The 439,499-nt window shown below is 43.4% G+C and overlaps 2 protein-coding genes across 5 annotated transcripts; one reads left to right on the top strand and one right to left on the bottom strand.

The window, feature by feature from the left end:
* Positions 1-75,814: 75,814 nt before the first annotated feature.
* FHIP1A (FHF complex subunit HOOK interacting protein 1A) lies at positions 75,815-348,218 on the top strand. Of its 3 annotated transcripts, none has more exons than XM_047798353.1 (14): positions 75,815-76,161; positions 149,753-149,879; positions 249,013-249,245; positions 261,454-262,080; positions 276,189-276,347; positions 278,869-278,955; positions 311,715-311,882; positions 317,269-317,348; positions 327,427-327,617; positions 331,194-332,339; positions 340,916-341,094; positions 341,432-341,570; positions 347,011-347,259; positions 348,008-348,218. In XM_047798353.1, coding segments are annotated over exons 3-14 (3,132 nt in total). In that variant the 5' UTR covers positions 75,815-76,161; positions 149,753-149,879; positions 249,013-249,140; the 3' UTR covers positions 348,010-348,218. The 3 variants fall into 3 exon arrangements, with proteins under 3 accessions (XP_047654309.1, XP_047654308.1, XP_047654307.1); XM_047798352.1 differs by adding an exon at positions 151,691-151,803 and having other exon boundaries at positions 347,011-348,218; XM_047798351.1 differs by having other exon boundaries at positions 347,011-348,218.
* A 6,373-nt stretch (positions 348,219-354,591) lies between these two features.
* Positions 354,592-438,498, bottom strand: GATB (glutamyl-tRNA amidotransferase subunit B). Of its 2 annotated transcripts, XM_047798470.1 has the most exons (13): positions 438,275-438,497; positions 436,177-436,327; positions 408,788-408,901; positions 406,183-406,381; positions 405,654-405,776; positions 396,171-396,284; positions 393,841-393,925; positions 393,107-393,151; positions 390,613-390,802; positions 380,814-380,947; positions 374,698-374,776; positions 356,529-356,663; positions 354,592-355,289 (listed from the first exon to the last, which is right to left on the bottom strand). In XM_047798470.1, the coding sequence occupies exons 1-13, from the start codon at positions 438,448-438,450 to the stop codon at positions 355,161-355,163; spliced, it is 1,674 nt and encodes a 557-aa protein (XP_047654426.1). In that variant the 5' UTR covers positions 438,451-438,497; the 3' UTR covers positions 354,592-355,160. The 2 variants fall into 2 exon arrangements, with proteins under 2 accessions (XP_047654426.1, XP_047654427.1); XM_047798471.1 differs by lacking the exon at positions 408,788-408,901 and having other exon boundaries at positions 438,275-438,498.
* Between the last annotated feature and the right edge of the window lie 1,001 nt (positions 438,499-439,499).

Below are 439,499 nucleotides of genomic sequence, written 5' to 3'. Positions count from 1 at the left end.
AAATATATCATTTAGCCTTTCTAACAACCTCAGGAGATAGTTCTTACTATTTCACTTATTATCCCCAATTTGCAGAGAGGGAAACTGAGACACAGAGAGGTCAAGTAGCCCTCTTAATATCACAGATTCTGCAAATGGTGAAGTCAGGATTGAAACAGACAATTTGATTCCAAAGAATGTATTTTTCACATCACCCCATTGTGAAATCTTCTCTGGGGAAAGAGGTGAGTCTAGAATCTTTGAGTGGAATGCACGAGATGGCAGCAAAATGGAGGCACCTTTCCAATGTCCAGAAGAGCTTGCTGTGATAATGGCAGGGCACTGTGTCCCATTGTCCAATATGGTAGATATGGGTAACACTGGCTATTGGACACTTGAAATGCGGCTGATGCAACGGAGAAAGTAAATTTTAAATATCGTGTAGTTTTACCTAATTAAAATTAATTTTTTTTTTGTTTTTGTCTTTTTGCTATTTCTTTGGGCCGCTCCCATGGCATATGGAGGGTCCCAGGCTAGGGGTCTAATCGGAGCTGTAGCCACTGGCCTACGCCAGAGCCACAGCAACGCAGGATCTGAGCCGCGTCTGCGACCTACACCACAGCTCACGGCAACGCCGGATCCTTAACCCACTGAGCAAGGGCAGGGACCGAACCCGCAACCTCATGGTCCCTAGTCGGATTCGTTAACCACTGCACCACGACGGGAACTCCGATTAAAATTAAAATTTAAACCCCCACCTGTGGCTAATGATTTCTATATTGCACAAATTAGGTTCAGAGATAATGAGAGATCCAACCTGAAGACAGGATAACTCATTAAACCTCAGCCAGAAATGACTGGGTGACTCGACTTTAGCTGAGAAGGTAGTGAAGTTGTTTCATGAACAAGAGATAGTCAAAATTACTCTTGAAGGAGTTCCCATCGCAGCTCAGCAGAAATGAACCTAACTAGTATTCATGAGGACACAGGTTCGATCCCTGGCCTCACTCAGTGGGTTAAGGATCTGGCTTTGCTGTGAGCTGTGGTGTAGGTCACAGAAGCAGTTTGGACCTGGCGTTGTGGCTGTGGTGTAGGTGGGCAGCTGTAACTCTGCTTTGACCTGGGAACTTCCATATGCTGTGGGTGCAGCCCTAAAAAGATTAAAATAAAATAAAATAAAATAAAATGATAGTTAAAATTACCCTTGAATAGCTTTTAACTCTCTATAAAAAGCTGTATATATGTTTTGTTTATACCCCCTGTACGGTAGGACAATATGTCTGTGTAATGTATTATGGAATATTTACAGTTAAGGAAGATGGAGAGAAACCTGCAAAAGGCCAAAAAGAGTTGTCTAGTAAACTGGGTGGAAAACCAAAAGGAAGATTGTCCAATAGGTTACAAGAAAGATGTGCTGCAAGAGTGCAACTCTATCAGATGTTGACAGCTGATCGCTCTAGTACCTACAGTGGAAAACATACAAGGTAAATGCACATATTTTGTAAATATACTATAAAAATGTATATGTATGTGTGAATATACATTGCAAACTTCTTTGACAAATAAAATGTTTCATAGCTGCATAACGAATTACCACCAATCAGCTAAATACAACATCTATTTAATAGCTCTCAGTTCTTTATGTTAGATCCCCAGGCAGGCTCTCCTGGGTTTTGTGGTTGGGGTCTTTCAAGGCCAAAATCAAGGGGTGGGCTAGGCAGGGCTCTTATCTGAAGGCTCTGGAGAAGAATATGCTTCTAAGCTCATTCAAGTTGTTGGCAGAGTTTATTTCCTTATTGGTCATAGGACTGAAGTTGCCACTTATTGTCTTTTTTTGGGGGGGGGGTTGCACCCTCAGTATATGGAAGTTCCCAGGCCAGGGCTTGAATCAGAGCTGTAGCTACCAGCCTATACCATAGCCACAGCAACATGGGATCCAAGCCATGTCTGTGACCTACACCACGCTCAGAACAACGCTGGATCCTTAACCAACTGAGAGAGGCCAGGGATCGAACCCACATCCTCATGGATACTAGTCGGCTTCATTACCACCGAGCCACAATGGGAACTCCCTGAAGTCACCACTTTCTTGCTGGTTCTCAGCCCCTGGAAGCTACCATCAGGTCCTTTCCACATGACATCCTCCATCTTCAAGCCAGTAATGGGACATCAAGTCCTTCTTCTGCTTTGACTCTCTAGTTTCCTCTTCTGCAACCAGCCAAAGAAAATGCTCTGCTTTTAAAGGATTCATGTAACAATATTAGATCCATCGAGAAAAATCTCCTTTTTTCCATACAGCATAGCATAATCATAAAAGTGATATCTCACTATATTCAGTTTCCACCCACATTCAAAGGATGAGGGTCATTAGAATTCTGTCTCCCATAAGTATTATCTTATCTACCTTTAAAATGATATAAGATAGAAAATAATTGTGGGGTGAGAAGCCTAAAAATTTCCTAAATAGAATACTTTTTGAATCCATAATGTCTTGGAAATTAGACAGCTGAGATATGATTATACAGTATCTGTATTTATTTGTCTTTTTAGGGCCACACCCATGACATATGGAGGTTCCCAGGCTCGGGGTCAAATGGAAGCTGTATCTGCTGGCTTATGCCACAGCAATGCAGGATCTGAATGGCATCTGCAACATAGACCACAGCTCATAGCAACTCCAGATCATTAACCCACTGAGCGAGGTCAGGGATCAAACTCGTGTCCTCATGGATACTAGTCAGGTTCATTAACCAATGAGCCATGATGGGGACTCCCAAAATCTATATTTAAAATTCAGCCAACATATGTTGAGCCTCATATGTATGGATTAGGATACAGAAGTAATTAAGGTGGACACAGCTCCTCATGCCTCCTCTTCACTATTCACTGCCCCCACTCCTTTGCCTTCATCCCTCATATTTAATCAGGCTGCAGCTTCAGATGCCTTCCAAAGATCAAGTAGGCAATATAAGTGAGGAAGACAATAGGGGCTGGGAAGATGGAGGTGATTGGGAAACTTCATGTCCATCCAACAGGGACAGCAGGAACCCAGCTCCAGCAGGAAAGTGGGACTAGTCTTGCCACGTGTTCTGGTTATGAGAACAGAACCCATCCAAGTACCCAATGTAACAGTTCATGAAAAGGGACCTTAGGGCCAAGGCAAAGAAGTCTATTAATGGATATCCTCCTAAAAAACAGAGCCCAGAGCCATGTTGGAATTCCCTTGTGGTGCAGTGGGTTAAGGATCTGGTGTTGTCACTGCTATGGTGCGGGTTCAGTACCTGGCCAAGGAATTTCCACATGCCATGGGCATGGCTTAAAAAAGAAAAGCAGAGCCATGCATAAAGAATAAAAAGCACTAAACTGGGAAATCATATGGACAGGGAATGTATAGTCAGTGGCCAGAGAAGCTAAAACACAGGGATACCCAAATTAGACACCAGAAAAACCCTAAGCAATCCAGGTATTGTGTGCTATGTACACAGAGAAAATGAAGTAAAAAGAAAGGCCAGGTCTTTGGGATCAGTCTTAGAAAAGCTGGGGTTGGCCTTGTTGGGGGTGGTTTTCATCAGACCAGACTTCCTATGGACCTCATTTCTAGCTTTATCCTTCCTGCTTCCCTGCATAGAAAAGCTAACAAACAGGACCACCAGCTGGTCTCTGAAAAGAGCTCTGATCTGACCCTCAAAATCATCAAAGCCAACGCTCAGCCTGGGGCACCATGCTGCCCTCTCCACCAGCAGACATGCTCCACATCTTCCTGCCTCCATTAGAGATGCTACTTTTCTCACAAAGCATCCCCTGAACCCCCCTCTCTCTAGTCTTCATGCTGTTTCTCCTTTACTTGTCTCCCAGGCAACTTTCTACTTCCCCTCAGAAACATTTCATATTTGTCTATAGATGCAGCTCATTCACCTGTATAGTCTTACCAAGTTCTCTATGCCCCAAGAAAAGAAAAAAATTTAGTATCACTCTATGTCTTATATTTTAATATTACATCTTTTTTTTTTTAGGGCTGCACCCAAGGCATATGGAACTTCCCAAGTCTAATCGGAGCTACAGCTGCTGACCTACACCACAGCCACAGCAAGGCCAGATCCCCAACCCACTGAGCAAGGCCAGGGATCGAACTCGCATCCTCATGGATACTAGTCGGATTTGTTTCCACTGTGCCACAACGGGAACTCACTATCTTACATCTCAACAGTCTATGCCCTTGCTATGAAGTGTGTTCCATGGGCTAGTGGCATCATTATTATCTGACAGCACGTTTAAATACAGAATATCAGCTTTACCCTAGACCTACTGACCCAGAATCCATATTTCAATAAGTTCCCTGGATGATTCACATGTAAAGTTTGAGAAGCCCTGTTCTATGTACTCACAAGCCCAATCCTCTTGCAATATAGTCACATATATGTCTAACTGGAACCCTTTGATACGATTGCTTATAGTTTTTGGTATTATTAATTAGACCGTAAACTCCACAAGAGCAGGGTTTATGTCCGCCTTGGTTATGACTATGTTCTTAGTACCTGACACCAAGCTGGGTCCTTAGTAGACCCTTAATAACCAGTGTGGTTAAATAAGTCAACATGTATTGGCAGAAAATAGTTGTTTTTTTTTTAATGAGAACAAGAAATTATAGTAAAAGGACCTCCGTTGGTTTGCTTTCATCTAAGTCATACTTTAAAAATATATCAGATTTGGAGTTCCTGTCATGGCAGAGCAGAAAAGAATCTGACTAGGAACCACGAAGTTGCAGGTTCAGTCCCTGGCCTCACTCAGTGGGTTAAGGATCTGGCGTTGCTGTAGCTGTGGCGTAGTCCGGCAAATGTAGCTCTGATTTGACCCCTAGCCTGGGAACCTCTATATACACACTTTTTAGTGTGGCCCTAAAAAGCAAAATAAATAAATAAATAAAAATATATCAGATTAGCAGGTATTGATAATGTTCTTTAATTGTTCTGAATTGAAGTTCAATGCTAATGCCTTTTTCTATTTTATTAAAATTAATGTCAAATATATTATTAAAAATAACTAGGCAGAAGTTAATTTTCATTTTTTTCCCCCTGAAGAGTACAAACAGCATTTAGCTCTTTCAGTTTAAAGCATAGGCTGCTTTCAAGGGTATAGTAGAGATCAAAGGCAAATTTTCTACTTATTTCTATTTCTCAAATAAATAAGCCATCAGATGATAAAAGGAAATGCCCCCACAGGTAAGCGTTCCAGCCATCAAGGGGGAAAGCAGATGGGTTGTCTGAAAGACTTGTACTCAGTCCATTTTAATTCTATTTCCTGAAGTTTCTCTTCAAATTGGTGTTTATTTGCAAAACTTGTAGTGTATGAAATCTTGATTTACTGTGCTTCCCTCTAATTTTGCTTTCGGAAGACAAACATTTTTGCTTACCTTTGCTTGTGCGCTGTCTCAATAGCAATTGTCAGAACTCTCCCTCAGCAACAAACCCACCACACTGACCTCAGCAAGACCAAAAATGTCTCACACAGAGCTTGTCTTATTCCGTGCACGCCAACGGGAATGTTCAACTTCAGCAGTTCTCAGAGCTAAATATCATGAACAAATGAGCTAGACTGATGCATTTTATGAACTTTGGCACTTGGGAGCCCTTCGTAGCCTGACTGCCCAGCCTCCACTGCCCACCGCTCCTGTCCCTACCCTCTGTGCTCCAGTCATGCTTGTCAGTGTTCCCGACACACCATTCTCTTTTAATGTCTCTACCTTGGACTATGATGCCACTTCTGCCAGGATCACCAAGATAGCAAGAATGAAGAGAGAATATTGTGTTGGGGCAAACCCAGATTCACTCCTTGATCTGTGATTTTGAGCAAGTTCATTACTCCAAACTATTTACTGATCAGAAAAATAAAGAGATTGCAATATGTAGGGGTTGGAGCTGTTGTAAGGACCAAGTGAAATCGTAGTAGTTAACATTTAATGAGAACGTTTTCCTTTTCTTTTGGCCATGCCTGAGGCGTGCAGAACTTCCAGGGCCAGGGATTGAACCAGCACCACAAGAGTGACCCAAGCCATAGCAGTGACAAAAACCAGATCCTTAACCTGCTATGCCACGAGGGAACTCTGAACAAGCACTTATTACATGGCATCATGGTGACAAGTGCATACATTATCTGAATTAACACTTTTATCCATTTTACCCTTTTTTTACCCTATTTTGGTAGCACTCTGCATACTGAGAAGTGACTAGTTTTCTCAGATAACTTTCTTATGCATTAAACTATTAGTTCCTTGAGGACTAGGGAATTATTTTCTTATTGCACTTTGAATCAAGCAAACATCATGCCCAACACAAAGAAGGGGCTCAGTGAGTTTATTTAACGGCATTACTGATATTTTGGCTATCTCTGCTCTCTCACCTTCCATCTTCAAGTGTCAGGTGTTCATCTACTGAAACAATCCTTACCTTGCAAAGTTTTTTTGAAAATTAAAAATAATAATATGGAGTTCCTGCCATGGCACAGTGGGTTAAGAATCCAATTGCAGCAGCTTGGATCACTGCAGAGGCACAGTGGGCTAAAGGATAAGGCATTGCCGCAGCAGCAGCTTGAATCAACTATTTTTCAATAAAGCTTAACAAAAACTATAGGCTATACAACATGCAGTGTGATCCCTGATATAAACTGTAGGCTCTAGCTAATGATAATATATCAATACTGGCTCATCAATTGTAACGAAGATACCACATTAATGCAAGATATTAATTAGGGGATAGACTAGGCTGGGAGAGTAAGGGAAAAATGTAGGAACACTATACTTTCCACTTAATTTTCCTATAAACCTAAAAATAGTTCTAGTAAATCAAGTATATTACTTTTAGGGAAAAATAAAAATAATAATGTGAACATAATATTTTAACATCTGTTTGACTTTATAAGACTTAATATTACAAGTCATCAAATATTTATTTATTTTTAAAGTTTTATTGAAGTATAGTTGATTTACAAGCTTGTGATAATTTCTGCTGTATGACAAAGTGATTCAATTATACATATACACACATCCATTCTTTTTCAGCTTCTTTTCCCACATAGATTATCACAGAATATTGGGTGGAGTTCCCTGTGCTGTACAGCAGGTTGCCATTGGCCAATCATTCCATATACTGCAGTGTGCATATGCCAATCCCAAGCTCCAGTCCATCCCTCCCCCAGCCTGTCCTCTTTAATAACCGTATGTTTATTTTCAAAGTCTATGAGTTTGTTTCTATTCTAAAAATGAGTTCATTTGTATCCTTTTTTAAGATTCCACATTTAAGTGGTATTCTATGGGGTTTGTCTTTCTCTGTTTGACTTGCTAAGTATAATAATCTCCAGCTCTATCCATGTTGCTGCAGATGGCATTATTTCATTCTTTTTACGGCTAATATATTGTATATATGTACCATATCTTCTTTATCCATTCCTCTGTCGACAGACATGTAGGTTGCTTCCATGCCTTGGCCGCTGTAAATAGCAGTAAATATTTGTTGAGCGCTTCTTCTATACTAGACACAGTGGTGGGCATTGGACTGCAGATGTAGAAGATCTCATCCCTATCTTCAAAGGACTTGATGTAATGAAAGACATAGAGAACAGGCACATGAAAAAATCTCAACATCACTAATTATTAGAGAAATGCAAATCAAAACTACTACGAGGTACCACCTCACACCAGTAAGAATGGCCATCATTAATAAGATCACAAATAACAAATGATGGAGAGGGTATGGAGAAAAGGGAACTCTCCTACATTGTTGGTGGGAATGTAAATTGGTACAACCACTATGGAGAATAGTATGGGGGTACCTCAGAAACCTAAATATAGAACTACCATATGACCCAGCAATCCCACTCTAGCGCATATATCCAAAAAAAAGTCCTTGAAAAAGACACATGTACCTGCATGTTCATTGCAGCGCTATTCACGATAGCCAAGACGTGAAAACAACCTATATGTCCATCGACAGATGAATGGATTAAGAAGATGTGGTATATGTACACAATGGAATACCACTCATCCATTAAAAAGAACAAAATAATGTCATTTGCAGCCACATGGATGGAACTAGAGACTCTCATACTAAGTGAAGTAAGTCAGAAAGAGAAAGACAAATACCATATGATATCATTTATATCTGGAATCTGATATGTGGCACAAATGAACCTATCTACAGAAAAGAAACAAACTCAGACTTGTGTTTGCCAAGGCGAGGGCGGGGGGATGGATTGGGAATTTGGTGTTTGTAGATGGAAACTATTGCATTTAGAGTAGATAAGCAATGAGATCCTGCTGTATAGCACTGGGAACTACATCTAGTCACTTATGATGGAGCATGATAATGTGAGAAAGAGAATGTATGTATGCACGTGTGACTGGATCACCTTGCTGTACAGTAGAAAATTGACAGAACACTGTAAACCAGCTATAATGGGGGGAAAAAACCTATAAAAATACAAAAGAAAAGAAAGACAGAGAGAGATAAACAGACAATTTTCAGGACAGTGTGAGATGTACAGGTATGCACAGAGAAAGCCCAGCCCACTCAATCTGGGGAAGAGTTCTTTCCCAGGGTGTGGGAGTTTTACTGCAGGAAGTTATGTCTGAACTGAGTCCTGAAAATAAGCAGGTAGAAGCAAGGCATGAGGGGAGGGGGTAAGAAGAGACTGCCAGGCATGATAAAAATAGTTGTGGAAACGGTATTCTGAGAATTAGCAGTAGTTTATTTCTGCAGACAAGAGAAAAAAATGCTCTAAGGGACCAGAGGTGAAGCTGGCAAGGTAGGGAGAGGTGATATTATGAAAAGTCTTTGCATGCCCTGCTGCGGGATCCATTGATGAGCAGTCAGGATCCATGGAAGGAGTTTAAGCAGCGGAGGGAAATGGTGGCCAGGAATGGCCTTGAGAATGGCTGGTATTTGGGGCACAGTTTCTTCTCTTTATTAAACCCTTAGTCTCTCTACAACATTGCTGCTACTGCTTAGGTGTTTTATTTTGTTTTCCTGGCAAAGGTCTAGGTGCTGGCAGCAGGGGAAGATTTGGAATTGGAGATTTTAGCAGCCAAATGGAGATGACAAGGGGTGTGAAATGGAAATAGAGAAGATGGGTGTTTTTCAGCTTCTCAGGGCCCTTAGAGGCTGCTTCTCTATACCATGAACTCTTTCCATTTCAATCCACTCTTCACTGTCTCAATCTTCAGGAAGGAAGTCATTGAACTATGTAAGGAATGATACAATCAAACATCCTTTTTTCCTTCAAATATTTTTCTTTTTCTTTTTTTTTATCATGTTAGAAGCATGTTTTATTTTTAAGATGATGAATCTTAAACCAAGTGGGTTTTAAGATTTATTTTTTATTTTTTATTTATTTTTTTAATTTTCCCACTGTACAGCAAGGGGATCAAGTTATCCTTACAAGTATACATTACATTTTTTTTCCCCACCCTTTGTTCTGTTACAACATGAGTATCTAGACGTAGTTCTCAATGCAACTCAGCAGGATCTCCTTGTAAATCTATTCTAAGTTGTGTCTGATAACCCCAAGCTCCTGATCCCTCCTACTCCCTCCCTCTCCCATCAGGCAGCCACAAGTCTATTTTCCAAGTCCATGATTTTCTTTTCTGTGGAGATGTTCACTTGTGCTGGATATTAGATTCCAGTTATAAATGATATCATATGGTATTTGTCTTTGTCTTTCTGGCTCATTTCACTCAGTATGAGACTCTCTAGTTCCATCCATGTTGCTGCAAATGGCATTCATGTCATTCTTTTTTATGGCTGAGTAGTATTCCATTGTGTGTATATACTACATCTTCCGAATCCAATCATCTGTTGATGGACATTTGGGTTTTTTCCATGTCCTGGCTATTGTGAATAGTGCTGCAATGAACATGCGGGTGCATGTGTCTCTTTTAAGTAGAGTTTTGTCTGGATATATGCCCCAAAGTGCGATTGTGGGGTCATATGGAAGTTCTATGTATAAATTTCTAAGGTATCTCCAAACTGTTCTCCATAGTGGCTATACCTGTTTACATTCCCACCAACAGTGCAGGAGCGTTCCCTTTTCTCCACAACCCCTCCAACATTTGTTATTTGTGGACTTATTAATGATGCAAATATTTTTTCAACCTCTGTATGTGGTTAATATAAAACCAAGCAGCAAGCAGGGACCCAAGTGTGTAAGTTTTTCTTACACACAGACCCTGTTAGCTGAAAATCTCAAAAAAGAGAAGCCGAACAGAATCTCTAGCCCATAATCTGACTGCGGCTTCCTCAAAAGTGTTTAACAGCCTTTTCTGGAGAATTGAGTGGACAAGGTCATGAGTGAGACCTGGGAAAACCTAGGTCTTATTAGAGCTGGGACCATTGGCAGGTGGTCTGAGCGTAAGACATCCAGCAAGACTCTGGTTGGGGAGATGCTTTAAGTTCACTAAAACCCATCTCCATTTCTGGAGTAGGTCAAACCAGAAAACTTCCATGGGGTTTAATGAGCTTCCTCAGCTTCTCCAGGCTGGAGGTCATGGGGAGTGGAGGGGGGGCCCACAGGTGGGCAGGAGAGCAGAAACTCCATGACAATATGGGTAAGGAAATACAAATAACCTGGAACAGGCTTATCTATGCATTCCATCCTGGGGTATAACAAAAGTATAATGATAGTCGACATCTTAGTGATAACCTGCATCAATTGTGCCTTCCTTCCTGAGTCACGTAGCTCCTCTGTGTACTTGTAAGCCTTGGTATCTGGTACACAACTCATACATCATCATCTTGAGGACGCACTTCACCTATCTTCTTACTTGCATTTTCTGTTTCCCTACAATCAGTATTGCACACCTGCTTATTTCTTAGTTTATTCTCCCTCCCTCTCCCTCTCTCTCCTTCTCTCTTTCCTTGCTTCCCTCCCTCTCTTCGATTTAGCATGCCATCCCTTAACTTCTTTAGAAAGAATGTGTGGAAGGTAAGCTTTTTGAGAATTTATGTGTATTTTGCCTTTATTATGGATGGACAGTTTGTCTGAGTATAGAATTTTCAGTAGGAGATAATCTTCCTTCATTATTTTGGAGGCATTTCTCTACTGTCCTCAGGGTTCAGGGTTATCCTTGAGAGGTCTGATGCCATTCAGATTCCTCTTCCTTTCTATATGCTTCTTCTATTTAGAAGTTTGGAGCATTTTGTCTTTGTGTCTGGCGTTCTAAAATGTCTTGATAACATGCTTGGAATGGATCTGTTTCCATTCATTAAACTGGGTACTTGGGGGGGGCCCTTTCAATCTGAAAAGGTGGGTCCTTCAGTTATTTTTCCTGTTAGGAGCTCATCTGATGTTTTGTAACTTTAGTTGCCTATTCATATTTAAAGGGAAGATAGCAAAAAAGGTGATGAGCAGCTCTGTGCTTTGGGGAGGGCTTGTTGAGCATAAACTTTACTGAAAGGTGATGTGAGTAAGCTCTTAGGGAATTCCACTCCTCACCCCATCCCACTTCATGTCACTATCTTTAGGAATTTTTTTTTTAACTTGGGCTAGATATATTCCTTAGAGAAGTCTTCTCCAACCTTTTGTCTGGAGGGTAAGGCTTGATTTCTAGCCTATCAGGAATTGGGAGAAGATCTGAGTGTTTGGTGTGCCTACATTAATTAATCTCCATTTTCTCACTAGAGTCCCTAAGCTCCTTCAGCTTTAGAAAAAACACTGGGGGAGTTCCCGTCGTGGCGCAGTGGTTAACGAATCCGACTAGGAACCATGAGGTTGCGGGTTCGATCCCTGGCCTTGCTCAGTGGGTCAAGGTTCCGGCGTTGCCGTGAGCTGTGGTGTAGGTCGCAGACACGGCTCGGATCCTGCGTTGCTGTGGCTCTGGCATAGGCTGGCAGCTACAGCTCCGATTCGACCCCTAGCCTGGGAACCTCCATATGCCACGGGAGCGGCCCAAGAAATGGCAAAAAGACCAAAAAAAAAAAAACCAAAAAAAAAAAAAAACCACACTGGGTATACCTCCACTTCTGTTAGGATGAGGGTAGGGCAGGCACCTAGGGAAAAGAGTGGGGAAGAGGGAATAAATGAGCTACTGCTCAAGTAGTTTCCAACATCCAACCAGTTCTCTTATTTCAGCTTTTGTGTAATTTCACTTCACTTCTAGAGGATTTTGCAATACCACTAACTTAGTGTTTGCTTTGATACTTGATACTCAGGTATCAAGTCCTTTATTGCTTCTTTCCAGCCTCCCAAATTCTGTTGGTATTTCTTCTTCTCCCCCTTTCCCTATCCTTTTGAGTCTTAGTAGGATTTTAGAGGGAGTCAAATTAGGAACACATGCTTTAATCCATCATTTCTACCTGAAACCAACTGTCGAACATTCTAAAAAACTGAGATTCATTTGTCTAATAAATATTGAATGCCTATGATATTTTGGGCACTTTGATAAATGCTGGAGATGAGCAATGATTTATCTGCCATCAGGATGACTGATGCTCTAAGGTAATGGTTTGAAAGGAAAAGGTCTCTTTCCTTGCTACCTTCCTAAAGTCAGAAATTTATTTTATAGAGGTTACTGTATGCTGGGGTTTCTTGGGCAGATTCATAACTGATCGTAATTTGAAACCACATAGTGAAGCCTTGTGATCATGTCTGATGTCACCCACCCATCTGCCTGACCCTGGTTGTGTTTCTGAGTGTCTCCAGGTTAATTGGCCTAATACCTAATTCTCAAACTGTGTGTGGTGTCAGGGCTGATTTGCCTTAAATAGCATTCGTTCTAAACACTGTAGAAGCAAAGATCAGGCGTCTCAGGCACTGGCTGAAGGATGAGTGTGCAGTTGTCTTAACAGAATCCTGACATGTCCCTGATTGTGTCTCTTCCTAGAGGCACTTTACTCTAGATTTTTGTCTTCAAAACTTTGCAGTAAACTTCAATGATTACAATGGTTAAAAAGAGGCTAGGAGGGAGGCATGGCATTCATTTATTCATTCATTACTATTATTTTATGGAACAATAGTTGATGTACAATATTATATTAGTTTCGGCTGTACTACATAGTGATTTGACATTTGCATATGTTATGAAATAATCACTATGGTAAGTCTAGTAAGCATCTGTCCCCATGCAAAGTTACAGTATTATAACCTGTATTCCTGATGCTGTATATAACATCCCTGCAGCTTGTTTTGTTTTATAAGAAAGGTTTGTACCTCTAAATCCCCTTCACCTCTTTTGCCAGCCCATCCCCCCTCCTCTCTGGCAACCACCCTTTTTTCCTCTGTGTCTCAGTCTATTTTCATTTTTGATTTGTTGGTTTATTTTGTTTTTATAGATTCCATATATGAGAGAGATCCATATGGAATTTATTTTTCTCTGACATATCTCACTTAGCATAATATCCTCTACATCTATCCATGTTGTTGTAAATGGCAAGATATCATTTTTTAGGGCTAAGTAATAGTCCATTGTGAATATATACCACACTTATTTAGTTAGAATTTTAGAATAGCTTTATTTATTTATGTTATAATTGATTTACAATGTTCTGTCAATTTCTGCTATACAGCAAAGTGACCCAGCTATATATATATGTGTGTGTATATATATATACATACATATATACATTCTTTTTCTCACATTATCCTCCATCATGTTGCATCACAAGTGATTGGATATAGTTCCCTGTGCTATACAGGAGGGTCTCATTGCTTATTTCCTCCAAATGCAATAATTTGCATCTAATATCCCCAAATTCCCAGTCTATCCCACTTCCTCTTCCTCCCCCTTGGCAACCACAAGTCTTTTCTCCATGAGTTTGCTTCTTTTCTGTAGATAGGTTCATTTGTGCCATATGTTAGATTCCAGGTATGTGATATCTTATGGTATTTATCTTTCTCTTTCTGACTTCACTTAGTATAAGAGTCTCTAGTTCCATCCATGTGGCTGCAAATGGCATTATTTTGTTCGTTTTTATAGCTGAGTAGTATTCCATTGTGTATGTATACCACATCTTCTTAATCCATTCATCTGTTGATGGACATGTAGGTTGTTTTCATGTCTTGGCTATTGTGAATAGCGCTGCAATGAACATGGGGTGCATGTATATTTTGACTGAAAGTTTTGTCTGGATATATGCCCAGGAGTGAGATTGCTGGGTCATATGGTAGTTCTATATTTAGGTTTCTGAGGTACCCCTGTATTGTTCTCCATAGTGGTTGTACCAATTTACATTCCCACCAACAGTGTAGGAGGTTTCCCTTTTCTCCACACCCTCTCCAGTATTTGTTATTTGTAGACTTGTTAATGATGACCATTCTGACTGGTGTGAGGTGGTACCTCGTAGTAGTTTTGATTTGCATTTCTCTAATAATTAGTGATGTTGAGCATTTTTTCCTGTGCCTGTTGGCCACCTGTATATCTTCTTTGGAGAAATGTCTATTCAGGTCTTCTACCCATCTTTCAATTGGGTTGTTTGGTTTTTTTGCTTGTTGAGTTGTATGAGTTGTTCGTATATTTTGGAGATTATGCCCTTGTTGGTTGCATCATTTGCAACTATTTTCCCCCATTCTGTAGGTTGTCTTTTTGTTTTTCCTTTTAATGATTTCCTTTACTGTGCAAAAGCTTGTAAGCACATCCTCTTTCCCATTCATTTGTTGTTGGACACTCAGGTTGTTTCCATATCTTGGCTATTGTAAATAATGCTGCAATGAACATAGGAGTGTAGATATCTTTTCGAATTAGTGCTTTTACATTCTTTAGATAAGTACCCAGAAGTGCGTTAATTGGATAATGTCTTAAATTTTTGAGGAATTTCCATACTATTTTCCAAGGTGGCTGCATCAATTTACATTCCCATCAACAGCAATCAAGTGTTTACTTTTCTCCACATCCTTGCCAACACTTGTTATTTCTTCTCTTTTTGATGATTGCCATTCTGACAGGTGTGAAGTAATAGCTCATTGTGCTCTTGATTTGCATTTCCCCGGTGATTAGCAATGTTGACTATGTTTTCATGTACCTGTTGGCCATCTGTATGTCCTCTTTGGAAAAATGTCTATTGAGATCCTCTGCCTAGTTTTAAAATCAGGGTAGTTTTTTGTTTGTTTGTTTTGTTTTGTTTTGATGTATGAGTTATTTGTATATTTTGAATATTAACCCCTTATCTGATATATCATTTGCAAATATCCTCTCATATTTCATAGGTCACCTTTTTGTTGATAATTTCCTTTGCTGTGGAAAAACTTTTTAATTTTGTTATCCCATATGTTTATTTTTGTTTTTGTTTCTCTTGCCTGAGGAGATATATACCTAAAAAAAAAATTGCTAAGATTGATATCCAAGAGCATACTGCCTATGTTTTCTTTGAGAAGTTTTATGGTTTTAGGTCTAACACTTAAGTCTTTAAACCATTTTGAATGTATTTTTGTACATGGTGTAAGAAAGTAATCTAGTTTGATTCTTTTGCATGAAGCTGTTGTTTTCCCAGCTCCATTTATTGAAGAGGCTGTATTTTCCCCACTGTATATTCTTCTTTCCTTTATCATAGATTAATTGCCCATACAAGTGTGGGTTCATTTCTGGGCTCTCGTTTCTGTTCCATTGATCTATGTGCCTGTTTTTGTGCAGGAGTATCACACTCTTTTGATTACTATAAATTTGTAATATAGTTTGAAATTAGGAAGCTTAATACCTCCAGGTTTGTTGTTGTTTCTTAAGATTGCTTGGCCTATTAGGGATCTTTTATGTTTCCATACCAATTTATTTATTTATTTATTTATTTATTTATTTATTTATTTATTTATAGTTGTATAATGATCATCACAATCCAATTCCATACCAATATAATAATTATTTGTTCTACTTCTGTGAAAAGTGTCTTTGGTGATAGGGATTACACTGAAATCTGTAGACTGCCTTGGGTTGTATGGTTATTTTAACAATATTAATTCTTACAATCCATGAGCTAGGAATATCTTTCCATTTGTTTGGGTCCTTCATCAATGTCTTACAGTTTTCAGAGTAAAAGTCTTTTACTTCTTTAGTTAGATTTATTCCTATGTATTTTATTCTTTATAATGCACTTGCAAATGGGATTGTTTTCTTTCTCTTTCTGATAGTTCATTATTAGTATATAGAAATGCAACAAATTTCTGCAAATTAATTTTGAATCCAGTAACCTTATTGAATTTATTTGCTAGTTCTAATAGCTTTTTTTTTTTTTTTTGGTGATGTCTTTAGGATTTCTATATATAATACCATCTCATCTGCAAACAGTAACGGTCTTACTCCTTTCTTTCAAATTTAGATGCTTTTTTTTCTTTTTCTTGTCTGATTTCTGTGGCTAGGACTTCCAATGCTATGTTGAATAAAAGTAGTCAGAGTTGGCATTCTTGTCGTGTTCCTGATCTTAGAGAAAATGCTGTCAGTTTTTTTGCCATTGAGTATGATGATTGCTGTACATTTGTCTTATTTGGCATTTATTATGTTGAGGTTTGTTCCCTCTATACTCTCTTTGTCGAGAGTTTTTAATCACAAATGAAGGCTGAATTTTGTCCAAGGCTTTTTCTGCATCTATGATCATATGAGTTTTACTCTTCCATTTGTTAAAGTAGTACATCATGTTGACCAATTTGCAGATAGTGAAGAATCCTTGCATCCACGTGATAAATTCCACTTGCTCATTATGTATGATATTTTTAGTGTATTTTTAAATTTGGCTTGCTGATAATTTGTTGAGAATTTTTACATCTATGTTCAGTGATACTGGTATATAATTTTATCTTTTTTTTTGTAGTATCTTTGTATGCTTTCTGTATCAGGATAATGCTGGCCTTGTAGAGTAGGAGTGGGTTTAGAAGCATCCCTTCCCCTGCCACTTTTTGGATTAGTTTGAGAAGTGCAGGGGTTAAGCCTTCTTTAAGTGTTTTGTAGAATTCACCTGTGAAGATGTCTAGTCCTGGACTTCTGTTTGTTTGGAGTTTTAAAAAACTTATTACCAGTTGAATTTCATTAATTGGTCTGTTCATACTTTGTATTTCTTCTTCATCTGATCTAATGTGTCCAGCATTTTCCAGGAGTTCCCATCATGGCACAGTGGAGGTGAATCTGACTAGGAGCCATGAGATTGCAGATTCAATCCCTGGCCTCACTCAGTGGGTTAAGGATCTGGCGTGGCTGTGGCTGTGGCATAGGCTGGAAGCTGTAGCTCTGATTTGACTCCTAGCCTGGGAACCTCCTTATGCCATGGGTGTGGCCCTAAAAAAAAGACAAAAAATAAAAATAAAAATAAAGCCAGCATTTTCATATTGATTTTCTGCCTGGATGATCTGCCCATTAATATAAGGGGGATGTTAATATTTCCTAATATTATTATATTATTGTCCCTTTATTTTTGTTGATATTTACTTATGTATTTAGGTGCTCCTATGTTGGGTGTATTTGTAGCTACAATTATTATATTTTCTTGTTGGACTGATCCTTTATCATTATGTACAATTTTTCTTTGTCTATTGTTACATTCTTTGTTTTAAAGTCTATTATTTCTGACGTAAGTATTGCTACCTCAGCTTTCTTTTGATTCCCATTTACATGGAATACATTTTCCATCGCCCTCACTTTCAGCCTGTGTGCGTCTTTATATCTGAAGTGAATCTCTTATAGGAAACATATATATGGTTGTTAAAAATGCATTTAGCCACTCTAAATATTTTGATTGGAGATTTTAGTCCATTTACTCTTAAAGTAGTTATTGATAGGTGTGAACTTATTGCCATTTTGTTCGTTGTTTTCTGTGTTTTGTTTTGTTTTTGTTTTTGTTTTCCTTGTTTCAGTCGTGGCTCTTTTCCCTATAATTTGATGGCTATATGGATAACATTTATTGTCTTTTTTTTTTTTTTTTTTGGCCACACCCATGGCACATGGAGGTTCCCAGGCTAGGGGTTGAACCAGAGCTGCAGCTGCCAGCTACAGCCACAGCAACACCAGATCCAAGCCACGTCTGCCACCTACACCACAGCTCACAGCAATACCAGATCCTCAACCCACTGAGCGAGGCAAGGGATTGAACCCACATCCTCGTGGATGCTAGTCAGATTCATTTCTACTGAGCCACAATGGGAACTCCTGTATAACATTTATTGAGTGCTTACTCTGTGCAAGGCCTTAGCATGTCACATTTAAGCTCATTTGATTTAATGTAATTCCATAAGAAATTTATTACCATGGCAAAATTCTCTCAGAACAAAGCAAGTTATTCAAGTACTTGTCATTCTCTCTCTCTCTCTTTTTTTTTTTTTTTGTCTTTTTGCTACCACGGTGTATGGAGGTTCCCAGGCTAGGGGTCTAATTGGAGCTATAGCTGCCAGCCTATGCCACAGCCACAGCCACACCAACACGGGATCCAAGCCACGTCTGCGACCTACATCACAGCTCACAGCAACACCGGATCCTTAACCGAATGAGCAAGGCCAGGAATTGAACCTGCAACCTCATGGTTCCTAGTCAGATTTGTTAACCACTGTGCCACAATGGGAACTCCGTCATTCTCTTTTTGATCTCCTACTCATTCAGACTTTATACTCCTATTCTGCATTTCTGTGTTCTATTGTACAAAATCTCCAATCACATGTTTATGAGTGTGTGTTCTCAGGATGTATTGATTACCTTAATCCCTCTTGTTTTTATATTTCCAAGAGGGGAACTTCATACATCTAGCAGCCCAAAACATCTCAGCCACTTTGATGCAGGTGTGAGGTACCTGTGGAACAGGAAGAGGCCAGGCAGGATCGCATCAGGACCAGCTTCCGTTTTTGCCTGAAAGGCCAGTGTCCACCAGCGATAACATTTTACTTGGAGAAAACTCTTTTGGCCACCAAATTTTGTTCTGACATTAAAAGAATGCACAGTCTCATTTGAAAGAATTGTGTCACTTGAAATTTCTGACCCTGACTATTGATCAGAGTCTAGGATGAACTGGGAAAAAGAGAAAGTTATTTTTGCTTATTATTGGTATCTTATATTAACAAGAAACAGAAAGACCTCTGGAGTGTTTTTTTTTTAATATATATTGTGCATACATTAATTTAAGAAAACTACACATTTATAACAACTACAAGCAATAATGATAATAATAACACCACCTTATTTTCCCATGGTACTCAGAGGTTACAAAGCATTGTTACTCACACTTTTGCCTCTAGATAGCTCTGAATTTGGTTTTCTTTGAGTTATTCCTGTATGACTCAAAGGCTACCTATGCATTTATTAATGACTAACACAATAAGCTTGCCCTATCAGCTAGCAATTTCCTAACCTCAATGGTTAAACATAAGGTTTATATGGAAAATCCCCCCCTCCTGCCCCACACCTTGTAATAATAGCACCTGAAAAAAATCGGTAGCACAAGAAAGTGTGGCAAACAAGCTGCTTGAACCTTAGAAGCTGTACCTTAAGACAGAATCATAAAATTTCAGTGAGGGAAGAAATGCTAATGATGGACTAGTTCAAAACTCTGTTTAATCTTGTTCTACATTCCAATATTCTTCCTCATGGGGAGGCACTCTACTCTCCTGAAAACATTGCATTTCCTAGATAGCTGATTGCTCCCCAGGGCCAGAGGGAACTTCCTGTAGGAGAAAGGAAAAAAAGGGTTGATGGAAAAGGAGTTGGAGGAAGAGAGGAGAGGAGAGATATGGGAACTGCCTTAGGGAGAGAAGAGAAAATAAAGTTTATTTTTTCAAGAGACGCTGACCCCTCACCATGAGTCTGGTGTAGTTAGTGCTGTGCTAGAGGAAGAAACCCACCATCATGGAGCTTATAGTCTCGTGAAAGAGGAGGAATTTTCATAGAAAGAAATTAAATGTGGGGTGTACCACTGAAGTCACTGCTTGAACTCTAGAATTTTATTAATAAAATAACGACAGGGAGTTCCTGTTGTGGCTCAATGGGTTACAAACCCAACCAGTATCCATGAGGATGCAAGTTCAATCCCTGACCTTGCTCAGTGCGTTAAGGATGCAACATTGCCTGAGCGGCAGTGTAGGTTGCAGATATGGCTCAGTTCTGGCATTGCTATGCCTTTGGTGCAGGCTGGCAGCTGCAGCTCTGATTTGACCTCTGGAAACTTCCATATGCTATACCTTCGGTCCCAAAAAGCAAAAATAAATAAATAAATTAATTAATTAATTAATTAAAGACCAATCAGATAACTCTGGACACAGGCACTAAACAGAAGCCTACTGGTTAGCTTTGTGATTTGTCTAGGAAAGGACCGGCAATTTCACTTACGTGAACACATAATTTATTAACTGTTTGGAGGGAGTTGAAAATTAGGACCCCAAAAAAGTAAATCAGAGTGAGTCTTGAACTCCTGATCCCATTCTGAGAAAAGACCCAAACTCAGCCTCCAGAGTCCTCAGTTGAGAAGAAAGCCTCAAAGGGTCCTGGAAGTGCCAGACTCAGACCTGCCTTTCACCATTTGCTGTGTGTCCACTCTTAACAACCTTCTAGGTGATACTTGGTTTTGAAGGCACATTTCCTCTGTGAAGTTTCCCTGAACACAGCCCCCCACCTTCTAGGTAGAGTCACCCACTCCCCCCTCGTCTCCACATTTACTGTGTACACACCTCTCTTATGTACCAAACATACACACAGTGTTTGTAAGTGCTCCATTTATACCTTCTCAGAGTTCCCATTGTGGTTCAATGGTAACAAACCCAACTAGCATCCGTGAGGTGACATGTTTGACCCTTGGCCTCACTCAGTGGGTTAAGGATCCAGCGTTGCTGTGAGCTATGGTGTAGCCAATTTGACCTCTAGCCCATATGCTATGAGTGTGGCCCTGAAAAAAAAAAGCCCCCCCCCCCAAATTTATACATTCCCTCTCCCCTACCATACTGGAAGACATGGAGCCAGCCCTTGACCATTTTTGCATTCTTGGTGCCTCTGCACAGCAGCTAGCAGTCAATAGATGCTCAGGCAATTTTTGAGTGACAGGATGAATGATTGAGTGAATGAGTGAATAAACAAATGAATGGATACATGATTGAGTAAATGAAAAGTTGCATAAAGTGGTAATATGAGCAAAAACTTCAAGTCAACAGAGTATAGCTGGGGAACAATGGCAAGAATGATGTGCTTGAAGCACATTTGGAAAGAGCCAAAAGCAAAAGGATTAGTGGAGTTAGGTTAATAACGGAGAGACTTGAGTGTCAGGAAACATGCCTTTATTTATTCATCTGGTCAACAAATATTTTTTGCAAAATTTTGCCAAATGGAGTTCCTGTTGTGGCTCTGTGGTAATGAACCCTACTAGGATCCATGAGGATGAGGGTTCAATCCCTGGCCTCACTCAGTGGGTTAAGGATCCTGCTTTTCCATGAGCTGTGGTGTAGGTTGCAGACGCAGCTTGAATCCCGCGTTGCTGTGGCTGAGGTGTAGGCGGGCAGCTGTAGTTCTGATTAGACCCTAGCCTGGGAACCTCCATATGCTATGGGTGTGGTCCTAAAAGGCAAAAAAAAAAATTTTTCTTTTCCAAAAAATGTGGTGTGGATCATATAAAGTTACAGTCTCTAGCCCAAGAGGGCACCCAGTCAAGGACAAAAAGTTGCCCTCACCAGAGCTAAGTGAAAAGCAAGACAGGCACAACCGAAGGGCACTCAGAGTTCAAAAATCAGTAAGTCACTTCTGGCTGTGCCCATAGTAAAGCACCCGAGCAGTCCTCCAAAGATAAGGAAACCAGCAGAAGGCTTGATATCAGCAAGGAAGCGGAGATGGGACCACACGAGGCATGGAAGGGGTATGGAGACTAGTTCCCCAAGGCTGAAGCAAGTCAGAAAACAGTGGGGTGAGGTCAGAGTTAAGATGTAAGAAGAGGTTGGGTGAGACTGTGCAGGGTATTTGTCAGACAAAGGCAGTTGCACTCTATTCGAGAGGAATTAGAGAACGTGTGGTGACTCGCTGCCTGGGAGGGAAGGGCTAATTACTGTGAGCCCACAGAACTGTCAGCCCAACCCTGGATAAAAAGGTGAGGTAAATTTTTCTGACAGGCCTACCTGAGGTTTTGAAAATCTTGACTCTGTAATTAAGCGTCCGATGCTGAGATTGTTTCTGAGGTTTTTACATGGTAACTTGGTCTTTGCATGCTGCTCTTTCATTGCACCACGGATCCTGTCATTAGCATTGCTTGGTGTCCTAAGGCAGACTTCGGCTGAGACAGATAACCACTGACTGGAACGTGGTGGGTTACCTCCTCCTAGTTAGGACAGACTTGATCATGGGGTCAGCAAAGGGCTACAGTGAACGGACTACAGGAACTTTCAGTTCGAGTTCACGGTGCCTGGTGATGATTGCTGTTACTGTGAATAGCCATGGAGAGCTGTATTCAAATGTGGGAAAAACATTTCATTTTCCATAGTCTTGGAACAGAATCCAAGTATTTTTCAGGACTCTGTTGCTTGTAAGTGACAGAAGGTCCAAACCAGCTTAGTCTATACATTAAATTTATTGGGTAGATACTAGGGGAGCTAGTGGAACTGAAAGAAAAGCCAGAACCAACTGAAGAGTCTGGGAAGATGGCCGAGTGGGGGGGCACCAGGAATCTGTCTCCTGACCTAGGCCATAATTGCACTGGTAGAATATATTTTCTTCTTCTTCTTCTTTTTTTTTTTTTTTTTGTCTTTTTAGGGTCGTACCCACAGCATATGGAATTTCCCAGGCTAAGCGTCACATCGGAACTGCAGCTGCCAGCCTATACCACAGCCACAGCAACGTGGGGTCTGATGTGCTTTTGTGACTTACACCACAGTTCACAGCAACACTGGGTTCTTAACCCACTGAGCAAGACTAGGGATTGAACCTGAGTCCTCATAGTTACTTGTCAGGTTCGTTACCAATGAGCCAGACAGGAACTCCTTGTAAAACATACCTGATGGAGCTATTTTGGAACTCTGGAGTCTTTTGAAGGCTAGCAACTTTCAGGGGAAGTTTGGAAGGTAAATTGTGGCCACCTTTGGAGTTCCCGTCGTGGCGCAGTGGTTAATGAATCCGACTAGGAACCATGAGGTTTCGGGTTTGATCCCTGGCCTTGCTCAGTGGGTTAAGAATCTGGTGTTGCCGTGAGCTGTGGTGTAGGTGGCAGATGCTGCTTGGATCCAGTGTTGCTGTGGCTCTGGTGTAGGCCGGCAGCTAACAGCTCTGATTAGACCCCCAGCCTGGGAACCTCCATGTGCCGCAGGAGCGGTCCTAGAAAAGGAAAGGAAAAAAAATGTATATATATATATATATATATATATATATATATATATATATACACACACATATATATAGTGGCCAATTTCAGCTCCCAGCACACTGGTAGCTGCCCATCCCCCATTCCCAGTCCGGGGCAGGCAGCTGTGTATGTGTTCTTGGAGCAGTTTGCACACAGCTTTGGGAACCGGGATGGGCAAAAAGGACCTTGTCCTCCAAATAGCAAGGATCTGTTCCCTGACTTTTGATGCACCCTCTCATCACAAAGTGGTGGCAGCCATTGTTGTTGCACCTCCCCCATTGTTGCAAGACCCTCTCCCTCCAACCAAACTAACTTCTAGGCACTAGCCCTTTCCTTTCCCCTGTTTTTTTGTTTGTTTGTTTTTTGCCGTGCCTGTAACTCGTAGAAGTTCCCAGGCCAGGGTTTGAACTGGCACCACAGCAGCAACCCAAGCCACTTCAGTGACAACGTCAGATCCTAACCTGCTGCACCTTAAGAGCACTCCTCCAGGCTTATTTTAACCTTTACCCCTTTTTAGGAGCCAGTTACTAAAGGCTAGGGCATTTAAAATCACCTACGTAGAAGAGTCGCCGCACATGCCCAGGGAAAGGTTTCGGCTCAGAAATGTCCTGAGAAGATCTTACATTTACACCTCAGGCTGATCCTTAGCACAGAGATAGCCTATGACAATTTACAAATCAAAAATAATTAGAAACAAAACAAGACAAAACAGCAAACCCCAGAGAAGGAGAAGAATCTTATTTCCAGAGTTAGCACACTATTAGGTTCTTATGTCCAATTTTCAACAAAAAAATTATGAGACCTACAAAGAAACAGGTGAGTATGGCCCATTTAAAGGCAAAAATAATTTTTTTCTTTTAAATTACAAAAAGGAAAGCCAGAATGAGGCAACTCTGGATTCTAGGAGATTACAACTAGGTTCAAGGCCACAGGGCTCTCTATTTATCCTTTCTTCATTCCTCCCACTGGTGGGGAGCACAGCTTCTAACAGCCACTGCTGCATTTCTGCCCAGCAGGAAAACATGAGCTTCCTTCCCTTAGCGCCACCGCAAAATTCTGGATAAGAGCTTGAAATGACTTGGTTTGATTCATGTGTGCATCCTGGGCCAAATACTGCAATGGAGCCAGGATAGAGGAATTCAGCATGGGTTACCCAGACTCACTCCCCTGGGGGAAGGGGGCTGGGAATGTCACCAGAAGCATTGGGGAAGAGGACGAGACAAAGACAACAGTTGCTTTGCAAAAGCAAAATGTCTTCTATAGATGCTCAGTTGATTTTAGCTCAAACCCTGAGAATTTCCTGATTCAAGATCCAAGGGCTCCAGTTTACGACTGGGTTCTACTCTACCCAGTATGGATTAACCCTGTCCCTACACTTCAGTGTGCCTTAATTATGTCTTAGTTACTTCTGGGTCACTGACACATTGTCCTTAAACTGTTTGGTTTAAAAAGTTGTTCCTTTTTGGAGTTCTCTTGAGGCACAGAAAGTTAAGTATCCAGTGTTGTCACTGCTGTGGCTTGGGTTGCTGCTATGGTGTGGATTTGATCCCTGGCCTGGGAACTTTGACATGCTGCAGGCATGGCCAAAATGTTAAAAAAAAAAAATTATATCTATACATATAAAGGTATTCCTGTTTCTTTTTACCTCTAATACATTTTATCTTGAAAGACATCTATTTTTTAACTTTCTTAGCACAGAATAGAAACTTCAATATCTAAGAGCTAGGCTTAGGCTTTCAAAGACACCCCCAGTAGCTTTTATGAGGTTTTCCTGGGAATTGAGGCAGTAGCTTGGTTAGGATTCACTATCTGCTGGTCTGTAGCAGTTCCCCAGTGTCTGAACCTGGAGTGGGAGCATTGGGACCACTGCTGCTGGATCAGGGCTGAAGAGGGAACAGGGAGGAGGGTTTCATTGATCATTCTTAAGCATCCAATGTTACTTGGCTCCTGTTATGGGTTGAATTGTGTTTCTCCAAAAGTCATATGTTGAAGTCTTAACACCCAGTACATCACAATGTGGCTTTTATTTGGAGAGAGGGTTTGTATAGAGGTAATCAAGTTAAAATGAGATCTTTAAGGTAGACGCAAAACCAATAGGACTAGTGTCCTTGTAAAAGGAAATTTTGGGAGTTCCAGTCATGGCTCAGAGGAAACAAATCTGACTAGTATCCATGAGGACACAGGTTCGATCCCTGGCCTTGCTCAGTGGATTAAGGATCCAGCATTGCCATGAGCTGTGGCATAGGTCACATATGCAGCTTGGATCCCACTTTGCTGTGGCTGTGGTGTAGGCTGGCAGCTATAGCTCCAATTTGACCCCTAGCCTGGGAATCTCCATATGCTGCAGGTGCAGCCCTAAAAAGACAGAAAGAAAAAAAGAAAGAAATTTGGACACAGATGTACACACAGGGAGAACACGCTGTGAAGATGAAGGCAGAGATCAGGATGATGGTTCTATAAGCCAATGATCACCAAAGATTCGCAACGAACTACCAGAAGCTAGGGGACAGGAATGGAACAGATTCTTCCTCATTGGTCCTGAGAAAGAACCAACTCTGCCAACACCTTGATCTCAGACTTCTTATCTCCAAAGTTGTAGGAAAATAAATTTCTGTTGTTTAAGCCCCCCTGGTCTATGGTACTGTATTATGGCAGCCCTAGCAAACTAATAGAGATCCTTTGAAGCAACAGTATAAACCTAACACCCTGCCCCTCCTCCCACTGTTGGAGAGCACACCCTCTCCTTGGCCTCTTGCCCTATAAGCATGCCTCTCCCTGCCTTGTTTGGGCCTCCTCCATCCTTATTTTACTCCTACCTCACCTTCCAAGTCTTTATCTTCCCTTGCTAACCCTGTGATCCCACCATCCCCAGCCTCTCTGACATCTGCTCTGGGAACCTGCCTCCACCTACCACTCCCTATCAGTCGCCATCCTGTAATCAGACCTGGAAGCTATCTGGTTCCCAGTGTGGGCTCAATCCCAGGTGTCTTTTTTTTCTTTTCTGTTTGCTTTTTAGGGCTGCACCTGTGGCACATGGAAGTTCTTAGGCTGGGCGTCAAATCAGAGCTGCAGCTGCCGGCCTACACCACAGCCACAGCCACAACCACACACCATCCGAGCCGCATCTGTGACCTACACCACAGCTCATGGCAATGTCATATCCTTAAACCAGTGAGCAAGGCCAGGGATCAAAGTCACATCCTCACAGAGTGTGTGGTTCTTAACCTGCTGAGCCACAATGGGAACTCCTGAACCCAGGTGTATTATGCACTTTCAATAGGCACTGAGAGGCAGAGCTCCTCGAAGGAGCAGTGATGGGGAGATAGTCCCATGGCCACAGTGGGTAAGGGTCCACCTGAGTGAAACAGGACTTTACATCACAGCATCATCATTCCTTGGCAACAACCACACTGGGATCACCAAAGCAATCCCTCTGGGATTTTGGGTAATTTATGTCTTCTCCTGGCTTTGGTCCCCTTAATATGGGAGGGAGTGAAAAAAAAATTATTAAAACAGGATTCAAGGCAGAAAGTTCTGGGATCTAGAGGTAGCTCGGACACATAGTGGCTGTGTGACCTTGCAGAAATCCTTCACTTCTTTGAACCTCATTTGTAAGAGAAGAGTAATAAGTTTTTACCTCAAATGTTGTTATGAAGATTAAATAATATGATAATTATTCAAAGCTATTGAAAGCTGACATTTATGTACCAGATACTATGTTGCACAAATCGCTTCATTAAAAAGTGTTTTTTAGGAGTTACCATTGTGGCTCAGTAGTTAACGAATCTGACTAGGAACCATGAGGTTGTGGGTAGAATCCCTGGCCTTGCTCAGTGGGTTAAGGATCTGCCATTGCCGTGAGCTGTAGTGTAGGTTGCAGATTCAACTCGGATCCTGTGTTGCTGTGGCTCTGGCGTAGGCCGGCAGCTACAGCTCCGATTCGACCCCTAGCCTGGGAACCTCCATATGCCGTGGGAGCGGCCCAGGAAATGGCAAAAAGACCAAAAAAAAAAAAAAAAACACTGTTTTTTAAGCACTTAGAATAGGATCTGGGTATGGTGGAGGCAAGAGATGGGCCACCTACGGAAACAGTTTTCTTCCTTATTCAGGTGTTTTGAATAAAACCCTAGTATATCAAATGTACTTGATTAAGAGCAACAAATTGCAACAAAATTTAAGGGTCCATTCAATTTTTCAATACTCTAACTATGCTGTATTTTATATTTCTTGAAATACAAATGACTCAGTTGGAAATATTTCAGAGCTAATGAATTTTCATATGATTTTACTTTGTTGTGGATTAAGCATATACTTGTAGAGTCCATCAAGACCTTAATTCAAATAATTCACTCAACATTATTCTATATCAGTGCTTCTCAATCAGGGACAATTTTCCCCACCAGGGAACATTTGGCAAAAGCTGGATACATTTGGGTTGTCATGATAGGACTGTCTCCCAAACAGAGAATTATCCAGCCCAAAATGTTAGCAGAGCCTGAGGCTGAGAAACCCTTGCTCTTTCTCTGTCTTTCATGTATGTATATAAAATAATATATTAATTATATAGTATTTATTATCATGTACAATAATGTATTATTATATTAATAATTTATAGAATATTATATAAGTAATCTATTGTATCATATTATACAATTAATATTATATAGTATTATACAGTATTATATTGTATAATATTAATATAATTAATATTATAATATATAATATACTAACATTAAATACATAATTATTTACATTATATATACATCTTTTAAATATTATTTGTAATATTATATATGAATCTTTACTATATAAGATTTATATTATATATAATCTTTTAAAATGTGTTATAGACAACAAAAATACATGTATATTTATAAAGTATGTATTATGTACCATATATAAAACATGTTATATATACATATATTTAGATATTTATATATTGTTATGTATAACATAATTTAAAAGTTTATAATAATATGTAACATATATATTACATATTAATATAGGACATACAGTCATCCTAGAAACAGAAAGCAAGCCAGTTATAGAGTAAAACAACTTTTCCAAGGAAATCACTGAATGGGAGAGGAGGCGAGGAGACTGAGATTCAGTTCTGTGTCAGGAGAGTCTGAGTTGGGGCTGGAGACGACCAGGATGTCAGGTTTCTGAGCCAGTCGGCCAATTTTCCAGTGCATCTGCCAAGAGCACAGCCCAGTGCGGCCTCAGCCGGGTGACCCATCTGCGAGCCTCGGCTGCTGAAGACAACAGAGTGCTCTCTCCTCGGAGAACTGGGCTCGATTTGCACACTAGCATTTTTGTTCGGAGTTGGCAAGTTCACAATTAGCGGGATTGTTTCAGAAAGCGTGCAAGTGCATGGTTGCTTCGTGTGGTTAATGTCTGCAGTGTGCTGAGAATAAAAGGATGGCTGGGGGAGGGGGCACAGAAGTTTGAATTATTCAAATCCATGCAGAGTTTTACAGCCTGAAAGACTCCATTTCTGAGGCTCCTTCCTGCAGTGACACAATGTGTTAGATTCCACCAAGGACTCAAAAAATAACTCCCTTGCTTGGAGTTAGGAACTGAAAAGAGGTCTGTTACAGCTTGCAGGCTACTAGGTCATCATTTTTGTGATGGGCAAAAGGAAAAAATATCAGCAACGACACAGGATTGGACTCAAAAACATCCCTTGATCACTCCTCCACTTTCTTTTTTTTAAACATTGCATCCATCTTTCATTGTTAGTCCCACTTTTTATACAGTGTGTTTATCAGCAGTTGTTATCATTGCTTTTTCTTCTAATATTTTTAGCTAAAATAAATATTGGGGTCCTGTCACGCCAGTATCAAAAGACTCACTCTGACAAGTTAAATTCTTTTTTTTTTTTTCTTTTTAGGGCTGCGCTTGCAGCATATGAAAGTTCCCAGGCTAGGGGTCAAATTGGAGAGGCATCTGCTGGCCTACACCACAGCCACAGCAACACCAGATCCAAGCACCAGCTTCAACCTGCAACACAGCTCACGGCAATGCCAGATCCTTCACCCGCTGAGCAAGGCCAGGGATTGAACTTGCATCCTTATGGATGCTAGTCAGGTTTGTTACCATTAACACACAACAGGAACTCTGACACATTATATTCTTGTATCTCCAGAGAATGGTATCAAGGTCAGGCCACCAAGAGGCTGTTTTGTGTTGGGCTTCCAGGTAGAGGGGGTGAATTGGAGTAAGATGCTTCTGGGTCCATGTACTTGATCAACAAATATTTGATTGACCGTGCTTCCCACCTGGGACTCAGCCCAGAGCTAGGTGCTATGAAATGTATGGATATATAAGTAAAAAGCTAAGTATAAATATATAAAGGGAAATATCTGATATTTTTACTTTAGTGGGTTCAGAGGCAGTATTTATGGTGAAAGGGTGTTTGGCAGGAAGTGGATCACAAAAGTGTTCTATAGCAACCAGGAAACACGTTTCAGGCTTTCAGTTAATCAAGTTAGGAAGACAAATTACATTGATAGCAGAAAATTAAGGACTGCTAAATAGTTTGGTCTTAATTATCACTGCAATGAAAATATATGAAAGGAAAAACCAGATTGGCTTGGGTAAAGGGGTACTCTGTGAAGCAGTTGAAAATAAGACAGGATGAATAATTTATATTATGGAGACCTAGACAAGCTAAGAAGTCTGAAACTGATATCACTCTCTCTCTCTCTCTCTCTCTCCATCACACACACACACACACACACACACACACACACACACACACACGCTGAAGCAACTCCTCTGAGCAAGGAAAGGACCGTCAATAAAGACCTGTAATTGTGCTGGGCACCATGCCAGGTGCTGGGGCCATGAGATGCCCGGTGTGTGGTACTTGCTCTGATGGAGCTCACAAAGAGGCATTTTAGGAGCCCGATTCAGCTGCCATTCACAGGATGGATGGGAGGCCAGAAAGAAAGAGACCAACTATGAGGATGGCCAGGAGGAAGATGAGGACCTCGGCTGATGTGTTGGACTCAGGAGAGCAGAGGAAAAAGTGAGCCTGAGGTATCGAACTGGCCGGAGCCTGGAAAAAGGGATCAAAAGAGAGGAAAGCAGTAAGGAAGGCGGGGATGTGGGGACAATGGCAGTGCCACCAACTGAAATGGGACACTTGGAAAGGCAGCCCATTGGAATGGAGGAGATTATGAGGTTTTGGAAGATATTGGAAGTGAGATTGTAGCAAGATGCACACTTTGAAATAAATAGTAGGAAGGTGAAATTATGAACTGATGCAAGATAGGTGAGAATGGATGACTTGTACAGGAACTGAGGGGGGAGGGGGGAGAGAGAGTTGGTGGAGGAGAGACAGGCAGAAAAACAGAGAGACAGATCAGATTTATGGGAGCATCATCTCTGGAGATAGGAGTTGAGAGGGGAGAGGAGAATCAAAAGTCAGAAAAAAAGTCAAAAAGAAACAGGGAAATAAAGTGTTGCTGGATCTAAGGGAGAAGAGAATTTGAAGGAGTGGGTTGTCAGGGTGGTTAAATGCCAGAGAGGCTGAAAAGAATGAAAACTGAGATAAAGCCATTCATTGTGTAAGGCTGCATTCTATAAAACAGTATGTGGGGGGGTTTTGTTTTAAAATTAAATGACAAGTATCAGATATTAACAAGCTCTGAAAGAAAACATACATGCAAATGAACAACATTGAAGTCTCAGTGACCTGCAGTATCTTGTTTGGTAACAGTATCTTGTAATCACGTAGCATTTTTTGTTTCCAATGCCTCTTTGAATACATCATTTCATCTGATCTTTTACAACATTCCTGGGATGATTGTAGCCTAAAAGGAGTCAAATTTCCTTTTCCCTCCCATCATTTACTTGCTCAGTTACAGTTTGCATTTGCACAGCTAACAATAATACTAACAGTAAATTAACTCTCCAGCAACTTTGCTGAGAAAAAAATAGGATGATAATGAGCATGAAACTCATAGTAATAATACCCAGCATTTATAGAGCATAAGGTGATTTCACAAATGTTATTTCATTTTACCTTCAGCAGTTCTGTAAGTCTCATTATCTCCATTCATTCATGTGGGCAGCTTTGAAAAGCCCATGCCAACACCAAAGACATTAAACAGGGCTAAACTAGACCAAATAAATGGGCTTTTCATGTTTAACAAACTTACATTCTGCTAAGAACAGTGAAGGAAATCTTATCAGAGAACAAGAAAAAAATCTAAACACAGCAGGACGCAGCAATTAACATATCCTCCTCTATAAGCAGACAGAATATAAAGGTGCTTATCTCATTGGAAAGCCTCATTTGTGTTGGAAATTTTGTGGTCGCAAATGACAAAACGCACCTTAAACTCATTTAAGGATAAAAAAGTGGCAGGCAATTTATTGGCTCAGTAATTGAAATTTTTAAGGGTAGAATTTCAGTATAAAGGCAGAATCCACATGTGGTTCACTTGAGAAAACAGCACATTCAGGACTTGGATGGGCTGTTTGTGCACCTACCACCTGTGTCTGTGCATGCATGTGTGTGCTGGGGAGTGGTGAGGGGCAATAATAAGAATAGCCCTACCTCAACTGCAAGGACTTATTAGAGCAGGGAAGGGCTGGTTCTCCAGAGGAAAAGCCAAGGGCCCCCTAGCGGAAGAGAGAGGAATGGATACCAGGCAGACCACACCAACAGATCTCCAAATCACTCCTGACTCCAAATAGCATTCCACCACCCTCCTTGAAATTTTGCTGTTTCTTTTTTTTTTCTCTTTTTTTTTCTCACTGTTGAAGACTTTGGGACCCAGGAGTTTCTTACAATGATACGGATACTCAAAGGTTAACAGCTATGCATTAGCATAGTAGGGTGGCCAAAAAACACCTGCCTGAGCCTAACCTCTCTAGTGAGGTTCAGACGTTGGACCGCAACACCTCAAGCTTTGTTCACGAGGTGAGTGTTTGAAAGGAATAGCAAATGGTGCAGAGTTAATAGCAGGAAATATCAGTTCCTCACTTCGAAGCTTTTCTCTCCAGTCTTCTCTCCCCCCGCCCCCAGGCTGTCAGTCAGGACTCTTGGACAGAGTAGGTGTCCCGTCCATGTTAGCAGAATTGCATGCAGAACCGAATGGAGAGAATATACTGTACTATCCATGTTTGTGTGCTTTCCTCCTCTAAATATACGAGATTCCTTCTCCCTGTGATTAATCGTCTCCAAGGCGAGAAGAGTGGTGAGTCACGTGTGTACTCAAGGGCTCTGCAATCCAGTTGTGAAGAGAGAGATGAGTTTATGGGAATGACTGATCCAAGCTGGGGGGAGCTCCTAGCACCACTCAACAGTCAATTCCAAAAAGGAGCCTAAGTCTTAGGGAGATTTAGCAGTCAGGCAGAGAGGGGTTACGTAGCAGGTGTAAGATCTGATAAGTAAAAAGAAGCGTGACCCATTAGGTGATTTGCACGTAGTTCTTCAGGGCTAGAGAATAGTGCCTAAGGGCAGAGTGACCCAACTGAGGCTGGAGAAGAGAACAGGGGACAGGAGAGCTAAGCTTGTTTTTATTCAAGAGCTTTAAAGAAATGTTCTAAAGAACTTTTAAAGGGCTCTAGAGAAATGTTTATTACAGACCGAATTCCCAAGAATTCTAGCATTTTGAGCTTGTGCATTTTCTGTTTGTGAGCTGAGAAAAAAATTACAATTTTAAATTGGATTTTAAAAATCTGTCGGAAAACTAATGCAAATGCCTCCCTGAAACCATTGCGCTCTGGTGCTCCTGGGCTGGCTGCAGTGTCGCGGCTTGGCCACAGGGGTGCAGTGCAGCTCAGCAGACAGTGGGCACCGGCGCTGACCGAGGAATGGTCTGGGGAGCAAGGTCCCAGGAAATCCGTCCGCAAAGGAGCGATTGCGGTTCCTCTTGAACTAGATGGAGGGCATTACACCCGCTTGCACCGCTCCAGGCTCCCTGCCTCCGCCATCCAACGCCCTTCCCCGCCAAAAAGAAAAACAAACAAAAAAAAGCTCCATTGTAAATAGTGTGTGTGTAGTACAAAAATGTTTGTAAATTGATGGCCCATTGCTTGCATGTTTTTCTGTAAACAGTAGCCTTGGCTTGTAAAAAACAAAACAAAACAAAAACCAAAAAACAAAAACCCCTGAAAATAACCAAAATGTCCAGTGGTTAAGGGCTGACAATATTTGCGGTATGTTTACACAGAGAAATATAATGCGCTTAAAAATTTTTATTGGAGTATAGTTAATTCACCATGCTCTACTGGTTTCAGGTTTACAGTAAATTGAATCAGCTATACATATACATATATCCATTTTTTTCCCATATAGTTTATTACGGAACCTTGAGTAGACTCCCTGTACTATACAACAGGTCCTTGTTAGTACCTATTTTTTTTTTAAGTGAAGTTTTTCCCATTATTTTTTAAATTTTGAAGTTGAGTATTTATAGTAGTGTTCTCTAACTTGCGGATAGACTGATTTGAGGGTTTTTTTTTTGTCTTTCTGCCATTTCTAGGGCCGCTCCGGCGGCATGTGGAGGTTCCCAGGCTAGGGGTCCAATCGGAGCTGTAGGTGCCAGCCTACGGCAGAGCCACAGCAACGCAGGGTCCAAGCAGCATCTGCAACCTACATCACAGCTCACGGCAACGCCTGACCCTTAAACCACTGAGCAAGGCCAGGGCTTGAACCTGCAACCTCATGGTTACTAGTCGGATTCGTTAACCACTGCGCCACGGGCAGAAACTCCTGTTAGTACCTATTTTATATACAGTCGCATGTAGGTGTTAATCCCATCCTTCCAATTTATCCCTCCACTCCCCCTAGAATGCACTTTTAACAGGTAGGAGAAATGATAATGAGAAAATGTTACATGAAAAAAAGCAAATTCCAAACATTATCTAGTGAATCCTAGTTTTATTCAAGTGTTTATATCATACATATTTGTGTAGAATTAAAACCCTCGAAGTTGATGGTAGAATCTCTGTTGATTTTTGTTTTCTTTTTTATATTGTTTGATGTTTTATAAAATAGCAAATATGGATACTTTTATACTTAGAAGACAATATGGGAACTCCCCAAACCAGTAAGTAAATATTCATCTCACCATATGCAAAAGAAGAACAATTATTATATTATATTGTAAAATTATTATAAAACATATGTATTCTAAAATTATTATAAAATAATTTTATCAGTTACATGAGGCGATGTTGCCTCATGGGTCTGATTCCATGTTTGCTTATTAACATTAAAGGATCTTTCACTGACACAGGCTAGGGACTGAGAAGTACACTCACAAGTCCTTAAAGCATAATGAGACCCAAAAACATACTAGTGGTGATCGTAGATAATTGTTTCTTTTCTTGAGAATGCTTTTCTGTATTTTCCAAATTTTCTGTAGAAAGTATGTAAGATTTTATTTTAAACTATAAAAAGTAGAGACTGACTATAAGATGAAAATAAACAGTTAAATGAATAGGAAGGGAGAAATACATCAGTTAGTCATTTAGAGAGACATTGTCCTTCTCCAGCATGAAAGAGATTTTACCTTGTCAGGTATAATTTGAGATATCCTTCATGCAAAAAAGGACGATTTTGATAAATGCGTTTTTCCAATCATAAAACTTCAAAAATTCTAAACTTTGAAACCTTATTTTTGTCTTTTTAGGGCCACACCCACGGCATACGGAGGTTCCCAGGCTAGGGGTGGAATAGGAGCTGTAGCTGCCGGCCCAGGCAGACCCACAGCAACACCAGATCCAAGCCGCATTTTCGATCTACACCACAGCTCATGGCAACACCGGATCCTTAACCCACTGGGCGAGACCAGGGATCCAACCTGCATCCTCACGAATAGTTGTTGGATTCATTTCCCTTGAGCCACAATGGGAACTCCTATAATGGTAAATATTTGGTTATAAATTCTTCCATATAGATAAACAAAGTAGGAAACTATTGTTTTGTGACATGCTAAATTCATATAACTATATTACTGAACTCTCCCCCATGTCATTAAATACATGATTTTTGATGCCTGGGCTACGTACTTCTTTTAACATAAATGTACATCATAATTTATTTAACCAATTACCTTTTGTTAATAAGAGTAATGATGATTTTGGAGTTCCCATTGTGGCTTCGTGGGTTAAGAATCCAACATACTGTCTCTGAGAATGCGGGTTGATTCCTGGCCTTGCTCAGTGGGTTAAGGATCTGGCATTGCCACAAGCTGCGGTGTAGGTCACAGATGTGGCTTGGATCTGGTGTTACAGTGGCTGTGGCACAGGTCTGCAGCTACAGCTCTGACTCAACCCCTAGCCCAGGAACTTACATATGCTGCAAATGCAGCTTTAAAAAAAAAAAAAAGAATGAATATTTTAATATCTTTGTTCTTGTGTGTATTTGATTATTTTTCAGTAAATTTGCTAGAATTGACTTGCTGGGTCAAAGACTTTTAAGCTATATGCCAAATGATACAGATAAAATGTGTTCTAGAGGACCCGTCGTGGCTCAGTGGTAACGAGCCCAACTAGTATCCATGAGGATGAGGGTTTGATTCCTGGCCTCCCTCAGTGGGTTAAGGATCAGTGTTGCTGTGAGCTATGGTACAGATAGCAGATTCAGCTCAGATCTGGTGTTGCTGTGGCTGTGGCGTAGGCTGGTAGCTGCAGCTCCGATTTGAGCCCTAGCCTAGAAACTTCAATGTGCTGCGGGTGCAGCCCTAAAAAGACCAAAAAAAGAAAAGAAAAGAAAATGTTTTCCAGTGTACACTTCCCTCAGTAGTATCTATGTTGAATATATAGTACCATTATGTCTTAAGCTAAAGTAGGGTTAGTTAAACTTTGTTCTTTTTTTCAAAGTTCTTTTCTTTTTTTTTTTTTTTGCAATTTCTTGGGCCGCTCCTGTGGCATATGGAGGTTCCCAGGCTAGGGGTCCAATCAGAGCTGTAGCCACCAGCCTATGCCAGAGCCACAGCAACACTAGATCCGAGCCACGTCTGCGACCTACACCACAGCTCATGGCAATGCCAGATCCTTAACCCACTGAATGAGGCCAGGGATCGAACCCACAACCTCATGGTTCCTAGTCGGATTCGTTAACCACTGAGCCATGATGAGAACTCCCTCAAAGTTCTTTTGACTCTTCTAGGTCTTCTGCATTTCCATATGAATTTTATTTTATTTATTTATTTTCTTTTATTTTGTATTTTTTTATCTTTTCACGGCCGTGGGATCCACGCTGCATCTGTGACCTACACCACAACTCACAGCAACACCAATCCTTAACCCACTACATGAGGCCAAGAATCAAACCCACATCCTCATGAATGCTAGTTGGGTTCGCTAACTGTTGAGCCACAACGGGAACTCCTCCATATGTATTTTAGAATCACCTGTCAATTTCTACCAAAAAAAAAAAAAAAAAAAGACCTGCCATGTTTTTGATTGGGATGCCATTGACTCCAGAAATCAATTTGTGAAGAATTGACATATTATTTAATTGTAAAGTTGTATAAGTTAGTTTTTAAAAATTAACAGTTTTTTTTAGAGCTGTGTTAGTTTTACAGGAAAATTAATAAGACAGTGTAGAGAGTTTCCATATACTCTCTCTACTCCTGTTTCTATATTATAATATAGTGTAATATATGACATGATATATTATAATTATAATTATATACTACATGATATTATTAATGATAGTAATTATATTATTTACATTATGAATTATTGTGGTACATTTGTTAGCATTGATGAATCATTATTGATACATTATTATTAATTGAAGTTTATAGTTACATAGGATTCACTCTTTGTGTTGTAAATATATCCACCATTACAGTATCATACAGATTAGTTTCACACTATTGATTTTTGTGTATTGATCTTATATCCTACAACCTTGGTAAAATCGCTTGTTAGTTATAGTAACTTTTTGGTAGATTCTATCGGGTTTTCTACACCGATGATCATATTGTCTGATAATAAGAGCCGTTTTACTTCTTCCTTTCCAGAACCTGCAGTAGAATGTTAAAAAGAAATGTTGATCCATGCCTGCCTCCTGTTCTTAGGGGTTAATGCATTCAGTCTGTCACAGTTAAGAATGATGTTCGCTGTAGGTTTTTCATGGATGCCCTTTATGAGGCTGAGAAAGTTCCCTAGTTTGCTGAGAAAATGGATGTTGGATTTTGTCCAATGTCTTTCTGCATCTATTTGGATGATCTTACGATTTTTCTTTTTCACTTTAAGATGGTGAATTACACTGGTTAAATTTCTGACATTAAGCTAGTTCTGTGTTTCTAGGGTAAACCCCTCTTGGTCATGATGATGTATTATCCTTTTTATTGCTGAATTTAGTTTAGAATTTTTTCGCTTCTTTATTAATGGGTGATGTTCACCTATAGTGTTCTTGTAATGTGTTTATCTTGTTTTGCTGTTAAGGGAATGCTGGCTTCATGGAATGAATCAGTAATTAAATTTAAGTTTTCTGGAAAGTTTGTTGACAGTTGGTACTATTTCTTCCTTAAATGTTTGGTAGTTTTCAACCCGTAGAGCCGCCTGAGCCTGGAGTTGTCTTTGGGAGAGGATTCTTAACTCCATATTCAATTTTGGAAATAGATATGTAAGGCAATCTAAGTTGCTTAGTTCTTCTTGGGTGAACTTTGACAGTGTGTGCCTTTCAAATAATTTTTCCTCTCGAGTTCCTGTTGTGGCTCAGCGATAACGATCCTAACTAGTATCCATGAGGATATAGGTTTGATCCCTGGCCTCACTCAGTGGGTTAAGGATTTGGCATTGCTGTGGCTGTGGTGTAGGCTGGCAGCTGCAGCTCCAATTTGATCCCTAGCCTGGGAACTTTCACATGCCACAGCGGCAGCCCTAAAAAAACAAAAAAGAAAAAAAATTAATAAAAAATAATTTTTCCTCTTACTCACGTAGTTTCCTCACGTGCATATGCTAATCAATACTCGGTCCTCCCTCCCTGCAGCTCTCTCTTCTCTGCTACCCTGGCCTGGGAACTCCAATAACCATCTTGGTTTTCTTGGACTGTCAGCTCCATCTCAGTTCCAGGAGGTCCACTGGGCTATGCCCAGACCGTCTCCCTGCACAGCAGTCTGGAACCTGCTCCCAAAGCAGCCAGCTGCAGCGAGCATGGGCCTCCCTTTCCTTGTTTTCCATCCTCTAGGGATCAATTTCTTCATTGCCTGATGTCCATTGCCTTGGAAACTCTTGTCAAATTTTACCTTTTTTCTTTCTTTTGGGGGGTTTCAGGCTGAAGAATAAATCATGTCCCTCTTGCTCCATCTTGTATGGAAACAGAAACCCCTTATGTGTATTTATATATCTTCATGGCAAAACTTTTCCTTTTAACAGTCTAAAAATTCCTTCTTTTTTTTTTTTGGTCTTTTTAGGGCTGCACGCCGGATCCTTAACCCAATGAGTGAGGCCAGGGATCAAACTCTCAACCTCATAGTTACTAGTCAGATTCGTTTCCCCTGCACCACACTGGGAGCTTCTAAAAATTCTTAATTTACATTTGGTAGAGGGGATGTATCTTTGAACAGCAATGAATTCTTTAAGAACTGCTTTCTTCTTCTTCTTCTTTTTTTTTTAAAACTGTTTGAGGGGTTCCCATTGTGGCTTAGCGGGTTAAGGACCCAACGTTGTCTCTGTGAGGATGTGGGTTCAATCCCTGGCCTTGCTCGGTGGGTTAAGGATCCAATGTTGCTACAAGCTGTGGTGTGCTATACCTGCAGCCAGGATTTGACCACTGGCCTGGGAACTTCCATATGCCCCAGGTGTGGCCCTAAAAAGAACAAAAACTATTTGAGAATTTCTGATAAGTTCTTATTACTTAATCTATGAAAGCGCTACAAACTGTAGGGCTCTGTACAGTTATTAACTATTATTATTGTCATATATTCTATGTTATTTGAAACTTTATATTTTAGGCTTATATTGTTCTGCTTTCACACAAGATTTAGAGGCAAATGAATAATGAAATTCAGGAAAACAGTATTATGAAATGCTTAATTTTGGTAACTTAACCAATTATGTTTAATGAGTTAAAATTTCTAGCTTAATGGTGAATCATTACACATGAGCGTCCTGGTGAGGCCTATTTTAAAAGTTTATATTGAGGAAGATTTCTCTTAATATCTTGCCTTTACAAGTTCTAGAACTTTTGGAAATATTTAAATGAAAGGAAAGTTAGCAAAAATTATAGTAATTAGTGAACATTAAGGACAAAAATTAAAATACCCGTTCAGAGCTGCAAATGTAAAGCTGTATCTCTTATCGTGGTTTAAATTAAATATGCTCCAGTGAACACCAAAATCTATCAAGTTCAATTATTTTATAAATGGATGAAAAAATTACAAGTTTCCAAAAATGATGGCAGGAATCTCAGTAAGTGCTTTTGGAGTGTTGAACTCTATTCAGTTTTTTTTTTTTTTTTAATTGGTAATATCTCAGTGAATAGTTTAGCAAACTCTCAAAACTTTTTTCACCCATGGTAGATATTTTAAATGTGTCACATGAATGGGAAAAACAAACATGTTCATTCCTGAAGATAAAGTTAAGCCAGTGGGAAGAATTTCCCTTTCTAGAGAAATTCATTCACCCATTCTGCCACCCTTGGGCAGAATAGTGACAGCCAACCAGCCAATCCGCCAAAAAAAAAAAAAAGAAAAAAAGAAAAAAAATTAACAACCAACTCTTTCAAGATCACCTCATTAGTATTCACAGGTAACTGTCTCCAAGGCTTTCAAGATAAATGAATTGACTGTGACTCCTTACTTGAGAAAAATCCTATTCCTTTCATGATGAAAGAGGAAATAAAACTAGCCCTTTGATAGGTGAAAATTAATGCAATGCGTATTTTAAAAAAGTAAGTTTGCAAGTTGTCATAAACAAAATCAATCAAACGTAGTAAAGGAACCAAGATTCTGAATCCAACCTCATTCTGTGTTTTGAGTCACAACCTAATACAGTTCCCACGTCCTATCAAATGCTATCAAATGCGGAAACCAGCAAGCAGGATCAATTGGACACCTGACAGCTTTCTGGTTAAGCAGTTGCAGACTCTCACACTGAAGCTATCAGGAAATTTCTACTTGACTTGAATAGACCTACAAGACTGACGTTTCTTCTAAGCAAAAATGATTACCGACCATTGTATCAATTTGGAGACTTCTGGGTTCAATGGAAACAAGCACAGTGTATTTCCTCCATGGGAAATGCATCACATCAGGCATAGAGTTTGTTCTAATCTTCTGCTTTTTCCAGACCCACATGTCTTACCGCCACCGTGAGGGTGCTGGGCTCCATGAATTATTTTTTAGGAGGGAAACTTTATTCCTTTCCTTTAAAAAATTCAGTCATGATGATTATATCACATGCTATGGCATGGATGAATCCGGAAGACATTATCCTAAGTGAAATAAGCCAGACACGAAAGGACAGATATTGTAGGATTCCACTTATATGAAGTTCCTAGAGAAGTAAAATTCGTAGAGACAGAAAGCAGAATAGAAGTTACCATGGGCTGTGGGGAGGTGGGGAACGTTGTTTAACAGAAAGTTTAATTTTGCAAGATGAAAAGAATTCTGGTGACTGATCGCTGAATAGTGTGAACATACTTAACCCTACTGAGCTGTGCATGTAAAAATGGTTAAGGTGGAAAATGTTGTCATGTGTATTTCACCCCAGTTTAGAATAAAAAAGTAAACATCAGTGGTTTCCTATTGCTCATAGCAATAATTCCCATTATTATTATTTAAATTCGCATTATTTTTTCATCAAGGCACACATAGAAATGATCACTAGCTCACTAAGGTAAATAAGCCAAGAAGTTCAAGGTCAGCGGTGACCAGCTGCGGTCTCTGTCCATCTCAGGCTTTATGTGTTTGCCCCAAAGGCTGAAAGGATCAATTGCTTGGCAACTCAATAACCTATTCACAGACCCCAGAAAATATTCACAGAATATTTTAATAGTCAAATATTAGAAATATTTTTATTTTTTTCTTTTTATAGCCACACTTGTAGCATAGGAATTTCCCAGGCTAGGGGTCATATTGGAGCTGCAGCTGCCAGCCTACACCACAGCCATAGCAACAATGGAGCCCAGCTGTATCTGTGACCTACACCATAGCTTGTGGCAATGTCAGATCCTTAACCCACTGAGCAAGACCAGGGATCGAACCTGCATTCTCACAGAGACTACATCAGGTCCTTAGCCCGCTGAGCCACAGTGGGACCTCCAGGAATATTTTAAACAAAAAAGTAGTATATTGACTTATACATCTAGACATTAACTTATCTATCCTATGGGCAAGTATGCTTTGAGAGGTGCAAACAATTTTGCTGGACTTGCACTCTTTTTTTTTTTTTGTCTTTTTGCCATTTCTTGGGCCGCTCCCACGGCATATGGAGGTTCCCAGGCTAGGGGTCGAATCGGAGCTGTAGCTGCCAGCCTACGGCCTACGCCAGAGCCACAGCAACTCAGGATCCGAGCTGCGTCTGCGACCTACACCACAGCTCACGGCAACGCCGGATCCTTAACCCACTGAGCAAGGGCAGGGACCGAACCCGCAACCTCATTGTTCCTAGTCGGATTCGTTAACCACTGCTCCACGACGGGAACTCCCTGGACTTTCACTCTTGTACCATTTGACATTGCATCTCACTAGACGTCAGCTCCATGTTCCAGAAATTCTCTCTCAGCTACTCATGTTCAATGTGAAGTAGAACTGCTTTGCAGAATGTCTAGCATTTCTAGTCCGAGCATTTTTGTCGTGTACACATAGGAAGAGTTCTTCTAGGGAAGTGGTTCCCAGCAGGTGGTCTCATGCTGCTTCTCAAGCTCTAATGTGTTTATGAAGCACTGGAGATCTTGTTCAAATGAGGTTTCAGTTTCCCTAGGTTTGGGTGGGCCCTACCTTTTGCGTCTTTAACAGTCTCTCTAACGTAGATGCTCTTAGTCAAAGACCGTACTTTGAGTACCCAGGCATTAGGGGATGTTCAGAAGTGTGCAGAATCATTCCCCCTACCCCATTTTTTGGTCACACCCACAGCATATGGAAGTTCCCTGAGCCAAATCTGCAACCTACACCACAGCTGATGCCACCACGCTGGATCCTTAACCCACTGAGCTGGCCTGGGGATAGAAGTCATGCCCCCACAGTGACCTGAGCCATGGCAGTTGGATCCTTAACCTGTTACACCACAGCAGGAACTATTGCAGGAGTATGTTTTGGTTGTCATGTGATCAGGAACATGCCTAGCAACTCCCTCTGACAGGGAGCAGAGATGGAAACTTCTTGCAATGTGCGGGAGAGTTCTTCATAAGGAAGAGTTATTCCACCCAAAATATCAGTAGCTCCGCCTCCCGGTTCTCTAAATGAAGAAGCAGTGCTCTCAGGCCTGAGAGGATGAAAGCCTAATGTCAACCTAAATATTTTAGTTTTGGCTGCACCTATGGCATGCAGAAGTTCCAGGGGCAGGGATTGAACCAGTGCCACAGCAGCGACCCAAGCTGTGGCAGTGACCGTGCCAAATCCTTAACCCGCTGAGCCACCAAGGAACTCGAAAAGTCACTAACATTTTCATAACACATCAGAATAGATTGTGACACAAGAAAAATTAAAACTACAGAAAAGGTTTAAAGATTATTATTTAGTTTTTCTCTTTCTTTTGGGAAGGTGAAAAATTACCGTTAATGTTTTTGCATCTATTTTTCATGTGCTTAGACCAGAAGACAACCTGATCGCAAATCCTGGGTTTAATCTTCAGAAAAGAGTTCAGAAGCCAGATTCTTCCTCCAAATTTTCTGGGGTGGTTCACGCTTCAGTGATACAAGTTTAAATGCTTGCGTATATGGCTGGAGCAGGTGCTCTGAGGTACTGTAGATAAATGTGAGTTCTCTGCTTGGTGGAAGCATGCCAAATGTAGATCAGATTCCATCTTCACTGAACCCTTTTCTCTCATTCTCACATCGATTTTTGTTAGATGTTGGGATGCAGCAGTCATTATACTGGGCTCTGAACCTTAAGCCCAAATGGCATGGTCTGTGTTTCTGGGAGTATGTGTAACATTAAGGACGTGGGATATAGTCCCAGCCAGACTGGGTTCAAAACCTGGCTTAGACACACTCTTCATTGTGTGACCCTGAACACGCTGCTTAACCACTTAGATTCTCAGCTGTGAAATTGGATAACACTGGCTCCTTCTTCCTGGGTTTTATAAGTAATTAACAGGTGAAAAACATTTAGAATAATGTCAAGCACACAACCTGCATTCAATAGGTGTTTATCGCTCCTGAAATACTCTTTAGTGTTTGTTAAGGGCTAAGTTTTATATTGCAGAATAGGACGACAAAGGAGTGTCATAGTGCAGAGAACACCGTTTCATAATACACGTGAAATGGCTTCAGGATAAATTAATTGGGGGACTTCTACATAAGTGAATGCTGGCCAATAGTCTAGGTCAGCAGTTCGTACTTTGGTGTGCATTAAAATCACTTGGAGGGTTTGTTAAATCATAAATGCTGGGCTCCACCCCCTAAGTTTCTTTTTTTCTTTTTCCTTTTTTTTTTCTTTTTAGGGCTGCACCTGCAGCGTACGGAGGTTCCCAAGCTAGGGGGTGGAATCGGAGCTGCAGCTGCTGTCCTACACAACAGCCACAGCAACGCAGGATCCGAGCTGCATCTGTGACCTACACTACTTATTGGAATGTAAATTCTAGGACTCTGCCCCTCACCCAGTGAATCAGAAACTTAGCGGGTGGGGGGATGGAGTCCCTCCCCCTTGTGGCTCAGCAGGTTAAGAACCCGACAAGTATCCATGAGGATGTGGGTTCAATCTGATCTACATTTGGCATGCTTCCACCAAGCAGAGAACTCATATTATCTACAATACCTCAGAGCACCTGTTCTAGCCGTATACACAAGCATTTAAACCCAGGATTTGTGATCAGGTTGTCTTCTGGTCTAAGTACATGAAAAATAGATGCAAAAACCTTAATGGTATTCTTTTGTTTGTTTGTTTGTTTTTTAGGGCCACACCCGTGGCATATAGATGTTTCCAAGCTAGGGGTCAAGTAGGAGCTACAGCTGCCGGCTTACGCCACAGCCTCAGCAACGCAGGATCCAAGCCATGTTTTTGACCTACCCCACAGCTCAAGGCAACGCAGGATCCTTAACTCACTGAGCGAGGCCAGGGATCCAACCTGCATCCACATGGATACTACTTGGATTCTTAACCCGCTGAGCCACAATGGGGACTCCATCTACTCCCTCTGATTCACTGGGTGAGGGGCAGAGTCCTAGAATTTGCATTCCAACAAGTTCCCAGGTGATGCTGATGCTGCTGGTCAGGGACCACACTTTGAGAGTCACTGGTTTAGATTAGTCCTCAACCTTGGCACGGCTGACATTTTAGACCAGATAGTTCTTTGCTATGGGGCTGTCCTGTGCATTACTGGACATCTCACAGCATCCTGGCCTCCACCTACTTGTTGCCAGTTTTACCTCCTCCTCCTCCCCCATTTTGACAGCCAAAAACATCTCCCCAAATGTCCCTTGGAGGCAAAATTGCCTTCTCTTGAGAACCACTGGTTTAGAAGAATGAATTAGTAACATAGACCAATTTTTAAAATAGTTTAAAAAGTGAGCTGCAAAAAAGAATACAGACAGTAGGCATCCATGAATGCAAAATTTGGAAACACAAAATAATATATTTTTATAAATACAGAAAAGTATATATTAAAAGTATCAAAAACAGGAGTTCCCATCGTAGCTCAGTGGTTAACATATCCAACCAGGAGCCATGAGGTTGTGGGTTCGATCCCTGGCCTTGATCAGTGGGTTGAGGATCCAGCATTGTCATGAGCTGAGGTGTATGTTGCAGACTTGGCTTGGATCTGGGGTTGCTGTGGCTCTGGCTAGGCTGGCAGCTACAGCTCTGATTAGACTCCTAGCCTGGGAACCTCCATATGCTGCAGGTGCGGCCCTGGAAAAAGACCAAAAAAAAAAAAAAACAGAGAGAAAAAAAGTATCACAAACATGGCATAGACACAGCAAAATCATGAAAATGGTTTCTTTGGGTAGAGAGGAAAGGAGATAGGCCTGGGGGCTGGATGCTCTGTCTGTACTGGTTGAGTGTGCTGTTTTATTGCTTAAACATTTAAAAAATTAAGAGCTCAGGGAGTTCCCGTTGTGGCTTAGCAGGTTACGGACCTGACTAGTATCCATGAGGATGCAGGTTTGATCCTTGGCCTTGCTCAGTGGGTTAAGGATCTGGTGTTGCTGTGAGCTGTGGTGTAGGTCACAGATGTGGCTCGGGTCCCACATTGTTGTGGCTGTGGCATAGGCTGGCAGCTGCAGCTCCAATTTGACCCCTAGCCTGGGAACTTCCACGTGCTGCGGGTGCGGCCCTAAAAAAGAAAAAAAAAACCAAAAAACAAAAACCAGGAGCTCATGTGAGAACCTGATCAGTTTTGTTAATTGTGAGCCATAGGTATGTGGATATTTATTATACAATTCCCTGTATTTTCCTATATTTAGAACATTTTTTCCAAAGAAATACATACACACATTTGTAAGTTGAGGAACCACCTCCATTACTATTTGTGTTTCTCATGTACTAATTGAAGTGCTAGATTTAGAGTCAGAAAGACCAGAGCTCAAATCCTAATTCCACCACTGATGAGTCCCTGACATGTCTAAACGTCAGTTTCCCTACAGCGGAGATGATGCGAGGACGATTGCTGTTTGAAGTCCTTGTTGACTGAAATTATGCCCTTCTTGTGTTAGGTCCTGAGAGAAGCAGGATTAAAGACACAAGTGGTATGTTTTGGATTCTGCCTTGTGAGAGGAGATAGAGGGGGAGCTGGGAAGGGTGGGGAGCCCATCAGACCACAATGTCCCGTCTGACGGTGAATGAGCAAAGGAGGGCAGGTGGATGGAAGCATCCTAGACTGCTGTGTAGGCTGCGTAAGCTTTGGCAAGGCTGCTGGGGAGGCCTCCAGCCAGTTCCCTGCCTGCCTGAGGAGCCAGGTGTCTCTAGGAGTGGGCCTGCCTTTCTATCTCTACCACTCCCAGGCAGCCCAGGGATGCTTGGCCCAAACCATCGTCTCAGAGCTCGGGGGCCAAGTCCCAGATCAATGTGGTAGAGATCTGGGAGGAGCCCCGACCACGTGAATGCATCACATCATACTGACCACACAGCAAACCCTCAGTGAATAGGTACTACTAATGGCAGTACCTGAGTATACGGTAGTATACTAGTAGCATACTAATTAGTAATACAACGGTATATTAGTATATTACTAATAATGATATGCTTTTGAGTTTGCCTTGTACTCAGAACAAACATGAGTACCTTTTCAGATTGGTACTTTTTCCATTCATCCATTGGTGGATATTTGGGTTTCTTCTACATTTTGGCTACTTTGAATAATGCTTCTTAGACCGTGCATGCTAAGACCATACAAATATCTTTTTAGGATACTGCTTTAAATTCTTTGGGGTCTACACCCAGATGTGGAATTGGCAGATTATAGCGTAACTATTTTTAATGTTTAAAATAATATTTTAACGTGTTTTCCATAGCAGCCGCACCATTTTACATTCTCACCACCAGTGTACAACGGCTCCAGTTTCTCCACATCCTCGCCAACACGTGTTATTTTCTGTTTTTGCATTTTTTATGATAGCGGTCCTAATGAGGGTGAGGTGGTATTCCATTGTGGTTTTGATTTGTATTTCCCTAATGAATAGTGATGTTGAGCATCTTTTCATCTGCTTCATCTACTTTTACATCTTTTTTTTAGAGAAATGTCTAGTTGAGGTCTTGGCCCATTTTTAAATCAGGTTGCATTTCCACTGTTGCTTAGTGCAATTCTTTTTATAGTCTGGATATTAAGCCTTTATCAGATACACAATTTGCAAATATTTTCTCCCTTTCTATAGGTTGCCTTTCACTCTGTTGATTGTGCCCTTTGACACAATTTTAAATTTTGATGTAGTTCCATTTATCTATCTTCACATTTGTTCCCTGTCCTTTTGGTGTCATAGCCAAGAAATCATTGCCAAATCCAATGTCATGAAGTTTTGTCCTGTTTTTTATGAGAGTCTTTTTTTTTTTTTTTTTTGCCATGCCCACAGCATTGAGAAGTTCCCAGTCCAGGGACAGAACTCAAGACACAACAGTGACCTGAGCCACAGCAGTGACAATGCTGGGCCTGTAACAACTAGAACACCAGGGAACTCCTAAAATAGTTTTATACTTAGCTCCTATGTTTAGGTGTTGATCAGTTTTTGTTTTTGTTTTTTTAAGACAGTAAAATAAATCCAAATATATTGGTTACCATGATAAATGAAACCAGAGGAAACACACGTTTGATCATTTTTAATTAATTTTTTATAGTCATTGAAGATGTTTGAATAAATGAAGTGATGTGAAGTTTTTATGAGCGAAGGATTTAGTAACCAATAATAATCAGCAATAGGGGGCCTCATATCTGTCACATTCTATGTTGAGTGTTAGTCGTACTGAGTACAATCCTTTCTGTAAAAGGGCCTTGGTCAGCTTGAACAGTGGTTCTCATCTTTGATTGCCCTGGAATTAGGTGGAGAAGCTTTAGAAAATAGTGGTATCTGGTTTCTACCCCAGAGATTTTTATGTAATTGTTCTGGGATACAGCCTAAGCATTCACTGTTCGTTTTAAAAGCTCCCCGGGTGATTCTAATATGTAACACAGGATGAGAAGCACTGTGCTAGAGAGATTTCCACTGTTACAAAACGAAGCAACAGCTCATTGTGCGATGATCACTGTTTATTTGCTTTATAGTAAAAGACAGCTTGTAGATTTAAGAAAAGGGGAAAAAAAGCATGTATCCCAATGTTTCTAATTCAATGTATTGCCTGCCCCAGTATTCAGTGATATTAGAGAGACTTCAAGGATTTATACATTTTTAAAGAACTCTTAAATGATTAACTGCCTATGCAATTATTTTTATAACTGTATCACGCGCCTCTTTGATTCTGGTGATTACTTTTTCTTAAAGGCGTCATATTCTGTCTCCATGAAACACATTCGAAAGGAACAATACATGTAAACGAAATATGCTAAAGAACTGTAAACAAACCTAGAATAAAAAATGCAACTCTTTAGGGGCTCCTGTTGTGGCTCAGCAGGTTGACATAGTGCCCATGAAGATACGAGTTCTATCCCTGGCCTCACTCAGTGGGTTAAGGATCCACAAGCTGCAGTGTAAGTTGCAGATGCAGCTCCCAACCAATGCTGCTGTGGCTGTGGTATAGGCTGGCAGCTGCAGCTCTGATTCGACCCCTCGCCGGAGAACATCCATGTGCTGCAGGTGAGGCCCTTAAAGAAAAAGAAAAAAAAATGGAACTCTTTAGACTGCTGAGCTGAATATCCAGACTACAGATAACACCCCCTTTTTTTGGGCATGTGAAAGTTCCCAGGCCAGGGATCAAAGCCTTGCCACAGCAGTGACAGAGCTGTGTCCTTAACCCACTAATCCACCAGGGAACTCAACACCTCTTATGATTAATTTTTAATTAGCTTTGGAAATGTCATCAATTATATTTTCATGAATTCTGTGAAACAGAAAGTGAAATTCATTGTCAAAGACCATGGACACAGAGAAGCCTGAGGGAGGCAAGGGGAAGTCGAGGATAAAGGGAGGAATAAGAAGGGTTGCGTGTTTTTATGTCCTGTAAGTAAGCCCTAATGACTGAGATACAGAGCAGTGAACAGAACAGGCTTAGAGCAGGAAGTATTTTGATAACAGGACATCATACATGGCTTTACTTATGCTAGATCATTTAGTTTTCACTTTGCAAAATCATAGTGAACTGCAGGTGGCAAAATCCCACGACTATTGAGAATTAAAAGAATGTAAATTAGATATGAGGAGGAGGTGCCCTTTAAATATTTGCCCCTGTATTTCACACCATTAGTCCGCAAACCTTACAATACAGCAGAATCACCTGGCAGGCTTGTTAAAACACAAATTGCTGGGGCCTAACAGCCAAAGTTTCTGATTTGGTAGGTCTAGGGCAGGACCCAAGTATTTTCATTTCTGACAAGTTCACAATGAAGCTGCTGCTGCTCTGGGGACGGGGGAGGGGGGATGCACAATTTGTGAACCTCTATACTATCGGCTTCCTGGGAACCGTGTCTTCTACTCAACCTCATTCTTGAGATTTCAGCATATCTTTTAAACCGATTTTTGTGTTTGGCAGAAGGATTGCTTTAAAAAAAAATGCATTCCTTTGAACATGGTTTCAATCTGCTGCCTACTTTTATTTTTCAACAGAATAAAAATTCCTCCTGAATACGTCCCAGGACTCACACACTTGGATACATGGCCAGGGTCTAATATGAGTTCCTGTAGTTCTTCGTATGGATGCATTTGATTTACAGTGATCCCTTTTCCAACTACAACAATGAGTTTTACAGGTTCTGCCACCTTTCCAAAATTTGGATGGTCAGAGCTGCAAATTACAGAAGTAGGAATTAAGGTGAAACAAAGGTGAACTGCAAAGAAGATGCTAGAGTCTGAATGCATCCCTCCAAATGTTGCAACCTAATGAATGCCCTGGGTGATGGCGTTAGGGGGTGGAGCCTTTGAGAGGTGATTATGTCATGAGGGTAGAGCCCACATGAATGGGATTAGTGCCCTTATAAAAAGCCTGGGAGCACTCTTCTCCTCCATCCTGTGAAGCTGTGATGAGGTGTCTGCAACCCAGAAGAGGGCCTTCCCCAACCCTGCCGGCACCTTGATCTCAGATGCTCGGACTCCAGAACGGTGAGAAACAGATCTGTTCTTTTCAGCCACCCTATCTGTGGTTATTTTGCGGTAGAGTCCAAAAGGACTAAGAGGAAAGCAGATTTTATTAGGATAACCTCTCAATTTCAATTATTCATGCACTTGTATCCTGTGAATAATTAAGAGTTCATGGTGGCTATAATTTTCTGTTGAAATTTTCTTTTTAAAAGCTCCACAGAGCAGCTTAATTATAATTTCTCTCTGCCTACTCAGAGAAAACTCTTGAAATTGGCTGTAGGTTTCCTAAGAATCTGAGTTTAATGTGTCATTTGGTTGCCTAGAACTGAGGATGAAGCATCCAGCGTCAAATTATGTACTGGGGCATGAAGAGAACCCAATTTGTGAGAAATCTGAAAGATAAACGGCAAGCGTTTTTAAGGCTATAGCCATAGACAAAGTAAGGAACAGAGGGAGTAGATGGCTTGGAAAATGCTAGTTTTTCCCCTTTATTTTTCAGAAAAAGGTTATTACCAACCAATTAGAATGGTAGCTCCTGGGAAGAGAAGAGAATAAAAACACCCTCAGATGTCATGAGAGCTTGAAGAATATGTTCAATGAAAGACTGAACTATTTCAGATTAGGAGGGGCTAGGAGCAGGGAACTTTTAACAAATATGCATGGACCCTCAACTAGAAAGAGAAAACAGGGTTTTGTGGCTGTCACGTGAAAACTGTGACCACATGGAAACAATCAGATATTTCACAAATCACACATAAAAAGCAATCTTATCAGTTTAGCTATTTACATCTGTACAGTCTAGATATGGTGATGTTGCCGGATCTGTGGCTTGGTGTTCCAAGCCTATGGGAATTCTTGCAAAGCTGTTTTTTTTTGTTTGTTTGTTTGTTTTGTTTTTTTAAAAAACTCTTTTTGTCCAGCTAGACTAATTCCCATCCCTTGACTATAGCTAGCTAGCTCCATGTCATTGGTGATATCCTTTTTCATAGGAGATGTTTTCTTTTCCAATTTTGACCTACCGAATATCTACAAACTCTATCAAGGTTTTGGTTAAATATTGTTCTTTGAAAAAATTTTAAATTGAGTATAACTGACATGTAACATTATATTAGTTTCAGGTGTACCGCATAATGATTCAATATTTGCATACATCATGAAATGATCACAGTATGTGTACTTAACATCTATCCCCATAGGTAGTTACACATTTTTTTTTCTTGTGAAGAGATCTTTTAAGACCTACTATCTGGAGTTTCTGGTGTGGCTCAGCAGAAATGAACCCGACTAGTGTCTATGAGGATGTGGGTTCGATCCCTGGCCTCACTCACTGGGTTAAGGATCCAGCGTTGCTGTGAGCTGTGGTGTAGGCTGGCAGCCGTAGCTCTGATTGGATCCCTAGCCTGGGAACTTCCATATGCCACAGGTGCAGACCTAAAAAGCAAAAACCAAAACCAAACAAAAAAAAAAAACTACTTTCTCAGCAACTTTCAAATATGCAATACAGGTACTGTAAAACATAGTCACCATGCAGTATATTACATGCCCAGGATGTATTAATTTCATAAGTGGGAGTTTATACTTTTCAACCCCTTTTCACCCATTTCTCCCACCCCCAGCCCTTACTTCTGGCAACTCCTAATCTGTTCTCCATGAGCTCAGAATTTTTTTTTTTAATATATTCTACATGTAAGTGAGAATCATGTGATATTTGACTTTCACTGACTCTTTTCATTTAGCTTAGTGCCCTTGCTACATTCGTGTTGTTGCAAATAGCAAGATTTCCTTTTTAATATATTCCATTGTGTGTGTGTGTGTGTGTGTGTGTGTATACACATATACATATGTATCATTTATATCATATTTTCTGTATCCATTAATCCTTTGATGGACACTTAGGCTGTTTTCATGTCTTTTCTACTGTAGATAATGCTGCAATAAATGTGGAAGGGCGTATATCTTTTTCGAGTTATTGTTTTCATTTTCTTCGGCTAAATACCTAGAAGTAGAATTGCTGAATCATGTGGTCATTCTATTTTTAATTTTTTGAGGATGTTCCATACTGTTTTCCATATTGACTCAGCCAATTTGCATTCCCACCAATATTGCACAAACGTTTACTTTTCTCCATATGCTCTCCAGTACTTATTATTCCTTGTCTTTTTGATAGCTATCCTAATAGGCGGGAGGTGATAACTCATTGTGGTTTTGATTTGTATTTCTCTGATTAGTGATGTTGAGCACCTTTTTATGTGATGGCCATTTGTAGGTCTTCTTTGGAAAAAAGTCTATTCAAGTCTTTTACTCATTTAAATTTCCTTAATTTTAATTTTTTTAGTACTTTATTATTATTTTTAATTTTTTGACCTGTGGCACAGCTGTGGCAATGCTGGATCTTTAACCTGCTGTGCCACACAGGAACTTCCTCCTTTATCAGTTTAAAGTCAAATTGTTTCTTTTCATGCTATTGAGTCGTATGAGTTCTTTATATATTTTGGATATTAACCCCTTATCAGATATATGATTTGCAACTATTTTCTCCCATTTTGTTGGTTGCCATTTCATTTTGTTGATGGTATCCTTTGCTGCGCAGAAGCTTTTTAGTTGATATACTCCCACTTGTTTATTTTTGCTTTTGTAGCCTTCAATTTTGTTGTCAAATCTACAGAATCATTGCCAAGACTACTCTCAAAGAGCTTACTGTTCATGTGTTATTCTAGGAGTTTTATGACTTCAGGCTTAAATTCAAGTCTTTGATCCATTTTTAGTTAATCCATTTTCATGCATGGTGTAAGATAGTGGTCCAGTTTCATTCTTTTGTGTATGGCTGTCCAGTTTTTCTCAATGTAATTTATTGACAAGACTGTCATTTTCCCCACTGTATGTTCTTGGCTCATTTGTCATAATTAACTGAAGATAAGTGTGTGGGTTTTTCTCTGGGCTCTCTGTTCTGTTCATTGATCTATGCATCTGTTTTAATGCTAATACCATACTGTTTTGATTACCATAGCTCTGTAATGTATTTTGAAATCAGGAAACATGATGTCTCCTGCTTTGTTCTTTTTTTCTCAAGATTGCTTTGGCTATACAGGGTCTTCTGTTGTGAGCCACAAGGGAAGTCCTATACAGGGTCTTTTGTGATTTCATTTAAATTTTGGGATTATTCTATTTTTCTAAAAAAATGCCATTGGAATTTTGATAAGAATTGTACTGAATCTGTAGATTGTTCTGATAGTATGAACATTTTAATGATATTAATTCTTCCAACACTTGATTACAGAATGTTTCCATTTGTTTTTGTTTTCAATTACTTTCATCAATATCATATAGATTTCAGATTCCTTTCACCTCCTTACATAAATTTATTTCTAGGTATTTTGTTCTTTTTGATGCAATTGTAAATGGGATTGTTTCTTAATTTCTCTTCTGCTTGTTTTTCATTAGCGTATAGAAATGCAACAAATGTTTATGTATTGATTTTATATCCTTCAACTTTACTGAATTTATTAGTTCTAATGGTTTTCTTGTGGAGTCTTTAGGATTTTCTACATATAATATTATGTCATCTGTGGATAGTGACAGTTTTACTACTTCCTTTCCAATTTGGAGGCTTTTTATTTATTTTTCTTGCCTTACTGCTCTGACTAGGACTTCCAATGTGTAGTTGAATAAAAGTGGAGAGAGTGAGCATCCTTGTCTTATTCCTGATCCTAGAGAAAAGCTTTCAGCTTTTCACCATCAAGTGTGATGTTTGAGCTTCATTTTTGGTCACATATGACCTTTATTATGTTGAAGTACATTCCCTCTGTACCCACTTTGTTGAGAGTTTTTATCAAAAATGGATGTTGAATTTTGTCAAATACCTTTTCTGCATATATTATATCTATTATTTATTATGTAATAGTTATATCTATTATATAACATCTGTTATATAACTTGAATTCTTCACTGTGTTCATGCCATGTACCACATTGATTTTTGTAAGTGTTGAACCATTCTTTAATCCCTGGAATAAATCCTACTTTATCATGGTGTTCAATTTGAGTTGGCTAATATTGTTGAGGTTTTTTGCATCAATGTTCATCAGGATTAATGGCCTGTAATTTTCTTTTCTTGTGACATCTTTGGTTTTGGTATCAGGGTAATGTTAGTTTCACAAAATGAGTTTTGGTGTGTTCTCTCTTCTTCAATTTTTTTTTTTTGGAAAGATTTGAGAAGGATTGGCATTAATTCCTTTTTAAATGTTGTGGTAGAATTCACCAGTGAAGCCGTCTGCTCCTGGACTTATCCTGTTGGGAGGTTTTTGATTCCTGATTCAATCTCCTTACTGGCAGTCTGTCCTTACAGTCTGCAGATTTTCTGTTCATCGTGATTCCATTAAGTAGGTTGTATATTCCTAGAAATTTGTCATTTCTTCTAGGTTGTCCAGTTTGTTGGTGTATAATTGTTCATTGGAGTCTCTTATGATAGTTTGCATTTCTCTGGTGTCAGTTGTAATTCTCCCCTTTCATTTCTAATTTTTTCTAATTTTTTAATTTGTATCCTTTCTTTTTCTTTTGATGAATTTAGCTAAAGGTTTGTCAATTTTGTTTTATTTTTCAAAGAACTAGCTCTTAGTTTCGTTGATCTTTCCTGTTGTCTTTTTAGTCTCTATTTCATTTATACACTGTCTGATCTTTATTATTGCCTTCTAAGTTTGAGCTTCATTCATTTTTCTTTTTCTGGCTCTTTGAGGTATAAAGTTGGGTTGTTTGAGATTTTTCTTCTTTCTTGTTGTAAGCATTTATTTGCTATGATCTTCCTTCTTAGAACTGTTTTTGTTGCATGTCATAAATTTTGATATGTTTTATTTCCATTTTCATTTGTATTGAGGTATTTTTTTATTTCTCTTTTCACTTCTTTGTTGACCCATTGGTGGTTCAGCACTGTGTTGTTTAATCTCCACATATGTGTGAATTTTTTAGTTTTTCTGTAATTTATGTCCAATTTCATACCATTGTGGTCAGAAAAGATGCTTTATATGGTTTCAATTTTCTTAAGTTTATTAAAACTTAATATTTGTAGCCTAATTTATGATCTATTCTGGAGAATGTACCATGTGGATTTGAAAAGTATTTGTATCTATTTTCTATGGAATGCTCTGTATGTATCTGTTAAGTCTATCTGGACTAATACATTTTTTATGGTTGATGTTTCCTTATTTATATTCTATTGAATGATCATCTATATCCACTGATAAAGTGGGATATTAAAGTTTCCTACTATTACTGTATTGTTATCTGTTTCTCCCTTTAGGTCTGTTTATATTTACCTTCTATATTTAGGTGCTCCTATCTTGGTTGCATAAATATTTACAAATAACATTTTCTTTTGGATTCATCCTTTTATCATGATGTAATGCCTCACTTTGTCTCTTATTGCTGTCTTTGTTTTAAGGTCTATTTTATTTAATATAAATATAGCTATCACACTTTCTTTTTGTTTTTATTTCATGGACTATCTTTTTCTATTCCTTTACTTTCAGTCTGTATGTGTTCTTATATCTGAAGTGAATATCATATAGGGAATGTATAGATGGATCTTGTTTTTCCTTATCACTTCAGACAGCTGTGTCTTTTGATTGGAGAATTTAGTCCATTTACCTTAAAAGTAACTATGGATAGGTGCACACTTATTGGCATTTTGATGACTGTTTCTAGCTGTTTTGTAGAGCCTTTTTTCCTTTTTCCCTTGCCCTCTTCAGTGATTTGATGATTTTCCATGGTGGTACACTTAAATTTCTTTCTCTTTACCTTTTGTGTGTCAACTATAGGTTTTTGCTTTTTGGTTACCATAAGGCTTACAAATAACTTTTATTTATGATAGTCTATTTTAAGTTGATAACAACTTAAGTTTGGATACATTCTAAAATCCTATATTTTAACTCTCCCTCCACCCATACTTTATTCCATTTCATTGATCTCATATTTTATGGCTGCACCCATGGCATGTGGAAGTTCCCAGACCTATGCTGCAGCTGTGGCAATGCTGGATTCTTACCCACTGCCCTAGGCTGGAGATCAAACCCACATTGCAGTTAGATTCTTTTTTTTTTTTCTTTTTGTCTTTTAAGGGCTGCACCCATGGCATATGGAGGTTCCCAGGCTAGGAGTTGAATCAGGAGCTGTAGTCGCCAGCCTAAGCCACAGTTTACAGCAATGCCAGATCTGAGCCGCATCTGCAACGTACACCAAGCTCATGGCAATGCCAGATCCTTAACCCTCTCAGTGAGGCCAGGGGTCAAAACTGCATCCTCTTGGATGCAGGTCAGATTCATTTCCACTGAGCTAGGATGAGAACTCCTATAGCTGGATTCTTAACCCATTGCACCAGAGGGGGAACACCACACTTTTTATGTTTTTTTATTTTTTTTCTCTTTTGTCTATTTAGGGCCACACTAGCGGCATATGGAAGTTCCCAGACTAGGGGTCGAATAGAAGCTGTAGCTGATGGCCTATGCCACAGCCACAGCCACAGCAACTCAGGATCTGAGCCACGTCTGCAACCTACACCGCAGCTCACGGCAATGCTAGATCCTTAACCCACTGAGCAAGGCCAGGGATGGAACCTGTATCCTCATGGATACTAGTCGGGTTCGATAACCACTGAGCCATGACAGGAACTCCTTTTTATGTTTTTAACATCACAGTTTACATCTTGTTATCTTTACCCCTTAACTGATTATTTTAGTTATAATTCTTACTACTTCTGTGTTTTGACTTACATACTAGCTTATAAATGATTGATCCAGGAACTTTACAACATGACATGATTTTGAATCATAATATATATTCACCTCAACAGTGAAATTTATACTTTCATGTGTTGTCTTAAACATTTAAGCATTCTTTCATTTTAGCATAAAGACATCTTTTTATCATTTCTTATGAGTCTAGTCTTATGGTAATGAACTCCTTTAACTTTTTCTGCCTGGAAAACTTTATCTCTTCAGGTTTTTGGTTTTTTTTTTAAATTTTATTGAAGTATGGTTGATTTACAATGTTATAATTTCTCCTGTACAGCAAAGTGATTCAGTTATACATGTACACACATCCATTCCCTTTCAGATTCTTTTCCCACATAGATTATCACAGAATATTGGGTAGAGTTCCCTGTGCCAAACAGCAGGTCCCCACTGGCCATTCATTCCATATATCACAGTGTGCACATGCCAATCCCAAATATCCAGTCCGTCCCTCCCCCCAACCTGTCCTCTTTGGTAACCATAAGTTTGTTGTCAAAGTCTGTGAATCTGTTTCTGTTCTGAAAGTAAGTTCATTTGTATCCTATTTTTAAGATTCCACATATAAGTGATGTCATATGATGTTTTAACTTTCACTGTCTGACTAAATTCACTTAGTGTGATCATCTCTAGGTCTGTCCGTGTTGCTGCAAATGGCATTATTTCCTTCTTCGTGGCTGAGTTATATTCCATTGTTTATCACTTCTTCTTTATCCTATGTCAGTGGACATTTAGATTGCTTCCATGTCTTGGCTGCAATGAATTCTGAGGTGGACGTATCTTTGCAAATTACAGTTTTCTCCAGATAGATGCCCAAAAGTGGGGCTGCTGGATCATATGGTACTTTTATTTTTAGTTTTTTGAGGAAACTCCACACTGTTTTCTATAGTGATTGTACCAATTTCCATTTCCACCAACAGTGTAAGAAGGTTTCCTTTCCTCTGCACCCTCTCCAGCATTTATTGTTGGTAGACATTTAGGTTCATGTAAGGTGGTACCTCGTAGTAGTTTTGATTTGCATTTCTCTAATAATTAGTGATGAGCATCTTTTCATGTGGTTTTTGGCCATTTGTGTGTCTTCTTTGGAGAAACGTCTATTTAGATCCACCCATTTTTTTGCTTGAGTTGTTTGTTTTTTTTTGATATCGAGCTGCAGGAGGTGTTGGTATATTTTGAAGATTAAACCCTTGTCAGTTGCTTCACTCGCAAATATATTCTCCAGCTTTGTATGTTGTCTTTTCAGTTTGTTTATAATTTCCTTTGCTACGCAAAAATTTATAAGATTAATTAGTCCCATTTGTTTATTTTTGTTTTTATTTTCATTGCTCTAGGAGATGGATCTGAGAAGATACTGCTGCAGTTTAGGTCAGACAATATTTGGCCTCTTTTTCTCTAAGAATTTTATAGTGTCCAATATTATATTTAGGTCCTTGATCCATTTTGAGTTTTGTGTGTGTGTGTGTGTGTGTGTGGTGTGTGTATGGCATTAGAGAGTGTTCTTTTATGTATAGTTGTCCAGTTTTCCCAGCACCACTTACTGAAGAAACTTTCTTTTCTCCATTGTATAGTTGCCTCCTTTGTTGTAGGTTAATTGGCGATAGGTGTGTGGGTTTATTTTCTCTTACCTTGATCTGTTTTTGTACCAGTACCTACTGTTTTGATGACTATAGCTTTGTGGTATAATCTGAAGCCAGGGAACCTGATTCCTCCAACTCCATGTTTCTTTCTTAGGATGGCTTTGGCTGTTTGGGGTCTTTTCATGTTTCCCTACAAATTTTTTGTTTTTTGGTCTTTTTGCCATTTCTTGGGCTGCTCCCACAGCATATGGAGGTTCCCAGGCTAGGGGTGGAATCGGAGCTGTAGCTGCTGGCCTGCACCAGAGCCACAGCAATGCAGGATCTGAGCCGCACCTGCAACCTACACCACAGCTCACGGCAACGCTGGATCCTCAACCCACTGAGCAAGGCCAGGGATCGAACCCGCAACCTCATGGTTCCTAGTCGGATTCATTAACCACTGAGCCATGATGGGAACTCCTTCCCTACAAATTTTATTTTTTGTTCTAGTTCTGTGACAAATGTCCTTGATAATTTGTTAGGGATTGCATTGAATCTATAAACTGCCATGGGTAGTATAGTTGACAATATTGATTCTTCTAATCCAAGAGCACAGTGTATCATTCCATTCGTTTGTGTCATCTTCAGTTTTTTTCATCAGCATCTTTAGTTTTCAATGAACAGTTCTTCTCTTTAAGAAGGTTTGTTCCTAGGTATTTTATTCTTTTTGATGTGATGATAAATGGGAATGTTTCCCTAATTTCTCTTTCTGATTTTTCATTGTTAAGTATATAGAAATGCATTTGATTTCTGTGCATTAATTTTGTATCCTGCAGTTTTACTAAATTCATTGATGAGCTCTAACAGTTTTCTGGTAGTGTCTTTAGGATTTTCTATGTATAGTACCATGTCATCTTCAAACAGTAATAGTTTTAAGTTCTTCCTTTCCAATTTGGATTCCTTTTATTTCTTTTTCTTCTCTGATTGCTGTGGCTGGGACTTCCAAAACTATGTTGAATGAAAGGGACACAGAGTGGACATCCTTGTCTTGTTCCTGATCATAGCTGGACTTGATAAATTTGAATAGTTTTTGTGTGGAGTCCTTAGGGTTTTCTATATATAGTATCATGTTATCTGCATACTGTGACAATTTTATCTCTTCTCTTTCAATTTGGATACCCTCCCCCATTTGGATACCTTTTATTTCTGTTGTTTGATTGCTGTGGTTAGGACATCCAATACCATGTTGAATAAAAGTGGTGAGAGAGGGCATCCTTGTCTTGTTCCATATTGAAGCAGAGAGGCTTTCACCTTTCCTCTGTTGAGTATTACATTGGCTGTGGGTTAATCATAAATGACTTTGATTATGTTAAAATATGTTCTCTTTATACCCACTTTGGCAAGAGTTTTTATCATGGATGTTGGATTTTGTCAAATGCTTTTTCTGTATCTGTTGAAATGATCATGTGGTTTTAGACTATTCTTTTGTTAATGTGTTGTATTACATGGATTGACTTGCATATGTTGAACTGTCCTTTTGAACATGGATTAAATCCCACTTGGTCATGATGTATCATCTTTTTCATATGTTGTTGAATTCAGCTGGCTAAAATTTTGTTGAGAATTTTTGCATCTGTATTCATCAGATATTGGCCTATAATTTTCTTTATTGGTAGTATCTTTGTCTGGTTTTGGTATTAGAGTGATGGTGACTTCATAGAATGTCCTCAGGAGTATTCCTTTTTCAATCTTTTGGAAAAGTTTAAGAAGGATGTATATAAATTCTTCTTTATATGTTTGGCAGCATTCTCGTGTGAAGTCATCTGATCCTGGACGTTTGTTTGCAGGGAGTGTTTTCATTACATATTCAATTTCATTTCTATTGATTGCCTCTGTTCAATTGATCTATTTTTCTTGATTCAGTTTTGGTGGGCTGTATGTTTGTTTCTAGAAAGTTGTCCATTTCTTCCAGGTTTTCAAATTTGTTGACATATAATTGTTCATAGTATTCGCTTACGTTTTTTTAATTTCTGCATTATCCATTGAGATTTCACCTTTTTCATTTCTTATTTTGTTTATTTGAATTCTTTCTCTCCTCTTCTTGGTGGGTTTATCTAGAGGTTTGTCATTTTTGTTTTCCCTTTCAAATAACCAGTTCTTGGTTTTATTGATTTTTTTTTTCCTATTGTTTTTTGATTCTCTATTTTATTGATTTCCTCTCTGATCTTATATGATTTTCTTCCTTCTGTGAACTTTAGCTTTTGTTTGTTCTTTTTCTATTTCATTTAGGTGGTAGATTAGGTTGTTGATCTGAGATTTTACTTCTTTTCTGAGGAAGGCCTGTATCACTATAAACTGCCCTCTGAGAACTGCTTTTGTGGCATCCCATAGATTTTGAATGTTGTGTTTTCATTATCATTTGTCTTGAGGTATTTTTAAATTTCCCTTTTGATTTCCTCACTGACCCATTGATTTCTTAGTAGCATGTTGTTTAGTCTCCATGTAGTCAATTCTTTCCCTGTGGTTGATAGCTAGTTGCATGCCATTGTGGTCAGAGAATACTTGAAATAATTTCTGTCTTCTTAAATTCGTTGAGATTAGTTTTTTGCTCCAATATCTTGTCAGTCCTTGAGAATGTTCCATGCGTACTTGAAAAGAATGTATATTCTGGAGTTCCCGTCGTGGCGCAGTGGTTAACGAATCCGACTAGGAACCATGAGGTTGCGGGTTCGGTCCCTGCCCTTGCTCAGTGGGTTAACGATCTGGCGTTGCCGTGAGCTGTGGTGTAGGTTGCAGACGCGGCTCGCGTTGCTGTGGCTCTGGCGTAGGCCGGAGACTACAGCTTGGATTAGACTCCTAGCCTGGGAACCTCCATATGCCGTGGGAGCGGCCCAAGAAATAGCAACAACAACAACAACAACAACAACAAAAGGGACTCAGAGGAAGCAATAAACCATTTATTTAAAAAAAAAAAAAGAAAAGAATGTATATTCTGATTTTTTTTAATGCAATGTCCTAAAAATGTAAATTAAGTCTAACTTTTCTATTCCATCATTTAGGATCTTTGTTGAATTATCAATTTTCTGTTAAAGGATCTGTCCATTGATGTTAGTGGGGTGTTAAAGTTGCCTACTATGATTGCATTTCCATCAACTTCTCATTTTATGTCTGTTAGTATTTGTTGTATGTATTTGGATGCTCCTATGTTAGGGGCATATATATTGATGATTGTAATATCCTCTTCTTGAATGGATCCTTTTATCATAAAATAGCGTCCTTCTTTGTCTCTTTTTTATGGCCTCCATTTTAAAGTCTTTTTTGTCTGATATGAGTATTGCATATCCTGGTTTCCCGTCTTTTCCATTGGCATGAAATATCTTTTCCCATTCCCTTACTTTCAATTTATATGTGTCCTTTGCCCTAAGATGAGTCTCTTGTAGACAGCATATTGTAGGCTCTTGCTTTTTTTTTTTTTTTTTTTTTTAATCCAATCCCCACTCTACCTCTTTTGATTGGGGCATTCAGTCCACAGACATTCAAGGTAATTATTGATAAATATGTATGTTTTACCATTTTAAACCTTGTTTTCCAGTTGATTCCATGTTTCTCCTTTTTTTTTTTTTGGTTGGATGTTTTCCTTTTAATGTTGTGTCCTTTTTCTTTTTAGTTTTTGTGGATATAATCTTTGGTTTAGATTTGTGGTTGCCCTATTTTTCAATTATATTAACTTCTTCCTATATCTACTTGCTTTAGTCTGATAATCATATAGATTCAAACACATTCTAAAAAAAAAAAAAGAACTAGATTTTGCTTTCCTTCTCCACATTTTATGATTTTGAAGTCCCTTTTTAGCATCTTCATGTTTGTCTTTTACTGTTCCTTGTGTTTATTGTTGCTTTTACGATATGCCTTTTTTTCTTTTAGATCTGTATACTGGCTTATTTAAGTGACTGCTTTCCAATGTTACTTCTTCCATCCTATATCTTCTTACTTTTTTATTTAGAGGAGCACTTTTAGTACTTCTTTTAGAATGAGTTTAGTATTGCTCTGCTCTTTTAGTCTTTGTTTGTAGGAGAAATTATTTCTTGTTCTATTTTAAATGATATCCTTGCTGGGTAGAGTATTTTAGGCTGCAATTTTTTCCCTTTTAGAACTTTGAACATATCTTGCCACTCTCATCTGGCCTGTAGTGTTTCTGTAGAGAAATCAATCATAGCCTTACAGGGATTCCCTTATAATTAACACTTTGTTTTTGTCTTGATACCTTTAGAATCCTCTTTTCCCCCTTTTTTTATTATAATATGTCTTGGTTCAACATGTTATATGGTTCAACATATTATATGGTTCAACATATTATGTCTTGGCTTGTTTGGGTTCAACTTGTTTGGGGCCCTCTGTGCTTCCTGTATCTTGATAACTGTTTTCAGCCATAATTTCCTCAAATATATTTTCAATCCCTGTCTCTTTTTCTTCTCCTTCTGGAATCCCTATAATGCATAGGTTGACCTGTTTTATATTATCCCATAGCTCTCTTATATTGCTTTCATATTTTTTCACTGGTTTTCTGTTGCTGTCCTGATTGGGTGATTTCCATTATTTTATCTTCCAAGTCACTAATTCATTTCCCTGCATTATTCATTCTGCTCTTCAGTGCCCTTAACTCAGCCTACATCTCTGCAAGTGAATTTTTAAATTTTTCTTGGCTTTTCCTTATATTTTCTAGTTCCTTTTAAAGTAACCTGCATTACTGTCATAGCTGTTCTTAATTCATTCATATTTGCTCTTAATTCCTTTAGCATTTTGACTATCTTCTTTTTGAACTTGGTGTCTGTTACAATGCAGAGGTCTGTTTCATTGTTTGCTCCTCCAGGTAAATTCTCCTGTTGTTTTATTAACTGGGAATGGTTCCTGAGCTTCTTCATTTTGCTTATATTTTCCTCATTCTGTGAGTTTAGGAAAAACAACTACTGTAGTCTTGGAGGGCTCTTTATATTTATGAGTACCCCTGGGTATTTTGTGAGTACTTACTGTCTATATTTAGGGTGCTATTTGTACTTGCAGGGAGATGGAGGCAGTGGGCAGGGCTAGTAGCCAGTGCCTGGTTGCTGGTCTCCTAACAGTGGCAATGAGCCATGGGAAGGTGGTGCAGGCTGCTCCTAGTTGCTGGGCTCTGGGAAGTGACAGTTATTTGTAGGTGACACCTGGAGCGTTTGGCAGTGGCAGCAGCAGTGTGTGTGTGTGTGTCTGTGTGTCTGTGTGTGTGTGCGCGCGCGCGTGCACATTCCCAGGGAAGTGAGAACAGCAACAGGTGGTGCTTGGTTGCATTGCCTTCCTGTGTGCTGACCTCTGAGGTAACTGGGGCTGCGGGTGTTACCTGTTCACAGACAGGTGGTGTCTGTGGTGTTCACCACAGTTAGTGGTGGTGAGCCACGCCCACCTCTGGTGTCTGACATGACTGCCATGGTTTGCCTCTGTGGCCTATAGACCAGGCAAGAGACACCACTTTGTGCTTAGCCCCCACTGCCCTTAGCCTTTGCAAGAGGTGCCCGGCCACCTGTAGCCCATACAAGAGGCATCCTGTTGCCAGTAGCCTGTGCCAGAGGCACTCTGCCCTCTGAGAGTCTGCGTGCACAGGGAAAGGTATTCCTATGGCAGTCTGCCCCTCATCCTCTCACCCTCCCCAGTTATGGTGCCTTGCTTCTCCTGTGGGCCCAGACCTCCTCCTGGGTTCCCTTGGCTGTGGTGCTCTGCTCCCCAGCCCATGGTGTACAGCCTATGGCCGTACACCATGGGCTGTCTCCCTAGCCTCTCAGGCTGTCTCTACCCAGAGAACCCCAGTCCCCTTCCCTGGAACTGACCTCCAGAGCCTGAGTCTCAGCACTCAACCCCCCACCACTGTGGTGTTCAGGCTGTGGTGTCCAAAGAGGTGGTTCTGATGGTCTCTATGGCTCTCTCTCTACTTTGTCTTCCTCAGTCCAGCTGCTGTGCTTTTCTCTGAGGCTTTGAGGTCCCTCTGGCTCAGCTGATCTCCCCATCAGTTAGGTGGCTTCCCAGGGTATGGGTTCCTTTCCTCTTTCACAGCTCCCTCTCAGGAGTGCTAGTTCCATCCTGATTCCTTCTTCTTCTCTCTCTCTCTCTCCCCCCCCTCTTTTGTTTTATCCAGTTATGTGGAGGATTTCTTGCCCTTTTTGGAATTTTAAGGTGTTCTGCCAGTGTTCAGTAGATGTGCTTTGCAAATTGTTCTACATGTAGTTTTGTTCTTTTCTTTTTTTTTTGATGTGTTTGTGGGAGACAGTGAGCGCCACGTCTTACTTCTCCACCATCTTTATCCCTCCCTTCATTGGTTTTTAAAGGTAGTGTTTGGGGGGCTTGTGTGTGTCTCAAAAGCAGGAGTTAAACATTGAAGTGCCTGATTTGGGATTCAAGCCCTTAGCTCCGTAGGGAGAAGCTCTGGTTTCAAGTCCCTTTCTGGTTGTGGGTTACCACACCAGGGTTGGTTTTAACTCTCTTCTACCCACTTCAATCTGGGTTTTTTCCTCATTTGCCTGGTGTGTGGCATTTGCTTGCTAGTCTCCCCCTCCCCTGAGGAAATTATTCATGTATGGCTATAGATTTAGTGTGTCTGAGGGAGGAGGTGAGTTCAGAATCTTCCTAAGTCACTATTTGGCACTGAAATTTTCAAATACCAGTCTTTGAGACCTTCCCAGATATTCCTAGCTAAAATTACAACCCTTTAAGAAAGTGCTATAGCTCTAATCATGTTATACCTTGTTTATAGTGATTCGGTCAGACAGTGTATTTTCTTTACTGAATTATGGTGGTGAAGAGGGTGGTTCTATGTTTATTTTTATGACTCCCTCAAGGATTAGAGGAATGTTTGGAATTTGGTGGGCTCTTGAGATGTGTGTAAAACATTGAAAGGAAGGCAGAAGAGGAAAATAAATGTATCTGTACACCCATGGTATCTTCCTTACCCTTAAAGAATGTATTTATACTTAGAGATGTGTATTTACATTAATGTGTCATGCATTAAACTGGGGACATCTGGTGCTAGATAAGATGGTGAGCAAAGAATGGCTGCTGGCTCTTTCTCATGCACAACAATTCTGGAGACACCAGACAGGAGAACTTCACAACCTGGAATATGTGGGAAAATTTTCAACCTAATGAAAGACAACGGCCAAAAATCAACAGCAAATATCACTTTTAACAAAAACTTTAGATGTGGTATTATCTAGGCCTATGTTTGCTGCATGTCAATGAAACCCAAACAACAGTGTTTTAAACACCCAGGGCCTGGCTTTTCCACATAACAAGCAGGAAGTCAGAGGTGGCTGGTACAGCCCTGTGCATGGCCTCACAAAACTTCAGCGTTCTCGGCCCCTTCTCGCTCTCCACTCCACCATCTCACATCTTCACCTTTTCTTCTTATATTCCTAAGATGGTTTCTGCCTTTCCAGGTACCATAGTCCAGGCAGGAAGAAGTGGGTGGAGAGAAGGGTAAAGAGATATGGACCAAGCCAGCTGGGCTTTCTGGGCAGATTTGTCTTCCTAACATTTCATTGGCTTGGACTGTGTTACACGACTGCTTTCAGTTGGTTCAAAGGCAGCTACATTTCATTTATATAAACAACATTGGTTTCTGTGAGAAAGGGAAAAATAAGAGACTTGAAAAGGAATGAATAACTAGTAGTGTCTGCTTTGTATTCACTTTGGGTTTGAGAAAAACGCAGTGATCCCAACCATGACCACTGCCTACTAAATTAGTACTTGATGTCTTGACTATTGCAAAAAAGTCAGAAATAAACTGGAGTTCCCGTCGTGGCTCAGTGGTTAACGAATCCGACTAAGAACCACGAGGTTGTGGGTCCGATCCCTGGCCTTGCTCAGTGGGTTAAGGACCCGGCGTTGCCGTGAGCTGTGGTGTAGGTTGCAGATGCGGCTCGGATCCCGTGTTGCTGTGGCTCTGGCGTAGGCCGGTGGCTACAGCTCCGATTCGACTCCTGGCCTGGGAACTTCCGTATGCCGCGGGAGCGGCCCAAGAAATGGCAAAAAGACAAAAAAAAAACCAAAAAAAACAAAACATGATATAACTTCGTCAAACTTCTATGCCAGCCTGCAGAAACCATATCTCATTGGTTTAAAAGAACGTAACTTCGGAGTTCCTGCTGTGGTGCAATAGGATCGATGGCGTCTTGGGAGCACAGGGATGCAGGTTTGATCCCCAGCCTAGTACAGTGGGTTAAGGATCTGGCGTTGCTGCAGCTGTGGCTTAGGTCACATCTGCGGCTTGAATCTGATGATCCCTGGCCCAAAAACTCCATATGCTATGGGGTGGCCAAAAGAAAAAAAAAAACTTATTAAGCAATATTAGGTATGGAGTCTATGAAGCTGACCACATACAAATTTGGAATCTATGTATCTGGGAATAACACCCACAGGACACACCAGACACGTCTCCTGTGGAGAGGCCATGAGTGTCACCATTTGGTAGATGCTGTGTGGAAACTGACAATTCTACCAATCCAGGCACTGGGGATTATGGCCAGAATCTCTGCCACAGCCCAATCTCTGCCTTCTCTCTCCCTTTCAGAATGATTCTTCATGATGCTTTACCCTTCATTTCATTAATCTTCTTTTCAAAAGTCTGTGATCTAGCTGCACAGGAGTCTGGAAAAAGCAAGTTTCTATCTTTTATCATGGGAGCTGGTGACTTAAAAGGAGAGAAACCTCTTTGAATATCTTGGAAGGATGTTTAAAGATGCTAGGTAGCCAGAAAGGGTGATACATGTCTGTTATAACAGAGAAGGATGGGCAAGAACGGGACAAAATTCTCCTTTTTAGATGTTCATCATTTATATAGATACCTCTTCAAATTCAACCAGTTTTTAGAACTAAAAAGAGAGTTCTGCAAGACAGCCAGATGTGTGATCAATGTATAAAAATTCATTCTTCCTTACCGAAAATAACCTATTAGAAATTTGTATAGAAAATATTTTAATAGCAACACAACATATAATATATTGAAATTAAGCTAATAAAGAATATAAAAATTATTATAGAAAATTTGAAGGACTATGAAAGAATTTTTTAAAAACCTGAATAAATGAAACAAAATATCATGCTAATGAATGAGATAATTTAACATTATAAAAGTTTAATTCTCCCAAAATTAGTCTGTAAATTCAGTGCAATTTATTAAACAACTCCAAAAGGATTTTTTGAGGTAAATCAACAAAATGATTCTCAAATATATTTGGTGAATTTCTAAAGACAATTTTGAAAAATAAGCCAGAGCAATTGAAATGGTGTCACAGGATCAAATCTTTAAACCACAAGGGCAGGTTAGAAAGTCAAGAAACAGACCTGTGTGTATATGAGAATGTGTTATATGAGAGAGAAAACTGGAGGAGAAATGGATTATTTAGTAAATGGAACTAGGAAAATTCTCACTGTGGGGAGAAAAATACAATCAGATCCCTATGTTATATAAAAGGAAATTCCAAATTTATTTTAAAAACCTAAAGATCAAATATAAGACAGAAGAAGAAAACAGAGGAGACTGTAGGACAAGGAAAGATTTCTTTAATAAGAATTACAGGTTGGGAGTTCCCGCTGTGGCTCTGTGGAAATGAATCTGTATCCATGAGGAAGCAGGTTCGATCCCTGACCTTGCTCGGTGAATTGGGGATCCGGCATTGCCATGAGCTGTGGTGGAGGTTGCAGACTTGGCTTGGATCCCACATGGCTGTGGCTACGGCATAGGCCGGCATCTGCAGCTCTGATTCAACCCCTAACCTGGGAACCTCCATATTCTGTGGGTGTGGCCCTAACCAAGCAAAAGAAAAAGTATTGCAGGTTGGGTCCTTTGAAACAAACTTAAGATAGAGATTTGTATGCCAGAAGTTTATTGGAGTATGCTCTCAGGCTAGACACACATGGAGAAGTGAAGGAAGCAGGATCCTGTTGATGGGGAAGTTGAACTGAGGCAGTCTCAGCCCTTCTCATCTGGCCTGAGTAGACTCAACCTCTATTTTTTTGCACAGGCCAGTCATTGGGTGCAGGCTGTTCCCCAAAAGTGGGCATGACCTAGGTTGAGGCAGCTAGTCAAGGGCAATGCCAGAATTTCCCACTTGCTCATCTTGGCTTATTGGATATAATGTGTAAATATCTCTTCTAGATTCTGTTTTCAATTCTTCTGGGTGTGTAAAGATCTTTTCCAGATTCTGCTTTCAGTTCTTTTGGATATATACTCAGAAGTGGAATTGCTGGATCATATGATAATTCTATTTTTAATTTTTTGAGGAACTGTCTTATTCTTTTCCATCATGGCTTTACCATTTTACATTCCTACCAACAGTGCACAAGGATTCCAATTTTTCCACACACTCCTCAACATGCCTTATTTTGTTTTTTTTTGAGAGCAGTCATCTAATGAGTACAAGGTAATACCCGATAGTTCTGATTCATGTTTTCTAAATTTATTTTTTAATTAAAGTGTAGTTGATTAACAGTGTTGTGCCAGTTTCTGCTGTACAGCTTGATTTGCATTTTTAAATAGAACTTGTTTTTTATGTCAAATTTTTATAATTGTAAAAGCAACCCATATTCATTACAAAAAAGTGGGAAAATAGGGAAAATCATAGCGAAAAAAATCTCATGCTGTAGAGCAGAAATTCTCACAACATTGTCCATCAACTATACTTTAATAAAAACATTTAAACAAAACCTCAGAATCCTGATAACTTTAAAATAATCAGTGTTGATACTTTGGTTTGTGTCTTTCCAGGTTTTTTCCTATCTGTATTTCCAGATGGCTGGTGCTAAGCTCTTCTGCCCCTTTGAGCAATTTAGAAAAAAATTATCTTCTTCTCTAGGTGAATATAGCCCTGTGCCAGGGTATGTGGCTTGGCAAGCAGAGCACAGCTAGATTTCAGATCTCACCTGTCCTTAGGGCAGGTACCTGATGCAGTGAAGAACTTGAAAAACTCTATGCTGTAGTACTTATTGTACCAAGGGATTTATTTCATATTTTTTATAAAGCTGAGATCATAGTATTAAACAATATTTGGATAGAATCTAACTTATTTATATTCATTCCTATTTATCAGTTAAATTGTTTCCAGTGTTTTGATATTATAAACACTAGCTGAGATGACAATATTTGTAAAATATTCGCATTTAGAATTATTTCTTTATGATAATATTTGTAGAAATTGCCTTGAAAACTAAATTCACTGAGTGTTTATTATGTGCCTGAGACTGTGCTCAGAAATATATGGAGAGACAGAAATATACAATCCTTATTCCAAACCAATGATGTAGGTACTATGGTTGCTATTTTTAGAGAGAAAGTAGAGGCACACTTAGAAATGTATAAGAATACTTGGTTATTCCATCCAGGTCACAAAGCTGGAGAGCAGTAGAGCTGGGTTTTGAACACATGTCTATCAGCTGCACCTGCTCCAGAACCTGGGTCCTTAACATGCTATGATGACTCACTTTAAAAGAGAAGAGAGATGGATTTGAGAGGAGTTCTAATATTAGGGAAGCCTTACATCATCAGTGGAGTAGACCCTGACCACTTGACAATTTCCATAGGAGTAAGAGACCACTCAAAAGCAGGAAGTTTTATGGAGTTCCCACTGTGGCTCAGTGGTAATGAACCCCACTAGTATCCATGAGGATGCAGGTTCGATCCCTGATCCTGCTCAGTGGGTTAAGGATCTGACATTGCAGTGAGAGTGACGTTGGTTGCAGATGCGGCTCTGATCCTGTGTTGCTGTGGCTGTGGTGTAGGCCAGCAGCGGTACCTCTGATTCGACCCCTTGCCTAGGAACTTCCAGGATAATATTCTAACAGACTATATACATTATTTATTTCTGAGATCTTTTTTAAGAAAAGCAACTTAAGAAGATAATTTAAATTTAGTTTTAATTGGACTACAAATGATAATTTTTTCATGATTTTTTTTTTTTATAATTTAGATTCCAAGCTATCTGGGTCAACAAAGAGATGTTTTGATGTTCCCATCTCAGACCATTCACTTTGCTATGCTATAGCTTAACTTCCGTTTTCGTTAAGCAGAGGGTGATACTTTTTGTCCATTTTCTCAAAGAGATGTTAGGATATGGATTATAGTTTTATGAGCTGTGTGAAAGAAGACTGTAAATATGTGTGTGTTAACAAACTTCTCTTTTCATGGGTTTTGGGTCTTTTAAATATTGAATATTTGGAGAAATATATAATACAATTTAAGACATAATTACATTTCAAGTGGGATTATAGGAAGTAAAAAAAAAGGAAATCTTGTCTGGCTTCTGCACTAAAGAAATCTAATTTTTAAAAAAAACAAATCTAATTTTAATTCTTCAACATGCAAATAACACACCTAAAGAGGGTACAAATAAATGAATGAGATAAATTAATGAAAAGTACAAGTTAGAAATGGTTGATATTATGTTATTAACATATGCATTCAAAACCAATGTACTTATTTCTAACTTCTTGATTAACTATTGTAACTTCTTAATTATTATAACTTCTAAAGTAGTAGGATTCAAATCAATGTTTACTGGATGTGTGCTGTTAAAAATGCACACATCTCCAAACCAGAACTCACATATTGCCAGTGGGAGTGTAAATGGTATAGCTACTTTGGAAAACTATTTGGCAGTATTAACTGAGTCCTATTGATGTATACAACCTTGATTCTAGCAATTCCACTCCTAAGAGAATGGGATCCTGGTTATGCCAGAAATAGAGAAAAGCACCAAGAAGAGAATAAAAATACAGGGTCATTCTAGTATGGGTAACAATTATTAACATTTAAAAAAATTATTAGTATTTTTAAAGTGAACCATATTTTTATGTACTGTTTTACAGCAAGCTTATTTTATACAATAATGAAAACATTTCCATTTAATAGATAGTCATCAATATTTTAAAAAAATCTGCCTATATTCTAACATGGCTAAACCATAACATATATTGCCTAATGCTTACCATAATTCTGTCTTGTTGGGTACTTAGGATATTTCTAACATTTTACTACATTTATTTATTTTTTTATTTATTTTGGTCTTTTTAGAGCCGCTGCTGAGGCATGTAGAGGTTCCCAGGCTAGGGGTCCAATCAGAGCTGTAGCTACCCACCTATGCCACAGCTACAGCCCCTTGGGATCCAAGCTGTGTCTGCAGGCAACACCATAGCTTACAGCAACACCGGATCCTTAACCCACTGAGTGAGGCCAGGGATTGAACCCACAACCTCTTGGATGCTAGTCAGGTTCACTAACCACTGAGCCATGATGGGAACTCCCACATTTTACTGCATCTAAATAACATTGCTCGTAATGGACATTCTATATATAAACTTACAGTAAATATTTGAATATTAAATTCTTAGAAGTGAAATGTCTGGTTTAAAAAGTATGTACATTTTAATTATTTGACATAAATTGCTAAAATTATTGTAATTTATTTTATTTATATATTTTTAATAACAGTCTTTTTTAATTTTTAATTAATTAATTTATTTTTATTTTTTAATTTTTTTGTCTTTTTGCCATTTCTTGGGCCGCTCCTGCGGCATATGGAGGTTCCCAGGCTACGGGGTCGAATTGGAGCTGTGGCTGCCAGCCTACGCCAGAGCCACAGCAACGTGGGATCCGAGCCGCATCTGCGACCTACACCACAGCTCACGGCAATGCTGGATCGTTAACCCACTGAGCAAGAGCAGGGATTGAACCTGCAACCTCATGGTTACTAGTCAGATTCGTTAACCACTGCGCCACGACGGGAACTCCTAAAATTATTGTAATTTATACTCCTTTCAGCATGTCGTGATATTGTCCCAACATCCACAACAGGCAAAATTATTTTTTCTAATCCTTGCTAAATTTATTTAGTTGTTACTGTTAGTTAGTTTTACTTAATATGGTTTGATTTTTTAAAAATACTGGCTTTTTAAAAAGAGACCTCTCTGGAGTTCCCCTCGTGGCTCAGTGGTTAACGAATCTGACTAGGAACCATGAGGTTGCAGTTCGATCCCTGCCCTTGCTCAGGGGGTTAAGGATCTGGCGTTGCTGTGAGCTGTGGTGTAGGTTGCAGATGCGGCTTGGATCCCGCGCTGCTGTGGCTGTGGCGTAGGCCGGTGGCTACAGCTCCAATTAGACCCCTAGCCTGGGAAGCTCCATATGCCTCGGGAGTGGCCCAAGAAATGGCAAAAAGATGAAAAAAATAAAAAAGTAAAAAAAGACCTCTCTGTTCATCTCCTTTCAACTATTTTTTATTCTTATGTCTTATTCACTTATAAGAAGTAGCAACCAAAATTCTTTTATTATATATGTTGTAGATATTATTTTTCTGCTTTATTACAAATTTTTCCTGTTTCAAACTCCTTTACCAAACTAGCAAAGTCTGATCATTTAGTTTGTTACCTTGAGGAAGCAGAACTTAGGAGGAGAAACTGTTATCACAGACAGATGGCATTAGGCACTTTTGTTGAACTTTCTTATGTTTTCATTTCATGTTCTTTCTCTCCTTCTTTTCCCTCTCCTTTACTTTTAGTAAGACTTACTTCCTCTAAAACTATGACTCTGTTTCACTCCCAGAGGGCACAGTGGATGTATATGAAATTCATATTTGCAGAGAGGGAACTAACATTCTTAAGTGTCTGCCAGGCACTGTTCTAGACACTTCACTACATTAATTAACTTTGTGTGTAAAACAACCCAAATCAGAGTTCCTGTTATCGTTCAGCAGTAAGGAGCCTGACTAATATCCATGAGGATACAGGTTTGATCCCTGGCCTCACTCAGTGGGTCAAGGATCTGGCATTGCCGTGAGCTGCAGTGTAGGTCACAGGTGTAGCTCGGATCCTTCATTGCTGTGGTGTAGGCCAGTAGCTGCAGCTCCAATTCCACCTCAGCCTGGGAACTTCCTTATGCTACAGGTATGGCCCTAAAAAGCAAAGAAAACAAACAAATCAAGTCAGTATTATTTTCTTCATTTTATAAACTGAGGAATTTGAAGATCATTTAAATAAATCACATGTCCTTTCTTTACTGTCTTGAGCTTCTGGATTTCCCCCCAACCTGCTCCCTTTTTTTTTTTTTTTTCCTTTTGGCCTCACCCTTGGCATATGGAAATTTCCTGGCCAGGGATCCAATCTGAGCTGCAGCTGTGACCTATGCCATAGTTGCAGCAACACTGGATCCTTAACCTATTGTGCCACAGCAGGAACTCCCCAACCTGCTCCTTTTGAACTCTTCTCCATCTTTATTACAGTGAGATTCCATTCTTCCAGCAGCTCAGGCCAAAAACCTCACCGTCATCCTTGTTTCCTTTCCTTTAGGCTCCTTATCCACAGAGGAATCCCTGTTAGCTCCTCACCACCACCCCTGTCTTCCTGGTCCAATCACTACCCTCTTGCTCCTGGATTATTTCAATAGCCTTCTCCTTGGTCTGTGCTTCAGCCCTAACCCTTACCATGTATTCTCAACCCCATAGTGGAAGTGATCCATTTACAGTGTCATAAGATGCCACTTTTCTACACATTGGGTTTTCTCCAATGGCTTCCAACTTGCTTAGAGTAAAAGCCTTGTTGATCTGTGTCACTCCTACCTCTTACTTCTCTGATTTCATCTCCACTCTCCTACCCTGGCCTCTTTGTTGCTCCCAGCACACACTCAGGCATATTCCTGCCACTGGGCTTTTGTACTTTCTGTGCTTTCTGCCTCAAAAATTGTCTGCCCAGATATCTTGTTTCCTAACCTCCTTCTGGCCTTTGCTGAAATGTCACCTCCAGAGGTTTGCTTTGATCACCTATCTAAAAGAGCACTCCTCATACTCCTTATGTCCTGTCCCTGCCTACTTTTTCTCCATAGCATTTCTAACTATACATCAGTCCACATATTTTTCTTCATCATCTGGAAGGTAAGCTCCATGAGAGCTAGGATTTTTATGTTTTTGTTCTCTGCTGTGTCTGGAACTCCTAGAAGAATGCCTAGCATGTAAAAAGGACTCAATAGTGACCGAATAAATGATACTCCTAAATTCCATTTGTTACAACAGGCCAAGGTGGCCTGCTGGGCAGAACTTCCCAGTTTCTACTCATCTCTCTATCTCCCCGTCCTTTCCCAGCTTTTACTTAGGAGCCACTTTTCCACACTTGTTATAGGTGGAAGGCTGGTGAATCCTGAGAGGTATTTGCCGCAAGTGCATTCCTGCTGCATCACCAAGTATTGCTGGTAGATAGATACGAAGAAGTGTGAAGCTTGCATCCTCTGATCACTGCAGTTGCAGAGAGAATCCGAAACTACATATACTTGATTTTGGTTGTCTCCTGAAGCACTGAGAATTGAAGGAAGAAGTTACTTCCTCTAAAGGAGAATTTGGTGAGGCGCCAGCAGGATGCTGCTGCAGTGGGGGAAGCTCCATGTCCGCCTTTGTAAGCCGTGGTGTGGCCCAATGGGATCAGACTGAGGCTCACCTCAAGTTTCAGCCACACCAACCACAGGCCTCTGAAACTGCCAAGAGAGCCTCTAAGAATTTGTTTCCTGGATTTAACATTCAGAAAACAGAGTGCCACCCAAACACGCAGGGGGTGTGGGAGGCCAAGGAATGGGAGGGGGAGGCGGTGATGCCAGCTTGGCGTTGTTCAAGGTCTCTGAAGAAGAGCAGTAGGCAAATGTGGGGCTAGGACTTCCGAGGTCGGAGCTCTGGGAAGGATGGTGAGAGGACATGGGACAGTGCCAGAGGCTTTACCACCACACCCGGGCAGATTCCTAATCGGCTCTCCTCTTTTCTAGGAGTCCTGAGTTGGGGAAAATTCTTTTTGCTGTAGAACTCTCCAAATTAAAGAGCCCTTATTTTTAGGGGGAAAATTGCCAGTGAACTGTGACACGTATGCATATACTCCAGGGTCCGTGTTGCGTGAAGTTGTTTGACTTTCTTCTCTCAGCAGAACCCCAAAAATGAACGTTTTTTGGTTAGACTGTAAACTGTGTGTGTGTGTGTGTTCGTGAAGGGGTGACATTCTGAAACTGTAAACCGTGTGTGTGTGTGTGTGTGTGTGTGTGTGTGTTCGTGAAGGGGTGACATTCTGAAACTAAACCGTGTGTGTGTGTGTGTTCGTGAAGGGGTGACATTCTGAAACTGTAAAACGTGTGTGTGTGTGTGTGTGTGTGTGTGTGTGTGTGTGTGTGTGTGTGTGTTCATGTATGTGAAAGGGCGAAGCTCCGAAGGGCGAGGTGCCCTCCATTCCTGGGCGGTTAAGTTTCGGTGGAAACTCTCCCTCCGAGGCTCCGCCTCCTTCACCTTGGCAACTACCTGGCGGACGCGTGCCCCGGGGGCAGGGGCGGGGCTTGAGGGGCGGGACTTGAGGGGGGGCGGGGTCTGGCGCAGGCTCCCCTGGGCCACCCTGCAGGTTGGGCCCCGCCCCAGCTTGGCCCGCCGGGTGCTGCCCAGGGCGTGGGGTTGGGGGGGGGGTGGAGGAGCCCTGAACAGCGAGGCTCCAGCACAGGGTGACGCGCCGGCGGAAAGTTGCGTTGAGACCTCCCGCCTGGCACTTTCTTCCCGGGACCTCGCTCCTGAGTTGGATCGGACAGGAAGGAACCGGGCCAAGAGCTGTGAACCACCACTGCCCCGGTGCCGACGACTGTCCAGGACCGGGCAAGGTGTCCGCTCCCCCTTCCTCGTGGTATCCAGCGCTGTTGGTGGCTTGGGGCCCCGCGTCCCCAGGACGTCGGCACAAACTTTCTGTCCCCGGACAGTTCTGGCGAGTCCCTGTCAGGTACCTGGCGTGCGGATCTGAGATTTGCGCTGGAGGGATTCTTTTGTTTTCGGGATTATGAGAAGGGGGAGAGCAAAGGCGTCCTTCCCTGCATTCTTCAAATGGGCGGGAGGAGCCGGAATTGGCATGGGGCCCTGCTGGGAATATCCCAAACAAGATCAGTGTATCGGCAAGGCGCTGCGACCCTCGAAGGTGGCTCCCAGAGCTTCGGACCGGGCGTTACTCGGTGACTAATGGGGGGAGGGAAAGCTAGCTTGTTTTGACTGAGAAGGATAGCATCAGAGCTCTCCACCCCTTTCCTTGGTCCCTGGGGCCAGAGAGCTGGGTCCTACGGGAGAAACTGGCAAAGGCGAAGAGATCTGGGGCTCAATTTTCCTCTCCCAACCTCCTTGCTTTTCCACAAAAGGCAGAGGCGGTGCAAGCCTGAGGTTTGCAGCACTTTTCTGGTGTGAGGACTTACTTGTTGGGTGGCTCTTGCTCAATTTCATCCAGGTCTCTAATGAAACTGCGTTCAAGTTGTGGTTATTGATGATGTGTGCGTGTGTGCGTGTGTTTGTGTCCGGCTCTGACCTTAACAAAGGTCCCTTGTTAATTCCACTTCTGCTAGGGAGTAGAGCTAGCTGCTGTCCTACTTCAAGCCCAGCCAGAGGAAGGTGTTGGTGGTAGCGGTAGCCTTGTTTGTTGGGGACTTTGCGAATCACGTGGACAGATTCGATGAAATAGCCCAGCTCTGTCCCACCCACTTGGACCCATCCATTCTTAGTAGACCCGTCTTCCACCATTCAGCAGGAGGCCCAGCCTTAGCCTTCCAGGATGGGGGATGTTCCCAGTGGGGGAAGGAGCCCCAAACAGGAGAGACAGCCCTGAGGAGTAAACAGTGCTCACCAGTTGTTGCTTCCTTGTAGATTGGGTCCACTATCTGCCTTTTCTGGAAGGGTCCTGCTGTCACAATCATCTCTTTAGGAAGTCAGCTGTGCTGTGCTAATAGCTACAGCAGCCCTGATGAAATTATGTAGGTCATTGAAAAATAATTCCTGCCTAATCACCTTTATCCTGTTGATTAGCACGAGAAAAGATTTCCTCTCCTTAATGTACCATGCCTGGTTGGCAGGGTCACCTGCTTGACCTCAAGTTCACTCGTACCCTTGGCATCAGACAGGAAGTTTCCCCTGAAACTGTCCAAATGTAGCATCCCACAGTCCAGGTCCACATTTGGAGAACTTAACTGGTCTTTTCTGGACAGCGATTAAGCAGAAGAGGCCATACATTTCCTCTTCAGTGCAGCATGCTTATTGGCTTTAGATAACTTTGCAGCTAGTTAAAGTCTGGTGTCTTTTAGTTCCAGTTAATCCCTTTCTGCAGAGCTCCTAAGAATTGTGTCCATGCTTGTCTTGAAATAAATTAAGTTTAGCTTCCCAACTGTCATTTGTCCTGTAGCCTTGGGGACAGGATTAAACTGTGTGGGGCAGGTGGAGAGAGCAAGAGAAGCCGAGTGTCACTAAACAAAATTCAGCGAGAGATTTAGAGTGGTCTGATAATCTAGGCCTAACTACCCAGTTAGCTTCCTCTTTGCCTCTAAATAGAGACACTAATGGTTATGTCACTTTTAATATAGGACTTTGAAGACCAGGAATGAAAGGACTGTTTTACTATAGTGTCAGTAATGCATTGCTGGACAGTTCTTCACGATAAGTCCCAAATTTGATTTAAAACGCTTTCTTTGTAAAGTTTTTTTTTTTGCCATAATAGGAAGTCAGTAGATTATGTCTTCATGTCAAAGAGCAGATGTAAAAGTATGCAGAAATATAGAGGTACACCTTGGCAGAAGCCTGAGGAGTAACTTTTGAAATTACGTTCTTGTATTACTTTTAAAAAGAAAATTGGATAATGAAGCCCCTTCTCTCTGCAAATATAAAGCAGAATGGCTTTTTATGACTCCAGCTTAGATGTTCCATCTTTGTTCTATGTGCCTTTGTCTTGTAGGGCAATTTATAGGCCCTTTAAAGAGCTGGACCCTCAGAGTCTGGCCTTGGAACATGATTTACATCTGCTTCACTCTTATTCTGTCACTTCCAACTTTTCATTTTTAGCCTGTGTAAGGAAAACAGCACTCAAGAGTGACCAGTAACTTCAAGGACTTCATTTATGAGGATCTCTTAGTGAAGAGAGTCACAGAAAGTAACATTTAAAAAAATAAAAAAAATTTTTTTTTTAGGGCTGCATCTGAGGCATATGGAGGTTCCTGGGCTAGGGGTTGAAACAGAGCTGCAGCTGCTGGGCAACACCATAGCCACAGCAATGTGGGATTCGAGCCTCGTCTGCGACCCACGCCACAGCTCAAGGCAACGCTGGATCCTTAACGCACTGAGCAAGGCCAGAGATTGAACCCGCATCCTCGTGGGTCCTGGTCAGGTTCATTTCCACTGAGCTACAACAGGAATTCCTTTTTCATTTTATTTTATTTTTCATTTTTAGAAAGTAGCATTTTTATGGGAGTTCCCATCATAGCACAGCGGAAGCGAATCTGACTAGGAACCCTGAGGTTGTAGGTTTGATCCCTGGCCTTGCTCAGTGGGTTAAGGAAAGGTGTTGCCTTGCGCTGTGGTGTAGGTGACAGATGTGGTTTAGATCTGGCGTTGCTGTGACTGTGGTGTAGGCCAGCACCTGTAGCTCTGATTAGACCCCTAGCCTGGAAACTTCCATATGCCTCGGGTGCGGCCCTAAAAAGCAAAAAAAAAAAAAAAAAAAGGCGGAAAAAAGAAAAGTATAGTGCTTTATGAGTAACGAAAGTGCTTTCACAGGTACCATATTTGTGCTTTGTGATGTTAACTGCCATTTTGTAGTTGGAGCTATTATATTCAGATTACACAGGATGAAAACAGCTGAGATTATTCAGAGAAAATAAGGAATTTTAGGTGCGTTATGTTGTTTCTACATGTGGTGGACTCACACCTGAATTCAGGATTTCTGATTTAGAGGCCAGGCTTTTAATTTTTCTGTTGCATTTTGTGAAGTATTTGGATGTGAAATGGGATCTTATTTCTCATAAATTAAAATGTGTGCTCACTGAAAACGGGACTGTATAGAAACACATGCTGATACATATGTGTGTGTGTATGTAGTGTTTATATCCTTCACATCTCAACAATATAGCTGCTGCCTGGGGGGTGGGATGGGGGAATAAATGCCCCAATCGTTGGAATAAGGAACTTTTGATAGGGTCTAAAATTGAAAAAAAAAATCAGAAAATGGTAATTTAAACATGTGCTTTACAAATATGGAAGTAATCATTAGATGAAACATCTCCAGGCATTGAAAGCGCTTCTCTGGGGGAATGGAAATTAAGGGTGAAGAAGAGCCAGGCAGGAACCTGCTGTTTTTGCCCACGTACCTTATAACCAATTACCTTAAGCTTTATACTCTGTACATGTATATTATTTTTTTTAGATATCCTTTGGCAAGGAGAGAGTAAAGTTTTGTTCTCCAAATTTTAGAGCCGAAAGGGACCACAGAGATTCTTTATTCCCAGTTCTTTCATTTTGCAAGAGGACATTGAGGTAGAGGAGTTGGATTGTTTTGCCAAGGTCATGGGACTGTGGAGAACAGACCTCTCCCGGCACAGGTTCACACTCTTCCCCAGGCAGGTGGAAATTTCCCCCCATCCTTGCTTGCGATTCCTCAGTATCTTTCCAGGCACTTCTCCCTTCCCCTTTCTCTCTAGTTTTTACCAAGTTTGAATAGGTTACAGAACTGTGGATTCAAGAGTAGGTAGTTATCTCTGATTCCTCATATTTCCATTATGAAAATGCTTCAAATAGTGTCCACATCTGCAGAATCTCTTGCTTTTTTAGGGGTGGTGGTGGTGTTCATTCTCTAATAGCTTTTAATTAGAGACAGAGACACTTGTGCAGTTTGTCTGCAACTCTTCATGAGTGGAGAGTGTTGCTCAGTTGAATCTGATGAATATAGGAGTTTGGGCTAAACTTTTATCCCTAGAAGCTATTACTAACTGGAGATGCTGAGGGGGCCCTTCCAATATCTATGTGTTGCTTGATTTTGAAGTTTTGAGAATAAGGAAACAGTTTTCTTTCAAAGGATCAGTAGAGGCAGGTGATATTTTAGAACTATAATAGAAAAAATTTTACCACCCCGGGATTTCCCTTTTTATAAGTAAGGTTTTCTCCTACTTCCCTTCCGATTATAACAGTAACTTAAAACTTTATTTAAAAAATTTTTTGGTCTTTTTTAGGGCCATACCAGTGGCATATGGAGATTCCCAGACTAGGGGTCGAATCGGAGCTTGAGCTACTGGCCTACACCACAGCCATAGCAACACCAGGATCCAAGCCGCATTTGTGACCTACACCACAGCTTACGGCAATAGCAACGGCAACGCTGGATCCTTAACCCACTGAGCAAGGCCAGGGATCAAATCCACATCCTCATGGATCCTAATTTGGTACATTAACCACTGAGCCATAGTGAGAACTCCTAAACTTTATTTTTTCTGATTATGCACACAGTACATGTTATTCAACACTCGAACATTCCAGAGATACGTAATGTTGACAGTTAAAGTGCGCTGTTATCTTGTATTCTAGAGAATCTTCCCCCAACTTTCCCTATGTTAAAATATATTTACTATTGCCATTGTTAGTTATGGGTGGGGTAATACGAAACACCTTTCCCCTTGGATTTTCTTTCTTTCTTTCTTTTTTTTTTTTTTTGTCTTTTTGCCTTATTTGAGCCACTCCCATGGCATATGGAGGTTCCCAGGCTAGGGGTCCAATCAGAGCCGTAGCCACCGGCCTACGCCAGAGCCACAGCAACACGGGATCCAAGCCGCATCTGTGACCTACACTACAGTTCACGGCAATGCTGGACCCTTAACCCACTGAGCAAGGCCAGGGATTGAACCCACAACCTCATGGTTCCTAGTTGGATTCGTTAACCACCACCACGACGGGAACTCCGGATTTTCTTTTTAACTTGATATATCTTGAAAATGTTTCCAAGACCAAACATACAGAGCCTTCCGGCTGTCCAGTATTGCATCACAGGTTATGCAAACAATTTACTCTTGTTGGAAATTTGGATTGTTTCCCATTTTTCTTTAATAGGAACGGTGCTTTACAGAGCATCCTTAAAGAATAACTTTGTGCACTTGTGTACATCTTTTGTGTTGGAAAGGTTTGGGAACGTGTCAGAGGTATGAAAGTGTTAAACTTCTCTAATTTACATGTCTTCCAGTCATGTCTGTGCATTTTAAACTATATGAATAGCTTTTTTCTTTTTGAACGGATCAGACCGAAGATAGAAATTATCAATACATGGCAAGACTCTGAAACAAGAGGTCATGGTCACAAAAGGCCCTGAGCTTTTAGCTAAGGCTCACCCCATTTCTTCACATTTCAGGTTCTTTTTGGTTTTAATGGCTTCCCCAAGAGAAGATAGTAATTGATAACAGCTATAAAAATACTCTGCAGTTGTTGGATGAGCTGCTAATTACTTTTTATAGAACATAGTTTTAAAAAATTTTTTTCTTAGCATTATTCTAGGGCATGTCATTAAGGAATTCAGAGAATCAACTAGGTTTTGCCAAGTGAGTATATTTTAGTTCCTCTTCTTGTGTTAATACTTATCTCTGTTGAAATATTGGTCATGGGTCAATTTTAGGATCTTTAGGCCTGTAGGAAGCCCCAGGAACCGATTTCACTCATCTGTGTGTGGAAAATGTGAAATAAGATACCTTGGCTAAATTTCATAACTTGGGCTCCTTGAAAGCAGGAAAATTGCAGGAATTCCTGTGGCTAAGTTCTTATTGACCATCGTAGAGAGTTGATTAATATTTTCATGGAGTCTAAGCTCTGTTCATAACCATCCAATTAGATTATGCTTCGTTCTTCAAGATGAGTATCTTCTATTTTGTCTGTTTTCACGGAACTTGTACTTGGAGTTCATGATTTTCTTTGTAATATATAAAAATGAATATAAAAATATATTAACAAATATAAGTGTGCACACATACACAACCCTACCTGTACGTATTTGTATGTGTTTATATATATGTACATACACACACACATGAGTGTGTATGTGTTCATGCATAAGTGATATAAGCTACACTTTAAAAATATCATCATTAGGTCATTTGGCATGAATACTTTGTACATCCTCGAAAAGAGGATGATGTTTGCTGGTATTTATTAAGAAAAATGTTTCTTGGTATCTTTTTTTTTGGCTGCACCCATGGCATGCAGAAGTTCCCGGGCAAGGAATTGAACCCAAGCCCCAGCAGTTGACAACACTGAATCCTTAACCACTACGCCACCAGGAAACTCCTCTTGATACTTTTTGTATGAAAAAGTCCTTAATAAAATAAGAACTTGTTAGGATACAGGGGAAGCTTCATAGTTTGCATACAGTTCTTGAATATTTTTTTTTTTTTTGTGGGAAGGTGCAGTGTATCTATTGTATTAGTTTTGACTATTGCCTATTCTCTAACATGGTCATTTTTTGGATAAGCTGAATATTTACAATCTCTCTTGTTTGTGTATGTTGTATAGTGGTTACACTTTTGCTTACTTTAAGCAAGCTGCAGTAATTTAAATGCTTATGAAAAATGTGACAACAGGACTTTTTTTTAACTTTTTATTTATTTATTTATTTATTTTTGTCTTTTTTTGGCAATTTCTGGCCACTCCCGCGGCATATGGATGTTCCCAGGCTGGGGGTCTAATCGGAGCTGTAGCCATTGGCCTATGCCAGAGCCACAGCAACGTGGGATCCGAGCCACATCTGCGACCTGCACTACAGCTCACAGCAACGCCGGATCCTCAACCCACCGAGCAAGGCCAGGGATTGAACCCGCAACCTCATGGTCCCTAGTCGGATTTGTTAACCACTGCGCCACTATAGGAACTACGACAACGGGACTTTTATTGACCTTGATTTGCTTCAGGAAACACTGAACAATCTCTTTACTTGAGTTGTATTAAAAGCTTGATTGTTAGGAGTTTCCATTGTGGCTCAGTAATTAATGAACCTGACTAGTATCTTTAAGCACGTGGGTTTGATCCCTGACCTTGCTCAGTGGGTTAAGGATCTGGCATGGCTGTGGTATAGGCCAGCAGCTACAGCTCTAGCCTGGAAACTTCCATATGCTGCAGGTGCGGCCCTAAAAGACAAAAGACCAAAAGACAAAACGAAACAAAACAAACAAAACAAACCATAATGGTTAAGGCTAATTTCTTATCAGCTTGATTAAGTCAAACCTTCTGAGTTTCTTCCTTGTACTTCACTTCTCACTGTTGAGGACTTAGTATGTTTGATTTGGAAAGTGGACCCCACAGTTGCTCTTGATGAATCAGCTCGTAACTTGTTTAGGTGTCTGGGGGCTGGTTGTGTTGCCCCCTCCCTCTTTTTCCCCCATAAAGTAATTCTACCTCTTTGTCATGTTTTAGGAGTGGTCATTCCTCCACAGTGAATCAGAAAGCGAGTCAGTTTGATGAGGCTTTTTGACTCAAGTCTGGCTGACTCAACCGGCTGTGCTGCCAGCTTCTGTCAGGATGGGCATGCCAGGAACAAACTCTCAGCTTGGCTCCCTTCCTTACATGGGGAGTCCTCACATCTGCATCCTCGTTGCTCACCTTGGCAATCCTAGGCTTGCCCCTCCAGTTTGGATCCTGATGTCAAGTTAAACTGTAGGGTGACCAGAGTAACTCATCTTAATCACCTAGCCTGGTACCTTATTTTGAAGAGAATCCTGTACATGTGTTTCGTTGATGGTCTGCCTCTTACTATCACGTGAGCAGTTATAATGTTCTTCACCTTGTTTTTGTTTCCAGCTTTTCTTTCTGCAATGCGTTTTCATGCCATTATCAGTTTGGTTTTATCCAGTACAGCCTTGCCACCTTCACTAGTTGTGGGCCTTGGTGCCTCCTAGGGTGAATCAGCTTAACGTGTGATGGTTGAATTTAGGTGCCAACCTGATGGGCCTAGAGGTGCCCAGAGGTTTGGCAAGACATTCCTCTGGGTGTGCCTGTGAAGGTGTTTCTGGATGAGGTTAACATTTGAGTTGCTAAACTGAGGAAAGCAGATTGCCTTTCCATTTGGGTGGGCCTCATTCAGTCCATTGTAGACCGAAATTGAAAAGGCTGAGGAAGGGAGAATTTGTCCTCTCTGCCTGCCTGTCTTAGAGCTGGGGCATCCATCTCTCTGCCTTTGGCCTCAGACTTGGACTTGAACTTGAACTATATAGTCATCTGTCCCACTTCTCCAGCGGCTGACTCCAAGTCTTGGGTCTTTTCAGCCTTCATAATCGCTTGCTCCAATTCCTTATAATAAACCTTCTATATGTTTCTCTGCCTCTGTCTCTGTAAATACACACAGCCCTCCTTTATATATCTCTTTCCTGTTGGTTCTGTTTCTCTGGAGATCCTTGACTAATATGCAAGGCATCTAGCATCTGGTGCCCCGTGCACATCCTTTGCTCTGGCTGCTGTGCTGATCTGTTCTCCTTCTTAAGCACACTGCCCATTCTTTCTCCATTTCTTCTGGGCTCCTTCTCTTTCCAATTGCTTAAGTGAGTTCTTCAAAGCCCAGGTCAGAGCCTTTGGCCTCCATTAAGCCTTTCTTGGCTATCTTTTCTTGTAGAAATTTCCTGGCATCTGAATAATCTATACTGAAATTTTAGGAATTGAGTCATTTGCTGCCTTCTAGTGTTCTCTTTTATATGGTTGTTCATCCTCCCAGTTATAAACTCCATTAGGCCTTGGACCAAGCACTTCCAATTCTCCATAGTTCTTGCATTGGCTTCACGTTGCAGGTGGCCAGTGAGTGTTTACAGATTCTTTGTAAAAGCGCTAGACTCTACCAGGGAAGGAAAGGCATGTGTGGGCCTTGTGTCTCAGCCCCCTGTCTTGAGCCCATGGCAGAAATGTCCAGTTCACTTCCCACTGGACCCAGAGCTCTTTATCAGTGCAGTGCTCCAGGGAGACACTGCCAGTTGTTTGGAGTTGTTACCAGAAATGAAACATATATTATCCTTGACCTAGAACCAACTTTTCCTAAGAAAAAAAAAAGAGTCATATTTAAAGTCCTTTTGAATTAGCCCTTTCCTGAGGTACAGGTTTGTAACAGTTTTTGCTCTCATCTGCTTTGAGAGAGAGCGTATAATTCCCTTTGCCCTGCGTCTGGCTGAGTCGTTTCATGTCTTCCTCTGTAAATATGTTACATAGCATATTTGCGTCAATAATTTTGAACAAGGGTGAAGGGGATGAAATATGGAAAGTAAGCTGTATGTCCCTAGGCAGCTTGGATTTGTCGAATTTTATGCACATTTCCTTCAAGCTCTGTGCGATTTTCCTCATTTCTCCTGCAATCGATTGTAGTTTTTGAAGAACATCATTGGAAATCTGAGCTCATTTTGCTCTTTGGTCCTCCTTTTTTTTTTTTTTTTTTTCCTTTTTAAAGGGCCTCACGTGTGGCATACAGAAGTTCCCAGGCTAGAGGTTGAATCAGAGCTGTAGCTGCTGGCCTCCATCACAGCCACAGCAACTTGGAATATGAGCTGCATGTGCAACCCACACCACAGCCCATGGCAATGCCAGATCCTTAACCTACTGAGTGAGGTCAGGGATTGAACCTGCATCCTCAGTGGATACTAGTTGGGCTCGTGGCTCAACTCCCTCTTTGGCGTGTCTTTCAGTCTCAGAGTAGTGCCAGCCCTCTGCGCTTTCCATCCCCCCACTCTGTTCTCCTGCACTTACCTTCTAACAGATTACAGTTTACTTATTTATTATGTGTGTTGTTGATCAACTGTCTCCCCAAATAAGGACATAAAGCTCCATGAGGGGGTAGGGATCTTGGCTGTATTAGTTTGGACTGTCTTTGGCTCTTTGTCGCAAGACGTAGTATCTGCTGTGCAGCGTTTGTTGAATTGAATAGGAATGTGCTAACCTGAAACCCTTCACCCCCACGTCCTCTTTGTTGTCTAGGCTTTCTCATGAATCCTCTAGGCCCTCTCTTTCTTTTTTTCTCCTTGTTTCTGACGGTCCCTTCTATCCGGACCTACTTCCTAATGGCACAGCTACCTGTTCCCTAGGTCTGTGCCTTTGTAACCGCCACGTCAGTAGCAGGAGCACTTTATGTATTTATTTACAGCTACAGCTGCTGGTCTACACCACAGCCACAGCAACGTGGGATCCGAGCTGCATCTGCAACTTACCCCCAGATCCTTAATCCACTGAGTGATGCCGGGGATCAAACCTACATCCTCATGGGTGCTAGTCAGATTGGTTTCTGCCAAGCCACGGCGGGAACTCCAATAGGAGTGCTTTAGTATTCCTTGGCTGTTGGAATACGCACATCCATCGCTGTCCCATATCTGATCTCATCTGAAGTGCTTGTGAGTGTGTGATGGCAATGAATTCTTTAGGGCCGGTCTGTCACCAGGGACTTCATGTTAGCAAAGTCTTGTCCCATCAGCGGAAGGTCTGGTCCTGTCAGTGGCCACAGTCCTTCTTCAATGTGCGCTGGGCCTGCTCCCCCCCCCGCCGCACCCCCCCTCCCCCGCCTTTGTGCTGCTGCCAAATTATAAATAAGGAGCATGCGTCATTGACAGTGGTTTCTGGCCATCTAGGAACAACCATATTTTCCAGAAAAGAGTGTGTATATGGTATCAGGTCCTCAAGTAATGTGGTAAAAATGAGAAAGGAAGAAAAAACAAAGAAACAGCCACCAGCCCCATCTATGGGACTTTTTAACGGAAAGTTCTTGGCTAGATGCCAAAACACTCTTGTCGCCTGAGCATTCATTGGGCAGCCGGGGTTCCATGTGGACCTGTTCAGCAGGAAGTGGAGACACAAGCGTGGAATTGGAAAAGTTGGCCAGAAGGATGTAGACCAGGTAGAGATGAGAGCTGGTGACTTTCAGGTTCTCTGCCAGTAAACTGCCGTTACTGTCCTCCTGGCCCTTCTCGAGGAGCTAAGACGACAGAGCCATTTTCTTCCCAAAGGCCTCCTGTTCTTACCTCCAAGCCATGGGAGTGCTCAATAACCATTAGTGTCTAATGATGACACGGGAGTATTCCTCTGAGCACATGGAGAGCTGAAGATGTGTCACCCGTTGACAGGTGCTCACAAATCTCCTTTTGCTGTTTTGAATTATCCCCACCAGGGGAGATGTATACATCTTGTTCTGGCAGAGTGGTCTTAAATATTCATTCCTTTTACCCCTTACTCTAAGAGAAATGCCAGCATTTAGCCCTCAGGCTGCCAGGAGCAATTAGGGAGAAATTGTAGTATAACTTTTTAAAAGAAATTTTTTATTACAGTTGATTTACAATGTTCTGTCAATTTCTGCTGTACAGCAAAGTAACCCAGAGAGTGCAACTTTGTAAAGACACTCATTTTCTGATAGCTCATGTATTTATGCATTAATTTATGACTTTTTTTTTAATGGTAGACGGACATGTACTTTAAACATTTTATTTTTATTTTTCAATTTTTAATTTTATTCTTTTTATGGCCACACCTGTGGCATGAGGAGGTTCCCAGGCTAGGGGTCAAATTGGAGCTACAGCTGCCGGCCTACACCACAGCCACAGCAACTCCAGAGCCAAGTTATGTCTGCAACCTACATGCAGCTAGAGGCAATGCTGGATCCTTAACCCACTGAGCGAGGCCAGGGATGGAACCTGCATCCTCACAGATGCTCCGTTGGGTTCTTTACCTGCTGAGCCACAATTGGAACTCCCCATGTACATTGAGGTTAGTGGAAAGTTAGGGGTTAAATGGAGGTCTTTGATCAGTTATACTCTCTGGGAAGTTAATTAGTAGTAAGTAGTTATTGTTGTAAGAGGCAACATGAGCATGGTGGAAAGAGGATGCAATGTGGATGCAAATCTGGTTCAAACGCCTGCTTTTCTATTTAGTAAATGGGTGTCTTTGGACTACTTACTTTCCTACGATGAACCTTAGCTTCTTTAAGCGGAGATAATAGTGCCCATCCCAGGAAGTTGCCATGAGGGTTAAATAAGGTAAATAAGGTAACATGTATGAAATGTTTAACACAGATGTAATAATCCACACATGGTGGTTATTATTTATGTACTGATAGAGATTAGCACTGTGCTAGGGGTTGTTTAGGGAAGAGTCTTTCAAAAGGTGTGTAAGATATTTGTCTGCAAGGCCTCAAAAGATGGTGACCTATTTGTGTTTGGCGTGCAAAAAATCCAGGACATGCAATGAAGTGTTATTTGTATTGAATGTAAGCACGAAAACCAGAAAGGTACAGGGCACGGTGGTCATGGTCTTTAAGAATCACGGTGGGGATTATATTAGGAGTCCTTTGGTTGTAAATTATAGAAATTGGAACTGTATGGCAGAAAGGGAATTCTTTGGTTGACAGGGCCATAGTGTGGGAGAAATGAGAAACTCTTGGAAGCCCAAACTAGCAACTCCTGTACCACCCAGACTCCCTGTCTCTTATCCTGACTTCTCTCTGAGTCCGTTTCCCCTACGTGGCCAGGGCTGCCAGCAAGCCAAGGATCACCCAGAGAGAGAGCCTGACCTTCTTTTTAGTCTCCATCTCGAAATCCCAAAAATGCCTCTGGCTGACCTTGCTTAGGTGGCACCCTGGTCCCTCTGGTCAGGGGCGCAAATGATTTGGTAAAAATTGACAGCCCCACATAGAAATACATAGATAGGATAGGGAAAAGGAACAGTCTCCTGAAAGAAAGACTATGCCCTTCCCACAAGAAAGGAGGGTGCTGCACGCAGGAGCGGGAGGTGTGTTTACTTTTGAGGGGCAGAGGACAGCATAAACTGGTTTGAGGGTGAGAAGCAGGTGTGCAGAGCACTGAACCAAAGGCTCAGAGTCCAGAATGAGAAGGTGGGGGTGTATTAGGATCAGGAAGACTCACAGTGAGTGGTTTGAAGGGCTTGGTTGAGGAGTGTGCATTGATCAGATAGGGCATAAATCCTATGAAGGACATCAAATTGATACAGCCTTGTTGGATCCTGGCTCTTATTCTTCAAAAATAGGTTTCATATTGTAGGCTGAGTATTTATTTATTTTTTAGATTTAAACTTTTTTTTCATTTTTTTTATTACTCAAATGAATTTATCACATCTGTAGTTGTATAATGATCATAACAATCCGATTTCACAGGATTTCCATCCCACAGCCCAAGCACATCCCCCCAACCCCCAAACTGTCTCCTCCGGAGACCATAAGTTTTTCAATGTCTGTGAGTCAGCATCTGTTCTGCAAAGAAGTTATGTCTGTCCTTTTTTCAGATTCCACATGTCAGTGAAAGCATTTGATGTTGGTGTCTCATTGTATGGCTGACTTCACTTAGCATGATAGTTTCTAGGTCCATCCATGTTGCTAAAAATGCTGGTTATTTCGTTCTTTTTGATGGCTGAGTAATATTCCATTGTGTATATGTACCATATCTTCTGGATCCACTCCTCTGTCAATGGACATTTAGGTTGTTTCCATGTCTTGGCTATTGTAAATAGTGCTGCAGTGAACATTGGAGTGCATGTGTCTTTGCGAGTCGTGGTTTTCTCTGGATAGATGCCCAGGAGTGGGATTGCTGGAACAAATGGTAGTTCTATGTTTAGTTTTCTGAGGAATCTCCATACTACTTTCCACAGTGGTTGCACCAATTGACAATCCCATCCACAGTGTACTAGGGTTCCTTTTTCTCCACACCCTCTCCAGCACTTCTTGTTTGTAGACTTTTGGATGATGGCCATTCTGGCTGGTGTAAGGTGGTACCTCATCGTGGTTTTGATTTGCATTTCTCTAATAATGAGTGATGCTGAACATCTTTTCATGTGTTTCTCGGCCATCTGTATGTCTTCTTTGGAGAATTATCTGTTTAGATCTTCTGCCCATTTTTGGATGGGGTTGTTTGCTTTTTTTGGTATGGAGCTGCAGAAGTTGTTTATAATAGGCTGAGTATTTAAATTGGTAACTTGAGGACTGAATTGAGTCCACTTGAGAAGTTATACTCATTTGAGCACAGACAAAGTATTTTTTGTAGACAAGAGGTGGATGCCTATCCTGGCCCTACCTTAAAAATGAGATGTTATCAAGAATTACCTTACTTTTCTTGTATATATTAAAAAACAAAACAAAACTGGGGAGTTCCTGTTGTGGATCAGCAAGTTAAGACCTGGACCAGTATCCTTGAGGATTCGGGTTTGGTCCCTGGCCTTACTCAGTGGGTTAAGGATCTGGCGTTGCTGTGAGCTGTGATATAGGTCGCAGAAGCAGTTCAGAGCTGGCATTGCTGTGGCTTGTGGTGTAGGCTAGCAGCTGCAACTCGGATTTGACCCCCAGCCTGGGAACTTGCATATGCTGCAGGTGGGGCCCTAAAAAATCCACATAAACAAACAAAAAAACCAACTCTGTATTTCAGAGTAACCTGATAGATGGTTGGGACAAAAATCTCATTTTTAAGAAGATTTCCAGCTAATAATTACAGATGGAATGATCTGAAGAAAATATTATCATTTTGTTACCCCTGATGAAATAATCTAGTGAATGATTATCAGTGACTCCTAAAACTATTAGGTCAAAGGCTGATGGAGAACGTGATAGTTGATGGGTCAGGCTAATACCCTGAACCCACTGAGCGATCTTAGCGTTATAAAAAGAGAAGTAAAAACATGCCCCCTAATTTGATGCTGTAGAGAAAATATAGAACTATCTCTGACATTTCTTGCCAAAAAAAACCTGAATGTGATTCTAATCAAGACGTTAGATCTAACTACTAGTTTATAGGAAACACAGGAAAAAGACATGTCCAGCAATACCATAGAGATGCAATCAGCCAAATCCAGAATGTGGAAGTTTCTATAGGACGAGTTATTCAATTTGTTCAGTAAATGCAAGAAAATCAAAGAAGGCAGAGGCACTATTATTTTCCCCCCAAAGTCAGTGTCAGATAAATGTTTTTATTTATTTATTATATTTTTATTTAGTATTTTTTTAAAGTGGCATTGAGACTTAAGTGACCTAACAATGTTTGAATCTTGGTTTGGCTAAATCATCATAAAGTTATGAATTATAAAATTATGAAACAATTTGGGAAATTTAAACTCTGGCTGTTAGGAGTTCCCGTCGTGGCTCAGCGGAAATGAATCTGACTGGCATCCTTGACATAGGTTTGATCCCTGGCCTTGCTCAGTGGATTAAGGATCCGGTGTTGCCATGAGCCGTGGTGTAGGTCGCAGACGTGGCTCGGATCCCGTATATGCTGTGGCTATGGCGTAAGCCAGCGGCTACAGCTCCAATTCTACCCCTAGCCTGGAACCTCCATGTGCCGTGGGTTCAGCCCTAAAAAGACAAAACAAAAACAAACAAACAAAATCTGGCTATTAGACAAATTAGAGGACTTTAAAAAAAGGGAATGATAATGGTATTATTTTAAAAAGAGTCATTCTTAAAGATACATACTAAAATGTTTTGCAGATTGCATGATAACGTATCAGTTTCCTATGACTATGGTAACAAAATTACTGTAGACTGGGTGGATTAAACAACATAAATTGATTCTCTCATGGTTCTGGAGGCTAGAAGTAGAAAATCAAGCTGTAGGCAAGACCTTGTGGCCCCTCTGAGATGCGAGGGGAGAATTCTTGCCTCTTCCAGATTCTGGAAGCCGTCCTTGGCTTGTGGCTGCATCTCTGTGCCTCTCACACGGCCTTCTCCTCCTGGTAGGTCTGTGTCCCATCTCCCTCTGCTCTCTCCTACACATGTGAGGGCTTACTTGGATAATCCAAGATAAATTCCTCCTTAAAAGTCCAAAGGTATTGTCACATTTTTTTGGCCCTCTAAAGTAATATTCACAGCTTCTGGGAATTAGAAAGTGATACATCTTTGCAAGCCATTTTTTGTCCTGCTCGTCTTAGCTGTGATAGATGAAATTTTCTTGAAAATAATCCAGCAGAGGCAAGGAGTGGGAATGGAAGATTATGAATGGCTATACATTGTTCATTCTTGAGCTGAGCGATGACAGTTCATCATTTTACCCTCTCCACTTTGTGTTGAAAATTTCTGTAATAAAAAGCGAAAACCAACAAACAAAGGTGAACCAAAATGCCGTAGTAATCAGTACCTTGCAGAATTGGAACATACCATATTAACCCCTGATAAATACGAACCTTAATTTTGTTCTGTTTATTAAATTTAGATATGAGGCATCTGATATTCATCCTGCAAGCTTTCACCACTTTTTCAGACATACTTCTTTGTGCTTCTCAAGAAAAGTAAAGGGTGGAGTTCTTGCTGTGGCACAGTGGGTTAAGAATCCCACTGCAGCAGCTTGGGTTGCTGCAGAGGGGCAGGTTCAATCCTGAATGGGTGCAGTGGGTTAAAGGATCCTGGGTTAAAGGATCCTGCGTTAAAGGATCAGGCATTGATGCAGCTGTGGTGTAAGTCACAGCTGTGGCTCTGATTCATTTCCTGGCCAGGGAACTTCCATGTGCCACGGGTGTGGCCATAAAACAAACAAACAAACAAAAAGTAAAGTGCGAATGAATGTCCCTTCACTTGGAATTTAGAGACTGAAGATGACCTGAGGCTGGGATAAGAACCCCCTTTTCTCTTCCTCACTAAGATACTGGTGAGCGGGTGAAGAAGTGTGGTTGACTTTGGAGACTCGCGGGCTGAATAACTTATTACTGCATCTTTGTCAAGCAGATGAAATCATTTAAGGGTCAACATTTTTACTAGGGAGCCCCTCTTTCAACTGTGTTTTCATGGGATCATAAACCGTCCAAATGAGCTGGAGCCTGGCACGTAGGTACACTCCCGGGTTCAGTAGTAATGAATATCTTCCTGTGAATTACTATTTTTCGTTTTATAAGGCTTGAGATTTTAATTCCTAGTTTTAATCTGTTTTTATTCTCTGTTTCCTTAAAAAGCTCCCAATAATGAGATTTTTTTCATGATTTCTCTTTCTCCCCTCTGTGCTGGAAAGATTTCAAGGCCCACATTTGAAAATAACCACCCAAGGCAGAGCACAGCATTTCTTAAAGAGCTATTGCCACCTATCAGAAGTATATTTCTTTTTTTTTTTTTTCTTAAGTAAAGGTGGGAACCGGGGGACTCAAGGTCTCAGGGACCAAGAGCCCTGCCTCAAGAAACCACACTGCTTTTATTGTGCCCTTGAGGATTATATCAAGCGAAAAGGGGGTTGTAGGTGCAGGATATAGGTTTTTTTTTTATTATTATTTTAAAAGTCACTTAGCTGGTAAATGATTAAACTTTTTACTCTAAACTATAGGCATTTAAGAATCATTAGCATTTGAGTTAGCTATCTATGCATAGCATTTCAGAGAATCCTCACTGTGCTTCTGCAAATGGCATGCCTATTTGTGGCAACCCTGTGTGCCTAGGTTTGCACCATGGTTCTCTTTTCTAATGCATATTCTGTTAACAACCACTCATAAACCACTTGGTCATGAGGTTCCTCTTTCTCTTACTCTTTAGAGGACATATCATGCTTGTGCAAATGGCGTGCCAATCTGCACAGGTCCAGTGCACCTAGACCATTGTATTATGTCCTCATTCAGCTGACCCCCCACGAATAACCCATGCCTTTAGGTCTTTGTTCTTAAGCTCAAGTCATTTACCATCACCGTGACTGTTTCTCAAGCAGGAAGATGGGAAAAAGTAAGGAAGGACGAGATGGAGTTTTCAGCAAAGAGGCTAAGAAAATGTTATAAAAACATGTCTTGCAACAGAGACTCACCTGCAGGAGTGAGAGTTCTGAGCCTCACATCAAACTCCCACCTGTGGGGATCTGGCACTAGGTGAAAGAGCCCTTGGAGCATCTGGCATTGAAGGCCAGTGGGGCTTCTGCGCAGGAGCTCCATGGGAATGGGGGAAATGGAGACCCCATTCTTAAAAGGCACACACAGACTTTCATGAGCACTGGGTCCCAGGGCAAAGAAAAGTCTCCTTAGGAATCTGGGTCAAACCTGACAGCAGTACTTGGAGGACATCCTGGGAAAACAGGGGTGAATGTGGTGAGTTGTGAGGGAAGGACATTGAAAGCAAAGCACTCTGGAATATGCAGCAGCCTTGCCTTTCTCTGGAGGTCAGAAGTATATTTCTTAAAATACCACCTTCTGGGTGTTCCCGTCGTGGCTCGGTGGTTGATGAATCCAACTGGGAACCATGAGGTTGTAGGTTCAATCCCTGGCCTTGCTCAGTGGGTTGGGGATCTGGCGTTGCTGTGAGCTATGGCGTGGATTGTGGACGCAGCTTGGATCTTGAATTGCTGTGGCTGTGGCGCAGGCCGGCCGCGACAGCTTCGATTCGACCCCTAGCCTGGGAACTTCCATATGCCTTGGGAGCGGCCCAAGAAATGGCAAAAAGACAAAACAAACAAACAAACAAACCCCCCCCCAAAAAAACCCCTACCTTCTGCCCAAGTCAGGCTTAAGTATATATGTTATAAAGGGTGATGACTGCCAAGACACTGGTTTAGGTGATTCACGTTACTTCACAGATACTTTAGTTCCTTAATGATTTTTGCTTTAAGGAAGGAAAACAAATTCATGTGCAGTCTCCGATAAAATACTATCTTAAGTCACCAAAAGCAGCATGTTGAAATGTGCATTTAGCCTTTAAAGTCAATTTATTAACATGTTGTGGTTTTATAGTCTTTCCTCAGTGATTTTCATACTGAATTTGTTTCCTAGTTAAAAGCTGCATTTTGAAGGGGTGGTATACATTCTTTTTGCAAAATCTCAGAGTTAGACTGTCTTTTTTTAGCTCCTGGCATTAGAATTGAGCCGGTACATTTGTTGTTGATATCTGAGCCTCCTAAAACCTGGTTCCCTCCTTTGTGTTTGTTCTGAGTGTGATGCAGAATTGTCCTGGCTACATCAGACATGAGAACACTTGGCCAATTCATTTTAGAATTCCACTTTTTGTGGTATATGGGTGTTCACAGAGTTTACAAGGCTGACTGTGTTTTGAGCTTCTCACTACATTGTTCTGACATCGTGACCTAGGCCTCCTGGAGAGCTGTATTTTTGGAAGGTATGGATTAGCGTGGTGCATTTTAGTAATATAGATATAAAAATGACTTTTCCAAGTGGGCAGAGTCATTGGTGAAGTATAGATGTAAATCTGAGCCAGCCTCTTGGGCATTCTCGTTGCTTACTAAATGGCTTATTATAAAACTTGATGGAGATTATTAAATCTCTCAGCCATTCCCTCCTTTTAGAGTTGTAAAAATCACCTGATTTATGTACCTTGTAATAAAGGAGAAATAGGTCTGAAATAATTGAGAAAATTGTTTACATTTCACTTGATCTAGCATCATGAGAATCTGTTCTGCATTTTTTAGTGTGTTTCTGTGCAAGAAAGAAATATTTACTCAGTAATCATCTTTAAGATACAGGTTCTTTTATTACCTAGGTATCGCTCAATTTTTTCAGGAATATACCTTTTTACATAAAAGGAGATACTTCTCCAGTTTTGTTTTTCTCTTTGTTACCTTTTCTTCTTCATCTGCCCGAAGATAAAATATGATGCAGAAATCCAACTGAAAAAGAAGTCTGACTTTCGTGTGATGTTTTTTATGTGTGCAAGTAATTAACCAATAAGGCATTCTTAGGCAAAACCAAAGCATTTCTTTGAGTAAATAACGAAGATAGGATACCATCCAGACCTTCACTGCTTTTACATCCTTAGTGCCTCTGAAAACCATGCATTTCTCTCATCTGGGTTAGCTCCCTCCTCTCTTGTAGATAATAGCTTCTTAACCATTGGTCTTCTTGCATCTACCCCGTCCACTCTCCTATGTTGAGTGACATGTTGATTTCATGGTGCCCCTTTGCTTCTCCATCCTGTCTCCCATTGCTCTTAAAAAGTAAGTCAAGATCTTTAATGTGTACCAGCCTCTGTGAAGTCCTGCCTCTGACCTCAGCGACCTCATCTCTGACCATGCTCTCACCAGCTCTCAGGACCTCAGCTCCATGGTCTTCCTTTCATTTCTTACCACACCCATATTCTTTTAAAACGCCGCAGGGCCTTAGCATGTGCTATTTGCTCTCCTTGGAACGTCATTCTCCTCCACCCCCACCATCTTCATACCTCTCCCCCTCTAGTCCCCTTTGCTTATTGAGTCAACTCCTTTTATCTCATATTCAGGGAAGCCTCTTGACACCAGCTGGGTCTCACTCTTACAGGCTTGTTGAAATTAACTTTCTAGGCCCAAGACAGAACCTCTCTTGTCCCGGAGGGGTCCCCACTAGCAACTGACATGTGGATGATGCAGGGGTCCCCAAAACTGCTTTACTTGACTAGAGACACAGTAAGTATATCCAATCAGCCAGTCCGCAAAGGCCAAGCCAGCTCCGGTCTGCTCACTCCAAACACGGTTGCCTGTGTGGCCCAGCCAATCAGATATGTTCTGTCTTTCTCCTCTTTGTTCTTTATTCTTTATTCCATCAAAGTTTTCTGCCTTCCGACCTGTTCTGCGGTTCTCTGAAAGGAGACTGTCCACTTCATGAAGTGTTAAATAAGCTTTATTTGTATCACCTACTTGTCTTCTTTAATCATTTAAAAAAATTTTTTTTTTGCCTTTTTTAGGGCTGTTCTTGCGGCATATTGAGGTTCCCAGGCTGGGGGTTGAATCAGAGCTACAGCTGCCGGCCTACACAGCCACAGCAACACCAGATCTGAGCCAAATCTTCGACCTACACCACGGCTCACAGCAACACCAGATCCTTAACCCACTGAGCAAGGCCAAGGATCGAATCTGCAACCTCATGGTTCCTAGTCAGATTCGTTAACCACTGAACCACGACGGAACTCCCTTCTTTAATCATTTTTAATAGGCTTTTGCATCACCATATGTCTTTTCTTCCCATTGGACTGACTTATTGGCTATAATTTATGTGCTTACGTAAATCGTCTTCATGAGGGCAGGCAGTGGACCTGTTTTGCTCACCGTTATCTCTCTAGGACTTAGCACAGTACCTAGCACATATCAAATGCCCCATAAAAATTTGCTGAATGAATGAATAACATGAAAAAATGGAATCAGATAGAGCTGTTCCCTAATTAACGCATAGTGCCTGCACCAAAGGCGGCATACGTGAAACGCTGAATGTGCCCTTCTGAGAGATCATGTATGGAGGTGGCCTGCTTGTTCCATAGCTGCTGCTGTTAGAGAGAGAGTTTGGAATAGTTTCAAAGAATTGTCTTTGGAAGTCATTTGCAAGCCACACAAGAAAAGCATTTGTCCTTTCGATTAAAAATAATACCCATCTTTCTGTTTCTCTTTATTTCCCAAATGGAGTTCCAACTCACAGATATCAAATTCCACTTTCAAAGAACCAAATTTGTCACAGTTGAACATTTCAAAAGAATGTTATGTACACGAAGGCAGCCTTGAAAGAGTTGCTCTAAGACATTGTGGGCATTGGCGGGCTTTTGGCTATGAGCAGGTAGTCTTTGAAGGGGCCAGTACTCACTCCTGTGGACGTGTGGGCTCTGCAGTTTCTGTGAAAATCTTGTACAAAGTCACTCTTGACACTGTAAGGATGTCTCATGTTTACTTCTGGCCATGAGGCAGAGGGATGCATATTACTTTGTGAAGTCATTCACTTCATCTCGGTGCTTTCTGTCCTCCATGGGCAAAATTCATCTTGCAATTTTTTTTTTTTTAACCAGGAAAGAATGTAATAGGGACTTGAATAAACTATTATCAAGTGTTTAAAATCCCTTAGATGCCGAGTTCTGTGTTCAGGAAAAGTCCCTGTTAGTGTGAAAGATCACAGAACAGGGACCGTGTCTGTCCACTGAAAATTATTAAGGATTCTTGCCAAGTTCTGCCATTCAAGATTATGTATTCAGTATTTTTGTTGATATATATATATATATATATATATTTTTTTTTTAGCCACTACTGCTTCACCTCTTTGTAGTCTTTATTTCCCCTTTACCTCCTAATTTTGGAAGAAAGTTGCTTTGTGGACTCCCTCTCTCCTATACCTTAAATCAGCATTGATTTTAAGAGGGAATAACTGAATTTAAAATAACACATAGGAGTTTCTGTTGTGGCTCAGTGGGTTAGGAATCCCACTGGTGTCCCTGAAAATGTGGGTTCGATCCCTGGCCTCGCTCAGTGGGTTAAGGATCTGGCATTGCTGTGAGCTGTGGTGTAGGCCGGCAGCTTTAGCTCCAATTCAACCCCTAGCCTGCGAACTTCATATATGCTGCAGTGAGGCGCTAAAAAGAAACACAAACACACATAAACGTCTGTGCCTTTTAATCTATGGGAATGCCTTTGGAGATGCAGAACTGATAGCTGAACCGATGGCTGCAGCTATTGAGCAGCTCTTGAAGACTATGTTCAAGCAGGACGTTTGTCACAGATCCTTTCAGATCACCATGAGCACTGTGCTTTCCTCTCTCTCTCTCTTTTTGGTTTTCTTTTCAAGGTCACACCCACGGCTTATGGAAATTCCAGGCTAGGGGTGGAATTGGAGCTGCAGTTGCCAGCCTACACCACAGCCACAGCAACATCAGCCCCTCAACCCAATGAGTGAGGCTACATCCTCAAAGAGACAATGTCGAGTCCTTAACCCACACGGGTTCTTAACCTGCTGAACCACAACGGGAACTCCAAGCACCGTGCTTCTCTCTTGTTCACCTCTAGAAACCTGTATTCAACTCAGCAGGGTGTAGGTGCTCTGAGAATAGTAGGCAGCTCTGTAAGCTAATGAGGTGGGAAGCCTTAGCTAGGCAGCCGGGAACTTTCGAGTTCTCTTGACCTTTTATTCTCAAGTGTTCTTTTTCACCTGAGCAGCAGAGCTTTGGCTTTCATTGGCTTTTTGTTTGGTTTACTCCCTGCCAGTAAAGACTTCCATTTTCATATTGCTTCCATGCAGACAGTTCTTACTTATGCAGATATATTTTCCTGCTCCCTTATGCAAATTTTTTTTTTATGCCTAGCAATAATATCAAGATTTGGGAGAGAAGGGTCTTTTGAATTTGGTCTTTTTAAGAGTGGTTCCATGCTAAATATCTTCTTTGTCAGGTCCCTGCTTTTTGTTGAATGAGGCTCTTAGAAAAAGATCTTGCCAAGTTTGTAGTGAAGCCTCATTGTGTCTTCTGCCTGTCTGTTGAACCTCTGTGACTCCTGTTGGTGACTGAGTCATAACCTCCTACCTGTTCAGTGACATTTTATCCGTGTGAGTCCTGGCCAGACACTCCCTACCTCCCAGAATTGTCCCCCAGAGGGATTTGAATGTGTTTTGAGTGACTCGCACTTACATGAGCACTGAGCCCTTGATTATTATTATTTTTAAATCATCCCGTCTTGAGCTGGGGTCATGTTATTATATAATGCATTTAATGGCTACAGTTCTTGTACTCATCACGTATCCAATGGTTGTGCTGTTTCCTGTGTGGGAAAGAGAATTGCCCTTCTGCTTGAGATAGTGCCATCTCGGGACATACTGCTCTGGCCCCAGGAAGTCTTAGGGATGGTGGCAGTCATATGCTCACGTCACCTGTGCTCGCTGGATGAGTGCTTAAGGGCTGTAAGGTCATGAAAAGTTAGCGGAGAATTAATACCATGTAAATGTAATCCCCTACAGTTTTAAATAATGACCCTCTCGAGTTCAGGCAACATATATTAAAGCATTCTAACGTGAGTGGGAACAATTTCAGACTGGTAAAGAAGGGGTAATAAGGGTTTAGGACTGGCTCTTCACTTGGCTATGAAGTAAACAGGCTGCTTTGCGTGAGAGGAGGTTGAAGGGAGGAGAGGTTAACTAGCTGGCTCAAGAGTCACGTAGGTGGGCAGTGACAGAGCTAGCACTTGAACTGAGGCTCTGGGACAGCACCACTTCATGCCACATGCTGCCTGTCCCTGAGCAGGGGGCATCGTGTGTCCTAAGACATGATACACATTCCTCTTTATTGACAAGATGAGACATAGTCAGATTTAGAAGATAAAAGCTCAAGTGCTTTATTCATTTATTGACCCACCAGTTTAACCTAATAGAAATTTGTCGAGGCCCCCACATGTCCAGCACTATGCCGGGTGCCAGAGTGGGATGTCAAGATCACCAGGTATCAGGGCTTATAAAATACGTGTAAAAATACCTTCTCTACAAGATGGAATTCAATTTCCTGTTTATCAATTTATCCTAAGCTTTTGATCACCCATGTGCCAGGCACTGTTCTAGATGCTGGAGTATAGTTGAGATCAAAGCATGCAAAGCCTGTGTTCTCACTGAGTGGACATTTAGTGGGAGGGAGACAATAAATAATTCCCCCGTTCCCAGGGGAATTAAGCGAGGGTGGGATGGGAGAGTTGGCTGCGTTAGATTGCAGAGGTGAAGAAGGTTTGCTCCTCGCCCTGGAGGAGGCAGACGTGTCAACAGCGAAGCACAGCAGGTGACCTCTGTGCAGTGACTCCCGTGAACAAAATGACTGTGAACCTGAGGGCTGGCGGGAGCCATGTGCTGCCAGGACCAGGTGTGTGTAGGATCAGGGCCCTGGAGCACAGGCTGCACAGGGAGAGACTGATGGTAGGACTGTCTGGGGTTGCAGCCCCTTGGCAAGTGGGGGGGGGGGCAAGGCTGGAGGAGGAAGGAAGTGTTACTGCTCACAGCGAGAGCTGGGGAAGGCCTCCCAAGTGAGGTGACACTTAAACTTGGTCTTGAAATGGGCAGAGATGGAGAGGGCGTCTCCTGGCTCTACTCCCATGAACAAAAGGGGAAAGATCCAGCTCATTTCAGGAGTGGCTAGACCTACGGGCTTGCGCCCTGGCTAGAGGACTGGGTGTGCGACAGAAGAAGCTGTGGGTTGGGGGATGGGGGTGGGGTGGGGGGCAGTTGGGTAGACCGGTTTGCTTCAGGTAAGCAGAGAGCACCTGCTAGAGGTTTTATGGTAGTAGAGCCTTAGAAATATTTTTCTTGCAGCAGGGTGTATAAGAAATTGGGGTGGGGAGAGAGGTGGTTGAGAGGGCACGCAGGAGACTTGTTTGGCTGGCCCTGAAGTATTGGGGAGCTGATCCAGGAAGGTGGCCTTGGGGCTGGATTCAAGGACAAGGGGCAGTTGTGCAGGTAGAGATAGCCGGGCAGGTATAGGATGTTAAGATCTGGTATGGGAGTGACGGAGGGGAAGGATGTCTGACCGAAAAAGGAAAAATGTGTTTGAGGAGTTCCTGTTGTGGCTCAGTAGTACCAAACCCGACTAGTATCCATGAGGATGCAGGTTCAATCCCTGGCCTTGCTCAGTGGGTCAGGGATCCAGTACTGCCATGAGCTGGGGTGTAGGTTGCAGATGAGGCTCAGATCTGGCATTGCTGTGGCTGGGGTGTAGGCTGGCAGCTGTAGCTCCGATCCCACCCCTAGCCTGGGAACCTCCAAATGCCACAGGTGCAGCCCTAAAAAGACAAAAAAAAAATGTGTTTGAGAGGACAGATTGCTTAGATTAGTTTAGGACTTGTGGGGTTTACGGTGCTGGTGGAACCTTGAGGTAAAAGTCAAGGTGCTCTGGGTGGGAAGATGGAGATTGGGGTGATAAGTAAGTGGTTCCAGTAGTGGGATAGATGACATTGGCCAGGGACCGACTTGGTCAAAGAGAGAAAGGAGGGGAGGGTGGAAGCTTAGAAGCATCGTGACTGTGGCTCTTTAATTTTTGTTCTTGCATTTGAGTGCCAGTAATTTCTTAGTCAAACCGCACTGTTGGACTTCCAGCTCTTCACTCTCAGTTCCATCCACTGTGATGCTCAAAAAATTGGGCTCCCAGGCTATATTATCTTGATTTCATTGTAGAATTTAGTTTTAATCTGGGGCAACATTAAAAAAAAAAAAAAGCCAGCTTTGTGACCTTCTGTGCTGTTGGGAGATTTTTTTCCATTACATTTGTGGCATACTCTTTCACAGTGAGTGATAGGAATCAGCTTGGCTTCCCTGGAGGTGTGCACATGTTTGTTCCTCATAGAAAATCATATAACTCATTGGAGTTCCCATCATGGCTCAGTGGTTAACTAATCCGACTAGGAACCCTGAGGTTGCAGGTTCGATCCCTGGCCTTGCTCAGTGGGTTACGGATCTGGCGTTGCCGTGAGCTGTGGTGTGGGTCACAGAGGTGGCTTGGATTCCCCATTGCTGTGGCTCTGGCGTAGGCCAGCAGCTACAGCTCTGACTAGACCCCTAGCCTGGGAACCTCCATATGCCGCAGGCGGCCCAAGAAATGGCAAAAAAAGACCAAAAAAAAAAAAAGACCAAAAAAAAAAGAAAATCATATAACTCATCACATTTACTTTTTTCACCTTGGCTTCTGGGAAGTCCAGTCTCAAATTCTCTGCTTAACTGTCGTAACTGTGTTGGACTCAAATAGGTCTCCATATTTGAGTGCTATTCTAATATCTTTTATGCCAGCCACAGTCTTTGTTTTCTTCTCTAATTTATGCTTTCATTTGTCATGATTTAAAAATATGCAGCGGTTCACAAATTTGCATGTCATCCTGTGCAGGGGCCATCTGATTGTCTCAGTATCGACTTAGTGTATGTGCTGCCCAAGTGAACCCTCCTTGGTCACGATTTTTACTTTTCTTCCCTAATAGACGCATTTCTCATAAGCTGTCTCAGATTCTTTGTAGAATGAGATGAGGGCTAAATAAATAATGCCTCTATATTGTCCGCCGTATGAATGAGATATACCTAGACTGTTATATAGATCGGTACATAAATACAGGGATGCATCATATTTTAAATTCATATGTTCTTCATTCTCTATGAACTTTGTCTTCATTGACAGTTTTTAGGCAAATGGTACCTATGATCGCAGACTGTAAAACTAAATGAAAAATGATGCAACAGTAGGAACCAAGTTCCTGAGTAAATATTTGCACACTGACCCTGTCCACTCTGCCTCTTGATGAGTTATTCTTTTCCAGGTGTATGAATCTTTACAAAAGAATTAGAATTTTTTTTTTTTTTGTCATTCATACTAGCTGGTCCATTTGGAAACTTGGAGTTGATGTTATTAATGGCCTGGGACTAATCACTGGAATTTGAATTAATGTGATCTCAAAATGCTTTTGTTTCCAATCAGTGTGTACAAATCCTTCTTCGGAAGACTGTCTAGTGTTCATTCTTGAGCAATGAGTAGGCTGCTGGTTAGGTAAAAAGAATTGATCGCTTACTGCCAATCATTCCTAGATTCCGTCGTCTAAAGAAAGATCTTTTCAGACTTCCCTTAATGGTTCAGTGGTTAATGAATCCAACTAGGAACCATGAGGTTACGTGTTTGATCCCTGGCCTCGCTCAGTGGGTTAAGGATCCGTTGTTGCTGTGAGTTGTGTAGGTTGCAGACGCAGCTCAGATCTGGCATTGCTGTGGCTGTGGCGTAGGCCAGCAGCTACATCTCAGATTAGACCTCTAGCCTGGGAACCCCAATATGCAGCGGGTGTGGCCCTAAAAAGACAAAGACCAAAAAAAAGAATGATCTTTTCTTTTTTTTAGAAGGAAACTTTAGCTTTCAGCGATCAAGTGAAAACTAGACTCCTTTATAACAAAAGTCTTTTAAATTAAAATAGCCCAGAATTAATCTGTGATATCCCTGATTATTGGATTTGCTCTGTGTAGCCTCCAGTAGAAATCCCCTCCCCCTCAAGTTTAAATTTGACAAATTGTCAGCCTTTCTTCAGATGATCCTTTTGATTCTTATAAAGCCAGAGGACTGTGAACCTAAGCTGATATAAATTTAAGTGGTACAAAAACTTTGGCTATCAAATGAGATATTTTTAGGGACTTTGTTTTAAAAATAGTAATTCTTAGAAGTCACTTTTGTCTGTTTCAGACCAGTGACCTACTTTCTGTTTATGTGAAGTGTTAAATGTTGACATCAAAATACCTTTGTGTGGAGTTCCCTTTGTGGCTCAGCAGTAACGAACCTGACTAGTATCCATGAGGATGTGGGTTCGATCCCTGGCCTCGCTCAGTGGGTTAAGGATTCGGCGTTGCTGTGGCTGTGAAAAGAAGAGGTCACAGAAGAGGCTCATATCCTATGTTGCTGTGTTTGTGGCATAGGCTGCCAGCTGTAGCTCCCATTGGACCACTAGCCTGGGAACTTCCATATGTTGCAGAGCAGCCCTAAAACAACAACAAAACACCCAAAAAACAAAATACCTTTGTGATTCTGTTTGTGTAAGGATAAGTGAATTCAGTTAAATACCACAGAGGCATTTACTTATTTGGACCTCATCACTTTTGCCTGAAGAAATGCAGTTTTGCTAAATGTGTCCCTCATGCTTCAGGATCTTCTTTGTGAGCATTGCAGGTGTGGAGTTGGCAGTCAGGGTGGAGCTGAGGCCTGCTTTTCTGCCTCGTATCCATGTTAGATGTATTGGTTTTCATTAGAGCTCCTCAGCCCTCCTCAAATTCACCATTGTTTACTGTTAAAAAAAAAAAATCCTTAGGGTTTTTATTACATTTAACAGAATCTTCTCTTAGGAACTATAGGTTAAATTGCTTTCTGATCTCAGTATCAAAAATAGTTGTTCTTTCTCTGAGTCACTGGTTTATTTTTACCCCAGAGACACTGACTCTTATAACAGATCATGTTTCCCTCCACACGGTGGCTGCAGCAAAGCCTAGAGTTCCTGCCCCACCCCTTTTTTTCTCCCTCCTCCCCCTTAAATGTCTACAGCACCTCACTTCTGGCTCTCACTCTACCTTGTGGCTACAGTTTTTCGTACATTTTTATCTAATCCTACTAGTTTTAAAACCAGTCACAGTATCTTGTACCCATTTGGTGCTCAAGTAATAGCTGAATTGAGAATTGCTCGACCATTCAAAAATAGCTCCATGTTGGGCTCTCCATGGTGATAAGGAGACAGGAATATGTAGCATGCCAGTGGACATTTTGAAATGTGCTGACAGTCAGAGGGATTGTATGTCTGAAACTATGACACAATGAAACAGGATGCTCCCGAGGATGAGAAAGGGACTTTGATTAAGGGAGCCAACATGTGCCATTTTCCTCTGTGTGTCTTATCTGAACATACTGCTGTATCAAAGTTGGGAGCCTGGCATCTCCTAATTTTACTCCAGTAAGAAAGATCAATTCTCCTCGTCTCTGATAGGAAAAATGATAAGGAGTGTGTTAGGAGAGGGACAACTTAATCAGTAAAGGTTTGGAGGTTGCTTTGAGTTCTATGCATACAAATAGTGTAGACCCACCTACTGTGTCATGCAGGTTGTATCACCTCCAGAATGGCTGTGAGCTGTGGCCAGTGATGCATGCACTCAGCTATTATTCTATATGATTAAATCCCACCCAGCACAACTAAAGACTGTGGACAGATCCATGTGGTGCATTGTGATAATATGTGACATACAGTCAAAACTCTTTAATAGGAAAGTCCACTGAAATGAAATTGAACCTGGTTAACTGAAGGCAAAAGGATCATCAACTTTGGATACATAGGAACATTTTATAACTGAATTTACAAAATCCGTATCTGGTATGTTGAGAAAGGGAAGCTTTTTTTTTTTTTTTTTTTGTCTTTTTAGGGCCACACCCATGGCAAATGGAAGTTACCAGGCTAGGGGTCCAATTGGAGCTGCTGGCCTACACCACAGCCACAGCAATGCTAGACCCTTAACCCACTGAGCAATGCCAAGGATTGAACCCGCGTCCTCATGGGTACTAGTTGGATTCGTCAACCAGTGATCCATGAGAGGAACTCCAAGCTTTGTTTTTTAAAAATTAAAAATTTTCTATTTTATTATATTATATGTTACTGGTAAGCATCATGATTCTAATTTTTCTAAAATCTAATGTAAATTTTTAAGTATCAGATGCTTAGAAAAAACTAAAGGAAGGAACTTTTTTTCATTGTATTTCCCTCTTCCTTCCCCTTCTCTGAAAACCAAAGCATAAAGTTTAAGTAAAATGAAAACAAACAAAAAAAACCCCTGCCTTACCAGAATTTCATTTTTTAAAAACTTTGCCTAGGGTCTTGAAATAGTGTCTTTGAAGTAGTATTTAGTTGAGAACATACCTTTAAGGACTCTTCATTGAATTACTGAAATACCAATTACTCAGCATAATACTGATTATATAATTATAATAATTATACTATGTAGTTTCAAGTTTTCTTCTAAGGCACTTCAGTGAAGCTTAAATAGTTGCATTTTTTTTACATACAAATATGATACGATTCTCCTAGACCTAAGCAAAAAACCTAGACCTTAGCGTCCTAATTAGCATAAGGATTATGCTCTGTGGAGGTATGTATACTTACTGGAAGGGGGGTGAGAGGCTGTAAAACCACTCACTCTGGAGCCTGACTGCCTCACAGGGTTGCTGTGAGGCTTAAATGAACTTACTATTCATGACAAGGATTTAGAAGAGTGTCTGGCTCAAGTAAGTACTATAGTGAGTGTTTGCTCTTTTCATTATTGCCATATATGGCGAAGCTATTTATTGATGTAATAAAACTTTTTTTCATTGCCTCCAGTAGGGTTTGAAGTACTTTTGAAGTGACTAAAAGGGCTTCTGCTATTAAAAGTTACAAAAAGGAGTTCCTGCTGTGGTGCAGTGGGTTAAGAATGCGACTGGAGCAGCCTCTGTTGCTACAGAGGCGTGGGTTAGACTCCTCGCCCGGTTCGGGTTAAAGGATCAAGCATTGCTGCAGCTGCGACACAGGTCAAGGCTGTGGCTTGGAGTCCATCCCTGGCCGCTGACTTCCATGTGACGAGGGTTCAACTATTAAAAAGAAAAAGTTGCAAAAAGCTGGACAGTTCTGGAATTTCTGCCTTCAGTCCTGTTTTGCTCTGAAATGAGCTTACTTAAATTCTGTGGGCCTCTGTTTCTTTATCTGTAAGAGGACAGTCCCCTGGTGATGGGTTATTTCTTTAAGCCACAAGAATTCTGGGATGCTTTGATCTTACCTTCTGCTTAAACAAGGAAATTGAGGTTATATGTGTCAAATTCCTTGACTTGGAGTGGTAGAATTTTAGAAGTAGAAGCAGCATTAGCCAGATAGTTTACTCTCTGGAATTCATACATTGTCTTAGCTTTAAGTAGTAGTTTTGTTTTTTTTTTTGTTTTTTTTTTTAGATTTCTGTTTTATAACTTACATCTTTTTTTTTTTTCAAAAGCACTTTTTGCATACTTGTAGATGCTGTGTTTATTATGTTTACTGTTTGTGTCTGTATCCCTCCTTGAATGTAAATTTCACAAAGGCAGAGACCTTTATCCTTTTTTGTTCGAGTGTCTGGCACACAGTAACCAGCCAGGTAAGGCCTTGATAAATATTGTTGGATCGATGAAGGAATCTTCAGTTGCCTAGTGGACGTTTCTATTATTATGATTTTCTTATTTCCACCAATGAATACTTTTCATGTTACCAAGAGCAAAATCCTAGAGAAGTTGACAGCTCTACTGGAGACAGCAAATTAGATGATTTTTCAGGCTATCCCCCTAATCCCCCAAGGCTTTCGGTGCAGAAGCAGTGCTGGAACATTTTCATACAAGGCAGGTGGGCCTGAATCTTCTCAAAAAGAACCTTTTGAGCCAGAGATAGAGGTAACTGCTCCCTGCCCAGGAAATGACTAAAGTTACCAAACCTTACTGCTAAAAGCATAGCTTCTGCTGGGTTAACATTGCTGATGTGCTTCCTTTGTCATGAGAGTTCTGTTGGAGATTTCTTGTTGCTTCTAAACAAAAGTCCCAGCTCTTCAGCCTGGCATTTGGTGGGCCTCCAATAACTTTGCATTTCTAGGTCACACCAGTACACCTTGTCATGTGTCTTCTCAGCTGAGGCCTCTTCCTGAGCATCTCCTAAGGCATTCCGGTTCCTGCTCTCATGTCCCTCTGTTGATGCTGCACAGTGTTCATCATTCACCAGGTTTTCCTCCTCCTTTATCTGTCCAAATCAGTCTTCCTTAATCAACTAGGGGAGTGTTTCAGCCCTTACTTCTGTGAAGCCATCTTTATCATACTCGGGGTGCCTAAATGTTGCATCATTCTTTGAACGTTCCATTTGCGTACTGATTGCTTTCCCTCCTTTATGATATAACCATTTGAAGGAAGGGATTGATGGAGTAGTGGAGTTGGCAGTGAAGGTACGAGTCACTGATCATAGCTAAGGCAACACCTGCTAAACTGGAACAGAGTTGACTTTGTCTAAGTGTATTTTCTTGCCTGTGATGATGTTTTCAAGGCCTTAGAAGATTGCCAAGATCAAGACCTTCTTACTTTTTTTTGACACTAAAGTGTCCTTTTATTTTTATTTTTTATCTTTTTAGGGCCACCCCCGTGGCATGTGGAGGTTCCTAGGCTAGGGGTCGAATCGGAGCTATAGTCACTGGCCTACACCACAGCCACAGCAATGCGAGATCTGAGCCATGTTTGTGACTTACACCACAGCTCACGGCAATGCTGGATCCTTAATCCACTGAGCAAGGCCAGGGATTGAACCCACAACCTCATGGTTCCTAGTCATGATTGGAACTCTCAAGAATTTCCTTCTATTTCTTGAACCATCAAAGAACATTTTTTTTTTCTTGCTCAGTTCAGATTAATCTAGATAATGGCATTCTGTGCCCTAAGTAAATCAGCTTTATTCATGCCATCAAAAGGGAATTTTTTGCATGGCTTTCTAATTTTTCAGACTGATTGAAAAACTCAGCGGGGATACAAAGGACATTAATTTGTTCTTTTTCTTTCAAATCTTGCACCATTTGTTCTCTTGTTCCACATTGTAAGGCAAGTTAACATTCTCCTCCTCTTCCCCTTGTTCTGCAGTTTCGAGTTTACATTGAATACACTGTATGTTTACTTCTGGATTTTGACGTTTTAATTATTAGGAGCCCTTGATCACATGGAAGTGTAAGGGGGTTCAGCGGTACCACACCGCCCCCATTTGTGTGGAATGTTGATGACAAGCCCTGGGAGCCCATTGTGTTCTGACAGACGATGGGTGATGGGAGAGGCAGGGTGTTCCCATGGCACAGCGGGCGCAGCGTGGTGGTGTCGCCTGGTTACCAGTTACGGTGCTGCTCCAGACAGCAGATAGCTGCTGTTTCAGTCAAGTCTACTGCCTGCAAAGAACAGAGGCCCTCTCAAATTCACTTAAATAAAATAGAAAAAACCTTAAAGATGTAGGACTTAAGACTCCATCTCCATGACCCCAGTGGACCCATTAGGGACTGTGAATAGCCTAAAAAGTCAGCAGTCCCGGTCACTTATCCTCCTCCCTCCTGCCTTTCCTGCTTCTGGTTTCCTTCTCTTTCACATGGGCCAGCGTACTGATACCTGCCATCATGGATGTGACCTTTTGGGTTTAGGCCTGTGTTAGCTACCTGTATTTCTCCTACATCAGATTCTTAAGAAAGACCGTTTGATCGGTTTCATTCAGCTTGTGGATCTGTTCCCCCTGGACCAGGCAGCTACCTTGGTTCTATGATTGTTGGACTTGGGGTGGGAAGCATATAACACAGTACCAGTCAGGCAGCGTTTAGTGAGGTAGCACACCTCCTGCACTGGTTCTTTGTTTCTGATCTGTTCTTGCTGCTCTTCTATCCTTTTGTCTTTTGGTTATACATTTTGAGAGAGTTCCTCACTGTTACAGTACTTCTACTGAATTCTTATTTTGGTAATCATATTTTCAAAAATATTTTACGAAGTATTTTTCTCCATTTGTTTTATTTTCATGTGTCTCGTTCTTGTTTAATGGTTGTACTATCTTTTTTTTTTTTTTCTTTTTTAGGGCTGCATCTGTGGCACATAGAAGTTCCCAGGTTAGGGGTCAAATTGGAGCTGTAGCTACGCCACAGCCACAGCAATGCCAGATTCTTAACCCACTGATTGAGGCAAGGGATCTAACCTGTGTCCTCATGGATACTAGTTGAGTTTGTTACCGTTGAGCCATGACAGGAACTCCTTTCTTTCTTTTTTTTTTGCCGCATTTGGGACATGTGGAAGTTCCCAGGCCAGGGATGGAACCCATACTGCAGTTGTGACCTGTGCCACAACTGTGGCAATGCTGGATCCTTAACCCACCACACCACACAGGAACTTGGTTGTACTATCTTTTTGAATCTGTTTGAGTTGTAAAGCATTAACTTTTAAAAGTGCTCTTCTGTTTCCTGTATTGACTCTTTCTTCAGTGTCAGTTCTTCTCCCTCTAATGTTACTGATTTTCCTTGTAGGCCTAGTTGCCTCTAACTGATTAAGGATAAAGGACAGGGAAGAGTTTTCTCTACTGTCTTGAAAAGATCTTTATTTCAAGTCTTCCCCATCCCCTTGCTCCAGCCTCTCCCTCGAGCAGGAGTTAGTGAGTGGCCTTCTGGCCAGCTTTGCTTCACCCCAAAAATGCCCTAAGGGGGTTTACTCCGAGGAACCAAAATTCACATTAAAGATCTCCGTAAGCCATCCCTCATTCCCTGCTGCCACAGTTGGTTCCATTCCTTTAGAGATGAACACCCAGATGTTTGTCTGTCCCTCCAGCTGGCCATGCGGCCTGCGGGCTGTGTTAGAGGGAAGGGGAGGGGAAGTGCTGACCGTCATCACTTCACCTTCCTGCTCGCTACCTGGCATCATCCTGTGGACTCTGAGCCTGGAGCCTCCCTGGGACTTTCTGAATCAGGTGGTCTCCTTGGTGGCCTGTGAGTAGCAGCTCTGCCCTCACTGTTTCATCTGTCAGTACATTCCCCCCTCCTGTTTTGCTTTCCAGAATTTTGTTGAAATCTCTTGTCCATTTAAGGTTCTCTTGGAGTTCCCTTGTGCCTCAGTGGGTTAAGAACCTGACTAGTATCCATGAGGATGCTGGTTCTATATCTGGTCTCGCTCAGTGGGTTAAGGATCCGTTATTGCCTCAGGCTGTGGTGTAGGTCACAGATGTGGCTCAGATCTGGCATTGCTGTGGCTGTGGTGTAGACTGGCAGCTGCAGCTCCAATTCGACCCCTAGCCTGGGAACCTCCATATGCCACAGGTGCATAAGAAAGGAAAAAAAGTTCTCTCCCAGCAAACTCTTCAATCTTAGAGAATTCTTCTGTTTTATCTTCTGTTGCTTTTCCTTCATTAGGGATTTAGGTGGGACAACCCAGCTATCAACCATCTTGAAATGGAAACCTCAAGGTTATTCTTTTAAAAAATTGTATTTGGCTTTTATTTTACTTTTTAAATGAGAGATATGTTATACATATACACATATATATATGAAAGAATATAGATCAGTATATGTATAATTTAGAGAAAATGGAAAAAATGAACACTGGTACCTACTACATACTTAAGAAATGGAGCATCCCATTTTCAGTCCCTTAGAAACCCTTGTGTCCTTCCTTGATTGCATATCCTTTATCCCCTCTTCCTCCTTTATTCATTATCCTTCATTTTTAAAGTTATTTCCTTGCCTTAAACAATGAATTTGGGAGTTCTGTGGTAGCACAGCTGGAGAAGAAGGGTCTGGTGTTGTCACTGCTGTGGCTTGGGTTGCTGCTGCTGTGTGGGTGTGATCCCTGGCCTGGGGACTTGTGTATTCAGAGGTGTGGCCAAAAAAAGAAACAATATAAAGTGTTTAAAAACTGGATTTGGGAGTTCACGTTGTGGCTCAGTGGGTTAAGAATCTGACTAGATCCATGAAGATGTGGGTTTGATCCCTGGCCTCACTCAGTGGGTTAAGGATTTGGCATTGTCGTGAACTGCAGTGCAGGCAGCAGATGCTGCTCAGATCCCGTGTTGTTGTGGCTGTGGTGAAGGGCAGCAGCTGCAGCTCCAATTTGACCCCTAGCCTGGAAACTTTTACATGCCATAGATGTGGTCCTAAAAAGAAAAAAAATGGATTAGTCTTATATATTTATCTCTAAACAATATGTTGTTTAATTTTAGCTTCTTTTACTCTTTGTATGAGTGGAATCATATAACTTGTACTTTTCTGTACCTTGCTGTTTTACTCAGTATTGTTTTTGAAATTCATCCATGTTTATTCATGAAGCTTTTTAAAATTTTACTGCTGTATAGCATTGCTCTTGCACGAATATACCATATTTTAATTAAAAAGAATATACCACATTTAATTCTCTTTTCTGCTACTAATGGATGTTTGTATTGTTTGTGTCATTTTTTGCAATCATGAGAAAGATTGATATGAACATAGTTCCTGTTGTGTATATGTTGAGTTTCTGTCTCTAAATGTATAATCCTGGGGTAGAATTGATGGGTCATAGAGTATATGCATGTTTAATTTTTAAAAAATTTTATTGAAGTATAGTTGATTTACAATGTTGTGTTAATTACTCTCGTACAGCAAAGTGACTCAGTTATCCATGTATATATATTCTTTTTCATATTCTGTTCCATTATGATTTATCACAGGATATTGAATATAGTTCCCTTGTGCTATGTAGTAGGACCGTGTTGCTTATCCATCCTATATATACCAGTTTGCCTCTGCTAATCTCAAACTCCAATCCTTCTCTCCCCCATCCCCCTACCCCCTTGGCAATCACAAGCCTGTTCTCTATGTCTGTGAGTCTGTTTTTGTTTCATAGATTTGTTGGTTTGTGTTGTATTTTATTTTATTTTATTTTTTTAAATTTATTTATTTTTTGTCCCTTTAGGGCTGCACCCATAGCACATGGAGGTTCCCAGGCTAGGGGTCGAATTGGAGCTGCAGCTGCTGGCCTATACCACAGCCACAGCAACTTGGGATCCGAGCCGCGTCTGTGACCCACACCATAGCTCATGGCAATGCTGGATCCTCAACCCACTGAGCAAGGCCAGGGATCGAACCCACAACCCCGTGGTTCCTAGTAGGATTCGTTAACCACTGAGCCACGATGGGGACTCCGGTTTGTGTTGTATTTTAGATTCCACAGATAAGTGATGTCATATGGTATTTCTTTTTGACTTACCTCACCTAGTATGATAATCTGTAGGTCCATCTATGTTGCTGCAAATGGCATTATTTCATTCTTTTTAATGGCTGAGTAATATTCCATTGTGTGTATGTTGCATATATCATCTGTGAATCATCTGTATTTGTCCATCTGTTGATGAACATTTTGGTTGTTTCCATGTCTTGGCTATTGTTACATGTTTCTTTTCGAATTACAGTTTTGTCTGGGTAAAGGCCCAGGAATACAATTGCTGGATTATATGGCAACTCCATTTTTAAGGAACATCCATACTGTTTTCCAGAGTGGCTGCACCAATTTACATTCCCACCAACAGTGTAGGAGGGTTCCCTTTTCTCCACACCCTCTCCAGCATTTATTATTTGTAGACTTGTTAATTATGGCCATTCTGACTGGTGTAGGTAGTACCTCATTGTAGTTTTAATTTTAATTTCTCTAGTATTAGCCATATTGAGCATCTTTTCATGTGCTTTTTGACCATCTGTATGTCTTCTTTGGAGAAATGTCTGATTAGATCTTCTGCCCATTTTTTAATTGGGTTCTTTTTTTTTCTGAGTTGTATGAGCTGTTTATATATTTTGGAAATTAAGCCCTCATGTTTAATTTCACTAGATGATGACAACTCTTGGCCAGAGTGGTTGTACCAAAATAGACTACACTGGTGTATGAAATTGCCTGTGGCTCATGATCTTAGTGTCATCAGATTTTAAATATTTTGGCCTATTTGGTGGGTATAGAATCATGTCTTATTGTGTATAATTTATGTGTATTCTAATTTACCTTATTTTTATTTTCATTTTCCTGGTTATTAATGAGTTTAAAGATATGTTATCATGGCCCTTAACCTTTCAGGCTTTCTCTTCTATGAAAGTTTGCTATGTTTTCCCTGTTTTCTCATATTGATGGTGGATGTTCCTTGTTTATCCTGAATATATGAGAGCATGTGTGTGTGTATCTATAATATGTGATGAAATTTATTTATTTTTGTGTGTGGGGGCAGGGTCCATTGCACCAGGAGGAGAATGCAATGCTTATGTCCAGTAGTCAATTTTCTTGCAAATAAGATTTTGGCATTCTCTCTTTTTTTCCTGTTTTTGGTTGTGATTCATCTTTAACAAAATTGAGAAGTACGTTTTGGCACTTTAAAAATTTTGGAGTCTTTCTTTCATCCCTCCTCCTAATCTACCCCTATTGTGAAACAATTTTGGTTGGAAAAATATCCTTGATATTCAGTAACTCATAATGTCTCCTATGGAGTGCATACTATTCAAGTGGGAGTCTAGCACTTAAGATGCTTGATGCCTACAGATCCACTGGTTTCAGTGGCATCAAATGCAGGCTGGTAGTACCTGGCTAATAGAGGAGTTGGGTTGTAGATGCTGATACAGATCTCTGGTGCATTTTTTTTTCTTTTCTTTTTAAGGCTGAACTGCAGCATATGGAATTTCCTGGACCAGGTCACAGATGCAGCTTGGATCCCAAGTTGCTGTGGCTGTGGTGTAAGCTGGCAGCTGCGGCTCCAATTTGACCCCTAGGCTGGGAACCTCCATATGTCACGGGGCTGGGGGGGGGGTGTGGCCCTAAAAAGTTAAAAAAAAAAAAAAAAGCTGTGGCCCTACACCACAGCTCACGGCAACACCCGATCCTTAACCTACTTATCGGGGCCAGGGATCGAACCTGAATCCTCATGGATTCGGTTCATTACTGCTAAGCCACGAAGAGAACTCCTGCTTTCAGTTCTTCAGGGTATATGTCCAGAAGTTGAATTGCTGGATCATGATTCTATTAACAAATTTTTTGAAGAACCACCATCCTGTTCTCCATAGTGGCTGCACCATTTTTCATTCCTAGCAGCAGTGCATAAGGGCTCTAGTTTCTCCATAGCCTCACCAACACTTGTTATTTTCTTTTATATATATATATTTATATATAGTAGAAATGGTGTTACTGGTATCAAAGCTTTCAGGTATAATGCAGTGACCTTCTTCTGTTGTTGGGAGGAGGTGATAAAATACGGCTTTTTGATTATCACTGGCTTAAGTCAAAGAGAGCTGAATCTCAAACGGTTGTGATGTGGCATTCTTTTTTTTTTTTTTTTTTTGGCTTTGTAGGGCCACGCCCTTGGTATATGGACGTTCCCAGGCTAGGAGTTGAATGGAAGCCACAGCTGCAGGCCTACACCACAGCCACAGCAACTTGGGATCCAAGCCACGTCTGTAACCTACACCGCAGCTCACGGCAACGCCAGATCCCCAACCCACTGAGCTGTGGATACTAGTCAGATTTGTTTCAGATGTGCCACGATGGGAGCTCCTCTTGATTCAGGTGTGACATCCTGGAGGAAGCAATGGAGTTACTGGTATGAAAGACTGGCCGCTGTTTTTTTTTCCTATTTGGTCCAGAAACTTTGCTCCTGTAGTAACTTTGGGTTGGCTTGTGTGACAAAGGACCAGATACGCAAAAAGCAGGCGTTTCTCACTACAGAGACTGTGAAATAGCTCTTTAACCGAACCAGAGAGGCCAGCAAGTTTGTTACTTTTTCCTCCAGGGCAGGGTTTCATTTTCCTAAGTGTTTACAGCTGTGTTTATTTAAAACACTCCTGTACCTAACAATTACAGCCCTGTGAAGAAAACAGAGCAAGTTAGGCAAATTAGGCCTGAAAAATCTCAAGCAGAGGTTGTAGTAAAACACAGGAGGCCAGAGAGAAGCACAGAGACTTCCTCGGGGCATTTTTGAGATCATGAGGGTTGTGTTTGACTGCAGATGGTGCATTGCCCCCACCTGAAAGGTTATACTCAAAGAGGTGATGAATATTTACAAATACAGGCCTGAACTCGTGAAAAATGTGTGAAAAATGGAAAATTTTTGTGGGTTGATTTTTTTTTTCTTTCTTTTTTTTTCTTTTCTCGCCCACTTGTGTGGATATCTCAACTCCAGCAGCGTTTGTTGGCTTATAGTGGCAAAACAAAAAATCATTCTTTGCTGTGGTTTGGGACAGACAGAGCCAGCCAGTCTCTTTGGGAGGTCAGGTCTCAGTCACCGCTCCTGCTCCACTTTGCCATTCTAAACTCCAGTTTGCGGAGGTGATCATTTGACTCGGAAGCAGCCCAGTTTAATAATCACCAAGTTAACCCAGCATTAAGGGTTAGCAGTAGCATCACAGAACCCAGTAAATCAATTTTACACACACAACGCATATTTTTCTTTGCACAGTTTGTACACCCACTGGTTTGAGAATTCGCACTAAATATAATTAGAGCTATTGAAGCTAAAGAATAAAATGATGTTTCCTCTCCCATTAGCCAGTCGTATGCGTCACTGCAATAATAAGCACTTTGTCTAAGAACCCTGAAAACTCTGGCAGTGCCTGATAGGCTGTGTAAACTGAGATAACCGCTGCTGTCATTAAAGGCGGCAGGTCACCCGACAGCAGGGATCAGCCCCTGGTGCTGGAATAGTAAAGCTGGATCAGGAGCCCACAGCTGATGTCACGTGCCCTGGCCTGGGGACGATGCCAGGAGCAGGCGTTGATTGCATTGCTTTCTTGAGATGTGCTCCCCACCCCCAGATCTGTTCCCTTTACTCTGGAAGTTCAGGGCCGACCTAGGGAGAAGCCATTTCTTCCTTCAGTGCTGTGGGCGTTTCCTGAAAGTCTTCTCAGTCATCCTGATCTGGGTCAGTGGGACTGCTGCTCCGTCTTTGTTACTGCACATAACAGCGCGCTGCCTCCGAAGGCCAAGAAGCTGAGGCCTGGGTCAGCTTTACTGTTAATTAATGGATTGAGGAGTTATTTCATTTATGTTTAGCAAATAGATAGGTGAATGCCTCTGTGTGTTGAGAGATCTGTGCTAGGCTCTGTTGAGGTCCACTGAACAAATGTGAAACTCAGTTGCTATTGCAAGGAGTCTGGGGTGTAAACACCATTGAGCCCTGGAGAGCTGGCCCAGGGCCGCCGGGAGGTGGGCATGTTGGGCTCAGAGGTCCATGCTCAGGAACCCTGGGGGAGCTGGTCGCTCAGCCTCCGGGGAGGTCAGATGAAGGCAGAGCAGCTGAGCAAGCCTGAGGGAGATGCCTTGTGCACGTGACACCGCCGCCTCCTTTAGGGAATATACCCTGGCCCTCTAATCGTCGTCAGGTACAGCATTGTTAAAATAACTGGGTCACTTTGCTGTACAGCAGAAATTGACAGAATATTGTAAATCCACTATAATAAAAATTTTTTTTTTAAAAGAAGGGGAGTGTATATATGTATGACTGGGTCACTTTGCTGTACAGGAGAATTTTGGCACAGCATTGTAAACCAGTTATATACTTCAATAAAACTTTAAAAAGTGAAAATAAATAAATAAGTAAATAAATAAAGGCCTCCGTTGAAGAATGAGAGGCACAAAAGAGAAAAAGAGAAACCACACCTGGATCAAGATTCACCAAAGGAAATTAGCTTCTTTTTTTTTTTTTTCATAATGATTTTTATTTTTTCCGTTATAGGTGGTTTACAGTGTTCTGTCCATTTTCTACTGTAGAGCAAGATGACCTAGTTACACATACATGTATACATTCTTTTTTTCCCACATTATGCAATTAGCTTCTAAAATGCTTAAATACATGTGTTAATAAATTCAATTTTGCTTAAACTAAAATATGTGTATATATATGACATTTTCCATCTGATAATGAACATAACACCTTTTTTTTTGTACAGCCAAAGACTTGGAAAACACACATTATAGACTACACAAAAGAAAAATGAATCGCCTATAATCCAGCTCCCTAGAAATAGTCACTGTTAACATTATGACATCTGGGACCTTTTTTCCCTGTCATTGACTTTATATTTATTTGGATTCTCAGCCCAGAGGATGGACAGATTCCATAAAGGACAAATAGGAGGTGGATTCATACATGAGCAGTGTGTTGGTTACTGTGATGATGATTTTGACCTTGCCCATCTTTTATTTTACAATATTTTGTAAATTTTATATGAGCCTTGAAAGAAAGCCCATGTGACTTCATTTTAAAGTATTTTAAAGCAAATGACCTTGTTTCTGGAGAGAAGAAAAGACAGTTAACTAGAGCTGTGAGGCCCCCAGCAAGTTTTATTGACCAGAGAAATGGCCAGGAGCACTGAGAAAGAACTCAGACCCCCCACCATTTAGGGAGAGTTCAGTTTTATAGGGCAGGGGTCGTGTGTTGAGTCACGTAGTCATGGGATAGTGATTGGGGTCTGGTCCAGGTGGGAGTTTTCATTTTTTAGCTGGCCAAAATTTAAATAGACAGAAATGTCCAATAATGTGCTGAGGTGCTGGCAAGTACGGGCTGGAGCAGACCTGTAGCTCAGGATGACACTTTTATGGCTGGTTTGTTGTTGAGTTTCCACCTAAGAGACCTTATATTAAAGGGAACAATTTTCAGTGGACACACTTGTGGGAATGATAGATAGAAGGAGTTGGAGATTTTCTAATGAAGAGATTTATGGTTGTTTAACTTTATGGTAGTAATACATCTCTGACGTGGATAAATATTTTTATATTCTTATTTTTTTTTAATGCTTTATTTATTTATTTAATTATTATTTTTTTTGGTCTTTTTGCCATGTCTAGGGCCGCTCCTGCGGCAGATGGAGGTTCCCAGGCTAGGGGTCTAATCAGAGCTGTAGCTGCTGGCCTACACCACAGCCACAGCAACATGGGATCCAAGCCTCGTCTGCAACCTACACCACAGCTCACGGCAACGCCTGATCCTCAACCCACTGAGGAAGGCCAGGGATCAAACCTGCAACCTCATGGTTCCTAGTTGGATTTGTTAACCACTGCGCCACGATGGGAACTCCCATAAATATTTTTATATTCTTATAATGTTTAGTTTTCTTTGTCTTTTTATTTATTTTTTTAAATTTTTTGTTTATTTATTTTTTCTTTTTTGGCCATCCTGCGGTGTATGGAGTTCCTGGGCCAGGGATTAAATCTGAGCTGTACTTGAGATTCGTGCCGGATCTATGCTAGCAGTGCCGGATCCTTAACCCACTGTGCCAGGCTGGGGATTGAACCTGCAGAGACGTGGCCAATCCTGTTGTGCCACAGCAGGAACTCTTTTTTGTCCTTTTTATAATAGTATTTTTTTTCCAAAACTGATGTATATTATTAATAAGCTGTGTATCTCTTAATTATTAGCTGTATCTTTTTATCATTCGTGTAAACTTTATGTGGGCTAAGTTAGTAAGAAAAGTAAAATATCAAAGGCCAGGCAGCTTAATTTTTTAATATGTGCAAAGCAGTTGATGAATTTAAGACTCGATATCTGACAGGAACATTTGGAACAAGAAATTGCCTGGGCAGTGCCCTTCACACTGGGAGGAGCCTGGCTTTTGAGGTCTGTTGTCCAATCTGCCATTATTATCTTTTTTCTGTCCATTTTGTGCCAGACCAGGAAAGCTAACAGTGGGATTCCATGTTTTGTAAGAAGCTTGTGAATTCTCCATGTTTTGGGGGTTGTTACTGACTATAATACTTTGCAGAGTAGAGTTGATTCCTTTGTTTCTCCCACCTGGCCTGTATGTGTCTTTGACTGCTTGAGAAGTCTTGATCTTCTTGGAAATGGGTGACTGACTCCTTGCTCTGGTTTTTAAAAAGGCATTGTTTTTAGTATAGTGTCTGCTCTGGTTCTCTAATGTCTTTACTAGAAAAATCCCTTATAGTTCTGAGACCTTTTGTTTGAGGTAGAAAGGGTGTCACAAACTCAGGGTATATAATGAAAATATAAGTATACAATATATAATGAGAATATAAGTGTATTATATATAGTAGTATATATGATATACAAGTATATATAATATATATACTATATATAAGTATACTATGTAATTATAATATACAAGTATATAAGTATATATAATATAAATAGTATATATAAGTATATAATATACATAATATAGTATATATAGTATATATATACTATATATAGGTATATAAGTATAATATACAAGTAAATATCAGTATATTATATATAGCATTTATATTATATATAGCATATAATATGTAGACTATATATGTGTAATATATAAGTACATAATATACAAGTATATATAAGTATATAATATGTAGTATATATACTATGTGATATATAATACTACATAATATATATAAGTATATACAAGTATAATATAAAGTATACAAGTATATTACATATAAGTATATTATATATAAGTATATAATATACAAGTATGTTATGCAAGTATAAGTAAGTAAGTATATATGAATATATTATACAAGTATGTTATATAAGTATATAATACACAAGTATATAATAAGTATATACAAGTATTTAATGAGAATATAAGATTCCAAGGAGTATGAGGACGGTGACAGGCTGGAGGATGCTCATCTCTTCAAAGGCAATAAGACAAAAAACAGCCCAACAGAAAGTCCAGATTTGGCTCGAAGTTTATGCCTGGTTATGCCAGTTGCCCCTGTAGTAATAATAGTGGTCGAGTAATAGTATAATGATAACAGAAATAGCCAACATTTTTTGAGAGCTTACTCTGTGCTGGGCATGTGTCATCTTATCCTGTCCTCAGAGGAAAGGTAAGTACTATTATTATCCCCATCTTAGAGATAAAAGTGAGGTTTGGAGAGATCTTTAGCTCATGCCCCAGAGGTAGTAAGTAGCAGAGTCCAAACCAGCTTTGTCTGACTCTGGGTCTGAGTTCTGTGATGGGTTCTGATTTCAGGCCAGAGAACTATGACTTGTAGTCACTGGGTAGGGAAAATGGTGGCCGTCAGGTGGCTGAGCTACCTAAGGTGTTGGCAGTGGCCAGCTTTGTGGCCTTGGAGGAAGCAGCCAGGCCTGGGAGAAAGGGCAGTGTTCCTGGTCTCAGAGGAGGAGGAAACAGCAGGATTAGGGGTGCCAGGTGGAGGCTGTGCCAGGTGAAGCCTTCCCCAGGTGCCCAGGGAGCCGAGGCCTTGGGCTTAGGCTCTGGCAGCTGTGAGTAGGCTCTACCCGCTGGGGTGTATATTTCGTAGCATCGGCTTCCTAACTGTGAAGGAGGGAATAGCTCAAGCTGGGAAGGAAGAGCTGAAATGTAGAGGTTGAGATGGAACCCAGGGCTTCCTGGCACAATACACCTTAAAACTAAGTGAGCTTTTCCTAGGGTGGAGCGGGCTGATTTCTCTCACTGCCTTTTGTCCGACATCTCAGCAGCTCCTACTCATACCTACAGCTGGCTTTTCTGGGACAGGGTGGGTCTCTACCTCGACCACGGCCTTTCCCATGGTTCTTAGTGGAAAGAACACATCCTCGCAAACCTCTGGCTGTTGCGTGAACCACAAATGAAAGGTGTGTTAACACAGCACCCTGAAACAAACAAGTCACTGACCTGTCGCATGTTGTAACTCTCAAAGCCTCTCTATGTGCCCAAGTGCCTGCAGCTCAAGGAAGTGAAAAGTAGAGCCCAGCTATTCCTAACCGGCCTCATGTGAACATGAACCAGAGGCAACAGATCGGCCTCTGTGGGTAAACCTCACAGAGCCCTAAGGAGAAATGAAAAAAAAAGTACGTACACACACACACACACACACACACACACACACACACACACACACACACACACACACACACACACACACACACACACGGAAAAGTTAAAGGGCTGTATCTTGACATTTTTTTTTTTCCCTAAGCAATGTGAATATACTACAGAAATGAGTATGTGAGAAGGTAGGATTAATGAATGGAGTTTGCTTTCTGTAGCCTAAGACTTTTAAATAGACACTGAAGGAGGAGGAAGCAAACTGAGAGGCAAGAAACCTGATAGGGCTGAAAGAAGGGGGGCAGGGGTAGCACCAAAAATAGAGCATGAGCAGGTCTTAGGGAGGCCTTCCTGTCGAATTGTTTGATTGGTTTAAAGAGATGGCTTTCCTAGAAGCAACAGGAAAAACTGGTCCAGTTTGTTTTCAGAGTTGGAAGAAAACACTTTCGTAAGCAGCTCCCAGCTTTGCAGCGTTTCCATCGGGATATCATTTAAGAATTTGGCCAGATCTCAAGTGATTTATGTTTAGTACATAAGATTATCTTTCTGCTTCCTATGGTGAACGAGCAAATGGTTTGGGGTTTAGTTGCTGCTTTTCAGCCTCTTTTAATTGCTTGTTCAAGGTAATACTACATTAATCATTGTTATTTATTTCTAGAGTTTTGGTTTTGTGGTAGTGGTTGCTTTTTTTGCCTTTTGTCTTTATAGGGCCGCACCTGCAGCATATGGAGGTTCCCGGACTAGGGGTCTAATTGGAGCTGTCGCTGCCAGTCTACATCATAGCCACAGCAATACCAGATCTGAGCCGCGTCTGCAATCTACACCACAGCTCATGGCAATGCCGGATCCTTAACCCAGTGAGCGAGGCCAGGGATCGAACCTGAAACCTCATGGCTCCTAGTTGGATTCTTTTCTACTGTGCCACGACGGGAACACTTGTGGCAGTGGTTTCTGAAGCAAGAAACCAGGACAGTGGTTGAAGCAAGAGTGGCTTAAGATGTTAGTCCCCTTGTTGTAGCTATACCCAAACTGTAGCTTTCTTAATGTTGTTGTTGGTAGGATGTGTGTTTGGGGGTTGGGGGAGAAGGGGGGATGAGAAAATTCAGCTTTTGATGTTTTTCCATATTACAGGACACATGCTCAATTAATTATGGGACAAATGAAATAAAGGGAATCTTGTATCAGCTACTTGGAATGCTTAGGATTTTTCACGTTTTCAGAGTTTGCTACTCCCCTCCCCCTTCCTAATATGTAAAGATAATTCTTTTTGAAATTGTGGATATCTAGTGAAAAATGACATTTCTTTCTTTTTCTTTTTTTCTTTTATAGCTGCACCTATGGCACATGGAAGTTCCTGGGCAAGGGATTGAATCCAAGCCACAGCTGTGCCCTAGGTTGTCCCTGCAGCACTGCTGGACCTTTAACCCACTGTGCTGGGCAGGGAATCAAGCTTGCACCTCTGCAGCAACCCCAGCCACTACAGTCGGGTTCTTAACCCAGTGCACCACAGTGGGAATGCCTGACATTTCTTTTTGGTGTTTGAGAATACGTTTTTATGAAAATGTGAATGCTGACATACTGTTATTTCAAATGTGGATATGATTTTAATGTTTTAAATTTAAATAGTTTCTATAGGTCCCATGTTAAAGTCTTGTAAATATTAGGTGTCAGTATTTGTGTAAGAGAGGCAAGCATTTTAGAAATGATTGTTTCATTCTGCAGGACAGAAAAAAAATGTTAAAGTAATTCTGAGCCGAACATTTAGGAAAACAGTACATTATATATTTCATATTCACTGTGGATAAAAATAGTTACATCTAGTTAGAAAGTATTCTGCTGTAGTAAGCTACCCCCATCCAGCACCTCTTCCTAAATTTTGAATTGAGGGTCTCTTCTTAAACTGATATCTTAATATTTTGAGTTTTGTATCTTGCAAGCAGTGCAAACCAAGCAAAAGATAAAATATATGGGGGTCACTCTGTCTTTCAGATTCTATCAGCTATTTTGACTCTAATTCTTAGACTGCTCGTGATACATTGGCAGCAAGCCATGCACTTGTCATTTTATCTCATTACCATTAAGCCTAGTCCTGTCAAGAACAGGTTTACTAGTCTTTTTTTAATTGCCTGCTTAGAATTTTTCATTTCCAAAATCAGCCAAAGAATTTAAAATGGTGCTAAGTGTGGACCGAGGGTCAATTTAAAGTTCTGAGCAGACTAGGAACTCACTGAAGGAGGGAAGTGCAGAGACGGATGGTTTAAGGCTATTGTGGACTGTTTGCATCCCAAAGAATGGACCAAGGCTTAGAATGATGGGATATTGACTAGTACACAGTTTTCTTTTATGCATTTTTGCATTTAAATGTGCCACCAGGAGTTCCTGTTGTGGCTCTGTGGGTTAAGGATTTGGTGTTGCCGCAAGCTGTGGTGTAGGACACAGATGTGGCTTAGATCTGGCGTTGCTGTGGCTGTGGTGTAGGCAGGAAGCTGCAGCTCCAATTTGACCCCTAGCCTGGGAACCTCCATAGGCTGCAGGTGCAGCCCTAAAAAGAAAAAAAAATGTGCCCCCTATTCTTCTGGGGAACTGAGGGCTGAGGGTTAGAGAATCAGAAGGTGGAGGAAGACCACCTCAAGATGAGTTGTCATCTGGAGAGGGCAGAAGGCAGAGAGATGTCCACCCAGAAAGCTAGAGAGAATGGAAGCTTCGGGGAGGGGGGACCGTGGTCAGCGTGCATCTGCAGAATCAGAAGTGACCCAGTGAGGAAAGAAGGTGAGGAACAGGGCAAGTGGAGAGACGTTTCAGAAGAAGTGGGAAGACTGAGAAAACAGGGCCGGTGACTGGAACAGCGTTGGGGTCTTTGGCGGTGGGAGTGTCCTGATTTCCAGCACGTGGTCAGGAGCGTGGAGGCGCGGCAGTGGGCCACTTGTTCTGGGCACTGTGTGAGGACAGAACTGGAAAAGCCCATGGGGACTGGGTTGTCCTCGGCGATGTATGGAGCCGCCAGCAGTGTGTGGGGCCTTGACGGGGGGTGGCAGACAGTGGCTGTGGAGACTCGTGTAACCCACCCGGCCGGTAGCTAGTGAGTCAGGTCGGTCTCTCTCTCTCTCTCTCTCTCTGTGTCTCTTCACCCCTCACCCAGGGAACGCTGGGAGTGGGGCTTACCTTGTAGTGCCTTGGGGAGGGGACTGATTCAGTGTTGTTCGACTCCCCCTCTTGCTGCCCTGGTCCTCTTGGGGGGAGGGGCAGCATGGGGTCATGCTGTTCCTTGGCAGGGCCCAATTTGCTGGGCATGCATTTCATGTTCTGGATCTTTCTTGATTTTCTTTCCAGCTACCAAACGTTATGCTCACACTCTCAGGTCTCTAGTCTCTCCAGATAACTGGGGCTACTTTAATGAAAACATCCCTCTTTCTCTGTTAATAATAGCATTCCTTCCCTGTTGGATGTTTGCATTCAAAAGAAGGCCTCACAGGATGTTGACTCAAAGAAATGGTGGCTTTTGGGGCGAGTCTTTGGGTAAATATTCAGTGGAGCCATATGCATGTTTTACTCGTGGGAAGTAAACTTGAAGAAAAAAGGGCAAGAAATGACCATTGAAATGTGACGAGGGTAGTCCTAGAGTGAACCAGGGCCCAGAGATGGGAGCCTGCAATTTGTTGGGAGCTTTCATTTCTGGTCAAGCCGTGAGCATTTGGGTTTAACAGCCTGGCTCACCAAGCATAAGCCAAAGGCTTCTTCTGATGTTTACCCAAAGGGATAATAGCCTTTCCCAAAGGGCAGGAAAAACTGGTCAGCTTGGGCTTTGTGAGAAGCAACATGGGATTGTATTTTATGAGGAATTTCAGGGAATTTTCAAGGGTAGTTTTGGTATTTGTAACTGCTGCCTTGAGTTTGACTTTGAACTCACTCAGTTCCCTGTGCCATTAGGTATGACTTAACAGCATTAACTGGCTGAGGGTAGGTCTTTCAGGGCCCCCCATGAGGTTCTTGAGGTTTGAGACTGTGTCACTCATCATTGGTAAAGGAACTCAGAAAACTTTTTTTTTTAAATAGCCACACCCATGACATATAGAAGTTCCTAGGCCAGGACTTGAATCCGAGCTATGCTGCAGCTGTGGCAACACCAGATCCTTTAACTCACTGTGCCGGGCTGGGGATTGAACTCACGCCTCCACAGTGACCCGAGCCACTGCAGTTTGATTCTTAACCCACTGTGCCACAGCAGGAACTCCGCTCAGAAAACATTTTTTTGTTGAATGAAATAATGAACATAGAACATCTCTGCCTGCTGCCTTCTCCACCTGCCCCCCTCCTCTGTTGTCCCTAAAACAATAGTGATTGGTTGAAAGTAGGAAGGCAGTGGGCGTACGAGAACCTGATGGCTTTGAAGATGCTCTCACTGCCTTTTTTTTTTTTTTTTAAATACCAAATTGATATTTTCCGTTCCCTGACAGGGCACCCCAGTCATCGAGGATAGTCCTGGCACCCCAGGAATTGACGGCCCCCCCACTTAGAAGCTTCCATTTCCTTGTCTGCCCATTGAGGATGGTTTTGAACACCAGAATTATGGGTGACTTACAAGTTAAAGCACAGTAAAAGATATCTCCTCCCCAGAACCCCCCCCCCCCCACTTCATTCTGTCTTGCCAGCTGTGGTCCAGTTGCAGGCTGCAGCAATGAGCCTGTACTTTGTGCACAACTTGCCTGGAAGTTTACAAGTATGGGTCGGAAAGAAAAGTGTAGCAGGAGTTCCTGTCGCGGCTCAGTGGTAATGAACCCAGCTAGTATCAGTGAGGACTTGGGTTTGATCCCTGGCCTCGCTCAGTGAAAGGATCTGGTGTTGCTGTGAGCTGTGGTGTAGGCCGACAGTTACAGCTCCGATTCGGCTCCTAGCCTGGGAACTTCCATGTGCTACAGGTGTGGTCCTAAAAAGACAAAAAAAGGAAAAGTGCGGCCAGTTTAGCAGGTGGCCGTGTGGCTAACAGTCCTGAGCATGTGGCTTCTTGCTGTGTCTCTCACAGCATCACTGTGGACTCACTGAAAAGACCATGCTTTCTGCAGGGTGTCTGCTGGACAGGGCAAGTTTTCAGTGGAGATAATCACCACTGGAGTTGGTCTGTGTTTTATAGTCCATGTACAGAAGCTCATTTGCTGCCCACACTGAGCTGGGAAACTCCTGTGTATGACATCGAGACCTTCATACCAGACATAGATGTGATCTGACTGCTAAGCACTCATTCGGATCCTAATTTTAGGCTTTGGCCTGCCTCCTGGGCCTGCTTGATATTTTTATTTGTGTGATGTGCCTCTCAGTCTTTGTGATCGCAGACTCACAAAATGGAGGGACTCTGTGAGGTGATCAAATCTCGTGTACTTTAACCTTTTCCTTCCTTCCAAGGGACAGTAAAACCACTAATTTATGCCTCTCTGTAAATGAGAGAAAAGCTGAACTTCTATTTCAGAGAAGGATGAAAATGAGAGGCCAAAAGCCTCTGTCATTTCTCTGCTCCTTGCCCTCCCCAGCCCTTGAGGTATTTGGTTTTAACATCTGGGCTCTGTGGAGCTCAATTTGAAAACCACAGCTTCCCCCAGCCCGGGAACCTCCATGTGCCACGAGTGAGGCCCTAAAAAGACCAAAAGAAAAAAAAAGAGAGCGAGAAAAGAAAACCATAGCTCTGGAACCATGGGTGTTTTGCTGAGTGTTAAGTGAATCTTCCTGGCACCAATTTGCTGTTTATTGCTTCCTGAAGGTAAAAATTTTAACACGTTACAGGTCCAAGTTCCTCTGCAATTACCTGTAGTGCGAGTTCCCTGTAGACACTGGGTCATCAGGAAGCTTATTGTGTGTTGTGAACCTTCAGTCCAGCAACGTGCACCACTAAGTACCACAGATAAGAAGCTGGCCTGAGTGGTACTGTTTTAATTTATTTATTTTTAATTAACTTTTTCCCTTTTGATGCTGAGGATGGCATCTGCTTGAGACTATGCCTATGCCTAAGAAGTTGGGAGTGTCCTTCATGGGAGGGGCTCTAAGTTATAGATCAGTCGCTCTCAAAGTGTGGTCCCCTGACCAGCGGCCCTAGGATCCCTAAAACTTGTTAGGATGGAAATTCTTGGCTGCTACCCAGCCCTGCTGAGTCAGGAACTTTTGAGGGTGCAGGGCAGAAATTTGTATTTAACAAGCTTTTCAGGTGATTCTCCTGGTCATTAAAGTCTGCGAGCCCCTCGTGTTGGAGAAGGCAGAGGTGCCCAGGGTTGGTTTGGGGGTGTTATAAGGCTGCTTCTCCCCCACCTATCCCTCATTCCTGTAAGCACTCTTCTTCCTTAGCTATGGAAATTTGCTATTTTCTCAATCTTGTGTGAAATCCTGAATAACTATCTTCCTAACAAACACCCTAGCTCTGACTTCCAGTTAGAGTAGGTTACCACCCCTTGGTCCCTTTACGTGGACATTCTGAAGCAGCCGTTGGATGTGTGTGAACAGGGTTTTCTAGGTGTTAGCTGGAAGCTTGCTTGTTTATGAAAGGAAGTGATTTTCTGCTTGACAGGCCAGGGTCTGGTTTGTCTGAATGCCACTGAGAGGACTTGCAGCCCTTTCAGCTTCGTGTCTCCAGCGAGGCTCTGATGGAGGATTTCCTAAGTGCAGCACGCAGGTGGCTGCGGTTGTCTCGTCCACACTAGCAGCATCAACCTGCTCTTCTTCTCTCCTGTCTTTCTGATTAACTGGGCAGTCAGTCATTCCAGCCTGGAGCTCATCTCATTCCTAATCAGAGGCCAAGAACCAACTCCGATGTCAGAAAAATAAGCTTTTCTTGTGTGTATGGATATAACTTTTTGTGGATAGAGGGGCCATCATTTCTATCACATTCTGGAGAGGATCTGTGTGCGCCCCCGCAACGGCCCCCACCCAAAAAAGGAGAGCTGATTAACTATTGCTTTAGCTGCCTTGAGATAAAAGTTTTAAGAAATCCTGGTAAGATTTGCAGCTGTTTGAGGTAAAAGACCTTTCATGGGATGGGTCCTACATCAGCCTGCCTGTGGGCTCCTCACATGTCCTCTGTGCAGAAGCAGAGGAAGCCTGGTTCCTTACCTGGTGGTGAGGGGAAGATTCACACTTGCTGCTGTCAACCACATGCTTGTCCAGGAGTTTCTTGTATAGTTTCTTGTAAAAATTCGATTCCGTGAGGTACGCAGAGCAGGAGGGCTATTGTGAATGACACTCAGGCTGAGAGAAAAGCATGACACAGCATCACTGGGTTTAACTGTCATCTGAAGCATCAGACCCCAGCAGGCTTGTGCTCTGGTAACTTGTAAATACACCTGGGGGGTGCCTAGAGACATCTCCAGAGGGCCTTGTGGATAAAAGGTGGATCATTCATCTCACACCTGATGTCATCATGCCTTTTTTCTAAAGGGGATGGATCGTGTTAAAATTGTGGGTTTCTTTTTGGCAGTTCCTCATTTTGAAACAAGATCTTACGGATATAATCTCTCCACTTCACAGTCAAATAAAAGCTGGCCCCAGCCCCTCTTCTTTTCTCCTCCCTGAGGATCATAGAAAACCCCACCCGGTTGTATTTTTCAGCATGTTGGGTCAGGAGAGGGTGAGTACTTGGCAGCTGGTAGCATCACCTCATTTTCATTAGATTATTCTTGGGGTTTTAAAGACTAGTGCCCTTGTAGCTTATATTACATAGCCTTAAAATTGCACATAAAAGTTTGCTGTGGAAGGGTAGCAAATGTAAGATAAATTGGGAAGGTTAAGGGGAAAACTGTGCTAAGAGCTTCTCATAAATGAATTCCCATCATAAAAGCACAGCGATTTCTCCAAGTGACAAATTAACTTGAGATTATGCTCTGCATTGTTAAGCAATGTGTGGTCGGGTAATTCCATTTGTGTTTAAGCCAGAGGTCGGTGCCTCACTTATTCCACTTGTGCTTTTTGTCTAATAGGGTAGAAAAGAGAGCTATATATATGTGGGTATTTAATTTACTCTTCCTTTGTAAATGCATTGTGTCATGATTCAGTCAGCACAGAGATTGTCGAGGTTAAGGCAGCCTGGCAGATGAAAGGTGCCGAGGGCTGGGGGCCAGCACATTTTCTGAAAGAAATATCTGTGCTTAGACCACTTCTTATAAAGATGCTTGTTGTGACTTGAATTATGCTTTCAATTCAGTTGGGGTCACTGAAAAGGACACCACGGTGTCAGTCATTCCTTTCACTTCCTGGGCACAGGGTGGGGATGAAAGGCATTAGCGAGTGGAGTGGTGGTTCTTTGTGTCAACAGGTCAGAGGTTCGATTATGAAAATTAACTTTGAGCAAGTGACTCTGTATTCCTGTCAAGAATATGCATATTAATGTCATTTAGACTCTTGGGGGGAAATAGAAGAGATCTGTATTCATTTTAGGGTTTGTACATCTGTGATTTGTTGAGCAGGAATGGGAATAAAGAGAAAGGGTTCCTGCCCTGCCTTCTTACAGTCTCTCTTGTGAAACCTGACAGATCATGTGAAAGCTCTTCACTTTTCAAGCCACTGGTATCAGAATTAGGAGTTCATTTTATTCCCCCCCGTCAAGATTCCTTGTATGTTATTTCTTCTTTTAGTGATTTTAATTCTTCTCCATTATAGCTGGTTTACAGTGTTCTGTCAATTTTCCACTGTACAGCAAGGTGACCCAGTCACACATACACATACACATCCTTGTATGTTATTTACTCTTCTTCTTCTTCTTCTTCTTTTTTTTTTTCTTTTTGGGGCCGCACCTGCAGCATGTGGAAATTCCCAGGATAGGGTCGAATCAGAGCTGCAGCTGCAGGCCTACCCCCCAGCTACAGCCACAGCGGATCTGAGCTGCATTTGCGACCTACGCTGCTGCTTTGCGGCAAAGCGGAATCCCCAACCCGCTGAGCAAGGCCAGGGATCAAACCCACATCCTCACGGATACTACTTGGGTTCTTAAACCACTAAGCCACGATGGAAACTCCTCCTTTTTTTTTTTTTTTATTGAAGGATGGTTGATTTACAATATTAAATTACTTTCAGGTGTATAATATAGTGGTATGATATTTTTATAAATTACACACCATTCAAAAAAAAGGCATAATTTCCAAATCAGAAAAAATGCACTCCAGAGTGACCTTAATACAAGGAGGTCCATTGGTACTTAGCATTATTTAAGCAAGATGGAATGTGGCTGCTGTATGTGCACTAAAAATAACAATTGGCATTTGAAGAGCGGTTTATAGCTGCAAAGAGCTTCTGCAAGCACCATACAGTTTCTAAATAATTGAGGTAGGTTCAGCCATCCCCATTTTATAGATGAGAAACAGCAAGATTAGGTATATCTTCCAGGGTTTTTCAACAGAGCCAGGACTCAAAAGCAAACTGAGATATACAAAATCCAGTGCTACTTTTGTTTTTATTTATTTGTATTTTATTGTTTATTTTTTATTGAAGTTTAGTTGATTTACAATGTTTGAGGTGTACAGCAAAGGACCTTCTTGTTTATTTTATATATAGTAGTGTGTATCTCCCTAATTTATCCTTCCCCCTCTTTCCCATTTGGTAACCATAAATTTCTTTTCTATGTCTGAGTTTATTTCTGTTTCATAAGTAAGTTCATTTGTATGATTTTTTTAGATTCCACACATAAGTGTTATCATATGGCATTTGCCTTTCTTTGTCTGACTTACTTCACTCAGTATGAGAATCTCCAGATCTATCCATCTTGCTGCAAATAGCATTATTTCATTCTTTTTAAAGGCTGAGTAGTATTCCTTTGTGTGTGTGTGTGTGTGTGTGTGTGTGTGTGTGTGTGTGTGTATTACATCTTTTTTTAAATTTTATTTTTATTTATTTATTTTTTTTCTTTTTGCTGTTTCGGGCGGCTCCCGTGGCATATGGAGGTTCTCAGGCTAGGGGTCGAATCGGAGCTGTAGCTGCCAGCCTACGCCAGAGCCACAGCAATGCGGGATCCGAGCTGCGTCTGCGACCTACGCCACAGTTCACGGCAATGCCAGATCATTAACCCACTGAGCAAGGTCAGGGATCGAACCCGCAACCTCATGGTTCCTAGTTGGATTCGTTAACCACTGCACCACGACAGGAACTGCTGTATCACATCTTTATCCATTAATCTGTTAATGGACATTTAGGTTGCTTCCATGTCTTGACTGTTGCAAATAGTGCTGCTATGAACACTGCGGTGCATATATATTTTTGAATTATAGTTTTGTTTGGATATATGCTGAGAAGTGGAATTGCTGAATCATAGGGTAACTCTAATTTTAGTTTTTTAAGGAACTGTCATACTATTTTCCATAGTGGTTGCACCAATTTACATTCCCACCAACAGTGTAGGAGGGTTCCTCTTTCTCCACACCCTTTTCAGCATTTGTTATTTGTAGACCTTTTGATGATGGCTATTCTGACTGGTGTGAGGTGATATCTCATTATAGTTTTGATTTGCATTTCTCTAACAATTAGCAATGTTGAGCATCTTTTTATGTACCTGTTGGCCATCTGTATGTCTTCTTTGGAGAAATGTCTGTTTAGGTCTCCTGCCCATTTTTTGATTGGGTTTTTTGATTTTTTGATATTGAGCTGTATGAGCTATTATATATTTTAGAAATTAATCCCTCATAAGTAGCATTATTCGCAATTTTTTTCTCTGATTTCCTAGGTTGTCTTTTCGTTTTGCTCACAGTTTCCTTTGCTGTGCAAAAGCTTTTAAATTTATTTATTTATTTATTGCTTTTTAGGGCCACGGCTGAGGCATATGGAAGTTTCTAAGTTAGGAGTCAAATCGGAGCTACAGCTATTGGCCTACACCACTGCAACAACAGTACCAGATTTGAGCCACATCTGCAACCTATGCTGCAGTTTTCTGCAATGCTGGTTCCTTAACCTACTGAACAAGGCCAGGGATTGAACCTGCATGTTCTTGGTTACTAGTCAGGTTTGTAACCCACTGAACCACAGTGAGAACTCCCCCATTTGTTTACTTTTGTTTTTATTGTTATTACTCCAGGAGATGGATCCAAAAAAATATTGCTGTGATTTATGTCTAAGAATGTTCTGTGTTTTCCTCTAAGAGTTTTATAGTATCTGGTCTTACATTTAGGTCTTTAATCCATTTTGAGTTTATTTTTGTATATGGTATGAGGATGTCTTCTAATTTCATGCTTTTACATGTGCCTCTTCCATTTTCCCAGCATCGCTTATGCAAGAGATTGTCTTTTATCCATTGTATATTCTTGCCTCCTTTGTTATAGATTAATTGACCATAAGAGCATGTGTTTATTTCTGGGATTTCTATTCTGTTCCATTGATCTTTGTGTCTTTTTTGGTACCACTGCCACACCGTTTTGATGACTATAGCTTTGTAATATAGTCTGAAGCCAGGGATTGTTATTCCTGCAGCTCCGTTTTTCTTTCTCAAGATTGTTTTGGCTATCTGGGGGTCTTTTTATTTTATTTTTATTTTTATTTTTGACTTTTTAGGGACACATCTGCAGCATATGGAAGTTCCCAGGCCAGGAGTTGAATTGGAGCTACAGCTGCCAACCTGCATCACAGCCACAGCAATGTAGGATCCGAGCCGAATCTGCGACCTACACCACAGCTCATGGCAGTGCTGGATCCTTAACCCATGAGTGAGGCCAGGGATCGAATGCACATCCCTATGGATACTAGTCAGGTTCATTATGACTGAGCCACAATGGGAACTCCACAAATTTTAAAATTATTTTAGTTCTGTGAAAAATGCCATTGGTAATTTAATAGGGACTTCACTGAATCTGTAGATTGCCTTAAAACAGTGCGGTCATTTTAACAATATTGATTCTTCCAATACAAGAACATGGTATATCTTTCCAAATATTTTTAAAATTTTCGATTCAATTCAAATTTCTTTTATCAAAATCTTTTCTTTTTTTTTTCTTTTTTTTTTTGGCTTTTCTAGGGCTGCTCCCACGGCATATGGAGGTTCCCAGGCTAGGGGTCTAATTGGAGCTGTAGCTACCAGCCTGCGCCAGAGCCACAGCAATCCCAGATCCGAGCCACGTCTGTGACCTACACCACAGTTCATGGCAATGCTGGATCCTTAACCCACTGAGCGAGGCCAGGGATTGAACCTGCAACCTCATGGTTCCTAGTCGGATTCCTTAACCACTGAGCCACGACAGGAACTCCTCTTTTATCAAAATCTTATAGTTTTCAGAGTACAGGTCTTTTGCCTCCTTAGGTAGGTTTATTCCTATGTATTTTATTATTTTTGGTGCAATGGTAATTGGGATTGTTTTCTTAATTTCAGTTTCTGATAGTTCATTATTACTGCATAGAAATGCAACAGATTTCTCTGCATTAATTTTGTATTTTGAAACTGCTGAATTCATTGATGAGCTCTGGTAGTTTTCTGGTGGCACCTTTAGGATTTTCTATGTATGGTATCATGTCATCTGCAAACAGTGGTGATTTTACTCCCTCCTTTCCAATTTGGACTCCTTTTATTTCCTTTTCTCTGTTGTCATGGCTAGGACTTCCAGAACTATGTTAAATAAAAGTGGCAAGAGTGGGAGTCCTTGTCTTGTTCCTGATCTTAGCGGAAATGCTTTTAGCTTTTCACTGTTGAGTATGATGTTAGTTGTGGGTTTGTCATATATGGTCTTTATTATGTTGAAGTATGATTCCTCTGTGCCCACTTTCTGGAGAGGTTTTTATTTTTAATTCAGAAATGGGTGTTGGATTTTATCAAAAGCTTTTTGTGCATCTGTTGAGATGATCATCTGGGTTCTATTCTTCAATTTGTTAATGTGGTATATCACACTGATTGATTTGCAGATAGTGAAAAAATCCTTACATCTCTGGGATAAACCCCACTTGATCATGGTGTATGATCCTTTTAATGTATTCTTGAATTCAATTTGCTATTTTGTTGAGGATTTTTACATCTCTGTTCATCAGTGACACTGGCCCGTGATTTTCTTTGTTTTGTGATGTCTTTGTCTGATTTTGGTGTCAAGGTGATTGTGGCCTCATGGAATGCATTTGGAAGTGTTCCTTCCTCTGTTTCTTTTGGAATAATTTCAGAAGGATAGGTATTATTTCTTATCTTCATGTTTGGTAGAATTCACCTGTGAAGCCATCTGGTCCTGGACTGTTGTTTGTTGGGAATTTTTAAATCACACATTCAATTTCAGTTCTGGTAATTGGTCTGTTCATCTTTTCTATTTCATCCTTGTTCAGTCTTGGGATTTCGTACCTTTCTAAGAATTTGTACCTTTCCATTTCTTCTAGGTTGTCCATTTTACTGGCATATAGTCTGTTATGATCCTTTGTATTTCTATGGTGGTGTTTGTAACTTCCCCTTTTTCATTTCTGATTTTATTGATTTGGGCCCTCTCACCTTTTTTCCTTGATAAGTCTGGCTAAAAGTTTATCAATTCTATTTATCTTTTCAAAGAACCAGATTTTATTTTCATTGATCTTTTCTATTGTTTTTTAAGTCTTTATTTATTTCTGCTCTGACTTCTTCTACTAACTTTGGAGTCTGTTTGTTCTTTCTCTAGTTGCTTTAAGTGTAAAGTTAGGTTGTTTATTTAAGGTTTTTCTTGTTTCCTGAGGTACACTTGTATCGCTATTAACTTCCCTCTTAAAACTGCTTATGGAGTTCCCTGGTGGTGCAGTGAGTTAAGGATCTGGTGTTGTCACTGAAACAGCTTGGGTTGCTGCTGTGGCACAGGGTCTATCCCTGACCAGGTGTGGACAAAACAAACAAACAAATAAACAACCCCCCCCAAACCCCCCACTTTTGTTAGATAGAATTAGGAGTTTAGACTGGGTAATACAACAATTTCTTTGTTATGAATGCCTTCTGCCTTCTTCTACTGAAGTTTTCATTGTCTTCTTTGGTCTGTGGCCACATTGCATTTTTGCTCCAGAATTTTAATTTGTGGGGCACAGACAGTGGGCATCTTGTTAGCTAATTGCCTCATAGACTGGCTGGTGTGGACTTGACCATTCAAAGTCAGAGCACAAGGCCAAAGATCCCAATTTCACTTGTGTGTGTTTTTTTTTTTTTTAAATTGTTTTGATCCCAAGGGAATCAAAGGGTGCAGGTACAGAGGAGAATAAGCAGATGGAAGCATCTTGATTAAAGGTGCTTGATCAGGATCTCTGGGACCACATGCTAGTCAGTCCCCCAACTCATGGTGGTGGTCTTTACATTTCTTGGAAGAAGCAGTCTAGATTCAAATACTTGAGGCTAGGATAAGCCAGAAGCAAAGTAGGCCACTGCATTTTCCTAAAGCTAAAGTTCCTTTTATCTATGGGTCTCTGCTATCATTCTTTAAAAAACAGAAAACACTTCAGTGTGTTTTTTTCCCATAAGGAAAAAAAAGCCAGCCCTCTGAATCCATGCTTTCTATGATGGTACCCAGTGTTATAGAATCTGTTTGGCTCTAAATAAAGAAGGTAAATTAGTTTCCACAGAGTGTCAATCAGCTGTCCCAGTAAACACATATAAGTTAATGGGTGTTTTGAGGTGGTGTATTCACCTGTCTGGACAGTTGAGGACTGTGGACATATGTTGGGTTAGGAAATACCTGAGTGATTATACGGCTTTTTCTTTATTGTAAAACATATTACCCTTATGTTAGAGTCCAGTGACCCATGATCTGACTTTAAAATACTTTTGCCTCAATAATTTTAAAAAGCCCTTTCCCTGCCATTTGGCTTTTAACATGTGTTCTAGGCCATGATTTTTTTTTTGGTGTCTTTTTAATTGAAATAAAATTTCCATAACACAAATGCCATGAATATTACTTGTCAAGAGAATTTAAGAAAGGTTAATTGACTCAACACTTGGTTCATTTATTTGAATTCAGTGACTGATAGGCCAGGATGATATAAAGCCAGGTCTGTGCCTTGAAGGAGATCACAGCCTCCTAGGGGGATAAAAACGTAAACAGATATTAATAGAGACATGGACGAGGTGTCCTGTGAACGCAGAGGGCCTTGCCTGCCCTTTTCCTTTTTGAACCCACCTCTGAAAAGGGTGGATCTTTTCCTCTTGCTCTCTCTCTTTTTTTTTTTTTGTAGTAACTTGTCTCAGTTCCCTATCTGAATATTATCTGTTAGAGGTTTCATATGAAAGTTTTAGCATTTTATCAGTGACTTTTATGCTTCTCCATATTTCTTGCTTCTAAGATTCAAAGATGGAAATATAAGCAGTGATGCTCAATGTTAGTCTATTTGTTAGAATTCTAAAACATGTGCTTGATATGAAATTTGATATAGAAAAGGTAATTTCAAATGTTGGAGGATAAACTGGGTTTCTGCCATGTGTGTTTTTTCCTGCAAGTCTGTGGCAAGACTATTGGCCAGTAAACTCCAGTTCTGTTTGCTTCCTTAAGTCAGCCCTATATTGCACATATTTTTGTTGTTATTGTCTGTTTCACCCCCACCTTCTTAACCCAAGCCCCCCAAAGTGTGATTCCTCTATTCTTTGCTTTGAAGTATCCTGACACTTCTTGTAAAATCTCTTGTGTGTTTGCAAATGATAATAGCAGTGCCTTTTCCTTTTATACTGGTAAATGAAGGATTAAATGGGCAATATTTGTAGAGGGCTCTAGAATTCTTAGAAAAGGACTAAATAAAATGAAGCAGTATTATGCAACATTATTATATTTTCTTTTTCTTTATTTCTTTCTTTTTGTCTTTTTAGGGCCGCACCTATGGCACGTGGAAGTTCTGGGGCTAGGGGTTGCATAGGAGCTCCAGCTGCCAGCTTACACCACACCCACAGCTATGTGGGATCCCTAACCCACTGACTGAGGCCAGGGATCGAACCCATGTCCTCCTGGATACTAGTCAGGTTTTTTACCACTGAGCCACGATGGGAACTCCAATAAGTTATTTTCTTGTATTAAGCTCAGTTTATTAAGGTGAATTTTTTGAAATACTAATCTTTTTTTTTTTAATTTAAGACATTAGCCTCCTTTTTAAATAATTAATGCTCTTTAGGTGCCCTAACTTCCCTATTTTAAGGCATTTCTGAATTGCCATTTTCTTCTCAATTTTGTAAAGTATGGTATCTTTTAAATGTTACTTCAAAAAACTCTCCTCTGAAGCCTCTTCCCTGGTTTATGAAATGTAAGAATTGACTTCAGTTGACTTCACTTTAATAATCTTGTTTTATTAAAATCTTACAAAATGTTGGTCCAGTGCTAGAATATAATTTTTATAGCTAAATTTTAAACCGAGACAGAGTTCTATTTTGCCTTTCTCCATGTGAACTGCTTAAAGGGCAAACCTACCTGGTTACACTTTACTGTTTTACAGAAAGGTCCTCTTTCCCCCTTTCACTATCTCGACAGCCAAGAAAGCCAAGGGAACAATCACAGACTGGCCTCGGAGAGTGGGAATTTGTTCAGTGCACTGGAATTTGCTTCCTGCCTGGTGTGAAAGCTTGTATTTGTTGCAGACAAAGTGATGTTGTGTAGAGAGGTGGAGAACAGGTGTTCACTCTGCCTTTGACCAAGGTGAGGGTTTGAGACAGGAGAGCTGGGCTCTGTAGGAGGTAACTGGGCACTTGACCAGTTTGGCAGTTTTGTTACCTGTCATTGAAACTAAGGGAGGGAGATAATACTTTCACAACTCATAATAGAGCTTTAAAATCTTTTTTTCTTTGGGTGGACGTATTTTAAGCCATTGAATACATTTTCCATACATTTTATTGCCTTCCATTTACCTTTGAAGAGAAGCCAGCAGAGAAATATTTAGAAGGTTATGAGCAACAATAAAAGGAACTGTTAGTAAAGTCCTTTTGTGGCATTCCTCAAGTGTGTGCTGGGAGAAAAATGACTGTAGTTTGATAGTAAAATGTTGGAAAATGATTTTATTTGCTGTTTAGAAATAACCTAAATGAGCCTTGCTTTTTCAATTCACAGGTTCAAAACATTTAGTTCTGCCTCACTAGCTCACATCTTTGCTCATTACTCTTTACACTGATGGAACTAAATGTGACACATTGCAGTGTTGGATCAGCCCCACAGTTTTAAAATACAGGATTTGATTGAATTCTGGGAAAAAAAAGACACTCTTCTTTAATGTCAGGAATGATTTGTGAAATTTTGTTTTTAGCCTGAAGTTGGTTCAAGAAAGTATCCCAATGATAGAAGAGGGAAAGATCATGAAGAATGTATAATTGTAAATTGCCCTACTGAAACCCCAAAAAGGAGTCTTAGTCTCTGAAGGAGCAAATAATTTTTCAAAGCCAAGTCCCTGGTGTCTGTCCTGGCCATAATTTGTCTAGTCCCTAGGGGAGTGTATTTCTGCTGCCTGTGTCTGCCAGCCCTGGTAGTAAACACATGTTTAATGGCCAGTCAGCCTTGCATCCAGTTTTATCCTCTGGTTTTCCAAGGACATGTGTGGATGAAGGTCAAAACTTTGTGATGCTTGCTGTGAGGCCCTTGGGTGTTGAGAGAAGAGAGCTGCCTTTACCTCATGCTCATATTTTCCAAGAAATTCTTTGAAGACCAGCTTTTTTATTTAAAACTTTTTAAAAAATAAATTATTTTAATTTTATTTTATTTATTTTACATTTTCACTTTTTAAGGTTTACAATATTTGTTAGTTTCTGATATACAGTAGAGTGATTCACTTATCTATCCTTTTTCAGATTCTTTTCCATTATAGTTTAAATTATTTTTACTTTGTTTTTATTAGAGGATAGTTGATTTCCACTGTTGTGTCCATTTGTGCTGTACAGCATAGTGACCCAGTCATACCTATATATACATTCTTTTTCTCGTATTATCTTCCATTCTGTTCTATCCCAAGAGCTTGGATATAGTTCCCTGTGCTTACAGTAGGATTCAGATTCTTTTTTGAAATTTAAATTTTAATAATGTATTTCATTTAACCAATCTATCCAAAATGTTATTTTTCCAACATAATATGTCATAAAGTATCATTAATGAGATATTTGGTATTCTTCTTTTGTACTCAGTGTTTGAACCCTGATGAGGATTTTATATTTACGGTGCCTTTCAATTTGGATGACCACTTTTTTTTTTTTTCCTTTGCTTTTTAGGGCCACACCTTTGGCACATGGAAGTTCCAAGGCTAGGGGTTGAATCGGAGCTGCAGCTGCTGGCCTACACCACAGCCACAGCAATGTAGGATCTGAGCCTTGTCTGTGACCTACACCACAGCTTATGCCAATGCCAGATCCTTAACCCACTGAGCGAGGCCAGGGATTGAACCCGCAACCTCATGGTTCCTAGTCAGATTCTTTAACTGCTGAGCCACGACGGGAATTCCTTTATCTTCATAAGCTGTAATAATATACTTTAACAAGTGAGAATTGTTTTAGGAATGCCAGAAGGGCTTAGTAGTGTGAAATTTATTAAAGACATTCTTCATCATGTTAAATATAAGTAGAAAAAAATCATATGGTCATTTTATAGAAAAGGTATCTGATAAAATTCAGTATTGATTATTGATTTAAAAAAACTTTCAAAATATAGTGGGAAATATCCTTAGTAAACTATGTCCTTCTTAATCTAAAAACCATCTTGGGCTCAGTAGGAAATCTTAGACCATTGTCATTATTAAAGTCAGGAACAAAATAAAGATGTCTACAGTTTTCATTATTTATGGTGTTTTAGAATCACAAGTTAATATAGGTGAACAGAGAGAAAAAAAGTTATAAGGTATCATTTACAAGTAAATGATAAGAATATATAATGAGAATACCAATGAAAATCAAGTGAAAAACTGAATTGTAAAGAATAAGATGATTTAGGAGTTCCCTGGTGGCTCAGAGGGTTAAGGATTGTTGCTGCTGTGTCTCAGTCGCTGCTGTGGTGCTGGTTTGATCCCTGATCCAGGAACTTCCATATGCTGTGAGTGTGGCCAAAGCAAAACAAACAAAAAAGAATAAGGTAATTTATAAATGTGTCTGGATACCAAAATAACATGTTAACATTCATAGCTTTCATATGTCAACATAAAAAAAAAAAAGCACAACCTGAAAGTTGAGAGTTAGGTTTTACTTGGGGGCAAAATAGGACTTAAGCCAGGGAACCAGCATCTCAGGTAGCCTGAGAAACTGCTCCAAGGCAGTGAGGTGGGAGCTAGGATATATAGGAGTTTTTGCAGCAAAGGGCAGGGAGCAGGAGCAAAAGAGGCCTTGGCTCCCTGAAATCATTGCTTTGATCTGCACCTCCCATATCAGGGCCCTGGGTCCTGTGTTTTCACAGCCTGCAGGACTCATTGGCTTTCGCCCTTGGAGGTGACTGCATTCACAGATGACCGTGACATTCTTTATCCTTGGCTACGGACCAGGCTGAAATACCACCCAGGAGGAAAAGGGGGAATGTCAGGATATGATAAAGGTGCGGGGGGGAGGGGTGCATGCAGCTTACACACGTTTTATAAGAGTTTGTTGCTGGTCTCGTGAAGGTCACTACCAGTCACAAGGAGCAGACATCACCATGAAGGATTATAGTGTTTTTCGAGATAGGAGGAGGTGCAAGAATGGGGCACATAACATCTTTTCCTAAAATTATCTGACTCTCTGAAGGCCGGTTCTTTCAGTTTTCCCAGAGCACAGAGTGCCTCACTCCTGATGTTTACCCTGAGCTCTGCCCAGGGGGTGTTGTGGGTTGGCAGCTACAGTGGATCATAATTTAATCCATGTAGAGGCTGATGGCAAGTGCCAAACTTCAGTTCACACATATATACCAACAACTAGTTTGAATATAGTAGAAGAAAAAAAGTTACGGTAAAAAAAAAGTAATATACTTAAGAATAAACTTAAATATGTATGATGTGTGAGAAGGCATTTAAAAATGCTCCCCAGGAATACCAGAAAGATATTGAAAAGACCTGTCATATTCTTGGATATAGAGATGCCAGTTCTCTTTAAATTAATATTTATGTTTAATGTAATTCCAGTAAAAATAACAACAGGAATTTTGGGGACTAACCAAGCTTATTCTGTGTTCATATGGAAGAATAAGCATGAATGTTATTTTTTTTGATTCTGCAAAAGAGAGTAAAACATATTACGAGGCTACAATAACTGAAACATTTGTGTTACCGCATATCGTATTGAGTGTATGATAAAGATGGCATTTCAAGTTAGTTGGAGAAAGATGCTCTGTTCAGTACATTGTAGTGGGATAACCAGGTGGCCAGCTGGGGGAAAAGAAAAAGCTATTTAGAGCAGTATCTCAAGTGTTAAGCCAAAATTGATCTATAATACACACAAATTTCGGAAATAAAATAAATTATAGATGAAAGCATGGGAAAGTTATTTTATAATCTTGGAGTACATATGGCCTTTTTAAGTAAGACAGAAAAGAGAGAAGCCATAAAAGAGACTGATAAACTTGATTACATAAAAAAAAAACTAACTGAAAAAAAATCCTGCATAAGGAAAGACAAAGAACAAGAGAATTGGGGGAAAAAAATTGCTTCTCATGTCACAAAGGGACTAATTTCCCTAATAAAGAGCCTTTATACAAATCCACAAGAAAACACTGAGCAACCCAGTAGAAAGATGGGCAAAGGATGTAAATAGTCTTCAGAAGGAGAAGAAGAGGTGTGGTGTCTTTAAACATGAAGGCCATGCTTAATTCTGCTCCTTTTAGGAGATGTGCACATTACAAGTAAACCGAGGTACCATTTATCACTATTAAATTGGCAGAGATTAAAGAGTCGTATAACCTACCCTGTAAAGAGGATGAACGCATAACAATAGTCTCTTTAGCAGGCAATTTGGCAAAATCTATAGTATGAAAAATCTTACATCCTTTGACTAAGAACTCCAGTTTTAGAAATTTATCCTAGATACCAATATATTCCTCTAGATGTACATACATTCATTTATACTGTGTGTCCTAAATATATATACATATTACATGCATGAGGAAATGATTTATGTACAAAGATACTTAATGCAGTAGTGTTTATAAAATGGCTGAAGATTGGAAACAACCAAAATATTCATCTGCGGGGAGACTGAATTAATAGATTGTGTTATAGCTGCTGTATATTAAAAAACTGTGCAGTCATTAAAAAACCCGAGTGAATCTCTTTATCATTTTGGAAACATTGCCAGTCTATGTTGATTGGTGAAAAATGGAAAGTACAGAACAGTGTATATGATATGCTTATTTATCTGTTAAAAGATATTTGGCTAGTTTTAGAATAGATATAAGCTCTGGGGAGTATAATTGAAATTTGAAGATGCCCCACCCTTTCTCAAAAAAATCGTACTTAGCACAGTGTCTTGGACTTAGGACTTAACGCTTGGTGGGAGTGGTTGTTATTTTCATTTAAGCATAGGGTTCCTTTATCTCACAAGTTGATTTTTCTTTTGTGAGTTGATTTTTTAAAATTTAATTTTATTGGAGTAGAGTCGATTTACAATGTTATATTAAGTTTCAGGTGTACAGCAAAGTGAATCAGCCATACATATAAATATATCTGTTCTTTCTTCCCATATAGGGTATTACAAACTATTGAGTAGATTTTCCTATGCTATACAGTAGGTTTTTGTTAATCATCTGTTTTATGCAATAGTGTGCATATATTATTCTCATCCAGTTCTTACCTCCCCCCAGTGGTTTCACCTATGGTAACCATAAAAGTAGTTTTGTGACTTTGTTTCTGTTTTATAAATAAGTTCTTTTGGGAGTTCCCATCGTGGCGCAGTAGAAACAAATCACACTAGGAACCCTGAGGTTGCAGGTTTGATCCTGGCCTCGCTCAGTGAGTTAAGGTTCTGGCATTACCATGAATTGCTGTGTAGGTCGAAGAGGCAGCTTGGAACCCATGTGGCTGTGGCTGTGGCTGTGGCATAGGCTGACTGGACCCCTAGCCTGGGAATCTCCACATGCCACAAGTGTGGCCCTAAAGAGCAAAAAAAAAGATTCTTTTGAATCCTTTTTTTTTTTTTTTTTGTCTTTTTGCCATTTCTTGGGTCGCTCCTGTGGCATATGGGAGGTTCCCAGGCTAGGGGTCTAATCACAGCTGTAGCCGCCAGCCTACGCCAGAGCCACAGCAACGCGGGATCCGAGCCGCGTCTGCGACCTACGCCACAGCTCACGGCAACGCTGGATCGTTAACCCACTGAGCAAGGGCAGGGATCGAACCCGCAACCTCATGGTTCCTAGTTGGATTCATTAACCACTGCGCCATGACGGGAACTCCCTCTTTTGTATCATTTTTTATTAGATTCCACATATAAGTGGTATCGTATGGTATCTGTCTTTGACTTACTTCACTCAGTATGATAATCTCTAGGTCCATCCATGTTTCTACAAATGACATTATTTCATTAATTTTTTTGGCTGAATAATATTCTATTGTATATATACTGCATATTCTTTATCCATTCCTCTGTTGATGGACATTTAGGTTGCTTCCATGTCTTGGCTATTGTACCTAAGGCCACAGTGAGCATTAGGGTGCATGTATCTTTTCGAATTATTGTTTCCTCTGTATATCTGGTCAGGAGTGGGATTGCTTTTTAACAAGTCCGGTAGAGGAAGCGTCTTGCTATAAATGCTGTTCAGTGAGTGTTGTACTGACGTTATTCATCAAAAATGCTATTTGTGTTTCCTGGAAGATGATTCCCCCCCTCCCTGCTCCTTTTTTGGCTGCACCCATGGCCTGTGGAAGTTTCCAAGGGGGCTTGGGATCGAATCCGAGGCACATCTGTGGCCCATGTCACAGCTGCTGCAATACCAGATCTTTAACCCTCTGCACCAGGCTGGAATTGAGCCAGCAATGACATTAAGACGAGCTGGATCATCAACCCACCATGCCACAGCAGGAACTCCTAAAGGATGCTTTTGGAGAAGGTCCGTATAGGCTCTGCAAACCAAAGATGTTAAGTAAGATTGGGAAACAGATTGAACAATGCTAAGCAGGCTTCTTTCCTCCAAGCATTCTTAGAGCCTTAATCCACATAATGCGCTTTGTGAATATTCAAGAAAGATATTTTATTATTTTCTTCTTTTTATGGCTGTACCTGCTGCATATGGAAATTCCCAGGCTAGGGGCCGAATTGGAGCTGGGGCTGCCAGCTACACCAAAGCCATGGCATTGTGTGACCTGAGCAAACTATACCGTAGCTTGCTGCAATGCCAGATCCTTGACCCACTGAGTAAGGCCAGGGATCTAACATATATCCTCAAGGATACTAGTTGGGTTCTTAACCCGCTGGGCCACAATGGGAACCCCAAGAGGGTAATTTAGAATGGAACATTTTGCAGATCTATTTGAATGTAGAACCTTAAACAACAATGACTACTTTGTTTCTTTAAGAAACATCTTATGAGTAGTTGTTGCATTAGGAAACATCACTTTAATACATAGACTTTGATTTTGTTAACCCTCAATATTTGTTTTAATCAGTCATTCTTCTGGGGTTTTTTTGGTTTGTTTGTTTGTTTTTGTTTTTTTTTTTTTGCTTTTTAGAGCTGCACTCACAGCATATGAAAGTTCCCATACTAGGCGTCTAGAGGAAGCTATAGCTCCCGGGTTACACTGTAGCCACAGCAACATGGGATCTGAGCCGCATCTGCAGCCTACACCCCAGCTCACGGCAATGCCAAATCCTTAGCCTACTGAGTGAGGCCACGGATCGAACATGCATCCTCATGGATACAAGTTGGATTTGTTTCCGCTGTGCCACAACAAGAACTTCAATCCGTCATTATTCTTGATTCACTTCTAAGATGCCTGTAGTCTCTGCTGCCTGCTCTTCCTCCTCTGTCATATGCTGCAGCCCACTCATCTGTTTCCCAAAGTCATTCACATCACACTGGGTTTCTTGGGTGAAGAAGAGAATCTGTATAATTAATGTAAAATCTCAGGGATTGGTTGGATGGAAATTGAAGATTGAAGCTTCATCTGATTCCACTTTTCCCAGAGCTTTAAAAAGTTTTGCTATTCAAGAGAACGAATGAAATCAACTTAATGGGTAGATAGATGAGGATTTGTGAATTGAAGGTGAGAATTTAAGGAGAATGTTGCATCATCGTGCATTAGAAGGTAAGGGTTCTATCTCTGTCCTTCCTCCTCCTCCTCCTCCCCTCCACCTCTTCCTCCTTCTCTTCCTTTGCTGCACTTGCAGCATGCAGATGCAGCATACAGAAGTTCCCGAGCCAGGGATTGAACCTGTGCCACAGCAGTGACCTGAGCCACAGCAGGGACAACGCTGGATCCTTAACCCGCTGAGCCGCCAGGGAACGCCATCCCGGTGTTTTCATTTTTGTCATCTGTAGAAGTCAGGGATTGGTTTATTAGGTCCATCCATTTTAAGACTCTGGAGTTATTATGAATGTGCTTAACTGGAATCAGTGAACGTCACGGGCCCAGGTAGAATATTTTGTTCTACTCTGTAAGTTTCCACGTATGAATATAACCTGTCTCAGTTCAGCTCTTTTGGAGAACGAAATTATTCAATAATTAGCTCCTATTCAACTCCATATATTTGAAAACTTGCTGAATTGTTCAAGACTTGTACTTGATTGATTGATTTGTTAATTACCCTCCAGGAAAGCACTTGATTATATCACGGGTCAATTAATACAGTGCTGTGGATAAATCTGCATCTCCTGTGTAAACGCCCCTCTGCATTCATTTCACCGATCCAGGGAGAAAACTGTGATGTGGTTATTAATTATCCCCCATACCCCACCGCCCACAACACATAGTGTTCATTTGGTGGTTTGCTCTGCTGTTGGTACACTGCCTGCCTATTAGCAGATTTCTGAACTCAGCACAGTAGAGGTCTGAATTCACTGAATTTATGCCATCTGGAAGTGAGGTTTAGATTTTGTTCCTCTGCTGAAATTAACAACGTGACATGGCTATTGCAGAGAAGGATTGTGAGCCTGAATTTGATTCTCTTTCGTGGAGGGAGCATGTTCTGTTAGAAGGAAGGCATTTGCCTAGGCGGAGATTTGGGTGTGACTGAATTGTTAACTGCCTGCTTCCCCAACCCTGCTGCTTTTTAGCTGGTGACGTTATTTTGTTTTTAAATGAGATGATGAGGTGGATTTTAAGAGAATCCTTTCTATTTACTTGGGTTCTGTTTCACCTTGCCCTCTCTCGATGTCAGTCTGAATTGCTGTCAAGGGACTCAGCTTCCTTTAAAGTCCCAAAGTATAGCTACTGGTGGAATTATGATGGTAAAATAAGAGTGGTTCTCAGTAAAGCCCTTCCTGAGACACAGGAATGTCCTACTGCCTAAGTAAAAGCATATGTGTGTGGGTGCCTCTGATGCAGTGTTAAGAGGAGAATGTATGCTAATGGACGCTAAAGTGGGAGAAATATTTCTCATGAATTAGAGATGCCCTTTCATAATTCAAGAGTCACAGGATGAGAAAAGGCTTGAAATCACCTGAAAAGCATCTGGAAGCAATCTGTAATTCTTAAGAGGCAGTAGGAGAGCCTGTCTTTCTCCAGTACATGATGATAAAACTGTTCATGGGGGATTATGGAAGAAGCAAAATTCTGTTCTTTGTAAAACTGCTTGTGAGTTAATGCCCAGAGATTTGATTATGAATTATAACCTGCAAGGTCCCAAATGCTTGGTAATGGACTGGAGTGAAGAAGGCAGATTTGAAGTTACTGATGAAATTTTGATATGAAGAATTTGTTTATTTCCATATGAAATGTTACCCTTTGCTTTTCATGTCCCGTGTGCACACTTGCTGTGTCCAGGCTTTACCACCACTGTTGCCCAGTTTTGAAGGTTTAGATATGCTGAGGTCCCTCCCTCCATTTTTTCCCTTTTCATGAAATAGTTGTAATACCTTTAAGAAAAGGTATTAACCCCAGCCTCCCAGTCTATCCCTCCCCTCCCCTTGGCAACCACAGGTATATTCACTTTGTCTTTTGAGTCTGTTTAAGAAAAGGTATTACATTCTAAGTCTTTGAGGCATCTATAGGTCAAACACACACATACAAAACCCTCTTACAGTGATTTCTGGGGAACCATCTTTTTGTAAATTGAAGTATAGTTGACTTATAATGTTGCATTAATTTCTGCTATATAGCAAAGTGATTCAGTTGTGTATATATGTATATATATATACACACAGTATATATATGTATATGCATTCTTTTTCATAACTATTTACCTCAGGATATTAAATATAGTTTCCTGTGCTGTGCAGTATGTAGGACCTTGTTGTTTTTCCATCCCATATATACTAGTTTGCATCTGCTAACCCCAGCCTCCCAGAATATCCCTCCCCTCCCCTTAGCAACCATGTATATTCTCTACATCTTTTGAGTCTGTTTCCATTTTGCAGATAGCTTCATTTATGTCATATTTTAGATTCCGGAGTTCCCATTGTGGCTCAGTGGTTAACGAATCTGACTAGGAACCATGAGGCTGCGGGTTCGATCCCTGGCCTTGCTCAGTGGGTTAAGGATCTGGCGTTGCTGTGCCTGTGGTGTACGCTGGCGGCTACAGCTCCCATTAGACCCCTAGCCTGGGAATCTCCATATGCCGCAGGTGTGGCCCTAGAAAAGACAAAAAAAAAAAATTTAGATTCCACATATAAGTGACATCATATGGTATTTGTCTTTCTGACTTCACTTAGTATGATAATCTCTCTTTCCATCCATCTTGTTGCAAATGGCATTATTTTGGTTTTTTTAATGACTGAGTAGGAACCATCTTTTAATATACCAGACTATTGCAGAAAAATTATTAATGAGTGGTACCTCCTTGTTCAGCGATTTTGAAAACACCTATTTGTTGTACTAGACTCTGAATTGCTCACCTTAACCCATCTAAAGTTGGGGAAGTACTTATAACTAATACTCATCACTATATCAGAACAAATTTCTTCTTGCTTTGCATAAGTGGTTGTGATCATATGGAATTACAGCATTTTGCTCTGGTCTTTCTTCTTTATATGACAAATGACATTTTCCCATTTTATTAAAGCAGAGAATTTTCTGATGGCTGACAAAACTGTGGTTAAGTAAATGATGTAATTTTGTCGGATTCACTTCACTCTTCTTCTCCATTGGGCATTTAAATGGCTCCTATGCTTTAAATTTAAGTACAGTATTTACGTTTTCTTTAAAGATGTTTTTCCTTGGACATTTTCTCTAGCTTGTATCTGTTCCCATCTGGAATAGGGCTTCTCGTGGTGTGTTTAGGGTTTGCATTGGCTTCTGCCTCTGTGCTCTAAGTGCTTGGGGTGGTGAGTCCCTTTCCTCTGCTCTCTGGGACACCTCTGGGTGGTGTTCTCTGTACTGTTTCTCTCAGATGGGATAGCTCCTCAGCCTCTTCAAGCTCTTGTTTTTCTGATTGGACAGTAGGGATTAGCCATGCATTTGTGTGGTGAAACTTCTCTTCCCAGTTAGGCCTAATGATATGCGATGTGAGTCTAAGACCAAAGTAAACTTTGCCCATGGGACGGCAAAAAAAACTGAATTTCCAGAATTCTCATTATGTCACAGAAGGTTAAGGATCCGGGGTAGCTGCAACTCTGGGATAGGTTGCATCTGTGGCTAGGATTCAGTCTCTAGCCCAAGAACTTATGCCATGGGTGTGGCCACAAAACCCCAAGCAAAACAAGTGAAAAAACCTCTGAACTTTCAACTTCTGATATCTAGATGAGTCAGAGGTACCAGGGAATGTTTTGGGAGTTGCGTATTTTAAAACAGTAGGTGATGAAAGTTATTGGCGGTCCTTTCTTTGCCATTTTCTATTTTGTTGTCCTTATAATATGATGCAGCTGATGCATGGACATGAATTTATTTAGTTTCACATTTTTTTTCTAAAAGAAGTATATAATTACTTACCGTCTCTGCGAGGGTGGAAGAGTCCTTCTCTACTTTCTACTACCCAGCGGGAATCTCTCATTTTGGGCTAGCATTCAGATTACTAAATAAAGATTCATTTTTTGCTTATAACTTTTTTTAAAATGAAAAGTGCAACCCAAGGAGAACCCACTAAAATGCACAACAAATGGTTATAAACAGAAGGGGAGACAAACTAGAGAAACTTAGATTAGGTTTTTGTGGTTTATTAATGATTGTCAGACTTTTTTTCTTTTTTTAATTCCTTTCTACAGATTCTGGAAGCCTTTTTCTGGAAATTGCCAGCAGTGCCAAATGTTGGAGAAGTCTCTTCTGCTCCTCTGAGAGAGTGAAGTGAACAAAAGCAACTCAGCAGAAGGCTGTGGAAGAGACTGATCACAGGTAAGGTCTTCTTTTCTTATTACTGTTGTTGACTTTAAAAAAAAAAAAGCACAACCTGAAAGTTGAGACCTAAGTTTTATTTGGGGCAAAATTGGGACTTAAGCCCGGGAGACGCATCTCAGGTAGCCCTGAGAAACCGCTCTGAGGAGGAGGCAAGGGGGAGCCAGGGTATATAGGGGTTTTTGCAACAAAGGGGAGGGAGCAGGAGCAAAAGAGGCCTGGACTCCCTGAAATCATTCCTTTGATCTGCTTCTCAGCTATGGAGCCAGTGTCCTGAGTTTTCACAGCCCTCAGGTCATACCCTTTGGAGATGACTGTATTCACAAATGACTGTGAAACACCGCCCCCAAGAGGCAGGGGTAATGGTGTCAGTATGTCTGATAAAGGTGAGGGGGAGGAGGTGTGTGCAGCCTTGCACACACTTTACAAAAGTTGTTGCTGGTCTCGTGAAGTTCACTCCCAGTCACAAGGTGCAGACATCACCATAAAGTATTGTAGTGTTTTTTCTAGATATGAGGAGATGCAAGACGTGGGCACATAAAATCTTCTCCTAAAAATATCTGACTTTCTGAAGACCTGTTCTTCCAGTTTTCCCAGAACACAGAGCACCTCACTCCTGATTTTCACCCTAAGCTCTGCTCAGGGGGTGCTGCGGGGCCAGCAGCTGCAGTGGCTCCTGATTAAATGCATGTAGAGGCTGATGGCACTATTGATATGTGTTCAGTAATGATCAGTAATAAACTTTAAAAAAGAAACCTTCATGAATTTCCACATCCAAGTGTTGACAGAGAAAAAACACACAACCCGAAAGTTTCGGGGGAAGTTTTATTTGGGGACTTTACCAAGGATTATGGCCTGGGAGGTGGCCTCTCAGTTTGATGGACTGCTCCAAAGAGGTGGGGGCGGAGCCTGGATGTAAACATGTGTTTGGCTGGAAAACAAAACAAAACATGTAGTTGAACATCAAAAGATGACTTCTAGCCACAAAAAAGACATCGCAAGTTGATGATTTTAGTGCTTTTCCATGTATGGGAAGAGGTAAGAATCTGGGCTCAGTGAATTTATTCCTTATGTATGCATCTTAACTGCACATATATTCAAACAAATAATGCTTCCTGCTTTTCTCTGTCTTGAATTCCCCTCATGGGGTGGGGGGTGGGGGGGGGTGGGCTTTGGGAGGGGGTGATGCCTCAGTAGCTCTTGGCTTGACCCGTGCTTGCTGGAATGGCATGCAACATTCTCTCATCGCACAAGTGAACATTGTCTTGTTCAGAGTGAAACTGACAGCACTAATGGCCTGAACCTAGCCAAAACCCAGACTGGGACTTGAACCTACAGTTCTAAAGCAAGAAGGCTCTGCCCCCAGGATTTGGTGGGCTACAGTTTTATCACCCAAGGGGGTGGGGGTGGGAAAAGACTGCCTCTTCCTTTCTGGGAGTAGTAGCTCCTCCTCAGGTATCTGGTACTCAAACTCCTGCCCTTAGTCTGAACCTGAATGCAGGCCTCACCCCATCCCCCACCCAATGACCTGAGGCATCTCTCATGCCTCCACTAGTCAAACAAGCCTGCCTTGTTCTGATGGCTTTCTTGAGCAATTATTAATGTACAGTGGTCTCCCAAAGCTCCCTAGGTTTCCCTCTCTATCTAAGGTCCCTTATTGGGACTCCTACAACTACCTGTGCCTACTCCATCCCTATCAAAAGCAGTCTTTCTGAAAGGCTGAACTCTCCTACTCAAAACAGTAAAACATTTTTCTTTGGGAACCATTTCTTGATGCTCTGGTAACATTCTTTTAAACACCCTATTTTCAGTGATGGCAAATCTCAGTCCTGTGAGGGTGGATTTGGCAAGTCCTCTTAACTTGTTCAAAGCTATAGGATCTGGGGAGTTCTGATTTTGATCAAAACCCGGACGGAACAGTAAGGTAATGAAACTGGTTTCTCTTTTTGTAACTTGTATATATGTTTGAAGGCTTATACACTGTATTGAAAGTTAATTCTAAGGAGAGGTGACTCCAAGTCTCAAACAGTATTCTAAAATGGATAAGCAATGAGATCCTGCTGCATAGCGCAGCAAACTATCCAGTCACTTGTGATGGAGCCTGATGGAGGATAATGTGAGAAAAAGAATGTATGTATGTGTGACTGTATGTGTGACTGTATGTATGTATGTATGTGTGTGTGTGTGACTGGTTCACTTTGCTGCACAGTAGAAATTGATTGTAAATCAACTGTAATGGAAAAAATAGTCATAAAAAAAGAAAAAGGAAAAAATAAGTGACTAGACTTGTAGCTTATAGAGAAGCATATGCTATTTATTTGTATGTATACTTTCTTATTAAAATCAATCAATCCGTCAGTATTTCAGAAAGGATTCCTGGGTTTATCAGGTTGAATAGGATGAGATTTAACTTTTTGTAAGGTATACCTCTGAGGCAGTGTAATTTGCATCTTATTGGAGGTGTATTTTGCATTGTTTCTTAAAGTGTTATTAGAGTGCTTGTTAAAAAATTCAAATGACTAGGCCCCAATCTCATAAGTCAGAATCTAAATCAGAGTGTTAAGGGAAGGGTTTGGGAATCTGCATTTTACAACTGAATACCACCAAAGATTGGCATCCCCAGTGCAATAAAAACACACTGCTACCTAATCTTTGTGGATTTTGATTTAAAGGTGTTGCGATCACCTTGCTTTTTGCTTTGAATAAAACAGTGTCAGTATTTTTAGTATACTGTCTTAAAAAAATGTTATTGGGGAGTTCCTGTCTTGGCACAGTAGAAATGAATCTGACTAGGAACCATGAGGTTATGGGTTTGATCCCTGGCCTTGTTCAGTGGGTTAAGAATTTGGCATTGCTGTGAGCTGTGGTGTAGGTCGAAGACATGCTTGGATTTGGCGTTGCTGTGGCTGTGGCATAGGCTGGCAGCAACAGCTCTGATTTGACCCCTAGCCTGGGAACCTCCATATGCCTCAGGTTCAGCCCTAAAAAAGACAAAAAAAATGTTATTGGAATATAGTTGACTTACAAAGTTGTGTTAATTTCATGTGTATAGCAAAGTAAATCAGTTATACACATATCTATTCCTTTTCAGCTTCTTTTCTCATAGAGGTCATTACATAGTATTGAGTAGATTTCCCTTTTCTAGACAGTAGGTCCTTGTTACCCATCTATTTTATATACAGTAATGTGTATATTTTAATCCCAAACCCCTAATTTATTTCCTTCCACCATGTTTCCTCTTTGGTAAACATGAGTTTGATTTTTGAAATCTTTGAGTATGTTTCTGTTTTGTAAATTCTATTGTATTATCCTATGATACTTGTCTTTCTCTGATTTACTTCACTTAGTGTGATAATTTCTAGGTCCATCCATGTTGCTGCAAATGGCATTATTTCATGCTTTTTATGGCTGAGTAATATTCCATTGAATATACTCACGAGATCTTTATCCAGTTCTCTGTCTATGGACATACATTTATGTTGCTTCCATGTCTTGGCTATTGTTAATAGTGCTTCAGTGAACATTGGGGTGCATGTATCTTTTTGGATTAAGGTTTTCTTTGGATATATGCCCAGGAGTGGGATTTCTGGGTCATATATGGTAGTTCTATATTTAGTTTTGTAAGGAACCTTTGTACTGTTTTCCATAGTGGCTGTACCAATTTAATTCCCACCAGCAGTGTAGGAGGGTTCCCTTTTCTTGTGGAACCTCTCTGGCATTTATTGTTTGTAGACTTTTTGATGATGGTCATTCCGACTGGTCTGAGGTGATACTTATTGTAGTTTTGATTTGCATTTCTCTAATAATTACTGACGTTGAGCATCTTTTCATGTGCTTTTTTGGCCATCTCTCTTTGTCATATACTGTTTTGACACAGGGCTATGTCTCAAGTAGCTTATTATCAGATCAAATTGATAATATAACTGAATAAAATTGTACTTTGAACTCTATATCTAAGTTCAGAACGGATATATTTTTCCTTGGATGCAAATGGATAAATCTGTCTTTAACATCTAGATGCGAAATACTAAGTTTTATGAAATATCTGCTCTACACATTTGCTATTTTTTTTTTGTCTTTTGTTTTTGTTGTTGTTGTTGTTGTTGTTGTTGTTGTTGTTGCTATTTCTTGAGCCGCTCCCGCGGCATTATGGAGGTTCCCAGGCTGGGGGTTGAATCGGAGCTGTAGCCCCCGGCCTACGCCAGAGCCACAGCGACGAGGGATCCGAGCCGCGTCTGCAACCTACACCACAGCTCACGGCAACGCTGGATCATTAACCCACTGAGCAAGGGCAGGGACTGAACCCGCAACCTCATGGTTCCTAGTCGGATTCGTTAACCACTGCGCCACGACGGGAACTCCACATTTGCTATTGTTATATCTCAGGTATCTTATTCAGATCAAGAGTAAGGAGTAACAGGGTAGATGTTGGAGGCCACTGGAGTCCGTGATATGCTGCACTAGCATCCAGTCCAGCATTTTTCAGTAAACGCTGTGATGCAAGATTTGCTGTGTAATTCATGGCTTAAACAGACAAAAATCCTTTCATTGTAATGCTCTAAGATTTTATGAAGCTCTTTTAACTCACCAAAGGAGAGTATGAACATTATGTACTAGACTTTTTTTTTTTGTCTTTTGAGGGCCACACCCATGGCATATGGAGGTTCCCAGGCTAGGGGTTGAATCAGAGCTGTAGCTGTCAACCTACACCACAGCCACAGCAACTCAGGATCCATGCCGTGTCTGCGACCTACACCACAGCTCACGGCAACGCCAGATCCTTAACCCACTGAGCAAGGCCAGGGATTGAACCTGTGTCCTCGTGGATACTAGTCAGATTCATTTCCACTGCACCATGACAGGAACTCCTGTACTAGACTTTGATAGGACATCGTTTTCTTGACCACGTCCATTCTTTAGTAATCCTTCCTATAAGATTATTAATTTTACACCATGTAAGCTTTGTGTATAAGGTATGTTACTTTTCAGATATTTTCAATTCTACAAACAGATTATGCCTGTACTTTAAAACATATACACAATGGTATAGCATTCTGTGCGTGTTACTGCTAAGAGATAACGTACTTTATGTAAAATAAAAATGTAACTATAGATTTATGTTAAGGCTATTACAGTAAAATATTTCATTAAGGAGTTCCCACTGTGGCTCAGTGGAAACAAATCCAACTAGTATTCATGAGGCTGCAGGTTTGATTCCTGGCCTCGCTCAGTGGGTTAAGGATCTGGAGTTGCTGCGAGCTGTAGTGTAGGTGGCAGATGTGGCTCGGATCCTGAGTTGCTGTGGCTGTGGTGTAGGCCGGCAGCTGTAGCTCTGATTCAACCCCTGGCTGGGGACTTTCCATATGATGCAGGTGTGGCCCTATAAAAGAAAAAAAAAAATTCAGTAAGCTTATACTTAAACATTGTGTTAAAGTACACCACACAAAATTTACCATTTTAACCATTTTTAAGTGTATAGTTTAGTATTAAGTATATTCACATTGTTGTGCAACTCATTTCCAGAATAGTTTCATCTTGCATGCCTGAAACTCTCTACCCATTAAACAACTCTCCATTCTCCCCTCCCCGCCAGCCCCTGGAAACCACCATTCTACTTTCTGTCTCCATGAATTTAACTGTTCTACATACCTTATGGAAATGGAATCAAACAGTATTTGTTTTTTTGTGACTGGTTTATTTCACTTAGAGTAGTGTCCTCAAGGTTTATCCATGTTGTGGCATGTGTTAGAATTTCCTTCCCTTTAAAGCTGAATCATAATTCCACCCCACCCCCAACCACATTGTATCCATTCGTCCACTGATGAACATTTGGGTTGCTTCAGCTTTTTGACTATTATGAATAATGCTGCTTATACATATAAATATGTTTGGATTCCTGCTTTCACTTTGGGGTTATATCTAGAAGTAAAATAGCTGGGCCATATGGTAATTCGGTTTTTAATTTTTTGAAGAACCACCATCCTGTTTTCTACAGCAGCTACACCATGTTATATACCTGCCAATAGTACACAAACATTCTAGTTTCTCCATTTCCTCACCAACACTTTTTTTTGGTAATATCCTTCCTGATGTGTGTGAGGTACTATCCCATAGTTTTGATTTGCATTTCCATGATGATTAGTGATGTTAAACATCTTTCATAGTCAAACTCTTTGCCCATGTTTTAATTAGATCCTTTGTCTTTTTGTTGTTGAGTTGTAGGCATTCTTTGTATATTCTAGATAGTGACCCTTTATCAGCTATATGGTTTACAAATATTTCTTCCTGTTCTGTAGGCTACCTTTTCACTCTACTGATGATGTTCTTTGATGCATACAAGTTTTCAATTTGGACATAGTCTAATTTATCTGTTTTCACTTTTGTTGCCTATGCTTTTGGTGTCATATCCAAGAAATCGTAACCAAATCTAATGTTTTAGAGCATTTCTGTTACCAAAGGCAGGTCCCACTGCTCACTGCTCAAAAGCCAACACTTGAGAGAGGCAAATGTTGGTAGAAGGGAAAGTTGCTTTTAATCAGTATACTAGCAATCTGGGGAGATGGTGGAGTCAGTTTCTCCAAAAAACCATCTCTGAAGATCCCGCTCAGTCTTGAAAGTTTTTAAAGGGAAAAAGGGAAGTAATCCTAGGTCATAATTGAGATGGGGGTCAGAGTCTTCACCAGCCCCCACAGCATGCAGTCTTGTGTGCAGGCTTGTCAACTTCTTGTGATGTTTTCCTGGGTGCTGTCTTGTTTTACATGGTTTGTTCACGAGAAGGGGAAGCTAGGGAAGAAACTGGTCATCTGTTAATCACTTATTCTTTATTTTTACTTCTTTGATCTATGGAAAGAACCGACAGATTAGGCAAAGTATTGTGTGAGCAAAAGAACTGAAATGTGTGCTACGGCCGGAGATGAGTAGAACATGGGGTGTCTGGTTTAAGGTTAACGACCAGGCAAAAGGGTGCCTTCTGCAGAGAGCTCTTTCCTGCCAGAAGCTGCTTCCAAATCCTCACTTGGCAGAACATCACTCCATTTCTATGGGATTGTGGGCAAATGTCAGGGAAACAAATCCAACTGGTATTCATGAGGATGCGGGTTCGATCCCTGGCCTCGCTCAGTTAAGGGTTAAGGATCTGGCCTTGCTGTGAACTGTAGTGTAGGTGGCAGATGCCTCTCAGATCCTGCGTTGCTGTGGCTGTGGCATAGGCCGGCAGCTGGTGTAAAGTAAAAGTTCAAATTCATCAAAGGTTCCAATTCATTCCTTTACATATGGATGCCTGGTTTTCTCAGCACTATTTGTTGAAGTGAAGATTGTATTTTTGAAGACCGTTTAGGACAAGGAAAGGACAAGCAGACAATCATAAATATCTCTGTTGCACCTGTGGAGCAGCTCCAGAGTCTCTTGCTTCTAACTAAGAATATAGGTCAGAAACGAAAAGGGATCGCACAGATTTGAAGCTCATCTTAGACTAAGATTTAATAATTGAAGTAGGTGTAGAGCCTGGGGTTAAGTTTTATGTCAGTTATTCTGTGGGCAGTGACTTCTTGTAATTGGGATTTGATAATGGTAACCTCTGAGTTTAGGCTTCAGGTAGCAGGTGTGTGTGTCTGTGTGTCGTTATAGGGCTTTGCCCAAGGAACTCCAGCCAGTGGGAGAGCCTCTTATGTCTTAGGAAGCTTTAGTTTCAAGGCCATGAGTGGAATCGACATTCTCATGGTAAAGAATAGCCAGTAATGAAGGAATCCTGGGAAAAACCTACCGCCAGCTCGAAGCATTCACCTGTCTGTGTCGGGGAAGTTACTTGGATCCTGTTTTTGCCTCTTAGCTCTAAAAAGCAGTATGTGTGTCAGCAGCCTGATATTTACACTTTCTGTGAAAAGGTCAGACAGTAGATATTGTGCCTTTGGAAGTGAGGTTACGTTGGGGAAGATGGGAGGGTGTTGGGTGGGGAGAGTTGAAGAGCCAATGGATGGAACAAAGAGGAAACCCTGGGCAAAGACACTTAGAAGGTGGAGGGGGCAGCTTAGTGGCAGGTCGAGAGAGAGTAGCTTGAATAGTGAAAGGATCTACCCCTGAGGTGTGTTACTTTCTTCGGAGGAAATGACAGTGGGAATAGAGGGAGCGCAGCAAGAACCACAAGTGGAAAATGGGTTTGAAAAAGGTGGAAGGCAGTGCCATCCATGCTCCACGTGTGTGATGGTCCTGAGAAGGTGCCCTCAGTGGAATTCATCCGCTATGGATTTGGGATGTGTTCTCAGAACATGAGACAAAGAGCAGGCAGACCGAGGCCATTTATTCTGAGCTGTTGAGAGAACTAGATATTTGAATGTGGGGTTCAGGGCTGAGAACTTGCCTACATGAGAGAAGAGGGGCAGGCAGAGCAGCATTAGACGGTAACGTGCAAGTGTGTGAATTGGGCAGAAACTGGGTGGTGAGTGAGGAGCATTCCAATGCGGCTTCTTCCCTGGCTTCGTGCAGAACCAGTGGGAAACCCTTTCCAAAAGTTGTTTTAAATAAAAATTTAGCCTCCAGACCACTTGGGGATTCGATTTTCCTGAGTAAATATAACCCAAAAGGTACCTAAAAATGACCATTTACCGTCCGATACTCAACCAGCTGCCTAATGCTAATTCTAAAATATGATCATTGTGTATCTTTTCATAATTTTATAGATTTTAAAATCGTGACCTGTCTCTACCTTGTTTTGTGATTTAGTTTTTTTATTTATTCAGTCATTTTGGTCTCTTGTCTTGTTCCCTGAGCCGTTATAATTTTATTCTAGCTTAGTCTTTTTTTTTTTTTTTTGTCTTTTTGCTATTTCTTTGTGCCGCTCCCACGGCATATGGAGGTTCCCAGGCTAGGGGTTGAATCGGAGCTGTAGCCACTGGCCAACACCAGAGCCACAGCAACGTGGGATCCGAGCCGCATCTGCAACCTACACCACAGCTCATGGCAATGCCGGATCGTCAACCCACTGAGCAAGGGCAGGGACTGAACCCGAAACCTCATGGTTCCTAGTCGGATTCGTTAACCACTGTGCCACGATAGGAACTCCTAGCTTAGTCTTTTCCAGCTTTCTGTGTCTCTTCCACTTGACCAGAATGGCTTAGAATACATATATGAAATTTATATATTGTCATTTTTTTTCTTTTGACAGCTGTACCCGTGGCACATGGAAGTTCCTAGGCTAGGGGTTGAATCGGAGCTGCGGCTGCCGGCCTACACCACAGCCACAGAAAGGCCCCATTGAGCTGTTATCTGTGACCTATACCAGAGCTTGTGACGATGCCGGATCCTTAACCCACTGAGGGAGGCCAGGGATTAAACCCACATCCTTATGGATATTAGTTGGGTTCTTAACCTACTGAGCCACAATGGAAACTCCAAAAACAAGTCTTTTGTTAAGTCTTATATTTTCAGAAATAGCCTCATTGTTGACCCAGCTTACATCTTGGCTAACAGGTAACACAGTAACAGGTCAAATTGCTATGTCATGTTTTCTATTTCATTTTAAGAAGGATCCCTGAAATACCCAGCCTTTTAAAAAGGATACAGGCTGCACTGAGTTGCTGTGCTCAGAGAAAAGTCTGTAATTGACTAGTCCTGACCAGAGGTTCTCAAATTGTGGTCCCCAGGTGAGCAGCAGAGGCCTCACCTGGACACTTGTTAGAAATGTGAATTCTTGGGCTGAATAAGAAACTCTGAGAGTAGAGCGCAAAAAATTTGTTTTTAACAAGTCCTCTGGGGGTTTCCGATGCATGTTAAAGTTTGAAAACTGCTCTAGACATTCTTGTTAGCTGTGTGCTAGTGACCAAGTCATTCATTTTGTCCAGCCCTTGGCCCCTGATCAAACAGACCAGGGGTTCTCAAACATTGGCGCACACACAGATGTACCTGGTGAGTTTGTTTACATTTTTCCTAACCTCGTACCCTGAGATTCTGATTCAGTGGTCTTGGATGACTCAGTTATCTGCTGTTCAGCAAGCTTTCCAGAATAGTTCTCATAGCTAAGATCTGGACAAATGGATGTCTTTGTTTCTGCCAAGCCCAGAAGTAATGGGATTTAAAATGGCTTTTGGGGGTTTGGTAACTGAAAGCTTGGTGGACAGAACCTTCTTTTCTTTTCTTCTTTGTTTTATTTATTTATTTATTTCCCGCTGTACAGCATGGGGATCAAATTACTCTTACATGTATACCTTTTTTTTCCCACCCTTTGTTCTGTTGCTATATAAGTATCTAGACATAGTTCTCAATGCTACTCAGCAGAATCTCCTTGTAAAACTATTCTAAGTTGTATCTGATAACCCCAAACTCCTGATCCCTCCCACTCCCTCCCTCTCCTGTTGGGCAGCCACAAGTCTATTCTCTAAGTCCATGATTTTCTTTTCTGTGGAGTTGTTCACTTATGCTGTATATTAGATTCCAGTTATAGGTGATATCATATGGTATTTGTCTTTGTCTTTCTGACTCATTTCCCTCGGTATGAGAGTCTCTAGTTCCATCCATGTTGCTATAAATGGTATTATGTCGTTCTTTTTTATGGCTGAGTGGTATTCCATTGTGTATATATACCACATCTTCCTAATCCAATCATCTGTTGATGGACATTTGGGTTGTTTCCATGTCCTGGCTATTGTGAATAGGGCTGCAATGAACGTGCAGGTGCATGTGTCTCTTTCAAGTAGAGTTTTGTCTGGATATATGCCCAAGAGTGGGATTGTGGGGTCGTATGGAAGTTCTATATATAGATTTCTAAGGTATCTCCAAACTGTTCTCCATAGTGGCTGTACCAGTTTACATTCCCACCAACAGTGCAGGAGCGTTCCCTTTTCTCCACACCCCCTCCAGCACTTGTTATTTGTGGACTTATTAATGATGGCCATTCTGACTGGTGTGAGGTGGTTCGTTTTTTTGTTTTGTTTTTTTTTTTTTTTTTTACCTGTGGCATATGGAAGTTCCCAGGCTAGGGGTTGAATCAGAGCTGTAGCCACCGGCCTACACCACAGCCACAGCAACTTGGGATCCGAGCTGCATCTGTGACCTACATCACAGCTCACAGAAACGCCGGATCCTTAACCCACTGAGTGAGGCCAGGGATCGAACCTGTGTCCTCATGGATGTTAGTCACATTCGTTTCAACTGAGCCACGATGGGAACTGCCAGAACCTTATTTTCAAAATGTCCTTTGGGTCATTTTCCAGTGAAGCCATTATGTTTCTTATTTCTTTCCTTGAAAAAGGTGATTCTTTCTTGCCTTCTCAGATTACTGTATGAGATTTTTCTGAGGCTTATCCTCATTGGTAAGACAGTCTCCTCATAAAAAGAGCCCTCTGATTCTTAGAAACTTAGAGATTTCACTATGTTGTTCTTCTAGGTAATTTATTAAAAAAAAAAAACTTTAAATGCTGGTTCTTAGAGAATACTGTTTTTTCGTTGAGATCTTTTCGTCCCTACCCTTGGTTTCCGGTCTGTAAGCTGGCTCTCCATGCGCAATGGTAGGTTTCCCTTGACTTGGTGTCATTTGTGTTTCTGTTTCTTTAATTTTCATGGTCCAGCCTTATTAGAATAATTTTTTGTGAGTCTCCCTCTTGTCTCAGTGGCCGCTTATTCCCGGTCTTTTCCCCCTCTGTCTATCCCTGCAATGTCAGTGCCCCTAGGAATTGCCAGATTCTTTACATCTTCCCACACGCTGGCTCCCCCTGTCTGCCAGGTCTTTGCTTGTGTGTCATCCTAGGACTATCCTTTATAATGAAGTATCTAGGGGGTTCCAGGGTGGTGCAGTAGGTTAAGGATCCAGTGTTGCTGCAGCTATAGCATAGGTTGCAGCTCTGGCTTGGATTTGATCCCTGGCCCAGAAGTTTCCATATGCCCTGGGTACAGCTGAAAAAGGAAAAAAGCAAAAAGGGGGCATCTGACCTTCATGACTGTCCTCTAGGCTTTAGCCCCCCATAATTGGGCTGCCTCTTAGATGTCCCCTTGGCAGATCAGGTTGGCATACCTGACATTGAACTCATCATTCTTCTCCCCTGGCGTTTGCATTTCCTCTCATGTCCTCATCTTGGTGGCTGGCATCACCGTCACCCTTAAAGTGGCCGACATTTACCCAGCCTCTTTGACGTGCCAGGCCCACTTCTGAGAACTTCCCTGGAACTCCTCATAAAATCCTTTGAGATAGATTTTTTTTTTGTCTTTTGTCTTGTTGTTGTTGTTGTTGTTGTTGTTGTTGTTGTTGCTATTTCTTGGGCCGCTCCCGAGGCATATGGAGGTTCCCAGGCTAGGGGTTGAATTGGAGCTGTAGCCACCGGCCTACGCCAGAGCCACAGCAACGCGGGATCCGAGCTGAGTCTGCAACCTACACCACAGCTCACGGCAACGCCGGATCGTTAACCCACTGAGCAAGGGCAGGGACCGAACCCGCAACCTCATGGTTCCTAGTTGGATTCGTTAACCACTGCGCCACGACGGGAACTCCCTGAGATAGATTTTTACTACTATTCCCATAATACAGATGTGGAAACTGAAGCATGGGGAGTTTAAGTAGCTTTCCCAAGGTCACAAAGCCATTCATTGGTGGAGACGGAATGAGTCTCAGAGCGAGATGTCTTAATCGCTGTGCTCTGCTGCCTCCCTTTCTCTGGAGCCCAAGTAGACACCTAGGATCATCCCTCACCTCGTTCTCTTGCCCGTGCACCTGCTCCATCGCTCTTGAAAGCAATTCTATTTCCCTCCATTCTGTTGAAAGTATCCTAGTCCTGACCTCCTTCATCTCTGGCCCCCATGATTATAACGGTGTCCCCTTTCCATCCATTTCTTCTTATGGCCAGAGTGTTAATCTGTCCTTCCCAGCACTAAATCTCATCACGACGCTTGCTTTCATCAGCTCACCCCTCCTTGATTGGTCAGCACGGGTTGGGCAAACCTTCTATTACCCACTTCATTGTCGAGCAAGCCCTACCAATTTTGATGAATAGGAAAACGCCAACATTTGAAGAATCTCATCATATGGCAGAGAGCTGGAAGAGTCCTTGCCTCTTTTGGTCCTTAATTTCTGTTTATTTTAATAAAAGAACACTTGAAGAAAGTCCAGAGTCTAGTCTGGCCAGAGAGGGGTGGTGTTTGTAACTCTGGCGTTCCCTAGGAAGAGTGCCATCCCTCTCTGACCCCAGTTCCATGCTCCAGCCATGGTAAAGTGCCTGTGCTCCCTTTAGCATGGCCCGTTCTCACTCCTTCACTGAGCTCTTCTCTCTTCCTGGAGTGCTCTTCCCTCACTGCCCCATTTGCGTGGCTAACACTTCCATCTCCATTTTCAGGTCTCAACTGAGATTTCATTTCACCTGGAAGGCCTTCTCTGATCCCATTTGCCTTCCACCCAACAGGTTGGGTTAAATGCTTCTTATTCTTCTTCGTTTGTTTTTTCTTTTTCTTTTTTTGCTTTTTTAAGGCTGCACCTGCAACATATGGAGGTTTTCAGGCTAGGAGTTGAATTGGAGCTACAGATGCTGGCCTACACCACAGCCACAGCAGCACCAGATCCGAGCTGCATCTGCGACCTACACCACGGCTCACGGCAAAGCGGGATCCTTAACCCACTGAGCGAGGCCAGGGATCAAACCTGCAGCCTCATGGTTCCTAGTTGGATTTGTTTCCGCTGTGCCGCAACAGCGACTCCAAATGCTTCTTCTTGAGTGATATCACAGCATGCCGTTCTTTTCCTACTATGTCATTCAGTGAACTTTGTTGGGTTACTTCTTTTAGACTGTAAGCTACGTCTTATTTATTTCTGTGTTTCTACCACCCAGCATGAATGTTATAGATATTGATCTGCATGGAAGAATAAATGAGTATTGGTGTTTCCTGGTGGCTCAGTGGGTTAAGGATGTTTTTTACTGCTGTGATGTGGGCTTGACCCCTGGCCCAGGAACTTACACATGCCATCAGCATAGCCAAAAAAAAAAAAAAAAAAAAGAATGCTAATTGAGCTGATTGATTTTAGCCAATCAATTAAATGAGCTAATTGATTTGATTTTAGCCAATTCCATCTGCTTCTTACCTTTGTAAAATAACTCTAGCAGGCAATAGATCAGTTACGGTTAGGTTTACCCATAAGTAACTAGCAGAATCAGTGGCTTAAGCAAATTAGGGGATTATTATTTTCCACGTAAACTAAGTCTGGGACTAGGCCATCCAGGCTTAATAGACTGGTTTCTTGATTATCAGGGACCCAGCTCCCCTCTGTCTTTCTGCCCCACTCTCCTGTGTGTGATCCCTGCCCCTGGGTTCTCTTCTCAGGTGGCTGCCAGGAATCTGGCATCTCCAAGTCCTCATTCTAGGAAAGAGGGAACGGTCAAAAAGGCAAAAGGGGGCTCGCTGGCAGTCTGCTTGTGGCCCCCATGCCTTTTAGGGGCCTTCCTGAAAGGCCTTCCAGGGATTTAACCTTAAACCCTTTGATGAGACCCTGTCAGAATATTACCTCTGGCTGCAAGGAAGGCTAGGAGATTTTGGTTTATGCCTTAGTTTTTTGCTGCTTGCTGCAAAATTGTGGTTCAGTCTCTGTCCTGGCACAGTGGGTTAAGGATCCAGCCTTGCCATAGCTGCAGCGTATGTATCATATGCCATGGGTGTGGCCATTAAAAAAAAAAAAAGAATAGGCACATGGCAGTATAACCTATAGGGTTATACATGTTTTCCTGCATTGGTTTAGCGATAATGTCTCCATTTTTCCTAGTAATTTAGACCTTGCCTACTGGAATCTAATAATTTGAAGTAGGCAAAAATTGCTGGGTCTTTTTTTTCTTTTTCTGTGTCATTTGTGGTAACTGCTAAAAACAAGAGCCCCACAATGCTTAAATTCTCACCTTCAGTAGCTGGATTGTAGCATAACCTCTAGACCTTCCCGGGGTCATTTTTAGCATGTCACCATCATTTCCAGGGTAATCCTCTTAATGTATGAGTCCGTATTTGTTTCTAGAGGCAAAAGCTGAGAAGACTGCATGTAGCATATGGGTTCACGTAACTGACCCTTAAGCAAGATAACGTACAGCTGTGACCTATTTCATATTCATAGACTCTGGAGCCAGGAATAGATTAATTTTAGAGATGCATTCCAGAATGTTAGAAAGGAGAGAGAGTGTGAAAAACATGTTAAATATAAACCAAAATAATGTCAGTTAAACAGCAAAAACAAACCCCTAAATCAACAATATATAATTAGGGATTTAAAGACTTGAGGGATGGGATTGCAAGGTTTGGGTCATGTTTAGAGGGAAAAGGGCAAATTAGTCAGAGCATTCTGAGCAGATTTCCCCAGGCTATGGAGAATTAGCATACCTTTCCTATGTGAAGACATGTGGACTGCCCCAAGATTCCACCTAGTTCTCTTCTCCCTCATTTGAGAAAATAATATTGATAGAATGTTACTAAGACCCAAATCATAGTTTTCAGTAAATCTGTATTTTGTTAAATACAATGTGATCTATAGCTGCTTGAAAAGTGGTATTGAGTCTAAAGTAGGGTTTGGCAAACAAGGACCAGATCTGGCCTGCTGCCTTTTTTTTTTTTTTTTTAATTTAATTAATTAATTAATTAATTTATTTAGTGATCTACCAGCTAAGAATAGTTTATACATTTTAAAATGGTTGAAAAAAGGCAAAGAAGAATATGTATGTGTATACTTTAAAGCTGAAAATACTTACTTACTGGCCCTTTACAGAAAAAGTTTGCCAACTCTTGGTCTCAGGGAGTGGTTTCAGGAGTTCCCGTGTGGCTCAGTGGGTTAAGGACCAGCGTTGTCACTGCAGTGGTTCGGGTCAGTGGTGTGGCACAGGTTTGATCCTGGCCTGGGAACTTCTGTGTGCTGCAGGTGTGGTCAACCTCCCCCACCACCAAAAAAAAAAAAAACAAAACCAAAACCACAGTGGTTTCTGTGTCTGAAGACATTTTTGATTGTCACAACTGGGCAACATGGGGGGTTGGGGTGGGGAATGGAGGTGCTACTGACAGTCAGTAAGTAGAAGCCAGAGATGCTGCTAAACATCCTAAAATGCGCAGAATAGCCTCTCAGGACAGAGCCTTAACTGACCAGGATGTTGACAAAGACTCTTTCCTTGCCAAACTTTAGTTGGGCGCCTCTGAGCCTTCTTGACTAGGCCTCAGTCTTGGCCACATTCTGTCTTTGGCCTGCTGAGCCCAGTTTTAGCATGAATCCTGCTGATTTTCAATGAGTGAAAATCCCCACACATTTCATCCTTGATATCTGATCGGATTCCTCATCCCTCACCCTCTGTGTCTGATCGCCTGGGCTTTGTTCAGCAAGAATCATTTTAGGTCAGTTTGGTAAGAATCCGCCCACCCTTGAGGCCTTGTCGTGGTTGTTTTCCATCTACTGACCCCCTCACCTGCTTGTTAATTTAAATTCCCAGCTCCCTCTGCTGTGTTTATTTATTTTCTTTTTCTTTTCTTTTTCGGGCCATACCTATGGACGTTCTCAGGCTAGGGGTTGAATCGAAGCTGCAGTTGCTGGCCAATGCCAGAGACAGGGCAATACCAGATCCTAGCCACATCTGCAGCCTGTGCCGCAGCTTGCCACAACACAGGATCCTTAACCCACTGAGTAAGGCCAGGGATTGAACCCACATCCTCGTGGATAGTAGTCAGATTCTCAACCCACTGAGCCACAATAGGAACTCCTCTGCTGTATTTAGATTTGAACCTGATCTCTGTCCCCTATTGGAAGAGTCTTGACAACCATTGTTATAATCCTAAATAAAAACTTCCTTACCAGGTTTAACAAGTGTCAAAATATTTTTTTTGTCTTTTTTTTGTCCTTTTTTTGGTCTTTTTTTTGCTATTTCTTGGGCCGCTTCCACGGCATATGGAGGTTCCCAGGCTAGGGATCGAATTGGAGCTGTAGCTCCCGGCCTACGCCAGAGCCACAGCAACGCGGGATCCGAGCCGCGTCTGCAACCTACACCACAGCTCACGGCAACGCCAGATCGTTAACCCACTGAGCAAGGGCAGGGACCGAACCCGCAACCTCATGGTTCCTAGTCGGATTTGTTAACCACTGCGCCACAATGGGAACTCCCAAGATATTTTTTCTTTAATGATATCAATAGTGCAGGGGTTAAGGAGTTCCCATTGTGGCTCAATGCTAATGAACCTGACTAATATCTATGAGGACCCAGGTTCGATCCCTGGCCTTGCTTAGTGGGTTAGGGATCTGGCATTGCTGTGAGCTGTGGTGTAGGTCACAGACAAGTCTTGGAGCCCGCATAGCTGTGGCTGTGGTGTAGGTCAGCAGCTGCAGCTCCGATTTGATCCCTAGCCTGGGAACTTCCATATGCCATGGGTGCAACCCTGAAAAAAAAAGACAAAAAAAAAGCGTAGAGGTTGAGAAACCCTGAGCTGAAATAATATATGGTATGTGTCTGAATGGAGGGACCACCTCTGCGAATGATCCTGTAGGGACCACCTCTGCGAGTGATCCTGCAGCAGCCCCCTTCCCCTGTATTTGGCTCTGGGTGTTCTTAAGAGGGAAATAAATTTGACTCTGTCTAGAGGGATTTCATTATCAACATCTGTTCCTTCCCAATGCAGTTCCCCAACCAGGGATCAGATCCAAACTGTACCTGTGACCTAAGCCACAACTGCAGCAATGCCAGGTCCTATAACCCACTGTGCCAGGCAAAGGATCAAACCTGCATCCTAGTGCTGCAGAGATGCCACAGCAGGATCTTCTCCCCAGTAGTTTTTAACTGAATTATAATTGACGTAAAATGTTAGTTTCGTGTGTATGACATAGTGATTCAATACTTTCATACATTACAGAATGATCATGGTCATAGTTAGTTACCATAAGTTTAGTTACCATCTGTCCCAGAGTTATTACAGTATTATTAACTCTGTTCCCTATATTCCTGGGATTCCCCAGTATTTTTCTACTCTGTGGGAATCTTCATTAAAAGATGAAACCTTGCAACCTTCAAAGTAAAATGCGAAAAGGCAAATGTATGAACTTGTTAAAATGGTTCAGGGCACAGTGTAACTGCTATCCAAGCTGTAGCTATTAATAATAATATTTACTTTGGTCCTGGAGCTAATGATCTAATCTAGCCAAATATATTTTTAGGGAATTCAAGGAAATATGTTCAGACAGTTCCAGAAAGTCTAAGCTTGGTTCTTTGGAATACCTTAAATCATAGGAAGATAGATGAAGTAGTTGGAAGTGTTAAATTATATATTTTTCAAATAGGTTGCTCACCACAGACACACTGGTATATCCCTTTATGTTTAAGGTATTTTTAGCTGACAGAAGTGGCCAAGGTGCTGAAACGTACCACTGCTGCCTGGGTATCTATCAGGGATGTTGGCTACAATGGCACTTGGTTACATAAATTTCACTGTGGAAATAATGATTTTCTGAGGAGCATGGAAATGCAGTTCCAAATGGGGTTTAGTTTTGGAGAGAATAGCAAAATACATGGAGTTTGAATGTTGGTGATATCAGCAGTAATAAAGGCAATTTAAACTTCTCACTTTGAAAGGCCAGGCGACAGAATAATTTGGCCACTTGTGAACTGGGGAGTTTTCCTTCATTTTCTTCAATAGAGATGCGTTCAGGAGATTAGACATTTTTTATAGCTATAGGGATGTGGAAACATCTCCAAATTATATTTTCTTTACTGAACTATCAAAGGAAATTCCTAAAGCTTTACCTTCATATTTTATGGCACTGACCTCAATTTTTCATGTGTGTATTTAAGACCAAGTGCACCTGTGTTGAGATATGTGTACACATAAATACATCATGTGTGATGATGACATAGAAAACACATTTAGGAAAGAGATTATGGCTTTCTTTTTCCAAATAAAAACATAGTTCCTTTCTCTGAAAATGGCTTTCTTTAAGCACACTAGAAAATCTGAGCAGCATTCTGCCAGTAGCTTTTTTAAGGAATGGAACAGATGCTGCGTTGATCCCTGATACGGTTATTTATGTGGCTGGTTTTCTACACGAAGGGAAAAAAGTTTGATTAATTACCATTAACTGTGACATATCCCGTGGGGAATGGATTTCTTGTGTGTGTGTCTGTTTTCTCTCCTTTTCGAATAAATTGGTGGCTGTGAAATAGGTTCCAGTAACGCAGGCTGCTGGAACGCTTAGTGGAGAATAAATGCAGCTCCTGCAAAAGCATAGAATGGCAGTGCTGTGGAGCACTTAGGTGGCGCCTGAGAGATGTGGTGGCCTGCCACTGTCTGCAGGATCTGAGTCTTCCATTTCCTTGGGACTGTGTGCATCGGTCCTGGTGGTGTCTGTGCATCCTTGAGGTGGCTGCTTAAGGCTTGGAGCTGCAGTCTCTGGCCTTGAATACCAGTGTGAATTTGAGGCCCATCCAAGATAAGCCTGTGGCTTTGATTTCATTAACACCTACCTGTGACTCTTGTCACTCTGGGTATCATTGCTGCTGTTTGTTAAGTCAGTGCTTCCTAATTTGGAGTAACATGATAATTTGATGTGCTTCTGCATATTTTTATTCTCATTTGATTTCTTTAATACTGCATGGTAGGTAGGCAGGTGTCAATTATGATAAAGTAAGTTTTAGTGACTTGCCCAAGGCCCTCAATGGTACATGATACCCTGATGTTCAAACCCAGGCCTTCTGAACCCAAGCTGTCACTCATCCTTCTGTACCCACATGATTTTTTATACATTGTTGGATTTGATTTCCTAATATTTTGTTTAGGATTTTTGTGACTATGTTCATGAGGATTGTTGGTATATAGCTTTCCTTTTTTTTTTTTTTTTTTTTTGGTCTTTTTGCCATTTCTTGGGCCGTTCCTGCTGCATATGGAGGTTCCCAGGCTAGGGGTCCAATCAGAGCTGTAGCCGCTGGCCTACGCTAGAGCCACAGCAACGCGGGATCCAAGCCGCGTCTGCAACCTGCACCACAGCTCACAGCAAAGCTGGATCCTTAGCCCGCTGAGCAAGGCCAGGGATCGAACCCGAAACCTCATGGTTCCTAGTTGAATTCGTTAACCACTGAGCCACGATGGGAACTCCAGCTTTCCTTTTTTATCTTTGTCTGGTTTTAATATTAAGGCAATTCTGGTCTCTTAGAACAAGTTAATTATTCTCTCTGATTCTATCTTCCGGAAGGGATTGTAGAGAATTGATCTCTTTTCCTCCTTAAATGTTTGGTAGAATCTACCAGTGAACCCATCTGTTTTGGAAGGTAATTTATTATTGATTCAATTTCTTTAATGAATATGGGCCTATTCAAGTTATCTATATTTCCTTGTATGAGTTTTGGTAGATCGTGTCCTTCTAGATACTGGTCCATTTATATGTAGGTTATCAAATTTGTGGGCCTGGAGTTGTCTATAATATTCCTTTATTGTCTTTTTAAGATTCATGGGCTCAGCAGTGATAGCCCCTTTTTCATTTCTGATGTTAATAATTTGTGTCTTCTTTTTTCTTAATCTGGCTAAGAGTTCCTCAGTTTTAGAGATATTTTCAAAGATGACTTTTGGTTTCATTGATTTTTTTTTTCCTCTATTGATTTTCTGTTTTCAGTTTCATTGATTTTTACTCTAATTTTTATTATTTTCCCTTTCTGCTTACTTTGGATTTAATTTGCTCTCTTTTTCTAGTTTCCTAAAGTGGAAGCTTATATTATTGATTATAGATCTTTTTTCCTTTTCTAATAGATGCACTCAGTGCTATAAAATTTTCTCTAAGCACTGCTTTCTCTGCATCTCATAAATTTAAGTTGTATTTTTATTTTCGTTTAAAGTATTTTAAAGTTTCTTTTGAGATTTCTTCTTTGATGTGTTATTTAGAAGTGTTTAATCGATCATATTCTTTTTTTGTTCATAAGCACTATTGTACATTTTCCAAGATACAACCAGAGAGGATCATGCTCACTGATAAAAATTGTATACATTAGGCTTCTAGTGGTGAAGGAAGGTAGAAAGAGAGAAAAGAAAGAAGCACTGACCATTGAGTTACTCTTTCATTCTCTGTTTAACTTTGCTTATTTTCAAAATGGATTTGAAGCTGAAAAGAAAACATACACACACACATACACATTGAACCATTATTACAAGGATGAATGTATGTTACAAGGATAAAATGAAGGAAACGATTGCATCAGAAACTAGTCCTCTCCAGTGTTAATAATTTTCCCTGGTTTAAGACAGGAACTGGATAGTAGGTAACTTTAGATTTAAGGTTTCCTTTTTTTTTTTTTTGTCTTTTTGCCATTTCTTGGGCTGCTTCTGCAGCATATGGAGATTCCCAGGCTAGGGGTCTAATCGGAGCTGTAGCTGCCGACCTACGCCAGAGCCACAGCAACACGGGATCCGAGCCACGTCTGTGACCTACACTACAGCTCACGGCAACGCCGGATCCTTAACCCACTGAGCAAGGCCAGGGATCGAACCCACAACCTCATGGTTCCTAGTCGGATTCGTTAACCACTGCACCACGACGGGAACTCCTAAGGTTTCTGATAAACTTTAGATTTAAGTCATTGATTGAAAAGTGAGCTGATACTTTTGTAATGAACGTTAAGAAATTTATCTTAAATATTATAACCCAAATGGTGTGTCACCTCGCCACTGCGCCGAGGTGGATGGCTGTTATATTTGTAGACAGGTTTCTTTCCACAGAGATTGGTAACATGACACTTATTTTTATTTTTTTCTGTTATTTATGTTCCATCTTGTTCTAAAAAAAAAGATTGAGTGGTTAATAAAAACACAGGGGATAAAAGAAAGATAAAATTGTGAAGGCGAAAATAAGGGAATAGAGTGAGTTTAAAGGCTGCAGAAATGTGTTAACAAGGCCTGCCGAAGTTATTGAATGTGGGCCATAAATTTGCATCTGAGCTTCATGGGAACAGCTGGCTCAGATTAAGGGGAGCCACAGGTTGAAACATCACATCGCTCTCAGAGCAGGTCTCTGGATGGGGGCTGAGCCCTCACGAAGCTGGATTTTGGTCTTGAGGTCATGCTGTTTGCAGACCTCAGCTGCAGGAGTTTCAGACTTTTACCTCAGTCTTCTGCCATCCGTGTGACTTAGTTTTGTTTATGTTTCCTGACTTGTTTCTTCTTCTCCCCACTCAGATACTTGAGAAGGTCTAAAGACTTGCTGCCCACTTTGGAGATTTGGGAGAAGGAACTGAGTGGAACAGTTCCCACTATACCCCTCAGTGCAATCCTTTCACGTTAGGCAGTGTTTTTAAGGTTTACAAATACAGTTTGTCCAGGAACCTTTTTAGGAGTTGAGGCCTGAGAGGAATTCTGTGGGTCCTTGTGAAGAGGGTACCGGGGGACAGGGAAGATAGCCTTCTTTCATTAACATCCTTACAATAGTTGCAATGATGATTTTCCTGTGGCTGATACTTGTAATGCCTCTCAGTTCAAGCCAAGTACATGATGCCAGAGTACAATTTAGTAGAAGTGATTCTTTGATGAGATAAAGCAGTTAACTTGAAATAGGAAGCTCTGAGGCTTTGGGTTGATTTAGAGGCATAGTCAGAACCACAGCACAAGTTTTTGTCCTTTTTAAAATGAAGTGAAATTTGTAGAACATACAAGTAACCATTTCAAAACATACAATTCAGTGGCCTTTAGAATATTCACAGTATTTACAACCACCATCTCTCTATAGTTTCAAAACTTTTTTTTTTAAATCAACTCAGAAGAACACCTTATATCTGTTATAAGTAACCACTCCCATTCCCCTCTTCTCCTCATCCCCCCCATCTCTGTGGATTTGCCTGTTCCGGATATTTCATATAAAAAGCATACAATAAGTAACATTTTGTGTCTTGCTTCTTTCACTTAAGAAAATGTTTTCAAAGTACGTTCAGATTATAGCATAGATCAGTACTTCATTCCTTTTTATGGCTGAATAATAGTCCATTGTGCGTACATAGCACAATTTTGTTTATCCATTCATCTGTTGGGAGACATTTGGGCTGCTTATAGTTTTTGGCTATTGTGAATCATGCTACTATAAATGTTTGTGGAGTATTTGTTTGAGTATCTGTTTTCACTTCTTTGGGGCATAACCTAAGAGTGGAATTGCTAGACTATATGGTAATTTCGTGCATAGCTTTTTGAGGAACCATGTGCCTTTTTCACAGTGGCTACATTTTACATTTCCAATGGAATGTTTAAGGGTTCCTATTTCTCCACATCTTAAATACTTGTTATTTTCTGTTAAAAATTTTTATTATAATAATTCTAGTGGTATAGAGTAGTCTCTCATTGTGGTTTCCATTTGTATGTCCTTGATAACCAATGATGTTGGACATTTTTTTCTACATGCTCGTTAGCCAATTGAATGTCTACTTTGAAGAAATGTCTATTCAAGATTCTTTGCCCATTTTTTATTTGGGTTGTTTTTTGTTGTTGAATTGTAGGAGCTCTTTATATATATTCTGAATATGAAACTCGTATCAGAATACTCAATTTTCAACAAAAAATTGCAGAGCATACAAAGAAGGAGGAAAGTCTGACCCATTGGTAAAGAAGAAAGAAATTGATAGGAGCCATCAATGAGGAAACCCAGACATTAGACTTAGTAAACAAAAGCATTACATTAACTATCTTATATGCTGAAAGAGATAAAGGAAACTATGAATAAACAACTAAAGGTAATCAGGAGAATGATGTATGACCAAGCGGGGAATATCCATATGGAGATAGGAATTATAAAAAGGAACCAAAATAGAAATTTTGGAGCTGAAAGTTACAATAGCTGAAATTAAAAACAAATAGGAAAGTCCCTTTGTGGCACAGTGGGTTAAGGATGTGGTGTTGCCTCAGCCGTGGAGCAGTTTGCAACTGTGATGCAGTTCTCATCCCAGGCCCGGGAACTTCCACATGCTGTGGGTGCGGCCACAAACAAACAAACCATCAAAAACTAAAGGACTTCAACAGAAGATTTGAGCAGGCAAAACAAAGAATCAGCAAATGTGAAGATGAGTAAATTGAAATTACCCAGTCATGGAGTTCCTGTCCTGGCTCAGGGACCTGACTAGCATCCATGAGGACTTGGGTTCCATCCCTGGCCTCGCTCAGTGGGTTAAGGATCCAGCATTGCTGTGAGCTGTGGTGTAGGTAGCAGACGTGGCTTGGATCTGGCATTGCTGTGGCTGTGGCTGGCAGCTGTAGCTCTGATTTGACCCCTAGCCCGGGAGCCTCCATATGCTGCAGGTGCGACCCTAAAAAGACAAAAAAAAAAATTACCCAGTTTGAGGAGCAGAAAGCAAAAAGAATGGAAAAAAAGGAGCAGAGCCTTGGAGACCTATAGGACACCAGCGAGCTTAGCAGTGCATGTGTTATGGCAGTACCAGAAGGAGAAGAGAGAAAGGCAAGGGCAGAAAGAGTATTTGAAGAAATAGTTTGCACTTTCCCAAATTTTGGGGAAGACATTAATTTACACATCCAAGAAGCTGAACAAAATCCAAGTAAGATAAACCCAAAGAGATCCATACTTAGACACATTATAACAAACTGTTGGAAGCCAAAGAGAGAACTTTGTAAGCAGCTCCAGAGAGTCAATTTGTCTCATACAAGGGTTTCTCAGTAAAATGAACTGCCAATTTCTCATCACGTCCATGAAGGCCACAAGGTGGTGGAATGATTCTTTCTTTCTTTCTTTCTTTTTTTTTTTTCGGGCTTACCCACAGCATATGGAAGTTTCTACTCTAGGGGTCCAATTTGAGCTGTAGCTGCCAGCCTGCACCACAGCCACAGCAATGTGGAATTCAAGCTGTGTCTGTGACCTACACCACAGCTCATGGCAACACCGGATCCTTAACCCACTGAGCAAGGCCAGGGATCAAACCCAAGTCCTCATGGTTACTAGCCGGGTTTGTTGCTGAGCTATGATGGAAACTCCATGGGAAGATACATTTAAAGTCCTGGAAATATTGTCAGCCAGTTCTGTACTTGGCAAAACTATCCTTCCAAAATGAGGGAGAAATTAAGACATTCTCAGATTAAAGAAAAGCTGAGGGAGTTCATTGCTCGTAGACATGCCCTGCAAGAAATGCTAAGGTGAGTCCTTCAGATTGAAACAAAAGGACACCAGACAGTAACTCAAAACTATATGAGCGTTCCCGTCGTGGTGCAGCGGAAACGAATCTGACTAGGAACCATGAGGTTGCAGGTTCGATCCCTGGCCTTGCTCAGTGGGTTAAGGATCTGGTGTTGCCGTGAGCTGGTGTAGGTTGCAGACTCGGCTCAGATCTGGTGTTGCTGTGGCTCTGGTGCAGGCTGGCAGCAACAGCTCCAATTAGACCCCTAGTCCGAGAACCTCCATATGCTGCGGGTGCAGCCCTAAAAGGACAAAAAGACAAAAGACAAACAAAAAAACCATATGAAGTAATAAAGGTCACTGATAAAGATAACCATAGATATAAACCACTATCATAATTTTGTAGTATAATTCCTCTTTGTGTTTCCTATATGGTTTAAAAAACAAATGTCTAAAACAATAGCTTTAAATCTATGTTAATGAGCATGCAATGTATAGAATGTAATTTGTGATGGTAACAACATAAAGTGGGTGTATGGAGCTGGATAGATTAAGATTTAATGCATATGCTATTGAAGCTAATTTGGTATCAGTTCAAACTAGTTTGTTATAAACTTAGGGTATTAACTGTAATCCCATGGTAACCACTAAGAAAATCAATATAACATGCCACATTAATAGAACAAAGGGTAAAATATCCACATGATCATCTCAATAGATGCAGAAAAGAATGTTTGATAAAATTAAATACCCTTTCACAGTGAAAAGACTCAGAAGACTAAGATTAGAAGGGAACTTTCCTTTTTTCCTTTATAAAAATCCCACAAGTAACAGTATACTCAGAAACGGAAACCTTTAAAATGAAGAACATGCCAGAGATGTCTGCTTTTATGAGTACTGTTCAACATTGTACTGAAAGTCCTATTCAGAGCAATTAGGCTAGAAAGAAAAAGAAAACGCATCAAAATTGGAAAGGAACAGGAGTTTCCGTCGTGGCGCAGTGGTTAACGAATCTGACTAGGAACCATGAGGTTGCGGGTTCAGTCCCTGCCCTTGCTCATGTGGGTTAAGGGTCCGGCGTTGCCGGCTCGGATCCCTCGTTGCTGTGGCTCTGGCGTAGGCCGGTGGCTACAGCTCCTATTCAACCCCTAGCCTGGGAACCTCCATAATGCCGCGGGAGCGGCCCAAGAAATAGCAAAAAGACAAAAAAAAAAAATTGGAAAGGAGCAAGTAAACTTATCTCTATTTGCAGATGACATAATTCTGTATGTTGACAATCCCAAAGAATGCACACTCACACCAAAACTACTAGGGCTAGGAGTTCTCTTGTGGTGCAGTGGGTTAAGGATCCTGCATTGTCCCTACAGCAGCTTGGGTTGCTGCTGTGGTGTGGGTTTGATCCTTGGCCTGGCATCTTCCACATGGTATTGGCATGGCCAAAAAAAAAAAAAAAAAAAACCCACACAAAACAACAACAAAAAACCCTACTAGGACTAATTAAACAAATTCAGCCAAGTTGCAGGGTAAAAGACCAACACACATACAAATCAGTTATATTTCTATATAGTAGCAGTAAACAATCCTAAAAGGAAATCAAGAAAGCGTCCACAAAAAAATATCTAGGAATACATTTAAGGATGTGAAAGACTTACACCCTAGAAGCTACCAAATATTGCTGAAAGAAATTAAACAAGACCTAAATAAATGGAAAGACATGTGTTCATTGATTGGAAGACTTAATATTGTTAAAATGACAGTATTCCCCAAATTGACCTACAGATTCAATGAAATGCCTATTCAGTTTTCAGTGGCTCCCCACCCCTCTTGCCCACTCAGAAATGAAAAACCCAGTCCTCAAATTCATGTAGATATGCAAGAGGCCCTGATTAGTTAAAACAATTTTGAAAAAGAACAAAGTTTGAGGACTTATACTTCCTGTTCGAGAAAGTTACTGCAAAGGCGCAGTAATCAAAACAGACATATAGACTGATAGAATAGAGTAGAAGAACCCGATATAAACCCAACTATCTCTCGCCAATTGATTTTCAGCGAGAGTCAAAAGACCATTTAATGGAGAAAAGAATAGTCTCTTCAGTAAGTGATGCCGAGACAACTGGAAAACCACATGCACGAGAATGAGTATTGAACTTAGTCTACAAAAATTAACTCAAAAGTGATAGGACCTAAATATGAGTTAAACCACATACTTACTAGAAGAACCCACAGGGCTAAGTCTTCATCCTTTTGGGTTTTAAAATGGCTTCTTAGATTTGACATGAAAAGCATGAGCAACACAAGGAAAAAATAAATTAGACTTCATAAAAATTAAAAAATTTTGTCTATTAAAAGACATTATTGGGAAAGTGGAAATACAGCCTACAGAGTGGGAGAAAATATTTGCAAGTCTTATACCCGATAAGCCAGAAATTCACAGGTTTTCTTAATTGACCTTCACTTCCCCAAATTTCTTGATGTTCCAGGCTCCATTGTCTCTGCAAAGCATAGTGACTGCTGTCCACAGCATGCTGAGTTGTAGTAGTAGCAGCTAGTGGCCGCTTAAATAGCCTATATACTTAGGTTTCCTCCAGTTGAATTTTATGTTTACCATCAGTCATTCGTGTCTATGTTTGTGCAAATTTTGCTTAATACTGTAATTTTTGGCCATGCCCATGGCATGCAAAAGTTCCCCAGGCCAGGGATTGAACCCAAGGCACAGCGGTGACAGTGCTCAATCCTTAACCAGCCAGGCAACTAGGGAACTCCTAAATATTATGATTAAATAACTTTGTTAAGTATTATATAAACAATTAAATATGAGAGCAAAAGGATATTTTTGAGAAAATGCATTTTAATGCTTTAAAAAACTCAATGAGTTTACAGATTGCTTTTTTTTCTATTTTTATTTTTTATTTTATGATTTTTATTTTTCCATTATAACTGATTTACAGTGTTTTGCCAACAGATTGCTTTTAAATTTGGTGTAGATGAGACAACTGTAAAGGACTGTGAAAAAATTAATAAAAAACTCTATGAGGATTCTGCATTCAGATTGCTTAGCAAGTATCTTTATTAATCTAGATTAGAGAAACCAAAATTGGAGTATAACAATGCCTTATGGGATTGGATTATGTAAAAAACAAGGTTTGTGATCGCTGCCAGCAGAGTCCCTTACACAAGAAAATGCCTTGATCCTCCATCAAAAGATTGGTGAATGAATGTATGTTCATATGTTTGCATGAAAATGAAATAATATTTAGGTAATTTGAATGGTTCCGTTTTTTAGCTAACCCTTTTCTATTTAACCGTGCAGTTTGATCATTCTGTGCAAAGAGAAGTTTTTTCTATATCTGTTACTCTAAAGACAGAACACTCCAACTCTAAATCAGTTTGACTGCAAGGCATTTTGTTATATTTCTATGATGGATTTTTCCTCTCATAGCCGATATTTCTGTGATAGATTTCAGGACTAGTTGATTTTGGCAGCTTTACAGTGTTGTCAACGAGCTCTGTCTCTTTTCCACTCTCTTCAGTGTGTCTGCCTTTAGACTGGCCCCTGTGTAGATTGCAAGGTGGCTGCAGTGTTGTTCACAACTAGAAAAGTTCCAGCCATTCTCCAGTCTTCTTTTTGGGAGCAGGGAAGCCTACCCACAACATCCAAAGCAGACTCCTCACATGTCTCAGTGGCCAGAAATGGGTCACTTGCCTACCCATAAGCCAGTGCTAGCCAGGAGCACAGGACCATGGTAACTGGCTCAGAATTTAACTCCTCAGACATTCACCCTCAGGGTGATAATGCTGAGACACGTGGAGACGGGGGAGATGCCCAACAAGAAAACCCAGGCAGCGCGGCGGGTGGAAAGGCAACCAGTTGTTATAGAGGGACAGCCAGTCCTTCTTGGAATCTTTCTTGAATGTTATTTCCTCAAAGTAAGCTTTTGATAAGAACTAAGCAGCAGAGAATTCAAGGTTATTCTCTTTTGGGGAGCATCCAGAGCCCAGTTGTTTGAAATTATTGATCAAGAATATATCCAACAGATCATCTGAGTGGGTGACAGGTTGCTCTCCCTCTCTCAAAATGCATAAGGAGTCTGGGAGTCACATCCGAATGGATGGCCACCACATCTTTGCTTGAAAGAGGCCAATGGCAGACTCTACATAGCTAACAATTTTGGCTGCCCTGGATGTTTTTCTTTCATTGCCGTTTTGGTAATAACAGCCCCATTTATTTGGAGGCCTCATTCCCTTTTCGTGTGATTTTTGATAAGGACAATAATCATGTTGATCTGTAACCTCCCCATTTCCAACCTCCTAACCTGGCCACATGTGCTAGTATGTGTGTAGTACACGTGTGAACGATCCCTATCTCCCAGGCTGCCCCATCTTCCAGGCTTCGGTGATGTGTTCAGGAGATGGCTATGATTTTTTTTGGGGGGGGGGGCACATCCATGGCATATGGAGGTTCTCAGGCTAGGGGTCCAATTGGAGCTGTAGGCGCTGGCCTAAACCACAGTTCACAGCAACGCTGGATCCTCAACCCACTGAGCAAGGCCAGTGATCGAACCCACAACCTCATGGTTCCTAGTCAGATTTGTTTCTGCTGCACCATGACCGGAACTCCCATGATTTAATCAGACAAATGTGAATCCTTTCTAGAGGATTTTGGGCTACAGCTGATGGGCAAGACATTCACGTCTTTAGGATATAAGTGCAGGACAAATGGTGGCCTGGAGTTTATTTCCAGAGTCCCATGGAGTAGAGAGAGGGAGGCCATTAAACAAAGAGACACTGAGATAAGCAGAGACTTGGTCAGGTGGCTGGTGGCCAAGTATTGTCTCGACTCCAGTTTTCTTCTGTTCCAAGTGCTATCAGCTAGATGAACTCATATTTCCTGTTTGGCCCAAGCAGATTTGAGTTGGGTTTCTATCACCTGTAACTTCAAACATCCTGATTAATACAGTTTAAGGAAGTATCTGAGGGCACAACCAGGCTTTGTGGGGGAAAAAAAAAAAGTTCACTTTAATACCTTGCTCCACGCTGAAGGGCACACTCTCGTTAAATCTAACCAAGCTTTGGAAAAGATGACTAATTGCCAATCAGGACCATTGGGGGGGCGGGGAGGAATCTCACCTTGGAAATGGCCACTGGCCAATTTTAAACACAGTAGCTTGTACCTGATAAATGTTTTAAAATAACTGAGTTGCAAAGATTTTCCCTAGGAGATCTTATTCCAATTATTTGTGGAAAGATATATACCTTAAAAATACATGGGAGAAGCACAGATCTAAACGGAATGGCATAGAATAGCTCATCTTATTTCCTTATTGTTTTAAAAACGTTATTGTAATATAGTGGCTTTACAACGTGGTGTGAGTTTAAGGTGTACAGCAAAGTGATTCAACATATACATATATCCATTCACTTTTTCAGGTTATTTTCCCATGTAGGTTATTACAACATATTGACTATAGTTCCCTGTGCCCTACAGTAGGTCCTTGTACTTTTATCTCTTTTATATATAGTAGTGTGTATATGTTATTCCCTGATTTCTAATTTATCACTGCCCTCCTTTCCCCTTTGGTAACCATAAGTTTGATTTCAAAATCTGAGTCTGTTTCTGTTTTGTAAATATGTTCATTTTTATCATTAAAAATTTTTTTCAAGATTTTTATTTTTTCTATGATAATTGATTTACAAAGTTCTGTCGATTCATTTGTATCATTTTAAAAATTAGATTCCACATATAAGTAATAACCATATGACATCTGTCTTTCTCTGAACTTGAGTTGCTTTTGGTGAGGCTAATCTATCAGCAGTTATGTCTTTCACAGTTTGTAAAAACACAACTATATAACCAGTGTAGAGAATGCGTCTCTTTAGTTTCTCTATAGATAGAGATTCATGCACCCAGGGGACATTTCTATTGTTTTGTCTTCAAAGCAAACCTGAGTGGAATTCTAGTTAGAAAGGAGAGAGGATGAGAACCAGAGATTGGAGATCCGAGGACAAAGGCTACGAGGTTAGGCTCTGCCCAAAGGTAGTCCATGCTGTGAAGAAAGCCTGGTGTTGTCACAGTGAGAGAGTTAGGCGTTTGGAACATGGTGTCCTGACCCACCTGGGGAGAAGCACTGAACTGAGCAGAGCCTGGAAAGAATAAAGATGCCAGAAGAATCTAGCATTTTCCTACCTGTGGGATTGCAGTAGAGTTAGAACTCTTACTTCTGCAAAGACAAATAAGGGGCAAGTAGAGAGAAACAACCTGGGCACAGTCTGCAGAACAAGGAGACGAAGTTAATGTAGGAAAACAAATGTGTCAGCGCAGCAGTCATTTGAATTCTTTAAGTATATTGAAGATGAGGGCTGGCGCCATCCTTGTCGCGGCTGCGGGAGGCAAGGGGATGGCACCACCCCATCTCTGCCGGGCGCGCACTCAGCAGAGCTTTTTTCGTTGTTTGAGTGTGCTGTGACTGACCACAGAATCAGGTTGTTGTTCAAGGCCATGAGTCATAAACCCAGTGGCCACAAACAGAAATCTTCTTCTGACTTAATGGCTAGCTGGTGCTGTAATTTGGGGTTTCTAAAAAAGGAAAGCAGTTTAATAGTCTTCTGAGCTGTGGACCATCTGCAAACCCGTTTTCACTTACCTAGAGCTAGATATTGAGAGAAATCAGGAGTCAGCCTTGAGGAGGCTTTCTTTATAAACTCGGGCAGATTATACTGTACCCAGGAGACCGATAGTCTGCCAGGATCTGGCCAGTGACTTACTTAAAGGTGTTTTGCAATATGGCTTTCTCAGAAAGCCACAGATCAGTTCCCAGATCCTAGCACATCTACATTAATAAATCATGTTCTTAAACTGGGGCAGGTGCCACTTATATTTTGGGCGTAGAATTCAAATAGGGGTAGAATAGAATTTGGGAAAATGGGGGTAAGGGATTGACCTGGGCAGGGAGTATGTAGAGAGTGGAGATTTTCTTTTGGACAGGACAGTTAATAAAATATTTACTGTGACTGCAAGGCTCTGCTAAGTTTTCTGCGACCTTTGCCGAGAAAGTATTTCCACTAAATTAAAAAAAAAAGATAAACGTTAAAAGAATGCTGAATTTTAGACCGTACAGATATGAAGCCAATTACTTAAGACAGAAAGAGATTTAGAAGAGTGGTAGTTATTTCTTAAATTTATTTACAAATCAACTTTATTACCTAAGAGGATAAATTCTCGCATGTCTACAAAAGAGAAGTCAAACATGACATTGCGTGGCAAAAATGAGACTTTTTAATCTTCAACAGGAAGAACCTGTTTCTAGTTGAGATTTCCTACCCACAGCAGCACCCCTTTAATTCAGTGCCTAGTTACCACTGTCTCTGTTGATTATGTGATAGCTCTAATTTTTAGATGATAAGGAGTGAGTTTGAAACTAGAAAGTAAGAAAAAGTTTTAAAAGAAGTTAAAACACTTTAAGTATTCTTTTCTTTTTTGTCTTTTGTCTTTTTAGGGCCACACTTGCAGCATATAGAGGTTCCCAGGCTAGGGATCTAATCAAGAGCTGTAGCCTCTGGCCTACACCACAGCCACAGCTACGCCAGATCCAAGCTGCGTCAGCGACCTACACCACAGCTCATGGCAATGCCGGATCCTTAACCCATTGAGCGAGGCCAGGGATGGAACCAGTAACCTCATGGTTCCTAGTCCAATTCATTGACCACTGAGCCACAACGGGAACTCCATAAGTATTCTTTTAAACCCCAGTTCTCCGCTTACTACTTCCTTCTAGTCAATATGTATATTTTTTAGCATTTGATAATTAAGGCATTATCTAATTTTCTTTTTTTTTCTTTTTTTTTTTTGTCTTTTTAGGGCTGTGCCCACAGCATATGGAGGTTTCCCAGGCTAGGGGTCAAATTGGAGCTGCAGCTGCCAGCCTATGCCACAGCAATGCAGGATCCAAGCTGGGTCTGCAAACTACACTACAGCTCACAGGAACATGGGATCCTTAACCCACTGAGCAAGGCCAAGGATTGAACCCTTGTCCTCATGAATGCTAGTCAGATTCGTTTCTGCTGAGCCACGACAGGAACTCCCATTATCTAATATATTTTTATTTTCATAGCATTATACATTGTTCACTTGTGTGGCCGATGTTCTTAGATTCAAGTCCTATTTTGTAGGAAATGTTTTCTTAGACTATTAAATAAACAAGGGGCATCTCTGACCTTTTTATTATTTGTTTTCAAAGTTATCATGACCTGTAGAAAAGCTGCCCTTGCTCTCTCAGCCCCTCCCCTGCCCCCTGAATTAAACACCTTGCGAACTGCAGTTTTGACTCTGAGGGAGATGGAGCCGTTCACAAGGATACAGGTGAGCAGGAGCTGAAAAGGACCATCTGGGCTAGTGTTTACCAGAGAGATGCTGTTATGTATTATTTAAACAGTGGCGTTAACTTGCGCTGGGAAGCAGAAGTAGTACTGAAATTAGGGTCTCTTTCCCCAGGCATTTCAGGTCTGAGAGATTTAGGAGGAAAAGAGAGACTATAGGATGAAAACGGGAAGGGCCATTTCAGGGTGAAGACAGAGGAGGTGCTGGGCCGTCGGGCAGGCCTTACCAAGCAGGTTTACCAAGCAGGTTGGCAAGAGGTACAAAATAGGAGGTGGGAAGAGAGAATTGTGTAACAGGATTGTGTAATTTTTTGTGGCTCTGTGCTTTTGAGTGACTCAGTTTTTATTTTTTTATTTGTGTGCTTTTTAGGGCCTCACCCACAGCATATGGAGGTTCCCAGGCTAGAGGTTGAGTCAGAGCTGCAGATGACAGCCTATACCACAGCCACAGCAATGCAGGATCCATGCTGTGTCTGTGACCTACAGCACAGCTCATGGCAACGCTTGCTCCTTAGCCCACCGAGTGAGGCCAAGGATTAAACCTGCATCCTCATGGATCCTAGTTGTGTTCATTAACCACTGAGCTACGAAGGGAACTCCCTCAGTTTTTGTTTATTCTTCGATTATCTCAGAAAGATGCAGCACTTACAAGGAAAAACATCCCCCTGGGAACTTAAGATCTAGGAAAGACCAAGGCAGGCCTAGTCCTTCAGGGGAGAAGATGCTGGGGACCTGAGTATGTGCAGTATAGTAACATTAAGGGTTCTGGGTTCTGATCACTGGCCAGCATTGTTCCCTTAGGTTGCTGCCTCAGGAATTGGTAGACTTGGCGGGTGGGATCTGGCCTATATAAAGGTTCTGTATCAGAGCATAAGAACTAAAAAGATGTGAATGGCTGTGTGTGACCCAGCTGGAGCTATGCATGGAAGGCTGAGGGTGAGAGAGAATAGGCCATCTTCTGCTTGCCTTCTGGGTTAACAGCCCACCACTGATCCCCAGTCATTGGTTGAACCAAAACATCACCTGTGTACTTGTGTAGAAAGGGTCTCAGGATCAAGTTATGACTTTATTTCTCTTGCAAAGCTTATAATTTGGCCCTGAACAAAAATCGGTTATTTGGAATTAGAACCCATTTTGAGTCTTGAAACCAGGTGACACCAATCTCTTGGGATGTTTGCGGTCTGGCAAAGACAGAGCAGAATAAATAGGAAGCTCAAAAGTTGGAAAAGCCCACTTCTCTACCAGGCAGCTCTTGTCCACTCTACCCTTTCCCAGCCAGCATCCCCTCAAAATTATCTGTAACTTTTTTTTTTTTTTTTTGCTTTTTAGGGCCACCCATGGCACATAGAGGTTCCCAGTCTAGGAGTCAAATTGGAGCTTCAGCTGCCAGTCTATACCACAGCCATAGCAACGCAGGATTTGAGTCTCATCTGTGACCTACACCACAGTTCACGACAACGGTGAATCCTTAACCCACTGAGCAAGGCCAGGGACCAAACCCACATCCTCTTGGATCCTAGTCGGATTCGTTAACCACTGAGCCATGAAGGGAACTCCCAGAATTACCTGTAACTTTGAAGGAACATTTTGTTCCAAAACTTCTACTCCAACATAAACCATAGAAACCCTTAAAGCAACAGTTTTTCCTCCTTTTGGATTGGATGAAATTCCTCTCTGAGGACAGTGTTAGGTGTTCTTTGGAAGGAAATACAAATAGCCCCTAGCCTGGGGCTACCCTTATATAAATGGGTATTTCATAAATATTACTAGAGGAGAGTAAATGAGATGGGAAGCAAATTCTTTCCTCCATTGGCACCAATGAAAGCATTTATTGAGCTCTTTACTTTCAGGGGGTAGTTAGTACAAAATACATAGCAGATGAGCCAGGGATCGTACAAAATACATTAGCAGATGTGACTTCTGCCCTCAGAGATGGAGAGCACCATTTGTGAGCTTATTCTGGTGTGAAATTTGCCTCTTTGTCATTCTCAGCTGACAAACAAGTCAACAGCAAGGAATTAACAAGGCAGCCAATGGAAGGCCAGGGCCTAGGTCTGCTGCGCCCCAGGGTCCTGGCTTTGTTCCCGCCAGGCTTCTCTCCCAAGGAGCTGCTGGAAGCACTTTTTAACTTCTGTTCCTGGTGCAGTTACTCCTTATGTTTTGGGTAGGTATGACTACATTGCAAGAGATTTTTTTCCTCCCCACTGTACCTGTTGACATGTGGTGATCTGGATTGGACCCGCAGTCTGGTCAAGGATTGATTTCTCTTTCTTGGTTGGGCAGATACCTTTTGGGAGGCCCACATATTTTTCTTAACGATCCAAAGTAACGACAGCATGGCTGATCCTGGACAAGCTTGGGAACAGGAAGGAGAGATTTCCTTTTCTGTGGCCTGCATACCGCCTGCTTCCTTAGCTGCCCCGCTCCACACATGGCTCGGAGCACCTCCATCAGCATTTGCAAAAAAGTCTGTTTATTCTGAAATAATTTTCGATTTACAGAGAAGTTGCAGAAATAATGTGGAGTGTTCCCATATACTCTTTACTCAGCCTGCCCTAAAGTTAACCTCTTACCTAACCCGTCAGCCTCTGGATACACGGTTTCTGTCGAGCGTGTTTTCGGCCCCTCTCCTGTCCTAGGGACCTTGCTCTCAGGATCCAGCCATGACGTGATTCCTTCCTCTTACCTTCAAGAAGCTGGCCACCTGTGAGTGGGTTTTGGTGACTTCACGTTTTGTCTTCTCATAAGAGTTTTTACGTTCTAAGACGTTTTTCTGGTGACAGTAATAGTGAATCCAAAGGTAACAGTTTGTAGTGATAAAATTTCAGTGATAGTAGAGCCTGGGCGAAGGCTTTTTTTTTTGAATTGAGGATCTCTTGAAGTTGCTGTTTGCTCATTTGTTGATCCTCGTATTCACTTAGCGTTCATCGACTGTCCCGTGGTACTAAATACTGGGCTCATCTCTAGAGATTCTTGAAATTCGGCAAGTAGGAATGGATGGTCTAGTGGAAATATATACAGTTGCAAAACAGTATGAAAATGCAGTGAGATGGTAGAGTTATATGTAGGAGGCCTGGAAACACGTGGAGAGAGACCCTGAAACCCAGCCTATCTGACAGATTCTCATTTGGCTGCCCCAACTGGAAAGAGCACTGCCCCTGGAGACTGAAAAACATGTGCGCTGTTCAGTTCAAGATTATAGTTAAGATGGGCTAGGTAAATCCAGGGGACTGTGCTTTTTAAATTTTACAAATGGAAAATACCCTGTCTCTCTGTGGAGTAAAAATGTGTTATTAAATGCACCAATATGCTAATTATGGTTATCTTCCATGCCCTTCTTCTGTGGGTATGTTTACCTTTTAAAAACCTAGAATGCAACCATTTTAACGATGCTGTCATATCTTGCTTTTTGTATTTAACTATGTATGTGTGTATATGTATTGTGTCTGTATATATATGTCTCTCTATCTATATATATGTACAAATAATCTTTCTATGTCAATAATATACATTTATCACCATGTTTTTCAACATTTTACTGTGAAAAATTTTATTGTGAAAAATTTCAAACATAGCCAAATTGAAGGAATTTAACAGTTAGGATCTGTAGGTATCCTCTAGACTCTGCATCACTCTGTACTTCCTTAGTCATCTTTATTATTCTCTTTATCCATTAAGCCATCTTAATTATTTGACACATTACAAACTTGAATTGCTCCTATCAGGAAATTTTCTCTAAATACTTCAGCATGCTTATCATTAACTAGAATTCAATGTTTATTTACAGGTTTTCTTTTGATAAGAATTTGTGCTCAATGAGATGCATACATCTTAAATGTATATTTGCTGAGTTTTGACCAACATGTACACCTGTGTAATTCAGATCCTATCATGACATAGATTATGCAATATCATTATCACTCTAGAAAATGCCTCCATGGCCCTTTCCCACCCCCTAACCTTCCAGAAGCAACCACTGGTTTTTTTGTTTTTTTTGTTTTTTTTTGCTTTTCAGGGCCTCATCAATGGCATATGGAAGTTCCCAGCCTAAGGGTCAAGTCAGAGCTACAGCTTCCGGCCTATGCCAGAGCCACAGCAACATGGGATCCGAGCCTCATCTGTGACCTACACCACAGTTCACGGCAATGCCAAATCCTTAACCCACTGAGTGAGGCCAGGGATCAAACCCGCAACCTCATGGTTCCTAGTTGGATTTGTTTCCACTGTGCCATGAAGGGAACTCCTGTTCTGATTTTTTTTAACGACAGATTTATTTTGCTCATTTTATGATTTCACATGAATGGAACCATACAGTATACATTTGACCCTTGAACGACGTGGGGATTTGGGGCGCTGAACTCTCGCACAGTTGAAAATCCAAGTATAGTTTGGACTCTCTCCAAACTTAACTAACAGCCTATGTAATTGCCAATAACATAGTCAATCAACACATATTCTGTATATTTATTATATACTGTGTTCTTACAACGAAGTAAGCTGGAGAAAAGAAAATGTCACTAAGAAATCATAAGGGACAGAAAATGCATTTACAGTACCTACATGTATTTACTGGAAAAAATCCTCGTATAAGTGGACCCATGCACTTCAAACCCATGTCGTTCAAGGGTCTTGTGTATGCTTTTTTTGGTGCAGTCCTTCTTTCACTCAGCGTAATGTTTTTGAGATTCTTCCAGGGTCCTGTGTGCTTCAGTAGTTTCATTCCTTTTTATTGCTAAGCGGTTTTCCCTTGTATGAGTATTCCAGAGTTTTCCCCACTCTCCTATGTATTGGTGGACGTCCAGAGTGTTTCTGTTTTTTAGCTATTGTGAAAAAGCTGCTATGAACATTCTTCTACAAGTCTTCTTGTGGATAGATGTGTGTTTATATTTATCTGTCTATAGATACAGGTATATGTGTGTATATTTACATGGGTGTGTGTGTATGTATATACATATATATATATATATATATTTTTTTTTCCTGTTTCTTTTGGGCAAATGCCTAGGAATAGACTAGCTAGCTCATAGGGTGAAGATGTGTTTCCCCTGTAAGAAACTGCTAGAGCTGTTTCCAAAGTGATTGTGCCCTTTTCCATTTCCATCAGTAAAATGTGAAAGCTCCTGTTACCGGCCATGCTTGAGTTAGTTCGTCTTTTACATTTTGGTCACTGGCTGGTATGTAGTGGTATAATGACACAGAGCCAGTTGCATATCTTCTTTTGCGACATGTCCAAGTATTTTGTCCATTGAAAAAATTGAATTGTTTGTCTTTTGATTATTAAGTTGGAGTTCTTTATGAATCTGAGTTCTTTATGAATCTGAGTACTAGTCCTTTGTCATATATGTGTCGTGGATTTTTACTCCCAGTCTGACTTGCGTCTTCATTTTCTTAATTGTGTCTTTCATGAGAATTTCTAAATTTTAAGTCATATTTATTACTATTTAAAAAATATTATTGGAGTCCCCTGCTGGCTCAGCAGGTTAAAGAGCTGGTATTGTCACTGCTGTGGTATGGGTTCAGTCCCTGGCCCAGGAACTTCTGCATGCTGTGGGTGAGGCCAAAATATATATATATATATATATATAATTGCTTTCTGTGACGTGAGCTTGCCGGCCCTCAAATGAGGAAGATAGTAGATATTTCCCTCTAAAAGCTTTATGATTTTAGCTTTTATGAGTGTATCAATATTATATCTCAAGTCAGTTTGCGTGAGGAATGTGAGGTAAGGGTCAAGGGTAATTTTTTTTGCCATGTGGATATCCAGTTATTCCAGCACCATTTGTTGAAAAGATTTTTCTTCACCTATTGGGTTGCTTTGGTGCATTCCTTTAAAATCATGACCATATATGTGAGGGTCTACTTCTCAGGCCCTCTATTCTGTTCCTTCACTCTAGTTCAATTACTCTTGTCTTGAGCTGTTTTTAATGGCTGTGCATTGTGTGATATAATCGCATGGAATGACTTTGTCATTGTTGGGCATTTTGAAGTTTATAATTTTTTTTCTCTTAAAACCAAAGTTGTTGCTAAGTGAAATAAGTCAGAGAAAGACAAATACTGCATAATATCCTCTATAAGTGGAATCCCCAAAATACAACAAACCAGTGAATATAACAAGAAAGAAATTGGCTCGCAGATACAGAGAACAACTCGTGGTTACCAGTGGGGAGAAGGAAGAGGGGGAGACAATGTTAGGGGTAGGGCGATTGAGAGTTATAAACTATTAGGTATAAAATAAGCTGTAAGGATATATTGTATGATACGGGGAATAGAGCCAATATTTTATGGCAACTGTAAATGGCATATATCCTTTAACAATCATGAATCATTATATTGTACACCTGTAACTTAGATAGTATTGTACATGAGCGATACTTCAGTTAATAAATTATTGTGATGCATAGGACTTCTGTTGTTTAAGCTTTGATTATTTTCTGTAAGTGGCAGAGATAATTCATAAACAAAACTCAAGGCAAATATGTACAAGTGCAACATTATTTAGCTTTACATTGTAGATTGTGATTTTTAGTGCTGTGACAAATGAGAGTGCCTGCTCTTGGCAAGAAGGTAGAGTGAATAGCGTGACCAATAGCCGTGAAGTCCTCATCTCCTGGGAGAAGAAAATTCGCTTTGCTTCTAAATGGCATTTATGGATTGCTTCTATTATACGGCCAACAAAGTTGTTAAAGTGGAGAAGTAGAAAGACTGAAAAACCTTAGACTGGGAGTTTGGGGTTCGGAGATGCAAACTATTACATTTAGAATGGATAAGCAACCAGGTCCTGCTGTGCAGAATGGGGAACCATATCCAATCACTTGTGATAGAACACGATAGCAGAGAATATGAGAAAATGTCATGTGTATGTATAACCAGGTCCTTTTGCTATACAGCAGAAATTGACAGAACACTGTAAATCTAACTATAGTTTAATAAAACAAATTTTAAAAGAGAAAAAGAAGGAAAGACTGCAAACTTGCAAAGGGCTTTCTTAAAACACGCTGTGGTCCATGGCTCATATAATATGTTGTAAACATGTGTTTGCATGCACGTCAAGTTATTGAAGTTGAGAGAAGCTATATGACTTGAAGTTGAGAGGAGCGATCTGTCTAAAGGCATTCACTTCATTACAGAAACAGAACTGCAGTCATAAATCATGTCCCGTGTACTGTCAGATGTGAGAGGATATCTGCCGTAAACTTTTTTATATGGTTATCAGCAAGACACTTAGTTGTGTAAATGATCCCCCAGGTGCATATTCTTATTTTATATACATATATAAATAAAATCCTACCATGGTGTGAAGTGTCTCTAATCTTAGCTTCTTTTCTTGATAATGTATCCACTTAATAGGAGCAGTTTGTATTATACAGGCTACCCTAGACATCAGCTGAGGTGTTTATGATAGGGAAGATAGAATTTTTTAAGGGAAAAAGAGTTATTTGGGGGTGAATATTTAATTTTTTCCATGTTCTCAAAATTTTTTTTTTCCCCAAATGGACAGTGACATAATTGTTGACAATGATCTTTTAAGAGGTTTTCTTGTGTTTACAGTAATAAAAATGAATCTCTGTGGTAGAAAGACTTACTACCCTACTGGAAAACTATAGTTTTCATAAATTATTAAGTCATCTCTGCAGTCTGTAATCAATGTTTGGTAGCTGCAGCTTGTGGCAAGCTGGATTTTGGCAAAGCAGAAAGACAGAGGACTGTATCTAGAAAAATATCATAGGAACTCTGTATATGAAGGGGTTCTTCAAACTTTTTGATACGCATTTTCATTTGTCAGTAACTAGGGTTTCCCTTTCTGGGTCATCTTGGTTATTTTTAACCAACTGTAAACTCTTGTCTGTGTGAAAGCTTCATTATCAGACTGTGGCCTTCTATAAATAAATGAGACTCTTTCAGGGGGCTAGCCCCTTTTTCCATGTTTCCTCCTCTTTCCGAGGGGTGACAAGAAAGAGCACAACAGAGAGTTCCCACTGTGGCACAGTGGGTTAATGATCCAGCTTGTCTCTGTGGAGGCGCTGGTTTGATCCCCACCCTGGCGCAGTGGGTTAAGGATCCAGCATTGCTGTAGCTGTGGCTCTGATTCAATGCCTGGCCCTGGAACATCCATATGGGGCGGCCAGAAAAGAAAAAGGAAGAAAGAAAGAGCACGACAAAGTGAGTCAAGAGCCATTTACCCTCTGTTCCAGCCACAGTGCTGACTGCAGCCTGCAGTGATCAGGCCGCAGTGACCATCCTACAGTGACCAGCCTGTTACTACTAGGTCATTGTGGGCAGAGAACACGGGGCCACCCTAACCCAGTGCCGTCTGGATTGAACTCACCCAAAGGCTTAAGATAGAGTTGTTGGGTATGGTTTTGAGGTGTGTCTGGCCTGATTGCAGGGGTCCTGCCCTGGCCCCCGTCTCTGGTCGTCCTTGTCAACCCTCCCCTTTCTCACGGACCAGGTGGCTGGCCTCAGCCTTCTCTACAGGCATGTCCCCAGGGGACATCCATGGAGATTTAACCAGGTTTGAGGGAGAGGACAGTCACAGCTGGCTGCTGGCTGCTGTACCCTCCCCTCACGATCCAATTTTCCAGTCCGCTGCCTGTTCTCCTAATGAGAAATAAACCAGACAGAACAAAAACCAAAACCAAAACCATGAGACCCATTGATGATGGATTTCATCCTTTCTCTCTCTGATCCTCTCATCTCATCAGCCTGTTTTTAGCAGCTTTTGATAACATGTGATAGGTATAAAGTCAGTTTATATGTTTCCCCTTTTTATTTATTTTGTTTATTATTTAAAAATTTATATATATATATATATTTTTGGCTGTGCCCCACGGCAGGTGCAAGTTCCCTGGCCTGGAGTCAAGCCACACCAGTGACCATGCTGCATCCTTAACCGCTGGGCCACCAGGGAGCTCCGCGTTTCCCCTTTTTTAAAAATAATAAAAGCTGGGAGCTTTGTGTGCTCGTATCATTCAAAAGTGGAAGCTTAAAACAGAGAAGATTTCGTTCTCTCCCTCCTTCCCTTACACTGTGATCTCTCCCAGCACTGCCCAGATGTGTGTGCCTTTGGTTCGTGATCAGTTTGGCTGTCTGGTGTTTGTGGTTTTCTCAGAGCCGACTCTTGCTGCTAATGAGCACGATCATTTATGCAGTGTCACTGTAGTATGGGCATGTTAAATAATTGATCGGGTCGTGGCAGGTAGAGAACAGCAAATGTAGTCCCTTTGTTGCTATGGTAATACATTTGGTTTAAGGGAACTGTTTGTCATTGGGATGGCATGGATCTGGTGCAGGTGACATAACTGCCTGCGGTTGGGGCAGTTGGAGGGGAAAAATCAGCTTAAGAGGAAGTGGCATCCTGGAGCAAATTACTAGATATAGTTGTCCTCCCGTATCCCTGGAGGTCTGGTTCTAGGACCCCCGCGAATACCAAAACCCCACAGAGGCTTCAGTCCCTTTTATAAAATGGCCTCAGTACCGTCGCCCTCCCAACCAGGGGTTTGGCATCCACAGATTCGCGGGACTCTGGACTGATGATAGGGAGGGCGGGGTTCAGGCTCACCCCTGTGGAGGGTCTTATTACTCTTTTTCTAGTAAAAGGCTCTTTCTTGGCTAATGCATCAGCACAGAGAATGAGGCGAGTGACAGATTTGTTTACTTGCTAACCTGGTGGGATTTGATCATTTATTATATAATACGGTTATTGTGTGAGGTTTACATGCCTCCCTCGGTTTTCCCTAGGAGGGCTCATTTCAAGTGAAATTGATGCCATATTTATTAGGGATCCTGATGGGAAAGGACAACATAGCCTCTCTCTCTTTTATTTTCCATTAAAAAACCCCATCCATCCTTAAAGGTGGGGGCTATATTTATGTCTTCTCCCAGTGGATATTTATTGGGCAGTCAGCAAGGTGCTCTCAGGCTTGGGGGTGCAGTGTGAGCAGCTGTGGTCCCTGCCCTCGGGTTAGAAGCAGCTGCCACACCCGCTTACCTCTGGGTTCCGCCTTGGGCACTACCTTTTGCTTTATAGACCCTTTTCTCAATAACTAGTAGATGGATTTTTATTTACTTATTTTTGTTTTTTTGGGCTGCACCTGTAGCATATGGAAGTTCCCAGGCTAGGGGTTGAATCAGAGCTACAGCTGCCAGCCTACACCACAGCTCATAGCACCGCCAGATCTGAGCCACACCACAGCTCACAGCCATGCCAGATCTTTAACCCACTGAGCGAGGCCAGGAATCGAACCCTATCCTCAAGGATACTAGTCATATTCTTTACTGCTGAGCCACAACAGGAACTCCTGGATGGATTTTTAGAATAGTCCCTTTCTTCTTCCTTCCCAGGATGATCTCTTAATTTGTGCTTTTTCCTAAAGCCTGCTAATACCAGGGGTCAATAACCAACACAAAAGTCAGTGACAGCTCGAGTGACGTAAGCCTGCATCCTTCAACTGACCCTTCCTTTCCGTCTCCGCTTAGCTCAGGTCCTACCTCTGCCGAGATGCCCAGCCATGCCAACAGCCATCTCTTTCTGGCTCTTTCAGTCAGGGAGCATGACCTATTTTATCTTGTTCTCTTATGTTACTGTGTACTTTTTCTTGTGTTCTGGCCACACCTCTTCAATGTGTTGAGGCAGAAAAAAAACCTAAAAGCAATGGTCAAGTTCCCAGCAGCTCTATTTTGTAGAGAAGGGATCCAGCCTATAGACATGAAAAGATAGCTGGTTAATGGAAGAATCGTGACTGGTGTTGAAGTGCCCACACGCTGGGGCCCCTTATCTTTACATTTCTGAGAGGAAGCCCCAGCAGGTGCCCTGCTGTCCACTAAGTGGGTGTCTTGTGATCATGAGATGATGAACATGAGCCCTGACGGCAGCACTGGTCGTGAGTTTTAGGCATAGTGTGTTATGACAGTGGTTAGATAATGGAGAACTGATGGATGCCACACTTTATTGGGTGTTTTAATTTGACACGTCAAGCAGTTGGAAGCTACTGCGGGCTTTGGAGAAGAAGGTTAGCTCGAGCAAATTAACACTCAAAGGAAGCTGCAAGAGGTACTGGCCACCGTGTGTCAGGATTGGGGGGGGGTGGGTGCAGGGAGGACAGGGAGAAATGACCTTGGAAGGGGAGTGTCACCCATTTGACACAGAAACGTGAGGCTCTTTGATTTTGAACTGAGGTGCTATGATAAATACAGGACAGAAATCGGAGTCAGACTCACAGATGGTATGTCAGCTCCCTCTTTTTTGATCTAAGTCAGTTTTCTGCCTCTGAATTTTGATGATTATCTCATTTAATTTTTACTTGCTAAAGGATCCTTCCAGTAGTACTGAACTCTCAACCCAGGCGTGTGCTGCTCCAGTCCCAGCCCTGCCTGAAATAGGCTGAAATTCACAGGACTCCCTACCAGATAAAATAAAAAGGGAAATTTCTTGGAAGGACTGTGGTGTCTTAAGGAACTTGAGTTCGGCCTGTCCTCAAACTGGGAATTTAAATGCCAGCCCAGCACTTCCTGTCTTTCCCTCTCTCACTGAACTGGCTTTCTTTCCATGCAGCTCAGCTGGGCTGCTTTATACCTCCCGAGTTTATGTCCCAGTGAGTAAAGCAGCTAGAGAAATTCATTCCACATTTTCCAATTCTGATTTAAATTCCTAGGGAGACAGTTTGAAGGGCTCTGCCCAGTCAGCATGGGAGGGAGTCAGGACAGCCTGGCTCCTGTAAGGCCACAGTGGCTGAAGGTCTCTGCCTTGGTATGGAGGGGTGGGGGCCAGAAGGGAGAGCTCGGGCAGGTCCTCCCAACAAATGGAAAATCTCTACTTAAAGTTACCCATGCCCCTAAAAAGTTACCTGCTGTTAGTTTCTTCTTTTTTTTTTTCTTTTTTGACTACCTCCAAGGTCCATGGAAGTTCCTGGGCCAGGGATCGAATCCAGGCCACAGCTGTGACCCACTCCACAGCTGCACCAATGCCGGATCATTAACTCACAGCGCTGGGCTGGGAATCGAACCTGTGCTGCTGCAGAGACAGGAACTGTGCCACAGAGGGAACTCCTGCATAAATGTTTTGATGTTTCTTTGAGGTGTAGTGAGGAATTGAATCTATTCAGCCCATTGTATCAACTTCATCATATCAAAATAATTCGGAACCCTAGCTTTTCCTTGCAGCTGCTGTTTTGCTGCTCACCTCTGTTACTTTCCAAATCCTGTTGGAAAATGAGCCTTTTGGGGTGACAGAGGGAGTAGGATGTTGGCGTCTGCAGTGCTTTAGTTTAGTGCCCCTGGCAATTAAAAAATGGGAATTTTCATGCATTAGGAAATTTTTTTGTTCATTGAGTTCCTTTGTGGCTTAATGGGTTAAGGATCCAGCATTGTCAATGCTGTGGCTCAGGTTTCACCCCTAGAGCCCGGGAGTGGGGAACTTCCGTATGCTTTGGGGGTGGCCAAAAAAGGAAATAAAAAGAAGTTTTGTTTGTTGTAAACCACATTTCTTTCGATTGTGTTTTTATCCTTCCCGGAAAGGTTTGGAGATGAATAACCTTGAGAGGCTCAGACCTCAGAAGGTTTACTGGCTTCAAAGATTCTGACTTTATTTATAGGCTGCAACAAACACTCACTGAAGTCTCTTGTGATTCACTGCCTACCTTGAGCTATTGCCACTCAGTGTTGGGAAGGCATGAATCTCGAGCACTGAGAGGACAGAACAGAAACCATGTCCCTCGAAGCAGAAGCCCACGTGTTCTCTCAGGGATTTCTCATCACATATCGGATGGACCCAGGCCAGTGGCTTCAGAGCTGAATTTTCCTCTTCCCTCCCGCCCCTGTGAGAAGTGAATGCTTTGTCAAAACTGCAGCTGCTCTGAGCGAGCCCTGTTCTTTTGGTGGCTGGAAGAAAAGCGAACAGGAACAGCAGTTTTCAAGCTCAGCTGAGTAGTGGTCTGAGGCAAAGTAAATCTCGATAAATGATGCTGTGGCTTGTTGGGGGTCCCCCTGTCTCCCTCCCCAGGTTTGATTTGTGTACAAGTGCTTGTCCGCTGCTTCTTTGAAATGAACAGCAAACAAATTTGCTGTGTTTCATACACATTCGAGAGAGGCAGCGAAGCAGGTGGCTGTGAAACATCCATCAGGGACGTCTGTGGAAAACCCCCGTCCATTGCATTGAAATACAGAACTCTCATATTTAAACCAGAAACATGTGGTGGAACAAACTGGCTTGCAGGCCAGATAATAAAATAAATGATAAATGGAAAGGGACCCCAAAGCTGCTCCAGAAAAGCTGGTGTGAGATTGGAGGCCAGGCTAGAAGAGGCGGGTGTCAGCACAGGCTTCGTATAAAGGCTCCTGCGTGTTGACTGTCAGTTTCTAAATTATGTATTTGGGTGGGGAGAAGAGGGAGGCTTTGCTTTAAAGGTTTCTTGTTTTTTTTTGTCTTGAGGGGTCTTAGATGATCTGGTTTTTTTTCATTCCTTAATGAAAATTTATCCCAAGGAGAAAACCCGCAACATTGGTCTTTATTTCAATCCCAAGAAGTGTTAGAGTATTACTATTCCCCCTCCGCCTCCAAAGGAGAGGTATGCGGTCTTCAGGCCTGGTATTTCCTTCCACGGAGCTTCTTGAAGACGTCTAATACCTATTGTAACAGGGGATCCCCTCCCCTGGGTTGTTTTCTCTGCCAGCCTGGATCTCTGAAAGGCATCTTTTTTTTTTTGTCTTTTATCTTTTTAGGGCCGAACCTGTGGCATATGGAGATTCCCAGGTTAGGGGTTGAATCAGAGCTGTAGCCGCCAGCCTACACCACAGCCACAGCAATGCCAGATCCGAGCCGTGACTTCTACCTACACTACAGCTCACAGCAAGGCTGGATCCTTAACTTGCTGAGCGAGGCCAGGGATTGAACCCCCAACCTCATGGTTCCCAGTCAGATTCATTTCCGCCGTGCCACGACAGGAACTCCCTGAAAGGCATCTTCAACCTTTCTTTGCCAGTTGGCTCCTGTCCTTTCTCCCGGTCTGTTCAGGGAAGTCCAACAGAGCAGTCTGCTACCTGATTCTCAGCCCCTCTTCCTCTCTGACAGGTGGGTGCAGGTGCCTTACCTGCCTTACCTCTGTTTCTAAGGAAGCTCAGGCCGTAGGAAGTTATTGTTAGACCCTAGGAGAAGGGAACAGCCAGGCTTCAGGACAGCCAGGGAGCTGGACACCTGGAGGCTGGAATTGGAACGTGTTTGGATCCCCGCTGGCTCTGGAGCCTCAGCTGAAGGGCTGTGGAGGGTCGTTCCAGGCGTCTGCCCTCACTTTAGCTGAGCTGCTGTCCAGGCTGCTATTCGGGCTTGTCTGTTGCACTTCTTGCTGCCTGCTGGCTTTACCTCTCAGTTCAAATCTTTAAGCGAATTTGAGTGGCTGAGCTAATTAACTGTCATCTCTGAGATTAAACCATGTCATCATAGGTTCACTGCCAGCCTAGGGATTAGTTGCTTTTAGGCCAGGTTCCTGCTCTTTGGTCCTGTCAGATTATGTGACAAGCAGGTTGATGATGATGGCAGTGGTGATGCTGATGATGGTGGGGTGTGTGTGTGTGTGTGTGTGTGTGTGTGTGTGTACAGGAAGTCATTGCCAAGGGCTGGCTCCAGACATTGGTTGGGAATGTTACCCATTTCCTTTAGAAGGGGCTGTGGCTGGGCAAGCACACCAAGAAGGTGAAAAGTCACCGTCATGTCATGCCCACAAGATGCCATAAGATGGAAGCTATCACCCCTGTTTTGAAGCAGAGGAAATTGCAGCCAAAAGAGGTTAAGTACTATGCTCAAAGTTGTTGTCTCTGTAGGTGGCTGGGCTGGAATCTGAAATTTGGCTTATTTGATCCCACTAGGCCATGATGTGCTTTTTACTTCTGAGTTCTTCAGAGATGAGGCAAGGCCATGGTGAAATGCAAGGAATAGTGCTGGACCTTTCTTACTCTTTTTTAAAAAAAAATTTTTTATGGCCATACCCAGGGCATATGGAAGTTTCGGGGCCAGGGATTGTTGTGGCAATGCCGGATCCTTTAACCCACCGCACCAGGCCAGGGATTGAACATGCGCCTCTGGAGCCACCTGAGCTGCTGCAGTCAGGTTCTTAACCCACTGTGCCACAGCGGGAACTCCCCTTTCTTATTCTTGGAGGGGCTGCGGCTGTGAGTTTTTTTCCGAGGGCTTGATAACCAGGATACCTTCTCATTTTCACATCCTAAGGAAAAGGGCTTCCAAAAAAAGAATGTGAGTTTTCTGTTATTGAAAAGAAAGAGTTAAAACTCAGTATTTGGAAGGAGGTGCTGTTCTCAGTGTAATACCCTGAACTAGGGGCTGGGTGGGGTGGGCCCTCAACCCGAGCGGACTTCCTCTGAGGTGAGGACCTGTGGAGGCCAGAGCTCCTGGAGAAGAGCCTGGGGGCCTCTCGCTTCCCCTTCACAGGTGCTGTGCACGGGTTCTCTTCCTCATGCAGGGGTTGGCATTTCTCTCCAGCACGGGGAGCCTGTGACCGTGACCAGGGCAGTAGCCTGGTGACTTGCACACAGTAGGCACACTGTCCCTGCTCACCTAACACCTTGTCTCCATTTTTTTATGGCCACACCCAGGGCATAAAAAGGGAGGTGCCTTCCTAATGAATCACTTTTCTCTCATGGGCCTCACCATTTTATTTCTCTTTGTTCGAATTTTACCAGCCTTGGGCAAGAAGGTGGATTTCCTTGTTTTCTTTAGAGCCGCACCCCCGGCATATGGAGGTTCCCAGCCTAGGGATTGAATTGGAGCTGTAGCCGCTGACCTACACCACAGCCACAGCAATGCAGGACCCAAGCTGCGTCTGTGACCTACCCCCACAGCTCATGGCAATGCTGGATCCTTAACCCACTGAGTTGGGCCAGGGATCGAACCCGAATCCTCATGGATGCTAATTGGGCTTGGTACCACTGAGCCACTGTCTTAACTCCAGTGATGGGTTTTCTGATACCTATTGGGGGACCGCTTTGGAGTTTTGTTTGGACTTCTCTAGTGGTTCCACATTCAACTTGTGTAGCTCTCATAGTTTTTAATCTTGTAGACTATGCTCTGGGAAGAGAAGGATGTTTACAGTTGTCAACTCTTCTCTTTCCTGCCCCCTCCTTTCCCTTGACATTACTCTTTGGTGGCATGTTTGGATTCCTTATTCTGACACCTCCTGGCTGGGTGACCTTTGGCAAGTTAGTCTCTCTGAGCTCGGGGTATGTAACAAAGCACTTGGTAGAGGCATGGCACATAAGTAAGGACTCAAGAAAAATTAGGGGCTGCTAATAATAGCATCATGATAATCCTGATCATCATGCATTTTCTTTGGAGAACTGTTTTTTAAAGTTTTTAAAAAATTTTTTATTAAAGTATAATTGATTTACTGTTTCTGTCAATTTCTGCTGTACAGCATAGTGACCCAGTCATACATATATACATGTATTCTTTTTCTCATATTATCTTCCATCATGTTTCATCCCAAGAGACTGGATATAGGTCCCTGTGCCATACAGAAGGACCTCATTGCTTATCCATTCTAAATGTAATAGTTTGTATCTACCAACCCCAAACTTCCAATCAGTCCATCTCCCTCCCCCTTGGCAACCACAAGTCTATTCTCCATGTCTGTGAGTCTGTTTCTTTTTTGTGGATAGATAGGTTAATTTGTGCTGTATTTTAGATTCCACACGTAAGTGATATCATATGGTCTTTCTCTTTCTGACTCACTTCAGTATGAGAGTCTCTAGTTCCACCCATGTTGCTGCAAATGACATTATTTTGTTCTTTTTTATGGCTGAGTAGTATTCCTTTGTGTATATGTCTTAATCCCTCATATTCTTTATCCATTCATCTGTCGGTGGACATTTAGGTTGTTTCCATGTCTTGGCTATTGTGAATAGTGCTGCAATGAACATAGGGGTGCATGTTTCTTTTTGAATTATAATTTTGTTCAGATATGTACCCAGGAGTGGGATTGCTGGATTGTATGGTTTTTCTATATTTAGGTTTCTGAGGAACCTCCATAGTGGTTATAACAATTTGCACTCCCACCAGCAGTGTAGGAGGGTTCTCTTTATACAACCCTCTCCAGCATTTGTTATTTGTAGACTTGTTAAAACAGTGGCCATTCTGACTGTGAGGTGGAACCTCACTGTGGTTTTGCTTTGCATTAATGCTTGTTATTCCCAAAGGGGGAGCTCTTAACTTTGAGCTGTAGCAGCACAGTCACAGATGGGAGCCTTAGTGAGTGGTCTTCTAGTTTGTATTCTGTTGTCATCCTAGGATTTGAAGCGTTTTAAGTGTTATAAAGCAAATTTCAAACAAAGATAATTATCATGTTTCTAATGTAGCTGGGAGCTGAGGTGTTTTAATTACTGATGTGCCAGGAACCCTTTCAATAGGTGAAGTGTGTGTGTGTGTGTGTGTGTGTGTTTTAAAGGTCTTCCTCTAACTTGCTCATAATTAGGGACATTTGGAACACTCAGGCATCATATCCGGTGATTTGTATATTTTCATTAAGCAATCAGGATTGAATGACCCAATGATCAGACTCTCAGGGGGTCAGCTTCCAGTTTCTGAGGAGAAGGAGTCAGTTATATTTTCTCTTCTTCTCTGTTGTTTTTCCCCCTCCCCCCACCCCGAACCTTTTTTGGGGGTGGGGGCTCGCCCACCTCACCACGTGAAAGTTCCCAGGCCAGGGATCGAACCTGAGTCATAGCGGTGACAATGCCAAATCCTTAACTGCTGGGCCCCCAGGGAACTCCTCCCCCCATAACCTTTACTCACATCCCATGCTCAGCTACTCCAGTGCTGCTCTGCATTTTTTTGAGGCCTTGATTTTTATAGAATGCCTCTGCTGTGTTTTCCTCCTTCTTGCCTTGTGAACCAATCTGGCGAATTCCTGTGCTAGAGAATAAAGTTTTTATATGGGGCTGTTAAAGGTGATTGATAATGGAAGTGAAAAAATTGAAGTGAGTGTCTTGAAAATCAGAGAAAGAAGGAAATAAGTCAAAAACTTGAGAACTTAAAGAGATGGTTGATTTCATATCTAACCCTCATGTTTAAATTTTTTGTCTGCCTATGGAGGTTCCCAACCTAGGGGTCTAATTGGAGCTATAGCTGCCGGCCTATACCACAGCTACAGCAATGCAGGATCTGAGCTGTGTCTGCGACCTACACCACAGCTCACAGCAACGCTGGACCCCCAACCCACTGAGGGAGGCCAGGGATGGAACCCGCATCCTCATGGATACTTGTCGGGTTTTTTATTTCGGAGCCACAATAGGAACTTCCTAACCCTCATTGTTTAAGACGCTGCTTTCCTTAAGAATGGGGACACGTTTGACTTATTTGGTGTTTGTACGCTTTGTACTTAGCACTGAACTTGGGGCCTAGTAGAATTTGTTGAATAAATTAATTGGAAAATGGAGGCCCACTCACACTTATATAAATGACATTGATATCTACAGGGCCAGAACCTGGGCCAGAATCGATCTCCAGGGCCCAGCGAGTGATATGAAAGAAGGGAATGAGGTAAAAGGGCAAGAATTAAAAAAAAAAAAAGAAAAGGAAAAGACACAGGTGGACATTTAGGAATGCATCAGAAGGTTACCAAATCGGAAATATAGATTTCACTTGCTGGCAGTTCACATGGAAGGCGCAGAGGGGATGTGGCTGTGTGGCAGGGCTGATTCAGTGCTGATCCTGTTTTTCAGAAAGCGGAGGTTGTACAGCTGCCTAACAATTGTGGTATTGTTTGTTCTGTATCTTTTCTTGGTTTTGTCCTTTTATTGCTTAAACTAGGATGACTTTTCAAGCTGAGAGTCTTATTTTTTTCCCCTTTCCCCTTAGGTTTATGGTTGCAATGTGAAAGTGTCTTCAATTTCAAAACTCTTTTCCTTGCTATTTAATGCAAAACCATGGCGTTTTCAACCCCTTTTCATTTTTCTGATTCTTTATACATCAAGCAGATCAAAAGTTCATATAAGAAATGTTTTCCTTCAACAAGCTTTTGAGTTTTAAGCCAATTCTCCAAACACGCCCTCTGTTGTGAGGGTTCCAGGGACCAGGTACTGTTCCTCGCCCTGCTCCCCTGGGTGCCCCCACTGCAAACACACAGAACCGGCACAGGGACCCCCTGGAGGAAGATGGGTAAACGCTCCTCAGGCACTGGGGCACGTTCAGTTCAGCATAACAGGCAGTCACCTATCCTCACATCCTGAAGCTACATAAGGATTCTAACTCCTAAATCAGGGCACAGAGGAGGCTGGTGGTGGCGTCTTTCCTGCATAGGGGTGCAGTGTGGGGGTGTGTTGGGAATGGGGCTATTTGCTGAGGAGCTGAAAATATCAGCCTCCTTCTGTCCTTCCCTTTTCAGCTCAGGAGCAAGTATTTGGTGAGTAGAGGTTTGCTTTGAGGACAGAGGTGAGAACCATCCATCTTGCCTTGTTTGTGGAGAGCACCTGCGAGTTCCCTGGTGGCTCAGAGGGTTAAGGATCTGGCTTGTTACCGCAGTGGCTCTGGTCATTGCTGTGGCATGGGAACTTCTGTGGGCCACAAGTGCAGCTTAAAAAAAAAAAAAAAAAGCAAGTACCTGTCAGTGTTTTGCCTTGGTGACGTTTTTCCTGGGAGAACACAACAGCCCTGCTGACTGTCAGATAAGCACTGTGGCCCTGAAGGGGTGGGGCGAGATCAGTACAAGCCACTTACTGTACGCTGGAGTGCACTAGAGAGGGAGCCCATATACAGGCTGTTCTTGGTGGCAAATGCATTTCCTTCTGCTCACAGCAGCACACGCCGTGGCTTTCGGTGATGTAGGTGTTTAGAAAAATTAGTTTTGAGACAATCCCTACAGCATACCCACAGACCTGTTTACCAGTCCTTCTCTGCTTATTTATTGATCCTGCACCCCGTGACCAGACCTGGCCAGCCCCTGCTCGGAAAGAAGAGGCAAGTTTGGTCAGAGGTTTTGGGACTGCCATTCTGTGTGTGACTTAGGTGATTAGGGAAAGCCCATTTACTCCGAAATCAAAACACAGAACCTCTGGGAGTGCCAAGTGGAAGTTCATCTGTTTCCGCTGTCATTTTTGAGAAGGCACCGCGCTTGTACTCTCAGCAGCGGATTATGCATAATCAGCGGTGATGACTGTGCGAGCGTTTTTAATTAGTCCTCATCCCTCTGACTTGAGCAATCAGAAACCCTGGATCAGAGTAGAGATTTATAATCAATCATTCATCATCATCTGAGGTGGGCATAAACCCACTTGCTTTTAGCCTGCAGCTTAAAATACCTGCCTCAGAGAGTTGCAGCTATCTATAAGCCAAGTGTATTTTGAGCCTGTAGACCTAAGCCTCAGATTGGTCTGATTAAGTGTAATTGTGTGAATTGAGGTGTCTCTAGCCTTCACCCTGTACAGAGAAAGCCTGCCAACAGATCAAACAGTTTTAGAGAAAGAGTATCAGGCTGGCCTCAAGGAACCCTGTGTTCTAAGCTTAGCTTTGTGAACCCCAGTTTCCTTATCTGTAAAAAAAGAGGATCAAAGTAGCTGGAATTTAAGTCCTCCTTATGTCATGTTGAAGTTGTGTTGCTTATAATAGAACACTGATAGTAAACCACATTTTGGGGACCATTTAGTATGTGCCAGGTACGAGGCTACAGATAGCACTGTGTCTTAAGCAGGTGCATGAAAAGGCCACAACTGTCTTAGCCTGAGAGTCCTTGGTGGGAGGCTGATCTCTGTAGGGGCTGTCAAATATGAATTTACAACAATTATCTCAATTAAGATCACTGAATTAAATAGAGTCCTGTAGAGGTGACCTTCTGTTTGCCTTAGTGGGTCTGACAGAATTCTGCAGTTCAAGTGAAACTGACAGAGTAAAAATTTCTAATTTAACTGACAGCCAGAAAATTCCTCTGTTTTGATCAGCTGTTGAAATGATTCCCCCCTGACCCCCAAAAGTGAAATTCTAGAGATTAGTCCAGGAAACAAGTTAATCCTCTTTCTGGTCAGTGGTGTTCGTGAGCCTGTAGAAACTGGATCCTTTTCATTCCCGAACTAATTGTTGGGAGTGTAAGTTGGTACAGCTTTTTGGGAGCCTAGGTACATCAGCAGCCTTCAGGTGTGCACACCCCTTGAGTCAGCATTTCTGCTTCTGGGGTTTCAGCTGAAGAACAGGATTAAGGTTATGCTCAAATGTTCAGTTAAAGGGATGTTCCTTGTCCACTGTTTATAACCCTGAAACCTGGAAGGGAACTAGACATCTAGCCATTAGCAGATTGGTTAAATAAATGTATTTAATGTTAAAGCATATCATTAAAATGGCATCTGTTGCTCAGCAAAAAAAAAAAAAAAAAAAAAAAACCCCAACTCCACCCAGTTTAAACAGCAGTATGTGCTGGGTGAGACATCTTGGTGTAACCACATGAACTAGCAAATGTGCACACGTAGCTGTTTAAAGTAGTATGTCTGGGGCTCAAAATGGTTGCTTTTGTCTGGTCGAGGGATATTACTTTTTTTTTTGGGCATATGAATTTAAAATATTTTTTGTAAAGAACGTACTTTGTTTTGTATTAAGAAGAAGAAATTAGGAATTCCCGTTGTGGTGCAGCGGAAACAAATCTGACTAGTATCCATGAGGATTCGGGTTTGATCCCTGGCCTCGCTCAGTGGGTTGGGGGATCTGGCGTTGCCATGAGCTGTGGTGTAGGTCACAGATGTGGCTCGGATCTCTCATGGCTTTGTCTGTGCCGTAGACCAGCAGCTGCAGTTCTGATTCGACCCCTAGCCTGGAAACTTCCATATGCCATGAGTGCGGCCCTGAAAAGTGTAAAAGAAAAAAAAGAAAGAAAAGCAAACAGCACAATCTTTCTGACCTGGAAATCCCAGTTCAGAAATTGCTTACAAACCTGAATTTGTGAGGAAATGCAATTGTTCCAGAGATACACAGCGCTTATCCTGAGGCCATCGAGTTTGGTTTGCTTGCCTTTATTCACATGATCCCTGAAGAGGTCTTTGAGTTCTTTGAATCAAGATTGAGAAAAATTTCACTCTTCATTGTACCTTATTAGAAATCGAAAGAAACTAAAAAGAAAGGAAAAAAAGGCACTCCCAGGGGACTAGCCTTTTTCATCCCAATAGTTAAAATTAATGCCCGTGCACTTGTTAACTGTAGAGATTGAGAGTATACAGATATGCAAAACAAATCAAATTAAAGAAATAAACACACACATACAACCCTACTTTCCAGAAATAACCACTGTTGACATTTTGGGTTATATTCATCCAGAATTTACATCATATATGCATATATGTATGTGTATGTGTAGTCACCTACAGAGATAGATGTATAGTCCCTTGTCACCTGTTTCCTTAGCAGTAGAGGACAGTCTGTCAGACTGTATCGTTTAATGAGCACAGGAACCATGCCTTGTTGGGTGTCAGAGTTCCCAGTGCAACATCAGTGCTTGGCACTTAGCAGGAATTGGGTAAATATTCATAGAACACCTGCATATATCCTGATTGTCCTTCCAGGACAACTGTTTTGCTCCCAACGATTATTCTGATGATCTGATAGGATCTCATAGTGTAGACAGAACCATGTTTATTTGTTTCTAGTGTTTCACTATTAAGCCCTGCTGAAACGAGTACGCTTGTAACTAAATACATGACATATCATAAATAATTCACTGCAGTTAATAGCCTAAAAATTCAATGGATGGAGCAAAAGCTCTGCACGTGTTTCTCACTTTTGATAACATCGACAAATGTCCCCTAGAAAAGTGGTGCCATTTTATGTTTTCGGCGAAAGGATAACAGTACCTGATTTCACCTGTACACCTGGAAACGGGGACCTTTTTGCACATTGAAATTTTTATGGAGATAATTATAAACTCTTATGCTGTTACAAGAAATAATATAGAGCCATTCCTTGTACACTTTACCCATTTTCCCTCAAAGGAAACATTTTTGCGGAAGTAGATTATAAGAGCATAATCAGGATGCTGACGCTGTTACAATGCTGAGGTCTCTCCCAGTTGTACTTGAACTCATTTGTGAGCAGGCACCTGTATTACTGTATCAAGTTCTATTCTGGGGGACCACCGGTGTGGGTGTGTGGGTCCACCCCCACAGTCAAGACACTGTGCAGTTCCCTCCTGTTGCCCTTTCATAATTATGCCACTTCCCTCCTGCCCTCCAGCTTCTGTCTTTCCAAACCTAACTCCTGGCAACTGGATTGCCCTCCATTCATAAAATGTGGTCGTTGCAAATATGTTACGAAAAAGGGATCCCACAGTATGTGACCGTGTGGAATTGGCTTTTTACTCAGCACAGTTCCCTGGTCATTTGTCTAAGTCATTGATATATCAACAGTTCATTCCTTTTTATTGCCGAGTAGTATTTCATTGTGTGGGTGGGCCCATTTAATCATTTGTCTATTGAAGGAAATCTGGGCAGATTCTAGGCTTTGGCGACCACAGATAAAGCTGCCGTCAGCATTTGTGTGCAGTTTTCTGTGTGAAACGTAAAGTTTCATTTTCTGAGATAAATGTCCAGGGTCCTTTGCTGGGTTGTATGGTAGTTAGTTGCATGGGTCATTTTTAAAGAACTCGCCAAACTGTTTTCCAGCATGGCAGTACCATTTTACACCAGGCCTGTGTGAATGATGCAGTTGCTCTGCATCATCATCAATGTTTAGCATTGTTACTGTTTTATTTTAGCTTTTCCTGATAGGTGTGGAGTCAGGCAACCTTGTGGTTTTAATTTCTACTTCCCTAATAGCTAATGATAATTGAATTTTTAAAACTTCATGATATTGAATTAACTAATTCTTTGTCTTTTCAGGGCTCTGCCTGCGGCATATGGAAGTTCCCAGGCTAGGGGTCCAATTGGAGCTACCACTTCTGGCCTACGCTATAGCCATAGCAATGCAGGATCTGAGCTTTGTTTGTGACCTACACCGCAGCTCACAGCAATGCCGGATCCTTAACCCACTGAGTGAGGCCAGGGATCGAACCTGCATCCTCATGGATACTGGTCTGATTCGTTAACCACTGAGCCACGATGGGAACTCCTTGAACATCCATGTACTTATCTCTGCCTTTGTATATCCTCTTTGGTGAAATGTCTGCTCATGTCTTTTGCCCACTTGCTAATTAAATTATTTGATTTTTTTAAGTGTTGATTTTTTGAGAGTTCTTTAATATTCTAATACTAGTCCTTTGTTGGATATGTAATTTGTGGATTTTTTTTTGCCAGTCTTTAGTATGTCTTTTCATCTTCTTCAAATAGTCATTTATAGAGCAAAAGCTTTTGAATTTTGATGAGGTTCAGTTTGTCAGTTTTTCCTTTTAGTCATTACACCTTTGGTATCACGTCTCAGAACTCTTTGCATACTCAGCATGGACTTTTTTTTTTTTAGGGCCACACCCATGGTATATGCAAGTTCCAAGGCTGGGGGTTGAATCAGAGCTGCAGCTGCCAGCCTGCACCACAGCCACAGCAACACCAGATCCAAGCTGTGTCTGCAGCCTACACCACGGCTACGCCAGATCCTTAGCCCATGGATTGAATCCATGTCCTCATGAGCACTAGTCAGGTTTGTTATGCTCAGCCACAACAGGAACTCCGTCGGCATGGACTTTTGACCCGTTCCCCAGAGACCCTCTAATCCTGGCTCTGCCCCTTACTAGCTGAGCAAGTTTCTTAATCTCCCTCTGCTCCTCATTTGTAAAATGGGGTTGAGGGTAGTGTTTACCTCATAGGGCTATTTCAAGGATGAAGGCATTACACGCAAAGTACCAGGAGCAGGGCCTGTTAAGCACCTATGGTTGTTAGCATTTTTCAATTTATTTTCTAAAGTTTTATTAAGGTCTAGTTGATTAAGAAGGTTGCGATCATTTCTGCGGTACAACAAAGTGATTCAGTTACTCATCTACACACATGATTCTCTTTCAGCTTCTTTTCCTACATAGATTATCGCAGAACGTTGGGTAGAGTTCTGTGTGCTACACAGCAGGCTGTTGTTAGTATCTTTATTACACCTCTTGCATCAGTGTCACCTTGGGTGCCTGTTAAAGATGTTTGACTCCTGACCTACCGAATCAGAATCTGCAGTTGAGCAAGCTTCCCGCATGGTTCTTATGAAGGCTGCAGTTTCTGAACAGTTACTTAGGCTGTCGAGTCATTTCGCTTTCTTTGTGGCAAATGAACTCCCTGGTGTTTCTTTCATGGTGTGATTGGGTGCTGCTGCCAAGGCATGTGCCTCCTGAGAGCACGCCTTGTGCTGCCAGAGACTAACCCAAGTTTCCGTGGCATGGAGTCATGGCAGGACTCTAGCCTGCTAATTCACTGGCTCCCTGGGGTGGGGTGTGGCAGGTGTGAGACACAGGGCATGCTGGAGCCTGCAGTAAGTTGCAGTGTGAACACCAGCCATATCCAGAGGTCTCCAAATGAAGACAAGAGTCATTAAAATACAGGCCTGCGGGCTGGACTCACAGTTTGAATGGTCTTGCAACGGTATGGGACAGTGTCTTTTGCGAAGGTGGGGGCTGTGTGGGAGATGCTATTTGCTCATCTGTGTGTCAGTTACAAGAATCTTCTTGTAAATGGGCTGCTCAAGGCCATTTTTCTACCAGCTCCTCTCTTACAGATTATCATCTGGTGTAAATACTGGAAGTTAAACTCCGGAGATAACCTTAGGCTGTATAGATAGCGGTGCGTGCTTCCTTTCTCAGAAAGAATGACTCTCTGGGACTTTTCCCACCAGAGATGTCACAGAAAGACATAGAAGTTCCTCTCCAGAGACTTCACTGACATTTCTTCTAAACAAGACGGAAATCTGCCTGGAGATGTCGTTTTAAGCTAGAAGCCAGCTCTTGAAAACACAACCGGCTTCTTTTTAAAACATAGCAGGAGTTCTCCTTGCCAGTCTGAGTGGTTCCCTGGATTGCTCCCTTCTCAGGAGAACCCCCTGGCTTCTGCCCACACCCTGCCCAGGCTCTGGTCGCCTGGCTGATGGGGTGCTCTCAGGGTCCCAACCTCTCCTCATGCTGCCGAGGTATGGGTGTGGTTAGAGGAACTGGATACTTTCATCAGGTAACATGTAACCTGATAAAATGGGTGTGCGTGTGAAAAGAAAGCCTTTTGCTTCTATGAAGCCGCATTCTTTGGAAAGACTTAAATTCAGGCAGAGTGGTGTGAGACACAGCTGTCAAATTGGAGGGAGAAGAGATAACTGTTAAGGGATTGAGAAGATGTTTAAGAATGGGAATGCTTCTACGCTCAGGTTGACTCACACGGAGATTTTTCTCAGCTTCAAGGAGACAAACTGGACATTGTATATTATACATTATGAGTATGGTGTGTGCAAGAGAGGCAGCTTTGAACTTCAAATACAGGTCAAAAGTACCTAGTGATTAAAGAAATAGCTTTGGCCTGTGTGAACATACTGGCAAATAAATTTGCTTCTTTTGGTTCATGATGAAATAAGGTATTTAAAATGTGTATGTATGTCATTTTTAGTGATGCCCTGCCTTAAATGACATTTTCTTTTTCTTTTTTGTCATTTTAGGGCTGCACCCCTGGCATATGGAGGTTCCCAGGCTAGGGGTCAAATCGGAGCTGAAGCTGCTGGCCTATGCCAACCACAGCCATGGCACCTGGGGGTCTGAGCTGCATCGGTGACCTACACCACAACTCATGGCAACGCCGCATCCTTAACTCACTGAGTGAGGCCAGGGATCAAACCTGCGTCCTCATGGTTACTAACCAGATTCGTTTTTGTTGAGCCATGATGCGAACTCCTGAAATGACATTTTCTGTTCATCTACCCACCAGCACCTGAGTTGCAGTGGGATTTCCGAAGTCGTTCCAACTCTCTCTGTGCTGACGATGAAGTAGCTGATGGTTAATTGAGACTAGTCTGCAGCCAAGGGGCTACAGGATGTTCTCTTTTCAGAGAAAACAATGCTGCAAAACAAAGTATTTATAAATACCTTTCAAAAAGTTCTCACTGAAATTTGAAGTTTGACTCATATTTTATATCATAGCTCATTCTAGTTTTAGTTTTTCAAATCCTGAAAGATCAGAAATTATACACTTGGTAGAATCCACATCGACATTCCTTTTTTTTTTTTGTCTTTTTGTCTTTTTGTCCTTTTCAGGGCTGCACCCACGGCATATGGAGGGTCCCAGGCTAGGGGTCCAACCAGAGCTGTTGTTGCTGGCCTCCACCACAGCCACAGCAATGCCAGATCCAAGCCTTGTCCACAACCTACACCACAGCTCATAGAACGCAGGATCCTTAACCCACTGAGCAAGGCCAGGGATCGAACTCGCAATCTCATGGTTCCTAGTTGGATTCATTTCCACTGGGCCATGATGAGAACTCCGACATTGATTTTTTTCATCCTGTGAAAAATGTCTCACATAAAAATGCTCATGATTTAATATGAGATGATACAAAGTGATCCATTTTTCAAGTTCAAGGGTATTCAGGAAACCCTATAGCAGTGAAATTGGGTTTAATAAATTATCTTTAAACAGGAACAGACACCATGTTTTATGTAAGATCTTAGTGATAAAAATGAGATATCTAGAAAATAAAAAGTATCAACCATCTGTATCTAAGTGACCAACCCTGTTCTCCCCCCTCCCCGGCCCCCGCCCCCACCCTGTAGCTGTGTCTTGCTTTCCCAAGCCCCAGCTGCTTAGGTCGTTAGGTCAGCTCACCTGTCCCAGGAGCATCATCAGCTTTCTGGACCAGGGGTCCTTCTAAGCAGTGATGCTGAAGGTAGAATGGGCAGGACAATTTGGATAAACAACTGCTTCCATTTGCCTTATACTGACTTTGGTCTGAGTCCATGGCAGAGCCACATGGAACACCATCCTCCTTGAAGAAGGAGGTTTGTTTTTTGGAGATAATACCATACCCCCTCCAGTGGGAACCACTAAGGCAGCTGCCCTTATGACCTGCAGACTGCTAGGTGAAACTCGTGTTGTCATTTTTCGTTTCTCTACATTGTTCACCTCTAAACTTGAAGGGTTTTGTTTGTTTTAGCATATCGAACCGGGGTTTTGACCCTGTCTTGCCTTGGCAACAAAGACTAGCCAGAGATAATCCCTTATTACCTGTGTGGGGTAAGGGCCCAAGAATGTTTGTTGAGTGTTGTGTGGATGAATGACTCTGCCGGCTTGGGTTTGCCGACAACCCCAAGTGAAGCCAGGCGTTGTCAGTTGGATCGCTCGAAGCTGAGACTGGGGATGGGAACGCAGGCATCCTGTGGTCCAGTTGCCTGGCCTGAGCTGGTAAATGGACATCGCCACCTCGCACACGTTTTTGCAGCCCTTTAGGATCCCTCCTCTCTTCTTCTACGAGAGCTCATTCTTTGGAAGCTCTCATCTGTGTCATCATCATCCCATAATATTCATTAAGCTCCTGCATGCTGAGTACGGCTGGGTTTGTCCCTTTTAATGAGCATGAACGCTTAGGTTAAAGGACAGGCTTTTTCTGTGACCCTGCTTTGTCCTGGGAGGGCTGATCTGTGAGTACAGATGATTTGGGCACGCTGTTTTCACAATTCAGTCAGCTAATTAGATTAATCACATATTTTTGTTGGCAGGCTCTAGCTGCCACTTTAAAAGAAAAGGGGGTAAATCAGCTTGTCTTTGTGTTGGGAGATGTTATCAGATCCCGGCTCTTTGTCCATATTAGCCATTAGTGGGCTCTTTATCTTGATTTTCTAAATAGCTACTTCCTTTACACAAAAGAAGTTTATGCTCTATGATTTCGTGCTAATCACTTCTGTCACTTACCACAGTGTACCCCTTCAGTCAAGGTTGTTTATATAGAGAATCGTGTGATGCTTTTTTTTTTTTAGATGCTGTTGGTTGTTTTTTTTTTGTTTGTTTGTTTTTTGTTTTTTTTTTAAATGCTTTACAGGAGTTCCCGTCATGGCTCAATGGAAACGAATCTGACTAGTATCCATGAGGTTCTGCCCCTCAGTAGGTTGAGTATCCAGTGTTGCCGTGAGTTGTGACGTAGGTTGCAAATGTGGCTCGGATCTGGCGTTGCTGTGACTGTGGTGTAGGCTGGCGGCTATAGCTCCGATTCGACTCCTAGCCTGAGAACCTCCATATGCTATGGGTGCGGCCCTAAAAAAAAAAAAAAGACAAAATAAATAAATAAAGTGCTTTTCACATATGTAAGTAGTTGCACTAAATATTTCACAGAATTTACAGATGTCAAAGTAAAAGGAAACACTTCTTATCTGGTCCTCCGTGGGTTGTGGAACAGGATAGCTGTCCCTTTTTTGGCTTCTAGCACGCAGTGTTTCTGAGTTCTTTTTTTCCCTCCAAAGCATCGCTTTGCTTTGCCAGCCCTACTCCCTCTCTGATGAGCCGTCGCCTTGGCCCAGTCCCTCAGCACCTCAGCTACGGCTTTGTCTACAGTATCTCTCTGTCAACAGCCTCCTTTTGCTCGCTCCTTGTTTACCTGCCACACTAATTTCCTTACATTCCTCTTTTGTCCTGTAACCACTTTGCTCAGATCTTCTTCCCAACCACCCAAGGCCCTGGAGCCCGGTGCCCTGCCTGGCTCTCACTGCCCAGTTCCAGGCCCTCTGCCTGCCTTGCTTCCTGTGCTCGTTGAAAACAATCGACCGCTTGGGGTTTGCTTGCTCCCTGCTCCCTGCAGAATGGTGCAGGCACGCTGGGGTCAGATTAGCTTGGGATCTGCCACTGATCTTGGACAGTTAACCTCTGTGAGCCTCAATTTCTCCCCTGTAAACTGGGTGGAATGATGCTCCTTCCCTCACAGAGGTGAGAAGTTGTGGGCGTGCCTGACGTGGAGTAAGGGTTCGGCCAAAGGGTGACCATTAATCTGTGTGTTTACATGCTCTGAGCTGCCCTTCTAATAATTATGTTAGTATTTACACAATGCTGACTATCTCAGGCGCTGTCCTAAAACCCTTCCTTATATGCATGTGTTTCATCCTCACGAGAACTCTGTGAGGAAGGAGCTGCTACCACTCCCAGTTCAGAGATGAGAAAACAGAGGCTGGAGAGTTTGAGTGACCTGCCTAAACTCGCAGAATCGGCATGTGGCAGGGCTAGGATTTGAACTTAGGAAATGCAGCTCTAGAATCAGTGCCCTTAAGAACTATTCTATAGGAGTTCCTGTTGTGGCTCAGTGGTAATGAACCTGACTAGTATCTGTGAATGTGTGTTCGATCCCTGACCCCCCCTCAGTGGGTTAAGGATCTGGCATTGCTGTGAGCTGTGGTCTAGGTTGCAGACACGCCTGGGAGTTTCCATATGCTGCAGGTGCGGCCCTAAAAAGCAAAAAAAGAACTATTCTATAAACCTAAATCTGACTTGTGAATCCCTGGCAGGAATCTCATGGGCTGTGAAGTCCCTAGTGATGCCTCCTCATCTAAAACTCCTGATGGGTCTATTCAGACGCATAAATTCCTAATTGCTTACATCCTTGTAGTTTTATATTTTTCAGTCCTGTATGTATACTAAAAATTCCTGATTACAAAGTTTTTACATGTTAAAATGGGGACTCTGCACTATGGAAACAGCAACGAGCGAAATAAAAACACTTGGAGATAACTGCTATTCACATATTATCTATCCTCGTGTTATTTATAAATCTTATACATACACACATAACAATACAGGAGCTATATGTACATATTAGATATAACTATGGTCATGCCATGTATATAATTTTAATCCTGCTTTTGCTTAACATTAGGGTTAATAACTAAAATAATATTTAAAGACACATTTGCCTGTGTCTTTTTAATATGATTCTAGGTCACCATTATCATGAATGCAAACAATGTAATTGTTTACTTACTTTGTCTATGGTGGACATTATGTTTACTTCCCAATTTTATGGGTTTATTGTTTTGTTTTTGTTTTTGTTTTTTAGGCCCACACTGGAGGCTTATGGATGTTCCCAGGCTAGGGGTTGAGTCAGAGCTACAGCTGCCAGCCTCTACTACAGCCCCAGCAACGCTAGATCTGAGCTGGATCTGCAACCTACACCACAGCTCATGACAACACCAGATCCTTACCCCACTGAGCGAGGCCAGGGATCAAACCTGCAACCTCATGGTTCCTAGTCGGATTCGTTTCCGCTGTGCCACGACAGGAACTCCTGTTTGCTTCCCATTTTTAAAGGACTGATGAACATCTCTACAATTAAATGGGTCATAGGTCGTGGCTTTCAAAAGGATTTTGGTTTATGCAAAATTGCCTCTCAGAGATTGTACCAATTGTTACTTCCACTTTTAATGTAATAAAATGATGTTTTATTAAGACTACTCGTGTTTCACTGTCCTTGTTGACTGCTTGTTCACTGTTCTTATTGACCAATAATGCTTTGATTAGTCATTGCTAAGGTGCTAGATGACCGAGGGCAAGGGTTATATGGTTCAAGTTGCACTGAACACAAAGCACTTTTAGTAACGAGCACATGTTCCACAAGGCTTACTTGATTGGTTTTTCGTTACAGATGTGATGGGCTTTGCAAAATTCTAGGTTTTAAGAACTGGAGGAGATGGTACAAACCATTTAATAGAGCCTCATGGTTTGAAGATACAGAATTAAGTCAGATCCAAGTTCTTACAACTGGTCAGGAGCAGAATGAGTAGTAGGTTTCAAACACCTTTTTTTTTTTTTTTTTTTTTCCGCTGTGTGACACTTTTTTCCATTTACCTTAATTAATCACCCACCAACCCTCCATCTGGTGTCTCTGGCCTGGCTGACCAAACGTAGAGGTACCGCTGATGACCATAGCACAAGGAAATACGTGCTTGCCACTCTTTGGGACTAAGATAAAGGATTCTGATTAACCACATCAGACAGTTCAGCTTTGCCACCACTCAATCCCTCCTTTCTGCACTTAGAGCTTCCCAGGGGCCAGTGTTTAACATAGATGAAATGAAAGGTATGGGGACCTGAGATGTGGTCCCCAAATTTCCAAGGCAAAATATTTTCTCATTTTCTTAGTCTCAGAGTAACCTACCTTTATCACCTTGTCCTTAGCAAAGAACTTAGGATGATGTTGACATATTACTTACTTACCTATTATTCTGATTATCAAGAATTATCTGGATAGATTAAAAATTTCCTATAAAAATAATCAAAAAAGAAACCAGCTTTGAAAGCCTTTGGGGAAAGGTGTATGTATGTCCTGATGCTAACTAATATGCTTTTGGATGAGAAGCTCAGAAAAGGGAACTTTATTTATTTATTTGTTGTCTTTTTAGGGCTGCACCTGTGGCCTATGTAAGTTCCCAAGCTAGGGGTTGAATCGGAGCTACCGCTGCCTGCCTCCACCACAGCCACAGCAACGCCAGATCCGAGCTGCGTCTGCAAACTACACCACAGCTCATGGCACTGCCAGATCTTTAACCCACTGAGCAAGGCCAGGGATCGAATCTGTGTCCTCATGGATGCTACTCCGGTTCGTTAACTGCTGAGCCATGACAGGAACTCTGAAAAGGAGCTTTTAAAAGATGATTATGTCCCATTTATCTTTTAGGAATATATTATGATTTTTTTTTTATGGCCCCACATATGTAAGTGGCATATGGAAGTACCCAGGCTAGGGGTCAAATCAGAACTGCAGCTGCAGCCTATGCCACAGCCACAACAGCATGGGATCCTTAACTCACTGAGCGAGCCAGAGATTGAACCCACAGCCTCACAGAGACAACACTGGGTCCTTAACCTACTGAAGTCACAATAGGAACTCCCTGATTTTTTTAAACATCATAGAAATGTTGTAAAATGTAAAAGTGGGCTTACATTTTGGCATGACAATACACTTTCCCTTTCTTTTACTTTTTCATACATTGATTTAATTAATTCACTCAGCAAATATTTCTTAAAGGCTTGCTCTGTGTGAGGCACTGTGTAAGCATGGAGGATACAGCAGTGAACAAAATGTAGACTTTGTTTTCATGAGTTGATCTGGAGGCACCATGGGAGAGCGGGGGACCCATAGAACATGTTAAAGAAGGCGGGGGCCTTGAAAGTATTCAGGGATTTTTTTTTTTTTTTTGGTCTTTTTAGGGCCGCACCCACGGCATATGGAGATTCCCCGGCTAGGGGTCAAGTCAGAGCTGTAGCTGCCAGCCTACACCACAGCCACAGCAATGCAGGATCTAAGCTTGTCTTCGACCTACACCACAGCTCATAGCAACGCCAGATCCTTAACCCACTGATCGAGGCCAGGGATTGAACCTACATCCTCACGGATACTAGTTGGGTTCAGTAACCCCTGAGCCATGACAGGAGCTCCAGTATTCAGGTTTAATTACAGAGGATTTATCTCAGAAACAAAAACCGTTTGCTATTATTTTATTTTTGGCCGTGAAGTGCAGAGGCTTGCTGTGGGATCTCAGTTCTCAGACCAGGGATCGAACCTGGGCTGCAGCAGTGAAAAGTGTGAGTCCTAACCACCAGGCCACCAGGGAACTCCCATTTGCTGTCATTTTCGAACCTATGTGTTGTTTTTTTCCAGGTGGCCAGGTGTCATGAGCCGGGGAGGGGTGTGTGGGATTCGAAGTTTGAGATTAGCATCACGAAGACATTTATTCTTCTGCTCTGGCGGCCGCGGCTGCTCTGTGCCTTGCCAGTTGTTCCTTTAGTCTGAAACCTGCACGACAATTCTTTCTCTAGGTTGGCAGTTCTGATTAGAGTGGGTTCTTTCTACTCAGAAACCAGGAGGAAACAATCATGACATGCTCTGTGCCTCGGTGCCCTAGATTGGCCATCTCTGGTCCCCTGAAGAGCTGTCATGAAGGACCGAAGATGGGGGGTTGCATCATCCATGATGGGAGAATGGCAGGAGCCCTGCGGACCCGGGGCTGGAGATGCAGCGGGGACAAGGTCTCTCTCCAACTGTCAGGACGCACTCCCTTACTTCATGTGAAAATAGCAGCTCAGAGAAAAGCCGCCCTTTGGAACAGACCACGGACTCACTCACAGAAGGAAAGGCTGAAGTTCCAGGTCACCTAGGACTCCCTTCGTGGCTTAGCAGGTAGCAGGTTGAAGACCTGGCATTGTCATGGCTATGGCATGGCTTTGATCCCCGGCCTGGGAACTTCTACATGCTTCGGACACGGCCAAAGGAAGAAAAAAAAAAAAAAGTCATCTAATCAGTATTCTTGCAACTTCCTTAGACACCTTTCTTTCCCCCAAGAAAATCTGTAGCCATTTAGAATATAAATCTGATGAAAAGCAATGGATCAACACCTCAGTTTTAATATTCATTATTGTTAAATGCCCGAAGCTCTGCTTTTCCCCAGAACTCTTGGGTTCTGGCAGGCACTGCCTCAAGAATGGCCAGTAGTAAAGGCTCACTTTTTTACCACTGTTTGTGATGAGAGACACTGTGTGAGCGCTCCCTTGCAGTGTCACATCTAATCTTGCTGGCAGCCCTGTGAGGTAGGCACTGCTATGATCATCTCTTCTTCCAGATGAGGCAGGAGGCTTAGAGAGGCTTGAGGTCCTGCCCAAGGTCGCATGGCTAGTAAGTGATAGGAGTCGGACTTGAACCAGGTCTGCCCGACTAACGACCCAGAGCCCTTAATCGCTGATCTGGTGGGATCTCCACACAGGATGCTAGAATATGTTGTCATGCCCTTGCTGAGGTTGCATTTGTGGTCAGTGCCAGCACCGGGAGTGGCACCCAGGAATTTCGACCCCTGGTCCAGTGTTCCTTGTGTGGAAATAGCAAAGCGACAGTTAGTAGATGAGCTAGTTTTCTGGAAACACAGTCCCTTAAAATGTAGTTATGACACCTGGCCTTCTCTTCATGTGGCTTAACGATGGTTTTTTTTTTTTTTTTTTTTTTTTAATAATGACTTTGACTTTTTGCATTATAGCTGGTTTAATGGGGTTTTTGTGTGTGTTTTTGTAAAGGAGAGATCACGTGTTAAAGTAGAGAGGGCAGGGTTCCCGTTGTGACGCATCGGAAATGAATCTAACTAGTATCCACAAGGATGCAGATTTGATCCCTGGCCTCGCTCAGTGGGTTAAGGATCTGGGGTTGCTATGAGCAAGTGGTGTAGGTCACAGATTCGGCTCAGATCCTGTGTTGCTCTGGCTGTGGTGTAGGCCAGCAGCTGTAGCTCCGATTTGACCCCTAGCCGGGGAACCTCTGTATGTCACAAGTATGGCCCTAAAAAGCCTAAAAAAAGAAAAAAAGATAGAGGGGGAAGTTTTTCCTTCCTTCGCTCTCTGCTCTTACTCTTTCTGCTGTAATCAGACAACTCAAAAATCTTTGAAAAGGGTTTATTTTTTAATTTATTTTTAATTAAAAAAATTGAAGTATGGTTGACTTACAAAGTTGTGATAGTTTCTAATGTACAGCAAAATGATTTATATATATATATGTGTGTGCTTTTTCAGATTCTTTCCCATTGAAGGTTATTATGAAATCTTGAAAAACTTTTATTTTTGAAAGAAAAAGTTTGTAGCTGGGTTAATTTGTCTTATCTTCAGATTGTTGGGGTGTGTGTGTGTGTGTGTGTGTGTGTGTGTGTGTGTGTGTAGGTATGTATTTAAAATTACTTAAGTCACCTACCAGCCTAACATAAGGGTTGCATGTTTTTACAATGGTAATCTAAGCACGCTGAGTAATAGCCACCACTTTTTGAATTAATTTTTTTTTCTTTTAAGGGCTGCACCCGCGTGGCACATGGAGGTTCCCAGACTAGGAGTCTAATCAGAGCTATAGCCACTGGCTTATGCCACAGCCACAGCCACAGCAACACCAGATCCGAGTCTCGTCTTCAACCTACAGCACAGCTCACGGCAATGCTGGATCCTTAATGCACTGAGCAATGCCAGGGATCGAACCCACAACCTCATGGTTCCTAGTTGGATTCATTTCTGTTGTACCACAATGGGAACTCCCTTGTGTTAATTCTTAGTATTGGTTTGGGAATCATATAGAACTGTAATAGACTGAATATTGGAAAATGCTGACATAAGCAATTGAAACAGCCTTGGCATTGTTTCTGTTATTTGTCTAGTGAAAGTGATATTCTTTCTCTGAAGGCTTGTAACATTTTCAAGGATTCTTGTTTTCTAAAAATATTTTTTTTTCTATGTGTCTTTAATAACCCTGGATAGGTAGTTTCTTGTTGTTGACTGCTACTGGTGGTGATTGCTGTGGGGCAGCCCGGGAGGCAGATGCTGGGATGGAGACTGTGTGCTGGGGTTTTTTCCAGTGTCCTGGAAACCCATACTCATGGGGAGAGAAGGAGCCAGTGCTGGGCAGAGAGAGCTGGCAGAAGATGCTGCGAAGTGCCCCCTACGGAGGGCTCCAGAGCCGCCCTGCTTTGGGTGTGCGCTGCCTTCAAGGGGAGGGTGCAGTCTTGGGCAGAGTGACTGTCGTCTGCAGAGAATGATTTCCAGAGAGGGCTGACAGCCAGGGGCACTCCTAGCAGCTGGGAGGATAAATCTGTTGGTCTTGGGGAGACTGCGTGGATATCACAGCATCTAATCCAGTGCCGCTAGCTCTTCAAATTCAGTCAAAGGGTAGAGAAGGTAGAGAGAGGTCATCAGCTAATCTTTGTGTGATGAATACGGTCTCAAGGTAGATGGGCAGCTATACAAGATGTAGTCTGTTAGGAAATCCAGTTTCCGTGTGTGTGTGTGCGTGCTCGCGTATGTGTAAGAAAGTGTATTCATAAGCCTATAAAAATACAACCACTCTTTTTTTTTTTCTTTTTTTTTGGCCACACCTGTGGCGTATGTAAGTTCCCGGGCCAGAGAGCGAATCTGAGCTGCAGCTGTGACCCATGCTGTAGCAATGCTGAATCCTTTATGAACTGTGCAGGGCCAGGGATTGAACCCCATCCTCCACAGAGACAACGCCAAATCCTTAACCTGTAGTGCCACAGTGAGAACTCCAATAGAACCACTTGTAAAACCCAATTTACCTAATTCATAGCGTGACTTATCCTGCATTGTATTCCAAATCTGGCTAAGTCACGGATCCTTAAATTGCTCTCAGAGGAATGTGCTTTGTGTTGTAATCACCTGAGGAAAAGTCTAGGATCATGCTGCATGTGGCGGATGAGCCTTCTCTACAGAAAGGTCGGAAAACCAGGAGCCAAATTGCAGAATCTGATCCATGGTGGCTGGTGGGACAGATTTTATGTTAGGACCAGTGATCTGAATTTTCCTTTAAAATATGGCATAGTTTTATGTTTCATAAACAATTACAGGAAAACACATACAGTTACATTTTCATTTCGCTAATGTAAATTGTATACAAAAAGCTACTGTAGTTATATAGCTGAAATTATGAGGTATTCCTTGCAGTATTGACCAGTAGATACCATATGAAAGGGAAAACACAAGAAGTGTTTGGAATCAGCATTTTAGCATCTTTCAAGAGATGTTAACATACCTCTCTCTTAGAACAAAAGTGGTGAGTCAGGTTATATTAAATGGCTCATGTTTAACTTTTTTTTTTCTTTTTACTGGTAGGATAGTAAGTTCTGTGAATCTTTTTTTTTTTTTTTTTTTAATGGTTGGGTTTTTTTAATGGTGGGGTGTTTTTTTATTTTTTTATATTTTTTTATTTAAAAAAAATTTTTTTTTGTCTTTTTGCCATTTCTTGAGCCACACCCACGGCATATGGAGGTTCCCAGGGTAGGGGTCGAATCGGAGCTGTAGCCACCGGCCTACCCCAGAGCCACAGCGACGCTGGATCCTAGCCACGTCTGCAACCTACACCACAGCTCACGGCAACGCCGGATCGTTAACCCACTGAGCAAGGGCAGGGACCGAACCCGCAACCTCATGGTTCCTAGTCGGATTCATTAACCACTGCGCCACGACGGGAACTCCTGGGGTGTTTTTTTAATGGTGGTTTTTTTTTTTTTTTTTAATGATGGGGTGTTAAAGTCTCCTACTATTATCATAATACCATCAATTTCTCCTTTATGTCTGTTAGTATTTGTTATATGTGTCTGGGTGCTCCTATATTAGGGACATATATGAATGACTGTAATATCCTCTTCTTGAACAGATCCTTTTATCATTAAATAGTGTCCTTCTTTGTCTTTCTTTATGGCCTTCTTTTTTAAAGTCTACTTTGTCTGATATGAGTATTGTAAGTCCTGCTTTACTCTCTTTTCCATTTGCATGAAATATCTTTTTCTCTCCCCTCACTTTCAATTTATATGTGCCCTTTGCCCTAAGCTGAGTCTCCTGTAGGCAGCATGTTGTAGCCTTTTTTTTTTTTTTTAAATCCAGTCTGCTACTCTGTCTTTTGATTGGAGCATTCAGTCCATTGACATTTAAGGTATTTATTGATAAATATGTATTTATTGCCATTTTAAAATTCGGTTCTGTTTCTCCTTTGTTCCTTTATTTATTTTTTTGTTGGATGATTTCCTTTTATTTTACTCGTGTGTCCTCTTTTTAGTTTTTCTGTGAGTGTGTTTGGTTTTGATTTGGGTTGCTCTGTTTTTTCAAGTATGTTAACCCCTTCCTATATCTGCTTGCTTTAGCCTGATAGTCCTATAGGCTCAAACACCTTCTTAAAAAAAAGTCTAGATTTTCTTACTTTCCTTCCCCACATTTTGTGACTTTGATGTCCTTTTTTAACTTCATGCTTATCTTTTTGCTGTTTCTAGTGTTTACCATCACTTTTAAAAGTTTTTTTTTTTTCTTTTTAGCTCTGTATCTTGGCTTATTTAAGTGATTACCATTGTGATTTCCTCCATCCTATTTCTTTTTACTTCTTTTTTATTTAGAGGTGCCCTTTCAGTATTTCTTTCAGAATGGGCTTAGTGTTGCTGTACTCTTTCAGTTTTTGTTTGTTGGAGAAGTTCTTTGTTTCTCCTTCCATTTTAAATGATATTCTTGCTGGGTAGAGTATTCGAGGCTGCAGATTTTTCTCTTTTAGTCCTTCAAGTATATCTTGCCACACTCTTCTGCGTTGTAGTGTTTCTGTAGAGAAATCAGCTCATAGCCTTATGGAGGTTCCCTTATAATTAACTCTTTGTTTTTCTCTTGCTGCTTTTAGAATCCTCTCTTTAACTTTTGCCATTTTCGTTATAATTTGTCTTGGTGTGAACCTGTTTGGGGTTCAACTTGTTTGGGGCTTCCTGTACCTTGTTATCTGTTTCCTTTAGATTTGGAAAGTATTCAGCCATAATTTCCTCAAATATATTTTAACCCCCCTTTTTCTTCTCTTTCTGGAATTCCTATTATGTGTGGATTAGCCCACTTTACATTACCCCATAAATCTCTTTTATTTATTACTTTTTAGGTCCACACCCATGGCATATGGAGGTTCCCAGGCTGGGGGTCGAATTGGAGCTGTAGCTGCTGGCCAACACCACAGCCGCAGCAACTTGGGATCCGACCTGTGTCTGTGACCTACCCCACAGCTCACAGCAGCACTGGATCCTTAACCCATGAGGCCCGGGATTGAACCTGCGTCCTCATGGGTGCTAGTCAGATTTGTTTCCACTGAGCCATGACGGGAACTTCTCCTATAAATCTTCTATATTGCTTTCATGTTTTTTTGTTTGTTTGTTTGTTTTTTTTTGGCTTTTGTTGTTGTTGTTGTTGCTATTTCTCGGGCCGCTTCCTCGGCATATGGAGGTTCCCAGGCTAGGGGTTGAATCGGAGCTGTAGCCACTGGCCTACACCAGAGCCACAGCAATGCGGGATCCGAGCCGCGTCTGCAACCTACACCCCAGCTCACGGCAACGCCGGATCGTGAACCCACTGAGCAAGGGCAAGGACCGAACCCGCCACCTCATGGTTCCTAGTCGGATTCGTTAACCACTGCGCCACGACGGGAACTCCTCATGTTTTTTTTAATTTGGTTTTCTGTCTGTCTTCCTGATTGGGTGATTTCCATTATCCTATCTTCCACGTTCTTCTGCATTATTCATTCTGCTCTTCAGTGCCTTTAATTCAGCTTGCATCTCTGGAAATGAATTTTCTAGTTTTTCTTGGCTCCTCCTTATAATTTCTAGTTCCTTTGTAAAGCAATCTGCATTACTCTTCATAGCTGCTCTTAATTCATTCATATTTTTTCTTCAGTGTTTTCCCTATTTCCTTTTTGAATTTTGGGTCTGTTAGATTGCAGAGATCTGTGTCCTTGTTTGCTCCTTCAGGTAAATTCCCTGTTCTTTTAACTGGGAATGGTTCCTGAGTGTCTTCATTTTGCTTATATTTTTCTTAGTTTTTAAGTTTAGGGAAAACAGCTACTGTGGTCTTGGGGGGCTATTTATATGCACGAGTGTCCCTGTGTATTTTGTGGGGGCTTACTATTTATTTTTGGCATGGGAGTTTAGATGCTTGCTCTCCCTTTCTTCAGTGTGAGCAGGCTGTTATCCCCTTGATAAGGTGCTGCATGTGCTTCCATATAGATGGAGGCAGTGGGCAGGACTAGTAGCCAGTGCCTGGTTGCTGGGCCCTTGACAGTGGCTAGAACCTGCTGGAAGGTGGCACAGGCTGCTCCTTGTTGCAGGGCCCTGGGAAGTGACAGTTTTCTTCAGGCAGGGGTAAGGCAGTGCCTGGAGCATTTGGCAGCATCAGCAGGTGTGCACTCTCAGGGGAGTGACAGCAATACGGGATGGTGCTTGGTTTCAGTGCCCTCCTCTGTGCTGACCTCTCAGATGATGGGAGCCTTCTGGTGGTGCCTCTTCATGGACCCCCAGTGGTGGCAGGCCATGTCCACCTCTGGAGTCTGAGATAACTGCTGTGGCTTGCCCCTGCCACCTGTAGAACACGCAGGAGGTGCCACATCATGCTTAGCCCATGCAGGAGGTGCCACCACCCTCTTAAGAGGGGCCTGTTGCCCGTAGCCCCTCCCTCCGAGAGTCTGCACATGTGCAGAGAAAGCTATTCCTGTGGAGGTGCGCCCCTCCTCTCTCGACCTCCCCAGCAATGGTGCCTTGCTTCTCCTGCAGGCCCAGACCTCTTCTTGGTTTCCCTCAGCTGTGGTTTTCCATGCCCCTGCCCCTGGCACACCATCCCCTAGTGCCTCAGGCTGTCTCCACACAGCCAACCCAAGTCCTCTCCCCAGAACTGACCTCCAGAGCCTGAGTCTCAGTGCCCAGTCCCCTCTTGAGCGTCTCAGGCTGTGGTATCTGGGTCGGTGGCACTGATGGTCTTTGTGGCTCTTTCTCTGCTTTGCCCTCCTCAGTCCACCTGCTGTGCTTTTCTCTGAGGCTTTGAGGTCCCTCCGTCTTGGCTGACCTCCACATCAGTTAGGTGGCTTCCCAGAGTATGGGTTCCTTTCCTCTTTCACAGCTCCCTCTCTGGAGTGCTAGTCCTGTCCTTATTCCTTCTCTCTCTCTCTTTCCCCCCTTTTGTTCTCCCCAGTTACGTGGAGGGTTTTTTTTCTGCTTTTTTTTTTTTGGCCATTTTTGGAGGTTTAAAGTGTTCTGCCAGCATTCAGTAGATGTTCTATGTGAATCATTCCACATGAAGATTTTTTTTTTTCTGATGTGTTCGTGGAAGAAGAAGAGTGTTGCACCTTATCTTCTGCCATCTTGATCCCGCCTTTGAAGCTTCAGTTTCTTCATCTATAAAATGAGCAGGGCAGTTCCTACCTCATGGGGCGGTTGTGAGAATTAGTTTAATGTGGTGCCTGGCACAGAGTAAGCGCCCAATAGATGGCGGCCCTTCCCACAGGTGGCTGTTACTCTCTTTTGCCAGGACAAACATCACCCCTTATCCCCCCAAGGTGAGCTGCTTAATCCCCGAGGCTGAGGCTGGATCTTACTCACAAGCTTCACACCTCACATCTTGGGCAGTGGACAAATGCTTCTCAGTTACCCGTAAATAACAGAAGATGCCATCCGTACCCTCAAGGAGACCAGAGTCTGGTTCTGAAAGAACTGCAACACAAGGCAGAAACCACATCACCATAGGGAGATATAATTGAACTAAGAGGTTTGGAGCAGAAAAGATATTAATATGATAGGTTTAAGGCAGGGCTTAATAGGTTTTGAGCATAATGTTTTTCATCCTGGCAACCAAAGGTTTGGGGATGCTGAAAAATTTTGCTCAATTTTACTGTTACATTTCTGCTCTGAATTCTACCCCTGCATTTTTAGTGACCACTTTTTCTTTGAACTGTACATGTGACGGGGATAAACAGAGCCCTCTTTTTTTTTTTGGCCCAAGGAGGTGCAGTTCGATCTGAGGGCATCAGTGAAATGCATCCAGGTCCTTTTCACACTCTTGCAACCATTTACTATATATATTTGTCATCATTGGTACTGGGTGTGCCGTTACGCTGAGCATGTGCTTATTTCATACGCTGGGTTATAGTTAGGGTGTAGATAATTTGGGCAATTTGCTTTTTAAAAATTTTCAATATATGCTTTTTCCATTTCATGGCTTTAAAAGGTTCTTTCTCCAGAGAGAGAGCCAAACTAGGATTATTTTTGATCACAGTTTTTTTGGCTGAAATGTTCTGTGTTATGCCCTCCCACAGCCCACCCCTTACCCACTCATATCAGCTAGATTTGGGAGAGAAATCACCAGGGGCTCTGTTCAGATACTTGCTTGTTTGATTCCCCCAGAGGCACTGGTTCTTTGATCCTCATACTAGTGTAACTCCTCTGATCTTTTATTCTGTGAGGTGTTTGTGTCTCTGTATGATGGATGTTTCTCTGACCCAAGTAAATGGAAGAAAATTTTCTCCTGCCTTTAAATGTATTGCTTTTCCTTGTTCTTTCAAAAAACACTCTTTTCTCTAGTAAGGACATTCGAGAGGCGTTTGGCATCCAGTCAACAGAATTGCAGCCCTTTAATGGAATTTGAAGCACTGAAAGGTGGTTTGATTGGTGAGAATCCATTTTTGTTTCTTTCTCCTTGGCTGTACTCCTCTCACACAACAAGGAAACAAGCCTTCTCCTCCTCCTCCTCTGCTTTATGTTTTTGAAACAAGAGTATCTGATTTTACTGACTTTTGTACTTTGGCTCTTCCTGTCACTTTCCTTTTTCCCTTAAGGAGAGGAAAAATTCTCAACCGTGTATAAAGTAAATTAAATTAAGAGGAAAACAGACTTGGAGTTAAACAGGATGAACTGAATCCAAGCCTTGCTGTGATGTTGTGGAGAGCCTACCCAGGATTCAGAAACAGATCCGTCACTTTGATGCACTGTGGATTTGACTAATTACCCCAAAGGCTGGCAAGCAGTCTGCCTTGCTCAAGTCAGTGAGTAATTTTGATCAAATCAACCAGTAATTATAGTTTTGTGCAGGCACCACATAGAGAATGCTGATCATGTTAGACCAAAGAAGATGCTATTGTGATATCATTTTATAAACTATTTAATTCTAGCATTAGAGCCGTCCTTTACCTTTTTCTTCCTTTAAGGCTTAAGTTCTCTGTTTCTCACATTAACAAAAGGTTGTGGCCACAGTGAATGTTTGGTGAGAATCCTTTTATTCTCTCAGTAATCAATTTGTAAACAGGTGAAAGATCCTTTGATAATAAGGTGCTTGTATTTTAAATGAACTTTGATGATAATAAGCATGTTTTTAGAAGCTCTCAGAACTAAATGTGATCAGATTTTTTTTTATGGGGGGAAAGGGCCTTTTTATTTTTATTTTTTAGGTCTGCATTTGTGGCATATGGAAATTCCCAGGCTAGAGTTTGAATCACAGCTGCAGCTGCTGGCCTACACCACAGCCACAGCAACGCAGGATCTGAGCCTTGTCTGCGACCTACACCACAGCTCATAGCAACATAGCAACACTGGATCCTTAACCCATTGAGCAAGGCCGGGGATCGAACCTGCATCCTCATGGATACTGGTCAGGTTCTTAACCCGCTGAGCCCCAGTGGGAACTCCAGCATGATTAGATTTAAAGCCCAGGATTCTCTTTAGCTTTCTTACAGGAAGAACAGTGGTTCTGGCAGAGCCAGGTGTTACTGCTGATTTCCCCATCGGTTTGTTACATGAATACTAATATCAACATGACCAGGTCTGCCTGGAACCCAGATGTTTATATTTGATTCCCATTAGATCATCATGCTTTTCCTCACTTTTGGGGACTCTTCCTCCAGAGTGTGATGTTTCGTACTGATTTGCTAAGTGGCAGTGTTTGATGCTCGATTTGAGGGTGTCCATTTAAAATATCTTATAAAGACCTATTTTACTTAATGGAAAAAAATATCTGTCTTTAACTTGAGTTGTTTCCTGGATGGTTTATTAGAGCCCTTTTCTGTGAAAGCAGGAAATACAGTTTACTTGGAACTTAGTGCAGATTTGCTGTCTAATTAATGTTTGTGAAGCTCCTCCAGGACAGTCGTTCTGAAGGCTTGCATGTTGTGTAGTAACTACATCCACTGTATAGATCTTTGACCACCCCCCTCCCCGAAATATCAGAGATGGAGAGTAATTTAAAAGGTTCGGCTACTTCAGATTTTATTCTTGGAGAGCTGCAGAGGTAGGTACCTGCTGTTTCTTTGCTTTGTCCCAGTTTCTACTTGCCTCTCATTGTTCTGAAAATAATTCTTGCCATTGAATATACACCTTATTATTTGTACAACCTGACTCCAGATGCCTACTGCTTTGTTAGATACTCAGCTATTTCTCAAACTTAATGAGAAAATGTATGTTGATTTCCAACCAGTGCCTCGCTAAGGGGTGTTCAGGAGTAATTTTGAGTATTTCCATGTCTTTCTTTATGTACTGACATTAGAACCTATTGGCCAGAGAAGTTCTTTTCCATCAGCATTGAGTCAGATTATCAATGTTTGATAATCCCGCAAAGGCATAGAATGGGAGTGAATTCTTATGCGTACACATTAACATTGTATAGCATTATTCTTGCAAAAAAAAGGAGCTGGCCAAATTCCTTTCTTGCTTCCATACGCTCTTCACAACTCTTGACTTTAAGTGGTTAATTAGCTCTAAAGTGCAGGACGCTTTTCAGGGGAAAGTTGGAACCCTTACTTATGCTTCTTGTTGAAATTTTTTATCACAAGCACCAAATCTAGGGAGAACTAGTGCCAAATGCAAAGTTTATATGAAGCAAATGTCAATTTAAAACACTGTCTTTGAGTTTCCTCTTCTTGCTTTTGCTTTCTCTCTCTCTCCTCTTTGTACAAAAGACATTGATACCCACGTGTTAATTTAGTGGAGAAGAGTTTTAATTAACGAAGTATAGATAGCCTGAAACCATTCTAGTCTGTGCCAGTCACTCTAGAGGCAAGTATGGATAAATAGAAGCAGAATATGGGAGAGTTGCAATCTACCCATTTGCTTCTGGAGGCTTATAGATAAATTAATGCCTTTCTGCCCCTGAGGACAGCCACTCTGCAGGTCTTCTTAGGGGACTGGCAGCCATCCATTCAGTAAGCCACCCTTGCTGCAACAGAGGACCTGCGTAATATAAGTCGTTTTACTTCTTACTTCTGTTTCTTGGAAAGGCATCCCAGTAAGCCGAAATGCTGGACCCGAAAGCAGAAATTAGAGCCTTCATTACCCTTTGTTAATTGCAGATGACACATGGCTTTTCTATTGTGGAGTCTCTGAAAAGGCAGCAACTAATGATTAGTATTTATATCTGTGTGCAGAACTAGACTCTGTGTCTGCATGTCTGTGCACAATGAGGCTTCAGAGTAAGATCGGCAGTTACTGAGTACAATGCTTTTATTTATTTATTTATTTATTTTTGTCTTTTTGCCTTTTCTAGGGCTGCTCCCGCGGCATATGAATGTTCCCAGGCTAGGGGTTGAATCGGAGCTGTAGCCACCAGCCTACACTAGAGGCATAGCGACATGGGATCCGAGCCACATCTGCAGCCTACACCACAGCTCACAGCAACACCAGATCCTTAACCCAATGAGCAAGGCCAGGGATTGAACCTGCAACGTCATAGTTCCTAGTCAGATTCGTTAACCACTGTGCCACGACGGGAACCCCTATTTATTTATTTTTTATTTTAAATATTTATTTATTTATTTTGATTTTTATGGCTACACTTGTGACATATGGAAGTTCCCAGGCTAGGGGTCGAATTGTAGCTGCAGCTGCTGGCTCATGCCACAGCCATAGCAACACAGTATCCAAGCTGTGTCTGCACCCTACACCACAGCTCACAGAAATGCCAGATCCTTAAGCAACTGAGTGAGGCCAGGGATCAAACCCACATGCTCATGGATCCTGGTCAGGTTCATTATCACTGAGCCGTGATGGGAAGTCCTATTTGATTTTAAAAATTTTATTCATGTATAGTTGATTTACAGTTGCAGAGACCTGAGCAGCTGCAGACTACTTAACCCACTGTGCCACACTGGGAACTCCTAGTACAATATTTTTAAAAGAGAAAGTTTAAGAAACTTATTTACAGGTGCGTAACAATTTTTGGTTTTCAGGGCAAATGTCAGTTTGAAAGAACAGACTTTGTACAAGTAGAAAAAATTCTATAAAAAAAGCTAGGTAGGAGTTCCTGTCGTGGTGCAGTGGTTAACGAATCCGACTAGGAACCATGAGGTTGTGGGTTCGATCCCTGCCCTTGCTCAGTGGGTTAACGATCCGGCGTTGCCATGAGCTGTGGTGTAGGTTGCAGACGAGGCTCGGATCCCGCGTTGCTATGGCTCTGGCGTAGGCTGGCAGCTACAGCTCCGATTCAACCCCTAGCTTGGGAAACTCCATATGCCGTGGGAGCGGCCTAAGAAATGGCAAAAAGACAAAAAAAAAAAGCTAAGTAATTTTAAAAAAAGTTGTAGTGAATAGTAGTCTTGCTGCTGAGGTATAATATAACTACAGCAAATTGCCGTGCTAGAAGCTGTTTTGGATATAAGAAATATGCGTGGTGAGCTATATTTACTTTAATTTTTTTTTTTTCTTGAAAAGAGGTCTTCTTGGAGTTCCCATTGTGGCTCAGCAGAAAAACACCTTCTAGTAACCAGGAGGTTTTGGGTTCGATCCCTTGCCTTGCTCAGTGGGTTAAGGATCTGGCATTGCCGTGAGCTGTGGTATAGGTCACAGATGTGGCTCAGATCCCTTGTTGCTGTGGCTGTGCCACAGGCCAGCAGCTCCAGCTCCAGCTCTGAGTTGACCCCTATCCTGGGAACCTCCATATGCTGCAGGCGCAGCCCTAAAAAAAAAAAAAAAAAAAGAGGCCATCTTCTTTTTCTTAAAAGAGATCCTTAAAAATTACAGACATCCTTGCAAACCCTGGAAAGGTCGTATGGAAATCCAGGTTCCTCTGACTACATTTGGAGAACTACTCATCTAGACTGAGCAATATTTTGGTGGGACATTAACTTTCCAGATTCCTAGAGCTGTGAACCTCATTAGCTGAAGGTAAACCGCATACATTTCCTTCAATAAGTATTATTGCACAATAATAATTTAAAAAGAATTTTAAAAAGTGATCCTTAAAAAGAAAAGTACCACTCTTCTGAATTCTTGATGCTTTCCTAACGTGTCATTTTCATCTGTGTTTATTCCATTGCAGTTAACAATGTGCATGCTATGGATGGAGTTGGTTTTCATTTGCTTGTTTTCTGTCCAGTACTGTCCAGACATTGTGAGGTCATTATAATTGATTCAAATAGCAGATGACATTAATGTGCTCTTTTTGTCCCTACTCATACCCATCAGGCTAATATCATTGTGAAGATTTTTTCCTTTCCCAGGGAGATGAAGTAAAGGCTTCAAGTCCACTGTAGTTGCTATACTTAAGCTGGGCTTAGGTACTTTTCTTTTGCATAGGGTGTTCTTTTGCTTTTATTTTGTTAAATGGAAAAACTGTTTTTACTAAGAAGTACATAATCATGGTACCAAATTCCAAAAGGGAAGAAGGGTGCACCAGCCACCCAGTCCTCTCTGCTGAGGCAGCCACCCCTGAGTCCTTGTGTATCTTCACAGAGGTGGGCTGTGCATTTACAAGCCCACAGAATAACACATTCTAATATACTTGCTGTCTTGTTCTTACCATGGAAGCCTTTCCATATCAGTACATTCAGAACGCTATCTTTTTTTTTTTTTTTTGCTTTTTTAGGGCCACACCTGCAGCTTATGGAAGTTCCCTGGCTAGGGGGGGTCGAATCAGAGCTATAGCTGCCAGCCACAGCAACGTGGGAACCGAGCCACATCTGTGACCTACACCACAGCTCACAGCAACGCCTGATCCTTAACCCACTGAGCAAGGCCAGGGATGAAACCTGCAACCTCATGGGTCCTAGTCTGGTTCATTAACTGCTGAGCCACAGAGGAAACTCCCAGAACTCTATCCTTTTTTTAAAAAAAAAATTAAAATAATTTTTAATTGGAGTATAGCTCATGTACAATATTATGTTACAGGTGTACAGTGTAGTAATTCCAAATTTTAAAAGGTGATACATCATGTATCGTTATCGTCAAATATTGGCTATATTCCCTGTGTTGTACAGTATATCCTGATAGCTTATTTTATATGTAATAGTTTGTACCTCTTAGTCTCCTATCCCAAATTGCCCCCCTTCCCTCTCCCCACTGGTAGCCACTAGTTTATTCCCTCTATTTGTGAGTTGGCTTCTTTTTTTTGTTGTTGTTATATTCACTAGTTTGTTGTATTTTTAGATTCCATATGTAAGCGATATCACACAGTATTTGTCTGTCTTTGTCAGACTTATTTCACTCAGCATAATGCCCTCCAAGTCCATCCATGTTGCTGCAAATGGCAAAATTTCATTCTTTCTAATGGCTGAATAGTAGTCCATTGTACATATGTACCACATCTTCTTTATCTATTCATCCACTGAAGGAAACTTAGGTTGCTTCCATTATCTTGGCAATTGTATGTAATGCTGCTATGAACGTTGCTGTATATAAATCTTTTTTGAATTAGTGTTTTTTTTGTTTGTCTGTTTGTTTTTGGATATATACCCAGGAGCAGAATTGCTGGATCATATGGTAGTTCTGCTTTTAGATTTTCGAGGAACTTCCACTCTTTTCCACAGTGGCTGCACCAATTTACATTCCCATCAACAGTGCAGGAGGGTTTCCTTTTTTCCCACATCCTCACCAACATTTTTTATTTGTGATCTTTTGGATGATAGCCATTCTGACAGGTGTGAGGTGTTATCTCATTGTAGTTTTGATTTGCATTTCCCTGATGATTAGTGATGTTGAGCATCTTTCATGTGCCTGTTGGCCATTTACATTTCCTCTTTGCAAAAATGTCTATTCAGCTTCTGGCCATTTTTAATTGGGTTGTTTGTTTATTTGTTTTTGATATTGAGTTGTATGGGCAGTATTTTGAATATTAACCCCTTGTTGGTTATATAATTTGCAAATATTCTCTCCCATTTATAAATTGCCTTTTTGTTTTGTTGGTGGTTTCCTTTGCTGTGCAAAAGCTTTTAAGTTTAATTAGGTCCCATTTGTTTATTTTTGCTTTTATTTATTTTGCTTTAGGAGACAGATCCAAAAACTATTGCTACAGTTTATGTTAAAGAGTGCTCTGCCTATGTTTTCCTCTAGGAGTTTTATGGATTCTGCTCTTACATTTAGGTTTATAATCCATTTCGAGTTTATTTAATATATGGTGTTAGAGAATGTTCTGAGTTCATCCTTTTACATGTAGCTGTCCAGTTTACCCAGCACCGCTTATTGAAGAGACTGTCTTTTTTCCCCATTGTATATTTTCACTTTCTTTGTCATAGGTTAATTGGCCATAGTGTTTAGGTTTATTTCTGGGATTTCTGTCCTGTTTCATTCAACTTTGTGTCTGCTTTTTGTGCCAGTACCATACTGTTTTGATTACGGTAGTTTTATGGTATAGTCTGACGCCAGTTACCCTGATTCCTCCATCTCCATTCTTCTTTTTCAAGATTGTTTTGGCTGTTTGGGGTCTCTTGTGTTTCCATACAAATTTTAAAATTATTTGTTCTAGTTCCTTAAAAATGCCATTGGTAATTTGATAAGGATTTCATTGCATCTGTAGATTGCCTTGAGTGGTATGGTCATTTTTAACAATATTGATTCTTCCAGTACAAGAACATGGTATATCTTTCCACCTGTTTGTGTTGTCTTTAATTTCTTTTATCGGTGTCTTATAGTTTTCTGAGTATAGGTTTCATACCTCCTTGGGTAGCTTTATTCCTATGTATTTTATTCTTTTTGATGCTGTGGAAAAGAGTGGAAGTTTCTTGAAAATCATATTCCTCATGTTTCATATTTATCTTAGTTTCTCTTTCTGATATTTCCTTTTTACTTTATAGAAGTGCAACAGATTTTGGTATATTAGTTTTTTTATCCCGCATTTTTACTGAATTCATTGATGAGCTCTAACAGTTTTCTGGCAGCACCTTTAGGATTTTCTGTGTATAGTAGCATGTCACCAGCAAAGAGTGCTTGTTTTGCTTCTTCCTTTCCAGTTTGGGTTCCTTTTGTTTCCTTTTCTTCTCTGATTGCCATGGCTAGGATGTCCAATACTATGTTAAATAAAATTGGTGAGAGTGGGCTTCCTTGTCTTGTTCCTGATCTTAGCAGAAAGGCTTTCAGCTTTTCACCATTGAGCATGATGTTAGCTTTGGGTTTGTTGTATATGGCCTTTATTATATTCTGATAAGTCCCCTCTATGCCCATTTTCTGAAGAGTTTTTAATAATGAATGGATATAGAAATTTATCAAACGCATTTTCGATATCTATTTAGATGATCATTTGTTTTTATTCCTCAGTTTGCTAATGTGGTGTGTCACACTGCTTGATTTGTAGATACTGTAAAGTCTTTGCATCTCTGGGAAAAATCTACCTTGATTATGGTGTATGATCCTTTCAGTGTATTCTTGATTTCGGTTTCCCAGTATTTTGTTGAGGATTTTTGCTTTTATGTTCATCAGTGATACTGGTGTATAATTTTCTTTTTTTTGTGGTGTCTGGTTTTGGTATCAGTGTGCTGGTGGCCTGGTAGAATGAGTTTGGAAGTGTTCCTTCTTCCGCAATTTTTTTGGAATAGTTTCTGAAAGATAGATGTTAACTTCTCTAAATGTTCAGTAGAATTCACCTGTGAAGCCATCTGGCCCTAGATTTTTGTTTGCTGGGAATTTTTAAATTACTGATTCAATTTCATTATTGGAAATTAGCTTGTTTATATTTTCTGTTTCTCCCTGGTTCAGTCTTGGGAGATTGCACCTTTCTAAGAATTTGTCCATTTCTTCTAAGTTGTCCATTTTATTGGCTTATGGTTACCTGTAGTAGTCTCTTGTGGTCCTTTGTACTTATGGGATGTTGGTTGTAACTTCTCCTTTATCATTTCTGATTTTATTGATTTGGGCCTTCTCACTTTTTTTCTTGGTAAGTCTGGCTAAAGCTTTATCAAATTTTTGTATCTTTTCAAAGAACCAGGTTTTAGTTTCATCGATCTTTTCCATTGTTTTTTGCCCTCTATTCTATTTGTTTTTGCTATGATTTTTATTTCTTTGCTTCTACTAACTTTGAGGTTTTGTTTGTTCTTGTTTCTCTAGTTGCTTTAGGTGGAGGGTTAGGTTGTTTATTTAAGATTTTTCTTGTTTCCTGAGGTAAACTTATATTGCTATAAACGTCTCTCTTAGAACTGCTTTTGCTGCATCCCAAAAGTTTTGGATTGTTGTGTTTTCATTTTAATTTACCTCTAAGTAGTGTTTATTTCTTCTTTGATTTCTTCAGTGATCTTTTGGTTGTCTGGTAGCATATTGTTTAGCCTCCACACATTTGTGTTTTTTGTAGTATTTTTCTTATAGTTGATTTCTGGACTTACAGTGTCATGGTCAGCAAAGATGCTTGATATGATTTCAGTTTTCTTTTTTTCTGTTTTCTTAAGTTTATTGAGACTTCTTTTGTGCCCTAGCATGTGATGTGTCCTGGAGAATGTTTCATGTGCACTAGAAAAGAATGTGTGTTCTTCTGCTTTTGGATGGAATACTTCCTATATATATCAGTTAATTTAACTTGGTCTAATGTGTGTGTCATTTAAGGCCAGTGTTTCCTTATTGATTTTCTGTATGGATGATCTGTCTATTGATATAAGTAGGGTGTTAAGGTCCTCAACTATTTGGGCATTCCTACAGCACGCAGAAATTCCCAGGCCTGGGATCAAACCCAAGCCATGCAGTGACAATGCAAAATCCTTAACTGTTAAACTACCAGGGAACTCCTAAATTCTCCCACTGTTATTGTGTTACTTTCAACTTCTCCTTTTCTGTCTGTTAACATTTGTGTTACATATTGAAGTGCTTCTATGTTGGGTGCAATATATTTATAATTGTTATAGCTTCTTTCTGGATTGTTTCCTTCATCTTTATGTGGTGCCTTTCTTTCTTTGTCTCTTGTAACAATCTTTATTTTATTTTACTTTTTTGTCTCTTTTTTTCTTTTTTTGGGGGGCTGCCCCCACAGCATCTGGAAGTTCCCAGCCTTGGGGTTGAATAAGAGTGGTGGCTGACGGCCTACGCCACAGCCACAGCAACATGGGATTGAAGCCATGTCTGCAACCTACAGCACAGCTCATGGCAATGCTGCATCCTTAACTCACTGAGCAAGGCCATGAATTGAACCTGCATCCTCATGGATACTAGTTGGATTTGTTACTGCTGAGCCATGTTGGGAACTCCACAGTCTTTATTTTAAAGTCTGTTTTGTTTGATATAAGTATTGATAGTCTGGCTTCCTTTTGATTTCCATTGGTATGGAATACCTTTGTCCATTCTCTCACTTTCAGTCTGCGTGTGTCTTCAGATCTAAAGTGAGTCCCTTGTAAGCAGCATATATATGGGTCTTGTTTGTGTATTCATTCAACTGCTCTCTTGATTGAAGCATTTAGTCCATTTACATTTATGGTAATATTCAATATAAATGGTATAATTGTCATTTTATTGATTATTTTGGGGTTTGGGGGAATTTTTTTCCCCTTTCTTCTTCTTTTGTTCTGTGATTTGATGACTGCCTTTAGTGTTATGCTATATTCCTTTTTTGTGTGTGTGTAATCTATTATAGATTTTTGTTTTGTTTTTACCGTGTAATTTTATATGGAAATCCATATATGTATACATAATTCTTTTAAATTTCTGATTTCTTAGTTTCAAATGCACTTTAAAAACCCTGCATTTGTACTCTTCTCTTCTCATGTTTTTGATATCATATTTTATATCTGATTGTTTTGTGTAACTCTTATCTGCTTGTTATGGATATGGAGCATTTTACTACTTTTGTCTTTTAACCTTCCTACTAGCTTTGTGTATGGATGATTTTGTGCCTTTACTGTTTGTTTGCCTTTACTGGTGAGCTTTATCATTTCATAATTTTCTTTTTTCTACTTGAGGCCTTTTCTTTTCCACCTAGAGAAGTTACTTTAATATTTGTTGTAAATCTGGTGTGGTGGTGGTGAATTCTTTTAGCTTTTGCTTGTCTGTGAAACTTCTGATCTCTCCATCAAATCTGAATGAGAGTCTTGCTGGGTAGCATATTCTCGGTTGGTAGGTTTTTCCCTTTAAATAGATCATGCCACTCCCTTGTGGGCCTGCAGAGTTTCTGCTAAAGAATCAGCTCATAGCTTTAGGGGAGTTCCCTTGTATGTTATTTGTTGCTTTTATTTATTTGTTTGTTTATTTATTTATGTATTTAATCTTTTATTTTTTAGCTGTGCCTACAGCATGTGAAAGCCAGGGATCAAACCTGAGTCACTGCTGTTACAGTGCCAGATCCTTAATCCACTGTGCCACAAGGGAACTCCAACTTTCTGCTTTTAATATTCTTTCTTCATTTTTTTCTCATTTTAATTTCAATGTGTCTTGGTATGTTCCTCTTTGAGTTAATCCTTTATGGGATTACATGCTTCCTAGACTTGGATGACTGTTTCTTTTCCCATGTTATGGAAATTTTCAGCTATTATGTCTTCAAATATCTTCTCAGCCCCTTTTTCTTTCCTCCTTCTGAGACCTCTGTAATGTGAATATTACTGCATTTGATGTTTTCCCAGAGGTCTCTTTAACTCATTCTTTTTTCTTTTCATTCTTTTTTTTTTCTTTTTTTCTCTTCTGTGGCATTGATTTCCACTATCTATCTTCCAGCTTGCTGATCCATTCCTCTGTATCATTTAGTCTACTGTTGAATCCTTCTGGAGTGTTTTTTCATTTCAGTTATTATATTCTTTGTCTCTGTTCATTGTTCCTTACATTTTCTAAGGCTTTGTTAAAAACTTCTAACTTCTCACTCTGTGCATCCACTTTTCTCCTGAGTTCTTTGATCATCTTTATGATTATTGCCTTGTACTCTTCTTGGTAATAGCCAAGGCTGTCTTGACTTCACTTAGTTCTTCTTCTGAGGTTTTATCTTGTCCCTTCATCTGGAGCGCCTTTCTCTGCCACTTCATTTTGTCTAAGATACTATTTGTATTTTATGTATCTAATGGGTTAGTTATGTTTCCCTACCTTGGTGAAGCGGCCTTCATAGGAGATGTTCTGTGCATCCCAGCAGCACATGCCTCTCTTGTTCCCCAAGCTCTATGCTCTAGGGTTTCCTGCTAGGGGGACTGCTTACGTCCTTCTCTTTGCGGGGTCTGGTAGGCTTATTTGGTCCCTTGCCTGTTTGGTTGCCTGGCCCTGTCTTGTGTGAAGGCTGCTGGCTGCTAGTTAGTGGGACCTAGTTAAGAAGTTGCTGATGCAGAACCCAAGGTGGCCCTCAGGCCAGTGCTCACTCACTGGTGGACAAAGTCAGGGTCCAGAAGACTCTGGGGCTGTCTCCCTTCCACTGGTGGGTTAAGCCAAGTCCTAGGGCTAGTGTCGGACTACCAGCAGGCAAAGCCTAGTCCCAGAGTCTGGCCATGGAGCCCAGGAATCCTAGAACTGGTGTCAGATTGATGGTGGTGGTGGGATGATTCCTGACCCAGTTGAGTATGTGGTCCGGGGTGTTGTGAAGCTTGTGTCTGCCTGCTGGTTGCCAGGGTCACGGCCCAGGTGGCCTCAGGGTGGGTCTCCCCTGTGGTGGGCTGCCTGGGTCAGTAGGCTCCAGGACTGTCTTCTTGCATCTAATGTCTGCCTCCAATGGGTGGAGCTGCATTTTGGCCCTTTAGTTAGTGGACTGGGCCATTTCTAGAGGCATGGCTAGAGGCAGCTCTGGGCTGAGGAAGTCTTTAGGCAGCTTGTCTGCTAATGAGTGAGGCTGTGTCTCTCTGCCCAGTTAGTTGCTTGGCCTGAGGCATCCCAGCAGTGGTGCCTGCAGGCTGTTGAGTGGGGCCAAGTCTTGGTGCTGATGAGCTAGAGGGAGGACACCACAATGGTGCCTGCAAACACTAGTGTTTACCTGGAAGAAGAGGCTCCCAATAACACCTGCTGCCAGTGTATCTGTCCCCAGAGTGAGCTGCAGGTGCCTTTTGCCTTTCTAGGAGTCCCTGCAAGACCAGCAAGTAGATCTGGCTCAGACTCCTATTCAAATTACTGCTTTTACCCTGATCCTGGTGTATTTGAGATTTCGTGTGTGTCCTTTCAGAGGAAGTATGTATTACCCTGAGTCCTTTGGGACTCCCCAAACTAAGCTGTGCTGACTTTCAAGGCCAAATGCTCTGGGGTTCGTATTCCTGGTTCTAGACCCCCAGGATAGGCAGCACAGAGTATGGCTCAGAATTCTCACTCCTGTGGGAGGATTTCTGCAATATACACTATTCTTCAGTTTGTGGGTTGCCCAGGGTATTATTGATCATATCACAAGGCTGCTCCTCCTACCCACCTCATTGTGGTACCTTGTTTATGGTTTTTTTTTTCTTTTTTCTTCATAGGGTCACACTTGCAGCATATGGAAGTTCCCAGGCTAGGGGTTGAATCGGAGCTGCAGCTGCCAGCCTATGCCACAGGCACAGCCACACAGGATCTGAGCTGCTTCTGTGACCTATGCCACAGCTCATGGCAACACCAGATCCCTAACCCACTTAGTGAGGCCAGGGATCGAACCTGCATCCTCATGGGTACTAGATGGGTTCTTAACTTGCTAGCCACAATGGGAACTCTGGTACCTTCTTGGTGTCTTTAATTGTAGAAGATCTTTCCTGGTAAATTTTGATCTTTTTCTTCAGTGGTTGTTCTGCAAATGGTTGTGATTTTGGTATGCTTGTGAGAGGAAGTGAGCTTGGGGTCTTTCTACTCTGTCACTTTGGCCAATCCCTTGCATCCTTTTTAAAATTGTGACATAGTGTTTTATTGTATAGGAATGCCATAATTTCTATAAGCAGACCATTAATGATGGATATTTGAGAGCTTTCCAATTGTTTCCTATCTAAACAATGTTACAGAGGCTATCACTGTAGCCAGAGAGGTGCTAGTGGGTAAGAGAATGTGCCTGGGCCAGACCTCAGGACATTTGTGTGACCTTGTTTAGACCAGCTCCTTTACCTCTCTGACCCTCAGTTTCCTTGTTGGCGGAAGAGGGAAATGTGCTTCACAGGATTTTTGAGAAGATTTAATGAGTTAATGGTGTAATTTCTTTCGACTAGAGCCTGGCACAGAGAAGGGCTTAGTTAAGTGTCCTCTCGGAGTTCCCGTTGTGACTCAGTGGTAACCAACATGACTAGTATCCACAAGGATGCAAGTTTGATCCCTGGCCCTGCTCAGTGGGTTAAGGATTCAGCGTTGCCATGAGCTGTGCTGTAGGTCACAGATGTGACTTGGATCCTGCATTGCTGTGCCTGTGGTGTGGGCTGGAAGCTGCAGCTCCAATTGGATCCCTAGGCTGAGAATTTCCATATACCACAGGTGTGGCCCTAAAAAGCAAAAAACAAACAAAAAAAAAGTGTCAACTCTTGGCCGTTATTCAGTATGTCATTTTAAGAGGAAAGGGTATTCATGGATCAATGCACAGATGTGGTTTTACTGTTCGAGTTCTCTTTTGAGGACTCTTGACCGGTGGCACTTTGCAGGTAGAACACCTGTTTATGTTGTCACCCATGAGAACCCACTGTCCGAGAGGGACCCATTTTTATTCCTCCTGAGGCACTTCTTCTTATTAGTAAATCTGGATACTACTGAGTACCATGTAATTTTTGGTCAGGAGAGAGAGATTTCAAGTCAAAATCTTCTTCCCCCTGAATTTTTTAGTGATTCTAAATGTTGCTGATCCTGCTTTTTATCCATGTGACATCTTGGTGATAAGCTCATCATGGCAATAATTATATATGTGAGTGGTGAGCTCCTTAAAACCCTTAGATTTTCATTATGACCTTCTCTACTCTTGGATAAGAAAAGTGTAGTTTTTAAATCTTGGTACTCAGTGGTACCATTTGTTAGATTGTTATATTTACATGTGAGGAAGTCTTTCATTATTTTGTGGTCATAAAAAGTAAAGAAATGTGGACTTAGACCTTTGGGGTGTCTGTTTACCACCTAGGTGCTAATATTATTCTGCTTACCTGAAGTCTAGATACCTGTATCATAGAGTTCAAGTACCAATGCTTTACTCCATTTCTGTCGTGTTTATATGCACGAAAGGCACATTGCATGGACTGGTGAAGAAAGATGCTTTGTCCTAATTGGCACAGGGCCATGTTTTTTGAGCATGTTGCTAACATGATAATAAATGCTAATCAGGTTGTACCTCTGATGCCACACCTTGCAGTGTTTTCAGTCAGAGTAAAAGCATCTAACCAGCCGTGAAATTTGTAAGGCACTGAGGCCTGAAATGATTATTACTTAAGAGCGTGGTTACTCATAGACTGGAACAGCCCCCAAGCTGCCAAAACAGAACTTTCTGTATCACTGATCACAAAATTTTTCTTGACCATCTCTTCAGTAATACCTTTAGAATTTGACCTGGTGTTTTTGTTTTGTTTTGTTTTTTAAATCTCTGTTTGTGGACTCTTCATGGTTTTACCATGATATATCTTTAAAGTGGCTTTTACATTTTTTTGGGGGGGGGCATTCATGAACCCCTTTTAGAATTGGCTGAAAACTATAGCCATCTCTTTCCAAAGAAATGTGCCCACAATTCAGGAGATTCCTCAATATATTTGGAATTTTATTGTTGTGACACTCATTTCATTTAGCATGTCTTCAACCGTGCATGGATGAAAGACATTTTTGAAAATGTCATGTTGCTGTTCCCAAAGATAATCATCACATCATCTTAGTTACACCACAGGTTGCATATCTGAAATTTTTTACATAAAGGTGTTTAGAGACTGCTGGTAGGGAACAAATTCCGATTGCTAGAGCTATAAAGACGAAACAGTGTCACCTTCCCAAGGCACCTCCTTTTTCCGGGGAAGGTGACCAAGACATGTTGGTCAACAGCTCACCTATTTTTTTTCCAGGAACATTTGTTGAGAAGAACTTGATTCGTATCACAGGATTCTTCTTGGAGACTCAGAGCATCTACCTCAAATCTCTGCTTTAAAGTACTATCCCATAGAGTTTGTCAGACAATCGTACTTCTGAATTTACCTTAGCTATATTTTAGGGGTTTATAGCAGATATTGTAACTGAGTTGTGCCTTCATAGCTTTCAACAGAGTTGTGATATAAAAGGACAGCACGTAGTACCAAGTTATATTGATAGGATGAATTGTTGAGGAGACTTTCCCCAAGAAGGGTCCAGTTTTCATGTTTGAGCAAATCACTCCATGTGTATAAGAGACTTCCCCGTTCAGTCACCAATGAGCTGATGTCTCAACACTTGCTGTAATTTTCACATTCCAAATCCTTGTTACTAGGGGTTTAGTTTCTTAAACAGCCTTAAAAATTAAGCCCCATAACCAATTTTAGGTATGAATTTGAATATTGATTTTAATTTCTTATCTCGCTTTATTCTGCTTATCAGTCACTTGCATGGCACTTGGATATGACCTAGTTGGCAGCTTGTTCTAGTGAAATTCAGATGTAAAACATGGTGGAATTAGTTCATGGCATTATGACTATGAATAGTTTTCTGCAATCTCGTTACTATTGTGAGGCGTGCATTTATCAAAGCCTGGAATCACTTGGAAGGTACATATGGCAGGACTTTTCTCAGGGTACACGCTCTGTATTACCTGGTGACCTACCACTCGGGGAACAAAACAAGGAAGGCGTCACTGGAATGATGGATAGGGAACAGTGACTAAACCACAAACCATGGGAAGTTGAAGGATGCTTAGAACAAGGTCCTGGAGAGTCAGAGGCAAGTAGATTCTTGCTTTGTTTCCTGCAACCAGCATTGCCATGTGATATGCCTGCAAGAGAGAAAAGGAAACTGGGCCAGAGGATTAGAGCACAGGCAGGATTTAGTTTTAATAGGATTTTATTAAGTAGAGGTTGTCTGATGTAGTTGGACCCAAAATGAATCCGCCCCACCACTGCTGTTAGTTATAACTGAGGGCACAGGGTTCCCCTCTTTTCAGGTTTTCCCAATATTTGGAGTCTCCACCCTTAGATGGAACTTTACATGATAAGCACATTGAGAGTGATAGATGCTTTATGTATTTAATAGCAGCCAATTCAGAGCCTTCCAAAGTGCATTATAAAACAATGTGTTTTTCTACTAAGCCTCTCAAAATATCAAACCAACCAACCACAAATTATATTTGAGATGGTTGGTTTCTGTGCTAAGGGTTCCTTAAGTGAAATATGCTTCAATCATAAAAATGAATATGGATAGAATCCCTTTTACAATCAGAATTTTCACAGAGATTTTGTGCCGTGGCCATCACACTTCTGTCATGATTTTCTGATGAGCCTGCCCCATTGGGTATAACAGTTACAATAAAGCACGTCAGATAATGACTTTTGAGGTGGAAGAGTCCTAAGAAATGACCATCTCATCCTAACTACTCCCCTAAGCAAGTTCAAAAACAAAAGTCTCCCGCTGGTTTGAGCTGATGAGTCTAGAGTCCTGGGCCCTGTCTCCTTGTCAGAGCCAAAGTCCCCAGTAGGGATGTTTGGTTTTCTGACTTCCATGCTTTGAAAACTGAACTAAAAACTCTTAGCCCTGATACCTTGCTCCCCACTTTAAATCCATCTAAACTCTCTGACCATTTCCACAAACCAAGCAGAGGAATATCAGGAGGGAAGGTGGGAGGGGAGTTCAAGTTCAAGGCTTGGTGACTTGCTGTGAAAAGGTTGCCTCTGCTTCTCTGTCTCCAGGCCTCTCCTGCCTCTGCCCTTGACCTCACCTGTCTTCTGCTTCTCTTGCTCCATCAGAATCCTTTTGTTTGCTTTTTTGCATCTTCAGATTTCCATCTTTGTCAATTCCTTCTCATTAGATCTGCAAATATCATTGCCTTTCCCTTAATAAAAGTGTCCCTTGGCTGTGTCTGCCCTTAAGGTGGTCATCCATTTCTTCTCCTTCAAGAATTTTTATAATCCATTACAGAAGATATTTAAATATGTAAAAGAATGGAAGGATGATATGAGATAATACATAATTAAATGCCAAAATGTGTACATTGTAAGTTCAGCCTGATAGTGAAAGAAGGCTATATTAAAATATAGTCATGGATTGTTCAGGGATAAAATGTGGTTTTGACACATTTATAGCTTTCCTAAGTATTGTGGTTTTTGCAAGAGCCTGAAATTAGATAAGGTGGGAATGAGGTTGAAGGAATTTTTACGTTGGGAAGGGATATGATCTAGATGACAGGACCCAGGCTTTTACGATTATATATTATAGTTTATAATTCTGTGGTGCGGAAGCATTTACATGGTGCTTTTTCCCTAGTCAAATAAAAGATATCACATGCAGAGTTCCTGTTGTGGTGCAGCGGAGATAAATCCAACTAGGAACCATGAGGATGTGGGTTTGATCCCTGGCCTCGCTCAGAGGGTTAAAGATCCGGCATTGCCGTGAGCTGTGGTGTAGGTCACAGACACGGCTCCGATCTGGTGTTGCTGTGGCTGTGGCTGGCAGCTGTAGCTCCGATTCTACCCCTAGCCTGGGAACCTCCATATGTAGTGGGTGTGGCCCTACAAAGGAAAAAAAAAAAAGATATCACATGCTTTCAAAAAAGGGGAAATAAAAATACATGTAATTCTTGTATTAGTTATCTCTGTCTTCAACAATATTTAATAGAAGTTTTCATTTCCTACTGATGGAAAAATTTCTATATGCAATATTAATGAGGTATATAAATGTGATTACTCAGTAATGTCTTTGGAAATATAGTCCATTCTGTTTTTGCAGTATTGAACCTGTGCTAATGTATCATCATACATACGTACATACATATGTACACAGTACATATATACACACACACTAAACACACATATACACATGTAATATACACACACGTACACACATACATTTACATACACATATCTATATAGCACACACATGTACATACATGTGTGACACAATACATATGTATACACATACATATTTCATAGCAACATACATACACATACTTAGACACATACCTACACATGTACATATATACTTATGTACACAGTGCACACATATATGCAAGTCATATGTACACACATACCATACGTACGTACATACATATGTACATAACATTCACATGCACATACATATATACACATGCACACACATGTACATACATATTACACAGTATATCACAGCACACATTTGTACACCCATATGTACATACATACACACGTACACACATACATGCATAGTACATACATATGTGTAGATAGCACACAGTACATATTAGTACATATGTACATACACATGCACGCACATGTGTGTATACATGTGCATACATATATGTGGATAGCACACACCTGTAATACATATGTATATACATATATAACTTCATATATACACAGTGCATACATATATTAGATAGCACACACATACATGCATACGTACATACATACATACATTTTGATGTTCATCTCTTCCCTCCAAGACCAAAAAAAACTCAACGATCACATCACAACACCACGTGCAGTCACTGTTGGTAAAAGAGCCCTTTGGGTATTTTTTGTTGGTGGTGGTTTGTTCGAAGAAAGGGGAAGAAATCGCTCATTAGGGGCTGAGTGATTTCTAGAGCTTCTTCTCAGGCATGAGCTTCGAGTCGACGTGCATGTGTGTATTGACGGGAGGAACCAGTTGCACGTGTGTCAAATGTGGCAGCTGTGCTGTAGCCCTTCCCAGCCTCAGATGCCTCAGGCTGGGAGAGCAGAGCGTGACATCTGTCCAGCAATATTACCTCCCCTACCTGTTCTCAGCCTTTTGCTTAGTTTTGTCCTCTGTCCTCTTCACTCGGGGCTTTTAGCTGTTGTCTAAGAGTTCAATAAAAAGCTTGGAATTGGGAATTCCCGCCGTGGCTTATTGGAAATGAATCTGACTAGCATCCATGAGGATGCAGGTTTGATCCCTGGCCTCGCTCGGTGGGTTAAGGATCCGGCGTTGCGGTGAGCTCTGGTGTAGGTCGAAGATGCAGCTTGGATCTGGCATTGCTGTGGCTGTGGTGTAGGCCAGCGGAACAGCTCCCATTTGTCCTCTAGCCTGGGAACCTCCATATGCTTCAGGTGTGGCCCTAAAAAAAAAAAAAGACCCCCAAAAAAAAAGGTTGGAATTGGACAAAGGAAAGGCTGATAACAGGAAAATGCAGAAATATGTTGGAAACCTTGATGCTTGAGGAAATTCATCTTTAAACATTGTTCACCTCGTAAATGCAGGGCCACCTATTTCGTTCAGCTTTCCAATGCCCTGGGGACATGCCTGTGCTGCAACACTTTAAGCTGGGAGTGACAGAGACAGTGCAAAGAGCCACCTGGCCTCTGGGCTGTTGACAGGGTCTCCTGGCCTGGCCTTTCCCTGCCCAGACGTGGCTTGCTGGGGACGGGCTTCACCCTCTCCTTTCTCTCCCAAGTTCTCTGCATGTTGTGGTTTCTGTGCTCTCAGAATATGTAGATATTTCAGGCATCTGCCTCAAGAGTGTGATTGGATAAACATCTGCCAAGTGATGCATGTGAGATGTGCTTTTCTCAGAGAAGATACATATTCCTTAAGGGACTAGGGCCAGAGATTAGGAGAAAGGAGAAAATAGTTTTGTAGAAAGCACACTGCTGGGAACCAAGAGACGCTCCATTTCCACCAAAACTAGCTTGTAAGTTTATGGCCTTGGCTAAGATATTTATCCTGTCTGTACTTCAGTCTCACTATCTGAAAAAACTGCACCTGAAGTCCCTTTGAGAACTAACCTAAAGACACTTAGAAAGTCTGTTTCTATTTTGGATTTGGAAGCAATTGACATGATTTAAGTTCCCTTCATACCTTCGAAGAAGAATCTGAGGGAGTTCCCATCATGGCTCAGTGGAAACAAATCTGATTAGCATCCATGAGGATGCAAATTCCATCTCTGGCCTCACTCAGTGGGTTAAGGATCTGGCATCTGGCGTTGCTGAGAGCTGTGGTATAAGTCGCAGATGAGGCTTGGATCCCGAGTTGCTATGGCTGTGGTGTAGGCCAGCGGCTCCAGCTCCGATTCAACCCTTAGCCTAGGAACCTTCATATGCTGTGGGTACGGCCCTAAAAAAGACAAAAAAAAAAAGAGAGAGAGAGAAGAAGAGGAATCTGAGATTCTCAGAACTGGAAGGAATCTCAGAGTCTTCTGCTTTTTTTCATTCTCCGAAATAAACCAAACACTCTGATTTTACTCATTACTATCATTATGCCACCTGGATAAGAGCCCTTGACATTTTCAAAGAAATAGAGTGTTTAGGACAACAGGACGTTGAATAGGAACTTGTTCTATCTCTTATCACCTAAAACAACACTGAGATGATCTGTAAAGGTCAGCCTGCTACCCAAAGTGAGGTGATGAGGATGGCTGTGGGATCATAGGAAGTGTGTGTGTGTGTGTGTGTCTGTGTCTGACAACACATACCCTGCCTGCCTAGATTGACCACTCCAGTGGTCAATCCATTGGGGAATTTAGTAATTTATATAATAAAACATAGGCACTGTCGGTACATGTCAGCCCATTCCCTCGGGTGTACAGTTTGTGCAGGCTGCCAGCAGGCCTCTCTCTCGCTCATCCCTTAACCCTCTTACATTCTCCTTAAGAAAGGTTTTTCTGGAGTTCAGGTTTGCTCCCTGGCCTCGCTCAGTGGGTTAAGGATCCGGCGTTGCCATGAACTATGGTATATAGGTCACAGACGCAGCTCGGATCCCGAGTTGCTGTGGCTGTGGTGTAGGCTGGCGGCTACCCAGCTCTGATTAGACCCCTAGCCTTAAGAGCCCCATATGCCATGGCCCTAAAAAGACCCCCCCCCAAAAAAAAAGAAAGAAAAGAAAAAAGAAAGGGTTTTCTCCTCAGAATGATTCATTCTTCAAGTTTTCTATTCTTAAGTCCTAAAATTTATTTTCAGGATCCTGTAATGTAGATTGGTTCGTCTTCTACCCCGCCCCCACAGAAGTACTTGTTTTGAATATTCCTTTAACCATTTTCCAGTGTTTAACCCCACTTCCCACCAAGAACTTGACCCATGCGTCTCACCTGGATCATCACCCAAGCCCCCTTTCACACACTTTCTTGTTTGTAGGAGAAGCATTGACCCGTGTTCATCCTCTTTATGTTCCTCAGTTGGGAAAAACCTCATTTTTTTTTCTTTTGGTTTTTCTATTTTGACACTACAAGTCTCTGTTTTCCAGCACTCTGGTAATTATAATGTAATTACTTTTCTCTGACCCTCTATCGAGGTGTCCAGTAAAAAATCCTATTTTGAACTGTACCTGGTCCTTCCTTTTGTGGGGGCTGGTGAGACTGATGAGATAAGCCCGGGCTCTTCTGCTTGTGTCCGAGTTAGTGCCTCCCGTCCGGTCGCCGTCCCTGTGTGCTCCGTGACCACAGTGTCTATCCTCCCCGCTGGCTCTATAGGAGTCAGGCTTTCTTCGTATTTGGTCCCCACTATTCATTTTTCATCTATAAGTGTGCTACCAAGTCAGCAGTATCTAGTTTCTGATGGATCGTTTCTGATTTGTCAAGCTTACTGGTAATCCTTTGTCGGGAAAGCTAGAAACCTTAACTTAGTTTTCAGCCACCAAATGATTGAGAATGCTTTCAATTCCACTGGGACAGTCACCGAGGAAGACGAAATTGGCTATTGCTGGACCCAGGAGTCTGGGTGCTGTTGTAACTCCCCTAAGTTACATCAGGCCATTTATTTCAGTCGCTGTTAACTAATGGTTTTCCTGTTTCTGGGTGTTTTAAAACCCCCAACACTGATATCATAGTTTGCTGCTTCTTGAAACTAGATTTGAATGATTTAGAAGAATAATTTAGGAGGTTGTGGTTGGTGGTAGTGAAGAGAATAAACCCAATAAGTGTTTAATTTATTCATGTAGTTTTGGTAGCATCATTTTTTTTTTTTTTTTTAGTAGCTTAGTGAGAGGAAATAGAAAAAAAACACTTTTTTTTTTTTTTTTAATGGCTGCACTTGGGGCACATGGAAGTTCCTGGGCCAGGAATTGAATCTGAGCTGCAGCTGTGACCTACATGGCAGCTGTGGCAATGCTTTAACCCACTGCGCCAGGCTGGGAATGAAACCTGTGCCTCTGCAGCAACCTGATCTGCTGCAGTCAGATTCTTAACCCACCACACCACAGCAGGAACTCCAGAAGAAAGGCTTTAGATTGAGTGTAAATGTCTATTTTGTAGATATTTTGTTCAGCATTGGACATGGAGAATGTCAGTGCTTCGATTTTAATTTAATAACATTCTATTTAAAATGTGAACATAATGCGGATGTGTTTTTTGTTATTGTCATTCCAGGCTTTGAAAGGTGACAATGAAGCGTGAAGAAGTTACATTTCTACTGTGACACTTGAAAGTTAGTGACTGCTTACCGAGTTTTCGTGAAAATCAAGTATGACTTAGAAGCATCTGGCTTATGAAGGCTTATGATGACATCAGTTGCGACAGAAAGCAAACTCCAGCAGGCTGTGAGCCTACAGGGGGTTGACCCAGAAACATGCATGATTGTATTTAAAAACCACTGGGCTCAGGTAATGTATGAATTCCACCTTCTCTGCTGTTTAGGGAGCCCTAAAGTCCTCTATTGCCCTGAACTAGGGTTCCCTGTGTGACAGGTTACTAGGCTTCCAGAAACACAGGGAGGAAACCCTTTTAGGTAGGAAGAAAAGCACACCTCTCTTGCTTTCCTTGAATAGGTAGCTGATTAAAAACCTTGGTTTTCACAAAAGCGATTAGGAGACAGGCATTTTCCTCAGGTCCTTTTTATAAGAAGTAGCATTTGGCCTTGACTTTGCAATATTCTTGACCATGATTACATCTTCTTTCCTTCCCTGCTCCCTGCAAATTTCCACTCAGCCTTTAAACTCCCAACAATACTAAAATACATATTTATTAACAATGTGCCAAGTACGGTTCCGAATACTTCAAATGCCTTTTTTAATCTTCTCCACAAACCCGTGAGGCACTTAGTTGTAGCTTTCTCATTTTACAGATGAGGGAATGGAAAATTATAGGGGTGAAATGACTTGCTTGAGGTTATACGACTGGTGAGTTTCCAGTCAAGTTCTTAGCTCTTGGTCCCGTGACTCTGAGACCAGCGGATTTGACCTCTCTGCTCTACCATCTTTCCGGCTGGTGGTCCTGGTATCATTTAAGGAAAGGTGATGCATGGAAGTGTCTGAATTCATTATAAAGATGATTTTGAAAGTTTTTTGACTTTTTATTTTTGACTTTGCTGTGACGCTGATCTGCTTGTTCGGATAATTAAGGGTGGAATGTTCAGGAAATTTACGAGCTCACCTCTTTCCTCTGGGAGAGGACAAGTAGTAAAATAAATAAAACTGGTATTCTTTACTGCTTGTCCAACATTACACTGCCCAGGTGAGCTGGTAAGTGGCTATTTATGTGACAGTTTTTTAATGACTACCCAGAGTTCCTTCCTGTGGCCGGAAACAGCACATGGGTTAAAGCCCTGAGCCTGTAAATCACAGCAATTATAGAAGACACAGTTTAGATCAAAAACAAAATCAATTCTGCTTATGGGTCATTTACACTGTGTGGCTTCTTGTCACTCTCCCCAGCGTAAAGCTTCCAAGATTTTTTTATGCATTTCCCACTCTCTGACTTTTTACTGTCATAATTTTAATGGGTTTTCTCTGGATATTAACGGCACATCTGCTTTAGCAAATGGGAGAAAGCAGTTCAGTTTTCCAGATAATTAGGGTAATGACTTCTGGCCTTGCACTCCAGCGCTGGTGTGTAGCACGCTCTGTTTAGTGCAGAAAAATATTGACTTGAGGGTGAGGCTACCTTTATCAGAGGTTAAGGGGGTTAGATTATTAAACACTTCCTTTTGCAAAGTGGGCACACTCTTGGTGTCGTTGTTTCTGCCGTGTCTTTAATATTGGCCAACTTTCTTACCTCCTTAGTCTTGACTTTTCCTCTTAAATAAATCTCGAAAATGCCCTCAGTCTCTATTTCCAAAAGCTCTTGAGGGTCACACTGGGACCTTTATGAATAAAAGTGCTGGTTGAAGAAATCCACATAGCTGTCAGTGTGATTACACTCATCCCTTGGTATCCATGGGGATGGGTTCCAGGACACGAGCAGGTACCAGAACCTGCAGATTCTCAAGTCCTGTGTATAAAATAATATTTGCATATAACCTGCACACATCTGCACATCTGGATTACTTATGATACCTGATACGGCGTAAATGCTATGTGAATAGTTGGAAGTATGATGTAAATGTCACGTAAATAGTTGCCAGTGTGCAGCAAATTCGAGTTAAACCTTTTGGAACTTTCTGGAAGTTTTTTCCGAATGTTTTCAATCCGTGACTGGTTGAATCTGTAGACCCAGAACGTGCAGACACGGAACCCACAGAGATGGAGGGCTGACTGCTTGTTACAGGTAGATGCACTGAACCTACCCTTCAGCTCTGTCACGGTGGGTGTCACCGTGTACATGGAACTGTACCAGGTTTGGTCTGGGCTTGGAGAAAATGGAGAAGCTGGTTTGGATGACAGTGTGAGCTATGTTATTATAAAATGAATAATAGTGATTATGGGAAATAAGTCTGGGGATGGGGCTGATATGGGTGGACCTGGGCTGTGAAATGGAGGGAGTGAGGTTTTGTTAGCTTGACTGTAGAAAAAGAAGGTTCTGATGACAGAAAGGAAGAGAATATTTTAGAGAAGGGATATCGGGAACAAATGTTCAGCCTTGGTTTTTTGAATGGTTAAAAAAAAAAGGCTGAGGACGTCAGGGCAAGGCAGGGATGGGGGCTGAGTGTGAGGTAAGGATGAGACCTTCCGGTGCTAGGAACAAATGCTGCGTTTCATTGTTTCTGGAGTTTCGTGCACTCGCGCTGTGCTATGGGCTCTTTGGGCTGGGGGGTGGGTGAAGAGCGGTTGCAGAGGATCGGGAAATGAGCTAAAATCCATAAACTCCAATGACCAGTGTGATGTAGCTCTTGGGTTCCCCTGAGGTCACCCAAGAAAACCCATAAGGCTGGTAGGAGATGTGGGTAGGCAGCACTGGGCCCGTGGTCTGTTTACTGAAGCGTCCTGTTAGCTGCTGCTTAAGCAGGATGCTTTTGCACCTGTTAAGTGAGGGAAAATGAAGGCAACAAAAGTCAGTGGTGTCCAGGGTTCTTTTTGTAGGAGAGCTCAATGCAAATTCAGCATAGTTAACACAAATTTGACAGGTTGTGTCCTACTGTTTACTAGCAGCGCCTATGCCAGACCTCGAGTGCAGATCAAAGACAGCCACTTGACCCCCTACACTGTGCAGTCTGTCAGGGACAGCTGCTTCTACAACCATCACTCAAGGCAGTCTGTGATTCCAGGGGTTGGGATGACTTCAGGGAGAGACCTTGCGTGCAGTTGAGTTTCCCAAGTGGTCCCTGGGTTTCCTGCTCTCACATCCTCAGGATAGTTCTCTAGTGGGTGTGCAAGGAGGGTTGCCTTCGTCTTAGTGAGATTGCAGAATCCAGGCCTGAGCCCTTTCTTATCTTCTGAGATGCCATCCTGGGCTGTAGAAGCCAGAACAGTGGACCTAAACCTCAGATCTGCCCTGGGCATTCCCGAAGTTGGACATTTCAGTGGCATCTGGCCACCTACAGTTTCCTGGCTGCTTTCATTCCTCATTTAGTCTCCAGAAAGGTGAAATGACCTAGAGTGTGACTTTGCCACCCCCTCTCCTGGCAGCGCACAGGTCAGGCTGTTGCATGCTCCTCTGCCTTAGGCACTTCCTCTTCTTTTTGCCTGGATGTCTCTCCCCCAGGTTAATGCCGCTCCTTCCACTCGACCCATCTGGGGCTTCATTCCCTTCAGGAAACCTTCTCTGCCCTCTTTCGTGCCCCCACTCTGTGCTCCAGCAACAGCATGAGTGTTCTTTCACTGCCACCCCAGCTGCCTTTCACCTTTCATTAAAATTACACATACGTCTTCTTGCCAATGTCATTGGAAGCTCCTCATGGTCAGAGACCATTTGTTGCCGAGAGTATTGTAGGCATATTGTCACTGTGCAATAAGCTGTTCAGCCGAAAGACAGGAAATAGGAAATACAACTTTGGAAGAGCTAGAAGACTTGGAAAACAGTTTTGAACGTACACTAATAGTGAAACAATTTGCTACCAGTAAGCTCTTTAGACCTGCATTTAATGAACATTTATCTGGAAGAGGGAGAGGGAGACGGGAGGATGGGGAGGAGGAAGGGGTGGGAAGGGGGGAGGGAAGAAGGGAGGGGAAGGCTGGGGGGCAGGGGGAGGGGGACAGAGGGGAGAAGGCTGGCGGAAGGGGGAGGGAGAGAGGGAGTTTGATTTTTCTAGGAGTCTACAGGAACAGTTTATAGTCTAGCAGATTGTCGTTTTTATCTCTTGCCTTTGCTTCTTTGCATCTTTGCTTCTTCTGAATGGAAGTAAGAGGCGTTGGTCCAAAAGATAATGAACTATTGTACTGTGTGGCCATGTGAACCAATTCCCGCCACCCCCCCAACACACACTAGTTATTCTTAATGGCACATTTTTACTGGGAAGCCTCATGGCCCTTGCTCTCTGCCCTCTCCTTTCACGTATTGAATCAGTGCTATGTACTAAATGGGTCTTAAAGCCAGGAGAACAGAGGTTGAAAAAGAATCAGTTGGATTTCAGGGGCCCATTTCCGTGTGCTAACAGCACCAAGCTTCTCCTTACCACCCTCAGCCTTGTCAATAACTGCTATTTACAATAACTGCTTTACAACTTTTTAAGAAGCTATGAACATTTCAGAGCTCAGAGTAATGGTGACAGATGAAAAGCTAGTGGATTTCGTAGCCTTTTTCTCCTTGGAGGGGATGTGTTTGGGAAAAAGCTGAATCACCTAGATGAATTAACCTAAATGCCTTCCCACAATAATGAAAAACAGCCAACAGGTTCTAAGTATGATAACTTGTATGGAGCTCCAAGTTGCCTGACTCCATTAGAAAACTGAGCACTTTCACATGGCTTTGAGATTGGCTTTCTGGTTCCCTATGAAACACATTCTTTTGTTCTGTTCATTTTACCCTTTTGGTCTGTGCCTTGTCATCAACCAAATGACAGAGAGAAATTAATTGAAGTCTTTGAGGGATGAAAAGTCGGAGACTATTAGAGAACCTTGCCTGCTTGTCTCCAGGTCTTGGTATGTTTGCTAACATTTTAAAAATTTACATCTCTCTTCTCAGCTTTTCAAGTAGCTCTCCACAGTAGCAAGTAAAGCAGAACAAGAGCTATGCTGCTTGAGAGGGCCTGCCCACCGATAGCCTCTATTAGTCCCTAAAGGGGTTGAACATGTTGAAATGTCAGCATCTCTCCCGCTTATGCTCCGCGATACGTCTGTGTTTGCTGTGCTTGGAATTACAGTGGTCTCTGGGATGTTATCACATAGATCATTACTCTTAAATTAAAAAAAAATTAACCCAAAAAAATTTACATACACTTAACTTAAGGGCTCATTTACTATTTTATTTTTTTAACGGAAGCACCTACCATGTTTCCCTATTACTGCAATTACTAGATTACCTTGGTCCTAAGGAGGTATGGAGTGTGGGTATAGTTTCTGCTTTATCCTGTTTAATTCAAGATTTAGTTACATCTCTGGAGTTCAGAACCAGAGCAGACGCCAACCACCTTGTGCAAGGATGCATGTGTTACAGGCTGCTCTCTTGTTATAAAAAGAAATGATGGGAGTTCCCTGGTGGCCTAGTCGGTTCAGGATCCAGTATTGTTGCTTCTGTGGCTTAGGTCGATGCTGTGGCACGAGTTTGATCCCTGCTCTGAGAACTTCTACATGCTGTGGATGTGGCCAAAACTTAAAAAAAATGACCCTGTAAAGATCTCCCAAGGAGCAGCTATGTAAGAAATACCCTAACTTGCAAGACACAGCTGCTAAGTAATGAACAAGGATTGGATGGAAATTTACTTTGGTTGTGGTTAATTTGGTCCATTAAGTGGAATTTGGCTTAAGATCACTAAATCCTGTCTTTCTTCTTTGTGATGGAAAATATTGCTTAGTAACTTAGTTTTTTCCACAATGCCACTTTAAATTAGCATTCCAAAGGACTTGGAAGTATGGGTTGTACTCCTGTGACTTTCTTTTTTTTCCTTTTTTTTTTTTTTTAAAAAAAAAACAGCTGCACATGGAAGTTCTTGGGCCAGGGCTTGAATCAGAGCTGCAGCTGAGGCCTACACCATAGCCACGGCAACACTGGATCTGAGCCTCTTCTTCGACCTAGGCCAAAGATTCTGGCAGTGCAGGATCCTTAACCCACTGAGTGAGGTCAGGGATCAAACCCGCATCCTCACAGAGACAATGTCAGGTTCTTAACCGGCTGAGCTACAATGGGAACTCCCCTGTGATTTTCTTGAAATAACTAGGCTCTAACCAAAGTAGCATAAATAGTCATCTGTTCATACATGCATGTCTATGAGACACAGAATACCATTAAGATGGAGTAAAAGCTATTCTCCTGACAGAGAAACACTGTGTTTATCATGAAGAATAATCATTTGTTAGCTTGAGTGTGACTATGTGATTCATGCATATCTTTCTAAATAGGAAACACTTGGGCTTCCTATTTAGAATTTGTGAATATTTAAAATTCAGGCCCATTGTCACTGCCTGATGGGGGCCATTATTAGAGCTAAGGATAGGAGCTGCTGATACTCCTTATTGCAGAGATTCATTATTTGTTCATCTTATTGAGCTCCAGTAATCCTCATACTTAAAGGTCAGATGACTTTGAAGTGAAGTTAAAATTCAGCTATTTGGGGCAGATGAAAATTTGTATGCCATTGTTCACACTATTGATTGTGTATTTGTTTCTTTTTTAGAATTGTGATATGTGATTCAGGCTCCTCATCCACACATCTGTAGACCAGCTTGTATATGTTAATGTTTGTAGATCAACAGATGCCTAGCTACGATCAGCAGAACATTTACCATTCTGAGTCGATCTCAGTTGGCTTACCTACCTAATGAGCTTGGGCTTTATCAGGGTTTGATCAGTCGATTAAATGGCATTTAACCTGATGAAGTAAACTTGTTAAGTGAATGTTTGCAAAGTGTATCTTCCTACTTGGATTCCTCCAGCCCCCATAATGGTGCTTTTCCCCCTGTACTGAATCCCTGAGATGCAGAGTATGTAGCGGAGAGGCAGCTGGGGCTGGGGAATCAGAGGCAAGTTTGAAAGTATAAGATGGGGGTAATCAGAGGAGTGGGCCAGGCCTGGAGAAGCCACTGTGAGCAGCGTGCGGTCGTGGGTCCATGGGAGATAACTAGGTGAGACTGGGCAGCAGTGAGGAATATTGGAGTGTGGTGGGAGTGGTTTGGGAAGAGCACACAGAAGGAAAGAGTAAGGAAGAGTCAAGGTCACACCAGGAGTCAGCCTCCAGAAACTGAATAAACTGTGACACCGTCTGGGCAGCTAACCTGAGGCCTCAGAACAGAAGGTCTTGGAGATTCAGTCTTGCTGTGCTCTTGCTAAGAATCTTCTTAGGCATATATGCCCTGTCAGGTGGGAACCAGGCAGAGGGTGTGGGCCGAGCCCATTTGCAGAAGCAGGTCACAGGTGTGTCTGCCTGGAAGGGAAAGGGAGGTGGCCTGGGAGGGTCCCTGCACCTAAGGAGGGACGTTAAGGACAAGTGGCAACAGCATCAGCACTTTACTGCTCTTTGGCTATTGCATGACTCACAGGCCCGGTTGGAACACCCGTTTTCCAGGCAGTAAAACACTGGGCCAGGCCTGGGAGTGAGCAGAGGGCTTGGTTCCAGATGATCAACAAAGCTTCTCTCTCTGTGGGTTATTACAGCCCTGTTCCCATGTTTCCTTGCCCTTGAACCCAGAAGATGGTGGAAAGGAGCTGCTCTAAGGAGAGATGCTTCAATTTAAAAGCTGGAAAATAGTTTATAGTCTGTCCAAAGATCTAGTTTTCTTTTTAGGATTTTCACCACACCTCCCACCCCAAAGTAGGAATTTGCAGAGGAGAGCATTGGACTAAGTAATACAAATGAAGATTAATTCATGAGAAAAATATGGAGTTCCCATCGTGATATGGTGCAGTGGTTAACGAATCTGACTAGGAACCATGAGGTTGTGGGTTCGGTCCCTGGCCTTGCTCAGTGGGTTAAGGATCCGGCATTGCCATGAGCTGTGGTGTAGGTCGCAGACGTGGCTCGGATCTGGCATTGCTGTGGCTCTGGCATAGGCCGGCGGCTACAGCTCTGATTCGACCCCTAACCTGGGAACCTCCATATGCTGAGGGAGCGGCCCAAGAAATGGCAAAAAGACAAAAAAAAATAAAATAAAAATTCATGAGAAAAATGTTAACTTGAGATCATGTAAATAGCTTTGCTTTATATTACATACATACATTTAGATATGAAATAAATATTTATAGGCAGGCATATAGTATAAATACATATGCATATATAAAAATGTAGGTTGCTTAGGAATTTCTGAGAATTTTTTAACTCAGTGTTTTGGTCCTTTTTGTAGACATGAGTACAAAATTACTTTGCTTTTAAATTTTTACTTGTGTTATGAGATTAGATCAGTTTATAGGAAAGAAGAACTAATTAACCTTAAAATCTCCTTTATATCTTTTCTTTTCTTTTTTTTTTTTGTCTTTTAGGCCCACACCCGTGGCATATGTAGGTTCCCAGGCTAGGAGTTGAATCGGATCTGTGGCTGATGGCCTATACCACAGCCACAGCTACGCCAGATCTGACTCGCATCTGTGACCTACCTGACAGCTCATGGAAATGCCAGATCCTTAACTTACTGAGCGGGGCCAGGGATAGAACCTGCGTCCTCATGAATGCTAGTCAGATTTGTTTCCACTGAGCCACAACAGGATCTCTGCCTTTATATCTTTTCAGACTCACTTCTCATCATGTGTCTATTTGTCAATATATTTAGTTTTTAAATTATTTATTTCATGTATAAATTGTCATGTAACAATACGATTCACTTACTGTTTATTTTTAATAGCTTTAGAGTATGGTGATATAACAATATGATTATAATTCTCTTATTCTTGACTGTGTGGGTCAGTAATATGTTTATTTTTCATTATGGAAAATATCATTGGTGTGAACATTTTTAAACAAATTATTTTTGGGTTGTTTACTTGGAGCATTTTCCCCAAAGTGAGATTAACAAGTCAAAGGGACGGAACAGTTTCATAGCTTTTGTTACATATTGCCAGATTGTTTTCCAGAAAGATTGAGCTAATTTGCTGTGCTGCTATCGGTATATAAGGCACAGTCCCAATTTTAGACAGTTTAGATAGTCTGAGCACACATGAGAAGTATAATTACATTTCTACCCTGAGGCCTAGCTGTGTAGATAGCTCTCATAAGTAAACTCAACGTGTGGACTTTGAGATTATAGAACTGATAACCTGTAGAGCTAATTTGTTCTTCAGAATGTGGAACCTTGAAGTTAGGGCTTTGGGGTTGGAGAGTGAGCTGTGCTCAGGTGGAGCCCCCTTTTGGACGAGTATGGTACTGCAGTCCAGCGCTCTGAGCTGTTGTCAAGGCCAGAGCAAAGGGAAAGGATGTTAGGTCCCAGTGAGGTCCTTAAGTCTCTGAGGAGTTCTAGAGGGTGGGGAAGGGGAGGGGAAGTCTGGAGTCTGGCATGCAGTGAAGGAGACGGGTGGCCGCTGGGTAGACTTGGGCCAGCAGTCATTGAACTGGGCACCTTCTGGGTAGCTGCTCACCAAGGCCTTCCTTGTTGCAAGTGTCAGCTCAAGAGTGTTGGGTATTTTTTCCTGGTAGTACTGTAAACTTTATAATGGCAATTGGTGGAGATTACAGATTCTGTGGAAATCTATTCATTCCTAAGGATATACTAGCCAGGTCGCTAAAGGTTCCTTTACCCTGCTTCTGCCAGGGGAAATGGTTAGACTTTTCCCTGAGAAATAAAGTTCCCTCATTGCTCACGCATGCTGACGTAGCATTGTCCTTTTGTGGCCTCCGCAGTGACTTGCAAAAATTCTATAACCTAAATACCAAAACATGCAGCGGCATGTCTTAGAGCTGGGCTGGGAGGGTAGGGCAGAAGTTAACCATAGTCCATGTAGCGTGCAGTTCAGAAAGGCAAAAAGGAGCAAGTTAAATTCATGGATAAAATGTTTGATTGTTCAAAAATTAACATGTGTACACACTCTAAAGGAAGTAAATTGAACAGATATTATCATAGAAATTCCAAGTCATAAAGTTAAACGGAGGTTGAGATACAAAATTGTTTCAATTTTCAAGCTCCAGAGCAGAAGTTCAGTATTGATGGGCGAAGAAGGGGTAGAAAGCACTCGAATACCAGTGGTGGTGAGAGAAACACCCGGGCTGTCATGCGACCTAACTAGGGTGTTTTTTTTTTGTTCATTTGTTTGTTTTTTAACTGTCAATTGATTTTTTAAAAAATGTTGATGGTGTATGTAATATACATACACACACACATGAAGTTTACTCTCCTAATCATTTTCGGTATATAATTCAATGACATTAACCACATTCATGTCATGCAACCATCACACTACTATTTCCAAAACAATTTCATCACCCCAAACAGAAACCCTGTGCTTTTAGAGATTTATTTTGTAATTGATTATCTCGGCATTTTTTTTTTTCTGGCTTAAAGAAATGCATACTTCAGACCTTTCAATTTTTTTGGAGTTCCCTCCTCCTTCAGCAGGTTAAGGGTCTGGTGTTATCACTGCTGTGGGCTCAGGTTCAGTCCTTGGGCTGGGAACTTACGCATGCTGCAGGCCACACACACACACACACACACACACACACACACAAACACACAACCCTCCCCAAACAAAAAAACTTAAAAAAATTTTTTTTATACCATGAGATACCAGCTCACACCAGTCAGAATTGCCATCATTAATAAGTTCACAAATAACAAGTGCTGGAGGGGGTGTGGAGAAAAGGGAACCCTCCTGCACTGTTGGTGGGAATGTAAGCTGGTACAGCCACTATGGAGAACAGTTTGGAGATACCTTAGAAATCTATACATAGAACTACCATATGACCCCACAATCCCACTCTTGGGCATATATCCCAACAAAAGTTTCCTTGAAAAAGACACATACACCTGCATGTTCATTGGAGCACTGTTCACAATAGCCAGGACATGGAAACAACTCAAATGTCCATCGACAGATGACTGGATTAGGAAGATGTGGTATATATACACAATGGAATACTACTCAGCCATAAAAAAGAATGACATCATGCCATTTACAGCAACATGGATGGAACTAGAGACTCTCATACTGAGGGAAATGAGTCAGAAAGACAAAGACAAATACCATATGATGTCACTTATAACTGGAATCTAATATACAGCACAAATGAATGTTTCCACAGAAAAGAAAGTCATGGACCTGGAGAATAGACCTGTGGCTGCCCTGGGGGAGATGGAGGGAGTGGGAGGGATCGGGAGCTTGGGGTTAATGGATGCAAACTATTGCTCTTGGAATGGATTTATAATGAAATCCTGCTGTGTAGCATTGAGAACTATGTCTAGATACTTACATCGCAATAGAACAAAAGGTGGAAAAAAAAATGTATACATGTAAGTGTAACTTGGTCCCCATGCTGTACAGTAGAAAAAAATAAATAAAAAATAAAAAAAGAAAATAAAATTTTATTGATGTATAGTTGATTTACAATGTTGTGATAATTTCTGCTGTATAGCAAAGTGACTCAGCTTATACATATATACATATATTCTTTTTCATATTCTTTTCCATTATGGTCTATCACAATGTTGAATATAGTTCCCTGTGCTCTACAGTAGGACCTTGTTGTTTATCCATCCTATATATACATATACTTTGCAATATCCTATATATACACACACACACAGTTTGCAAACCCTTCATTTAAAAAATTTCAACATATGTCATATGTTAGGGGTGATTCTGGTAGGTGGCATCTCTTGTCTGTCAGTTTCCTTTCATCCTTCCTAATGATGCATGCTTGGTTGAAGAGGGTACCGACCCATGTGGAGGGAAGGATATTGTTCTGTCAAATTTGAGGAGCTGTGTTCCATTGTTGAAATCTCCAAATCGAGTCTGTTTATATGTGAATACTGGTAGTCTTACTTATTTAATGTATTTTAAAATTTAAAAGCACTATTATATCCTTGACAGTTAGGAAAAATTTAAGATCTTGTCACTTTGAACACAAAAATGATGACTATTGTTCCATGTTGTTTTCAGTCTTCTTTGACTTGCATTTTTTTTTTTGACATAGTTTTGATAATGATGGGTCTAACTATATACAAGTAACTTATTTTTTATTTAACATATCATTTAGAGGTTTTTACATTTTTTTTCTTATTGATTTACATTCTGTCAATTCCTGGTTCCCTTAGAGTTTTTTTTTATTTTGCTCAATAGTCTTCATAATAATGGACCCAGAAATGCATGCAGCCTAATTTACATAACCATCCTACTTTCTTTGAGATTTTAGATTGCCAACATTTTTTAACTATTGTAATCCAACAATGTCAAATGCCTTCTTTCTGTAGTTCAACGCCTTCATTTTAGTCTCATGAGAGGGAGACACAGAGCTCTCACATCTGTCTTGCTGGGGGGCCCTGGTTCCTGCTTTTTCTTTGAATACGTGGTACAGTTAGTGTGGTGTGTCTTCATAGTTATGGTAAGCTACAGATGGATGATAGATGTTTGATTTGGTTACAGGTTGTGAAGATCTTAGAGAAGCACGACCCCTTGAAGAACACCCAGGCAAAGTATGGGTCCATCCCTTCAGATGAGGCCAGTGCTGTGCAGAACTATGTAGAACATATGCTCTTCCTGCTGATTGAAGAGCAGGCCAAGGACGCTGCCATGGGGCCAATCCTGGAATTTGTGGTCTCGGAGAACATCATGGAGAAGCTCTTCCTTTGGAGCCTGAGGCGGGAATTTACCGATGAGACTAAAATGGAGCAGCTGAAGATGTACGAGATGCTGGTCACCCAGTCACACCAGCCTCTGCTGCACCACAAGCCCATCCTGAAGCCCCTGATGATGCTGCTGAGCTCTTGCTCGGGAACGGCCACCCCTGCCGTGGAGGGGAAGCTGGTTGTCCTGCTCAGTCAGCTCTGTTCTATTCTTGCCAAAGACCCGTCCATCCTGGAGCTCTTCTTCCACACCAGTGAGGACCAAGGGGCTGCCAACTTCCTCATCTTCTCCCTCCTGATTCCCTTCATCCACCGGGAGGGGACGGTAGGCCAGCAGGCCCGGGATGCTCTGCTCTTCATCATGTCTCTCTCTGCCGAGAACAGCATGGTGGCCCAACATATCGTGGAGAACACCTACTTCTGTCCAGTAAGGCCTTCTCCTTCAGTTCTTGTCCACCCAGTCCTCTTCTCCTCTCCCGAGCTACTGATAAATACTTTTTTATTCCTTTCTTTTCAGCAAGCTGTGTTTGGCACCTTCGATGGAAAGATGTTTAGAGGAAATCTTTTGGAGGGAGCAGAGGAATCTAAGTTGAGGGGCTAACTGGGTGAGCAGTCTCAGCTCAAAATAAGCCAACAGAGGAAACTCTGTAGGAGTTCCCTGGTGGCTCAGCAGGTTAAGGGTCTGGCATTGTCACTGCTGTGGCTCTGTGTACTGCTGTGGCATGGGTTTGATCCCTGGCCCAGGAACTTCTGCATGACATGGGTGTGGCCACCCCCCCCCCCCAAAAAAATGTGTGTTACAATTTCTTGGTTCACTTCTGTTGGGTTAGGAACTGTTTCAGTTTTTTTCTAAGAGCATATCCTGAGCAGTTGGTAAAAGCTGCTTTTTCTGTATTCTTAGCTTTTCTTTGAGCCAGTGAATCATGACATATGGTGAGACCTCTCACAGCTGGTTTCACAAATGAATTTGTTTCCCAGTGAGATAATGACCATAATTGTAGATCCAAAGCACTGATTTTATTTTTAAAAAATACATATTTACAGTGTGAGGTACCAAGAAATACTCTACTCTGTATAGTTTCTTAAATCATTGGTTTAGTGTGAAATAGCCAGGCCCAGTCATAGTTCTAAAAAGTAATGGGTGCTATCTGCGACTCTTAAGATGCCACACGGCTCTGATGATTTTTTGGTGTTAATGTCATCTTTGGAAGGGGGATTTAAATGACAGATTTATACATTTATATCTTCTTCGGGTTTGTCAGATGTTGGGCAACAGCGATTTTTATTTTCCCAACTCAGTGAACATTTCCAGTTTGTTTCCATTTCTGTTCTTTTTACCAAGCATCTCATTGTGTTTCTTTATATTGCCTTAAATATTCCGATTCTGCTGGAATAGTGTGGAAAACCATCAGTGAGTTTTATTGTAACAGGCCAGGCAAGTTGCCATTAGTAGATTAGATTCATTGTTAATTACACTGTGTGGGTAGTTCTTGACCAAGGGCGAGGGCGTTTGGAGGGCATTTAGAAATGTGTGTGGGGTGTATTTGGTTGTCAAGGGACATGGGGTGGCCTGGGAGGGAGGTCAGCTGGCATTTAGCATGCAGGGGCCAGGGATATTTAATGTCCAGTGGTTTGTGGAACAGTCACCTACAGTAAAGAAGTGACCTGCCCCAAATGCTAACAGCAATCCTTGTAACACCCTGTATTTTGCTTTGAGGTTCAAAAGCAGTGATCTTCTGTGTCCTACTAAATGCCTATTTTGACGAATAAACCAGGGTCACCTAGGGTCTGGTGAATATTTATTTCTGGGGAAACAAATGAATTAAAAAAAAATGTAAAAACAGAATTTCTGTTAAGTTCAGCGCACCATGTGTCTCTTCTCTTCTGGCTTCTGACCAGTGGAATAAGATTGAGCAAAGGTGGAGAGTCAGACTGGGAGCAAAGAACTGATTCCCTTCATCTGTGCCAATAAATTAAATCTCCCTCCTTATCTCCTTCAACAGGATTATAAACTCCATTATAAACTCTTTCTAAAGACTATATCTTAAGATAAAAATGTGACTTCTCACCCTGAATCAGAGCATGTTTGAAACACATTGCTGTATTGATTTTCTTTTCTTTGTGTGTGTTTTTTAGGGTCACACCCAGGCTGGGGGTCTAATCAGAGCTGTAGCCACCACCCTAACCACAGCCATAGCAACGCGGGATCCAAGTGGCATCTGCGACCTACACCATAGCTCATGGCAATGCTGGCTCCTTAACTCACTGAGAGAGGCCAGGGACCGAACCTGTGTCCTCATGGATGCTAGTCAGATTTATTTCTGCTGAGCCACGACGGGAACTCCTGTATTAGTTTTCTATTGTTGCTGTAACACATTACCGAAAACTTTGGCTTTTAACAATACAGATTATTAGAGTAGAATTGTCTCACTGTAGGCCAGCAGGTCTCATGGCGCTAAAGTCAAGATGTTGGTAGGGCTGCACTCTTTTCTTGGGACTCTCCCATTTCCTTGCTCTCCCCAGCTTCTAGAGGCCACCCACATTCCTTACCTCATGCCCCCCTCCCCCGATGTCACAGTCAGGGTTGTCGCATCTCTCTGGCCATCCTTTTGTCGTAGAGCCTCCGTCTTGACGCTGCTCTTCTGTTTCCCTCTTCCACCTTTGAGGACCCTGTGATTGCACTGAGCTTACCCAGCTCATTCAGGAGACTCTCTCTATTGAACCATCAGCTGATGAGCACCCTTCATTCCATCTGCAAACTCAATATTCCTTTATCACGTAACCTAATTAGTTCACAGGCCCAGGAATTAGGATGTAGACAGCTTTGGGGGGACCATTATTCTGCTGACCACTGTGGCCACAGTCATGCAGTTTGGAGAGTTCTTAAAGACATATGATCAAGAACAGAATGTAATCAGAATTCCTGTAGGCATTTAATGTATGTAAGTCTGGGAGTTGCTCAGGAAGCTGGGACACACATTAGGGAAAGAAAAAAGGGGTTGGAAGAGCTGGGTCTGAGTGGTGTTGGAGAGGCAGAAACTTATTAAACAATGAACCATTCCATGAAGAAGCTGCACAAAGGGCTGCTTTGAATTGCTTTGGGTACTTCTGCTATTAAAGAAGGGTGTAGGTATTGAAACAAATCAATATTGAAAATATTTGGGTAGATCACCTGTTCAATATGCACAGTGATTTTAAAAAGATACCTTAAAAAAAAAACCCCACAATTCTAAGGTAGCCTGAATAAATCTAATGAATATGTAAAAAAAAGGGGGGGGGAATTTATATAACTTTATTGAAGGGCATAAAAGATCATAATAAATAAAAATCCCTGTAGTTTGTAGATAATGTGTAGATGAGACTTTCCTATAAATCCCCATCAAGTTAATGCAATTTATATTAAACAACTTTTTGTTATGAAAAAAGCAACATACAGGAGTTCCTGTTGTGGCTCAGTGGTTAACGAACCCGGCTAGCATCCATGAAGATGAGGGTTCGATCCCTAGCCTCGCTCAGTGGGTTAAGGATCCTGCGTAGCCCTGAGCTGTGGTGTAGGTCACAGACACGGCTCGGATCTGGTGTTGCTGTGGCTGTGGTATAGGCTGGCAGCTGTGGCTCCTATTGGACCCCTAACCTGGGAACCTCCATATGCCACGGGTTCGGCCCTAAAAAGACAAAAAAAAAAAAAAGCAAAATACAGAAAACTTGGAAGGTTACTGAAATGGACACCATATATGCACCACATAAATTCAAAACTGTCGATATTTTGTCATACTTTGGCATATTTATCATCTACCCTTTTTATTTGTTTTTCACTGGACCGTTTGAAATTAAATTATAGACATTTGAAATTAAGTTACAGACATAAGATACTTTAGTATGTAGCTCCCACAATAAGCACCTACTCCTGTATAATCTCAATGTTACTATACCGAAGAAAATTATACAATAATTATATAATATAATCAAATATTCAGTTCAGTTATGCCCCAGATGACTTATACAGATTTTTTCCCCTCAAAACTGAAGTCCAATACAGGGTACATTTCTGACTGTCATATTTATTTTTTAAATCTTTCTAATATTGCCATACAATTGATTTACAATTTTATGTTGATATCTTCTGTATAGCCAAGTGAGTAAGATATACATATGTATACATTCATTTTCATATTCTTTTCCCTTATGGTTTATCACAGGATATTGATAAAGTTCCCTGTCGGTACAGTGGGACCTTGTTGTTTATTCATCCTGCATACACTAGTTTATATCTGCCAAACTCCCACTCCGTCCCCACCCCATCCCACCTCCCTTTTGGCAACCACAAGTCTGTTCTCTGTGTCTGTGAGTCTGTTTCTGCTTCATAAATGTCCATTTGTGTCATATTTTGATTCCCACATATAAATGATATCATATGGTATTTATCTTTCTCTTTCTGACTTACTTTGCTTAGTATGATCATCTGTATTCCATGCATGTTGCTGCAAGTGGCAGTATTTTGTTCTTTTTATGGCTGAGTAGTATTCCATTGTATATATGTACCACATCCTTGCCCATCTGTATGGTGGACATTTAGGTTGTTGCCATGTCTTGGCTCTTGTGGATAGTGCTGCTATGAACATAGAGGTGCATGTACCATTTTGAATTACAGTTTTGTGTAGACATGTGCCCAGGAGTGGGATTGTTGGATCATATGACAGCTCTATTTTTAGTTTTTGAGGAACCTCTATACTATTTTCTAAAGTGGCCACACCAATTTACATTCCCACCAATAATGTAGGATGGTTCCTTTTTCTCTACACCCTTGCCAGCATTTGTTTGTCAACTTATTAATGATGCCTATTCTGACTGGTGTGAGGTGGTACCTCATTATAGTTTTGATTTGCATTTCTCTAATAATTAGCTATGTTGAGCATCTTTTTCATATCCCTGTTGGCCATCCATATATCTTCTTTGGAGATATGTCTATTTAGTCCTTCTGCCCATTTTTGGATTGGCTTGTTTGCTTTTTTGTTGTTGAGTTGTATGAGCTGTTTGCATATTTTGGAAATTAAGCCCCTATGAGTTGCGTTGTTTGCATATATTTCTGACGTCATATCTCTTTAGTCCCTATTAATCTATAACAGCCTGCCACTCCTCCCTACCCCCTGCCATGACAGTGGACTTTTTAAGAGATCAGCCATTGTCGGTAGAAGCCCCACATTCTGAGTTTCTTTTTTGTGTAGCTTGACTTATCCCTATGACTTGTATTTCTGACAAATTGGGAGCTAGGTCTAAATGCTTGATTAAATTCAGGTTAAAAACATTTGGTAAGAATACAGGTGACACATCAAGAAGCAGGTGTTAGGTTATCCTGCTGTGGGTGATGCCATGCCTGATCACTTGGGTCATATAAGGTGATGACCCTTAGATCCCTCTGCTGTACAGGTAAAATTTTCCCTTTGTTAATTATAAGGTGCATTTTGTGAGGTGTTAATGAGAGTTAAAATCCAAATAGAGTTTTTTTTTTTTTCACGGAATGACAAATTGATGCTGAAAGTCATATAAAAGTGTAAAAAAGGTCAAAAATGGCCGAAATAATTATGAATAATATTATTGGTAACAATAATATATTTGTTGAGCACTTACTATGTTTCAGACGGTGTTCTTAGTGCTTTATTTGTATCAACTCATCTAATCCTCACAACTGTAGGTACTAGTGTTATTCCCTTTTTATAGATGAAGAAATCCAGGCACAATATTCTTAAGTAAAATCATTCAAGGCCACATGGCTGATAAGACAAAGGGTCAAGATTTGAACGTGGAAGGTCTGACTCAAGGAACAAGTGCTTAATACAACCTTGTGCATTAAGTAGTGAAATGTTAAGACTTCCTCTAAAGCACAAATCATAAAGAAAAGACTAGAGTTAAGAACAAAAACAGAGTTCCCATTGTGGCTCAGTGGGTAACGAATCCAACTAGGAACCATGGGGTTGCGGGTTTGATCCCTGGCCTTGCTCAGTGGGTTAAGGATCCGACATTGCCGTGATCTGTGGTGTAGGTTGCAGACACGGCTCAGATCCCGAGTTGCTGTGGCTCTGGTGGAGGCCAGTGGCTACAGCTCCGATTTGACCCCTAGCCTGGGAACCTCCATATGCCGTGGGAGCGGCCCAAGAAAAGGCAAAAAGACAAAAAAAAAAAAAGAACAAAAGCACACATTGGGAGAAGATATTTGCACCACACATAACTACAAATGGTTGGTACCCCAAGTATATGAAAATATTTGTAATACTACACATTAATAAGAAAATGATGAAACATGGGCAAAAATATGAATGGATAATTCTCAGAAGACGCCCAAAGCTGATAAATGTATGAAAATGTGGTCATCTTACCTAACATCAGGGACATATAAATTGAATCCACAATGAGACACCAGATAACAGCATCCGAGTGGCTAATGATTAGACATCTGATAATACCAAGTGCTGTCAAGGGGGTGGAAAAACAGGAACTCTTGAGAATATACATTGGTACCGCAACTCAGAGAAGCAGTACGGCAATATTTAATGAAATGAATATTTGCATACCATGTGATCCTGTGCCTTCACTTCTAGATAACTGTCCTAGGAAAATCTGGCACATGTTTACAAGGATGCAGGCAAAAAGATATTCTATAGAATAGTGATCTGAGGAAAAGAACAAAAAGGAACTATATTAAGGGTAAGATAAACTGGTTTATTCTATGTCAGTGAGCATTCAAAAATGAATGAATCACTGAGCAATATTACACTGTATGTGTATATATGTATATACACACATATTTTATATGTATGTATGTATACACACACATGTATGTATATGACATCTTCTTTCTCTATTCATCTGTTGGATGCTAGGTTGCTTCCATATCTTGGCAATTATAAATAATGCTGCTGTAAGCTTTGGGGCGCATATGTCTTTTTCAAATTAAAGTTTTGTTTTCTTTGGATAAAAATGGAATACTGCTCAGCCATAAAAAGAATGACATTTTGCCATTGGAATGGCATGGATAGACCTGGAGGCTATTATGCTTGGTGAAATAAATCAGGAGAAACTGTTTTCAGTTATATGTGGTATATAAAAAATAAAGCAAATGAACAAATATGACAACAGTAACAGATACAGAGAAAAAAACTCCTGGTTATCGAAGGGAAGGGGGGTCCAGATCAGGGCAAAATAGGTGAAGGGGATTAAGAGGCACAAACTACTAGTATAGAATAAATAAATTATAAGAACATAATGTACAGCACGGGGAATACAGTCAATATTTTATAATAACTTTGAACAGAGTATAATCTATAAAAATGGCAAATTCCTATCTGAGTTGTGTTGAAACTAATAGAAGTCAATTATACTTGAATTAATTAACGAATCACATTTATTAGCATGTAACTGCATTTATATTTGTAAGTGCCGACAAACCTAAAAACAAAAAACATAAAATCTACAAAGGAGCAGAAGGTTACATATAATGTTAATATTTACATACTAAATGTAATACATATGTAATTAAATTTCCATGCAATTTTCAGACAAAATCTTCATGTATACTATTTTTTTGGAGCATATGAATGCAGGAGAAATACAAAAACCAGCAAGGGGAGTTCCCACTGTGGGGCAGTGGGTTCAGTGGCATCTCTGCCATGCAAAGACGCATATTCAACCCCCAGATTAGTGCAGTAGGTTAAAGGATCTGGCGTTGCTGCCACCATGACATAGGTCACAGATGTGGTGTAGGTCACAACTGCGGCTTGGAGCTGACTCCTGGCCCAGGAGCTTCATATGCTGTGGGGCAGCCAAAAAAAGAAAAACAAACAGACAAAAAACAAGCATAGGAATACTATGTACTAAGTTGTTCAGGACTGTGGGTGCTTTGGGGGGCAAAGGAAGGAGCAGGGATGGCAATGGAATTGGAATAGGCTTTAGCTCTATTTGCAATGTTTTATTTTTGAAAAAACAAAGAGTGCTCTGAAGAAAGCATGACAATTTGTTACCAGTCTGTTAAAATCTTGGGGGTGGTTTTCTGTTCTATTCTGTTTTGTATGTTTGTAATATTTCATATTTTAAAAACTTAAATATACGAGGTCTAGGATAGAATGTGTTTTTAATATTTAGATTTCCGCTTCTTCAGTTCTAGGCAGATTTCATTGAGTAATTGTTGCTTTTATAAAAACATGTTTTAAAACACTGTACAGTTCATTAAAGTTGGAGAAAAAAACATATTCAGCTGACCTTATTTGCTAGAATGGAACACAGAGTTTCGTTGTGTTAAGTTGCCCCTCAGGATAGATCCCATAATCTCATTTGTACCTAGTTTCCTATAATTACATCTGACAACATAATTAAAAAAAAAAAGAGCTCTTTATGTTGAAGATAAAAGCAGACTCTATTAACCATCCGGCTAAGGATCACAACTGGCAAAAAGCTTTCTCTAATTAGTATGATTGTCAAGCTGTGTTAGCATCAGGCTTTGGGAAGAGTGGTGACTTTTTCAGGAAACCGGATCACTTTTGGAAACTTCTGTTCTGTGGTTGATCTGAAGACCTTACAGAAGAACTTGCAGAAGTTCCCAGGCCAGGGTTTGAACCTGCGCCACAACAGTGACATGAGCCACAGCAGTGACAGTGCCAGGTCCTCAACCCTCTGTGCCACCCTTCTTTTGATTTTTTTTTTCTAAACCAAGTATTGATGATTAAGCCCTTGTCACTTGTTACATGTTGACAAAAGTAGAAAACAAGGCTGTTTTCTGCACGCTAGGAAATGCAAATTGAAATGAGCAACCTTTAAGTACACAGCCGCAGGTGGAAAGTTATGTATCCCCTATCTGAAATTTATGAGGCTTTTTATTTTGGCAAGTTATCTCAAATGGTCCCCGCCAGGTGTTTTGCTGCTAGCTTCAGACTAAAGCCATCTGCTGAAAATCTTTTTGTTTTTGCTGAAATTAACTGGGTCCTATTAGATGTTTATGGATGGTCCTTTCCTGACCTGTTCCCTGCGCTGTGCATGCCGTCTTGACTCCCTCCATTCCAGACTGCTGTGTCTAAGCCAGGATGCCCACCTCTTTACCTGCACTCTTTCCTTTCATCGTTGTAGCGACTCAGTGAAGAAACTGCCCTTTAGAGGACTTTGATAACTGCCTGTAAATGGCAGAGTCAGGTTCAAAACCACGGGCGTCTGATATTGAAATCCACAGTCTCAACCATTACCATGCTATACTGCTAGCGGGCAAGCGGTCTGTCGTCCTCATGGTTTTATATGGTGATTAGTTTTCTTTTTCTTTTTCGGCTGCCCCTTGGTACATGGAGTTCCTGGGCCAGGGATTGAATCTGAGCTGCAGTTGCCAGATACACCACAGCTGTGGTAATGCTGGACTAACCCACTGTGCCGGGCAGAGGATCAAACCTGCCTTCCAGGAGTTCCCATTGTGGTGCAGCAGAAATGAATCTGACTAGTAATCATGAGGTTGCGGGTTCGATCCCTGGGCTCACTCGGTGGGTTAAGGATCCAGCATTGCTGTGAGCTGTGGTGTAGGTTGCAGACACGGCTTGGATCCTGCATTGCTGTGGCAGTGGCGTGGGCTGGCAGTTGTAGCTTGGATTCGACCCCTAGCCTGGGAACATCCATATGCCATGGGTGCGGCCCTAAAAAAACAACAACAAAAAAAACGCTGCCTCCCAGTGCTCCAGAGACACCGCCAGTCCCTTGCACCACAGCAGGAACTCCTGGTGATTGTTTTTTTTTAAGACTCTTGAGAGAAGAGAAATAAAAAATACTGGGTCCATACTTAAAGTGTTGGGAATAAATATAATGTTTTATAATGACTATTTTTGTGGTAAGGTGAAAGGCTAAAATAGTGGATGAGCATTTTTTAAAATATTAGCTGTTGAATGGTCTATATATTTTTAAGTTAAAAATGAAACTGAAAAGTAAATAGATTACAGATGATTTTCCAAGTGTTTGATGGCACAGACCTATTGTTGCCCTGCCTTTCTGTACTTCCTGTTCCCCAGGGCGCCCTGCATCTCTCTGAGTAGTAATGGGCTCTCTTGCGTTTATTAGTTTATTAGCAACCTCTTCCTTCTGAGCTTGTCTTACTTGTTCAGTGTTCTGGTTGGTCTCTAGATGGTGTTCTAGAAATGTTATGTGGATTGGTTGAAGGAATCTGATCTCTGAGCACACTTTTGGAAAGGATGATATAAACATTAGCAGTAAAGCTTTGGAATCTTAAGACTGCGTAGTACCCTTTATTCTGCAGAATGTTTTTTTCTTTTATTTTTTTTTATTAAAGTTGATTTACAATGTTCTGTCAATTTCTGCTGGACAGCAACGTGACCCAGTCATACGAATATATATATTCTTTTTCTCATATTATGTTCCATCATGTTCTATCGCAAGTGATCGATTATAGTTCCCTGTTCTATACAGCAGAACCTCATTGCTTATCCATTCTCAATGTAATAGTTTGCATCTATTAATCCCAAACTCCTTGTCCAACCCAATTGCTCCCACCTTGCCCTGTGCAATCACAAGTCTGTTCTCTATGCCTTTGAGTCTGTTTCTGTTCTGTAGTTAGGTTCATCTGTGCCATATTTTAGACTCCACATATAGGTGATATCATATGGTATTTGTCTTTCTCTTTCTGACTTACTTCACTTACTAGAAAATCTCTAATTCTACCCATGTTACTGAAAATAGCATTATTTTGTTCTTTTTTGTTTAATTTTTTTTTTTTTGCTTTTTAGGGCTGCACCCATGGCATCTGGAAGTTCCCAGGCTAGGGGCTGAATTGGAGCTACAGCTGCTGGCCTACACCACAGCCACAGCAATGCCAGATGTGAGCTGGATCTGTATCCTACACCACAGCTCACGGCAACTCCAGATCCTTAACCCACTGAGTGAGACCAGGGATTGAACCTGCATCCTGGTCAGGTTCATTACCTCTAAGCCATGATGGGAATACCTATTTTGTTATTGTTTAGGGCTGACTAGTATTCCATTGTGTATATATACCATTTCTTCTTAATCCATTCATCCGTTGCTGGACATTTAGATTATTTCCATGTCTTGGATCTTGTGAATAGTGCTGCAGGAACCTAGGGGTGCATGTATCTTTTTGAATGAAAGTTTTGTCCATATGTATATGCCCTGGAGTGTGATTGCTAGGTTATATGGTAGTTTGATTTTTAGTTTCTTAAGGAACCTCCATATTGTTTTCCGTAGTGCCTGCACCAACTTACATTCCCACCAACAGTGTAGGAGGGTTCCCTTTTCTCTACACCCTCTCCGGCAGTTGTTACCTGTAGACTTATTAATGATGGCTCCTCTGACAGGTGTGAGGTGGTACCTCATTGTCGTTTTGATTTGCGTTTCTCTAATAATTAGTGATGCAGAGTATTTCTTCATGTGCCTTTGGCCATCCGTATGTCTTCTTTGGAGAAGTGTCTATTTAGGTCTGCAGAATGTTTTCTTCCATGCTTCTTCCATGCTTTCTTTCTGTGCTCAAGACTGTCACAGAGACATTCTCTGGCTCCACTTCTAGTGGTGAGAACACGAAACATCTCCGTATCCAGTTGGCCCACGACCCTGTCCTTCTGTACAGGCAGGCCCTGTGTGCATCTCAGCCACGCCCTTTTCAGAGCATCCTTTTAAAAAGAAGAATATTAGGTATGTGATATTTTTAATTACTGTCACCGATGTATGTAATTTGAAAATTAATGTTGCTGTAATTATATTGATATACTGAATAGTTATTCCCAGCTTTTTAGGCAGGCAAATTAAGCCTGTCTTTATGAATTCATCTTCAAAGCCTCAAAGTGGTTAAGGAATCGGTAGTATGCAGAATTAAAGCCTTTGTTCTGTGGTTAATTTAGCATGAATTAGCGAATGTAATTGATTTTAAAAATGTGGCATCAAGATTAGATTTCCCTTCAAGGAGAACTTTTGGTCTCTGTTCTTTCTGCCAGAGGTTTCTAATTTATAACAGGCAACTCACCGGGGTCACATTCAAAACTGGAATTAAAATGATTTGTTTGGATGTGAAGACAAGGAGTTAAATGCTTTAAATAGGGGACATTTTCCTTTAGGACCACAGATACCCTTATTTTGAAAAAGAGATAAGCTCACTACACTGTTTCCTTTTGTACATCCTGTACTTAACACAGTACCTGTCCTGGAGGTGCTCAGTGATTTTTTTTTTTTTAATGAGTCAGTGAATAAATGAAGGAATAATAAAGGCCACTGGGAAAGAGAACACGAGGTTGCGGGTTTGATCCCTGGCCTCGCTCAATGGGTTAAGGATCTGGTGTTGCCGTGCGCTGTGGTGTAGGTGGCAGTTGAGGCTCAGATCCTGCATTGCTGTGGCTGTGGTGTAGCTCTGATTAGACCCCCTAGCCTGGGAACCTCCATATGCCTCGGGTGTGGCCCTAAAAGGCAAAAAAAAAAAAAAAAAAGAGAGAGAGAGAGAGAGAAATGTATCTAATCTTTTGATTTTTCCAGTATTGAAAGGTCTCATCTCTTTATCTCACTGCCCTCAGCCTCTGCTGTGGGCTCCTAGTCCATACCCCTACCCCTACTCTGTCTCCCTCCTGCTCCTCTGCACTAAGGCCTCAGGTGCTCAAGCCCCAAGCCTGTCCTTTGCCGCTGGTGGGATGGGAACTCCTGGGAAGAGCTGCTGGCTTCTGATTGGACAGGGGGTGAACAGGTCAGGCTGGGCGAGATGGAGGAGACAGCTGATAAAGTAATAAAGGCAAGGCAGACAGTTGCTACACGGAGGGAATTGGAGGGTGTGGTGGGAGCAAGGCAGGGTTTCTAGGTGACTCTTCCAGGTTCAGCATACTGGATCCACATGTCCTTTTATTTATTTAATTTTTGTCTCTTTTGTCTTTTTTAGGGCTGACCCCCAAGGCATATGGTGGTTCCCAGGCTAGAGGTCGAATTGGAGCTCTAGCCACTGGCCTACACCACAGCCACAGAAACGGGGATTCTGAGCTGCATCTGTGACCTACACCAGAGCTCATGGCAACAGCAGAGCCCTAACCCACTGAGCAAGGCCGGGGATTGAATGTGTGTCCTCGTGGATACTAATTGGATTCGTTTCCCCTGAGCCACGGTGGGAACTCTCAAAGTCCCCTTTAAAATGAGGTTTGATTTGGTGTCGACCACCACTGAGCCATGTCGGGAACTCCCATGCATCCTTCTGACTTTCTGTATCTGGTGCCAGGCACTACGGATTATTCTCTCATGGCTCATCTGACTAATCCCCCCTCCCCACTCCCTCTGGTCTGTATGGCTTCAGGTACCATCTACATGTGATGGCTCCAGACCTCTGTCTCTAACCTGGATCCCTCTCCTCAGCTTCGGACCCACACATCTGGCCCCTGGGCTGCCGCTCTAACTCTTCATCTGTCCTGCAGAACCCTGCAGGATCTGACTCCTGTGCGCCCTCCCGCTCTGCCCACCGCTGGTTCTTCACTCCAGAAATGCTTCACTTCCACCAGGGAAAACCAAGAGACACTCCGTCTGTGTGTGTTCCTTTTCTATAGTTCTCTCTTGATTTAAGGCATCCCTATTTCTTTTCAAAAAATTTTTTTATTAATGATTTTTTCATTATAGCTGGTTTTGCACAAGTGAACCTTTCCACAGAAAGGCATCCCTGTTTCTTAATGACCAAGCTGGATAGTGTGACAGTTTGGCGTCCTCACTCACCCTCAGTTACTGAGCCCGAACGCTGTGGGTGTCATTTAGGGACGGAGCACTGAGGGAGGAGGTGAACCTTGAGAGCCTTGGCTTAATGCCTGGATCGCTGGCTTGATGGATGCTGTAGTGAGAATGCCCTCACACCCACTCCACATGTGACACTCACTTTTCTCCACTCTTTTTCCTGCTGCTGAGGCTTCAGTTTAGACCCACTTTAGCTCTCTTTGAAGTGTTGTCACATCTACCTGACCCGTGACCGCCAGTTTCTTCTTTCTGTGCTTTGTGGAGAGGAGATGAAAGCGCTTTGCTAAAGTGTAAACATGCACGTGTCCGCCACCAGCTCTGACACGTCTGTGGGAATCCTTCTCATAAAGCTGCTCCTGGGTCTTAGGTGAGATCTTCTGTCCTGGCCGCGGCCAGGGCAGGGGGCCCCCCTCTGTATCTGCCCTCAGCGTTCTGTAATAGAGCCCATCGCTTATGAGCTTGCCCCTCTTCTGAGCACCCTAGGGGCCAGAATCCCGGTTTCTTCATCTTGCGGTCCCGCTGCCCCCCACCCCCCACCCCCGGCCCTGCGTGGGTCTGGCACAGGAGAAAGAAACAACCCTTGGCCTCCGCGGGTGTGTTTGCCCATGACGTGTGTGCCCTGCCCCTCTGCTGGAGTGGTCCTTCCCAGCCAGCCGGTGTCCTCTGTTTCTAGGAGACCCCCCAACTAAAGTATGGTCTTTGGACCAGCGGCGGCGGTCGCATTTTCTGGGAGCTGTTGGTTGCAGCGTAAGACCTTGGGGAAAGAGCTTATCCCATTTGTGTTTCTGGACCCAGGTGCTGGCGACCGGGCTCAGTGGCCTCTACTCTTCCCTGCCGACGAAGCTGGAAGAGAAAGGCGAGGAGTGGCACTGCCTTCTCAAGGACGACTGGCTCCTGCTCCCGCCCCTGGTCCAGTTCATGAACTCGCTGGAGTTCTGCAACGCCGTCATCCAGGTCAGCTCAGTGCCGACGCGTCGTGAGGGATTCCTTTATAAACACTTCTCTTGTTTTAATAAATGTTTATGAAATACTGATGCTTTAAGCATACTGAATGTCCTTGAATGAGTAAAAATGTTAGTTTATCGTTTTCTGAGAAGTTTTAATGGAGGAAAAAATGAGTAGATTTTCTGTATCTTCCTTAGAAAAAGTGTTATTTCTGTTTTGATTATCCACTTAGCCACCAAAAATAAATTTAATGCCTGACTCATTAAATAGATATTTTTAGGCTTCTAAGTACTCCCAATGACACCACTTTCACGTCAAGGTCTTCTTGGGAAGGAAAAGGAAAAACACTTTATTTTGCTTAATGGTGCATACTACATAAAGAATATTGTTATCCCAATTGAATTTAGAAGAAGTTAAGCATCTTCTTAGCAACACAAATTAAATTTGCTTTGAAATTGGCCGGCTTCAGGGAAAAAACAATCACTGAACCCTAGTATACTTAGCTTCTTGATTAGATTTTTACCTTCAGATTTCTTGTTACTATTTCCAATAAAAACCAGATTTTATATATACTTAAGGGCGTAGTCGGTTTTCATAAAAAAAAATGTTGTATTTCTGTATAGCACAGACATTACCTTAATGTTGGATTTATTAAGAAATCAAATTTTCCTTATGGTAATTGTAAGGTGAAAAATGTTAGTTATAATCTGTTTATCTACCAAGTAAAGAAATGGCTTCTGGAAGAAAATGCAAGTAAATTACTTTCGTTCCCATCTCATTTTTATTACTAAGTCAAAGGAAATATTATTTATGTATAAGATAAATGGATTACATCTTAAGTTATTTTTTCCTTTAATATTATAGTTTATCAACATTTTCTTGCAGAAATGTGTGGAAATAAAAACGGTGGAACTATTAGTTTCTCCCCAAATGTAGGCACAGAAGAGAGATTATCAGTAATTTAATGATCGAGCCTCACTTCCCTAGAAATTGCTTTTTACTTTATTGTTTGACTCTACTGGTTTTTTTTTTAAAGAATAGTGACGCTACCAGACCTGTTTAAGAATAGAGAAATGATATATTTCATGTCATATTTTGAGATGGAGGCCAGTATACCTAAAGATTTTTTTCTTTGCTGGTACTCCCGAAATGATCCCAGTCAGCCCTCAATATTTTCAGGTTCCACATCTGTGGATTCACCCAACAGAGGATCTGAACATATTTCCAAAAAAATTCAGAAAATCCAAAAAGGCAAAACTTGAATGTGCTGTGTGCCAACAACTCTTTACCTAGCGTGTACATTGTATTTACAACGATTTATCTTTATTCGGTACTATAAGTAGGTTAGAGATGATTTACGTGTAGGGGAGGATGTGTGTGGATTATATGCAAATACTAATACCATACAAGGGATTTGAATATCTGCAGGTTTTGGTATCCTGGTAGGGCAGGAGCATGCTGGATCAATTCCCCAGAGATACTGTGGGACAGTTGTATTTATAAAAGATATTAGGGAGTTCCCTGGTGGCTCAGTGGGTTAAGAATCTGGCATTGTCAGGCAAGGATCTGATTTGTCAGCTCAGGTCACTGCTGTGGCTCGGATTTGATGCCTGGCTCAGGGACTAAACAAAAAAGGCTAAAAAAAAGAGGATATTAGTAAGGCTTATCCATGCTAAATATGTATTGAAAATTAGATATAGGAAGTGTTGTACCTCTGAGAATGTTTTCTGCTTCTTAACAGTATCCACTTTTTATGCAAATATTTTCTAAATGCCTTCCTCCCTGATGTAAATGATGATCAGAAAATATATTTCAAAATGAGAAATTTTTTTCCTGCCAGCAAAACGAATGAATTCCCTTGTCCATTTTGACAGTTATTATTTTTTTAAATTAGTCACAAGTTGAGATAGGACATAGATGAAGTTACAGAGCAAAAATTATATTTTCCCATCTGTGGACTATAGTTTACGAGTCCATATACATATTCAGTCTATTTATTGTCTGTTTTTTTCAAATAGAAACTTAAAATTACCCATTTTAAAATTTGAAGGTCCAGGTTCTTTACACTGGCATAAACCACCTGCAAAAATTGGATGGTGGGAGTTCCCGTGATGGCACAGTGGTTAACAAATCTGACTAGGAACCATGAGGCTGCGGGTTCGATCCCTGCCCTTGCTCAGTGGGTTAAAGATCCGGCGTTGCCGTGAGCTGTGGTGTAGGTCGCAGACGCGGCTCGGATCCCACGTTGCTGTGGCTCTGGCGTAGGCTGGTGGCTATGGCTCCGATCAGACCCCTAGCCTGGGGACCTCCATATGCCGCGAGAGTGGCCCAAGAAATGGCAAAAAGACAAAAAGACAAAAAAAAAAATTGGATGGTGGTTTGAAGTCTGAATTATTCTTTAGCCTTGGAATAAATGGCCAACATTTGGGTTTCCTTTTTGAATTCAGGGTGCACCCAGACATGTCTGATTTAAAGAAGACCTAAAGACTGAGCTCTCTGTCCTTTCCATGACTATCTGTTTCTCTCGTAGGTGGCGCACCCCTTGATTCGTAATCAGCTTGTCAATTATATTTACAATGGATTCTTGGTCCCAGTCTTGGCTCCTGCTCTCCATAAGGTTGGTGATTGGCGAATGGACTCTCTCCTCTGTAGCACAACGGATGGAAACTGAGGAAGGCAAACACAGTGTAACTGACTTGATGGTGACTTGCACTTTATTTTCCTTCTCATTCCATCCGTATTTCTTACCATTATCAAACACAGGTCTCAAAGATGACAACAGCTTAAGTCCGATGGGATCCATTTGGTGTCATGGAGCAGGACCTTGTGAATGTGGGGTAAGGTGGTCTAAATGAGCCTTGGCAGCTCTTGTGTCCACCTGAGCCCGCAGGTGGTGGCTGCTTGGGCCTCACTGTTAAGCTGTCCTCTGAGCCTAACAAGTCTGTCATAGAGACTGTGAGCTTTACTGTGGACAAAGAGGGGGGCGCTGGTGCCACAAGTGCCATGGGAATTGCCGTCTCCTTAATAGAACATAATTTTTTATTCTAACAGTTTTGTGACAGCAAGAATTAAAGGAAAGGCAAGTTAAGGTTGGCCATCTCATTAGCATCACTCTGAGTTCCTTGCAGTGCCCTTATTTTGTATAATAAATCAGCTGATGTCTTTTCTATTATGAGCTGACAGATGTCCATGGACCTAGAATTCGGATTTTATGGAGCTGTGTTTTTTTGGTTTTGTTTTTTCTTCACTAAGTAAAGAGACATGTATGGTCTTTAGTTCAGAGAATCTTTGTCAAATTATTGGAGTTGCCAGCCCTGGCAAGGAGAGAAGCAGGAAGCAGGGGACACTGTCATGTCTTTTGATGGAATGCCTACCTTGATCTACCTGAAAGGCCTGTTTCCACGTACTCTTATTTTATGGAATCCAAGAACACCTGATGAGGGCACCTTTGAAGCCTGGCATGATGCTGATGGGCATTCTCCTCTAGAGCAGCAGGTCTGGATGGAAGATGGTTGGCCACCTCTTAGCATTTAGTGCCTTTTAAGCACAGCAGTGGTGTTTTCCACGACAGGCAGGTTACTTGGTCAGACTAAGATTTTTGTGTTACTTCTAGGTTCAGGTCATCTTGGACCTCAAAATACTGAGGATTCCACGTTATTTTGGTGGCTTATGGGCACAAGGGAACCAAGTCTCGGACACTAAGTTTGTCTTGGAAAATACGGGACATGTCTTTGGAAACACAAACCTTGCCTTGGTTTCTAGGTTGTCCTTGTGTTAGTACTTTGCTGTCCTGGAGGAAGGGTGGGTATCTTGTAGTGAAAGTCTTTAAGCCTCTGCGTGGAGGAATTTTCCTTTCTGGGGGAATAGAACAGGGTCCTGGAAATTCTTAGGCAGTTGTTATCCATATAGTTCCCCGTACATGTAGACTTTCTTCCTTATTTATTCCCATCCATATTCTCATTGGTTGACATAAAACAGTTTCCCAAGTTATATCATAATAGTGATCATTGTGATTATTCTTTGCTCAGGATATTTTGTGTTATTATAATTAGTGTACTCCAAGGTTACAGGTATTACTAATGCTTTATCCATAATCGAGGGTGAGATCCACCTTGAGAGCTGTCATGAGGCTCTGCCTGGTCACTGAGTCCTTTCCTACACAGCACTTGGCACAAGTGGAAGTGAATCATTCGATGCAGAGGGCTTTGGGCAGTGTCTCTGCAGTGCTTTGCCTGCTCCTTGGGGGTAGGGTTCACACGTGTTTTGTTCCCTGGGGACGAAGTCCCTTAGACTTGGGGGTGCTGAATAAGCAGCACACACATGGATTGGTGTTTGTTAAAATGCCAGGGAGAGTGTTGGCGCTCAGTACATCCCCAGACAGTGCTTCACAGAGAAAAATAACAGCACTTATAACTAATATTGTTCTCAATTATGCCGTAATTAAAATATGAGGTTGAAAAAATTGGGTGAGGTTATTAATACCTGCTTATTGTGGGGCAAAAACAGTCAATTCTGAATAGATAAAATACAAAAGTAATATCATAATATTAGATGTGAAGTTCCCATCCCTATTTAGGATTCCTTACCTTTTTTCCATGGTAGACCGTTTCTCCCTGGGCTGTTTAGTGACTCGGAGAATATTTCCTTCTTAATTTATTTTTCTCCCTGCTCTTGATCGTTTATTGTTTGTGTTTCTACCACTTGGAATGAAAAGGTTTAGGGAGAAGCAGGGCAGGGGGAGTGAAAGGCCCCCCCTTTCCAGCTCTGGGCTCCCAGCTTGGCTGCTGAGAAGAGCCTCTGACGTGTGCAGGACGAGGGGCTCAGGCAGAGGAGGGCGTCCGGAACTGGATGTTTCTTGATGAGCTCCGGGTGGAGCAGACACAACCCTGTGTCCTCCTCGGGAGTCTCAGGTCTTCTTAGGTCGACTGGAGGGGATCCTGTCGGTATCTCCCACTTTTGTGCCCTTTGCCTTGAGCCTTATTTAATATTGGTAAATACATTTTCTTTGTGGACCATGTCAGCCCCGAGTTGATGTCTAATATGGTCATTGTCTGCTGTCAACGGAGGCTGTGTGCAGAGGTGAACTTTCTCTGTCTCATAAGATAAATAAATTCAGGCTTAAAATTTTTCCCACATCATGACCAATACGCATAAACAATGTTTGCACAGCATTTCTGAACCAGAGATGAAGTTGTTACAGAGGGTTGTGGGTAGTGAAAGGCGGGGAGTGGGGTCTTGACGGGGAAGGTCGCCTCTGCTGTGTGCCCCCCCCCACTGTGTCCTTGGACTAGGACCCTGCCCTCTCTGCATGGTGTCCACCCCGCACCGGGGGACGGTTGTTTTCTCTTCTCTATTGGCATAAAGGAGTAGCTGGTGTTTTTTAAGGGGCTGCAGAGTTTTCTGTAATGGGGACATAAGGTCCTCAGTCCCCTACTCGCAGCTCAGAAATTCTAAACACTCTGAAAACTGAATTTTTAGAAAATAATTAATATACGGCAGTATAGTCTACCCTTGCTGAACTCAACTTGGTGGCAAAACCATACCTGAAACTGTCCTGAGGTTATTTGTTTATTTATTTATTTAAATTTTATTTTTCCTAGGGCCACACCTGCGGCATACGGAGGTTCCCAGGCTAGGGGACTAATCGGAGCTGTAGTTGGAGCAAGGCCAGGGATCGAACCTGAAACCTCATGGCTCCTAGTCGGGTTCGTTAACCACTGAGCCACGACGGGAACTCTGAGGTTTTTGTTTTTATACCACTGTGTTACTGTTTGTATGTTTCGTGAAAGAACTATCCGTATATTTGATTATAGAGTTCTGCCCAGACCTGCTGGTTGATTATGTCAGATATGGCAGATGTACCTATTCCTTTCTGAAAAGTTTGGAATTCCAAAATACTCACGGTCTTCAGGGTTTTGAATAAGGGATTTAGGTGCCTATTTTGGACATTGTAGGGAAGGGCATGTGTTTGGAAATAGGTCAGAATCATACTTTGTGAAAGTCACATTAAAGAAGATGATACGGTGTTAATATACATCCTTTAGGAGTTAGACCTAGACATAGATATAAACGTCGCATTGTATACAACTGGTTTTATGTATTCATATATAAAATAGATAAATATATAAATTTGTATTATATATATAAAATTTTATGTATCTATATATAAATATAAACATGTACATATTGTGATTACTCTATAATATGTATGTTATACATTAAGTATTTACAAATACAATAGTTAATGGTGTGGTCGTATCAGTCTGGGTCCTCAGAGGAGAGGATGCCAAGATAGAATAAATTGTGCAGGGTTTCACGAGGGAAACGCTTGTCAGAGAGAAAGAATCAAGTGCGGCGGGGAAGGCAGGTGAGCTGTGGGGCTGCGATGCACATTGGACCCCAGGTGTTGGGCGTGGAGAGGGGGGCTGCAGTGTCCGAGCCCTCTGTGCCATCTGAGGGAGGCTGTTCCTGTTCTTCCAGGAACAGGTCCACCTGAGTGTCCCTTAGTACAAGCTCCGGTCTGGACACTGGAACAGTGTCCCTTCTGCCGTATTTTGTTCACAGTAGTCACAGAGCTTTCAAGGCTCTTTTTAAATTTTGTTGGGAGTTCCCATTGTGGCTCAGTGGGTTAAGAACCCGACATAGTATCTGTGAGGATGGGGGTTCAATCCCTGGCCTCGCTCACTGGGTGAAGGATCTGGCATTGCCACAAGCTGCGGTGTAGGTCTCAGATGTGGCTCGGATCCCGTGTTGCAGTGGCTGTGGTGTACGCCGACAGCTACAGCTCTGATTCGACCCCTAGCCTGGGAACTTCCATATGCTGCAGGTATGGCCCTAAAAAGAAAAAAGAGACAAAAGAAAAAAAAATTTTATTGGATTGTAGTTGACTCACAAAGTTGTGTTCATCTCAGGCGTACAGCAGAGTAAATCAGTTATGCATATACATACATCCAGTCCTTTTCAGATTCTCTTCCCGTTTCTCTTCCCATACCAGCTACCACACAGACGAAACAGGTCTCCCTGTGCTGAACCGTAGGTCCTGGCTACCCATCTATTCCGTATATAGTATTGATTGCCCACCTCTTGGTGGTTGGAGTGTCAGAGAGTTTGTGGCCATATCCTGGGCAGGTTACCAGCCTGGGACGGAATGTGTCAAGAGTCAGAGAGCTGGGTGGACCGGGTCGCCTGATGAGAACCAGGAACTTCAGACATGGTCACAACCATGTGAGAGGGAGTCAGGGGAATACCTGGCCAAACCTCATTCTCTTCCCTTCCTCCGATTGCCTCCTGGGCTCCCACCGGGTGAACCCAAGTGGAATCCAGGTGGCCGGGGAACCGTGGAGGAAAAGTGCTCCAGGTGGGTGACCTGGGGCTCCGGGCAGGGTGGAGAGGACCAAGAGCGGCTGGAGCCGGGCACGTGGAAGCTGTCAGCACCCGTCCGCACTTGTTTCAGTGTGGTGGCGTGTTCATCAGCAGGGAGATACGGCCCCCACGACCCTGTGCTGGTGTTTGGTGCTTACGTAAATTGAGGCTTAAAATTGTCTAGAAACCCATAGGAAAGTATGGTTCACACTTACTGCCTGACTCAATGTGTTGATATCCTTATCCTCTGGAACCTAACACATAGTTTTATTGTGATGGGCAGATATGATGCTAACAATATCCGAGACATGAATAAACAGCAAAGAAATATCTCAGGCACAGGCAGGCTATCAGCAGGTCAAGCTTATTATTACACGGATTCACACAGGGGCAGGGCGTGTGGAGGAAGGGTGCTAGACCATGAGTCAGAAGATCTGGGTACTGGAGTTCCCATTGTGGCTCGGTGGTTAACAAACCTGACTAGTATCCATGAGGACACAGGTTCAATCCCTGGCCTTGCTCAGTGGGTTAGGGATATGGTGCTGCCATGAGCTGTGGTGTAGGTCATAGGCATGGCTTGGATCCCGCGTTGCTGTGGCTGTGGTGTAGGCTAGCAGTTGTAGCTCCTATTCAGCCCCTAGCCTGGAAACTTCCATATGCTGTGGGTGCGGCCCTAAAAAGACCAAAAAAAAAAAAAATCTGGGTTCTAATCCCTGTTCTTGTATTTGCTGCTATGTGACCTCCTTGTGCCAAGCTTTTACCCTGAGTCTTTTCCCCTCAGCTGCACAGGGGGAATAGCATATTCATCTTTCCTCAAACTCGAGAGCATTCTTGTTTTGTGTTGTATGGCCGCCCCCATGGCATATGGATGTCCCCCCAGCCAGGAGCTGAATCTGAGCTGTAGCTGCGACCTACCCCACAGCTATGGCAATGCCAGATCCTTTAACCCACTCTGTGGGGCTGGGGATGGAACCCAAGCCTCTGCAGTGACCTGAGCCACTGCAGTTAGATTCTTCACCCACTGCACCACAGTGGAAACTTCCAAACATGAGAGCATTCTGAAAACTATACTGTCATGGGCAGAGGTATTCTCAGACCTCTTCCAGGGCAGATCCTGCCATCCCGTATGCATCAGAGGATAGTAGTGTTTGTTCAGGGACCCCTTCGTGAGCATGCAACAGACGAAGGGTGTGCTCGCAGCCCCCATGGGGAGATGGAGGCCATGGAAAAACCCTCTTGACTCTGTGAAGTTTGTGATCTGGGACCCATGAGAGTGACAGGGCAACCACAAACTTAAAACAAGATGGGCTAAGATAAGTGCTAGAACAGGGAAGGGAGCCGGGGGTGGGGGTGGGGGAGGCAGTGGTGAGGGGCGTGGCCATGCAGCGTGGGTACTTAGGGAGGGTGACTCGGGGCTGAGCCTGGAAGGGGCGCCCGTGGGGCAGGATGGCTGGGCACAGAGCTCGAGGGTACGCATTTGGATAAAAGGCGCCCCCACCCCCCGGAGCGTGAGGGCTGAGGAGAGGCCCCAGCTGGATGCCCAGGGCAGGGGAGCCTTTCTGTTCATAGCAGGGAGTTTGCGTGCAGAGGGGTGTCTGCTGATAAGGGTCTCAAGGACAATGAGGTGGGGACAAGAGAAGGCCAGCAGATGGACTGGCATTTTGAGAAGTGGTGGGGAACAGCAACAACAGCAAAATCAGAAAGTAAGGAGGTTCAAGAGCAGGGAAGACTGGAGTTCCCTTGCGATGCAGTGGGTTAAGGCATTGTCACCGCAGGGGCTCGATTCACTGCTGTGACTCAGGTTTGATCCTTGGCCCTCGAACTTCTGCATGCCACGGGCATGGCAGGAAAAAAAAAAGGAAGGTTGCCCTCCTACCCCCCTGTGTACAGCTGCCGGTTTCCCCTCATCAGATCATCAGATGCACTTTCAAGACTGGTTTAAAAATAGTGGGATTTCAGGGAATGGCTTTATGTACAAGCCTGAGGCTTCGACTGGAATTGCCTGTTTTCTCCATGGCCTCCACCCTCTGGGCTCTCCTGTTCTCTTCAGTCTGTAGCTCCCCTGATCTGATGCCCTCCTTTCCTGCCCAAAGTGGGGGCAGGCCCTGGGCTCTGCCTTCAGCCTGGGATCAGCTACCAGCTGGGTCGCTTCATCTGAGAGGCCGGCCTGCAGATGTAGGTCACCAAAGCCGCGCTTGATATCTTCTGTTTCCAGGACACCTTAGCCTCTGCACACCTCCTTTGTGTGATAACACCCACCTCCCCGCCCCCAGTTACCTGGTCCAGAGCCTGGCTTGTTCTCGAGTCTCTGCTCATGCTCTCCCCTCATGTAGGGCCAGCTTTTCCCCATACAGGTGTTTAGTTTGGTCCTTTTTGTTTCTCTCCTGATGATGTCCATGCTCCCATCTCACATGGACTAGGGTTAGTTTCGCTGATGCGTTTCACTGCTGCATCTTCTTTCCTCAGGTGGCTGCACGCACAGCTGCTGGATTAAGTTTCTCTTTTTAATTTTTAATTTTATTTCTTTATTTCTTTTTCTCTTTTTACAGCTGCACCTGCAGCATATGGAAGTTCCCAGGCTAGGGGTCGAATCAGAGCTACAGCTGCCAGCCTACCCCACAGCCACAGCCACACCAGATCCGAGCCACATATTCAATGTACACTACAGCTCTTGGAAATGCTGGATCCTTAAGCCACTGAGCAAGGTCAGGGATCGAACCCGCATCCTCACAGACATGATGCCAGGTTCTTTTCCCTCTGAACCACAATGGGAACTCCTGGATTAAGTTTTCTAAACACATGTTTACATGCACCCCCTGCCTCTGAAACCTTGAGGGGTGCGTCTCCTGGGTCCCCTCAGCTTGCACACTGCTCCACACCCTCCTCCCCAGGCCTCCCTGGCTCTTGGTTCAGGGCCTCTTCTGCACTGAGTCCATCTGCTTGGCTTGCTTTTCTCCCACGGGGCCTTACTCTCTCTTCAGGGGGCGGCCTTAATCCCATTCCACCCGACACCTGTCCCTGACCATGGGCGCTCACGGCTCATCTCTTCTGGAATCAGTGGCTCAGTGTCCCTGTCAGCCATTTAGCACTGAGCGAGTGTTCCTTTCCTTTATGTGGCATGTTCTTGGTATTTGACCCTGTTGCCCTGACTATCTGAAACCGGCGCTATCTGCAGTTCCCAGGCAGTGTACCGAGGAACCCTGGGCTTCCCCAGGGAACTCCGAGAAAAGCGCCTGCATTTATGAGGGAAGTACGATGACGACACCTGTTGGACACCATGTGAATTAACTAACTTGAAGTGAGTCCCTTTCGGCTTGAAATAGACATTCCCTTCAATATGATCATTCTTATGCAAAACTGAGTTTTTGGTGGGTCCTGTGCTTAAAAGTTAGTATCACTTGAAAATCCTTCTTGGAGTTCCCGTTGTGGCTCAGTGTTAACGAATCTGACTAGGAACCATGAGGTTGCGGGTTCGATCCCTGGCCTTGCTCAGTGGGTTAAGGATCCGGCATTGCCGTCAGCTGTGGTGTAGGTCACAGATACTGCTCGGATCCTGTGTTGCTGTGGCTCTGGCATAGGCTGGAGGCTACAGCTCTGATTGGACCCCTAGCCTGGGAACCTCCATATGCCGCAGGAGCAGCCCTACAAGAGGCAAAAAGACAAAAAAAAAAAAAAAAAAAATCCCTGTGGAACAGGGACAGAGGTTGGCAGTGTCCAGCCTGATTCTGAGGTTCCAGTGCCCCACAGAGGTTAAGTTGTTAGGACTTAACCACATGTTAAGCTCTTTGGGCTTAAATGCTTAATAAATGTGAAAACACTACTGATATACTGAAGGTGCCAGAGACTGAGAAAATTTTAGAACCTCTGGTCTGTGTTATATTTTTTGATGCCTCTCTGAAAGGATTGGCAGCTATGATTTGTGGGGTAGATCCAGCCCGTGGCCTCTTTTTGGATATCCAGAGAGTAAGAATGGTTTCTACCTGCTGTATAGCACAGGGAACTATATCTAGTCATTTCTTTTTTGTTTGTTTCTTTGTTGGTTAGGGCCACACCTGCGGCATATGGAGGTTCCCAGGCTAGGGGTCCAGTCGGAGCTGTAGCCACCAGCCTACACCAGAGCCACAGCAACACAGGATCCGAGCCGCGTCTGCAGCCTACACCTCAGCTCACGGCAACGCCAGATCCTTAACCCACTGAGCAAGGCCAGGGATCGAACCCGTATCCTCATGGATGCTAGTCGGGTTCGCTAACAACTTAGCCATGATGGGAACTCCCCCTATCTAGTCACCTGTGATGGAACATGATGGAGGATAAGGTGAGAAAAAGAGTACACACACACACACACACACACACACACATACACATATACATGACTAGGTCACTTTGCTGTACACTAGAAATTGATAGAACATTGTAAATCAAGTATAATAGAAAAAAATCTTAAAAAAAAAACTTTCATCATCAAATAAAAAATAGAATTGTTTTTACATCCATCTGTAGTTGAATGGCTAAACAGAAATGTGGTATATACATACAGCAGATTATCATTTAGCTTTAAAAAGGAAGGAAATTCTAACATCTGCTACAATGTGGATGAACCTTGAGGACACTGAGTGAAATAAGCCTGTCATAAAAAGACAAATGTTGTTTGATTCCATTTCCATGAGGTATCTACAACAGTTAAATTCGTGCAGACAGAAAGTAGATTGGTGGTTGCCAGGGGCTGGGGGAGGGGAGAGCATGGAGTTGTTTATTGGGTAGAGAGTTTCAGTTTTGGTAAGATGCAAAGAGTTCTGGTGATGTTGGTTGTATAACAGTGTGAATGTACACAATACTGTTAAAACGTACATTTAAAAATGGTCAGGATGGGGAGTTCCCATTGTGGCTCAGCAGAAACAAATCTGACTGGTATCTCTGAGGATGCTGGTTTGATCCTTGGCCTGGCTCAGTGGGTTAAGGATCTGGAGTTGCCGTGAACTGTGGTGTAGGTCACAGAGGTGGCTCTGATCTGGTGTTACTGTGGCTGTGGTGTAGGCCAGCAGCTATAGCTCCAATTTGACCCCTAGCCCGGGAACTTTCATATGCTACTAGCGTGGCCCTTAAAAAGCGAAAATAATAATAATAATAATAATAATAAAAAACCCCTACACTGGGAGCGTGACACTTTCCTTTAATATAAAAGAAAGATTTTATATAAAGCTATTGGCTAAAAATTCCTTTAGAAAGTAAGTTCACTTAGGAGTTCCCATCATGGCACAGCGGAAACGAATCTGACTAGGAACCATGAGGTTGCAGGTTCGATCCCTGGCCTCTCACAATGGGTTAAGGATCTGGTGTTGCTGTGAGCTGTGGTATAGGTCGCAGATGCGGATTGGATCCCCCATTGCTGTGGCTGTGGTATAGGCCGGCAGCTGCAAGCTGCAGCTTGATTCAGCCCCTAGCTTGGGAACTTCCGTATGCCATGGGTGCAGCCCTAAAAAAAAAAAAAAAAAAAGTTAGGATAGCAAATTTTGTGTCATGTATATTTTATTGCAATTAAGAACTTTTTATGCTTTTTGAAGATTTTTTTTAAAAGGAGTTTACAACAGAGACTAGCTGTGACTCCCAAAGCCTGAAATATTGTCTGGCAGAAAAGTTTGCTGCTCCCGACCCTCGTGGGTACCATGATGTGCTGTATATTTTAGGTGATGAATCCATGTCTGAGGATGATGCTGGTTCTGGAGGAAGGTCCCCAGGTAGAGAGAGATGTGCGCCCCCCGCCCACTGTATTTGTAGTGACCAGGCTGATCGGGTGCAGACAGGAACAGAAGTGGAGTGGGCTGACTGGCTTTGTCACCATCTTGGAGAAATCTGTGTTCAGGGGCCCCAGGCTGGTGGGATTCCCTCGCACAGTAGGCAGTAGCAGCCAGAGATGGCTTTAGGGCTGCCCTGGTTCCAGGAGGGTTAGAAGAGGGACCCAGGTTGTGTAAATGGCCCCCTGGGCTCCATCACATCATTTCTGTCAGGTGCCTCATAGATTAGGATGGTCTGTTTTGTGGGCTGTTTGGCTCCCTTCTTTGGAGACCATTGGGAAATTAGGGCAGACGGTGGGGCTGTGTGGGGTAGCTGGAGGCGGAGACCTGGAGGCAAGTGAGCTGAAGTCAAGGATGGATGGAGGGAAACATAATGACACACCATCCTTTTCTGCAGGCAGCTCACAGACCGTCGCGGTAATGACCGTGACCTCAGAGAAAGCCTGTACCTTTGCGTTTGGGGAAGAGCAGCCAGCTGTGTTTCATTCAGCAAACTATTCCATTCAAGTGCCCTTGGAAACACAGCAAAGAACCCACCAGAAAGACTGTTTTCTTCCCCCGCCCCATCCCTTATGTGAGGAAACTTATTTGAACAAAATACATAGCTAGGATGATCTTAGCCATTTCCTTAAAGGCACATGTGCCGCTGGCCTCTTAAAAGCCACCATGGAGGCCATTTGTTTTACAGTCTCGTTTTCCAAACACACTCATACATATTCATGATCCATCTCCTGCGAGCTCAGTAATTCATGGCTTATCGACTTAGGTTGATGGATGGAAGTTTTGGGGGGAACTGGAGAAGAAGCAGTGGAAATTTTTGAGAGGCCGGGAACAGCCACGTGGGTGAGTCGCCCACGTGCTTAGTGAATCTGTGGGTGGGGTGGGCGGGGACCCCTTTAGAGCCACTGGGCCTCTCACCAGCTAGGGGTGTTTCTGACGTTCCTGCCCAGTGACACTAGTGACTGGAGATTTGAAGAGCAGTCAAGCGCCCTCTTCAGCGAACACTGATCACCGTTAATAAGTGTTCATGAGCGATAACTGGGTGCTGAGTGTGGAGGAGGCGATACGGACCCCTTAACACCAGAGCTTGGGGTCTCCAGCAAGGAGTGGGCAGAGCAGCCTGTGCCTTAACTGTCGCTTGTGTCTGTCCTTCATGCATCTCTAGTCTGGGAGATGGTGGAGGGGGTGCAGGGTGGCAGGAGGGTAGCGAAAGGCCCTGGTGCCTTGGGGGACACCTGGCAAGTCGATGCCCCTCTGCTGTCACGTGCGTCACTTCCTGAAGACTGACACCTGGACGTTGTAAGTCTGGTTTCCAGTAATGCTGAGAAATGGGAAGAGAGGGGAGATTAGCCCTGGAAACTGGAGATTTAAGGTTTCCAACTTGGTGGTTCTTTGCCAAATCTTTTATAGTTTTTCGCATGAGTCATGGCACTCTACACCAAGACTCCAGCTCCAGGGGAAACCATACCAAAAACTGGACCGGGAGGACATTGGGGTCGCTCCACTTCTGTCTCTATTTATGCCTTTCGATGATTTGCTTTTTAAAATGCGTTCTCTACCTCATTGACCCAACTTGTCCAACTGCGAACAGTTTCCAAATGCTGTCCTGCTCCTCTTTTTTTTTTTTTTTCCTTTTCCCGCTGCGTCCTTATTCTCTCCCTGTCAGGATGTTGAGCTGTACTTGTTCACCTGGAACTTTGTTTCTCCCCATGCCTGGAGGAAACCAGGCACCTGATTCTTTTCTCTGCCAAGCCGAAGGCATTCTGTGCACCCACCTGGGCCCACAGAGGGCTGGTCTGGGTGAAGTGGGGGCGTCTCAGGATGTCCTGGATAAGGGAGGTTGCTCCTCTTGGCAGCTGCTGCCGTCCCTCACAGCCTCCGAGGGGCAGGCTCCAGGGCAGGGAAGTGGCCCTCTGAGGGGCAGGACAGGTGACAGCCTGGGGCAGCTGTGTGCTGCTCTGTGTGAGCTCAGCAGGGAGGCCTGAGGCACCCAGTGCCACCTGCAGCTTGTATCAGTGCATTGTTGTCCCTCCTGGATGCTGGGGACCCCGGTGTGACTGAGGATCTGGGATGGTGGTGGCCAGGCCCAGGTAATCACTCTGTCTCCTCAGTGACCCTGGACTTCACGGAAGAGCCCTGGGGAAGCAGAGAGGCCAGAGGTGATGATCACTGTCGCCTTGTCAGTGAAGGCACTTGAAGGAGGTAATTAAAAGGCCCAGTCCTGCCGTGGGCTCGCAGCTGTGTGACCTGGATTGGCAGCTCGCTGTTAAACTTGGATTGAAAAAAAAACCATACCAAGCAGGCCAGCTCTAGAAAGCCTAAATTAATAATTGGTCTATCCAATGAGAGCCAGCTATTAAATGGACCTAGAAGATTTCAGTGACAGTTATAAGAGGCTTTGACTTAGAAATATTTGATTTATTAATTGAAAACTGAAAGTGGGTGCCATCTAATAATCCTATTAATGCATTATATTTGATTAATACAATTCAGGGAAGCAGTCTAGCTTAGCATTGCACAAAATGGCTTTTGGGTTTAGATGGGCCTTCGTTTGAGTTCTAGCTCTTTGTTATTTAACCAGCAGTGTGATTGTGGCAGGTACCTTCATCTATATATGTGTGTGTGTGTATAAACCTATGGATAATAATATTTACCTTATTGGGTTCTTGTGAAGAATAGATGAGATACTGCATTAATATGCATATAGTCTTTGGCACTTAGTACTCAGTACATATTACCTAGTAACCAGCCGAATCTGTGAATGAAGCATCCTTCCCAATAACATTGTATGTTACTAGACACTGAATTTTTTAAAGCCATTTTTAGTGCTATAGTGTTTTGATTTCATTAGATAATATGCTTATTGTTCCTTAACACATTTTCACGTTATTTCATGGACAGCATGACTTTGGATCTACTCTTCCCTGACTTCCCTCAGAATACGCTCAGTTCAGTTGTTTCCAGAGTTATCTTCCTATTCATTCTGGTTCATTCAGGTCACACGTTCTCAAACTTCGGTGTGCAAAGACAGTTCCCTGAGAAGCTCCTTCAGGCTAGTGCTAGAGTTTCATAGGTTGGGCTGAGGCCCAGGAGTCAGCACCTCAGCCAACACCCCGCTGCCCTAAGGGCCATGCTCAGGGGATCCTACTGATCTATTTATGCTCTTTTACCCAACAAGGATGCAGAAGACACGGGCTCTAGTTTTATGTGTGATCGCAAGGGTCTTGACTTGGGTAAGGATTCACTTTCTTCATGGGTTGTATTCTTACCCTGTCAGCCTCCCGAGACTTTGGGGAACGTCAGACAAAAGCTGCCTGACAGCACCTTGGGAAGCCATGAGGCCTCTTCCAAATGAGCAAGGCGTTAAAATGGGGATCAAGGTCAGCTCTCCCCCCCGCCCCCCCGCCGGCCGAGCTGTTCAACCAGCAAAGCAGATAACATAGGTGAAAGTACTTGCATAATTTGGAGTTCCAGTCATGGCACAGCGGAAGCAAATCCAACTAGGAACCATGAGGTTTTGGGTTCGATCCCTGGCCTCACTCCATGGGTTAAGGATCTAGCTGGCATTGCCATGAGCTGTGGTGTAGGTCACAGACCTGACTTGGATCTGGTGTTGCTGTAGCTCTGGTGTAGGCTGGCGGCTACAGCTCCAATTAGACCCCTAGCCTGGGAACCTCCATATGCCAAGGTGCGGCCCTAAAAACAAACAAACAAACAACAGCAACAACAACAAAAAACTTGCATAATTTAAAGACTTAGTAGTATCTAAAGGTGAACAGTGAAAGAAGACTGTTGGGTTCCAATGTGTTTGCCTCTGACGTGTATGGCGTGTGATGAGGGAAGGGCCTCTCATTGGTCAGGATGCTGGGCAGGTGCCATTATTCATTACCCTGAACTCACCTGTGCTCCTGTGTGATGCTGTTTAAGATATGCAGACAGGGATGTCAATACCAAAAAATTCCTTTCTGATGGAAATGTTATCAGCTTGGCAGTGGGAATACTGGCCACTCCCTGATGTCATGTGTCTGTCTCAGAATATCGCAAGGCGTCGCCGTTCCACTGCCAACCTGGTCTTGGTGACTTGGTGCTGTGGGTGGAAGGGAGCAGAATGGCTCCTTGAAGCCAAGAGGGGATGGGCAGATTTTCTGTGGTTGACTGTGACCATTTTTGCTTTTTCACTTCCTACATTCTACATAATTAAGTAGAAAGGTGATGCATACAGATTTTGAGATCCATATACAAATATACTTTCCTCTTTATCAACATATAGAAAAGCCTGAGTGAGTCCATTGTTTATCCCAGAGCTCTCACTTGCGGACCAACCATGGAGCAACATGAAATGTCTAGTATTCACTGTGGAAAGCATCTGAGAATGCAGAAATAGATGATAATAGAAGCTATCAGATCAGTCACCTCTTTTTTTCTTTCCCAGAGAAAATATTGTAATTCATATCTAAGGTCCTGAGCTAAGATTCCAGCCTACCTAAGCACTGTATCTTGGGGTGTTTTGTAGACACAGAAGTTCCAGGTAAGGCACAGAGTGTGTCTGCAGCTAAGTACATTCAATGAAAACCCAAGTCTTTCCTCTCGTTTTGCTTATTCACAGAACAAGCAGTGAACTAATTGGCCCTAAGACTCATGACGTCATCACCTCAGCTTTGACAGCTTTCATGGTGTCTTGGGGGCATTCCCGTCTCTGTACTACTGTACCTAGTGCTGCAGCAAAACAAATAAAAGCAAAACCCCTAAAACATTGGCCTGAGTAAATAGACTTAAGATTGGGAGCAAGGGGGAGGCACATTTATTCACTCACTGGCTTAAACTGCAAAGTCATGGTATCTGGTGAGGACAAAGGATTTCATTGGGTGTAGATTTTAGAGTCAGGTCTCCAGCGTCAACATCTCAGGTCTGTATGCCCTTGGGCAGAACCTTTAACCTCTCTGAGCTGCTTTCCTCATTTCCTTCGTAAAACGCAGGTGATGGGAAGGGTGCCTACCTTGCAGGATTTGTGAGGATTGACTGACTTTGAGATGATGCCTGGCACAGAGTGTAAGTGCTCTGTATGCATTAACTCTTTTATAACTCTTTCTGTATTTTTATGTACTGGTTGGAAAATCATAATTTTAGAAGACCCAGCAGTGCTCTCATCGACCTACAATACTACTGTTATTATCTGTTTGCGAATGAAATCTGGTGCATTTGCCAGGAGGAAATGGGTAGAGAGCTGGGGGCAGTGGTGAGGTACTGGGGAAATAACCCCAGTAGACCGGGCAGAGCCCGACTCTGTGAACCTTCCCAGGCCAATCCCAGACGTCCACCTGCTTCTGTCTCCGCACACCCTCTTCTCCAGCTCTCCTGGACCATATGCCTCACGCTGAGCGTGAGCTAGCCTTTGAGTCAGACGCCCCTGCTTCCACCTCCCTGCTGCTCGCGACCCCTTTGTCCTACAGCTGTGCTTACCCCAACCCCAAGGTACAGACCACATGCCACCTGCCCCCCAACGTCTTCATGGTCAACCCAGAAGTCGGAAGTCACTCCTCACTTCTTTTGAGTTTGGCTGGTATCCCTCACGTGGCCCTTACATATCATTACATGCGATCATTACGGGTTTAATACATCTGACTGGTCCTACCGGGAGGTAGACTCCCCGAGCATAGAGACCACACATGGGTAATGACTCATCTACATGCTGAGCAGGTGTTACGGCCACGTAAGCAGCACATGGGCGTGTATATAATAGGTACTGTGCTGTTAATGGAATAAATGAGTGAATGTGCGGACATGACTATGGTGAGTAGGTCGAGGTATGTACGTGTGGAGCAAAGGGAGGGGAGCGAGAGCAGATGCCAAGGACTGATTGAATAGTTTAGAGCTGTCAAGGTGACGTCAAGTGGGTGAACAGTCTCGCTGTCAGCTGGCCTCCCAGGGTGGCGTGGGGCGGGGAGAAGTGAGGAGCCTGGGTGTTTAGGATGGGCTAGAGGAGGTTTTCGCTGAAAGCGAGACAATGCTTACTGGGGAGGTAGGTGCAAAAGGGAAGGGACCAGATTTGAGACAGATATTGCCGGAAATGTGTAAAGGAAGATAGATGCTATAGAAAGAAGCACAAGGAAAGTGCACAAAATATTATTGAAGAATCATCAACAACTCTAAGACTGATGTCTGAAATGTGCTCTCCTTAAAATGAAGCTATATGAAGTGGGAAACCCTTCACAACAAGCACATGAGGACCAGGCTCTGGCTGCAGCTGATTCAGTGGTGGAGGGAGGGAAGGAAGTGGGTAGTTTGACAACCTGTTTCTTTCAACCAGTGCGTGGATTCTTTTACTCATTAATTCAAAACCTTAACTCTTCCACAGTGGGTCTTCCCACAATAGTTGGGAATTAGTCAAATCCTGCTATTATTCCTGGGAAATCCCCTAGCACTCATTTGGGCAATTAACTTTTTCAATAATGCAAAATACTCTACTACCCAGTTGGATAAATGAAGTTTTGGGATACTTCCAAATTACTCTTTTGTTTCCTTCAATAGAGATTTAAGTCTTTTCTCTAGCTCTGCAAAATACCTATCTCCATGGCCAGTGGCAGAAGGTGGTATCTGTCAAGCAGGCTAACTTGATGACAGAGTGGGCAACCCAAGACTGGAGGCTGGGGGCTCCTCATCACTGACTTTGCTCCGTGATCCAAAGAGCTCCTTACCTTCTGGGCCTGAGTTTTCTTTGAAAAGAATGTGATTGGTCATCTTTATATTTACAGACCACGGCTCAGCAAAAGCCGCTTAAAAGTCTGGTTTCTTTCTTTCTTTTTTTTTTTAGCTGGTGTTAGTCCATCAGCTGAAATATCTTAAGTGGTTCCCTGGCACCTGTGAAGTGTAGGGTCCTTCGTGAGAGAGGTTCCTCCCTCTGTGCACATCAGAACCAACAGGGGGAGCCTGGTCCCACCCCTGGAGAGGCTGCTTTACCTGGATCCAGGTGCTGTGTGAGCTTGGGGATAGTTCAAAAGCCCCCTGCCCCCAGGTGATTCCAACACGGAGCCAGGGTTAGGAACCACTTCTGGATGATAGCCTTGAAGGTGTGTTGTGGATCGCTAGATTCCAAATCAAGTTTGAATGTTGGAGAGCCGTATTTAAAAGCCAGTGTTCTCTTTGGGGACCAGAAGATGTACTGTGTTGTGATGGAGTGATGAAGTCATGATGATGTCTCAGTGACTCGGTCCTCGCTGCTCTCCCTGGTGTTGGTGTCAGTCGTGCGTGATCCAGATCCAAGGAGCCAGAGGACTTTCGGGGAAAGCCAGGAGCAGTGGGGCCACACGTTAATGTTCGTGAGTGGCAGTTCAATGGATTATTATAATTGTCCTCAGCCGAGGGCATCAAGCCTCTATTGCAGGCATTTGTCCCAGGGACAGTAGGAATGTTGGTGTCTCACATGAAATCTCTATTTTTTTTTTTTCCTTCTGTTAGTTATAGAGCATTTTTCACTCTCGGTGGCTTAATGATGGGTTTCACCTCTCTCTGTGGTGTCCAGGAATAAGGGGCTTAGTGCGTTATTTGAAGAAACTGTTTCCTGGAGAAAAGTCCCGATCTGTCACTGGGAGCAGCTTGCTTTCAAGAAATGGACTGAATTGGTTGGAGGAGGGATGGGTGGTAAAGGGGCGATGGGGTAAGTCCCGCAAAATGCCGTAACCTGAGCTCTTACTCTGGGCAATGGTGTCTTTGACCTTAATCAGTCCATGAGGTTGACACGGCGATCCCATTTCAAGGTGTTTCTGCTCTGCTTTCAGGGGTCAGGGGATGAGACCATCAAGGGATTATTAGAATTCTTGTCCTGGCTTCTTCAAGACCATGCAGTTGTATAAAAAACACGAAATCTGGGATCAGGCAGACCTGGCCTCTCATGAATTTGGTCTCTGACGCCTAGTGTGTATTTTGGGGGGGCAGTTGTGAATCTCAGTTTTCATCTCTGTAAGATGCGAACCCTAGTACTAGCCTGCAGGGCCGAGGCGGATTAGCTCAGAGAGTGAATAGGAAGCACCTGACGCAGTGCTTGCCACAGAGCTGGGACTCCGTAAAGGGGAACTCTCTCTGGAACTGCTCTAAATAATGGTAATAAGAGCAACAGCAACTACTATTAATCATAGTAAACTACTACTACTAATATGATCATGAACCACTTTCCCCCTCTCCTTTGGGAATGGCCCCTGAGAAGTGAGTAGCTTTGTGTCCGGTTGTCCTCCGGGTGGGCTGAGGAGGGGGATGGTAAGACGGTGCTGACAGGGGTCCTAGCTGGGAAGGGTGGACTCAGACCGCTCATCCTCGCGTAACCAACGTGTTATAATTTAGTTTCATCACATACTAATCCCTAAAATGTAGTTGCTCCCTAGAAGAGTTCATTTCACAGACCATTTGTCTTGTATCTGTCCTGCTTGCTTCTGCCTCAGAGGGGGCAGAATATTGATTTTTATTTCAGCAGTGTAGCAGGGGGTTACTAGGGAGGAAGGGAGTTGTGGTTTCTGGGGATGACTTTAATATAAGCCCTACCTGGTGCCGTAGGGTGGTGTGGGCCCTGGACCACTGGGAAGCTGCGAGGAGGAGATGCCAGGAGGGGGGCCTGGAGGGAGATCAGGGCCCAGACCCTGCAGCCAGCTGATTTGAATTGCTGTACTGAGTCCCTGTCAGGACTGCCCGGGTTCGCGTCACCTCCACCTTGGTCATTTGCCGTGGGGTGGCCTGTTTCTCTAAAGCGCCAGGTCCAGAGAAGAAGGCACTTACCTGAGTCAGTGTAAACCAAATCGGTGTAGAAATTTCAGAGAAGTCCATCTCCCTGTGTACAAAGGGCCTTCTTCGCCATCTGGGTTCTAACGCAGGGAGAAGAAAGGAGCGAGGCAGATGGTGCGCCAAGACGGCCCTTTTGTCATCAGTGACATTGATGCTGGAGAATAGGGTTTGTTCTTGTAGCTAAAACTTCCTAGTTCTGAGCCCTGGCATTAGACAGACTCTCCCATGCAGAGAAGGATATGTACCTCCTGCTGGCAGCCTGGCTTCCAGAAGAAAGGCGAGGGAGAGGGACAGGCTCATCCAGATGACAGACAAGTGACTGCCCCCCGCCCCCAAAAGTTATTGAGGGAGGTGGAGAGAGGCCGGAAGTACTCAAACAGTAGGATGGGAGACATCGGGTCTTTCTATCAGGTCCAAGGAATCCAGCCTTACTAAACCCTAGCAAATCTGGAAGTAGTAAATCATATTTAAAAAAAAATAGGGGCAGTTTAAATGTCTTTCCCACGCCCAAGAACCTACAATGGTCCGCTTTTACCTGCAGAAGATAATCCAGGTTCCTTTGCTTTTTTGGGGGGGTCTTTTTATGTTCTCACCAAAATCTGTGGGCTGCGCCTGCGGCATATGAAGGTTCCCAGGATAGGGGTCAAATCAGAGCTACAGTTGCCAGCCTACACCACAGCTCACGGCAGCGCTGGTCCTTAACCCACTGAGTGGAGCCAGGGATTGAACCCAAATCCTCATGGGTACTAGTCGGGTTGGTTACCACTGAGCTATGAAGGGAACTCCTAATCCTGCACTTGTTTTTGAAGACCAGTCCTAAATCTGACCCCATCCTGCCCACTGACCTTCCTTCCCCCATGACTGTCAAGGGCAAATCTGAAGTCAGAGCTGTGCCCTGTGGTCCTCTGTTCTTATCACCGTGTTCTGGCTGGATTATTCTTCCTGCTTCCTGCATGCCAAGTCCCAGGACAGTCCCCATAGAATGCCTCGCACTTGAGCACACACTGCTTCCTTTCAGCCCTGACTGCTGCTGCGCTTTCTGCTTTCTGCCGGGGACCGTGCTGTTTGGCACTTGTCTCGTCATGTGAATTTTACCAGCCAGCTGCTGTGAGTATCGTGAGGGGACAGGATGTTTCTTCCTCTTTTTCTGTGTATCCTCAGCTGCTGGTGTATCGTACACATGAAAAGCACTCAGTGAATATGCAGTTGGTTAAATAAATGCATCAAAAGACAGAGGCTAGCATCCTAATCACGACACCAGCACAGAGTGACATGTTGGCTATGCCAGAAGGTAAAATGACCAAGGCAATGAACAGAAATTAGCCCTTGTTTCATGCCATAGACATGGACTCAGAGAATCGCAGATTTGGGGGAAGGGTGAGGATAGATCTAGTTCACCACCACCATTTTACAGCTGAGAAGACGAAGGCTCCTGGTTGGAAAAGAGCAGTGTCTGTGAGCTTGGTATTTGGTATTCTCCAGCATCGGTTTCATCAATAGCAAAAGTGCAGAGGATACGGAAAGGAGGATGTGGCCCTTCCTTACAGCTAGCGCCTCCACGGAAGGGTTACGCTTATGTTGGGGACACCTCTGAGGGGTCCACAGTACTTTTCTCTTCCCCATGGAGCCTCACTGCTTTATGTTCTCACCAAAATCTGTGGAGGATGGCAATTGCTGTCACCACATCTCATCACTGACCTTCTCTGTTGACTTATGGAAGCGTCCCAGGCGAGGTCACACAGCAGGTCAGAGGCACCGTGCTTTAGCTCTCTGGCAGTCGATATGCTGAAAGATGCCGTGACTTGCCCAGGGTCCCCGATACTAAGGGTTAAAATGCAAGCACTTTGTATTCCCATTGCTGACCACTTGAAACTACCCCCGATGCCTTTTTCTGTCTGTCTTTCTGTTTTTTAAGGGCTGCACCTGTGGCATATGAAGATTCCCAGGCTAGGGGTCAAATCAGAGCTGTCATCACCAGCCTACACCACAGCCACAGCCACACAAGATCTGAGCTGCATCTGTGACCTATACCACAGCTCACAGCAACACAGGATCCTTTAACCCACTGAGTGAGGACAGGGATCAAGCCTGTGTTCTCATGGAAGCTAGTCAGATTCATTTCCACTGAGCCACGGTGGGAACTTCCCTTTTTCCTTCTTAAATTATTATCTCCAGACTTGGAGAATTCCAGCTCAGAAAGGAAGCACCTTTTTGATTTTCTCCTCAGCAAAGGGAAAGAACAGCTAACACAAGTACTTCACCATCCCGGGTAGCAGGTTAGGAACCAAGCTTGGCGCAAGGACAGCCTGGCTTTGCTGAGTGTAGAGGATGCTGCCTGTTGCCAGTGAGGAGCGGAAGGTAGGAGTCGTGACAGGACAGGTCACCGAGCTAGATCTCCGCTCCGCCTCTGTCCCAGGTGGGTTGTCCCATGCAGAGTCAATATTTGGCTTAAGCTGCAGAGGCCCCAAGACATCAGTGATCGTATTTAAGTATCGTAGAAAAGTGGCAAATAAACTAAGAACAATCTTTTGGGTATTTCTACCACTGTTTCTTGCCACTAAATCTTAAGTATTTGGGGGTTTTAATTTACAAATATACTTTAGTGTTGGTTCTTATTTGTAAGCTAACAGAAAATTTAACAGATAAATATCTACATATATTTTACATAGTTTTCAAACACTTGAGTCTTGTCACAATTAGCACTTCAAAACAGAATAAAATAGAAAATGTCAGTGTGTTATATTTAGTAATGGTAAAAATCATATACTATTGTAAAATATTCTTATGATGAGTCATGGTTTTAAAAAGTTTGAAAAAGACCCTTCCTATGTTTTAGAGGATTATCTGGAGAATGGGTTGTGAAATTAGTCTTGACACAATATTTCTGCTTTATCATGGGTTGCAAATATTCATTGGTGTTCTCTTGGTATAAAACATATTTGGAATACCCAGTATATGCCAAGGATGCTCGTTAGCAGTTTACTTACCAAGCCAATCATCTTATTTTCAGAGAAGATGCTGTATCGGTTTGCATAGGGTTTAGCTGTAGATAACAGAAAACTCCCTTTAATAATCTTCCTTTACTCCACACTCCAATTCTATGTATACCTCGCTGGCTGGGACATGTGCAGCCATGCCAAGATGCAAAGGAAGAAGGGAAGTGTCGTCTTTAAGCTATAAAGTTAGGGTTGGAGTTCCCTGGTGGCTCAGTGGGTTAAGAATCCGGCATTGTCACTGCTGTGGCTTGGATCACTGTTGTGCCTCAGGTTTAATCCCTGGCCCAGGCACTTCCACATGCCATGGGAAGTAAAGGTAGGGTCTGTTCCCAAGGAAGAAAGGAAGAGTGAGTAGTGGGGGACATTTAGAAGTGCCTACCCCAAACCTCCAGCTTTCTTACATGTTAACAAAATTTGGTTTCTATCGATGGGCAGCTGGAAGTCTCTGTAATCGTAGTTCCTGGAGGAGCCCTGGCTGGGCGGGGCTGGGCGTGTGTGGGCTCCGTCTGTGAGCAGGTGCACAGGGGAGAGAAAGTGAACATCCTGCCTGACCGTGTGGCCTCACGTGGGGCCGAGTCCACAGGCAGCAAGGGCGCCTTGATCTAATCAACAGGAGCACTTTCTGCTCTAGCAGGGCCACCTTCCAAACTGTGGCCCCTTGCCCTCCTCTCCTGGGGCTGGAGGTGGGGGTAGGGTGCTTTCCCACTTCGCAGACACCTCCTATAGGGACAGGTTTTTGGCTCCGAGGCTGGGTCGATCCCAGGTAGCCTAGAGGTAGCCTTAAACATGTGACCTGAGATATACCTGCTCCTGTCCCTTTTCCTAGAACAGCTCCTCTCACCTAGATTTGCTGCTTTAAAAATTAGAGAAGTTAGTAAGCAGCAAAGATACACTGTACAGCACCAGGAATTATACCTATTAGCTGGTAATAACCCATAATGGAGTCTAATCTGCAAAAACACTGTCACTACACCATACACCTGAAATCAGCACAAAATTATGGATCAACTGTACTTTAATAAAAAAGTTACAAAAGTTAGGAGACCAACCTGTATTCACTGTCTACACACACACACACACACACACACACACACACACACACACCGTACATTTTCAGCGTTCAGGCAGGTCCCAGGTCCAGGGAAGCCTCGTCATCTGTGACTGCCCTGTCATACTTCATGTCACATCTCTCCCATTGCAGGAGAGGGAAATTAGGGTTATAAATGAAGCTTACATTTATTTTTTGATTTCAAACAGAAAATTAGATGTCTTTCTTTTTCAACAAGTGCAGGAGGGCGATAATGCAGTACGGGAGGATTCTGCTCTTAAGCATCGGAAGTATGAGAAGATAGGGAGGGCCCCACCCACTCGCCACAGAGAAATATAAAAAATAACTCACACAAAACCCAACCTTATCTAAGGCGGCCAGGTGCTATTCGTTTTGGAAACTCGCGTGGAGAGGGGAGGGAGAGGCTGGCCTGGAAGATGGTGTAAATCTTTTGTTCCCTCCCTGCACGTCCCTAAGCGATCATTAAAAATTTATCAGCCACAAATGCCCTGCAAGTTGTTCTTCGAGTAGTTGTGAGAAAACCCAAAAGCAAGGAAAAGAGAAGGCAGGTTTGTCGTTTCCTTATTTTACTTCTTGGTATAATTTTCTTTGGCCCTATGCTAAGTTTTTGTAAAAATTGCATGTATTTTATATTATTTATTCACTTCCTTGTTGTAAAAGTGACTCAGAGTTACATGGTGTAGAAATTAAGAGAGGGGCAATTCCCTTCGTGGTTTAGCGGTTAATGAACCCGACTAGGATCCATGAGGATTCAGATTCGATCCCAGGCCTTGCTTGGTTGGTTGAGGATCCGGTGTTGCCGTGAGCTGTGGTGTGGGTCACAGACACCTTGGATCCCGCATTGCTGTGGCTGTGGTGTAGGCTGGGAACTTCCATGTGCCAAAGATTCGGCCCTAAAAGGAAAAAAAAAAAGGAAAGAAAAAAGAAAAGAGAAATTAAGAGATGTTCACTCAATGGACTCTTCCAGTAAAAGGGAAAGATTACATAATAGCAAAGAACGTTGTAACTTTACACATTTACGCCAGCTCCTTTTGAGGGCCCACCCTCCCGTTGTTTTTTGGGCTTTTTTTTTTTTGTCTTTTTTGCCTTTTCTAGGGCCGTTCCCGCGGCATATATGGAGGTTCCCAGGCTAGGGGTCTAATCGGAGCTACAGCTGCTGGCCTACGCCAGAGCCACAGCAACGCGGGATCTGAGCTTCGTCTGTGACCTACACCACAGCTCACAGCAACGCTGGATCCTGAGCAAGGCCAGGGATCAAACCTGCAACCTCATGGTTCCTAGTCGAATTCATTAACCACTGCGCCACGACGGGAACTCCAGAGCTCTGTATTTTCAATGAAACGTTATTCCCTGTAGAGGAAGATTTCCTCTGCTATTCATGCATCGTCAAACTAAATACCTTGCATCTCCAACATGGGCTGTGAAAACCACTTTTTTTTTTTTTTTTTTTTTTTTTTTAGTATCAGGGCAGCCGATTTCCACCTGGTCATGTTTATTGATTATCCGTTGGGTACCTGCCAGTACACTGGGCCTTTTGAGAATTCATGCTGTAGGTATCACACGCCTGCAGTAAGTTTGCAATCTAAAAGGATGGATACATGCATTAAGAAAACTGAGAAAGTGGAGTTCCTTTGTGGCTCAGTGGTTAACAAATCTAGCTAGGAACCATGAGGTTGCGGGTTCGATCCTTGGCCTCGCTCAGTGGGTTAAGGATCTGGCGTTGCCGTGAGCTGTGGTGTAGGTCGCAGACACAGCTCGGATCCCATGTTGCTGTGGCTGTGGTGTAGGCCAGTGGCTGAAGCTCCGATTAGACCGTTAGCCTGGGAAACTCCATATGCCAAGGGACCGGCCTTAGAAAAGGCAAAAAGACGGGGGGAAAAAAAAAAACCGAGAAAGAGAGTGGGCTTATTTAGCCTCGAAAAGAGGAAACTGAGGAGTTTCTTCCTGCAGTATTCTTACTACAAAGAAGAATTTTTAATTCCTGCAAGAGGAAGGAAAGTTGAGTTTGGTCAGGAACAGCATTTCTCCATCACCAGTTCTTAATGTCAGGACAGAGTCCTGCTGGGGGCTCCCCCTTCACACTCAGAAAGGCCTTCTCTGCTGCAGAGGCTCCCGAGCTGTGTTGCCAAAGGAAGCTCTGTGATGCCTGGCTGGTTGTGTTTCCTTCTATTCTGAGCTCGCTCCTCAGCTTCTGGTCGTTGTGTGAGCTCATCCCAGGCTGCTTCCAGTAAGGATCTTTTCTGCTTAGGTCAGCTCAGTTCTTCTAAGATGGTGTGGACACAGAGCTGAAACGATGTGCTGAGCATCGTCCTTAAGTACACGTAAGCGCTCAGCAGCGGATCAGCGACACCGTTGTTGTGTCCATAGTTCCTTATTTTGTGTCTCAGAAGAACCTTCCTGGAAAAATTAGTGAACAGGAGAGAGGTGGATCCAGTGATTTTTGGAACATTCTTCAGATCTTTGCTTCTGAACTAAAACATATTTCCTGCAGAGTTTTCTTGTTCATTCTGACCTCAGAGCCATACTATGAAATACCTTTTTTTGCAGCAACATGGATGGAACGAGAGACTCTAATACTAAGTGAAGTAAGTCAGAGAGAGAAAAACAAATACCACATAATAGCACTTATATCTGCAATCTAATATACAGTACAAATGAGCCTTTCCATGGAAAAGAAAATCATGGATGTGGAGAATAGACTCATGGTTGCCAAGGGGGAGGGAGAGAGAACGGGATGGATTGGGAATTTGGGGCTAATAGATGCAGACTATTGCCTTTGGAATGGATGAGCAATGAGATCCTGCTGTGTCGCACCGGGAACTGTATCTAGTCACTTATGATGGAGCATGATCATGTGAGAACAAAGAATCTATACATGTATGTGTAACTGGGTCACCATGCTGTACAGTAGAAAATGGACAGAACACTGTAAACCAGCTATAATGACAAAAATAAAAATCATTTAAAAAATTTTTAAAAATTAAAAAAATGAAATACTTTCCTTGGTGATATTTCAAGTATTTCAATTCTGTGGGATGTGATTCAAATATAATGGCTCCTATATTGGATTATCCTCTGCTCAGTTATGTTATAATGCCGTAATAGGGTACACATTATACACATGGAAAGTAGGAAAAAAGGCTTTAGACATAATTTGCTGACTTCTCTGGGGAGAGGTTTATCATGGGCAAGAGGAAGTTGATTCTGTTGAATTAATTAGTCAATCAATGTTTAATTGATTTAATTAATTATTATCTTTAATGTATTACAGATCCGTTGAGGAAAGGCTGAGGGAAGGAGGCAGAGGCTGGCTTTATTTTGCCATCTTTTCCTTAAAAGATGCTGAAGTCACTGTAGCCATCATTTTACTTTCCTCCTTCCTCAATTATTTTAGGAATAAATAGCCTCCCTTACTGACTTTGGCTGTCACCTCCACTCACATCCCCTGCCTGCCCCCGGCCGTGGTGTCAATGAAGTGAGTGCCTAGAGGTGGAGGCGCAGAAGGGAGCCAGGTGGGGGGTGGGGGAGCCAGAATCATCAACCACAGACTCTTTTCAGACTTGGAATAGCTGAATGCGCTCTGTCCTAGGTTTTTGGCAGAAATGGTGGGACCGATTGCTGAGGACTAGGTGTCTGTCTCCCCTTCTGTGCTTGGATATTCTTTGTGCTGTATCCTTGGAGGGAGGCAGCTGTGAAGAGCCTGTCCAGCCACTGCCTTGGCCTCACTCGGATGGACCTGCCTCCTGCCTGTCCCTTTGCTTGTCTCTCTCAGGCAGCAATGAGCAGGGTCTTAGCCTGTGTTCCCTGGAAAGACCCTTCCACACTTGCTTCCTGAGACCCAGCTTCCGCTTCCTCTTTCGCTGCTGCTTTCAGTGGGCAGGGCACCTGCTCTTATGGTTTCGGACTCTCCAGGTGGAGCCACGGGGGCTGAGGGCTCACAGGGGACCCCGAAGGACGCTTGCTCAGCTAGTTTTCTCCTCTCTACCCAGAGAAAAGCCAAAGAAGGGTGGCTTCTACCTTGGAGAGGGTGCGGCAGTCACCTGATCCCACTGCTTACCACCTGCCTGTGTGACAGAAGGTAGGACCTGTCTGTTTGTTCCAATGTGACTGGAACACACTCACACAGAAAAACAATTAGCAGGCGTGAAAGGTATTTTTTCGGGACACACGTAAACCTGCCATTACAGAGAAGATTCCAGTGCTAGTTTAGATGCAAATGGAATTGCCCGATTAGAGCTGATGACAGAAAGGTCAGAAAGTCTGTATGCTCCATTTCTCTCCTACGCTACGTGTTAAGTGCTGCCGTGACTGTGGGCGTGCTGCCTGGACTTGGTTCTGCCATCTCTTTTGAGAGAGTTTTGACTTTGTAGAAGTGAGATGTGATACGCGGTGTCAACACCTCCCTTCCCACTCACCTCCTTTTTAAAAGAAAACAAACCCCCTATTTTGTCTTATTTCTGAGAAACTTGACATTTTAATTTTTAAAAGTGCACTGTTGGCGCTTTTAGGCCCAGATAAAAAGAAGTAGACTGGGAGTTTCCATTGTGGCTCAGTGGGTTAAGAACCTGACATAGTGTCCATGAGGATGCAGGTTCGATCCCTGGCCTCCCTTGGGTTAAGGATTCAGCATTGCCACAAGCTATGGTGTAGGTTGCAGACTCACAGATGCGGCTCAGATCCCGAGTTGCTGTGGCTATGGTGTAGGCCAGTACCTGCAGCTCTGTTTCGACCCCTAGCCTGGGAACTTCCATATGCTGCAGGTACAGCCATTAAAAGGAACAAAAAAAAAAAAAAAGAGAGAAAGGCTGTAAATTCAGTTACCATCCTATTTAGGAACCAATGTCGGAATTCGCGTCGTGGTGCAGTGGTTAACGAATCCGACTAGGAACCATGAGGTTGCGGGTTCGGTCCCTGCGCTTGCTCAGTGGGTTAAGGATCCAGTGTTGTGAGCTGTGGTGTAGGTTGCAGACGCAGCTCGGATCCTGTGTTGCTGTGGCTCTGGCGTAGGCCAGTAGCTGCAGCTCCGATTGGACCCCTAGCCTGGGAACCTCCATATGCCGCGGGAGCGGCCCAAGAAATAGCAAAAAAAAAGGAACCAATGTCGACTCTACAGGCCGTCTGCCCAGATTCACGTGGTGCTGGGTGATGACCTGGAGTGTAGGCAGCTGGTGGGGAAAGGCTGGCAGGAAGGGTGGCAGATTGGTTTGGTTACTGCAGTCCTACTTTAGTGTTTTTCAGATGTTTTTGACTGTAGTGCATTGCCAGAAATTTATTTGATAGATTTGCATGTGTATATTTGTTTTATTTGTGCATTTGTATTTTTTATTGAGTATATGAGGCACATATATCGTATTACATGTACAAAATACGTGTACAAAATTTTCACAGAACACTACTTACTCTTACACCATGAAGCATGCTCTGCTATTTGCTGTTTGAATCTGGTCTAAACCACTAGCGAACCAAGAAACCAATGTTACCACCCACTTCTGGGTCTCACACTGTAGTTTGAAAAGCCTCTGGTTAAGGGATTGGCAAAGGATGCTTGGCATGAAAGAGAAGTCAGGTAAGGGCTGGAGGGGGTGCAGGAGGTGGGCTAAGAAGGAGATTTATTTCAAAGGATAGACTAAACTGGACCTGACAGCAGTAAAATGTAAATGCCTGCGCCAGGGCTTCATTCTGGGACGCGGGCTGATAATTTCCCACCTACAAGGGCCTAAGCAGACACACTGCTTGGGTTCATGGTGGCATCTCTCTTGGCAAGGCTAAGTATTTGTTTGTGGGCACTGAGTTTTCCTGAGGTCATTGCTGGCCCTGTGGTCTCCCTTTAGTAAGAAATAACATTCCTAAGCTTTAGAATCCATAAGCTTTATTGTTGTGCATTATACAGTAGAACCTCATTTACCATTTCTGCTAGAATTTCTATGGAAATTTGTAGCTACCTGCAGTTCTTTATAGAACAAGGTCAGTAAAAATTGACAGTCAGCTACAACGCAAAAGGTCTTCCTTACAGCAACAGCCAATTGTCCTTCAAAACCGGACCATGAAGGAGACGCTGCTCTCCCATTTTGCTAGAACTTGCTCTTTGGGGCGCCAGTGGAAGCCTCAGTATTACATTCTGCACAGCAGAGCTGCTCTGCCCTGGTGGTTTGTCCTTAGCTTACGTTCTTTTTTCTTTTTTTCTTTTTTCCTTCTTTGGGCTGCAGGAGCAGCACATGGAATCAAACCTATGCCACAGCAGCCACCCGAGCTGCTGCAGTGAAATACCGGACCCTTAACCCACTGCTCCACAGGAGAACTCCCGTCATTAGCTTTCAGGCAATCAAACTTAGGCTCTGGTTTCATCCTCCTTAAGGAGGTTCCTTTTGGGGAGATTAGAGAAAGCCTCTGAGAAGTGAGATAATGGGGCAGGAGAAGATTTTCTGGGATAAAAGGCTTCTAAGGGCTCTGAGAGTATGGAGAGGGGAAGAGAAGGAAGGAGACGGGAACCAGATTTTTGTGGTTTGGGTATTAGCCTAAGGTGAGTGTGACCTCGATTTTTAAAGACTTTGCAACTTGAGGCTTAATAGAATTGAGTTTTTAATATTTATAGCACGTTATGTAAATGCCGCCCCCTCCAAGTACTTTTCTTAAATCCTCTTAGCTTATAAATGACAGCTTTGATTTCTTTTTTTTTTTAAATATCTTTTCATTTATCCAGCCTAAGAGTAGTAAACAATAGATGCTTAATGCTCTCCTTTCATGTCAGCCCCCAAAGACTGAGACTTATATTCTAAAGAGTATCGCTGTGCTTTTGAGCTTATTAAGGTCATGCATAACTTAAGGGGTGAGAGGGTGGAGCTGATGTTGCATCATCGGTGCAGAGGCAGCTCCTGAAGTTCTTTGTGACACACGGGCTCAGTAGAGTTCAGTGGATAAGTTGAAAACACAGTATTGCAGAAACTACATGCAAGACCCCTTTGGAACGATTCATGCTACTTTCCTCTAGTGACCAGGATTGTTAGGGCGTTAGAGATTTGCCCAAAAGACGGTGAGTGAAATTTTTGCTAGAGGGCCCCGAGATCGCCATTGTGGAATGAACATGAGCTAATGAAGCTCCCATGCTCAGGTGTCGTGCATCCCTTCCCCCTTAGCTAGACTGGGTGACATCAGTTATTCTGTAGACCATTATAAAAATGTCCCCACTCTCTAGGGCCCTTAGTGCACATGCAAAGAAGAGGGAGCAATGAAAAACTTAAGCTCAGCCCTGGTAGAGGTCAATTACTAAGTCCTTGGGGGCTGCCATTTATTCAGTTTATCAGGTACCTTCTATGCCCCAGGCTCTTTCCGTTGCACTGGAACAATAAAGAAAAAGTCACAGCTTGTGTCCCAACACAGGGTCATGAGTGCCACGAGCTTGGGACTTGGCGAACACGGGAACACACGGAGACAGAAGCAGTTTGTTTCAGAAGCAGGGCAGCCCGTGAGACGTGCTCTTCTCAAGGCCATTTAGCTGGCAAGTGGTCAAAGCTTAACCTGCTCCCTTTGCCATATTTGGGCCACCGAGAGCCCTTTCCAGTGGGTCAGTCAGATGACACGGGGTGTGTTGAATGTTTTGAGGGCTCCTGAGATTGGTGCTGTGCAGGAAATGGAAGGGCTCCTCAGCCTGCTGCCACGTGGCTCATCAGTAGGTTCTGAGAGAGTAGATGCTGTTACGCTGTAGAGGCCTTGCCTAAAAGAAAGAAAGCAGACAGAATTGATTTGGTGACATCCATCTGGACTCATCGATCTAGGACACTCCAAAGAACCAAGCAGTTTCTAAAAGTTACTTGAAGCCTTTTTGCACAGATGCATCCACAACAGGCCTGTCTGTACTTACTTAGCAGGTTTAGAGATCGGGTTTTTAAACTGATTTGTGGATTTTGAAGCCAGGAAAGGAGAAGACACATGTATTGAAAAGGGAACGGCCCAGTAATAGTAGAATAAAGTGACAGTTAACACTTCTAAAGGGAGGAAACAAGAAGATGAAAGACTGGAAAAGAAAAGATATGAGCCCGTGAAAATTATCACCATTTCATTTAACATCAAGTACATTAGACTTAGGGCAGGGGAGATTTCTAAGATTTCCGATGTAGGGTTGGGGTCTGAAAATTTGTACTGTTTCCCTGGCAAACCGTACAAAATTTACCAAGAAAAAAGTACAAAAATTTACCAAAAAAAATTACACAAAAATTTACAAAAAAAAAAAATACAGCCGCATTTGATTCTTTCTACATTACAGACAGTAAGGAGTTGATGAACCCCTATTGTGCTTTTAGGAGAAAACAGAAATGTGTATTATTGCTTAAAATATTCCCAATCGAAATGTTAATCAAATTAACATTTTGATGCTTTAAGCATCAAATCCTCAGCTCTTGGGAAAACCTGACTTTTGAGAGTATTCTGTTTCCTGAAAGATTGACGTTTTACTGCATGGGATAATCAAACCACAAAGACAGTGGTAATCTGTATTATTTAAAAAGTCACAGTTAATTCATAAGCAGTAAACTCTTATCACACTTTATAAATAATTCTTTATGTGTATTATTGTTACGAAAATTTGACTTGCAACTTTCCAGAAACATATCTGAACATCTGCATCAGTTTGTGTCTGTAACTGTCACTTGCTATTTATTAAATTATTCTTTTTTTTGTGAAGCCCTAAAAAGACTATATTTATATTTAGTCTTTTTAGGAGGGCCGAACCCATGTCATATGGAAGGGGTTGAATCAGAGCTGTAGCCACTGGCCACTGCTACAGCAATGCCAGATCCGAGCTGTTTCTGCGACCTACACTGCCACTCATGGCAATGCTAGATCCTTAACCCACTGAGCAAGCCCAGGGATCAAACCCATGTCCCCATGGATACCAGTCGGGTTTGTTATTGCTGAGCTATGACGGGAACTCCGATCATGTTTATAACGCATCTCCCTGGACAGAAAATGCGTACTTAGTTTCCAGTGCCTTGTACATAGCAGGTCCCAATAAAGGTTTATTGAATGACTAATAATGAAACAAGTTATACTGAGCTTTCTAATTAATCCTTTACTGACTGTGGAGATGCTTTCTATTATCTTTTTTCCCCTTAGTGATTACACACTAAAATCTTTATGGCATTTGAACTGCATCTGATGATTAGAGTTGTCAGAAACTTGAATTGCTTCTTTATGCCTTTGCTGTTCCTTTACTGAATTAAAGGGCGGAAGCAGCATGAGGTATTGTGGAATGTGAATAGGTTATGGGCTTCAGATGGAGCTCTGAAGTGTGTTCTCGTGGCAGGCGTGTTCGTGCCTTGATGGGGTCACTACATTGAGGCCAGGGACCGCTGGGGAGGCACGAATCACAGCATCCCTCTGTCGTTGGTCCCAGGTGACTGTGGAGGAGGTCATGACCACAACTGCCTACCTGGACCTTTTTCTGCGTAGCATCTCCGAGCCTGCGCTACTTGAGATCTTCCTCCGTTTTATCCTGTTGCACCAGCACGAGAATGTCCACATCCTAGATACTCTCACGAGCCGAATCAATACTCCATTTCGGGTAAGGAGAGCCCCTCAAGGAAGGGGACTTCTAACTCAAAACAGATTTCAGGAAGGTTTGCTTTTGGAATCAAATTATGAGTATTCTCTTGTCTCCCCCCACTCCCCTTTTTCCTTTCAGCCATTGCTTTCTGATTTTGGAAGAGTCGAACTAGATCATTTTTTTTTTTTCCTGTCAGGAGCCCTTCTGTCAGGGAGGTGGCACTTCCTGCCCTTCATAGGATGTTTTTCTCAGATTGTCTGGGTTAGCACTTTCTTCTGTAGAACCAGCAGAGTGTGCTTCTGACAAGATGCAGGGGAACATCAGAGATTAAGTGCACGTAAAGTCAGGGAACCAAAGTGTATCCAGTCTGGGTGTAGGAGACCATATTTCTGTCCACGAGTGTTTTGAAATCCACGTCTGGGCAGTTGTGGATTTAGATAGTCATTCTTTAGTTTGGAGTCCTGATTAACTTTGAAAATCCTCTTACACCATTGGTGTAACCCTTTGCACCCCTCTCCCCCAAGCTCTGTCTATTTAATGTCAATTATTGTTTTAAAAGCAAAGGTATGTCTAAAGAAAATGAAAACATGAATTCAAAAAGATACATACACCCCATATTCATAGGAGCATTGTTTACAAAAACCAGAATATGGAAGCAACCTAAGTGTCCATTAACAGATGAACAGATAGAGAAGATGTGGTAGGGGGTTTGTGTGTGTGTGTTTGTGTGTGTACACAATGAATTATTAGCCATTAAAAATGAAATTCTGCCTTTTTTAACAATGTGGATGGAACTAGAGGGTATTATACTTAATGAAATAAGTCAAAGACAGATATTGTATGTTATCATTTATATGTGGAATCTAAAAAATTAAACAAATGAATGAATATAGCCAAACAAAAACAGATTCCCAGATACAGTAGGCACTGGTGGGGAGAGGGAAGTGGGGAGGGGCAAGATGGGGGTAGAGGAGTAGGGGGTACAAACTGCTATGTATAGGAGTTCCCGTTGTGGCTCAATGGAAACGAATCTGACTATATCCATGAGGACGCAGGTTCAATCCCTGGCCTCGCTCAGTGGGTTCAGGATATGGCATTGCCGTGACCTGTGATATAGGTCGCAGACGTGTCTTGGATCTGGCATTGCTGTGGCTGTGTGTAGGCTGGCAGCTACAGCTCCAATTCGACCCCTAGCCTGGGAACCTCCATATGCTGAGGGTGCGGCCCTAAGAAGACCAAAAAACAAAAAAACAACAAAAAAAACCCTACTATATATAAAAGAAATAAGCTACAGAGGTATATTGTACAACACGGAATAGAGCCAATATTTTAGAATAAATTTAAAAGGAGTATAACCTATAAAAATAATGAGTCATTTTATGTACACCAGAAACTAATATAATATAAATCAACTATACTTCAAAAAAAAGCTCCATTAAAAATGCAAAAAAGCGAAAGAATAATTAAGTGTTTGCAACATTTTTAGGTTAATATATATAACAGTAATAGTGCAAAGGGGAGTAAAAGGAATAGAGTTGTATAGGAGTCGTATTTCTGTATTTCACTGGGACTAGTTTAGTATAAATCTAAGTTAGAATTTGATAAGAGATATACGGTAAGGTGTAGAGCAACCACTTATAACCCAAAAAATAGAGTGAAAAAAATCATTAAAGGTTAAAATGTTACAGTGGGAGAAATACTCACTTAAAGTAATAGGAGACTGTAAAATAGGAATAGAGGAGCCAAAAGACATCAGACATATAGAAAAAGAAAAATGGCAGACATAAATCCAACTATAATGATAATATTAAATGTAAATAGAATTAAAAAAATAAATCAAAAAGCAGAGATTGTCAGACTGAGTGAAAAACAAGATCCAACTATATGCTGCCAACCAGAGATAGACCTTAGATTCACAGAAAACAGTAGGTTGAAAGTTAAGATGTTAAAAGATAGGTTATGCAAACAGCCACCCCAGTAAAGCTATACTAATAAGCCACAAAATAGACTTTAAAACAAGAGATGTTGGGAGTTCCCATTGTGGGGAAGTGGAAACAAATCCGACTAGGAACCATGAGGTTTCAAGTTTGATCCCTGGCCCTGCTCTGTGGGTTAAGGATCTGGCTTTGCTGTGAGCTGTGGTGTAGGTCGAAGATGTGGCTCAGATCCCGAGTAGCTATGGTTGTGGCCGGTGGCCGGCGGCTGTAGCTCCGATTGGACCCCTAGCCTGGGAACCTCCACATGCCTCGGGTGTGGCCCTAAAAAGCAAAAAAAGCAAAAAAAAAAAGAAATGTTGGAGTTTCTGCTGTGGCACAACCATATTGGCAGCATCTCTACAGTGCCAGGATGCAGGTTCGATCCCTGGCCCAGCACAGTGGGCTAAAGGATCCGATGTTACTGCACTGTGTAGGTCTCTTCTGCAGCTGGGATCTGATCCCTGGCCTGGAAACTCCATATGCCATTGTTGTGGCCATTGAAAAAACAAAACAAACAAAAAACAAGAAATGTTTCTATCGAGAAAGAGGGACATTTTATGATAAAAGTTTAACTCATCAGGAAGACATAACAGTTATATATGCATCCAAATTTATGAGGAACCCCCAAATTTATGAAGCCAAACCTGATGGAATTTAAGGGAGAAATAGAAGGTACAACAATAGTTGTCGGATATTTCAACACCTTACTTTCCGTAATGGATAGAACAACTTGGCAGAAGATGAACAAGGAAATGGGAGACTTGAACAATGCTATAAACAGACGAGACCTAGTAGACTCTTCTGTAAAACACTCCACGAAACAGCAGCAGAATGCACACTTCTGGTCAAGAGTTCATGGACCGAGCACTCTCCAGGATAGAGCATCTTGATTCACCATAGAACCACCTCAGCGAATTTAAAGGCATTGAAATTATACAAAGTATGTTTCCTGACCACAGTGGATTGAAATTAAAATTTATTGACTGGAAGAAGATTCACAAATACATGGAAATTAAGCAATACTTGTAAATAACCACTGGGTCAAAGAAGAAATCTCAAGGGAAATGAGAATACACTTTGAAGATAAATGAGAATGAAGAGACAACGTACTAAAATTTATGGGGGGCAGGATAGCACTGCTTAGAGGGAAATCTATAGCCATAAACACCTATGTCGAAAGGAAGAAAGATCTCAAATCAGTAACCTAACCTTCTACTTTCAGATATAGGAAAAAGAAGAGCAAACTGAAACCAAGCAACAAGGAAGGAAATAAGGATTAGAACAGAAATTAATGAAATAGGGACTAGAAAAACTACAAAATCAATGGACTGTCAACAAAACCAAAAGCTGGTTCTTTGATCCTTCTACACTGTTGCTAGGAATTTAAAGCTACTGTGGAAAACAGTATGGAGGGTTCTCAAAAAACTGAAAAATAGAACTATTGTATAACCTAGCAATTCCATCCCTGGGTATAAATATCCAAAAAAACCAAAAACACTAATTCCAAAAGATATGTATACCCCAATGTTCACAGCAACATTATTTACAATTGCCAAGACATGGAAGAAACTTAAGTGTCCATCAGCAGGTGAATGGATAAAGAAGATGTGGTACCTATACAATGAAATATTACTCTGCCGCCAACAGAATGAAATAATGCCATTTGCAGCAAATCGGATGGACTTAGAAGGTATCGTGCTTAGCGAAATAAGTCAGAGAAAGACAAATACTGGTGTAGAATCTAAAAAATCCAAAAACTAGTGAATAAAACACAAAAGCAGCAGACCCACAGATACAGAGAACAAATTAGTTACCAGTGAAGAGAGGGAAGGGAGAAGGGACAACATGGGGTGGGGAGGGGAGAGATATTATAGGATTTTATGAAATTATGTGTGTGAAACTTTTAAACACTATAAACACTATAGAATTTAAAGAATCTTTCTTTCAATAAAACCAAACAAGTTGGTTCTTTGAAAAGATTCACGACATTGACAAACTTTTGGCTAGACTGCCAAGAAAAAAGCGAGAAGACTCAAACGAGTAAGGTGCAGAATAAAAGAGAAGTTATTATTTTGACCTTACAGAACTAAAAAGGATTATAAGGGAATACTGTGAAAAACTGTATGCCAAAATATTGGGTAAATATTTGATGAATGTTTAGATGAAACCGGCACGTTCTAGAAAGGCATAAACTTCTGAAACTGATTAAAGAAGAAATAAAAATTCTGTAAACAAGTAAAAGCTTTTGTGTTTCAAAGGATACCGCTAAGAAATTGAAAAGACAGTCCACAAAATGGGAGGAAATCATTGCAAGTCATGTCTTTGATAAGATATTTGTAGGTAGAATAATGAACTCCTGCCACTGACTCAGTAATAAAAAGGCAGATATAGGATGCTGAGCACCCCCGACAGTGATTTGCAGGGATTACTATGGCAACATACAGACTGGGGAAGGGAGGTGAGGAGCGCTAATCCTGGGAGAAAGAGAAGAGAGATTTCCTAGGGGAAGTGATACCCAGGGTCAGTCTTTAGGAATAGGTGGGGTTTATTCTCCGGAGGAGACAGGGAAAGGCATTCCAGGCAGAGGAACAACATATGCAAAGGCATGGAATGAATGGGATGACGTTTGTTGCTTCTGCCTAACTGCAAAGGTGTGACTAAGCAAGGCATAGCTCTTCCTTTACCACACCATTATGGGTTTCATTGATGGGGTTGTAAACCGGTCCTGCCTAGAAGACTGACTAGCACTTTTTCTCTGCGAAGAACGAGAGCCTGAGTAACTTAAGTGGCCCAATGGAGCATGAACGGCTTACTCCCAAATGGGCACAGTGATTTTATAATTCACCTTGAAACTGTCTCTGTTGGGCTGTTTGTCTTTCCTTTTTGGAAATCAGAGCTGGCAAGCATTCTTGCTTTTTAATGAATTTCTCAGAAAAGTATAGGATCACACCCTCGACACGATGAGCAATGGTACCAAGGAGAATGTTTGTCAAGAGGAGCAGAGGCCTGCGGCTGAGGGCTCTAGAGAGACTTGGCCCAGGGTATGTGCAATGTCATAACTGAAAATGACCTTGGAGAGCAAACAACAAAGAGAGGGGAGTGTGTGTGTGTGTGTTGGGAAGTTGTAAGGCCATATTTATCTGGATCTTTACAAGTGGAAAGTATGAGCTTAGGCATTTTGTAGGAGGGTAATTCCGTGCAAAGTAATTTCAGTCATAGGGTATCATATCAAATCCTATAGGGGAACCATTGCCTGAATACACATTCTCTCTGGCAGCAGCATGGTTTTTTTTTCCCCAATCAAAACTGCTTAAAAAAAAAAAAAGAGAGAGACCATTTTATTGTATAATTCTGATTTATTTACTGTCTTAGGGATTAGAGCTATCTTTTCAATATCTGATATAGAACGTGTGTTTATCGCTTCCCAGCTTTGTGTGGTGTCCTTGGCGTTATTTAGAACTCTCATCGGTTTACATTGTGAAGATGTGATGTTGCAGCTAGTTCTAAGGTGAGTTGCCATCTTTTGTTCCCTTTTTTTTTTCATTTTTTAAATTATAGTTGATTTACAATGTTCTGTCAATTTCTGCTGTACAAAAGCCTAACCCAAAGTGACCCAGTTATACATATATACATATTCTTTTTTTCACATTATCTTCCATCATGTTCCATCATAAGTGATTAGATGTAGTTCCCTGTGGTCATTTTTTGTTCCCTTTCAAGAAAAGCCTTTGTATTATTGCTACTGTGTTTTTCTTTGGTAATATAAGCTAAGTAAGAGCCAAGCTTCTAAGAAAGAAAATCATCAAGAAAATCAGTTTAATTTCTGCATTATTCCCCACGGCCAATTTTAGTTTTCCTGTTCAAAGTTTTTAGGAGGCCAAATGCATTCTATTATATGTATAGAATAAATGGAATGTTTGGAAACTTTCAGAAGTATTATGCAAGCTCTTCTGGTCTGTAGCTGAATGTCTTTCTCAAAAAGTGCATTTTTAGGGGACTGATGTTACTGAAAACAACTTTTCTAAACTATGTTGTTGGCATATAATTTCTGTGAGTCTTGCTTTAGTCATGTTACACCTGCAGTGTGTGCTGTCTGACCCGTGTGTATGTTTCAGTTAAATTTGGTAAGTATTTAATGAGTACATTCTGCATACAATTCAGGAGGGAGCAAGGCTTGCAATGGTGTGGACGAATTGAAAAAGACCTGTATGTCTACAAAGCAGAAAAGGTGTATCCTTCAGAAGTTCAAGTGGAAAAGGTTTCATGAAATGTCTGGTATTTGAAGACAGGCGTTGGCAGTCCAAGTGGACTGCTAGTAAGATGGCTAGTTAGTGTGGTCATTTGGCAGGAGGCTCAGGAATACCAGATCGTGCCTTGGCCCGGCCTCTCCTTCTCAGGGTCCCCCAGGGTAGCCTCTGCTCTTGTGGAAGAATTGAGAGCAGGTTGGCTAGGCTTTGTGCTTCCACACTCCCCCTGGTGGTGTGGAAACGAAAAGGAGGGAACCAGACGGGTCCCCGCCTCCTTCTTCCGTGGCAGGCGTGCTGTCCCTCCTTTGATCCCTCCTTGGGCAGAAGTCCAGATTGCAGGGCAAGGGGGAGGAGCCTTGGCTGCCCCTGGTCCCTGCGGGGGTTTAGACGTGATGGGAGTGGAGTTTCCGAGGAGGTGGCATTCCAAGTGGACGTCCGTCACTCCCACGGAGGTGGCTGCGGAAGAGTAAGGGGACGGCACAGTGTGACCCTGACACTGCAGCGGAGGCATCACCCAGGAGCTGGATCAGAAACTCCAGCGGCGGTGGGGGGCGCCGGGCAAGCTGCATTGAGCAAACTCTCCCAGGGATGATGGTGCAGGGCCAAGTGTGAGAAGCACGGCCTGAGGAGCGGTGCAGTGCTGATTGGACGTACTGCGGAAGGGAGCGGTATGGACACACACGCCGACGCCTGGAGTTGGTGGTGGCAGGATGGTGGAGGCTTCCCAGGTCTTCCTCTCATGGGGGAGTAGCATATATATATGTATTTATATATATATATGTATGTATTTATATATATATATGTATGTATTTTTTTGTCCTAGTTTAAAGAGTGCTTTTGGGAGTTTTGGCAGTGGCACAACAGCATCAGCAGCGTCTCTGGTGCACAGGTTCGCTCCCCTCCGGCACAGTGGGTTAAAGGATCTGGTGTAGATAGGTCACAACTGTGGCTTGGATCGCTCCCTGGCCCAGGAACTTATGTATGCTGAGCCTCCCCGCAGGAAAAAGTAAAGAGAGAGCTTTTGGACTCTGTAGGGGTTTAGGTCAGGTCATCAGTGACTAATCTTAGGGCATTAGCAAAGAACAAATCCACTCATAAAGCCAAACCCCGGGTAGTTTGGAGAGAACATTAGTTATCTGTCCTAAAAGGATTACTTTAGGTTCCCATCCAGTCTCTGCTGATGTGACAGTGCATTAGCAGGGCCTGCATGAAATCCATCAGAGCAACTTGTTAAAGCCTTTTTTTTTTTTTTTTTTTTGCTGCCAAAACCCAGCCTTTGCCTCCAACAAGGGTAAATCCTGGTTATATTTAAATATTAGATTTTTGAATGCAGCTGCTTTGATGGTACTGAAAGCAGCTGTCTTTTCAGTGGACCTGGAAGCCCAGGCCCTCAGCTCCACGCTGGGTCACTGAGGAGCCAGGGCTCAGGGGGTGAACACTTCTTTTCAGTGGCCTTTCTCTACTCCTAAAGTGGTGCCGCTTGTGTAAAAACTGTCCTCAGAGGCTGTGGGAGTCACAGGTCCTTGTGAGACCCAGACCTGATCCTTAGGAAAGTGAAGACATCAGCTTGTGGTTGACATGCTTGTCCATCCACGTCAGGGCCAGTCACTTCCAGGCGAGCAAGGACTTGTCATTTCCCAGGAAAGTGCCTGAAGGAAACGTGGTTGCAAGTCCTGAATAGAGTCACCACCTGGTCCAAGCACTCTGAGCCTGAATTTCTTCTTTGTTTCCTCAGTGAAGAAGATGATGAAAACATGATCATAGATGTTGCCCTTTATTTGATACTTTCGCTATTTCTGATTCTTTTTTTTTTTTTTCCGGCCACACCCACGGCATGTGGAAGTTCCAGAGCCAGGGAATAAACCCAGACCATGGCAGCGACCCGGGCTGCTGCAGTGACAACACCAGATCCTTAACCTGCTGTGCCACAAGGAAATGCCTCTATTTCACATTATGCTGCCCTGCCCTGGAAAGTCTGAAAAGAGCCAGTGATGGAACAGACGCAGAGCTCAGCCTCTGCTTCTTGCCTCTGTTCTTGGAACCGATGATGCCCCCCGTCCCCCACCCCAAGTTTAAGTGTTTTTAATTGTAGTAAAATAGACAGAACCTAAAATTGACCAGGTTAATCATACAGTTCAGTGGTATTAAATACATTCACATTATGGTGCAGCCATTGCTGCCACCAGTGTCCAGAAGCAAAAACTTGCAAATGCTGCAAAACGAATGCTCTGCCCCCATTAAATACTACCTTCCCATTTCTCCCTCCCCTAGCCCCTGGCAGCCACCCTTCAACTTTCTGTCTCTATAAATTTGATTTCTCCAGGGACCTCATGTAGGTGGAATCATAACAGTGTTTGCCTTTTTGTGCCTCACTTAACTTCACTTAGCAGTGTCTTCAGGGTTCATCCATATTGTAGCAGGTATCACAATTTCCTTCCTTTTGAAGGCTGAATAATATTCCCTCATTGATACCACATTTTGTTTATCCATTTATTTATCAATATACATTTGGGGTTGCTTCCCTTTTTGGCTATTGTGAATAACGTTATGAACATGGATGTACAAATGTCTTTCTTCAAGGCTCTGCTTTCGAAGGTCCTATTGTGGCTCAGTGGGTTAAGAACCCAGCTAGTATCTGTGAGGATGTAGGTTGGATCCTTGACCTTGCTCACTGGGTTAAGGATCTGGAATTGCCGAAAACTGCAGTGGAGGTCGCAGAGGTGGCTGGGGTCCAGTGTTACTGTGCCTGTGGTGTAGGCTGGCAGCTGCAACTCCTATTTGACCCCTAGCCTGGCAACTTCCATATGCTGTAGGTATGGCCTTCAAAAAAAAAAAAAAAAAGAAAGAAAAAGAAAAACAGACCCTGCTTTCACTTCTTTTGTGTATATAGCCAGAAGTGGAATTACTGAATCATATGGTAATTCTATTTAATTTTTTTGATTTGTGTCCCATAACAGCTGTACATTTCACATGTCCACCAACAGTGCACAGGGGTCTAGTTTCTCCACATCCTCACTAGTACTTGTTATTTCTGTTAAAATAAAAATAGCATTTGATAATCAAGCAAAAGTGTAAGGCGCATTTGAAGAGCCGTTTATTTTTTTGTCTTTTTAGGGCTGTACCCATGGCATATGGAGGTTCCCAGGCTAGGGGTCAAATCAGAGCCATAGCTGCTGGCCTACACGACAGCCACAGTAAAGCCAGATCCAAGCCACGTCTGTGACCTACACCACAGCTCACGGCACGCAAGATCCTTAACCCACTGAGCAGGACCAGGGATTGAACCTGCATCGTTATGGAACCTAGTCAGGTTCATTACCACTGAGCCATAACGGAACTCCCTAATTGTTTGATTTTATTTCTAGCTATTTTTAATCTTGTACTGAGCCCACTTTATAAATTAAACATATTATATATGAATTAATCATATATGTTTATGTATAAATTAAACATATCGTAGGTATGTATGTCTAGGAAAAAAGTAGCGTATATAGGGTTCAGTACTCTCCATGGTTTCAGGCATTACTGGGAATCTTTTACTGTAATGAAAACAGTATCTTTCCTGATTTAGAATCTAAATGAAAGCAACAAGAATGAAAAATTTCTTATTTTTCTGTCATTTAAAAGTTTATCTTAAGGGAGATAAGAAACATTTATAATCTGCCTTCTTTGTGGTTGTCACTGTAGTCATTTGAATGTACATGATAAACTTGTAGATCTGAGAGGCAGTAGAGCACTGAAGATTATGTGAATCCTTTTAATGAAGTTATTTGTTACATGATAAATAAATAATACCTGCATGCATCCATTTTATTGCAACCCAAATACTCTTAATCATTGACACTTCAAAGTGATAATCCATTTGTACCTGACCTGTTTATTTCCTTTAGCAAAATATTAGAGAAGTTCATTGAAAGAAGGTACCCCAAAGGTGAGGCTGTTTGAGTGAGCAGAAAACCAAGGAGAAGTTGCCCACCTCCAGGGATGGGCCAAAGGCAGGTGAAGTGATAGCTCACCTCCACGTTCTGGGCACTTCTCAGTTGAGGCAAAATTCAGTTGCTCAATACCCCAAATGCCATTTTTGAATATTCTGCTTCGGGTGTTTTCTTCAGAAGCGCTGCTCCTTTGTCAGTTTCTTGAACTTCACTGCCTGTCGTGTTCAGGTGAGGCTGCTTTGCTCCGGGAGAAGCTGCGTGCACACCTCAGGACCGTTTCCATCTTGCCTGGGCGTTAGGTGTCTGGAAGAGAGAGAGAAAAAGCCAGTCTAGGGTAAGGGGAATAGGAGAAAGATGGCCAGGATGTCACTGGAAAAACAAGCGAGCTTTCTGAAATTCACTAACGTTGCTTTTTAGATGATTTTTGCTTCCAGGTACATTACTGAGTTTATCATCATCTCGTAGGAAGCACCCTGCTTACTTCCTCAATACTTCTCAGCTTTGTTTTGTTTGTTTTTGTTGTCAGCGTAGCACTAGGCAGTGTGCGTGCTTTGTTATTGATTGCTTGTCACTGAACTGCTTCAGAAGTGATGGTGATTTATTTCAATGGGTGATATCCAAGAAAATAGAAAATGGACTCCGGATTGCAGAAGGTTGGGGAAATAATGAGAAAAGGGGGTACAATGTGGGGAATATTTTTCCCCCTGCTCTCCTGGGATGGAGTCAAGTAATCTGAGCCTCAAATGCCATTTTTCAGTCTCTGATTGATTTTACTACTTGCTGAATTTAAATAAAATTCCGACTCCTGGCAAATGAAATTGAAATGAAAAGATAGTTTGGTAACTGACATCTACACTAAATTCCTAAGTGATTTTTCTGCTATCGAGGAGCTACTTCAGTTTTCTTTTTTTTCTTTTTTGGTCTTTGTCGTCTTTGAAGGGGCACATCCATGGCATATGGAAGTTCCCAGGCTAAGAGCTGAATAGGACCTATAGCTGTGACCTACACCACAGCTCACGGCAACGCCAGATCCTTAACCTACTGATCAAGGCCAGGGATCAAACCCACGTCTTCATGGATGCTAGTCGGGTTTGCTAACCACTGAGCCATGGTGGAAACTCCCTACTTCAGTTTTTTTTTTTAGGGGCATATCCATGGCATGTGGAAGTTCCTGGAACAGGAATTGAACCCGCACCACAGCAGAGACCTGAGCCCCTGAAGTGACAATGCTGGATCCTCAACTCACTGTACCACAAACTCCAACAGTCACTTCATTTTTGATGTTTGACATTTGGGGAGCTTCTGACTTGATTCAGCCTCTCATCTTTCCCTGTAAGTTTGGAGAGTCTGAGGGTCAGTGTGTGGTTTACTCACTCTTTCCCTGGGGGACGGTCCTTCATTATAAAGGCACAGTAATAGAGGCGCTGCTTTGAATACAGGGGTGTTATTTATTTGAACTGGCTCTCCAGTTTCCAATTTTCTAGAACCCCCTCCTGCAACCTATGGGGGAATCTCCCTTTATTTGATTTACCCAGAAGCAAATTCTTCATTTCTACTGAAAGCGTGTATTTGCAAAGTTGCAAATTCCCCAGACCTCTTTATTCTGATGTAATTTCAAGCAACCCACTGGTGATATTAGATAAACAGCTTTATTAGGTTTGATCCAGTGTTCCATTTTTTTTTAGTGCTTCAGACAGTGGAAATCTATGTGTTATCAACTTAAATCTTGAAATATATTTGGTTTGAGCTGGAAGTAGTCCTTGAGTTCCAGCAGTATATAAAAGCATTGAAGCCATTTATTTTTAAATAATTAATGATGAAAATAAGGATACAATAAATCCTGTGTAATCTGAATCTCCCTGGGGCCTCACTTGCCTGTGAGAGCAGAAGACTTCACATCAACAACCTTGGGGAAGGTTCTGGCTCTGGCCCCCTGTGAGGTGACGGCCCTCACTTCTGGGGGGTCCCAAGGAAGGGGTTCCACATGTGTTCATGGACAAGTCTGTGTCCTGGCACTGTTGCCATGGCAGCGTCTGCCGAGGTCCCTCACCTGCTGAGCCTCTTGGTTGGAGCTGCCTGACCTCTGTCCCCACTGTTCCTGGTGAGGGTCGGGGGGACTGGATGTCAGATAGCACTGCCTCCATGTGTGTCCTTGGGGGCCTGAGCTGTGCTGGGTTCGGACGGGGGGCAGAAGGCCTCTCTCCTCTGCATAATTCTTGATCAACAAAGCATCTCTGCTCAGAGATCCTCATGCAAAGAGCTCCTTCATCCAACAGTTACCTGGTTCTTCTCCTGCAGGGCTCAGGTATGAGTCCTCAAAGCTGGGCCAAGAATTAGAACAGACCCGGCCCCTTTCTCAGACCCCCCCCCAATTTCTCCTCTTTGTTCTTATAACCTTTGACTTCCACGCACCCAAGCTTATGCAGATAGATGCCGCCACTTCAGACACATGGGGTGTCTGGATCTCAGTGATGGAAGTTTAAGCTCAGGTGTGTGTGTGTGTTGTATGCCCGTGAGTACGGGGAGTGGAGACAAGGAGTCGCTTCCCTGGTACCTGGCTAAGGTTGGGATTGATTGAGGCTCAGTTTGATCTTTTACTTTTGTTCATGAGAACAGAAAATGAAGTGGGAAGTTTGTCGTTTTATACCTTGGAAGTTATTAAGACCTTAATTGTAAAATGTTCTGAAGAGAATGAAATCTCTCTTCCTCCTTGACCCAGGCACTTGCAGTGGGACAGTCATTAACGGAAATATAGATGTTCTTTTTTTTAAAGGCCGCATCCTTAGCATATGGTAGGTCCCAGCCCAAGGACTGAACTGAAGCTGCAGCTGTGGCGTAGGTTGCAGCTGTGGCAACGCTGGATCCTTTAATCCCCTGCACCTGGCCAAGGATGAAACTGGGGGCTCCCCAGTGACCGAGCTGTTGCAGTCAGATTCTTTTTTTTCCTTTCTAAGCCTGCGCCTTTAGCATATGGAAATTCTCAGGGTTAGAGGTAGAATTGGTGCTGAAGCTGTGGTCTACACCACAGCCATGGCAACATTGGATCCTTAACCCACTGAGTGAGGCCAGGAATCGAACCCACATCCTCACAAACACTATGTCCGATTCTTAACCCACTCCAGTTTTCCTCCTTTGACTCCACAGGAGCTGTGGGGGCCTTGTTCACCGGCCTCAAGGCACCCTCTGGACGTTGTGCTTTTATCTTTTTCACTGAACCCTTGATCATAGCTTGTGTTCCTCGGTTCTGCCTCTCTGTTGAAAGCTAGCTGCGGAAACAAAACCACTGCGGTTTATTGAAGATTGTGGATGTTCACACAAGGGCTCAGGGTCTCTGGAATCGGCTGCCGCACAAACATGGGCCGCTCGGCTCTGGCTGTGAGACCTCTTCTGTCAGTTCCATCTTGGTTGAAATAAACAGTATGGCCCCTCTCCCTATTAAGAAAGTAAGCCACTTAAGAGTTCCCTTGTGCCTCATTGGGTTAAGGATCTGTCATTGTCACTCCTGCAGTTTGGGTCACTGCTGTGACTCGGGTTTGATTCCTGGCCTGGAAATGTGCACATGCTGTGAGTGTGACAAAAAAAAAAAAAAAAAGATAAGCCATTTAAACACACTTTATTCTGTGCATGAAGCCTGCTGATGTGTTCCAAGTGTGTCAGAAACAGTTGCCCAGATTTTCTTCTTTCCAGGTTCAAAATGATACCGAGATGCTTTGATCACCCACCAAAGGTGTTTTGTGTGGAATGGGGCCCAGTGCCCCCTGGGGAGCCCCTAGCCACTGTGAAATTGTGATTTATAACAAGAAAGAAATATTTGGTGTTTGCGCTGTTTCTTTTTAGTCCCACCCCCTGGGTATCTGGGGAGGGGCAGAGGGCTAGGGGTTGAATTCATGGCCAGTGAAGAACAGACTTGTGGTTGCCAAGAGGGAGGGGGAGAGAGTGGGAGGGACTGGGAGTTTGGGGTTAATAGATGCAAAGTATTGCATTTGGAGTGGATAGGCAGTGAGATCCCGCACAGGGAACTATATCTGGTCACTTGTGATGAAACATGATGGAGGATAATATGAGAAAAAGAATGTAGATATATGTATGACTGGCTCACTTTGCTGTACAGTAGAAATTGACAGAACACTGTAAATCAACTATGATGGAAAAAAATAAAAATCTTAAATAAAAAGAAAATGGCCAGTGGCCAATGATTCAATCAACCATGACCGTATAAGGAAACCTCCATCAAAACCCCACAACTGGGTTTTGAGAGCCTCTGGTTTGGGGGGCACCGTGGAGGTGCTTGGAGAATGGACACCTTGTGGGGGGCTCCTCAGCGCTCTCCCACACCTTGCCCCGTGCCCCTCTCCATCTGGCTGTTCCCGAGTTCTGTCTTTTCACGATAAACCAGTGAGGGAGTAAAAGTAAAATGTCTCGAGGTTTGTGAGCCGCTCTAGCAGATTAATCCAACCCAAGGACGAGGGTCCTTGGAACCTCTGACTTCTAGCCGGTTGGTCAGAAGCACAGGTGACAACGTGGACTTGGGATCGGCCTCTGAAGTGTGTGTGTGTTTGCCTGGGGGATGGGAGGGGGACAGTCTCGTGGGACTGAGCTCTTGACCTGTGGGCTGTGCTGCTGCCTGTGGGTAGGCAGGGTCAGAACTGAGTTGAGCGGAAGGACCAGCTGGTGAGTGTCGCCTGCTTGCGGCGTGGACCCCTCCCTTTATCCCCACCCCCTTTGGAACTGATGACAGACACCTGAGCCACAGTGTGTTGTCATGACCACTTCCGAGAATCTGAGGGGAGGTTTGCACAGGACGGGCTCTTTGCTTTTTTGTGTGACTGCTGTCATTCGGTACCCATTCTGAACCAGAGTTTCTGGAATTAGGAGACAAAACCATTGAGAGAGCTGCTCTGATAGCACATTGTGTTGAGAAGGCAGACACAGAAGTAACTGGGATTCTGAGGATAGTGCCTAAGTAGAGGGCCGTGAGCAGAGTGGAGGGAGAGAGTAGCTCTATCTTGGAGTAGGAAGCCTGGAAGCCTTCCTGGAGAAGGTGACACTGCAGCTGGGCTCTGTAGGATCTCAAGGTGTGTGACAGGCACAGGGAGAGGAAAGCACACTGCAGGAGAAGGTTTCAGGAGGGGCAAAGGCCCAGAGGCCCAGAGGGATAGCAGATCCATTAAGGGATGGGGGAGTTTGTGGAGGCTAAATTGTGAATGCCCTTAAATCCACTGTCAGAAGAAAGAAGCTTTGGCATGTTTAAAGCAGAGCAGTGAGCCCTGGGGGCGAGTAAGATGAATGGAGTGGGGAGGCGATGAGCTGTGCGTCCTGATCATGGCCAGTGCTATGGCTCGCTGGGAACAGACCTGCAGATACTGAACACCGCCCCCCCCGCCCCCCGCCTTTGTCCTCCCAGGTATCTCATCCCCTGCAACCACATGATGCTGAGTCAGAGGTGGGCCGTGAAAGAGAGAGACTGTTACTCTGTTTCTGCGGCCAAGCTGCTCGCCTTGACCCCGGTCTGCTGCTCCAGCGGGATCACCCTGACGCTCGGAAACCAAGAGAGGGATTATATTCTCTGGTCCAAGTGCACGCAGGACAGTCCAGGTAAGATTGTTTCCCACCTGGGTCCTTGGACTCCTTAATCAATAGAAATTGATGAGGCCCGGACAAGGAATCCAGGCAGTTATTGGTGCTGCAGCCCAAGAGAGCGAGGGCAAGAAACAGGTTGCCTTGCTGGCTTCCCAGGGAGGGGTGAGCGGGTCCCTTAAATGAGGTGAGGGTGGGGATGGATGGTGGGTGGGGCCAGAGGGGTGGCTTAGGGGGTCTGCCCACCCCCTTGGCGGTGCCGTGTGCAGGGATCATGCACATAGAATGCAAAATGCCCTGCCTTTGCTCCTGGCACTTGGAAGTGGCCCTTGGCTTATGGCCTTTTTGTCCCTTGTGGTCCATAATTTGCCCCAGCTGCACATGCATGCAGTTATTTTTAGTCCTTGATGTTTCTTTGGAGATATTTGTCCCAGTGCAAGCATGGCAGCAAAGGGTCCCGGGGCCCAGCCTATCTCTGAAGGATGTCTCCAGTGATCATCTTTAAACGAAAGGATGCCAAATGCCATCTTGCCTCAGGATGTGCGTGTCTCTAGGTAGATAGGCAATGAAGCAGTGAGTCCCCTTTCTTTTAAGACCAACCAGTTGGGGGTCCTTTTCTGCTTTGTAAAGAGTTATGGACCCTTTGTAATCAGTGCTCACTGAAGCGCCCAGCTCTCACCCAGCTGCCATTCCCAGACCTTTATTTTAACGAGGCTCTCTAGCATGCTTGGAGTCCAGAGACGCACTTGCCTGTCCTTTTAAACAACATGGGTCTGGGGGTGTAGAGGTGGCTATTGCTGAGATGGAATTAGCCCTTATTTGAATTTCCAAAGTGACCTATTTGTGGATGCTGGCCTGCCAATAATACATCATTCTAAAACCTGAAATTTGTGACATGGCAGTAGTATGTGATTCATTTGATTGTGAGGGGGTTTTCATCAATACTGGTTGCTCCAGGAGTCACAGGACCATGTCGTATTTGCCAGCTGTGGTTGGGTTGATCTCATACCAGTCAAATTTAAATGGCCACCTGTGCCCGCCTTGGCCCTCCTCTGGCAGCAGCTGCAGCAAGGGGGCACTTGTGCGTCTTCCTGCTCCAGCTCAGGAAGATGCTGCCTGTCCTGTGAACAGTAGGAAACAGCCCAGGCCCGGTGCTGAGTGCAGTGTATCCAGTCCATATTCTTTTTTTAGGGCCACACCTGCAGCATATGGATGTTCCCAGGCTAGGGATCGAGTCAGATCTGCAGCTGAGGCCTAAGCCACAGCCACAGCAACACCAGATCCAAGCCGCATCTTCCACCTACACCACAGCTCACGGCAACCCTGGATCCTTAACCCACTGAGCAAGGCCAGGGATTGAACCCACATCCTCACAGAGACAATGATGGGTCCTTAGCCTGCTGAGCCACAACAGGAACTGCTCCAGTCTATATTCTGATAGCTCCTGCCCCCAAAGCAATGCCAAGCAATGGCATTCTGTCCACCCAGCTGTAGTCCTCTTAGATTAAATGTATTTTGTCTAAGAACAAGAAAGAAAATATTGGCAAAGAAATATTGCCATATTGACTAAGAAAATATTGGCATGTTTCCAAAAATGTAATTTTTTGAAATTAAAGTTGTCTACTAATTCTTAGTTTTTAAATAAAGATAGTGTGTATTATGGAAGTGAATACTTTATGTGGTAGTCTAAAGTTGTACTTGGAGTGTATTTCCCTGTTAGGTGAACTAGTTTGGATAGCTTATATTTTCCTGCCCTCTTGTCATTTTAAAAAACATAGTTAAAAATTGAGGTCTTTTTTGTTGACTAAAAATTTGGCTTAAGAATGATTCTGGGGAGATCCCTGTGGCCTAGCAAGTTAAGGATCCTGTGTTGTCACTGCTGTGGCGTGAGTGTGATCCCTGGCCCAGGAACTTCTGCATGCCTTGGGTGCGGCCAAAAAAAAAAAAAAAAGATTCAGTGGCTGACTCTGCTGCAGCAAATCTAAAGTCAAGTGTACGATGGTGGTTGAGTACCTCCAACCTGCCATGTGCTTTCCCTACGTTATCACGTTTCATCCTTTAAAGAGAGAGTAGTATTCCCATTTTACAGATGAAGAAATAGACTCAGAAAGAGGGATTGACCTGTTCAAGGTTGTACAGCTGGTAGAGCCTCTGATTCCAAAATCCATCTCTTTCCACTCTCCTCCTCTGGGGTTGCCTTGTGGTGGCTAAGTGCCCTGATAGACGGGTGGTTCCCTAGGTAGGTGGGTAGGTGGGTAGCTAGATAATGGAATTATGGTGCGGTAGTTGAGAGCTTGGATTCTGGATCTCCGGTCTGCTACCACCTTGAGCCGATTTCTTGATCTTCCTAAGCTTTTTTCCTCATCTGTAAAACAGTGCTTTCCCCAGAGTGCTGTTCCAAGGATAAGTGACGTAGGATCTATAAAGCTGTGAGAAAATCCCTTGGTATGTAGTGAGCGCCAAATAAATATTACCGATAGTCAGAGTGGGTAAGAGAAATTTTTAACAGTAGGGCTGTGAAAAATAGATTATGTCTACCCTGAGGACCTGAAACTCTGTATTCTTAAAGGCTGAATCTAGCTCAGTCTGGTAAAGAATTTAGATAATGAAAGTCCTGGAAGGTATGGTATCAAATGAAAATAAGGGGAGAGGTTGATGTGAGGCAGCTTTTGCTTGACATGTGGCTCTGCCGCTGACTCCCTGAGTGATCTTTGTCTCTGAGCCTTGATTTCTTCATCTGTAAATGGAGGGAACCGTATCCCCATATAGGGCTGTTGTGAGGATAAAATTTCAGTAGCACTGATAAAGCACCTGCCATGTAGGAGATGTTTAGGAAATGGTAGCATCTGTGCTTTTCCTTGTTTGAGGTTTTTTTTTTCCCCCCCCAAGGGAAAATGTAAACTTAAACGCAGATATTTTCACAGCTATTTCAGTTACACAGTTGAGATCTTTTAACATCAAAGGTGGTCAGAATATCATTCTTAGGTTAAAAGGGCTATTTTGGTAGTGAATGTGACTTTGTCATAAGACAGTATTTGGTACATATAATTCCCAATAATTCCTGGGAAGGCAGAATGAATTAACAGGCTTATCGAAAAACCCAGGATTTTCAAGAGAAAATCTGTTTCCCAAATTCATGGATTACATAGGCTTTCCACTTTAGCGTCAAAATAAAAAATCTTTCTAATTATTACCTACTCTGTGGCAGGCACCATATTCAATATATTAGGAACGTAATCCTCTCAGCAACTTGAGAGGTTGCCATTATTAGCTCTTGTTTCTCTAAAAGACCGATAGTAAGTAACAGACTGGGGTCGGTGCTAGCCAGGATCTGACCTGCCAGATTGGTTTAGTATGTTCCAGGAGGCTAGAGTTTCTGTTCTTATTTTTCCTTCTTAAACATCTCACGGTTATTATTTGGAAATCCTTTAGTTGGGAATTAGCAGAACCCAAGTAGCTGGTGGCCCAAAGCCTTGGCAGTGTGATGAGTCGCATGTGCATCCGCCGCCCACACCGCACCCCACCCCACCCCCGCCCCTCACCTCACCTTGAGCATCAGAGGGGTCGGTTCCGATCTGTGTGTCTCCCCTGCAGGGCCCATGGAGCAGCGGCTCCCTGAAACGCTTTCGCCATCCGCCTGCATCGTGGAGGCCGGCAGAGCCCTGGACATCAGCTACCTGCAGTACCTCTGGGAGGCCCACACCAACATCCTGCGCTGCATGAGGGACTGCCGCGTGTGGTCTGCCCGCTACGACGGAGACTCCCCAAATCCCGAGGCGCTTGGCCCTGGACCGCCAGTTCCGCTGGAGGAGAGGGCGCCCCGCTCCACCTCTCCTGCGCTCAGCCAGCGGCCCGTCCCCAGGACGCCCGGGCCCCTCCTGGCTCCGGGCAAGGACAGGAGCCACGCGGAGCTGGAGTGGGACGATAGCTATGACACCGGCATCTCCTCGGGGGCAGACGGGGGCTCCCCTGGGCCATCCGAGGATGCAGAGAACTCGGGCCCCCCGGCCCCAGTGGAGCCCCCCAAGCACATCCAGGAGATGAAGAAGAACGCCATCCTGCTTTTCAAAGGGGCCTACATCGAAGAGGCCGACTTCCAGGACGATGTGATGGTGTACAGGTTGTGCTCTGAGAAGGACGCAGAGGAGGCCAGGAGCTCCCAGGAGGGCGGCGCGAGGCCCCCAACCCAGGCCCAGACCGAGGTGCAGAGCCCCACCGCGCACAATGGCCCCCTGCCCGGTGCTCAGCCGGAGACAGATTCGGAGGAGGAACATGGCAGGGATGAATCAGACGCGTTGCAGAGCGTAGCCAAGGAACCCGAGCGAGACCAAGCGCCTGAGGTCGTCCCAGGACCAGATCCCGAGTTAGTGCCCCGCTCTCCCCAGGCAGAGCACGATGCACACCTGGCGACCACCAACCCCGAGGGCGAAGATTTCATTGCCCAGTATGACCAGATCATTAAAGAACTGGATTCTGGCACGGAGGGCTCGATGGAGCAGTGCTTCTCCTCTCCTGATCCCCTGCTTCTCACAAAGGAGCCAGAGGGGGAGCAGGACCAGAGGAAAGGAGACGAGGAGGAGGGGCCAAGGGAACCCGAGGAGGAGGAGGAGGAGGACGACTTTGACTCTTTCATAGCGGAGACTCCAGCTGCAGAGACCCAGCCGTTCCCATTTGGGGTGAGAGATGAGGCCACCGGTGGCAGTCACCGTCCATTGAGGACTCAGAGCACCCCGTTCACAGGTGATGCTCTTAGATCACTTTTGGTTATTGCACCAGCAAAGCCAGGTAGATGCAGGTAAAGGATTGTCAGTTTATCTACCACAAGGGTAGAAGTATTTTTCTAAGGAGCAGGGTGAGTGGTTTCATTTTTGTTTTATTTTGTCATTCTTGTAATCATTGCCTTATTTTCTTTCCACAGCAAATTAGAGGTTAAATTTTGCAGTTGAGTTAACATCTCTTGATATGTCTTTGATAAAAGGACTAAACCACACAAGAAGTCCAGTTTTATTAATACCCTTATTTCTTTTAGTCCAGTTAATTCTCCTCCTTAGCATTTGTTTTTATGTGTATTTTTTATTTTTTTTGATAGGCAAGAAATAGATTTAGTAGGTTAGGACGCTTGTGAGAGGTGCAAGCGGGCAGGCAAGGAAGCTCTGCCACAAGGATCAGGTGGGCTACAGTTTTGTTTATGCATATTTAAAAAAAAAAATTAGTTTCCTGGAGTTCCCATTGCGGCTCAGCAAGTTAAGAACCCAACCAGTATCCATGTGGACGTGGGGTCCATCCCTGGCCTTGCTCAGTGGGTTAAGGGTCTGGTGTTGCCATGAGCTGTGTGGTGTAGGTGGAAGATGCGGCTTGGGTCTGGTGTTGCTGTGGCTGTGGTGTAGGCCTGCAGCTGCAGCTGCAATTTGATCCCTAGCCTGGGAACTTCCATATGTGGGGAGTGTGGCCCTAAAAAGACAAAAAAAAAAAAAAATTAGCATCCCCCACTGGAAGTGTACTTCATAAGGCACAGGTGTTGGCTTGTTCTCTGCTCTATCTCTAGTCCTAAACAGTGGACAGAGCACACAGTAGATTTTCAGAACACCTCTTGAATCAGTGTGGCTGTGTGCACACAGAAGAGGCCATTGGGGTTAGTTGCGCCTTTGCCTGGAAGCTCATTTCAATTAATCACAAAATCTCCATCCAAAAATAAGCAGAGTAAACCCACAAAAAATCATCACTCTACTGAGGAAAGGGTGTGTTTAGGTGATACACCTCTAACAGCAGGTAGAGATCATGGAAGAGGCAAATGGATAGGATGGGGTATCAGGTAAGTGGATTGAGGTGAGGAACTATGATAGAATTATTATCATTAAATTATCAGCCAAGGAAAAGTGTTACCGAACGCAGGTCTGGCTGCTTGCTTGCTGCTTGAAAGCTGGGTCTCAAGAGGAAAGTGTTGGTAGGAAAGGAAAGGTTGCTTTATTCAGAGGGCCAGCAAACTGGGGAGAAGTTGGACTCATGTCCAAAGGCCAACTCCCCACTGCTAATCAGAGGAGACAAGTTTTTAAAGGGGAATTTCAGGGGTGTGCAAGTCGAGGGGAGGGCTACACGCTCTGATAGCTGTCTTGAAATTAGTCATGCAGTGGTCTGATCAGCGTCATCTTGATTGTTTCAAGTACAGTTAAGCTTCTATGACAGGATCAGTTTGTTCCCATTTTCTTGAGGCCAGTTTTTGGAATGCTGCAAGATGGAGCAGCTTATGTCATGGCTACAGTCTGCTCATCTTGCAGTTAACCTCTTCGACCTGGTGGGGGTTTCATTATCTACAAAACAGCTCACAGGTTCTGGCTCAGAATATCATCTGTAGCCCCTGAGGAAGAATTGAAGGTCCTTGACTTTGTTTAATGGCTAAACTATTATTATTTTTTCTTGCTTGACTGTTTTCCTTTGCCTTCGTATTTTCTCATTTCTCTGATTAAATTGATTCTTTGGCTAAAGTTTTTCTACAGACAAGAGGCAGGTGGAGGACCTGGGGGGGTGGGGGAGGGGCAGCATGCGGAGGCCCCGAAGGCTCTTGCGCTCCTACAAAATCTGAATCCACAAGTCATGGCACAAAGGGAACTGGCGAGGAGGAGGAGGAGGATTCCTCCGTCTTGGGGCAGCTGGGTGGGCCCTGAGTGGTGTTCAGTTAGAGGAGACATCCTGAAGGAGCCAGCATCTCACAGGGACAGACTGGTCTTGAGTCAGGCCTGTAGGGGGTCCTGGCTCTGGCACTTCCAGCCATGTGGCCTTGGTGTCTTAATCCTGGGGTGATCAAATGTGATACTAGGGTTGCGTGGGGTGGGCTGGGTCACTACTGTTATTACAGGCAGCTCCTGGCAGCCCCAGCTGAAGCCTGTCCTTCCCCAGCCTGCTTGGTGGGGAGAGACTAAGCCCCTGAGTCCTTGGGTCATCCTGAATCACGACATCAGCCAGGCAGTCTTAACATCCACTCAAGGAGCTCTTCTATGCTCTTCCTGTATTTATTCATCTGTTTCCACTGATGCCTGAAAATTTATTTAAACAGGGAGAAACCTTTTAATTCCACAATTAAAAGGCTTGAGGTTCTAACTTGAGATAACATTTCAGTGTGAATGGGTTTTAATTAAAATTCAATCAGTCAATCATAAGTAAAAAGGATTAGAAAATCTGGCTTTTCCCAGTTGCTAGGGGAGGGGAGGTGGCAGGAGAACGGGGTGACTGAAGGCCTGAAGCAGGGCAGGGGGCAGTGAGAGGCAAGGGAGCAGAAGTGACCTAGCTCCGCCCCAAGTTCTGCACCATTAACTCTCGCTCAGCAGGAATCTCAACTTTGTCTGCAGGGTTCTCCAGGACACCAGGACTACCCACTGATAATGAAGATTGTTCTTTAGAATGTCAGCTTTCTTTTTTTTTTTTTTGTCTTTTTGCCTTTTCTAGGGCTGCTCCTGCAGCATATGGAGGTTCCCAGGCCAGGGGTCTAATCGGAGCTGTAGCCTCTGGCCTATGCCAGAGCCACAGCATTGTCAGATCCAAGCCGCGTCTGCGACCTACACCACAGCTCACGGCAACGCCAGATCCTTAACCCACTGAGCAAGGCCAGGGAGCGAACCTGCAACCTCATGGTTCCTAGTTGGATTCATTAACCACTGAGCCACGACGGGAACTCCTTCAATTTTTTTTTTAAATGGCCATACTCACAGCATATAGAAGTTCCTGGGCCAGGGATTGAATCTGCGCTGCAGCTGCAACCTATGCCACAGCTGCAGCAGTGCTGGATCCTTTAACCCACTGTGCTGGGCTGGGGATCAAGCCTGCACCTCTGCAGGATCCTCAGCTGCTGCAGTCAAATTCTTAACCCACTGTGCCACAGCGGGAACTTCAGAATGTTAGCTTTCTTACAAAGGAGCTTCATCCTTTGGGCAGAAGATAAATTGAGGAAACAAAATATGGCTTAGGAAAAAAAAATGCTAATATACCACCTGTTAAATAAGATCAATATTTTGAATATGATACACCTGAAAACCAACAGAACATAATCTGAGTTTTTTGATACATACAGGTCATTTTAACTACGACTTCACCTTTTTCCTCCTTTGACACTTGAACACATATGTGTACTTTGCACTGTCCAAAGTTTGGCCTGTGTTCTGCAGCAGCTGGCTTAACTCCCATGCAATTTTGATTGCCACTGAAATGAATGAACTTCTCAGCACAAAGGCTTCCATTTCATTTACCTAATGAAATTTATTTATTTGTTTTGTCTATTTGTCATTTTAGGGCCACACATTTGGCATATGGATGGAGGTTCCCAGGCCAGGGGTCCAATGGGAGCTATAGCCGCTGGCCTACATCACAGCCACAGCGATGTGGGATCCGAACCACATCTGCCGCCTACACCACAGCTCACAGCAGTGCTGGATCCTTAACCCACTGAGTGAGGCCAGGGATCGAACCCAGGTCCTCATGGATACTAGTCGGGTTCGTTAACTGCCTAGCCATGACGGGAACTCCATGAATTTTATTTTTTCATGCATTCAGCAGCCCTAATACTAAGGACACAAAAATGAAGGGATTTGCAGACTTTCGAGGAAACATCAAGAGAGAACAACTGTACTCTCTGGGTGGGAACTGTGTTATTTGTCCCAAGTAACCCTGTAGAAGCCCAGCATGGGAGTGGGAAAGGCTTCACAGAGGAGGGACAGTGACCAGAAGCTTCTGGTGAAAGCAGTTGAGAAAGACAGTCCAGATAGGGGAAACAACAGGTGGAAAAAAGGAGCCAGACAGGGCTCCCAGTTGGGGTGTGTGTGTGTGTGTGTGTGTGTGTGTGAGTGTGTGAGATAGGGCATGGGTGGTGGGAGGCAGAGAGGAAGCTGCAAAGCCGGTCTGGCCAAGCCAAGGACAGAAGATGCCCTACTGAGAGATGCCAGCAGGTCCGTGTTTAGCCAGGCCAGCCCGGGAGAGTGTGGAGAGAGCGCTGGAGTGGGGAGAGGTTGGTGCCAGGACGAGCAAAGTAAGACACTCTTGTCAACACGTCAGAATTCAGAACCGCACCAGTGATGATGTTTCTAGAAGCCTTTTCACAGCTGTACTCATGCGGGTGTGCCAAGACATATACACAAAGATGGTCACTGCAGCGTTGTTTATAACAGAAAATGACTAGAAATAACCTCAGTGTCTCCCAGAAGGGGACTGGTTTGCTCATGTAACTCCTGAGGCAACCATTTTGTGAATGAATTTCATCTCTGTGTGTGCTGAGGTGAAGTGGCTTCCAGATATATTGTTCAGTGGAAAAGCAAGTGTAGATAGACAATGTTGTCATTTTATCGTTTGTTAAAAAAAAAACAAACAAAAAAAACCACCAGGAGACACACATACACACACCACACATACTCTGGGAGGCAAGACAGTGCATTGGTTAAGAGTACCAGTGCTGGGAATTCCCTCCGTAGCACAGCAGAAACAAGTCTGATTAGAGTTCAAGAGGATGCAGGTTCGATCCCTGGCCACACTCAGTGGATTAAGGATCCAGCATTGCTGTGAGCTGTGGTGTAGGTCGCAGATGCGGCTGGGATCCTGCGTTGCGGTGGCCGTGGTGTAGGCGGGCAGCTGTAGCTCTGATTGGACCCCTAGCCTGGGAACCTCCATATGCCATGGGTGTGGCCCTAAAAAGCAAAAAAACCAAAAAACCCCAGCACTGGGAACAGATGACCTGAGCTAAAATTATGACTCCATTTACTAACTGTGCACTTAGCATTCAGCCTCTTCTTTAAATGGGGATAAATAATAAACATACTTTGTAGGGTGTTGTGAATATTCAAGCGAGCTGAAACATGAAGACTGCTTAGAACACTGCCTGGTACATATTGAGTGATTGATAAATATTTTAAATGTAAATTTCTTTCTTTTTTTTTTTTTTGGCTCTTTTAGAGCTGTACCTGCAGATTCCAAGGCTAGGGGTTGAATCAGAGCTGTAGCTGCTGGCCTACGCCACAGCCACAGCAACAGGGGATCTAAGCCGCATATGAGACCCATACCACACTCACAGCAATGCCGGATCCTTAACCCCCTGAGCGAGGTCAGGGATTGAACCCATGTCCTCATGGATGCTAGTTGGGTTCGTAGACCTCTGAGTCATGATGGAAACTCCTATATTCCAATTATTATCTTATCCTATACGTAAAACATTTCTGGTGGCTACACTCAAATCTGTTAACAGAGGTCAGCCTCCAGTATACTCCTATTCTGTTTGAAGAACAAACAACATGAAACCATTTTAATCTTTGCTAAAATAGAAAAACTGTCGCTGAAGTCCAGACAAGAAAGGAGGAGATTCTGGCCTCAGGTGGTGCTTCGGGGGAGGCGGAGGTGAAGGTCACCATTCAGGAGATGGTTCCCAGGCCGAGGCACAGAATCGAGGCAGCCCCTCTCGAGTTAGGGGAACATGGGGTGGGCGGGGTGGGGGCACACTGAGGACAGGGGAAGAGGGCTTGAGGGGAGAGAGGTGAAGGACAGACTCAGCCGTCCTGAAAATTCAGTATCTTATGGGCGGGGGATTTATCTGTCTTCCTAGAAGAAAGGGGGGAAGATGCAGCCTCACCCCCATACACACCTGTGGCTTTCTGAATTGCAGCTGAGTTTTCTCGTTTTCAGTGGTTCTCTAGTTTCTCCTAGCAACTGCCTTTTGCTAAGGAGGTTTGTTGTCGTGGTTGTTTTAAGTGCTAGAAATCAGCTCTGAATAAAACAGGAACTTGAAAGGGTTTAATATATGTTTCTTATTCATCAGGCCCAAGAAACTGTAATGAATGTTGTTAGTGGATTATAATGACGGCCTGCTGACCATGACACAATATTCTATTGTTTAAGGGAAATAATGATGACACTTTCTCTCAGAGGGTGGGTTTTTTCTTCCCTACTGTAGTGACAGGCTGTCCCCTGTCCCCGCTCAGTGCAGCTTTCTTGTTTGTGGGATGGCCACATGCAGCTGAGTATAGTCTGGGAATGTGGTGGAGAAGCTGAGGGCTTCTCTTAATGAGACGTCTCTTTTTTAAAATTTTTGTAATTTTTTGCTTTTTAGGGCCACACGTGTGGCATGTGGAAGTTCTCAGGCTAACGGTCCAATTGGAGCTGCAGCTGCCAGCCTACACCACAGCTCACAGCAATGCCGGATCCTTGACCCACTGAGTGAGGACAGGGATCGAACCCGTGTCCTCATGGTTCGTCATTGGGTTCATTAGCCACTGAGACACAAAGGGAACTCCCAAGATGTCTTTTATTTTTTTTTTTTGGCCACACTGCATCATATGTACGTTCCCCGGCCAGGGATCAAATATGAGCCACACCTGCAACCTGCAACCTGCAACCACAGATGTGGCAATGCAGGATCCATAACCCACTGTGCCACAGCAGGAGATGCTTTTTTATAGGAGGCTCTCCCTACCCAAGTATCACTGATTCATCTGTCTTTGCTCCTCTGGAAGGAAGCAGATGCTGAGCCCTGGGAACTGCAGAGGAACAGGCGAGAGGGGATAGGGAAAGCCTGGATCAGGGTTGAGGCGTGAGGACAGCCTTCCCCTTGTGGGGTTCCCTGGAAGGCCAGAATTAAGAAGAGCTCCTGGTGATGTTTCTGAGGTTCTTGATGCAATCCCATCAAGTTGCTTTTAAAGTGGGGTTCCAATCCAGAGTTTCTGAGTGCGTTTGGCAAACTCTCCCCGTCTTGTTTGGTAAGCAGGGGCTCCCTCTTCATTCACCTCCCGTGTGATGGAAAGTTGCTCAGGAGCTCTGTCCCCTCCCTAGGATGGGGCAGTTGGGGCTAATCTCGACACACAGGGGAGGGTCTCTTCTGAGTTCCAAGGCCCTTTAGGGACATCCTCTGTGTTCAGCACACAGCCCTGTTACTTGCCTGCATGTATTAGAAGCTTAGGTTTGATGTTTCCATTTCTCACGGACAGCTTCTGCTTCCTCCCTTCACACCTGCAGCATATGGAGGTTCCCAGGCTAGGGGTCAAGTTGAAGCTACAGCTGCTGGCCCACACCACAGCCACAGCAATGCAGGATTCAAGCCGTGTCTGTGACCTACACCGCAGCTCATGGCAACACTGGATCCTTAACCCATGGAGGGAGGCCAGGGGTCGAACTCGTGTCCTCATGGATATCAGTCAGGTTCATTACCACTGAGCCACAATGGGAATTCCACCTTCTGCTTTCTTACAAAGGGTTTACCCTCTTATACTACTGAGGCTTCTGATTGAAGCATCTTGCGATGAAGTATGGTTTTGTTAAACTCACATTAATGTTGGTGTTGTCTTCATAAGGCATATTTATTCATCAAGGGTTATGTGCTATTGTTATACATAGGCCACGATTTAGTGGCACATTATCAATAGCTCCACAGGGAAAATAGAGAATTCTCATTGATTTTGCCTAATGGACCACGGTTACAGTGAAAATGGAAAACATCGTCAAGTAATGTTTATTAATGCCAAATTCATTTTCTTGATTTTCCCTGTCTTCAGTGAATTCAAACAGAAAGCATATTCTTTTTCTAGTGGCCCAGATTAGTCAAAGTTCTTCTTTTTTTGCCTACATTTTTAATGAACTGCTCTTATAGTCTTACATAGAGATTTTCTTTTTTAAGAAAAGAAACTCTAGCTCCCCAAATGAGGCCCTTTCTGTCTCCAGCCCCCTCTCTCTCTCCTCTGAAAAAATAAAGTGCGGCTCTAAAGTTACAGCCCAGGCCTCACTCACCCCTCATCTTCTTTTGGTTTTACGTGCTGTGCTTTTCCATGTTATGCCACTGACAAGACAGTCTTTCTCAGGTGTTTTGCTGGGGATGGACAGTTGGTGTCCACAGTGTAGACGTCTGGTAAACAGAGTTCGTATATGTGTTTCCTACTCTTGAACAATACAAAGGTTTTTTGTTACTAAAACTTCTGATGGCCTCTCATGTTTGCAGAAGCCCTCCAGCACAGCAGCATCATAGGATGAATGGCCTGTTTTTGAGCACTGGCAGCCCCCACAGATACAGAAATAGCATGGAAAAGTATCTTTTGATTTTAAAGTGAAAATTGTTCCCCCCCAAGGTTTAGGATAATTTTCAAAGTATTAAGACCGTCCACAGGGTCAAAAATAGTAGCCCCCCCGCCCAGGTATCTGCTTGCTTTCTGTGGCGGTGGTTGGTTTCGTGGTTTGGTTTTGAGGCCGGAGACCGCCCAGCCGTGTCTGCGGCGTTTCTGAGTCTGATCTGCACGTGGTGGGTCGTCTGGCGAGGCGGCCCGCGTGCCCAGGGGAACCAGAAGCCTCGTGTCCTTCTCCAGGGCCGTTCATCAGTGTGGTGCTGTCCAAGCTGGAGAACATGCTGGAGAACTCGCTGCACGTGAACTTGCTGCTTATCGGCATCATCACGCAGCTGGCCAGCTACCCGCAGCCCCTCCTGCGCTCGTTCCTGCTCAACACCAACATGGTCTTCCAGCCCAGCGTGCGCTCCCTCTACCAGGTATGCCGGTCCGCGCATGCGCGTGCGCCCCGCTGCGGGGCTGATGCGCCGCATACCGCCCCCCACCCCGCCCCGCCTGGTGGGCTTTCCATAACCCCTCAGTCAGTTCTCATTCCCTTGCTCTCCTCCTCTTCCTGTTCCGCTGGTTGTGTCGATTATTCTGGACAAACTGCGAAGCCTCGTCTAGCCTGGGGTGTTCTAGGGGACCTTCCCCAGAACACCCTGGCAGTTAAAAACCCATCATCCTGCAGCCCGGGCTGGGCCTGACAGATGTACGGATAAGGTAGGCTGGAGCTCGGCAGTGAAGCGCTAACGTCAGGAGTGCTGCCTTTGACAGGTCCTCGCGTCTGTGAAAAACAAGATTGAGCAGTTTGCCTCCATGGAGAGAGACTTCGCGGGCCTCCTCATCCAAGCGCAGCAGTACCTGCTCTTCCGCGTGGACCTGTCTGACCCAAGCCCCGAGGCACCCACCAAAGGTCAGCTGGGGTCCTTCCCCGGGTGCCCCCCCAAATCCGCTCCTTGCTCCCCAGCTTCCGGACTTAGGATAGTGGGTGCTACACCAATTCCTAAACCCTAAAAGCATCTAAATAGATTCCTGTAGAGTTCCCTGGTGGCTCAACAGCTTAAGGACCCAGCGTTGTCACTTCTGTGGCTGGGGTCTCTGCTGTGGGGTGCGTTAGATCCCTGGCCTAGAACTTCTGCATGCCAAGGGTGCAGCCAAAAAAAAGAAAAAGAAAAATTTTTTTTTGCTCTTCCCCAACAGGGAGGAGCCTCCTTTGAGTGTCTTTAAACCAAAAGGAAGGTCTGCCCTGCCCTCACCTGGCCTGGTTTGGGAGGGTCCAGTGGGGCATTTGTTTTCCTAAGTGAAAGTAGTTCGGGAAGGAATGATGTGTGGGGTGTTGCCAGGCTGAAATAAATAACAGAGCACAAGCGGACCAGAAAAGAAGTATTATGTCTGCACACTGAGCCATTTTTTGGCCAGTCCTACCCAAGGAGGGCATTCATTCTCTTTATTATGTTGTCAGAGACTCGCAGGCCCCAAATAAATGTGCTTTAGGGCTCTGGAAGGTAAAATCCTTTCTGGGACCCGGAGAAGTAAGGTTAATGTGCCCCTCAAACCACCTGAGCGAGCCTTTTCATTGGCTCTAAAGGCGTGGTTGGGGGGTGGGGGACAGATAAGGGTGAAGCTGCAGCAGGAGGCGGCCTGGGGGCGGGGCTGCCTGGCTCAGGTTGCATGGATTTGACAACTGTCTTCTGAGCTGTGGCTTCCCCCTGGGTAGGTGCAGACCAAGGAATGGCCCATCTTGCCCTGGCTTTTGCTTTTCTCCCCCAGGCCACACCAGGCTTCTTTGTGGCAGATGAACAGTAGAGAGAGCTGGGCTAAAGCCTGTGATGGGAATCAAGATTTGGCCTAAGAGCCAGAAGTGTAACTCAGGGCACTGTGAAACCTCTGAGGGAAGCTGAGAAGATGCCAGCTCGCTGAAGGCTTGACCTTGCTGCTGTGTAACTATTTGATCTTGGTCGTTTTGCCCCACTGGGCCTCGTGTTCCTTGACTCTTAAGTGAAGTGTCTGTCTTCCATCTCTTGAGTCCTTTCTGGCTGTAGGTGAAGGGCATTAGGGCACTGCAAGTCTGACTCAGAAAGAAAGGGGGGTCTTTGCCACCAGGGAAGTGAAGGGGCAGCTGCAAGCACCGACCCTGCAGGTGGGCCATACTTGGAGGGAGAGATGCCCCACACCTGTGGGAAGGCAGCCTGCGAGCCCCAGGTGGCCTCTCTAGGCCGTGGACAGGCGGCCTGTTGGGTCTGTCCCTCCTGAGCAAGGGGCACCGATGCCAGGAGGGACAATGCATCCATTAGCTTTGTGTATAGCAAACCACTACAGAAGCTCAGGGGCGCAAAACCAAGCCATCACCAGTGTGCGTGAGTCTGCGTGGTTTTCCAGGAGATCTAATGGTCTGAGTGGGTGTGGCAGGACTGACTTGGGCAGGTGGCTGGGCATCTGGGATAGCTCGCTCTGGTAGGTGGCTGCTGGCCAGGGTGATGGGGCTGGCGGGGTCTGTGCCTCTCATCATCCAGCAGGTTAGCCCTGGCCTGTCGACTTCATGGCTATAGGGTGGCGAGAGCGAGGGCAGAAACACACATAGTCCCTTGAGGCTCCAGCTCGGAACCCCGCAAGGTCGATTCTGTGGTGTTCTGTTAGCCCAACTCGTGGGTCAGCCCAGATTCAAGAATGGGCAAGCCCCACCTCTTGCGGCGAAGAGCTGCAAGGGATTATGGGCATTTTTGTAGCCTTCCAGACAGAGGGCAACTTGAGCCTCACACTGCACTTCCAGGATTGGTCTTTACTTCTGTTTTGCAGTTGGTGATGTGCTTTTCTGGACAAGTTTAGTTTTCAGACAGCACTGTGCAGTGGGCAAGAAGGGTAGTGTCAGCTTCACTTTCAGGGAAGGAAGCTGAAATTAGAGGCCCGGGGTGGTCAGCCAGGAACACAAAGCCCAGGTGCCTCGTTCACAGACCCGAGGGTGCACACGTTCAGGTGAGGGTGGGGGTGGTGGGAGTCACTGGCATTGTACACTGTCCTGGCTTCAGACCATCTGAGGGCTGGGCTGCCAGCCATGTGCCCAGGAGATCTTGTTCCCATCGCATAAGGCTGTCAGGCAGCTGTGGTGGGTGAGTCCTAAGGTCTGTGACACTCAGGCCACGTGCACTTATGGGAAGCTGCTCTCGAGAGAGAGGACTTCCTTTTTTAAAAAATACATTTTTATTTTTTATTATAATTGATTTACAGTGTCTTGTCAATTTCTGCTATATAGCAAAGTGACCCAGCCATACACACACACACACACACGTACATTCTTTTTTCACATTATCCTCCATCATGTGCCATTGCAAGTGATTAGATATAAGTTCCCTGTAGGGACGGAGAGGCAGTGGATGGACCGGGAGTTTGGGGTTAGGAGATGCAAACTATTGCATTTGGAGTGGATAAGCAATGAAGACTTCCCTTTGATGGAGTTTTTCAGATTAACCTCCCAACTTCTCTCAGGTTAGCAAAGTGACACCCTCCCCGCTGACTTTTAAAACATCTAAACTTGCAGAACGAGAAAGGCTCACGTCCTCTTGAACTAAGCTGACTCAGAAAGCAGGTTTGACCTGGTTGCCTGGATTGAGGTGAAAGTGGGAGCCTCACTCTCACTGGAACCCAGAGCAGAGAACGATTAGAATCCAGGGCATCCGAGGTCTGTGTGCTGCTCGCCTTGTCTGATGCGGCAGACAGCTGAGGTGGGGTGTGGGGGGTGGGGGTGTCCCACTTCTCCCTGAGCTTCTCGAGTCTTCCCAGCAGTCATCTTGAAAACCCTCTTGTGTGCCTTTTCAGACCCAGGGTCACGTTTCAGGAAACCACTCCTGCTCTGACGTTGACTTGGATTCCTGGCCCCCTGCCTCTTCTCTTTGGGCCCTTTCCTCAGGTCGCAGCCACCCCGCCCCCCATTCCCTCGGCCTCCTGCTGCCCTTGTGGAAAAGAAGCCTCCTCATTCACGCTGCACACAGAAGTCGGAGTCCGGGCGGACTTTGTCCCCCGTCACATGGTCACTCTCGAGACCATGAGCCCATGGGTCTCTGAGGCGCGGCCCCGTGCCAGACTTTTCATCTTCCCCTCAAATACCTTCCAAACCACAGAGGATGTATTTACTTATTTCCAGGGTCCTTTCACGGGCCTCCAGTCCTGGGAGGGGGTAGGAAGGCCCTCTCCCCATTACATGGAAAAGGAAACTGAGGCCTCATACGATGGCTGCCACACGGGGATTTGAGTCTGACTCACGGAGGGGCCGGCCCCGTGCCGACGGGCCAGAGCCACCGCCAGGACTTGCCTGCTGGTCTCGTCCCCTTCGCTGGGCGCGCTCCTGCCTTCATTAGTGAAGATGGTTTAGAGGCTTGGATTCAAGCCGGGTAGATGAGCCTAGGCCGTGGCACTTTTTACATTCCTGGATCAAGCTAGATAAAATGCGGCACCAAAGCCCTTCAGGGGGAGAAGAGGAGTGACTGTGAAAGAGAAAGATGGAGATGAGGACATGAACCAGGGAGGCGGGGGCCAGTGGCCCTGCTGCAGTCCGTTCCTTCCCTCAATGACTCAGGTGTCCTTCGGCTGCCGCTCTGAATGAGGAAGTGTGCTGGGGACACTTCGGGTGGGGCTCCGCCCTCAGAAACCCCAAGGTCAAGTAGAGGAGAACACACACCGCAGTGCAAGGTGGAAGGGCCTTGCGGGTCCCCTTTGGTAAATAAAATGAGTGGGAGGCTGGGACAGGGGGTCTCTTCCGGACAGGAAGCAGAAATGGTTTTATAAAGTCCCTGGTGACTGTATTGATGGGGACGTGATGGCTGACACTTACCAAGAGGTCCTTTTGGACATTATACCTGTTGACTGGTTTAATCTTTACAACCGTGAGCTTTTGACACAGGAGGACATGAATGTACAGAGAGGGAAAGCAACTTGCCTGAGGTCACTCAGCCAGTGAGTGGCAGAGGCTGGGCTCTTAACCATTCTGCTGGTTCCTCTTAGGCCTGCTGAGGGTCTAGCGGCGCAGATGCAGGTCTTGGTCTGGGGCTAGTGCCACTTCCCCTTGGTCTCCAGGCTGGTGTCCTTGGGGAGCCTCGCCGGGCCCTTTGGAAAGCTGCAGTGCTGGAGGGCTGGGGTGGGGGCGCTCAGGTGAGGTTCCCCAGGGCTGGCAGTGTCCTTGAGGACATCAACACTTAGGTCCTCACTCCTTTGTCAAGACATATTGTGAATTTCTGCTACAAGGTAGCAGCAGATTCTCAGCAAGTTTCCAGTTCTTTATGGCAAGAACTGTGATCAGCTTTAATCTAAAAGGATATTTAAAGCAGTAAAGTGGAGGACATTTTTTTACACTGAAGACTATAGTAGTGAGATGTGAGAAAGTGCTATAAATGTCAAGAATTTTTAGTACTGTAGTTAAGCGACACCCTGAGAAGAGTGGTAAAAAATGGGACTGAATCCTAAAAAGCAGCCAAAGTAATGGAGAGCTTGAATATCATGATTTATATGGAGTAATGAGTCTGTTTGAGTTGGGGGCAGAGAAGGCATAAATAATTTCCATCAGTATGAAGGCTGGAGATGTTCAGGAATTAAACAGTCAGGAAAGTTGAACCATTTTAATTGGTAGGACTGATTTGCTAGGAAAATGCAAATCACTTGCATATATTAAAGTCTGGTTCATATCATCTTCCATCTACGTTATTGAACCTGAGACGACGGCAAGCCCTGGAAACTTTCCTTGACTGAAGGCATCTGGCCACTTCCCTAGATGCTCACGGCTGCAGGAAGTGCCCAGTGCCCAGGTCCCTCTCCATCATTTCCAAGCTTTAAAAGGCTTCTTCCATTGTATCCTCCTCGAAGCTGGAGGTCCCGACCTGGAGGTGCTGGGGTCCTCGACGCTGGCGTCCTCGACACTGGCACCCTGAGGCCGTGTGCTCAGGGCTTGGCTGGCAGAGGACAGATGGCCACCCCATATGGGGAGGCATTGAGGTGAGCTGTCTGCACTTGGCTGATGCAGAGGCAGGAGCCTCCCCACCCCCTGGCCCTCCCCGCCCCCCGGCCATGTCCTGGGGCTGGAGGATTCGTGATAAAGTGTATTGCCAGAATTTCTGCATGAAGTTCCTCATACAGGCCTTGGGAAAAACCCCTCATGTCACATGCCCAATGCTGGATTGGATCTGCTGGGCCAATCTGTGTGCCTCCGAGTGGAATAAGGGGTGGGCTGGGAAGTCCAGTCGGTGCGGGAACTGAACCCGAACGAGACAGTCTCCGCCAGCACCCCTGCCCCCGCCACTCACACTTCACTCTCAGCCGGATGGATAGGGCTCTGGAGGGTCACAATGCCGTCTTCTTTCTGCTTTCAGATCCTGTTCAGGATGCCTCCAGGACAGGAAGTGGCAAGAACTTTTTGGATGGACCCCCAAGAGTGCTTCAGCCCTTCCTGACACACAGAGCCAAGCTGGCAGGGGCGCCCCCCAGCCTGCCTGGGCCAGTGAGGAACACCATGCTGGCTGCTGCCCTCTTCCCCGAGTTCCTGAAGGAGCTCGCTGCCTTGGCCCAGGAACACTCCATCCTGTGCTGCAAGGTCCTGGGCGACCTGGACGACTCCTGCTGTTAGTTTTGTTGTAGTTGTTGTTTTTAATAGAGGTTTTTTTTTTTTTTTTTTAAGGTTTTAGTGTCCTGAGTGAATGTTAAAGGCAAAGCTGCTTACAGAAATCTCTACTTTGAGATTTCCTGCCGATACTTGATTGGTGGGGAAGAGGGTTTTCTGGGCACCTCCCCTCTCTCCAGCTGGGTCTTTCCACCATGTGTCCCTGAGAACTTAGGTCTCAGCAGCTGGTTGCTCCCCTGGCAGGCTTTCTTGGCTTCCTTTTTCCTCCTGAGTTTTTGGTCCTTATTCTTCCATCCCTTTGAGTCATCCCTCGGCTGGTAGCTTGGATCACAGCAAGCGAATATTGGGGGGGTCAACGATTTCTGGAGGTGCCTGGGTCAGAAGGCGGGCCCTTCAGCACGTGGAGATTGCACATCTGCCCCTGCAACCTGCATCTGGGATTCTGTTTTATAAAAGGGAAGAACATGGGTGGTGCCCCTCTTGCCTTCACCACGTAAACGCATATCATCCGTCCCTTTGCATTTTACTTCCAAGATGGCTATTCTGCCAGACATGTGTTGCCTTATGGTGTGGGCAGATCCACTGGTCTCAGTGCTCTGCCTGGCAAGTGGGATGTCACTGGAGAGAATTTGGAATGCAGAGCTTTCTTTACTCAGTATATCGCTACCTAAACACTGAAAACAGCCTTATTTTAGTAAGATTTGCACAAGATGAAACATACCTATGCAAACTGTTACTTTGGTTTTTAGGACTTTGATCACCCTGATGAAGAAAAGCATGGTATCATATAAGACGACAACCATCGTTATTTTTTTAAGTATTTTATGAAGAACAAAATGATTCATTTGTGGAACTATTTCATGGTTTGGGGTGTGTGTGTGTGTGTGTGTGTGTGTGTGTGTGGAGGGGTGGGGAGGATAAAGGTAAACTAAATACAATCTGTGCAAAGACTGGTAATTATTTAAAATTGTTTTTTCTAATATGTTGCAATTTGTAGAGAAAGAGGAACTGTACAGCCACTTTGGGAACTGGGCTGTTAAGCCAAACACGTCACAGGGAGCCCTGCAAGCCGGGGGGCCTGCTGGGGGCTCGCTGCCTTCTGAGTAACAGGCTCAGCATGATGTATGAGCGCCTCTGCGCTCTAATTACACTTAGAGCCATGGTCTCCTTAAACCACGAGGGTGGCGGAGGGACATGCAGAATAATTGGGGGCTAAAAAAACGAGACAATCAGCAACTGATATTTATGGATGTTGGATTCCGCTCCTCTCTGCTTCGGACAGGTGAGAAGCACATAAGCAGGATAAGCCTCGCTGTCTGGAGGGAAACCGGAAACCCAGCTCTCCCTGTTCTCTCTGTGGGTGTCTCGCTGAGACCACCTGGGCCACAGGGCTGGTAGTTGTGCCTCGGGAGTGCTGGTCTGGTTTTCATCAGGCCCCGGGTACAGAAGGGGGGTGGGAGAGAGCAGCGCAGCTGAGATGCTGCAGAGCGGAGGCTGCCTTTTGTGTTTCAGGGATCCTGAGGCAGCTCTGGGAGAGGAGCAGCCCGCCAGCCCCTCGAATAAAAGCCCCAGGAGGTCTAGGTGGGGCCGGGTGGCTCTCAGGAGGTGGCCTCTCAGTGTATCCGAGTGTAAGTGGGAAACCAAAGAGCCCAATTCACTGGACAACTTGGACTTCAAGTTGGTCTGTCTTGAAAGATGGCTCGCCTGGCTGTGGCACCGCAGACCGGCCTGCCTTTGCTGCCCAGTGCCCGCCCATATCTGCATATGTCGCTCTGAAGAGCAGGTGGCTCAGAGCGCAGAAGGATGGAGTTCAGCTGTAATTTAGAGTCCTCTACCTTTGTTTTGCACAAGTATTCACCTTCCGGTTTGGACTCATCAGGTATATCAGATGCTAAAGTTGTGTCTGGAAGCTGTATTCTTTAGCTTTCTTGTCTGATTAACACTTCTCTCCATCATCTGGTGACGGTGTCAATTCTTCTCGAGTCTGTGTTGCTGTATTATAGACACCATAGCCCCATTTGTGGAAGGCAGCCTAAGGGGAAGAGTATCTTTTAAAGTCGGTACTGAAGTAGATCTGATTTAAAGGAGGAAGGAGATGACCAGCGTCTGGGGTGGGAGGCAGGTTCACTCCTGCAGAGGAATGCTGGCAGCCGATCCACACGGAACCCTTTCCACCCGGAGCTGGATGCTGGTCAGCTTTGTGAGTCCACTGCAGCCCTCCTCTAGAGGGCTGCGTCCTGGGCTTTTCAACATGAAGTCAGAAGACTGACCTGGAAGTACGCAGGGAACTGGCACTCTGGCGAACCCCTAGAGGTTTGGGGGATGGCAGGGACATGCCAGAGGGAAAAAAGCAGAAACCTGAAGCTAAAATAGGAGAAGAGCACATCTTGGGGGGTTTGGCAGAATGAACACTGACCCAGGCAGGCAGGAAGATACTGCTCAGCAAGTGGGTGATGATGGGTGGTCCTTGGTGGGAAAAATCACCGTAATGAACTAGAAGTCGAATACCCTAGTCACCAAATGACAGGAGACACCCTTAGAAATCTGTTTTACAATGAGCTTGGGAGACAATTTTAACAACAATTGGCATATTTTATTTTTTTATTTTTTGCCACACCCGCAGCATGTTGGAGGTTCCCAGGCTAGGGGTCGAATTGGAGCTATAGCTGCCAGCCTACACCACGGCCACAGAAACATGGGATCTGAGCTGTACCTGCAACTTTCACCACAGCTCACGGCAATGTAAGATCCTGAGCGCGGCCAGGGATCGAACTTGCATCCTCATGGATAGTAGTCAGATTCACTTCCACTGCACGACGGGAACTCCACCTTCAAAACGTCCATGAACAGCCTTCCACGTCAGATGCTAAGTCACTCGCGGGAGGACACTATGGACGCAGGCTCTGCTGCAGCCCCTGAGCTGGCGTCGTGTCCAGCCTGATGGTCCTGGGCAGTGGAGGTGAGTCAAGATCCTGGAACATCCTGTCCTTCACCTCGATTCACAATTCAGGGTCCGATGTGATGTTCCAGCTGGAGTGCGTTTTGCGGTTCCAAGTGTATGAGAGCACCGGGATACTTACGATTGATTTTTGGAGATGGCCAAGTACAGGTTTTCAACAGATTCCAGGTTGAGGTTAGTCCAAAATACAATTTCACAGGGTAAATTAGTTTCCCAGACAGGAAAAGGAAACACTGGAGTAACCCATCAGAAATGTGGTTTTATTAATAGAGACTTCCTTTCCCTGGCATTTAGAGGAATTACAAAATGGTCCCCATTTTACTTAGTAGTATTTTGGAAAAAGAACTCTGACGTGCTGGGGTTGGAGTTCTTGCCTCCATCACATGAAGAAGGTGTATTCAGTTCAGCGGGTTGTGGGGTATCTTCTTCTCAGAAAGTGGCTTTTATTTAGGCTGATGTAGCTGTTGACTTTGAGCCCACTGTGTTGTCAGGAGAGCATCCTTTTGTGAACAGATCCTAGAAACAGGATATGTGAATGTGAGCATTGCCTGTTCAGTTTGGGCAGCTGTGGGCCTCAGAGTTGAAAATCGTTTTTGGTGTCTCTGAATTGGCTTGGTTGCCATGGTCAGGGTAGGTGGGTTTCCAGATGTTTTGAGGCTCCAGGTTGTGGGTAGGCAGCTGGTTCTGCACATGGATTGGTGTGGGCTGCTGTCCTGTTGGTGAGCACCCTGGCAGGGGTGGGACGCGTCATCAGGGTGATGGTGATTGTCCCCAGGGGCAGGTCAGTGTAATTGCTAATTACCAGCCCTGCATTTACTGGCACGGCTGGCATGCTCTGCCATTTTTATGGAACACTTTATTGCAGTACAGTTATTATTGCTTGTGCTCCTTGGAGGCACTGGCCGGGCTGGGGTAATTTGTGGTTTTGCTGCGCGTCTCTGCCAGCCTTGCAGTATTAGCTCTTCCTGGACCAGCAGGCCTCTGTACCTGAGGCCACAAGGCTTTAAGTCATAAAGAATTTATTCTCGGCCCCCTCTCGCTTCAACCATCCATCTGTAAATCACGCAACGCTAATTCTCCATCATCCATAACAGCTTAAAACAGCACCATCACGCTAGTTTATACTCCATTCTTCAACTGCATCGTGGAGGAAACATTTTAAGAAAATGGAGTTGATTTTTTTTTTTTCGCATTCTGAATGACCATCATAAACCTAATGCTTTAGAAAGAGGTCTCAGAAGACTAGGAATTGTTTTCAGGATAATTTTGCCTCAGTAAATCGTCTCTGTGTTCAGGCATTTACTGGGCCGTCGGTTTCGTGGAGGACAGTTTATCTTCATAGCTTGTGAACTGGGAACACAGGGCTTCGGTCAAAGATTTTTGTGGAGGTTTTCTCTAAGGACAGGGACAAAGTTCTTGGGCCTCTGCATTTGGAATCCTAAGACAGGGCCTGATTTAGCTGGACAGCCCCTCCCTGTCCTGCCCTCACTGTGAATTTTCTTCCTGTCCCACAGCACAGGAGCCGGACTCACTGTGACCACCCAAGTAACAGGGCTGCCAAGACCATCTGCCCGCATGCCTTCTACACGCATTCAGGCATCTTTGGGGGACCCGAGATTGACTCATTTCAGAACCTGACCAGGGCGATGGGAGCTCTTAGTCCAGACTGTGAATTTCGTGGAGCTGAGGCTATGCTTCTTGGCATGTCAGCTTTTTATTGGGACAAGTCTGAAAAGGCCCACCTGTACCAAGGCCCCATTTTGCCTGGCAGATATTTTAAAAGAATTTGGTGTTGACGATATTAGGGAAGTGATTTTTGCTAGGCTGTTTGACTAAGGGATGCAGTGAAACAGGATTTCAATGGAATGAGGGTCCTGCTCTCTGCCCAAATAATCCATGAATGCATTTGTCTAAAATCTGCTCAAGAGGAATGGCAGCCATTTCCATGTTGCTTTTGGTACTGGGTAAATTACACTTCTAGACAGATTTGTGGTGTTTTTTAAAATAGTCCCCATGTGGAATCTCTGAAATGATGCGGCTAAGTGCAACAGACATGAAAAATACAATCTAGATTGTAGGCCCCTGGCCATGTCTTGAATCAACCACCTCAAAGCTCCAGGAGGGTGTTTAAGAAAATTCACAGCCTTCCTCCAAATTAGCAATAGTTACAAAAAGGGGGAAGCTCAGCAAAAGCATCCTTAATTTGGTGTAAATAATGGCAGCACCCCTGCAAACCATGTACACCGTAAAAGATGGGCACAGAAGTTCACCTTGATGCATAAGCCTAGACAAAGGCAAGAAGCCCCTTCCTAGACCCTGACTCCCAGACTAGTGGTTGGGGGCCCCCATAAGAGGCTGTGCATTCATTTCGTTTTATAAACTTAATGAACTTGGACTAAAGACTCGTTGTGTGCCAGGCAGCATGCTGAGCTCTGCAGCTCATTCCTTTCCTCCCCCTGGAACCAGCCAACCAGCCAGCCTTCTCCTCAAGCAACAGTGCACATGGTTTGGGCCTGACCAGGTAGAGCTGGTCCAGGCCCACCTGGGGAGCCAGTTTTCCAGCAGGTCCCTTCCCATACTGCAGGTGGGTGGATCCCAATGGCAGAGGGCAGGGGCTTCACCAACTATGGCGCCACTTCATGCACTTGAATGAGATTTCCCCCTGAAGAGCAACCAGAGAACCAGACATAATCCACACTCATGTAAAAATATATTTAAAATTGTATTGCATGGAGGCCCATGTACAAGTAGAGGCATACTTTGTGAATTTCTTAGGGTGTTATATAAACATATATTTCAAATATTCAGTCAGGTTCCAAGAAGTAAGATATCTGAGCTGTGATTTTTTTTTTTTTTTTTTTTTTACTATCAGCAGTTGTAACTGATTTTGGGGATTTCAGACGTGGGCATTCAAGACCACAGGCAGTTGTGCGACTGGACGACAGTTACCATTGTAAAGATCAAGTGCTTTTTTGTTGTTAATTGAGGGAACACAGGTACATTATTCTATTTTGACTTCTGTACACACTATAGTATGTTCCCCAAAAGCTGTTTCCTTCAGTCGACCCCCTTCACCCATGTCACCCTCCCCTCAGCGGTGGCAATTTTCTCTGGGAACCGTCAGTCCATATGACAGAATACTGTTGGTGACTGATCTTCATCCTGCTGCCCGCTCCCCTTCCCCGCCCCCCTTTAAGTAAGCCCTTGATTTAAAATCGTCTGCAAAGATCATCCAGTGCTTTCTGTGAGGTTTGATGACCAAGAAGCCAGACCTTTGGTGAAAATGGAGTTTGTTTTTAAAACAAAACCAAACCTTATCATTTCTTATAAAATCACGATCCCGCCCGATTCCAGTCTCAGGCAGCCTTAGCCGGTTTGTAAATGAAACTTGTGGAGCGATGCGGGGGGCGGGGGTGGGACTGACTCTGCCTTTCTCTCCAGAAAAGACGGTGCATAAAAACTTCTTACTCTTAGGCCCAGTAGTTTTGGGTACTGCAGCAAGCTGTGTGAGCAGCACACGGCTTCCTGGGTATTCTCTTAACAATTCTAAGTCACTTTTTTTTTTGTCTCTTTTAGGGCCGTACCCACAGCATATGGAGGTTTCCAGGCTAGGGGTTCAATCGGAGCTGCAGTTGCCCGCCTACACCACAGCCACAGCAACGTGGGATCCTAGCCGGGTCTTCGACCTACACCACAGCTCACAGCAACGCCAGATCCTTAACCCAACTGAGCGAGGCCAGGGATCGAACCTGCAAACCTCATCGTTCCTAGTCAGATTTGTTTTTGCCGTGCCACGACGGGAACTCCTCCAGTCACTCATTTTTTAAAAAAGTTAATTAAAAAAAAAAAAGAAACAAAACCTTACCTTTCATGCTTGTCTCAAATAAACCACAGAAGCGGTTTGCTTACCCTCCATGCTTTTCTCCCTGAGTAAGGGAAGGTTCTCTCTCCCCTGGCCCTCCATCTGCTTCTGCAGGACCATTTACGACCCACATGTTTGCCCTCTTCTTACACCAGAGTTCAGTGCAAAATCAGGGCCTCCAAAGACTGTTCTCTTGTGTCACCATTTGTTTGACATGTGCTTTGGCAAAACTGGTCTTTGAGCCTGTGAGACAGAGGTGACAAAGGCACACAGCAACAAAGGGGCACCCCACTGCAACACACAAATAGTATTATTGTCATGAGAACAGGGGTGAGGGCGACCTGGCTGCCACAGACACACTGTTAACTGCGGCACCGCTACTGATAAAGGTCAACTTTTTGATTTACTAGTTTACCATCTTATTCTTTGCAGACAAAACAAATCAGTTCAATGTTACAGCTTTTCTCTGGGGGGGGGGTATCAACTGCACAATCTCTGAAGTGTAAGTTTACTTTTTATGTGATACTTCAGCATATATTTTATTCATTAAATTTATTTGAAAATGTCTGTTGTCTTTCCCCCCCCCCCCCGCCCCGCAACGTCCCCCAAATCACTTCTCATACCCTCTGCCTCCTGGGCTCCCTGGGGAGTCAAATGGGCAACATTCCTTTTACTTGGTGGATGGGTAACTACAACTAGTTCCTGGTACGGAGATGAATGTCCTGAGAGGTCCCCAAACCCGATTCTGCATCCAGATCCCGGTCTCTCTTGTTACTGCTAAACTCCGGCACCTAGAACACCCGGCCCTTAGGGTGGGCTTCAAAATATTTGTTGAGAGACCTACCGAAGGAAACGTTTCCTTAGGATGTGACAGAATTTGAAACAGTACATCTGCCTGATCGCAGCACTGGAACAAGCTGTTCTGCATCTTAGGGAGCCGTGTGACGCCAGTGAAGCGACAGGGCGAAGCCTGGTCTTCGTGGAGCCAGAACGTCATGGTGCAGCTTGGGCAGGGCTGTCCGGCTGGGCTGGGACGTCAGCTTGCAGGCCCTGGCTTGGCCGAGGAGGGGACCCGGGACCGTCATGATGACAGCTGCCTCTCTAGCACCTCCTTGATCACAGCTGGATCTGCTCGGCCGAGAGTCGTTTTTCGGACCAGTCCAATCAGCTTGTTGATTGCTCTGGGGTTTCCCTTCTTCAGATCCATCACCTTTGGAGACAGAAATTTCAGAGAAAAGAGACTCACCTAAAGATTCTAAATCAATTTTATGTTCAGTGAACCAAACTGTTTGTTTTCCGTATTAGATAAAAAATAAGAAAAGGAAAAAAGGGGAGGGGGTGGACTTCTGAGGAGGTTTCTGGGCTCTTGGCAAAGCAGATGTTTGCTACCCTGCCTCCTAACTAAAGGGGACCAAGGAGGACTGTGACCTGTCATGGCTGAGGACCTGGATGCACTCCTCGGGGCCCGTGAGTGAGGCCCCCGACCCTCCAGTGGCCCCCATCCCCTTCCCTTGCCAAGAAGCTTGTTGGAAGACAAATCCACAAGATGCCAACTCTCCCTGAGGGGCCGGGTGGGGGTGCTGGTGGACAGGCTGGCCTGGCTGGGGCAGGGGCTCTGGTGCCTGTCAAACAGCCACCGGCCCAGTGTCCTGATCCACAGAAGCGCATGCGAGTGTCTGTGCTCAGTGCCGCAGAGCGAGCCAGGAACTACGTGTGTCTTTATCAGTCACTGCAGATGAGGCAGGAAGATGGAGATCGCCGGGACCGGTGCAAGCTCATTTTCCTTATCGAGAGCTCTTTACAGGGCTGTTAGTGTCCCCGCAAGCTGATGGGTGGGTGGTATCATTCTGAAAGGATGCCAGCAATTTCCTTCCCCTCTGAAAAATATCTCTGGACGATATGATTAGACTTGGGAAGGAAGCGATGCTCCTCATTTGGGCTTTTCTATTTGGTTCTATGCTCGGAACACAAAATGACTTGATTGCCAGCCATGTTCCTGTCAAGGATTTTCTCCATAATTTACAAATAATTTTCCTTTTTGCCTTTCTTCCCAGATCTCAAAGGCACAGAACTGAAGTGTGTCCTTATCTTTTTCCCCCTGTGTACCCCTGCCTGCTGCTTTGCCATAGAGAGCGCCTCCTATAAAGCAGACCTTGCAACCCTGGAAGAGAGCAACAGACCTGGGAAGCCAAAGTTCCATGAAGATTAAACTCTGAGGGTGGCTTTCCCTTCTAGGAAAAGCCATATTTTTCCAACATTCACCTAATTTCATCTCTTGACTTTAGCTAAAATCTGACAAAAATAATTCTGGGATTACTGATGAGACGGGGCCAACCGTCATTAGGAAGTGCCTCTGGGCTGCAAGGGGAGGCCTTGACCCCGGGCCCCCACCTGCAGGAGGGCTGCCCTGCCCTGCTGAGCATGAAGCCCTGCCCCCTAGTGCAAGTACCACTCCAGGATGCGCCTCCAGCGTGGCACGGCAGAGCTGCTCCAGCTCCTCCGGGTCCTGCATCAGTTCAAGCTTCTTTTCCGCAACGATCTGCGTTGGGGTCTTGCCTTCGCTCCTCCACAGTTCCTCAAACACCTGCAGGGCCAGAGCAGGGGAGAGGGCAGTATGCTGTCACATCTGTAGCCTCCAGCGCTGAGCTGCACCCTCAAATCAGTGCGAGACCTGCACCAGTGGAGACGGGTCCTCCCCACTCAACACAGTAGGGTGGGGCGGCAGTTGAGAGATGATTACTCACAGGGCCCCTGCCGACAGGAGTTCCACTGAATTAATTAATGGAGGTGACATTTTAGTGAAGGATGGGGCCACACAGGCTGCACTTAGACTGTCATGAAAACTCAGCCAGCTGGAAAACGTGATTTTAGGGGGGCAAGGTCATGACCCCGAATGAAGATACAAAATGCAAAGTAACTAAAAGCATAAATTGAAATCCACCGCCTGTAGGCAGAGCTGGACCCAAATGTGGCTAAGATAATTAGCAGTTAATAGCAAGGGTATTTTTCTACTTAAAAATGCTAACTAATCCCAAACCTACTAAAGGTGGGGAAAAGGCAGATATTTTAAAAGAAGGGGGTTCCTGGGCAGTATTCCACATTCCCCATTTCTCTGGTGTGAGCTCGGAGGGGAGGGGACCCCGGTCGCCCCCTTGGGGCTTGCTCTCCAGCTCACCCAGCGGTCAGGGGTCAGGACTCAGCACTGTGACCTTTCCCTGGAGGATGGGCCAGCCAGGAGCCACTGGGCCTGAGAAGACAGGCTGTGTGCTCTCAGCTCGGCAGTCAGACGCCCACAGTGACCGTGACCCAGGAGTGTCTGGTGAGTCCTTCCGGAAGCTCTCCTCCCACTACCAACGCACAGCCCCAGTCCACAAGGAGACCGGTCCTTGCTCTTAGGAAAGCACCCAACATACGTGGCTCCAGCTCAATTCTTTGTTTATTCAGCTGACCACGAATAATACACTGAGGAGAGAGGAATGTAAGCAGCTAAGAGCTTCCCCTGCTCTCAAGAGACTTACTGATGGCATGTCAGCAGCACAGGAAGTGGAGGACAGCACAACCTACTATGCGGATTAGACTCGAGCCACCACAAGCAAGTCTGAAGGGTTTCTCACCCCCTTTCCCTGATATATTTATTTCTCTTGAATTAAGACTTAGAATTTCAGGAGTTCCCATTGTGTCTCAGTGGTTAACAAACCTGACTAGCATCCATGAGGATGTGGGTTGGATCCCTGGCCTTGCTCAGTGGGTTAAGGATCTGGTGTTGCCATGAGCTGTGGTATAGTCCGCAGATGCGGATCCTGTGTTGCTGTGGCTGTGGTGTAGGCCAGCAGCTACAGCTCCGATTCGACCCTTAGCCTGGAAACCTCCATATGCCACCAGTGCATCCCTAAAAGACCAAAAAAAAAAAAAAAAAAGACTTAGAATTTCAAAATGCTATTTTCTAACTGTAAAAATTACCACATGTTCACTGTAGAAAATAAGGAAATATAGAAAAGATTAAGAGAACTCACCTGACCCCCATTCCTTCAAGATAATCAATGTTATTAGTATTCTGGTGTTTTCCCTTTTCTGTTTTGTGACACAGCTGTGACTACAGTACATACACAGTTTCTCACCTGCTTCTGTTTCACTTATCATAGAAATCCTTTCTTATATTAGGGAAAAAGCCTAATATCCAGCAAATGTGTTTATCATAAGTCAATGAAATGACTCCCTACTGGTAGGTATTTAGACTTTGACCCATGTTATTTTATTCATTTGCAGAGTTCCTTTTTAAAAAGTTCCTAGTTGAAAAGGTCCACTACTCAGGAAGTGAGAATGAAGATCTCAAGAGAGATTTGATCCCTGGCCCATAAAAGAAATCACGTGCAAGGACTTGCTTATAAGAATCTCTGCATCAACCCTTTTCAGGAAAGCAGTGGAAAGTCTGGAGGATGTGGATGCTGCCTGTGGCCCTGGCCCGGGAGCTGGCAGGCCTGGCAGTCCTAGCCCCTGCAGCCTCTGTGGCCCACAGCGCGGAGCTGACCTGTACGGCTGCCCAGGGGTCAGCCTTGACCTGGTACCCAGTACAGCTGCCCCAACACTGGCTGGACAGAGGTGAGATGAGGCAGCTCAGGGATCATGGCCAAGCCACACTGTTCAGCAGGAAAAGCAGGACAATGCTGGGACAGATGCTTTAAGTGCAGACAAGCTGGCTGAGCCCTGGGCTGGGGGTGGGGAGTGGGTGCCAAGGAGTGACACTAGGGAAGCAGACCCAATGGCCTCCCGGAACAAACGCCCGGACGCTAGAATGTTCTCAAGTCAGCCAAGCAGTGTCAGCCCCACCCGAGCCCCACCGGACTGATACAGTGGAATCCAGCAGCTAATCTCCTGCTCATTCCTATTTAAGACACAGACTGTGCAGCCCTGACTGGAGCCCAGCAATGTGGGGGCCCCTGAAGGGGGCTGGCCGCCTCCAGGCCAGACTCTGCAGGGCTCCTCTGGCCATCTTGCTGCCAACATAACAGCTCTGTGGTCACCAGCCTTGTGCTGCAACATAAATCCTCAGCTTCTGTCTGTGTTTAGTCACCAATCCAGGAAGTGCTATGAAAGTGCAATTGTTTCTGGTCAGGTGTGCAGCTCACCCAAGAAAAGCAAATGTAACGAGGACTTCCTGGGATAGCGTTGGTCATTGACGTTAATAAGTGGCCGCCAAGGGTAGTAGGGGTAATGCAAGCTGGAGACCTCTGACACGTGGGAGCAGAAACAGCCTTCAGTTCCAGGGCGCTGAATGCACACGGTCTAACTACTACCTACTACCCAACCTGCAACTACTACCCAACTGTTTCTCTAGCTGGTGTTTTTTGTTTTTTGTTTTGGCTGCATCAGTGGCATGCAAAAGTTCCCAGGCCAGGGATCGAACCCACACTACAGCAGTCATCAGAGCCAGAGCAGTGACAACGCCGGGTCCTTCGCCTGCTGCACCAGCAGGGAAATTCCCAGCTAGAGCTACTTTTAAAGGATGTGGAAGGAAGGGTGAGAGGAAAGTACACAGGCCACTGGCCTGTCCCAGAGAGGGCAGGGAGCGAGTGGTGCGAGTCACAGAGAGGAGGTCCCCTCTGGTAAAAGGCAAGGATCAAGAAAGGTCACTCTTCTAGAAAGGCACAGGCATCAATCCAGGCCCCAAAGAGAAGCAGGGTGCAGTAAAATGTGCAAAGGATCAAAGCACTAAAAGGAAGAAAAAGATACCCAATTATCTATTACAGCTTTACTGCATGACACAGTATTTTCTACATTAAAAGGTTTTTGGTGATTTCTATTTAAAGCAGACTCCAAGGCAGAGAAGAGGAAAATTGCTCAAGTGGCACATTTGCATGTGAAAATTCAATTTCTATCTCTGCAGAATCCCAGGGCAGTCTAGTCCCATTCACTGGACAATCCTCAGGACGCAGGAGACTCACCCAAAGGAAATGCGCATCTCGCCTGACTTTCCATGGGGCTGCCCAGGGCCTCTGAGTCACTGGAGGCTCGGGATCCTGGGAAGCTGGCTGCAGGTGAGGTGTGACTGCAGTAGCCAGGAGTCTGGTGGGCCCTATCCTCAGGGAGGGGAGATGTGGCTGTTGTCTACTTCACTAGAGAGAACCAGCTTCTGTCACAGGAGCCCATATGCTTCTGCCTACGGTTAACCAAGAGGTTGCTCATGATGATAAATAGTCTGTGAGTTTCTGTTTCTGAGAGACAGCACTGCTTCGTGGCAACAACCTCTTAACTCCCCAGGTCCTGAGGAGCTGAGGCACCGAGGCTTGTGAATCTCAGAAGCACTGCTGGGACACCTGGAGCAATGTGCAGAGAAATGTTTAAGGGCTGAAATAATGGGGGGTGATTTAAGGGAGAGACAGCTGGACAGAGACAGCTTAACCATACTTTACACATACGGTGGGAGGGTCTTTGGAGTTCAGAGTGTTCACAGGGCAGGAAGACCCCTCCTGCATATCTGTCACCTTTCGGAGTCACTCTCAGTCAGCTTTCTTCCTCATCCCCTGGTTACCCATCAATAGTGGAACCTCTTCCAGTTCTGTCAGAGCAAACACCAGTAACCAGTGGAAGCAGAATCCTTCTATGCTGCTGCAGCACTCTCTGACTCACAGGGGTTCTGAAATCTAAGGCCTACTTGGATTCGTTTGTTAAATCAGTAAAAATTAACTGTAACACATTTTTTTCACTGTCAAATATAACACACTGTAAGGTACATTAGAAAAATAAGACACAAAAAGATGTTCAATGTAATTACTCATTAGGGAAACAAATCAAATCCACCATGAGCTATTGCTTTATATCTAATAAGATGACTATCATCAAAAAGAACAATAGGAGTTCCCGTCATGGCTCAGTGGAACCAAATCTGACTAGCATCCATGAGGACGCAGGTTCAATCCCTGGCCTGGCTCAGTGGGTTAAGGATCCAGTGTTGCCACGAGCTGCGGTGTAGGTTGCAGACACGGCTCAGATCTGGCATTGCTATAGTTGTGTAGGCCAGCAGCTGTAGTTCTGATTCCACCCCTAGCCTGGGAACTTCCATATGCTATGGGTATGGCCCTAAAAAGACCAAAAAAAAAAAAAAAAAAGTTTTGGCATGGATGTGGAGAGACTGGAACAGACTGCTGATGGGACCGTACAATAGGGAAGACCATCTGGAAAACACTCTGGCAGGTCCTCAAAGTGTTTAACATACAATTACCACATGACCCAGAAATTCCATTCCTAGTCGGACTTTGAGCTCACCACCTCCTCTCATGAGCACATCAAAAACACAACTAAATGCAGAACAATCATTGCTTAAAAGGATGAGAACTCCCCCTAAAGATAGTCTACATCCAAGTGTAGAAGGAAGAAACCACAAGAGGACAGGAGGAGGGATGCCCCCTGGTGGCTGGTCCACTAACTGGAGAATAATTGTATCACAAAAGTTCCTCCACAGGAGTGAGGGTTTTAAGTCCGACGTCAGACTCCTAAGCCAGGAAGCCTAGCACCGGGGGAAGGAGTCTCAAAAGAGTTTGGCTTTAAAGACCAGCAGGGCTTAAATGCAGGCATTCCACAGGACTACGGGAAACAGAGACTCTACTCTGGGAGAGTGTACAGCAACTAGAACCCAAGGCAAAGGCAGCAACTTCATAGGAGTCTGGGCCAAACCTCCCCAGACTGGTCTTGGAGGGTCTCCTGAGGGGTAGGGTTGAAAGGAGTGGCTATGTCTATCCCTGGGAATTGGGACACTGGTGGCGGAAATTGTGAGGAGTGTTCAGCCATGTGAATTCTCAGGAAGGGCAAACCTCTTTCTTGGGTCATTAGTACCAAGACCTGCCCCCACCCAACAGCCTGCAGCCTATATGGCTGAGATGCCTCAAGCCAAACAACCAACAGTGTGGGAACACAGCTCCACCCATCAGCAGACAGGCTGCCTTAAAGACTTCCTGAGCTACTTCTGGACACACCACTTGACACGGCCCTGGCCACCAGAGGGTCAAGTCCCAGTTCCACCCACCAATGGGCAGGCACTGGCCCTTCCCACCAGGAAGCCTGCACATGCCTCTAGACCAGCCTCACCTACCAGGGGGAAGACACCAGGAACAAGATTACTGCAATCTGGCAGCCAGTGGAAGAGTCCACAAAAAAGAACTTTAGACAAAATGAGATGGTAAAGGAATATGCTCCGAGCAAAGGAGCAAGATAAAACTGTAGGACAATAACTAAGTGACATGGAGACAGGAATTTACCAGAGAAGGACTCCAGAGTAATAATTAACAAATTAGAAGATATAAAGAACAGAGTTGAAGAGTAAAATAACTGGAATGAAAAATACACTAGAAGGAATCAATACCAATATAAATGAGGCAGAATAATAGTGAGCTGGAAGACAGAATGGGGGAATCACTGCCATGGAACAGAATAAAGAAAAAACAATGAAAAGAAGTGAGAACAGTTTAAGAGACCTCTCAGGCAACATTAAATACACCAACATTCGTGTTATAGGGGTCCCTGAAGGAGAAGAAAGACCCTGAGAGGGAGTTCCCACTGTGGCTCAGCTTACTGGTAAGGAACCCAACTAGGATCCATGACGATGTGGGCTGACTCCTGGCCTTGCTCAGTGGATTGGGGATCTAGTGCTGCCGTGAGCTGTGGTGTAGGTTGCAGACACAGCTTGGATGCTGCGTTGCTGTGGCTGTGGTGTAGGCCAGCAGCTGTAGCTCCAATTCAACCCCTGTAGCTTCAATTCCCCTAGCCTGGGAACTTCCATATGCTGTGGGTGCAGCCCTAAAAAGCAAAAAAAAAAAAAAAAAAGGCCAGTCACCCAAGTCCAAGAATCTCAAAGAGTCTCAGGCAGGATTAACCCAAGCAGAAACATTCCAAGACACACAATAATCAAATTGACAAAAATTAAAGGCAAAGAAAAAAATATTGAAATCAACAAGGGAAGAAGCAATAAATAACATACAAGGCAATCTCCACAAGGTTATCATCTGATTTTTCAGCAGGAAGTGCACAGGCCAAAAGGCAGTGGCACCATCTGAAAGTGATGAAAGGGAAAAAAACCAACAACCAAGAATAATCTATATAGCAAGGATATCATTCATATTTGACAGAGAAATCAAAAGCTTTACAGACAAGCAAAAGCTAAAAGAATTCAGCACCACCAAACTAGTTTTACAACAAATACTAAAGGATCTTTTCTAGGAGGAAAAGAGAAGGCCACAACTAGAAACAAGAAAATTACAAAATGGGAAAGCTCACTGGTAAAGGCAGACATACAATAAAGATATGAAATCATCCACATACAAATATATTACCAACCAATAATCATAAGAGAAGAGTACAAATGCAGGATATCTGAAATCTATTTAAAATTAAGAGATCAGCAACTTAAAGCAATCATATATTTATACAGACTGGTATATCAAAACCTCATGGTAACCACAAACCAAAAACCTATAATATATACACACAAAAAAGAAGAAGGAAGCCAAAATAACAATAAAGACTGTCATCAAACCACAAGAGTAGACAACAAAAGAGGAAGGGAAGAATAAAGACCTAGAAAAACAAATCCAAAACAATTAATAAAATGACAAAAAGAACATATACACTGATAATTACTTTAAATGTAAATACGCCAAGCAAAGGATATAGACTAGACAAATGGATACAAAACAAGACTCGTACATATGCTATTTACAAGAGACCCACTTCAAATCTAGAGACACGTAAAAGATTTAAAGTGAGAGGATGGAAAACAAAGTATTCCATGCAAATAGAAGTAAAAAAAAAAAAAAAAAAAAAAGGCCAAAGCGGCAATACTTGTATCAGACAAAACAGACTTTCAAATAAAGACTGTTACAAGAGGCAAAGAAGGACATTACATAATGATCAAGGGATCAATCCAAGAAGACGACGTAACAATTGTAAATATATATGCACTCAATAGAGGGAACACCTCAATATATAAGGCAAATGTTAACAGATATAAAAGTAGAAACTGACAGTAACACACTAATAGTAGGGGACTTTAACACCATGCTTACATTAATGGACAGATCATCCAGACAGAAAATCAATAAGGAAATACAGGCCTTAAATGATACAGTAGACCAGATGGACTTAAGTGAATCTACACAGCATTCCATCTGAAAGCAGCAAAATGTACATTCTTCTCAAGTGCACATGGAATATTTTCTAGGATATTTATCCCATGTTGGACCACAAACCAAGACTTGATACACTTAAGGAAAATGAAATCATATCAGGCATCTTTTCCAACCATAACACTATGCTATGAAATTAGAAATTAGCTATAAGGAAAAAAAATGCAAAAAACACAAACAAGGGAAGACTAAACAATATGCTACCAAACAACCAATGAATCACTGAAAAAATCAAAGAGGAAATCAATATATACATAGAGACAACTGAAAATGAAAGCATGATGATCCAAAACTTATAGGATGCAGCAAAAGCAGTTCTAAGAGGCAAGTTTATAGCAATAGAATCCTACCTCAGGAAACAAAAATCTCAAATAAAAAACCTAAAAGCAACTAGAGAAGGAAGAACCAAAAACCCTCAAAGACAGTAGAAAGAAAGAAATCATAAAGATCAAAGCAGAAATAAATGAAAGAGATTTAAAAAAAAGAGAAAAGACTAATGAAACTAAAAGCTAATTCTCTGAAAAAATAAACAAAATTGATAAATCTTTAGTGAGACTCACCAACTTAAAATGGGGCGGGGGGAAGATGGTGGAGTAGAAGGACTGCAGCTCACTGTCTTGCATTAAAGCAAGAAAACTAAAACCAACTGCTGAATGACCTTCAACCAAATAGACTACAAAATGTCAAGATATCCTACTCCAGAAGACAAAGAGGAGGCCACATCAAGATGGCAGAAGGGGTGCTTATGCAATATGAGCAACCCCATGCCTGCTGGGTAGGCAGCCCACAGGCTGGAGGGTAACTGTATCACAGAAATTCACCTATGGGAGAGTTCTGAGTCCCATGTCAGGTCTCCATGCCTGGGGATCTGGAATTGGGAGAAAGAGCCTCCAGAGCATTTGGCATTAAGGGCCAATGGGGCTTGTGTGAAGGAGCTTCAAGGGACTAGAGGAAATGGAGACTGCATTCTTGAAAGGCACACACAGGCTTTCATGTCCACTGGGTCCCAGGGCAAAGCAGAGACTCCAGAGGAATCTGGGTCATGCCTGCCTGCAGTTCTTCGAGGATGTCCTGGGAAAACAAGTGGTGACTGTGGCTTGTTGTGGGGGAAGGACATTGGAGACAAAGGTCTCAGGAATAATCATCAGCGTGTACTCCTATAGAGGTGGCCATTTTGCAAAAATCTGGCACCACCCATTAGGGCTGAGAAACTCCAGGCAAAACAATAATCCAGGTGGGAACATCAGCAAATGGCTGCCTAAAGACCCCTCCCTGGCACACATTCACTTCTAGTCTTGCCCAGAGACAAAGGCCCACCCACCAGAGGGATAAGAATCAGCTCCACCTACCAGTGGGCAGGCACCAGTCCCTCCCCTCAGGAGGCCTGCAGCAAGCCCACAAGGGGGGCAGCATCAGAAGACATCTCCAATAAGGAGATCACACCAAAAATCTATACAAACTGAAAAGGCAGAGAATTATGATTTGGATAAGGAAACAAGAAAAAAAAAAAAAAGAAAGAAAAACAGCTAAGTGATCTGGAGATTACCAATGAAAAAGACTTTAGACTGATGATAGTAAAGACGATTCAAGATCTTAGAAATAAACTGGAGCCAAAGACTGATAAATTACAAGAGACAATGAGCTAAGAAATAGAAGATTTAAGGATTAAGCAAGAAGAGGTGCAAAATACAGTAACTGAAATAAAAAATTCACTAGAAGCAACCAACATCAGAATACAGGAGGCAAAAGAACGAATAAGTGAGATAGAGGACAGACTAGTGGAAATCACTGATGCAGAACAGAAAAAAGACTGAAAAGAAATGAAGACAGACAGTCTAAGAGAAATCTGGGACAACATTAAACATACTAATATCCGTAATACAGGGGTGCCAGAAGAGAGAGAAAGGGCCAGAGAAAATATTTGAGGATATAATAGCCAAAAACTTATCTAACATGGGAAAGGAATCACTCACTCAAATCCAGGAAACACAATGGAGTACATATAAAATAAACCCAAGAAGGAACACCCTGAGACTCATATTAATCAAACTGACCAAAATTAAAAATGAAGAGAAAATATTGAAGGCAGCTAGGGAAAATAAACAAATAATATACAAAGGAACCCTGATAAGATTATCAGCAGATCTTTCATCAGAAACTCTGCAGGCCAGAAGGGAATGGCACATGATATACTTAGAGTGATGAAAGGAAAAAACTCCACCAGGGTTACTCTATCCAGCAAGGCTCTCATTCAGATTTGAAGAAGAAATCAAAAACTTTACAGACAAGCAAAAGCTAAGAGAATTCAGCACTACTAAACCAGCTTTACAACAGATACTAAAGGAACTTCTCTAGACGGAAAAAAAAAGGCCATAACTAGAAACAAAAATATTACAAATGACAAGGCTCACCAGTAAAAGCATACATATAGTAAAGGTAGGAAATCATCCACACACAAATATGCTACCAAAACCAGAAATCATGAGAAGAGAGGGGTTCAAATGCAGGACACTGGCGATGCATTCACAATTAAGAGACCAACAACTTAAAACAATCTTGTATATACAGACTCCTTTATCCAAACTTCAGGGTAACTGCAAACCAAAAGTCTCCAATAGATACACACACAAATAAGAAAATACAACACTAAAAATAGTCATCAAACCACAAGAGAACAAGAGAAGAAAGGAAGAAAAAAGACCAACAAAAACAAATCCACAACAGTTAATAAAATGGCAGTAAGAACATACATATCAATAATTACCTTAAATATAAATGGACTAAATGCCCCAACCAAAAGACAAAGAGTGGCTTAATGGATACAAAACAAGACCCATATATATATGCTGTCTTCAAGAGACCCACTTAAGTTCTAGGGACACATACAAATTGAAAGTGAGAGGATGGAAGAATATGATCCATGTAAACAAATAATAATAATAATAATAAAGCTGGAGTAGCAATTCTCTTATCAGATAAAATAGACCTTAAAATAAAGAATATTATAAGAGACAAAGAAGGAGAATACATAATGGTCAAAGGATCAATCCAAGAAGAAGATATAACAACTCTAAATATATATGCACCCAACATAGGATCACTTCAGTATATAAGGCAACTGCTAACAACCTTTAAAGGAGAAATTGTCAATAACCCATATTAGCTGGGGACTTTAATATTCCATTTACAGCAACAAACAGATAATCCAGACAGAAAAATCAAAAAGGACACTCAGGCCTAAAATGATGCATTAGACCAGATGGACTTAGTAGATATATATAGAACATTCCATCCAAAAGCAACAGAATACACATTCTTCTCAAGTGCACATGGAAAATTCTCTAGCATAGATCACATTCTAGGCCACAAATCAAGACTTGATAATTTTAAGAAAATTGAAATAATATCAAGCATCTTGTTCAACCACAATGCTATACAACTGGAAATCAACAAGAAAAAAATAGCAAAAAACACAAACATGTAGAAACTAAACAACATGCCACTAAACAACCAATGAATCACTTAAGAAGTCAAAGAGGGAGTTAATCTCCAGAAGCAAATGACAACAAAGACATAATAATCCAAAACTTATGGGATGCAGTAAAAGCAGTTCTAAGAGGGAAGTTTATAGCAATACAAGCCTACCTCAGGAAACAAGAATTAAGTCTACAACTAAAGCAACTAGAAAGAAGCACACACAAAACTCAAAGTTAGCAGAAGGAAAGAAACCATAAAGACCAGAACAGAAATAAATGAAATAGAAATGAAGAAAACCACAGAAAAGATCAATGAAACTAAAAGCTGGTTCTTTGGAAAGACCAACAAAATTGATAAACCCTTAAGACTTACACCTCCTAGAGTAATGACAATAAAAACAAAAACAAACAAATGGGACCTGATTAAAGTTTTTACACAGCAAAGGAAATCCTAAACAAAACAAAAAGACAACCTATGGAATGGGAGAAAATATCTGCAAATGAAGCAATTGACAAGGGATTAATCTCCAAAATATGTAAACACCTCCTGCAGCTCAATCCCCCCAAAATAAACAACCCTAACAAAAAATGGGCAGAAGATCTAAATGGAAAATTCTCCAAAGAAGACATACCTGAGAAGATGTTCAACATCACCAATTATTAGAGTATTGCAAATCCAAACTACAATGAGGTACCACCTTGCACCAGCCAGAATGGCCATCATCAAAAGTCTACAAATAATAAATGCTAGAGAGGAAGTGGAGAAAAGGGAACCCTCTTACACTCGTGGTGGGAATGTAAATTGGTACAACCCTTAGGGAAAACAGTACAGAGATACTTCAAAAAAACTAAAAATAGAATCACCATTTGATCCAGCAATCACTCCTGGGCATCTATCCAGAGAAAACCATGATTCAAAAAGATACATGTACCCCAATGTTCACTGCAGCATGATAAACAATAGTCAATACATGGAACAACCAAAATGTCCATCATTAGAGGAGTGGATAAAGAAGATGTGGTACATATACATAATGGAGTATTACTCAGCCATAAAAAGGAATGAAATAATGGCATTTGCAGCAACATGGATGAACCCAGAAATTATCATGCTCGATGAAGTTAGACAGGGAGATATAAACATCATATGCTATCACTAATACATGGAATCTAAAAAAAGGATACAATGAACTTCTTTCAAGAACAGATACTGACTCACAGACTTTGAAAAACTTATGTTACCAAAGGAGACAGGCTGTGGGGGGAGGGATTGAAATGCTGTAAAATTGGGTTATGATGATCGTTGTACAACTATAAATATAATGAAATTTATTGAGTTTAACAAAAAAAAAGGGGGGGGAGGGGGAGAGGGCCTAAATCAATAAAATTAGAAATGAAAAAGGCGATGCTACAACTGACAACACAGAAATAAAAGGAGACTAATACAGGCAACTGTATGCTAATAAAATGGACAACCAAAAAGAAGTAGAAAAATTCTTAGAAAGGTACAATCTCTGAAGACTGTACCAGGAAGAAATAGAAGATAAGAACAGCCCAATTAAAAGTACAGAAATTGAATATGTGATTTAAAAATTCCCAACAAACAAAAGTCCAGGACTAGGTAGCTTCACAGGTGAATTCTACCAAATGGGTAGTTAGAGATAGTTGTTAGAGAAGAGTTAACAACTATCCTTCCAAAACTACTCCAAAATACTGCAGAGGAAAGAGCTCTTCCAAACTCATTCTATGAAACCACCATCACCCTCATACCAAAACCAAAGATACTATAAAAAAATAAAAGGCCAATATCACGATGAACACATACGTAAAAATCTTCAGCACAATACTAGCAAGTCAAATCCACAATCCATTAAAAGGAGCACACACCATGATCAAGTGGGATTTATCCCAGGGATGCAAATAAATCAATGCTGATGCACCAAGTTAACAAATTAAGAATAAAAGCCATACAATCATCTCAATATATGCAGAAAAACTGGAGATTAAAAACTCTCCAGTAAGTGGACATAAAAGGAACATACCTCAACATAATAAAGGTCATATATGACACACACACAATGAACATCATATGCAATAGTGGAAAGCTGAAAGCATTTAAGATTAGGAACATGAGAAAAATGTCTACTCTTGCCCCTTTTATTCAACATGGTATTGGAAGTCCTAGCCACAGAAATCAGAGAAGGAGAAATAAAAGGGATCGAAATTGGAAAAGAAGAAATAAGACAATCACTGTTTACAGATGACATGATACTATACACAGAAAATCCTAAAGGTGCTACCAGAAAAACGTTAAGAGTTCATCAATGAATTCAGTAAAGTTGAAGCATATAAAATGAATGCAGCAAAATCTGCTACATTTCTATATGCTAACAATGAAATGTCAGAAAGGGAAATTAGGAAAACAATCTCATTTAACATCAAAGAGAATAAAATATCTAGGAATAAACCTACCTAAGGAGGCAAAAGCCTTGTACTTCAAAAACTGTAAGATGCTGATGAAAAAACTGAAGGTGACACAAACAGATGGAAAGATACCATGTTCTTGGATTGGAAGAATCAATATTGTCAAAATAGCTATACTACTCAAGGTAATCTACAGATTCAATGCAATCCCTATCAAATTACCAATGACATTTTTCACAGAATAGAAAAAATAATTTTAAAATTTGTATGGAAACGCAAAAGACCCCAAATAGCCAAAACAATCTTGAGAAAGAAAAACAGAGCTTGAGGAATCAGGCTCGCTGGCCTGAGACTATACTACAAAGCTATGATCACCAAAACAGTATGGTACTGGCACAAAGACAGACATATAGCTCAATGGAACAGCACAGAATTCCCAGAAATAAACCCACACACTTATGGCCATTAGTCTTCAACGAAAAAGGCAAGAATACACAATGGAGAGAAGACAGTCTCTTCAATAAGTGGTGCTGGGAAAACATGTAAAAGAATGAAATTAGAACGTTTTCTAACATTATGTATAAAAATAAACTCAAAATAGATTAAAAAGCTAAATGTAAGACTGAATACTATAAAACTACTAGAGGAAACCATAGGCAAGACACTCTGACATAAACTGCAGCAATTTATTTTGGATCCATCTCCTAGAGTAATGGAAACAAAACCAAATACAAGCAGATGGAACCTAATTAAACCTAGAAGCTTTCGCACAGCAAAGGAAACCATAAATAAAAAGACAACCTATGAAATGGGACAAAATATGTGCAAAGGACTCTAGTGACAAGAGATTAATTTCCCAAACATGCAGACAGCTCAGTATCAAAAAAAACAAAACAAAACCCACTCAAAAAATGGGCACAAGATCTAAACAGACACTTCTCCAAAGAAGATAGTAGATGCCCAAAAGCACATGAAAAGATGCTCGACATCACGAATTATTAGACAAATGAAATCAAAACTACAATGAGAGATCACTTCATACCAGTCAGAATGACCAGCATGGAAAAGTCTACAAACAATAAATGGTGGAGAGGGTGTGGAGAAAAGGGTGGTAGGAATGTAAACTGGTGCAGCCACTATGGAAAAGAGTATGGAGGTCCCTTAAAAAGCTAAAAATAAAGCTACTATATGACCCAGCAATCCCACTCCTAGGCATGTATCTGGAGCAAACCGTAACTTGAAAATATACTTGCACCCCAATGTTCACTGCAGCACTATTTATAATAGCCAAGACATGGAAGCAACATAAATGTCCATCAACAGAGGAACAGATAAAGAAGATATGGTGTGTTTGTGTGTATGTGTGTGTGTGTGTGTGTGTGTATGCATATGTACACATATACACATATATAGAGGAGTACTACTCAGTCATAAAAAAGAATGAAATAATGCCATTTGTAGCAACATGGATGGATCTAATAATTATCATACTAAGTGAGGTGAGTCATAGAAAGACAAATATTATCACTTATATGTGGAATCTAATGAAATTATACAAATGAACTTATTTACAAAATAGAAACAGACTCACACAGAAAAACAAACTTATGGATACCAAAGGGGAAAGGTGGGGGGAGGGATAAATTAGGAGTTTAGGATTAACATATACACACTACTATACATAAAATAGATAAACAACAAGGACCTACCATACAGCACAGAGAACTCTACTCAATATTTGGTAATGACCTATAAAGGAAAATGATCTGGAAAAGAATATTTGTACAACTGAATACATGTATAACTGAATCACTGTGCTATACACCTGAAATTAATCCAACATTGTCAATCAACTATATGTCAACAAAAAAAGATTTTAAAAAAGAAATTCCATTCCTATAGGTATAGCCTCAGGAAATTTGAAAACATATGCACCCACACACACAAAAACCCTGTACATACATGTTCATAGCAGTATTACTCAAAAAAGCCAAAAATGGAAAACACAAGTGTCTACTTGATAAACAGCAGACACACTGTGTTTGTGTCCACACAATGGAATATTCTTTAGCCATAAAAAGAATGACACATGTTACAACATAGATGGCCTTTGATAACACCATACTAAATGAAAGAAGCCACACACAAAAGGCCACATATTGCAGGAGTCCATTTATATACATATATACATATATATATATATATATATATTTGCTATTTTAGGGCCACACCCGCAGCATATGGAGGTTCCCAGGCTAGAGGTCAAATCAGAGCTGCAGCTGCCGACCTACACCACAGCCACAGCAATTCGGGATCCTTAACCCACTGAGTGAGACCAGGGATCAAACCCACATCCTCATGGATCTTAGTCGGGTTTATTAACCACTGGGCCACAAAGGGAACTCTGAGTCCATTTATATTAAATGTCCAGAACAGGCAAACCCATAGAGACAGACAGCAGATACCATAGTTGCCTAGGGCAGGGTATTAATGGGGAGAGACTGCCAGCGGGGGAGGGTTTGTTTTTTGGGGTGATGAAAATGTTTTGAAATTAGACGGTAGTGACAGTTATACAACTTTGTGCCTACATTAAAAGCCAGTGGGAAAAAAAAACCTAACTAAAAAAACAGTATACTAAAACCTCTTTTTTCCAAAGTCCTTGCATCTCTAACCTCCTGTCCACCCACCCATCCATCCATCTTTATGACGCATGTGTGGGGGTGCAGAGATGCCTGGGATGATGTTCACCCAGGACTGGGGGGAGTTATTTTGAGGTGACAGAACTGGAAAACCTTCCTATTTTTCTGTGCTACTTAAGTTCTTTATAATGAACAAATACCATTTTTTTTCCCCAGCAGAAAAATCAGTGAGTGATTTCTCAAAAGAAAAACAAACCCCAAAAAACAGAATTGAAAAGTAAACACCCGCCCGCTAGGCAATGGTATATCAGGGAGATTCTATCACCTGACATACATCTCACACGTCGCCCGCCAGTGAAACTTTTATTTTGGTTCTCTGATTCCCTCACAGAGGCCAGGACTCACCCCACCTCCTTTAAACACGCGGGGAAGTTGACAGAATCCACAAGCATCTCTATCTGTATCTGAGCCTGGCTGTCAGCACCCCCAGCACTTCCATCTCCTCCCTCTGAACCTATGCTATTTGGTGCACTGCATCTTCTTTGGTCGGGCAGGAGAAGTGGGAAGGGGAAGGGTTTGTTTGGTTTTTTTCCCCTCTTTGGTTTCAAATGCTACAATTCATCTGATCTTCTGTGGGTATATATAGTTTCTTTCTGCCCTCAGGCCATCTAATCTTTCTGCTACTGCTGAGTACTGTCATAAACATTTGTCTGCCTCTGACATCCAGGCAACCCAAATCTTTTCCTAAATGTGGTACACTCTCTGTACTTGACAGCCTCACTTGGTGGTGGGTAAATAGAGCCTTTATTAGTTCCTGTCTCCAGTTTCACAGCACAGAGCCAGGCATATGCTCCATGGCGCCTTGTAATTAGCCAAATGCAGCCGATTTTCCAAAGCCTCACTTTGTAACCTGCCACTACTGTTGATGTGTGTAAATATTAAATGCAAAAGGCGCCATTAAAATAACATTAAGTTCCTGGCTGAAGCATTGACACCTGCGATACCTGAAGCCAAACTGGGGCAGCCGCCTTGGTGTTACCTTCCCAAGGGCTTAAGTTTGCTGAATGTCAGGAATCCTGCACCCACCTGGGACTGTCTCGTGGAGGCGGGGATGGGGCAGAAGGCCACCTTTGAAGAAGATGCTATTTTTCTGAGTTTTTACGCACAGGGCACGTGTATCAAGTGTCATCTAAGTGGGAGGCAGTCTGTCTAACATCACCCTCCTTGCCGGAAGACTGACTTTCAGGGGCCACCATGTGACAAGCCCAGAGGAGAGAGAGGATGAGGGCCAGGGCCAGAGCTGGCCTTGAGGGCCCAAGGGCAAGTGCAGGGTCTGATGCCCCCAGGGGCTGCAGGGCCCCCAGCTCTCACATGAACAGATGTCTAGGAGATGTTCCAGGCAAAGCCAAGCAATAACCATGCCCTCTGGTTTAGCAAGGATGAGAAGCCAACGACCTACGTCGCACTGGCTTTATGTCATATGCTAAATGTTTCTACCTCAGTATAAAAACACTACTTAGAAGCATTTATTTGTTTGTTTGTTTGCTTTTTAGGGCCACACCCTTGTCATATGGAGGTTTCCAGGCTAGGGGTTGAATCAGAGCTACAGCTGCCGGCCTACACCACAGCCACAGCCATGTGGAATCCGAACCGCATCTGCAAGCTACACCACAGCTCATGGCAGCATGGGATCTCCCACCCACTGAGCAAGGCCAGGGGTCGAACCCACATCCTCATGGATCCCACTCGGGTTTGTTTCCGCTGAGCCACAATGGGAGCTCCCAGTGCTTAGAAGCATTTAATACGCCAATGACAAAACTGACTTAGTAATGGCATCTGAGTCACACATAAAGCATGCGCTGGGCTGGCAGGGCAGTCAGGAGCTTCAGGAAGTGGGGACATACCTTTTTAGCTGCAGACGAAGAGATGGCTTTCCTGTCCAGCAGGTCGAGCAGCTCGGCCAGGGCAGCTGGGGTGACAGGACTGGCAGTCCCCAAAAGGAGAGAAGAAACATGGACATTTCACTCTGTCAGTCGAGCCACTGCTGGTTATTCCAAATCAAAGAACCTGATCCAGTTGGAATACTTAAAATCCACCCCCAGGATATGAAAAGAACAGGCCAGTTGGACTCTGTTTGACTGTTTCGTATTTTAGGATATAACACATTTTGGTGACTTGCATTGCTTTTATTTTCATACCGCCCAACAATAACCGCTGTTTGGCAGAAGTTGGAGCAACAGACAACCGCTCAGTTTAATTAGTCAAAAAAAGGAAGTGGCTGCAAAATTCATGAACCATGATGAGAAAATAAAAAAACAAAACAAAACCAGTAATTAGATATTTTCAACTGAAAGATCAGCCTAAAAATTACTTCAAACAAAAGCCACTTTCCTGAGTATTTCTGTGCAAACATAAATTCTTTTTAACCATATGAGCTTTTCTTTTAGGAACGCAGTGTGTACTAGCCACGTCATCAGCCATCCTCACAGCCATCCACACACTCTGTTCTCTTCTGAAGGCTCTCAACAGCTCTCTGGGCACAGAAAGGTCCATAATCCAATACATCCAAACTTGCAGGAAGTGACTTACTTGACAAGGTCTTATGATACAAAGGTCAAGAGGTGACTAAACACATCAAATGTCATTAATGCACATTCAGGGTTAGGAGTGAGAGGGAGAGCCTAGGATTAGTGAAAAGACAAGACTGAATTACAGGTTATTTCTTTTAAAAGATGTGGTTTTGGAGTTCCCACTGTGGCGCAGCAGAAATGAATCCGACTAGGAACCATAAGGTTGCGGGTTCAATCCCTGGCCTCGCTCAGTGGGTTAAGGATCCAGTTTTGCCATGAGCTGTGGTGTAGTCACAGACGTGACTTGGATCCTGCGTTGCTGTGGCTGTGGTATAGGCCGGCAGCTGCAGCTCTGATTCAACCCCTAGGCTGGGAATCTCCATATGCCGTGAGTGCGGTCCTCACTAAAAGCCAAAAAAATTTAAAAAAAAAATGGTGTTGCTACTTTTAAATACATGCAGCCACTAGGCTAATGAAACACTATCTGAGGTGGTGGGGGACTGGTTTTAAATAGACTGGAACGACTTATAAATAGCACATTAGTGTGTCTGTATAAACGCAAGTTTCTAAAACACCTAATGCTATTGAAAACACCTGCTGTTTAAGTCTCCACTCCCATCATTCACTATTAAGTTCCTTGTAAGCTCTTAGATAACAGAGAGGAAACTACAGCTTAGCCTTGATGCCAATTCCTGAACTTCCGGGCCGAGGGCAAGCTCCCCAGGTCTGCCTTGGGGACAGTGAGAGCACTCAGGGCTGAGCGCTGATGTGCACACATGGATGCTGACCGCCGTCCTGCAAGGGTGTTTATCCAAAGGGTGGAAATCGGGTTTGGAGAGTGTCCAGGATTCGGCTGTGAACCACCCTGATTAAACCTCATCAGGACGAGGGGCAGAGGGCTGGGAAATACACGGATGCCCCTTTTCCAGCCTCCCACCCTTACTGACAGATAACAAGGAATCCAACTTGTCTCAAGAAATCAGGTTTCTTGGATATTTTAGGATCTCAGTAAAGACAAAGGCCGGTCAGAGTGGGGACTGTGTTGAACCCGTAACAAGCGCTGAGGCTGAACTAGATTTCTTGAGCCTGCAAAAGAAAGGGTCCCTGCTCCCATGTGAGCTGATGATAAAGGGATGTGGCGATAGAGAAGGACAGAAATAGAACACAGCGTAACTAAAAATACCTCGCCTTCATCCAACGACCTTAATTCACTATAAAATACCTCCACTCACCTCGTGGCACCTGCGGTTTCTCAATTGCCCTTTTGTGCCCACAGTGCTCAACGCATAGTAGGTCAACAGTACCTGTGCTGTGGTTTCCTCCATCCCCACCCCCAACAGAGACACTGCTAATTCCAGCGGTGCCACGGCCAGCCTTGAGGAAGACAAAGACCAAGACCTGCCCCCCACCCCGACCCTGAAAGGCACCCCCGGTCAGTTATGTGAATAGACCATCTGACTGGGACCATAATGGCAGCAGAAGCACAAGCTACTGATCAGCTGCTGTCAGACAATGCTGGTTTCTGGGCCCTGAGTGTGTCTCCACCCAGAAACCTGCCAGGGAAGGGTGGGGCCTTGTGTGCATGGACCCCTGAGCCCGGCGCACATACAGGCCAGGAGAAGGGGCATCTCTCAAGGCTTCCAACTTCACCCTGTCCCTTAGAACTCTTCTGGGGTCCCGACTCCATCTGCAGCCTGGATTCCGGAAGCAGACCCTCTGACACCTCTATGGCCATCCTGTTCCTATGAAACACGCTGCCCATCTCTACCCCGAGCTTGTTTAGGCCAAACCAGGGGGCACAGAGGCTGGGGGAGAAGGACACCCTGGGGGCTCCTGCTGCTTGTAATCCTGCCCATCTCACTAGTCTCCCAGCGCCCCTAGCTGGTGCCCCCCCCCCCCCCCCCGAGCCTCCTCTCCACACCCCTTCTCAGCACGCACCCTCCTCTCCCCTCATAAGGACCCTGGCTGACGCAAGACCCAGAATCCTCTAGGGTGCCCTCCTCCTCCATCAAACACCGCCCTGGACCCCATCACCTTCCACTCCTGCAAATCCTACCTGGATGCCAGGTACCTCTCTCGGTGGCTCTGATCCCACACCTTCACAAATGCTCCCACCTTTCCCATCTGGAAAATGCCTCCAAGTGATCTTACAATCAGGCGCTTGCTTCCACCTGGTTTCTCACCTCATGGTCCCCGAGGCAGAGCCTGAGTGGTGGCCATCTGCCCTTGTCTGGGTTCCAACCCCATCCTCTGCAGATGTTCCCTTAAAAGCCACCTCCCCTCACCTGTCACCAAAGAGCCTCCCCATCCCTCCAGGTCCCCTTGGGAAAATCCCTCCTCCTGGGTGTCCAGAGGCTCTTCCTCCTCCTTGGCCGCCCTCTTCTGCTTCCTTACCCCCTAGCAATGGGGCGGCCCGGGGGCTCTTTCCTGTGTTCTCTGCCTTCACCTTGCCTCCTTCCTCTGGCAAAGGAGGAGAGCACGCCTGTCCCCAAGGTCCCCCTCCCCAACGCTGTCAGGCCCAGATCTCACAGCCAGGCCAGGCAGCCACCTCTCAGAGGGCCCCATCTCCCAACACAAGTTCTAAGCCAGGGGGTGGCAAGCTTCTTCTGGAAAGGGCCAGAGAGTACCTATTTGAGGCTCTGTGGGACACAATTGGTCTCTGGCACATGCGCTTCTTTGCTCTGGTTTATATAAGAGGAGACAACCAGCCTCAGCTTCTAGGCTGTGTGCCAACAGGCCTATGGCAGTGACCTGTGACAAGCTCACCTCCTGCAGCCCCATTCTCCACCCTGCCTGGCCCATCACACTGCTGGACCTGTCCCTCCTCAGCTCGAAAGCCTTCCGTGGTTTCTGAGCACCCCTGGAGCTGCAGCCCACAGCTGGCCTATAAGTTCGGGTCCTCAGCTGGCGTGGACAATCAGGCAGCTGCACCAGCCTGACTTTACCAGGCAGTGTTTGGTCAGGTTTACTGGAATTTCCACTTTCTTAACTAAGTCAAACGTGTCATTAATAGTTATTTGTAAGTTAATTAAGCAAAATACTGCTTTCAGAGCAACAAATATACTCAAATAATGAAAGAGCCAAGTTCAACAAGAGCTGTTCTGGCTGGATCCTTGAAACACCAGTCTTCGGAGACATCTGGAAAGGTGAACGCTTATTTGCAAAACTAGTTCCTGCCAACGTAATCTCTGGCGTGCTCCTTGCCTGGTGTCACCACGAGGTGTGAATGGCGTGAAGGAATTCCCATGACTTTCCACACCCTCCGTGCTCTGGCTCAGCCCCAATTATACGGTTAACTGTACTTTTCTGCCGTTTTCACACTCTGCTCCTACCAGCCACACGCCTCCTGGTCCCCAAGGCTGCGGGTTCTTTGCCTCCCAGGCCCTGGTTCCCCACAGGCATCACCTGGCCCTGCCCATCCCCATCCTTTAAGGCTGTGGCACAGCTGGACCTCTCCATCGTCTCTCCTGGGCAGCTCCAGCCTGTCCTGAGTGGACCCTGGCTTTTCAGGGTAAAGACTGGACTTTCTCAACAGAGAGGCCACACCGGAAAGGACAGGAAGGAAAGACAAACAGGCCACAGAGGCCACAGGGGGTGAGGGACCTGGTGTGGGTGGGACACTGTTTTGATACTTAACACACTGGCATGCAAAAGAGAAGGAAAGTGACACTGGGGGCCCACGGGCACTGTGCGCTTCCCTCTCAAAAACCCTTGGAGGCAGGTGTCGTCATTGCCATCTTACAGTGAAGACACTGAGGCTGAGAGGGATGCCCATCCGAGGTCAGAGCGGGTTAGTAGCCATGTGAGGGAGAGAACAGCCACGTGGCACCTACATGCTTCAAGCAAGAGACTAGTGTGCAGCCACTGCACAGGGGAACTTCTCTGAATAAACGACACTTCGTACTCGTGGATCAGCACACGCTTGTCTCCTCCACACCTCAGGCGCTGCTGTGGTGGCTCGCTCACCCAGACTGGGCCCTGCCACCTGCCTGTGTGTCCCAGACAATACTCCCAATGCTTAAACCTGCTGCTGCGTGCTCACTCCTTGACAACGTCCTTTCCTTTATCTTCTGTGATGTCCAGGCTCCTTGGGTGAAGTCTGAGGGCTCTCAGGCCCCTTCTGCAGCTACCGGCCATGCTGCTCCCGCCCTGATGCACTCGTCTGCCCAAACAGCTTTGAGCAGCATCTACACACTGCCAGGTCCATGATCCACTTATAACCGACAGGGCACTGCCTTCCCCTTAATGTCATGCCAGCTCCCCTCGAACCTTCTGCACATGCTGTCCCCATGCTTGGGGGCTCTTACCCCTGGACTTGGCCCCTCACTCACATGGGAGCGTACCTGTGCCCTCCCCCTTCTCAGGGCACCCGATGAGCTGCTTCGTCACCACCGGCCTCTAGGCCACCAGCCCTGAGAACAGGGACCCCATGCTCAGCACGGGGCTCAGCTCAGGACAGTCTCATGAACACGTGCTAAGGAAGGATTAGGTGGGGGCTCGCCTGGCTCAACCCCCAGACACCTCTCAGCAGCTGGGGACCCGCACATCTGCCTTCCTGTTGGTCACTCTGGGAGAGGGACGTCGGTCCCACAGGCGGCTTGAACCCGGTGCGTCCAGGAGGAACGCAGCATCAGCCTGTGCCTCTTCCTTTGCCTCCCCTCCGGTGGAAAGGCGCTGCCCCCCTCACTCTACTGCCCACGCAAGGGATGTGGAAGTGGTGCGGGGTGCATCGCCGGCCTCACCTCGGTCCTCCTCACTCAGCTCAGACCCCAGCTCGGGCCTTTCCCACGGGCACCCCCAGAAGCAGTGCCCACCTGGGCTGCCTGCCTCTGGCCCGTCTTCCATCCCTCCTCCTGGAGGGAAAGTCGGGTGAGCATGTGCTCTCAGGCCTTTGACAGCTGCTGACAAAGGTGAGTGCAACCCCTGGGGGGCCATGCCCATCCCTGCAGCTCCCCCCTCCCAGCCCAAGTGCCCTGGGCCTTCAGGGTCTCCTGTGCCCCCCAGGCCTCTCGTCTCTGAGCATTGGGGTCCGGAATGCCCTACCCCTCCCACCTCTTGGCGATTCCCACTAGTTGCTCAGGGCTTGGCTTCTGAGGGACCCCTGCCTCGGTGCCGCCCTGGTGGCCTGTGCACAACTGTGCTGTAACAGGTCATATGGAGGCCACTGCTCTCCTCACTCTGTAGTCCCCAAGTAGGAACCTCCTTGTCTTACTCTCCACAGGCCCTCAGCCCAGCACACGACAAAGGACAGTCAGACATTTGAAAAATAAACGAGCTTTCAGTTGTGATGGCAGAAAGCTTTAGAATCTGGGATTCCTGGGAGGGGGGCACGTCTCTCTCATCAGGAGACCCTGAGGGGCAAGGCAGAGCAGGGCACTGGCCCAGCCCTCTGTCCACTGCCTGTGGGCAGAGCTCATCACCCAGGGGAATGAGCCCCGAACCTCACTCACCTCTCACTGACTGCAAGGTTCTGTTGCTTCAAAAAACCCAGAAAAGTGTTGAGAACCCAGCTCGTCACTCTTTTTGGCTCTGCCCTAGTTTCTTTCATCACATTTTGGAAGAATTCCAAAAGGCCAACTTCATTCTGTAAAGAAAAAAAAAAATTATATAAAGCCTCCAAAAAATGAAAGATCAGCATTCTGAAACTGTCACCCTCTGCCTCCTCTGAGACATCGACTGGTACTTCCCCGACACTGAGATGTCACCAGAAAGTTCTGATCACTTCCAGTAAACATGCACCTTTTTCTGCTACTGTCCTAGTGCCTTTGTACAGCATTCTGTCAAAGGACTGGACACACTGCAGACAGCCTGGACTTTGTGGACCCAGTGAGGGTGAAGGCAGCCGTCCCCAGACTCGCCTTCTCAGGGTTATCTGCCAGCTGCATGTCTGGCCTGAGTTTACTCTTCTGTCCTTCCTGGACGTCCTAGAATATCCTAGAATTGCCAGAATAAGAAGGCAAGAAGGAGTTTCTGGGGGTGCATCAGGTTAAGGATCTGGTCTTATTACTGCAGTGGCTCAGGTTGCTGCTGTGGTGGTGCAGGTTCAATCCCTGTCCCAGGAACTTGCTCAGGAAGAAGAGGACGAAGAGGAGGAAGTAGAAGAGGAGAAGGAAGAAGAGGAAGAGGAAGAAGGAGGAAGAGAAGAAGGCAAGAACAGAGAGAAGTCAAGAAGGAACAAACGAATGGTCTACTTCTGTGAAAAATCAAAAGTGGATCGTAAGTGCATTTATCCTTGCATCATTCCCAGAGGTAAGAGAAGTGCTTTTCATGTCTTTTCAAAATGAGGAGGAACAGGGGCACATGGCCGACTTAGACCACGCAGCTGGCAGAAGGGAGCTGCCAAGCCTCCGAGCCCAGCGGGGCCAGCTGACCCTGGCTCCCATCCTGCTCCATGAAAACCACCCACCCTGCTGGCTCATCAGGGAGATGTGTTTGAAGAGACTGCTACTATCCCCCACCACCCTCTGGACCATGAGCTCCGTGAGGCAGGGGCCACACTGCCCTGAGGGTTGAGCTACGTCAGGTCTGGGTCGCAGCGGCTGCCTGGCTAACACCAGTGGGTCGGTGGATGGAATCAATGTTGTCCATCATTTTTTTTTTTTTTTTGAAATCACGCATGAATGCTCGTCTTTTATCATACCAGGTTCACCTCTAAACACTGGAACTGCCATGATTATGCACAAGAGTGATAAAAAGCACTTATCAAGTTATACACAGCGGCTAACTGCCCACTCAGGTGGATTTGACAAAACCAAGACATCTGGCTAAGTCCACCCCGTGTTTTTCAATGAGGAAAATAAAAACATGTCCTCTCACTTCTGGGAGGCTGAAGTTTCCAAATGCAGAGGGAACACATTCTATGTCGTAAACATCCCCCATCTGCTGAAATTCAAATCGAACTGCACTGTTCTTGACATATTCGCTTTTAGCTTTATAGTGCACCCTCACCTCTTTCAGAGGACCTTCCTTAACCAAAAGTACATTCTGGAAAAATATGATACTAAGAAGAAGCAAGACATACTGACAAGAGTGCTCTTGATGTTTCTCTATTGCAGATGCTGTAAATACACAGAGGCGCACAGCTGCTGAAGTAGAAATTCCGTAACAATTACAAAAAAAAAATCTACCTTTCCTTTATAGCAGATGCCTTCTCTGGTGACAAGCCTACTGAATAATCCCGTAATTATCTCTTGAATCTCTTTTCAAGCCAATGCTATTATTCCACAAATGCTAAACCAGGGCAAAGGCCAACTCAGCAGCCAAAGCCTGACTATAGATAAAGGCGAAACATGAAGACAAAGTTCTGCTTAACTTATGGAAAAGTATTCGAACTTGCACAATGGCCCACAAACAGCTGGAGAGGGAGAAAACCGCTATCTGGCCCGAATCAGACAGGCAGGATTCCCTTTGTTCTCACGCAGACAGGCTGGCCCACTGGTGAACAGAGCTGTCAGGAGGAGGACTCTGCTTTGCCAAGGAAAGGTTTTCTAAATCCACCTAGAAATATTGCGCTTGAACTCACAGGCTTGGCTGAGTTGCTGAGATGTGATAAATATCAATTCCTCTACCCTTGGGTGGTTTTTTTATTGGATGGATAACATGGCAGGTCAGATTTCTGTTTGTCTTTTCGTGGCAGTGCTGTGATGAGCCTCTCCAGGCAGGAGCCGGGCTTCACTGGGGGATTCATGGCTTCAGTACACAATCTGCAGTGGCTGGGGACGTCTGCTATCCTGACTGGGTGAGTTGTGGGTGGCGGGGCTGCACGAAGCTGAGCTGCCACCTGGACAGTGATGGATCAATGGAAGGCCACATGTGGGCTGCCCACTCGGGCTCTTCACATCAGAGGCCCACTTTTCAGGGAAAAAAACAACCACGACACAGCATTCTAGGCCAGGCCTTCTTCGTTTTTCTGTGAGATCAGCAAATGCTACTAAGCTTGGCACACATCTCAGAGATCTCTGTGCACGTGGCAGTGCAGCCATCTGGTTTTCTCAGGCAAACAGTGGACCAGTGATCTCCTTACATGAAAACCACATTAAGAGCAACACAGGAAGGCCACGGCCCAAGGGACCCTCAACATCCTTCTCAAAGGCAGTGGGCCAGCTCTAATCTAGCCCACATCCGACAGAGCTGAACCTCAGCTACACGGGGCATCAAGCCTCCTGGCCACGTGTAACTTAAACTGTTCCTTCAGAAGAGCCAGACGGCCTGGCCAACTGTCTAATACCATACACTCTTCACAGCTCTGCAACTGGAAGCATCCTTTTCTCATTTCAACCAAATTTCCCAAAGCATTCCGTAGCACCCCGAGCCAGTGTCGGGCCCGCCTCTCAGAGGCTGACAGGAACCCTCCAGCCCCCTGGGTCTGTCAGCTGGTAACTGCCGGGATTGTGGCCACAGGGGTCACCTTGCCTTCCCTGCTGCTCTGGGGAGGAGCCCGCTGCGAGGTGCCCCAAGCTGACTTCCCCATTCTATCTGCAGAGATGACAAAATGCCGGAAGGCAGGGCTGTTTTCTCAAGTGCCGTTCCTGTCCCGAGTCACATGCCCTGGGAACTGGAGGGATGGCAGAACGAGGCTGGGCTATATTTACAGGAAGAATGAAACCCGATAGAGACAGCTGCCTGGTGGCAGACTCAGAAGAAAAAGGCCACAGAGCACACGCTAGGGAATAGCTGGTTATGTGGCAGGCAGGGACCCGGTGGCCATGGGGACCCTGGCTTTATTGCCTGAACACCTGCCACATGGAGATCAGCCCATGGGGACTGCCACTGCGGCTAATGATAATAATAGTTCCAACAGCAGTAACAGCAGATGCCGGCGCCACCCAGGGCTCTCTCTGCATTAACTCACCTAATCTCCACGCTGACTCTGGGGCTACGAACCTACAAATTTGCTCGTTCAGATGAGGACACTGAACCCTGACTTGCTTGAGGTCACCCAACTAGAAGGCAGTAGAGCCGGGACCTGACCTCTGCAGCCTGTGCTCTTCTGCTCTGTGTCCTGCTGCCTCTGACGAAGGACAGTCACATCCCCGCCGTCCTGGGGACCAAAGCTGAGCCCCCACTGGGGCAGGGCATGACGCGAAGTGACCAGCCCATCAAAAGAATGTGCCTGCCCACACTTCCAATTTTATTTGAAAGCTGCCAGCCGTTCAAAGGTTCTTAACATATGACAAACGCTGCCAAGGCCCTCAGCAATTAGCTTAGAAATTAGGAGGAGAAAACACCAAGTTCAAGTTCTGCTGCTGCCAAGATATGCCTGTACCACGTGGCCCTTACACCCGTTCCCAGACGGGGTGGGCGGGTGTTGAGTGATGGTGGCAACCCCCCTCCTGAGCCCAGGGCTTTTGGGGGCAGGCCCTGACCTCTCTCCTACGTCCTGTCACAGTGAAGTTAGGGGGCGAGCCTGCACCAGGATGCTGTCCAACCTGCAGCACCCCTGACACTACAGAACAAGCCCCAGCATCGCTCACAGAACTCTGGTACCAAGCACACTGTATTTCATCATACCCCAACTTCTGTGATGTAGGTAACTGCCTAACCGGGCAGGTCATGCTGTGGGTGGCAGCAGGTGACAGTTCAGGCGACTGCATCTGTGACAGAACGACAGCAGCTCCAACACCCAGCAGCCAGTAAATGGGCCCTGCATCTGTGTTATCGATGGTGGCTCTGTGGTTGCCCATCACCCCTGTGAGTTTCGTCATTCTTACAGGAGTTCCCATCATGGCACAGTGGAAACAAATCTGACTAGCATCCATGAGGACGCAGGTTCAATCCCTGGCCTCGGTCAGTGGGTTAAGGATCTGGCATTGCCGTGAGCTGTGGTGTAGGCCAGCAGCTATAGCTTTGATTAGACCCCTAGCCTGGGAACCTCCATATGCCATGGGTACGGCCCTAATAAAATCAAACAAACAAACAAATCATTCTTACAAAGTGAGAAAAACAGAATGCAGATGCAACAGCTTTGGAAAAGACGGCCCTGAAAATACATTGATGGGGTGGAAATGGAAATTAGACAAGGGGGCTGGGGGAGACAGTGGTGGTCCTAGGGCAGAAAGCACAAGGTCCGGCCACGGGAAGAACACTCAATGGGGCCGGGGTTTGGGTCTATGATGTGAAAAGGGCCACTCTCTGCTTTTCACAGAAACAAGGAGTGGCTGTGGAAATCCTTCTGTGAATGAGCAAAAATTTAAAATAAATAAATAAATATAGGGCTCACTCAGAGACATCATCAGTGGGGAAAGACAAAAGGTGGTTAATTGCTGGTGTGAGGCCGGCAGGGGAAAGGGTGTCAGGAGGAGCCAGAATCTAGATCCATCCTGGGCATCTGCAGAAGCGCCGAAATGGACCCCAAACACCAAGGGTAAACTTTCTAGTCTGACTCAGGGATGACGTGATTACAAGGGTCTATAGTTCTGTTTTTCTCCTGAAAACTTCCAGGAGAAGTGAGAGGGCTCGGAGCCCCCAAAATCTGAGCAAATCTCTGGTCCCGACAATTTCACTTGTGCTCTGTCCCTGGCAAAGCCAGGAGGCCCCCCATGCGGGCTGGACTCAGGGAGGGAGTGTCTTCCCAACAGCTGGCTTAGACTCAAGGCAATGCACTTACGTTCTCTGCCACACACTCCCTCTAGGAGACAATCCAGGGGAGCGCCTTCCCCTGGACGATCAAAACCCAAATAGTTCCACTGACAGCAGACAGGCCTCATCAGAGGCTGCAAGAACGGGACAGAAAAAGGATGTTGACAAGAAATCAATTTTGACGACATTCGCATTTTAATGAGCCTAAAGCCACCACTGTCTATCCGTGCAAACACCAAGGGAAGCTGTGTTAGCCAAGAGCAGCTTTCCATTCACTGTCCCCAAAGGAAACCATCCCACAGGCAGGAAATGATGCTGCAGGAGGGGTTAGGCACAAAGTCCCTGGCAGCCCCCAAGCCTGGGGCTCAGACTGCACCCTTCCAGTGGACAGGTGCCTGAGTGGATGGCTCTGAGCCCAAAGGACACTCACCTCGGAAAGTCTCCAGGCACTTGCACCCGAAATGAACAAACTGGGGGTTTTGCAGAAGTTAAGTTAGAAGACGTGTCTTCTGATTCAACTTTGCTAGAACAAAATATTATTTTTCCAGCGCACAGACTAACTGTGAAAGCATCCTTAAGCTGGCCAGCACTGGGTGCAATTTTATCAAATGAAAAAGAAAATCAATTCTGAAAATTGCATGGAGCTGAAAAACGGTGAGTGATGATGTTGACCACATGGCTTTTTCTTGGGCTGTTGTTAGACGGCGAGTCCGCCAGCAGTTACGTCTGGGCGATTTACGCTCAGTCAATAAGGTTTCAGATGCTTTTTAAACTATTCCTTTTAAAGCAGTATTACTTATGGGATATACAGATATTTACCATGAGAAATAACTTTACAGGCCATGTATCCAGATAGAAAACCAGGCCATTTCAAGCTAACGAGAGACTCAGAGCCAAACTCATAGAAAACAATCCATTTGATACCCAGCCATAGTCAAGCTATCCTTCCCGTGTCTCTGTTCCCTGGAGACACTTTAACCTTTTCCACAACGTCAGAAACAAAAGATTATGACTTCACGTGGAGAACGACCAGCTGGGGAAATGAAGTTATTCAGAGACGACCACATGCCTTGAGGCTGCCCAGAAAGACGCACGGCAGCACGAGGCACTGGCCCAGAGTGTTGCCATCACACGTGTCTCAGCCACCCTGGTAACTCTTGGGAGGGGATGATGGGGAAGGTTTAAGGGATGAAATCAGAGTACAAATTTAATTTCCTAAAGAAATCGGGAAACAAGACCCAGAGAGACCACATGACTTGCGGCCTATCAAGGCACAGCGTGGTTGAGGCGGAAATCCCAGGCTTCTGCCCCAGGGCCCAGCCACACACCTGCCACCTTGTGATCTGCCAGGCTGTCCAAAGGGTGGTTTATGGACCCGACCTCTGGACCCAGGGATGCTGCCTCAGGAAGGCGGCTGCTCCCAAGAATCCGGGAGTGTTGTGACAGTGCCCCACTCATCCACTTCTGTGTCCATCTGTTCACTCACGCCTCCTGTGCACCAGACACTGTGCTGGACGCATCTGAGTTCCACAAACATCAGAGATGAATTATCAACATGCAGTCGTGCGGTCATTGCTCAGTAGGATGACAAGGAATTAAAGACTAGAGCTGGGCCTCACAGGGAATCCAGCCAATATGGTTTTTTTTGGTCTTTTTTTTTTTTAGGGCCGCACCCGTGGCATATGGAGGTTCCCAGGCTAGGGGTCAAGTCGGAGCTGTAGCCACTGGCCTCTGCCACAGCCAATATTTTATAACAACTATAAATGGAAGATAACTGAAAAAGTGTGAGTCACTATACTGTACACCTGTAGCTTATATAATATTGTGTGATACTGTTGTCAACTATACTTCAATTAAAAAAAGTGAAAGACAAGAGTTCAGTTCTACAGTTTGTTATGGCTTGTGGGTAAGGCCTGTGTTGGGGGGTGGGTACGTGCTGACTGTCTAATTTAATAAGCGACCCAAAGGAGGCAGGAGCATGGAGTTGGGGCTCTGCAGAGCATACCTCCACCACGGCTATGGGCTTAATGAATACTCCTGGGCACTCTTTACATTGAAAGATGCGTCATTAGATTTGTGCATCTGCCCTTCTCAGCAATCTGCTGTGTTTCTGACGAAGATAGTCAAAAACAGCAACGTACCATTTGGGGTATGTTATGAGTAACTCAGCTTCCAATGATCACCAAGAGCTCAGGAGGCCTGCTTTCAGGAAAACAATTTGTCTGAATCGTTCTCTTTCCATTCCTACTAAGTTCTCTTCTCATCCGTCTTGGAAATTTCAACTCCTAGCCAGTAAAGAAAGAACCCCAAACCAATCACCTAATACACTATCTGCAAGCTATGAAAATAAACATACTTTTAACATATCCAAAAAAAAAAAAACCAAAACACCTCCCTGTAAAATGGCTCAAAAACCACCTTGTTCTTGACAGTTTTCCCCTCTTGTCCCATCAAGGTAATGAGTACTTCCTCTGGGCCTACAGTATACATCTACCTACTGCAACTGGCCCTGGGACTGGTGAGCTCGAGTGTCATATATGTGTGTGTGCCTGTGCACACACACACATACACACACACACTGGAAAGCAAAAAAAAAACATATAAAAAAAGTCTGTTGGATTTCCCTGGTGACTCAATGGCTTAAGGATCCAACATCATCGCCACTGTAGCATGGGTTCGATCCCTGGCCCAGGAATTTCCACATACCATGGAAGTGGCAAAAAAAATTTAAAAAGCATCCACTCCTGTCTCAGTTCCTGCTACGCAGGAGATGCTAATAAAAGTGCTGAACCAAAGAGATCAAACATAAGTTTCCTTAAGAACAGGGCCTTAAGCTATGAAAGCAAACTCACCCAACCTGCCTGTCAGGGAACATCTACTGAAGGCCTCTCAGGCTGTGGCGCTTGAAGGACACAGGAGTGGAGCCTTGGACTTGGCCCAGAGCACGAACATGCCTCTGCCTCAGGGAACTCAGTTGGGGTGAGGACTCTACCTCTGACGCTGAGAAGCCCCAGTCTGCATTCTCCTGTCTCTTCTCTAATCTGCCAATCATGGAACGCAGGACTGGAACTCAGTGTTGTGTATTTAGTCCAAGTGTATTTCAAGGGGGCTGCAAATTCAAGATGGTGGGGAAGATGTGTAAGACTAAGGCTCAGTTTTGTTACATCAACTTAGGAAAAATCCATGAGCTGTAAGAACTTTGAGGTTAAAAGGTGTTCTGAGAGGATGCTGACTGATTCTTACGACGACCTGGCATTAAGCACTGCCGAGGTGCTAATCTGCCCGAGTAACAGAGTGGGAGAATCCAACAGTCCTTGCCTTCAAGGCACTCAACAAAATACACGAAAAAAGAATTAAAACACAGCAATGCCATCGCCACAGAGGTGTGAATAAGATACAACAGCAGGAGCTCCCGTTGTGGCTCAGAGGTAATGAACCTAACTAGCATCCATGAAGATGTGGGTTCAATCCCTGGCCTCGCTCAGTGCATTAAGGATACGGTGTTGCCGTGAGCTGTGGTGTAGGTCACAGATCCTGCGTGGCTGTGGCTGTGGTGTAGGTTGGCAGCTGTAGCTCCGATCCAGCCCCTAGCCTGGGAACTTCCATATGCCGCAGGTGCGGCCCTAGGTAAAAAAAAAAGATAAAACAGCAGCCCAAGGAAGAGGGTGACTCTCCGCCTAAAGTATGAGATGACAACCAGTCGCGTCTGATCACCCGTGGTGAGTTTTCATGAGCACCCCATACGGAACACCTTCTAACCTGGAGCCTCTTAGGACTCCTGTGTTCTTCTGAGGTTGATATAACAAAACCGAGTTAGGGATAGTTTTCAAAATAGCCAATTTACAGGGGATAAAGGGAGACTCAGCCACTCAATACTGGCTCACCTGTCTTGCACCAGCAATGGCTGGGCTCGGCACTGAAGTGTGAATTTCCTCACATCTGCGGATAGTTATTCCCAGGTGGTTATAACGCAAAAGTGTTTCCAGGGAGTCTGCGCTCCACATGAGCGTGGCAGACACCTCGTCCCCGAGAGATGCCGTGGCAGGACATCCCACATGCGCCCTGACAGACAAGCAGAAGACAACTGTGATGAAATGCCACTCTCATGGATGCTGTCGATTTAACGCTGTCAGCAGAGAGGCAACCACAGAGCCTTGAAAAGGATGGAAAAGCCCTGAGGGCATCTCCACAGTGTCAGAATCTCTAACGGCCCCTCTGGATGCATCCTCAGAGGACCGGCACTTTCGGCATCAGTGTTTTGGGTGGAATAGATGTTTTCTTCTACAACCAGTACAACAACGGGCTGGCTTGGTGAAAGCCCAACTTCCTGCCAGCCGCTGGTGTGGTTCAGTTCTGCCAGACGTCTAGAAAGCCCACCCCTGGACCAGATTTTGTCTCCAAAACACAGGAAAACGCTCATCTGTAACATCTGGACGGTCTGCAGATGAGAAATGACTGGCACACTATGAGCAGCTCTTTGTTTCCCCAGATGAGAAATGACTGGCATACTTCTGGTTTTCGGGGGAGCATCTACCATCAAGGCTGGTGAGGACTGTTGTCACGCCTCGTCCTAGGGGAGGCCAGGAGTGGCTCTAGCCCGACGTCCCCCCAACCCCCACCCCAAGCATCCCCAGCTGCTGGGCCAGGCTCACTGCTCTCCTCAGTACCCACCAGCAAGGCGACGCTGTGCTCCGGCAGCATCCCATACTGTCGCACAAGCTTCTCCCGGGTCACGCTGGGCAGCTCGGGGAGCCGCTCCCGGAGCCAGTCGATGTTGATCACCTGCTGCGGGTCGACACCGGCAGGCAGAGACCCCGAGTCGTAGAGCAGCAGTGGGGGAAGGTTGGGCTCCGGCATGAACCTGGGTGGAGAGACAGACCTGCCGTCAGCACGAAAGCCTTGGTCCAGATGCCCTTTTACTGGCAAATATTTCCTAATGTCCCATAATAGCAAGTCTTCCGGTTTCCCAGGAATGAGTCCTTGTACAAGGGTAAAGTCCAGGTTGAAAAGCCCAAACCCACTTATTCTCTGCACTTATAAACTAGCGTTGAGTGAAAAAGGCACAGCAGAGAATGATGCCACACAGTGATTCGTAATTGTGAGCAAAGTACAGACATTCATAAAGATGGAGGCTGAAAAAATACGACCAGGTAAGAATCTACTTTTTAGGAAAAAGATGACTTCACTCATTTTACAATTTTCACTGGCCTAGCAGTTAAGAACTTGGCATTGTCACTGTTGTGGCTCAGGTCACCACTATGGTGCAGGTTTGAGCCCTGGCCAGGGAACTTTTGTGTGCTGTGGGCAAGGCTGAAAAACACAAAAGAAAAAGAGGAGTTCCGTTGTGGCACAGTGGTTAACGAATCTGACTAGGAACCATGAGGTTGCAGTTCGATCCCTGGCCTTGCTCAGTGGGTTAAGGATCCGGCGTTGCCGTGAGCTGTGGTACAGGTTGCAGATGTGGCTCGGATCCCGCGTCGCTGTGGCTCTGGTGTAGGCCAGTGGTTACAGCTCCGATGAGACCCCTGGCCTGGGAACCTCCATATGCTGCAGGAAGTGACCCTAGAAAAGGCAAAAAGACCAAAAAAAAAAAAGAGAGAGAGAGAAATTTCTTTCTTGAAAAGTGGAAGAAAAAATGCATTTTGTTTAAATAAAATGTTAGCTGAGGGAAGCACAGGGGATTTTGGAGGCAGTGAAACCATACTGTGTGACACTGTAATGACAGGTACATGTCATTACACATCTGTCAAAACCTGCAAAATGTGTAACATAGAGAGCAAACCCTGGTGTAAACCATGGACTCTAGTTACTAATAAGCTATCAATACTGGTTCATCAACTTTAACAAATGTACCACACTTTACCCTAACGCAAGATATTATTAGGGGAAACTGTGTGTGTAGTGGGGGGAGGGGGAGTACATGAAATACACCAAGGAGTATATAGGAACTCTTATGATATGCCCTCAGTTCTGCTATAAACCTAAAACTGGTCTAAAAAGTCAATTTTTTTTAAAAAATGTGGAAGCCGCACCACTGCACATGCTCTTCTGAAACAAGGACGTCCTTCCCTTCATTCTCTTCAGCGTGTAGAGTTTCTTCTCCACCCACATCTTGTCAAGGAGCTTGTGCAGAAGCTGGATAATGCAGAATAAATGGTGGCCCCAAGGTAACAGATCAGAAGTGCAAGCAACCCACTGCCTCAAAGCCCAATCTGTGCCATGAATCAGTCTGGCTTCTGAAGGCAAGAGGAAACCAAAGGGAGGCTTCCTGCATCCCATCTATTTGCCTGGGGGACTGAGCTGAAGCCACTGGCTGAGTTCAAAAGCCAACTCCATGCTCAATGAGAAGGCAGCATAAACAGAGCAGGGGCAGCACTGGAGAACAAAGACCTTCTTGGGAAGAAGAGACTGAATTAGAAGATCACAGGAATTAGGACAGTGGTGACTCTGACAGAGGAGTCCTTGAGGAGACATCACTCTGAGGATTGAAGAGTTTCCTGGTTCCCACATCACGTGAATGCTATGTATGCTCCTCATTGACAGCAATGGCTACTCTTACCTCTTCCTGCACTTGATAAAAGAATGTGCTAACCTCTATCACTTTGTTGCTTGAAACTTTAATTTTTGAAGTCTGCTAAACTCCATGGGGAAGAACAAAAGGTTCACTTGATTTTAAACTAAACCTCATTATTTGCTTTAATTCTGGCTCTCATATTAAGTCTAGCTTGTTTAAGTTAAATCAATTAAATAGCATCACCTGAGATTCAACAGGAACTGTGAATAACACATAAATCTCTTTCTTCCTTCTTCTCACAGAACCTCAGTGTGTTACTGAATTTGTTAGTGAATAAAATAAGAACAGCCTAGGCCCCACCCCTCACCTGCCACTCTCTCAGCTCAATTATAACAACTGCAACACAGAGGTGAGTGAACATGGCTTTTCCAACCACTGAATCAAGCCAAATAAAGTACTCCATGGCTACCAAATCAAGAAAATATTCACTCAGTATACATATAAAACAGGAAGTCTGGATTTTCCATTATACAGTAACAAGTAAAGTGGTTCCTAAAATATACCCAGGGTCATTATGTTGGTCTATAAGTGGATTTGGAACATGCCCCAACCCCAAATAGTGAAAGGTGTTTTGACAAGAGGAATAACCACCTGTAGTCTTGTTTTCCTTCTTTATCTCTCATCGGCACGGTGCACCTGTGACAGTTAAACAAGAAAACATCAAAAAATGTTGCATGTAGCATGGGCTAGTGCCTGTGCAGACAGGGGCTCCCCTACCAAGAGGTGACCCATGAGATTCCAGCTCCTTAGCCTTCTTTGGAAGACACTTATGTGATACATTTCAGAAAAAATAAGTAAAAAATGTTTAGCATGATAATTAAAAATAAAAAGAAACTGCTTCAATGTTTCCAACATTTAACCAACTCAACTCTAAGCTTTTGAGCTTTTTTCCACTCTGTCTTCGGCTAAGTGGAAAAAATCCTCAAAATCAGACTCAGAAAATTAGACTCAAAGTTATCTGAACAGAAAAAGGCACCTCTACAGTCAGTTCTAAGCTGTCTTCCATCTCTAGCTTTAGTTGGCAGAACTAAGGTATGAAAGAATTTAAGGAAGTAAAAGTTCTTGCCCCAAGGAGGAAAGCTGGAAGCCAGGGAAAGGCCAGGACCTAAGCCTGAGCAGGTCTGGTTCAGCCAGGTTAAACCTCTTACCAGCCCTAGAGAGTAAATCACCTCTCTGTAGGATACAGTGCTCTTCTAATTTTACTAATGAGGAAACCGAAGGGTGGAGAGGCTACGTCCCTCCTTCAAGGTGACATGGCTGGAGTATGGCCAGCCCAGCCCACAGCCCCACCTACCTGTGTTCAAGATGCTGCAACACAAACTCACCCCAGCTTGTAATCAAACGAACGAGTTTCATTCAGAATTTCACCTCCATTCTCAAGTTCACTGATTTGCCTCTGAATTTCATAGTCTAAAAAAAAAATTTGTCATGTATCATATTTTGATTCCTTTCATCCAGTTAAGCAATAATTAGAATTCTTTTTTCAATCTTTATGTCAAAAAAAAAAAAAAAGGAGCTGTTTACGACAATTCTTCCCACATATGCTACATTTTTGTCTTGATGCCATCATAGAATAAAGGTGCTGGAAAGGGCCTTGTATGAAGCTCTGCTCTCTCAATTTTTGAGAAAACTCAGGTACAGAGAGGTTAAGGGACCCAGCGGAGACTACACAACTTAGCGAAAGAAGGGCTCAGACCATTATCTAGGCTGAGTGACTCCAGATCTAGGATTGTCGTTTATCAAGAGTCCTTACCCCAGGACCCATGGATGGGCTTCAAGGGGTCCTGGTACCTCCTGAAATTATATAAACGTGGTATGTGCATACGCACGTTTTTTGGAAAGAGGGCCCAGAACTATCATCACATTTTCAAAGGGATCTACGACCCCAAATGATTAAGAGCCACTGCTGTGCTCCCTCACCATCAAACAAAGCAGCTGTGGAAAGCAAAACACAGCTATAGCTGCTAAGCTTCTTTATGAAAAGAGCTTTAGCCTCCGTCCTGCTAACTCCCCACCCCAGCACGCACCCCCTTTCTCTTGCCCAAATCCACACTCTTAATCTGAGCCGATAAAAAAGCATCAGCACCAGGAGGATGGCTAAAAGGCCTGACAGAGGGAGAAAAAGGAGGTGGAAAAATTCCAGGCTTGGAGGACTAAGTCCATAACAGTAAAGCTGCAGTTGTTCTGGGCCAAGGCAGACCCCAGGGAAAATTCTGTCTCAGGCTTGCTGCTCCAAAGGGGACTTTATAGGACAATAGAAGGTTGGGTTTACCCCGAAACAGGCAGGGTCTCCGTAACTCAAAAGAGATGAATCTACCTAAAACCTTATTTGGTTTTTAAGGTTACCATCTCCTCTCAGAATAATGAGGTGGAGAACATGCACCACCTACAAGGTGAGATGGAACTTTCTTCCATTCTTCCCAAGCTTCACCTTCACGAACCTGGGCCGGAAGGGTTTTCACAGCCTCAGCAACATGGACTGCATCTCCTTTGATGGACAGAGTCCACCCTCTTTAATCTGTCTTCACACGGGAGTCTCCCTCAGACACCTTCCCTTCCTGTAAGTCATCCCCTTGGCCAAATTCATGCAGTTTTCCTGAAACTTGGCAGACTTGGAGTGTCTTCACTGAGGATGGTTGATCATTTCAGGTTCAGGAGAACAAGGTTTTATACAAGACTAGAAAATCTTTTTTGTGCTATTTCGAATACTTTCTTGACAAGACCCAGGACTCTACTAAGCCTTCTGCCTGTGATGACACATCCGTGTGGGCCACGTTCTGTGCACCTTGCAGGGTGTGCTTCAGACTCCACCCCTCCCTCCTGCCTCTCTTTCTCTCTAGAGACCTCTGGTTTTCAAGAATATTTTCATTCCTGAGATGTCTTCCTCTCACATTCACAGGCATCAACTTCTACGGACCACCCCCAGATGTTGATCTTACCCAGCTGTTCTAGTTTAATTATTGGTACATGCTTGTCAACACGGAAATATCCACAGCATGTTCTCCAATAAGACCAATACTTGACTGCACAGGCCCAATCTATTAGTTAAAACAGTAAAAAGCAGAAAAGCATACTGACCGCTTAAGTCAAGTGGTGGCCAATCTAAAATGAACAAAGAGGACTTCACGCAATTCAGGCTGGTCAGAAGGAATGTGGTATATGGAAAACAGTTGTGGGATTTTGCAGATCCTTTCATAGAGGTGACGTCTGTTTCACCTCACTTGAACCTGCTTTGAATGCAATGTGCTGAAAGAGATCCTGCAAGTTCTAAAACTAAGGACTCAAGAGGTCTCAAGGCGTCTGCCTTCATCCTCCTGGCATGACCCCTCCACCAAATAAGGCGGCCATGGCTCAGCAAATGAAGGAAGTGAGCCCATGTGGGTAAAGAAGCCTGGTGGGCACCCAGCACCAATGTCCCAACATGGGGTTGAGGTCATCTTGGACTCTTTGTCTGAGCTGAGTTGCTGGCTCCCCACAGCCACACTCATCACACTCTTTCTGCTGAGGAAGGGCAGCAGAAAACCCACTCAACCCACAGAACTGTGAAAGTGGAAATGTTACCACTTCCATTAAGTTTGATGGACAGGGATGCTTATTACACAGCAACAGATAACGGATACAAGGAGGTACATGAGGAATAACAGCTGATATTCACCTATAGCTTTGGCCAAAAACCTGGCACTGTTGAGATTCTTCACTTCAGTTCGAATGCCCAAAGGCTCCCCAGGGTGATGCACAGATATATTGGCATCCACTCTCAACTGGCCCTCTGGAAGGAGAGAAAGAAGACACTTCAGACTTGCTGAGGCAATGAGGTCTTTTGAAGGCAAGAGATTGCAGAGTTCCCATGGTGGCTGAAGGATAACAATCTCAATCAGTACCCTTGAGGATGCGGGTTCAATCCCTGGCCTTGCTCAGTAGGTTAAGGATCCAGTGTTGCCGTGAGCTGTGGTGTAGGTCACAGATGAGGCTTGGATCTATGTTGCTCTGGTTGTTGTGTAGGCTGGCAGCTGTAGCTGATTCTACCTCTGGCTTAGGAACTTCCACATGCAGCAGGTGCGGCCCTAAATAGATAAAAAAAAAAAAAAAGAGAGAGAGTGCAAGCAACATCTAACTCTAGTCATTGTTTAGTTATGGCAGCCTAACTTCAGTGAAGGCAAGGTTGGTCCTGAGGTACAAGGCTGGTACTTCTGTCCACTTATGAGGAGGACAGTCCAGAGGCTTCTGAGGGGCATGCATGTGCCGTGCACACACACCTGAGCCCTGGGCACATGTAGAAGACACAAGAAATCCTGGATATACCAGCTCAGGAAATCTAACGTCTTTCATGCCAAGTAAGAGAAACAACACTGTGAAAATGGAGATTTACTCTGCAGTTTTACTCTGAAGTTTTTTCAAAGCATCAGGGCTGGGCTGAGGGGAAGGCCTCAGAAATGACTATCTGGTAACCCCGCCCTGCTCACCAATGGAATGTGGATTTCCAGCACTGATTCCAGGAGATTTAGAAGAGAGTCCTTGAGAATGCACAGCTCAAGGGCAGGAGCCAGCCGGAAACCTCGGCTTTCTCCCTCCAGGTACCCTAAGGATCTCTTCCTTCTGCAAACACGCCTCTGCCTCCTCCTGATCACTGTCAGGGTCTGTTACCGTGGACAGCGCTGTTGGGAAGGGACAGCGGGAATCAGAGGGCGCTGTCCCCATCACGGAGGACCTTCTCTGACCCTGAACGATTGGGAGCAGCAACCCCCAGGGAAGCAGGTGGTGTTTAGAGGGGAGGAGAGGGAGGCAGACTTCCGAGACGGACAGAGATGGAGATAAGAAATCACCACACTTTACACCCTGCAAAGTAGAGCTTGGGTTCTCTATTTCCCAACTTCATTTATAATATTTCAAACAAAACCAAAAGAGAAGACAAAATGCAGGATTTTTATTTTCTTGGGGAAGTCTGAACTAAAACAACAAAATCTGCCAAGCCTGAAATGTTCTGATGGGCTCAATAAGGAAAAGCATTTTCTAAGATTTCACAGCACAAGCATATTAAAATAATAAAATAGGGGTTCCCGTTGTGGCTCAGTGGTTAATGAATCCAACTAGGAACCATAAAGTTGTGGGTTCGATCCCTGGCCTTGCACAGTAGGTTAAGGATCCAGCGTTGCTAAGAGCTGTGCTGTAGGTTGCAGACGCAGCTCGGATCCCGTGTTGCTGTAGTTCTGGTATAGGCCGGCAGCTCCAGCTCCAATTAGACCCCTAGCCTGGGATCCTCCATGGGAACCTCCATATGCCATGGGTGCGGCCCTAGAAAAAGACAAAAAATAAAATAATAAAATAGCATAAATAAATTCCATGCTAAGAAAAAGACTCTTGGAACTGGTCTTTGTCATTTCCACTCGGTGGCTCCAATGGCCGCCCACATTGACAGTCAGAGAGAAAAGGTACCTCTGAGCCCAGAAATTATTCTAACTATGTCTCGGGCACGGAGTTCTCACATTTTTACAAAGCCCGGAGCCCGTTTCAGACAACATCGAACCTCAAAGTGTCCCGGTGACACGTGGTATCATGAGAGCCTGGGTGTAGGAGCCTCAATCAGCCATCCTCTGCTGCTCTGCTTTCTTCACGCCTTGTAGTCAAACTGACTAGCTTTGATCAGTGCCTCCCCGCAAATGTCCCTCCTGTCTGTCACTTCCTCCCCATTTCCACGGCCACCTTCCTTGCCTGAGGACCTGCACCCCAACCAGCCCTTCAACACGGCCTTGCCTGGACACCCCAATGTGGCTCTGACCTCACCCGCTAAAGGATGGTCTCATCACCTCCAGGGGCTTGCTCAAGGGCACAGCCACCTCCTCTGGGTTCACCCTGTCTCCTACTCCTGGTTTTCCAGATTTTGAACCCAGTCCTGGCTGACGTCTGGTCCTTTCCACTGTTCATTCCCTGAGAAAGCCTCAGGACAGCGTGTGCATATAACCCCTGTCTGCTCGCTGGCTCCCACACTCTGGTCCTCATGGTTACAGTCTCATCTAAGGGGCACCACCTTCTTCTCTGGACACCCTCACCAGTAAGCCGGCCTCTACCAGTGGTTGCTCTGAGTTATGAGAAGATGTGCAGTCGGTACCACAGAACTTCCCAACTGCAGTCCATTCTGAACGAATCTCATTTTTCAGATCAGAATGGAAGATCTCTAAGGAGGAGGCCCAGACTGAAGGTCCTCACACCTCTCGCCTTTCAAGGACAGCACTCCTTCAGTTATCTCCTCGCCCCCACATCTGTCAGCAACCCCCTCGGTCAGCATCCCCTCTCTGGACCCACATCCACAGCCCCAAACCCAAAGACCACTCACTTGCTGGAACCCAATTCTTTCTCCACCATCCAGCTATCATTTCCCGCTTTCCTTTTCAGCAAATGCTCGCAAGCAAGTGTTGTTTGTGTGTTGAATATTCTCTCCAGGATCTCACCTCTCATTCACTTGGACACTCACTTCAGTATGGCTTCCATCCCCAACTCGCTAAAAACGCCTGGCAGGGTCACCCGTAGCCCCTGGCGGCTGGATCCCCCAGACACAGGACACACTGTGCTCACCTCACTGGACAGCGTGTGACATACCGACCCACGCTGCCTTCCTAAACTATCTTCCTCTCTCTGCTGCTGGGGTCTTATGCTGAGGCCCCTCCCAGCTCCTGGACACTCGTTTCCATGTCCCTGTCACGTGCAGATGCTTCCTTCCCATCCAAGCTCAGGACCGCCTTCTTGCCTTGCCATCTCTTTGGGGTGTGGTTTGAAATACTGTCTATGTTCTGACGACTCCTAAATGTTCCCTTCTGCTCAGACCCCTCCTCTGAGCTCCATCCACGTGATCTACTTCACCTCCAGGAAGAGGTGTCTCAGGATTTTCAGTTTCTAAGATTAAGGCATCTGCCTGTCCCCACAGCCATCCTTGTCTTCATCTTCCCTGTGTCAGCAAATGGCACCACCTAGTTGCTCCTCAAGCATCCTTGATTTCTTCCTGCTTCTTGCCTTCTATCCTGGCCTGTTAACAAATCCTGTTATTTCTCCAAACCACCCTGGATCTACCCATCTTGACCTCTCCATGCTCACTGACACCAGCCCTGCCTGCAGGAGCATCACCTTCCACCTGAAGTACTGCCAAACTCTTGGTTTCTGTCTTTTCCCTTCTGAAAGCCTCGCTCCAGAGGGCAGTCATGGTGGCTTCCTAAAACACTAGGTCATTCCTTTGTTTAAAAGCCCTTCAACGACTCCCACTGCCCCTGGAATGAAATCCAAGCTCCCCACCATTGTCAGTGATCCAGCCCTTGCCCACCTTTTCAAAAGTCTTACCTGATGCCCCCTTCCCCTGCTCCTTGTGCCCTCCCTGCAGTGGATTACTGCCACCTCTGTGTTGTCTCCAAGCTCATTCTACACTTTTCCTCAGGGACTCTACCCTGGCAGTTTCTTGGACACTCCTCCTCCAGCTTGATGCTGGCTGGGGCACTGAGTCATTCTGCAGAGGCCTTCACCTTCCAATGCTATTCATTTTTGTCTTTAGGGCTGCACCCGTGGCATATGGAGGTTCCCAGGCTAGGGGTCCAATCGGAGCTGTAGTCGCTGGCCTACGCCACAGCCACAGCAATATGGGATCCGAGCTGCGTCTGTGACCTTCACCACAGCTCACAGCAACACCGGATCCTGAACCTGCTGAGCGAGGCCAGGGACTGAATCTGTGTCCTCATGCATGCCAGTCAGATTCGTTTCTGCTGATCCATGATGGGAACTCCCGCAATGTTCTTCTTTATCATGACACCCTCTTTAATTCCTTAAAGCGCTTGTCACTATAACTATTTTGTTCTACTTATTAATGTGTTTGTCCCCATCTAAGGAGCAGGAACAATGTCTTTTTCACTACTCTATTCAGAACCTAGAGCTGGTTTCAGCACATGATAATTGCTCAATAAATTAATACCTAGGTATTTTCCTGAGCGATGAGTAAACAGACTGCTCCCTGTCTCACAATAGGTTCCTAATAAGTTCGAAAAGTTCTGTCTGAACAAGACTAAAATCTAACGGAATCATCTGAAAAGTCCATTCAGCTCAAAGGAAAACTTCTGAAATATGGTGAGCTCTGCCCAACCAAATTTCAGTACTTGGGAGAAAGCCTTTTCTGAGCACAGAGAACCCTGCACGGGGTTTTAAAAAGGAAACTAGCACAATTTAGAGTTTTAATTTGGAAAAGGAATAAAAGCACGAGGTTCAGCCTCCCCCAGAGAAGACCGTGCTCCCGAGATGTCCGTGAGGACTCACTCAGTGTCCTGCGGTGCTCAAAGACAGTTCACCTGCCTGGATTGAGATGCAGTATCCAACAGTAACAAAGGGCCTTTTATCCAGGGGAAGACAAAAGACCTTTTACACAAATTAAGTTAAATTGCCACAAATCCACAAAAGCCACACCCGTCCGGTTTGCTCGCTGCATTCTGGAATGCCAAGGGAGGCCTTCATGCCCACTTCATGAGAACATTACCAAGCGCCGCTTCTACTTTCCAGAGCAGAGGTTTGTGACAGTAAATGAAAAACCTATAGCACTGGGCACAGGGATATGGTGCAGTTACATTTTTTTTTTTCTAAAATACATTCCCACATCGGAAATATAACATTGGGACGGAAAACTGCTGGTGTACAAACAGCAGGGGCCTGAGGATATAGTGAGGGGATCTGTTATGCTGTCTCACTCTGACCACTGAACACTCTCCAGAACTTAAAAGAACAGGGTTTGACAGAAAACAAGATAATAAGGTGGCCAAATTTTATTAAATGTATTTCACAAAGCTCGTTCATCCAAAGTGAGCGGCAAGTCTGTAAAGCTACTTATTACTGTTACTGCCAGCATCTCGCATTTAATGAGCGCAGGCTATCTGCCAGGACCCAGGGAATGTTCTGTGTACATTACCACATTCATTCCCGATGATACAGCTTGATGGGCCACGGAGACATCTTTCGGGCAACGCACACTCTCTATTTCCAAAGCAGAATTTCAGCTCTTCTCCACCAAGACCACTCCTCTCGCGCCCCTCTCGCCCAGCCATGGGCTGGGATCACCTCTTTGGCGTCTCCCTTTCTCCTTCCATATCCAATTATTTAGGGACTCGTGGTACAAGGTAGTAAGGGAGGCTCAGTGAGGTCAAATACTTTGCCCAATTTCCATAGCTGGAAGCAGAGGGATAGGATGCCAGGCCAGTCCTGAGATGACAGTGTCAGCACCCACCCCTCCTACACCATCTAAGTTGTTACCTGAAGCAGGTGTGACCCTGTCATGGCTGGCAGGGTGATGCAGTGCTTAAAAAGGAAGGGCACCTGGAGTGGGACACACGTGGGCTCACATCCCAGTGCCCAACCTCTCTAAGCCTCAACTCCTCACCTGTACCACAGGCAGAGTAATACCCACCTCTCGGAAATGTCATAAAGTTGACAGGAGACAACAAATCAATTTAAAAAACCACTTCGTGGGAGTTCCCGTCGTGGCGCAGTGGTTAATGAATCCGACTAGGAACCATGAGGTTGCGGGTTCGAGCCCTGGCCTCGCTCAGTGGGTTAATGATCCGGCGTTGCCGTGAGCTGTAGTGTAGGTCGCAGATGCGGCTCGGATCCCGCGTTGCTGTGGCTCTGGCGTAGGCCGGGGGCTATGGCTCCAATTCGACCCCTAGCCTGGGAACCTCCATATATGCTGCGGGAGTGGCCCAAGAAATGGCAAAAAGACAAAAACAAAAAAAACAAAAAACCACTTCATGAACTGACGAGCACACACTCCATGTCCAAACCGGCAGAGGCTATCACCTCTGGAATGTTAACTACTTTGGTACGCGTTCAACTCGGCGGACTGCTTTATGGGTCTCGAAGGCACCAATGTCCACCAGGAAGGAAATGACTTCTGGAACCCAGGATGAGCTAGTCCTTGCTCAAAACTCTCAGGAACTCCCTGAATCACAGCCCAGAACAACTGAGGCCTCATTCCAAAAGCACATGAAAAGGCCACTGGTGCTCGTCAGGGGCGGCCTTGGCTCCCAGGCAGTGGTCTCCATTGCCTCCACTGCCAACACAGCGGTCCTAGGACGCTGAGAGAGAAGGATGGGCAAGGGCTCTGGGCTGATAAAATGCTGACGGCGCAACAAGCTGGATTCCTACTATTTCAAGGCAGACCTTCGCTCTCCACAGCATTCAGAACCACCTCAGTCATTCTGCTGCTATGCTGGGGCAATGCCATTGGATTGGGTTTTTTTTTTTAAATAATGTTTTATTTATTTTTTGTCTTTTAGGGCTGCACCCACGGCATATGGAGGTTCCCAAGCTAGGGATCGAATCAGAGCTGGAGCTGCCGGCCTAGGCCACAGCTGCAGCAATGTGGGATCCAAATCATGTCTGCAACCTACACTGGATCCTTAACCCACTGAGCAAGGCCAGGGATCAAACCTGTGTCCTCATGGACACCAGTTGGGTTCATTAGCCACTGAGCCACGACGGGAACTCCCTGGATTGGTATTTAAAAGCAACACACAAGGAGATCCTGCTGAATAGCATTGAGAACTTTGTCTAGATACTCAGGTTGCAACAGAAGAAAGGCTGGGGGAAAAATGTAATTGTAATGTATACATGTAAGGATAACCTGACCCCCTTGCTGTACAGTGGGAAAATAAAAATAATAATAATAATAATACTAAAAATAAAAAAATAAAAGCAACACAAAGTGACACAACAAATGAGATTTAATGTACTCTCTCAGCTGTCACTGCCTGAAGAGTTCTTGCTGTTTGTGGTTTATCTCTAGGCAAGGACCCAGATGGGACTATTTCTCAGCAAACAGGTGGCCTGTTTATTACTCCATAGGTTGTGTAGAAAGAAGGGAATAACAAAAAAAACCCTCTTTTTTTTAAAGCAAGAGAGAATCAACACTTAGCGCATAAATGGATAACCATCCACCCTACCCATAGTTCATTTCTGTTCTGTGGGGAAAAGAGCAATGAACCATACATCTAAAATGGAGAGTTCTCTCATGGAGCAGCCAGTTAAGGATCCAGCATTGTCACTGCAGCAGCCTGGGTTGCTATCGTGGCACGGGTTTGATCCCTGGCCCAGGAACTTTCACAAGCTGCTCCCACAGCCGAAAATAAACAAATTCTAAAAATGTAAATAAAGTGGAGAGTTCTCTCACTCTAAAACAGAGCCTCATTTCTATAAAGCAAACTTGTAGGTAGCTAACCTTTACGCCACTCAAATTCATATGGCTGTGCTTTTCCAGCCTTTAGCTTAGGGATAGCAAACTGGCAGGCTGTCTCCAGACTCAACTGGTACCAGCGCTCTGATGTTACAATCTGTGGCCCATAAGCTGTCCTATGTGACAAATGTGGCATTACCAATTAAAGTCCCTCTGTAACATGCAAACGAGTGTATGCCAAGATGGCTGGTAAATGCTATTATAAACTGACACAGAATGAGCCTTCACCATTAGTCCTACTTACTGGCACCCCCTGTGACCACTTGTGATGGGTAATTTTTTGTGCCAATTTGACAGGGTCAAGGGGTGCCCTGATACTTGGTTTGAACATTATGCTGGATGTGTCTGTGAGGGTGTTTCTGGATGAGATGGACACTGGAATTGATAGACCGAGCAAGGAGACTGCACTCCCGCAGGGGACCAGCCTCATTCAATCCGCTGAAAACCCTGAAGAGGACAAAAGGCAGCGTGAGGGGAAACATGCTGCCTCCGCCTGACTGCCTTGGAGCTGCGGTATCGGACTTGCCTTGGAATCTGGCTCAGACAAGCACTAATCCCCTCTACTGTCCTGGTTCTGGGGCTTCAGACCCAGCCTGGGACTAAACCACAGCTCACTAAGCTTGCTGACTGCAGATCTTAGGACTTCTCAGCCTCCACAATTACAGCCGCCAATTCCTTGTAATAAATCTCTTTATGTAACACACACACACACACACACACACAAATGTGTTTGTTCTGTTTCTCTGGAAAATCCTGCCTAATACAGCAATGTACTGAACTATGGATTAACCACTTCAGATGCAGAACCTGTGTCCTTTCGCCACACGGTCAGGAAATGATCTGAGTGGCAGAAGATTTTTAAAAGCCCCTTGGGAAAAGAAAAGAGAGAAAAACCAGAGGAAAGACCAGCACTCAGGGATGTAAGGGGCGGGCAAAGCGGGGCTAGGATGAGGCCATAAAGAAACTGCATTTGACCAAAACATGTAATCTTTCTGTCCAATTTGCAAACACTTAAAATGTAGTTTGCTTGGCCCCAAGTTTGCACAGTGTTTCTTTTCTTTAAGTCTCTATTATATTTCCATTGAATTTAAGAGTTTATCTCAAAGTTAAAATTTTATAAAGTGTATAGTCAATATAATGACTTTGCTGTTCCTGGCTGAAAATTCTATCAAAGAAGGAAAAGAAAGAGACCCAAAAGAAAAGCATCAACTAGCGACGAAGTGCTACCCAAATGGAACTCACAAACTAAGAGCCACTCTGGAGAGACATGGTGTTTTCTCTAAACTGAGGGCAATGAAGCAGTTAAAACAATTATTGTATTAATTCTCACAACACTGTGATGCAAAAAGCCAAGAGAAAGCCTCCAGTCCCTGACCCCTAATATCACTCTTGGCTGGGAGTTCCTGTCATGGCTCATCAGTAACGAACCCGAATAGTATCCATGAGGACTCGGGTTCGATCCCTGGCCTCACTCAGTGGGTGAAGGATCTGGCATTGCCATGAGCTGCGGTGTAGGTCACAGATGTGGCTCAGGTCCCGAGCTGCTGTGGCCGTGGCGCAGGCTGGTGGCTGTAGCTCCAATTCGACCCCTAGTCTGTGAACTTCCATATGCCACAGGTGCAGCCCTTTAAAAAAAAAGGAAAAAAAATCATACTCTTGGGCCTGGCACCTCCTACTGCCGCTGTTCTGTATGTTCATTTTTGGTCAGGGGCTCAGAAAAGAACGGCAGGACTATTCTAAGGAGAAAAAATCCTGGCAACAGAAAAGGCTGAGAATAGAGCATGGACAAGGCCGCTGTGGCCGACGCAGAGAGCAACACTCCACCGAGGAGAGAGCCCGGGTGTAGAGAGGGCGAAGGAGAAGAGGAGGTGCCGCTTCTGTGGCTTCTACCTGCCATGTTGGCCTGGCTGGTCCCCAGGGCCTGAAGAATCAGCTGCAGCTCCCTGACGGCAGTGGCTGCCTCTTCTCCACAGGACATGTCGGGCTCCAGGACCACCTCCAGCAGGCCAACCCCTACCAGAGAGAGGCAGAGTCAGTGTGACCAGGGCACTCAAGCCTGTGCTGCAGATGATCAGGCTGCAGTGTGGGAAACCCCACCTCACGCATGGGCTCTGAACCACTCCCCCTGTTGCTTTTTGGGTTTTTAATGGTGGTTCTTTTCCTCAGTGTCGGCTTCAGGCATCAAGCTGCTGGGTCGGTGACTAGGTGACGACGTTGATCTCACCGCAGGGTGGGTTAGTAGCAAGCCCATAATAACTGCAGTTCAAGCCATGCTTCCCCATCAGCTACGCCCATAGCGATGCCGATATTCTGATCTTCGATCTGTCAGGCGCCTGGATCTGTTTCCTCAATTGGTTTGGGAAAACTCTGGAGGGGAACAGAGGGGGCAGGAAGGAAGAGGGAAAATCTCCAAGCCTACCTGCCCTATTCAAGTCAATGAGCGTCTGGGACCGCAGGTCATCGTGGAGGCTTTTGCCGCTGTCCTGCTCCAGCTGGATCTGCTTGACCCTCACTGTCCTGGGGACCACCTGCGCCGGCTTCTTCCCCACACAGATGCTGTACGCCAGGCTCCCGTTCACGGCGATCGGCAGCCTTTGCTGGGTGATCTGGTAGCCGGCCTGGACCCAAACAGGAGTCACAGAGTCACCAGTCCGTCCATAAAAGCTGGGATCCAGCTTACCCTTCCTTCTAATGTCACAAAACTACTATCAGCTTATGTAAAAATACAACACAACCAAAAAGAGAAAAAAAAAGAGTGGGGGGGAATAAGTTTGTGCCCTGCAGCCGTAACTTAGCCTGGCTTTTCTGGAACCCCTCTTCGGCACCCCCCTCCCGCCCCCTAACAAAGCAATGAGCAACATAACTCCCATCTTCCCTACGGAGTGCCCTGTGGGGGAGCAACAATAAGCCCTCTGTCTGAGGTCTCTAAGAAAAGAACGCATCATCCCCCTTAGCCCAGCACTAAGCCCTGCCTCTGATTCCTGGGCCCGACAGGCCCCTGTTACAGAGCTGGCTACGCCTCCTGCCGTCTACTCTCAGCCCAGCGACAGCACTGCTCATCTGGGGACTCTGGACTTGCTCCTGTTCTTTAAGCTCACCAATCCTGTGGGCTGCCCTCCCTGACCCGACCTCCCTTCCTCCTCCAGCTAGAAACTCGGTGACACTCAGGCTCAGCTGATGGACAGCGCGGAGCTCTGATGGACGCTGCACAGTTGCCTGGCCTCCTTCTGCTCGGGGAGGAAGCGTTACTCACAACTGCACAGGTTAACATGTACCAAGGAGAGTGGAGGTCAGAACAGAGAACTGGGGCACGGAGAACAACAGTGACCCCGTTCTCAGGACCTCACACCATGTAATCCTCAGCACAACCCTAGGAGGGAGGTACAGGGCACGGCGGGGTTAGGGCCTTGCCCAAAGCCGCAAAACTAGCATCAATGGCAGGATGTGAACTCTCGGAGTTTGGAGTCTGTGCTCCTAGATACCCAGTGGGCATTGCTCAAACTTTAGCTGCATCAGAAACTTCTGGCAGTGTGGTCAAAACACAAACCTTTTTGGAGTTCCCACTGTGGCGCAGTGGAAACGAATCCGATTAGTATCCATGAGAACTGGAGCTCGATGTTTGGCCTTGCTAAGTGGGTTAAGGATCCAGCATGGCTGTGGCTGTGGTGAAGGCCGGCAGCTGTAGCTCTGATTCAACCCCTAGCCGGGTAACTTCCATATGCCATGGATGCCACAGACCTTTTGGCCCCACCTGAAGATTTCTGAATCTGCAAGTCTGGGTGGTGCCTGGGAATGTGTATTTCTAATGAGTTTCTAGGTGACGCTGATGCTAGTGGCCTGAGGAACACACTTTGAGAACCACTGCATGAGGCCAGCTTGCTCTCTGTGCTGACACAAGAAGTCTCAATTCATAAACACTGAATTCTGGGTAGGGTTTCCAAATAAAATACAGATGCTCGGTGACACTGGAATAATCTGAATAAACTGTTTATTTAGATAAAAACCAGTACGTTTTTAGTAAAAGTGTATCTCCTGTAATATTTGGCAACACCAACTCCAGATCATCTGAGTTACTTGGGCCAGAAAGACCAGAAAGCCAGAGATAATGAAACACCTCATTTTAGTCACATATTGTTAGTTAACCTTGACCAAACTGGTTATCACTCTCAAAAGATAGGGGGAAAAAAAATGAAGTTTAATTCTCTCCACTGTACCAAGTAGTAGAATTGGCTAAAAGGCTGGCAGCCAGAGGGGAAAAGCAGCAGCAAGTGGAGAACTCTGGTTCTAATCGTATTTTTTATTTAATTCTAAATAAAACAGACTTTTAGAATTTAGAATTTTATTTAGAATTACATAAATTCTGCCCTCACCCACTGAAATCAGCTCACCCCCACCTTCAGTTCAAGGAGAATTACGTGAGGCCGTATCATGACCATTCTCCTAAAATTCAAGAAGGGCCATATTTACTCTCAGAGGCTCTGATCAAATGCAGCATTATTTTGGGAAACTCACTCGACATGAGAGGTCTGGTTCAGTTCAACATTATGAAAAACTGGCTCTAGTTCACACAATAGCTGCTGTTTGCCGGGCTTCTGGTTCGTGTTCCTGCTCACTGCTGTCCACTTACATGGTCCTTGGGGGTGACAGGAATGCTTTCAAAGGACATGGTCCTATTACTGGGAACTGCAACTTAAAGGAGGGACCGAGCCACAGAATGCATTGACCGGTGCAGCAGCCCTAGAGGTGGCTTCTGTCCTAACAGGCAATTAGCATCAAAGCTGGGCTGAGCCTGGGAACACGGGCTGCTTCCCCTCCTCACTTAATTACGAGTGAGAGGCCAGAAGCACGAGGCCTGGCCAGGAGCCAGCAGTCAGGACCAGCAGACGTGGGGGTAGGGGGCGCTGGCTTTATCATTGGGCAGAGCCCCGCCGGGATGGATGGAGCTCCCACTGAAGATATGAGGCCCCCCTCCCAACTCAAAGCTCCAGCTCTGAGGACACCTGCAGCTGGCAGGGCTTGCTCACCGGGAGATCTGCATAGAAGTAATGCTTCCTGTCGAACAAGGACTTCCTATTTATACGGCAGCCCAGGGCCAGGCCAGTCATCACGGCCGCTTCCACACATCGTCTGTTGAGGACCTGTGGGGACAGGATGTGTGGTCTGAACAAACACTGCTCTGCAAGTATATGCCATGCCCTCGGAGCTCTGGTGGCCTGTGTGAGCAGCTCCAGCTCACAAGCAGGTTCAGTGCAGCTGGAATCAGGGAAGGTTCACGTGAAAAAGAAGATGCGGTGGTGGGTCCCTCTGGGCACTTAATGACTGTCACATCGGGGGTCCCTTCCCCTGACACCTGACTTCAGATTAATAGGGAAGGTCCGGGAAAAGCCCAGTAGAGTGGTGACTACACGGAATGAGCGTGATCTCACTCCCTCTGTGAGCAGAAACGAGGAGCCGGTCAGGACACACGAGAGCACTGCTTCCCGAGAGGAGGATTCGAGAAGCAGCTCTCCAAACAACCCTGTGAGGCCAGGAAACACTGCGAAGGAGAAAGAATGAACTTCTGGAAACTACAGGGCCGCAGCCAACTCCTCCAGGGCTGGGAAACGCTGCAGGCCTGCCTCCTGCTTTCAGCCCAGGCCTGGCCGGCTCCCGAAAAGTGGGAGCTGGGAATGCCCCCCCCCACCCCCGCTGCTGGTCCCTCTGGACTTCTAGGGCTCAGAGTTCCCCCTGGAGCCCACCCTCAGAAGAGGCAAACAAAGCCAGCTGGAGAGCCCACATGTACACATGTGTGGGACAAACAGAGTCCCTGGGATGTAGGACTGGCCCCTCCAGACACCTGGACACAGGCGTGACTTGTTGAACAAACATGCAAACTTTCAAAAACACATCTGTAAAGAAAATGTTAGAGGCTTTTCTACTCACTGCAACATACACCCCCCCAGAGAACATGACAACAGCCAATCTCCCTCCTAAATAACATCACACGCTTGGTTTTGGAAGCCGGGTTACAAAACAGAGCATCACACGCTTGGTTTTGGAAGCCGGGTTACAAAACAGAGCCGTTGCACAGAGTCCAGTTGGAGCTCTTCATTCCGGGCCAAATGACATTGTCAGAGCTGCAGTAATAGTGGTTTTCATGAAATGATGTGGGGGGAGGAGTGGGGGGGAGCAGGATGCTCTAATTATTGATGTTTCCACTTGCTAATGTTGCGCACTTTACTGAGCAGTCATTGCTGCAGTACGAATAGAGCTGGTGGAGAACCCTGCCAAATCCAAGCCTGATGATCCCATCCAGGCCAGGGTGCATGAGAGCCTGAAGCTGGTGTCCCGGCCCAAACCCCACTCTTCCCAGGCTGGGCCGTGGCAGGGGTGCGCCTGGAAACTGCCAGTCTGGTTCTTGCTCTATCACTCCCACTGTTTTCCGACCGACTGCCGCTTCCTCGCTCATCTCCATTCAGTCTGCCCCTTTGAGGCCGACCTGGTCCCTCCTCCTGGGCATGAAGAGAACCCTGGACTGTCGTGCTCCCCAGTTTCTGAGGCTGCATGGCTAATAAACATGCCAGGGAGTGGGAGTTGTGGGTGATCACAGACTCTCACCACCGTTTGCACATGAGAACACGGGCACTTGATAAACCGTCGCCTTCTGAAGACTAAGAAGGCAGGGAAGCACACGCACATTACAGCAATACTGAATCTACTTTAATCTTTCTCTGATGATTTAGAAGGCTTGGAGTACTTCAGGGTCAGAATTATAAGCATCGATCATCACCACGCTCCAGTTGCACAGAGGCACTGGTAAACAGAGTGCCAGTTAAAAGAATGCCAGGCACAAATAATTTATTACGATCCCAGTCAAGCTGCTTATGACAGATGGAGGTCCAGGTCAGCATGTTCTGAGGAGAGGGTGCAGAATTGGAAAATTCAACTTGGGCTGTCTTTCTTCTAGTCCATGTCTTAAATGTCTAACAAAGTTCTAGGCTTTTGGAATGCAGAAGGACCTAGGACTCTGTTGCTGGCCTGCCAGCATGCCCGACCTCCTTTTCAAGTTCATCTTCCACAGGAAGAGGATCCTGCTAAAAAATGCACACCTGAGAGCACTGTTGCCTAAAATCATTCAGCGGCCCCCATGTCCACATGATAGAGGCCAAGCTCGCACACGACCCAGCTCCTGCCTCCATCTTTAATCCCATCTCCATCCCATCCTCTCCTCCCACCCCACAGTCCAGTTCTGTACAAGCCATGCTGGCTGCGGACTTCCCTATTCTTACTCACAATCTACCATGATGTTACCTAATCTGTGCAGCTTTCCTTACTCTTCTTCTTAGGCATCTCTCCGAGCATCTCCACACTTCCTTTGCACTTGTAATCACAAAAAAAAAAAAAAAAAAAATCACAGTGGAATAGAGGTATTTACATGTTTCCACTAGACTAAGGTGCATGAGAATGGAAGCTGTCTCTCATTCTGGACCCCTGGAGCCTCGTACAGAACTGAGAAGCAGTGGTGCTCGATTAATGTGTGTGGCCCTCGAACTAAGAGGGAGGTGAGGGATAGCAAGGGAGGCTCTCAGAGAGGCAGCGATGGCAGAATCTCCTCTGAGGTGTTACCTGCCACCTGGCTGCTTCAGACGTACTCCTGGGTGTGCCCTGAATTGACGCCCAATCAGGTATGATACCATCCAGGAGGGCACTTGAAAACTCCAAAGCTGCTTGTCCTGAAGAAGCATGCTCCAGAATTTTCTTTGCAATTAGCATGAAGTGCCTGTAACGGAGTTTGGGGTTAAACACAACAGCTTCCGGAAAGCAATGGTCCTTGGAACTCACAAAGCACAACTCTCTCAACGGAGCCTGGACACCTCGCTCTGGCTTCAGGACCTGACTGCACACTGCTCGTGGCAGGAGGTATGCTGTGCACAATGCACATGTCTGCCATTTAACCCCGGGCGCTCCTAGAGCAGATGCTGCTGTGATCCTCCTCTTACAGATAATGAAGTCACTCCGCCAAGGTGACTCATATAAGTGGCAAAGTCGGGACGTCAGACCCCTCCCCAAGCTCCCAGGATCTCAACTGTACTCTTACCTGAAACTCCAAAGAATGAAATGCATCAGTGTCAGCTCTCATGACTACTAATGCCCAGCCATGACTCTGGAGCAGCAGCTCAAACCAAACCCTTCTGCAGACTTTAAGGTGGATATTGTTTCTAGCATTTCTCCCTCCCCCCCCCCTTTTTTTTTTTACTTTTTAGGGCCCCACCCATGACATATGGAAGTTCCCAGGCTAGGGGTCAAATCAGAGTTGTAGCCACTGGCCTACACCACAGCCACAGCAACACTGGATCCAAGCCCCATCTGTGATCTACAACACAGCTCATGGCAACGCGGGATCCTTAACCCACTGAGTGAGGCCAGGGATTGAACCTGCATCCTCGTGGACACTAGTCGGGTTCATCACTGCTGAGCCACAACAGGAACTCCCTGTTTCTAGCATTTTCTTCTTGCCAGTTTCTACCTGCACAGGTTTGCTTTCAGCTGCTGAGCTCTGAGAGGGCAAGCATCATGCTCTTTTAACTCTGCAAAGCACTCAGTACATAGGCTCTGGCATGTGGAGGGTTGGATAATGAGGGGACTTTTCTCAATTAACAGGGGATGTTTCATCGCCAGATTCTGAAACCTTCAGACACAAGGACCAGCTGTGCGATGATTTGCCAAATAGATGAAGGGCTAATTCTTAATCAGAAGTTAAGAGAGGTATGAGAGGCAGAGGCAGGAGATGAGACAGTCAATAAATGTCACAAGCAGCAGAGAGACTGAGCAGATCACGGCCAGAAAAAGGATACTGGGTAGGGGAGTGGGGCGGGTAATGAATGGTTTTGACAAAGAATCGCTTGTTTGGCTTGCTTGTTAAATATGACTAGTGCTGCAACCATATCTTGTCTGGAACCTGAAATCAACCAGAGCAAAGCGGAATGAACAGCCCAGAAACATCATGACTCCAATATAAGCAGTCTTCTAGTTTTAAGACTGACTCAGCCCAACCAAACACTTCCTGATCTCTGCATACAACCAACATTTTAAGCAACAAGTCCGAACATATCTCAAAAAAAAAACAACAAAACAAAAAATCAGGTAATACACATTCTACATCCTTAGCATGTCTTGATTTTTTTTTTTTTTAACACCTCCTCTTCAATCCTTTGATTCAGGCCTCCATTCAAACATCCCTGCCTCCAACCAAGAGTTCTACACTAACCACCTGGCCAGAGTTCTCCATGTCCACGCTCAGCCCTCCCATCCCTCTTCCACACCCATTCCATGGGGACTCTCTAAAGGATAATTCCCCTACTGAAAACCTGCCTCCCTCCACTCCAAGTGCTTGCTCTTGGGGATTCAGGCCCTGACTGCTTTCTGGCTCCCTCTCCCTCCACTACCCCGAACCCAGCAGACTCTCGGGGAGCCAAGCACCTGACAAGCTTTTGTACTAACTGCTGCCTGTGCTGGTAACGCCCTTCCCACTCAGCGCCCTGAGCAGGATCTCTGCATCTGGCAAGCCTCCGGGGAGGGGTGAGGCAGCACTTCACCAGCACAGGTGTTCCTCCTTCTGGCTCCTGGGCACTCTGGAAAGGCAGGCCTCCCCAGCCAGACCGAGGGCCCTGAGGGCAGTTAAGTCATTTTATCCTCTTTGCCCCATTACCTAAATGCAATACCAAGCTGATTAAACATTAACTGAGGTAATGAATAATTGAGCACTCCCTTTTATCAACACCCCAAACTCCATAAGCAATGAAATAAAAGCAAAACTCTTCTATAAAACATGTGTCCGGAAGAAGCAGCCACTCTGAGTATGTAAAACAGAACAGATTTAATGCAGACTTTATTACACAGATGACAGAAGAGCTGGGACATCAAAGAGGCAACTTCTGATCCACAATAGTAGGAACGCACTCCTACCCTGGGGCCAGAGGGATGGGTGGGGGAGAAAGAGCACCAGTGTCGCTGGAAACCCAGTGGGCCCGTCCCCCAGGAGCAGGAACCCCAGACAAGACCCCTCCACTACCAGAGATTCTGCCGGAGGAAGAGGGAGGGAGAAATACCCTGTGGCTTCTCTCCTCCCACCTTTATCTTTCATAAGAAACTCCCCCGGCCTAACCAGCCAGAAGCCAGCTGATGGGGGAGGGGGAGAGGGACACCAGGAAAGGCAGCCCGTGGGAGGCCCCTCCTACACCCAGTGAAAGCTGAGGGGAGGATGATAAGGCAAGGATCTGAGGAATGCAGGCCAGGGCCACACAGCAAATCACATCCATTTTTATTTTTATTTGCCTTTTAGGGCTGCACCCGCAGCACACAGATGTTCCCAGGCTAGGGGGTCGAAACTGAGCTGCAGCTACTGGCCTACGCCAGAGCCACAGCAATGTGGGAACAGAGCCGTGTCTGTGACCTACACCACAGCCTACGGAAACGCCAGATCCTTAACCCACCAAGCGAGGCCAGGGATCAAACCCGCAACTTCATGGTTCCTAGTTGGATTCATTTCCACTGCGCCACAACGGGAACTCTAAATCACATCCATTTTTATATTCACTTCTGGGCCTTTTTCCTTTGGTAAGTATCTGATGAAATGACACTACTCTCAACATAAAAATGAAAATGTTGTGTACTCCCTGTACGCATACTGGGAGCCAAGAATGAACAAATGCTACTAATTCCTAAGCTCAACTTGGGTTGGACAAAACTCCAAGGGCTATATTAACCATCAGGACAGGATTTGCTAAGTTGAGTGAATGGAATGAGGAAGACTACGTAACTTCCTAAGTTGACAAAATATTCCCTAGGATTTTGGCACATTTATGTGAGATTCTACTAATTACAAATCAATCTATTCTCCAAAGTCAGTCTTGGGGACTTCTGCCAGGAAACATTTTGAGATATACTTCGAAGGAGTAACAATGAATGTCTTTCTTCTTTCTCTTTTGGTTGTACCTGTGGCATACGGCAGAGTTCCGGGCCAGGGATCCAATCCGAGTTGCAGTTGCGACCTACGCCACAGCTGCAACAATGCTGGATCCCTAACCCATTATGCCACAGGGGGAACTCCTGCATGTCTTTCAAACTAGTCTGTAATTTACACCACTTCTTTCCCCTTCCCTACTCTGCCCTCGACTGGCGAGCCCACGATGGTATGCTGTTCAAAGTGAGTCCAATGCGTGTCAGTACCTCCTTAAAAAACTGAGGCAACATGGCAAGACTAGTCTACTCACTGAAAATCCAGTTAGTGATTCTTCTGGAACATTCAAACAGAGACTATGAGGTGATGTTTTACAAAAAGCCCAAGCGGCAATTATTCTATGAAATTAATGCTTGATGTGACAAACCTGATGATTAAGATATAGCATGGTAAATGCTTTAATTTATGGAGAGAAAGTAATTAAGATTTATTAAGTAAAAATAAGGCAGTAAAACAGACCTTTATTTTACTGCTAACCATAAATTTGTTTCAAAGCATGAACTCCCTCTGATTCATATGCAAAGCAAAAGTTACCATGCAGATAAATTTTCGTTATGGTAGAGAAAGTTGTTCCCCCATCTCCTCACCCCCACATCCCTTTCACCATTTAGCTCTTTTATCATCACCCAAAGCAAATACGAACACTTTGAGCCTTGATGATTAAGCTTGCTAAAACTACTGTTAAGAAAAAATTTTTTCAAGTAGAATTTTAGCATCAAAAGTTACCGGCTTTATGCAGATATTAAGTATGCATATAGATATATACCCACATCAATAAATACATTCAATATGTATGTTCTCTAAACATGGGCTTTGCTGGGGAAAAAGAGAAAGTGAATGCTATGATTTCACTTTTGTTTAAATACCTCTTTTACAAAAGGGAAAAAAATAGCCATTTCACAGGAAACAGTTCTTGTTCAGAGAAGGGGTGTGGTTTGGCAGTTTTAGCTCCAATATGCTCCTCTATTCGCAGCCCTCCTGCACTAGTTCGACTCCCCACGACTGGGCAGGTCAAGGGCAAAGATATTCCCTTGGTCTCAAGTGCCAGAGGCACTTGGGGTTCCTGACAAGGTCAGGTGGTCCAGGGCTGGTGCCACAGTCACCACCAGGAAGGGCTGGAGAGGGCAGCCTAGACCGGCTGGGCCCTTGACACCAGAGCACTCTCTCTTGCTTCTCCGTGGAGCTCTGGAATACTAAGGCCTGACGTTCACCTCTGGGCCTATAGGCAAAGAAAGGAAAGCTCTAGGTCTGCCTCTGGCCTAGGTAAAAAGAGTTCTCACACAACAGAGCCTGGTTTGCTTGGCCCTCATTCTGGGGATGGAGGCCGATCCAACTACTACAGGGCTCATCTGAGGAGCCTCACATGTGGCTGTGAGCCATCAGAGAGGAAGGTCTGAGAGTGGTCAGCCGTGGGTAAAAAAACAAGACTGGGTGTGCGGGTTAACTGCTCTCTGTCCCTCGTCCCTGACAACACTCCCAACAATCACTGATCTGCCTCTTACTCACCAGCAATGAACCTGATCCTAAGAAGACATTCAGAAGTTGACAAACTGGGGCAAAACGAAGTCAGAAAGACCTGAGCCTCCATCTTATCTCCACTCGTGAGCTGTGTGACCATCACAATCACTCTCTCAGCCTCGGTTTCCTTATCTGTTACGGGAAAGCTATTTTGCAAGACTATTCTGTGAATTAAACGAAATGACTGGACATACAGTAGACATTTTAGTAAATACTAGCTTCATAATGGAAATGCTATTAAATGCAAAATGCCCAAATCAATCGACTCTTTCATGTGTAAGCTTTTCCACGAGGCAAGGGCATCCAATGAGAGGAGGTCTAAACAGTTCCAGATCCCTCAGTCTGGATTACAACCTACAGTCAGGCAGGACAGATGCTGAATAACTTAACTATGTCAACAGAGTATTTCCTCCTTAAATGATAACCAACATCTTTTGTGATAATTAGTGTGCTTTCTGCAGCGGAATAGAGACTGTACTTGTTTTTTATTTTTTCCTTTTAGGGCCACACTTCCAGCATATGGAAGTTCCCAGGCTGTGGGTCGAATCGGAGCTGCAGCTGCTGGCCTACACCACAGTCATACCAACGCTAGATCTGAGCCACGTCTGCGATCTACACCACAGCTCCTAGCAGTGCCGAATCCTTAACCCACTGAGCAAGGCCAGGGATCAAACCCACAACCTCATGGATACTAGTCGGATTCATTTCTGCTGCACCACAACACAAACTCCAAGACTGTACTTCTTAATGTCTCAGGAAGCTTCTATTATTTCCTTTTCTCTGTTTCACTGTGAAACAAAATTTTTCTGGATAAATTGGATGCTTGCCTGTGGCTGGAAAAAGCTCCCATTCTTAAGTGAAAAGAACTACCTTCTGACAAGTTGAACAGTTTAAACCAGTTAACAACTGAGTCAATTTTTACCGCCATCTCATGGCTGCCCACCACACACACATCTGCAGCTTGCTGTCTTCTAAGGCAGTGGCTATGTTTGAAATTCAAGGAGAGTCTGTGGAGAAGAGATGCATGAAGGTATGAAGTAAACGTGGGAATCAAGATAATAAAAACCATTGTTGGAGTTCCCTTCGTGGCTCAGCAGTTAGCAAACCTGACTAGGATCCATGAGGATGCAAGTTCGATTCCTGGCCTGTGAATACCAAAAGCAGTTCCTAGAGACACATGCTGTTCCATCAAAAGTGCACCAGCTCTGTTCATCAGTCCCAGGAATGCCCTGAGGAGTGAGCCTTTGGAAGAGTCTATTAGGACGGAGATTTTTAGGAGAAAAAAAATACCCTGGATTTTATGCATCCAATATGTGCACAGCATCTTGTTAGAGGCTTCATGGCAAGCCATGAAATCGTGGAGGCTAAAAAGAAAAAAGCCAAATCATCAAAGGACAAAACCCCCTACTTCCTTAGCTGTGTTCACTTCAAGAGAATAAAAAGACTTGACTTTAAACAGATTGTCGGAGTTCCCGTCGTGGCTCAGTGGTTAACGGATCTGACTAGGAACCATGAGGTTTTGGGTTCGATCCCTGGCCTCGTTCAGTGGGTTAAGGATCTGGCACTGCCGGGAGCTGTGGTGTAGGTCGCAGAGGCAGCTTGGATCCCGAGTTGCTGTGGCTGTGGTGTAGCCCGGCAGCTACAGCTCTGATTAGACCCCTAGCCTGGGAAGCTCCATATGCCACAGGTGTGGCCTTAGAAAAGACAAAAAGACAAAAATAAATAAGTAAATAAATAAATAAAAATGAAATAAAAAGATTGTCAATGTCATGAAAGGAAAAAAGGGAAAGAGGGAGGAAGAGAAAGAAAGAGAAAGGAAAAAGAAAACATGAGACCAAAGAGTCTGACAACTAAATGATCTCTGACTGGATCCCAGGGTAGGGAGAAGAATATGAACACTGATGCCAGGACGACTGGAAGCCTGAGTAGGAACCGAGTCCTGGGGAACAGTATTGTAACCATGTTAGCATTCTTGAGGGTGATAATCATACAGCGATCAATAAGAGAATGTTTTTGTTCCTAGGAGACAGGCGCTGAATATCTGGGGATGAAGGGCCATGCTATCTGCAACTTCCTCCCAAACGGAAAAAACAGTCTCGGTGCAGGATGGGGGGTTCAATGTACTATTCTTTAAACTTTTCTACAAGTTCGAATTTTTCCAAAAGAAAAAGGTTAGGAGAGGTAGAAAGGAGTAGATGATCCTCCTACCTAAGAGGATGGTGAGATGTTACAATCCTCAAGTTGGGGAGAGAGCCTAGAGGAGGCTGGACGGTTTAAACTGATTCTAAGGTGTAAACCATACATGTGTATCAGAGGCTGCCATTCCCTGCTGCTGAGAATGAGCTGAGGAAAGGAAACATTCTATATACTCTGCCTAATCTTACCTATGCCATAGTTAAGTAATGGAACACATTAAGTTTCTTGTGTAGATAATGAAGTACCGTGCAACTCTCTCAGGACTACCATTTCATTTTACCTGCGAAAAACCTGTTAGCAGGGAATTCGGTAGCATCTGCATATAAGCTGCATATATAAATCCTGAATATACAGAATTAATATAATTACATACACACACACACATATAAAAAATATCAAGAATATGAAGGAAAAACATGTTCTTTTATCTGGTAGGAAAATAAGTTTCCCCAATTATATCTTTGCTAGTTGAAAATACTTTTTAGTTTCCCCCAAACTTACATGGGTATTTTCTGTTCATGTGACCATTCTGTTGCCTCACACACATGTAATATGTAACATCACGTAATATGTAAACATAGATGTCATTTCTCTATTTGTGCTTCTCTGACCGACGTCTGTGATGGAGAACTTCCTATTAATTGTTATTCATGCTGTTGTGAGCTGTGCCATTTTAAGTGTTGACTCCTACTGGCCACTATAAAATGGAAGCACTCTCGTATTATTGTTTTCATGACGCAAAGTTAAGAATATGAGGAATGTAATAATACCAAGTAACTCTTCATAGCTGCCACTCGGGAGCTATGAAGTGCGTTCACATACACTAACCTCTCTGCATAAAAGTAAAAACGCAAGAGAACATGAAACATGTAAATAAGAGCACTAGCTAGTGGTGATAAGTAAACAAAGGTTCTGGGTGACGACAGGCATCTTAAATGTTTACAAGCAGCTGTAAAGGCAAAATTCCCTCTTGGGTTTTGTCGGAAATGACCACTTAGCAAATACCTCTGAAGGAGATGTAGCCGGGTGCTTTATGCTGAGGATGGGAACCAGGCAATTCTCACTTCTACTTTTAACTGGGCTCCTGACCTGCTTGTGTCCTTGGGCAAGTCGAAAAGGCCCTCAATTTCGTCTCTTATCAATTGGGGTTGGAGCCTCTGACCTTGCTCACTGGGGTGGCCTAGAAGTTGGAAATCTCGTATTACTTACTGCCTGTGTGCATCTCCTAAGAAAGCTGCAGAGATGGCAAAGACTCTAGATGGATTATGCTTCCTGCTTTTATACTTGTGAAAGAGATGCATGCATCGAAATTTGGAAGAGAGCATTTTTGAGGCTCCTGGGAACATTAATGTTTCTGATTCCTACTTACTCTCCCTGCCCAGCTCCAGACCTTATGACAACAATGTAACCAGGGTGGAAAGCGTGTGAAAGCTCAAGAGCACCGACCCTCTGCTGTAACTAACAGAATGCTCTTCAGAGGAGACCAGCCTGATGACGCTAACGATGCCAGTGTCACTAGGCCTCTGTTTGCCACATCTGAGATGCCAATGGCAAATGACTTCCATCCTTGGCTGGGATTTTTTTAAAAAGCTAAAGAAAAACATTCCTCAAGATGCTGCACCTAATAGCCAACTCCTCCACCCACACTAAACATTTCGATAACTGAAAATGACCAAGAAAGACAGACCCATCCCAATGGCCTCAGGTGACAAGCGTATACACCTGTCACGTGGAGAAAGAATTCCACAGAACCCACCCAAGAAGAGTGTCTCACTTCCAGATGCAATGCAGATGCAGTAAAACCAGCTCAGGATTTTTTTTTTTTTTTTTGTCTTTTTGGGGCTGCACCTGCGGCAAACAGAGAGAGGTTCCTAGGCTAGGGATCGAATCTGAGCTGCAACTGCCAGTCTACATCACAGCCACAGCCACACCAGATCAAAGCTGTATCTGCAACCTACACCACAGCTCATGGCAATGCTGGATCCCTAACCCACTGAGCAAGGCCAGGGATCAAACCCTCATCCTCATGGATACTAGTCAGATTCGTTGCTGCTGTGCCATGACGGGAACTCCCTGGCTCAGGATTTTGAGGGCAGAACTGGGCATCCTCATTCTCCTGTCCCCATGTGTCCATGGGGCTGGATTTTGCCCTCTATTCAATTATTCTTTTGTCCCCAAAAGATGAGTGATCTGAATCATGACTTTGGAAAAAGGAACGGAATACATGTGGTTGGCTCCTTATAGCTGGGCATTTTTATTACAGGATTTAGTATAAATCAGCAGAACAAAGCCTGTCTCAGCTCTTTCTGATCAGCATGCCCACTGAGATGGTATATCCTGGTCCACTCTGGCCACATGATAAGCTTTCTGCAAGTCAAAGGCCTATGCTTTTGGAGAGCTGAGTTCGACTTAGGCAGAAGATACTAGAAGCCATCTGGATAATAACCAAGCTATTATTGGTTATTAAAAAAAAAAAAAAAAAGCTGGTAGGTTTGGAGTTCTCTGGTGGCTCAGGAGGTTAAGGACTCAGAGCGTTCACTACTATGGCTCTGGTTATAGCCATGGCACAGATTCAAGCCCTGGTCCAGGAACTTCCACACACTGTAAGCATGGCCACAAAAAACAAAACAAAACAAAAACCCACAAAAAAAAAAAAAAAACCCTAAGAATAAACAAAAAGCTGGTGGGTTCACCTCATCTGTCGGAATTCTACACTGACTTCTCAAATGGTTCTGACTCACGAGGGGAAGGGAGTGTTATTTTTACTGACTCTCTAAAACTGCACATCATCATCCTGGAAACTCTTTTCTAGTCCTCATTAAACCAACCCAGAACCCCTCCACCCCAGCATCACCAATGACTCCACAGAGCAGAAGAAACTCAGAAGGGCAGCTGCAGTGGCCAGGCATGCACTTCCTGTGAGCAAAGAGCTTTCACAGGTCTGCTGCAATTTTTTAAGCCCTGGAACTGTCCATGGAAGAAAAATGAATGGTACCCAGCTGCATGATTTCAGGCTGCATTTTTATTATAGGCTTCTAGTATAAATCACCAGAACAAAAACCCATATGAGCCACTTCAATGGCAGAGACAAAAGCTGTGTCACAGAACACTGTTAGGTAATTTTTTTAACTACTATATATTTATATCAACAAAAAACCTTTAAGCTTTCAACTCCTGGGCATCTTTGTTTATATTTAATTTTCTACATGTTCCCACCTCATTTTCTACTACTACAGACTTTTGGGTGCAGTCGTGTACCAAATTCATTTTAAACAGCTAAGAATTCTAAGTACAGCCTTTCTCCCCCTGCTTGATGTTTTTTTTGCTCCATCTCTCACCCAAGTGCATATTTTGAGGGGAAAATAACCCCATGTAAGGGGATGTGGAAATGGAAAAAAAAAAAGCTCCTTCTAAGCCTAATCCTGGGGTTTCTTACTCTGAAATGAATCTCTGGGGAGATAGGCATGCTGTCTGGTGCCAGAACAGGGACGAGTCTGAAGGTCACCTGGAGAGAAGGCCACACAAGCTGCCCAGGGTGCCTCAAGGGGAAGACAAACCCTCAGCTTCAGGCAGGTTCTCTCTGCCACAGCCGGCTCTTCCTCCCAACTCCACTGTCTTACTTTTTTTGTCTGGCTGCACCCATGGCATGTGGAAGTTCCTGGGCCAGGGATCGAACCCGGGCTGCTGCAGTGCCGACGCCAGATCCTTAACCTGCTGCACCACAAGAGAACTCCTACTGTCCAGCTTTCTGCTGTTCCTTGAGAGGAACAAGATGGCACTGCCACTTCCACACAGAGGTGAAGGGGACAATTTACTAAGGCTGAACTGCTTTTGGAAAGTGAAGACCTCTTTTTTTTGTCTTTTGAGGGCCGCACCTGCAGCACATGGAGGTTCCCAGACTAGGGGTCCAACTAGAGCTGTAGCTGCCAGCCTAAGCCACAGCCACAGCAACACCAGATCCAAGCCATGTCTGCGATCTACAACAGAGCTCATGGCAACACTAGATCCTTAACTCACTGAGCGAGGCCAAGGATTGAACCTGCATCCTCATGAATGCTAGTTGGGTTCAGTAATGTGGAAAGTAACATAATGTCTTTTCTATCAAAGGAAATCTTGGTTACTTCATTTTGCTCCAGTTTCGCCTTCCTGCAACTCCCACCCTCCCCTTTCCCGCTTCTCCCAGTAACAATTTGTTTCAAATTAGCCAACCGGGAAGAGTGTGCGCCCTGACCTGACCAATGGGAAGGGGACAGGTACATCACCTGGATAAATAGGGAAGGGTCCTTTTTTCGGTGCGCATACTTTTTGGAGTGCCCACGCCCTTCTGCAGAAGTAAAGAACCTTGTCGAGATTTCTCCTTGTCCATGTGTCTCACTTTCTGACACTGACGACCCGAGCCAGAGTTATTGTGATTTCCAACACTAACCAGTGAGCCACAACAGGAACTCCAGAAAGTGATGGTGTTTAAAGGCAGTGGGTGAGTGTGCATCCTTGCACAACTCAGGAGAGTCTAGAAAGAGCACCATCACTTGATCTCTGTCTGTGACAAGAGGACAGATAAGAGGAGCTGGGAGGCGTACAGAACCCAGCCTCAACTGCCACCAGAGAGGAGGTATATCTTAGTGGCGGAGGAAGTGAAGCCAGAGAGAAATGTAAAGAGGCCTTTCCTGCCCTATTCTGGGTCCAAGTCACCCATCCTCACAGCCCTGGCTATGTGGTCAAACCCTCTGTTCCTTCCTGCCAAGTTTCAATCTTAGCAAAGACTCAGCCCAGACTTCAGTTAAAACTAAATGAAAAAGTCTGCCTAAGAATTGTCACAACCCACCCTCAGGCAAACCTAGGGCTCAAATTTACTAATTCTCTGGTCCAGGAAACTTTCTAAGAGATAGATGTGAAAAATGGCTTAGACCTGGGTGATCTGGCAAAAGCCAAAGTCAAATCTCTTTGGAGAGACTTGTTCTCAACCCAGCCACAGGATTCTCATGAATAGAACCCTGTCGGAGATGACTTCATGACACAAAGTTACAAAATACACAAGAAGATCATCTACCATTGGCCAGAATCAGGAGACACATAAAAAGCAGAGCAAGATAGCCTAAGAATTTCAGGTAATAGGATTTCTGAACATAGAATATAAAATAAATAGATTTAAAATTACTACAGAAATAAAGAACTGGGAGCTCCCAATGTGGCGCAGGGGAAACAAATACAACTGAGAACTATGATGTTGCAGGTTTGATCCCTGGCCTCGCTCAGTGGGTTAAGGATCCAGCACTGCAGTGAACTATGGTGTAGGTCGAAGACGGGGCTCAGATCCTGTGTTGCTGTTGCTGTGGCCGTGGTGTAGGCTAGCAGATGGACCTTCGATTCGACCCCTAACCTGGGAACCTCCACATGCCAAGGGTGTGGCCCTAAAAAAAGAAAAAGAGAGAAAAAGAAATAAAGAACTGAATACAGGAGTTCCCGTCATGGCTCAGTGGTTAACGAATCCAACTAAAAACCATGAGGTTACAGGTTCGGTCCCTGGCCTTGCTCAGTGGGTTAAGGATCCAGTGTTGCCCTGAGCTATGGTGTAGGTCACAGACTCCGGCTCAGATCCTGTGTTGCTGTGGCTGTGGCGTAGGCCAGCAGCTACAGCTCTGATTAGACCCCTAGCCTGGGAACCTCCATATGCCACCGGTGCAGCCCTAGAAAAGGCAAAAAGCCAAAAAAAAAAAAAAAAAAAGAACTGAATACATGAAAAAGGAACAAAGTATTTCAAAAAGACAGGAGAGAAATTAAAAGAGAAAAACAGAATTCTGTAAACAAAAGATAGTCTCAGTGAAATAAAAAACTTAATGAATATATTAAAGAGAAGAGCATATATAGCAAAGAGAATTAGTGGACAGGAAGACACCATAGAGAAAATTTCCCAGGCTGAAGCATAGATAAAAGATCCTAAAAGAATTTTCTATTATGACCAGTATTTGCAAGGTGCAATGTACAGCTGGGAGCCAGAGTCAGGGCTGCTCTTTTAGTGGAAGGTCAGGAAAAATCCAGAGCCCAGGGCACTGAGCTGGTAGCTTATTAGGTTAGATCTCCTTTCGCCCTTTCCTCCTTCTGAAGCAGCACTCTTGGTCTTTTCTCTCTCCCCGTATTGAGATCTCTCAGCTAGTGGACATTGTAATTAATGAACAGCACATACAATCAGCATCAAGGCCGAACAGTCATGCCTCTGTGTGTATAAACAAGAGGACAGATGTCTATTAATGTATCACAGAGACATGTAAATGGTATTCAAGTTTTGCAACATTGACACACCGGCAAAATAATAGCACCTACATAAATCAGACTGACAGCACGTATGGTAGAACAGAGACTGGAGGCTGAGCGTTAAATTGAGATCAGAAACATGAGCTCAAATCTGATTGGTACATGAAGTGACTGAGTGACAAGTGGACAAGTCACTACAGCAGTTCTCTTGTCTAAGTTAAAAGGACAAAACTGAATGATTTCCAGGATCTCTTCCAGGAAGAAAAGCTAACTAGCTTCATACCATTCATGGGCTTTCTTCTTCTTTTTCTTTTTGGAGCCACACCTGTGGCATTAGGAAGTTCCAGGCTTGGGGTTAAACAGGAGCTGCAGCTGCTAGCCTACACCACAGCCACAGCAACACCAGATCCAAGCCGTATCTGTGACCTACACCCCAGCTCATGGCAACGCCAGATCCTTAACCCACTGATCAAGGCCAGGGATTAAACCCGCATCCTCATGAAGACCAATCAGGTTCCTAACCTGCTGAGTCACAATGGGAACTCCCAGGTTTTTTTTTTTTTTTTTGTAGGACAGGTCTCAGAGCCTGGTCTTATTTACAGAAAATCAGAAGTAATAACTGAGAAGTGAAAAATGAGCAAGAAGGGATTTCTAGGATCAAATATACTGATGGTAGCTTAACAAAGGAGGTGAGGGGTAGATGACTGCAGTCACAAGGGAACAGACTATAATATGAAATCTAAAAAGAATGGCTCTCTTGCCTTTTCCTGTAGGATCAGGTAACTTAAGACATCTCAACAGACCTCGAAGGTACCTTTATACTACAATAATATGTTGCTGATATTCTTGCGTAATCAAGAAAAGTTTAGCTTATGTTCCATATACCCTATTCAAAAGCAGAAAAGTAGAGAAGGCATTTTAGAAAGATTCCCATAAAGAAGTTAAAAAATATCAAAAGGCTTTTAGATACCTGGAGAATGCTTTCATGTGGCCTCACGTATGTGCACTTAAGTGTCTGTGATTACATAGAGAAATACTTATCATGGGTGTTACATGCACGTTCTGTGGAAGGTACCACAGATCTTTTGCGAGTGGCCCAAGAAAGACCCATGAACTGCTTTTTAGAACCTATTCATCAAACAAAGAACTCCCCACACACAACACACATTAATGGATGGTCAGTCAGCTGTCTGAAAGCTGCACGTTTACGACAAGAAAGCATCGTTCGATTTCGTGTGAGGAAAACTGCACATGAGACTAGCAGGGGTGGGGGTGGGGAGGAGGGCTGTGAAGAGGGAGGTTTTCGAGAACCCCCTAAACCTAAATGCTGGGAAGAGATCTGTGGCAGCAAAGGAATCAACGCCTCCTGAGAGGAGGGGAGGAGGGGTCAGGCTGCCTCCTGGACGTGGAGGCCCATCACGGCAGTGAGTCATCGAGTCCATGGGGACAGCAAGCAGATGACATCAGTGGGCAAGCATGGACCATCCAAAGAGATTATGGGCTGACTGGGAGCCTCTCTGCATCTGCGTGCATGAGCTCACAGACACCTCGTCTCCAAGGCTGGGGTCACAGGGCAGAATACTGCACCCCTGGAACAACGCCACTGGACAGAGGAACAGGGGGGAGGGGGGAGGGGGGAACTGTGACAGTAGCTCAGGGAGTGGCAAGATGAGCGGCTAAAAACACCATGTAATTATGAGTTCCAAAGATTACATTAAAGCAAATCACTGAAATGGAAAAACATTTTAATAGGAAACTGTCACATTTTGTCTTCTCAGTCAAATAACTAAACGTCATTTAAAGTGTGATTGGACCAAGAGGTAAGTATAGATTTGATTATAAAGGTATGCATTCAAACACTTTTCCTGAATGCTGTTTTCTTGAATTTCTATTTCATTTCAAAGTTTTGAGTTGAAAACAACTTTCGCAGTTACACTGAGAATTAAGGGTCAGAAAAGCTTCAGCTTAATGCTCACTAGAACTAGTTAAGTATTTCTAAATCTATTAGATGCTTCAAAACAAAAGTCATTACTGATACCTGTTAATATTCAGAAAGCTAGAAGAGTGTAGATTGACCAGCTTTAAGTAAGTCTGCCATAAGAAATTTTAAAAATAAATTCATCTAGAGTACTTTATAAAAGCATTCACATGGTCCTTGCTTAAAGGGGTAAGAGCCCTTTCAGAGCGATTTGCATACACATTCAAGAAGAAATCTCCAGTGAAAAGCATGGTAACTGCATTGTTTGTTAGTCCCCAGAAGGCAGGCATCATATCAGATTTATTCACATCAGATCTTCCTCCCTCTTCATATCCCCTTTGTTTGCTAATCCCAGTAATACTCTTGTGAATAAAAGCAAGCTTTGTAAAATGGGGTGAACAATATCCCAGGCCCAGTTTTCGGGCCATCACTGCCAGGGCCAATCTCAAACACCCCTGCTATAGAAACCCTCAATGCTTTTACAGACAGGCCCATCCTGAAAAAAGGGGAGACTATTTTTGCATGCACATGGGGGAAACAGCTTCTGCAGCCCTGTCCTCAGGTCTGGATGTAAGAAAAGGTCATGGGGACTAACTAGGTGGGGTTTCATGTTAGGTACAGATTATTACTTCCAAACAGGCACCAAAAGAGCAGAGCTATTAGTTCCGTTCTTTTTTGAAATGAAATCAACCAGTTTCTCAGCCTGACCATGACCTTCAGGTACCCCTGGCACAGACGGACAAGCCACCCAACAGCTGCCACCCACTGTGGCATCAGCAGAGCAACTGTGTTCCCTTCTTTTTCTCCTGCACAGGGATGGACACCAGAGTGAGTGTGTGTGTGAGAGAGAGAGCACGCAGGCTGCACGGCCATCAATTTCCAAGAGACCTGATGCCTTGCTGAGGCGCCGTTTCTGGCAACATTAGCAAACGAGGAAACACAAAGAGATGTAAATCTCATGACATTTTATCAAACAAATATATCTTCTTTCCTATTTTTCTTCCCATTTCACACCTCACATACAAAATATTATGACAGTTGGAATGACATTAATAGGAAATAACTGACTTGAAGTAAATAACCTAAGAATCTGTCTCTAAGTCTATCGACAAATAATTATTTAATTAAGAAAGACTCTGTACCAGAGGAAGAGGTCTTACGAGGCCAAAATAATGAGTGAGGCTGAAGGCCCGCTAATGAAAACAAAGAATGCTGTCCTTCGTTTGGCTGTAATCCTGCCTATAAGCCAAAAAATAGGCCAAGTGACCTTTTCAGTCTCAAGATTTATGATGGGATTCTACCTAATTCTGAAACTAAAGGTAAAATAAGAAGATAAAATGCCTGGAGTCCTAAGAAACATTCAGAAGGGTCACTAATCAGAAAGGGGGGGGGGTGGGGACTGTCACCACTGGTGCAGATCCAGAGCTGGTGGTACAGACATGCCGGGAGGCATAGGCTGGAGATGGGAGTGACAAGAGGCATTGCCTCTGAACGCACAGACATTACATGCACAGCCAACCTCCAAAACAAGAGAGGAAACCTCCCGGGGCCCATGACAGAAGTGGGAGTTTAAAGCCACGCCTTGTCCAGGGGTAACTGCAAGAGGCAGGATGGCAAAGGGGTTAAGAGTATGAACTTGGAGGCCAGGATGCTGGGTTCGAATCTGGCTTCTCCACTTACTTTCTAACAGGGATAATGACGGGAGCTGCCTCACAGTATTTACGAGGTTAAAATAAGGTCACACACGTAAAGAGAAGTACTTGGTGTTAGTTGATTTTACTACTAACATTGGTAACCAAGCTGAAGACACACCAGATGTTGGTGATTTAAAGCACCTATGGCAGAAAAGTAAAGGCTGGGATTCCATCGGGGCGGGGACCTGGGAGCCACAAAATCCTGGTCCAGGAAAATCTTAGGCCACCCACAGAGAAGGTGACATGGAGGTGCCCCCACCTCAAGCCATGGGTGAAAAGCCTTGAGCAATCAGAGCCAGTAGCCCTGTTCCTGGAGGTGACGTGGGGCTTGAAGGGTGGCACTATCTGTGCTTTTTGAGAGCTGGGAGCTGATAAATGAACTCAGAGATGATGGTTCAATAAAACCCACTGGGTCCCAAGAGAGCCACCGTGAATTCATCCCAAAGACATGACCTCAGTCCAGGGTCAAGTCCTCAAGTGGAGGAATCACACCGAGTACTGAGCGGAATAAATTAAAACAAACCTGAACCTGGACATACCCTGGCTACGGCTATCAGAGAGGACAAAGGGCTTTCCTAAAAGGCTGCTGAACTCTCATCAACTGTACCAGGGGCCTCAGGACAATGGAATCACATCTTCACAGTGGACAGAACCATCAGCCTGGGACTCCACACTGCGGCTAAGGAGCCAGGGAGAAACAGTGACTGGAGGCGCAGAAAAGCTGAGAGAGTGGCCCCACAGACCCAGAAGGCAGGGGCTGCCAACAGAGGCAGGAAAGAGCACCAGAAAGGAGGCTGAGATGCAAGACACAGTGTTGGCTAGAGAAGGAGAGATCAGACGCGAGCATCCTCAAGCTTCCAGCACCCAGCACCCAGCCCCCAAAGCTGCTGTGAGCTGCCGGTGGAGGGACCCCCACCTTCCCTGAGGTTCCAGTGGGAGAGCCTCTTTCTCCCTGTGTTCCAGGGACACCACCCGCTTTCTAGGGTATGTCGCTCCTCTAAACCTAACTTTGAATTGTTTAACAAAGTACTACCAGCATGTATTTTGAAATAATTTATAATGAAAAGCAATAGTTCCCACCAACTCCACCCCCACCCCGACACACACCCAAATCCTAAACCACGTTCCCATCTTTGAGCTGCCATGTCTGGTATTTATCTTCCTATTTTTAAGTGATACACTGTGCCAGGGGACCTTTGGAAAATCCATCACTTCTGGCCAAGGCTCTTGGCCATCTGCCATGTGACAATCCTTCCTTAATCTGGGGAAAAGAAGAACTTTACACACTGATCCAGAGTTCTTGTTTTTAGGACACAGAGCTACCAGATTTGGCCCCTGCCATTTGCAAGAGATAATTTATATGTTACAAGGTGAACTGCTTTGCAATTCTTTTCTATCTTATTCTGTCCCATGGACTTTACCTGTGCTTGCTACTTGATCATATTTCTATTCAAGAACAAAACAGGCTGCCCCTCAGCACAAGCCTCCCATGACCTGAATGACAATGAAGTGGAAAAAGCAGGGACTCAGGTCACATGCTTGAACTTGGGTGTGAATCATCGGAAATGCGGATGAGCCTGTTCCTCCTAAAAGCGGGGTAACCATGGGAGCTACAGGTGGTGGATGGCGGTGGGGTGGGTTGCTGTCACTGTTCGAACTTGGGGAACAAAAAGAGAGATACTGCACCCGCAGAAGGCTTGAGAAGCCAGTAGAGGTAATATCGTTACTTGATACTATCTTTATACAAAACATTTTTTAAACTTTTTGTTGAAAAATCTTTTGCCTAATAATCTATCTTTTGAGAGCTCTAAATCTTTCACTCATTGCCTTATTTTTTTTTAAAAAATTTAAAAATAAAAGAAATAACAGCCATAGAACAATACCAAAAACCAATCAATCAACTTAGGGCCTGAAAAGGGAAAAGGGGCTTGCCTAATCTGTGCATTTTTTATTCCTAAAGCATATTCTTATATTATTTTTTTCTCTCTTTGTCAATTTAGGGAATGGCCTCCAATTAAGACCTCCAGATAAGAATTTAGTTCTTTTACTTGTCAATATCCCAATTATATCACAGTTTTTGTTAAACCAGCATTGGTGTTTCAATTATTATGTAAATATGTTTCTCTGCTGATCTGTTTGTCAAGTAGACTTTGATTAGTCTTCCTTTCTTGAACGTTCTGTTTTTTTCCTTGAGTTGACAGGTTTTTTCTTTTAGCTCTTGCTTCATTTTTATTGCCAACTGCTGATTATTCTCAAAGACTCCAGTTTCTATGTAAAATCTCTTTTCTACACAAGCATTAGGTATCTGCTATTCCCACTCCACTTTCCTTTTTTTCTTGAAACCTCTCTGTTCTGAAGCCATCTCCTCTCCCAGCAGGCCCTCTGAGCCTGTTGCACAGCTGGCAACCCGGAACCTCTCCACGACTCCAGCAGGTTCCGGTTTATCGGAAGGAAAATTTTTTGAGAACCTTCCTGTCTGAAAATATCATTCTACTATCATTCTTGATTTAGAGTGCTGGATACAGAACTCTAAGTTAGAATGTTATCTTTTCCCTAAGATTTTTAAAGTCACCATTCCATCGCCTTCCAGCTTTAAGCGCTGCTTTTAGATGTCTAGTGCCTTTCCAACTGCCAGTTCTTTGGGTGACTTTTCCACTCTTTGAGTTCTAGTATCTCATCTTTACCCTTGGTGTTCTAACACTTCATGACAAGCCTCCATGAGAGGCTATTTTTATTCCTTGCACCAGGTCACTGGCAGACCCTTCTAATTTGGAAACTTGTGTCCTTCAGTTCTGGGAAATTAATCTGTGTTATCTGATAGTTTCCTCTTGTCTATTTTCTCTCTTCTGGAACTCCTACTAATTAGATGTTGAATATCCTGGTAGGGATCGAATCCAAGCTGCACCAACACTAGATCCTCCATCACTGTACTGGGCTCGGGATCAAAACCAAGCTTCAGCAGAGATCCAAGCTGCTGTAGAGACAACACCACATCCTCAGCCCACTGTGCCACAGCAGGAACTCCTAAAAGCTTTTGATTTTTAAAGTATTCTTTTACCCTGTGCATTACTTGTTGTCTATTTCAGTTTTCTTTTTAATTTTGGGCTCTGTCCATTACGTTGGAGAATTTCTTCAAATGTCTGCTCATTTTTAGCTGTTGATTTCTATTTTAGAGTAAGGTACTGGAGCTCCCTGCTGGCCCAGCAGGTTAAGGATCTGGTGTTGTCACTGCTGTAGCTCAGGTTACTGCTGTGGTGCAAGTTCGGTTCGATCCCTGGCCCAGGAACTTCCACATACCACAGGCACAGCCGAAAAATGTTTTTTAAAAAAAAAAAAGTAAGGTACTAAAATGCTGACTAAAAGTTCTGTGTAAATATCCAGGGCTTGTGGTTTGGTGGGTGGCCCTCCCTCTAGGATAGTCAGTGAGGTGGCAAGGTAGCCTTTTTTAAATTAAGATTCCCCCCAACTGTCAATATCTGAAGTTCTTCCCTCTGGGAACATATAATCTCCAAACAAGTTCCTGTGGACTTCTGCTTGGGGGAGGAAGGAAAAGGACAGATGACTGTACCAGGTCACTTAAGCTCTCAAGCAGGGCAGGGAAGGGACAGGGCAGGCCCTGGGGTTCAGGGCACAGACACTGTCTAATACCAGTGCCTCTTACTCTGTCTGGGTGTTAACACTCCAGCTGAATTTCTCCCCAAACCATAGATCCTGTGGCAGGTAGAGCAGCTGCCAAGGGACAGGGAGAGGGCCTCAGGTCTGCTGTATCCACATTCTGAATTCATCCCTTCGTCTCCACCTCCCCCGGCCTTCCTTCCACAGTACCTTCTGATCTCACATTTGGACCCCTCCTGAGGTTGCAGAGGGCACACCACCTCAATTCTGACTAGTGTCTCCCGCAGGCTTTCTGCCTCTCTCTTGGGCTATAATTAACTCTGTTCTGTGAAGTTGGGCCTTCCTCCATCTACCTTCTTTCATGCACTCTGGGCTCTCCTGTTCTCTTATGGATTTATGACTTTTGGATTCTTTCACCACCATTTCAGTGAGGTTTCTTTGGAGTGGGGCGAGAGAGACAGATTGAAATGTATATGTTTAATTTGTCATATTAATCAAAAGCCTCTTCAACTGCCCCTTCGTCATTGGCTCCTTCTCATCAGCATTAAAAAAATTTTAATTGTATTTTATTGCAGTAAGAACACTTAACATGAGATCTACCCTCTTAACATATTTTAAGTGGATGATACATAATTATTGACTATAACTCAGCAGCATTTTTGTCTACACCCACTGCATATGGAAGTGCCAGGGCCAGGGATCGAACCTGTGCTACAGCACTGACCCAAGCCACAGCAGTGACAATACCAGATCCTTAAACCACTGTGCCACCAGGGACCTCTGGCATTTAAACATTCTCAAATTTCCCAATATTAAGGAAAATGAGATTAATAAAAAAAGATTCCATGTCTCCTTTCCCCTATTGCAATCTCTTTTACTGCCAAGCCAAACTGCTCAAAATAGTTGCCCATACGCTTCAACATTCCCGAGTTTCTCAATCTTTGCCATCTCCCTTCTATTCCCATCACTCAACTGAAGCTGTTCTTGCAAAGGATACACCCCTTAATAACTCTAATGGCCACTGCCCGTCTTCCCCTCACCTGAATCTGAGTTTGTTCAACACCACTGCACTCCTTCCTTCTCAAAACACCCCATTCCCTGGAGTTTTTAACCCTGTGCTCTCCTTACATCTTCCTACTTCTTTGCAAACGAGATGCACACTCCTTTATGGGACTTATATGGTACAGACCGTGCTTTCCACGCCAGACTCACCTCCCTCCATGCCATATTCAAGTTATGCTACAAAGCTTGAAACTTCTTTCAGTTTCTATAGCAAGCCAATCCTGTTTTTCTTCTGGTCTTTGTACATCTTATTAACTTTTATTTGGCTGAATTTGGCAAATTTCCTATATCTGTGTTCAATGTCCCTCCTATAGCACCTTGTATTTCTACTACCAACAGGTTCACTGAAAGCTACTGCAATTGCCCACTCACTTGTCCAAGGTCCATGAGGACAAGACTCACACTTATCTTCTACCTTGTTCAAAGCTGTGTCACCAGGGCTTCTAGGAAGACTAGTGCATGGCAGGCATCCAATAAATGTCAGCTAAGCAAATGAATAAAGGCACAATGGAGGGAGAGGGAGGATCAAATGCCTACAGAGAGACACGCTTTATCATATTTTCTCTTTAATGGGCCAAGAAAGCAAATGAATTTGGTCTCCAGAAAAAGAATCTACATTATAATTTCTTTTGGCTGCCTTTTTCTATCTTATCAGTGCAAGTGACAAATGGTCACCATTTTTTGTACAAGAATAACAAAATGCAGAGTCAGAATAATAGAGCATCAAAACACCATCTCCACAAGCTTAGAGAAAGACAAATGTCTAAATGTTCCAGTATATTTAAAATCTATGTATAGGTAAATCACAGGGTTCTAAAGAGGCATGGGAGTTACAGTATTTTATTCTGGTAGTTTTGGTATAATTAGGCTCACATACTAAAATAGGTCTTTTAAAGACAGAAACATTTCTGGAAAAGAGGCAGATTAGCTCTGTTGAGAGAATAACCCATCAGTTTGCTCAAGCCACGAGTGTGGTAGGCTCTGAAGAGGAAAAACAAATCCGAGCTCAAGAAAAACTGGATTTCTAGCCTTTGGCTGTCATTTAATTAATGGAGGCAAAGCTCTCAATGCTCCAATGTCCCACGCGCCTTCACTGTGATGTGGATATGCTTATCACTGGGAAGTCCCTTCCCCTTGCGGCATAACAAGAAGTCTTTCAAAGCATGTTGACAATTGAGTAACTTTGATTTGTCTTTAATATTTGATCACATTTAGCCACAACTAAAGAGCCTATCTATGGAAAACACGCCAATCTGCAAATAGATATTTTAAATGTGAATTATAATCAGTACCTTGCTAGATAATCCATCCCCAGCTGGGAAAACCTAGAAAGAACTCAGAGGTTTTGTCTAGTCTCTTGATAAGGAGCCACCTTGTGGAAAAATAAATGTTCTGAGCTAAGAAGAAAGGAGAGGAGCTATGACAAACTGCTTTCCATTTACTTGTCTAAATAGATATTACTTTATTTCTACCATATTTGAGTCTCAGAATTCATACATTTAAAACTGAAAAATTGTCTCTTTTCAAACAAAAGCACTCTCTCCATAAACAGATGCTCTAAGTCAGAGGGATGGACACACCTATCCTTGTCTTCTCCTAGGAAGACCCAACAGCAAATCAAAGGTGACCTTAGATGTGGTCTGCAGGAAGAGGAGTCCTCCACGACAGAAAGCAAAGGAAAAAGCGCCAAGACAGAGACTCTCCCAGTACGACCCAAGCGCTGGGTACGGCAAGTACATTGGAGGTGCTGCCCATGACCTTCTGTCTGGTCAGTGACTGGGGAAAGTACACCCCTTCCCCTGCATGCCTGCCAGTGCTCAGTTCAATCAGTTTTCACTTGTATTTCAATGTTAGAGGGTGTGGATTTCACCTGGGACATGACTGCCCTTCCCCCACATCACCACCACACACACATTCCCTGCAAGGATGGCAGGAAACCCCACACCTAGGTGATACCATATGTTCTGGACAGACTATGAGCCATTTATTAGCCACATGTTCCTTCCATCCTTTTCTTCAAAAATCCAGCCTTCCATATGAAAACACTACATGCTAAAAATACTGAAATGCTAAAAATCTGGCTGATGAGCATACGAGACCCAGGAAGTCCTTCTTTTTCTGTGAACATGAGTAGATCAATGAACAGTTAACTTATTATGAAGTTGACTTTTTTTTTTGTCTTTTTCTTTTTTGTTGTTGTTGCCATTTCTTGGGCCCTCCCACGGCATATGGAGGTTCCCAGGCTAGGGGTTGAATCGGAGCTGTAGCCACCGGCCTACGCCAGAGCCACAGCAACTCGGGATCCGAGCCGCGTCTGCAACCTACACCACAGCTCACGGCAACGCCGGATCGTTAACCCACTGAGCAAGGGCAGGGACCGAACCCGCAACCTCATGGTTCCTAGTCGGATTCATTAACCACTGCGCCACGACGGGAACTCCAGAAGTTGACTTTTTTCCCCATTATTGACCACCTAATTTTCACAAAGCACAATTATTACTGACCTTATACTGTAATATAATGTGACATACACCGCTTCCTTTGACTAGATGCCGCCTCCTCTTCCTTGTAACCACCTGACCTGGACCTAACTTCTTGGCTAGCTCAGACACCACCTCTTCCAACAACCCTCCTTTAGCAACAAGACCCCTTCCCTAATTTCTCACAACAGTCCTTTTCTTGCTATATTAGGTGTCCCTCCTCAGGGCTCCAGAGCCATACTCTGCACTTGACAGGAGCAAGCAGATGGCACTCTAAGACCCATCTCCCCAACTAGTCTTTCAACTCCTCAAAGGCAAGGATTGCCATTCACCTTTCTGTTTCAGTTCATAGCACAAACCAGATACTCCAGTATTTAGCGGACATTCTAAAGTGTGTGTGAAATGAGTAAATGCACACATGAATAAACAGATGACGTTTAGACTTAAAATTACAGAGATGGGTCTTTAAAAAGCACTCAGTCCATCCCACCTAATCCAAAGTTCTCTAAACTTTGTATTAGAGAACAAGTATCTCTAAACAAGTATTTCCTAAGAATTGATTGTGTTCAATAAAACATGACTCTTTTCTAATGAAAATAGCATGGAATAAAAACCTTACCGGCAAAGTTCCAGGCAGAGATGCATCAAAAAAAGATACCAAAGAGTTGGGAGGTGCTGCAAAGTGGACTTGAGATCCAGAGAAGAGTTTGGAGTTGGAGGAAATCTGGGCATGGATTTCCAAACCTACCACAGCAGCCCATTTATGTTCACTACAGTGGAAGACATAATGGTTAAGAAGTAGTTAGATATGTCACTACGTGTGAATTTCTATGAGCCTAAACCACAAATGTTAATTTCCTATTTGTTTTTAACTTAGTAAAATTTTATATCCTACTTAAAAAAAAAAGCATCCTATTGTCTTAGTGACTAAATCGAAAGCAATTCATAATGAATACCTATGAGACCGGCAAAACAAAATTCATTTACAGCATGAACAAACAGGAAGGTAACAGAAAGGAACAACCTGGCATGTTAAAACAATTTAGCAATGGCTATCACGTGGCGAATGCTTGGCTGACTTTAATGAAAAGCAGCATCTCCTAAATTAACTGTCCTTTATCAAGGGATCACTCAGGAAATGAAAACAGCTGAGCTGGTGAATGTTTTTAGAATAACACAAACATTAAGATTTTACTACCAGAGAAATTATAGTTAAAAAAATAGTTGCACACCTCACTATTTAAAAAGGTAATTCTCAGTCATGTTTTGAATTCATTTTCTAACAATGGCTTACAAGTAAAGTAACCAGAGTGACACAGATATAAGAAAAAAACCACTAAATGAAACTTTTCCAGGGAACTTTGTGCAAAGGAAACCATTAAACCATTAAACTATCACATGTGGCTTGTGTTTTTTTGTTTGTTTGTTTGTTCCCCCAAATCACTTTAAATTCCAGAGATCTAGTGTCAGGTTCTTCTCTTTTACACTTGACTGCCATCAAACCTAAGAAGCTACAATACTTTAGTATAAATGCTACAATCATCTCCTCTGGCCACTCCTACTCTGTTGGGTCTGTATGAACATTCCAGACAGGTCTCTCCGGGTTCCTATAAGTGTGCTTAGTCCCTCTGAAACCCATGTATCCCGCACAATCTGTAGATGGCTTGGTGCACACATACTCCCTATTCTGTCTCTTCCTATCCTGCTCTTCCCCCAGAAATTTTCTATATTATCTTAATTTTTGTCAACATGCATTTAGTTTTATTTCAATTATTGCAACACATGAGATTCCACATCTATAGTATTGACAAATTCCTTCTTTTTAAAGACTGGAAGCACAACTTGTAATTGAGAAGAATTAAAGAACTTCTCAAATTCTGCATTCACAAAAACCTTATTCAATGTATTTTTGCAGTTTCATTATAGGAGAGAAAAAATACTTTCCATTCACTGTGAGACAATCTCATTTATGAAAAGAATAGAAACAATGTGTCCGGACATTTTCCCTCTGTTCCAACATAAAAGCAAAAAAAAAAAAAAGCAACTTAATCGCAGGAAAAACTGAGTATCAGACACATGTCTTTTTCTGTAATTAAAAAGAACCTATTTAGGTCTTAAATAGTCAAATATAAACAGCGGTTCAGAGAATACTGAAAAAGAAGGAAGATCTCTTGTATTGGCTGCATCCTACTAGGTCTAAACACACATGTTCAACACAAAACATCTCCACAAAATAGGTGGTGATTTCTGGCCAATAACATTAAGCCACCGCCATCCAGAGATTGCAGGCAAAAGCTTCTTTTAACCTTTAGAACACTGCTGGCCCATAGTAGAGCTAAATTAGTGTCAGCTAACTAAAATCCCACTTCTACTGTTACGGACCCTGCTAATAGCCACTGCTGCTATTAGTTAAGGTGACCGACTCCACTCTTCAGTCTTGTGCAGCCCTCGATTCAAGAAAACCCTATTTTACACTCACGAACTACCCCAAAATGCCCGTGTGTCTTAAGACCATGGTTTCTGTGTGGGGCGGGGCTGACAAAGAACCAGCATCGAACTCCCACTTAGCTTTCAGGGCTGCAACTTACAGCCCAACACCCTCCCGCCAACCAAAACGTCTCGAGTGAAGACTGGACTGTAGTGGGCATCATTTTCCTAGCCTCGCAGTTCCACCTCACACTTAAGTGTGCAGTAAAGGTATGAAATAGTATATATACCATTTCCTTGGCTTCTGGGCCGTGATGAGGGGCTGCTGAGCCACTGAGCTCTGTCCCCTTTTCCCGCTGGCCGTGGACCCAGCTGGAAACCGTTTCTCGTGGCGAGAACAGTCGCCAATCCGAGGGAAAGCCCAACGCCTTCCAGGACAGCACCAGCGTAGCATGGGAGCCGCCATTGCCGCGCCAAGGTCCTGGTCAGGTGACACTGCCGCCCTCCGCCGCAAGGCTGTCTGGGAAGCGTAGTTCTGGAAATGGATCAAATGTTATAGGCTCAGACCGGAAGACTACTATTCCCAGGAGCACTGCGATTCAAAGGCTTCCGGAACCGGGCGGGGAGGGGACGGAAGGGAAGAAGAAATAGAGAAGACAGGGGGAGGGTTTATGGGTCGGAAGGTGTGACTCCTCCTAGTGGGGAGTTGGAAAGCTTTGTATCTCTGAGCACCTGTTTGAGTGAGAACAGGTGGTGCCAAAGCACTAAAGTTGAGAAAGCTGGTGAGGATTTTATACCCCAGTTAACCTTTGGAGCTGAAGTAAATGATCTTGACATCTCCGGGAAGACTTTCCAAACACCCCAAACCTACTGAGTTTTTTTTTTTTTTTCTGTTTACTTTTCCACTTCACATACTAATCTGTACATTCCTGCAACAATTACTTATTTGCATGCCTACTAGTTGGGCTGCACCCCACAGGCTTACAAGCCCGGTGCATGCCAAGCTTCAGGACAAAATGCAGAGCTGAGAGTCAGCAACAGAGATATCAATGGTTTAATGGATGGAGGAGCTTACCCATTTGAAGCAAGGTCCTGGAGCGACACCCCACCGTGTGTGGTGATGTGGCCAGCCAACTTCACTCCTAGAGGGAAGGGAGATTGCCAGTTATAGGGAAAATTACCACAGATTGGATCATTAGTTACCAGGGAAACTGGCCGAGGGCCACGCCCCTCACTGTGCCTTTGATAAGAACAATCACCAGCTGGAGCCTGGGGAGAGTATGTAGGAAGTTCAGTCCTGTGAGTGGGTGTGGATGAAGCAGGCACTGGTCGGCAGGGGATGTATAGAGAGTAAGAGGACAACCATCTTGAGTGGCCTGACCATACACACTACTCTATGCCAGGCACAGTTCTTAGAATTCAGCAGTGAGCAAGGTGGTTATGGCCTCTGTGCTCATGGAGCTTACATACTTGGCAGATGAGACGACAGAAAAGTGAACAAAAATAGTATACTTT

This window comes from Phacochoerus africanus, chromosome 10, assembly GCF_016906955.1.
Source record: "Phacochoerus africanus isolate WHEZ1 chromosome 10, ROS_Pafr_v1, whole genome shotgun sequence".
Taxonomy (NCBI): domain Eukaryota; kingdom Metazoa; phylum Chordata; class Mammalia; order Artiodactyla; family Suidae; genus Phacochoerus; species Phacochoerus africanus.
The sequence above is the reverse complement of the archived record's forward strand: the minus strand, read 5'-3'. Positions and strand labels throughout refer to the sequence as shown.

Bases quoted from the DNA above. Each gene is read 5' to 3' on its own strand.
- FHIP1A (XM_047798351.1), top strand. From the start codon at position 249,141: ATGATGACATCAGTTGCGACAGAAAGCAAACTCCAGCAGGCTGTGAGC. The intron at 276,348-278,868 runs GTCAGCTCAGTG...TTTCTCTCGTAG, and splicing joins TCTGCAACGCCGTCATCCAG to GTGGCGCACCCCTTGATTCG. The intron at 327,618-331,193 runs GTAAGATTGTTT...TCTCCCCTGCAG, and splicing joins GTGCACGCAGGACAGTCCAG to GGCCCATGGAGCAGCGGCTC.
- GATB (XM_047798470.1), bottom strand. From the start codon at position 438,450: ATGGCGGCTCCCATGCTACGCTGGTGCTGTCCTGGAAGGCGTTGGGCT. The intron at 393,926-396,170 runs GTGAATATCAGC...TTTTTTTTTTAG, and splicing joins GTTTTTGGCCAAAGCTATAG to ACTATGAAATTCAGAGGCAA. The intron at 380,948-390,612 runs GTGGGTACTGAG...TTTTCTTTACAG, and splicing joins AGCACAGCGTCGCCTTGCTG to AATGAAGTTGGCCTTTTGGA.